Genomic DNA, 576,716 nt, shown 5'->3' on the forward strand with positions numbered 1-576,716 from the left:
CCTAACCGCACTTAATGTCCAACCCACCATCGTGGACTCAGCAAAATCTCTAGGCATAACACTCGACACCAATCTGAACATGCAGCAACATATCAGCAAGGCAACAAAGGGAGCAAACTTCCAGATCAATACTCTGAGAAAACTTAAACCCTACCTCCCAGCCAAAGACTTCCAAACCGCAGTACAAGCACTAGTCATCCCTCGAATTGAATACGGCAGCATCGCCCTCTGTGGACTCCCCCTAACTACAACCGCACCCCTAAGAGCTTCTCTAAACGCTGCAGCGAGACTCATCACTGGGTCAAAAAAACACTCCCATATTACCCCTGACTTGAAATCCCTGAACTGGTTGCCTTTTGAAGCTAGAATACATCTGAAAATCGCCTGCATGACGCACAAGGCGTTACATCTAAACTCACCCGGATACCTCGCTCAGAAACTGACAATCTCTGGAGGAGCTAGAAACACTAAAGGCACAAACAATCTTCTGTTGAAACCTCGAAGATTCCGGAAGGAAAAAACATATAAGCGCTCCTTCTCAGGAATGGCGCCTAGGATCTGGAACTCTCTCCCGCCCGAGACCAGGCTTATCTCTTCCACCACACTCTTTGAAAATGAAGTAAAAGCTATCCTCATGGCTAAATACACCTGAACTACTATCTCGAACACTGTTAGTACTCTGCACCGATCTATACTACATGTTTGACCCATTTGTTTATTTGTATTAACTGTCTTATTACTCACATGTTTGGCTTTGTAGCCACCTATTTGTACTATTGTGTACACATGTTTGGCTTTGTAGCCACCTATTTGTACTATTTGACCTATTGATTTATCTGTTTGACTATGCTCCCTCACGTACTTCTCTTTGTAAAGCGCTCTGATATCTGCAAGGATCTTGTCCGCGCTATATAAAACTTTCTAAATAAATAAATAAAATAAAATGGGTAGCAATTGTGGAGGTTTTCTCATTATATTGCATGGTGCATGTTTTATGCATCTAGTCAGCTTCTCCTTATTATTTTGTTTTCTACTGCCGATATCCTTTTTTGCTTGATTCTTTGCTGGTTTCTCTGTGCTTCCTATTCTTACTCTGCTCACTCTCTCTCTCTTGTTTTTTGGTGATTTGATTTTAACACTTGTTCCGTTAGTCCTAATGGTTCCTCCATCTCTCTCCCTTTTCCCAATACTCTGCCTATACCCTTTCTTTGCGCGCCTTTCCTAATGGGTCTCCCCTGTCTTAATAAGGTATGTCTATTATGATCGCCCCTTCTTTTTACCAACATTGGCCAGCTTGAGATGTATACTTCGTGGTTGGCAGGTGGGGGTTCTATATTCCCAACCTCCTCCCCCCCACAGTTGGTGTTATATGCTCGGGGTCAGGAACTGGTCTTAACATTGAAGGCATTTGCAGGCACATGCATCAAGAAATGAGTTTGCGATTCCTTATCTGTGATTTTTAAGGAATCGCAAATAAGGAATCACAAAACGCAATGCATCATGAATTCTGCGAATAAATAAGGATTCGGTAAAAATCGCAGAAAAAATTGCGATTTCTTGTGTTTGCGAACTCGCAAATTGTGATTTCGCAATTTGCGATTTCGCAATTTCCGGAGTCGCACATTGATGCATGTTGATGACATCACAAGCAGGAAGTCTGCACTCCAAGCCTCATTTTCAGTGCTGAGGCTCAGGGAGAGGAGGGAGCCGGCTCTGGGAGCAGAAGAGGAGTTGGAGAGTGAGATTGAGAACACCTGCAAACAACAGAAAATGGAACCTGCACACACAGCAGAGGACAGCGAAAGTGGCAGGAAAAACAAAGTGAAATTTTCTGAACAAGAAATTGAAACACTGATTGAGGGAGTAGTGCACAGCCATGATAAGCTATTTGGAAAAGCTTCTCTGAAAGTACCAGAGCAGGAAAAAAAGGAAGATATGGATCCGGATCCAGAACAGAGTCAATGCAATTGGCGTGACTCACCGCACCAATGAAGAACTAAAAAAGAGATGGTACGATCTGCGCAAGCCGAGGTGTGCATTGCAGACCGGTTGAAGGAGGCACATAAAACAGGAGGGGGTACACCAACAGACACTGGAAACACTCCCATGGAGGACTTGGTGGAGTCAACAATCCAGCCTGAAGCTGTTGTTGGTGTGACGCAGCTGGACACCTCAGGAACTGCACACACGTCTGAAGGTAAGAGGAATGCATGTTGCCATTGTCCCAATTACTGAAGTCAGAATGTGAGCTCAGCACAGCGTAATCGCACACTGTTAAGCATTTAGTACAATTTCATTACTAAGGGAAGTGCATCATGGGAGATGCAGGCATGGCAAGCAGTTACAATGACAAACACACACATAAGTAAAACATGATTTCAAATAGTGTAGCAGATGTTCCAATGAAAAGAAAAATTATTATTTATCAACTGTGACATGACCTCAAAAGCATAAATTAATGCTGTTTTGCACTGTTTAACCTCACAGATGCAGAACGTGGTGAGGCCGGGGATAGTGAGGTCCTGGAAATGCAGCACAGCAGCGCGTCAGAACATGAGGACGCACCAGCTCTGCAAACTACACAGTCATGTGTACCACATTCCCGTAGGTAACCTGTCGCAACACTGGTTCCCATGGCGTCAGATGATGAGGCCAATGCAGCACCTGAGGTCAGCCTTCGGCAAAGTAGTAGCGCCACAACTAGACCAACACAGATCCGTAGAGGCAATCGCAGAGTGCAACGGAGAAGACGCAGAGCACGCAGACCACAGCAGGTGGAGCAGTCAAATCAGGTCTGGGGTGGCCTGGAGGGACAGATGCTCCGTTCACATCGCCTGCAGAGCAAGAACACTTGATTAATCAGGGAGGAAATTGCAAAGATGGCAGGCAACATAGCAGTACTGTCCAGTAATGTGCAGAAACTGACAAAGGTCATGCAGGAGGGGCATGCATCGCACAATAGACAGCATCGGCAACTCATGCAGCTGCTCAAACTGCAAGTAAAATTAAACAATAGGCTGTCCACTGCTACAGCACTGCTGGCACGTAGATCAGTGACCATGCAGACCCAAATGTGTCATTGGATCGGAGATGTTGCCAAAGCACTAGACCAAGTAACAAATGCAGTTGAGATGATGAATGCATCCACTAGTGGAGGCAACATGGCTGCAAAGGAAGATAGCAGTGAGTGTGCCTCAAGCATGGGCAGTACAACATTGCCAGTTGCCAGTGCAGTGAGACGCAATACACGCAGCGCCACGCCCTCCACTCCCAACGTAAGGCAAGAAGATGCTGCAGCTGACAGGCGTCAGGATGTTCGTGGGAGAAAGAGCTAGGCTCCCATGTACAATGTCTACCTGAGATGGTGACGTAACCATTGTTACAATGTGACCTCATTACTGACTTTCAAGTGATTGTTTATTTCATTTTTTACATGTTTATTTACAGGACTACGGTGCCACTACTCACTTTGGGAGTGTGCTTCAACTCTCTGGTCACATTTTGTTTACATAAAGCTTACTTTTCGTTTCATATACTGTGTTTGTCCCATCATTGCTCACCTTAGAAGTAATTCTGTGTAACTCCAATCTGTGTCTGTGCCCGTCTGCTGCGCCTGATCCTTGTAGGGCAGGGTGGTGTTGCACTTGCTGGTTCCCATCCTCCGAGTCACTGTCAGACAGCTCCGTTTCCAAACCTCCCTTTGTCGCAATGTTGTGTAGCACGGCACATGCTGCCACTATCTTGCAGCATTGTTCAGGGTTGTATTTCATTGCTCCACCGGTCTTATGAAGGCGTCTAAATCGACTCTTCAGCAGCCTAAATGTTTGCTCTATGACGCTCCTTGTTGAGATATGTGCTGCATTGTATCTCCTTTGGGCGGCAGTAGTAGGATTGAGATAAGGTGTCATCAGGTAATTCCACAAGGCGTATGCGCTGTCACCTACATGTGAGGGAGCAAAGGCTGTCAGTGGTTGTTTGACATTGACATTTGTACAATTAATGGATTACTGTATTGCACATATTTACCTAGCAAATGTCCCTCTCCAAATTCTCCCCTTTCAAGACGGGTGTGAATGCCTCTTTGCTGGAAGATATATGAATCATGTGCACTGCATGGAAATTGCGCAACAATGTCCGTTTTTGGCATTACACATAAACCTGAATATTGAGGGAATGATAACATTTTCTGTTCCAATACAAATATTCCTGTGCTGCAAGGGGACACATTGCCACATGGGTGCAATCAATACATCCCAGGACTTGGGGGAAGCCTGAAATTTAGTATAACTCCTGCTTGGTCTTAGCAATGTCATGGGCTGTGGTAGGGAAACTTATATGTGAGTGTATCCGGACCATCATGGCATCAAGGAACGCTTTGAATATTCGTGACAATGCGCTTTGCGACACACCTCCTTCTACTGCAATTACACCCTGAAAACTGCCTGACGCCAGTAGATGTAGGCAACATAATATCTGTACATGCTTTGGGATTGCATTGGTCCTATTAGTCTGTCGTTGCAGAATGGGGTCCAATTCATTGATGAGATCATGTATCATTTGTGCATTAAGCCTATACTTATCGTATATCTCGTCCTCCAGCTGTCCTAGCAAAGTTATGCGGACTCTGAAGATGTGCTCATTGATTCACCTCCCTCTCTGTCGAGTAGCTTGCAGCCTCATCCTCCTCGCCATCAGGTACAGCCCTGCCATTTTGACTTCTGGGAGCTCCTTGTGGGTGTGTTTAAATCAGTTTCTGTTGATTTGCAGCTGTTTCAGATTTGCACTCATGATTACCATCTGGTTGTGTCCCTTCTTAATTTGCTATAGCAATTTTGCGGTTTCTATGGAAATCGCTAATTGCGATTTTTTTATGCATTTCAATTGCGATTCTTTAATTGCGATTCTGTATTTGAGAATCGCAAATAAGGAATCGCAACTGTTTTCTCAGAATTATTTTGCGATTCCTTATTTTTGCGAAAAAATACAGATTCTCGCAAAAATAAGGTTGATGCATTGTAACATTGTTATTTGCGATCGCAAATGCATTTTTTTAGCGATTCACACGTTTTGCGATTACTTAATCGCTTGATGCATGTGCCTGTTGGCCCCTAATTCCTTGTAGTTCACCCTGAATTTTTGAAAAGTGCGAATTCTCTGATTTTAAAATGTCATGATTTAACATTGTCACTTCCAGTATTCCCTGGAGTGTTTGTAGCAACATTAATATAAAATCCAACATTGAGGAGGTCGGATTTGTAGAAGATTCTGGATTAAGCTGTAGAGATTGATTACAGTCTTTAGTACCCTTGGACCCTGCAGTGTGCTCATCGTACACTTCATGTCCCTTCAAGTTTCCGTCCGAGGCAGAACCATCTTCTTCCTCTTGTCCTTGGTTTTCACTTTATTTCCTTAGGGTCGTGGAGTAGAGAAAACCTTGGAGACGTGGCTAGTCGGGTTGACATTATTGATCCATTATGAACAGTTAAAAACTGTAGGGATTGGTTAATTACATTTTCCAGTCCGACATTTTGTTCATCAAATATAACGGAGGAGCCTCCCTTCCATGATTCCCCCAGGCTATTTCCAGATCAGATGCAAGGGGCTTAACTGGTGAGAAAACCCCTTTAAAATGTTTCCCCACAAAGTCTTTCAGGGAGTTTGAAGCTATTCCCCCCTTTCGTCCCACTTGCGATGACTCCATGGGTATTTTCTCTTTTTTCTTCTGCATACGTTTAGATTTTGTTTTTGACCCAGGGTCCACTGAGCTTCCTCCCGAAGCATTTTGATCCGTTGGGGGGATTTTAGGTATCTGTGTCTGTCCCAGTGTGCTTTTATTCTTCCTTGGAGCCATCAAATGAACTTTTTGGCTCAGAGATTGCGGCTCAGAGATTGGGACTGCAATCAACCCTAGCTGACTCAGCGCCTTATTTCCAATCACTGTCCTCAGGACGGGGTTAGTCAGTTAAGGTAAAAAAAAAACTAAAAGAAATAAAACAAAGAAAGGGGGAGGGAGCGAGAAAACTCCCTTTTCCCCATGTACCTCTGTTGTGCTTTTGTGGGTATCCCTGCGCCGTGCCCGTGCCCTTCTCTGCTTGCACTAAGAGGCCCTTGACTCTCCTTGGTTCTCAAAAAGCCTGTGACCCGAGTCTGGCCAATGCTGGGTCACGTTATCTTGCCACGAACAGTCCAGACTGAACTGACAAGCCATGTCTTCCCTGGACTGGAATCAGGCATCCTAGGACTGGTTTCTGGCTATCAGCATTTATCAGCCAGGATAGCTTGACTCTAGTGGTGTAATGAGCACGGGACCCACGTCTGGGCATACCCCTCCCACATAGGGTGAACAGCAAAACACACAAGATGATCGACGGTATGTTGCACAATGGCAAAACATTCACCCCCAGCCACAGATCTGGGTTTAATCCATTGTTATTTTGCTCACCAAGCCAACCCAGTTCAGACGTGGCCATACGCAAATCAGTCTTGACCCTGTGCCTCATGGGAACAGTCCAGACTGAACTACCAAGCCACGTCTTCTCTGGACTAGAATAAAGCATCCTAGGACCAGTTTCTGGCTATCAGCCTTCATCAGCCGTGATAGCTTGACTCCAGTGGCTTAGTGAGCACCGGATCCACGTCTGGGCATACCCTTCCCACAGAGGGTGAATAGCAAAACACACAAGATGATGGATGGAATGTTGCACAATGGCAAAACATTCACCCCCAGCCACAGATCTGGGTTTAATCCATTGTTATTTTGCTCACCAAGCCAACCCAGTTCAGACATGGCCATATGCAAATCAGTCTTGACCCTGTGCCTCATGGGAACAGTCCAGACAGAACTGACAAGCAATGTCTTCCCTGGACTGGAATCAAGCATCCTAGGACCGGTTTCTGGCTATCAGCCTTCATCAGCCAGGATAGCTCGACTCCAGTGGCTTAGTCAGCACTGGACCCACGTCTGGGCATACCTTTCCCACAAGGGTAAACAGCAAAACACAAAAGATGAGGGACTTAATTTTGCACAATGGCAAAACTGTAAACCCCAGTCACAGATCTGGGTTTAATCCATTGTTATTTTGCTCTCCAAGCCACCCCAGTTCCGACATGGCCATATGCAAATCAGTATAGACCCTGTGCATCATGGGAACAGTTCAGACCGAACTGACAAGCAATGTCTTCCCTGGACTGGAATCAAGCATCCTAGGACCGGTTTCTAGCTATCAGCCTTCATCAGCCAGGATAGCTTGACTCCAGTGGTTTAGTGAGCACAGGAACCACGTCTGGGCATACCCTTCCCACATAGGGTGAACAGCTAAACACACAAGATGATGGATGGAATGTTGCACAATGGAAAAACATTCACCCCCAGCCACAGATTTGAGTTTAATCCATCGTTATTTTGCTCACCAAGCCACCCCAGTTCAGACATGGCCATATGAAAATCAGTCTTGACCCTGTGCCTCATGGGAACAGTCCAGACCGAACTGTCAAGCCATGTCTTTCCTGGACTGGAATAAAGCATCCTAGGACCGGTTTCTGGCTATCAGCCTTCATCAGCCAGGATAGCTTGACTCCAGTGGGTTAGTGAGGACGGGACCCACGTTTGGGCATACCCTTCCCACATAGGGTGAACAGCAAAACACACAAGGTGATGAACGGAATGTTGCACAATGGCAAAACATTCACCCCCAGATCTAGTTTTAATCCAACGTTATTTTGCTCACCAAGCCACCCCAGTTCCGACATGGCCATATGCAAATCAGTCTAGACCCTGTGCCTCATGGGAACAGTCTAGACCAAACTGACAAGCCATGTCTTCCCTGGACTGGAATGAATCATCCTAGGACTGGTTTCTGGCTATCAGCCTTCATCAGCCAGGATAGCTTGACTCCAGTGGCTTAGTAAACAAGGGACCCACGTCTGGGCATACCCTTCCTACATTGGGTGAACAGCAAAACGCACAAGTTGATGGACGGAATGTTGCACAATGGCAAAACTTTCCCCCCCAGTCACGTGTCTGCATTTAATCCATCGTTATTTTGCTCACCAAGCCACCCCAGTTCAGACATGGCCATATGCAAATCAGTCTTGAACCTGTGCCTCAAGGGAACAGTCCAGACAAACTGACAAGCCATGTCTTCCCTGGACTGGAATCAAGCATCCTAGGACCGGTTTCTGGCTATCAGCCTTCATCAGCTGGGATAGTTTGACTCCAGTGGCTTAGTAAGCACAGGACCCACGTCTGGGAAATCCCTTCCCACAAGGGTGAAGAGCAATACACACAAGATAATGGGCGGAATGTTGCACAAAGGTAAAACATTCACCCCAGTCACAGATCTGGGTTTAATCCATCGTTATTTTGCTCAACAAGCCACCCCAGTTCCGACATGGCCATATGCAAATCAGTCTTGACCCTGTGCCTCATGGGAACAGTCCAGACCGAACTGAGAAGATATGTCTTTCCTGGACTGGAATCAAGCATCCAAGGACCGGTTTCTGGCTATCAGCCTTCATCATCCAGGATAGCTCGACTCCAGTGGCTTAGTGAGCACACGTTATTTTGCTCAACAAGCCACCCCAGATCCGACATGGCCATATGCAAATCAGTCTTGACCCTGTGCCTCATGGGAATAGTCCAGATCGAACTGACAAGCCATGTCTTCCCTGGACTGGAATAAAGCATCCTAGGACCGGTTTCTGGCTATCAGCTTTCATCAGCCAGGATAGCTTGGCTCCAGGGGCTTAGTGAGCACGGGACCCACGTCTGGGCATGCCCTTCCCACATAGGGTGAACAGCAAAACACACAAGATGATGGACAGAATGTTGCACAATGGCAAAACATTCACCCCCAGTCACAGATATGGGTTTAATCCATCGTTATTTTGCTCACCAAGCCACCCAAGTTCAGACATGGCCATATGCAAATCAGTCTTGACCCTGTGCCTCATGGGAACAGTCCAGACCGAACTGACAAGCCATGTCTTCCCTGGACTGGAATAAAGTATACTAGGACCAGTTTCTGGCTATCAGCCTTCATCAGCCAGGATAGCTTGACTCTAGTGGCTTAGTGAGCAAGGGAACCAAGTCTGGGCATACCCTACCCACAGAGGGTGAAAAGCGAAACACACAAGATGATGGTTGGATTGTTGCACAATGGCAAAACATTCACCCCCCGTCACAGATCTGGGTTTAATCCATTGTTATTTTGCTCACCAAACCACCCCAGTTCAGACATGGCCATATGCAAATCAGTCTTTACCCTGTGCCTCATGGGAACAGTCCAGACCGAACTGAGAAGATATGTCTTTCCTGGACTGGAATCAAGCATCCAAGGACCGGTTTCTGGCTATCAGCCTTCATCAGCCAGAATAGCTAGAATCCAGTGGCTTAGTGAGCACAGGAACCACGTCTGGGCATACCCTTCCCACATAGGGTGAACAGCAAAACACACAAGATGATGGACAGAATGTTGCACAATGGCAAAACAATCACCCCCATCCAAAGATCTGGGTTTAATCCATCGTTATTTTGCTCACCAAACCACCCCAGTTCAGACATGGCCATATGAAAATTAGTCTTGACCCTGTGCCTCATGGGAAGAGTCCAGACCGAACTGTCAAGCCATGTCTTCCCTGGACTGGAATCAAGCATCCTAGGACCGGTTTCTGGCTATCAGCCTTCATCAGCCAGGATAGCTTGACTCCAGTGGCTTAGTAAGCACGGGACCCACGTCTGGGCATACCCTTCACACATAGGGTGAACAGCAAAACGCACAAGATGATGGACGGAATGTTGCACAATGGCAAAACTTTCCCCCCACAGTCACAGATCTGGGTCTAATCCATCGTTATTTTTCTCACCAAGCCACCCCAGTTCAGACATGGCCATATGCAAATCAGTCTTGAACTTTGTGCCTCAAGGGAACAGTCCAGACCGAAATGACAAGCCATGTCTTCCCTGGACTGGAATCAAGCATCTTAGGACCGATTACTGGCTATCAGCCTTCATCAGCCAGGATAGCTTGACTCCAGTGGCTTAGTAAGCACGGGAGGCACGTCTGGGCATACCCTTCCCACATAGGGTGAACATCAAAATGCACAATATGATGGACGGAATGTTGCACAATGGCAAAACTTTCCCGCCCACCGTCACAGTTCTGGGTCTAATCCATCGTTATTTTGCTCACCAAGCCACCCCAGTTCAGACATGGCCATATGCAAATCAGTCTTTACCCTGTGCCTCATGGGAACAGTCCAGACCGAATGGAGAAGATATGTCTTTCCTGGACTGGAATCAAGCATCCAAGGACCGGTTTCTGGCTATCAGCCTTCATCAGCCAGAATAGCTCGAATCCAGTGGCTTAGTGAGCACAGGAACCACGTCTGGGCATACCCTTCCCACATAGGGTGAACAGCAAAACACACAAGATGATGGACAGAATGTTGCACAATGGCAAAACAATCACCCCCATCCAAAGATCTGGGTTTAATCCATCGTTATTTTTCTCACCAAACCACCCCAGTTCAGACATGGCCATATGAAAATTAGTCTTGACCCTGTGCCTCATGGGAAGAGTCTAGACCGAACTGTCAAGCCATGTCTTCCCTGGACTGGAATCAAGCATCCTAGGACCGGTTTCTGGCTATCAGCCTTCATCAGCCAGGATAGCTTGACTCCAGTGGCTTAGTAAGCACGGGACCCACGTCTGGGCATACCCTTCACACATAGGGTGAACAGCAAAACGCACAAGATGATGGACGGAATGTTGCACAATGGCAAAACTTTCCCCCCACAGTCACAGATCTGGGTCTAATCCATCGTTATTTTTCTCACCAAGCCACCCCAGTTCAGACATGGCCATATGCAAATCAGTCTTGAACTTTGTGCCTCAAGGGAACAGTCCAGACCGAAATGACAAGCCATGTCTTCCCTGGACTGGAATCAAGCATCTTAGGACCGATTTCTGGCTATCAGCCTTCATCAGCCAGGATAGCTTGACTCCAGTGGCTTAGTAAGCACGGGAGGCACGTCTGGGCATACCCTTCCCACATAGGGTGAACATCAAAATGCACAATATGATGGACGGAATGTTGCACAATGGCAAAACTTTCCCGCCCACAGTCACAGTTCTGGGTCTAATCCATCGTTATTTTGCTCACCAAGCCACCCCAGTTCAGACATGGCCATATGCAAATCAGTCTTGAACCTGTGCCTCACGGGAACAGTCCAGACTGAACTGACAAGCCATGTCTTCCCTGGACTGAAATCAAGCATCCTAGGACCGGTTTATGGCTATCAGCCTTCATCAACTAGGATAGTTTGACTCCAGTGGCTTAGTGAGCACAGGATCCACGTCTGGGCATACCCTTCCCACAGAGGGTGAACAGCAAAACACACAAGATGATGGAAGGAATGTTGCACAATGGCAAAACATTCACACCCATTCACAGATCTGGAATTAGTCCATCGTTATTTTGCTCAACAAGCCACTCCAGTTCCAACATGGCCATATGCAAATCAGTCTTGAACCTTTGCCTCAAGGGAACAGTTCAGACCGAACTGACAAGCCATGTCTTCCCTGGACTGGAATCAAGCATCCTAGGACCGGTTTCTGGCTATCAGCCTTCATCAGCCAGGATAGCTTGACTCCAGTGGCTTAGTGAGCACAGGACCCATGTCTGGTCATACCCTTCCCACATAGGGTGAACAGCAAAACACACAAGATATTGAACGGAATGTTGCACAATGGCAAAACATTCACCCTCAGTCACAGATCTGGATTTAATCCATTGTTATTTTGCTCACCAAGCCACCCCAATTCAGACATGGCCATATGCAAATCAGTCTTGACCCTGTGCCTCATGGGAACAGTCCAGACCGAACTGAGAAGCCATGTCTTTCCTGGACTGGAATCAAGCATCCAAGGACCGGTTTCTGGCTATCAGCCTTCATCAGCCAAGATAGCTTGACTCCAGTGGCTTAGTAAGCACGGGACCCACGTCTGGGCATACCCTTCCCACATAGGGTGAACAGCAAAACACACAAGATGATGGACGGAATGTTGCACAATGGCAAAACCTTCTCAAACAGTCACAGATCTGGGTTTAATCCATCGTTATTTTGCTCACCAAACCACCCCAGTTCAGACATGGCCGTATGCAAATCTGTCTTGACCCTGTGCCTCATGGGAACAGTCCAGCCCGAACTGAGAAGCCATGTCTTTCCTGGACTGGAATCAAGCATCCAAGGACCGGTTTCTGGCTATCAGCCTTCAGCAGCCAAGATAGCTTGACTCCAGTGGCTTAGTAAGCACTGGACCCACGTCTGGGCACACCCTTCCCACATAGGGTGAACAGCAAAACGCACAAGATGATGGACGGAATGTTGCACAATGGCAAAAGTCCCCCCCCCCCCACTCACAGATCTGGGTCTAATCCATCTTTATTTTTCTCACCAAGCCACCCCAGTTCAGACATGGCCATATGCAAATCAGTCTTGAACCTGTGCCTCAAGGGAACAGTCCAGACCGAACTGACAAGCCATGTCTTCCCTGGACTGGAATAAAGCATCCTAGGACCAGATTCTGGCTATCAGCCTTCATCAGCCAGGATAGCTTGACTCCAGTGGCTTAGGGCTAGATGTAGGTAAATCTAAATAACCGATTCATAAATACCGAATTTTACCGATTCGGTATTTATGAATCGGTAACTCAGATGTAGATAAAAAATCGGTAATTTTTACCGATTCGGTAAGAATCGCTATTTACCGAATCGGTAAATACCAATCGGTATTTGCTATTGAATCCTATGGGCCTTGAAGCCCATAGGATTTAATAGCAAATACCGATTCGGTATTTACCAAATCGGTAAAAATACCGAATTGCAAAGAGGGACAGGGTGTCACTTTGACACCCTGTTGCACCCCTGTAACTGGCTTGTGCACCATGTGGCACACAGACATGCCCTTAGGGCATGTCTGTGTGCCACATGGCACAGGTGTACATGCATAGATGTGCATGTACACAAGAATTCGTAATTCACCATGCAATTGTTTTGAATGGTAAATAACGAATCCTAGAGGCCATGTTGCAATGTAAAAACTGCTACCTACTTTGGAAAATACAGATTTGGTAATTTTACCGATCGGTAAATTTACTGATTCGGTAAAATTTACCAATTCTGTAATTTTACAGAATCGGTAATTGTACTGAGTTGGTAAAATTACCGATTCGGTAAAATTACCGAATCGGTATGTTTTTCAAAACCCTACATACCAATGTCCAAATACCGGTAGGAAACGGCCGAAAATTCACCCCCAGCCATAGATCGGGGTTTAATCCATTGTTATTTTGCTCACCAAACCACCCCAGTTCAGACATGGCCATATGCAAATCAGTCTTTACCCTGTGCCTCATGGGAACAGTCCAGACCAAACTATCAAGCCATGTCTTCCCTGGACTGGAATCAAGCATCCTAGGACCGGTTTCTGGCTATCAGCCTTCATCAGCCAGGATAGCTTGACTCCAGTGGCTTAGTACGCATGGGACCCACGTCATGGCATACCCTTCCCACATGGGGTGAACAGCAAAACGCACAAGATGATGGACGGAATGTTGCACAATGGCAAAACATTCACCCTCAGTCACATATCTGGGTTTAATCCATTGTTATTTTGCTCACCAAGCCAACCCAGTTCAGACATGGCCATATGCAAATCAGTCTTGACCATGGGCCTCATGGGAACAGTCCAGACCGAACTGACAAGCCATGTCTTCCCTGGACTGGAATAAAGCATCCTAGGACCGGTTTCTGGCTATCAGCCTTCATCAGCCAGGATAGCTTGACTCCACCGGCTTAGTGAGCACAGGATCCACGTCTGGCCATACTCTTCCCACAGAGGGTGAACAGCAAAACACACAAGATGATGGATGGAATGTTGCACAATGGCAAAACATTCACCCCCAGTCACGGATCTGGAACTAGTCCATCGTTATTTTGCTCACCACTCCACCCGAGTTCAGACATGGCCTTATGCAAATCAGTCTAGACCCTGTGCCTCATGGGAACAGTCCAGCCCGAACTGACAAGCCATGTCTTCCCTGGACTGGAATAAAGCATCCTAGGACCAGTTTCTGGCTAGCAGCCTTCATCAGCCAGGATAGCTTGAATCCAGTGACTTAGTGAGCACGGGACCCACATCTGGGCATACCCTTCCCTCATAGGGTGAACAGCAAAACACACAAGATGATGGACGGAATGTTGCACAATGGCAAAATCTTCACAAACAGTCACAGATCTGGGTTTAATCCATAGTTATTTTGCTCACCAAGCCACCCCAGTTCAGACATGGCCATATGAAAATCAGTCTTGACCCTGTGCCTCATGGGAACATTCCAGACCGAACTGTCAAGCCATGTCTTCCCTGGACTGGAATAAAGCATCCTAGGACCGGTTTCTGGCTATCAGCCTTCATCAGCGAGGATAGCTTGACTCCAGTGGGTTAGTGAGCACGGGACCCACGTCTGGGCATACCCCTCCCACATAGGGTGAACAACAAAACACACGACATGATGGACGGAATGTTGCACACTGGCAAAACATTCACCCCCAGATCTGGGTTTAATCCAACGTTATTTTGCTCACCAAGCCACCCCAGTTCAGACATGGCCATATGCAAATCAGTCTAGACCCTGTGCCTCATTCGAACAGTCCAGGACAAACTGACAAGCCATGTCTTCCCTGGACTGGAATAAAGCATCCTAGGACCGGTTTCTGGCTATCAGCCTTCATCAGCGAGGATAGCTTGACTCCAGTGGGTTAGTGAGCACGGGACCCACGTCTGGGCATACCCTTCCCACATAGGGTGAACAGCAAAACACACAAGATGATGGACGGAATGTTGCACAATGGCAAAACATTCCCCCCCCCCGGTAACAGATCAGGTTTTGATCCATCGTTATTTTGCTCACCAAGCCACCCCAGTTCAGACATGGCCATATGCAAATCAGTCTTGAACCTGTGCCTCAAGGGAACAGTCCAGACCGAACTGACAAGCCATGTCTTCCCTGGACTGGAATCAAGCATCCTATTACCGGTTTCTGGCTATCAGCCTTCATCAGCTAGGATAGTTTGACTCCAGTGGCTTAGTGTGCACAGGACCCACGTCTGGGCATTCCCTTCCCACAAGGGTGAACAGCAATACACACAAGATAATGGACGGAATGTTGCACAATGGCAAAACATTCACCCGCAGTCACAGATCTGGGTTTAATCCATCGTTATTTTGCTCAACAAGCCACCCCAGTTCCGACATGGCCGTATTCAAATCAGTCTTGACCCTGTGCCTCATGGGAACAGTCCAGATCAAACTGACAAGCCATGTCTTCCCTGGACTGGAATAAAGCATCCTAGGACCGGTTTCTGGCTATCAGCTTTCATCAGCCAGGATAGCTTGACTCCAGTGGCGTAGTGAGCACGGGACTCACGCCTGGCCATACCCTTCCCACATAGGATGAACAACAAAAAACACAAGATGATGGACCGAATGTTGCACAATGGCAAAACATTCACCCCCAGTCACAGATCTGGGTTTAATCCATCGTTATTTTGCTCACCAAGCCAACCCAGTTCAGACATGGCCATATGCAAATCAGCCTTGACCCTGTGCCTCATGGGAACAGTCCAGCCCGAACTGCCAAGCCATGTTTCCCATGGCCCGGAATCAAGAATCCTAGGATCGGTTTCTGGCTATCAGCCATCTTCAGCCAGGAAAGTTTGTTTCCAGTGGCATAGTGTGCACGGGACCCACGTCTGGGCATACCCTTCCCACATAGGGTGAACAGCAAAAAAGACACGATGATGGACGGAATAATGCACAATGGCAAAACATTCACCCCCAGTAAAAGATCTGGGTTTAATCCATCGTTATTTTGCTCACCAAGCCACCCAACTTCAGACATGGCCATATGCAAATCATCCTTGACCCTGAGCCTCATGGGAACAGTCCAGCCCGAACTGCCAAGCCATGTCTACCGTGGACCGGAATCAAGCATCCTAGGACCGGTTTCTGGCTATCAGCCGTCTTCAGCCAGGATAGCTTGACTTCAGTGGCGGAGTGAGCACGGGACCCACGTCTGGGCATACCCTTCCAACATAGGGTGCACAGCAAAACGCACAAGATGATGGACTGAATTTTGCACAATGGCAAAACATTCACCCCCAGTCACAGATCTGGGTTTAATCCTTCGTTATTTTGCTCACCAACCCACTCCAGCTCAAACATGGACATGTGCAAATCAGCCTTGACCCTGTGCCTCATGAGAACAGTCCAGCCGAACTGCCAAGCCATGTCTTCCCTGGACCGGAATCAAGCATCCTAGGACCGGTTTCTGGCTATCAGCCATCTTCAGCCAGGATAGCTTGACTCCAGTGGCGTAGTGAGCACGGGACTCTCGTCTGGGCATACCCTTCCCACATAGGGTGAACAGCAAAACACACAAGATGATGGAGGGAATGTTGCACAATGGCAAAACATTCACCACCAGTCACATATCTGGGTTTAATCCATCGTTATTTTTCTCACCAAGCCGCCCCAGTGCAGACATGGCCATATGCAAATCAGCCTTGACCCTGTGCCTCATGGGAACAGTCCAGCCCGAACTGCCAAGCTTGTCTTCCCTGGACCGGAATCAAGCATCCTAGGACCGGTTTCTGGCTATCAGTCGTCTTCAGCCAGGATAGCTTGACTCCAGTGGCGTAGTAAGCATGGGACCCACGTCTGGGCATACCCTTCCCACATAGGGTGAACAGCAAAACACACAAGATGATGGACGGAGTGTTGCACAATGGCAAAACTTTCACTCCCAGTCACAGATCTGGGTTTAATCCATCGTTATTTTGCTCACCAAGCCACCCCTGTTCAGACATGGCCATATGCAAATCAGTCTTGACCCTGTGCCTCATAAGAACAGTCCAGCCCGAACTACAACACCATGTCTTCCCTGGACCGGAAGCAAGCATCCTAGGACCGGTTTCTGGCTATCAGCTGCCCTCAGCCAGGAGAGCTTGAGTCCAGTGGCACAATAAGCACGGGACCGACGTCTGGACATACCCTTCCCACATAGGGGAAACAGCAAAACACACAAGATGATGGACGGAATGTTGCACAATGGCAAAACATTCACCCTCAGGCACAGATCTGGGTTTAATCAATCGTTATTTTGCTCACCAAGCCACCCCAGTTAAGACATGGCCATATGCAAATCAGCCTTGAACCTGTGCCTCATGAGAACAGTGCAGCCCGAACTGCCAAGCCATGTCTTCCCTGGACTGGAATCAAGCATCCAAGGACCGGTTTCTGGCTATCAGCCGTATTCTGCCAGGAATCTTAAATCCAGTGGCATAGTGAGCACGGGACCCACATCTGAGCATACCCTTCCCACATAGGATGAACAGCAAAACACACAAGATGTTGGACAACATGTTGCACAATGGCAAAACATTCACTGCCAATCACAGATCTGGGTTTAATCCATCGTTATTTTGCTCAACAAGCCACCCCAGTTCCGACATGGCCATATGCAAAACATCCTTGACCCGGTGCCTCTTGAGGACAGTCCAGATCGAACTGATAAGCCATGTCTTCCCTGGACTGGAATCAAGCATCCTAGGACCGGTTTCTGGCTATCAGCCTTCATCAGCCAGGATAGCTTGACTCCATTGGCTTAGTGAGCACGGGACCCACATCTGGGCATACCCTTCCCACATAGGGTGAACAACAAAACACACAAGATGATGGACAGAATGGTGCACAATGGCAAAACATTCACCCCAGTCACAAATATGGCTTTAATCCATCGTTATTTTGCTCAACAAGTCACCCCAGTTCCGACATGGCCATATGCAAAACTGCCTTGACCCTGTGCCTCATGGGAACAGTCCAGCCCGAACTACAACACCATGTCTTCCTTGGAGCGGAAGCAAGCATCCTAGGACCGGTTTCTGGCTATCAGCTGTCTTCAGCCAGGAGAGCTTGAGTCCAGTGGCGTAGTAAGCACGGGACCGACGTCTGGACATACCCTTCCCACATAGGGGGAACAGCAAAACACACAAGATGATGGACGGAATGTTGCACAATGGCAAAACATTCACCCCCAGTCACAGATCTGGGTTTAATCCATCGTTATTTTGCTCACCAAGCCACCCCAGTTCAGACCTGGCATATGCAAATCAGCCTTGACCCTGTGCCTCAAGGGAACAGTCCAGCTGAACTGCCAAGCCATATCTTCCCTGGACCGGAATCAAGCATCCTAGGACCGGTTTCTGGCTATCAGCCGTCTTCAGACAGGATAGCTTGACTCCAGTGGTGTAGTGAGCACGAGACCCACGTCTGGGCATACCCTTCCCACATAGGGTGAACAGCAAAACACACAAGATGATGGACGGAATGTTGCACAATGGCAAAACATTCACCCCCAGTCAAAGATCTGGTTTTAATCCATCGTTATTTTGCTCAACAAGCCACCCCAGTTCCGACATGGCCATATGCAAAACAGCCTTGACCCTGTGCCTCATGGGAACAGTCCAGATCGAACTGATAAGCCATGTCTTCCCTGGACTGGAATAAAGCATCCTAGGACTGGTTTCTGGCTATCAGCCTTCATCAGCCAGGAGAGCTTGACTCCATTGGCTTAGTGAGCACGGGACACACATCTGGGCATACCCTTCCCACATAGGGTGAACAGAAAAACACACAAGATGATGGACAGAATGTTGCACAATGGCAAAACATTCACCTCCAGTCATAGATATGGGTTTAATACATGTTTTTTTTTGCTCATCAACCCACCCCAGTTCAGACATGGCCATATAACGTAATTGTGACTGGCCATGTTGTAACATTAGCAAGTCCTGTTCTATTATGTCAATTGCAGATGACACGATGTTGTCCAAAGAATAAATTCTGGAGGACAGAGTCGTTAACCCATTGTCCACCACAGCGAGTGTTTTCCCTAAACTAATACGATCAATTTCTCGTATTCTTTTTGCAGTTTCTATTTGCGTTTCTTTCCAAGGTTCGTCATAAGCAGCGTATATACCGGCGTATATGAAATGTTTCTGCCGTGGTTTGCGAGGCCCCTTCAAGAAATCTCACAAATCAATGCTTTCTTTAAGTAAAGATACGTGTTGTTTAATTTGGGTGAGTGTTGATGTCTGTAGCCATTCAAGGTATAGTTTCCCTACACTGTATGTTGTTACTATCCCTGGATGGTGTCTCTGGGAGTATCTTGGATCTGTCTTATTTACTGTGAGTCCTTGTGTTTTGTTCAGTAATCCATCTTGACAATTATTTGTGTCTGTAGGCCAGATTAACCATTTTTTCCAATTAGGATCTGTTCTGTTTTGTTTTGAAATATAGGTTACGTCTATTCCGTCATCAGTAGTGTCATTACTTTCAGGCATGGGTTTAGGTATAGACGGTTTGTTTAAATCTTTTATCTTAGCCAGGCCAAAACATGAAGTTTGTTGAATAGTGTCATTTAAAAACATTATTTGTTCTGGTATAATGCAGGCTCTGAATAGGGCTTCTAAACCTTGCACCTACCATTCTTTCGTGTCCCAGACTGTTTTTGTCTCAAATAATGTTGTCTTTCCAAAAGTTAAACCCCAATGTAGACAGTTGGGCATAAACGTTTGCAGAATACATTTGTTTAGTATTGGTCAATATAGTTTTCATTCCTGTGTTATTCACATTTTTAAAATAAAATGTTTCTGCATTTGTAACATTGAACCCTGAGAAGTACTGACATTTTTCAGAATATGTTTTTGAGCTACCCCTTGGGTGAGTTGGACAATGTTCCCATTGATTATAAGTAAAAACATTTCTAGGGTGTCCAGATTTATGCAAATAATGGTGACCATAGTGAATAAAACAATACATTTGTTCATAATCAGATGAACCTTCTAAGTATTGATGTTCTGAAAATGTTGCTGACATTTCTAAATCTGTCATCATATTGTTAACAGTTTCAAAGTCCCAATCATCAGAAAATGTGCTAGTTGTAAAAAGTCACACAAAGAAACCTTGAACTGGTGTGGAATCTTCAACAACTCCACAGGGCCACAAATGTCATAATCAGTTATGTCCCATGCTATACAACCAGGTATAGGAACTGCTGTGATGTTTACTGATGACAGGTCTCTTCGTTCGCGATGAGATGAACTGTGAGGTTGCAGGAGTAAGTTGACGTTGGTATTTGCAGTGTCCATCTTACTATATTTTCCATTTATCATTTGTCCCAAACTTAACACAAGAATGAGCCAGAGCAGGAGGAAAAGTACACCTAATACAATCCAAAATTCAACCCAGGGCGAAACTAGATATTTTTTCTCAAGATGACGAAAGAGTTCTGTTAGTTTTTCTTTGAAAAGTTTCTTAGCTGCCATCGTTTCCGATTGTGGAAGGGGAGCGCCTCTCACCTCGACAGGGCGGCGCCCGAGCAGGGATTCCATGACCGCTGACCCTCCCACGTCCCTGACGACCAGGACTCCTCCTCTCTCTCTTTCCCTGCAGGAAACGGAAAAACCAGCGGGGTCGCGCACCGAACCGGAAGCGAACTCCTGTGACCCCGGAGGCCCCGGAAGTCCCGCCCCCATCATCAGCCCGATACACAGAAAAGCCGGCGACGAAGAGAGGGAAGCGTTCCAGGCGGCGGACTCGTGGCAGGAGACAGCGTGCAGAGAACCAGAGAAGGAGAGCGGAAGGAGTGTGAGGAGCGACGACGAGGAAGAGGAGGACGTCTGGACCGAAGACTGGTGGAGTCCTCAGGAGGTTGCTGCAGAGTGGCCGCGACTCGCTGGAGAGTTGCGGTGGGTCACGTGAGTACACTGTTACCTTTTCTCCGTGCCTCTCTGTAGATAGATGTAAATATAGCTGTACATACGTATTTACCACTGATAGATCACCAAAGCACTGTATATAATACTTAGTCGTGTCACTTCACCTAACACTTTGTACCATAGTCCTTACACTCCTACCTCACCTCGGCACGCTCTCCCCATTCCCCTTTCTCTCCCCCCCTCCTCTGAGTCCTCCCTTACCGTCCCCGTCCTCACGTTCTCTTTGGTCCGCTCACAACCCGGGTGTTGGAGATAGTACTCCGACGGTCCAACCCAAAAAGGACTAACCGCCCTGTCTCTCTCTCTATTCCCATCCGAGGAGAAACCGGATCCCGTCTGATGACCAGAAGACGACCAGAAGACACCCAGAAGACCTCTTCCCTCGGAAGGCCCTCCCAGTCGGGAGAAACTCTGTCCAGCCGACGCTCGGGAAGGACTTTACAGCATCCAGGCTCACCTCCTCTTCACTACCCTGATATCGAACAATAATAAAACAGCTCCAATAGCGAAATACATACGGCCTCCACGCCTGTTATTCCGGTCCGCACCTACCCCTAGTCCACACTTGGTGTCAGAAGTGGGATATACCTGAAGCATGGAGGCCGCGGTGAAACAGCTGGCAGAAAGCCAGGAGCTACTAGGGAAGATGATGGAACGCTTCCTTAAAATGGCTGAAGACGATCGAGGCCAGCTACATGATGTCCTAAAGGACCAGGGCACCGTTCAGGATCAGGCCCTCGGGAGGCTAGCCGACGTCATGGGACAGCAGAGACCAGCGGCCTCTCTGCCCTCTGTAGTCTTGCAAAAGTACGTCCCGGGAGAAGACCCGGATTTCTTCTTTACAAACTTTGAGCGTCTGGCACAAGCCGCTGCATGGCCGGCCGATCGCTGGGGACACTACTTGGGACCTCTGCTGACAGGGGAACTGCAGGCGGCCTACCAACAGGCCAACGTACAGGGACAAACACCTTACCAAGACATAAAGACCTGTATCCTGGAGCGTCTAGGGATCGACGAGGAGACCTACAGGGTACGACTGCGGCAAGCCCGCGAAGGACCCCAGGAGACACCCCGGGCTTTGTCTTTCCGCATCCAGGATCTGGCCAACCGCTGGCTGAAGCCTGCCACGACCTCAAAGGAGGAGATCCTTTCCAAAATCTATTATGAGCAATTTTTGGCCTCACTCCATCCCGCCACCCAGAAATGGGTGCGACAACACGCCCACCTAACACTGGACAGCACCGTGGAGATCGCTAGCGCCTACAGCCGAGCACAAGACTTCCAGAAAAAAGACGAACACCCTCCCCGGATGCCCCATGGAAGTCACCCTCGCCCCCAAAGGCCTGCCGTGCCCCGAAAACCAGAACCTGTTCCCTTATTTCCATTCCCGGTAATGCCGAGACCCAGTCCTCCCGGGCCTCAATGCTACCACTGTGGAGGGCATGGACATATTGCCCGTTTTTGCCCACAGAAGGAAGAGCCCATGGAGGTTGGGCTTGCCAGGAACTATGTTTGTCTCACCACGGATGCCAGCCCTCCTCCTTTCCGGTGTCCAGTGAAGATCGACGGCCACCCCATGATGGCCCTCGCGACTACAGCGGTCTTCCGCATCTGCTACAAGACGCTACGGACTCCTTAGAAAGGTGGCGGACCGAAGCTCCCTTTCCTCGAAATCCTCCCCCCATAGAGCCAACAACCAAAGTCCTGAAATCTAGAGGCCAAAAGAAGAAAGAGAAGAGGACCCACACCACAGCCTATCCTGTCCAGGTGGACAACCATCCTTGGGAATCCGATCGTGAATATCGAGCTGCACAACAAGAAGACCCGGTGCTACAGGACGCCTTGGGGCGTGCCTTGGAAAACGAAGACCCACTACACATATGTCCTTACTTCTTCAAAAAGAACGGGCTGCTATACAGGAAAGGTGGACCCCAACAAAACCCTCAGCTACTCGTTCCCGGTCCCTTTCGCGACAAAGTACTGTTCCTGGCTCATAGCCATTTATTAGGGGGTCATTTCGGAGATGATAAAACAGGACCGACCATTTTGGAAAAGTTCTACTGGTCTGGTGTGTACAAACAAGTGAGTCAATACTGACGTGAATGCCCGGTATGTCAGAAGAACAGTCGGTACCGGCCCCCAAAAGTACCCCTCCAACCCCTCCCTCTCATCGACGTTCCTTTCAGTAGGGTGGGGATGGACCTTATAGGCCCCATGTTACCCTCAAGGAGCGGGTGTAGATATGCTCTTGTCCTCGTGGACTACGCAACCCGTTTTCCTGAGGCCGTTCCCTTACGTCACCCAACCACCCAGAACATTGCTAAAGCACTCGTCACCATTGCACCCGGGTGGGTTTTCCCCGTGAAATATTGACAGACCAAGGCACCCCGTTTGTCTCCTCCCTTATGCGCCAGGTGTGTTCCCATCTGGGCATCAAACAGATAAGGACCTCTGCCTACCACCCCCAGACCGATGGGCCGGTGGAGCGGTATAACGCCACCCTGAACACCACCCTCAAGAAGCTGTTAGGATTGGAGAGACGTCGCTGGGAAGAAATGTTGCCCTTAGCCTTATTTGCGATACGATGCAAAGTCCAGAGTAGTACTGGATACTCCCCCCATGAACTCTTGTATGGGAGGGCACCCAGGACCCTCTTTGATATGGCCCGGGAGGCTTGGGAGGCCGAGCCTAATCGCACCCGGCCTCTACCAGAATACGTTGCAAACCTTAAAACACACCTAGGTCAAATCAGAGAAATAGTAAGGCAAAACATGATGACCGCTCAGGCCACCCAAAAACGCCAGTACGACCGGGGAGCCAAGGTGAAGTCCTTTGTTCCCGGAGACCTAGTACTGCTCCTCATTCCCTCCTCCGACCACAAGTTACTAGGCCAGTGGCAAGGGCCATATCCCGAAATGAGACAGGTGACTCCCGTCACTTACAAAATTGAATTGGACCACAACCGCAACCAGACACAAATATACCACGTGAACCTCCTGAAGAAGTGGGAGGGGCCACAGCCGGTACTAGCCAGTATACAGTGCCGGGAAACCCTGCCGTTTGAGTGTTGTCTGGACCCTGATCTGCCCGAAACTAACAGACAAGACCTAAGAAACACCCTATCACCGATACAGGCGGTCTTTTCCTCCCTACCAGGACACACAACTGTAATTGAGCATGACATCCACACAGAACCCGGTAAAACCGTGAGGCAACGGCCCTACCGGGTCCCTGAAGCAGGCCGAAACGTTATCAGGGAAGAGACCAAGCAGATGTTGCAAATGGGCATCATAGAATCGTCAATCAGTAGCTGGAACTCGCCCATAGTCCTCGTACCCAAACCCTATGGCTCCACGAGATTTTGCATAGACTTTCGAGAGGTCAATAAAGTCTCAAGTTTCGATACCTATCCGTTACCAAGAGTAGACGAGATGATAAAACGTATAGGCAAAGCCAGATACATTAGCACCTTGGATCTCTGCAAGGGATACTGGCAGATTCCACTGAAAAAAGAAGACAAGAAGAAAACGGCGTTCTCCACGCCGGATGGCCTGTTCCAATTCAGAGTCATGCCCTTCGGGCTTCATGGGGCCCCTGCGACGTTTCAGAGTGCCATGGACATTGTCCTACAACCCCATGCCCAATACGCAGGAGCTTACCTTGACGACATCGTCATTTACAGTAACGACTGGCAAGAGCACCTGTCCCACCTGAAACAAGTTATCACATCCCTGGGGGAATAATGATTCACTATCAATCCCGCTAAAACCACTCTAACTGCCCAATCTGTAAAATACCTGGGGCATCTGCTTGGGGAGGGCGTTATCAGACCTCAGGACAACAAAATAAAGGCCATCCACGCCATCCCCTTCCCACAAACCAAGAAAGACCACCGTGCCTTCCTCGGGCTGTTAGGGTACTATAGGAGGTTCATCCCCAACTTTTCCCAAACCGCAGTCCCCTTGACTGACCTACTGAAGAAAACCACACAAACAGAGGCCGTGCTACAACACCCCACTCCCCAGATATTGCAAGCCTTTCACGAACTCAAGCGATTCATGGTTTCTGAGCCAGTCCTGATTAGCCCCGACTATACACAACCCTTTATCCTGCAAACTGACGCCTCAGACCAGGGATTGGGAGCCGTTCTATCCCAGAAAGACCAGACAGGGGTGGAGAGGCCTATCCTCTACCTCAGCAGAAAGCTCTTCCCTTGGGAAATGAATTATGCCGTAGTGGAAAAGGAGGCCCTGGCCATTAAATGGGCGGTAGAGAGCCTTCGATATTATCTGGAGGGGCGTGAGTTTATTCTATAAACAGATCACGCCCCATTGGAGGGCCACAATGACCGTGTGCTTTGGTGGTTCCTATCCCTGCAACCCTACAGATTCAAAACATTACACCGGAAAGGGGCAGAACAGGGCAATGCGGACTATCTTTCTCGATATCCCCCACCTACCTCCCCCACAAGAAAGACAGCTAGGGAAAGGGGATGTGGAAGGGGAGCGCCTCTCACCTCGACAGGGCGGCGCCCGAGCAGGGATTCCATGACCGCTGACCCTCCCACGTCCCTGACAACCAGGACTCCTCCTCTCTCTCTTTCCCTGCAGGAAACGGAACAACCAGCGGGGTCACGCACCGAACCGGAAGCGAACTCCTGTGACCCCGGAGGCCCCGGAAGTCCCGCCCCCATCATCAGCCCGATACACAGAAAAGCCGGCGTCGAAGAGAGGAGAGCGTTCCAGGCGGCGGACTTGTGGCAGGAGACAGCGTGCAGAGAACCAGAGAAGGAGAGCGGAAGGAGTGTGAGGAGCGATGACGAGGAAAAGGAGGACGTCTGGACCGAAGACTGGTGGAGTCCTCAGGAGGTTGCTGGAGAGCGGCCGCGACTCGCTGGAGAGATGCGGCGGGGCACGTGAGTACACTGTTACCTTTTCTCCGTGCCTCTCTGTAGATAGATGTAAATATAGCTGTACATACGTATTTACCACTGATAGATCACCAAAGCACTGTATATAATACTTAGTCGTGTCACTTCACCTAACACTTTGTACCATAGTCCTTACACTCCTACCTCACCTCGGCACGCTCTCCCCATTCCCCTTTCTCTTCCCCCTCCCTCCTCTGAGTCCTCCCTTACCGTCCCCGTCCTCACGTTCTCTTTGGTCCACTCACAACCCGGGTGTTGGCAATAGTACTCCGACGGTCCAACCCAAAAAGTACTAACCGCCCTGTCTCTCTCTCTCTCTCTTCCCTCCGAGGAGAAACCGGATCCCGTCTGACGACCAGAAGACACCCAGAAGACCTCTTCCTTCGGTAGGCCCTCCCAGTCGGGAGAAACTCTGTCCAGCCGACGCTCGGGAAGGACTTTACAGCATCCAGGCTCACCCCCTCTTCACTACCCTGATACCGAACAATAATAAAACAGCTACAGTAGCGAAATACATACGGCCTCCACGCCTGTTATTCCGGTCCGCACCGATTCACTTGGATCCTCAGAAAAATCATCAAAATTGATAAAATAGCCAGAGGCAGTTCTGTCAATACTTGGGATTGCATCCGGATTTTTTGAAATCACTGGAGTTGCTCCTTCATTAGTCATGTTTGTATAGTCCGAGGCTACATCATTTTAGACCGGTGTTTCTTGACGAACCGTTATTTGGGTTTCTAGAGGCAAAAGTTCCATGGCTTTGTTGCATAGTCCTTTTTCTCGTACTGCAGGTTTATCAAAGGTGATAAGTCTCTCAGTTTGAACCTCTTGAATTGTAGCAAGATTTGACTGTCTGCTACATCTTGGGAGTCCACTGGGTCTGCTACTTATTATTGGCCACATGTTATGGTTTGACCAGGTCGATGGATACAACTCTGTTCTCCCTTTTACCAGCAAGGGGCGATAGTACTACTGATCTTGTTCCTTGTATTGCCAAGACAGGTACTGCTTTTCTGTATGAAGGCCCAAATTACTTTTTTACCATGATCTTTTCTCTGACCAGATCCCCAATCTTTGGAATCCAGACAGGCCTTGCTGGGACAGGTGGTTTCTCTTCAGTGGTTGTTTGTTTCTGTGTTTTGTTACTCAGACTTCTTCTTGTTTCATTTAAGTCCTGTAAAACAGCCAAATGATCTTTGACATCAAAGAGTTTTTGTTCTACCACTGAAGTTTGACAATCGAGGTCTTCGATTATCATTCTAGTACCAAACATTAATTCATACGGAGTGATTCCACCCAGAGGATTTATTGGCAGATTGTTAAGACTACGTTGGACACTTATTAGATGTTTTACCCACCCGTCACCCAAACCTAATACCTTAGCTGTTATGGATTGCTTTATGTCACAGTTTTTTCTTCCCACTACCGCATTACCCTCAGGATGGAAGGGACTAGAATACCGCAACGCAACGCCCAAGCTAGACAGGGCTTCTTTGTAAGCTCAAGAGCTAAACGCAGGACCCTGGTCAGAATGTAGCGTGCCGATTGCGTATGTGCCGATAAAGACTCACAAATTCTTTCTAACAGTTCTGAAGTCAGCCACATCCAAATGAATCTTGTGCAGGAATCCACTGCGACCATGATATATTTATAGTTACCGTCCCTCTGTAAGGGACCACAGTGGTCCAGGTAAGCACACGCTAGTGGTTTATCTGAAATCAGGAGTGGCGTCTGTGCAGGTCGTTTAACTGTTGAAACTTTTATTTTCTGGCAGATTTCACATTCTAGAACATAGTTTCTAGTTTGCTTCCTCATACGCGGCCCCCAATGTCTTTGTTTTAATAGCGATAATGTTGTGGAAATACCTGTATGAGTAGACGCCAGGTCCTCGTGTGCTGCTATGATCAGTCCTAACCTATGTTCCATGTTTGGGATTGCCCTATCCCCCACTCCAGGGATTCGAGCAAACGGAACATTATTTGCATCAGTTATATATGAGTACTTTACTGGAAAGCCCTTCGGGAGTGTCTTACCACTGTCTTTTATTGAAGCAGTGACAGCTTGCATTATTTCGCTGTCTATTTTAGTTTTTGACCTAGTAATTGCAGCTACGGAAGCCGTTTGCACAGCTGCCTTCACGGCTTCATCGGCCAATGAATTCCCTGCAACGTGAACGCCGTCACGCTGATGACTCAGTGTATGAATTACGTGAGTCTTTTGTAGTTCTTTCTGTAATAGAACTACTTGTTCCCAAAGCGTTTTATGCTTAATTGTTCCCCCTTTTACATCTTTGAAACCGTTTTGAACCCATTTCTGCAGATACTCGTTGTAAGATTGTACGCAGTAATACAAATCGCACACTATGAGTGTGGGGAATTCGCGATCGGCATTCTCAAGCGCCATCTTGAAAGCCTGAAGTTCAGCTTGCTGAGCTGTACAGTCTCCTAGTGATTGAGTTTTAGTGACCATAGGTCTGAAATTGCCTTCGCGCCAGCGACCTTTAACAATCGCGCACGCAGCACTGTAAGCTTGCTTACCCCCGATGGCGGGCTGTGCTGAACCATCTGTATACATTATACATCCGTAATGTTCTAGAGGTAGAAGTTCGATCAGCAGAGGACATTCGTATTCGTATTGTAGGAATTCTTGTGTTTTTAGACTTGGGTTAAAGATGTATTCAACGTCTGCTGCAGCAAGAGAGTTTACCCATTGTATCCATCTTGGATGTAAAGCTTTAGCATTTGAAATGCTTGCCATTGTCACTGCCTCTAATACAGGTACAGGTGTAATGATAATTATGCGCTTACCCTGTGCGAGGGCTCTCTCTTTTGCTACTGCAGTTTGAACCGCTGTCAGAAATTTTTCTGTAGAAGTGAATTTTATTTCAGCTTGTGTATACAAGTGTGATTTGTAAGCTATTGGTACCGTCTCACCTTCATTAAAGGTTAGGTACGTGTATCCGCATCTCCCAGGGAGGATTCGGATTACAAGATTGCGCACATTGAAGCATGTTTCTAAGTGTGTTTTTGCTATTATGTCTGTTTGCACTGATCGCAAAATTTCTGTGTGTTTCTGAGTCCAATTTGTTGGTCTGAAATCAGGTTTGATCAGTTCGTAGAGAGGTTTAACCCTTTCTGCGTAATTTAGAACATAAGTTCTTCCAAAGTTCAGGAAACCTAGAATAGACTGTAAGTTTTTCAGCGTTTTTGGAGCTTGGAGCAGCGCACATTTCTCTAGAAAGTTTGCCGCCAGGCTTTTGCCTTCACTTCATAATTCGTATCCTAAGAATAGGACGTTGAGGTGGGCAATTCGTGATTTCTTAAAATTGAATTTGTACCCTTCTGAAGCGAACCCTATTATTATGATATTCACTCTTTTTAAGTGCACGTCCAAATCATCATCTGTAGGATAGATGTCATCGACATATGTTAATGCCTCATCATCGTACATTTGTAGTAACTCTGTTTCCCTTGCTGAAAATAACCCTGGTCTGTCCTTGAATCCCTTAGGTAAACGACAGAAGTTTCTTTGTGTCCCCAATATTGAGAAAGCAGTCAGGTGCCTGCTTTCAGGTGCAATGTTTCGACAGAAAAAAACATTTGAAATATCTAATGTGGTTTTATATTTTTTACGCACAATGTTATTCATCAGTGCTGCGCAGTGTGCATTTTGTACTGCAAAAGTTTTGCAACAAGAGTTTAAGTGTCCGTAATCCAAAACTAGAAGATATGTATTGTCTGGTTTGGAGACAGGAAACAAAGGATTGTTCATTGACGAGGTGAATGTTTCAATCACCCCTTGATATTCAAGTTGATTTAAAATCTCCCTGACCTGTTTTTTTTCTTCTTGCTTAACTGGATACTGTCTCTGTGCAGTAGGTTGATTTTTTAACTGGATTTTATGGTGAGGAGAGTCCTCATCCCATCCCACATGATTTTTATATAATGCTGGAGCTTGGGCCACAGCCCATTTTCTGGCATAAGTGTATTTTTTGTGAATAGGAATATGATTTGAGAAGGCTGGCATAAATATTTCTTCAAATGTGATTCCGGAGTGGCTCTGGGACCATCCCCTTGGGAACACCTTACTTTCCTCTTGAGACAGAGGATTCCACAATGTTGTATACGTAAAGTTTCCTTTTTATTCGACAAAGTTCATCAGATAATAGGTTCAAAATATATTCGTTTTAAACAATGTTTACACTCATTAATGTGCATGAGTGACATGTTAAATCATGAGACATCATTATGGTTCAGTGTGTCCAATGCATTTCGGGCTATACAATACGCCCTTCATCAGGGAACAATGCTGCAATCAAAAAAACAATATATATTACCACCTTCCATGTAACCATGTGTAAGTTCATTCAAGTAATACTCTTATGCTAGATAAACATATGGCTGACCGATTGTGCAACAAACATAAATCAAGAATCTACAAAAGAAACTAACACTTGACTCTGAAGGGCGTATTGTATAGCCCGAAATGCATTGGACACACTGAACCATAATGATGTCTCATGATTTAACATGTCACTCATGCACATTAATGAGTGTAAACATTGTTTAAAACGAATATATTTTGAACCTATTATCTGATGAACTTTGTCGAATAAAAAGGAAACTTTACGTATACAACATTGTGGAATCCTCTGTCTCAAGAGGAAAGTAAGGTGTTCCCAAGGGCATGGTCCCAGAGCCACTCTGGAATCACATTCTATGTTCTTAGTACTGGCGTTTTTAGGGGTATCTATGCCACCCTAGGTGAACCCAATTGGACGAATCTACATTTAAACGCTGTGCATCCATCCTACCACTCATTTCTGTTTATAATTTTCAAACCTCACCTGGAAGGATAGCACGCACGAAACATTCAATCAACTCTCAAACTTTAGAGAACAATGAGCAACTATGAGGAAATCTCTCGGAGCACTGAGGCCAGGGCTTCTACTTTTGCTTTTAAACCAGAGGAGGCAGACAGAATATATGGTCTCATTAGGGAGGAACTTTCACAGGAGTCCAACACACGCACTAAGGAGCAAAACATAAGACAACTAATATACTTATTCAAACGCAAGATTAACCAGCAAATGCATGCTAGTACATTGGTAAAATACCATAAGAATCAACGCATACCCCGCGGTCTCAGGATTGCCCTTAAACCGTCTCTTTGCAAGAACTCAAAAAAATTCCAAAACAGATGGTACGAAATTCGAAACAAATGTTCGCTTGATCTTATCCTGCTGATTATCGAGGAATTATCAGAAATTTTGGAGGAACTGACCAAAGAAATTGTCGAAACACAAAATGAATTAGCTACACTACTAACTGAAGAGGAACTTACTACGATACTGGATGACATACACACTCAAATGGAGAAACACACCAAAGATCTGAATGAGAGAAAAATTAGAAAGTACAAAAGGGATACACTGGATTATCGCTTAGGGGAAGTCTACACGTGGGCCGAAATCTATTCAAGGAAGAGAGCAAACAAACCCTATACATCACAAACTGAAACATCCTCTTCAGACAGTGATTCAACTCAGAGAGCGAGACAACAACGAACAACTACCAAAACATCTGAGCCATCAACCAGTGATGTTACACAACAAGCTACCGATCCTGGACCCAACACTCAACCGACAACTCAGGTTCGAACACAACAGAGTCATTTTTTAGACCAGGGTCAATCTCAAAAAGGAGACCCAGGAGAGGCCAGAACAAAAGAGCTAGAAAGAGAGAAAGAGAAGGAAGCACCAGCAACAAGGAGCACTACGAGCACCAAAAAGGATCTGAAGAAAAATCTAAAGACCAACTAGTGATTAACATCAGCCAGCATCAATTAAACCAGCATGAAATGCAACTGTTACAGAGAGGTACATCTTTTGTACCCACCTACACAACGGATCAATTGGAAGTAGAGGTGAGCTTTTACAAACTCATGCGTAAACTTCGGCTACGCCATTTTTTTGATAATGTTTTGCCCAAACCGACCATGCAAGAGAAGGATCAACTACTAGGACTAAGACCAAGTAGTTCATTTCAAGCTCCCATCAGCCACAAGACGATTGACATGTTTGAGAAAATGGTGAAACAGGATCTCAACAAATTAAAATATCAACGACATACAAACAGGAATATCACTCAGAAGGATTTGGATACCCTGAAAAAACTATCACATAATGATAAAATAATCTGCACCAAAGCAGATAAAGGAGGTGCAATCGTGATAATGGATCGAGCACACTATGAATCTAAAGTCATGGAACATGTAAAAGATACAAACACCTACATGAGACTTGATCAAAACCCAACCATGGAATTTGCACAAAACCTGAAAGAAATTGTGGAAAGAGCATATGAAATGGGTACAATAAACGACAGAACAAAAAAATTCTTGTTGAAAGAGAACCCTAAGAGTCCTTCTTTAAACATGATTCCAAAAATTCATAAAAATCTACTAGACCCTCCACTAAGACCAATTGTGTCCACTCGCAACAGCATGCATGAACCAGTGGGTCAACTACTGGATAAATATCTACAGCCCGTGGTCAAATCCATGGCAACATATGCAAAGGATACCACAGAGTTCTTAACAAAACTTGAAACTATCAAATTGGATCCTGGAGAAAGCATAATCTTATGCACAGCAGATGTAAAGTCACTATACACCAGCATACCACACTCAATGGGCATAGAGGCCATAGAAAATGCACTAATGAACACAGATCTTGACGTGAATTTTCAAACATTTTTGATGGAACTGATGCTGTTTTCTCTCTATCAAAGCTACTATAAATATAATGACCAATGGTACCTACAATTGGTTGGGACAGCGATGGGCAATTCGGCCGCGCCGGTCTATGCAAATCTTTTCATGAAGTTTTACGAAGAAAAGCATATATTATGCAACGAACAGTGGATCAAAAACTTGAAAACCTTCATTCGATACATAGACGACATCTTTATACTATGGTCCAGCACGAAAGATGAACTACAAGAGGCTCTCACACAATTCAATCAGATCGATGAGAGAATACAGTTAACTTGGGAAATATCAGATACCACCATCTCATTTTTAGACGTGCAAATCATTCGCACAGATAAGGGTCTTGAAACTGATCTATTCATCAAGAGCACAGATCGCAACAATATGCTCCATTACAGCAGTTTTCATGAGCACAATTTGAAGAAATTTTTACCTTTCTCGCAGATGGCCAGAATTAAAAGAATAACATCAGAACCTAATACATCACAAAAAAGATTAAAAGAGATGGAAGACAAATTCAAACAAAGAGGTTATCCACAACACATCTTGGATGAATCTAAACGCAAAATTGACCAAAAAGATAGAAACGCACTCCTACAACCCAGTCAAAAGAACGAGCAAACAAGGATAGTTGCCATTTCTAAATTTTCAACGACAAGCTATAAATACAAAAAGACCATTCTCAAACACTGGCAAATGCTCACATTAGAACCCGACTTCAATCAGAGTTTTAAAGAACCTCCTTTATTCGCGTTCACAAGATCAAAAAATCTAGGTGAAATGATTCAACCCAGAACCCCAATCTCTGAAATCTACCATGGAACCAGACCATGTTACAATTGCGGACACTGCAATAATGTGATAAAAGGTAACAAAATCAATCATCCAATGAAAGGTCAAGAAATCAAATTGAGAGTCAATGCTACCTGTGACTCGTCCAACATCATATATGCCCTCAAATGTCCGTGCGGCAAATTATATATCGGGAAGACCGAACGCAAAATGAAAACAAGACTCTCTGAGCACAAATCTAATGTACGGTTAAAAAACACGAAATCAACTGTTGCAACGCACTTTATGGAAGCCAAGCACAGTATTGCCCAGCTGAAGTTCATGATTCTAGAGACCATCGAAAAAACAGAAGGAAGAGACAATACCAAACACATTCTCCAAAGGGAGAATTATTGGATTTTCAAATTGTGTACGCATACGCCATTTGGTTTGAATGAAAGAAGTGAATTCTCATGTTACTTGTGAATCCTCATAAAACTGTAAATTTGCCCTGGTGTTTTTTAGTTTGGTCCTCCTGTACAGTGGTTACCACATCCATAACAATGTTCATTCTAACCCAGCTTGATAGTAGCACAACACGTTGGAGCACGTCTCCAGAGAACATTTCCTTATGCTTAGCGGTTCGTTACCGCCCTGATCTTTTTATTTTTTATTTTTTGGTTTTTTCTGTTTTTCATACACATAATCTATTGCGTTTCTCTCACATAGTTTTATATGCTCAGGTTAAGCTTGTAATTGTTTTTACATACATATTATTGTATATGGAACCATCCCCGGCTACCACAGCCCGATAGTCTTTTTTCTAACTTTAACGATCACGTGATCGGCAATGCGTTTCATAACATGAACCCAACAGCCATTACGCTGCAGTGAGAAATCTCACACTCGCCGTGAGCATCGACCCTCTGTAGAGAGGGCACCCTCACCTTTGAATACACCGGTCTTACCGAGCATCAGGTTAGTGGATTTGTCAGAACGAAGCCGTTACGCTGCATTGCACATATCGCGTTCACACATTCTAATACAAGCCGCATTTCTCTCTTTTTGGTAACAGCGCCACTACATTGGTTCAGCAGGCACCAAACCTCTTACAGACATGTGAGTTATCAAGTGTTAGTTTCTTTTGTAGATTCTTGATTTATGTTTGTTGCACAATCGGTCAGCCATATGTTTATCTAGCATAAGAGTATTACTTGAATGAACTTACACATGGTTACATGGAAGGTGGTAATATATATTGTTTTTTTGATTGCAGCATTGTTCCCTGATGAAGGGCGTATTGTATAGCCCGAAATGCATTGGACACACTGAACCAAAATGATGTCTCATGATTTAACATGTCACTCATGCACATTAATGAGTGTAAACATTGTTTAAAACGAATATATTTTGAACCTATTATCTGATGAACTTTGTCGAATAAAAAGGAAACTTTACGTATACAACATTGTGGAATCCTCTGTCTCAAGAGGAAAGTAAGGTGTTCCCAAGGGGATGGTCCCAGAGCCACTCTGGAATCACATTCTATGTTCTTAGTACTGGCGTTTTTAGGGGTATCTACGCCACCCTAGGTGAACCCAATTGGACGAATCTACATTTAAACGCTGTGCATCCATCCTACCACTCATTTCTGTTTATAAATATTTCTTCGCCATGTGGGCACTCCCTGACAAACTCAGGTAGCCAGTCTTGTTCAGCTAGAAGAATGTCATAACCCTTTGAAAGCTTCTCCCAAAAGAGTGCCTTTATTTTCCTAGTTATGTCCCCCTCCATCCGGAGTGTTTCTTCATATAACTTGTGAGGTACACTAACCCTGGTGTCGGCAGTTTCAACTTGAATGCAATCATTCAAGTCCACTGTGTCCAGATGATCCATCAGGATCCTGCGAGTTATGGTTACTTCTGCTGCGCTGTCTAGCATTGTCTGGGCCCACTCCCCGTTCTTGAGTTGTGTCCTCAAGATCCTCGGCATGTTTGATTCTTACACTCGCTACCTTCTTTTTTGAAAATTGAGTTTTCTTATTTTTTGGAACGTGCTCTTCGTCTTTGGACTTCACGCGTTCTTCTTTTTGTTCTGATCGTCCTCTTCTTTCTGATTTCTGCGAGGAAGTCTGAAAGGGACGAGAGGAGCATGTATCAGTGTCTTGATATCTATCAGGTTTTCTTAAGTTTTCCCTATTTTTAAGATTATATCTTTTCTCAGAGGGCTCCCGTCGGGGAGACCTATCTCCTTGTTGGGAAGATATTCCTCTAGATTGAGAACACTTCTCTTTAGGAAGTATCTTTTTAGTAGTTTCCCACTTCTTTTTAGGAGTGGTGAGATTATATTTGATAAAAACTTGTTTCAGGTTTTTCTGTTAGTTGTGGCTTTACTGGTTTCCCACCCAAACTATCTCTACCTAGTTCTTCATAGGATTTTTCAATAATTCTCGCCAGCTCAAAGGGCTGGTCTGCTATATCTGTCATTCTTAACCTCTGGCGGATAGCCACCAATGCTGCTTCACCCCTAATGTTGGCTAATAATATAGCCAAGACCTGTTTGAAATCTTTTACTGCTTCACCCCTAATGTTGGCTAATAATATAGCCAAGACCTGTTTGAAATCTTTTAGTAATTTCATACACATATTTAAGGCCGGATCTGGACCGTATTCATTTTGAATCTGACCCAGAACTTCTGGTATTACCGCCATAGACGGGACAGCATGCGTTTTTGTGTAGATTGAAGCAAAGACTGTACCCCAAGTGTCGCAGTCCTCCACATGTGGTGCTACCCCCATTGGTAAACAGATTGTCAGAATTCTGTGTTTCTCATGAGGTGTAGTATCAGGAAATACTGCCTATTTGAGTAATTTTTTTTGTGCTAACCAAAACGGAATGTGTTCCCTTTTAGCAGGCAATTTACAGATGACTGATTGTATAGTCTGTAGTGTGATTTTGTTTGTGTTCCCCTGATGAGGGGTGTGTTGTGTTATTCTTACAGTTGGTTGGACTGTTAAAGTCCTCATCACGTATTGTACCAACTGCCTGTGAATCTTAATCAGTTGGTTTAACTGTTCTAATAGTTCTCGGTCTGACATATGTTCTATGTCAGGATGAGGTGTGTAGCTGGCTAATACCGGCCATGTGGCTCCTGGCCTACCTAGTGGACCGAGCCTGGTAATGTGATTTTGATGTTTTAGGGCGCCTTTAAACCAGAGCGCATGCTCTTGGTAGGTTACTGGAATTTCAATGTCCTCGTAAGGAATATATTCCAGTGGATGTTCCTCTATCTTGTAGTAGTGAAACTCGTGTGTAACACTATCTGCTGGGGGAAAATGAATCCTTGAATAGAATACCTCTGTCTGCCGATATTCATGTGCCTCTATAACAAATATTACTTTACCACCAGTTGATGGAACTCCATTATTTATGAGTTTGTAAGTTATTATTTTTCTTATATTTACCGGGATCATTATGGCATCTGGGTCATTCTGTATGCAATTTCTCGCCTCTAAGAGTGTTTGAGCTGTAGCTTCAGCTAACTCTTTGTCAGTCATTTTTATTTTACTGACTAAAGATTTTGCAGAACAAGTTTCAAGGAAACAAAGATTAGGTGCACAATATTTTGGAACACTGTATTCTTCAACGTTGAATAAACTAAAAACTAATATATAGGATTCTCATCCTACTTAGTTTTAGCGGATATTGTCCTTTAACCCACTCCAGACGTCTTTTGGAGTTTTTACAGAAAAAGGGGTCTGTGTGAAAAGCACAACTGAGTTACTCTAGTATCTAGAGTTAAATTATTGCCTTACCAAACGTTGGGTGCCATGTAGTGTAGTTCCTATATTCCCAATAGGCTCTGCGCATTGGAATAATAAACCCTGTAGATTAGACGTAGGACTGAGGTCAACTAGGTCTCTACCGAGTCTATTAAACTTAATTGTGAGTGCCAGCTAGCTCAGAGGTCACTAGAAACTTTCTCGAATAAACAAGAAGGGATTAGTTTCTGACAACCGTATAACATGACAACTTTGTTTCCCCAGAATGAAACGTATCTCTAGAGTCGCGGAAACAATAGATAGTTATTTCACTCAGTCATTCGTGAATGCTTCGTTTCACCAGAGTTGCTGAGAAAAGGAAAAGACGGGCGTTTTCAATAAAAGTATTTATTGAATAGTCTTATCTCTTAAGCATAAGAAATGTACTGCTACAATTGTAATACTGGTTATAAAGTACAAGGCGTATAATACGAATAGTATTATAAAGTAGTACTGTAAAAGCATGATATGGTTTCTAAGCCATAAGTTTCTTTAAACATATAAAATACATACAATGATAAAATATGGCTAACAGTACTCAACTGGTGCTTCTAAAATACGCCTACCCCAGTGTACCTAACCTACGTCTAGTACTAGGGATTGAGGAAGTAAGGAGTAGCTTAAGTTTAGTAATTCTCTGCCAAGAGTCTGATAAGGAATTCTCTAAGAGTTTAATCAGCTCTGTATCTTTGGTTTAGAATTAAGGAGGTCTTGTATCTCTGTCTCGGAACTCGATTTCCCAGCAACCCGCAAGGGTAAACCGGAAACACTGGAGCTGGATTTCTCGGCTGGAGAAAAGACAGCGTCTCTCAGTGCGTCAGTTGGAGGGTCGGCTTCCTTCGACACTTGCTGCTGCAGGGCGTCGGGAAAGTAGTAAGTCAATCTGCTCCAAACCACTGTGTGTTTGTCTGGGCAAATCTGGGCATATTTATACTTTGAAGGTGCCGAGATTGACGTGTGATTGGACTTAATAACGTCATATAGGGACTCAATCCCTAGAAAACTCCTCGATTTCCTAGATAAATTAGCATACAGGCAAGGGGAAGTCCCAAGCTGCTGAAGGCGGGTTTCTCTAAGAAATCGTTGTAGATTCTTAGAACTTAGGGGAAGTAGCCGTGCCGTATTTGGGCTGCATAGGCTCAGACTAAATATGGAGATGAATTCTATGCCTAAACTATACCTATATAAGGGCATGAATCAGAAAAAGTACCCTAGGGTCCTAGATTGATTTACAACAATATTCAGGACAGTGGTTATAAACATGCCTGTCTATGCATAATAGTAACGTTGATAACCCTTACAAAAAGATGATTTACATTTAAAGAATTTTTGGGAAGGAATTTGGGAAGGAAAAACAGGGAAGAAAAACAAATATAGAAATTTAAAACAAATGGCAGGTTGAAAAACTGGATACAATAGGCTTACTGATCCTTACCGCCTCTATATTCTATGCGCCGTTGTTCATTGTTGGGTGTATTAGTGGCTCATTTTCTTCATGTCATTTTCTAACTCTCCATCCGCCTCTGGACCGTTATAAACACTGTGATTTTACTCCTTAACCACTATGTGTGCATGTATATATTTTCACTTAAAAATTGGCCTGAACCTGCCATTTGTTTTAAATATCTATATTTGTTTTTCTTCCCTATTTTTCCTTCCCAAATTCCTTCCCAAAAATTGTTTAAATGTAAATCATCTTTTTGTAAGGGTTATCAACGATACTATTATGCATAGACAGGCATGTTTATAACCACTGTCCTGAAGATGATCCCATGTATCTGAGCTAGGGGATCGAAACGTCGACACTACTGGACCATATGGCACTTAATATTGTGGATTTAATGCACAATGGTACTAACACAAAATCAAGTCTGTCATAAGAAAAATAGAAAACAGACTCTCCCTCTCCTTGTCTGAACCCCCCTCTAATTTTTGTTTTCCTGTTTGTATATGTGGGTCGCAGATTGTGCTCCACTTGTAAATGTGTTTAATATTTTGTCGCTATAAGCATATTGTTGAAAATAAATCCTGTCCGGCTGGACAAGGAACATATTGGCTATTCAGCTTATGTTAACCAATCAATGTATACTCGTTTTCTAGGGACCTCTGTCTTTAGTAACAAGTAGCTCCAAGTCCAGTCCTAAATGCTTGATGATCAGTCTCAGAAAAGTGGGTGCCTGGAAGTTTTGCAATGCACCACCAGTAAGAATGAATACAAAAAATATGATGATATAGATGGTCAAGTGAAACGGCTTCTCAAAAGGGAATACTAAGTGGATTTGGCAAGGGGAAGATAAGCGGAAAGCAAAGAATGACAGTAGTGAGTGAGGTATACCCTGTGACATTGTGTCACTGTCCAACAGTAAAAACCATGTGCTAAGACAAATCAAGTTTTAACTTAAGAAATGGTGTAACTCCCTATCTGTGTCCCATCACAGTAGCTTGGAGGCGACAGACAAACATGGCATAAAGCACATGTGTAGAAGCCTAGTGGTTTGGAGGGTAGCCAAGTGTTATGACTTTTCTTGTTAACAACTTAGCTCAGGCACAAAGCATTGCGTAATGTTTTTCCCCTTCGATAGGTCAGTGTGGGTAAATAAGAAATGCAATTTTTTAACCCAGGTACATCTAGTAACAGACCCCAGTTCTTTTTGAGGATATGCTGAACTTTATTGCTGTTGGTGTTGTATTGTGTAAACAAACTCACTGTCCTCTCATTTGAAATCTCTTTTTGCTTTTCTGGCGTATCACGGAGAATATCCTCCCTAGTTAAATGCTTAGCATTTGTTATTGCTTTATTGAGAATCTCTTTTCTGTATCTTCTTTTTAGGGATCTCTTTTTGCATTCATGTAAGTTTCGCCAGCAAGTCTCCTCCTCACTGTAGTTCCTATAGATTCGTGTCATCTCCCCGAACGGGATGTTATTATTGACAGACTGCGAGTGGGCGCTTCCTGCTTGGAGAACCCCATTACATGCTGTATCATTCCTGTACAGGGTGCTCTCGATCACGTGATCCTTTATATAGAACTGTATGTCAAGAAAATTAATTCTAACTTTGTCACAGTTCATAGTGAACCTAATGTTAAAGTTATTGACATTGAGATACAAAGAGTATTGCTGCAGCTGTTCACTGGATCCCAACCATAGACAGATAATGTTGTCTATGTACCTCCCCAGTACACAATATTTTCCATTCAGGGGGAGGCACCTCGGCCCCAGGCATATTCTCTCTCAAACCAGCCCATAAAAAGGCAGGCATAAGAGGGAGCAAACCTGGAGCCCATGGCAGTTCCAAGTATTTGCTGAAACCAGCCTTTATCATGCAGGAAGAAATTGTTATCCAAAATTTTTATGATCATCTCATTAAATTCATACATGTTGCCACTCTTTGTACAGAAATGTACTCACTGCCAGTACCCCAAATTCCTTAAGTATGCAGGTATATAAACCTACAATGTCAAAGGTGACAAAGGTGGGGTCTTCACACCACTGGTAGTCCTTTAGTTTTACGAGTATGTCTTTACTGTCTCTGATGAATGATGGAAGATTCACAACATGCTTTTGTAGCCTTAAGTCCACAAATTCTGAGATTTTTTTCAGTAAGTGATCCCATCCCTGAAATAATTGGTTGCCCCCTTATTTACTTTGGGCAGGACGTAAATACATGGGTAAGTGGGACAATCTACCCTAAGTTATTCAAATTCATCCTCAGATAGAAGACCAATCTGTTTCCATTCGCTCAATTTCAAGTTGATTAATGCTTACATCACCCCTCTTATTCGGGTGGTCACGTCATATGGTTCCTTGGTCTACTCATATGCCAGTGATACACAGTTAGTTATAGCTGTTTCATATAATCCAGAAAGGGTAGCTCTGCAGTTCAGCACATGCATGAGCAGTATCGCTAAGCAGATGCAATTGAACTTTCTAAAGCTTAACTCTGATAAAACTGAGCTGCTGCTGTTTGGTGACAGCAATACCTCTGGGACTCCACCTAGTGGCCATCAAAAATGTGTTTGTTACCGACTCTAGTACAGAGGACAAGAAATGTGGGTGTCACCTTTAATAACAGACTAACTTTCATGGAACATTCAAATCAGGTGACCTCGCCCTGCTTATTTATGTTGAAAATCCTACAAAAAAATCATTTTTCCACTAGAGCATAAGAAAACAGCTATCATAGCTCTTGAAATCTCATAAATTGTCTATTGCAATGCTCTATATGTAGGCTATCAGGTATGTCTTCTCAATAAACTTCAGACTCTTCAAACCATGGCGGCTAGAGTCCTGCTGAATTTACCAAAGATCTGCTCAGTTTCCGACTACATAAGGGGCCTTAATTGGCACACCTTGAGGGAACGTATTCAATTCAAATCGCTTTGTTGGGTTCACAAGGGACTACATCAAGACATTGCCTCTTTATTTTAGGGAATCTTTAAGCAGTACTCTCTCCCCTTATGCTACGGTCTAGTACTGCCAAGAAAGTACAAGTCACCAGAATAAAAAAAGCCTATTGCAGTGGGAGCAGTTTATCTAATACAGCAGCAAAATGGTGGAACTTACTAGCCAACTACATATGATCTCTATTCAACCTTCTATAATTTAGGAAAGGTTTAACAACCTTGGCTTTTTTCTTCAGCCTAATTGTCCTATTTCCCTAAAAGTCTGGATTGTCTTTGTTCTCTGACCGTTGACAATGTCTATGGTTGTATGATACTAGTGCCAAGACACCTATTTTGGTATAAGTGCTTTACAAAATCTATAACATAACATGCTTGGTAAGTAATCAATGGTTACAAACAACGTTTTCTGCAGAAATATCTAGCAGTCACTTATCCAGCTTAGTCTAAGGTAAGGCAGCTACTATTTCAATACATTCTAACTTAGAATGTCTTCCCAAGTGGGCACAGTGGCCAGGATCGCAGGTATGCAGGCTATGCAAATACAAAACAGAATCATGTGTGCATTATATTTGCTTGTCCATCTTTTATTAAAGAATGCAGACATTGCTACATATTCCTCTTTATTGTTTACCATTTGGAACTATAACTTCTCCATCATTTCTGTTTGAATCCTCAAGTGGTGACCAGATTTATATAATATATGATTTCCTTTGAACCACTAGCAGTAGCAGTCACTCTGACCTGTTGAGACAGTACCACTCACTCTGAGAAGATGTAAGCGTTTCTGCACAAAGTTAATTGTGAAGGATTATTTACCATTATAATACTGTCATCAACAGTAACATTTCCCAAGGGTTTACTGGGACCACTTTCTACTTTGACACTTTATATGCTCAATCAGATTGGGATGTTTACTTACACAGCAAATTGTCATATTTCCTTTTTGTAATGTTCAAGCAGCTCAGTGCTATTAATTTTGCTTTTTGGATACGACTCTTCGATTACACTACCTGTTGTTTGATAACATTTACAAAATCTATGGAAGTTGATGAATTATGTTAACATCCTCCTAGGATGACAGAATCTGCTGTAAATCATATTGCGCATTGGAAAAAATCAACTATAAGCTGGCTTTAAAACAGTATCATAAAAAATGTAGAGCTGCCAGAGCCTCTTTCTTTTCATACAAAGTTAATGCAGCCCAAAACTGCAGAAAACTATTTTACAATTTGTAAAAACACTTTCTGATCCCATAAACATAACTCTAGCTGTTCCTCTCTCACCACTGAGGAGTTAGATACCTTCTTTTTTTTTAAAGTGGCGGCTATTCAGGCTTCTTTCTCCCCTACACCAGAATGTATCCCTCAACAGAACTGCCCAGTTGAGCCATGTGTAATGAGTACTTTTCAGTTTATGGATTAGTAAACTCTCTTTTCTCCCCTATCTACCATTAAGTCAGGTTCACCGATCGATCATTGTCCTCCCACATGGTTTTGTAAATTGGATTCACAACCGTTGAAATTACTCGCCTAGCTCTTAAACACGCAAATGTCAAGCCCCTATTAACGAATCCCAATCTAGATGCTTACACCTTGTCAAATTATAGGCTGATTTTTCTACTGTCCACTTATCCAATGAGCTGGAAAAGGATGTGAACAAACAGTTTACATTGTTCACAGAGTCTAATAGCCTGCTTCACCACTCTCAATCTGATTTCAGACCAGAACTTAGTACCAAGTCAGCTCTTTTAGCAGTTAAGGAGTATTTTAAGGCACCAATTGGATAATGGCAGCACTGCAGCACTTATCCTGTTGGACCTCAGTGCAGCGTTTTAACTGTAAATCACATTGTACTGCTTCAAAGACAAGAAGCCAAGGGAATGCAGGGCACAGCCCTTTCTTGTCTAACTTCATATTTGCAGGACAGTGTCTTTCAGCTCCATTCTCATCAACATTGCTCCAAGCCACACCCTCTACATTCTGTAGTCCCTCAAGGTTCCACTGTAAGTCCTACCTTGTTGAAAATCCATCTAAGGCCACTTCAGACATCGCGTAAAAGTGTGATCTTACTATTGTCATATGATGATGATACTCAAATGTGTTGTGTCATTGTCCTCTCAAGAAAATGTTAACACAAAGGCCTTGAACAGCTGTCTTATACAACTCCCTTACTTTAAACGGGGATAAGATTGAGGTGCTGCTGGTAGGTAACTTTCTTCATCTCTGGTGCCCGCATCAATGGCTAGAGGTTATGGTACCATTCATACACCCACCCCTTTGGTCAAGAACTTGGAAGTTTGGTTGGATAACAAATTATCAATGAGTCACCAAATCAAGAAGTTAGCTGCCATCCTTAGATGGCTTAAGAAAATGTTAACCTGTCTCTACAGCTCCAAAGAATGGTCATTGAGCCCTTCGTTTTTTCCAGATGAGATTATGGAAACATTCTCTATCTAGGGGTCAATAAGAGTTTATTAGATGGCTGTAGATTGGGCAAAATATGGTGGCTAGTCTTTTACTCCATCCGCCAAAGTGATCTCTGACTGCCAATCTACTGTGGGAACTTCATTGACTCCCTAATGAGTATTGTTTCAAATTCATGGCACTGTGTGATGTGCATAAATGTCTATCTAATTCCGGCCCTACCTATGTTAAATCTCCAGTGTCACCCTAGACACCCAGTTATCTCGGCGGTCAAGTAATCATGACCTTGCTTTGGTTCCCAGAATCAGCAGATCTTGGCAAGGAGGATGAGCCTTCTTTTTTCAAACCCAATACTATGGAATTCCCTCATTCCTGATCTGAGGGTCTGTCACGCTGGAAAACCCTTCCTGTGTAGCCATGCACTGGGTAAATCAAATAACATAGCATAACATAACCGAATCACTATCTCTTACAACAGTTACCAAGGCCTAAGGTGCAATTACTCTGTTCTAAAATCATTACTTTCTATACCAGGTAAACATGCTCTTATTTCCAACACAATGCGATCCTAATTATCAGACATAATGTTACCAGTACTAACTTCTGTTCAAATCGGTATCAGACTTTTTTATTAAACTTTACTAAAAAAGTACATTGGACCTATGGTACACAAAATCAATGTTCTGCTTTTGACTCATATGAGGTACATGAAAAGCATATAAAATAACAATACCTGCATTATTTCATGCCAACTTCGACATTGACTGTACTTACCTCTACAATGTTTTATGATTTTGTGCACATACAAAACAAAATCCCACTAATTGCTAAAGATCCTGGTCCATGTCCAGCCATTTATGCTTTTCATTGAACATCTTTTGTTAAGTGCCTTGTTTTAGTTACTATACTGTGCTAACTCTACAACCCTTCCTCTACTAGTTCTCGGAGGAACCAACCTTTCACATCTGAATGGAAAGTTTTGCTTTTATGTAATGTTCCAGTACATTTTCATTATCACCAGCAAATTAATATTTTTGGCAACCTTTTTTTTTTTATCAGACCTTTGAAATTTCAGACATTGACCATATCTGGTCCCTATTAAAACTCAATAACCGATCCTCTACCAATCCACACAACATTAGTAATCTGTCATTCACAATCTTATTTATCTGACAATTGTCCCATCTTATCTCCAATGTCTTAAACCTGTAACTATAAGGAAGGATGAAAACATGGGGGTTCCCGCATGGCTCACGTGACAAATAACACAATGTATCAAAGCATGGAAAGAAATTTACGTGGTGCACATAAGGGAGGAATGTTCACCCTTCATTTACAACTTAGAACCCTGAAAGGGGTCCTGTATAAATTCATATAAACCGATCAACAAAGGGAGAGACAGGGTTCAAGGGCACTCTTAGTCCCCAATCAATAGATACAAAAACAAAGGAAGAGTGTCCGTCAGTAAGGCGTGAGTGTGATCGAGATAGCACGTATTAATATGAGGCCAGCTGTAGTTGGTCAGAAGGCTGGGCTAACTTTCAAGAAAAAACTCATTATTTCTTCAAGAAACCCTCACTCACCCTAGTGGTGACATGCTTCATCATCGGGTCCACTAGGGAGATCGAGTACCTCCCGAGTGTGCTACGACGCCAGGAGACTGCGGAGCAGGTTGTTGTGAGAGTGAATGTGAAAAAAAGGGTGTAGTTAAAAATGTCAGCGGTTGTCCCAAAAAATCATTTATTCGCTGGTCAACTTGACATATTAAAAGTAAAAGCTATGTGCAGGGAAACTATCCACAAGAAATACAGGTGTTTCCCTGTTAGGGGAAGGTCAACATGTTTCTGCCCTTTAAGTGTGTGAGTTTACAGGGCTTTCGTCAGGACCAGTAAGTGGGTGTTACCTCAACAGGTATAGGCGCGCTAAGGCCTACCCTGCTGTAGGTTGTGAAAGTTAAAAACAGTGGCACTATGTGTAAAAATAAGTGCGTGAAAATACAAACCAAAAGGCTTGGGGATTTGCCTCTATTGCGAGGAGCCCAGAAGTCTGCAGGTAGGTAAAAGACAGACAGACAAACAAAACACAAAACACAAAAATGAGCAAATGGTCATTAATGATCATGGTTTGATGCCATGCAACTTAAGGTGTGGCGTGATACGTGCTAACAGACCTATCAATGGCCGTGGTCGGGGGGGATCACGTTGTAGAGTGGAAGTTGTGCCCAAGACCCTTGGTGATGGGCCTCAACTAGGGCCAGGGTAGTGTGACCTGGCGCAGTAAAAATAGTGAGGTAATGCAACGGGGGCTTGCAGTGCTAAGTCCGTCCGTGTGGGAAGCCAGGTAGGCTGCCCATAATAGTAACATTACCTATGGTAAGAGTACGGAGAAATATTCCCCGAAGAGTGATGTAATAAAACAAAGCTACGTAATAGTAATGCGCAGCCCTGCTGGCCGTGAATTAGAGAGCTTAAAGTGGCACACTAATTGAGAATATCGGTGGCAGAGTCCTCACTTGTATTCAGTATGAACCACGCCCCATAGATTCAGAGGGGGGGTGGGAGCGACAATGGCACACCCTGTCAGGGTAAAAACAAAAACACACACAAAGGAGAGTTCAAGGAGAGTAGGCAGAAGCTCACACACAAACACTTAGCTTGTTAAGATGTCAGGTCGCTTGTACATACGCCCGCAACGCTCAGCACCCTCTCGGCACCTAGCTGTCCCCGCTGGATCTCGTGGATCACGAGCGAGGAACAAGCCCGGCGCTAAGAGAGGGAGGCGTCGGGACGTCGTCCAATCACGAGCGTTGACTAGAACGAGGCTTGGGAAGCAAGCCTCGCGTCGTCGCGTGCAGATCACTGTCGCACGCCGTATCAAAAACGAGGCTTGGAATGCACATTGGGTGCGCATGCGCGCACATGAACAGAGTTGGAACCAGATCGAGGCTTGGCACGCAAGCTGCCGACCGGGATACTAAAAGAGGCTTGGCACGCAAGCAAAAGGACGGACCGGCTGAATGGGTCATAAAGCAGAAGTCCGCTATGATAAGGTGTTAAAAAATCACGCTAAAATAAATTGACACTGTGGGTGGGTATAAGTTCATTGACAGTTAGGAGAGATACCAAACAAAGTGTTGGAGTACCCACCATCAGAGATAAAATTAGAGGGTGAAGAAGTTATGCTCAGTCATATTTGTGTACTGTGGGTTGTAACACGGGGGTACATTTATTCAATATGAACGGCACACATAACGATAGTGGTGAGTACCCACCATCATAGATGATATTGGCAAGGGTTACTCTTGTGATCTATGGTCTACTGCCCATGATGTATGCTCTTTACTGATGATATCGCTCTTTTTGCTACAGTCCTCAGTATACCAATACCATAGATCACAAGAGTAACCCTTGCCAATATCATCTATGATGGTGGGTACTCACCACTATCGTTATGTGTGCCGTTCATATTGAATAAATGTACCCCCGTGTTACAACCCACAGTACACAAATATGACTGAGCATAACTTCTTCACCCTCTAATTTTATCTCTGATGGTGGGTACTCCAACACTTTGTTTGGTATCTCTCCTAACTGTTAATGAACTTATACCCACCCACAGTGTCAATTTATTTTAGCGTGATTTTTTAACACCTTATCATAGCGGACTTCTGCTTTATGACCCATTCAGCCGGTCCGTCCTTTTGCTTGCGTGCCAAGCCTCTTTTAGTATCCCGGTCGGCAGCTTGCGTGCCAAGCCTCGATCTGGTTCCAACTCTGTTCATGTGCGCGCATGCGCACCCAATGTGCATTCCAAGCCTCGTTTTTGATACGGCGTGCGACAGTGATCTGCACGCGACGACGCGAGGCTTGCTTCCCAAGCCTCGTTCTAGTCAACGCTCGTGATTGGACGACGTCCCGACGCCTCCCTCTCTTAGCGCCGGGCTTGTTCCTCGCTCGTGATCCACGAGATCCAGCGGGGACAGCTAGGTGCCGAGAGGGTGCTGAGCGTTGCGGGCGTATGTACAAGCGACCTGACATCTTAACAAGCTAAGTGTTTGTGTGTGAGCTTCTGCCTACTCTCCTTGAACTCTCCTTTGTGTGTGTTTTTGTTTTTACCCTGACAGGGTGTGCCATTGTCGCTCCCACCCCCCCTCTGAATCTATGGGGCGTGGTTCATACTGAATACAAGTGAGGACTCTGCCACCGATATTCTCAATTAGTGTGCCACTTTAAGCTCTCTAATTCACGGCCAGCAGGGCTGCGCATTACTATTACGTAGCTTTGTTTTATTACATCACTCTTCGGGGAATATTTCTCCGTACTCTTACCATAGGTAATGTTACTATTATGGGCAGCCTACCTGGCTTCCCACACGGACGGACTTAGCACTGCAAGCCCCCGTTGCATTACCTCACTATTTTTACTGCGCCAGGTCACACTACCCTGGCCCTAGTTGAGGCCCATCACCAAGGGTCTTGGGCACAACTTCCACTCTACAACGTGATCCCCCCCGACCACGGCCATTGATAGGTCTGTTAGCACGTATCACGCCACACCTTAAGTTGCATGGCATCAAACCATGATCATTAATGACCATTTGCTCATTTTTGTGTTTTGTGTTTTGTTTGTCTGTCTGTCTTTTACCTACCTGCAGACTTCTGGGCTCCTCGCAATAGAGGCAAATCCCCAAGCCTTTTGGTTTGTATTTTCACGCACTTATTTTTACACATAGTGCCACTGTTTTTAACTTTCACAACCTACAGCAGGGTAGGCCTTAGCGCGCCTATACCTGTTGAGGTAACACCCACTTACTGGTCCTGACGAAAGCCCTGTAAACTCACACACTTAAAGGGCAGAAACATGTTGACCTTCCCCTAACAGGGAAACACCTGTATTTCTTGTGGATAGTTTCCCTGCACATAGCTTTTACTTTTAATATGTCAAGTTGACCAGCGAATATATGATTTTTTGGGACAACCGCTGACATTTTTAACTACACCCTTTTTTTCACATTCACTCTCACAACAACCTGCTCCGCAGTCTCCTGGCGTCGTAGCACACTCGGGAGGTACTCGATCTCCCTAGTGGACCCGATGATGAAGCATGTCACCACTAGGGTGAGTGAGGGTTTCTTGAAGAAATAATGAGTTTTTTCTTGAAAGTTAGCCCAGCCTTCTGACCAACTACAGCTGGCCTCATATTAATACGTGCTATCTCGATCACACTCACGCCTTACTGACGGACACTCTTCCTTTGTTTAAATTCATATAAATCCAGTTGGCACGCACTGGTTAATTTGTATATTCAGTTTGTATTCGCAATAGATTTTTCAGTTGTTGTGTTCTTTCAAGTCTTGGACTCCACAAGTCATTTATTTAGATAGCAATCAAGAGGTTGGGGTGATCTTAAACAGGAACCCACATACAGGTGAAGAGCAGAAGGGGCACTCAGCCCTTTACCTCACTTTCTAGTAGGAAACAAACTGACAGCTCAGTTGAAACAAGCTACATGTCCACAAACACAAAGGAAATGTTCCTGTCAGTAAACCAGTATATCTGGATCTAAACCTCAGCGTGCAATCATGCCCCGTATGTCACCCTATTATTTAGAAGGAAATAGCGTTCACTGTGTGTTTTGCTCACCTTTTTGTCCTGATGATGACCTGAAAAGTTGAAGAATGTCAAAATGCCATTTACAGTTTTCTGGCTGAAAAAGGATACCTATTGTGCAATGATCCATGCATAAACCTTTGACATTTACATCAATTTGTACACAATATTCAACTATTTTTTACACTCAGTGGCTTCTGGCTGGATGGGATGTATTGAAGTCAGAATACCCTGTCCTAGCTAGGATGAGTATGATACGTGTGTCCGATAACCTGTGCTCACCCTTGGGTACCTTTGGACAGAGCAGTCAAGCTTAATATCATGGTCAAAGTGTAAAGTATTTGCACAACACCAACCTCACAACTCACTGAATGTGCTACAAAAAGAACCAACACTGAATGTATAAAACACTGGTCTTTGTATTACTCACACATTGAAATCAACACTATATTTACATTGAATATTTCCTGTACAGTTACACGCAATTGCTTAACTCTCCCATTAACAGCCGAATTAGAATAATATATATGCACTACTCAGAGGTATTCATCAAACATGAAATTTCCAATATCACATACCCCTCCATTTACAGTTGTCAAGAAAACACAGGTCCTTGACTATGACTTGTGATGCAGTCCCTGAGTCACTCAACTACACGAGCTAAGGACAGACATTGCCCCTGCCAGTGGCATTTTGATCAGATTGTTTGCACCACCTAATGCAGAAGGACACTGTTGCTTAGTTGTGTTCATCCAGATTAGGCTGCCAGGCATCCAGCTGCACTGTCAAGTCAAATATAACGTTATTCGATTGTTAGAAAGCAATCATAAAAGTATACATAAAAACAGTTCATTAAAATCTTTAAGAAAAAATACATTTGGGGGGCGTGGCTTGGACGGCAGGAGGAATGGCCGCCTGAACCGAGTGCTCCGCGGAAAGGGAGAGCGAGCTCGGTGCTTCCATCGCTTCCAGCGGCGCGATCCAGCCCAAACCCTAGGATCCGGTAACTGGACCCTCGATGCTCACCCCGATGCCCTGAATTCGGGCCATGAGCACTTTCTAGAGACTTTGCTGGCCTTCGGTCGACCGCGCGACCCTCGCCCGGACTCTGCCCAAAATGGCGGCGCCCTGTCACAATTATACCGCCTGACCCTCGAGTGTACCGAAGGTGCTCTCGCTGGCTTCTGCGACCCCCCGCCGGCATTACAGGTCACCCAGCCCCTGGTTAAACTCCAGCCAGTGGTTGGTTATCGTTGGGAGGAGGTGAGTGTCTGGTTGCGAATGATTCACCCAGCTCCACGCGCCTGACCCTAAAATGGCGGCGGCGCCGATAGCGATCTCCACGAGGAACACCAAACAGTCTAACATTCTTGACACTTTAAAAAAATTCTATGAAGACCTTTACAAAAATGACAAATTACTAGATGAAACTGCCTGCGCTGATTACCTCTCTTCACTCCACGTCCCGAAAATTTCGGAAACTGACAGATCCCAACTGGACTCCCCAATTTCTGGTTCGGAAATCAAAACAGCGATTAACACCCTGAAGAACAATAAAGCCCCCGGCCCAGACGGCTTCACTGCACCCTTTTTTAAGGCCTTTGCGGACCAAATTAGCCCCCCACTCCTAAAACTCTTTAACTCAACTGCAAACAATGGCGGTGTTTCTCCATCAATGAGCGAAGCCACAATAATAGTACTGCCAAAAGAGGGGAAGGACCCACTACTCACTAAAAATTACCGTCCCATATCCTTGATAAATCTGGACTGCAAGATTTATGCTAAAATCTTGGCGAGCAGACTAAACTCCATTCTCCACAAAGTAATTAGCCCCTCGCAGGTTGGCTTCCTAAAGAACAGGACATCCAACGACAACACAAGACTACTATGCCACATCCTAGAAAAGGCAAAATCCTCTTCCGCGCCAATGGTAGCAATAACCTTGGACGCGGAAAAGGCATTTGACAAGGTTTCATGGTCCTTTCTGCGCCAGTGTATGTACGCCTTCAACCTGGGCGATACCTACACCAGGATGGTGATGGCCCTCTATTCTGCACCTTCGGCCAGGATTGCTATAAACGGCACCCTCTCGGAACCATTCCGTCTATACCAAGGTACAAGACAGGGCTGCCCTCTCTCACCAGCACTCTTTCTCCTAGCCCTTGAGCCCCTCATTACAGACATCAAAATTAACAGAGACATTGCGGGTATCTCCTTTGGGGACACGCGAGTCAAGTTAGCTGCATATGCAGACGATATCTTGATAGCGACCGAAAACCCTACTACCTCCATTGCTGCCCTAATGACCTCGATAGACAAATACTCCTCCCTCTCCGGATACAAATTAAATAGGGATAAATCCGAAGTAAAACCTCTAAATGCCCACACTTCGAAAGAGGTGCTGGGCGACTCCGGCCTTCTCTGGCAAACAGGAGTGATTAAATATTTGGGAATCGAATTCACGGATGAGCTATTGAGTACCCTTAAACATAACGAAAACAAAATCCTGAACAAAATCAAAAATCTGCTGGACGGTTGGTCACCCCGTTTCATCACCTGGTGGGGCCGTATTGAAACTATAAAAATGATGATATCCCCCATGGTTAACTACCTCGTCACGATGCTCCCACTCGTCCTCTCCAAAGAATTCCATGCTAAAGTAGATAAACACATCTCGGCTTTTCTATGGCAGGGCAAAAAAGCGAGAATCAGCTTAAAAAAACTTCGATTGGATAAGAAATTAGGAGGAGTTAATCTGGCGGATTTTAAAACATACCAAATAGCCTTCTTAGCAAAACAGGGGTCTTACTGGATATCCTCCCAACCGGACTATAGCCCAGTATGGCTGTCTGTAGAAAAATCGATACTGAAGGGGCTCAGCCCCAGCGCCCTACTCACTGTCAAACCCAGCCCCAACCTAGGTCCAGGTCTAATCTTCAAAAACACTAAAATGGCTCTCTTAAAAGTCAGTAAATATTTACCACATCAATTCCGACATTCACAGTGGGAGTCAATATGGCACAACACAGCCATCACATACAAAGGGAAACCTCTCAATTACCCCTCCTGGATAGACAAGGGCGTCATATTCCCCCACCAACTCGTCGGAAACGCGCTACCCCTAACCTTTAAAGAAATTCAGGATAAGTTCCACCTCAATAATATTGAATTTTATAACTTCCTACACATTAAAGTAGCTCTAGCAAAGGCTAACCTGAAAGATGCCACTCCATCCCTCCTAGATTTATTCCCCTCCCTTAACAAGCAAGGACACCAAGTCTCTAGCTTGTACAAATTAATGCGTCCGCAAGCGTCCTCCCTAAATGCACCCATCCAACGATACTGGGACTCATTCTCCTCCGTACCGAACTCGGACACAATTTGGGCCAGAACGTGGGAATCCACCACCCGCCACAAAATATGCCCTACACTGTCTCAAACCAAGTTCTGGCTTCTACATAAAGCATTCTGGACTCCCAGGAGGTTGTTTCTTCACAAAATCAAGGACGATGACACGTGTTGGAACTGTTCAAGGGTGGGAGGAGATCTGGAGCACCTAGTCTTCAAATGCCCCTGTGTTATCTCGTATTGGGACAAGATCTTTGGTTTCGTGAAGGAAGTCCTACATATTACTCTACCAAGAGAATTCTCGTCGCTTGTACTAGGTTTTGCCAAAGCCGTCACTCTCAATGAAAACGATAAAGCCCTACTGGACCTGCTGCTGACAGCTGGGGTTAAAATCATACTTAACAACTGGAAAAGCACGAACAAAGCCTCCTTTCCTCACTGGTTGAACTGGGTATCGTACTTGAGAGGTGCTGACAATATTTCCTTGACCTCCACCCCGTGGAGACCCCCATCGAGGAAAATCTGGTCCTCGCTAGACACTCATTTTGATGCATACAAACCTCCTTGAATCTTGTCTGCAAGGTTCTAGAGCGTGTCATCACACAATGTTTCATTCTGTTTGTTAGCCAGTCTATGTTTTTGTACAATCTTTACCACAGAGAGATGACTCCAGCTCCCTCATGTACTACAGATTTGGTCTACGAAAATATACATCTTATGAAGCTTCCGCGCTAGTGGGGTGGTGCCTATCTCCTTCCAGGTCAGGCTATACATGACATCAGGTATCATCGGAATGTATGTGGACATTTTAAGGGGAATCTTATGTAACGTGATGGACTCATTGTTTTATGGACTCATTTGCATTATTGGTACCAACTTTCTGTATTCCTATTCATGTGACTTTTTATTGTTTCAATGCTCTGTAACTATTCGTACTGAACCGACTATTCCTGTACTGATGAATCTCTTTGCAGCTCCTAATAAAAATCTTTTGAACACAAAAAAAGAAAAAATACATTTACAATTCATCTTTGGCGTACAAAAAATAAAACAATGCAGGGGATTCAAAGTCCATAGTATCAGAAATTTTAAGGTGCATTTAGATAATCATACTTTTCCTACTGCGCATCACATATTTCAAATATAATGTTGTTGTTGCGACACACAGATGATTATCAAGACATTGAATATTAAGCATGGCTACACGACATTGACGGTGGCCCATTTCTCTCAAGAATGGTAATAAAACATTACGTCTTATCACATCATAGAATTTACAAAAGAGAAAAACATGAATAGTACTCTGAGGTGAGATGTCATCACAGGGACAGGGAGGTAAGTCGTGCATCCAGTTATTTACTGTAGGGAAACTAACCAATCTATGGAAGGTACCAAATCTAAAGCGAGACAATCAAAATCTTTCGTAATTATCTAGCACATAGATTAAATCGGGCTGAATATTAAAAGTCGTTAATATCATTTGATGTTGCAGAACAGAGGGTTTTAAGACCTCAGTTGCGACTCTTAGAGAATCCAGGAAGGCTAAACCCTCCTTCTTCAAGTCTTTATGCGAGATAGCTGAGATATTAGTAGGGTTTATAAAATATTCCACTTTTCCAATGTCATTTAGAAAATTGCGAACATAGCTCAGCCACGGTATCCTCATGGCTCCCTCTAATTTTAAGATATCTGTCAAAATATCTCTATTAAGCTGTGTTGCTTCTTGTGTCCACAGTCTGTACCATAATAGTACAGGCTCCAGCTTAATTAGATCAGATATAAAAGCAAGACCCAATTCTGCATGACAATTGTAATTAGGGATGCTCTTGGGAACCGCAAGGATAAACTTCAAGAAGGAATTTTCCACCACCTGGATATGCGTGGGGTCAGCAGAACCCCATACCCTGCTGCCATAAGTAGCACCAGCCACACATTTAGCTTTGTAGATCTTAATTAGCTCCACAGGTGGTCTGGTGCCTAATTTCTTTGAGAAGGTCTTAAGAGCGGCCGTCGATTGATTCATCGCAAGTTTTTTAGCTGACACAGCCTGCGACCACGACTCACTCTGGGTAAAAAGTATCCCAAGATAGGAAAACTGCTTGGTAAATTCAAGCTTCTGTCCTGCGATAAATATGGCCCTCTTAGATTTACAGTGCCTGCCGCACTACATAGTAAAAGTTTTAGTTGTATTAACTTTTAAACCCAGCTCATTCATGAAGTGGAAAAAGCTATCTACCACACGCTGTAATCCCACTTGAGTACATGACATAAGAGCAGCGTCGTCAGCGTACAAAAGCGCTGGGATTGGGTGGCCGGCTACGTATGGGGGATCCAAACTATTATTGCACAGAGCCTTTTCCAATCCATTTATGTACAAGTTAAAAAGGAAAGGGGCCTGGACACAGCCCTGTCTGACCCCACTCCTGATTGGAATTTTGTCGGTGCGTTCCCCCTTTAGGCCAAAGCGAACGCGGGCTGAAGCGTCGCTATAAAAGCGTTTAAGATAATAAATAATATTTTCTTCAACCCCAAGTTGTCCCCGTAAGATCCATAGTTTGGAATGGATCACGCAGTCAAATGCGGCCGAGAGGTCAACGAAGGCCAAGAACAGGTTACCCTTCTTGGCCCTAGTGTACTTCCCGACCAACATTAGTACGTTTAGACCCTGCTCCACTGTCCCTAAACCAGAACGGAAGCCGTACTGGAGATCAGATAAAATAAAGTTTTCTTCTGCCCACACCAAAAGCCGGTCCAGAATTATTCGACCCGCTATTTTGGTGAAGGAATCTAAGAGGGAAATGAGCCTATAACAACCCGGATCTTGTCTGTCCCCCTTTTTGTAGATAGGAACTATTACAGATTCCACCCAAGTGGGCAGAAAATCTACAACACAGCTGGCGTTAAGCACCTGGACCAGAAGAGGGCCCCACAAAGAAGGGGTAGTCTTAAAAATATCTATGGGGACACCATCTGGGCCCGGGGCCTTACCATACTGGCTTACACACAGGGCGTTTTCAACTTCCTCCAGGGTACAACACAAATTTCTAGAGGTGAGATATTCAGAGGGAGATATCACAGATCCCACTTGTCCCTCACCCTCATACACTCTAGAAAAGTGCCTAATCCAATCAGATTCAGGAATTGCTATTTCCAATTTCGGACCAGCCTCTTCCCTATGAAAGGGAGTTCTAATGAGTTTCCAGAAGCCCGCACTATCATTCCTAGTAGAAGCAAGATGCAGAGCTTCCCAGGCTTCGATTCTCAACATATTCTTCCTATCTTTGATTGCTATTTTATATTCCTTCCTACGTCTACCAACCTCCCCGACACACCTAGGTTTCTTATGCAATTCCTTCTTTAGGAGAGCGTACGCTCTAGTACACTTAGAATCGAACCAACCTCCCTCCTGCTTATGATTTTTAAATTGTCTCACAAGGGAGGTCTTAATTTCATTTGAAATTGTCGAGAAGGAAGCAAGAAGCATTTCAGGTGGGGAATCTACCCTTAAGCAAGTCATTATTTTATATAGGCATTTACCAACCACTAATTTAATTATTTCTGCCTGATTCACCATGGCCCATTTTAACGTGTATCCATTAACGCTAGCAATAGCTAGATTCACGTCCACGCTGTCCCTTTTTTTAATGATTAATCAGGGTAGACGTTGTTGGAAACTGGATGGCCACACAGAGCGGAAAGTGGTCACTTAATGCAATGTCAGAGACATTAAGGAAGTAGATTCTACCACTGCATTTGTTAGAAACAATAGCATAATCGATGGTTGAAGTGCAACCCCTTCCATTAAATGTTGAGGATGGGACAGATGGCAAGCTACAGAATTCATTTGCAAATCCTAAGTCGAATTTAGCTAACAGGCTATTAAATTGTTCCCCTAAGGAGGAGTGATTAAAATGTAGATGACCCAGACCGTATTCCTGTATCATACCATACCTATTATCCTTCACCATACTACACAGAGTGCAATTAAAATCCCCAAACAAGAGTATCATCAATTTATGTCTACAGATATTTTCCTGTAAAAACAGTGCTATAGTCAATTTACTTAAAACAATAGGTACATCACCAAAAGGAATATTGTTATATAGGTTAACTAGAGCAATTGGAGTATCAAAAGCCAGGACAAGTACTAAAAATTTAAAATAAATGTCTGTGATGGGCTCAATTACTCTTACATGGTCCAATTTGTTAGACAAATAAATACTCAAACCACCCTTTGCTCTTCCATGTAAAACGGCGACAGCTGGAGTGTGAAAGGTCCTAAAACCATTTAAATGGACCGGATCAAGACTCCAGGTTTCTTGAAAACAGAGCATATCTTGTGTCTGAATGAAATCCCACCAAATTGGATTAACAATTTTAGATCTAATGCCGGCAATATTCCAAGAGGAAATTTTACACACCAATGGGACTAACGGGGGGATAACTGAGACGGCAGAGGCGGAACCATTTGGTAGAGAAGAGACCGTGTGGTCACCTCCCACCTCTGATCCCCCATCTATGGTCACGGAACCCCCTGTATGTCCCAAAGCCCCAGACATGGTCGGGACTATACTGAACACTTTCCCCCCATTTGCCCTTACATTTTCCCTGTTACCAGAATAGGGGATAGGGTCAACTTCTGCATCTAGAGGAATGAGGGTAATGGTATCTACCTGTAGTCAGTCTTTGTGTTCTAAGCCACTAAGAGTGTCAAATGGATTAAATGTTGGGACGCCATATCTACTACCCAATAGTCCATCAAGATTTAAAGGTGGACAGGGGGGAGCTAAACATCTAGTTGGTCGAGGTGGACAGTAAAAATAACCGAGGGGAAGAATCCCAGTACAACCTCTCTCGAGTAAAGTACGTACCAATTGTGGTGACCGGAATGACAGAATTACACAGTTACCCCTCACTGTTTTATCTGAGGTGCCCAACCAGCTCACTCTTCTGGCCATCTTAAATTCTGAGAACAATTCGTTTTTAAGCCCAATCTTAATGGATAGAAAGTGGAGAGATTTATTCCTTAAAGTCGACCAGTGTTCAAAGGCATTAGGGGGTAATGGAGGAACATTTGCTAACACCACGGTATATGGTGTCGCTTCTGGGGGCAAATATAAAATAGGTAAACTTATGATTGCAGTTGTCTCAACTTTATCCTCAGCTCTTCTAGTTTGATTAGATGGTACATTGAAGACTGCTGGGGTTGAGACAGATAACCCAGGAGTATTAGTTCCGGTATCCCTCCTTGGTTTTTTTATGCTCTAATCGTCCATTAACCTTGGAATTTCTGGATTGATCCAAAATTTGGGTTACAGGGACCGGTAAAATAATATTGGGATTTACATTCGGACAAATAACAGTAGATTGGGGTAGTATAAAATTGATTTGTCCTGGGATGGCTTTTGATTCGTAACAAGCTGTCCCTCAATGTTGGTCAACCTTGTTTCAATATTCCGAACCTTTAAGCAAATTGGTTCTAAAAGCGTTATTAAAAGGGTCTCCATTCTTTCCCAAAAAGAGTCCTCTGCTATAGGGACCCTAGCACTAGTTGATGGAAATACAATTTCTGGATGGTTATTCACCTTGTTTCCTCTTTTCCCATTAGGCTTTTCAACAACCTTTCTTTGTTTGTTGCTAGTGTTCCCTTTACCATTTTTTACAGTTTGACCTTCCTTAATGATGTGCTTTGATTTACGTCTTGCCTTCTTCCCTCTAGTCCTGACATACGGACTGTCACTGTTATCTGTTAAAATAGAGACATAAATTGGGCTTAAAGGTGTACAACATCACACCATTTCTGGAGAATCCACATTCAAAGGAAGAGGATCAGGAATTACATCACCAGTGAATATTGTGGGGGTCACAGATAGCATTGTTAAAGAGGGCAAGGGTTCAATAGAAACAGGGGCCACCCCTAGAGATATCTCATTAGTTGGTAAAGTGGGATGTACCCGAGGTCAAGCAACAAAAGATAGGACTAACATCGAATCCTGAGAGTTAGTAGTAAACATCGAAATGTTTGTAACAGGTAAGGGAGGAAGGGTACCAGCTGGGAGTGAAAAACGCCTTTCTGTGCTTTCGATAGCAGAGGCAACCACCCCGATAGTCTTCTGTAGCATTCTATCTATAGCTGTTAGACTAGGTAGAGGTGGATTAGAAACTACCCTTTGTTTTGCTATTGGGGCAGGTTGAATAGGGATATTCTTCCCCATTGTTTAACACTAAGTGTGAATAAAATATAGATAAAATAGTAAATATATAAATATCCAAGACAAGATATCAATATAACCATACGCCAAAAAAATTAACACTTAAAAAGAGCACTTAAAACGAGCTCTACGTAAAACACAATATATACCCCAGTAGAATGATTGCTTTTTAAACTAAGATGACACTATTTACTATTTGGTACCATACAACGTAAAGAATATTATGAACCTGTCGACAAAGTCAAAGAGGGGTGGCCCAGCCCGGCCTCTTCCGGCCCCGGACGGTCACAGACGGTCCCGCCCTTGTCCCGGCGTGCTCCCACGCGCGTCTCGCGGAACGAGGTTCCGAGGTGCCCTTTATGCGCCTCCTGGCAGAACGCGATGACGAATGCGGCGTCCTTGCCGCTAGCGGGGCAGCTGGGAGATGGAGTCCAGTGGAAGGGGCTCAGTGGAGCCAAGCCCGGCCAAGAGGGAGAGCGGAGCAAAGCCCGGCCCACAGGCGCTGCCAACGAAGAAGGGGCTCGGCGGAGCCAAGCCCGGCCAAAAGGAAATTAGCTGAGCAAAGCCCGGCCCGCAGGAAACAAGTCTGCCCAAGTGTGGGTTCAGTATCTCCTGCTGGTAAAAAGCTTGTGACACAAGAAGCTGGCACAATTTAAAATTTGAGAAATGTTTCCCCTCCAGCAGAGGAACAAGCTGCTCCAGGCAGCAAGCCAAGGCAAAAATAGACCCCTCAGGTCCCTCACGATGTTCTCAACAACAGAGTACCTTGTGAACTAGGTCTGGGAGAAAAATCCAGCTAAGGTCCAGCGGATCAGCAAACGTTCCCAACACCCCTTCAACAACACCCGCTAGCACATGTCTCCAGTTGCAAGCATGTGTCCCTCGGACTCGACAAACATCCCCCGCACTCCACAAACTCCTCACATTCTGGCATCCCAGGTGGGCTGCTGATCTTTTCAAGCACACTCCTCTGCACAGCATGGATTGGAAACAAGCTGAAAGGCACACAGAACCACAGGGCTTGAAATGGACACTTTCCCAAACTGATGTTTCCACATTAGTAATGTCGAATCCGCTCACACTACCGGAAAGGATTTGACGTTACGAACTCACTGATATAAAGCACTATACTACTGCTATTCTGCACATGGGAAATACTGCTCAATAGCCTTTCTCAAGACTCCCCACGCTAATCCAATATGAATAGCAGGCCCCATCGTACCAAGCACACCACCTGATGCCATTCACTACCATTGCATTTACTGCACAAGCACACATGCACTTCCTTTTCCCCACAACGCACCCTGTCTGCATGAAATACTTCGATATGGCGAGAGACATGTAGAACCTTGGCAAGTAGCTTTTTAAATGCCAGGGCGAGTAATAGTAACGTGTACAAACAGGCCCCATCAAGGCAACCCTGTGGCAAGTTTGAATAGCTCCCTCCGTGAATAGCTTAAAAAGCGTTACAGGCCCACAGGGAAGCATTTGAATTACATGCCCTAGGTATATGTCTTAGCCATAGGCAAGGGACTTACAGCTACCTCTAAACCGCCAATTGTGTGTATAACAATCACCAGTATGTAAATGAAAAGCACAACACTTTGGCACTGAATGGCAGTATCAAAGCGCTAAAAAAATTATGGCAGAGTTTACAAAAACGTAACATACAGCCAGTGGCAGTTTTTAATCCCATTAATTTCTCTCTCCTTCACTGGGGCAAGTAGATGTTATGGATTTCTAAAAAGGATCAGTATATTGTACATCAGACACATATGATGCTTCAAAGTTTGACTTTATTCATGCTGCTTAGTCTGAAAAATATTTACAACTATACAACAAAGGAACAGTGTTTTTTGAATATTCCTGAATGCTCTGGTTATGGACTGCAGGCCCCAGAAGATAGCTTTGTCAAATGGCATGCTTAGCGTTGTCAGCTTTTGATGTGTAAAATCCATTCAGACCCACAGAAAAATATGTTTTTGCAAAAACCAACAGAACAGTCCTTTTTCAGCAGTTTCACTCTATTTGCAAATTTACTGTGGGACTCTCAATGAGGAGAGAAAACAAGTGCAATTACTCCAATCATGGCCTTCCCTTGAAAGAAATCAACCAAACATGCTTAAATATGTTCTTGTCGGAGGTAGGGGTGGAGAGCCATAGAATCATCGTAGAGGCTAAATCTGCATTTTCGAAATATTTAGTTCACAAAAGCCCCATCCGGGAATCATTGTCAAAATTTTGGTTGAATAGAGATCAGAATTGCGGAGCCCGTGGAGCTCTCTGCATGATGTAATTACCAGGTGCACTGAATATCACCCCCCTCCCCAGTGAAATTTTGGTTGAATAGAGATCAGAATTGCGGAGCCCGTGGAGCTCTCTGCATGATGTAATTACCAGGTGCACTGAATATCACCCCCCCCTCCCCAGTGTTCCCCAGGTGAATAGCAGCAGGTCAAATCCACCAGCAAATCTATACAGTAATTATGGAGACAAGCAGTATTCAGTCTGTAGGCACAAATTGTGTACATTATGCCCGGTTGCAAGTCAAAATAATACATATTCATCACACCTGGTAAATACCTCAATGCGTTTTCGCATTGTTTGGCTCTGGGAAATTCCACAACCCCATCTGTGGCACCTATAATTAGGGATTTGGACAGATCCAATATTGTCAATCACTCATCGTATTAGAAGGCATTGATCTGTAACACCCAGAATCAACTGGGTGACATCTATGTCAAATTTTAGTCATATATATTTTGCAATGCACAACTTTGTTCGCCACAAATTTACAAGAACAATCTGTACACTGACCATCGACTTTGTAACACGCAATATTGTACATAGTTCTCTTGCCATTTAGCAATAGCCTAACAAAAATAACCATACTTCTTTTCATGTTTAAATGAAATACTAAAGTAACATAACAACATAATATATACATTGGAATTAAAGTACATTTCAGGCTTAAAGACACTTTAAAGAAATCAACACACAATTGTTCATTTGAAAATAAGAGCGATACACTTCGCTTTAAACGGCAATCGTTCTACTATGAATTGCATTTAATTATATTCTTGTAATTTCTTTGTCTGAAAATTAGCTTTGTACCGACTTTCAAAGAACACAGTGTGAAAAGCCAATAATTCCAACCACTTAAAATATACAACTGCTGGCTTTTCTTAAATGTGTGCACCTTTTCAAAATAAATTGTAAGACATTGTTAACAATTCAATATAAAATACCACGTACCATAACGTACATTGATTGTCCTTCACCTGTCTTTTTTAACGCCCTCTCAAAATTTGCAGCTGAGAACCCATCTAGCTTTCCCTCAGATGTACCAACCCACTGTTCTTAAACATAGCTTGCTTTCCATATGAAAAGCTTCTTCATGCTCCACACTTCAGCAAGTAAGCTGCCTATTCCTTCCATCTTGCACACTTTATTCAGGTTATGATTTTTTAATTAAACATTTAAATATATTCAGGTGCAAATTTCAAAGACTGTTGTGTTGTTGCTCAAATGTGATTTTACCTTAAATAAATAAAAAGACAGGAGGCGTATGGCAAAACAGGAACAAATTGATTTAATTAAACATAGCGGCTGGGAGCGTATTGACAGAGGCCTGTGAAGACAGTCTCAGAGTACAGAAGTTTTGCCTGCACATATATACATTTTGTAGGTAAAATAAAACACTTTGACATTCTTTGAAAAGCATCATAGTCGTAAATAACCCCCAAAAAACATATGATAACGGGCTCACAGATGGCTTTTGACCTTGTGGAGAACTAGTGTGGGCCAATGTCTGCCCGTTCAGATGTTCAGTGTGTTGAGTGCGTCATCACCTCGTGAGGGTGGGTATGTTGTGTTCTGATTGGCTGAGTGCTCCTAAGTACATCTCACATTGTGGTATTTTGACAACACGCGCCTTTTGCTAAATGTGCTTTATTGGGATCAATTCCCTTTTGGGCACCTCCGTATGCGGCTCAGAAGCAGACAGGGGTACCGACGGACAGAGCGGAGCCTCATTCCCTAAGTCGACGCCAGGTGAGGTGAGGTTTTTTCCTCGTGAATTACAGGTGCCAACAGCATTATGTAAATTCCACTGAGGACCTATATATCAGGTCATATGGTTGTATTTGTTCCAACCTTGGGTTTTCAGTTTTGTCACTTTCAATTATTTATCACACAGTAGCAATATTATATTGAGGTCCTGAGGAAGGCCTGGATCATATACAATTTACATGGCCGAAACATGTAGATATTGTTTATACACCTTTGCAGTTCTTATGTTAAAACTGCATTTGCACTGTTTTTAATTTGGTTATCAAAAGAGAACTAATAAACTGTATTTTTTCTTGCTACCCAATTTAAATCTCCCATCACACTAATGCACTGTGCCCATCACTCACATTCATCAGAAATCTTCACATCTATTGGATCCTAGGGAATCCTAGAGAAACTATATTCTTTTAAATACATCTGTGAGCTCCCCCCTCTTAGTGAGGAGGTTGTAGCCCTTGATTGCACCAGGTTGCAACCAGGAGTATATCCCAGATGATGTAGCATGTCACTTCGGTGAGTGATGGGAATCCGTCCTTTTTTAAAGATTTTCCTTTTTAAAGTATACCGGTCAAAAGGTCTCTGCTTATGTCTAGGGTCTGTTTAGGCTCACTAGACCCATGGATATACTGTTGTTTTGAGAGCCAATCCCCTTTGGCCTCTTGGTGGTGTGACTACTGATCTGTGGGATCGATCAGGACCTGTATACAGGTAGGCTTGGGTTTGGGTCGCAGGACCTGTCTGACAGCGTATCTCAGACTTGGAGTTGATGGGGAGGTCATCTCAGATAAAACCGAGAAAAGTAATACGAGTTCATGAGTGTGAGCATGTGTAACATGGAGTACATTGATATTATATTTACCAATATTCTCATTATTATACGTACAGTTGTTAAATTGTACATCAACATTTCATTCACTGATCTTGACTTCATTAGGCGACCATAAGTTACATTGTACATCGACATTGGATTTACTGGTATTGACATCACTGTGCATGCATAGGTTACAGCGTACATTAGCTTGCGTTTACTACTTTTGACGTCATAATGAGTGCATATATTAAAGGGTACTTAGATATTGCATTAATTGATACTGCTGCTGCTATGTGCGCATACATCAGGGTGTACATTGCTATCGTCTTCATCAATCTTGACAGTGTGGCAACAAACAGTGGCAAATCCAATCGCTTTTTGTTGAATATTCAGCTATAAACCAGAACAATTTGCTTTGCCAATGCTTGTTTTCGATAAATATGTGAGTATCTTAGTTTGCCTACATTGTCTTCACATTCCATAAAATTACACAGATCAAGGGGTTTACACGGGTGGACGGAGCCCCCATTATTTTTTGAGACTGGACTAGTTGTCCCTTACACCATCCCAAAAGAGGCTAAGAAATGTTACCATGCACAGTGCTGTAGTCACGCGGAAATTTTAGGGCTGGCCTAACCCATAATCATTTTTGGCCCCCCCCAAACAACCGACCATCTGACACAGCTTGTAGGTGCATGAGTTCTGAAGTCAAATGAACAATAAACATAGATTTAAATTATGTTTTTTTCTTGTTACATTTGCTGCGTGTTCCAAGGCAGGTTACATGTCAGTCTATGTCTTTCGATAAAATTACTGCTTACGGAGATGTTGTTTACTTTGTTTGGCTGCAAGTGAGAGGATATTGAAAAGTGAACTATATGACAATCTCTCTGCGGTATACTCAGGGCTACTGGAGTTAGGGAGCAGGGGAGGCCTAAATTATGCAGCAATGCTGACTCAAAAGCACCAATTATGCAGCTCAATTTGGCACGTTTTAATACTTCATTTAATCATTTTGTAATTTCTTACACGTGTTAGCTGCAAGTAACTGAAAGGTGACCATCCAACCTTCACCAATAACCTTCCATTGCACAGCAGCATATGTTGCAGTATTTGCAGTAGCTTTTACTCTGCTTGAGCTAGAAACTAAATTTATTTTTGTTAAAATCTACAGATTATGCAGCAGATAATGGGTTTTGCAACAAATATGGTAAATTCATAATTATGTAGAAAACATAGTGGTGGCAGAATCACATATTTTGAGTGGCTTGTGTAAAGAGAGTGCGAAAAGAAATACTGTAGGATTTGAATTTGTTTCTAATTGTCAAAATACCTGTAAAGGAACTGCAGAAATATTTCACAATATACCAGCTGTTATGAAAGCACATATGAAGCACATTTTGTTTTATAATTCTAATGTGTGATGGAAACAAAGATTTTAATAGGATGAAAACAAATCTTGGTGAATCAAAAGTGATAAATATTGTATTGTACATTTGTATAGTGCTTACCACTCCTATGTCTGGCACTATATGTGCTTACCTACATGGGCAGCAAGCCATATACTGTATTGTATAGTTAGAAGGGTGTTGGCTAGGGGTGTTGTCATTATTTTGTGACCCAATGTGGGAGGTGGTTCCATGTCATGTGTGATGACCGCCGAGGTGCAGTTACTGTGTTATGGGATGCAGTGCTTAGCAGTGTGGTGGATGATGAGGTATTAGATACACAGACTAGCAATGTATGATTTTTCAGTCAGCTAGTACCTTTGCACAGCTCTACAGGACCCAGTATGATATTTCGTTTGAATACACTCTGTATAGCCAGTTACTGTACTGGGTTGTCACATCAGATGTTTTGGGTCAGACTTACTTGCATTTCACGCAATTTAGAAAGGAAACTTGCTGTACTGTGTTGCAGAAATGCACCATATTTACATATTGTCCTAGCGCTGGCACACGGTTTTCTGACTTGTGCCTGGGATACAGGCATGATTGTTTTTGTACAGGAATGCACAACTTCCTGCACAAAAACAATCATTAGAGGCATATCCCTTTCTATGTGTGCTGTGCAATGCAGCAGTCATAGAATGAGGAAGTAACAAGGCGAAATCAATATATTTCTCATTGTTTTTTTTTTTTTTTTTTTTTGGTTAAAAACTTTTATTGAGCAATCACATAAAATTACATAGATGGGCCCACAACCACACGGGCTGGCCGCTAAGTCGCATAGTACGACACATAAAATAAGCAATCATTTCCTAGGTCAGGCCAAATCGTAGAACGAAATTGCTCAAGACATAGAACAGGATACAACAATTTTCTATATAAAACAGGAACATAATCAACACAAACATAAGGCGAGTGCAATAATCAAGTCAGCTCAAATAGCAGAGGGGGAGGTCACGAAACAGGAGAACAAAAATACATCAATGAGAGTCGGGAAGGCCGTGAGGGGGGGGGGAGCAGGGAGGACAGGAAAATCCTAGAACAGAGCGAAAAATTTCGGGAACGTCAGCCTAAGGAGACAGGGTAACATCGGAGGTGGCAACCAAGGGAGGGGTACAAATTTCTCCACGGTATGCATTCCATTGACCCCAAATTTTCGTCCACGCCCCCGGCCTGCCCCTAGCCACGTAGACTGTTTTCTCACGGAACATGGACCAGTCCATGTTGTCCTCCCACACTGAAACATCAGGAGGTCGGGATGCGCCCCAGAGTTGCGCAATGTCACGCTTCGCGACCATGTAACCCAGGGTCGCCCATCTAGTCTGGGCCACAGAGTAATCGGAAGGTTCCCACACATTCAGCAGACATCGACGGGCCTCAGGCCGCAGGTCAACACCAGTCACCACAGTCATCAACGCAAGCACATCCACCCAATAAGCTGCCACCACAGGACACTCCCAAAGTATGTGCATAAAGGTAGCGCTCATCCCACAGCCACGCTTACACAAGCCATCCGGGGAAAAACCCATCACGACCAGACGCGGACCAGTCACATACACCCGGTGGAGGATCTTAAGTTGCACCAAACGAAGACGGGCGGGAATGGCGACCTCCTTCGGGGAGGAGAGTGCCGACTGCCAGTCCTCGTCATCTAGTTCCAATCCATCACCTACCCACATCTCTCGGAGTCGGACCAACAAATCAGCGCGATTATGAATCAGCTTCTTGTAGATGAGAGAGATGGTGCTGTCGGGCAAGTGTCCATCTAGTATACGATCTTCAAGGGGGGAAGACTCGGGCAGGGCCACATCAGGAGTCAGAACCGAGGCCAAGGCATGTCGGACCTGCAGATACCGGAAAAACTCTCTATCACTCAAGTCGTATTCTGCCTTAAGGGCCTGGAATGATTTCACGCGACCATTCACACAAACGTCACCCACTTTACAAATCCCAATCACATCCCAGCGGTCAAAGCCCTTAGAAGACCAGAGACATCCCAAACGTTCAGAAGCATAAAGCGGAGTCGCCAGCGTCAGCCGATTCTCCCATCCCAAACTCACATTCGCTGCGCGCCACACGTTGACCGCTGCCCTGGTCGGGCCCACAAGATGGCGCCCGGCCGATCTGGAGTATAGCGCTCTATTAAAGTCCCCTCCCGGCAACTGGAGCTTATCCATCTCAAACGCCGGATTGCGACCCGGCGAGTACATCGCATGGTTAATGGCCGATAGCTGGGCTGCCCAGTAGTACCTCTTGATGTCGGGGAGTGCCATGCCCCCGTCGTACCAAGGGATAGTAAGTTTCGCAAGGGCTATACGTGGACGCCCATCCCAAATCAATTGTCTTTGCAGACTCTCGATTTCTCTGAAATAAGTAGCAGGAACATCGTCGAAAGAGTTCTGAAGGGCGTAGAGGAACCGCGGCAAAGACATCATTTTAAAGAGAGCAGCCCTACCCAGAGGAGACAGGGGCAGCTTACGCCAACGGGCCACATCCAGTCGCAATCTAAGAAGCGGGGGGAGGAGATTACGCTCAAACCGGAGGGAGGAATCCCGGGTAATAAAAATCCCTAAATACTTGAAGCCAGACTGGACCACCTGGATAGGGAATCTGACCGGCAAAGAGGGCAAAACACCCGAGACAACATACACACAGGACTTAGCCCAATTAATAACAAGGCCCGAGTTAGCAACGAACGAAGTAAGAACATCAAATAAGACGTTCAAAGATTTACGCGGGGATGTGAGATAAAGAAGAATGTCGTCCGCGTAGAGAGAGACGTGGTCTTCAAAGTCCGGTGACCAGCGGATCCCTTTGAGGGAGGGTTCCCATCGAAGCCACGCAGCTAACGGTTCCAAGGCCAGCGCGAAAAGCAATGGAGACAGGGGGCAACACTGACGGGTCCCTCTACCAAGGCTAAAGGGGACAGAAACTCTACCGTTCACCACCACTTGCGCTAAGGGTTCCACATACAACAACTTCACCCATCCAATAAATTCAGGTCCAAAACCAAATTTTTCGAGAGCTGCCCAAAGATAGGGCCACTCAACCGTGTCAAAAGCCATAGAGGCGTCTAACGAGGCCAAAATGGCCGGCTCCGTCAGAAGCCCTGCCCTCGCAACAGCGCCGTGAAGACGACGTAGGTTAAGAGCCGTGTTGCGATGTGGGATAAATCCGGACTGATCCGGATGAACCAAGTCGCTAATGACCGTCAGCAGGCGGGTTGCCAGGAGCTTAGCCAGGACCTTAGGCTCAACATTTAACAGGGAAATGGGCTTATAAGACGAACAAAGGTCCCGCGGTTTTCCGTCCTTGGGAATTACGACTATCGTAGCAAGACGCTGGTCATACGGGAGAATACCCCGTTCCCGGGACTCCAAAAACATGGCACGGAGATAGGGCGCTACCTTGTCAGGGCGTAGCTTGTACAGCTCAATTGGCAACCCATTCGGGCCCAAGGCCTTGCCCGAACGGAGCGAACGAATGGCAGTCGCTATTTCATCCGTAGTAAAAGGGGACTCCAACGAGACACGGTCCAGATCGGAAACACTGGGCAAAGCTATATCTCTCAACAAAAGGCGAGAGTCAGCCACATCTCGTTCAGACACAGGGGTATACACCACACGAAAATACTCAGCAAAACATTCAACTATTCCAACCGGGTCTGTCACTCCGACACCATTCGACGACTGAATCACAGGCACAACACGATTCGCTCTCTCTTTCTTATCCAACCATGCCAACAATTTACCCGCTTTGTCCCCCACATCATACAAACGACCCTGCTGTTCCCGGAACATCAGTCTAGCCGCATCTGTGACCAAGGATTTATAAGCAAATTGTTTCAGACCCAGGGCGTGGAGTTTATCAGAGGTGATCTCAGACTCTAAGTCGGCCTCCCTCTCAGCAATCTCCATCTCAAGGTCCACCACCTCCCGATTCCTAGCCTTCTTGGATTCAGCAATTAGAGAAAGGGCCTGCCCACGAATCACTGTTTTAAAGGCCTCCCACAGGGATACCGCCGAGGAAACCGACCCCTCGTTGTCCAAAAAGTAAGCATCTAAAGACTTAGTCAAAAGGTTTCGGGTCTCAGGGGAGGCAATATACCAGGGGTTAATTGGAACCACTCGGCCCACCGCCTCCACCCCGAACTCAAAACAAAGCCAGAGCGGAGAATGATCGGAGATGCCCCGGGGGAGGTGTCTGATCTCACGTACCGCCGGCGTCTGCGCCGCGGGCATCAGGAAATAATCCAGTCTAGACAGACTCCCGTGGGCCCCCGAATGGAAAGTGTATTGAAGCTGGGTAGGATGCAGGAGCCTCCAGCAATCCACCAAACCAAACGTATCCAAAAACCCACCTAACCACTGTTGGGCTAAAGGAGTATCTCTAGGGGGGTAGCGATCTTGTAGACCGGAGATCACAGAATTAAAATCTCCTGCAAGAAAAAGAGTACTATCAGGAAGGTCCAACAACACACGGCCCAAATCGGCAAAGGTAGAAGTCTGTAGGCCGGGGGGCACATAAACAGTAAACAAGGAGAGGGTACGACCTTCATAGCGACTCACCAGGACAGCATAACACCCCCGATCATCAAGGATCACATCATCAATAGCTAGGGGGAGGGAAGCCCGAACAAGGATACCCACCCCCCTGGAACCCGTGGTAAACCCCGAATGTGCAGCAAGGCGATACCCCCACCTATTCATCGCACGACAAGTATTGCCCACCAAATGAGTTTCCTGCAAGAAAACAATATCGGGAGATAAACGGCGTAGACATTTTAACACCACACTCCGCTTAATGCGATCTCCCAGACCATTAACATTCCACGAAACAAGCCTCAACCCGCTACCCCCCATCCCACACAGCAACCCCGAAACCCCCCCGCAATGAGCATGACATAAAAAGGAGCAGAAGCCAGATTGATTCGCCTTGAAAACATAACACAAAAACATCGAACATCCCAACCACCCACCCCCCAACAATCAAGAAAACACCCCCCACCCTGCACCCCTGCAAAATGCTAAATAGCCACCCCAACATGCAGTGTGCCTGTCGCCCAAGAACCCCCATTCTACAAAAAGAACCCCGGAGGAGGAAAGGCTCCGGCCCACCCGCCACCCCGAGTAAGACAGATAATGAGGAGAATACACAAACAGCAGAGGCACTGAGGCATTAAATCCCTGAAGAGTTTACTCAATTCGAGGGCCCAGGCGTAGGCGAATTGTTCAGCTCTCCACACCACCCTCAGCACCACCCGGGTGGGCGGCGGACTCAGTCCCAGGAGATCGATCAGGCAGAGAGTCCATCCAGTCATTTACAGAATCAGGCCGATCAAAGAAGAAGGTTCGGTCGTTGTACTCAACGCGCAGCCTGGTCGGAAAAAGCATGGCGTAGCGAAGCCCCATGTCTCGGAGACGTTTCTTGACATCACGGAAGCCCATACACTGTCTCTGGACCTGTTGAGAAAAGTCCGGATAGAAGTTCACCGTGGCGTTCTCAAAGGCCACCGGGCCCTTCACACGCGAAGCTTGCAGGATAGCGTCCCGATCCCTATAATGGAAGAGTTTCGCAACAATCGGCCTCGGCGGGGCGCCTGGTTTACCCTTGCCCCCCGGAACACGATGGGCACGTTCCACAGCGAAAAACTTCGTCAGACCAGACGGAGAGAGGTGGTTCTGGATCAAGTCCTCAACAAGGAGATCAACAGAGTGAGGTTCTGGATTCTCCGGAACCCCGACCACGCGTACATTACAGCGACGTGCCCTGTTCTCAAAGTCCTCCAAGCGCCGGGTCATGAAGTCGTTCACCCTGCGAAGGTTGCCAACCTCCGTCTGTATCTCCGAAACGTCCTCCGTGAGACTGGATGACTTAAGATCCAGTGACTTCACCTTCTCATTGGTTTTCGACAGGTCAAAACTAATCAAGTTTACATCAATGGCCACGGTGTCGATTTTGTGGGCCAAAGCTTCATATTGTTGGCCTATCGTCTCCTTCATAGCAGAAATGGCGCCCATGATGTCCTGCAAAGAAGGCTCCGTTGACGCGTCCACAGGGAGATCAGCATTACTGGCTCCGGGCAGGGCGGTTCCGGGGGACCCCTTGGAATGGGTGTAGCGGTCCATCACGTTAGACTGGACCGGGCCCCCACGCAGGGGCGTCTTGGTCTTCCGAGTCTCTCGGTCCCCTCTGCCCACCATATCAGAACTGCGTCACCAGGTGATTAACCAGGCTGGATGGAATGGCCACAGGAAAGTAGGGCCTCGGGACCAGAGAACCGCAGCTAGGGCACCACTAGTAGAAGGGCCAACAGATAGGAGAATAAGCTAGCCAAAGGCCCGACAGCCGTCCCGTGCCCAGACTGCAGCCCAGGCCAGGCTCCTCTGCCAGATGGCTCAGTCTGAGGCAGAAACGAAACCGAAACCTAAGAGGGGGACCCACAGGTCGAATCCCCCTGCCGTTGTTGTTCAACTTCAAGACGGCCACTGAGCCTCACCCAGTCCCGGGCGTACCTCGAGAGTGGAGCCCGAAAGTTCGAACAGACGTAACTCCGGAACCCCGGGTCCAAATCGAATTCCAAAAAGTCCAGGGCAATCAGCCTAGTGTCCTCTACACAAATCCTCGTAAAAAGTCAGGATAAGTTCAGGATATCATGCCGGGAGTGGCGGGGGTCCGGTGAGCGCTGTGCTCACGCGGCCATCTCGGATGCCCGCCAAGCTCCTCCTCCATATTTCTCATTGTTATGCCCCACTGGGAAGGCTTAGCATTTTGGTGCATTCCCAGGTTCACTTGCTTTAGTAAATCTGGTAATGCACTAAAATCTTAGTGAAGCTCCCTCTGGTGTATAGTTCTGGGCCAGAGCTGGCATTGTTGGAGGGAGAGAGAAGTGAAGAGATCTGCTGGGATGTTTATTGTTACTATCATTTTTCAGTTTCACCAGGTCCAGATGAGATTTGAAGATGGTTTTGAGGGTTACACTTTTATGCCCAGTGCGAGCCTAAATTATTTCAACTATCGCAAATATTGGTCAAAGTACAGATGCTCCACTGCTCTCAGCAACCATTGTCATGTTTTCTTTATTTTTTCTCTATCTTTTTGCAACTCACACAACAATCAATTCCTTTTGTGCCCCTTTTTGTCCTGATGATGACCTTGAAATGTTGAAGAATGTCAAAATGCCATTTACAGTTTTCTGGCTGAAGAAGGATACCTATTGTGCAATGATCCATGCATAAACTTTTGACATTTACATCAATTCGTACACAATATTCAACTATTTTTAGATCCAGTAGTGTCCGGCTGGATGGGATGTATCGAAGTCAGAATCCCATGTCCTAGGTAGGATGAGTATGATACACTTGTCGAATAACCTGTGCTCACCCTTGGGTAGCTTGGGAAAGAGCAGTCAAGGTTAATCTCATGGTCAAAGTGTAAAATATTGGCACAACACCAACCTCGCAACACACTGAATGTGCCACAAAAAGACTCAACACTATTGTGAATCTATCTAGGACCCTAATTAGATATCACAGATTCATGCCCTTATGTGGTTATAACAAAAAATATCCTTATAAAGGCATATGAATCATGTCCATATTTAGGCATAGCAATACAAAAGGGGATGATGGACGAAGCGTTTGAGCAAAACAAACACTCACCCCCAGTCAACCGATCTGGGTTTAATCCATCACCATTCCTTAGCCCACTCAGCCACCCCATTTCAGACATAGCCATATGCAAATCAGTCTGACCCTGTGCCTCATGGGAACAGTCCAGCCCGAACTGCCAAGCCATGTCTTCCATGGACCGGAAACAAGCATCCTGGGACCGGTTTCGGATTCATAATCCTCATCAGCCAGGCTATCATGAATCCAGTGGCCAAGTGAGCAAGGGACTCACGTCTGAGCATACCCTGTCACACTTAGGGCGAACAAAGCGATACAAAAGGGGATGATGGACGGAGCGTTTGAGCAAATCAAACACTCACCCCAAGTCAACCGATCTGGGTTTAATCCATCACCATTCCTTAGCCCACTCAGCCACCCCATTTCAGACATGGCCATATGCAAATCAGTCTGACCCTGTGCCTCATGGGAACAGTCCAGCCCGAACTGCCAAGCCATGTCTTCCATGGACCGGAAACAAGCATCCTGGGACCGGTTTCGGATTAATAATCCTTATCAGCCAGGCTATCTGTAATCCAGTGGCCAAGTGAGCAAGGGACTCACGTCTGAACATACCCTGCCACACTTAGGGCGAACAAAGCGATACAAAAGGGGATGATGGACGGAGCGTTTGAGCAAATCAAACACTCACCCCCAGTCAACCGATCTGGGTTTATTCCATCACCATTCCTTAGCCCACTCAGCCACCCCATTTCAGACATGGCCATATGCAAATCAATCTGACCCTGTGCCTCATGGGAACAGTCCAGCCCGAACTGCCAAGCCATGTCTTCCATGGACCGGAAACAAGCATCCTGGGCCCGGTTTCGGATTCATAATCCTCATCAGCCAGGCTATCTTGAATCCAGTGGCCAAGTGAGCAAGGGACTCACGTCTGAGCATACCCTGCCACACTTAGGGCGAACAAAGCGATACAAAAGGGGATGATGGACGGAGCGTTTGAGCAAATCAAACACTACCCCCAGTCAACCGATCTGAGTTTAATCCATCACCATTCCTTAGCCCACTCAGCCACCCCATTTCAGACATGGCCATATGCAAATCAGTCTGACCCTGTGCCTCATAGGAACAGTCCAGCCCGAACTGCCAAGCCATGTCTTCCATGGACCGGAAACAAGCATCCTGGGACCGGTTTCGGATTCATAATCCTCATCAGCCAGGCTATCTTGAATCAAGTGGCCAAGTGAGCAAGGGACTCACGTCTGAGCATACCCTGCCACACTTAGGGCGAACAAAGCGATACAAAAGGGGATGATGGACGGAGCGTTTGAGCAAATCAAACACTCACCCCCAGTCAACCGATCTGGGTTTAATCCATCACCATTCCTCAGCCCACTCAGCCACCCCATTTCAGACATGGCCATGTGCAAATCAGTCTGACCCTGTGCCTCATGGGAACAGTCCAGCCCGAACTGCCAAGCCATGTCTTCCATGGACCGGAAACAAGCATCCTGGGACCGGTTTCGGATTCATAATCCTCATCAGCCAGGCTATCTTGAATCCAGTGGCCAAGTGAGCAAGGGAATCACGTCTGAGCATACCCTGCCACACTTAGGGCGAACAAAGCGATACAAAAGGGGATGATGGACGGAGAGTTTGAGCAAATCAAACACTCACCCCCAGTCAACCGAACTGGGTTTAATCCATCACCATTCCTTAGCCCACTCAGCCACCCCATTTCAGACATGGCCATATGCAAATCAGTCTGACCCTGTGCCTCATGGGAACAGTCCAGCCCGAACTGCCAAGCCATGTCTTACATGGACCGGAAACAAGCATCCTGGGACCGGTTTCTGATTCATAATCCTCATCAGCCAGGCTATCTTGAATCCAGTGGCCAAGTGAGCAAGGGAATCACGTCTGAGCATACCCTGCCACACTTAGGGCGAACAAAGCGATACAAAAGGGGATGATGGACGGAGCGTTTGAGCAAATCAAACACTCACCCCCAGTCAACCGATCTGGGTTTAATCCATCACCATTCCTTAGCCCACTCAGCCACCCCATTTCAGACATGGCCATATGCAAATCAGTCTGACCCTGTGCCTCATGGGAACAGTCCAGCCCGAACTGCCAAGCCATGTCTTCCATGGACCGGAAACAAGCATCCTGGGACCGGTTTCGGATTCATAATCCTCATCAGCGAGGCTATCTTGAATCCAGTGGCCAAGTGAGCAAGGGACTCACGTCTGAGCATACCCTGCCACACTTAGGGCGAACAAAGCGATACAAAAGGGGATGATGGACGGAGCCTTTGAGCAAATCAAACACTCACCCCCAGTCAACCAATCTGGGTTTAATCCATCACCATTCCTTAGCCCACTCAGCCACCCCATTTCAGACATGGCCATATGCAAATCAGTCTGACCCTGTGCCTCATGGGAACAGTCCAGCCCGAACTGCCAAGCCATGTCTTCCATGGACCGGAAACAAGCATCCTGGGACCGGGTTCGGATTCATAATCCTCATCAGCCAGGCTATCTTGAATCCAGTGGCCAAGTGAGCAAGGGACTCGCGTCTGAGCATACCCTGCCACACTTAGGGCGAACAAAGCGATACAAAAGGGGATGATGGACGGAGCGTTTGAGCAAATCAAACACTCACCCCCAGTCAACCGATCTGGGTTTAATCCATCACCATTCCTTAGCCCACTCAGCCACCCCATTTCAGACATGGCCATATGCAAATCAGTCTGACCCTGTGCCTCATGGGAACAGTCCAGCCCGAACTGCCAAGCCATGTCTTCCATGGACCGGAAACAAGAATCCTGGGACCGGTTTCGGATTCATAATCCTCATCAGCCAGGCTATCTTGAATCCAGTGGCCAAGTGAGCAAAGGACTCACGTCTGAGCATACCCTGCCACACTTAGGGCGAACAAAGCGATACAAAAGGGATGATGGACGGAGCGTTTGAGCAAATCAAACACTCACCCCCAGTCAACTGATCTGGGTTTAATCCATCACCATTCCTTAGCCCACTCAGTCACCCCATTTCAGACATGGCCATATGCAAATCAGTCTGACCCTGTGCCTCATGGGAACAGTCCAGCCTGAACTGCCAAGCCATGTCTTCCATGGACCGGAAACAAGCATCCTGGGACCGGTTTCGGATTCATAATCCTCATCAGCCAGGCTATCTTGAATCCAGTGGCCAAGTGAGCAAGGGACTCACGTCTGAGCATACCCTGCCACACTTAGGGCGAACAAAGCGATACAAAAGGGGATGATGGACGGAGCGTTTGAGCAAATCAAACACTCACCCCCAGTCAACCGATCTGGGTTTAATCCATCACCATTCCTTAGCCCACTCAGCCACCCCATTTCAGACATGGCCATATGCAAATCAGTCTGACCCTGTGCCTCATGGGAACAGTCCAGCCCGAACTGCCAAGCCATGTCTTCCATGGACCGGAAACAAGCATCCTGGGACCGGTTTCGGATTCATAATCCTCATCAGCCAGGCTATCTTGAATCCAGTGGCCAAGTGAGCAAGGGACTCACGTCTGAGCATACCCTGCCACACTTAGGGCGAACAAAGCGATACAAAAGGGGATGATGGACGGAGCGTTTGAGCAAATCAAACACTCACCCCCAGTCAACCGATCTAGGTTTAATCCATCACCATTCCTTAGCCCACTCAGCCACCTCATTTCAGACATGGCCATATGCAAATCAGTCTGACCCTGTGCCTCATGGGAACAGTCCAGCCCGAACTGCCAAGCCATGTCTTCCATGGACCGGAAACAAGCATCCTGGGACCGGTTTCGGATTCATAATCCTCATCAGCCAGGCTATCTTGAATCCAGTGGCCAAGTGAGCAAGGGACTCACGTCTGAGCATACCCTGCCACACTTAGGGCGAACAAAGCGATACAAAAGGGGATGATGGACGGAGCGTTTGAGCAAATCAAACACTCACCCCCAGTCAACTGATCTGGGTTTAATCCACCATTCCTTAGCCCACTCAGCCACCCCATTTCAGACATGGCCATATGCAAATCAGTCTGACCCTGTGCCTCATGGGAACAGTCCAGCCCGAACTGCCAAGCCATGTCTTCCATGGACCGGAAACAAGCATCCTGGGACCGGTTTCGGATTCATAATCCTCATCAGCCAGGCTATCTTGAATCCAGTGGCCAAGTGAGCAAGGGACTCACGTCTGAGCATACCCTGCCACACTTAGGGCGAACAAAGCGATACAAAAGGGGATGATGGACGGAGCGTTTGAGCAAATCAAACACTCACCCCCAGTCAACCGATCTGGGTTTAATCCATCACCATTCCTTAGCCCACTCAGCCACCCCATTTCAGACATGGCCATATGCAAATCAGTCTGAACCTGTGCCTCATGGGAACAATCCAGCCCGAACTGCCAAGCCATGTCTTCCATGGACCGGAAACAAGCATCCTGGGACCGGTTTCGGATTCATTATCCTCATCAGCCAGGCTATGTTGAATCCAGTGGCCAAGTGAGCAAGGGACTCACGTCTGAGCATACCCTGCCACACTTAGGGCGAACAAAGCGATACAAAAGGGGATGATGGACGGAGCGTTTGAGCAAATCAAACACTCACCCCCAGTCAACCGATCTGGGTTTAATCCATCACCATTCCTTAGCCCACTCAGCCACCCCATTTCAGACATAGCCATATGCAAATCAGTCTGACCCTGTGCCTCATGGGAACAGTCCAGCCCGAACTGCCAAGCCATGTCTTCCATGGACCGGAAACAAGCATCCTGGGACCGGTTTCGGATTCATAATCCTCATCAGCCAGGCTATCTTGAATCCAGTGGCCAAGTGAGCAAGGGACTCATGTCTGAGCATACCCTGCCACACTTAGGGCGAACAAAGCGATACAAAAGGGGATGATGGACGGAGCGTTTGAGCAAATCAAACACTCACCCCCCAGTCAACCGATCTGGGTTTAATCCATCACCATTCCTTAGCCCACTCAGCCACCCCATTTCACACATGGCCATATGCAAATCAGTCTGACCCTGTGCCTCATGGGAACAGTCCAGCCCGAACTGCCATGCCATGTCTTCCATGGACCGGAAACAAGCATCCTGGGACCGGTTTCGGATTCATAATCCTCATCAGTCAGGCTATCTTGAATCCAGTGGCCAAGTGAGCAAGGGACTCACGTCTGAGCATACCCTGCCAAATTTAGGGCGAACAAAGCGATACAAAAGGGGATGCTGGACGGAGAGTTTGAGAAAATCAAACACTCACCCCCAGTCAACCGATCTGGGTTTAATCCATCACCATTCCTTAGCCCACTCAGCTACCCCATTTCAGACATGGCCATATGCAAATCAGTCTGACCCTGTGCCTCATGGGAACAGTCCAGCCCGAACTGCCAAGCCATGTCTTCCATGGACCGGAAACAAGCATCCTGGGCCCGGTTTCAGATTCATAATCCTCATCAGCCAGGCTATCTTGAATCCAGTGGCCAAGTGAGCAAGGGACTCACGTCTGAGCATACCCTGCCACACTTAGGGCGGACAAAGCGATACAAAAGGGGATGATGGACGGAGCGTTTGAGCAAATCAAAAACTCACCCCCAGTCAACTGATCTGGGTTTAATCCATCACCATTCCTTAGCCCACTCAGCCACCCCATTTCAGACATGGCCATATGCAAATCAGTCTGACCCTGTGCCTCATGGGAACAGTCCAGCCCGAACTGCCAAGCCATGTCTTCCATGGACCGGAAACAAGCATCCTGGGACCGGTTTCGGATTCATAATCCTCATCAGCCAGGCTATCTTGAATCCAGTGGCCAAGTGAGCAAGGGACTCACGTCTGAGCATACCCTGCCACACTTAGGGCGAACAATGCGATACAAAAGGGGGTGATGGACGGAGCGTTTGAGCAAATCAAACTGTCAGATTCCACGAAGCCCAAGCACTGCAGGAACGTAGCATGCACCAGTCCCCTTCCCCAGCCCACAGGACACCCACAGGAATCACTCTATGGGTGCACCGGTAGACCTGAAAAGAGGGTGGTAAGTTGAAAAGACACCAAGTCTTCCACCCTTGTTGGTACCGGGACCCGGCTTCCTTGATCTTTACACTTCTGCACCTAGGTATAAGCAGGACAGAACAATACCATTCAGGTGCACTGTACACCAATATATCCAACCCCCTGTGACCACGCTTTAACAAACACACAACCCTTCTCACCTGTGGCACATGCAGGCTCCGCCTTGTAAAGAGAAGGAGTACTGTAACTTCAATCACCATGTACTCCTATAGCTGCTTTTAGGAAACTGGGCAGCAGGGGAAGGGGCCGTTTAGCGTAAGATCCTCGTACCAAAAAAGAATAATGAGGGGGAAAAGGTAGGCTTTAATGTGCAGCCATTACCGAAAAAACCCCGTGATAAACAAAAAGAACAAGGAAGGACTAAGAACAGGAAGCCCTCCGTTGCGCTATACTCTCAGCGCGTTCCCAAAACAAGGCAGTCGCGGAGTGACCCAAAACGTCACTACCGCACATAAAGAGGTGAAGCGCCTTCAAACAGAGACGCGCTCGCGCTTGCAGCGAACCTCAGCACTTCAGCGTATTTAGACACGCTGGAGAGAACGGGAGCCCCCGAACCCTCAATAATAGAACACACAAGGTGCTGGGACAAAAAGACAAGGGTAGACAACAAAAGGAAGGGTTACCTGGATACCTCTAACACTCTATTGACAGACAACACGTAACACGAAAAACGGGTCAAAAGCAAGGCAGGCAAGGAAACAAAAAGATAAGCCTCTACACGAGCCCGTGAGAGGGGAAGGGTCAACTACAGAGGATTAGGGCAGCAGAGAGGAGGCTCTGCTCAGCACGTTTCAGCAACCAACAACCAGGAAGGGAATCCAAACACTGGCAATATCGAGCACTGAGCCAAAGGTAGGACTAGTTTTTGTACACCTATCCCCGGTCATGTGATGTAAAAGCATGGTCACAAAGAAAGGACTAGCCCGAATCCTAACAGTACCCCCCCCAACAATCCTCCCCACCGGTCTAGGCTTGGAGGGATGAGATCTATGGAATAGCCGAACCAACCGTGGAGCATGAACCCCCCCTGCCGGCTCCCACGTCCTATCCTCTTTAGTATACCCCTTCCAATCTACCAAGTAGAAAAGACGGCCTCGGACCCGCTTGGAATCAAGTATAGCCTGGACCTCAAATTCCTCTTGGCCATCTACCAGGACCGAAGGAGGGGGTGGCAACACCTGGTCTGTTGGTACATAGGGCTTGAGCAGGGAGGTGTGAAAAACAGGGTGTACACTATACTCCTGAGGTAGCTTGAGCTTCATCCCTACAGGATTGATTACCTGGAGAATGGGATATGGGCCCACAAACCTAGGCTGCAACTTACGAGATCCCGGTAACCTCAAGTTACGGGAAGACAGCCATACCTGATCCCCTACTTTGTAGGAAGGAGCAGGGTTTCGGTGTTTGTCTGCCTGCTCCTTCATGGCCTCCTTTGCTTCTAACAGGCTCTTTCTGGCCAAAACCCAGATGTCTCCCAAATGCCTACACACGTCGTCGATAGCTGGCACGCGTCCCGTGGGCTGTATAGCCATCGCCCTCGGATGGTATCCCAAGGAACAAAAAAAAGGTGTCATGCCCAAGGCGGAATGCACACTGTTGTTATAAGCGAACTCCGCGATGGGTAGTGCAGTTACCCAATCACAGGACAAGGACGCAATCAGACACCGCAAGTATTGCTCCATCGTCTGATTAGTGCGCTCAGTCTGACCATCCGACTGAGGATGGTACGCCGAGGACAGACTGATCTTGGTCTTCAACACCCCACACAACTCAGTCCAAAAGTGTGAAACGAACTGTGCCCCTCTATCAGATATGATCACCTCCGGCAACCCATGTAAACGCACAATTGAAGACATGAACACCACCGCCATCTCCTTTGCGGTAGGAAGTTTGGGAAATGGTATAAAGTGGGCCATCTTGGTGAATAAATCTACCACCACCAACACGGCGGTGAAGCCTGCGACGGAAGGTAGATCGGTTACAAAATCCATGCTCAAAGAATGCCACGGACCAGGTGGAACCGGCAAAGGCTGTAACAGTCCTGAGGGTTTACAGTGCGAAGGTTTACTAGTCGCACACACCGGACATGCACCTACATACCCCTGAACGTCTTTTGACATGGACTCCCACCAAAACCACCTCATACACAAGTCCTTGGTCTTTCTCACTCCCGGATGTGCTGCCAGAGCGGAGGAATGACACCACTCCAACACCTCCTCCCTCAACCCAGGGGGAATAAACAACCTGTCCTCCTTATACAACAGTCCGTCTTGTAACACCACCTGGGGTAGGGTTAACCAAGGGGCCAGATCCAAGTGACTTAATCGTTCTTTCACGAGAGCAGGAAAATCATTCCCTGTCACTGCCCCTATTATTCTCTCACTAGCGATCATAGCCCTACTCGTACATGAAGTACCTTCATCTCTAGCATCCACGTGTATTCGGGAAAGCGCATCGGATTTCACCTGTTGAGCTGCAGGTCTATATGTTATAATGAAGTCGTATTCATTAAAGAATAGAACCCATCTCATCTGACGTGGTGTTAATGCCCTGGCTGAACGAAAGAATTCAAGATTCTTGTGGTCAGTGTAGATGGTAATCACGTGACGAGCACCCCACAAGTAATGCCGCCATTCCTCAAACGCCAGTTTCACCGCCAGAAGTTCTCTCTCTGCCACCGTATAATTGCGTTCGGCTGGCAGTAAAGTTTTGGAAAAGAACGCAATCGGATGCATATGACCTGTGGCATCATCTCTTTGTGACAATACACCTCCTACAGCACACAAGGAAGCATCTGTTTCTACATAATACGGCAGGGCAGGATCTGGATGCACCAACACCGGGGCAGACACAAACTGTTTAAGCAACATACGAAAGGCGTCTTGAGTCTCACTGGTCCACTCAAAAGGGACACCCTTTCTCAAGAGGCGAGTCATTGGGGCCACTATATCCGAGAAATGCAGGATAAATCGCCGATAAAAATTAGCGAATCCAAGAAGCACCTGCATCTGTTTCACATTCGTAGGCACTGGCCAGGTCTCAATAGCCTGAATCTTTTTGGGATCCATACGAATGCCTGCAGCAGAGATGACAAACCCCAAGAACTCCACTTCAGAAGCTCCAAACTGACACTTCTCCAACTTAGCGTACAACTGATGTTCCTGTAACGTCTGCAATACTTGCAATACATGCTCAGTATGATCAAGCCCTTTCTCTGAATAAATGAGGATGTCATCCAAATACACTATAACGGTTTGGTCCAGATATCTACCAAGAACTTCATTTATGAAGAATTGAAACGCCGCGGGCGCGTTGCACAACCCAAAGGGCATTACGGTGTATTCGAATAATCCATACTTAGTTTTAAAAGCCGTCTTCCACTCATCCCCTGGCCGAACCCTTATGAGATGGTATGCGCCCCGCAAGTCTAGTTTCGTAAAGATTGTAGCCTTGCGGAGCTGGTCCAGTAACACGGAGATGAGCGGAAGAGGGTATCTGTTCTTTACTGTGGCAGAGTTCAATGTGCGATAATCCACACACGCCCTCAAAGACCCTTCCTTCTTTGGTATAAAAAAGATTGCCGATGACACAGGCGAGGAAGAAGGACGTATGTAACCCATTGACAACATCTCATCTATATATGTCTTCAGATGAACCTCCTCAGGTTCAGAGAGAGCATAAACCCTGCTGCATGGTAAAGGGGCCCCTGGTATTAGGTCGATCTTACAATCATAGGACCTGTGAGGAGGGAGACCTTGGGCACATCCTTTATCAAACACATCCTTATAGGCGGAGTACTGTGGAGGAATCCTACCCGTTTCCATCACCGCACAGGACAAGGGATCAATCTGCTCTGCCGCCACAACATAACAATTCTTTAAACAGTGAACCGAGTCCAATGTAACCAGTCTCCGCACCCAGTCGATCCTGGGGTTATGTGTTTGTAACCACGGGACTCCCAGTACCACGCCGAATGAAGGTGCGTCAATCAAATCAAAGACCACGGATTCTACATGCCCGTTATCACACAATAACCCTAGAGGTTCCGTCTGTCGGGTGATACACCCCGACGTCAACTCAGTCCCATCGATGGCTCTCACAGGCTCTGGTTGTTCCTTTAAATGACACGGAACCATCAGCTTGTCTGCCATCGAGATGTCCATGAAGTTCCCAGTGGCCCCGGAATCAAGCAATACCGACACCGGGACTCGGTTCTGTGCTGATAACAACAAGTGAGCAGTAATCACAAAATGTCTGGGAGCCTGATCTATCGCCCCTACCACTTCATACTGTGCCTTTCTTTCCCTATCAGCTTTTTGTTCCACTTGTATGCATGCCACCTTTTTCCCAAACCCCACACCAGAGGGCTTCACTGGACAGTCACGTGCGAAGTGCCCCCCCTGCCCGCAGTACAGACACAAATTCTTCTCTCTCCTTCTTTTCTTCTCTTCTGGAGTCAAAGGACCCCGTACTCCACCAATCTCCATAGGCTCAGGAACGATCTTACTCTCCCCTACCGGCTTCACCTCAGGTTTCATGTAACCACCCAGTGAATACTGCAACCGACTACGTTCTCCTCGTCTTTCCGTCACCCTGTGATTCAATTTCACCACCAAATCAATAAAAGCCGCACAATCCTCAGGCGGATCCACCACCTGTGACACAATATCCTTCAACTCCTCGCATAAACCCTGATAGAATAGTGATGTTCTCTTCTCGGTAGGCCAATGCGTCTCAGACACCAATCGGTTGAAGTTGGCTATATAAGACAACAGGTCCTGCCTGCCCTGCCGTAATTTCAACAATTCTGCGTCACTAGCCTGCATGAACGCGTGTTTGGCGAATAGGCTACGCATCAAGTCTTTGAACGCCAGATAATTATACAACACACGGTCGTTATTTTCTACCAACGGAATAGCCCATTGGGCCGCGTTGCCAGCCAGGTACGACAATATGAACGCAACTTTTGCGGAATCATCAGGAAAGGCATTTGTTCTACACATAAAGTGAAGCTGGCACTGGTTCATGAAAGTACCAAATTTCTCGCTCTCTCCTGAGAATCTCTCTGGGGGGGCTAAGGGTACTGCTACAGGGGTTGAAACTGTCACTGCTATGGGTGAGCTGTTGCTTGCAGTACTTGCTCCTGCCCCTGCTGAATACTGGAAAGTGGCCGGCTGGATCACGGGACTAGGTCCCCTATGCTGTGACTGTTCTCTTGCCCTTACCGCCACTAACTCCTGTTTCAGACCCACGTTCTCCTGTTGTAACTCTTGCACTTGTGCCTGTAGGGTGTGTACCGCCCCCATAATATCCTGCATTGAGGGCCCTCCCGTACCCCCACCCTCGTCATCCATGCTCGTCCGGGCAGTGCTATATTAACGTGGGCTCGATATTCTGTCAGATTCCACGAAGCCCAAGCACTGCAGGAACGTAGCATGCACCAGTCCCCTTCCCCAGCCCACAGGACACCCACAGGAATCACTCTATGGGTGCACCGGTAGACCTGAAAAGAGGGTGGTAAGTTGAAAAGACACCAAGTCTTCCACCCTTGTTGGTACCGGGACCCGGCTTCCTTGATCTTTACACTTCTGCACCTAGGTATAAGCAGGACAGAACAATACCATTCAGGTGCACTGTACACCAATATATCCAACCCCCTGTGACCACGCTTTAACAAACACACAACCCTTCTCACCTGTGGCACATGCAGGCTCCGCCTTGTAAAGAGAAGGAGTACTGTAACTTCAATCACCATGTACTCCTATAGCTGCTTTTCGGAAACTGGGCAGCAGTGGAAGGGGCCGTTTAGCGTAAGATCCTCGTACCAAAAAAGAATAATGAGGGGGAAAAGGTAGGCTTTAATGTGCAGCCATTACCGAAAAAGCCCCGTGATAAACAAAAAGAACAAGGAAGGACTAAGAACAGGAAGCCCTCCGTTGCGCTATACTCTCAGCGCGTTCCCAAAACAAGGCAGTCGCGGAGTGACCCAAAACGTCACTACCGCACATAAAGAGGTGAAGCGCCTTCAAACAGAGACGCGCTCGCGCTTGCAGCGAACCTCAGCACTTCAGCGTATTTAGACACGCTGGAGAGAACGGGAGCCCCCGAACCCTCAATAATAGAACACACAAGGTGCTGGGACAAAAAGACAAGGGTAGACAACAAAAGGAAGGGTTACCTGGATACCTCTAACACTCTATTGACAGACAACACGTAACACGAAAAACGGGTCAAAAGCAAGGCAGGCAAGGAAACAAAAAGATAAGCCTCTACACGAGCCCGTGAGAGGGGAAGGGTCAACTACAGAGGATTAGGGCAGCAGAGAGGAGGCTCTGCTCAGCACGTTTCAGCAACCAACAACCAGGAAGGGAATCCAAACACTGGCAATATCGAGCACTGAGCCAAAGGTAGGACTAGTTTTTGTACACCTATCCCCGGTCATGTGATGTAAAAGCATGGTCACAAAGAAAGGACTAGCCCGAATCCTAACACAAACACTCACCCCCAGTCAACCGATCTGGGTTTAATCCAGCACCATGTCTGAAAAGGGGTGGCTGAGTGGGCTAAAGAATGGTGATGGATTAAACTCAGATCAGTCGACTGGGGGTGAGTGTTTTATTTGCTCAAGCGCTCCGTCCCTCATCCCCTTTTGTATCGATTTGTTCGCCCTAAGTGTGGCAGGGTATGCTCAGACCTGAGTCCCTTGCTCACTTGGCCACTGGATTCAAGAAAGCCTGGCTGATGAGGATTATGAATCCGAAACCGGTCCCAAGATGCTTGTTTCCGGTCCATGGAAGACATGGCTTGGCAGTTCGGGCTGGACTGTTCCCATGAGGCACAGGGTCAGACTGATTTGCATATGGCCATGTCTGAAATGGGGTGGCTGAGTGGGCTAAAGAATGGTGATGGATTAAACCCAGATCAGTTGACTGGGGTGAGTGTTTGATTTGCTCAAACGCTCCGTCCATCATCCCCTTTTGTATCGCTTTGTTCGCCCTAAGTGTGGCAGGGTATGCTCAGACGTGAGTCCCTTGCTCACTTGGCCACTGTATTCAAGATTGCCTGGCTGATGAGGATTATGAATCCGAAACCGGTCCCAGGATGCTTGTTTCCGGTCCATGGAAGACATGGCTTAGCAGTTCGGGCTGGACTGTTCCCATAAGGCACAGGGTCAGACTGATTTGCATATGGCCATGTCTGAAATGGGGTGGCTGAGTGGGCTAAAGAATGGTGATGGATTAAACCCAGATCAGTTGACTGGGGGTGAGTGTTTGATTTGCTCAAACGCTCCGTCCATCATCCCCTTTTGTATCGCTTTGTTCGCCCTAAGTGTGGCAGGGTATGCTCAGACGTGAGTCCCTTGCTCACTTGGCCACTGGATTCAAGGTAGCCTGGCTGATGAGGATTATGAATCCGAAACCGGTCCCAGGATCCTTGTTTCCAGTCCATGAAAGACATGGCTTGGCAGTTCGGGCTGGACTGTTCCCATGAGGCACAGGGTCAGACTGATTTGCATATGGCCATGTCTGAAATGGGGTGGCTGAGTGGGCTAAAGAATGGTGATGGATTAAACCCAGATCAGTTGACTGGGGGTGAGTGTTTGATTTGCTCAAACGCTCCGTCCATCATCCCCTTTTGTTTTGTTTTGTTCGCCCTAAGTGTGGCAGGGTATGCTCAGACGTGAGTACCTTGCTCACTTGGCCACTGGATTCAAGATAGCCTGGCTGATGAGTATTACGAATCCGAAACCGGTCCCAGGATGCTTGTTTCCGGTCCATGGAAGACATGGCTTGGCAGTTCGGGCTGGACTGTTCCCATGAGGCACAGGGTCAGACTGATTTGCATATGTCCATGTCTGAAATGGGGTGGCTGAGTGGGCTAAAGAATGTTGATGGATTAAACCCAGATCAGTTGACTGGGGGTGAGTGTTTGATTTGCTCAAACGCTCCGTCCATCATCCCCTTTTGTATCGCTTTGTTCGCCCTAAGTGTGGCAGGGTATGCTCAGACGTGAGTCCCTTGCTCACTTAGCCACTGGATTTAAGATAGCCTGGCTGATGAGGATTATGAATCCGAAACCGGTCCCAGGATGCTTGTTTCCGGTCCATGGAAGACATGGCTTGGCAGTTTGGGCTGGACTGTTCCCATGAGGCACAGGGTCAGACTGATTTGCATATGGCCATGTCTGAAATGGGGTGGCTGAGTGGGCTAAGGAATGGTGATGGATTAAACCCAGATCAGTTGACTAGGGGTGAGTGTTTGATTTGCTCAAACGCTCCGTCCATCATCCCCTTTTGTATCACTTTGTTCGCCCTAAGTGTGGCAGGGTATGCTCAGACGTGAGTCCCTTGCTCACTTGGCCACTGGATTCAAGATAGCCTGGCTGATGAGGATTATGAATCCGAAACCGGTCCCAGGATGCTTGTTTCCGGTCCATGGAAGACATGGCTTGGCAGTTCGGGCTGGACTGTTCCCATGAGGCACAGGGTCAGACTGATTTGCATATGGCCATGTCTGAAATGGGGTGGCTGAGTGGGCTAAAGAATAGTGAGGGATTAAACCCAAATCAGTTGACTGGGGGTGAGTGTTTAATTCGCTCAAACGCTCCGTCCATCATCCCCTTTTGTATCGCTTTGTTTGCCCTAAGTGTTTGCAGGGTATGCTCAGACGTGAGTCCCTTGCTCACTTCGCCACTGGATTCAAGATAGCCTGGCTGCTGAGGATTATGAATCCGAAACCGGTCCCAGAATGCTTGTTTCCTGTCCATGGAAGACATGGCTTGGCAGTTCGGGCTGGACTGTTCCCATGAGGCACAGGGTCAGAATGGTTTGCATATGGCCATGTCTGAAATGGGGTGGCTGAGTGGGCTAAAGAATGGTGGATTAAACCCAGATCAGTTGACTGGGGGTGAGTGTTTGATTTGCTCAAACGCTCCGTCCATCATCCCCTTTTGTATCGCCATAGTTAGGCACAGCCAATGCAGTCCAAATACGGCAAGGCTACTCCCATAGACTCCTAGAAAGCACAACGTGTTCTTTAAACAAACCAAGCCTCCAGCAGCCCGGGAATTTCCCCTGCTTTTGTTTTGATTTGCACAAGAACTCCTGGAGTCCAGAAAGAACTGTTAGTTCTTATTGATGTCTTATGTCCAACCTTACGTCAAACTCGGCACCTTTCAGGTATAAATATGCCAACAGTGCCTTAAGCAAACACACGGTGGTTTGGAGCAGAGCGGCTATCTACTTGCCCGACGCCCAGCTGATGCGAGTGCTAAACGAAGCCGACCCTCCCATTTGACGCACTGAGAGAGACGCTGTCTTTTCTCCTGCCGAGAAATCCATCTCCGGTGTTTCCAGTCACCCTTGCGGGTTGCTGGGAGATCGAGTCCTGAGACACGAGATACAAGACCTCCTTCATTCTATAACCAAGGTACAGAGCTGACTAAAACCTTAAGAGATTTCTTGATTCAGATTCTTGGCAAAAAACCAACTTAACTTAAACTGCAACTTACTTACTCCTTCCCACGTATTAGGCTTAGGTCAGGTACACCGGGGTAGGCGTATATTAGAAGAACCAGTTGAGTACGTTTGTCAATGTTTTTATGTATGTATATAGTTTATCTGTTTTAAAGTATCATATGGCTAAGAAACCATATCAATGCTTTTACAATATTATTTCATAATACTCCTTTTACTGTACGCACTTTACTTCATGATAAGTATAGCAACTGTGGCAATTCATTTCTCTTGCAAGAGAAAGAAGACTGCTCAATAAATAACAACTTTTATTGAAAACGCCCGTCTCTCTATTTCTCTGCACTCTGGTGAGACTAAGCATGCACGATTGACTGAGTGAAATAGTTGTCTATGGTTTTCACACGACTCTGGAGATATACTCTTTATTCTGAGGGAGCAAAGTTGTCATGTTTATGCGGTTGTCAGAAGCTAATCTCTTCTTGTCTATTCAGGGAAGTTAACACCTCCTTGTATACTCAAGAAAGTTTCTAGTGACCTCGGAGCTAGCTGGCAAAACTAATTAAGTCTAACATAGTCAGTAAAGACCTAGATGACCTCAGTCCTACGTCTAAACTGCTGTTTATCTTATTCCAATGTGCAGAGCCTATAGGGAAAATAGGAACTACACTACATGGCGCCCAACGTTTGGTAAGGCGATAATCTAATGCAAGGCGCTAGAGTAACTCAGTCGTGCTTTTCACACAGACCCCTTTTTCCCGTAAATACTCCAAAAGACGTCTGGAGTGGGTAAAAGGTTAATATCTGCCGGAACTTAGTAGGAAGAGATTCCTATGTATAGTTTTTGGTTTAGTCAACGTTGAAGGATACAGTGTTCCAAAATATTGTGCACCTAATCTTTGTTTCCCTTGAAACTTGATCTGCAACAAAACTTTCTGTCAGTAAAATGGGGGAAAGTGACGATGAAAGAGAGAGAGCTAGAATAGCAGCTCAACTCCTAGCGGATGACACAAGTCTCCGAGAAGAAGACCCGAATGCTATAATCATTCCGGTAAATGTAAGAAGAACTATAACTCTTAAACTTATAGAAAATGGACTATCACCAAGAGGTGGTACAGTCATAATTGTGGTAGAGGCCCATAAATATCGGCAGACAGAGGTATTCTATTCATGGATACATTTTCCAGCAGCCCACGCTGTAACACAAGATTTCCACTATTACAAAATAGAGGAACCTCCGGATGAATACACTCCTTTCGAGGACGTTGAAATCCCACTAACATACCAAGAGCACCTGCTCTGGTTTAATGGCGCCCTAAAACATCAAAATCACATCACCAGGCTCGGTCCACTAGGTAGACCAGGAGCCACGTGGCCGGTTCTAGCCAGCTACACACCACATCCCGACATTGAAAAGATGTCAAGTGAAGAACTTCTAGTTAAACTAAAAAAATTAACAAAGGCATACAGAGAATTAGTTCAATTGGCAATGGACGATATAACATACCTCCAGAAAATGAAAGAAACAGATATAGCAGAACAACCTTTTGAACTTGCCAGAATCATAGAAAACTCCTATGAAGAACTAGGTAGAGATAGTTTGGGTGGGAAACCAGTAAAACCCCAACTACTTGAAAATCCTGAAAAAACATTTATTAAAAATATTCTCAATACTTCAAAAAAGAGTTGGGAGGGTAATAAACAATCAACTCCCAGAGAAAAATGATTCCAGTCCAGAGGAAGGTCTCCTCAACAGAGAAATAGATCTCCAGAACAAGGAGGCAAGTGTCCCCAGAGGGAGCCCTCTGAGAAAAGATACAACCTTAGAGATAGGGATAAATTGAGGAAACCTGACAGATATCAAGATATTGATACACATCCCTCTCGATCTTTTCAAACTTCCACACAGAAATCGGAAAGAAGAGGACGGTCAGAACACAAGGAAGAGCACGTCAGGTCCAAAGCCAAGGAACCTGCTCATCAAAGTAAAAAATTACAATTTCCAAAGAAGAAGGTAGCTAGTATTAAAATAAAACATGCCGAGGATTCTAAGGACACAACTGAAAAACGGAGAGTGGGCCCAGACAATGCTCGACAGCGCAGCAGAAGTAACCATAGCTCGCAAGATCCTGATGAATCTTCTGGAGACATTGGACACGAATGAATACATTCAAGTGGAAACTGTAGACACCAGAGTTAGCAAACCCCATAAATTATATGAAATAACATTACGTATAGAGGGGGATAAGACTAGGAAAGTAAGGGGTCTCTTTTGGGATAACCTTTCGAAAGGCTATGACATCATGTTAGCTGAGAAAGACTGGCCACCAGAGTTTGTCAGGGAGTGCCCTCATGGCGAAGAAATGATTATGCCTGCCTTCTCAAATCAAATTCCAATTCATAAAAAATACACATTTACTAGAAAATGGGCAGTGGCCCAAGCTGCTGCATTATATAAAAATCATGTAGGATGGGATGAGGATTCTCCTCACCATAAAATCCAGTTAAAAAATCAACCTACAGCACAGAGGCAGTATCCTGTTAAGCAAGAAGCTAAAAAACAAGTCAGGGAGATCTTAGATCAACTTGAGTATCAGGGGGTGATTGAAACATGCACCTCACAAATGAACAATCCTTTGTTTCCTGTCTCCAAGCCAGACAATTCATATCGTCTAGTTTTGGACTACAGACACCTAAACTCCTGCTGCAAAACATTTGCAGTACAAAACTCACCCAGTGCTGCACTAATGAATAACATTGTGCGCAAAAAATATAAAACAACATTAGATATCTCAAATTTCTTCTTTTGTCAAAATATTGCACCTGAAAGCAGGTATTTGACCGTTTTCTCAACAATGGGAGCGCAAAAACAATTCTGTCGACTCCCACAGGGATTCAAGAATAGCTCAGGATTATTCTCAGCAAGGATTACAGAGTTACTACAAATGTATGATGATGAGCCATTATCTTATGTCAATGACATCTATCTTACAGACAACGACCTGGAGACACACTGAAAAAGAGTGAACACCATAATACTTGGGTTCGCAGCTGAAGGGTACAAATTCAACTTTAAGAAGTCACGAATTGCCCATCTAACTGTCCTGTTTTTAGGATATGAATTATCAAGTGAAGGCAAAAGCCTAGCAGACAATTTCTTAGAGAAATGTGCAGTACTGCAGGCTCCAAAAACGCTGAAAAACTTACAATCAATTCTAGGTTTCCTGAATTTCGGAAGAACATACATTCTAAATTATGCAGAGAGGGTTAAACCTCTCTATGAATTAATAAAACCTGATTTCAAACCAATTAATTGGACTCAGAAACACACAGAAATTTTAAGATCATTGCAAACAGACATGTTAACTAAAACAAAATTGCAAACACGCGAGAACATACACAACCGTGTAATCCGAGTCATCCCAGGAAGATGCGGATGCACGTACCTGACCTCTAATGAGGAAGAAACACTACCAATAGCTTACAAATCACACTTGTACACACAAGCTGAAATGAAATTAATTTCCACTGAAACAATTCTAACTGCGGTTCAAACTGCTGTAGCAAAAGAAAGAGCCCTAGTCCAAAGGAGAAACATATCTGTTTTGACAGCAGAATCATCCCTTGAGGCAGTAACAAGACCACACATTCAAAATGCAGTGGCATTAGATCCAAAAGGGATACAATGGGAAAATTCTCTTGCTGCAGAAGACGTGAAACACGCATTTGATCAAAAAATGAAAAAACTAGAAAATCTAGAATACGAACAGGAATATCCTCTGAAAATCGAAATTCTGCCTCTCGAACAATACAGCTACGTAATCTATACGGACAGATTTGCACAACACTACGTTGTGGATAAAAAATCCTACAATGCAGCGTGCGCGATTGTTAAAGGTCGCTGGCGCTTAGGTAAATTCAGACCGTAAATCACCAAAACTGAATCACTCAGAAACTGTACAGCTCAGCGAGCTGAAATTGGATCTTTAAAGATTGCGCTTGAAAATGCCGATCGCGAATTCCCCACACTAATAGTGTGCGATTCGCATTACTGCGTCCAGTCTTACAATAATGACATGCAGACATGGATCAAAAATGGTTACAAAGATGCCACAGGTGCCACAATAAAGCATACAAAGCTCTGGGAACAAGTAGTTCTTTTACAGAAAGAACTACAAAAAACTCACGTGATACGTACACTGAGTCATCAACGTGATGGCGTTCACGTTGCAGGGAATTCATTGGCTAATAGAGCCACAGCGGCAGCAGTTCAACTGGCTTACGTAGCCACAAAAAAGCGTACTAAAAAACATATATATGGTGAAACGCTACTAGCAGTAAAAGCCTCAATGGAAGACAACTATGTGGCGTTACCTCTAAATTTTCCACTCGGAAATAAATACATAATTGATGTAAACTCCGTTCCTTTTGCTCAAATCCCTGGAGTGAGGGATAGAGTAATTCCAAACACGAACCGGAGGGCTTACTTGATTCAAGAAGCACACATGGGACAGGGTCTGAGGCACCAAGAGATCTTGAAATCTGTAATAGAATTACAATCACAATACTGGTGGCCGGGGATGAACGTGCAAATTTACAACTTTGCAACTAGTTGTCAGAACTGAAATAGCGATTGCAGTGGGGAACCGGACGAGACACCAGCCCAGATACCTCTATTAGAAAGCATCAGGCTATCTATCCGCAAAAATCCAGAAGGAAAAAGGTGGTCCTATAATTATTAAGACGAAATTCACTTAAAATGTAGACAGACGCCAGAACTGTTATAAAAGATTTGCGAGTCTTTATCGGCACATATGCAATTGGCATGCTACATTCTGACCAGGGTCCTGCGTTTAGCTCTCGAGCTTACAAAGAGGCCATGACCAGCATGGGCAATGCATTGCGGTACTCTTCTCCCTTCCATCCTGAGGGAAATGCGGTAGTGGAAAGAAAAAAACGTAATATAAAGCAATCTATAACGGCGAGGGTATTAGGTTCGGGTGATGGGTGGGTCAAACATTTAACAAGTGTCCAACGTAGTCTTAACAATCTGCCAAGAAATTCTCTAAAAGGTTTCACTCCTTACGAACTATTGTTCGGCACTAGAATTAAAATACAGTAATTACATTGTCAGACTTCAGTGGTAAAAAAAAAAGCCTTTGATATCAAAGATCGTTTGGCTGTTTTACAGGACTTAAATGAAACAAGAAGAAGTCTTAGTAATACAAAGTTAAAGTCAACAGCCACTGAAGAGAAACCACCTGTCCCAGCAAGACCTGTCTGGATTCCAAAGATTGGGGGTCTAGTCAGAGAAAAGATCGCGGTGAAGAAGGAATTTGGGCCTTCTTACAGAAAAGCAGTACCTTTCTTAGCTGTCAGCGGAAGAAGATCAGTAGTGCTACCGCCCCTTGCTGGTAAAAAAGAGAACAGAGTTGTATCTATCGACCTGGTAAAACCACAATCATGTGGCCAATAATAAGTAGTAGGCCCAGTGGACTCCCAAGAAGTAGCAGAAGACCAAACCTTGCTACAATTCAAGAGGTTCAAACTGAGAGACTAATCACAGTTGATAAACCTGCAGTGAATAAAAAAGGACTATGCAACAAAGCCATGGAACTTGTGCCTCTTGAAACCCAAATTGCAACAGATCGGCAAGAAATTCCTGTCTACAACGATGTAGCCTCAGACTATGCTAATGAAACAAAGAAAAATGCAAATACAAATGAGAATCCGGAAGCAATTCCAACAATTGACAGTACTGCATCTGGCTACTTCATCAATTTCGATGACTTTTCTGATGATCCAAGTGAGCATGCAGAAACGCCAGCAACAAAAACTTTCGAAGAAAAAATGACTGAACTTTTTCATCAACTAAAAGAAACATATCTGATTTCACCATGGATGGAATTTCGGATTGTGTTAGGTGTACTTTTCCTCCTACTTTGGCTCATCTTGGTTCTATGTTTGGGACAATTCATTGAAGGAAAATATAGTACAATGGACACAGCAAGTCAGAACATCAACTTGGTCCTAAAGCCTCACACATCCTCACACATCGAAAAAAGAGAACTGTCATCAGTGAACATCACAGCCAATCCAATACCCGGTGGAGTAGCATGGGACAAAACGGATTATGAAATCTATGGCTCGATTGAGCTCTTGAAATATCCACATCAATTTAAGGTTTCCTTAAGTGACTTTGTGACACCAAGTACTTTCTCTGATGATTGGGACTTTGAAAATATTAATAATATGATGTCAGATTTAGTAATGTCAGCAAAATGTACAGAACATGATTATCTACAGGGTTCATCAAACTATGAAGAAATGTACTGTTTTAACCACTAAGGTCATCACTATTTGCGTAAATCTGCTCAACCAAGAAATGTTTTAACTTATAATCAATGGGAACATTGTCCAACACCGCCAAAAGGCAGTTCAAAAACATTTTATGAGAAATTCACATACTTCTCAGGGTTTAACAACAGTGATCCAGAAACGTTTTATTTTAAAATGTTAAGGAATGAAAACAATGTTGACAAATACTAAATTGATTTATTCTGAAAAATGTTATGATAAAATGTCTACATTTGGTTTTGATTTTTGGAAAAACAACATTGAAACAAAAACCATCTGGGGTTCAAAAGACTGGCAGGTACAAGGCCTAGAAGCATTATGTAGAACCTGCATGATCCCAGAACAGATAATATTCCTGAATGACACCATTCAACAGACAACCTGTTTTGGTTTAGCCAAGATAAAAGACTTAAACAAACCGTCTATTCCGAAGCCCATGCCTGATAGTAATAGCACTACAGATGTGGAGATAGACGTATCCCATATTTTACACCAAAACAGAACAAATCCTGATTGGAGAAAATGGTTGATCTGGCCCACAGACACTAATAACTGTCAAGATAGATTCCTGAACAAAACACAGGGGTTCAAAAAGAACAGGCCATTCCCAAGATATTCCAAGAGACAACATCCAGGGATAGTTACAACATATAGTGTAGTAAAACTCTGCCTTGAATGGCTACAGAAATCCACACTGCCAGAAATTAAGCAACACTTAACTTTACTTAAAGAAGGTGCTGACTAGCGAAATTTCATACTGGGACCTCGCAAACAGCGTCAAAAATGTTTCATATACGCCGGTATATACGCAGCTTACAACGAAGCTTGGAAAGTAGTGCAAATTGAAACTGCAGAAAAAATACGAGAAATTGATCGTATAAATTTGGAAAAATCACTTTCTGTAGTGGACAATGGGTTAACGACTCTGTCCTCCAGAATATATTCACTGGACAGTATTGTATCATCTGCTATTGATATAATAGAGCAGGACTTACTAATGTTACAACATGGTCAGTCCCAATTGCGTTCTATTGTACAGCTAGGCTGGACGTTGCAAAACCTGCGTTCAGGCTATGTGCCATGGCGCCTAATCAACACAACGTCATTATTTTCTATCTTTAACCTTACTGATAAACAAATCAGTTTGGCACAAAAAGGAGCAGACTATACGATTCTGAGCATTGACAAACTTGAGAGATTACCATTGACAATGTCAGAGAGACCTGTCATTGAATGGATAATACACAAAACAATTACAATTCCGATAACAACTTTCCAGTTTAAGTAATGCCAAAAATATATACCAGCAGGCCTGTATGAAAGGTTGGATAAAGGATACATCAAATCAATCTGGAATTTACCTTATACACATAAAAGCTATAGTGAAGGGAAAAAAGAGGTATTCCTTAGTGGCACATGGTACTCTGCTTAAAGTAGAACTATTCTTAGAGAACAGAACTTCTATTTTTAGAGACTCTAGAGACAATATTTACCTCAGCCTCTAGCACATGTACAGTATTTTATAAATATGTAATGACATGGTCTCGACCTTCTTTTCTGTATTAAGAGCCATTTCATAATGTAATTTTCGCAATTCATTCACCCTATATTTATATATGCATTATCTGAATGATACACTGCTTGAAAGACGTACAATATAATATTCATTTTTCGTGTATACACCATACACCTTTTCAAATGCAATCTATGTATTTTGGGGTTGGTTGGAAAACACATGCCTCGTTATATGTTTAGTATTGCTTAGTATTTAGTAATGATTGACATAATACGTGGAGTGGGTGTTGTGAATCTATCTAGGACCCTAATTAGATATCCCCGATTCATGCCCTTATGTGGTTATAACAAAACATATCCTTATAAAGGCATAAGAATCATGTCCATATTTAGGCATAGCCAATGCAGTCCAAATACGGCAAGGCTACTCCCATAGATTCCTAGAAAGCATAACATGTTCTTTAAACAAACCAAGCCTCCAGCAGCCCGGGAATTCCCCATGCTTTTGTTTTGATTTGCACAAGAACTCCTGGAGTCCAGAAAGAACTGTTAGTTCTTAGTGACATCTTATGTCCAACCTTCCGTCAAACTCGGCACCTTTCAGGTATAAATATGCCAACAGTGCCTTAAGCAAACAAACGGTGGTTTGGAGCAGAGCGGCTATCTACTTGCCCGACGCCCAGCTGATGCGAGTGCTGAAGGAAGCCGACCCTCCCATTTGACGCACTGAGAGAGACGCTGTCTTTTCTTCTGCCGAGAAATCCAGCTCCGGTGTTTCCAGTCACCCTTGCGGGTTTCTGGGAGATCGAGTCCTGAGACACGAGATACAAGACCTCCTTCATTTGATAACCAAGGTACGGAGCTGACTAAAACTTTAAGAGATTTCTTGATTCAGATTCTTGGCAAAAAACCCAACTTAACATAAACTGCAACTTACTTACTCCTTCCCACGTATTAGGCTTAGGTCAAGTACACCGGGGTAGGCGTATATTAGAAGCACCAGTTGAGTACGTTAGTCAATGTTTTTATGTATGTATATTTTTTATCTGTTTTAAAGTATCATATGGCTAAGAAACCATATCAATGCTTTTACAGTATTATTTCATATTACTCCTTTTACTGTACGCACTTTACTTCATGATAAGTATTGCAACTGTGGCAATTCATTTCTCTTGCATGAGAAAGAAGACTGCTCAATAAACAACAACTTTTATTGAAAACGCCCGTCTCTCTATTTCTCTGCACTCTGGTGAGACTAAGCATGCACGATTGACTGAGTGAAATAGTTGTCTATTGTTTTCACACGACTCTGGAGATATACTCTTTATTCTGAGGGAGCACAGCTGTCATGTTTATGCGGTTGTCAGAAACTAATCCCTTCTTGTCTATTCAGGGAAGTTAACACCTCCTTGTTTACTCGAGAAAGTTTCTAGTGACCTCTGAGCTAGCTGGCAAAACTAATTAAGTCTAACATAGTCAGTAGAGACCTAGATGACCTCAGTCCTTCGTCTAAACTGCTGTTTATGTTATTCCAATGCGTAAAGCCTATAGGGAAAATAGGAACTACACTACAACAACGTATGTATAAAATACTGGTCTCTGTAGCACACACTCATTGAAATCAGAACTATATTTACATTGAATATTTCATGTAGAGTTATATGCAATAGTGGAACTCCCCCATTAACAGCAGAATGACACTAACATCTATGTGCTATTCAGAGGTATTCATCAAACATGACATTCCCAATATCACATACCCCTCCATTTGCAGTTGTCAAGAAATCACAGGTCCTTAACTATGACTCGTGACCCTTCCCCTCAGTCACTCAACTGCACCAGCCAAGGATAAATATTGTTGCTGCTGGTGTCATTTTTATTACATTGTTGGGACCACCTAAAGCAGAAGGAAACTGTTACTTAGTTTTGTTCATCCAGATTAGGCTGCCAGGCATCCAGCGGCACCTTCACAAGTGTGGGATCGGTATCCCCTGCAGGTAAAAATGTTGCGACACAAGAAGCTGGCACACTTTAAAATTGGAGAAATGTTTCCCCTCCCACAGAGGAAGAAGCTGCTCCAGGGAGCAAGCCCAGAAAAAAAGACACCCCTCGGGTCCCTCACTATGATCTAAACAACAGAGTACCTGGTGAATTTGGTTTGGGGAGAAAGAGCCAGCGCTAAGGACATAGGCAGCGATTTCAGTCCTGGTCATTATCCTGATCTGGAGGTTGGAGACAGTCTAAGCTCTCAGATAAAGCCCCGGGGAATTAGCAAATATCCCCAACACCCCTTCAACACCACCCGCTAGCACATGTCTCCATTTGCAAGCATGTGTCCCTTGGACTCGACAAACATCCCCATTCTCCACAAACTCCTCAGATTATGGCATCCCAAGGTGGGCTGCTGATCTTTATGAACACACTCCTCTGCACAGTGTGGATTAGAAACAGGCTGACAAGCACACAGAGCCACAAGCATCGAAATGCCCATATTCCCAAAATGATGTTTCCACATTAGTAATGTCGAATTCGCTCGCACTACCGGAGAGGAATTGCTGTTACAAACTCATTGATATCAAACACTATACTGCTGCTAATCTGCACAGTGGAAATATGGCTACAAAGCCTTTCCCTACATTCCCCATGCTAATCCATTATGAGTAGCAGTCCCCATCGCACCAAGCACACCACCCTATTCCATTCACTACTATTGCCTTTACTGCACAAGCGCACATGCACTTCCTCTTCCCCACAATGCACCCTGTACCCAGGAAATATTCCGATATAGCGAGAAACATGTAGAACCTTGGCAAGTAGCTTTTTAAATGCCAAGGCGAGTAACAGTAACCTGCACACACAGGCCCCACCAAGGCAACCCTGTGGCAAGTTTGAATAGCTCCCTCCGTGAATAGCTTACAAGCGCTGCAGGCCCACAGAGAAGCATTTGAATTACATGCCCTAGGTATAGGTCTTAGCTGTAGGCAAGGGACTCACAGCTAATTCTAATCAGCCAATCAGGTGTATGACAATCACCAGTATGTAAATGAAAAGCACAGCACTTCGGCTGAATCAAAGCGCTAAAAAAAAAAGTAGGCAGAGTTTAGAAAAATGTAACAAACACCCAGTGGCAGCGTTTAATCACATTAATTTCTGTCCCCTTCAATGGGCCAAGTAGATGTTATGGATTGCTATAAAGGATCAATATATTGTACATCAGACACATCTGATGCTTCAAAGTTTGACTTTATTCATGCTGCTGAGTTTGAAACATATTTACAACTATACAACAAAGGAACAGTGTGTTTCAAAATATCCCTGAACGCTCTGGTTATGGACTGCAGGCACCAGAAAGTAGCTTTGTCATATGGCATGCTTAGCGTTGTCAGCTTTTGATGTGTAAAATCCATTCAGACCCACAGAAAAATATGTTTTTGCAAAAATCAACAGTACAGTCCTTCTTCAGCAGTTTCACTCTATTTGCAAATTTACTATGAGACTCTCAATGAGGAGAGAAAACAAGTGCAATTACTCCAATCATTGCTGTCCTTAAAATAAATCGACCAAACTTGCTTAAATATTTTCTTGTGGGAGTTAGGGGTGGAGAGCCATAGAATCATCTAAGAGGCTAAATCTGGATTTTTGAAATATTTTGAACACGAAAGCCCCAATTACGCATCCGGGAATCAATCTGAAAATGTTGGTCGCACAGAGACCAGAATTGCGCAGCCCCTGGAGCTCTCAGCATGATGTAATTACCAGGTGCACTGAATATCACAACCCTTCCCCCCCAGTGTTGCCTAGGTGAATGGCAGCAGGTCAAATCCACCAGCAAAAGTATACAGTAACTAGTTTACCCGTCGCGCGTTGCTGCGATCTCCGAAGAAAGGAAATTCAAGGAAACTCGTTATGATAACATTCAATTTACATTGTGTCATTTTTATTGAAACTTATTCATTTTAATATGGAAAACATTTCAAAGTGTGGTTTAATTCTATTTATTCAAGTGCTTGTGGATACACAATTTTTGTTTTTTACGTCTGGTGCGTACATCAGTATTCGAAAGATTATGAGGGCCCTGGGGGGCCGATATTTAAAAAATGTTTATGCCAGAAACTTTTGCGGGAGTGTACTCAACAACTTCCCAAAGTTTCCTGGCGATCGGATGAATGGTGTAGTAATGCATGAAGGACAAACGGACAGACAGACAGACATACATTCGTTTTTATGTATATAGATACTAGCTTACCCATAGCGCATTGCTGCGATCTCCGAAGAAAAGAAATTCAAGGAAACTCGTTACGATAACATTCAATTTACATTGTGTCATTGTTATTGAAACATATTCATTTTAATATGGAAAACATTTCAAAGTGTTGTTTTAATTCTATTTATTTATTCAAGTGCTTGTGGATACACAATTTTTTGTTTTTCCGTCTGGTGCGTGCATCAGTATTCGAAAGATTATGCAGTTCCTGAGCGGCCGATATTTAAAAAAATGTTATGCCAGAATCCTTCACGGGTGTGTACTCAACAACTTCCCAAAGTTTAATGGCGATGGGATGAATGCTGTTTTGAGTCTATTTATTTATTCGTGTGCTTGTGGATACACGATTTTTTGTTTTTCCGTCTTTTGCGTACATCAGTATTCGAAAGATTATGAGGGCCATGGGGGGCTGATATTTAAAAAAAATGTATGCCAGAAACCTTCGCAGGAGTGTACTCAACAACTTTCCAAAGTTCTATGGCAATCGGATGAATGGTGTAGTAATGCATAAAGGACAAGCAGACAGACAGACAGACATTCGTTTTTATATTTATAGATTAAGGAGACAAGCAGTATTCAGTCTGTAGGCAGCAAATTGTATACATTATGCCCAGTTGCAAGTCAAAATAATACATATTCATCACACCTGGTAAATACCTCAATGTGTTTTCGCATTGTTTGGCTCTGGGAAATTCCGCAACCCCATCTGTGGCATCAATAATTAGGGATTTGGACAGATCTGATATTGGTAATCACTCATCGTATTAGAAGGCATTGATCTGTACCGGGCACCAACACCCAGAATCAACTGGGTGACATCTATGTCAAATTTAAGTCATATTTATTTTGCAATGCACAACTTCGTTTGCTTCAAATTTACAAGAATAATATAGGGCCAACTGTGGGCTGACCATCGATTTTGTAACATGCAATATTGTACATAGTACTCTTTCTATTTAGCAATAGCCTAACAAAAATAACCATAATTCTGTTCATGTTCAAATGAAATACTCAAGTAACATAACATATACATTGGAATTAAAGTACATTTCAGGGCTAAAGCCACTTTAAAGAAATCAACACACAAGTTCATTTAAAAAGAAGAGCAACACACTTCACTTTAAACGACAATCTTTTTACAAAGAATTGTATTTATTATATTCTTGTAATTTCTTTGTCTGAAAATTAGCTTTGTACCTACTTTCAAGAACACAATGTGAAAAGCCAATAATTGCAACCACTAAAAATATACAACTGCTGGCTTTTCTTAAATGTGTGCACCTTGGCAAAAGAAATTGCAAGACATTGTTAACAATTCAGTACTATTATACCACGTACCATGATGTACATTGATTGACATTCACCTGTCTTTTTTTCCGCACTTTCACAATGTGCGGCTGCAACTCCAGTCTAGCTTTAACTCAAATGTACAAATCCACTGCTTAAGCAAAACTGTCTTTCCATAGACAAAGCTTCTTCATGCTCCACATTTAATCGAATAAACCACAGATTCCCTCCATCGTGCACGCTTCCTTTAGGTTTTGATTTGTTAATTAAACATTCAAATATTTCCAGGTGCGAATTTCAAAGACTTTCCTGTTGTTGCACGAATATGATTTTACCTTAAATATATGAAAAGACAAGAGGCGTATTACAAAACAGGAACAAGTTGATTTAATTAAACGCAGCGGCTGGGAGCATATTGACAGAGGCGTGTGAAGTCTCAGAGTAAAGAAGTTTTTGCCCAACATATATACATTTTGTGAGTACAATAAAACACTTTGACATTCTTTGAAAAACATCAAAATCATAAAAACATCCCCAAAAAATACATATCATGAGGGGCTCACAGATGGCTTTCGACACTGTGGGGAACTAGTGTGGGCTAATGTGTGCTTGTCCAGATGTCCAGTGTGTTGAGTGCATCATCACCTCGTGAAGGTGAGCATGTTGTGTCATAATTGGCTGAGTGTTCCCAACTACATCTGACCTTGTGCTATTTTGGCAACATGCGCCTTTGGCCAAATATGCTTTATAGGGACCAATAACCTCTAGCCTGTTGGTGGTGTAACCACCTATCTGTGGGATTGATCAGGACATATTAATACATAGATTTGGGTTTGGGTCGCAGGGCCTGTCTGACCGCGTATTTTGGACTTGATGTTGATGGGGTGGTCATCTCAGATAAAACCCACAAAAAGAAAACGAGATCATGAGTGTAAGCATGTGTAACATGGAGGTCTTGATATCATGTTTACCGCTATTCTCATTATTATACGTACAGTTGTTACATTGTACATGAACATTGTATTCACTGACATTGTCTTCATTATGCAGCCATAAGTTACATTGTACATCAACATTGGATTTACTGGTATTGACATAACTGTGCATGCATAGGTTACAGCGTACATTGATATTGAATTTACTGCTTTTTACGTCACAAGGTGTGCATATATTACAAGGTACATTGGTATTGCATTCATTGATAGTGCCACTGCTCTGTGCATACATCGGGGTCTACATTGCTATAGTTTTTATCAATCTCAACAGTGTGGAAACAAACACTATCAAATACAGTAGGTTGTTGTTGAATTTTCAGCTATAAACAAGAACAATTTGCTTTGCCATTGCTTGTTTTCGATGAATATGTGAGTATCTTTATTTGCTTACATTGTCTTCACATTCCATAAAATTGCACAGGTCAAGAGGTTGACACGGGTGGACGGAGTCCCCTATTATTTTTTTAGACTGGACTAATTGTCCCTTTCACCAGCCCAAAAGAGGCCAAGAGATGTTTCCATGCACATGGCCATAGTCACGGGGGCATTTGAGGGCTGGGCTAGGTGCAGGAGTTCTGAAGTCGAATGAACAACAATTATAGATTTAAATTATGTTTTTTTCCTGTTACATTTGCTGCATGTTCCAAGAGAAGTTATACGTCAGGCTATGTCTTTTGACAAATTGTGGCTTATGGAGATGTTTTCTTTGTTTGGCTGTATTTTGAAAAGTGAACTATATGACAATATCTCTGTGGTACACACAGGGCCACTGGAATTAGGGAGCAGGGGAGGCCTACATTATGCGGCAATGCTGACTCAAAAGCACAAATTATGCAGCTTAATGTGGCACATTTTTTAATACTTTACTTAAATATTTTGTAAATATTACACATGTGTTAGCTGCAAGTACCTTAAAGGTGACCATCCAACCTTTGCCAACGACCTTCCATTGCACATCAGCATATGTTGCAGTATTTGCACTAACTTTTGCTCTGCATGAGCTAGGAACAAAAATTTGCTTTTGTTAAAATCTACAGATTATGCAGCAGATAACGGATTTTACATAAAATATTGTAAATTCATAATTATGAACAAATCACAGTGGTGGCAGAATAACAATTTCGAGTGGCTTGTGTAAAGAGATTGAGAAAAGAAATACTGTTGGATTTGAATTTGTTTCTAATTCACAAAATACCTGTTCATGAACTGAACAAATATTTCAACACATACCAACTGTTATGAAAGCACACATGAAGCACATTTTGTTTTATAATTCTAATGTGCGATGGAAACAAAGATTTTAATAGGATCAAAACAAATCTTGGTGAATCAAAAGTGTAGATTTGTATAGGGCTTACCACACCTATGTTTGCCACTGACGTGCTTACCTAAAAGGGCAGCAAGCAACGCCATATACGGTGGTGTGTAGTTAGAAGGGTTTGGGCTATAGGTGTTGTCAATATTTTGTGACCCAGCATGGGAGGGGTTTCCATGTCATGCGTGATGACCACCGAAGTGCAGTTATAGTGTATTGGGATGCAGTGCTTAGCAGTGTGGTGGATGATGAGGTATGAGAGACACAGACAAGCAATTTATGATTTCTCAGTCAGCTAGCAACTTTGCACAGCTCTGCAGGACCGATTAGGGTATTTCTTGTTAGACCTGGCACCTTGGCGTGGGTCTCCCTTCCATTTTTTTGCTGTTCCCTCATTTGTTTTTGCTGGTGTTAGATGCTTTGGGCACTGTGCCACTGCTGTTCAGTGCCACAATGCAAGTGCTCCCTATTGTAAATTGGTGTATGGATTAGTAACTCCATGATTGGCTGATTTGGTTTACTTGTCAGAGAGGTGTGGCTCAATGGTCAGAGGCGGCAGGCCCGGAAGCAGAGGACGGCCCGGGACTAGGGTTCAATTCCCGACGCGGAAGGGTCGTGGACCAGGGTCAGCGGACTCGATAATTCTCGCTTCGGTGCCTACTCTAACCAGGGATCACACTTGGCAACTCTGGGCATTAGCTTGCCTCATCTCCACAACGGCCCCCCACATACACCGTGGATGCCTGGTTTCACCTTGGAGATACCCAGCAGGGATCATCTCACAGGGAAAGCCAGGACGGGTTCCCCAGTGGTCTACAGCGCTGGGACACCCCATTGCTGGGGTAGCCATGCGCTTTACAAGACAACCTAACATAACCTAACATAACCCTTGTACAGTGCACTGAGCGTGCCCAGGGCTTGTAAACCAATTGCTGCGGGTGGGCTTGCAGCACTGGTTGTGCCACCCACAGAAGCAGCCTGTAAAAGTGTGTCTCAGGTCTGCCAGTGCAGAGACTGTGTGCAGTCTGGTACTGCCATGTTGCCTGGGCAAGTGCATCCACTTGCCAATCTCTAAACCGTCCCTTTTCTTCATATCAAACACCCCTATAGTAGGCCCAAGGGCAGGGTGCATTGTAGGTAACAGGTAGGACAAACCCTGATGTGTGTGGCATATCCTAATAGTGAATTACAGCCATTTTCGTTTTTCACTATTGCAAGGCCAGCTGTTCCCCATAGGCCAGAATGGGAGGTTTGATTATTACATCTTATAATCCTAACTGACTCAGGGAACTAGGTAGAAATTTGAGTTTAGTATGCCTGAACTCAGAATGATAAAATACATATTTTAGTGAAGTTGGTTTTAACATCCTGTGTTTGAAAATACCACTTGTAGAAAGTAGGTATTTTCTTGTCTAACCATCCAAGCCTACCTTTGCTAGGTTGTGTATTCCTTCTCTAGAGTTTGAGTGACAGGGGCTGGGGGACTCCAGGAGACAGGGTGAGTCATCACAGGACTGAATAGAGAGTTCTACATGTAGATGGGTGAGAGGAGTTGCACCTGGAACCTGAATAGGGCTGTGCCTTTCCTCCACAATGGAAGGCTCCACCTCCTGTGGTGCATCTGATGTCTCTGCCCTGCACTGTGAAAGGAAGGAAGGAGCCATGTAAACAGAGTGTTCCAGGACTGACCAGAACTGGTTTGGACTAGGCAAAGGCCTCTCTTCCTTCAGAGAACAAAGAGAAACTGTGTATAAAAGAGGGGACCCTGAACTTTAGATCACTACTGGGAAACAAGAAGAAACCTTTGCTGAGGAGAGGAACCAGAGAGACTGAGGAGCGGCTATCCCAAAGCTGAAGTGCTGCTTGAGGGATTGGCCTGCAGTGGTTGGCTGACTGCCAAAGAAAGGAGAGAGGATTTTTGTGTGTACTTTCTGCAACTTGTGAAGGATCTCCAAGGGCTTGAAAAAGAGCTTGCCTCCTGCTGAAGTCTCAGAGACAACAGACTTCAACCACTAGCTCCCCAAGAGATCTTTGGAAATGCCTGCAGTTGTGTTCGGCTTTCTGGATGACTGCGTGTCACAAGGAGCTGGACGCGCGACTCAAGAGGAAGAAGCGTGTTGCCGCGGCAGCTGCTGCCGTCGCATCACTGAATAAGGGTGTCGCTGCTGTAACTGTCGCCTTTCATCGCAGAAGTGTCTCGCTTCACCGGAGAAGAGTGCCGCCACCACAGCCACTGTTGTTGCATCACTGAACAAGGGTATTGCTGCTGCAGTTGTGGCATTGCCTCGCCGGAGCATCTAGCATCGCCGGAGATGCGTGTCGCAGGGCCTGTCCCAGCTCCGAAGAATCATTGAGTCACCGCACGGCCATCAGGCAAGAATGCATCATGTGGCATCAAGGAGAAGACGCCATATTTGTTTTCATCACACCGGATCTTCATAGCATCACGCCGTTGCAAGCCACATCGCCACGGAAGCGCAGTAAGAAACTGACGATTCACCCTCCCTGTGTGTAAGGGAACGATGCATCACCTTGCCTGCAACTCATTTATTGTATAGCGTTACGCATCCAAAGGTACCTTGAACTCAAAGTGTCACATTTACCATCTTAAGAAAACTAAGCTATTTCTACCATTTTTAAAGTACAGTATTGTGGATTTTTGTCATTTATGGTGTCCATCTGTAGTGTTGTCACTGGATTACTGTATGTGTTCACAAATGCTTTACACACTGCCTCCGAGATAAGCCTGTCTGCTCATGCCAAGCTACCAAGGTGGTGAGCAGGGGCTATTTTAGGAGTGTACCCCCTTACCCTGACTAGACGCAAGGGTCCCTATTTTTCATAGGTACCTACCTATGCCATCTAGAGACCCCCATATTTCTTATCAAATACAGACAGATGTTTACTTACATTTCCTGCAACATAGCATAGGAAACTTGCTGTATTCTGTTCCCTGAAAGGCAGACAGCAGAAATGCACCATATTTACATATTGTCCTAGTTCTGGCACACCGTGTTCTGACCTGTGCCAACCCAGGCACCCTTGCCCGATAGTGCAAGCGTGCCTGCGGTACAGGCAGGATTGTTTTTGGACAGGAATGCACAACTTCCTGCACAAAAACAATCCTTAGAGGCATATTCTTTCTATGTGTGCCATGCAATGCAGCAGTCATAGAATGAGGAAGTAACAAGGAGAAGGTGTAGCATTTTGGTGCATTCCCAGGTTGACTAGCTTTAATAAATCTGGGAATTCACCAAAATCCATGGGTAGATGCATAAGACCGCCCATGCTCCCCATGGAAATATCTTTCCAAAGCAAGGTAATGCAAGGCAGCTACATGCACTTTACTAAACTACCCAAAGCCATGCAAGCTGGCTTTGCATGGCTTATTAAATTAACAAAATTAATTTATGTTGGGGATGCGCTACAAAATTGATTTAACCCTGATACAAAATCTTAGTAAATCTCCCCCTAGTGTATAGTACTGGGCCAGAGGTGGCATTGTGGGAGGGAGAGAGAAGTTGAGAGATCTGCTGGGATGTGTATTGTTACTATCATCTCATATCTGAAAGCCATTGTGAGACGTAAAGAAGCGGTCGTAGGGGCATATGTATGAAAATCGGGGTTTGCGATTCTCAAAATGCGATTTTTAGTGAATCGCATTTTGAGAATCACAAAATGCGATGTAAATAAAAAGTCGCTAATAATTTGCGATTCCCAGAAAATTGCAGAATTTTTCTGCGACCCCGCTAAAAGCGATTCCTTAATTGCGAATTTGCAATTAAGGAATCACAAAAATAGAGAATCTGCAATTCAGATGTAGGTTGAAGACTTTACACTGAGGAAGTGTGATTGCCCATACTGTTCCTGATTGCCTGAGGCTGTGTCAGAGGCTGGGAGGAGAGGCAAACAACTGTGCACTGCAACTCCAACTATTCCATATGGATCCCCATGAGAAAGAGAAGGACAAGGAGGAGGCTGGGATGAAAAGAAAGCAAAAGTTCAGCGAGAGGGAGCAGGCGGTGCTCATGGAGGAATTGGTACACAGCCATGAGTTGCTCTTTGGCAAAAAATCACTCTGCGTGCCAGAGTCAAGAAAAAGAAAAATATGCCTGGACATCCAGGCAAAGGTCAATGCCATCAGTATGACCGGCACTCTGTGGAGGACCTGCGCAAGTGATGGTATGATGTGCGCTCCAGGTCCAAGGACAAGGTGGCAACCAGGCTGGCAGAGACAAAGAAGACTATTGGGGAAATTTCCACAGAAACAGAGTCTATGCCCCCCGAGGAGTTGGTGGAGTCCACCCTTAGGCCAGAGAGCATCAGTGGTGTGGCTGAAATTGACAGCTCCGACCCTACCAACATCAGACAAGGTAAAATGCATGCCAAATCATGCCTCACACATTACCATATCAAGCACACACTCAGAAATGCACCAACTACAAAGTAAAAATGCTACTCCAGTACACATTTCCCAGCACACCCCGAAATGCATCATCGGAGATGTGGTCACATGAATCATACAGTGGAGCAATGAGACAAAGAGATGTATGATCGGTATAAGTAAATCAGTAAAGGCAAAATACGCTAGACAGTACTTAGCTAACGCAAAATCAGAAAACTTTATTCAGTGAACAATGTGGAGCAGAACACACAATTAAAATGTGCCTTTTCATTTACAATATCACCTGAAACATAGGATAACAGTTCAGGAGCTGAGGAGGCAGCACATACAGAGGAGCAGGCAGGGCAAAAGGACACTGAGAAAACCACACTGACAATCCCTGTGCCACGGAGATAGCGTAATATTGTGCCTCCACTCCCACTGTTGGAGGCAGAACCACAGTCCTTAGGGGATGATGCCCAGCCAGACCAGGACCAGCATGCAGCACAGGTCCAAGAACAGCCCACCTTGTACCGTGGGGAGGGAACATGTCCGAGACGCAGGTCAAACGCGAGCACCAGCACTACTGCTGATGAGAAACACACAGTGTTTGCCGGACTGGAAGGCAGCATGTTCGAGATACAGTACCTGTTAAAAAAATCAATGCGGTCTCTGTCAACCACAACCTGAGTGACATGAGGGAGGGCATTAGGGCAATGACGGGCGCAGTCAAAGAACTGTGTGTCACAATGAAGAGAGACCAGGCAGCCAGACGCAGGGGGAGACAATGTCTCTACAGCCGTCTGGACACCTACAGCAAGGTAGTCAACTGCCTGTGTTCTGCCACGTCCCTGCTGTCACGCCGCTCAGTAAGCATGCGGGTTGAAATGGCCCACTGCAGCCAGGATGTGGCCAAAGGCCTGGTGCTGGTGAGGACTGCTGTGGAACAGCTTCAGACAGCTACCACAGGTAGCACAGGACTCCTGGGCTCTGGGGATAGTGAGGAGATGTAAAGCAGGAGCAGCATCACCCCACCAGTTCCCAAAACCAGACAGCCCAGTGGGAGGCAGGGTACAACACCTGATGAGTCAACGGAGAGCAGTCAGCACTTTGAGCGTGCACCAGCAGGTCGTTTCCCCAAAAATAAACTGCCCCCACTGTGGAAAGCCAATGGGTGAAGCAACCCATTACATGTGGACTTGTGTCTGGCCATCATACATGCACTGTGGACATAACATGTACAACATCTTGTGACACACATAAAGTGTCTGTCAGGCTGTGTGACTGAAATCTTCCTGCTGCTAAAGTATTGATTAAACAAAGTTGTGCACAAAACTTCTTTTGCATTGTGTGATCATTACTTACCTAGAAGTAGTTTTCTGTTATCGCAACACGTCCCTGTCATCCGGCAACTGCCCCAACACCACCTGCTGGTCTGCAGCGCGGACCGGGTCCCTCATCCTTAGATGCATCTGTATCAGTAAGTTAAACTGGAATGCCTTTTTTTGCAGCTATGTTGTGGAGCATGGCACAAGTATCCACAATTTTGCAGCAGATGTCTTGGCTATATTGTAGTGCTCCTCTACTTTTATGCAGGCAGCGGAACTGGCTCTTCAGTATCCCAAATGTTAGCTCAATTACACAGCGCATAGATTCGTGTGTGTGAATATATCTACGCTCCCTTGCATTGGCTGGATTGAGGTACGGTGTTAGGATGAAGTCTTGCACTGCATATGCACTGTCTCATACAGGATGAAAGACATGAGGTCAATCACTGTCCTCCCACTGCATACCTTAACTGTATGTTAGAATGTTAGACATGCATTTACCTAGCAGGTAGCCCTCACCAAAATCCTGCCAGGGTATTTCCAACAACATCATTGATGATATGTTTGGCATTGCATGTGACCTGTATGTTTCGTGAATGATAAGATTTGTGGTTCTTGAATACATATTCATTGTTTGATGGGGGTGAGAGAGCTACATGACTTCCATCTATGCAGCCAATGATATGGAGGAATTGGGCAGTCTGGTAGAAGGCATGTTTTGTTTGCTGTAATGCCTGTTGTGTGCTGGGGAATTGGATGTGATGATGTGGCTTCTGTACCATTGCATCCAGGAATGCATGAAAGAAGCGTGACAGGCAACTCTGGGAGACCCCTCCTGCTGCTGTTATCACCCCTTGGAAACTCCCTGATGCCAGTAAGTGCAGTGAACACAGGACCTGCACATGGGTTGGAATGGTTTGGGTTCTGCATGTTGGGGGTTCCAGCAAGGGTTTTTGCTCATGTATTAAGTCCATAATGGTGGCTGAGTCAAGTCTATACTTCTCATGGATCTCCTCGTCAGTCTGCTGGAACAAAGTGATGAACACTCTGAAGATCCGTTCTTGTTGCCTTCTTCTCTGTGCTGAAGCTCAAATTTGCATCCTCCTGGCTATCACGTACAGCGCTGCCATTGTGAGAAAGTCCCTGTTGCATTGTGGGCTTGTTTAAATAGGTTGCACCTGGTTACCACCTGCTTTCAGTTGGTGGTAAAATCCATGTACAAAATCGCGACTCACATGAATTTGAAAATTGCCATTTTTAATACATTTGTTTTTGAATTCGCAAACTGCAATTACGCTACTTGTGATTTACGTTAATTGTGTCGCTGATTGTCCATTCGCAATGATTATTCACAAGTTTCTGGCCTCGCAAAATTGGTATTCGCACTTTTTGTGAATACCTATTTTGCAATGCTAACCTATGTTATATATAGGACAAGTCTATCTTGCGATCGCAAACACTGTTTTTTTGCGATTCGCAGTGTTTGCGACAGCAAATTAGCTTGATACATATGCCCATTAGTGGACAGATATTTGTGACCTGCAACCAAGTACTAGATTAAAGTTCTCCAATTTACCTGCAGTGCGTGACAGATCTCTTCCCTCATTCCATGCCTGTTTATGTACTGTGGCTGGTTTGTTGGTTATGCAGTACTGGTGATGGAAAACCCTCATAGCACATATGTCTTAATTGAATGTGAGAGATATAAGTAACAGTTGGTTGTCAACCACTGCATGTTATGATTTTAGTGTGCAACATTATTATGTATGAAGTCACATAACTATATTATACACGGTGAAGCAAGGAGTTTGCTGGTTGGGTTGTTTCCAATCTGTGGATTGTAGGGTAAAGACTGAGCTTAAATGTGTTATTGTCTTTACAGGTTCTCTTGCTTGGATGTGTGGTGGTGTAGTTGTCTTGGAAACGGACCTGTTTTAAACTCTCTTTGGAAGTGTATATGCTCCTGGATGCTTGAAGCTTGGCAGCTTGCACTGAGAAAGCAATGTCTCCTACAGATTTCTTACAGTAAGGTAGTATGATAAGTGTTGCAAGCCTGGAGCACAGTGTCCTGATTTGTTTGTATTGTTTGAATTTAACTTATAGGTGTAGTGGTCCTCTTCCTAGGAAGCTCTGTAACAATGAAAGTGCCTTGAAAATTGATATTTTTGCTACAGGCAGCCAGTGGAGTGATTGTAAGATTTGAGTCAGGCGTTTTCTTATGGCAGGAAAAGAGGAAATCATGCAGCCGTATTTTTGATGAGTTGTAATTTGTGTATTATGAATGCTGCGCCAAGGTACAGGTTGTTGGTATGGACAAGATTGGAGACGACAACAATGAGGATGGCTTGTAGTTTCTGCTGGTGTCCAATTTATGGGAGGATGTAACGTAGCGGTTTCATTCTGTAGAAGGAACTCTGTTTTACGTTGTTAAGATGATGTATCAACTATAGATCTGAATCCATGGTTACCGGTAGGGTTCTGACCTTTCTTTTTTTAAATGTATTTTTCTTTTCATTTAATGCAAAGAATGAAGAAAAAGACAATTACACATTGTCGAAATCAAACTCAGGACATCTGAGGATGAAAACATTTGTATATAATTGACTTCTCTAGACTTCTTTGCACAACATTGAATAACACTTTCTGATTTTTATATATTGTAACTTAAGATCGTGTAGTATAAACCTTCTTTTTGAAATGCATTGACTCCTTTTAAATTCTAGTTGATCTAATTCATGTTAATACCGGATACATTGCTGTTATGAGGTCCTATGTAATTAATTAACTAAATGAATAAAATTTGGTGAACATTTGGGGTGGTATTTTTTATTGGGAGACGATGTGAACTTGGGTGATAGGAATTTTATGGATCCTCACATATTCCGGAATTGTCTACAAAGAAATATGTGATTTAGCCAATGTTTGGTGTTTGCAGGTCATTCTGGGTAAAAAACAATATTGGTATCCACACAAACTATACCACCACAGACATCCCTAGGTAACTTGTTTTCAGAAATGGCTGGGCCTTAAAGGTTTCCCTGGGTGCCGACTGAGCCCTGGCCTAAATAGCACAGCTTCTCACATCGCTAAAATTGGTCAATTTGCAAGGCAAAATCGTAATCTTTCCTTGTGTATTAGGGGCTTTATGGAGCCTTTAATTCACTAAGAATATCTTAGTCACATAAGTGGGTTACTACCTAACTTGCCAAATTTGATTTTGGAAAAAAAACGATTCTGGTGTTTTTATATGAAACATTTTTTTTCTAGTACTGTGGATGACCCGTTGAAATCCACGTTGAAATCCAGAGGTACCATGTTGGACATCAAGGATTGTTGTCTGCCCTAAAGCAGTTAAAACTCACCAACATCATGAAGCCTGATGTTCTGACCAATAAGAATTAACAAGATGCAGGGATATGATGGCCACATTGCATTAACCTGTTTGTTCCATGATCTTTGAGGACTTTTTCAGCTCTAGTGCATGCTCGACCAAGCAATGTTAGCCACATGTAGGGTTCCACAATGAGGGTCCTATGCAAGGAGTCTACTGCATGTGGAAGAGTAGAAAATGTCAATAATTCTGGAAGTGGGGGTCTCTGTGGTATCCAAATGGAAAGTGCCATGCAGGCACCATCAAAGAGAGAGGTTATCACAGGGCAGCAACTCATAGCGTTGTAGGCAGTGCTGCTGCTAGTGTGAGCAGCCAGGCCACAGGCCAAAGGCCTCATATGGACCTATCCCAGGTGCACACAATCACCAATACTTAACCATGCCTACCTGCTTTGCTGGTCAATGTCTATCGAAGGTCTCTTTACCTACAAAACCTTTTTGCCTGTAACTTACAGTGAAATTCATTGCAGGACCTTTGTAACTTACCCTGTAAAATAATCTCTAGTTTTCACCCTAAAACAAACTCTGCATCACTAATTTACCAAAATGACCTTGATGGCTTTGTTCCATGCTCTCTGTGAAGTTATTTTCAATTAGGGATGAGTACAATTAAAACTTCCCTTATAAGGTTGGTTGAAATTAGGAACTCTATACGTTATGAAGCAGACAATGTTTCCTAACTTTACTTAAGGTGAGGTTTATTCTTTTGAGACTTCCAGATGTGATTATTTCCTTATGCAGAGTGTCTGAGATAGGACATCACCCAGCAAAACATATTTGAGCGTGGAGACTGTATATCTACCACTTCAGGTAGGGGTGTTGGAGTAAGGGCTCTGAGTTGAGACTAGCTTATTTGAAAAAATAGAAGTTGATGAGGCTTGCATGGCACAATGCATGAACAGTTTAGAAAATACAAAAAGTTGTGAGTCTTTTTTTTTAGTTCAATAAGTTTATTAAAGTTTTAAAAGGGTAAGAATAATTAAAATACAATACATAATGATACATTTGATGGAGTGAAAGAAAAGAAATACAGAAGTTCATTATAGCAATCGCTCAAATAATAAATAGAACATCTCAATTAATATTCAGATCAAATACGGAAGAAAAATAACAGAGTCACATTAATGAACCGTACAGACCTTCAAAGATATCATTATCATAAAGGCAAGAAATATAGAGAGAAGAGAATGAAACAAGAACTAGAACGAAAGAGAATAGATGAACAAGAAGAAGAAGAAAGAGAGGAAAGGAAAGGATCTATTGTGGCGGTACATGTACACAACAAGGATAAACAACAATCAGGTAGACGACATAAAGGGATACTGGTCAACCAATCCCTTTGAGGCCAAATCCATATAGATGTCTAAAGCTCTCCATACATTACTAGAAATAGCGGGGGAGAGATGAGCCACATCAACAGAAGTGTGTGCACTTCTTAAGAAAGAGACCCATGCCCACCATGTATGATATGATACCGAAGAGAAAGACTTCCACTCCATAAGAATCACTGTAACAGCAACCGTCAACAACACATCCAATAACTGCATATCTACAGCATCCAATGGAAAGGATCACGGGAAGCCAATGGCCCCAACAAAATCATGGACAAGGAAAGCTAGAAATTGATTTGAAAGATTAACATAAGATGTATATGTATAAGATCCCAAAAGGGTTGCAAAAGCGAGCAGTGGAAAAACATATGCGGATAACCCCAGCAGCCAAGCCACAACTCCAACAAAGATCATCATCTTTTAAGTGTAGAATATGCAAACACACAGGAGTCCAATAAAGAAGATTAACAGAAAAGAATTTAGATTGAAACAAAGAAGGGGCAATTTTATCACGAAGAGAGAGCTTACCAATCAACTGCCATATTTCCGGCGAGATATGATCAATAATTTCCTTATCAAAGTGATGTCTCCACTTTTGCTGTGCAACAGTACCTGAGCTAGAGGAAGTTGATAGCAAAAATGTATAAATTTGTGAAGCTGTATGACCAGCCTTGAGCCACAAAGAAAAAAATGCAATAGTGGGGGAGGTGGGCGCCAAATGAACCTTGGCGAGAGCAACTTTAATTTTTAGGAAGGTGTAAAAATCTAAGTTCGAGAGCGAGAACTGGTGAGCTAAGGGGGAGAAGGGTAGCGGATCATTATTGACGTCGTATAAATGACGAACCAACGTAACCCCCTTGGAAGCCCAGTATTGTATTAGTGGAGGATCAATAATAAACTTTATTGTAGGGTTATGCCACAAGGAAGACCATCTTGATTTGTGAATCGGGGTAACCACTTTCTTGTCAACAGCTCTGACAGCAGCAATAGTATCTAATATGATACTACGAGAAAACGGAATAGCTAGTGCAGACGTGGTTAAAAAGGAAGAGACTGGTAGAGGAAAAGAAAGATGTTGCTCAATGAACATCCAAGAAGGAGTGTGACCAGGGAGTGAAGAAAACCACAATGCTCCCTGAGAGGCTAAAAAAGCCACTTGGTATTTCTCCCAGTCTGGGAAATTACATCCAGCCATATCGTAAGGCTTCCGTAAAGACTTATATGCGATTCTGGCCCTTTTATCACTCCAGAGAAATTTAGAAGTGATAGAATCAATCTCCCGAAAAAAGGAGGAAGACAACTTCATGGGGAGCATTGAAGAAACAAAGTTGATGACAGGGGTGATCATCATTTTTAAAGTTTGTATCCGACCCCTATAAGAAACTTGTTTAGGGGACCAAGTATCTAAAAGACGTCATACTTTAATGAGATTCTGAGCCTCATTATAAGCCACTGTATCATAAAGAGTACCGCAGAACCAGACCCCCAAATATTAGTTGTGTTTTGATTGCCATTTAAAACCTGCTGCTCCCATATGTGATGGGAAGCAATAGGCGTTGAGAGAAAACATCTCTGTCTTATCTCTGTTAAGAATATACCCAGAGACCTTAGAAAAAAGAGCAATAGTATCCGTAATCGCAGGGATAGCCGAAACAATATCATCAGAAAAAATAAGGACATCATCCGCATATGCCGCTGTTTTCAGGCAACGAGAACCAAAAGTAAAACCTTTAATGGCCAGGTGGAGATCAATTAATCTTAGGAGCGGGTCAATAGCTAATAGAAACAAGAGCGGGGATAGCGGACTCCCCTGACGAGTACCCTGACGAAGACTAAAAAAGTCCGAAGTATCACCATTAACTCTAATATTCGCCCTAGGGTTGGCATAAAGGGACATAACCATGTTAACAAAAGAATCCCCAAGATTATGTGCACGAAGAACAGCATGAAGAAAAGGCCAAGAGACCTTATCAAAAGCCTTTTCGGCGTCTAAGGCTGCATCCAGAAGTGTGGAACGTTTGGCGGTACCTAAAATATGGGAAAAGGTACAGATATTATCTCTAGCAAGCCGACCCTTGACAAAACCTGTCTGAGATGGATGAACCAGCAAGGGAATATAAGATTCCAAACATTTAGCAAGAATCTTAGCAAAGATTTTAGCTTCCATATTGAGGAGGGATATAGGACGAAACATTTTAGGATCAGAAGGATCCTTCCCGTCCTTTGAGATTACTACAATAGTGGCATCCGCCGCCATTCCCAAGGCCACACTCTGTTGAATAAATGAATCAAAAACATCCTTAAGGCGAGGAACCATAGAAGGGAGAAAAGTTTTATAGAACAAAATGGGAAAACCATCCGGACCAGGGGCCTTGCCAGATCAAGTGGATTTAATAGCCTGGATAATCTCATCATGTGTAATCGGGGTACCCAATTTCTCCCCATCTTCCATTGATACAGATTTAAGAGGAATAGATTTTAAGAACTCCTGACAATCTTCAAAAGACGACTGATTAGTGGGGGTATATAAGGTATTGTAAAAATCACGAAAGATCACAAGAATCTCTTTAGATTTAAATTTCTTACTACCAGAAACATCAGTGATAGAAGAAATTTGAAAAGACCTAGAACTAGACTCTTGAAACTTCAATGTGGTCGCTAGAATCCTACCAGACCGATTTTTCAAAAGAATCCGTTTCGATTTCTGGGCCTGAACTCCAATATGTGCCCTCTTAGTACCGATAGAATTATATGAATATTTCAAGTTTTTAATGGCTTGCAACAGTTGTTTATCTCTAGATCGTCTAAAAAGTTTATGTTGTCTAATACTATCTGATAAAACAGCAAGTTCCTTTTTAATATCAGAATTTCTCTTCGCCATAATTTTAATGATTTGTACCCAAAGTGTACATTTAAATGCATCCCATAAGACCACTGGGGAGCTAACGGAGCCTTCATTCTCCCAAAAGAAATGCTCAATTTCAGATTGTATGACCAGAACTTGAGAAGAATACTTTTTCTTAGGAGCAAAACTTGACAAAGAAACAAAAAAAAATCCGTTGTGAGTCTTTTAAATCTTTCTATTGTTAATCCCATCTAATTCCTATGGTTTAAAGTTAGATTGTGGAAAATCGTTTGAGTGTGCTTTAACAAATACCTTAAAAAATTCACATGTGGCTTAACATAGAAGCACCCTGAATATAGAAACCACAGTATTGATGGCTCTGAATATCAAGGACAGAATATCAAATTCCAAATGTCGACAGGAAAGTATAGGTTTTTTATACATTGCTCCACATATATGCACCTACGCAATGTATACATCTTTAAGGTATGAAGATGTGGAGTTAGGAATAGTTCATCTATACTTCCATATGTGCACTTACGTTTCAATATTCTGTCCTTCATAGTCTTGTGCAACAAAGTTCTAGGGTTGTTATTTAGTAGTACAACCAGATCACAGATTTAATGTTTGGTCATAGATGAGGGCCGTAAAAATATACTTCTGGCTATGTACCTGGCCATGCTGCCCAACACCCCACCCTCCTTCTGCTGGCATTTTTTTAAATATTGCCCATAGGGGGCTCATCTTGGAATAGCTTTTCTGAGAGGCTAAGGAGAACTGGACACCATTAACTCTTCCGTCACCTAATGAACTGCAAATGTGCAGTGCGTTTATGCTTTAGAGCTGACACAAAACAGCAGCAGAAAACAAACATGACTTAACACAAAGTTTTGCTACAAAAAAAGACAATAGCACATTTTGTTTATTCTCTAAAGTAGCGTACAGATTTTAGAACAAGTTCCAAAGGTCAGTTAAAAAAAATATGTCATTTTCTGTCATGCCTTAGCTCAACAGCACATTCATTTGTGGAAAAGGGATTTTTTAAAGTAAAACTCACTAAAACATGTTCTTATCAAATTTCTGTGTAATTTCAGAAATCTGCAGTTGTAAAATAGGCTCTTTCAATTCTAAGTGAGGAATATTATTTTTTTGACATTTTATTGTGACGTCGCATCCATGTAAATTAAATATGCTAACGATTCCTCCACCACTTTTGTTAGGACTTGTATAGTAGTATTTCAACAAGCTTTACTCAAATATCACTGGGAACCTGGGGTAATACCGGTAGCAAAAAAACACAACGGTTTCTAGTAATGGTAAAGTCATTGGGAAGAACCATACAGCAATTGTAATTATTCGAAAAATATAGACAAACTATTTACAAACACGTAGCTGCACGGTGAATGTTAGTCCAGGACAAACTTGTGCAGTACTCTCTTTAGAGGTGACACACTCAAGTGATAAAACGTGAACAACAAGTGTATCAACAAGGACAAGAATAGCATGTCCTGTCAAAGATAATTGGTTACAAATATGTAGGGTCCATCTTTTAAAGTTGAGAACCTTTGATACCAACATAAATGGAAGGATCATCATCAGGATGCAGGGGGGTACATCCAGACTGAACAATAATAAATAATGTCAGCAAGAGAAAAAAAAGGAAAGTGACCAGTACAAGGCATAAACAATAGGTTTTAAACTGCACTCACATATTGTGACATATTGAATGCACTAAAGGGTAAGAAAAAGCAGGCAAAGTAGGTAGATTTGTCATGAAGCCAGGAGGTAATGCTTACCTAATTAAAGACGTAGAATTCCCTGGTTCCAAGCTTCATGAGAGGGGTGGCTGGGGTTGGCCTGCATAAAAGGAAGGGGCTAATTCAATCCTGTGCTGTGGGTTTGTACTAATGACAAGATAATCCCAGTGCAAACAGCGAGGTACTGACCTGCATTTTGAGCAAGCTGGGGAAAATAAGGGAAGCACATATCAGGCAATAGATGAGTGCACATGTGGTGCATATCATTATAATTCAGGTCCCGAGTGATCCTTAGGTCTTCCTTATTGAAATTCTACTACCATGGTGCAATCTCTCCATTGGAGGTTTTTCCTATTTCTCCCTTTATGTGTCTTTTCTTTGAATGTTAGTAGTGCTCAGTTTTTGATTTTTACTCTATAGTGGTTCGCTCTTATATAATACAGTACAAGGCGTTTGAACTATGTCAGATTCTACACCAGTATACTTAGATGACTATGGAGAGAAAATTCTTCAGGGACCTTCACTGTTTGTAGACAAACCTGATGAATCCACCAATGACACTTCCACTCTTCCAGATCACCTTGAACACATGTTGGAAAAAATATACTAAAATTCACAAAAAACCTACCTGCATGCTATTAATGATCAAATGTTAACGGAATACCTTAAATATGATACTATTCCTCTTGGACTGCAGGTTAGGAATGCGCCAGTAGTTATTACTAAAGATAAAAAATACAGAAAGGAGTTTAGCTTTATTGGCACTACATGTTCCCAGCACTGGATAGTGTTTGAATTTGATACTGCAATTGATCCCAGTAAGAAATGACAAGAAGAAATTAATGAATTTGAAAAACAAATAAGGAAAGCCACAGATAATGTAAGACGCAAAGGAAGTCTTAGAGAAAATTGAAAAATCCCTATCAGAGTTTCATTATATTGATCAGGAGAAGAAATCAAACAAAGTGAGAAAAGACATTCAAAATTACAAAACTGAATGTGCCTACTCATTCTTACCGGATGAATATTGCGCTAATCATACGTATGCACACCTCAATTCTTGCAGTCCTTGGAGTTTGTTTAATAAAAAACTAAAGGTTGTCATTTTCTCATAAAATTCAGAAGATTATTATGATCCTGGCCCAAGCTATAGAGACAATCCTTTTTTTACAGAGGAACAAGCCTAGCCCATGACAGGGGTGAAGGCAGAGGCAAATCTCAGAAGTAACTCAGCAGTACCCCAGGGGATCGATACACCCATCAGAAATGTTACCGTGGGGCCTATTTCAAGAATGGACACTATTGAAACAATACCTATTTTCAATCTATTGTCACATACTCTTTCAAGTACATAATTCACCTTAATAAATAAAGGTTTGTCCATTGTCCCGACTTAATGTACTTGGAACGCCACACTGGTCTCCTGAGCTTTTTTTTTAGAAAAATGTGCTTGAAAACATTTTTGGGGGAGGACAATTCCCACATTTCATTTAAACAAAACGCTCTCAATGTCATAAAAAAGAAAAGTACCATCATCATTACATCTCCAGACAAAGGTCATTTACTGGTACAAATTCAACAACACAGACCACTACACGAAACTCACTAGTGAGATATAAAATGAAATACTTAAACTTCCAGCTGAAGCCAAATATGTTCTCCTACCGCAATGTGCACATTCCACATACTCAAGTTATCTATATACTCCCTAAGGTCCACAAAAACCTTGAGAGCACACCCGCAGTCTCCGTGTTGGAGTCCATTGGTCAATACATAGATTTCTTTATCAAGCCCCCAGTGCCCTTTAATGAATGTTACATAGGAGATACCATGGATTTTATTACTCACTTTTAGGATTTTGAAAGGCCCACAACAGGATTCTTATTGATCACTCTGGACATAAAATATGTATATTGAAAAATACCACAAGTACAGAGCATCAATAGTATATGCAACATTCTCCATCATAGACCCAGGTCACATCAGGTTCCAACATCATTTATGGTCTCATTGTTGATTTTAGCCCTTGGCATAATTAAAAAGAAAGTGACAACAGACAAAGGGTTCCACATTTTCAAATATATTACATAGATGACCTGGAACAAAGGGTGATTTTTTCTACCATGAATCCTTTCAGAGCACATATTGTTCTCTGGAAGAGCTACATAGTTGATATATTTATGACTGGTAGTTGTGACTCTTCCACACTTTTACTTTTTCAGAAATGGCGCAATCAAAACTGATATGCCCGTAGATTCACCATGCAATCATATCAATCTGGAAATTTTGGACGTCTATAGCTATGTGGAAAATGAGCATCTCTACCCTACTTTGTATAGGAAACCAAAAGAGAGGAACACCATTTTGTTCTATAGCGGATATCATCCTCAAGCACTGAGGTATTCACTCCCATAGAGTCAACTTCTCAGATTAAGATGTAAATGTAAATGCATAATTGACTTCTTCAGATAAGCAAAGATTCAAACCCTTATATTACTGGAACACGGTTACCTCAGGTGCTTGATCAGGCACTTTGCTACAAGAGCACGGTATTGCCTAATTGACACTCTGCTTACCCCTCATTAAAGACAAGTATCCTACAGATTCTTCTATGCAATCATGTTTTCTGCAAGCTCAAACTTCATTTCTAAAAGCATAAACAAACATTGCCATATCTTACCAGCTGGGGACTCTGTATTTGTTTGCTTACATCCAGAGATGAAATGGAAAAGACCGTCTTTTCCGAGCAACTACACCATCTCATAGATCTGCATGTACCCTCACTGAACACTGGACCTTCCCCCTTGAAAGGGGACAGCGTAATGTGTGTATCAATCATCAAGCACAGGAAGGGTACACAGGAGACCAAGTAAGAGAGGAAGGGTTGTTATTTGGTTATAGGAGCACAATTGACAACTAAATTGCAGTAACCATAACAACCAAATGAGCACTGGAAATGTTACAGTGAATAAACGGCGCAGTGACACAAGTGATAAGGAGAAGAACATAAGGCGGCAATAACAAAATAGTGGATCAAACAAAAGTATTTACAATCTCGAAACATGATTTCAATATTAGCGAATGACCCTTAGGATGCCTCAAATAGCGCTGTCGAGTCGACGGCACTTCAACCTCTGTTAGCTTGAGGTCATTATCAGGACGGTGGCTACACGATTGGAAGTGTGCTCTGAAGGCACTCAGGGGGGCGAAGGCGAGCATACAAGGGATGCATGTCACTTGTGTGGGCACCGCAGGGGAGCGTCCACTTGGGGGAGGCAGCAGTAAATGGCTGCAGACGATCGATTCATTAGGCTCAAGGTCCATGTCAGGGGAGGTGGCGTAACAGTGACGGGGTAGTGTTCTTGGAAATTAATTAAGCAGAGTGAAGTCCGGCAGTTAATCGGCCCGGACGACAGAAGATCAGATGAACCTGCATGAATCCAGGGGGGGTCGGGGATGAATCAAGCGGTGCTCACACAAGTGGCATTCATCCCTTGTACACTCGCCTTTGCCCACCTGAGTAAGCTGGTATAAGGAACAAAGTGTACCCAGGACCTGTAAATTACATTTCACTAGTAGATGGCAAAATATACTTTTCCACTACTAAACAGACAATGCAAAGCATGACTGCAGGCCTGCCACCAGTAACTTGGATGTGCAGGTTTAAACTGCAAATTCGATATAACCCCTTTTGACGGGATTAAACCTTCCTTTTAATATGTTACCCCAAATATGCCTTAAGTGCCCATAAGGCAGGGTGCATGATACTTGAATGAAGATCTGTCCTTAGAGTGGATGTGGCCTCAAATCTATTTTCACTGTAGCAGGTTTAGCCGTTCCCTAGCAAAACATTTGGATACAATATTAAAGTTAATGAAGTTATCTCCGCTTAAGGACAAGACAAGAAATGTATTCTTGCACTAAAAATATTTATTACAAACACAAATAAATGGGAAAGTTGGCTTTGAAACAAATATTTTTTTAAAGCTACTTTTTAAAGTTACCTTTAGTCTGACTGAATCCCCAAGATACCCATTTGACAACTATTACCCAGGAACTAAATTGTTTCTTGATTGGGTGTGAATGGGCTCTATACCAGAGACAAGAGGCCTTGGGCATGAGGAGGTGTTTTGTTCCTCTGGCAGGATGATCGTTCTTTTTCTGGGGCCGCACCAAGAATCTGGAACTCACTCCCTCCTGTCACCAGAAGAATTCCATCTCTGGCACGTTTTAAAAAGGAGGCCAAAACCTTCCTGATGGGCACATTTCTCTCATAATTCTTGCATTGCACATACCGTTCAGCGACCTTGCTTTTATTCTGTCACTACTACACCTTTGGCTGAATGGCTGCCATCCACCTTGCACCTTGAGGGAATCCACACTTGTAATCTTAGAACTTCCCTACATTTCGACTTGAAAATTGTTTGCACTTGTTTTGATCCCACATTTTCTACCCCCTACCTACGTCTTATTTCTATACAACTTGTTATCCCTATAAAGCGCTTTGATACCCTAAAAGATCATGTTTGCGCTCTATAAAACACAAATTTAAAAAAAATACATAAAATCATCAGGGTTGCGACCAGAAACCTAATTATCCTTAAAGGGGCCTGCCCGGTCAAGAACACCATAGCTCACAATAGGGCCCCCTCTACTGTCCACCTAGACACCAGGCAATAAACCCCCAGTGGAAAAGGATCTGCCCCAGAGCCAGATTTGAGTGTCTACAGGGAAGCGTTTGCTCACTTCCCTGGCTACACATCTAGGATGGACAAAGGACCTCTGCGCATGGGAATTATGGTTCTGCCATCTTGGTTTCAGGTTGAGTAGGGCACTGTGGGATTGTTTGCAGTAGGGCACACAAGACCTGAGCAAAAGTGGAAAGGGTTTCCCTATTAGTTAAGAAGGGGCAGACATCGACCCTACCTGCAGACTAGTGCCAGGCTTTCAAGTGGCACTTCCGGGCACCTTCTTCAGAACACTGCTCGTCCTATGGAGGATAGAAGGAGGACTTCACTTGCTGTTGTGAGTAGTGACGAGAGACATTAGGGCTGGACCTGCTCCCACTTGTAACCAAGTCAAAGAATTGGGCTCCAAAGGCCATTTGGATGACCTCCTGTTAATTTAGAGGGACAAAAAATCAGCAAGAAAGGCCACGTTCCTGAAGAGCCCAGCTGACCAGTTTAAACTGGACCTGCCCCGGACCCTGCTGGTTAGTGGCTTCTGTTGGAGTGAGTACTGACCTCCAAGGGCTGTTCCTGAAATCCTGAAACACTTGGCTGGTGTTCTCCTATAGCTCAAAATACAAAACCTGTGACTTAGAAACTATTTATCAACTTGTTCTCTGTAGAGTCTGTGGAACACTGGGACAGCCCTCGTGCTGAAACCATCATCATCAAATCCAATTTGCTGGGCTGCCCTGCCGAAGGAGATCTGATTACATTGAAAGTGTTTAAGTCCGAACTTATAGGGATACACTGAGAGCGATTCTGAGCAGAAGCTGAGATATGCTGAAACTTCTTTGGCACAGACTCAGGACATTACCCACTTGGAGCCTTCCCTCCTTCACAGACGACCATGTCAGGAACCCACTATTCCGCAAACTACAGTTGTCGAACCCTGACTCAGATCCAGCTTGCAGCTTGCCCTACTGATGACTTGTCCAATTTTACTCCTGATCCGTTATTCTAACCCACACTTCATTGTGGTCAGCCTCAAAACTAACCTTTGCACCTATCTAGTGTGACTAGTTCCCCATGGTTGGCACTTTGTGATTTTTGGTGATTTTTTATGAAAAACTTTAAAAATCCATTTCTCCTGTTCCGCTTCTATGATTTTTAATATTTTGGCGACATTTTGTTCACTGAAATATTCCCTATTTTATATACTGTCTTTGTTCATTGTGTTCTGTTTTTGACTTCTTACCTGCTTTGACACTTCTAGATTCTTTACAATTTTTGGCAAGTTAAACCTGTCTACTATCTGCCATAGCTATCAGGTATTGAACTCAGGTATACACTACTGACATCTTTACAGAACCTATCAAGAATGATGCTATTATTACTTGTTGTGGACTACCATCCACACCAACTAATATTCAGCTTTCTCACAACTCCTCAAATGTTTCCCAAAGAAATGAGAAAGTAATGAAAATTAGTAGGTAAACAGCCTTTTGTATCAATATTTTGACCAATCATGTCACAGTGACAGATTACAAAAGCAGAATACCGTTATGCCATATGTCCAGCAGGCTGGACTATGCCAACACTCTCTACCCAGGAATCCCCAAACAACTCCTAAACATACTCCAAACCATCCAAAGAAACACTGCAAGATATTCATATTCGACCTCCAATGCTGCACCCTCATCACACCATACCTCATGAAGCTTCCCTGTCTCCCAATTCACAAGCACAGCCAACTCAAAATTCTCACATGCACATACAAATCCCTACACTTCACAGGACCAGAATATCTGAACAGCCATATTCACTTTCACCAACCTACTAGATACCTATGTGCTGCCTCACTCTTGCTGGCTCACACTCCTGTTACCCACAAAACCAAAACTGGAGATCACCCATCCTCCTACTTTGCACCCAAGACATGGAACAACCCCCCACATCAGAGATTCTTCCTCACTTCTTGAGTTCTGCAAGAGCTGAAGACCAGGCTCTTTATATAAGCACCTTGGGGACCACACACCTACATACACACCTGCCCAAGCACCTGGATACCCTCCCTACAACCAACTAGAGGTGGGCAGAACTCACAGAGCTTTACTCTGCAGAATTCTGAAGAGTTCCATAAAAGCATGGAGGTATTCTGCGGAGTTCCACTCACCCATATTTACATACAATGTAAAGTTTTGCGTTGCCCCTGCCTAACTCTTATACCCTTTGCTGGGGGTTGTCTTGTGATCTCTCAGAATGCAGACTGTCCAGTTAGGGGGACAGCATCAAGTTGCAAGAAGAGCCTTGTGTCAACTTCAGCCCTGGCTGATAGCCACCATGAATGTTGTTGGAACTGCCAGCCTCTGGCGGTTTGGTACACAAAGGACACTGTGTGCATGCTGCACCATATAACGTTTTTTAGCTCGAAACATTCTAAAATAAAAGATACACAATGCAAGGAGTGTGTGGCTTCCCATGCTATATTAAATGGTGAGTGATTGTCCCATTGCTAGGAAACTTTAACAAAACATAAACAGGGCGTGGGTCAATTGCGAAAGAGGGTCCCCCAATGAGAAAAGGGAACCCCATCTTTTTATTATACTAATTTATTCTGCATTATACTAATGCGTGGCAATGTAAACTTTAATCTTATGGAGACTCTGCAAAGGCAGCATGGTATGTGAAGGGGACGAGTCTTCCAGTCATCATATATTTACCTTCAGTTGGTGAGGCAGCCCCAAACCTCCTGTGCCACCAGCGAGAAAAACAGCCAGATATTGGGGCTGACATTCAAAGATTAAATTTCCCATTCATATTTCACATCCAACATAACACATAGACATATAATCGCAGTTAAATCTTTTTCATCATTCTCACTGGTCCCATATCTCCTCTGTATGAATTGGTCCTGTGTGCTACACCCTCTCTTCTGTGCTTCTCCAGGGGTTGTGGTAAACAAACTAATAACAACAGACATATGTACAACTTGAGGGATAAAAAAACAAAACCTCGACCTGCTGACTATAGTAACTTTTTTCGACCAGAACCCACATGCACTCAAAGGAATTTAAGGGTCAGACATGTCAAATTTTTCTTACCTCAGATGGCATCCTGTTTTGGACCTCTAAGTGAATTCTCTCTTTCATCTCCAAAACGTTTGGGTTAATGGTTCTCCACACAGAAAGGTAGCTCAAAAAATCAGGGTGCCTGCTCCTGACTTATGTATTAAACCCTCTGGTCACAGTTTCCAAGTACATGAAAAGCGTCCAATGGTCTAGTCTCCTTGTACTAAAGTTCTTTGTGCAGCAGATCTATCTCAGGGGCATTTCTGAAATAGCAGGACCTATTACACAGGATGCTCCTGAGAGGGATGAAGTCAAATACACTACCTAGCAAGTGTCAGAGCTCCAAATATTATGGTAGGGTTACCTGTCTCTGAAGTGCTTCTGGGAGGGATTCGGGCTCAGCCACCTTCTGCAGGAACTCACAGCAGAGAGGCCTGCGACCTGGGGCACTGGGCTGCAGCCAGAGGAGTGCATTTCTTGTAGTCTCTCGGATGACCGGCCACCAGAGGATGAAGAGGCACCTGTGAGAGACTGCTTCACTGCTAAAAAGGTTACTGTGTTACCTCACTCTTGCACAAGATCTCTCCCAGGATCCCTGTCGAGTTTGAGCTCACACAGGTGCTTCCAGTGGCAAAGCGCTTGACTGTAGACTCTGGGAGCAGAGGTGAAAAGCAGGAGGTGAAGCAACTGTATGAAGTGACAGCCAGGGAGGCTATCGGCAGCAGCTAGCATCATTTAAGGGGCTAATAGGATGGAGACCAGGACGACATCCAATGCTAATCTGATTATAAGTGATTAATTCTGCTGGCAAAGAAGAGCAGCCGTTTTTTATTAGTAATTCTGGATTACAAGAGCATTGTGGATTTACTTAATTACTCCAATTACTCCAATTCCCTAGGCAGAATTCCAACCACCATTACAATAAACATAACATAACTTAACATTACATAACAAAACATAAAACTACCCTTCTGGTTGCAAGATTATATTGGGTTTATAGGTTTACCAAAAATCCCAAAAACCAGAGCCAACAACTGTGGTAGGGTCCTCAATTTCCCCTTCTCTGAACCAAGCCCACCATTGTAGTACTTGACATTCTTATGATAGCGAAGCAGCACATTCTAAGGCCTACTCCAGGGAGGTTGTGTGAGCTAGTAATCACTATTCCCTGGCACTTAATAAATGATGGTCGAGTCAGTACCTTCTCTTTAGAAAAGGGAAAAAAAAATATTGCACACATATAATACTTAATAGGATGCATTAATTTACAAGTATATTAATAAGTCAGATAGAAAAATATCTTTGATGACATTATAATCATAATTGACCCCTAAAGGATCATGATCCTCAAAATCCCAGTGGCCCTCATTATACCAGTCGACACACCACAATATAAGGACGTGTCACTTTAAATACAACAGGCCTATTGGCTTTATCAATGGCTATAATAAGTGAGACTATTGGCTTCATCAAAGATGCACCAGTAAATCGACAAACAAACCTCATGTTAAAAATCATCAACATTTCAATACGGTCATTAATCATGTATAGATGTCATCTTTAATGTCAATAAAGCATTTTTAAATTGATCAAAAAAGGCTAACAACATACAAAAGATTGTAATTAAATATAACATATGCTTGTGTCTTTTTTATGCACCTTCAAGCCACATAAAATGTAGCCGTAGAATAAGCCCCTAGAGAGTGCTGTGCTACCAGCAGTGGAGCAAAGCTCTAATCTGGGGCGTGCATTGAAATAATGATGAAAATGTCTGGGGTCACTCCTTTTTCATGAAATCACTGGTGGAGACGGTTGTGCCTCCACTGTCCCCCACAACATTGTGGTGGTTCCCCTGCCCCTTATGGAGCCTCATAAAAATACCATTTTAAATCCAGAACAATCCCCCCCCCCCCAGGGCTTTGTGAGGTGCTCCATCAAGGACGGGTGAATAGATTTAGCGGCTCCGGCTACATTGCTTTACCATCATACAGCTTCCTTCTGTTTTTGTTTTATTCTGGGAGTGCCGGGTCCCACCCAGGCCCCTCTTTAGTTGGGGACAGCTCAGGGAGGCCAACTCCGGCTACCTCTGTTGGCTCTCCACCCAGCCAGCATCTTGCACTGCCAGCACGGTAGCAGGCAGAGTTCTTCTCCCCTGTCCACTCATGCAGGTAAGGTGTCTGGAGAAGAGGGAACCAGACCTCTGCATTTTGGGGCTCCAGAAATGGGTTCATGGCCTTCTTCACTTTCTTTTTGAGGGGTGGGTTGGTGGCACTAACATTTCTGATTTGTCAAAGGGTCAAAATGGGACCTCAGCCACCATACGTTTTGTTGCTGGGGGCAAAGGCACTTCCCTGCCACTTGCATTATCCCCCAGGGAGATTGGGCCCCCAGGGCAATCCCAGTAGGGAAATCTCAGTACAAGCTCCCTCTCCTCCTGGCAATTTTCAGCAAAGGCTGTGTCAACACCCAGGGGCTTGGCCCTCCCCAGTGGAAATCAGGAGAAATGTGGTGGATCCCCATGTACTCCGTTTCTTGGAAAAGGTCAACCTTAAAAAGGCCGTAACATAAGCCCTATTGAGCCAACTTAAACAAGCCTGGGCTTATTTTACTCCTGGTGATGAGCAGTTCCATCAGGCATCCTGGCCTCAAAAATGGTGTAATTTGCAAGGAGCAGATTCCACTGGTTCTCTGTGCCAGCTTTCCTCCTACTTGAGCACCGAAGTCCAGCTTTTCCCCTAACTGGACCTTAAGGGAGCCGGCCTCACTTGCCCTTGGAGAGACCCATTATTAATGAGGTGAACTGGATGTAGAGTCATTAGTCCTTTAGGGCATCAGGGGCCTTGTTCTTCCAGTTGTATATGGTTGCTGCCACAATCGCAGTTCCAGTGTCCGAGTCCAATGGCAGAAAATAATGAAGCACATTTGTAAAGCACGAATAATCACCCTTAAGGGTCTCTAGGCGCTGGGGGCCGTCGGGAAGATTAAGCAAGCTATTGCCCAGAGTCACATGGTGCTGGGCTAACCTGCCGCCAGAGCCGGGGAACCGTGATCCCCAGATTCCAACGTCAGTCGCCCTGGCTGCGGCGCCACACCTCTCCCTCTCTCCCTTGAGCAGTACTTTTTAAACAGGGGGAGTTCTAGAAGCCAGGCACTCTGGCCAATCCTAGGGTGCAACATCACCTTTCCACCCCTGTCTCAACCCTCTGTCACAGCATACTGGGACAAATCAAGAAGACACCATCCAGAAAACACTCATCACATCACTTCTGGGAGGTTTTGCTCTGCTCGTGGATGATATCAGCTGCTAGATGCTGGTTTTGGTCTCTGGGCCAATGTTCTTTCCCCTGAAATGAAATACTAAATTGTAACTCAATTGTCAAGGACTTTAGCACCCCTGTAAGTACCTAGTTAATGGCACCCCTGAGATGGGTGCTTAAGAGGGACCCTAAGGGATGCAGTATGTATTGCACCACCCTAAGGTACGCACACAGAAAGTGCATGCAGACTGCCATTGCAGACTGCATTAAATGGTGCAAACCATTTTCAAAACACGAAGTGTTTGGCATGCCCATGCACACCGCATATACTAATTGTAAGTCACCTCCACAGGAAGCCATAGAGCCCTAAATCAGGGTGCATTATATTATATGTAAGGACATATCGCCATCAGCAAATATACCCCTGTGTAAACTGTTTCCATTGCCACAACATTGCAAGTGATCAAGAAGTCATCTTAAGCATATGTACTGGACACTGGTCATTAGAAGTTTCCGAGCTACATAATCGCTTCACTGAAAATAATGGTGTTTGGCACCAAATGCCTCATCTTAATAAATCCACACTTATGCCAGTGTTGGATTTCATATGACATGCACCCAGATGGCACCTTAGAAGTTACCCCTGAAACCAACCAGTGATTCGTGTGCTAGCTGACTGGACTCTTCCAGTCTGAGACCACAAACAAGTTGTTTGAGAGAGCTATTGCTCACAGAGGTCAGAAACAATGCCTGCTCTGGCAGGAGGTGTTTAGCTCCTCCAGCAGGATGGCTAGTGATTTAATATATCAAAGCCAGAGGCTTCAAAGCCTCAGCCACTTTTGAAATGCAGCCCCAGCTTTACCTACACATGGGAGATTCTGACCTCTTGCTCTGAGACCTATTTAGCACCAGGATAGGTGGGAAATTAGCTAGTCAGAAGGCCTGTTCACTCTCAGGCTAGTCACACCCCCTAAGGAGGGCTACAGAAGTGAACAATGTAAAAAGGGTCTCACCATCTTACTTTTAGTGGAACTAGGAAATCTGGGTCAGGTGTATGCCCACTCTCCACAAGATGTGGTTATATAGGGGGTGCAGGCACCCCAGGGGTATATGACCCATTGGCTACTACCTTACACTTCCCATAATGCCCCTACATTCAGTATTTAGGTGGCCACCTGACACCAGAAACTGAGATTGAATTACAGGTAATTGAGGAAGGACGAAGAAGGACTGACAGAGCAAGAATAGAGGACTTGCGCTAAACAAACATTGGTGCCATTCCCTGCCGGTTTGCTTACCCCTCCTCAATTGAACAGACTTATATGTACAAAAGCTATTGTATGTAAAAGCATTGATAAAATACACAAGGCTACAGCAATTGTTGACAGACAATTCATAGTAAGGCAATTGTACAAATTGTTAACCTTAGATACCTATGACCACAGAGTTCTTTGGTGTTGTGGTGGAGGTGGAGCAGCAAATAAGGGACCTGGATGAAAACGGAACTGGAAACAGTACAAAAGTTAGGTTCTTACCTCTTTTCTTTCCATTCCACCAACTTAAAGTTGGAGGTAATCCCACAACAGTTGGCTCGACGGAAAGCCATGTCGTAATTAGCAGAGCAGTGATGTGGCTGGACTCCCACGAGAGCCGCTTCTGCCTTTGGCTCCATCGATGCGGATGCAAATTCCTGGTGGAGACAGAGGGACTCTGGTGGGGTATTCAGTCGAAATCTTGAGTTGGAAACGTCGACTTACACTAATATCACGTTTTAAATATCAACCCACAGAAATATCGACAGCAAAATATTGTGGTCAAGAATATCGCATTTAAGGTAGGAAATATCGATTTTAAAAATATAGAAGTCAATAATATTGTGTGCAAAAATATAGTTGTTTAAAAAATACATTTTTTAAACTATTGTTTTTTTTTTTTAGTACATATTTTGTGTATGTATTTGTATTGGTATTGTTTATGTTTCTTTAACATATATGTTACATTTTAGTAGATATTTATTGGATTACATTTTGTGTTTTTTGGTTCCGTAGCAGGTTGTGGGTTTATAAGGGAATATATTTATTGTATTTATTTATAAAGTTTTATGTAGCGCGAACTTGACCCAAGAGGGTATCAGAGCGCTTTACATTCAGGATTGTTGCGTTACAAGTTACATCAGATACAAGAGCATAGTAAGGTACAAAACACATAAACAATGTTTCAATATTTCATAGGAGGGAGGGGAGAAAGGAGTAATAGCGGGGAGACAAGGAGGAACAATGCCCAATGTCCGGTTGGGTAGGTGACGGTCAAGGGGGAAACCAAGGCCAATCTCCTCATTAGCTGTCAAGCAGCTCCACCGGTCATCAGCCATGTTGCACAGGTCTCAGCGTTCAGGAAAAAACTGTTTTTAGTTTATATTATTTGTGAAGGTTATATAGCGCTATCTAGACCCGAAGGTATCAGAGCGCATAACCAGGGAAAAGTTGCATTAGAAGGTACATCAAAAGGATTATAAAGCACGGGCTAGACCCGTAGGTATCAGAGCCCTATAACAGAGGAATGTTGCGTTACAAATTACATCAGTTACAATAGTGTAGTAAGGTACAGTAAACAAACAACGAGGTTGAGACAATTTATAGGAACAGAGGGGAGGAAGGAGCCATAGCCGAGAGACGAGGAAGAACTTTGTTCAATGTCCGGAGAGACAAATAGACAGGGAAAGGGGAGAGGTGGATTGAGAAGGGAGAGGACGAGGGGGAAGATGGAAAAGAGGTAAAGGGAAAGTCAGCCCAGAGACTGAGTGGGTAGGTGACAGCCAGGGAGATAATCCAAAGCCAATCTCCTCTATAGCTCTCTAGGATGCTCCACCGGGCATCGGTCCGACAGTTGGAAAGAAAGGCGTCGAGGAGAAAGCAGAGTGCCAGAAATATGAGGGGGGGGCGAGACAGAGAGAAGGAGAGAAACTGTGCCCAAGGCCCGGCTGGGCAGGTGATGGTCAGGGGATGAACCAAGGCCGATCTGCTCATTAGCTTAACATAGCAGCTCCACCGGGCGTCGGACAAAATGCTTGGACTCTGCTGTCAGGGAAGAGATCATGTGTACTCCGGGCAAGACAAGTAGAGAGGGATGGAGGAGAGGGGGAGTGAGAAGGGAATGGACGAGGGGGAAGATGGAATAGGAGTGTATTGTGTCCACCTTAAAGGATTTTCCCAAGGTGACCATCTTAAAGGGGCTCAACAGATATGGCCACTTTAAAGTGTGCATGGCCGAGATGTGGGCTACAGTTTTTCATTAATCAGGATTTGTTTCTGGGTGAAAAGAAGACAAAATCATTGTAAGCCGTTTGAAACATGATAAAAGCAGGCTGGGTTACACATCCCTCTAGCATCTGGCCCATTAGAAAGCCAAAAAAAGCCTAATTGATAGATGGTAGATTACTGTAAATAATAAAGTTTTCCATCACAATGCAATACTGGTCCACTTTAGAGATATTTTCAGTGGCCCCTGGAGGCCAGAAGCCCAGATATGCAGCAAAATGGGCAGATGTTTCTTTTTTGAAGTTGTAGAACACACCTCCTGCTCATGTGACCCAATCGTCCCATGTCAAAGGGATTGCCCTGCCTCCTCCGGGCTCTGACGGGCCCGAGCTTTGCCCAGGCGCGACCGCGTGCGTCCCGTGCTGGGTTTTATAGCGCCTCCAGGCGCTTTCTGATGACACAAGCGGCTACTGTTGCTAACACCGCTGGGCCTTGCAGTGCTGATGTTGAACACAGGCAGGGGCTGAAAGCGTTTCCCACGCTGGATTTTATAGCGCCTCCAGGCGTTTCTGATGAGAAACGAGGCTCCTTCTGCTAACACGCTGGGCCTTGCAATGCTGAGGTTGGACACAAGCAGGGGCTGAAAGCGTGTACCGCGCTGGGTTTTATAGCGCAAGGCGCTTTCTGATGACACAAGCAGCTCCTGCTGCTAACAACGCTGGGCTTTGAAGTGCTGAGGCTGGATACAGGCAGGGGCTGAATGCGTGTCCCGCGCTGAATTTTATAGCCCCTCCAGAAGCTTTTTGATGACATACGTGGCTCCTGCTGTTAACACCGCTGGGCCTTGCAGTGCTGAGGCTGGACACAGGCAGGGGCTGAAAGCGTGTCCCGCGCTGGGTTTTATGGCGCCTCCAGGCGCTTTCTGATGACAAACGCGGCTCCTGCTGCTAACACCGCTGGGCCTTGTAGTGCTGAGGCTGGACACAGGCAGGGGCTAAAAGCATGTCCCACGCTGGGTTTTAGAGCGCCTCCAGGCGCTTTCTCATGACACACATGGCTCCTGCTGCTAACACCGCTGGGCCTTGCAGTGCTTTAAGTAATTTAAGTGTAATAAATAAATCAATATATGTATTTATTAATATTTTTCTAATAGAGATTTTATAATGTTAATCGAGTTTTTGTTTTTTAGTAAATTTTAGGTGTGGGTTGTGGGTTTTATAAGGGTAAAGGTTGGGAAGTAATTTCTATAAGCTAAAAAATATTTGGTTGTTAATATTAAATAATTAATTGGCAAATAATTATTATAATTGTGTAATTAATTTTAGATGCGGGTTGTGGTGTTTTCCAGCGGTAAAGGGTGGAAAGTAATTTATTTTGAAATAATTAATGATTAGTTGATAATTAATTTATTGATAATTAATTAGTGTAATTGTTTGATAATTTGTTTGTTGGTTTTGGATTTATAGGGGTGAAGGGAGGGGAGTTAAATAATTTTTCTTACTTTATAATTAATTGTTAAATATTATTAGTTATTTAATTGTAAACATTTTTTTAATTGTGTAATTCATTTTTTTATAGTTTTATTTTAGGTGTGGGTTGTGGGGATTATAGGTGTAAAGGGTGGGAAGTTAATACATTTTAGGTGTTTTAATTTTTTAAATTATTAATATTTGTTTAATTGATAACTAATTATGTTAATTATGCAAATATTTTTTTTCGATGTGGTTTGTGAGTTGTGTGGTGTGATAGAGTAGGAAGTAAATAGACTACATTTATGTAATAATTATTTCTTTGTTCAGAAATTATTTTTAAATAAAAATATTTCTTTAAAATTCTTTTTTTTAATTCAATATATTTGTATGTATTTGTGATATGTATTTAACATTATAATACGTTTTTTTTTTTTTTACTTTTAATATGAAATACATTTTTATTTTTATTTTTTTAAAAAATGTATTCTGTTGATGATATATATATTTTTTTATTTGGAACTGACCGGAGTGAGAATAGTAAATGTTATCCTTCCGCAATCCAACACTTTCCCTGTTGATGCGCTGACTGGAGTTGGAATGGTAAATTTTGGCCCACCGCTATTCAACTCTTTCCCTGTTAATGCACTCACTGGAGAGGGAATAGTAAATTTTATCCGTCCGCTATTCAACACTTTCCCTACTGTTGCACTTACTGGAGAGGGAATAGTAATTTTTACCCCACCACTATCCAACACTTTCCCTACTGTTGCATTAATTGGAGTGGGAATTGTAATTGTTACCCATCCGCAGGCGGTCTTTCATCCATGGACCCACCAACATCTAAATAGAGTGGGTAGACCGCCAAATAGATGGGTGGTGAATCTGTAAAAAAATGATGTTGGGAACATTACCGGCAAGATCTAAATCGGGCCCTTATTCTCTTGTAACAGAACAGAGCAACATGTGTAGAAAAGGTTGTAATGTACCTGCAATTGTCCTCGGGTTCCAACTGATGATATCCTTTACTCAGATCCAGGTGAGAGAATACCTTCGCACCATTCAATTGTGTTATCCTGTTGGCAAAGTGCAGACCTGGATGTCGTTCTCTTTCATTGCCTTGTTCACTTGATGCATATCCATGCAGATGTGTACAGCTCCTTCACTGTCCTTTTTGGGTACTACCGCTATGGAAGAAACCCATGGTGTTGAACCAGTGGAACGCCCAACGATTTTGTGTTTGACTAAAGATTTCAGTTCTTTTTAAACAGATTCCTGTAATTGAAAGGCATTTTGTCTGTGTCTTTGAGCAAGTGGATTGATGTCCTAATTAATTAATTAATTAATTAATGTGCTATTAGACTTTCATAGTCTTGAGTTTTTCCAACCCATGAAACAACAACAGAAATTGACTTACTGTTTTGTGATGAGCATTCATGTTATACTTCATGGATATCAGTCACATATCAGCTGTACTGAAGCTGAGTAAACAGGTGGTTGATGCCGTACCTTGAAGTAGATGAATGGGTGCTCTACAAATAAACCTTGACTTTTTAGTGGTGTTGATGCATCCCACGTATACACAGTTTTTGATAGCGTAAGTCAGGGCAATGTAAACAGTCCATTATATTTGTCCACTGGCATAATACTTATTACTACAATACCATTGATAATGAAAGGTACAGTAAAAACATTGATTTTTAGTATGATCTTCGGACAATGTTTTAATGACTTTGGTGCTTGGTCATGTGGCCAGTCCAATAAGCTTCTCTGAGGTAAATATTGACATAGCACCACCATCTTCTTCACTTTTATTTGATATTGATACGGAAGTGCTGTTTGACGACAATTTAGATGTAGATTGACTATGTTTGGTGTCAATTTGCCTCAGTTGAACTGGTCACTTGGCCTTAAGGGCGTGTGTCGAACATCCCTTTTGGAATGTTCGGGCAGCCATTTTGTCTTCACGCCAAGACGTTGTAACTTTTTCCTTCGCCTTGCACGCTGTCACAAGTCAAGTCAAGTCAAGTCAAATAATTTATATAGCGCGCTACATACCCAGAGGGTCTCAAGGCGCTTGAGGAAGGGTGGGGAATTACTTGTCGAATATCCAAGTTTTAAGTTGCTTTCTGAATGCTAGGTGGTTCTGAGTGAGGCGAAGGTGAATGGGGAGTGAGTTCCAGGTTTTAGCAGCCAGGTAGGAGAAGGATCTTCCTCCCATGGTGGTTTTGTTGATGCGGGGAACGGCAGCAAGGGCTTGGTTGGAGGAGCATAGCTGGCGGGAGGGGGTGTAGAAGGAAAGTCGTGTGTTGAGGCATTCGGGTCCGAGTTCGTAAAGTGCTTTGTGTGCGTGGGTTAAGAGGCGGAATGTTATTCTCTTATTGACGGGGAGCCAGTGGAGGTTTTTCAGGTGACTAGAAATGTGGTCTTTGCGTGGGATGTCTAGTTGAATTTTTTCAATAATTATTCAAAAAATAATTGAGTCTGGCTGAAGCGTTCTGGATGCGTTGGAGTTTTTTCTGAAGTTTTACGGTGGTGCCGGCGTATAGGGTGTTACCGTAGTCCAGGCGGCTCGTGACCAGTGCATGGGTGACCTTTTTTTCTGGTTTCGGTGGGGATCCAGCGAAATGTTTTTTTGAGCATGCGAAGAATGTTGAAGCACGATGATGAAACGGCCTTGACTTGTCTGTTCATCGAGAGTGAGGAGTCCAGGATAATGCCCAGGTTCCGTGCGTGGTCCGTCGGGATGGGTGCTTTTCCAAGGGCCTCTGGCCACCAAGAGTCATCCCAGGCGGAAGGGGAGGTGCCTAAGATAAGGACTTCTGTTTTGTCTGAGTTCAGTTTCAGACGGCTGTGTTTCATCCACTCGGCTACTTCTTTCATTCCTTCATGTAGGTTGGTTTTGGCGGTGTTCGGGTCTTTGGTGAGTGAGAGGATCAGTTGAGTGTCATCAGCGTAGGAGATGATGTTGAGGTTGTGTTGGCGTGCGATGGTCGCGAGGGGGCTCATGTATACGTTGAAGAGAGTGGGGCTGAGTGAAGATCCTTGTGGTACGCCGCAGATGACTTCAGTGGCTTCTGACTTGAATGGTGGAAGGCGGACTCTCTGAGTTCTTCCGGTAAGGAACGAGGTGATCCAATCCAGTGCTTTTCCTTGGATTTCGATGTTTCTGAGGCATTGTAGGAGGGTGTTATGACAGACTGTGTCGAAGGCTGCGGAGAGGTCAAGGAGGATGAGGGCGACTGTGTCTCCATTGTCTAATAGAGTTCGAATGTCGTCTGTTGCTGCGTTGAGTGCGGTCTCAGTGCTGTGTTTTGCTCGGAAGCCAGACTGTGAGGAGTCGAGGGATTTGTTGGTTTCGAGGAAGGCGGCGAGCTGGCTGTTGACGGCTTTCTCGATGACTTTGGCCGGGAATGGTAGGAGCGAGATGGGGCGGTAGTTTTTGAGTTCGGTGGGGTCAGCTGTGGGTTTTTTCAGAAGGGCGCTGAGTTCGGCGTGTTTCCAGCTTTCCGGGAAGGTGGCAGAGTTGAGGGAGCAGTTGATGACGTCTCGGAGGTGTGGTGCTATGATGGAGTCAGCTTTGTTGAAGATATGGTGAGGGCATGGGTCTGTGGGGGATCCTGAGTGGATGGAGTTCATCAGGCGGATGGTGTCCTCAGTGGAGATTGGGTTCCAATCAGTAAGGATGTTCAAGGGGGGTGAGGGTACGGCAGAAGGTTGGGTGGGTTGGTCTCCGTGTTGGTTGTCGAAGCTGTTATGGATGTCTGCGATTTTGTTGTGGAAGAACGAGGCTAGGGAGTCGCAGAGGGTTTGAGAGGGAGTGATGTCGTTGGAGTTGGCTGAGGGGTTGGTAAATTCTTTGACGATGTTGAATAATTCCTTGCTGTTGTGGGCGTTGTTGTCTAAACGGTCTTTAAGTGCAGCTTTCTTGGCAGTCCGGATCAGTTGGTGGTGTGTGCGGGTGGCTTTTTTGAGGGCGTCCTTGGTGCTGGTGTTTGGGTCTTTTTTCCAGGCCTTCACAAGGGATCGACAGAGTTTCTTGGATGTCTTAAGGTCGTCGTTGAACCAGGGAGCGTTTTTGCTGCCTAGTTTAATTTGACGTTTTTTCAAAGGTGCTAGGTTGTCGGCGCTATTGGTTAGCCATTGAGTGAGGTTAGTGGCTGCTTGGTTGGCGTTTGAAGAGTGGGCCGGGGGGTTTTGAAGAAGCGATGAGGAGATCTGGTCGATGGTGATTTTGTTCCAGTTTCTTCGCAAAGTGGGTTGAGGAAGGTTGTGGGTTGTGATCTTTTTGTAGACAAAGTGAACACAGCTGTGGTCCGTCCAATGGAGAACGGTGGTGTGACTGAAGGAGATATGTTTGCTGGAGGTGAAGATGGGGTCGAGTGTGTGGCCTGCGTAGTGAGTTGGGGTGTTAACAAGTTGTTTGAGTCCGAGGTTGGCCAGATTGTCCACAAGGGTGGTGGCGTTGCTGTCGTTGCTCTTTTCCAGGTGAAAATTGAGGTCTCCCAGTAGTATGTAGTCATCGGAGGGGAGGGCGTGAGGGGTGATAAAGTCAGTGATGGCTTCACTGAATTGTGCACGGGGTCCTGGTGGCCTGTAGAGGAGGGTGCCTCGGAGTGTGGTCTTGGGGTCGGTGTGGATCTGGAAGTGAAGGTGTTCGGCGTTAGCGAGGTTGGCGTCTCAGCTGGTTGAGATGCGGATGGAATTATTATGGACGATTGCGATGCCTCCTCCTGTTTGCTTGATGCGGTCCTTACGGATGATATTGTAGCCTTCCGGGATAGCAATGGTGATGTCTGGGGCTGAGGATGCGTTCATCCATGTTTCTGTTAGGAAGGCTACGTCCGGAGAGATGGTGTCTAGTAGATTCCAAAGGTCGATGGCGTGTCTGTGGACCGAGCGGGTGTTGAGCAGGATGCATTTTAGGTGGTTGGGGTCAGATCTCTGTTTGGTGTTCGTGGATGAGGAGTTGGTCTTGGTGCCGTCATACTTGCAGGAGATGCATGTGAAGGGTCCATGGGTGTGTCCAGGAGCAGCTTGGGCGCAGTTGGGGAGTCGGCCGGGTTTAAGGGCTAAGAGGGTGGAGGCGTCGTAAGTAATGCGGGTGGGGTTGGTGGTAAGGGGGCCAGGGGGTCTGGCGCTGGGCGCGGGCTTGGTGCGGACGGGCGCAGACGGGCTTACCTTTGGCGCACCTTCGGCGCGGCCGCAGCGCGTGGCCGCTGCGCGTTGGGTCATTGGTCATAAATGGAGAGAGGAGGGGGGCGGAGCGTGGGAGGGGCAGCTGGTAGGCGGTAGCGGGGAGGGTAGGTGGGCCAGGGGAATGAACAACAGGGAAATGGAGGGCGGGATAGAGAGTCAAAACGGGGGGGCAGGAAGATTGAGGGTCCGAGCAACAGCAGGGAAATATTATAAAAGTAATTCAGTTAGCATACAAATGAAGCATTCAGCGAACCCAGCGCACAATGTAAAAAGCTAAAGGCAACAATTACAGAAAGCAACAGGCAACAATTACAGACAGCAAAGTCGCGCTATTAAGGATGACTGCAGCGCGATGCTCGGCGCTATAATCTGGTGAATAGCGCTAAACAAACTGAAATGCACACGATACCAGGCACCAGCGTGGTCGAGTCAATGGCCAGGGAGGGAGCGTGGGGGGAGCGACCGCTTCGGATCGGATCCGGATGGTCACAGCTGCAGAGAGGAGGAGGTGATCTCTCTGTTTGTGGGTGGGAGGGGCAGCTGGGAGGCGGTAGCGGGGAGGGTAGGTGGGCCAGGGGAATGAACAACATGGAAATGGAGGGCGGGATAGAGAGTCAAAACGGGGGGGCAGGAAGATTGAGGGTCCGAGCAACAGCAGGGAAATATTATAAAAGTAATTCAGTTAGCATACAAATGAAGCATTCAGCGAACCCAGCGCACAATGTAAAAAGCTAAAGGCAACAATTACAGAAAGCAACAGGCAACAATTACAGACAGCAAAGTCGCGCTATTAAGGATGACTGCAGCGCGATGCTCGGCGCTATAATCTGGTGAATAGCGCTAAACAAACTGAAATGCACACGATACCAGACACCAGCGTGGTCGAGTCAATGGCCAGGGAGGGAGCGTGGGGGGAGCGACCGCTTCGGATCGGATCCGGATGGTCACAAAAGGGTTCTTCTTCCCACAACCTTAGCCGATATGTCCAATGGCAGGACATTTACATTTGTGTGGAAACAAAAATGCACATCTGAAGCACAACTTCTTTTTCTGTGGAGAACTCACTTGGTATCCTTCGGACTTGTGCTTTGGCTTATTTCTCACGTTCATGACTGACTCACTCTGGAGCCTCCGACCTCCATGTCAGCAGATTGTTAATCAGTATGCTCTTCAGCTCTGACAGCTATGAGTTCTTGCTCCAGACTAAAAGTTTCTCTCATCATTCATCGTCTGAACGAATCTGACAAGCATCCATCAATCACTCTGAGGCAAACAGCTTCCTCATCACTACATCCATTGAACTTGCAGTGTTTGATGATCATATCCAATCTCTCAGCCAATTCGTCGATGGTCTTACCAGCTTTTTGTCTTTTTTGACTTAAGATGTACCTTCCACATTCTACATTTTAAATTGGATTCAAACTTGAGATTCAAGGCTGCTATGATTTGCCTTATGTCATTTTATCAGCTCACTGCATTTTTTAATGACTTCTTTTACACCTTCATCAGCAAAATTATTACGGTACTTCATACTCTTCTTGTTTTCTGCTTCTTTAATTGCTTCAATGAAATCATTAAATGTATGTATCCAAGCAGTCCATCTGTTACCAATATTAAACTTTTTGGTGTTATCGAATGGCGGTGGTGGTTTCAAGAAGTTGGCAGCATTGTAACCATTGGTGGAACTTACTGTTGTGGAGAGTATAGTTTTCTCCGGCACTGCTTGGTGTTCTTTTTTATGCAAACCATCTCTGAGACCTTGCGATATGCTGGTCCTTGGATCATCTTTGATGATGACAGGAAACAGTACCTCTTTCTTGGTCTTCATTTAAGAAGGAAATATTAATGATTCCCATCACCACTCTTGACTTTCTGCACTTTGGAAATCTTTGGAGATGCCCTGAGCTCCACTCTGCAGCTTTGTTGGGGTGACATTTCGGATATGGACGGCTCTGCAAGCACTTCCCCAGAAGCTTTCTCTGGGGTCACTCCCTCCATCACTGTGGCATGATGACACTCTTTACTCAGTACTGCTAAGCAGATGACCATTTCTTGTATCACTTTGCCTTGAATCATCTCTTTGGGCTGCCTGATGCCTGGTTGTGCTCTGCCTTGCAGCAATATCACGTTGTGTAAATGTATGGCTTTTATTTGCGTCATAATGCATTATCTCTTTGTATGGACTTCCCCAGCAGGTTCTCAGCCACCGTTGTATATATTTTTCAGTGGAGCCTTCATTATATTTAAATGCTTTACACTGAACTGGGGCTGCACTTTGACTCCACATATGCCAGACATTGATTTCACACTTTGACTGATTCACACGTGGCACGCACAATCAATTTGCTGGAATGGGGCAAATACTCTGGGAGAGCACTGTTGATCTTCAGGTTACTCTACATCTTTGCCAGTAGTAGCGTTCTTTCCAGGCCGGGTACTCACCAATGGCTATGTCACAAACTTAGTATGACACATCTTTATTCTTTTGCGTGTAACTGCAAACTCAACATTCTAAAACTGCATATACTACCCTACATTACATTGCTTACATCACAGTCTACAGAGTTCATCAAGAGCCTCCATGGTTGCCTTATTACAAACTCACACAACACTACATGGAGCAACATGAGATCTCATCACATTCAAAGTCTGGCTCTACATTGAAGACAGAATTAGTGTCTTGAAGCAGTCTGCTATGTGTATATGTATGTTTATTTGTATGTATATGGTATTTATATTAGGTGCACCTAGCCAAAGGACAGCGGAGTTCTGTACATGGTCAAAAACAACCTTAAAATTAGCAGGTATTAGGACAGGAAACTGAGTTGTGGGTGGATAATGCATTGTGACACAACTATTTCCTAAATTAGAGCAACGTTTGTACCATAGGATACAGGGATGTTGTTTCAGACCCTGGGTACATAGATAGACAAGGTTTGTTGTCTTTTTTCTTGCTTTTTTTTTAGCATTTCTTAATTTGCAGTCTGATTGTGTCTTGGCTATGCTTAGAACAGCAGCAAGCATCATCAAAAAGCAGAGGAAGGCCACAGAGCAGAAAAAAATGTTGGCTCCTGATTTTCGTGTGTGTTGATTCCTGGACAATCGGCTATACCATATTGTTATAATTTCCAGTAGAAACGACATTTCTTAGCATCCAATATCAATAGCATGCATTTAATAATTCAAAGGAACTTCTATATAATTTTGGATACCAATTGGACGTGACACCAAAAATGTAAGCATTTGCTATATTTCATGGCCTGATCTTAAAACAAGAGGTACAACCTAGAGACCACATGATTCACAAAAGTAAACCAATTACTTAATAGCTCTTTTGGCTCTTTCATATCCCATTCTGTGGCTGTGCCATTGTGTGTGTCTGTATGGATCTCTGGATGTCCCTGTCCCTGTTATTGTGTGGTAGCATGAGGTCTACAAGATAGCTAAAGCTGTCTGTAGTAGGACCTGAAAAGGTAATTTTTTGTTGTATGCACACATCCTTTAGCACCAAGTCATGGTTTTCATCATTTCCATAAGTCTCAGTACTGCCATCTTAAAGGTGGGAAGACCCAACCAACCAGAGTGAGGCTTATACCACCCTTCCACTGGGGGTGACATAATAGGGGGTGTACCGACCCCAAGGAAGGAACCCAGTGGTCCCGACTTGTACCTACCTGTAACTCCCCTAAATATAATATTTAGGGGCAACCTTGAACCTTGCCTCCTCAGAAAATGAAATAGAAGAAGAAAGACCGAGAAGCTGTGCTGGAAGAAGAAGAGGAGAACACCAACTGACTTGGCCTCAGGACTACTGGTCTGTCCTGACCTCGATCTGCTCCAGGAAAGTCCTGGTGTGTCCTGCAGCCAGCAGCCCCCTAGAACCCAGAGGACCTGCCCTGCCTTCTCAAACCAGACTTTGTGCCTCCCCTGAACACCAAATTTGCTCACCAACAGAATCTGGCTCTGGCCAAATCTGCACGACTCTGCACCCAACTGGTGATTCTTGACCTACTTTAAGTCTCTAACCGACCCCTGGAGCAGGTTTATGTAGGATCCCTGACCACACCCGGGGCCTGTAAGAAAAACCTGATGCAAAAAGACACTCCATATCCTGCCATCCCCCAGCCCTGAGAGGCCCAACCAACGGTGTCCTGACATCCCAAGATGTCCCAACTTACCTCTCCAAACTGGTGGTCACCTCCTGAAGATCTTCGTCCCCGAGCCTGCACTGTTTGTTTGAATCCCCATTGAGAACAATAGGGCACCCGATGCCAAAACAGCACCCTGCACCCAGCCATCCCTGTGCCACTATAGGTGCACATGTGTGCTAAATCTGCTCCCTCTGTGCCCTGAGCTTAAGTCCAGGAGCTTTGCACCCACAACTTTGTGGCCTGCTCATGAGCAGCCACCAACTGGAGGCCCCCTATCCTTCGCTGGATAACATTGGGCCTCAGCACTCTGCACCCCGCCACCTTAGTGCAGCTGAGGGGGCTTTGATAGTGCATCCTTGACTCTCGGGAAACCCTGGTTCTAACCCCAGAAAACCAACTCCCAAACCTAAATACTTACCATTAAGTCGATAACATTGTTTTCACCTTTAGGACTGCATTGACTGCTTTCTTGTGGAGAAACTGATTTACTTACCTTTTGTCTAGGGAATGTCCCGGTGTGATATCTAGAGATAGCACACTAAGGGCCTGATTCTGATGCGGGTTGGAAAGCTTTCCCACCTAGGGCCTGATTCTGATGCGGGTAGGAAGGCCTCCTAATGGCATTTGCTACTTTCAAATCGGATCGGGAACGACCCAGGACCCAAATATGATGTGGTTAGGAACATATGCTCCCATTGAAGTCAATGGGAGTCCAACCAAATCGTATTGGGAAGCATCCAGATGCATTCTACTCCATCAGTCGAACTGTCCCTATTTCCAACCCGATTCAGTCGGAAAGCATTTCCAACCCGGTTCAGAATCAGCCCCTCAGTAGAAAAAGTAATTTAAAAAGTAATTTTACAAGTTACCTGAAAAGTAACTGAAATGTAGTTCAAACTGTTTTATAAACAAATGACTTGCCTGTAACCAATCCAATTGCATTCAACTTCATTCAAACTCTATTAAACTGCAGTAATCGTTCAAAGTACAATTACATGTACCAGGCCTGGCTTGGTCCTAGGAAATAAAATACAACTAAATATTATTGTTATACAAAGAAATTGGTCTGAGCTCAGTCTTTGAGTGTGTGACATAATTTCTTGCCTGAGTGTGTACAACAAATACTTAACACTACCCTATGATAAGGCCTTACTGCTCACCCACACTACCACACTATAGTTTAGTTTGGTATAGTATATACATAGCCAGCTTCCTACAGTGACTGGTTTAATTCTTCCAAAGGATAGGCACAGAGAAGGTGTTGTCTTGTGCTATGCTCACCGAAGTGACCCACGTTTCTTCCGTCCTTTCTTAAATTGCGGCACCAATCAAGCAACTTCTTCATTGCATCAACGATGTGAGCAGAGTAAGATGAACCATATGGTGGTTGAATCTCAGTAGGGACTGTAATATTGAATCTGCCCCAAAGAGCAGAGGGTCAGTCAGCCTGCATTTGGTGCCCCCATGACACTTTGATATCAGTGGCATAGCAAAACTTGAGGCTCCCACTGCAAAGTACACAAAGGGGGCTGCCCATGCTCCACTCCCTACTAGGAGCTGTTAGGCCAGCAGCCTGCTACCCATGAACACTGATGAAGTGTGCTCCCTTGAGCTCGGGGGCCCCCCACACCGCAGGGGCTGCAAGGGCTGTGAGGCTATTGTTACGCCATTGTTTGATATACCTGAAGGCCTGCAGACATTTGCACAGCTATGTCTGTAATATTAATTGCACTAGCAGTAAATGTGTGTCTGCACTATCCAATGGGGGTGTTCCAACATGTGACTGGAATATGACCCCCACGAAAACCAGAGAATCCTTCCTATTTGCACCTGCAGCTGAACATAGATGTACATAGGTGCTGAAAGTAGGGGTGCTGGATGTGCTACAACACTCCCAAACTAATCATGTTGAGGTTCAGGGTGTTAATAAGCAATGCAAATGTGTTTTTATCTTGTCTCATTTTCTCTGCTTTAAAGATCAAATGACAGGCTATGTATTCTGACAAATTGCTGCCTATCTTTAACATGGAGATTGCTTATACTTTTCTTTCTCTGAATTCAAATTGAGAGCCTTTTGTAGACTGAACCATGTAACAATCTTGCGGACATTTCTTTTGAACACACAGCAAAATGTATACATCTCAAAATGAACTCTACATGCATTTAAAAATATAGTAGCTGTTAAAAAAAGGGAAATGAAGCTCATTTGTTGTCATTGTGAAGTATTATGGAAACAAAGGTTTTAATAGGATCAAAACACTTTCATTGGTGATGCACAAATGGTAAATCATTGCTAATAGCTGATTTTCATGAACTATCTTTTTGTGCACTAATTACTTTTATCAGCATAACTGCATGGTTGTGCAGATGTAGTGGTCATTTCAATTAAATATGTTCTGTCTGAAAATGAGAGTGTGCTACCACACCATGCTTTAGTAATGTGTTTGCAACAGTGTACAAAATGCACCCCTACACAATAAAGCCTGACCACCCTCCTGCTGGATAAGCGTGGTTCATTTGCCTGACTTGTTTTTTGTGCAGTGCTTGGATTTTTCAAAATCCCTATGACTTCACTGATGTAACTGATGGCAGCGCCATTTTGTGGTTGATCAAATGAGTCCAGGTCCGTGTGTAGTAGAGGCGAGACTGGACCTGAATCTGTTTTATGTTGTGAAAAGGCGCCTAGTTTTAGTTATTAAGTTGTAAATGGACCTGTGCGTTGAGGGAAGAATAGCAATTTCAATGACAGTATGATTTTATTTGCGAGAGTATGCTAGCAATGACCCTTCGTGTGCCCAACATACCTTTTGTAAAGAGGGGTTATTTCTTTGAACACCTGTGAATAGTAAGGGTTACAACTTTATTCAAAGATAAGGATTATTTTGAGGGTACTCAGACAAAATATCGGAAATAAAATATCGTAAAGACAAAATATCGAAGTTAAAATATCGAAGGTAAAAAATATTGGGAAGCAAAAATATCGGATACAAAAATATCGTAATAGGTAAGTAAGTATAAATATCGATAATAATAATATCGTATGACAAAATATCGACAATACAAAATATCATGTAGTAATGGAAAAAATAAATAGTATAGGAAAAAATATAATAATTGTACATAAAAAATTTATAAAAAGGTCTATATTCAAAAATTAAAATATATTTAATAAACATTTTTTTTTAAAAAACATATCTAGTTTTAGGAGCGGGTAATTGGGTTTATAGGGGATAAGGGTGGGGAGTGTATTAAAATGTATGTAAAAATACATAAAATAATAAAAAATATGAAAAAAAAGATAAAATTTAAAATAATATTTAAATTATTAATATTAATAAATAATAATAGATATCAAGTTTTAGGAGCCGGTTATTGGGTTTATAGGGGATAAGGGTGGGAAGTAATTTAAAAATAATGAATAAATTAATATATGTTTGTAAAAAAAATTTATTAATAATTAATTGGTAAATAATTAATATTAATTAGTTAATTAATTAATATAATTTTGTACATTATTTTATATAATAATTAATTGGTAATTAATGAATATTAATTATTAAATTACAAATTATAATTTTGGACATAATGTTAAATAATAAATAATTGGTAATTAAATAATAATAATTAATTGGTAATTAATTAATATTAATTAGTTAATTAATTAATATAATTGTGTACATAATTTTAAATAATAATTAATTGGTAATTAATTATTAATAATTAGTTAATTAATTAATATACACATTTTTACATAATTTTAAATATTAAATAATTGGTAATTAATTAATATTAATTAGTTAATTATATTAATTAGCTTCATTTAGTTAAATATATATTTTTTACTTATTGTAAATTAATTTGGAAAAAATATTATTAATAAATAAATTTATTTATTTACAGCTAATGTGCTAATATATTAACTTTATTGTTATTGTTAATTAATAATTAATTTGTAATTACATAATAAAAATTATTTTTGGGTAAAGGAGTATTGTTAGAGTTCAGGGTAAGTTTTCAGTTTTTGGGTAAAGGGGCATTTTTTGGGTTCAGGGTCAGTTTTCAGTTTTTGGGTAAAGGGTTACTTTTTAGGGTTCTGGGTCAGTTTTGGGTTTTTGGGTAAAGGGGTATTTTTAGGGTTCAGGGTCAGTTTTCAGTTTTTGGGTAAAGGGGTATTTTTTGGGTTCAGGGTCAGTTTTCAGTTTTTGGGTAAAGGGGTATATATAGGGTTCAGGGTCAGTTTTGAGTTTTTGGGTAAAGGGGTATTTTTTGGGTTCAGGGTCAGTTTTCAGTTTTTGGGTAAAGGGGTATTTTTAGGGTTCAGGGTCAGTTTTGGGTTTTTGGGTAAAGGGGTATTTTTAGGGTTCAGGGTCAGTTTTCAGTTTTTGGGTAAAGGGGTATTTCTTGGGTTCAGGGTCAGTTTTCAGTTTTTGGGTAAAGGGGTATTTTTAGGGTTCAGGGTCAGTTTTGGGTTTTTGGGTAAAGGGGTATTTTTAGGGTTCAGGGTCAGTTTTCAGTTTTTGGGTAAAGGGGTATTTTTTGGGTTCAGGGTCAGTTTTCAGTTTTTGGGTAAAGGGGTATATATAGGGTTCAGGGTCAGTTTTGAGTTTTTGGGTAAAGGGGTATTTTTAGGGTTCAGGGTCAGTTTTGGGTTTTTGGGTAAAGGGGTATTTTAGGGTTCAGGGTCAGTTTTCAGTTTTTGGGTAAAGGGGTATTTTTGGGGTTCAGGGTCAGTTTTCAGTTTTTGGGTAAAGGGGTATATATAGGGTTCAGGGTCAGTTTTGAGTTTTTGGGTAAAGGGGTATTTTTTGGGTTCAGGGTCAGTTTTCAGTTTTTGGGTAAAGGGGTATTTTTAGGGTTCAGGGTCAGTTTTGAGTTTTTGGGTAAAGGAGTATTTTTAGGGTTCAGGGTCAGTTTTCAGTTTTTGGGTAAAGGGTTACTTTTTAGGGTTCTGGGTCAGTTTTGGGTTTTTGGGTAAAGGGGTATTTTTAGGATTCAGGGTCAGTTTTCGGTTTTTGGGTAAAGGGGTATTTTTTGGGTTCAGGGTCAGTTTTCAGTTTTTGGGTAAAGGGGTATATATAGGGTTCAGGGTCAGTTTTGAGTTTTTGAGTAAAGGGGTATTTTTTGGGTTCAGGGTCAGTTTTCAGTTTTTGGGTAAAGGGGTATTTTTAGGGTTCAGGGTCAGTTTTGGGTTTTTGGGTAAAGGGGTATTTTTAGGGTTCAGGGTCAGTTTTCAGTTTTTGGGTAAAGGGGTATTTCTTGGGTTCAGGATCAGTTTTCAGTTTTTGGGTAAAGGGGTATTTTTAGGGTTCAGGGTCAGTTTTGGGTTTTTGGGTAAAGGGGTATTTTTAGGGTTCAGGGTCAGTTTTCAGTTTTTGGGTTTAGTTCAGTTTGTGATTAGTATCTTTATTATTCAGAATGTGGAGTTCTGTATTATGTCTGTATATCTATTCGTTGTGTTTGCTCTGTAAATAAACAATATATAATAGAAAATAATTAGAACAGTTCTAAATGTTTGTATTGTTTTTCCACATTTATTTCAGTTGCATAATACTTACTTAGTTAAATGTATTGGAGTACTGATGTCCTTAGTTCATTAGTAGTGCAGTTTTCAGTAGTAGAATCTACAGAAAAAAAGGAATATGTGGGGCAAAAGTCATTATTTCTGTGTGTTTAGATTTATGTGCACATAATGAAACAATGTGAAATTACTTACATAGTTATTAGAATCTGTATTCCTATGCTTTGTTCACAGTTATTTTTAGTAGAATATTCAGTAGTCGTTGTATCTAAAAAAAATAGTTTCATATAATTATTTAGCATGTTAAGTAGTATGAATAGCAAAGGGGCACTGGGTATTTAGCAGGTAAGTAAGTAGTAGTAGCAAATAATGCAGTTTCTATTTTATTTACTTACTTAGAAGATGTGATAGTAGGTTGATAGTCTGGTTCTTCTAGTTGTTGTGCAGCAATTCGGATAGAGATAAATCTCCTTCAGTGACTTTTGGCAAGTAGTTTGTGTTTAGATTTTAATTGTTTATATAGGGGAGTGTCAGTAGTAATTACTTTGCTATTGGTTTATTTAAAAAATTAGGTTTGTGATTGGTTAGTTAGTATATTTGAATTTCAGTTGTGATTACTTTGTAATAGAAGTGAAAAACCAAAAAAAATAATAAAATTATACAAAGTAGTATAGAATATTTTTATATGTGTAGGTGATATAATTATACCAATAGGATATTTTTGACAAATTAATAGTGTGTCTATAGTATTAATTTAAGTATTGTGTGTTTATTTAGATGTGAAAACATATAAAACGTTAATTAATTATACAAACAGATGCATATAAAAAGTCGATATAGCTGATAATCCGATATTGAAGTGCACGATATTTTTGATGTCGATATTATAGTTAATGTCATTATTTTTTGTAGATAGCGATATTTTTGTTTTCCGATGTTAATGTAGTCGATATAAAAGTAAACGATGTTTTTGTATATCGATATTAAAAAATCGATATTTGTGTATATATCTAGTTAAGTATAGGAAGCCGATATATTTGATTTCGATATTTTTGCTCCAATATTTTTGTACGTCGATATTGTGAATGTCGATATTTTGTCAGACATTCTATTTTGAGAGGAAGGGCAAGAGGGGAGAGAACATAATTTGACTACTTTGCTAAAATGATTCATATTATGCTTACTTCTGCATTTTTAGGTGACTGGAAAAATGTCTTAGAAGTTGTGATCGAGCTCTTACAACGCTCTAAATTGCATGGGTGCACTATACTCGTGGTTTAAATGCACTCACGTACTTTGGTCATTTGCATTGTTTCACAATTATTAAGATGCACGTATTCAAAGTTATATCTACATCGAAATGTAGTGTGTACATTTAAATAGAACTCTGTATGTGGTAAAAAAAACTTTAATTTGTATGTATAATTTGCAGGATGAAATATTCTTTGTGCAATGTAATTCGTGTTTAGTGTAAGTTACCTGAATTGTAGGCCCAAATTGCAGGTTGTTGTTAGTTTCTATTTCTCTTTGGTTGTGAAAGAATTAATTAAATGAATTATTTTTTTGTATTGGAAGATAGCGTGTTCTCATCCTACTGCAGGTGCAGGAATTTGACCTTGTCATTCTTAGATTTAAGGAGATCCCCAGAATACCCAGAATGTAGACTAGAAAGCGAAAAGGGAGGTAGCCTTTCGTGTCTGGCCTATCTGGGAACCAAGGCCACTGGAAAGAAGCTGAACAACACGGCTCCTGTGGAACAGTACAGAAATGTTGCAATTGAAAGCTTATTATGTGATGTATTGGGGGCTGAACATTGTCTTATTGTATGATGAGCAGAGACAGATTTGAGAGACTTCTGCTTTTTTTGGAGAAGAAGGAGCATCTTAGAACGAGCTCCATAGCCTTAAGCTACCAGACCCATTTAACACGAGTACTTCTTAGGAAGTCAACACGTGCTAACACCTTTGGGGTATGATATAAAGGAGTTAGGAAGGACCCCCCATTTAGAGCATAGTAGAGAAAGATACTTTTGTTTTCTTCTCAATGAAAAGAGAATTGGATTCAGCTTCTATTCTGTGTTGCATCTTGATTTTGGAGTTCATCACATTATGCCTTTTATCCTGATTGAATTATATTCGTAGACGCGGCTCTGTATTGATTTTTATGTACCTATATACTCTGGTGTGTTTATATTCAATTATTTATAATAAACCCATCAAATAGAGTCCAGAGTCTGTGGTCCTTTAACCCATGACTGATTTGTAAGTATAACATAAAATAGTTTTGCTCCCCTCTACTATTGTTAGCAGGCAAATAAAAGACCATAAGTATTGGATTCAGTAGGTAAGGCAAGGAGTACATTTAGTCTAATCAGTAGAAACATGTTCTGGTAGCATTGTCTCTGGCATACCTTTTCCCTTGGGACTACCTTTCCCACTGTCCGCCTAGCATTCAAGCGGTCAAATGCCGAGGCAAGCATGTTTCTGAGCGAGAATGAATATACAACCCTCATCACTCTCTTATCTTACTGGTGCATGGGCACTAGTGTGGGATGATTCCATTTAGAGATTGTTAGAAGGTGAATGTCGAGTCCCAATTTTTTTGTGTCATCCACTAAATTGCTAAGCAATTTGAGGCACAGAGTACTCTTTGGTTCAGCAATTTGGTTTGTGCCTTGTTATGCAATAAAGTATCATATCGTACAGGTCACGATTTGAATTATATATATTTTAGTTTCATTGTACATGGTATAGGTCTCCAAGTGATGCATTCCATTAATGATACACCTGATCCTGGAGTGGAGGATAATGTTGAAAATTTGTATTTTGGCTTCCGCAGAAAATTCTGTCTATACTTCTGGTAAAATGACATCTCGTACAGGCCCTGTGTGGGTTTATGGGTCTTGTAGTGTCCACCTGATAAACCCAATCTGTGGGATGTTTTAATTAGTAGCTGTGTTGATCAGTGTTATAAAATAGGCGGGTAGGTGTTCATATGTTGACGCTTATGGACCCATGTATCATGGTTTTGAAGGGGACTTGAATGGTCTTAAATATTTTGAAGGTCTGGGACTTCAAACCACAAATAATTAAACACAATTTAGGAAGGCAGTAAAAACATTCCTTTTTAACCTAGTTTAATCTTCTGTGATATTTGGTTGATGCTTGTCTCTCGCGTGTCACTTGTCGCTCTAGCACCGGAACACCTCTTTTGAGGTAGCTGTTCGTGCTCTACAAATGGCAGTATTATTATTATTATTATTAATCCCTGCCACAGAACCCGCTCAAATCCCATTCTCAAGCAAACTAGGGAGTTGACAAAGGAGGAATGAATATCTGAAAAAATTAATTAACCAATAAGGGACTACTAATTCTCCTATATAGGTGGCACTTGGTCAACAAAACCTACTACTTCATAAATGAACATACCATCACAAAAAATTGAGAACGTGATTATTCAATTTAATTTATCATAATCACCTGGAAACATTCTTCAGCAGTTAAAATCAAGTTCAAATTTACATTCTATACAAATATACATACATATGTACACAACTATATACAACATTAAAAGACATAATACACGGAATTAATGCAAACAGTACATAATCACAAACAAAATCATCATCACCCGGGAATAATATTGAAGCGAAAAGCTAGGTGTCCTCCTATTACTTCTAGGAAGTACACTCCGAGGTAGTCGGACACAGTTGGTTCAAAACAAACAATCTAGAACCAAAATGTACAAACTGTGTCAAAAAGATATAGTTGCACTCTAATTTATACTTGAAAATGAACTCCTCTTTCAGGAAAGTGTTGACGCTGTCGCGTTTCGGCCTTCCGACAAATCTGGCCTCCTCAGGACAGGGTGAAAACAACCTAAAACAATGCATACAATGAGATGTGTAACATCTTCTGATAATCTGTCTAAATCTCTGAGCCTTCATCACCCAGAAACCAACTCCATCACCAGCAGAAAGACACCGCTAATGTGTAAAAGAATAATGCATAAAGAGTGAAAAGGTGGGCATCAGAGAAACCTAAGCGTGCCCCCAGACAGAAACGCCAGACCTATGTACACGGATAAAGACACCTCCACCTCTCTAGCAAGATAAATAGGGAAGAGAAAAAGGTGCAAAAACTATTCACGTGTGTTAATTAAAAAAAGACAGAGAGGGGGGAAAAAGAAAGAGACACATAGGTACTCATGAATCACAAATCAAATCTCGACCATTCGAGTAACTACAAAGAGACTACACCAGGCAAGAGGTGCTACACCAACCCTGCCAAGGAATGTCACATGCAATGTGAGGGAAGAGAGCTGACACGAAACAACTTACAACAGTAGCTCCAATAAGGCGGGGCCCCCTCACGTTTATATAGGTCAAACTAGCAATTCTACATAGGGCGAGAAAGGGTCAAATAAATACACTTATAGGCTAGAGACAATATCACAATATAACACAAGCTTCGTACACAAACACGAGCACTATCAATGAAAAAATCGTATCTTATTAAGAATGTAGGGCGTGAGAGAGGGTTACTCTCACATGAGACTCTCAACGCGGGAATAAATCCCAAGTACAAGCAACTGAATGTGGAACAAACAAACAAGCGTCAAGCATCAAGTCCCACATAAGCATAAACGCAAATACAATCTACCCCTCCCTCACACAGGCCACACAGGTCTAGCTGCACTAATTATGTCACCTTAGCTCTACGAAGAGTACAGGTCACCCATTAAATCTGGGGGATCTTGATAGTACACCGCGGGTCAATCGCGAGTGAGTGCAGAGGGTTTCCTCTCCTAGAAGACGCCCAGCACGCACCACGTGACCGTGACGTGCACACGTACACTAACAAACATGAAAAACAGACTAAATTCGAGCCCGACCGACGAAGCGGTCACCTCCTCAGAGCACCACAGCAAATGGAGTACAATTCACGTTAAAGGCTCTCTTCCAGGCAACAAAGGGAAGTGCACTGACCTCAGAAATACGACGGAGGTCCTCCAATCCTTACACACAACACTAGTCATGAGCAAAGAATAAGACTTATCCTCTCACAGAAAGACATAAGGAGAGAAAAAGCAGGGGCAAAGATAAGCAATCCCTGTGCTCAACAGTGAAGGCCCTGGCCCTGCTATTTGCAGATAGCACCCTTTTTCTTTTTGGCAGACTTTGGGGTCTTCTGAGGACAGAGGGGCCTCTACATGCAGATTCGTACTCTGAGGTTCAATTCCCAGAAATTTCTCTGCACTCAACGAGTGAAGAAAGTCCGGTTGGGTGGCAGATCTTTTATTCTTGGGGCATCCGAGTTATGGAATTCCCTCCCTAACACCTTCTGCCAGATTACTTCGGAAACACAATTTAGGAAAGCAGTAAAAACATTGCTTTTTAACATAGTTTAATTTTCTGTGATATTTGGTTGATGCTTGTCTCTCGCGTGTCACTTGTCACTCTAGCAAAATGGCCGTATTATTATTATTATTATTATTATTATTAATAATATTCCCTGCCCCAGAACCCGCTCAAATCCCATTCTCAATGGTGAAAGTTTGGTGCATGTTCAAGTGTTTGATTATTTGGAGTGACCTTACTGAATCACTTTGACTAGTCATTCTATCTTCAGAAGCATATAATTAAGCTTGAGAAGTATTGTGGAGGTGTTTTGAGGGCCCTGTGCATATCCGCATCCCTTTAAATTACCCCAGCCTTACAAATTTATAGATGTCAATCACTGGAGGCCGCACTGTATGGCATTGAGTTATGGGGGATTTGTGATGCTAAGCCCCTTGAAATAGCAGAAATTGTTTTTTGAGGAGCTTGAACAATCTCCTAGGAAGCACCCCTCTACACCCTCTATGACTATATGATGGATTAAAGAGAGTAATGTCATAGTTGGGCTGAAACCTTTAATGTATTGGTGAATACTTTGGTCAGCCCATAAAACTCATACTTCTCTGAGGACCCTTGGAATAAGTAATGGGGCAGTTGGGGTCCAGAAAGATTTCCTGGCTTACGGTGATCAGGGATCAATTGAGACTGATTGGCTTTGGCATTTTCTGGTAAACACCAGGTGATGTTGCAATGGTCTAAGAACAGGCATTGAAAAGAGCCTATTGGCAATATGTGTACCAAAACACTGCAAATTCTTCTAGGTGGGCACCCTCACTGCCTCTTTCTTGAAGTTCAAAATCGACTACTGCTTTGAACAATTTTTGTATGAGGATGAACGTCCTATGCCAGTACACTGTAATTAGTTTCATCTAGGGATCCTCCCAATTTGAGCCTTTACCACTGCATGGAGATCTAGGAATACGGAGTCTGACTAACAAATCGTGCCCTGGGGTGATTGAAGTGGTTCAACACATAATTCTACTTTTCCCAGCCTATTATCATCCAAGGAAAAAGTGGATTCTGCCAATTAAGGTCAGAGGGTGTGTTATGTAACTTCTGCTACCCCTGGAATTTTGGTGAATTGACATCCATGGAAGCTAGGTAAGCATACTACTTTGGAAGTAAGTGGTAGGTGAGCATTGTGTTCATGGCTTAACAGTCAGAGCACTAGACAGTACATTTCCTAAAGCCCCTGTAAAGGTGACCTAGTTTCCGTTCCATATGAGTAATACGTATCCCCTAAAAACTTAGGGGTCGATTAGTAAGGCGGACGGACAAAGCCCGTCCACCATCCTGTCCGGGGCAGGTACCGTCCACCATAAGGGCGGAGGAACCGAACCCCCAATTAGGATGCACCCGCCACAGTGGCGGGTGCATCCCGCATTTTTAACATTGCTGCGGACGGTGCATAAAGCACCAGCGGACGCAATGTGAAGAATGCATGTTGTGCCTTTCACAGCACAACATGACAGGCACCGCGCGGTGCCTGCCATGTTGTGCTGTGAAACGCAGGGGGGTAACATAGGTACCTCTCATGTGCAGCCACCACCCCCCCACCCCTTCACCCTGGGAGCCCGCAGCGGGCCCCCAAAGCAGGAACCGTATGCGTTTTCGTGTAGCATTGCCGCCACGGAAAGGCATTCCCCTCAGGCCATCCTAATATGGCTGGCGGTAGACACCGCCACCATATTAGAGCTTTTCCGTCACGGTCGCAAGCCGACCGCGGCGGAAAAACGGCAGACGGTCTTCCCGTCCGCCATGGTCCCCCCCGACATTGTAATATGGTGGGGGAAAAAAGATGGCGGACGGGTAAGGATGGCCTGCATGGCTGTGGCGATCCGTCCGCCATCCTAATGGACCCCATAGTTACTGAATGTACAATTTGCATGCTTATAACTAAATTGATTCCCAGTTTGTGAAGGACTAAATCATAAACAGAAAATAAAAGTAAACAATGCCAAGTTTTCATGAACATAAGAGGGCAAATATTCTGCTTTTGGAGCAAACTCATTAAATTGATGTGGAAACGCACAAACTCAAATAGGCATGGATGTCATTGGAACTGCATGCATCAATTGATTGTGATCCAATGGATCGCTCTGTACTTAAATATTTTAGTATAGTCATTGTTCGATACCCTCCACTGGTTGTATAGACCTTTGGTTGTCGACTCGAAGCATGTGAAAGGAGCTAGCATCAGCAACACATTGAGATTAAAGTGAAACAAATGTGGGTCCACAAAAACAACAGAGATAATTTTGTCCAAGCCATGAAGGTTTATTAGCAAAATTCAAAATTGGTTACACAAAAATCATTTAGTATGTCAATATAATTATGCAATCTAAATGTGTGTTTTATAAGGAAAACCTATGCTAAATATGATGACATAGGAATTACAGAATAGGAAATAAATTGGTTCCATAAATGAATTTCCCTATTTGAAAGTGACAAGAGGAAGTGCAAAGAGGGAGGTGCTTGCATCAGAAAAGCCAAATTCAGTTTCAGGGGAAACACACGGATGCTCAAGCATGATGCTCATCACTCTTGGGAAGGAGAATCAGCAGAGTTCGAGAAAGGTCGTAATTTGAAAAAGTCAGGAAAGATTCTGCTAAATCCTTCCATGAAACACACATTTAATAAGCATTGGAAGGATCTAGAAACTTTGCCCCATTACCTCCCTAAGAGAGGTCCAATAAGAAGACATGAAGTTAGCAACAGTTCAGTCGACCTGGTACAGGTTGCTTCTTTCATACGCACTCCTTAACTGTCCATGACCACGTTTCATTTAGACTGCCTAATCTAACAGTTCCCAATAGTAAACAATGATCTGTTCAAACTAATGAGTATGCCTTGATAGTGCACCTGTAAAGGAGAGAAGAGCATAACACTTGCAATGCAATTCATAAATGAATCATTTTAGGGGTTTGGGCCTAGCTACAAGTTATGTCGACATTATGAGAAGAAAGTATTGCATGAATCTGGGTGCAGTTAGCATGAGTAAATACATTGATTATGTATTTGACTCTCACTACAGGTAATTTAAGTCACCTACTATCACTTTAATTAATGCAAACACAATATCATTAGTGCACAAAGAGTATGATTAATGTAGAAATGTATGGAGCACTAAATTACACTGCTCTTTTTGTATGAAAGTATGGTCCACCTTTTGGACCATAAAAAAGGTTTGCTAAGCCATTTACTCAGTTGTAACAATTCACCCAAAATCTGTGCTTAATCCTCAGGTCTGTGGATTCACATAGTTTACTAAATCCTCTTTTGAATACAAGTAATTACATGGCTGGACAGCTCTGTGGGTTTATGCCTCTTTCTCAAAAAACAGTATTCCCCCCCAAAATAAATATTGACTGTGATTTTTCAGGTGACAATGAGCCAATTCTCAATCTTGGCTTTATGTTCAAGGGCCTACCAGGGTTCCAGGAGTCTGTATCCCATGAGACATATTACAGAGAGAGACCAGGTACAGACCAACTGGTTTCCAAGCAATATAGGGGGCTGGAATGGGATATGAGTCAAATTATGCACATGTGGGAACTAAATTTCAGGGGCCCGCATCTCATAACTGGCTATTCACTATGAGGACTCTAGGTAGATGAATGAAACAAAGGAACCAGAAATAACAACTAAATCCATTAGATTACTAGTTGGGACTTTCGGGAACTGTAACATTGAATTAGTGACTAACAATAAATTCACATAATGCTAAATTTGAAAAATGTAAAGTCTAATTAGGCCTTTCAATGGTTCACAGCATCACGGCAACTGTATGCAATAAGCAGGCGCTATTTAAACCCTTGAAAGTACAGGAACATTCACTGCTCTCCTCAGGGACTAGTAATGAACAGATATTGCAGGGATGGTACAAGATGAAGCAGACAGATGCTTGCACAACAAACTCAAATTCTTAAAATACTTTTTGGTTGGACACCATGACCTGTGTGTTGTCTAAATGCAAAGACTTGGCCCTTTCTGCAGGCTCATCCTCAAACATTTTGCCTTCATGCTCCTGTTTTCTGAACCCATTTTGTTTAGCATTAAAGTGCTTGTTCTCTGTCCTTAAAGTATAGTTAAATATGCTTACACCAAAATCATCACATTAGATGTACTTGTAAGTCCCTAGTAAAGTGGCACTACACGTACCTAGGGCAATAAATCAAATGTTACTAGCAGGCGTGCAGCATTGATTGTGTCACCCAAATAAGTATCCCTTTAAACATGCCATTGATGCCTTTGAGTGCAGTGTTAAACATCTATTTGAAACTGGTAAAATACACCTTTTGCTAGGCCCAAACCTTCCTTTTTATTACATATAACTCAACCTGAGGGTAAGTCCTAAACAACCCATAGGGCAGGGTGCAGCTGATCTGGAAAGTTGTGAATGTACTTTTAACTTTTACATGTTGTGGTAGTGAAAAAACCTTACATTTGTTTTTCACTACTACAAGTCCTACCTCTTTCATAAGACAACATTGGTTTACCTTATGACATTTAATAAGTGATGAGTTTCAATTGAGAGCAGGTAGGAGAGACAACGTTGTTGTCTAAGGAATTGTAATATAAAAGCTTCTTTAATGATATAGTCGGATTTTAAGTCACAATTCTGAAAAGCCACTTTTAGAAAGTTATATGTTTTTTGTTCCAAATATATGGTATCTGAAGCCTGTCTCCTGGGTCACATAACTAGGTGTAGCTGTCAGTTAGCCTTTGTGTAATACTCCCAGACAGTAAGAGAACGGGGGACTAGGTGTTGGCAGGGTGGGCCATCTGTGACTTGATGAGAGGGAGTGACTATCAACTACCACACTGCTCTGCCCAGCACACTCACAAAGGGTTTGACACTGTTTTTTTGTGATCCCAGACAAGCTGGGGCCAGGGAAGGGAAGCAGGAAATTCGAAACATCTATTTATGATGAATCCTCACAGGAAAGGTTCCACCCACCTTCAGACCAGCATCTGGACTCCTAGTGATGCCACACCAGACCTGGCCCCTTGGTAGTTAGCCTGAGCATGCTATGCATGCCCAGCTGTGGTCCTGTGGGCAGAACTGATGCAGTTCAATGCAGTTTCTCGCAGCCCCACTTCAGAACCATTGCAGCCTGACACAACCTTGATGCTGGACCATACAACACTATCCTCAGTCTCTTCAGAACCACTATTAAATGAAGTATCCTCAATGCAGGCCTTCGCATTGCAAGACCCTGGTTGATGGCACGGTCGATGAAGACAGAGGCCTTTGCATCGCAGCCCCGAAGCTACTTTGGAAGCGCGGGTGTGCATCCGATAATCGGCGCAGGACTTCACATCTCAAGCCCCTTGCCAATGGTCCCCTCGATGATGATTCAGGACTCAACACTGAAGCCCCACAGCTTCCTCAGGAACTGCTTCTGCTCAGAGCATCCTAGACAAGGGATGTCCCTATGCTCTGCTTTTCAGCATTTAAGATATTTTGTTTAGCCGTTCTAACTTGGTCCCTGTATCTGACCGATGTTCCATCACAGCACTTGTGAAATTTGCCTTAGTCCGGCATAACCAGATTTCCACAGTTGGAGCTTTTGGCTTCTTGTCACTTTTTTCATTAAATATTTAAAACTGCATATCTCCGGTTCTACTGAATGGATTAAATAATTTAATACAGTTTACTCTATGTTTTACATTTGTGTGGGGTTTGTCTTGTGTTTTGTCTCCACATAATTGTTTTGGAGTGCTGCCTAAATACTTTACACAGTGCCTCCAAGTTATGCCTGATTGGTTTCGTACCAAGCTACCAGAGCCTAATTAGAAGTTTGCTTGTGTTTTACCCTAACAAAGATTGTGGATGCTGCTTGAGTAGGGTTCTATCTCCCTTTACCGGTAACCCAAATTCCAACACAGAAGTCCTGTGGTACCCATTTACCTTTGGACCTGACAACAAGTTTTGTTTCCGGAGTGCCCGGAGAAATGTTTTAGTGAGGCCTGCATTTGACTGGGTGTAACATTCCTGCTCTTAGCAAATTTTCTTTAAAACTGCATTGCAACACAGTCAGAAGTTTTTGTTCAATAGGTTTGTGACAAACCAGGACTTTCTGCAGTGGCCCACCATCTTTTAACCTCATTTTGACTACTACATGCTGTTGTAATGACTTTGATTGTGCCCTGGGCTTATGCTAACTAGATCTAGGGCCTGTGCTATGTGTAAAAGTATTATGTCAATAAGGTATATATTCAATTGGTACTGACAACCTACCTGTAAGTCCTTAGTATATGGTAGGGCATGTCGATTTAGAGGCCCAATAGATGTAATGCAATTCAGTGTGTACTGCTGTAGTTCTAGCTTTCACTTTAAGTTCAAGAAAAGGTTTATTGAAAATAATCGTAAGATCATACAAAAAGTACTTCGCAAATACAGTTATTCATATATATATACAAATCCAAAAGGAAACCAAAAAAAAGAATCTGTAATGAAGAATAATATTGCTACATAATATTATTAGTAAAGGTTCATAAGATTGATAAAATAAACAATAGTGAATGAAAATAAAAGGAAGTCAAGGAGGCTTGGGGAGTTCTTGTAATGCAAGAGCAGGTGAAAAAGATTTCTGCGCTGAGTCGTGTAGAAATTGTGTGAGAGGACACCAAAGGCGTAATCGTTTTGAAGCAAGAGAGATAGGGTGGACACGCTTTAATTTCAAAAGCTTGTCCTGAATTTCAAATTAAAGGTCTTTCCAATGTTGTAAAGTACCTTATTCTTTACATATATCACCCGTAATGTCTTCCCTAGGTGCTTCAACATTGAGGTGCCATGTAACAATAATCAGGAACATTACAAAAGATGGTTCCTAAGCCCAGGTGAGAGAAAAACTGCAAATTCATTTTTCCTCATTGTAGTACAATAACACCATATGCTAATATGGTGAGACTTTAATAAACATTAATAAAGTCTGACTATTGACAGGAGTGAGATAAAACTATATATCAAAGTCAAAATAACAGAATTAATCCAATAACTTGCCAAGGTTGGATTTATTATAATTATGACAGAAAAAAGTTATATAGCTTGCTTTTCTGATGCTTCCAATTCAATCCTGTAGCAGCCACTTGTGAATGGTCACCCTTTGACAGGTTGAGCCAAGCACTCTTGAAAGACACCCTTCACCACCCTTTAGGCCCATTGTATCAAATCGAGGTTCTATTCATGAACCAATAGGAAAATACCTGGATTGCCATCTGCAGGCATTGCTGTGTAGTCGGACGACTTACATCAGAGACACCACTGAGTTTCTACAGAAAATCCAAAAACTGTTAATCAATTGGGATAAGGATATCCTTATGTGTACCATTGATGTAAAAACTCTAAACACGTCAATCCCCCACGACCTGATGGAATGAGTGGATTTTTTGTCAAATCAATTCAAGCATGAATGAAGATTTTAAGTGTTCTTATTAGAACTCCTACATTTTCCACTTTATCACAGTCAATTCTTTTGGAACCAGGAGGTCTTCTTACAACTCATGGGTACTTCTATAGTTAATTGTGCAGTCCCAAGCTATGCAAATTTCTTCATACACAAATTTGAAATTGACCATATCCTGTCCTATGACCTATGGAAGTGTAAATGTATTTATTTTTCTGTTTTATAGAGCGCGAACCTGACTTATTAGGGTATCAGATCGCTTTACAGAGTCATAGAGTGTTACAAGAGGCATGGCATCACGAGAGTATACCATAAATTGGGAGGGTAAGGGGGGTGCTGAGTAGAAGAGGGATGGAAGGATACAAAGTACAGTTAACATTACAGTTGCTGAAGATAGGCCCCAGGTTTCTTGGTGGGGCAAAAGGTCGACGGATGGAGGCAATAGTCTCTGTGGTGGTTGAAGGACAGGGTTTAGACGAGGAATGTACCCATCAGGAAGGATTTGGCCTCCTTTTATCACTTTCTTGAGATACATCAATGACATTATTGTACTGTGGCTTGGCACTAGAGATGAGTTTGTTTCAGCCATAGAAGCATTGAATAACATCAACAACTGCATTTGGTTTGCCTATGACATCAGCAGTGAAAATGTACATTTTTGGGATGTATCTGTTTTCATAGGAAATCAGAATTTTTAAACCAACATACACAGGAAGGAAACTGATAGAACCAATCTGTTACACTTTCAGAGCTTCCCTCAGAATTATCTTAAAGTACATTTACTATACTCACAATTGTTAAGTGTAAAAAGAATTGTTTTAAAGGGTACTTTTCGGATGTATTAAATGAAGCTGTGTTAAGATTATCTAACATCACCCGAAATCAGTTATTAACTTCTTACAAGGAGACAGCTCAATCCAACATAGTAGTCCTAGTATCACAATTTTCCACCAGAAGCACAGGATTCAGGAACATTATCCACAAATACTAGGCAATGATACAAACGGAGCATGATTTTAAAGGAAATTTTGAGGAATTGCCCTTGTTTGCATATGAACACAGCAGGAATATAAATGAGTTACCAGGAGAAAAGAAAGTGGACCCCAATGACAAAGTAGAACACAAAAGAACGATTCCATGCTTGAACTGCAATAATTGCAAACGCAATTTAAATGACAAATCCATCAAGGGGCCTTTGAAAGATCAAAATACATACCACAGCCTCTTGTGATTTGAAGAATGTAGCATATCTGTTGAAATGCCCATGTGGTTTGGTATATGTTGGGAAGAAACGAAAAATCAAAGTGAGACTGAGCAAACACATGAGACTCAGAACTAAAAACGCTAAGTGAGTCATAGTTACACACTTCGTGGCTCACAATCACAGTATCTGCCCACTACATTTCATGATACTGGAAACCATTGATCCAAATGAAGGGAGAGACAATCAGAAGTTCCTTTTGCAATGCAAAATTTACTGGATCAAAAGATTGAATGCACTAATTCCACATGGTTTGAATGACTGCACTGAATGTAGTTTTTTTCTTTAATGTGCTCAGTACCATGATTAGACAGTCGTATTTTCATAACTTTTTGTGTTTTCCCCATTTTGTGTGTGTTTTTTTCTACATTTATGTATATTGGACATTCAGTCAATGCTTTCACATTTCCAAAATGGCAGCTCTACATCGCATGCATACACATATCTTTCCTTTATGTTTATGCATGCATTTAACCTTTGAAAACACACGCCCATGGCTAATGGCTATCCAGCAGGATGTGAGTTTTTGAACACATAATATTTTACTATAAATTAGGACAGGTGCATGTTTATAGACAATGCTGAGTAGCATGATTTGAGATACAGGTTTGCACTGTGGTTACATAAGTGTGTTACATTGAGTGGCGTCTACTTTTATAATTCCAACGTATTTATCATACAACCTGGTTCATAGTACTGGTCTCATCAGGGACAGTCATAGTCTATTCACAGTTTTGCGTATGTCTATTGTTCACTAGCATGATTTCAGATATGGGTTTTACTTCATGGTTATATATTCGTGTTATATTGTGCGGCCTCTACTGTTGTAACTTCAGTGCATTTAAAATACGACCTGTATTACTGGTCTCATCAGGGACAGTCATAGTCTATTCACAGTTTTGCGTGTGTCTATTGTTCACTAGCATGATTTCAGATATGGGTTTTACTTCATGGTTATATATTCGTGTTATATTGTGCGGCCTCTACTGTTGTAACTTCAGTGCATTTTCCATACAACCTGATTTACACTATCGGTTTCATCTGAGACAGTTTTGTATGTGTCTATTTCTCAAACCTAACGGTGTTCAATTATTTTATTTTCAGTTAAGCAACTTATACAGCCAGTAATAACATATCAACTGGACGAGCCTCAGATATATCAAGAACAACTTTATCAATACAGGGAACGTACAAACTGGCGTTATTTACACTACACAAAATCAAAAGGCACTGAACACACGCTGATGGTACATTCTAGTACAATAGCAGTCGTTTTCTCATTTTGTTTTACTTTTCCTTCCAGGAATATATCTGCTGAAGAAGGGCTAAATCAGCCCGAAATGCATTGAGATGAATAACCATGTGGGATGAATAATGATGTTATTGTTACACTTCATGTATGTATTTCCGAACAGTGATTCGGAGTGGTTTGTGAATACATACATAAGTGAGGAAATTCAAGATGGAATAGAATATTGAAATTGAGTACAGTTGGTAATTACAAATCAAGAATAACGTGAACATCATCCTCAATTTGTTACTCTGCAGTGCATCAAAAAGACACCAACCCCTGGGGAACAACAATTTCCAATCTGTCTGGGATAAGAAAACGCCACATTTCAGGGGGAGTGGTCCTAAAAGAGGGTGGTACCCTGTACCCCATTGATCAGGGGTGGCCCCTAGCTTGACAGCCCAGAAACCTGGATAAATATGAGAGAGCTGCCCAGCAAATCAGATCCCTGCCTGAAAGAAATAAGAAGGACTGACCAGCTGAACGCATGGCTTGTACCAAGAGTATTGCACTCTTAAGTAGCACCTAGTGCACACTGTGGGCTTCAGTAAAAAAATAATTTGCCTGTGCTCTGAAACTTTAGGGAGTGGACTTCATAAAAGCAACAGCTTAAAAGAGCTCCACCTGCATCTTCTCAACAAGAAGAACCCAGCTCACCAGCTTTACCTGGATTTAGAAGGATTTGGCAAGGTGCATTGTGGGTTTGCAGTTCCAACGTCCATGGAGCAACTCACAGTTTCTGGATCCTTGAATTGTGATTGTGGACATATTACAACCCCAAAAGGACCTTCTGGAACAAAATTCAGAAGTTTGAGATCATTTTGGGAATTTTAGGTAAAAATTTCCATAAGTTAACAGACCCATTGTTGAGAGTCAAGCCAGCGACGTCGAACGGCGACTTCACCTGAGATTTTGGTTTGCCCCACTGAAGTTCCAAAGCTTTTCACTGTCGATCAGACCTCCAGAAGGTTCTGCTGAAGCAATCTACAGCCATAGACTAGCAACCCGGCCTCATGAGGAGCCTCGCTGGACGTCAAGAGAAAAAGCTACAAAAAAGTAACTAAATCAGAAGGTAAAAATTTGATTGGATCCAACCGGTCATGGTATTCGACCTGTGCTCCATTACAGTTGGCCTGAAACTTTGACTTTGTCTTGGTCAGCATGATCAGATGCTATAAGTTGGCACTTTTTGACTTTTAGTTACTAGAGAGTATGTAATCTTTTGAAATGCTTTACATGCCTGCTTCCTAAGTTAAGCCTGACTCTGTGTGAGCCATGCTGCTAGGGGATCGATTCCGATCTCGCTCAGAAGACCTCTGAATCAGATTTGGCTTTACCGGATCCGATTCGTAGCCCTTGTTTACGACCAAATTGTACACAGGTCTGAATGACAAAGTACGATGCAAAGTTTGCATACACGCCGAACGAATTGTTTCCGGGACCCAAACCTATCCGGACAACTCGTACATAGACGAAACGTGCAGCACAATGGAGCCGGATTCCCACCAAGCAAGTACAATGCACGATCAGGGCAGCCCCTTCATCTCCGTCTCAGCGAGATGAAACGGCTGTCGGACGAGTACTTTGGGGGAACCATAGGAGGCCCCCTTCACCCGGGGCCCTCCGAATCTGTCACGGCAGAGTACCCATGGGTCCCCCCGATCCAGCCATGCCGAGTGTCGCGGGCACCATGGGTTGCCTGCCACAGGGTGTACGCTTGTCCCCACGCACCCCTTCTCTGCTATAGGAGTGTGTGTACGCATCCGCACACAGGCTCCCAAAGAGTTCAATGGAAGTCGAGCGAAACAAGTCGGTAAGCATACGGCAACATCGTACTTGCTCGTTGGTACTCCTTGAGCACGTCTCACTCAAAAAGCCCTCCGGATCCAAGTTGTACCAAGGGCTTTCCTAGCGAGATCAGAATCGGGCCCTAAGTGTTGAGCAAGGATTCATTTATTGAGACTTGACTGGACTTCATTTGTGATTGGTCGTTTATTACAAGCTGTAGGTACCAACCTGCACCTACTAATAAACCTGCTATTTTTTCTACTGGACATTTTTCTCTTGGAGAAGAAGAACTTGAAAAAGAAAAGCTGAACCTATTTCTCTGCTGTACCAACTGCTGTTCAGTTTTTGGCCCTTCGTTGTAGCGCTTTGTACATCTAAATAATTTTCCCTGGAGGTTTCTTGCCTTGTGCTTTTTTCTTTCTTATGTGACCATATCCCTGAATCACCTGCTTCTTACATGTTCTTTATTGCAAAATGCAAAGACAAGATAACTATTGAATGACATTGTCCTTCCCTTTTTGTAATCTGAAACATGAACTTCTGAGAGACTGTTACATCCAGCCTTGATACAATTCGACACATCTGTACTTCATTGCCCTCTATTCATACAGCTTCATCTTGGGTAAGTATTTGTCTTCCTGATTGCAGATCTGTTCATCATCTAACTTCAGCCTTAATCATTCCAGAACAGGTCACAGCTGCAAAATATCTCCTTGTTTTGAGGCCTGTCCTTGGCATGGAGGGAAACAGTAATTGTTAGATTCCTGATAAATGTCTTTCTGTACTGCTATGGTGAGACAAGCATGCAAAAGTGCAAAGTACTTTCCTTTCAATTATTTTCCATGACTGCTAAAATTGCTCTTTGTAATGATGTGCTTTTTAAATTAAGAGAAAATATTTAGTCAAAAATGAATTGTTTGTGGAAATGTTGCTAGAATATGAATTTACCTTGAAAAAACATAAGACCAGAGGGATTTGACATAACAAGAACAGTTGGTTTTAAGAAAACACTTCAGCTGGGTGTACATCTTACATAAATGGGTCTGAGGGCTGTCTCAAAGTTCAATCAATCAAAGTGATTTTCATACAGTTTTGGATGTCATAAAAGTACAACCGGCGAAACTAGTTTGGAAAAAGAATGCAGGTGTTTGTTGTGGAGTGTAAATAAAAGGTCCTTGATGATAAATGCAGCTGGGCCTCAATCTTGATGGACACAGTGTGGCCTCTGGATAATGTGTCCAGATGTCCAGCATGAGCGGTATGTAATCACTGTGTGTACTGTGTGTCCTGATTGGCCGTGTGTTCCTAACTCCATGTGGCATCACTTTTACTGGTACTTTGGGACTGGGTGCACCCCTATGGCCATGTTTGCTTTATTGGGGCCAATTTCCCTTGACCACTGTGGTGGCTCTGCATTTTTCATGGGGATGGACCTGAGTTTCCTGTTCACCATTTGTCTGCCAGCTACATGTCATCCAATCTGTGACCTGTCAATTAGTTACTGCAAGCCTAGGTTGAAGACTCTGCCTGATCACGTTTTTCTGTGTTGAGGTTGATGGAGAGTTCATGACAGGTGAATTTGATAATAGTGATACGATTGTGTTTGTATATGTGAGTGTACCATTATAAGCACTGGCATTGTTCTTAGCAACATCAACAGAGAATTAGTTTGCAAAATCATTTTTGCAATAAAAACATGCATGGAGGTGAATTTACAAACCATTTAAAACCTTTGTTAAGTAAGTAGCTTCCCCAAATTTACACAGTCAATTTTAATTTCAATCACATCTAACAAGATCCTTTAGAGGTCATGATGAAGAACAACTATAAGTGTGATGGGTGTTGTAAGAATATTGCCTTGACGGCAATGAATTGAAAGCCAAGGTCACCCAACCAATTGCTTTGTCACACTTATTTCTGGTCCATGCTTTATAAAACTGCAAAAGCAAATAAACAAATGCAAACCCCTTTTTAAAAAATGTTTGTGGCACATGCATCAAGCATTTTTGTCCTTGCAAACAGGCCATTTGCGAATGCAAAATATACTCTATTAATTCATCAAACCCTATTTTGCGATTCAGCAACCTGTTATCGAATCGCAAAATGGGTTTGCGAATCGCTATTAGGAAGAGGCGTGTTTAGGGCGTCCCTCGAATTGCATCAGTATGTAGGAATGTTTTGTGACCGAAAAGCAGTTGCAAAACATTAGCATTTTACCACCTACTTTAGGTAGGTGATAACCCATTCGCAAATTCTCAAGGGACCCCTTCTCCTTTGTGGATGTTTGTAAAAACATTTTTTAAGAGCAGGCAGTTGTACCACGAACCACTGCCTGCTCTTAAAATATGAAAGAAAAACTTGTAACTTTTCTTTTTGTAAAGCATCCCATTTTCATTTAAGGAAAACGGGTTGCTTTACATAAAAAAAGATTGCTTAATTTATAAGCAACCATGGACTTCGTGGTCTGCTGAACTCAGCAGTCCACCATCCTAGGGGGTCACAAATTACGACCTACCTCATTAGTCTTCATGAGGTAGGTCATTTGCAATCCCCTAGGAATTGCATAAAGTTTTCAACAGACTTTCATGCATGACGTTTTGCGATTGCCTAGTTGCAAACCGCAAGGATTCGCAATTAGGAAATCCTTAAACTTTTTTTCATGCATCTGGCCCTTTAACTCTTGCAAATATAATGGAGTGCATTTTAAATGAGTAAACACATTCAATTTTCCTAAACTTGGGCCCATCAATTTATAATCTTCTGACTCTTCCTGGTCATTACCCAATCACCCATTTAGGCCTGATATTGGCGTGGATTTCCTTTTGTTGTGTGCCCTGGCCTGCAGAACCTTGTTTTCGGCTGGTCTATTGATACAAAAATCATTGAACACTTCATATATTTTGTCATCTACTGACATAAATTCAAGCCATGCCTGAAAAGGTCTAATAGGGGTAATGCACAATGTGACACAGGTTACAGAATCAGCCGAGTTGTGCCCCTAAATCATAACAAGTAGTGGGTACATAGGTGTATATGTGTTTGTAGTACTCATGTTGGCACAATTGCTTAACATGTGTTATAGGACATATTTTGGCAGTCTTATTGAAATGTTAAGTGCGTGGGACTATATCCGGCAATGGGATATAGTGGAGGTTTAGAAAGAATTCATGAACAGCCTCATATAATGAAACATGCCACAATACTAATAATGTAAAAGCACATGAAAAATAATTGGTGAATTTCAGTTTTTATATTTTTAATAAATGTGATTATATCCCTTTCATTCTAGATTTTTGAGGGAGTATCAGTGTCACTCTTAACATTTGAATCCCCTCTTTCTTTATCCTTGTAGGATAGGTTACACAAATCTGATACAAATCAAGCAGATGTGAATTTGACCTAAGTGAGGTATTTGGAAACTTACACTATTTATATGAAAATTGCTTCAATTTCAATGCAAATTGGGTCAATTGTAGGAATATTCATTCATAATTAGGTAATATACATATAGTAAACACTGAGGAGTTGGGGCTTTTCAAAGTTACTGTAGCACTGGTACACCGTGCCGTGTATTACTAATCTCCTTTGTATTATGTATTGAATAACTTTTTATTTGATGATTGTGTGTCACATTATAGTTGATAGAGTTTACAGGATCGGTAGATATGTGCTAAACACAAGGCACAGGACACCTGTATCACTTCTTATGTCAACTGCAACACATATTTTGATTGGCTACGATTGTAACATGACACAGAATCAGAATTAAGAAGAAAAATGGATGGTATTTGAATTACTCATAAAGGACTGAAATATGAGATCATCTTCAAAATTAAAAATAGAGTGGTTGTGAATTTCCCGTGTAGCATTTATGCCAAAGAAAAACATAATAGCATAAACACTAGACTTGTTGAAGGTGTCACAAATAATATGGTGGCACTTGGCGGGAAACATCCATTACAATACAGTTAATACATCGCACTGCTTGTACAAAGCAACTGTTAAAACGCAACTGCCTTTTCATCACATGCCATTACGACGCATATCACTACAACGCATGCCATGACAGCACATACCATTACAACACGACATTACAACGCATACAATTACAACACATTAAAACGCATGCCATTACAACACATTATAGGGTAAGCAATGGAGATTTTTTAGTTTTTAGGGTGGGTATGGGTTTTGGGGTAGATGGGAATAATTTTTACCCATACACTGACAACCACCTTTCCTACTATTGCACTCACTGGAGTGGGAATAGTAATTTTCACCTCTACACTATCCAACATTTACCCTGCTGTTGCACTCACTGGAGTGGGAAGTAATTTTTACCCCTACACTTTCCAACACTTACCCTACTGTTGCCCTAAAAGTATTTTGCGTTGTATTGGTATGCATTGTAATGCTTTGCATTTTAATGGAATGCGTTTTAATGGTAGTTTTTAAAAATTAACTGCAATGGCATGCATTGTAAAATCATGCGATGTAATGGTAGTTGTAATGTAAAAAACGCCTTGTAAAAGCATGCATTGTAATTGATTGCGTTGTAACATCATATATTCCACTTGGCAGGCATAATTGTTTTCTGGTTTGGCATTTAACTACAAAAACTTTAAAAAATGAGCACCTTGCATCAATTTATAAAAACAGTGGGGAAAAGTGCATGCACACTGGAAAACATATCGACATACACATGTTGAGCAAGGCCAAATGCTGAGAAAAGTGGACTCTTTAGCATAAGGATGTGGAGCCTTCCATTTCATGTTGGCGATGATGTGATTAATATTGTCAGGAATCAAATCTTTTATGGTGTCCTTTGAGATGTCATTTGTGGTATTTTATGTGAGATCTTACATTTATAGCAATTCTACTTTGTGGTACCAGTTTAAATCCGGGGCTTGAAGTAATAGTAGGTACTCCCCTTTACTCAGCTGTGTCGTCAGAGAATCTATATGTAAAATGACATCATTTTAAAATTTAATAAACAAAAATGGGAATCAATGGTTTAGTAGACGAAGCTTCTAACATTCTCGCTTACTTGATGGTTTGTGCAGGACCCTCAGAGTCAATAAATGCACTTCATTCTACTTTATATTTTATTGTCTAGGTCCGTCCTAGTCCTTTATTCCTTATGGACTTGCACGAAGATCTTCCCTCTTCATTAATTTGAGGTGATCAGCAACGTCTAAATGGACAACAGATAATGTCAACAGAGATATTGGGTACATATATACACATGCACTCTCAATCTCACTAGTGAATGTTTCATTTAATACTATTTAAGAAAGGGGTAAATAGATTCCCTTCTCTCACATTCGGTATTTAATATTACCCGATTCTATGTGGTGTAGATCGTGTTTCAGACATAGCCATATTCAAAACAAACAATTCTCTATTCTAAAAAGGCTAGGTCATTGTTCCCCACCGCATCTAAACATGATGCTTAACGTTACATTAAGAGCGCCCCCCTTTTTTTTAACGTGGGTTGCTCAAACTGCAAACTTTGTTAAAAAGCAGTTTAAAGGGAAAAACTCCGTAAGAGGCAGATTAGAGGGAAAGAGGTTTTTTTAACCCTTAAGAAAACCCCCCCTTTTTTTCGTTTTTTGCTCTTACAGCATAGTTCAGAGCACCAGCTAGATTATTAAATAAGCCCTCTGTCGTTATTGTCGTTCGAGTGACTCTTACCTTTGCCAGCGACGAACGCTAAGCCTGCCCGGTCTCCCTGGTTTCCGGTGTTGAAATGAACGTTACACTCGGTCTTCCTATTTATGCACCGGGCGATAGTAATTAGTGGAAGACTGTCAACACCTGTGTTTAAATAAGCAGTGTTTATGGTCCTTCCAAAGCGCCATATTTGTAGTTTTTGAACACATTATTTTTCGATCCCGTCCACAGTAGAAGACGGACTCGCGGGGACTTGCTTCTAATGTTACAGGATTTAGGTTAGCAAGCGCACCCTGTTTGTAATTTTAATGGCGGAATTTTATCTGAGGTGTCTGCGATATAAAAAAGGGTTTAATCTCAAAATACCCAACAATTCATTTTTTTGTTTTTACCATAAACTCTAATATTCTATCGCTCTTTGCTCATTTTCAGTTATACTTTGGATTGTATTAATCAACGATAGGTTATATATATCGCTACGAATTTTATGTCATGGTCCTGAAAAAATGTCCGCCATTTTAGTAGTTTTCTATTTGCGTAAGCCTTTACCCATGAAACTATAACCTTGATGTTTGCAAGGAACAGTCAGAACAACAATACGAGTAACAAACGCTTCCCTCATATTTGGCAGCCTGTTTCTGGAGAACTAAAGAAAATAGTCAAGTCATGTTTGGCTGGGGCAAAAAATTTTTTGGGGGGAGCAAATAAAAATTAAAAGTTTAAAACCTGTAGATACAGGCATCTCAAATGACGAGAGCGTCCGTTCAACTCGCCGATCTTAATATATCATCACGTGAAGCCTATTTACAGATAATCATATCATGACAAAAAGTTACAATATAGTTAACAAATATATAGACAGCCCCAATAGGATAACATTTGTCCTGTCTGTATTACATTCACACTTTTTCACATGTTCCACAAAAGTCACATTTCTCATGTTGATTACATTCTTGACACCTCCATGATAAGCATTTTCTACGATACTTTCAAACTAGTTATTAACGGTAATAGTTATACAGAAGTAAATTCAATCTCTCTTTTATTTATAAAGAGTAAAAAATATAATGCATATGCTAAGCTCAACAATCATAATGCATTTTTTGTCTCAATTTGATAATGTACTCATAACAATTCTTATGAGGCTGTTTCAAAGACCTCCTTGCTGCACATATCTATAGATACAACCCAGTTTTATGAAATGGTATGTAAACAATGCATGTGCATATTCCTACATGCTTTGATGAAAACATTTTACATAGGAGTCTCACTCTCCACTGTTTAACAATTCTACAGATAATGTCCTCATTTAACGACACATCCTCACGCTAAAGTACATTTGTCTAATTCTGGTTTCCTAGTCATTCCCTTAATTACAAAGATTTTATATGGTTTGTACATTTGTACACAGCTGGGCTCACCTTACTAATCTTTCCCATTCTTCTCTGCTGTTCAAGCCATTGGTATACGTTCTGAATTTTGACATAAAGAATTGTTCCCTCTGTTTACGTCTCTTTTCACTGTCACCGCCTCTCATTGTTGTTTTTATTTTTTCCACTATGAACCATTTAAGTTCATCCTCTTTGTGGTTTTCCATAGACCAGTGTTCGACTAATGGAGCATTCTTCTTTTGATTTTTAAGGGCTGATCTATGTTCAGATAGACGTAATCGCATCTCACGTCCAGTTTCACCAATGTAGCCCTTTTGACAGGGGCATATCAGTAGGTATATAACATTGGACATCCTACAGTTCACATGTTCATTCATCCAATGTGATGTACCATTCAATTCAATCCTATCAGATTTTATGATAGATTTGCAGTGGGTACAAGTTCCACACGGCAAATTGCCACGGATGGGTTTACCTTGATCGATACTTAGCTGACAACTTTTTTTTGACTCTCTGTACGTTTTAACCAAACAGTTACGTATGGTCCTATTCCTCCTGTAGGAAAATATTGGTTTGGGTAAAGGTATTTTGCCTTCTTTGCTCAAAATGGACCAATTTTTATTAATAAGGTTTTTGAGTTTAAAGCTCATACCATTGAAATTTGACACCATTACAATGTTGGTTTCAGATTGGTGCATTCTATTTCTGGGTTCAAACAGTGTTTCTCTATTCTGATATTTGGCTCTTTTGTAGCTCTCTCTTATTAATCTTCTTGGATAGCCTCTTTGGAGCAATTTGATTTTCAAGTTTTCAGCATGTTTTTCAAAGGTGGTCTTATCTGTGCAATTACGTCGAATCCTTGTGAACTGACTGTAGGGAATACCATCCTTCTGACTTTTTGGATGGTAGCTGTTATGGTGGAGAAGTGTGTTTCGATCTGAGGGTTTTACATACAGTTCCACACATAACTTTCCATCATGTGCCATGATCTTAATGTCCAAGAAGTCAACTGCCACTTGACTCTTGTTGGCCGTGAATTTTAAGTTTAAATCTCCACAGTTTAGCCATTCCAGAAAAGTGTTGAGGTCAGTCTCACTTCCTTCCCAAATAAAAAACACATCGTCTATAAATCTAGACCAGTGCTTGATGTTTTCATAGAAAGGGCTGACCTCATTGTATACATGTTGCTTCTCAAACTTACCAACGTATAGACAAGCTAGTCTTGGAGCACATGTTGCTCCCATACTTGTGCCTTTTATCTGACAAAAAAATCTTTGTTGAAGAGAAAAATATTGTTCATAAGAACAATTTCAATACAATCAACAATAAAAGTATTCTGTGCCGTCAAGTATCCTTCTTCGTCGCAAAGAATATTCCTCATCATATTTATAGTGTCTTGCTAAGGTATGTTGGTGTTCAAGGACTCAATGTCCAAGCACACCAACCATTGGGTTTCCTCATTGAAATCAATCCCTTCAATTTTAGAGATCATATCAGTAGTATCCTTTATATAGGAAGGTAATGTTTCTACTAGGGGTCGAATAAAGTGATCTACATATTTGCTGAGCGGCTCCGTAATTGAATCTGTTCCGGACACTATGGGCAGCTGTGTACAAATGTACAAACCATATAAAATCTTTGTAATTAAGGGAATGACTAGGAAACCAGAATTAGACAAATGTACTTTAGCGCGAGGATGTGTCGTTAAATGAGGACATTATCTGTAGAATTGTTAAACAGTGGAGAGCAAGACTCCTATGTAAAATGTTTTCATCAAAGCATGTAGGAATATGCACATGCAATGTTTACATACCAGTTAATAAAACTGGGTTGTATCTATAGATATGTGCAGCAAGGAGGTCTTTGAAACAGCCTCATAAGAATTGTTATGAGTTTAGCATATGCATTATATTTTTTACTCTTTATAAATAAAAGAGAGATTGAATTTACTTCTGTATAACTATTACCGTTAATAACTAGTTTGAAAGTATCGTAGAAAATGCTTATCATGGAGGTGTCAAGAATGTAATCAACATGAGAAATGTGACTTTTGTGGAACATGTGAAAAAGTGTGAATGTAATACAGACAGGACAAATGTCATCCTATTGGGGCTGTCTATATATTCGTTAACTATATTGTAACTTTTTGTCATTATATGATTATCTGTAAATAGGCTTCACATGATGATATATTAAGATCGGTGAGTTGAACGGACGCTCTCGTCATTTGAGATGCCTGTATCTACAGGTTTTAAACTTTTAATTTTTATTTGCTCCCCCCAAAATTTTTTTTGCCCCACCCAAACATGACTTGACTATTTTCTTTAGTTCTCCAGAAACAGGCTGCCAAATATGAGGGAAGCGTTCGTTACTCGTATTGTTGTTCTGACTGTTCCTTGTAAACATCAAGGTTATAGTTTCATGGGTAAAGGCTTACGCAAATAGAAAACTACTAAAATGGCGGACATTTTTTCAGGACCATAACATAAAATTTGTAGTGATATATATAACCTATCGTTGATTAATACAATCCAAAGTATAACTGAAAATTAGCAAAGAACGATAGAATATTAGAGTTTATGGTAAAAACTAAAAATTTAATTGTTGGGTATTTTGAGATTAAACCTGTTTTTATATCGCGGACACCTCAGATAAAATTCCGCTATTAAAATCATTAAAATTACAAACAGGGTGCGCTTGCTAACTTAAATCCTGTAACATTAGAAGCAAGTCCCCGCGAGTCCGTCTTCTACTGTGGACGGGATCGAAAAATAATGTGTTAAAAAACTACAAATATGGCGCTTTGGAAGGACCATAAACACTGCTTATTTAAACACAGGTGTTGACAGTCTTCCACTAATTACTATCGCCCGGTGCATAAATAGGAAGACCGAGTGTAACGTTCATTTCAACACCGGAAACCAGGGAGACCGGGCAGGCGTAGCGTTCGTCGTTGGCAAAGGTAAGAGTCACTCGAACGACAATAACGACAGAGGGCTTATTTAATAATCTAGCCGGTGCTCTGAACTATGCTGTAAGAGCAAAAAACGAAAAAAAGGGGGGGTTTTCTTAAGGGTTAAAAAAACCTCTTTCCCTCTAATCTGCCTCTTACGGAGTTTTTCCCTTTAAACTGCTTTTTTCGTTTGCAGTTTGAGCAACCCACGTTAAAAAAAAGGGGGGCGCTCTTCATGTAACGTTAAGCATCATGTTTAGATGCAGTGGGGAACAATGACCTAGCCTTTTTAGATTAGAGAATTGTTTGTTTTGAATATGGCTATGTCTGAAACACGATCTACACCACATAGAATCGGGTTCTATTAAATACCGAACATGAGAGAAGGGAATCTATTTACCCCTTTCTTAAATAGTATTAAATGAAACATTCACTAGTGAGATTGATAGTGCATGTGTATATATGTACCCAATATCTCTGTTGACATTATCTGTTGTCCATTTAGACGTTGCTGATCACCTCAAATTAATGAAGAGGGAAGATCTTCGTGCAAGCCCATAAGGAGTAAAGGACTAGGACGGACCGAAATAAATAAACGGAAACAATAAAATATAAAGTAGAATGAAGTGCATTTATTGACTCTGAGGGTCCTGCACAAACCATCAAGAAAGCGAGAATGTTAGAAGCTTCGTCTACTAAACCATTGATTCCCATTTTTGTTTATTACAATTTAAAATTATGTCATTTTACATATAGATTCTCTGACGACACAGCTGAGTAAAGGGGAGAACCTACTATTACTTCAAGCCCCGGATTTAAACTGGTACCACAAAGTAGAATTGCTATAAATGTAAGATCTTGCAAAATCTCCTGTCCTCGTTAGCTTATTAAAAAGAAATTAAAAAAGAATTTTCCACATACAGTGTAAACTAATATATGTTATGTATCTAATTTTAGAAAGAAGATGTTTTAACTTAGTCCTGAGGAAGGTGTTCCAAACATCGAAGCACCGAAACGCGTCGACAAACTGTTTTTTAACTGAATATGTTTTATGTATTACGAATCATGTATTATGTCTAGTAAATATATGCACATTTGTTGTTTAGATATATATCACATGATTTTTTATTTTTTATTTTTTATTTTTGTGATGAAGTGTCTATACTAAGTATATGAAGATAACTTTTTTAATAAAAATTGTTTAGATACATTTGATGCTCTGTTGTGGTTTGAATACAATCTATGATGAGGCGGGGATAAAATTGTTTAGAATATATGTTATTGTTCACAAGCTACATTAATGCTCTGAAACTATATTACGCAGAAAGGAATTTCTTTTTTGATTGTGATATTTCCCGGTCCTTTCTGGGTTAAAGAGGGAAAACTCTCATTTTTTTCAGTATTTTATGTGAGGCCATAAACCATGCATTCAGGGCGTTTTTTGTCCAGTAGGTAACAGGAACTAGAAAAAATCAATATGCATTACATTTGGATTGTAAAGATGGTATCCCGTTAGCTAAATATACTGTTACCAAATAGACAAAAATAACACAGACAAGTGGTTGTAAATGAGCTATTCATTGAGACGGAGAATAGAGTAGGATAACCTGGTTGAATACATGCAATTTTCTTCAATGTTGTGTTAGCCACGGACATTACGAAGTTAACGGACATGGTTTAAGGTAAGGGGGATATTAGCGTTTGTTTTGTAAATTGTCTAAATGGAGGTCAATGTGCGTGGAAAATTTGCCTAGAGTTTCATATGTACATATAAAAAGATAGGACATAAAACGATAGTACAGGTCTATCTTTATACATGCGGAGTTGTCCACCTAAACTGCGGAGTCTGTGCACTCGTAAACATACTATTAAAATGCAGTTTTGTGAATACTGTAAAAGCATAAACGTACACAATAGTTTAAGTTTACCTTAGTGAATCATGCCTTAAGAGTATTGCATCTCGAAAGACTCTTGCATGTGATGTGTTCCTGACAAAGTTTTATTTGGCATCTTATGTGGCCTGAGAGTACAAGCTCGAATTGTTATTTTAGGAAAAACCTACCTGTGTTTCTTACCATTGTACTGTGGCAGCATAGATTAAAGTATAAAAGCAAGAAAATCCCCAAATGAGATTTTCTTTTTGCAAAGAAAAAAATATAATGATCCCCTTGCCATGGAAGTTTTGGCAGGGAGAGCATTATAATGTTTTATAGATCCTTACTGCTAATGATTACATGTCCACCCATCCAAAGTGGGTGTGTGGACATGTAGCTATTTCTCTGATGGCCCTTACTCCCTGGTGAGAAGTTTGACCATGGCAGAGACAGACTATTCTCCACTGTGGCCAAACTGGATGTCCGCCCACATTTAAATCAACCAGAAAGTCCCACCAAATAATATTTCAACCTGAAAATGTTGGGAGTAACATTTATTTTCAGCTCAAAGGTTAACATACATGTTACAAACATGCATCTCCCGTCTTGATGTATTTCATCACATGATATTATGCCTGATACTGTCTCCCCAGTCTTGTTCATATATTTCCGTTTTATGGCATGTACTCTGTTTTACTTGCAAAAATTTTCAATAAAAATGTATTAAACAAAACAAAAAAAAGGTTAACATACTGCACCATCATTACTGAAAGGTAACACTCAGACTTTTAAGCTGTTTAAAATCACATCACTAAATTGGGCTGTCACTATCAACCAATTTAGCAGGTCAAGTCATAAAATAAGATCCTGCTCCTCCAGGCTGTAAGTAGATGTTCAGGTGTTGGGGGAAGGTGTCGGCACCCCCAAAATAACCATGTTAGAGTTCAGTGGGTGAATGAGCAATAATAATGCCTTTAAATTACGATTTTAGCTTGTCTCGTTTACTGTGCATTTAAAGACAGAGGTCAAACTTTAGGCTGTGTCTTGTAACAAATTGCTGCTTGTTTCTTTTAACATGGCGAGTGATGTTTTCTTTTTTTTCTCTGACTGCAAAGTTACAAGATTTTCTAGCTGAAAAGTTTTCTTGGGTAAGGGAATGGGAAAGGAAAAGCTTTATGATGTCAGGGCCCGATTTACAAAAGTAAGCTGAGGCAGAATCCTAACTTTATGACTTTCGCTATTCACAAGGAGCACTTAGGAGTAGTAAAGTTAGGTTTTTGTCTCAGTTAAACTTAAGTTTATCTGAGACAAAATCCTAACTTTACTACTCCCAAATGCCCTTTGTGAATACCAAAAGTCGTAAAGTTAGGACTTTGTCTCAGATTACTTTTGTGAATGGGGCCTCAGTTATTTTCTAACACACAAAATGAAAATACCTGTAAATGAACTGTTGCACTTTTTTGTAATTCTGAAGTGTGATGGAAACAAAGACATTAACAGGATTGAAACGCTTCACTTGGTGATGTATAAATGATTGATATTTGCTGAAACCCAATTTTCACACGTTTTTGAACATTATGTATTTGTATCAGTTAAAATACGTCAATGCAAATTTTGTGGCCTTTTCAATGACAAATGTGTTTTCTGTAGATGTGTACTGTCACACCATGCTTTAGTAATATATATCAGAGAGCATGCTCCAAATTTCACCACCAACTGCATATCATTCCCTTTCCAATTTCCCGCTGAATGAGTGTGGTTCATTTTCTATCCTTGTTCTTTTAATGACGGTTGGATTTTTCTCATTCCTATGACTTCAGTGATGTAACACTGATGAAGGTACCTCTGCTCTGAAAATTGTTGGAGCACCACTGTCCTCTACTCAGGTTGATGCTATCCTGGTGCAGTCATTATGCAGTTTTTGTTTTAGTCCCAATTAAAATTATCTCCATCTTTGGAAATGGAATGCAACAAAAGGGGAACTTTAAAGAAATAGTTTGAAAATCAAAGCAGTTGCTAGTTTAGGCACTTTGCTGAAATGAAAGCATATCATAAACAAAGTGAATTATAGTGGGAAAAAGCTGAAACTTTTTAAACCCTTCTGTTTTAAGGAAAACCATATTGAAATTGTTACCAATTTTTGTTATTTGGGTGTTACTTTTAATGACAGAGGATTGTGGGCCCCAGAGGAGATTAATGTCAAAGCAAGAATGGGGAAAGCCTCCGCAGGCGTCTTCCGCTTTGCCTCTAAAGTAGGAAGCCGCCGTATTGCTGATATGCTGACTATATATAACCACAGATGTACCTCGATAGCATTGTATGGTTCGGGGGTGTGGGGACACTGCAATGCCAGGGCCCTGCAAACTGAAGAAAACAAGTTCATCAAACGGTTGCTTTGTCTTCCCTCCTCGGCATCTACTGTTTTAACTCATTTGGAACTAGATTTGGATTACCTGTCAGATCTTACCGGACTAAGGCCATTGCTGGTATGGAAATCCATTTTTACCAAGACGGAAACTGCCTTTACCAAAGACATTATCAAAGACTGCTTACTCTTGGATAAAGTTTTAAGTATACCATGGTTAAAATATGTAGTTGCGACTGTCAAGGACTTGTTTGATATGGACTTGTGTAATGACCCCACCTGTCTGAACTTAGTTAGTAAACAGGAACTAAAAAATGTCTATCTTAGGGCGAAATCGGATGTGCGAAGGTATGTTACCAGAGAATATTCCACACATATTTTTCACTTCTCATTTAAAGATGATAGTTGTGGTATTCCTATGTACCTCAATGTTATTCACAGACAGTCTCACCAGTTTGTCCTCTCAAGACTGAGACTAGGTATAGTTCATAATCTGGTTGCCTTCCCAACAACGAAATCTCATCCAGTAATTCCTTGTCCATGTGACGGTTTTACCAAACAAAGCACATCGCACTTTTTACTAACATGTCCTTTGTATAAAGCGCAGCGCATTTGCTACCTCAAGCCTATGTTTCTTAAATATTCCATGTATACTACAGGTAACGCTATGAGGCTTCTCTTCTCACTCTCAAGCCCTGATATATGTTTTTTTACTGCCACTTTTATTTTGAAATCTATTAGAGCTAGACTTAGTATGGTTTTCGTGTAAATTTATGTGCAGCAACCCGCACACCTTGCGACAAGGTTATTCCTGTATATTTTTTTCATGAATCATGTATATGTAATGTTTTTTAACTGTACACTTTTATGATGTTTTTTAAACATTCGAATAAAGTTATAAACTGAACTGAACTGAATTATAGTGGTTGCCAAACATTTTAGAACCATGGCCCAATTTTATGAATTCCAAACGTTCATGACCCACCCGCTTTATTGGGCGATTATTTAATATAACTGAAGCATTGTGTGGTAGTGCATTGTCATTCACAGACAGCTCATTTTCCATTGAAATGGCCAAGAACGTTGCACAGACATACAGTTTAACTTATAAAACATACTGCACACACATGATAATGTGAGGAAATTGGGTGTTTATTGACTATTTGTCATTTGTGCACCACCAATTAAAGTATGTCCATTTGTTGTGATCTGTAAATACCTTTATTTCCAACTCACATTTAGAATTACACAAACATTTGTTTCATTTTGCTTTTCTAACTGCTGAATGTGTTCATTTACATTTTGAGTGTTACAAAAAAGTCACAAACCTGTACTCCACCTAACTTTTTCTCTGACTCCAAAGTGAGAGGAGTTTTTAACTGGTAATTCGGTTTTAACAAAGCAGCAGTCTGTCAGAAGACATAGCCTGACATTTGACCTATCTCTTGAAGTGCAACTCATGTGACAACATAAATACATATTTTAAAGGCATATTTATTTACAGCTTAGACTTTCAAGGCCCAACAAAAATCAGTTGGCGGCCCACAGTTTGGGAAACACTGGTCTAGTCAATTGAAAAATGCTAAACCAGCTCCCTTTAATTAACATACGCAAAATGTTTAGCCAGGACTGGTTAGAGGAAGTTAAAGGATGTGGAAAACTATATCAATATTGGTGTATTTGTTTGCTTGCATGGAATGCAATCAATCATTGATGTGACAACAAGGAAAATACTAAATGCGTTTCAGAGTTCATATCATTTTATCTTTTTCCGTTATTTCACAGTGATTAATAATGGTACGGCGTCTGCACTTTCCCCATTTTATATGCACATAATATTATGTAAATGCAGTTTTTCGAATATACAAATCACGGAAACAGTGGTTCTAATATGAAATATGGGTTCCACTGTTTTGTTGCACATATCTAGCATCAATCTTTCTGTGAGGCTTCGAAACTGAAGTATAGGAACACAGCCTGCTGGTGGGACAAATATCAACATTGTATTCTGAACTTTAAGCAACTGCATATAGTGAGCCAACGGCATATTTGTGAATATCCATTATTTTGGAATTTGAAAATAGGTACAGAGTAATTTCAAATTGGCAAATTCAGCTTACTATAAATCGTTAATATTTGTTCCTTTTTGCAGTTTAGATCATACTTAATATATTCTAAATAACCTATTACAGTTAGTGGAGCGTAGTACAATATGTTATGTAAACATAAATATATTTAGGCAGTGGCTGGGCTTATTAGTGAGATTTTAATGTGATACAGTTAGGGGTAGGAAAGAAGAATTTGCAACACATTATTGTTTATTCTCTCCAACTCTCCTGTTAAATGCAAGATGCCTTCTCCTAGAAGGATGCAGATTGCAGTTTCTGTATGTTGCAAAATGCAATGTTTAATATCAGTTATAATGTTAGTGATGGAAAATAGTTGATCTATGTCTTATGCTATTCTTTTTGTTTACGTTGCCTGATTTATAGTTATAGTAAACAGTAACCTGAAGTTGAAAAATATTAATGTATAGCAGTTTGAAATAAAGTGTCTGCTTTTACAAATTAATTAATGTATTTATGTCTTTATTTATATGATATTTCTGTAGCACAAAGCTAGACAAAGGTCAGCAGAGTGCTGTACATGCTCAAAAGCAGGCATACAGTCAACGAGTATCCTCCCCGAAGAGGAAGCTGGGCTTTGGATGGGCAATGCATTGTGATGTAGTTTTTATGGTCTTGAACTATTTCCTAAACTGGAGCAGTATGTGGGCTGTCTTGAAGAATACCGGAATTCTGGTTCCATAAATGAAAAAGGCCTGCTGTTGTCTTGTTTTCCTTTTTTGCACTTCTTTGTCTGCAGTCCAATGGTGTCCTGGCTGTGGTTGTGCAAAGAACCACCAGAGATGGTGAGCATGTCTACATGGTACATGGGAATGCTGGTCATTAAGGCTTTGGTAATAATGCAGCTTGTTTTAATAGCTTTGACTGGAGAAATGTTGACACCTAAACTTAGAATTCTTATAACTTGATCATACAGGATGTGTGCTTTAGAACTCCCCAACCTAGTGTGCATCATTGTTATAGCATGTTGCTTGTTGCACAAAAGCAACATGTCATTGGGCTTGCATGAAGACTTAATCTAGGCCATTTACCCCTTCCAGGATCCAATGGTGGGGCATAGAACAGAGGTCAGAGTTTGCAGGTGTGATGCTGTTTAGTGACATCACATTTCACTTGAGCTGCAATTTTGGATGGTGCACTTTAGTTGTTAGTTAGCAAAGTGATATATGGTGGACTAGGACAGAGCACACATATAACATCCCTAGACTCTACTATTGCAATGTACAAACTTGCAATTCTCAATGTAATCTACAACTGTCAACACTGCACTGACCAATACATCCAAATATTCCATCTTATATTCAAATGTGTTACTAACCCATACTTGGAGTGTCCATTGACATCATCACACACGCCTAGGTGTGTGTGAAATGTGAGTTTTTCCTGTTACATAGTTACAAGATATATTAGAAAAAATATGCGAAAATACATGTAACTATGACAAATGAAAAACTGGCATATAGTGTTGTACATTAGCATGAAATGTGTTCTTGCATCCTTTGTGGATGAGAGAATGTATTTCACACTATAACATAGTGGCAAAAGAACCAAAATAACTGAAAACAACAGCCTGTTGATCACATTGTTACCATACATTTGCAGTAAACCTTTACTGTACTCTGCACATACCCAGTAATCGTTTAACGCTAATGATATATTTGCATGAGATGTTGTGTAATATTGTAATTTTGGGAATAAAGGAACATGAAATTATCAAAATGATGTTAATTTGGTGGCATAACTCAAGTTTCAGCTGAGCCTAATCAATACATCTGACATATAACGTGAGGGAAATGACACACAAAATATGAATAGTGCATGCACCCATCTTAGTGTTCACATTCAGCTACATCTATATCCTAAAATTCATGACATTCCAATTGTTGCAAATTGGGTGGCTGGTTCAAGGGGGCAAACCCATATTTAAGCAACAATTTCTGGCAAGGTGAAATACATGCAAACCCCAAATTAACCTAGCTTAATCCTCTGGTAGCTTAGCAGGAAGAAGTCAGGCAATGTGTAAAGTATTGATGCATCAATTAAAAAAGTAATTAAGTGAAAACGTAACACAAAAAAATCCCAAACCAATAAGTCGAATCAGAGCAATGCAATTTTTTATATTTTTTATAAATCAGTGCTTAGAAGCAAAAAGTGCCAATTGTGGTTATCTGGTCGAGTCAGACCAGGTCAAAGTCTCAAGTTCAGGTAGATCAATTATGGAGGACAGGCCATATCTAGGGACCAAGTTAGACCAGGTGAAAAAGTACATTTTCTCCTGGTTGCAGAGCAATGTGAGATCCCTCATCAAGGATATGTCGGGCACCTGGGGTTCCGAGGAGTTGCAGTCATGCAATGCGGAATACTGTGTCATCATCGAGAATGCTGTCGACAAGGGGATTGTGATGCAAAGTACTGTGCCAAAGATGCTTCATTCTTTAGTGGTTCTGAAGAAGCTGCACACCCCTGCACTGTCATCAATGATGTGATAGACATGGGCTCGCGATGGGAAGTCCTGCATTGAGGAGGCTCGCCCAGCTGTGGTTCCCACGATACTAGGGCTGAAATGCAAGGACCTGCATCAGGGATGCGTTGCGCAGCAGTGGTTCTGCAGCAGCTGTGAGGAGATGCATTGTGTTGCATTGGTCCTCATAACAGACTACTGCTGGTCTAGCATAACACATATGTGCATCTGTCCAATTAGGAAAGACAAAAATGTTGGTATAAAATTAAATACAATATGGCTGCATGACATTAGTGCAATAGCAATCTCAGGTATGGTAACTGCACCTCTAAGGCTGGCAACATAATATATAGGGGATGTAACTTTGCTCTATCTTCTAGTGTTATCAGTCGAGTGCAATATACTTGAATAAATGAAATGATCCATCACCTCATTTTTTACTGCTCTGTCAAATGAAAGTTAATATTATGGATAAATTAATTCTGGCTTCCATTCCTTTAAGAACACAAGGAATACTCCAAACGATTCACTTATTAGGAATTAGTCACATCTATGTGCCTGGGTTCTCTTTTAATTAACCTCAATGAAAGACCAACCTACCAAATTGTATATAATGAACGTTTCTGGAAAGTTTTAGAAATTCCAAATCATACCTAATAATACAATTCTTCTGTGTCTACAAATTTCCACTTTCAAAAAATTAAAGATAGACCAACAATCTATAGTGATGATACCATTTATTGAGCACATATATATTCAAGGAATAATCACTCCTGTGAAAAATGAGCTCATGCAATATATCAAATAAAACATCCATACTTACAAACAATGGATAAGAAGGGAGAATTGCAGAAATCAATGTAGCAACAAAGTAACATCACCTAAAGTGTGCAATAGACCCTAAACAATTCTCAGATCTTGTTTCGAGCATTGAAAGACTGCAAAAGAACTTCCTAGTGACTAAATGTTATACCATGTGTGAGCCTCACAATGACATCTACATAGGCAAAGGAGGAGGCAAAAAGCATCCATCTCTTGAGAATATATAAAATGTAGTTTCTATTACGAGAAAAAATTAAAATCTAAAAATAATATCATCCCAAATGTATCCACAATTGCTATTAAAAATGGATAGCTACAAAATATACTTACTGAAATATCCTTACATACAAATGTAGATGTGATCTATATAAAACATATCAAGCAAAATAATAACAATGAGCATTTTTAGACGCAGAAATATATTGTCATATTAGAATGTACTCATTAAAAAAGTTATGCATTGCATATAGCTTTGTAAGCTGGAATATTTTTGGAACACACAGTGTTTGTTTTTCACAACAATTTTGAACATTACATCATATTTTACACTGTGCTTCAACTTTAGTATGGTAGTGTGAAGGCTATAAATCACCTGCTTCAATTACCTTCATCCTTAAAAGTAAATTAAATTACGATTGCTTGAAGAAAAAAAAACAACAATGGACATTAATGATTAAAAGATTAAGATGATTAATAGAAGGGATGTGACTTGACCGCCTGAGAAGATGGCGGTGAGATAATTAACGTGTGAGCACAGTGCAACAGACTTTGGTCTTTGAGCCTCCTCTATCAGTTTCCTGCTACTCCAGCTCATATTGGAAGGATTGAGATTCTCTTTTTTCTTGTGCACCTTTATTATGCTTTCTGGCTCCCTTTGGAATCACTCTTCCTTCAAGAAAATGTCACAAGTAACCACCATTTTGAGTGCATTGTCTACCGTTATTGCTGATGCATAAAAGTCTGTGAGGATGACTATTTTTATAAATTTTTTTTAATGTTAACATATCGCCTCTTTCTTTGAACCAACCTGCGGCTCTCTGCTTTTACACATCAGTTTTGTGATACATAAACGATACATTCTGTCTATATACACAATTTGTCACTGGCGCCTATTAGGCATATAATCCCATGGTGATCATTGTCTATGCCATCAACCTATTCTGACGGTTCTGAACTAGGGTTCCTGCTCAGGACTGTGCTTGCCTTAGAGACTTTGCATGGGAAGGCTGAGAAGAGTGAGTTGTTCCTTGGCTCGCCCTAAGCAGGTATCCATCAAGAAATCTACAGTTTTTTAAAAATATTCTAAAATGTAAGAAATGTAAGAATATTTGGCATCTGCATTGAGGGGCTCCTCCTCTTCGAGACCTACTCCTGTCACTATAGGAAAGGTCTCCACAAAGCGGCAGAAAAAAAACACCATCACCACAAAAAACATCCTCTCCGGTTTCATTAGATATGTTATTGGAGGAAATTCTCTTGTTACGACCATTTATGGAGGAAACTATCACTAAACTACAATTTCTCAAAGAAAATTGGTCAACGATGGATGAAAGACTATCTGTGGAAAAGCATAATGTGTCCATACTCGGGCTCATTTACAGTAAGGTTAACTCTCTCCAATCTCAAGTCAACTTACTCCAGAAGCAGGTGGAGGAATTTGAAAACAGAAACAGGCGAAATAATCTATGCATTTATGGACTGGCGAGGGCACAGAGGATAACAACCCTATTGCTTTTTTAAATCTTTCATTCCAAAGATTTTGACAGCAGAAACCTCTCTTAATATCCAACACGCTCATCATTGGGCCCAACAGCAAGCCTCTCCTGCTAATTCAAGATGCCCCAGAGGGGTTATTTTATATGTTTGGGAATATACTGACATACTCAAGGTCCTTTCAGTAGCCAGGTCAGTCAAGCGCATTGTTTGGTCCGGTAGCACTATATACTTTTCTCAGGATTACGCTTAAAGCACAGCTGTCAGACGTAGGGAGTTCCTCAACATTCGACCTGATCTCAGATCACTCAGAGCGCCCTATGGTATCTTCCACCCATGTCTGTTTAAAGTTACCTACAAGAACAGAACCACAACTTATGAGGACCCGATCAAATTGAAAAGCTTTATCAATTCCTGCAAGATAGAAACAATGGATTTTTCCAGATTATCTTCATCTCAGACTGTATAGATTTGTAGGAGTGTTTAGTACTTTTTCTTGTTTTTTTCTTCTTCTTCATACTTGAATTTAGCAATTATCTTCTTACTCTCAAAACATTGTTGCTTATTATGGAAATGTTTTATTAGCTTAATTATCACTTATAGAATTGTTATTTCTATTGACTAACTATTTTTTCTTTCCTTACAGGTTAACTCTTATTTGTTCCTGTCTGTCGTCAGTCTTGTTTTGTAAGCTGTGGTCCTTCCTCGTCCTCTCCTTCGTCATGCTTGGACGCCTCGCCTCCCAGATGGATTCTTAAGTATGTTCCTAGCCTTTGCCCTTTTTCTTTTGTCTGTAATATCCCTTTTTCCCCTTTCACTCTTGTTTATTCCTAAGACTTTCTTCAATATATTGTCTTTGTTTTGTTATGTTTTACGATGCATTTGACCTACTTTCTGTTAGGATCTGCATATACCTATATCAAAGTGGTACATGACCTAGTTGATGTTACAGTTGTTATATGTTATTGGATGGCATGCATTGATCACTACATTCTTCTTACACTCATGTTATTGCCTTCATGTCTCTGAAAATTGTGTCATGGAATGTTAAAGGTTTGAATTCCTCTATTAAGTGACAACTTGTTTTAACATATTTATCCAAGTTAGAAGCTGAAATTTCTCTTATACATGAATCTCATTTAACGGCAGCTGAATCTTCAAAAGTAAAAAGAAATTGGGCGGGAAAGATTTTCTTTTCCCCAGGAGATGGTAAACATAATGGTGTGGGTACGCTCTCCATTTAATCGATCTCTGTTAAATTAATCTGACAATGAGGGAAGATGGCTATATACTAGATTGTAAATTGTGAATGCTCCGGTTTCTTTGCTTAATGTGTATACTCCCACTAATGGTGATTATTCTTTTTGGTCCTCTCTACCCCAACAAATTTCGTCTTTCATTGAGGATAATTTTTATCCTTGCTGGAGACTGTAATCAAATTGTTGACCCATTCATAGACCGTAATTTGCTAGTCTCCTTTAAATCACATAGATCCCATAAAAAAATTCTGGATGTCATAAAACAATACAAACATATTGATGCTTGGAGGATTTATAATCCTGCTTGAAGGGAATATACCTTGTATTCTCCTTCTCACCAGTCACAATATCAAATAGACCACTTTTTTGTGTCTCAAATTATAGCTCAATCCTTGAAAGACGCAGATATTGGGACAATTTTAATATCTGATCATGCCCCTATCTATATCAAATAGGACATTTTATCAAAATCTAGTTGTCCCAGGAGATGGTGTTTTAATAACTCTCTCCTTCTAGATCATACTTTTAACTCCTCTTTTGCTACTTTTTAAATGAATATTTCTCTTTAAATCAGACTGACACTTTAGCCTTCTCTGTTATTTGAGATTTTATTATAGGTTTTGTGTCTAAAAACATAGAATCTCAAGTGAAATTACAAAACAAATCTCTTGACAAAGATGAAGAAACTGGAGCATTCGTATCCTTCTTCAAAATCCAAAGAATGTTTGTCTCAGCTTATTGAGGCTAAACTCCAATTAAATAAAGATTCAAATGATAATGCCTCACTCTATCTATTAAAGTTAAGTGCAAAATGTTATGGTGGCCAAAACAAGGCTGGTAAACTTTTGGCAAATTATTTAAAGGTTAAAAATAACAAGCTTGACATTGAGTACATTTTTGATAAACAGAACACATTAAGATTGTAGGATTCAGAAATGCTGGATGAATTTCTCTTCTTTTTCAAAGATTTATACACACTGGAATACACACCCTCAGAGGTTGAGATTTCACAATTCCTTTCAGGCGTTCACCGTTTCTTTGTAATCCAAATCAATTATACTCCTTTAGAATTTGACATTTCACATCAAGAGCTTTTCACTTCACTACAGACACTTAAGAAGGACAAGGTTCCAGTACCAGATGGTTTTACAGTAGAGTTTTTTACACACGTCTCTTCATTGCTCCTTCCCAAGTTGCATACCCTTTTTCATTCCTTTCTACAAGTGGTCAAATCCTCTGGTTCTTTTTCAGAAGCATTCATTTGTTTAATCCCGAAAGATGGAAAGGACTTGAAATATTATGAAAATTATAGACCTATTTCTTTGATCAACATTGACAATAAAATAGTCTCCAAACCTTTAGTACTGTATCTGGAATCATTTCTTCCTCAACTGTTAGGGGCAGAGCAGTCTGGTTTTATAAAAGGGATGCCTCATCTCAGATAACACTCGCCTATCTTTTGACATCTCTAATTCCTCATTCCCTCGCTGCTGTGGCCCTAGATGCGGAGAAGGCATTTGACCGTGTCAATTGGCCATATCTTTTTCAAGTGCTCAAGTGGTTCGGTTTTGGTCCAAAGATCCTATGTCTGATTTTGCTCTTATATTCTAATCCCCGAGTCGCAGTCTTTGCTAAAGGTAATCCATCTTCTTACTTTGATCAGAAAAGAGGCGTGCGTCAGGGCTGTCCACTGTCTTCACTCCTTTAATTTAGCTTTAGAACTCTTGTTATCCAAAATAAATCAAAATAATGATGTCCAAGGCTTTAAGGTTAATGATAAGCAAATTAAATTAGTAGCTTACGCTAATGACATATTATTGTTCATATGCAACCCACATTCCTCTATTCCTGCCTTCCTAAATGAGGTGGAACTATTTACTTCTGTCTCGGGTTATAAATGAAATAGAGATACATGTGATATATTACCTCTGACTAAATTTTACTTGGAACTCTAAAAATATAAAATACCTAGGATTACTTTTCACTCCTTCCATTCCAACAACCCTTTTTTATGTTTAGAGAGCTGCATATAGAAAATGTTGTCTTTAACTTCCAAATGGCACCCTCTCTATCTGTCATGGTGAGGACGTCTTGACACCATCAAAATGATGCTCTACCCTATAGTGTTGTATACAATTTCTAATATTCCAGTATCTATCCCTTCAAATATTTTAAGAATATTAACTCTATATTATCATCTTTTTTGTGGAATGCAAAAAATCTCGTATGTCATTACTTCAACTCACAAAACCAAAGGTAGATGGTGGGACGAATTTTCCTGATTTCCCCAATTATCATAAATCCTTCCTACTTCGGCAATCCTCAAGATGGCTTTCAGATATTTATTTAGACAGTCTCTTATGGGTGGAACTTGAAAGTTCATATCATTCCCCTTTCTCTTTTAAGGAATATCTTTCGTTCACCCGCAAACCGCAATCTGCCTCCACTCCTATTCTTAAAATTTTTTGTAAGCTTTTAGAACCTACTTTGAAATCACATCCCACAGACTTGTAGTCCTTTCTCAACTCCACACTCTGGCAGAATTATTACTTGCTGAACCGGGGCAAACCTTTTTATTGGAAAATATGTAGACAGAAGGGTTTAATTTGGGTACATCAACTTTTTATTCAAGAAGAGATAATGTCCTTCTTGCAGGCTAGCCGCCTTTTTGATCTTCCACCTTCTTTTCAACCTAAATACACACTCCTAAAACAAGCCTCACTGAGTGCTTTTACTCAAGTTTTGTCTCTTAATCACCCCATATCCCACTCAGTGAATAGGTTACATACTTTCTTATGCTCGTGTTCTAACGCATCTACTATTTATATATACCTTTGTACTTTACAAGTTGATAGAGAGAAGTTCAAAGTGGAACTCTCCTGGGAAGAGGATTTGGAAGTGGTATGGAAACAAAATATGGTCATTCTTTCTTCTTTTTTGTATTTGTAAAGTGCAACATTCATACCAGAGGGATATCACGGCGCTGAGGTAAAATGGTGCCTGGGGTCGGCGCTGATTTCAGATATGGCGTTAGTTTTTTGGGAAAAGGTGAGTTTTACGTTTTTTCCTGAAGATGGAGTAGTCTTTGATCAGCCTAAGTTCTACTGTATTAAAATCAGGAAATCATCCAGGGCAGCAAACACGACACGACACGAATCGTACTTGCTGGGCCAGAAACTGCTGCTTGTTTACATATGGACGTAGCGTACTGCGTGAACCGGATACAAATCGTATGTATTTTTTGTCGTACGTGTTTGGTACGATTCGTACGGAAATCCGCTTTGGATTTGGATCGTACTTGGTCTTACGTACGGGGACGTTGAAGGTGTACAATTTGTACGGGAAATACGCTCTGTACAACTATTCGTAGGGGATTTTACCGAATCGGAATCGACCCCTTAGTCACCATTTTAATGAGAAATATGCTTGTAAAACTGCAAGATAGGCAAGTGTTCCTATTATGCCGTTCTCTAGTATAACAATAAATGTATACATACTAGAACTCCAGTAACCATTACCTTGACGTTCATGCATAGTGAAAGAAAATGCCTCCTTTGGTATGGTCCCCTCATTTTTTAGGTTTCGCCTTCACAGCACCTTCATTGTGCTTCTGAAATCTATTGTATTTAATATACATCTTAAAAGGGACGTACATCCCGCCCACACTTTTCATTGGTTTGTTTGCTTGCCACTTACTTTTCCTTGGTTTCTTTTGGCTGTAGCTTACTATTTCCTATTGTTCCTTGTGTGTTTTACTTATCAGTGTCCCATGACCCAAGTACTATTTTCATCTTCTTTGCTGGAACTTTTTTTAAGTGAGTCATCACCTTTATGTGCTTTGTGGGAAGCCAACACTCCGATTGCAACACACACTCACCAGTTTCCCTGGGGCTTAAGCAGGGACTCACTTTAGTGCTCCCTTTTGTTTGTAAACTGACTAGCACAGCCACCGCCAGTGCCCCCGGGTCCATTGCAGGGACCCACTTTACTGCTTTCTGCAGCAGTCCCCCTGGGACTGAAGAATGAAAGTTCAGCTGCGTGTCCTACAATTGTCGATGTCTAATCTGGAGGCAGAAGGATGCGTTTTCATTTACTATTTGAGTCATTACTAAATACTAAAGAACATATCCCAAAAAATCTAGTTTTCAATATGCTCGGTGCTTTCACACTTTCATAGTAAGACAGTGACGCATCTAGTCATTGTAGTACTATTGACCTTCACATAGACTGTTACCCATCCCCATACACAGTGCAATAAAAAACTATCTAAAACAATGAATGCAAAGCAAAGTGAAATATTTATCCAGGCTTCCCACTAGCAAGGAAGTGGGATCCATGCCCATTTTTCAGGATAACTCCTAACTATGTTAATGTTTTTGTTTGTAAAAGCAATGTTTTTCTTTGCAATTTCATATCTGTTCCTGCCTGTTTCATTGTGTGACTTCTGCCTTTACCATTGTACAGCACTCAAATGCCTACCCATTATGTTTGTGCTGTAAATAGGTCTTCGATTCCAGGTTGGGCAGGCTCAGTGGATGTGAGGAGGCAGCACCAGTATGTTGGCCTGCCATGTCCTAACGTGTAATACCACTCATTGAGACCATTTAAAATTGGGTACTCCTGCATCGTCATGTATATTATGTCCTGGTAAACTCTTCTTCATTGTGTTTGCTGACAGAAGAGATTTATTTGCATGCTGATTATGACTGTTTCTAAACTTCATTACATGTTTGAAACTCATTGATGCACTCATAATTGGCATAACTATGGATTTGTCTAATGCTAAAAAATGTACACTGATGAACTAAAAAGTATGGTCACTGTCTTCCTACTATGCTCACACAGTATCAGTCAGACTTCCTTAACCTGCTTGTGCCATAATTAAATACTTTCTGCGTGAAACATCCATTACATTGCAGGCATGGCAATGCAATGTCTTACAACACAGTCAATACAGCACAAGTTCCATTACAACACATGCCATTATAATGCATGTCATTACAATGCATATCTCTGACTGACCAGCACCTTCCCTGAGGTAAGCACCTGGTGGTGTAATTTTCGATGTAATACCCCATGCGGTATAATGGCCTTCGGTGTAATGGCATGCATGTAATGGAAGATGTGTTGTAACAAATTTGATGTAAAAGTATGCGTTGTAATAGTTTGTGTTGTAACATCATGCATCCACTTTCTGAATATGAAATGATGTTTATGTGACAACAGCTTCAATCCTGTTTTTGTCTTGGTACTAAGTGATGGAAGGACAGTAAAACATCTGTGCAGATTTCTATAAATCTTATGGTTTAAATATAAAATGCCTGATACCATGTGAGTTTCAGCACAATATATTGCCTATCTCAATATTCAAGTCATAACACTTTAACTTATATTGCACAATTGCTCACCACGCTACAACTTTAAAAAAAAAAATAATGTATGACTGTATTCTGCATGCGTTTATCCCTCATGCCTTGGGAACGCAGCCATTAGAACAAACGTGTCTTTAGGACGCATTCGTTCTGCACGCAAGTTGTTATAACGACTTGCCTTAGGTGGGTGCTGGATTTTGGAATAGTTTAATTTACTATTCCAACTCCAATATGCGCAACAGCAGGGAAGGTGTTGGACTTTAATTCGAACACAATTCGACCAATGCGCCCCCCTATAGCAAGTCATTGTAATGACTTCTAATTGTAACAACTTGTGTTCAGACTTGCATGTAACGATGTGTGCAGACTTGTGAGCCCCTCTAAAGCAAGTCATTGTAGCAACTTGTAATTGTAACGACTTGTGTGCACAACGTTTCCCCAAAAGACAGTTTATTATTAATCACATAGGCAAACCTATTGCATTTACCAAGGCTTGTTCTGGACTGATGCTGAAGGATGTTTAGACTCTGTACACTGTACACTGGGACACTGCTAAACAATCCCCCAGTGCAAGTGATCAAACACATGTTGAATTTGGCTATACTCCTTACTTGCTTATTTAGCTTACCTATAATTTCCTAATATATGGTACAAAAGTGTACCAGAGGCCTGTAAGTTAAAAGTGGTCAGCGATTTGCAGCACATATTGCGCCACTGAAAAATTGACTGTGCAAAGCCTGTCTCTAGACCTTGAAGCCTGTTTAGGCAATTTTAAAACTGCCAGTTCGTCTTGGCAACCTTTTGCCTGGCCTAAAACCTCCTTTCTAATACTTAAATTCACTGCTAAGATAGGCACTCTTCACCAGCAGACTGGACTACTGAAACGCTCTTGTCTACAGAATCAACTAAAACTCCTCTTGAAAGTCAAGAACATCCAAAACGTTGTTGCCAGACTTATCCTCAACATCCCACGACACAACCACATCATCCAGCACCTCCATGATCTCCACTGGCTACCTGTCAAAAGAAGAATAACCTTCTAGCTGATCACACATGCCTACAAAGCCCTCCACAACACCGGACCCCAATACCTCAATGACCGATTCTCCTTCCACACACCCAAGAGAAACCTCCGCTCAGCCGGACCAGGACCAGAACAGGTGGAAGATCCTTCTCCTACCTCGCAGCCAAGATAGGGAATAAGTTCCCCCTTTACCTCTGAAGAAGCCCAACACTGCACCAATTCAGAAACAACCTCAAGACCTGGCTCTTTGAATGACCCTAACAGAGCTGCTTGCCCCCATAGCGCCATGAGACCCTCACAGATGAGCAGTGTGCTCAACAAACCCTGATTGATTGATTTATTGAACATCAGATGCAACATTCAACAAGTAAGCCACAATCCAACAATCTAAGCAGACTTCAATACCTAGCAGGCCTGAAAACAGTCTGGGGCAGAGGGTGGTTGTGAGTTTGAAAACTGTGCAAGGTAAAATTGACTTAAGAAGCCCTTGTGTACATTTATTTACAGGGGTTCTCTGCCAATGCAAAAAACGTTCAAAAGGACCAATAGAAAATGATTTATCAGTTGGTCCTTCTGTGTCAGTCTAAATGTTTCACACCTAAGTATGCCCAGACATGTCAATATACTTTTCGTGAGGACGTAATCTACTATTCCCTCCACTCTATGGGGGCACAGATTGTCATAACAGAATTGTTCACGGTAAATAGGTCATCATTTCTGGGTTACAACGTAGAAAAGATAAAAGAAATGCTGACATCATATGTGACTCCTATGTGTTGGATAGTGAAGAAAGTTCATCAGAAGTGCAGAGGCCTATCCCCCAATTGGACTCCAGGGAATGTTATCATTATGTCCTTTCTTTTATGTTTTCAATCTGAAAACCCATATTTGCTCTTTTTCCAAGTTTGATGTTTTAAGAGAGCATGATAATTTACAATATAGTCAAATGAAAATCATTGGGGGAAGTGTTAGCCTTCAGAATGTATGTAGTAAGTTTAGTAGTACAACGCTTACGTCTAATTGCACTTCTGTGTTCATTAATACAGTTGCAAATTACAGACATATGATCAAGCAGGTGCAATTCTTTGCATTGCAGCCTGTGGGAAACTCATACCCAGGTCAAGAGATTTGATTTCTTTAGTATACTAACAGACATTGCAATTCCTACATGGAAAGTGCCCCATGACCTGAGGGAGACCCCAACTCTGGGTCACTAACGTCTTTTCTATTTTCATCCATGGTCTAGTCTAGTATGTACTAATTGGTCCTTCAAATTGTGAAATCTCTTGAAAACTAAAATATGTTTGAGAATAGTGTACTTCCCTGTATTGAGAATATTGCAATGCTTCAGTAAAGTAAAGTAAAGTCCACATTTGTAAAGCGCACAATCACCCGTAAGGGTCTCTAGGCGCTGGGGGCCGTCGGGAAGATTAAGCGAGCTATTGCCCAGAGTCACATGGTGCTGGGCAAACCTGCCGCTGGAGCCGGGGATCGAACCGTGGTCCCCAGATTCCAGCGTCAGTCGCCCTGGCCGCGGCGCCACACCTCTCCCTAAATTGTCCTTTTCAACCTATTGGATATAATAGGAAATGTAAAAGCACACATCAGTTATTTAGCTATGGCTAGAGAGGAGAGTACCAACTGAGCCTTACTGTTGTAATTCAGTGCTCTTTTTCTGGGCACTTGAGTGATATCATTCTGATTTCCACTCCCCCAATTTATGAGTTAAGTCTCTTGCATGCTGGATGAAGTCTTCGCTGTGGGTACAGTTCCTACTTATTCAGAAAAAATGGCCAAAAAGTCGATTCTCTCCAAATGCTCATAAAGGAAAGCTATTAAACTGGGGTAAGCTGTTTCAGTCTGTAGGTTTTTTCTAGGTTCTTGTTATCCTTTTGCCGTTCAAAATGTTTATTTCCAAATATATTAAATGGAGATTCATTCTCTTGATGTAGTGGATGTAAACATTAGAGAAGGATCTGGTTCTTTAATCCAAGTGATGAATGGGGTAATCAATTCCTTAGATCCCGTTCAAATGATTAAAATACCACCAATTTATCTTTTCCATAAGGTGATGGCATCCTTAAATATATTGTTGGAGATATGTGGTTTTTTTAAAAAAGAAGTACATATATAGTGCTGCCAAGGTGGGAGAATGTGTGCTCACAAAGAGGAATGGCATGAGACATTAGCAGTCCCTCCTCTGTTGTCTCTTGGAAACGGTTCTTGTTGAAGCTCCCTTCCTAGTCACTGGGATTGGTGCCTGCCTGTCTGGGGAATAGGAGTCTGCCAAGGTGTCAGCTAACATTTGCCTGTTATTGGGTAGGCCTCTTTGAAGTTCATCAAGTTCCTGGAAACAGCTCAGATGGTGATCCTGACAGAGGAAGAGAAAATATCTCCCAAAACCTAAGCCTTTTTCCTGCTCTGAGAGCAGTTTCCAAATTTTATCAAGGGGGGCATTCTGCTGCTATCCTTCAGAGGCTTTAGACATGGGAAGTGAATTTGGCATGTAATAAATGGTAACTAGACATAATATCGAATTCCAAATATAGAATAGCCATAATATCGAAGTTAAAATGTAGAATGGACAAAATATCGAATGGACACAATATAGTGGTGAAAAATATTGAATTAAAGGTAAATAATATAATATCGATTTTCAAAATATAGAAAGTCAAAATATCGAACTATATAATATAGATATTAAAATATATCGAATTTTAAATAATATCGTATTTTTTAAAGTGTTTTGTATGTTAGTATATGAGTGAAAAGTGTATATTATTTTTGTGATTTATTTTAAGTAATGAATTTTATGTTATTTAATTTGTGCGGAATTTAATTCTGTAGCAGGTTGTGGGTTTATAGGAGAATAGGGTGGAAAGTAATTTAATTATATTAAATCAAATATAAATTTTTAGAAATTACTAATTGTTTTTAATTTAATTTTGCGTTTTAGTACTGTAGCGGGTTGCGGATTTATAGGGGAATAGGGAGGGAAGTAATTTATTTGTAATTAATTAAATATTTGTATTTATTTATTGGTGTTCATTTTGAATGTATTGTTAATTACTTTTTAATTGGTAATTAATTTTTATTCATTAATTGATTGATAATTATGTTAATTGTATCAATTTATTTTCTGTAGCGGGTTGTGGGTTTATAGGGTAATAGGGTGGGAAGTAATTTATTTGTAATTAAGTAAATGTTTCTATGTATTGGTATTCATTTTGAATTTATTGTTAATTAATTTCTAATTGATAATTAATTTTTAATAATTGAATAATTGATAATTATGTTAATTTTATTAATGTATTTTCTCCAGCGGGTTGTGGGTTTATAGGGGAACAGGGTGGGAAGTAATTTAATTGTAATTAAGTACACAAATATATATATATTTGTTGGTATTGATTTTTAATTTAGTGTTTATTAATTTTTAAATGGTAATTCATTTTTATTAATCAGTATTTAATTTGTATTAATTGATTAATTGATAATTATGATAATTGTATTAATTTATTTTCTGTAGCAGAGTGTGGGTTTATAGGGGAATAGGGTGGGAAGTAATTTAATTGTAATTAATTACATATTAAAAATACTTTTTGTGTATTGATAATTTACTGTTAATTAATTATTGGTATTAATTTTTATTATTGATTAGTTGTTGTTATTGAACATTCATTAGTTGCTAATTAATTATGAATAGGTAATTACTTTTTAGTAACTAATATGTATCTGTATGTCTAATTACATAATTATTACATAATATTAAATTAGTAATTAGTTTTAAATATTGTCTTATTGGTATTGATATTTAATTTATTTTTATTAATATATTAAATCATTACTTTCCCTACTGTTAAACTCACTGGAGTGTGAATAGTAATTTTTACCCCTACGCTATCCAACGCTTTCCCTACTATTGCACTCTCTGGAGTGGGAATAGTAATTTTTTACCCCTACACTATCCAACGCTGTCCCTACTTTTGCACTCTCTGGAGTGAGAATAGTAATTTTTACCCGTACGCTATCCATCGCTTTCCCTACTGTTGGTTTCACTGGAGTGGTAATAGTAAATTGTACCCTCCCGCTATCCTACAGTAGAAATATTGTATAACTTTTATTAATATTACGTTAATATATATATATATATATATATATATATATATATATATATATATATATACATATATATATATATATATATATATATATATATATATATATATATATATATATATATATTCACTGAAAAAACCATAGGTTATAGACCATATATAGTTAGGAATTAGCATTTACAAAACCTTATTTTACTCACACAAAACCATTGAAATTCCATATATAGTTAGTTGCACTAACTATATATCGCGCACCCGCAATCCACTGCTGATCATGTCACATATTACATCATTCATGACATGGGCAGTGACATCACTGATGACATCACTGATGACATCTCAAATGACATCACTGATGACATCACTGATGACAACATCCAGTGACTGTATGTTTCTGTAAAGTTAAAATATGTCTTACATATTGAAGAATGAGTGGATGTATAAGTGTCTGGATGAAGGATTTAGTAGGTGCGTGACTGACTGTATGAGTGAGTGATTAAATGTGTCTCACTGAATGCATGGGTTAGTGACTAAACTGTCTTAATTTGTGCATCATTATGTCTGTTGTTCTGTAAACTGCTGCATGTGTTGATCATTAGCTATACGAGAGGCTATATGTGTTATTAATTGGTTGCCCAAGTATTTCTATGGGAGATTGAGTTTGTGTGGGGGTGGCTGGAAGGTGTGTGACTCTATGCATAGATGTGTGAGCAGTTTATTCACTAGGTGTATGAGTTCAAGAGTGCATGTGGAAACAGCTACATGGGCAGTTGACTGTGTGCATGAGTGTATTGATGAGTGAATGGATATCTCAATGCTACATGTCATAGTAAGTACATATGTAAAACACAGTACATGTGAGAGTTGGCATATATAAATAACTGTGCATGAGAGCCACTGAATGAGTGAGTGGTTGTATCGATCATTGTGAACTTGTATCAGGGATTGTATAAGAGAGTAAATATGTGTTAGTATATGTTTCAATAAGTAAGGTGTGTTTAACTGTATAGTTGAAGAAATGGAGGTGAGATTGTTTCTTTGCATGACTGACTGGGTGTGTGAGTAACTCCATGGATGAGTGGCAGTGTGTGAGTGTCTGTATACACTGAGTGTATCTAAGGTTATATTAGAGTCTGAAGAGGTTTATCGTATTAGCACAAGAATGATGTCAAATGAGATGTCATCAGTGATGTCATCAGTGATGTCATTTGAGATGTCATCAGTGATGTCATCAGTGATGTCACTGACCATGTCATGAATGATGTAATATGTGACATGATCAGCAGTGGATTGCGGGTGCGCGATATATAGTTAGTGCAACTAACTATATATGGAATTTCAATGGTTTTGTGTGAGTAAAATAAGGTTTTTTAAATGCTAATTCCTAACTATATATGGTCTATAACCTATGGTTTTTTCTGTGAATTTTCAAGGTTTTGTAAATGCTAATTCCTAACTATATATGGTCTATAACCTATGGTTTTTTCAGTGAATTTCAATGGTTTTTTAATAGCAAATATCATAAGCTGTCGAATGTCAAGTACGTGGTAAGTGAAAACATTTTCGTGTTTATGCACACTGATCTGCTTTGAATGGTGCCCCCCCCCCTCATTTCTATTAGGAGTACTCTCTCTTTGCAGATAGTGAAAGGTAGTTAACGCAGGCCTTTGCCCCCGTTGTAATCCGTCGTGCCTGCTTCTCTCTCCATTTGATTGATTGTTATCCAAGTATTTACTGTTTTAGAATTAGTTCTCTTTGGTTCATTCTCTATTTACAAACAAACACAGAGTCGCAATACTCTGTTTAGTCTTTGCAGATAACGAAAAATCGTGTAAAAAAAAAGAAAAGGAATCGAGCAAAATCAGTAGGCCACTAATGGGATCTCTTTTTGACCTCGCTAAAATAGAAACATTAGGAACAACCCCTCATGACAAATACAAAACTAGTGAGATGAACTGAACTCCACACAATGATGGCTGCAAAACAGCTCGGCTCCGCCACCCACCCCGCCCAAAATAACGATAAAGAACGGCTGCCATGATTGGTTTCGGAATGACCACGACGGAGCTACGAAATGGTGCTGCTCTCATGCTAACCCCAGCTTCAGTCTGAAACATCCAGAAACACTGTAGACTACCAATTCGATCAGTTCCGGTAGCGCCCCAATGTAACCCGGTAGAGAAGAACTAGCCCTCCCCTCTTTGACTGATGGTTCTTGTTGCCTGTCCCTTCTGTTGTCATTTAACAGAACTATTTAGCCTGCTGAAAGGGGTTGTGTTCCGACCGCTGGTTGGTGGAGACATTTTGACTATATTCTGTACCTGCGTTGTCGCGTAATGCGTCATATGACGCGCCGCGTTAGCGCATCCGGAAGTCATCCGGGGCGCGCAGCGCGTAACGTAAGCATAACAAGTCATGTGACTTGTTAATAAAACTTTTCATTGGTTCATTTTACTTTTCTTATTGTAATGATGAAAGGCTTGGTCATATGACCTAAAAATTACGCTTTTCATTACTTCCGAACATTATTTTTTCTTAAATATATGTAATAATGTTCCAGGCTAATGTACTTTCCCGGAAATTTTACAACTGTCCTGCAAGTAAAATATATTCTTTTTTCGAGAAAAAGAGCGTTTCTTCGTCCCATGACGGAGCCGTTGAGCAAAAGAGGGTCGACCTGCTGTCTTAGTCGCCGATACGCCTGAATATGAGATTCTTATCGGTCACTTTATGTTGCAGGAATAGAAAACACAACAGCCCTTGACCATTTATCTTTACTGCGTTCCTTCGTATTATACCTTTTACCCTTCATGTAATTGGTCTGCTTTATTTCACTTGCCTTTTAATGATTCTAAAACAGTCACTATTATTAAAAACTTTACCAATGTATATACTACTACCATGTTTTCTCTTAAAAACGTTTATTGTGAAAATTTCATTATACAAATACGAGCCTATAACCACGTGGGCCTGCCACAGAGCAAACTGTAATCGTATATGATGAATAGACATTTACACTGTAGAGGAACGTAACGGGCGGGCCATTAGGTTGCAAGAACTAAGGTGTCTAACAGTTACGGAATCGGTGGACGTACATTTTATAATTAAAATACGACAGGGCCAGTTACAATAAAATTATCTAGATATACATTTGCGGGCAAGTACCATGGGTGACGTTAATTCGAACTTTCAACAGTACAGTAATCAATAACACATCAGAACTTAATATCAATAGGGATGTCGAAATAGTCAATCAATTCTCGTCCCCGCCCGCCATGTGCTTCAAAACTGCATACGTATCTCGTGATTTCAAGGTTCTGCAACCAGTACACAACAAGGAGTTACGAGTCCCATTTATTCCGGCGCCATTTTGGGCGAGGACGGGCAGGTCCAGGATATAGTCAAAATGTCTCTACCAACCATCGACTATGATGATGTTCATATGCTGTATTTATTAGAGTAACACTCATCTGTCCACATGAAATTAATTTGCCACAATCTAAACATGTCATTTTAATCTTTCCAAAGTTCTTCTAAATATTTGGGACCGTTTCCCTTGCCTCTGAAGCTCTCAGTGCCACTTCTTTGATGAATGTACTAGCAGGTCAGGGGTTCTCCTCCAAATCTCTCTTTTATGCAGCACTATAATTAATTGGTGCCACCTCTCCATATGACGATGCATGGTATAGTTACCACAACTATATTTTTTTTCGGTTCCTCTGGAGAGTTCATCGTGGCAGATGAAGCGTGTAACGTACCGGGCATTTACCTTTTTTTGCATGTACAGGAAAGGAAAAAAAAATCGAGCGTCCGAGTTCTAAGGTGTCCCAGGGCCATTTTAGTGGACCAGGCCCAAATCCAAAGAACAGGCCGCCATTTTGAGAGTCCTCTTGCAGCCGCCTGCCGCTGTAGCATCAAGAGCAGCCGAAACTCAGCTGAATGGCAACTGAAACGGTAAAGGGGCGCCCCACTACAGCAGACGAGCCTCCACCTAGGAAGGCCCATTCACGCCGGCTCCCCCCCCCCTTCGGGCACCCCACGCCGTTATTCGGAGCAGTATTGTAGGATGGCCACACCAGTGCGGCAACTTGCTAGACATCACCTCGGTGGTAACCGAATCTCAACGCCTTGTGGTGTCTTCTATTCAAAAAACATTGTTATGCTGCCTTCGACCTATTCGCCGCAAGTGCGCACACAACTCAACTGCATAGCTTGCTAGACACCACCTCGGTGCCATCCGGATCTTGGAATGTCAGCACCTTTTGGTGTCTTCTCTTCAGAAAATATTGTTGCGCTGCCTTTGGCCCCATTCGCACATCAGTCCGCTACTGACGCCATCTCACAGGCTAATGGGGCGCCCCACGCCGACTTTCAGCATTGTAGAATGACCACACCAGTACAGCAACTTGCTAGACATCACCTCGGTGCCATCCGGATCTCGGCGCCCCACTGCAGATGAAGTGCCTCTCAACTATGAAACCACCACGGTGACATCCGGATCTTGGCGCGTTGTGCTGCCTTCGGCCTATTCGCACATCGGTCCGCTACTGATGCCATCTCACAGGCTAATGGGGCGACCCACGCCGAGTTTCAGCATTGTAGGATGACCACACCAGTACAGCAACTTGCTAGACATCACCTCGGTGCCATCCGAATCTTGGCATCTCAACGCCTAGTTGTATCTTCCATACAAAAAATATTGTTACGCTGCCTTTGGCCCCATTCGCACATCAGTCCGCAACTTAGACATCACCTCGGTGCCATCCGGATCTTGGCATCTCAGCGCCTTGTGGTGTCAGTCAGAAAATATTGTTGCGCTGCCTTTGGCCCCATTCGCACATCGGTCCGCTACTGACGCCATCTCACAGGCCAACGGGGCGCCCCACGCCGACTTTCAACGTTGTAGGATGGCCACAGAAGTGCGACAACTTACTAGACACCACCTCGGTGCCATCCGGATCTTGGCGCGTTGTGCTGCCTTCGGCCTATTCGCACATCGGTCCGCTACTGACGCCATCTCACAGGCCAACGGGGCGCCCCACGCCGACTTTCAGCATTGTTGGATGGCCACACCAGTGCGGCAACTTACTAGACACCACCTCGGTGCCATCCGGATCTTGGCGCGTTGTGCTGCCTTCGGCCTATTCGCACATCGGTCCGCTACTGACGCAAACTCACAGGCCAACGGGGCGCCCCACGCCGACTTTCAGCATTGTAGGATGGCCACACCAGTGCTGCAACTTGCTGGACACCACCTCGGTGCCATCCGGATCTTGGCGCGTTGTATTGCCTTCGGCCTATTCGCACATCGGTCCGCTACTGACGCCGCCTCACGTGCCAACGTATTTTCTCCGCATTTTATACCCTATGCCGCATAACAGGTCATGTGACTTGTTTATAAAACTTTTCATTGGTTCATTTTACTTTTGGTTTCCTAATGATGGAAGGCTTGATCATATGACCTAAAAACAACACTTTTCATTGGATGAAAACTTTTTTTTTTTTCCCAAACGATGAAAGCCCCACCTTGTTTCTGGATGTTTCAGACTAAACTGGCGTCAGCATGAGAGCACCACCATCTCGTAGCTCCGTCGTGGTCATTCCGCGAGCAATCATGGCAGCCGCTCCCCACCAGAAGCCTGCAGGAGTCGGGGCCCCCAAAACTTTTGATGAATTCTCAAGGCGGAGGGGACGCTTTCGAGAATGGGGTCCAAGACCTAGCAGACAAGCGTCCGATTTCCAAGGTGTCCCAGGGCCATTTCAGTGGACCAGGCCCAAAAAGGAAAGAGCCTGCCGCCATTTTGAGAGTCCTGTGACAGCCGCCTATCGCTGCACCGCAAGAGTGGGCGCAACTCAGCTGAATTGCGGCTTTTGACACAGTGGACCAAAAACGGACGGAATGGCAACTGAAACGGTAAAGGGGCGCCCCACTACAACAGATGACACTCCACCTGGAGAGGCCCGTTCACGCCGCCTCCCCCGGGGCGCCCCACGCCGTTATTCGGAGCAGCATTGTAGGATACCAAAACCAGTGCGGCAACTTACTGGACATCACCTTGGTGCCATCGTTCTGCTGCCTTGGAACTATTCGCACAACAGTTTGCTACTGATGACCCACCCCCCGCGACGCCCCACGCCGTTATTTGCTGGGTGGCAACTTACTAGACATCACTTTCGTGTCATCTAGATTTCGGCGCGTTCTGCTGCCTTGGAACTATTCGCACAACAGTTTGCTACTGATGACCCACCCCCCGCGACGCCCCACGCCGGAAATCTGGACGTTGTGCTGCGTGGGGACTATTCGCACAGCCGACCGCTACTTCGTTGTTTTTCCCTAAAAATGTTTATATGTTATTACTATTTTTGTTTTCTTGTATATATTTATAAATTATTAAAGTTTTATAATCTTACTACTTTGTCGGAGTGCTATATATTTTTAATGTGACACATAATTGTAAAAACTTTGATGTACAAAGAGTCATCCCTGGAATCTTCCGCTTCACGCTCGGTCCCCTCCCCAATCACAATACAGGATGGTTTTCAGATAATAGCAACGCTTCTGCTGTGACGGATCTCATCGAGTGTGGGCCTTGATCTACTATAACTCCTTTGAAGAGGGGTGATTCTTTACAGCTGTGGCCATAAACTACATCTGCAGGGCTAGCTGATAGCCTAGGACCGGCCTGGACAATCGGACACAGAGGAAAAGGAGTGTCAGAGGGTGCGGTAGTGAATAGGGCGAAAGGGAGGTGTCGGGCGGGCACAGGGTGTGATTCTCAGGGAAGAGCAGCGCAGATGGGGGGAGGTTTATTACCCATGCATAAGACAGAGAGCGGGGGTGACCACTGCCTGGGTGAGATGCTTGCGAGGGTGGGGAGCCATGCTAAGGATCGACAGCGTGCACAGAGTGGGTCTGGTCAAGGCATCTAAAATGGCTGCCGTGCACGACAAAAGTGTGGCATTTGAAAAAAGACAAGATGGCGCAGACAATGTTTTTCAACACTTCCTGATTTCCTTCGAATCGAACGTTAACAGACGTTGGGGCATATTACCAAAGTTAAGCGATATTTATCCCTAACGATGCATTGCAAAGATTTTTTTACCGTCAGAAATTATCGCAGATAAACCTTGCTATTATCAAGGTTTATCGCAAATACGATAAAAAACGACCGCAATGCATTAATATCGCTGAAAACTCAGCGATATTCATGCATTACCGAGCTAATGCTCTTAGCCATGTTATCCACCTCCCATTGGATAACATGGCTAAGAACTGCTCAGGGCAGCTGTTACTTTTTGGAGATATTCGCGCTTATCTCGAATATTTCCAAAAGTTGATAATAGGAGATAGCGATGTTAGCGACTGTTTCCAGTCGCTAACATCTTGGCATGCCCACTTTGCATGTCATTAGTGATAAATATCACTCACATGCAAAGTGGGGCCCAAGATGGTCGCTATCCCCTACTAGCCGTCGCTAACTGGTGTTAGCAACAGCTAGGTAATACAGATATAATTTTATCTCCGCGAAGCGGAGCGCTGTTACAGATATATATCTTGTTTTTGAACGTTAATTTCTCAAAATGCACTGAAGCACATATATTGAGACCTAGCAAAGGCACATCGGGCTACCAGTCCCTAATATTTTACCAAGTTTCGTGCAAATCCATTCAGCCGTTCGATTATTATTATTATTTATTTTTTTTGCCCCGCGGGGCCCTTTTAAAACCTCCACATCAAACCTAGGGGGTCAGCGAGGATCTACTATGCCCCCTTATGGTCATTTGCCCCTTCGCTTTGGCCTCCTCTTGTCTCTCGATCCTACCGAGAGACAAGATGGCGGCCGCTACGTACTGTTTGGAATGTTTACAGACACCGGAGAGCCAATCAGCTTCGCTTCGCAAAGCTCCGTAACGCGAAAAGTACGCGAAGCGGTGCGCTGTTACAGATATATATCTTTTTATGAACGTTAATTTCTCAAAATCCACTGAAGCACATATATTGAGACCTAGCAAAGGCACATCGGGCTACCAGTCCCTACAATTTTGCCAAGTTTCGTGCAAATCCATTCAGCCATTCGATTATTATTATTATTTTTTTTTTTTGCCCCGCGGGGCCCTTTTAAAACCTCCACATCAAACCTAGGGGGTCAGCGAGGATCTACTATTCCCCCTTATGGTCATTTGCCCCTTCGCTTTGGCCTCCTCTTGTCTCTCGATCCTACCGAGAGACAAGATGGCGGCCGCTACGGACTGTTTGGAATGTTGACAGACGCCGGAGAACCAATCAGCTTCGCTTCACAAAGCTCCGTTGCGCGAAAAGTACGCGTCCTGGAGCGCTGCCCGGTCCGCTGTTACAGATATATATCTTTTTTTAAACGTTAATTTCTCAAAATCCACTGTAGCACATATATTGAGACCTACAAAAGGCACATCGGGCTACCAGTCCCTACAATTTTGCCAAGTTTCGTGCAAATCCATTCAGCCGTTCGGGCTAAAAGTGAGGCCAACCGCCCTATGGAAAACTCAATGTTAAAAACACGTTTTGGGACCCCCCTTTTTTCTCGACCCCCCCTGGACGAACCCCCCCCTAATTTTCAGGGGCTGCTCAGAAACAAAATGTGCCATTTTCCTGAAAATTTCAGCCAATTCCGTCCACAAACGCCAAAGTTATTAGACATAGAATTTTCAAAAAACCCATAGAGAAAAAATCCTAACTATATATACCTACTGGCGACCGCCAGTAGGTAATATATATATATATATATATATTTGCACAAAGTAGCCAGACTGCAACTCCAGTTCCCAAGGATGGAACAGACGACCAAAACTAATCCAATATAAGGCAAGAAAGATTTTATTGAGGCAAACTTAGCAGCAAAGCGAACTGACGCGTTTCGGGCGGATGCCCTTGATCACAGTCAAATGTTTACCCACAATGCCTGGATTTTTAAAATGCTAGTGCACACCATGTGATTAAATTCGACATAGAAGAAATACTACTACGTTTGTATGGCACACCGGAGTACAGAGGTAAGTAATAACCACATCCAATGTTAATATCACACGGATACAAATTCTCAGCTGAATAAATTCATAGGTTATAGTAAGATTGTTTCTGCATAAATGCTTCAACAAGGTCAAAACAGTATAATACTATCGATACACATCTTGTGCAAATCATCGCAGTATGTAAACATGACACTCAGTGCAAAAAGACAATTTAGTTTAAAAGTATAATATAAATACTTAAAAACATTTTAAATACAAAATGAATTGTTATTATAAAAACTGTCCTTTAACGAAGTGCAATCCTACGCAATGTTTTGGGTTTATAGGAGGATAGGGTGGAAAGTAATTTAATTATATTAAATTAAATATACATTTTTAGACACTCTGTGCAAAAAATGCTAATAAATACTGTACTGTTAAGACCATAAACACTATTTACAATCCTGTGGGGACATCTAAAATTGATGGCAACCCCTTCTGCTAGTAATAATGCTTTGGGGACATCTACTAATGATGGCAACCCCTCTGTTCACAGATATCGCGCCTACGTCTAGTAAATATCTACTTTTAAACTATTTGTGCCCCTAACACCTATGATCACGAGTGCAAAACTAATATTGTAGACTGTTTTATCAATCCATATCTACATTCTCTACAGGTCAAAGAAAAATAAAGGTGAATGACAAACATTTTTAAATGAACAGCAAAGGAAATAACCTTTGGGCAATATAAAAGGATATTACAATGTAAGAGCGGCCTCTTAGGTTGATGGTGTTTCCATTAAGTAGTTGAGGGCTAGGGCGCAAGTTTTTACTAATCAAAATTAATTAGTCAACCCTATAGAAAGTGATACAACTCTTCTGTGGTGTTGAGCCCATTCGGCACCTTGGTATCCAGTTCAAGTATCATCTTGGACTCCAGTTGAAGCAGCATCTTGTCTCTGTCCCCTCCCCTATGCGGTTGAGGGACAGACGTCAACACAAAGTAACTGAGACACTCCAAGTTGTTGTTATGCACACTCCTAAAGTGCCTCGCCACTGGATACGCGCTTTCATTATTTACAATCGCCCGAAGATGCTGTAATATCCTGGCCTGCACTGCAAGCCGAGTACTCCCAACGTACCTCAGGCCGCATGTGCACGCCAGGACATAAACAGCATATTCTGTCCTGCAACTGTAATTGCCCTTGATCTGCAACGGCACCGGACTGAATGGGGTCATGTAGGTGCTGGTGTTAACACCAAATTTGCACGCCCGACAACTTGAGCACTTAAAGAACCCAAGTCGTGGTGGAAACCAGGATTTTTTCTTTAGTAGTTCGGGAAATGAATTGGAGACATGACTACGTAAGGAGGGTCCCCTCCTAAACGTGATTTTGGGATTGTCAGGTAGTTCAGCAGCCAAAACACCATCAGTTTGGAGAATAGGCCAACTTTTTGTCAGAATGGACCTAATCTTCCTATCCTGGCAGCTGAACGATGTTATAAACCTGATAGCCGAGTTCTCAGGTTCTTCCCTGTTCCTAGTGGTCTCGCTAGTTTGCTCTAACAGGGAATCCCTGGATCTTTGCTTCATTTTGCTAACTGCCCTTTTGAGAGTTTGATCATTATACCCTCTAGCTTTAAATCTGTTAAGGGCTTCTGCTGTACATTTCTCTAATTCCTCTGCACTGCTGCAATTCTTTTTAAACGGAGCAATTCCCCATAGGGGATATTGTCAATTGTCGGGTGAGCACTACTCGCGTGCAGGGTGGAATTACCCGCAGTGTCCTTTCTATAAACGGTGGTTGCCAAATTGCCAGACCTTGTGTATACCCTGACATCCAAAAAGTCTACTGGGTTCTTACTAATGTGATGGGTAAACTTTAAATTATAATCATTGATGTTGAGTTTTTCAACAAAGTTCACGGCACTGGCTTCACCCCCCTCCAAATTAAAAACACATCATCAATGAATCGTGCCCACATTTGCACATGTTCTGAGACAATATCATGGTGGTTACCCTGCTTCTCCCAATAGCCTACGTGCAAGCACGCATAGCTGGGGGAAAATCAGGCCCCCATGGCCACACCCCTCTTCTGCAGATAGACATCCTTACCAAACATGAAATAGTTATGGTACTGGCTCCAGGACACTAACTCTACCAGCATCTTATTATGATTATAACAATCTGCCGGTCTAGTGCTCAAAAAGTATTCTAGAGCCTTAAGTCCCGTGGGATGTTCTATGCTCGTATATAGAGCCTCGATGTCTAACGTTATCAGCAATGAGTTCTCAGTCCATGTGGTGTTTTTGATTTTGTCCAAGAAATGCCCGGTGTCCTTGATGTATGTGGGCAGACTAGTAACCAGGGGTTGGAGGAAATAGTCTGTATATTGAGCAAGGTGTTCCCCAACGCTATTAATGGCCGATATAATTGGCCGTCCTGGGACTGGTGATACTCCTTTGTGGACTCTGGGTATGAGATAAAACCGTGGCATGACTGGCAGCTCAACGTGAGGAAATTTGAATTCTTGGGTGGAGATCAAACCCCCCTCCTATATTGGAAGAGGAGTTTTCTTAGTTTCTCTCTTGCCAAGTCATATTGTTTCAAACACGTTTTGACGTAGCATGCAGCTTCTGAAAGTTGCCTGGTTGCCTCGGCAATATACTGTGTTTGAGGCCAGATCGTTCTGATGATCATTTTTCAACTTAGTTACCAGAGCCCAGTATTGTTTCTCTTTATCTTGCTTGGTTCTCCTGCGATGTTTTACTTGGTGATATAATTTCTTTAGGTCTGCAATCACCACATCATGAAATGAGTCTATGGCATCCCTTGGCATGGTGGGCATGAAGCTAGATGTTGGTTTGAAATGACTTGATCCTGCTCCGATTTGTTGAATTTCAGCCTCCCTTAGTTCCTCCTGCGTGGACGTGTCGATATTTATATAATTGTTGCCCACACCCAGTTGATATAAGGTTATATATATATGTATTAAAACAATTGTATGTTTATTTTTTTTTTACTTACATTAACACCTTGGCTGCTTGAGATGTTCCTCTGCTGTGCTGGGCCATAATAGAAATGGGTGTGGTCATGACGAGCTCAGCTCGTCATGAGCACCGAAGGGGTTAATTATTTACTAATTGTAAGGTTATTTAGGTATTTTTAAGTATGTTTTAGTTAATTATATTTATTATTTCATTAATTTTATATTACTTTTAAGACATTTTTAAAAAATTTAAGAAAAGACACGGCACGCCATGCTTTCTTAAAGCCCTAAATAAAGCTGCTGATAGCACCTTCTAATTTACAACAAGGGGTGGTGAGGGACAGAGTCTCTGAATTAAGCAGAATACTCTCACCCAGTCAAGAGATCAGGGCTAGATCCAACACCGTTTTTTAGCTCATTGCACCATCCCAGTTTCAGAACCTGGCTGTATGCAAATTAGTCTGTTCCTGTCCCAGTGCATGATGGGAACAGGGCAAACCAAACTACAAAAGCCAATTCTTACACTGGGAAGGAAAAAAGCTTCCGGGGACCGGTATCTGGCATTACAGCCGTCTTCGGCCCGGCTTGCTTGAATCCTGATGGTGCAATGAGCAAGGGACTCATGTCTGAGTATACCCTTCCACGCTTAGGGTGGACGAAATAATTTACAACAAGGGGTGGTGAGGGACAGAGTCTCTGAATTAAGCAGAATACTCTCACCCAGTCAAGAGATCAGGGCTAGATCCAACACCATTTTTTAGCTCATTGCACCATCCCAGTTTCAGAACCTGGCTGTATGTAAATTAGTCTGTTCCTGTCCCAGTGCATGATGGGAACAGGGCAAACCAAACTACAAAAGCCAATTCTTACACTGGGAAGGAAACAAGCTTCCGAGGACCGGTTTCTGGCATTACAGCCGTCTTCGGCCCGGCTTGCTTGAATCCTGATGGTGCAATGAGCAAGGGACTCATGTCTGAGTATACCCTTCCACGCTTAGGGTGGACAAAATAATTTACAACAAGGGGTGGTGAGGGACAGAGTCTCTGAATTAAGCAGAATACTCTCACCCAGTCAAGAGATCAGGGCTAGATCCAACACCGTTTTTTAGCTCATTGCACCATCCCAGTTTCAGAACCTGGCTGTATGCAAATTAGTCTGTTCCTGTCCCAGTGCATGATGGGAACAGGGCAAACCAAACTACAAAAGCCAATTCTTACACTGGGAAGGAAACAAGCTTCTGGGGACCGGTTTCTGGCATTACAGCCGTCTTCGGCCCGGCTTGCTTGAATCCTGATGGTGCAATGAGCAAGGGACTCATGTCTGAGTATACCCTTCCACGCTTAGGGTGGACAAAATAATAGCACCTTCTAGTCTTTGAAATATGAGTTATTAACCCGTAGAGGTATAGAACGAAAGAGGCATAAATATTTAGGTAATATTTTCATTTTAACCAAATTTATTCGGCCAATAATACTAAGCGGTAATTTATGCCATTTCTTAAATTATATCACTGTCTCTTTTAATAATGGTTCATAATTTAGTGCCATAATTGAATCAATATTCGAAGAAATTTTTACTCCCAAGTACGTTGCGACGACGCAGCTCCCTATTGTGATGTATTTACTATGGGTACTGTATCGATCCCCCTATTTCTGACCCTTGTCTGGTTAATAATTAACTAGCAGACATTCAACTGCACAGAAACCCGTTATCTGATTAGCCACACAACGGCACAGAAGCCCGTTATCTGATTAGTTCATAGCGCATGCCATCTCATTAGGCAAGCACTATTTCTCCAGCCCCCTAATAGGCATACGGTGTTCTCAAAACAAATCAAACCTACCACGACCTGGGAAATCCCCACAGCCATTGTTTTGATTTAGCCGAGAACTTCAGTAAAGAATGTGCGAACGACCAGTTCGTATGACATCCTTATTGACGTATTTATGTCCATCCTTACGTCAATCTCGGCACCTTTCAGGTATAAATAATACCGATATTGCCTTAAGCAAACACACGAGGTGGTGACAAGATTGGAGCAGCGAGACTTGCCGAGGAGCCCAGCTGACAGCAAAGCCCACAGACGCTGCCCCTCCTCCTTTCTGACGCGCTGAGAGAGAGACGCTGCCTTTTCTCCTGCCGAGAAATCCAGCTCCGGCGCTTCCAAGCCGCCCTCGCAGGCAGCTGGGATATCAAGACCTGAGATAGAGATACAAGCCCTCCAGCCTTCTAAATCCCAGGTACTGAACTGAATAACCCCTTGCAGAGAATTCTTGAAGCAGACCCTTGGCAAAGCAAACTTAACTTAAACTGCTACTTATCTACTCCCGCCCACGTTTTAGGCTTAGGTCAGGTACATTGGGGTAGGCGTAGTTAGAAGCACCAGTTGAGTACGATTATTCAATGTATATATGTATGTATCTATTTTATCCATTTTAAGTATCATATGGCTAAGAAACCATATCAATGCTTTTACAGTATTATTTTATAATTCTGTTATTACTGCTTGCACTTTACTTAACAATAAGTATTGCAATAATAGCAATTCATTTCTCTTGTATGAGAAAAGAGACTGATCAATAAATAACATCTTTTTATTGAACACGCCCGTCTCTTCCTTTTCTCTACAATCTGGTGAAACTAAGAATGCACTGAACTGACTGAGTAAAATAAGTTGTCTTTTGTTTTCACATGACTCTAGAGATACACTCTTGATTAGGGGAGAGCAAAGTTGTCATGTTCTATGGTTGTCAGAAACTAAATCCCTTTTTGTCTATCCAGGGAGGTTAAACTCCTCCTTGTCTATTCATGAAAGTTTCTAGTGAACTCTGAGCTAGCTGGCAAACATTAAACTTTAAGTCTAATATCAACAGTAGAAGACCTAGTTAACCTCTGTCCTACGTCTATACTACTGAAGATATTATTCCAATGCGCAGAGCCTATTGGGATAATAGGAACTACACTACATGGCGCCCAACTGTTTGGATAGGCGATAAATCTAACGTAAGACATTAGAGTAACTCAGTCGTGCTTTTTCACACAGACCCCTTTTCCCCATAATACTCCAAAGACGTCTGGAGTGGGTGAAAGGTTAAATCCGCCAAACTTAGTAGGAGGAGACTCCTATGTATGGTTTTTGGTTTATTCAACTTTGAAGGATACACTGTTCCAAAATATTGTGCATCTAATCTTTGTTTCCATAGAAACCTGATCTGCAAATAAATAAAATAACTTTCTTGACATTAGAATGTCAGAAAATGAAGAAGAAAGGGAGACAGCTAGATTAGCAGCTCAACTCCTAGCGGCTGACAATAGTCTCCTACAGCAAGACCCGGAGGCAATACTCATCCCAGTCAACATAAGGAAATCTATAACTTTAAAACTTATAGAAAATGGGCTGACATCGAGAGGTGGTACAGTCATATTCATAATTGAGGCACACGAATATCGGCAGACAGAGGTATTCTATTCATGGATAAACTTTCCAGCAGCAAATGCTGTAACAAAGGACTTCCACTATTACAAAATAGAGGAACCTCCTAATGAGTACACTCCTTTCGAGGAGGTGGAAATACCACTCAAATACCAAGAGCACCTGCTCTGGTTTAATGGCGCCCTTAAACATAACAATCACATCACCAGGCTCGGTCCACTAGGTAGACCAGGAGCAACGTGGCCGGTCCTAGCCGGATACACACCACATCCAGACATTGAAGAAATGTCTGCACCAGATCTTTTAGCACAGCTAAAACAACTAATTAAAATACATAGACAATTAGTCCAATATGTAATGCGGACTTCAACAGTCCAACCAGCTATTAAAATTCCACAGCTGATCCCTCACCAGGGGAACACAAATAAAATTACACCACAGAACATACAGTCCTGTCTAGGTAAAGTACCCGCAAAACGGGAACAAATTCCATTCTGGTTAGCACAAAAAATCACCCAAATAGAGGCGGTATTTCCAGATACCACCCGGTTGAGAAACACAGGATTCTGACTATCTGTCTTCCAATGGGAATCGCACCACATGTGGAGGACTGTGACACTTGGGGTACAGTCTTTGCTTCCATTTACACAAAAACACATGGTGTTCCATCCATGTCAGTAATACCAGATGTGCTAAAACAAATTCAAGATGAATACGGTCCAGAACCTGCTTTAACTCTTGGTATGAAACTACTAAAAGACTTCAAACAGGTCTCGGCAATATTATTAGCCAATATAAAGGGAGAAGCAGCAAATGTGGCGATCCGCCAGAGGTTGAAAGAGACAGATATAGCAGACCAAACATTTGAAATTGCCAGAATCATAGAAAAATCCTATGAAGAACTAGGAAGAGATAGTTTGGGTGGAAAACCGGTGAAACCCCAACTTATTGAAAAACCTGAAAAAGTATTTATTAAAAATAATCTAAACACTCACAAAAAGAGCTGGGTTGGAAATAAACAATCCACTACTAAAGAAAAAAATTCCAGTCCAGAGGAAGGTCTCCTCGGCGGAGAGAAAGATCTCCGGACCAAGGACACAAGTCTCCCCAAAGGGAGCCCTCTGAGAAAAAATACAACCTTAGAAATAGGGATAATCTGAAGAAACCTGATAGATATCAAGATATTGATACACGTCCCTCTCAATCTTTTCAGACTTCCTCGCAGAAATCGGAAAGAAGAGGACGATCAGAGCTCAGGGAAGAGCACGTCAAGTCCAAAGACAAGGAACCTGCTCATCAAAATAAAAAATTACAGTTTCCAAAAAAGAAGGTAGCCAGTATTAAAGTAATCAACCATGCCGAGAATACTGAGGACACAGCTGAAAAACGGAGAATGGGCTCAGACAATGCTAGACAGCGCAGCAGAAGTGAGCATAGCTCGCAAGATCCTTATGAATCATCTGTAGACAGTGGACACGAATGAATACATTCAGGTGGAAACTGCAGATACCAGAGTTAGCAAACCTCATAAAATATATGAAATAACATTGCGTATAGAGGGGGATAAGACTAGGAAAATAAGGGGTCTCTTTTGGGATAATCTCTCCAAGGGCTATGATATCCTCCTAGCTGAAAGAGACTGGCCACCAGAGTTTGTCAGGGAGTGCCCTCAGGGCGAAGAAATAATTATGCCTGCCTTCTCAAATCATATTCCAATTCATAAAAAATATACACTTGCAAGAAAGTGGGCAGTAGCCCAAGCTCCTGCATTATATAAAAACCATGTAGGATGGGATGAGGACTCTCCTCCTCACAAAATCCAGTTAAAATCACAACCTACTGCTCAGAGGCAGTACCCAATTAAGCAAGAAGCTAAAAAACGGGTAAAAGAGATCCTAGATCAACTTGAATACCAGGGGGTGATTGAAACTTGCACCTCACAAATGAATAATCCTTTGTTTCCTGTCTCCAAACCAGAAAATTCATATTGTCTTGTTTTGGACTACAGACACCTTAACTCATGGTGCAAAACCTTTGCAGTACAAAATTCGCATAGTGCTGCACTAATGAATAACATAGTGCGCAAAAAATACAAAAGAACATTAGACATCTCTAATGGATTCTTCTGTCAAAATATAGCACCAGAGAGCAGACATTTGACCGCATTCTCAATAAATGGCGCGCAAAAAAAATTCTGTCGTTTGCCCCAGGGGTTCAAGAACAGCCCAGGATTATTCTCAGCAAGAGTAACAGAGTTACTACAAATATATGATGATGAGGCATTATCTTATGTCGATGACATCTATCTAACAGATGATGACTTGGATACTCACTTGAAGAGAGTGAACACCATAATACTTGGGTTCGCAGCAGAGGGTTACAAATTCAACTTTAAAAAGTCAAGAATTGCCCATCTAACTGTCCTGTTTTTAGGATATGAACTATCAAGTGAAGGCAAAAGCCTGGCTGACAATTTCCTAGAGAAATGTGCTGTAATCCAAGCACCTAGAACACTAAAAAACTTACAATCAATTCTAGGTTTCCTAAATTTCGGAAGAACTTACATTATAAATTATGCAGAGAGAGTTAAACCTCTCTATGATCTTATAAAACCAGATTTTAAAAGAATCAATTGGACTCAAAAACACACAGAAATTTTGAGATCTTTACAAACAGATATGTTAGTTAAAACAAAATTACAAACACGTGACAACACACGCAACCTTGTGATTCGAGTCATCCCAGGAAGATGCGGATTCACATACCTGACCTCTAATGAAGGAGAGAAGGTACCAATAGCATACAAATCACATTTGTACACAGAAGCTGAAAAAAGGTTCAGCATCAAGGAAAACATTGTTCATGCGGTTCAAACAGCTGTAGCAAAAGAAAAATACCAAGCAGACGGTAGACAGGTTACAGTCAGAACAGCGGAATCAGCTTTTGAGGCATTAACAACACCATGTAATTTACCAACAACTGCACTGAATCCAGAATAGATACAATGGGTAAATTCTGTTGCTACAGACAAAGTAAAATACTATTTTGACCCGGAAATGAAAGAATTAAAATATCTAGAATATGAGAGAGAATACCCTCTGCCAATCGACATTCTGCCTTTACGACAGTACGCCTGTGTAATATATACAGACGGTCATGCTCAACCCTCAGTTTGGGGAGAGCTGGCTTACAACGCCACATGCGAAATTGTAAAAGAAGTGTGGCGCGGAGGTAATAGCGTTAAAAATGGCGCTAGATAATGCCAATCGCGAATTCCCGACACTTATTGTGTGCGATTCGTATTACTGCGTCAAATCATACAATAACGATTTACAGAAATGGATTCAAAACGGTTACAAAGATGACACAGGTGCAACAATAAAGCAAAACGTGCTTTGGGAACAAGTAGTTCTTTTACAGAAAGAACTACCAAAAACTCACGTGATACACTCACTGAGTCATCAGCGTGATGGCGTTCACGTTGCAGGGAATTCATTGGCTGAGACAGCCACAGCGGTAGCAACTAAATCGGCTTCCGTAGCTACAAAGAAGCGTGCAGTAAAATACATTGACGGAGAAACTGTGCTGGCAGTAAAAACGTCATCAAAAGGCGACTGCTCAGCGCTACCGATCAATTACCCACTCAATTATACATACATAATCGATGCAAACTCAGTCCCTTTTGCTCGAATCCCTGGAGTGGGGGATAGAGTAATTCCAAACATGGACAGGAGAGGCTTGTTAATAGCAGACGCACATATGGGTGAGGGTCTCAGACAGCTTAAACTAAAAGATTCTCTGGAAGAATAACAATCAGTATACTGGTGGCCAGGCATGAGCCTGCATCACCACATTTTTGTAAAAAACTGCCCAGACTGCAATAGAGATCGCAGTGGCGAGAGAAACGGTTTAATATCATGGCGTTTCACTCCAGAAAGTATCAAATCAACAAAAAGAATAAAAACCCAGTATGAATAATGCGTCACATTAACATGTAAAGACTACTTTCACTTATATAGTAGACCCCAACTTTCGGCTGACGTCGGAACTGTTATACAAAGATTTGCGAGTCTAGAATGGCATATATGCTAGAAGCATGTTACGTTCTGACCAAAATCTTTCCTTTAGCTCTAAAACAGCTTATGGGGGGTGCCTGGCCAGAATGAACATTGCATTGCGGGACTCTTCTCACTTCCTTCCTGAGGGAAACGGGATGGTGTAAAGAAAAAACCAAGGCATAAAGCAATCTATAACAGCAAAGATATTAGGTTCAGGAGTTGGGTGGGTCAAACATTTAATAAGTGTCCAACGTAGTCTAAATAACCTGCCAAGAAATTCTCTGAAAGGACTCAGTCCGTACGAACTATTGTTTGGGACTAGAATGTTAATCCAGGACTTAGATAGTCAGACTTCAGTGGTTAAAGAAAAATGCTTTGACATCAAAGATCGCTTGGCTATTTTACAGAACTTAAATGAAAAAAGAAAAGACCTGAGCAACATAAAGTTGAAACAGCAGCCAACAACCACTGAAGAAAAACCACCTGTCCCAGCAAGGCCTGTCTGGATTCCAAAAGTCGGGGATCTGGTCAGAGAGAAGATCGCGGTAAAGAAGGAATTTGGGCCTTCTTACAGAAAAGCAGTTCCTGTCTTGTCTATCAACGGGACAAGATCAGTAGTACTACCGCCCCTTGCTGGTAAAAAGGAGAACCGAGTCATATCCATCGACCTGGTTAAACCACAATCATGTGGCCGATAACAAATAGTAGGCCAAGTGGACTCCCAAGAAGTAGCAGAACACCAAAGTTTGCTACATCAACAGAGGTTCAAACTGAAAGACTGATCACATTTGAACAATCTACAGTGAAACAACAAGGACTATGCAACAAAGCAATGGAACTTGAACCTCCTAAAACCCAAATAAAAGCTTTTCATCAAGAAACAACAACCTACGATGATGTAACTACAGACTTTTCTAATGAAACAAAGCAAAAGCCAAAAGCAAGAAGTAATCCAGAAGCAATTAGAACAATTGACAGAACGGCATCCGGCTACTTCATCAACTTCGATGATTCTTCAGAAGAACAAAGCGAACCAGAAGTACAGCCATCAACAAAAACTTTTAAAGACAAAGCAAAGGAACTTTTTCATCAACTAAAGAGAACCTATCTGACTTCTCCATGGATTGAAATTTGGGTGACATTAGGTGCATTTATCCTCATACTTTGGCTCATCATGGTACTATGCTTGGGACATTTCAATGAGGGAAAATATGCTAAAATGGACACAGCAAGCCAGAAAATCATCTTGGTCCTTAAACCACACACATCTTCACACGTCAAGAAAAGAGAACTTTCTTCAGTGAACTTCACAGCCAATCCTATACCAGGCGGTGTAGCATGGGACAATACTGATTATGAAATCCATGGCCCGGTTGAAATCCTGAAGTATCCACACCAATTTAAGATCTCGTTAAGTGACTTTGTAAAACCAAGCACATTTGCTGATGATTGGGACTTTGAAAGTATTAATGATATGATGTCTGACCTAGTAATGTCTGCTAAATTTACAGAACATGATTATTTGCAGGGTTCGTCTAATTATGATCAAATGTTCTGCTATAACCACTATGGTAACCATTATCTCCATAAATCTGCACAACCTAGAAATGTTTTAAATTACAACCAATGGGAACATTGTGCTACTCCTCCAAAGGGTAGTTCTAAAACATTTTATGATAAATATTCATACTTTTCAGGGTTTAACACAAGTAATGCAGAAACATTTTATTTCAAATTGTCAAATAAGACAGGTATGAAGACCATGCTTACAAACACAAAATTGATATATTCAGATTCATTTTTTGAGCAAATGAATACATTTGGTTTTGAATTCTGGAACAATAACATTGAAGCAAAAACTGTTTGGGGTACAAAAGATTGGCAAGTACAAGGTATAGAATCATTGTTCAGAGCCTGCATGATCCCAGAACAAATTATATTTTTGAATGACACTATTCAACAAACTACCTGTCTTGGCTTAGCCAAAATCAAAGACTTAAACAAACCGTCTATTCCAAAGCCAACAACGAACAGTAATAACTCTATAGATGTTGAGATAGACGTGAACCATATTTTAAACCAAAACAGAACACATCCTGATTGGAAACAATGGTTGATCTGGCCCACAGACACTAATAACTGTCAAGACAGATTCCTGAACAAAATACAGGGGTTCAAATTGACCAGGCCAGACCCTAGATATTCCCAAAGACAACATCCAGGGATAGTAACTACTTACAGTGTGGGCAAGCTCTGCCTTCAATGGCTACAAACATCCACACTGGCAGAGATTAAGCAACACCTAACTTTACTTCAAGAAGGTGCTGACTTGCGTGATTTCATTATGGGACCACGCAAACAGCGTCAAAAACGTTTCATAGCGGCCTCTATATATGCAGCTTACAATGAAGCTTGGAAAGTAACTCAAATTGAGACAGCAGAAAAAATACGGGAAATTGACCGTATTAATTTGGAAAAATCACTTTCTGTTGTGGACAATGGGTTAATGACTCTGTCCTCCAGAATATATTCACTGGACAGTATTGTGTCTTCAGCAATCGATATAATATCGCAAGACTTACTGATGTTACAACACGGTCAGTCCCAATTGCGTTCTATTGTACAACTTGGCTGGACGTTACAAAATCTGTGTTCAGGCTGTGTGTCTTGGCGTTTAATCAACACAACGTCACTATTTAATATCTTTAACCTTACTGATAAACAAATCAGTTTGGCACAGAAGGGTGCTGACTATACAATTCTGAGCATTGAAAAACTTGAGAGATTACCATTGACAATGTCAGAACGACCTGTCATTGAATGGATAATACATGGGATAATAAATATTCCGATAACAACTTTCCAGTTTCAATACTGCCAAAAATATATACAGGCAGGCCAGTATGAAAGGTTGGGTAAAGGATACATTAAGTCAACATGGAACTTGCCCTATACACACGCATGTGTTAGTAATAAAGGACAAAGTGTGTTCCTTAGTGGCAATAATTGTGAAAGGTCACTAAGCGGTACACTTCTGTGTCAGGGTATTAGTTTGCATGGAGCATGTGAAGGGACTTCAAATAACCTTTCATGTCACCAGCTAGGCACACCTGCAACACAAATAGAACCATTCTTTAGGAGACTCTCGAACGGGAGTTACATTCTAATTGTAGATCGCAGATGTTGCAGTCTGCTGCCCGGAAAACCTTATCTCATAACCGTGACTACGAAGGTCATGTGCTGTGAACGAGTATTGTTCCCAAACGAGGCCCGAGACAGGGAGGCAAGGTTATGGCCCAGTTTGAAAATTTCTTCTATTCGAATTGATACTTTAAGCAGAATGAAGACTGTGCTCCTACAGACGCCAACCCAGTTAACGTCATCAAAAGAAACGTATGATCTCCAAGTTGCAAGGACAACTGCTGACCAATTCCCCCATACATTTCGCAGAAATACTGAGCGAAATCTTAAATTTTTCTAAAACAAGTGGAATCGGGAGTGTATTCAAGACAGTGATTTCGGGAGCTTTAACCCCATTCAAAGCCATCCTGGGTATGTTTCCTGATTTTGTCCATTCCATCTTTGGCGGACTTCCTCTCCTTTTGGGACTAGTGGCAGGCATCCTATTTTTGATCCTGTTACTTCGCTATGGCAAACCACGTCACAGACAAGACACCAGCGACAATGGAAGAAACAATCCGAGCTATTGGCTACCGGGACCGCATAACTAAAGTCCTTGGGCTAGCACGGCTACGAGATTTAAACATGACTTGGTTTCTTTCATTTAGACCGATGTGGCAAAGTTGTGTTATGCCTGTATTAAGGTGCTTGCTATGCGGTGAAGAATGCGTGTTGGACACCTGTCTGACACTACAATCGGATGTGCCAATGGACGCAGAGACTTTGTTGGGTCCGGTAACGGCTCATGCATTGTGCTGTCCCCAGCGGCTACCAATCCTGATGACGGCATTCGTGGAGACTTCACCACTACGATTGAAGAGTTGTGAAGTACAAGATGAAAGCAGCATCAATCAGGTACGACCTTCTGTCAGCTATGCTGATCGAAACATCAATGAAGGCAATCATGCTCATGAATGCATGTTACAAATTTTTTCCGAGTTAGTGGAACCTTCACAAGAAGCAGTTGACAGTTTTTTCGAAAGTCTCAACAATATGATGTTTTCACCAGAGCAGAAAGAATGACTTTGAACAAACTAGCACACGGCGTTCCATACACCCTGTATTTGGCCTTCAACTTTGAAAATAAAGCAATAAGAAATTTTCTCACCAGTTTTTACAGAGAGCGAGACATTTTTTCCCCATCCATTTCCAAAAATATTTACGATTTTTTGGGACACTTATCTTCTGCTTAAAGTAAAACTATTCTTAGAGAACAAAATTTCTTTTTTTAGCTACTCTAGAGACATTAGCTACCCTCTAGCATGTTCACAAGTATTATGATTTTTGTGATGAGATGGTCTCGAATTTTTTCTTCTGTATTAAGAGCCATTTCATGTGTAATTTCCGCATTTCATTCATGCTGATTTCAAAATATGCGTTTAGATTTAGCATTATTATACTGCTTGAAGTGCATATAGTAACTATATTAATCTTTTCGTGTATTTCGCATTTTCCAAATTTCAAAATGCATTTGATTGTATTTTGGGGTGGTTCGGTATACACATGCACTACTAGTTTTGTTTACTATGCCTAGATTTGTAAATATGGACATAGATTACGTGGAGTGGGTGTGATGTATTTACTATGGGTACTGTATCGATCCCCCTATTTCTGACCCTTGTCTGGTTAATAATTAACTAGCAGCCATTCAACTGCACAGAAACCCGTTATCTGATTAGCCACACAACGGCACAGAAGCCCGTTATCTGATTAGGTCATAGCTAGGGCTCCCGGTTTTATGGTATCTATTTTTTTGCCATTTCCGTCTGTATTTATCCATATTTATTTTTTTGGCATTTTTTCTGTATTTATCCACATTTATTTTTTCCACAAGCAAAAGACGAGGCCACAGCTAGTATTTTTCCACTTTTATTTAAATTGACAATGCACACCTGCGCCCGGTTGTTATTGGGCCGGTGCAGGTGCAAAACCTGATGGTGGCAGGAAGGCGTCTTCATACCGGGTAGGGAAAGAAGAAATAGAGTCAGGTGAGCCCCAAATAAAGAGAAAAAGTTATGAGGGCGAGGCCGTAGCAGTGTGCTAAACTGTGTTGGTGACTGCTGGCACAGCCCACCTTCCTTGCCCTCAGATATTCCTCCCCATCTCTGGTAACTTTGCTTGATTTCTGCTACCTGTGGATCGAGGCAGAGATACTAAAACTGCAGGTAATTTCCAACATTTCCAAAATCTGAGGGATTTTTCAAAGACTCCAGAATCTGTGGGAAATTATGAAATATGGGTTTTCTGCAAAAAGGTCTGTGCATCAGATTTGGATGCATAAGTCATTAGTGACGAAACTTTATCCTGGATGAGCTGTTTGTGGAGGGTGGGGTACAACTATGGCATTTGTGTCGAATTCATGGCATCATTTCAGGGCTGACTCTTGGATCTTTGCCAATGCCTCTCGTGTACATCTGACCCCTATCCCTACGCGCCATTCCCTGTTTACTTCAAAGAAGGGATCCATATTGTGTTTACTGTCACCCCAGCCGTCTTTTTGTTATGTGTGTGCTGAATGCCACAGGGTGCCTTAGTTTATCGCGATGGTGGAGGGAAAGGGCCCACCGTCGCGCCATTTCACGATTGATGGCCTACTTAGCATTAACCTCATGCTAAGTAGGCCATCAATCGTGGAATGGCGCGACGGCTGGCCCTTTCCCTCCACCATCGCGATAAACTAAGGCACCCTGTGGCATTCAGCACACACACTAATTTCAAAATAAACTTCAGCCCCCACCTCCCCCTCATCCACATGATGATTGAACATGATCCTCTGCTGATGCTGCTCTGAAAGGGCTCTGTTTTCTCTCTGAATTTGGGTCATTACATTAGTTACTCAGAAGGTGAGCGTGAGATCGCTTCAGCAGCCCCCAATAAAAGAAAATTGTTTAAATGCGGCTCTATTAGGGGGCCGGTATGTGACACACTGCAGCATGAAAACTGTAAGTAGACTGTAGGTGCAGTCTAAGTTATTGGATTATAAAAATATTTCGGCCAGTTTCGACCCCTACTAGCCGGTAATATGTAAATATGTTGGTAAATCCAAACACGATCTCTCGGACAGAGTCTGATCACACGAGCAGGTTCATTTAGAGCGCGCGGAAATGGTGGACATTTGCGATATTTACATGGTCATTAAAAAGCAACGTTTCTTGCACAAGGAACCAACATGAAATACCTTAGCTCCTATGAGAAACAGTGTGACTGTTCAAGGAAATGGAACAGAAAACGCAAAACGTGGGGCAGTGAAGATTCAGGAGACTTTTTTTTCGACAATATGCAGCCTGTACTGATATTGCTACTTTGACGCTCCGATGTACGTAATGCCCGTGTCCTGTCTACCAGTGCTATAATGTTGTGAGGGTACTGTTTACAGAGGCACTTTGTTGCTGAAACAAGCCCATATCGCAAAAGCACATGCGATGACAATCGCCTCATATTAAAAAAGTAGCCGAAATTTCCAGAGTCACTGACAAAGGAACACTTCCAGCGGAACTAATTCTTATGGAACACTCCACTTGACTTGAGCCGCAGGTCGTCACGGGTCAAATACTCGAAGCACAAGTGTGTTTTGTGCAAGTTTTTTTTAGAAATGCAATGACATGCCTGCCAGGGCCTACTTAGCATTAACCTCATGCTAAGTAGGCCATCAATCGTGGAATGGCGCGACGGCTGGCCCTTTCCCTCCACCTACGCACTGCATTCAGCACACACAGTAATTAACAACAGCCCCCACCTCCCCATCACCCACATGATGACTGAACACGATCCTCTACTGATGCTGGGGAATGGGGGGGCAGGGGAAATCCTCTTACCTGCGGACTGGTGCAGAGCTCGAGTGCCGGGGCCCTGGAGATGCAGAACGTAGAGAAGGGCCGGTGCAGGTGCAAAACCTGATGGTGGCAGGAAGGCGTCTTGTAACCGGGCAGGGAAAGAAGAAATAGTCAGGTGAGCCCCCATATAAAGGGAAAAAGTAATGAGGGTGAGGCCGTAGGTGTTGGCACGCTCACACACATAGGCTTGATTCCCACGAGGATTGGCTCAGGTGAACTGTCCTTCAAAGACCCTGTGCCAATTTGTCCACACGAGGGCGCCAAAAGACTGATTGGAAGGGAATAGAATGAATTCAGGCAGCGGCAGCACAGCACAGCAACATTTGCCAGTGTTTTGCCGTTTCTATATATAAATACAGACAAAGGAAATATAGATTTCCGTCTGTATTTATATGTAAATATCCGTAAAAACGGAAAACCGGGAGCCCTAGTCATAGCGCATGCCATCTCATTAGGCAAGCACTATTTCTCCAGCCCCCTAATAGGCATACGGTGTTCTCAAAACAAATCAAACCTACCACGACCTGGGAAATCCCCACAGCCATTGTTTTGATTTAGCCGAGAACTTCAGTAAAGAATGTGCGAACGACCAGTTCGTATGACATCCTTATTGACGTATTTATGTCCATCCTTACGTCAATCTCGGCACCTTTCAGGTATAAATAATACCGACATTGCCTTAAGCAAACACACGAGGTGGTGACAAGATTGGAGCAGCGAGACTTGCCGAGGAGCCCAGCTGACAGCAAAGCCCACAGACGCTGCCCCTCCTTTCTGACGCGCTGAGAGAGAGACGCTGCCTTTTCTCCTTCCGAGAAATCCAGCTCCGGCGCTTCCAAACCGCCCTTACAGGCAGCTGGGATATCAAGACCTGAGATAGAGATACCAGCCCTCCAGCCTTCTAAATCCCAGGTACTGAACTGAATAACCCCTTGCAGAGAATTCTTGAAGCAGACCCTTGGCAAAGCAAACTTAACTTAAACTGCTACTTATCTACTCCCGCCCACGTATTAGGCTTAGGTCAGGTAAATTGGGGTAGGCGTAGTTAGAAGCACCAGTTGAGTACGATTAGTCAATGTATATATGTATGTATCTATTTTATCCATTTTAAGTATCATATGACTAAGAAACCATATCAATGCTTTTACAGTATTATTTTATAATTCTGTTATTACTGTATGCACTTTACTTAACAATAAGTATTGCAATAATAGCGATTCATTTCTCTTGTATGAGAAAAGAGACTGATCAATAAATAACATCTTTTTATTGAACACGCCCGTCTCTTCCTTTTCTCTACAATCTGGTGAAACTAAGAATGCACTGAACTGACTGAGTAAAATAAGTTGTCTTTTGTTTTCACACGACTCTAGAGATACACTCTTGATTAGGGGAGAGCAAAGTTGTCATGTTCTATGGTTGTCAGAAACTAAATCCCTTCTTGTCTATCCAGGGAGGTTAAACTCCTCCTTGTCTATTCAAGAAAGTTTCTAGTGAACTCTGAGCTAGCTGGCAAACATTAAACTTTAAGTCTAATATCGACAGTAGAAGACCTAGTTAACCTCTGTCCTACGTCTATACTACTGAAGATATTATTCCAATGCGCAGAGCCTATTGGGATAATAGGAACTACACTACACTATCACTGAAGCTGACAGCTGATGATTTAAAACAATTTGAGTTTTACTTGCATTAAGGCGATAGTCAGAGACTAAGCCAAAATTTGTTGCTTCTTTTGCAATGCCTTTCATAGCTTCAGATACATTAGTGGAGTAAACTGCGACATCGTCCGCGTATACAGTTATATCAAGAAGGTTTGTGCCATTTGAGAAAGGGCATATAAGGGGTTGTTTCTGAAGTGCAATCAAAAAAGGTTCCATTCCTAAAGCAAATAAAAGGGGGGATAAAGGGCAACCTTGCCTCGTCCCTCGTTTAATAGAAAAAATAGAAGAGCATTTCCCCAAATAACAAACCTTACCTAGTGGCTTTTCGTATAATGATTGGATCCATTTCAGAAATTTGCCTTTTATACCAAAGGCCTGTAAAGCCACCCATAAGAAGTCCCACCCCACTCGGTCAAATGCTTTCTCTGCATCTAATAAAATCATACCGAGTGGGGTGGACTGAGTCCGTGCCAAATCAAATGCAGATATGGCCATATTAATATGTGCCGTAGTATCTCTTTTTGGGATAAACCCATGCTGTTGAGGTGACACCAGATGAATCATTAAAGGAGCCAACCGAGTTGCCAGTATTTTAGCAAAGATTTTTGCATCGCTATTAATAAGCGAGATTGGTCTATAAGAACCTCTCTCCAAAGGTGGTTTGCCTTTTTAAAAAAAAATAAAAAATTGGGGTAGAGTTCCATGATTTTGGGGGGGCATACTCCCCATTGGCAATTGCTTGGATGACTTTTTGTAACAGCAATAGCATTTCTTCAATACAATTCTTATATAATTCCAACGGAATAGAATCCTCTCCCACAGCTTTGCCATTTGCTAGAGAGTTTATTGCAATTTTAATTTCCGCCTCGGTAATATCAGCCCCTAATTGTCCAGATTGTTCAATTTCCATAGATTTAACCCCATTTACCGTTAGGTAACGTTGGATGTTATCTTCCTTAGCTACATTTTCCGGCGTATAAAGATCTTGATAAAACGATGCAAATTGTTGCAATATTAATTTAGGGTCCTGAAATGTCTGGTTGTTATCCCCTTTAATTTCCTTAATAATATTCTGGGCGCATTCTTCGGCTACCTTATAAGCTAAGATTTTGCCATTCTTTACACCATTTTCATATTGATTAAGTTGATATTTTTAAATTTTATTAATACTTTTTTTCCGGAAGTAGTTTTTCATAGCTGCTTTTAATTCAATCAACTTAAAGTTTAACACATCCAAAGTCGTTCCCCCACTTAGTAGGACTTCAGATATTTGATGTTCAATATTAAGTATTTCATTTATCTTTTGTTCATTTTGGTATTGATGCGTTTTATTTCGTCGCCATATAAACTGCTGTGTAAACCCGCGTATGCTTGCCTTACAGGCATCCCATACTATAAAAGATGGAGCTGAATACATGTTGATATCTATGAATTCCTTTGTATGTTCTCTCAATTGATTTACAAAATTAAGATCTGAAAAAAGATATCTAGGAAACGAAATAAAGGCGGGGAGTAGGTCTTTTTGTTGTCATTCTAAATGTTAATAAAATGGGATTATGATCCGAAGTTACTCGAGGGCATATAGCTAAAGTGCTAGTCTCAAGAATAGAATCTGTAACCCAGATCATATCTATGCGAGAGCATAGTTTATGCGAGGAAGAGTAATATGTGTAACTAGCTACGTTGGGGTATAGGCATCTCCAAGCATCCTTCAGTAGATGAATTGCTGCAAGATCCAATATTGCCGCCCTCGTCTTCCACATACTTTGAAAGGAGCCTTGTCTAGTTCTATCTAAGTTATAATTCGTAATGCAATTAAAATCCCCAAGTACTATATGCTCCCCACCCCATGCAAGCAGTTCGATATTAATTTGATCAATGATTTTTGGTTCATCCTGATTGATGCATAGACCCCGCAGATGGTATATTTACAGCCTTCCAATGTTATCTGTACAATTGTCCATCTGCCAGCCTTATCTGTTAGTGTTCTATTTATTTCGACCCTAAGCAGTTTATGTTTTAATATTGCAACCCCCTGAATAAAGGCATTATATTCAGTGCCTACCATAACATCATATCCCAGTTGTTTAAGTAGTTTTTTATCCTTGTATGCTATATGAGTTTCAGTAATAACCACTATTTGGGGATTGTACATCTTAAGTTCCTCATATACAAGGTTTCTTTTAATCCGGCTATTTAAACCCGTCACATTCCATACTAAGTATTTTATTTGAGACATTATGTATAATACATATCCCTATCCTTCAAGCTCCAACATAAGATCATACCATTCATACTGTATCTACAGATCACTTGTTTGCTAAACCCCATGACGCCTTTTTTCCTCACCCCCCAAGAAAAACCACCCACCACCCCACCCCTCCCTTACCAAACACCATCCTGTCCCACCCCTTTTCCCACCCAATAACTACCTGAAGGTCCCCCCCTTAAATCGGCTGCCGCTGTCTTGGCAGCCAAAGAGCGGAGTCAGCTAGCTCAAGGTTCCGGAAATTCATTATATAATCTCAAAACAAGACCGCGTAAAGTAATCAATATTGTTTTTATGCTTTTTATATTCTTTTATGCTTTATACTGCATTCGGACCCATTAGACCCATAGAGAAAATTAGGAAAAAATACTAGGAGTTCCTTGTATAACCACCCATATTTTATTCATGAGTACCAATGTCCCGTCACCTGTATAACATTATTCAAAAAAGAGAAGAAAAAAAAGAAAGCAAAAGCTAGTATTTATATATATAGGAACCAACAGCATTATTCAGTGTCCTTCATTTCCAGTTTTCCAATTGGCCAGTGCTCGTTCCACCTCATTTTCTTCCAGAAAATAATATCAGCGGCCATTTTTTATTACTTTCAGTTTACCCGGTTCTTGCAGGAAAGCCTGGCCACCCATCTCCTTTATCGGATCAATATATTGTTTCATTTTCCATCGTCGTTCCATAGAGAGTTTACTCAAGTCAGACCTAGTAAAAAAAGTAATTAAATCAATGGTGACTGGGGTATTTTGCCTCGCTTTTAACGAGATTGCCTGTCGAAGCAAGAAATTACCAATACAAATTAGTATTGGACGGGGATATTTACCACCCTTATTTTTTTGAAATAATGGAAGCCGATGAGCTCGTTGTATCTGTGAATCCCAATCCCAGTCTGATAGTTCGGGAAAAGCCTTTTGAAATAATTGGACGATGAATGCTCTAGGGTCAGCACCCTCCGCCCCTTCCGCAATCCCAAATATGCGTAAGTTCTGTCTACGTTGCCTGTTTTCTAAATCCTCTATTTTATCTTGCATTTGACATAATTGGGCCGCATGCTTATTCACAGCTATTTCAGACCGGAGTGATTTTTCCTCTGTTAGAACCACTCTTTGTTGAAGCTCTTCCATATCCTGGGAGATAGCACCTAGTTTGCGGGACATTTCTTGCAGAGAAGATTGAGTCTTACTGCTATCTTCCCTCATCTGTTGATAATGGATTTGGGCTTCCTGTTTTTGTTCATTTAATAGTTGTAATATCGTCTGAAATGAAGACGACACCTCCCCTTGAAGAGTCCAGTCCACAGGCTGGGATGTATCATTCTGTAATATATCTGTCATGCATGGAACATGTGATTGCGCTAGCCCATCTACAGCATATTCCTTTGTAAGTTCTGTACTCACACCAATCCCGAGATCTGTAATTGTCAAAGCGATTGGGACTGTCAAACTTTGTGAATTCATAGTATTAGTGGAGGGGAGTAACTTAGTGGTTTCATGCCCTTCTTCTGATACCAATGAGGGAATTGCAGTAGAAAAAGCAGGAGGACAGGTTGAAGCAGAAGCAGAAGTAGATTGTAGACCTTGAGCAGTAGTAATTACATCATCTACTTGTTTTACAGTATCCACAGTACCTATTGGATCCATAGTTGAGTTAGGGACGTTTATACCCCCAAATGATTCAACTGTATCAATCGGGCTATTTCCTGAAAGTCTCAAAGCCATTGATTTAACACCACCTTGTGCTGTACCCATTGTCTAATAGGGCTATTTTCAGCCAGTGCCTTCATAGTAGCATTTTTAGATTTATTTACCACCTTCTTAATCTTACTCTTAATTTTGCCCTTTTTAATACTAATGGTTTTATCTTTAGTTGAGGCTAAAGGTGTGTTATTTCCTAAATCGGAAAGATCACAATACTCCGCATCTGTCTCATCACCCCCATCCCCGTTTTCCAAATACTCAGTTCCTAAAGTTTACTTTAGTTCTCTTGTTCCCTCTAATTCCATGTTACACCCTGCTCTGAGCGACGTTTCATCCGTTAAAGCAGTTATGACTTGTGCCGATTGTATAGATCGTTTGTCGCTTACATTATTATTTGTTGCAATTTGGACCTTGCTTATAGTCTCTAATGGTAAGTTAAGTTGAGTCGTCGAAGCAAATGAGGGAATATCTGCTATAATTTGTAAATTATAGGCAAATTCATCTATCAGGACATATTCATATAAAGTATTACTCAGCTTCGCAGCGTCATTAGTATTGTTCCCCTTAGCTCCTGTAGCAGCGTTTGTTTTCTGGTTCTGATCCTTGTTCACAATGTTACCACCTGCCACAGGCATCAGTGATATATTTTCAGTTCCTGGTAACAAAGTATCATCAGGCACAGCATTAATCTTAGACGCATTAAGATTAGGAGCACAAGGGATTGATTTACTGGCAGCCGCAGCTTTCTCCCCCAGTCTCTCTTGCTTGCCCATTATTTTCTTACTTGTATCTAGGGTCATCTCGAGTGCAGCCGTTTGAATCTCCAAAGTTTCTGGCACACTAACCAAGTTTCCTGCAGGGGCAGATTCCGCAGTGCCGATCGTCTGTGCTTGTTTGGCTGCCGTTGTTGTTCGAGTATTCCGTCCTGGAGGCCGCGGTGCCATCCCTCCGTGTCGTATTGCTGACACAACCGTTGATGAGCAGGAGCGTCGATGAACCGGCAGACCCAACCAGCCGACGGCCGACCAACCCCACGATGTAATGGACTCCAAACGCGGCAACTGAATGGAGCGAAACAGCCCCCGCACTCGGCTCTCAATCAGCGGGAATTGCCGCATCCACCCGGACTCCAATCGTGTTCCACTGCCTCCGCAGGTAAGAAATTTTAAGCTGCGGCTGCCGCGTGCTATTCCTCCCAAGGGCAGCTCAGCCCTGCGTTACCCCGTGAAACCGTGAAACCAGCTCCGTCAAAGGGCACACTCGTTACAGCTACAGCCAGTCAGCCAGTTTAGCATGGATTAGCCACCATCGCATTGTCCGGTCAACATGTAGTAAAATGCAGTATTAACCCAATACGCAGCTTTCCATGTCCATAGCCCGCGCCCTCAGCTAGCACTCCTCCTCAGTGGCGGTGTCAATCCGCCATCTTGGACCGCCGGGACTTCAATAATTTTGCATTCTATATTTTGTCATCAATATTTTGGCAATTCTATATTCTTATAATCGATATTATGTCAGTGATCCGTAAAAAATATTTCAAAAAGTGCAAGATCACATTTTGTAGATGCTTCCTCGTAGGAGATATCATTATTTCATTTAGTATGGTGTCCCAGTTTTTTCTTACGAAACAGCCAACACTGCTACAATGAAAATAGCCTATAGGACTTTTTCACTGTAAGGACATGTTTAACAGTAACATTTTGCATATTTTACTTTTAAATTCCATGTCCCCCTGCCTTTTGTGCAGAATGGCCTGCTTGGATTTGACTTATAAAGTGTTAAGGTCTATTACAACGGGTTATTTTTACAGGTCAAATTTTCTGTTTTAAAACTGCACAGTCAAGCTACGATGGTAGTCCTGTTTACAATGGGCCTGATTCACAGAACGAACTTAAGACAAAATGCTAAACTTACTACCATTTTGGGATTCACAGAAGGCACTTACTTATTTTGGTATTCACAGAAGGCACTTACTCATTTCAGTATTCACAGAAGTTAGGAGTCCTAACTTTAGGACTCCTAAATGCCTTATGTGAATACCGAAAGTCTTAAAGTTAGGATTTTTCTCAGTTTAGGAGTAGTAAAGTTAGGAGTCTTAACTTTAGGACTCCTAAATGCCTTCTGTGAATATCAAAAGTTTTAAAGTTAGGATTTTTCTCAGTTTAGGAGTAGTAAAGTTAGGACTCCTAACTTTAGGACTCCTAAACTGAGAAAAAGCCTAACTTTAAGACTTTCAGTATTCACAGAAGGCATTTAGGAGTCCTAAAGTTAGGAGTCCTAACTTTAGGACTCTTAAACTGAGAAAAATCCTAACTTTAAGATATTTGATATTCACAGAAGGCATTTAGGAGTCCTAAAGTTAGATGTCCTAACTTTACTACTAAACTGAGAAAAATCCTAACTTTAAGACTTTCGGTATTCACAGAAGGCATTTAGTAGTCCTAAAGTTAGGACTCCTAACTTCTGTGAATACCGAAATGAGTAAGTGCCTTCTGTGAATACCAAAATGATAGTAAGTTTAGCATTTTGTCTTAAGTTAGTTCTGTGAATGGGGCTCCAATGTCATTGAATTGGGTGGTTCCTTGGGTGCTACTACCCCCTGCTGATATTTAAATGACAGACCCTTGGTACACTCCTATTCCATATAATATGGACGTGTAGGTAATTTAAATATGCAATTAGGGGTATGCCAACTTCAGCATGATGGAAGGGGGAGCAAAGGCACTTGACTACTGGTTAGCAGGGGTAAAGTGGACAGAGTTCAACAGTGAATAAAACTGTCAAGGCAAAAATCGTCCACCACACAAATGGTTGTCATTGCCAACATAATCAATGTTTCACGTACACAAATGTGCAATAGCTATAGTTAATCATCATAAACTTAATTGTAATGCTGCATCACTATTGTGATCATATAGATATCACAGCAGAGAATCAATACTAGTGGAAGGCTATATTTACCTACTAACACATCACTGCACTTCTGTAATGTAATAAATTACGCCTGTGACGGAGTCATATGTTATTCTATCAGTGATGTTATTTGTGATGTCCTCCATGATGTAACATGTGAGGTCAAGATAATTGTGCAGAGAGCTATGATTGTTATGTCAATCGCCATACCAGTCTGCAAGGCACAGAGCATTACTTTGAGTACTATTCTGAGCCTGTAACCTCTTCCACTAAGTTTCTACTGGTCTCAATATTTGATTGCTATGTCCTGCATCTAGCTGTCTTAGCTGCAAACAGTGTAGTGCACAGCCTTCTTTTTGGTAGAGGTAATCACAATTAGTCAGGTTCTGCCTCTACTCCTGCAGACTGTATTGCTCACTGTGTGTATACAGTGTGTGCTGTAGGCAGTGTACACTGGATGCAGGATGTGGTATTTGTTGATGAGGGCCTTTCTGCCCTGTGTATATCATCTGAATGCCCCAAAGTAAACTGGGGACAGTCAAATATCTGTGCTCACTTCCTTTGCTAATGAGCCTACTGGTCTCGAAATATAGCTATTGCAAGCAGTTACTGGATGCAAGACATGATATTAGCCTATTATCCTGCACCTAGCCCCTTAGCTCAGAGAGCCCTTAGGCCATTTCTCTTAGTCATCTTCATTCGTTGAGTTCTGGGCAAAGGGTGTAGCCTTAGGACATGCTGTGTACCCAGGAATTCGCAGTGTCCAGCCAACTATCATGCCAATTAGGGTCTGGGGTCATATTTTTTTCCGTGGCAATACATTCACCCTGTCACCCTGCAAAATAAAGTTGAGTTTTTTTTCTTCTCCAGGATATGCATACATGTTTTAGCAATCTAATCGCACTGCGATTTGTCATCATGCAACATATATTTGGGTTCATCTTCTCTTCTCCGCTATCTATATGAGTTGTTATGAGTTGTTTGCCGCCATAACTGTGAATGTTTTGTTTAAATGTATATATCAATGTGTGAATGATTTGAATAATGTCAAAGATGAATTAAACATTATTTAGGAATTATATGCATTTCCTTTCCTCTTGCCTTTTCAATGGAATAGGGTGGTGGAAATGTGCAATTTTACACTACATAGTCCCATCTATTTTAGAGAACGTTAGTTACATTTACAACGCTTTTAGTGACAGAGTAAACAATGTACACAATGCGAGTTGTTCATCGACATGGATTTTCATGGCTTTAGCAATTATTATTACCCTGGCATATTGATTCTGAATTGCACCTTATGGTTCACTCATTTTCTCCTATGCATGGGTAAAAGTGTTTGATATAAGTCTTCAGACTCCCTCCTTGGTCGATTATGGACAATACATGAACCAATAAGCATTTGTTTATGCGCTCCTGATTGACCGATTTTCGCATCAATTGATTGCTGGCATGTCCAGCTACTGTAGTTCATTTCAAATCTTTTAATTGCACTGTTACGCAAAATATGATATGCTGTTTAAAGCAAAGACTCCATACCCCATTTGAAGTTTGTAAATACATCTCTGTCCTGATAATGACCTCGAACACAAGCATAATGTTTGAAACTTCAGCTCACTTCTGAAATGTATTAAATGAATTGTATCCACGAACGGTGATTTGGACCTGTTCTCTTCCAGGGGCTGCTATAGTAGCATAAAGGTGGGACTTATTTTCCCTTTTAAAGATCTGTAGGTCATTAAGGTTGTGGCTAGAAGTCCACAGGCCCTCTGGATTGGCAGAAAGCCGTTTGTCCATCAGTGCAGAGAACCATCCACCACACTTGAAGGATTCCTACATGCCTGGAGGTTTGTGTTTTTCTTAAAGTGTTTTTACTGATGCCGTGGATGCACTTTAGGCAACGAGGAGTGGCAAGAAGGCGCCACCACTTTTTGGTCTGCTCTGCATTCTTTTTTCTGTTTCATACACAAACACCCAAAGCAGAGCTTTGATTTTCAAAACAGAAAAAATGGCATGAGGACTGTTGTTTGATTTCCTTTCTTTTGTCCGCCATGCCTCCTGGACCGGCATTGGGAGGATTACCCTAAATATAGTCAACCTCTCAAAGCACGAACGGTGCCAACCCCTGGCAGACAGGATGCTGCCTTTAATTGACCACTAGAAAAGCTCGATGTTACTCCAGCAGAGATCAATCAGCCTCCAACAACTTCAAAACGAAAAGAGCAAGTTTGGTGAAGAACGAGACCTGCTGACTTACAGCAGCTCTCCCATTCTACTATGCTCTAATCAGCACTGTGGTGTTTTTTGGAATTGACGCTGCACTTCCATTTTTCAACATTCGTTGCGTGGATTTTTAAGTGTCAGAAAGTTACTTGGAGCATCTCGAAGGAAATTACTATTTATGACATAGATTAAAATTTCTTTCCGAGCTGGTAAACACACTTTTTCAGTAATTATGCGGAAGTGCTTAGGGAACAACTGATTACACGACACTGGATTATTTAGCATGGAAGAGGGAGGCAACAGTCATGAAGTGTGATGTGACTGAGCTCTCAGAGGGCTCAAATAATCAAACTTCTTAAAGGTAAACTGGTGTCTGTACAGAATATCTTGCTCACCACTGAAAGCTTCGGTAAATTAGTAGGGCTTACTTTAGAAAAAATGTAAATGGTTAATGTGCAACAACTACCCAAACATTATATGGTTTAAGTATATATAGGCCAACATTTCCAATCCAGGTGAAATAAATGATTGAACTTTCATAATTAAAATGCCACATAAAAGAAATTATTACTATAATACAGAGATAAATAAATATAGCCTAAAATTATTGTAATGCTGTTTAATTACAATTACATTTCTTCAGCCTCGTCTATTTTTGACTCTGTAAGGGAGCAATACCTTTCAAAAACAGAAAAAATAAAGAACTTGGGAAAAATGTACGTAAAAAGAGATAATCCACTTTGCATTATTTTTTCATGGAACCATTAAGGGAATAATTAGAATCATAACCATAACCACAAAATCTCATTAGAATTTCCTTTCTTCACATTACCACTTTTTACTCAAATATGGTTTCATGATTAATAGCTATGCTGTTAAGATTCTGGGACCATTAATTTAATATCTTTACCTTTTATTCCTAACCATTCTTCCAGTATTTTCATGAGAGAAATGTTTGACTTTGGTAAACATAGTGAGTAGGTCAAGAAAAATGAGCCGGTAAGAATGTTCTTCATTTGATATTCACAAAGCACTCACTACCATTTGCAACACGTCGATCTTTGAGGTGCAGGTGGACTGGCAGCCTATTGAAAGCCATCAAGCAGCCAGTTGGCGACTCAAGTATTTTCAGCTATGAATGCGTTATTATGACTGACCATTTTTAAGTGCAACATAGGGTGCAGAGAAAAAGCATTTTTTTTAGAAAAATCCCAATTCTGGAGGCATAATTACCATTCGGGTAATTTTACATCGAGAGAGTGTACTTAGAAATGCATATTACAAAGGCGTGGCAGGATTGCCTTATTCATGAGCTTAAGGGGCATCTTGGTGTCCTTGAGAAAGACCCATAGATTAGTCTTATTCAGATGCCCTTTAAATGTAGTTCCCCAGTCGAACCTTCAAACCACAAGACCATTTCTGCTTGGTGAATATTGGACTTAGGGACTTACTTATGAGAGGCACTCTGCCACCGTTGCCACACTATTTTTGGTGTGACAGAAGCATAGGCAGTAGTCCATGTTTACATATTGACGCATGTGACCAAATGCGTAATTTTTTGTAGGCCTATGTTGGGATTTGTTTGCAGCAGGTCTGGCTGAGTCATCCAAAGAATGTGGACAAGGTAGGCGTTCCCTCATAAAATCCACTGTAAAACTGACACAGTGATATTTAGGGTTTTGTTAATGTGTGACGCATCATCATCAACAGTTGCACAGAGCCTGAATTGCATCAAAATTTCTGCGCATCGGCAACCCAGGCATAAGAAATGATGCATTGACTCTGGTACATAAACACAAGCCAAACAAAACACTTTTGCAAGCTCCATCACACCATAGAGGTTCTCATTTTGCAGCTGGGAGTTGCAAGGAGAATGCCACTGCCTCCACCCCACTCCCACCCCCAACACTTAGGCAGTGCAGGAGAAGGGAGCACATTTTTTTACAACAGACTTCCCTCATTGACCAAAGAAAGGATGAGGTCATCACATACTACTGACTCAGGAGGGAGCCCATAATAGAACTGTTGAACCAGATAGCGCCAAGGCTCCAGCCACCCACTGCCAGGCTCACCAATATCTCTCCACAGGTCAAGCTGAGGCTGTCCTACACATACTGACATCTGGTTCATTCCAGATCACAATAGCCAGGATGGTTGGAATATGCGCAGCCTTCTTACTCAACCCATTGTCCTGGATACCGTCATCTGCTTAACACCCCAGTACCTCCTCTTCCCCAAGACAGAACAACAGCAGCTGGACACCAAGCAAGATTTCTATGCCATTCCTGGATTCCCACATGTGCTATGAGACATGGATTGTACACTGGCACCACCTGCAGCACCATCACACCTGAAGTGGACCAGAGAGCACATATAGTCTAGCAACATCCAGGCCATCTTGGACCATTGGGGGATGTTCACCAATGTGCTGGCAAAATACCCTGGAAGTGCACATGATGCCAACATCTTCAGGCACTGCATCTACTAGTGCTCCATGAATGGGTAATATGGGAATGGCCTACTTGTTGGTATGCAAATCTGAAATATGAACAGAACTATTAGCAGGAACAAATGTATGACAAAGTAGCCATATCTGTGTGGCTTGACAGAGATAGGGACAAATGTATGAGGGGTGTTCCTCACACATGCATCATGCATCATGGTACACATGTAAAGCAAATTCCCAAATCACATATGTTAAGTCACACAATGCCAATTCTGTGAATATTAATGTCATAAAAGCATTGAGCAATGCAACACTGGGCAAAATGCAGTGGACCATCAGTGTGTGCAAGTGAGGGGTTCCGTGGACGTTGTAAGGGTGTTACCATGCAACTCCCATGTTGAATATAGCATGTCATGTACCTCAAACCAGGCAAACCTTGAAATGTTACAAATCAAATTGTCATCCCAGGCGATGTGTAACAAGGAAAAAAAACTGAAGTCATCCCATCCAAGTAATCTACCTATGTGTGCTGGATTTGGTGGCTAACATACATACTCGGTCAGCACCCTGAGGGTTCATTTTTGGGATTTTGGCATTGAGCAGTGCAGCAATTGTTGCACTGCCTTATGCCAAAGTGAAAGGGGAGGAATACGCCATATTTTAGCAAAACAGTACACTCCTGTCCTTTCTCCCTGCTCTGGCACCATTTGGGCTGCCCATTGCCAATTCATATTTACAACAAGGGGTGGTGAGGGACAGAGTCTCTGAATTAAGCAGAATACTCCCACCCACTCAAGAGATCAGGGCTAGATCCAACACCGTTTTTTAGCTCATTGCACCATCCCAGTTTCAGAACCTGGCTGTATGCAAATTAGTCTGTTCCTGTCCCAGTGCATGATGGCTTATGTAGTCTGGTCTGCCCTGTTCCCATGATGCACTGGGCCAGGGACAGACTAATTTGCATACAGCCAGGTTCTGAAACTGGGATGGTGCAATGAGCTAAAAAACGGTGTTGGATCTAGCCCTGATCTCTTGACTGGGTGAGAGTACTCTGCTTAATTCAGAGACTCTGTCCATCACCACCTCTTGTTGTAAATTATTTTGTCCACCCTAAGCGTGGAAGGGTATACTCAGATGTGAGTCCCTTGCTCATTGCACCATCAGGATTCAAGCAAGCCGGGCCGAAGACGCCTGAAATGGCAGAAACCGGTCCCCGGAAGCTTGTTTCCTTCCCAGTGTAAGAATTGGCTTATGTAGTCTGGTCTGCCCTGTTCCCATGATGCACTGGGCCAGGGACAGACTAATTTGCATACAGCCAGGTTCTGAAACTGGGATGGTGCAATGAGCTAAAAAACGGTGTTGGATCTAGCCCTGATCTCTTGACTGGGTGAGAGTACTCTGCTTAATTCAGAGACTCTGTCCATCACCACCTCTTGTTGTAAATTATTTTGTCCACCCTAAGCGTGGAAGGGTATACTCAGATGTGAGTCCCTTGCTCATTGCACCATCAGGATTCAAGCAAGCCGGGCCGAAGACGCCTGAAATGGCAGAAACCGGTCCCCGGAAGCTTGTTTCCTTCCCAGTGTAAGAATTGGCTTATGTAGTCTGGTCTGCCCTGTTCCCATGATGCACTGGGCCAGGGACAGACTAATTTGCATACAGCCAGGTTCTGAAACTGGGATGGTGCAATGAGCTAAAAAACGGTGTTGGATCTAGCCCTGATCTCTTGACTGGGTGAGAGTACTCTGCTTAATTCAGAGACTCTGTCCATCACCACCTCTTGTTGTAAATTATTTTGTCCACCCTAAGCGTGGAAGGGTATACTCAGATGTGAGTCCCTTGCTCATTGCACCATCAGGATTCAAGCAAGCCGGGCCGAAGACGCCTGAAATGGCAGAAACCGGTCCCCGGAAGCTTGTTTCCTTCCCAGTGTAAGAATTGGCTTATGTAGTCTGGTCTGCCCTGTTCCCATGATGCACTGGGCCAGGGACAGACTAATTTGCATACAGCCAGGTTCTGAAACTGGGATGGTGCAATGAGCTAAAAAACGGTGTTGGATCTAGCCCTGATCTCTTGACTGGGTGAGAGTACTCTGCTTAATTCAGAGACTCTGTCCATCACCACCTCTTGTTGTAAATTATTTTGTCCACCCTAAGCGTGGAAGGGTATACTCAGATGTGAGTCCCTTGCTCATTGCACCATCAGGATTCAAGCAAGCCGGGCCGAAGACGCCTGAAATGGCAGAAACCGGTCCCCGGAAGCTTGTTTCCTTCCCAGTGTAAGAATTGGCTTATGTAGTCTGGTCTGCCCTGTTCCCATGATGCACTGGGCCAGGGACAGACTAATTTGCATACAGCCAGGTTCTGAAACTGGGATGGTGCAATGAGCTAAAAAACGGTGTTGGATCTAGCCCTGATCTCTTGACTGGGTGAGAGTACTCTGCTTAATTCAGAGACTCTGTCCATCACCACCTCTTGTTGTAAATTATTTTGTCCACCCTAAGCGTGGAAGGGTATACTCAGATGTGAGTCCCTTGCTCATTGCACCATCAGGATTCAAGCAAGCCGGGCCGAAGACGCCTGAAATGGCAGAAACCGGTCCCCGGAAGCTTGTTTCCTTCCCAGTGTAAGAATTGGCTTATGTAGTCTGGTCTGCCCTGTTCCCATGATGCACTGGGCCAGGGACAGACTAATTTGCATACAGCCAGGTTCTGAAACTGGGATGGTGCAATGAGCTAAAAAACGGTGTTGGATCTAGCCCTGATCTCTTGACTGGGTGAGAGTACTCTGCTTAATTCAGAGACTCTGTCCATCACCACCTCTTGTTGTAAATCATTGCCAATTCAGGCACTCTTGTACCATGGAGCAAAAGTGCTTGTGTCAGTGTTAGACAGCACATTGTGTGGCAGTGTAGTCTGTAATCTCAGGAAAGTATGATGTGGCCTAATTACAATGCTTACTTCCCTTTCTCAGTGACACAGTGCAGTGCAGACAGGTGACCTACTGCACTGCACAGTGCCACTTTCTCAAATACCTGGGCCACTGTGTAATGTTTACATAGTGGGAACAATGCACTGCAACTTGTCAACAATGATGTCCCACATTGTCATGCACTTATTGATCAGTCAATGGCAGTATTGACAAAGCATCAGTGAGCAGCAATATGTCAGTTGACTCTGTGTGGATGGTTGGATGCACATGAACTGGCCTTGGTAACTAATAAATAATGAAACCATATGGCATGACAGACAAGCCAACATGAGTATAAAGGCAGCACGAAAGATAAGTCTGAGAACAGTGTCTCCTCTATAGCCTACCAATCACTGGTATCACTCAAAGGTCAACACGTTCAGTGGTGTGAAAACAATTACAGTGGACATGAGCAAATGTTTCACACATGGCAGAAAAAAACAATGTTGATTAAAGATATTGGAGCAACACAGGAACAAGTATGTGGAAAGGCCATTCGTGGGATGCCATGACAGTGTGAGCCCCAGACATGTGTAAATGTCAATGCTGGATAAGACTTTGACACAAATAGTAAAAATATATGAACACATATGTCTCAGCAATACTGACGGTCTACGTGCAGACATACACATAGCTTCACCGCCGCATTGACTGATATGACCAATGTGATGGTCACCAGTTTTGTGGACTAGGTAGCCTAGATGAAAAGCTTATGCATCTAGCACATAGAAACGTATATGATATTATTAACACAATGCAGCCAAATATGTCATATATCAGTCATTGACATAAAATAAATTCCAACCTGGATAAGGCCCCAAAGTATACTCAGGTTACGAATCCCAATATACAATTTAAAAGGCAATGTGTAGAACATTAACGCACATAAGTACACAATACCCTATAAGCTAGAGTCATACACATACACGTCAAAAAACAATTTATTGTGTGTACTTTCAGACCAGACCGCTCCTTGTAAAAACATCAGTGTGTCTCACATATAGATGGCCCACATTGCAATATATGTATGTCCATCAAAGTGCACCATTGCAACTTCTCTGGGGGACAAATACAGTTGAATGCTGACAAGAAATAGCATAGCAAGCCATGTGACATGTTTGAATTGCAAAGTGTATTATCAACATCACATGTTAGAGGAAGTGAAGTATGAGAAGGTGGTGCCAATGTCAGATAGGCCTCAAACATAATCTGTGCCTCAACATGGGCATATGTATGTGTGAGTATCACATATGTTGGCAATCTCACAGCATACCTAGGGAGGGTCAAATAACAAACTATCTGATCAATAAACTATCACTTCACACATGTAGTGATTACACTTAACCTTGACTAATCAGGAACATCTCTAAATATCCATCACAGCAAGCAACATGAGGAAAATAAAAGTCCGGATGTAGAAATGAAAATGTATCAGTCCTTGCTCAATATGAGATATTACAGCGATAACTCACCGATAACTATGAGATATGTGTAATCCTATGCCCAACTGTACAAGTATCACATTTTGTGAATTACCATGGTTGTGGGTGGGGCTTGCTTTGAAGAGGTAGAGAGCCCCTTGTTTTGCCAGAGAAAAGGAGACTGGAGAGCTGAGAGAGAGCACTACACTCCTCTCAGCTATTCAGTGGCGTCCTGTGGGGGAGGGTGGTTGACCGGCATGCCCAGCCCACATCCTGTGCTGCCGAGAGGGCACAGGCACAGACGCCTCTGCTTCAGGAGCCTGACATGGGAGGGGAGGCCGCCTACCCGGAAACCAGGCAGAGGCAAATCCTGGTTGTGGGCGGGGCAGCCCTCCTAGAGCAAAACCGCCAGAGACTTTGCTCCGGGTTCTGCTATTGCCTCGCAGGGAGCTGTTGCGGTCGACCTGTGGAGGGTTTAGAACGAGGGGGGAGTGGACTAAGCAGAATCCAGCTCCTTCCCCCGGCGAGGATCCAATGGAGGCATAGGGCTACTGAATAGTCCACTGCAGGGCTAGTCCGACTGGGAGGAACAGTTTCTTTTGGCAGCACCACATGCCCACGTGGACTTGAGAGGAACGCTGCTTGTGGTCCAGCAGTCGCACTGCACGATCGTGGGCGGCTGCCTCTTGAGGCATATTTGGGAGGGAATACCTTTGCGGGCAGAACCTCAATGGAGGACCCTGACCCCTGGAATGCTAGGGAATAAGAGTGTAAGGGCGCTTGTGATGTCGTATAGTGTTCCTGCCCCCTCTGATTGCCTCATATGGTGCCCTGAAATTTTGATGTGTTGCTCGTGCGCACACCGGGCCCTTATCAGGAAGGGGCGCCCATGTATGCAGTGGTAATGGTATGTGCCCTGCAATGTTTATAATGATGCACTACTAAGTATGATTATGCGTAATGTATTGTGCTCAGTGTAATATTACCAGCAGTTACTGGCCAGCTTGAGGTACGGTTGTGACACTAGCCCAATTGGCCAAAGGGATTTATACAAATACCTGGTGGCTCAGTGTATGTATATGAGATGTGTTCTAATGTGTTTTATGGATAATACAAAGGCTTTCTTTTGTGGTGTGACTAGTGTGTAGCTTGCTGTGTAAGTGTTTTATGCAAACGCTTTACACATTGCATCTGGGATAAGCCTGACTGCTCTACCAAGCTACCAAGCGGGTGAGCAGGGGTTACCTTCATTGTGTAACTCCCTTGCCCTGACTATTTTGGCGGTTTCCACCTCACTTAGGCGCATGTCCTAGCCAGCCAAAAATCCCATTTCTAACACAATGTATCATGTTTTTGTCTAGTAGGTGGTCCTGCACCACACGCCCAGGGCTAGGTGGATTTCTTCAGAGATACCAGTGCTACCAGTGAGTGTCAATAGCATGTGTTTGTAGCTCTGTAGGATTGGATGTGATCTATGACATTTGTAACATGGTGATATGCATGGAGTAGCATCATTCACCAGTAACCAATTTACAGTACAAGTTAATTCACCAATGAAGTAGCACACAGAGACATGTATAATCGATAAAGGACAATGTCAATGTGCATGTAGGGGCAATGTATGCAGGTCCACATGAGGGATGGCTCATTATCTGCAGCGGTGATGTTTTGCCAGCTGTGGTTTGGATGATTATGACATTTATACCATCACCAGCCACATTATTTACAGATAGTCATAAGCTCAATTGTTTTACACCCAATCCACAGCACAAACATGAAATAATATTGGCACTGGATAGGCTGAGTTATTTGGACATGGTATGCTTGCCTATGTCCATATTTAAGCATGAGACCAGAAGGGGTGCGGTGTAAAACATATCCCAGGCAGCATTAACAATTGTCAATAATACAGTGTCATTGTAAGCTATGTCCAGTGAACATCTGTCCTACAGTACTACTTGCACTATTGTTGTTTAGTATTATACTATGCTCATACATGAAGAATTTGTTTATACTTGATACCAAAATGAGTTCAGTGTGTAAGAGCATAGGCAGGATCAGACATTCAAGCTGTTCAACAACACATCAAGATGGCGCCTGGAGAGGAGCTCAAGAATTGAGCTCTGTAGGCTGGGGATCGAAATTGCCAAAATATCCCTGTTTGGCTCTTGCCAGCCCTGCTGCTTCAGGCACCGGAACATAGGAACTATAACACTATAGATACGTGGCTTCAAACCTTACCTGAGTCAATCGGTAGGAATCTTTCGATTCAGGAACAAGACTTCACTGATGACGACCCTTCACTCGACCAAGATCGTCCACATCATCGCAGGCTGATGGAGGGCCCCGGTTTAGCACAGTGACTGGAATTAATCCTGCAAGTAAATCAGCAAGACATCAGCACCTGGTTTGCATGAGGACGTCCCAAAGAGCGGGCACATCACTAGAAGCAGCACCACATTACCTAAGATTGCGGAGGTGATGACCCACCCGCGCAAAGGAGCTGTCACAACGATGAAGGAGAGCGGGTATCCCGGGGTAAGCACACATATCGGAAGGAGCATGCAGTGCAGGACCGGGCACTCCGACTCTCCTCCCCACTCGATTCTCTCTTCGCAACAGTCTCTCAGGACCCCAGGAGAGATGACCTGGCCGGAGTCCATCCTCCATCATCACCGGAGAGGAGCGAAGATTGAAACAGATTCGGGACCCCCTGATGACTTCCTTGGCAGTGTTGTAGCTACCAACTGCAGGTATTTTTCCCTCCGTCTTGCCGCAACCAAGAATAGCGGAGTGGTGTACTCACACCACCGTTAATCAAGACTAATCCCTTAGCGCCTGCAGCGTTCATCTTTAATTTGTGCAAGTGGCAGCAATCAGTGTATTTGGGACGCATCGCGCCTGCTTAGTTAACAGGTCGCGGAGTACTAGACGGCATGGCGCCTCAACGAGCATGAAGTGATAATGGATGCAAGGAACCGGCCCCACGGATTCCTTATTGTTTTAATTGTTAATCCGGATGTTTACCCTATTTTTGCCTTGTTTTTAAGTTCTTTTTCCCCTGCTTATTCCAAAACAGGAATACGAACTGCATCGAGGCCCCATTTTGATCACACATTGTAAATAGCAGTAATTCCTCCCCTCAAAATGGCAGACTTAACTGACTAAATCGAGAGGGCTGTTTCTTCTCCACACAAAGCCATGAATAACGACATGGGACTACCCCGCTCTACACAATAATAAAAAGAAGCAAAGGACGAACAACTGCAACCTATGGAAAGAGACAGAGGACTTTAATCAGAGAGGCAGGCTCATGGAAAGAGCGATAGGACTATATACTTGAGCCAAATTATCACTGGTCAAACAAGCAGCCATCTTGGAACGGCTTTTCTATTAGATATATCTAAACTATAGCATAACCCTGTCCTCTCCCTTCGATTATCTAAACTACCAACTCACGGAGGTAGATTTGGCCATTTTTTTCTGACAATCACTATGCCCTAAGTCAGTGAGATTTATTCCGAATACAAAACGAACGCGACCCCCTACTTCGCCATTTACACAAGCTCTTACCTAGTTCTTACTTCAACATTTACACAAACTCTTAAGTAGTTCCCCTCTATCTAAGCTCCTCTTTAAGGCATCAATACGCTCTACCTCTCATACTTCTGATCCTCCCACCCTTACCCTAGTTCCTCTTCAATGCAACAATTCACTCTACCTCTCATACTCTCTGACCCCCACCCCACCCCACCCCAAAAAAAATTATTCCTTCACAACTGATTCTACCTCTTTCTATTCTCTGACCCTTTATCTCAATCTCAATAAAGACATGGAGCTAACAGGCCTGCACACATACTCCATTAATTACCCCTAACCTTTCAAAAAAAGCGGCAACATGTTTCAAACATACTCATTAAAATCTTATACAGAAATTCCAATTTCTGACACCTATTTCTCAAACCACAAAGGACATATAACAAATGACATCATCTTCTATACCAAGAGAAGGGCCCAATGGCGGAAAGCCTTTCTCGCCTTATTCTCGATTGCATTCACTAACAAAATATCACATGGGCTTACACTATCCATCATTTCCTCCACGTTCTATAAGGCGGCAGCGACATTCACCATAAACCATAATGGAATCATCCTCATGCAAGCCTCAGACCAGAACCTGAATTTAATGGATAACATCTTTCCTCACATCAAAGAGAAGGTTGTTAGACCCCTTCCCACCTCCCCAGCATAACACTCTCCCTGCTCTCAGCCCGACCAGCCACCTGACCACCCCACTAGTCCTCCTCCTTCTAGCTCCCAATGTGTACATATACCTGCCTGCACCACAATTGACCCCCAAATGTATGACATACAGCTCCCCATGGCCTATTCCTCCCCCAACTCCACTACCATTTCCTCTATCCCTATCACTCTGCATACAAGCGTTCCCTCTCCTCTAGCCATCCCATCCAGCATCCATTCCCCCTCCTACACATTACACAACTCAACCCACCCCACCTATCTCGCTATGCCCAGGATCTCCACTACAAACTCGGCCCAATCTCCCCTACACTTGACATCCGATCAGCCAGCATTCCTACAGGCCCCCTCACGTTGAACCTCACCGCCTCTCACCTTATAGCGCACAACATTACCCCTTCACACCCCCTTTCTAATTCCCCCTTACCTTGGATCACCACACTAAAAAACAACCATTCATCAAACCACTTCACTTCTCGCCTCACAAACACAGTCTTGTAACCCCCCTCACCTACCTATAGACCAGGCGGGGAATAAGTCAGCTCTGGCTACTGACCCTAGACTGAAGGAGATATTACTAGCTCTACATCAAATTAAAGAAGACATCCAAACTCTTCATGACCTTATCCTGATACAACCAAACCCACACGTGAAATTCTTCCAACAATCACACGCTAGCTCCACATCACAGAAACCCCCTAGATGGAAAACAGTACCTGACCCCAATGCCTTATCCTGCCCGTTCAGAATAAAGAACCCACTATCACAGCAAGATCTAACCTCTCTACTACATTCCTATTAGCCCCTAACTCCACCCACCTCTCTGCACACACAGACAACGCACTGATACTATCCTATATCCAATCCATCCCTTCCAACCCCGATAGTGCCAGTAGACACATTACCAGCGGTATTGTTAAAAAAAACCTCAAGAGAGTTCCCATCTTACAAGACCCCAACACCATACCTACCAAGGCCCGGCTAAAATGTATCCTACTAAACTGTAGGTCGGCCGCTTCATGCCGCTGATATAGCTGACCTCATACTAACTAATGAACCTGACCGCTCTCATCCTAGACATACTTGTCCTCCCTAACTATCATATCACAATACTAGATAACAAGCTAGATAACTAGCTGTACAAGGTAACCAATCTTACGAATAAGGCTGTGACTAAAACGCGCTTTATGCGACCTGCACTGTGAATCTGTGCAACTGTGTGGCATTTAGTTTTAATGTAGGGACTTTGTTTTTTAGTTGAAGAATACAGTTTTTAAATAGTAAATGCCACCTTACTTGCACGATAATTGTTTTTGCACCGCTGCTTAGCGGGTCCTCGGCACCATCAGGAACATCTTGGACGCCATCTTGGCTTGGGGAGAGTTTGGACGCCTGGCAGGCGCCATTTTGGGACAACATTCGAGTTGTCAGGCAGTCACCTAAGACGCCTATTTAAGACGGGCTCATTCGCGGGCCGGGTCTGTACAAGGTAACCAATCTTACGAATAAGGCTGTGACTAAAACGCGCTTTATGCGACATGCGCTGTGAATCTGTGCAACTTTGTGGCATTTAGTTTAAATGTAGGGACTTTGTTTTTTAGTTGAAGAATACAGTTTTTAAATAGTGAATGCCCCCCTACTTGCAGGATAATTGTTATTGCACCACTGCTTAGCGGGTCCTCGGCACCATCAGGAACATCTTGGATGCCATCTTGGCTTGGGGAGAGTTTGGACGCCTGGCGGGCGCCATTTTGGGACAACATTCGAGTTGTCGGGCAGTCACCTAAGACGCCTATTTAAGACGGGCTCATTCGCGGGCCGGGTCTGTACAAGGTAACCAATCTTACGAATAAGGCTGTGACTAAAACGCGCTTTATGCGACATGCGCTGTGAATCTGTGCAACTTTGTGGCATTTAGTTTTAATGTAGGGACTTTGTTTTTTAGTTGAAGAATACAGTTTTTAAATAGTGAATGCCCCCTTACTTGCAGGATAATTGTTATTGCACCACTGCTTAGCGGGTCCTCGGCACCATCAGGAACATCTTGGATGCCATCTTGGCTTGGGGAGAGTTTGGACGCCTGGCGGGCGCCATTTTGGGACAACATTCGAGTTGTCAGGCGGTCACCTAAGACGCCTATTTAAGACGGGCTCATTCGCCGCCCGGGTCTGTACAAGGTAACCAATCTTACGAATAAGGCTGTGACTAAAACGCGCTTTATGCGACCTGCGCTGTGAATCTGTGCAACTGTGTGGCATTTAGTTTTAATGTAGGGACTTTGTTTTTTAGTTGAAGAATACAGTTTTTAAATAGTGAATGCCCCCTTACTTGCACGATAATTGTTCTTGCACCGCTGCTTTGCGGGTCCTCAGCACCATCAGGAACATCTTGGACGCCATCTTGGCTTGGGGAGAGTTTGGACGGCTGGAGGGCGCCATTTTGGGACAACATTTGAGTTGTCAGGCGGTCACCTAAGACGCCTATTTAAACCTGCCATATGCCTGCGCGCAGCATTTGCGTGCAGCGTGCGCGCCGTGGGAGCGCCGGAGGCGAGCCCATCTGCGCCCATCCGTGACCTACCGGGACCCGGGGCCACAAACCCTGGCCCTTTTGTCAGGTATAGTAGATCGTAGTTGATGGCCTTTCATCAGGGGAACCCTGAGCTTAGTGGGGACTGTCTAACACTGTTACTGAGGGAAGGACTACTCAAATCAGTGTCTGAGCAGAAAAGTTTGAAGATTAGGAAAGCTGATAAGACTATGATGTATGGTCTTTCAAACACCAGATCACTTCAGAAACATAATTTAGAAATCTTCACGCTATTACAAGATGGGGAGCTAGACAGCTTGGGGGTCACAGAGACGTGGCTGGCAGATTCATCCAGGCCAGATGTGGTGGCCTCCCTTCCCCCCAAATACTTGGCCATCTGTCAGAATCGAGCCAATGCCAAGAAGGGAGGTGGGGTAGCTCTCCTCTATAAGAGCTGCTGGAAGGCTGAAAAAGTCTGTGCTGAATGTTGTTTTTGCGAATGTTTGGAAGGTGCAGATATTTTAGGGGTCAAATTTGAGGCGGACAAGGACTGTCTGGTCATCCTACTGGTGTACCGTCCTCCTAGGGCTACTCCCGACTTCGTGGATGGCTTCGTAGAGCTGGTCCACGACCTTAGGTCTCGTTACAAGGACCTATTGGTCATGGGAGACTTTAACCTCCATTGGGAGATATCTCCCAAAGAGGGGCAGGCAAGCCATCTAGAGGAAGCATTAACAACGCTTGGACTAATACAACATGTAGTAGGTCCGACCCACGATAAGGGCCACACGTTAGATCTGGTGTGGTCGACTGACCCCGGGGCCAGGCCGGTAGTTAGTAGACCATGTGCATGGTCTGACCATTATTTGATCAAGGGACAGAAGGCAGCACCAAAATATGGAGGGAAATCTAGGCCAGCATGGAGAACTGTGAGGCGATGGGACTCCATAAATGAGGAAGTTCTGGTGGGAAATCTACTAAACTCCGCCGCACTAACCACATGTGACGACAAAATAGAGGTCACTTGTCAGAAGGTAGTGGACAAACTAAAATCCACCATTGAAGTAGTGGCACCGGCCAGAAGGGTGAAAATGGTGGACAAAGGAGCAGGAGCACCCTGGTATAATGACACGTTGAGGTCAAGGAAACAGGCCCTTTGGAAGGCTGAGAGAGCCTGGAGGCGGGATTATAACACGATGGCACAGAGCTTGTATCAGCATGAGCTGGCCACGTATAAAAAGGCTATCCTAGCACGAAAATCTGAGTTTTTTTAGACCAGGATTGCTACAGCCCGAATCCCGCAGAAAGAAATCTTCAAGGTGCTTTCTGAATTGAGGAAAAATAAGGAGCAGAGGCCTAACTTCTCGCAGGAGGACAGCCAAAGTTTCCAGGATTTTTTTATTAATAAAATTGAAGATCTCCTGTTAGAAATCTCTCACTTTCTTGCTCTGGAATGCTCGCTCCAAGTTACGCCTCTTACTCCTAAAGTTGATAACCCCCTGAATATCTTCCCCTTGATTACGAAGGAGAGGCTAGCCAGCCTGGTAGGGAGGGTAAAGTCAGGCTCCCAGGTGGATCTTTGCCCCCGAGAGTTTTTAAGCTAGCTATGCCAGGGATGGAGGAGGACGTTCTTAACCTTCTAAATAAGTCTCTGGAAACTGGACACGTTCCGGCTATGTTTAAGGAGGCCCGGTTGATTCCGCTGCTAAAGAAGCCAGGGGCGGATACAAAAATTTTAAAGAATTTTAGGCCCATTTCCCAATTACCTTTTTTAGCAAAGGTCTTGGAACAACATGTGCTGTCATTCCTCTCAAAGCACCTGGAGACAAATGATCTGCTAGAGCAAAATCAGGCTGGCTTCCGGGTACACCGCAGCATGGAGCTGGTGATGGTGTCTATTTTAGACGAATTGAGGTGCAGAGCTGATAAGAAGATCCCTGGGGGCCTGGTGCTACTCGAGCTCTCCGCGGCTTTTGACATGGTGTGTCATAGTCAACTGTTGTCGCGTGTGAGAGACCTGGGCATCGGGGGGCCCGCACTAGGTTGGCTCACCTCTTTCTTGAAAGATAGATCGCAGAAGGTGCAGTTGTCCGACCTAGTATCAACATCAGCGGCCATCAACTGTGGAGTGCCGCAAGGCTCTGCCCTCTCACCGCTCCTTTTTAACATCTACCTGCAGCCACTAATTTCAGCTCTTAATCAGATGGAATGTCAGATTTTTAATTATGCTGACGACACGCAGATCATCATCCAAATAGAGGATTCTCCAGGAGCACAAACCAGGTTGCACAACATCTTAAGGTATACGGTAAATTGGATGTCCGCCAACTCCTTGAAGATTAATCCGGACAAAACCGAGGTGCTGCCTATAGCCATCCCGGGCAGCCCTTGGAATGATGGTTTCTGGCCCAAGGAGTTGGGCAGGACGTCGGAACCAGCAACCGTGGTTAAAAGCCTGGGAATCCATATTGACAGTAATCTGTCCATGAATAAACAGGTGTCTGTAGTGGTAGGCACGTGTGTTGGGCTTCTGAGACAGCTGCACAAGATCTCTCAATTGCTGTCGTTCTCTACCCTAAGAAGCGTTGTGTCAGCTATGATTCTGGGACGTTTGGACTACGGCAATGCGCTGTATATAGGGCTACCCCAGCGACAACTTGTGAGGCTGCAGACGGTAATGAACGATGCAGCAAGACTGATTTTTAAGAAACCAAGGAAAACGCATGCCTCTCCTCTCCTGCGTCAGTTACATTGGCTCCCTGTTAGACAGAGGGCACTGTTCAAAGGACTGTGTATTTCACACAAGGCACTCTACGGCAACGCGCCCAGCTACATTAAAACTAGACTTGCTGGCTACATCCCTGGTAGGGTGCTGCGGTCCTCTGAAGCCACTCATTTGGTTAATCCACGATTCCGCCTGTCCACTCTGGGCGGGCGTGCTTTCTCCACTTTGCTCCCTGCAGCATGGAATAAATTACCAACTAATCTCCGTAAGGAGCCTAACCTATTGCTATTCCGCCGAATGTTAAAAACCATACTTTTTCGGGAAGCTTGGGGAGTGTTATAAGTTGGACACCTGTTTCCGGTAGAGTTGGTTTCTTTTTGTACAAGCGCTTAGAGACCCTGGGGTGATAATGCGCTATATACATTGAAATAAATAAATAAATAAATAGATTGAATTGATAGGCTTGGAGGTGGTATTATGTGCATACACCGGAACTACCTCTCTGTGAAACGTCTCATCTCCCCGGTTTTCTCCTCCTGTGAAAACCTACGTCTTAAAATCTCTAACAATAACATCCCAATATGCTCAGTTCACTCACTTTGCCATCCACCAGGAAACAACCTTACCTTTATTGAACACATAATAGAAATCCTAGCCACAAATGCCGAACACTAGAACAGGCAGATATTCCTCTGGGACTTCAACCTCCACTGGAATGACCCTGATGACCCAGAGGTTAATAGCCTCAAAACTTTCTTGACTGACCTTAACCTATCCCAAATCTGTGACCGCCCAACACATGAAAAAGGATCAACCCTAGATCTAGTAATCTCCAAAGCGGACTCCACCCAGCTGGAATCGATCCTCCCTAGTGACTGGTCCGACCATCACATCATCACTTTCTATATGAATGAAGCAGTGAAACCACTCTATGTCCAACCCAAGAGAACAAAAACCTGGAAGAGAAACCTAAAAAACTCCTACCTCACTTGCAACCGCTATCCCTATCTTTAACGCCCCACCTGACAGCTTACATGAAAAACACGATCTGACCAATCACTACTTCCAATCTATAAACATATTATTAGACAATTTAGCCCCACTACAATTGAAAAGTATCTCCAACAAAGACTCAAACCCATGGCATGACGGTAGATTAAATGATGACAGAAGAGCACTAAGAGCAATTGAATGTCAATTGAGAGCAGCACCTTCCTCCCTTCGCCTCAAATTACTCAGAAGCACGAGAATTCCCTATTACAGGAAAATCAGATGCTCAAAAATCGACTTCATTAGCAATCAATTGAACCAATCCAAGAATCGCCCCAAAAGACTTTTTGAAATATTCAAAGCGCAGTCTAAGAGTGTCTCCCACTCACCTCAAGTTAATTCAGAAACACTTCCTAACTGCGAGGCACTTTCATCCTATTTCACAACAAAAACTGAAAACTTAAAGACAGACCTATTGAATGACCTATCAGCCCTCACCAACGCTCACATGATCGCAACAGGGACCCCCTTCAGGAACCCGCTTAGTTGTTCCGCAAAGCTCGATCTCAAAACCAACGCAGACTGGTCCTCATTCAACCTCTACAGCGAAGAAACTATTCTAAAAACGATTACGGCCTTAAATCCCTCCAATCACTTCACTGAACCACTCCCAGCATCCCACCTAAAAGACTTAATTCCAATGTTAGTGCCTATATGGACCAGGATTATAAACACCTCTCTGTTACAAGGATCCATTCCAGATATCCTCAAAGCTGGTCAGGTTTCCCCCATCTTAAAGAAACCATTGGCTGACCCAGGTGACCTAAATACCTATCGCCCTATATCCTACATCCTACATCCCTACCCTGGCCAAATCACTAGAAAAATGTGTTCACACGCAACTTACCCACCACATTGATCACTTCAACCTGCTCAATAAATTCCAATCTGACTTTCGATCAGGGCACAGTACCGAATCCGCCATGACCCACATAATAGATGATGCCTTAAAAATACTGGACCAAAACAAAGCCTGTTTGATAATCCAACTGGACCTATCCACCGCCTTCGACATCGTCAAAGACAACAATCTATTAGACCTCCTGAAACATAGAATGGGTCCATCCGGGAATGGTTCTCAACTGGTTCACTCCCTTCCTTCAAAACAGAATACAAAGATTCAAGGCCAATCAATCTTTATCCGAACCTACTACTGTCACTATAGGACTACCCCATGGTTCCTCCTCCTTCTCCCTGACACTCTTCATCTTGTTCATGGAACCACTCACAGAGCTTCTCAACACTGCAAAGATCCAATATCACATGTATGCAGACGACACACAACTCTACATTAAGGTACACTTACTTGAGGACATCAAGCCCCTCAACTCTACGCTTCAAAAAACGCAGACCTGGCTGGCAAATATATACTTAAAATGAAATACCCTAAAAAACAGAATTCCTCCTAATAGCACCCCCCAACCAAACAACGACCTTCATGGAATGGATGAAGCACCTGACAGCACTAGATGGACGACTGCTCATGATCGATTCTACCAAATCACTGGGCTTAACTCTGGATAATAAGCTAAATATGCAGAAGCCCATCAGCGCAGCAACTAAAGGAGCAAACTTTCAAATGAACACCCTAAGAAGACTGAAAACCTTCATACCCGCACATGACTTTAAAAATGCAGTCTAAGCTCTAGTTATCCCCAGAGTGGAACACGGAAGTGTCGCTCTCTGCTGCCTTCCCAGAATGACGACAGCCCTACTAAGAGCATCAATCAACGCAGCCGCCAGACTAATCACAGGCTTCAAAATGAACTGTCACATCTCCCCGGGCTTGCTTGCTCTTAACTGGCTACCCTTTGAGGCCAGAATCCATTTGAAAATCGCCTGTATGGCACATAAGGCATTGCATCACAAAGCACTGAAATACATTGCTGAAAAACTAGTACCATTGAGCTGCAACAGAACCAATAGGAGTTCATATAACCTTCTTCTGAAACCACAACAATTTACCAAAAAGAAAATGTATAACCGCTCCATCTCAGGAATGGCCCCTAGGATTTGGAATGCCTTACCCCTCAAAAACAAGACAACACCATCACTCGGCATCCTTTAAAAAAGAAGTTAAATCGATTCTCCTGCCAAAATTCACTTGAACTATTAGATGCAGGATATTTGCTATGCTGTTACAGTTGTTTGAACTAATATAACCAATAATATTTTTGTATGTATATGTCTATTTTCTCTATTTCCTTTATTTGTTGTAAAGCGCTCTGATATCTTGTCAGCACTATACAAAGCCTTCAAAATAAATAAAAAGCTAAAATGTTTTGTGATCCATACATGTTCCAGTAGCTATGTGTGTAGCTAAACTTCACAATCTGGGAACCTTATGTGACCACTTGAGCAGGCAAAGCATTACAAACAAACATATCTACCTATGATAAATGCTGCATGTGTAGTTGTGAGGGTGCAAAGTTATTCCTAATAATTGATTAGAGTAATCACAGTGGACATATGGTATATCAATGTGTGTTGCTGTGAAGGTGTAGGTACATTGTCATTAGGAATAATTTACTTTGTTGTACATCTTAGGCCACAATTATCCGGCGGTATGGCAACTGTAATCGAGTCTCAGGTGTACCTCAGCATCCCTCAGAGTACTCCATACCATTACAATTTCAAACTGGATGACAGAGGAACATTTTCAAAGATGCCATTGGGATGTCATGATGTAGGTGAGAAATTCAATTTGCCAATAGGGGTGGACAGTTCTTCTTCAGACTGCCAGTGTGATACAAATTGCTAGTGTTGTCGTCTACATGGTAAGGTCTGGATATATGTGCTGGCACTTCCTGACAGAATGTAAGGAATCCTACTTGCTGACAGAATAGGTAAGAGTACATGTGGCACACATCACCAGTCTACACTGGGAAATGCAGTTAAATACCTAACTCATGTCCTCATAAACTCAATGACCGATTCTGGGGAAATAATCATTCCTCTGAAGGGAGGATTTCAATTTTGATGCAATGTGGAAAGAATCGCATGCAAGTCTGCAGTGTGTTGTCAGCATACAGTCCATTAGAGTGCTCACCTACCGATGGTGATACCACTATTGGATAGCACCAGACCTGTCACCCCAGACTCATGGTGGAAGATTGCCTGCTAGATACAGCACAAAGTACTTGTAAACCTTAGGTATGCAGCATCCATGCACACACTAGCTAAAAAAATAATTAATTGTGCATCAAGGAAAGCAGCCTTGTCGATGTGTGGACGGAAATTGGTATGTTTAAATGTCACCATGGTATTGTTGATACTGTATACTATAAACTATATGTTAGGGTTCCTGATACTTCCCTTAGTCAAAATTGGTGAATGTGTCAACTGGTCTGTTTTACGGGAGGTAGCTACACATCTCCTTCTATGTTGTGACTACCTGCCACAGAGTCCGTCAATGCAGTAATGTGTGTAGCCTGTGTATTTGCCATATGAGTTTACCAATGCTGAGACGCACTACCTGAACTTGATTTACATAACTCATTTCACATAGGTAATTGACCACAAAATATATACGGTTGCATGCTGCATAGCATTACTAGGGAGTCCATATGTGGACCATGTATTCAATTCCATGTGTACACCACATCATGATTCCAACTCAGTCTCTGGATTGATATTGATATACATTTTTGGAGTGTGGACACTGCCATTTGGTATACCTACACTGCCAGCACTTGAGTATGTTTGCCTTGTTACATTAGGAGAAGTATATGGTTGAAAGGAATATTGTTAATTTCTCTTTCCCAAAATGTGGTTTTCAGTGAACATGCCACATGTGATGTTCAGAAAACATAACCCTATTATTGCTGACATTATGAACAAGTTCAGGTTCTGCTGATACGTATTTCCTCTATATCCACAAGAAAACATGACAGCAGAGCAGCATAAAAATGACACCATCAGGCTGGAGTGCTACCACCACATCTGGCACTTGACAAAGCCCTACCAGAGGATGGGGAAGCTATACGAGGAAGAAAAGGCGGCTGGTACCTGGAAGTCAGACAGGCAAGAGCAAGCAGGGCATTCCAAGGCAACAACCCCTCAGGATGGCTCACTTCATCAGGGTCCCAGTGGCCATTCCAGGACCATCATCTATACTTCCGGGCCAAGCTACACAGGCCAAGCTCACTACCCCTGCTGTGGGCTCAATTCTCAAAGCACAGGCCCTGAAAGACCTTCAAGAATTAGAACTGAGGATAGCTGCCATTTGGAGGTAAACTCTCAAGTTTTGTGGCCATCATGCTGAACTTGCAGGAGGAAATGGAGAGGAACAGTGCCCACATTTGACTCTCCATCAGTTGTTTTTCTAGTAACTACCGGATGATTGCACTCCTCGATTTTGATTGGAAGACCTATGCAAGCATCTTATTACAAGAACTGACCAGCTTGGCGGAAGACCGTAAATTAATGCCTTTCACGCAAACTGGCTTTCAAAAGGGCTGCCACATTGAGAATAATCTGGTTTGCATTGCCCATTTGATTGAAGTTATACTTGCAACAAAAGAAAAATCGCTGTTCCTGGAATTTATAAATTTCCAAAAGGCATTTGACAACGTTGTCCGCCCCAGGCTTTGGGAGAAATTGCTCAAATATGGTATTTTGCTGACTCTATTGAATGCCCTCATCGCGCTGTACTCTGATACTTGGGTCAAAATAAAAGTCTCTGCTGGCTGATCTACAACCAACAAAATCATGACCAACAAAGGCCTAAAGCAGGGATGTATTTTGGCCCCTTTACTCTTTAATTTGTACCTCACAGATTTACAGGAGTGGCTGGCCCGCTCTCAAGCTTTCCCACCAAGAATCGCATCTGTTAAATTCCAGTCAATGCAATACGCAGATGATACGATTCTCCTTGATCAAACACAGGTGGGCCTTCAATGACTTTTTGATTCCTTGGCAACATATTGTGAAACTAATGCACTGAAGATTAGTATTTCTAAAACCAAGGTGATAATAGTCTTGAGAAGCCAAGCAAGAGAGCGCCCCTGGTACATCGCTGGGAAATCTATAGAGGTAGTCACCACTTATAAATAAATATCTTGGAGTCTGGATGGACCACAGAGGGAGCTTGGGTCTGCAAATCGCGGCAATGCAAAGTGTGGCCCCCAGCCTGGAGAGGGCCTTCCTTTGAAACAAGAAAGCTCTCCATTCTCCTGACTTCACCCCGTTAATTAGAGTGATAGATTCCAAATTACTATCCACAATAGCCTTCGGAATCACTACTTTTAAAGATAAAATGTTCACTTGGCTGGGCAGAATCCAATCAGCCTGTTTCACCTACCCAATTCGAACTCTCATGCCCAAATCCATATGGAGTTCTGCTTGTTCTCCCAACATTGGATCATGAAAGCAAGATTCATTGCCTACTGTGCAAAAACCAAAATGGCCATCGCCCCCACACTAAAGAGTTGCATCTGCACACTGTTAAATAACCTCAGCACTTCCTGGAATACATTTCTAACATTCTGCTTGGACGCATTAGAAATCCACGATCTATGGGCGAGCTCACTATCCATGGGGGTTGCCACCAAAGCCCTGACCAAACAAGCAAAAAATCAGTGGAACACGATGCACTATCAATGAAAAAGCTATCACATGGCAGCTGGGCGTCAAAACTCAATGATCTAAAAACTCTACCACACTACCTGTCATCCTCTATGAAGCCATCAGTGAAACACCAGTTAATGAGACTACGATTTGGGCTAATACCCCTGGTGGCGTACAATTTTGGATGGAGGTACAAGGCAGGAATGTCCTCCCAGTGCCGCTTCTGCAACAACGGGGAAGAAAATTTAACACACATTTTGTGCATCTTTAGAACTTTACTCCCTCTTCGAATTTATTGGTTGCGCCCCATCTGGAGAATTCTTAAAGTGCAGACATGCCAAGAAGCCTTAGAGAAGTGTATGAAGGGGGACTCAGCGCAAATAGCCGCCCGTTTCGTAAAATGTATGACCAAGATTAACTCAATTCTTCCAGCAGATACCACCCATGAACCTTTACTGTGTCAGATATGAATTTTCGTTTCTCTTTCTTTTAGAATAAGAGCAGAAATTGTTTTTATGTTCTTTTTGGTAAGAATTGCAATGATTTTAATTAATTGTGAAAAATAAATATATCTTTCTTCTAAAGATTTTTTAGCAGAGGATAGAATAGGTTTTAGCATAGGCATTAGGTAGGGTGGTATAAGTTAGTTTAAGTAGTGCTTTTTAGATGTGCATATGATTTGGTGTGTTTTTAGTGGATGGGGGTTGATATATAGTGTGTGTTTTAGAGGGGAAAAGAAAGAAAAAAATAAAAATACAAAAGATATATATTTGTTTAGAATTCTATGTTTAGTTAGTGTATGTTTAGGATGTGTTTGTCTTATGTGATGTTGGAGGGGATTGATGTTTAACATGTCTGTTGTGGTATATGTGGAGCATAGATTAAGCTAAATTTATGTAGGTTTAGGTAGTGTTAGAATAAGTTGGTGTAGGATAGTTAGGCTAAATTAGTTTAGGTGTCGTTTACATAGTGATAGTTAGTTAGAGTAGGGTAGGTCATTTTAGTTCAAAACAATTTCTTCCATAAAATATATTTTTCTATTTTCATGACTGCATAATAATTTACTGCATAGGAGTTGTCATATTTGCTTAGGTTTATTTGATCACATTACATTGGGATACCCTGCAGTGTTTGTAGATATGTGTAACTGGATGATCTCTTCGCTAGGGCAAGGTCTTGTGAAACCCTTCGCTCCATGAGAACGATTCCTTGGTCTATCACTGAATTTGCCAGATTAATGAAGTTATCAAGTGTCCCTGTTAGGGACCCGCTCTGATTCATGCCCTTACTTCTATTGCAAGCGCGTACAGACATCTTGCAATACTATCAGACGAGCTGGCTGGTACTTACAGTTCAGTTTGATGGCATAGATGAACAGATGACACCAGTAAGAGGGGTGGCCCGGTCCGGTTTCCAACGGTCTCGAACGAGCTAAAACGGGCCCGCCCTTGGCCCGGGCTTCGCCCGGCACACCCGCGCGCGTCCCGTGCGGCGGAAAAGATGAACTGATTATGTGCACCTGAGCAGGTCCTTGCGGGAGGGCGTGGCTTTGCCCTGCTGGGTTGTGGGTGGTGTAGTCCTCACCGGCTTGTACCCTGCTGCCGGTAATATTCTCCGCTGCGAGCATTTCCCGTGGAGCAGGAAACGCGAGAGGAAGGTTCAGGGTCCCTGTAAGAGGAGCGTGGTTCTCCTCGAGCGTTGTCCCCACAGATGCCATTCGCCGTGGCCAGAGTTTTCGAAAAGGGTCACCCAAGATGCGGGGAACGAGAAGGTTTTAAACAGCTGCACCTGAGCAGGTCCTTGCAGGAGGGCGTGGCTTTGCCCTGCTGGGTTGTGGGTGGTGTAGTCCTCACCGGCTTGTACCCCGCACTGCTGCCGGTAATATCCTCTGCTTCAAACGTTTCCGGCGGAGCGGGAAACGCGAGAGGTAGGTTCAGGGTCCCTGTAAGAGGAGCGTGGTTCTCCTTGAGCGTTGTCCCCACTGATGCGCTTCGCCGTGGCCAGAGTTTTCGAAAAGGGTCACCCAAGATGCGGGTAACGAGAAGGTTTTAAACAGCTGCACCTGAGCAGGTCCTTGCGGGAGGGTGTGGCTTTGCCCTGCTGGGTTGTGGGTGGTGTAGTCCTCACCGGCTTGTACCCCGCACTGCTGTCGGTAATATCCTCCACTGCGAGCGTTTCCCGCGGAGCGGGAAACATGAGAGGTAGGTTCAGGGTCCCTGTAAGAGGAGCGTAGTTCTCCTCAAGCGTTGTCCCCACTGATGCGCTTCGCCGTGGCCAGAGTTTTCGAAAAGAGTAACCCAAGATGCGGGGAACGAGAAGGTTTTAAACAGCTGCACCTGAGCAGGTCCTTGCAGGAGGGCGTTGCAATCGAGTTACTTAAGGGAATCTTTGGGCACTGTCAGTGGTCCTCTTTGTGTGAACGGACGCAGTAACTGACAGAGACAGTTGCCTACTGTAGAACTGTGTGTGTACGTTATGGTATATGTATAATAGGGATGGATCTGTCACCCAGTGGTACCCATTCATGGCTGTGTTGAGACACACACTGGTGCCTGGCACTTACACGCTCACCCTTGCAGCATAGTACTAGAACGTCATTATTGTTTGCTGCTCTGTATCCATGAAAGTGGCCCCCCACAAGCTCAGAAATGTATTTCATCCTTGGCATTTAGTACTTGGAAATTGTGACACTTCCTGCGTGAATATTTGTGCAACTACTTTCTAAGTTAGAATACACAATTGTCAAACATTTCCTTTTAGCTGAGAGATGTGTACCATGGTGCCAGGGTCAATGCTCTGGCTCCTCTATATTTTTATATGTGTAGAAGCTACCATTGACGTCATGTATGGTTACATTTACACTTGCCGCATTTGTGAGGGCTCTCAGGGCCAAAGGGACACAATATCCCTATGTATCACATTGTGTCTTAATAAACCACGTAGCAGTTGACCCAAGCCCCCAAATACTTAGTAGTTGCAGTTCATGCTTAATGACATCCAAGGTATAGCACTGACCTCTAAATCATCGAGTGTCATATACATGATGCTATTCAGAAGGAGTCTTTCCATGAAAGGTTACGGACGAGCAACTTAACTCCACCCTCACCCGAGACAACCAAACCTGGGTACCCGAAGCAAACGAAGCAGCCAGTGATCTCCACACCTGGATCTCCAACTGCACAGACGATGATAGCCGAAGACGCCATCTTGACTATCAAAAGCATCCACTTTATGGCCCCCACCGACCCCTGCCCCCCTCACATCTACCAGGGAGCCGTGGTCGCAATCGTACCCAAACTACAACGCACAGTCACCACCACCTTCAAAACAGGCACCTTCCCAGATGACTGGAAGTGCGCAGAAGTCAGACTCCTGCTCAAGAAGCCCACAGATGACCCCACCGACCTCAAGAACTATTGGCCAATCTCGCTCCTACCCTTCTCAGCCAAAGTTGCAGAGAAAACAGTCAACAGGAAACTGACACAATTCATTGAAGTGAGCGCCATCCTCGACCCATCCCAATCCGGATTCCGAAGCAACCAAAGCACAGAGACTGCCCTACTTCCTGCCACAGATGACATCCGCACCCTCCTGGACCAAGGCCACTACGCAGCCCTCACCCTACTCAACCTATCAGCAGCCTTCGACACCATCTCGCACCGCACACTAGTCGCCAGACTACACGACACAGGCATACAAGGAATAGTCCTGGACAGGATCTGATAATTCCTCACCGGAAGAAGCCAAAGGATCAGACTACCACCCTTCCTTTCCGACCCCACAAAAAATCACCTGCGGAGTCCCACAGGGTTCATCACTGAGCCTCACCCTCTTCAACATCTACATGGCCCTCCTCGCAGCCATCATCCAACAACACGGCCTCAACATCGTATCCTATGCCAACGACACCCAGCTCATCCTCTCCCTCACCAATGGCCCCACCACTGCCAACCTCAGCTTCCAGAAAGGAATGCAAGACGTCGCAGTCTGGATGACCAACAGCTGCCGGAAGCTCAACGCCAAGAAGACAGAAGTCCTCGTTCTCTGTAACACTCCTTCTGCATGGGACAGCACCTGGTGGCCGACTGCCCTCGGAAGCCCACCTACCCCCTCAGACCACGCCAAGAACCTCTGCATTGTACTCAACTCATCACTCACCATGAACAGACAGGTCAACGCTGTCACCTCCAACTGCTTCAACACCCTCTGAATCCTCCCCAAGACCTTCAAGTGCATCCCCTTGAGTTAAGAAAGACAGTCAGCCACGCACTCATCACCAGCAGACTGGACTATGGAAATGCACTTTACGCCGGCATCAACAAGTCCCTACTCAGCAAACTACAGACAATACAGAACATTGCCGCCAGACGCGTCCTCGGCATTCCTGACACAAACACATCAGCCAACACCTACGAAGTCTCCACTGGCTCCCTGTGGAGAAAAGAGTCACTTTCAAAATCCTTACTGACGCCTATAAGTGACTACACAACAACGGACCCAAATACCTCAACGACAGAATCAAATTCCACGTACCCAAAAGAAACCTCTGATCTTCCAACCTCACACTGGTCAAAACGCTGCGCATCCACAGAGCCAGGAGCAGGTGGAATATCCTTCTCTCACATTGCAGCCAAGACCTGGAATGAGCTACCGGTAGACATCAGACGCGTCCGCTCTCTGAACACCTTCAGGAAGACCCTCAAGACCTGGCTCTTTGACTAAACGGATCTGCCGACTCACCCCCTCAGCGCCTTGAGACCCTCACGGGTGAGTAGCGTGCTTACAATTCCCTGAATGATTGATTGGTTGATTGATTGATTGATGAATATCTGCTTATTTTCAGTGCATGCATTATGATAGTACTCATACTATATCTTTAGTTAAAGCACTGCAGCTGACATATGTGCTTATGACATTGTCATGACAACTCAGCAAGATATCTGTGGATATGTGAGCATGTGTTAGTGGCCCACCTGTGTCACAGGACCAATTTTGTGCAGTTGTGTGATTAGTTCACCTATTTCACTGTGTGGCACTGAAGGCATCGATGCTTATTGTTGCACCATGATGGTCAATAGTTCAAAGGAATTAGCAACATAATTCCATGGCAGTAGTGCTCTATGATGGTTGACTTTGTCCAACAAGAGAATGTGTTTGGACTGTAGTGCGATTTTCTAGAGATGGCAGGAAGTGTATTTTCTGTTTGCACATCCAACGTGGTCTAGTTTGTCCTATCTGCAACAGACATACAATATGCAGGTTCAGGATAGTGCATTTATTTTAAGTTGTGTTCATGCACTAATGCCAAGTAGCTGTTATTGCAGCAACAACCATAACATTGTTTTAGAGCCAAAGGATGTCCAGACAGAGTCCTTGGGGGATATTTGGTATGTGACATGTTAGTGAGAGGAGTAGTCCAGTGAGGAGGATATCCAAATTGCCATTAGGGAAGGTAGACCACATCCACATCACAAATGGATCCAGTCAACAAGTGGCATAGCAAAAGGGGACAGTACCAGGTGACAAGGGCAGTGGCATGATCATAAAGATAGGTCCAATGAGAAACTGGCCAAGTGGCACAGACAAATGTCTGTAGGGATTTGTCCACCGCTGAATGTTAAAGTTCCCATCATCATCCTCTGATGTTGGAAGTGCCTCCTCTGAGGGTGGTGGTGTTGGTGCAGCAGGCATCTGAGACACACACTCTAGGGGCTTCCTGTCCCCAGCAGCATTTGCAACAAGGTAGCAGCACAGTGAAAAAAAGTGCCTATTGGCTTGTCAGTACAGCAACAATGTTGTGGTGGAAGGCACCTGTTGTTGCAATATAGGAGTCCTGCTTCTGCTCCATGGATTCAAGGATTGTGCGTATAGCCCCCAGCTGGGGGGCAACCTTGCTGGTGTCACATTGGCAGGGCTACTGTTTTTGCCTCTGCCTCATTAAACCAATGATGTCAGCCAGTTCCAATCTATTGAGTGGAGGGTAGGTGCTTCTTATTGCCTCAGAGGTTTCCTTAGTAGGAATAAGGTACCTATGGACTCCCTCCAGGGTGCCCGTGATGATATCTATCCCTTCCCACACCTCACCTACCATCTGATGCTGGACTCCTACCACCTGCTGTTAGAAGACAACTGTTGGGCCCTCGGAGTCCTGAGCAGGGCTTGGGCTGCCAGATGGGGCATATCCCATGGTAGGTGTTTCGTCTGGAGACCCTGCGATGCTGTCATCCCCTTCCGTGACTGAATAAGTTGTTCCAATGGATTCTAGGAGTCTCCGAAAGGTGTCATCGTCCATGGTGGGCAGGATGTCATCACCAGCAGGTTGGTCATCCAGGACAGGCAGCTGTTCAGGATGTGTTGTTTCGCTCTCTGCAATGATCTATGGCAGATATTGACATGAGGAATCTGTGTGACATACAAACTTTATTTTCATTACACATTAATGTGTAGGACATGTTTGACTCGTAGAAATTGTAGCCAACTTGCCTTTGATATGGCAGTATCTCTGCTTTGTAAAAGGGTGGCTGGTTGTGTCTTAACACACATTGCAACAAAGTTACACATCGTTTGGTCTGCCCTGCCTCTGAGGGTAAGTCGATGTAAGTTCCACATCTGCCTTGATGATTAGCTGAATGTGATTTCATGTATTGACACCACTGCTGGGCACATTGTACCAAATCACTAGGGTGCCTGCATTCCCTCTGTCCACTACTGAGCCACAGCTCTAGGGAAAGTGATGTGAGTTTTGGTCATTTATTTGATTTGATCCTGTGGCCTACCTTTCAAACTGTACACCACATCAGTCTGCCCTGTTGTGCTGTGTTACATGCACAATGTGCATTCATGTGGCCAAAGGATCATATTTCACATGCATGCACACAACTCGACAAAGCTAGCAACCTTACTACACTGCAGGGATGATAAGGTCATGTACGATGGTTTTCCTATCTGTGTATGCTCATGTGATTTATAATCTCTCACAGTTGACTCCATAGTTCTGAACTGTGGCCACTGTGAACCAGCTCTGATGGGATAGGCCCAGTAAAACTATGTTGTTTGCTAGAACTGACGCTCACCCTATTTCATCATTGCCAGAGTTGGTTATATGGAATGTATCACACATCATTTTACTCTGCCTGCTCATTTGTACTTGAACATGACTCCTCTGGCAATCCTCATTTAGGCCCAGGGACTTCACTTAGTGTCGCACACTGATGACACCCAGAACATATACAGTCTCTCATGTGACACCAACCCTGACAATGTCAGTTAACATATCCATTTGATCATTATGGCTGATTAACTTTGAGGTCTATGGTTCAAGTTGTACCCCACATGCTAGTAGTTATGATAATCCTCTGAAGTACCTATTAAGGTTTGGCACACAACCAGGCGACTACACTTCACCTTCCAACCATCCTTAACACCTGCCCATTGTCGTGCCTTCCTAGCTCATCCTGTCACTTCACATTTCCCTGTTTCACATCCTGCTGCTTTGATATGTGACATGGTAAGACATAAATGTTTCTGTCTCCATGCTGATACGTGATACTTCTTCACCCTGATACAAATCACATGTAGGATGCAGTACACCAATGCCTTCTTCTTTGTCATACCTTCCTAGCTGTGACACATGTGTTACACTATCATACATAGCAGTGCATGCATATTGCTTAGGCTACCTCGCAGTACACATCTCACTTCTCACCTCTTTGCTATGAAGTGTCTCCCCATTCAGACACAGTGCCAGTCAATATGCTCAGCAACACCTACATTGCACTGCACTACCAGGGGCCCACTGAGCTCACACAGTCTTTTCTTTCAACAAACATACATAGGGGCTTATTTATGAGAGTCTTGCATCACTTTTGCACCATGTATAATGGTCCAAGGGTTATGCAGGGCTCTGACTCAGATTAATGGAGCCACGCTAAACCTGTGTATGCCTCATAAATATTGTGTAAAACAATGAAGATCAAATCGCTGCATTACCTTACTCCCCACTCAGGAGGCGTTCCACGAACCTTGTGGTGGGTGTTTGCCCCAACATCAAAGTATTTGGATGCTGTCCTAGATTTGCAACATCATGTGAATCGGGGGAAATGCCAAATTCTCATGCTTCCTGAGGTGAGGCATAACAAGATGAAATGTCTTTTTTTTCTCATGTTGTCCTCTTTCTATGTGTGCTGCATCCTGCAGCAAACATAGGAAGAGGAAAACGCCTCTTAGATTTGTTTCTGTGCAGGAAGGTGCCCCTTCCTGCACAAAAACAATCCTGTATGCAAGGGAGGCACCTACCACAAAACAACTTAAATGAGGGCCATGGGCCTCTGTTGTGCATCATTTGCATTCACCCATGAATTTTTACATTGTTAGGGTGGTCTCTACCATGGCAGGACACGCCTGTATGCTCTCACCCCACACTGTGGGACACCAGCATGCAATGTAGTTTTATGCTAGTGACTACACATGTGATTCTTCACATGTTCCTCTGTGGTAATACTTCACATAAGCCACACCTGACACCCCGCTCAGGTGGAGTGTTTACCATCTGACAACACTATTCCATTCCATTGCTTTACAGTCCTGATTTGGCTTCATCATCACAAGTAAGACACACTAGTTGACGGTGCATGGGGACCTGCATTATCACTGTCTGGTTGGACAGGTTTCTAGTATCCATGCATCCTGTTCATGTTTTTTGCTCTGTATTGTGGGACTTGTAATGGAATGTATAACATGAGTAAGCAGAACTACAAGTCTCTGGTTATACATTCCACTACAAGTTCCAGTGTACAAAGATGACCCAGATCTAGTACTGCAAATCACACATGGAAGGGACACACTTGCCGGAGCTGGACTGTGCTGTACAACATGTAACTAAGCAATATGACTTACATTTATCTGATGTGTGACTGTACATGAGAATAATTTCGATCCTTTTCCTTGCACACAGTGCAGTGCAGTGCACTAAAGAGACAGAGCTTGCTGCACCCCACAACATGAGCTTTTTGCCCATATTGGCCATTGTTGTCACCATGTAGGTCTTGCTGGTCCTCGAAGCTAGCACTGTCCTGTCCCCCCACTGCTCACACCAACTCTCCTCGGATGACTGATCTCACCTGCTCCTCCAAGAGGGTAATACTCCTCATGGTCCTCAGGTCCTCCTCCTCTGGTCCACATGGCTGCTTTCAGGTTTGTGGTCAGGTTCTCTTTGGTCCTTCACTTATAATCATGCCAGAACTTCTTGCTCTCTGGCACTGTCCTTTTATCCTGCCAAACACGGTCAATCTTGTTCACTATGTACTGCCAAATGGCCTCTTTCTTACGTAATGGCAAAGAGTTGGTGTTCATACTTTGTAACCTCTGTTACCTGTATTAGATTCTACTCCTCACTAAAATTCCTTTTCCTCTTCCCCTGGGGTCAGCCTGGACATCCTGGCTGGTGCTGGGGAAGTCGGGGTTGTTGCCCAGGCTGCTGCTGCCTGTTCCATTTTTCTGTTTTGAGTTGTGGGGAAAAGCTCCTTTTTAAATGCATCACTTTTTAAGGGATTTGTGATGCATGGCACACTTCAATGTGATGCTAGGGTGATTTGTGTTGCTTTACGTGCCATAAAGCAGCCTAGCATCACTTTGTGTGCACACAATCAGTTTTGTCTGCGGCAGTCATCCCACGAATGCGTCATTTTTTGTGACACAGCATGGGATCGTACTCCGGGGTGTGTCATACCGTAAATACGACACATCCTTGGCATTTTAAAATGATTTACCGCATAGCTGCCTTACCATGGCGAAGCATCAGTTCTCACAAAGGAGGGCCTAAATGTATTTGTGGGCCGGAAATGGGAGGTCTTTCCCATATTAAATGCGGCTCCTTGGAAGGAGCTTTCTGAGAATGTATCTATGAACACCTGTCTGTGGCATGAAAAATTGTTACATATTGGAGTACTGAGGGGCAGATTTATGTTAACTGGCGCATCCCCAGGGATGCGCCAGTTAACATGCGCCACAGTGCGCCACTGCTCCGCCACCCATGGTGCACCGCATTTATGATGCGGCGCACCATGGTGCAAGGCAGTGAGGATGTGTGGCGCATCTCTCGGCGTACGGGCGGCGCATTGCAGGAGTCATGTCGCAAGTGCGACATGACTCCTGCAATGCACAGGAGCCGCCTATTGAATGCATTGTGCGTCACCTTACGCCTGCTTCAAGCAGGCGTAAGGAATTGACGTAGAAAGTGGCTGAGTAAAATCTCATAGATTTCACTCAGCCACTTTTAGGAGGTGTTCCTGCGCAGGAACGCCCCCCCCCCCTGCGCAGGAACGCCTCCTTATGGCGCAGGGGTTTCCAACGTGACGCATCTCCTAGATGCGTCACGTTGTAAATAGGGCACATTGTTTGCGCCGCCGTTGCGTCACATTACGTGACGCAATTGCGGCACAAGGGCATCATAAATCTGCCCCTCCATATTTATGAATGTCGTAGATGCCCAGGAGTTCCACTGTTATTTTGTAAATACCTGGCAAGTGAGAAATTTGTTCCAAACTTGGAAGACGGCCTGCAGGTGAACATGGCTGATTTTGCATTAAGTAAGATATATGAATTAGGCCATGGGGATTCTGCAGGCTACTTAATAACTGATACCACCAATAGATGTATTTTATTTTTGCAGTTTATATAGAGCTTAACATGAGAACAAGTTTTTACATAAGAGACAGATATTACTCCTGCTTCTTGGGGAGTAAAGGTAGAAGTCGATCGCAATAGCCTCTTGGCCTCACGTGGCCACGAAGACTGATTGTGGAGCACTTGGAGTACCAAAGTATTTCATTTTGATTTTATTTTCTGCACGCAATTTTAACAAAGATTTCTGGACACGCGAACAGAAACGGGTCATCATATTAACATGCAAAAATTGGAAAACTGAGCATCGAACCTAAAATAATTATCAAGATGCAGTGTACTTTGCTGGACATTCAAGTCAAGAATATTAGATATGCAAAATGCTAAAGATTTTTTCTTGTTGAGTTATTTCACTCGTTTCAAGTGATGGATCGTTTCTTTCTTGTATTTTTATAAAAAAGAAGAAGCGGTGAAAAAGTCAATTTAATCAATTTTACTCTGGTATTAAAGGCAACCATCAATGTTGCAGAACAAACGAAGCAAGGCTTCTTCCTGGAACAAAATTAACTAAAAATATAAATAGCAGACAGTTTGCCTATTTAATATTTTTATTTTGGCTTTGTGGCAGAGTGCACCACGTGCCGATGATGACTTTAGGTGTCTTTACCCCTGCTCAACTGCTATAACGGATACAATAATAGAGAAAAAAATTGATACATTGGTACAAGGTTGGATAACAAAAAAATATACGTGTATTTTTTTCGTTTGGATGAAAGCGGCCTCGCAACCATGCAAAGCTAGAAAATGAAGTCAAGTGAACGATACAATTTTAAAAAAGAGTTTATCATATTTTCTTCTCTCTTAACATTAATGTACCAACTTTTTTCATGTGAGCAGAAAAATATTTGACAGCATAATCTTGTACTGCCGTAGAACTTCTTGCCGAGCTTCTAAGATGTGTCATAGGAGGTGAGGCCCACAGCACAATGGGGATACAGCCGAGAAAAGGGTAATTAGCTGTATAAACTACCGACAATTATGCTAATTACTACAGCAACCTTGTTCCAGGAATTATTACTTCCAAGTCATCAGTTCTGAAACAAACAAAGGAGCACAGATTGGGCCGGATCCCAAGACACACATGGGCAGGCAGTCTCAAAAGGCTCAGAGACCGAGGGGAGAGAAACATCAGGAGCATGCAGCTAATGGAAGCTGTCAGCAATTCATCAGGATCTCCCTCCAGTAGGATGTCCTATTGTTCGCCTAACAGCATCCTTTTTAGATTCAAGGCCAGGAGTGATAATAACGCAATGTTGGTATCTGGACAAGGGCATGCGTAGCCTGGAGCTGTTTCTTCAAAGTATGGTTTTAAAGAACGTTGCTTGGATTCATCACAGCCAAGGGTTTCCAGATCATTCTGCAACGATAAGAAGAAAATAGTGTGGAAAATATACAAATAAGAAAAGTGCTTTCTTCAGCAAAAGGTTTGCGTCCATTTAATCATACGGGTAACGTAAACTGTGTACTTAGAACGTGAGCTAAGAACACAACTATATCATCCAAGGACACTATACTAAAGCGCTTAAAACTTGTCTTATAAAAACTGAGTGATGAAAACAATGATCTCATCGGGTGACATAGGGCGCTGGATTGTGGTCAATCTTTTATCGGTTCATATAATTTGTAGCAAAATACACAAACACAGACGCTCTGAAATTTAAACATACAAAAGTGGCGGCTGGTTTCCTAGGGCAAAAGGGTCCCGCTTCTCCAAAATTCCTACCTTCTACTTCATTTTTTTTAATTTGCAGGTACAGTACTGTTAAGACATTCTGGCCCTCGCTCTGTGCGAAGGTCAGGCACAAGTAGGCATGTTTAAAAACACATGCACTAGTGCTCATGTGTGTGCTGTCACAGGTCTTACCTGAGTTCAGTCCTGGCCAGGGCACAAGTCCTAAAAAAATAAGTGGGGGGATTAACCTAATTAATCAGTGTGCAAGTGGCATCACGGCGCGTGACATCGCGCCGCGTGAGAAGTGTGACATTACAGCACGTGACATTACAGGAAGTGGCATCACAAGAAGTGACATCAGCTTTTAAGCCCTCACATATATATTTAGCAGGTCTATCATGAGTACATTTGAGCACATTTCAAGTATACTTGCAAACCCTCCTGATTTAGGCAGAAGATTCACACTTTTGTAAGCTTCACATAAACCAATGTTGCCTTTTGTCAGAGTAAATCTTTCTCTACCCATAGAGCTTTAAAAGAAAAAATTGTGATATTTAAATTATTACAACGCCTCCTCAGGGGTCGTAAGCACTATATAAATGCTATTTATTTTGTGAAAATACTGGGAGAGGCCAACACATCTGACCTTCTTACAGTGCATGCATACCTCCTAGACAGAGCCTGAACAAGCTGAAAAGCTGCCTCTCTGCTGCATTTGCATTTCGGTGTGAGGTTCCTGGCTGCTGCCAGCCTGGAGACTTGAACAAAAGGAGGCCTGATCACCCCTCAAATTCGGCCTTTGTTGTGGGCCCAGCTGGAATCAGAAATAAGAGAGCCCATCCCACTCTGCACGTTGTTGCAAATCGAAAACAGATAACAATGTGCAGGCCCTGCTGAACGTAGCCCAGTGTCTGAAAATTACACCGGGAGGAATACAGCATCTTTTTCAGTGGGGTCCGAAATCTGGGTTGGGTGGACGGCGTCCACCGTGTAAAAAGGGGGTGGATGCCGTCCACCCGCGTGCACCCCTGACTCGTTCCCTGGTTCTGGTTCATTGTGCCCGGTAACACTGGAAGGCCACTGCCTCCTATGACTCACTGCTGCCTCGCTTCCTCGCTGATTGAAAACAACCTGGTCGCTTTCAGCTTAAGTCCAGGGTTTCACAAGGCTGTTTGTCAATCAGCGAGGATGCACCTCACCCCACCCATTTCAGCGCTTGCCACAGGGTAGGATGTGGCAAGCAAGCTTCCATGGCCTCACCTCATCCTGGGAGGAGTTGGGAAATGAGTGAGATGCACACATGCCTGACTGTTCACTGTGAGATACCTTGTACATGTGTCTCGTAAAAGGGGGACATTTTAGGGAATTTGAACAGAGACACAAATGAAGAAACCGAGCTTAATTCCAAAGTGCAAGGGGCTCACGAGTAAGGTCTGGTTGAGGAATTTTAGTGTAGTGAGCCTTGACCCCATCGTCATTTGCTCCTGTCATCCTTCACTGGTGCTGGGAGGGAGGCGGACACTCCAGCCTGGATGTATGTCGTTACCACGCATACTTTTAGAACGCATGCCTTTACCACGCAACTTTTGCAACGCAAGTCGTTACAACGACTTGCGTTGGGGGGCGCTGGATAGTGAATAGTTTAATTTACTATTCCAACTCCAGTCCCCGTGGACAGTAGGTAAGGTTTTGGATAGTAAATTAAACTATTACCTATCATAGAGCGCCCCCCAGCGCAAGTCATTGTAACGATTTGCATTGTAAAAGTTGCGTGGTAAAGGTAGTGCGTGGTAAAAGTTGCGTTGTAAACGCTGTTTACCCTCCAGCCTCGGGGGTAGACCTGTCTCTGACTGTGGCGCATGGGAAACAACCATCTCAACGCATGTGATACGACACATGCGTTGACATCGCGTGCACATACAATGCACGCAATGGTACGACGTGTGCGTTGTCTACGCACGCCATTACGTTGCAATGCGCATTTAGAACGCATGCATTCCCAACGCATGGGATGTAAAGGACGCGCACTGAGATGGCCTCCGGGGGACACAGACGACAGGGAGACAACGCTGGAACAACGACGAGACAGGTAAGGAGGAGCTGTTTTGGGGTTGCGTTAGGGCTTAGGGCTAGTTGCAGTATAGGTGCTGTTTTGAGGTGGGGGATTAGGGCTACTAGGGCTACTTGTAGAATGGGTGCTGTTTTGGGGTTACGTTAGGGCTACTAGGGATACTTATAGAATAGGTGCTGTTTTGGGGTTGCGTTAGGGCTACTAGGGCTACTTAGAGAATGGGTGCTGTTTTGGGGTTGCATTAGGGCTTAGGGCTTTGTGTACTATTTTTGCTGTTTTGGGGATTCCGTAGGGCTTAGGGCTACTTGCAGTATAGGGACTGTTTTGACCTTTGGGGATTAGGGTTTAGGGTTGAGGTCATAGTGTAGGCTTGATTTACTGTTTAGGGCTTAGGGTTTAGGGAAGGGTTAGCGTGCCATATTGTAGGGTACTGTTTCATGGTTTAAGGATTCGGGTTTAGGGTCGGGTGAAGGGAAAAGCACATATGGCAAAAAATTGCTATGTAATAACATGCATGTAACTGTATTTCACATGCATGCCTATACGAATGCGATGTAATGGTATGCGATGTGATTACTCACGATGCAAGGGCACATGCGATGTATTAATTGCGATGTAAGTCATTCGATGTAAGTGTTTGCGATGCATCATCATACATTCTGGCGCATAGGGGAGGGGCATGAGATAGAGCACCATGCATACAATTCTGTGTGTGGGCTCATTTTGCTCTCTACCCTTGTGTGCTTAGACATTCCTCCTGTGAGCTTCTTGCACAGTTTTGGTGAAACACAATAAAAAGTTGTTCATTTTCCTCTTTCGAACTAGATTGTTTTCTACCACATTTCATAACCGCGCATGACTGCGCTCCGCCATGGAACACCCTCCTGAGTTTAGTAGCAGCCAGAATACCCCCTCTCTCTTAACCCCTGCTTCCCCTGCTCCCCACAGCCATAGAAATATTGATTAAGTGGTGTGGATGTCATTTTCTTGTTTTTCGTCAAAACCAGGTCGCTGGTTCCCGAGCACTGGCCCTCCTTGTTGCTTGCCATTGGTCTCTGCTACTGCCCTGTTTTTGCATGTTGTTGCATATAAACCTAGAGATTCCTGGGAGTCTGTGTAATTTGCTCGTACTACTATTCTCGTTTTTAAAACTATCACCTGTTATTGTTTTAAATTGCACTCTGCTTCTCACGCACTCACCGCACAGCCGATTTAGGAGCTGACCAAGGGGGCACTTGGCTGCACTGAAGACTGCCGGTTGACGGTGCTGCCATATTGGGGGTAAAAAGGAGGCAGCGGGCTAGTTTTTCTGCCCGGATCAGGTTAAAATAACACTTTAGCGCACGCGTGCTCAAACCTAGAGATTCCTGAGGTGGAAGCTGGGAGTCTGTGTAATTTGCTCGCACTACTATTCTCATTTTTAAAACTATCACCTGTTACTGTTTTAAATTGCACTCAGCCTCTCACACACTCACCACACAGCCGATTTAGGAGATGATTGGGGGGCACTTGGCTGTACTGAAGACTGCTGGTTGACGGTGCCATCATATTAAGGGTAATCAGCAGGCAGCAGGCTAGCTGTTCTGCCCGAATCAGGTTAAATGAACACTCTAGCGCGCACGTGCAGTGGACGCGCCCAGGGGGTGCGCAGCAGGCGCGCCAAAGGCAAGCCCGTCTGCGCCCATCCAAGCCCAAACAAGCCCAGAGGCAGGAAATGCTGTTGAAACCACTGTAAATGTCTTAACTACCAACCACCTGACCTACTCTGCTAAAACCCTTCTTGATATTGGAACGAGGGAACAAATGAAACATTCTGCCAACATCTGTTGTCTAAGTAAGTTTCCAACCAACTTAGAAGGTCGGGTAGCATGCAGAACCTGCTGCTTCCAAAGGAACCTGATTTTGACTAGTTCACCATATTCAAATAACAAACCTGACCTAGATAAAAATAGTCCTAAGAATATCCTATACAATGTCAGATCCTTAGCGAAACATCCCATCGAAATATGGGACATGATCACTTCCCACTTCCCAGAGCTACGTTTCTTTACGGAAACCTGGATAACGCCCACCAATCATCCATCCATCAATTTAGCCATCCCGGAGGGATGTAAATTCATCCACCTAGACAGGAAAGGTAAGACGGGGTGGCATTTTGCCATCACCTTCAAAGATCACCTCAAGGTACAATGGACTTCTACTCAATGGAACTTGGTATTTTTAAAATAACCATGTCTCCTTCTGATAGCTGGAATGGAACGCTAAATTATAGGCCTCTTGGACCAAGAGTTAACATTCCTAATTACCTTATTAAGCAAATATCCATGCAGGTCTTAGCTTCCAGAAATTTCATTCTGCTGGGAAGATTTTGCCAACCCGGAAGTGAACAAGCTCATAACTAGTCTCAAACTAATTGGACTCTCCCAAAGGGTTATTGGCTCAACACACCAGGCTGGCCATGCCCTAGATTTAATTTTAAATAACATTGAACATATCACCTGCTACCCTCCATTTCCCCTAACATGGACAGACCATTCCATGGTCTTATTCTGTAGTTCCTCCAAGTCTGTCATGACTTCAGCAACTAACGCACATCGGAAGAGGGAGCCTCCTAGGCCCTGGCACACACTATCTCTCGAATCCTCCAATGAGGTATTCCATCCCCCATCATCGGGGAGTGGCCCGGCTGACCCAGATGCTTCTGGTATGTTGGAAGCATTCAACTCGGCATTAGGGACAGCACTGGACTTCGTAATTCCTCTAAGTAACTACAGCCTAATCCAGCGACGTCAATCAGCCTCCTGGTACATGGCGGAGTTAAGAGCTGACAAATCTAAGTGCAAGGCATTAGGGAGACAATGGAGACTTAGCAAAGATCCATTGGACATACAGATGTATAAACTAGCTTTGTCCAGCTATCATCTATATATATATATAAACAAATGTATGTCTGTCTGTGTGTCTGTCTGTTTGTCCTTTATGCATTACTACACCATTCATCCGATCGCCATGAAACTTTGAGAAGTTGTTGAGTACAATCCCGTGAAGGTTTCTGGCATAAATTCTTTTTAAATATTGGCCCCCCAGGGCCCACATAATCTTTCGAATACTGAATTTTCCATTTATTTATTTTCAAGGAATTTGCGAGCATCATCAACAGTTATGCCCCCCAAACGGAAATCGATTGGTCGATCTACATCTGAAGTACGAAAGAGAAAGGCATTACGAGCTTCAGAAACAGACGAGCAACGGGAAGCAAGATTAGAAGCTGTTCGAATACACACTGCTCAAGCCCGTTCTTCTCAAACGAATGAGCAACGAGAATCAAGATTGGAAGCCGATCGAGTACGCATTGCTCAAGGTCGTTCTTCTCAAACGAACGAGCAATGAGAATTAAGATTGGAAACCGTTCGAGTACGTATTGCTCAAGCCCGTTCTTCTCAAACGAACGAGCAACGAGAATCAAGATTAGAAACCGATTCATTACGTACTGCTCAAGCCCGCTCGAATGAAACAGTAGAGCAACGAGAATCAAGATTGGAAACTGATTGATTACGCGCTGCTCAAGCCCGCTCGAGATTGGAAACCGATCGATTACGCACTGCTCAAGCCCGCTCGAATGAAACAGGAGAGCAACAAGAATCAAGATTGGAAACCGATCAATTACGCACTGCTCAAGCCCGCTCGAATGAAACAGGAGAGCAACGAGAATCAAGATTGGAAACCGATTGATTACGCGCTGCTCAAGCCCGCTCGAGATTGGAAACCGATCGATTACGCACTGCTCAAGCCCGCTCGAATGAAACAGGAGAGCAACAAGAATCAAGATTGGAAACCGATCAATTACGCACTGCTCAAGCCCGCTCGAATGAAACAGGAGAGCAATGAGAATCAAGATTGGAAGCCGATTGAGTACGCACTGCTCAAGCCCGTTCGAATGAAACAATTGACCAACGGAGAGCAAGACTGGGAACCAATCCAGCACGCAATGTTCGATCCAAAAGAACACTGCACGCTGATTTGAGTCTTGCTGCATTCCATTACGATGCTGATTATGATTACAGTCTTCATCGAAGTGTTGTTATTGGAAAAATGACAAATTATGCACATTTTGCCGTGCATTGAAATTCAAGAATGAAACTCCAGGAATGTGCTGCGCAGCTGGAAATTGACAGAATTGCGTTTACCACCCGAACCATTATCAACGTTAGTATCAGGTGACACAAGCCAGTCGAAATATTTCTTGGAAAACATACGCAAGTACAATTCATGTTTCCAAATAACAATGTTCAGTGCAACAGAAATCATACGTGACAATTACATGCCAACGTTCAAAGTCCAAGGGCAAATTTATCACTGCAAGGCGCGACGGGTAAGCTGTATTGTATTGTATTGTATTAATATTTATACAGCGCAGCTGTCACCCTACGGGTATTGTTAGATCTGGGGGTCTCTAGTTGGCAGAGGTAGGTACCACTGTCCAAATAGGGACCCTTGCTTCTAGTCAGGGCAAGGAGATAACCCTCTGAGATAACCCCTGCTCACCCTCTAGGTAGCTTGGCACGAGCAGTCTAGGCTAACCAGAGGCAATGCATAAAGTATTTGTACCAACACTCACAGTAACACAGTGAAAACACCACAAACTGACTCCACAACAGTTTAGAAAAATAAAGGTATTTTAATCTAAACTACACAAGACCAAAACGACAAAAAATCCAACATACAAAGTCCAAGAATATGGTTTCAAAAGAGTTCTTAAGGTTGCATTAAAATTTCTTAGGTTGTGATAGAATTCTCTACGTTGCGATAGAATTCTCTACTGATGCGTGAAGAGTTCACAGTTGCGTCACGTTTACTCACAGTACCTTTTAGTTGCAACAAAGTTCCAAAAGCAGAAGCTGGTGCGGTGGAAAACAAGCGATGCGTTGCTCCTGAGACCCTGGGGAGGCGATGCGACAGCCCCGCTGCAGCAGCGGGCGTGTTGCGACGAATCCGGTCTGTAGGGGGAGGAAGGCCACTTGTATGGATTCCGGTGCGTAGGTTCCGTAGGAAGTCTGTTCTCGCAAAGGCACGATGCGACAATCTCGTAGGGGCTGCGACGATCTCCGGGGCGACGATGCGCGGTCCAGCGGGGATCCACTCTCTCGCAGCTCCTCGATGCGTTGATTCTGCGACGATGCTCGCAGCGACGTGATGCGGTCCGCAAGCAAGCGGTGCGGCGTTCTCACCCAGCGACGACAGGCTCTGTGACGATACTCGCAGCGATGTTCGATTCTCCCGCACCGGTCTGGTGCGTCCCGTAAACGAAGGATGCGACGGCTCTGGCAGCGGCGTTAGGCGCTGCAACGATCTCGACCTTCGTAGCGGCGGGAAACTTCTCGCACTGTCGGGGATGCGCTCCGCAAGCGAGCGATGCAACACTTTTCAGATTCAAAAGTCACTCAAGCTTAGTTTCAAGCTTCCCAGCTCAGGTACAACTTCCAGAGGCCCCACAACTGGATCAAGCACTCTAGGAAGGACAGAACTCTCTCAGCAGAGTTCAGGGAAGCTGGGGGTGAAGTCCTTTTGTTCCTGGGACTTCAAAACAGGGAGCCAGCTCTTCTCAGGCCCTTGGAGATTCCTTCAAGACAGGGGACACAGCACACAGCAAAGTCCTTCCCCTCTCCTTGGCAGCAAAGCAACAGCAGGTCAGTCCAGCAGAGCAACAGCAGGACAATCTTCCTTCTTCAGTTTCAGCTTTCTCCTTGGCAGAGGTTCCTTCTTGATTTCCAGGATGATCTAATTTTCTGTTGTCAGGGGTCCTGTACTTATACCCCTAAAGTCTTTGTTCTCTTGGTGCATGTGGGCCCTGCCCGGTCTGAACCAGTTCTGGGTGGATCCTGAGCACTTTGTTTTGCTGGCTGCATCTTTCCTTTCAGAGTGAGGGGCAGGGTCCTCAGCCGCCCAGCAGGGGGATGGAGCCAGCATTGTGGAAGGCAGGCACAGCCCTATTCAGCCCAGGTGCTAACTCCTCCCACCACTCCAGTTGCAATTGCAGTCATTCAGCCTAGTGCTGACTCATCCAGCCTCCTGGGGAATTCCCCAGCCCCTGTCACTCTCAAACCAGACAGTCAATACACAAACAGGCCCAGGCACACAGAAGGGTCAGACAAGAGAAGAGCAACTTTCTAAAAGTGCTGTTCTCAAACACAGGATTTAAAAACAACCTTTCCTAAAAGATGTGTTATTAAATTCTGAGTTCAGGGATACTAGATACTTATGTCCTATCTTGTTCCTATGGGAAGAAATGCTGTTAACCACTGTAGCCAGCATCCCCCATGTTAACCTATGGAGCAAGCTAGCCTTACAGTAGTGAAAAACGAAAATGGCTGCCATTCACTACCAGAGCATGTCACCTGCACTAGTACATGCTCTACCTTTTACATACACTGCACCCTGCCCAGGGGGGTACCTTGGGCCTTCCATAGGGGTGACTGATGTGCACGAAAAGTGAAGGTTTAGGCCTGGTCAGTGGGGACACTGACCAGGAGGACATGGCAGTTCTAAACTGCCCATAGGCACTGCAGTGGCAGGCCTAAGACACCATTTTAGAGCTACTCCTGTGGGTGGCACAATCAGTGCTGCAGGCCCACTAGTAGCATTTGTCATCACCAGCCCTGGCACACCCAGTGCACTTTACTAGGGACTTCATGGTGATACAAATATTCCAAACAGGTATATTCAATCAGAATAACAATTTACACAGAGAGCATATGCACTTTAGCACTGATCAGCAGTGGTAAAGTGCGCAGAGTCCTATTGCCAACAGCCACGGGTCAGGAAAAATAAGGGAGGAAGAAGCAAAAAGTTTGAGGATGACCCTGCAAGAAGGGCCAGTTCCAACACAACCCCCTTCCAGCCTAAAGCCAGGGTAGACCAAACGATACCTCGATGGGATTCCCTGCTTAAGGCGATAGAACATGGAAACTGGCCCACACAGCAGGGTAGTCCTGTTCTACGCCGTCCTACACCCAGTTGGATCACTCTATCCATACACTCAGGGTCCACCATGCCAATCCATGTGGAAACCTTCTCCTCACCTGTGGACACCACCTGTGCAGCACCTAAACTTAACTTGCTCACAGGTGTGTCCCAACAGACAGACAGCAAGCCACAGTGACCACCAACAGGGATCAGGGGTGAGACCCAGGCCTCATGCCTCTCAGGGCTCTCACACCTCTGTGGCGTCAGAGGGTGGGGGGCAGTAGCCCCAGGTGCTTGGCACCCTTTGTCCACTCCTTCTCTTGTCAGGTCTGGTCTGACACTCTGGCACTGACCCACCAGTCCCCGACCTGTATCCGGTGGCTGGATAGGAGGCTGGGGTGGGCTTCTCCACACCCGGCCCTCCTCTTCCTTGGGGCTCTGTACCCTCCAACCTGGAGTGGTACCCCCTTCTAGAATAGTCAGGGCACCTGTGGCAGGTATCCTGCACCATTCACCCACCAGGTCAGGGGTGCTATCCTGCAACTGGTATTCCAGGTCAGGGGGGACACCCAAGACCTGGCCCTCAAACCTAGGCTCCAAAGCCTCCAGGTCAGACAACACCTGAACTTGGTTTCCCCACCCAGGGACCAACCCCTGCGATGGAACACTTGCCTGGCGCACCAGGACTTCACTCACGGATATGCCCGCACTGGTACACAGTACCCATCTGGCCAACACAACGGTGTGGCCCAGTCCACCCCCAGGGTGAGACTCCTGCCACTCTTCCAGGGGCAACCCTGTCCACCAGGACAAACACGAACACAACTTTCCTACCAGTTCAGGACCTCCCTCCAGCAACTGGTCTCTCAACCTAGGGTTTAACCCCTCAGGTTGTACCGGGGTCAGGGGCGAGGACTCCCTCCCTCTGCACCCCCTTCCAGAGCGCTGCACCCTCCCTACTGGTGGGGTACCCCTGGGAACCATATTGGTCAGGACACTGGTTACAGATGTCCTTCCTTCCAGCTCAGGCAAATCCTGAACCTGGTCTCACAACCCAGGGACCAAAACCTGCGGTTGTGCATTTGCCTGGCACGCCAGGACTTCTGGGGACTCGCATAGTACCCCCTTGAGGGTGACACACAACTCATGTGTCCTGTGACAGTCTGCCTGGCACAGATCGCCCGACCCCTGTCTACCTGACAGCACGGGAAGATCCCCCAGGACAGAAGTGAGGTCACCATGGTCACTCACTGGGGACTCAGCCATTCCGACTGGTCCCTGACCCACTGGTTCTCCCACTGGGGACTCCTTCCCCCTCTCACCCCTCAGTCTGGACCTCTGTACCCTCCCAAGTGGAGCGGCACTGCCAGACACCAGAACTGATGGAGGCCTGGTTACAGGCACTCCCCGTTCCTCAGACACTAGGAGATCCTCCTCAAATGGCCTACAAGTACAGTCTAGTTCCCCAACCTGGTGTTCCCTTAAGGAACCCTCCAGGCCCTGAGACTGGGTTTCGGGCACCATGAGACACACCGTCCCACACTCATTCCTTCTCCACTGAGACCGGACATGAGCCCCTACACCTCTCCCACTACACTGGGACCTAACTGGGCTACACTGAACCGCTTCCACCTCACAGGTCTGGAAGATACCTAAGCCATTCCTTTTGGGATCACTCCCCAATGCCTCCTCAGACTCTCTGGAATCCACCAAGAGACCTGCCTCCAACGCAAGCTCTCTGGGCTCAGAGAACTCACACTCCACCGGGTGTTGGCATAGCTCTGGAAAACAGGGACTTAAAATATGCTCTCCAACAAATGAATCACACAGCCCCCCACAGTTGTTAACCAAGCTACCCTTTGCCTCACCCTCCAGTGCCTCACAAAAGTACCCCACACCACTCTTCTGAGACTGGCAAGACAGTATCTGACTGTCTCTGTCACACAACCCACACTCTTCTGGCTGGTCTTCACACACACACACCAAGGTTTCTATCATGGGGGAACCCCTCTCCCTGTACCTCTCATCTAGAGTCAGTAGAGTGTCCCTCCCACCACTAGGAATATGGTCCCCTGTGCCAGTCCCCAATCTACTTCAGGGACACTGCACTCCACTGGAACTACATCATAAACCTGAACCCCCTGGTGTATGTCGACCCCCTCCCTCAAGTCAGGCGCCACATCTCTGGGTGTTTGTACCTTTCTCTCAGCACTAGATATCATAAACATGCTGCCACCATCTGAGCTGGACACCACCTCCAACTCAGCAAAGCTCCTTCCTTGAGCGTCCCATTTTTCTTTCTGGACTAAGGCCCACCGGATCATACCTTCCTTGTTTAGCCGGTCTAATTCTCTGCACCTTTGTTCAGCAGCAAGGAGCCACTCATCTTTCTCTTCCTCACTATCAGAGAAGTCCTCCTCCTCAGAATCATCTGCTAATGTTGCTTCCCAAATTCTGACCTCATGGGAATACAGGCATGCCTCAAGATCTCTCCTTGTGGAACCTCTCTCCACAGGCAGCCCCCTCTTCTTGCAAAAGGCTTTTATCTCCTCTTCTGTGTAGATGCACAGGTGGAAAAAGTTCACTTCCATTTTGGCAGGATTTTACAGGTGCAACACTAGCCAGAGTCTCAATATCCCAAAATACTTCCAGGAGGACACCGGAAAAAACAAACAGTATGTGGTGGCGTAGTGGTCTGCACTCACTAGTGATGTACACCAATTACTGTGGGTCAAGTACAAATGCAAGTTCAAATCCCACCGCCTGACCACCAAAGTTAGATCTGGGGGTCTCTAGTTGGCAGAGGTAGGTACCACTGTCCAAATAGGGACCCTTGCTTCTAGTCAGGGCAAGGAGATAACCCCTGCTCACCCTCTAGGTAGCTTGGCACGAGCAGTCTAGGCTAACCAGAGGCAATGCGTAAAGTATTTGTACCAACACTCACAGTAACACAGTGAAAACACCACAAACTGACTCCACAACAGTTTAGAAAAATAAAGGTATTTTAATCTAAACTACACAAGACCAAAACGACAAAAAAAACCAACATACACAGTTCAACAATATGGTTTCAAAAGAGTTCTTAAGGTTGCGTTAACATTTCTTAAGTTGCGATAGAATTCTCTACGTTGCGATAGAATTCTCTACTGATGCGTGAAGAGTTCACAGTTGCGTCACGTTTACTCACAGTACCTTTTAGTTGCAACAAAGTTCCAAAAGCAGAAGCTGGTGCTGTGGAAAACAAGCGATGCGTTGCTCCTGAGACCCTGGGGAGGCGATGCGACAGCCCCGCTGCAGCAGCGGGCGTGTTGCGACCAATCCGGTCTATAGGGGGAGGAAGGCCACTTGTATGGATTCCGGTGCGTAGGTTCCGTAGGAAGTCTGTTCTCGCAAAGGCACGATGCGACGATCTCGTAGGGGCTGCGACGATCTCCGGGGCAATGATGCGCGGTCCAGCGGGGATCCACTCTCTCGCAGCTCCTCGATGCGTTGATTCTGCGACGATGCTCGCAGCGACGTGATGCGGTCCGCAAGCAAGCGGTGTGGCGTTCTCACCCAGCGACGACAGGCTCTGCGGCGATACTCGCAGCGATGTTCGATTCTCCCGCACCGGTCTGGTGCGTCCCGTAAACGAAGGATGCGACGGCTCTGGCAGCAGCGTTAGGCGCTGCAACGATCTCGAACCTTCGTAGCGGCGGGAAACTTCTCGCACTGTCGGGGATGCGCTCCGCAAGCGAGCGATGCGACACTTTTCAGATTCAAAAGTCACTCAAGCTTAGTTTCAAGCTTCCCAGCTCAGGTACAACTTCCAGAGGCCCCACAACTGGATCAAGCACTCTAGGAAGGACAGAACTCTCTCAGCAGAGTTCAGGGAAGCTGGGGTGAAGTCCTTTTGTTCCTGGGACTTCAAAACAGGGAGCCAGCTCTTCTCAGGACCTTGGAGATTCCTTCAAGACAGGGGACACAGCACACAGCAAAGTCCTTCCCCTCTCCTTGGCAGCAAAGCAACAGCAGGTCAGTCCAGCAGAGCAACAGCAGGACAATCTTCCTTCTTCAGTTTCAGCTTTCTCCTTGGCAGAGGTTCCTTCTTGATTTCCAGGATGATCTAATTTTCTGTTATCACGGGTCCTGTACTTATACCCCTAAAGTCTTTGTTCTCTTGGTGCATGTGGGCCCTGCCCGGTCTGAACCAGTTCTGGGTGGATCCTGAGCACTTTGTTTTGCTAGCTGCATCTTTCCTTTCAGAGTGAGGGGCAGGGTCCTCAGCCGCCCAGCAGGGGGGTGGAGCCAGCATTGTGGAAGGCAGGCACAGCCCTATTCAGCCCAGGTGCTAACTCCTCCCACCACTCCAGTTGCAATTGCAGTCATTCAGCCTAGTGCTGACTCATCCAGCCTCCTGGGGAATTCCCCAGCCCCTGTCACTCTCAAACCAGACAGTCAATACACAAACAGGCCCAGGCACACAGAAGGGTCAGACAAGAGAACAGCAACTTTCTAAAAGTGCTGTTCTCAAACACAGGATTTAAAAACAACCTTTCCTAAAAGGTGTGTTATTAAATTCTGAGTTCAGGGATACTAGATACTTATGTCCTATCTTGTTCCTATGGGAAGAAATGCTGTTAACCACTGTAGCCAGCATCCCCCATGTTAACCTATGGAGCAAGATAGCCTTACAGTAGTGAAAAACGAAAATGGCTGCCATTCACTACCAGAGCATGTCACCTGCACTAGTACATGCTCTACCTTTTACATACACTGCACCCTGCCCAGGGAGGTACCTTGGGCCTTCCATAGGGGTGACTGATGTGCACGAAAAGTGAAGGTTTAGGCCTGGTCAGTGGGGACACTGACCAGGAGGACATGGCAGTTCTAAACTGCCCATTGGCACTGCAGTGGCAGGCCTGAGACACCATTTTAGAGCTACTCCTGTGGGTGGCACAATCAGTGCTGCAGGCCCACTAGTAGCATTTGTCATCACCAGCCCTGGCACACCCAGTGCACTTTACTAGGGACTTCATGGTGATACAAATATGCCAAACAGGTATATTCAATCAGAATAACAATTTACACAGAGAGCATATGCACTTTAGCACTGATCAGCAGTGGTAAAGTGTGCAGAGTCCTATTGCCAACAGCCACGGGTCAGGAAAAATAAGGGAGGAAGAAGCAAAAAGTTTGAGGATGACCCTGCAAGAAGGGCCAGTTACAACAGGTATCCTGGCGGAAGGAATATTCAGATGGAAAGAACAATACAGCGAAATTTGTGTCAGATGGGATGACACAACGTTTGATGAGCCTGGGGTTGACCTTTAGATTTTGGCAAAGAGCCATGTCTTTAGACTCTTTCTAAATTCCAGCAGGTTGTCGATCAGTCTGATCTTTTGAGGCAGCTCATTCCACAGCTTTGATGCTGAGGTGCAGAAAGCTCTACCACCTAGCCTTGACTTCCTAATCCTGGTGGTTGCTGCCAGCCCCAAGCTAGAGGAGCGCAGTGACCTAGCAGGTTTGTACCAGGTAATCCTTTCCTGTAATTGAATAGGTCCCGTGTTGTGTAGTGCTCTATGAACAATACAGAGAGAATTAAAAGCAACTCTGCTCCCAATTGGTAACCAGTGTAGTTCTCTGAGTGCCAATGTTGTAGAAGAGCTACGGGGTCTGTTTAGAGCTAGCTTGGCCGCCATAGATTGGACTCTCTGGAGCCCCTGTAAGATGTAAAAGGGGGCTCCCAGGTATAGAGAGTTACAGTAGTCCAATCTTGCCATGATCACACTTCTGACCACCAGTGATCTGGTCGCATCGGGTAAAAGAGGCAAGATCTGTCTGAGTGCTCTCAGTAGGCCACAGCATACACTGATGGTTTTGTTTGTCTGTGAGGTCAATTGGAGATCATCATCCAACATAACTCCCAGGTTCCGCACGGTCTTTACTGGGATACAGGGCTCTGATCCCGGTGCGAGCCTGATCTCACAGGATGGCTGCTGGCTCATTTTCGGTGTTTGGCAGTAGACTACCTCAGTCTTCCCCTCATTGAATTGAAGGGAATTTATTTTCAGCCACTTGGCGACCTTACTCATACAATTCTGGAAGATCTCCATGGTCACTGCCTGCTTTCCCTCTAAGGAGAACACCAATTGGGTGTCATCGGCGTAGTTAACCAGATCAATTCCAAATGACTTTATCATAGGGATCAGGGTCTGTAAATATAAATTAAAAAGAATCGGGCTAATCGAGGAGCCCTGTGGTACTCCGTGACCAAGCTAGTCATAATATAAAAATGGCCAGGCGCACTTTTATCATGAATCAATTTGACCAGTCCTCCAAATCAACCAAAGCCCCATTTAATATAGTTAATGAATTTGTAACCCCTTCAAGCGTTAAGAAAATCTCATGTTGAATCTCAGGAACTATGCGACTCTTTAGCAGTCTCCTTTGAGGAACAAATTGCGCTTATTTATGCCAATTTGCGACCTCCAAGACTCTGAATCCAGATACTTTAACTGGTTTAGAAGAACTTAAGACACCACCAGCCACTACACTCAACCAGTTTGATTCAACTACGCTAGAGGAAATCATTAATGCATTATCCATGGCTAAATCTGGTTCACCCTGCTACCTTTGTCCTCTGAAAATCATGGCCCTGCTGTCCACAAGTTGTGCTCCGGTAATCCACAAAATCTTTAATTGCTCAATTCAATCAGGCATTATTCCCACCCCTTGGAAAGAAGCATACGTACGACCCATTTTGAAAAAACCAACAGCTGACCCGCAGGTTCTCAGTAACTATCGACCAATATCCTAGGATGCCAGGATGCCCGCAGGGTTACCGTGCGCTCTACAAATGATATAAATAAATAAATAATAATAAATCCTTGTTACCCCTGCTGGGCAAACAATCGGAAACTATAATAAATAGGCAGCTAAGCTCTTACCTTGAGTCTAATAAAATCCTAGACCCCTCACAATGAGGTTTCCATCCAGGTGTCAGTACTGAAACCGCTATACTGGCAGTGACGGATTCCCTAAGGCAAGTAATAGATGCAGGAGGATCAGCAGTTCTGATCCTCCTAGATCTCTCCGCGACATTCTATACCATCTCACATTATTTGCTCGTGGAGAGACTGCATTCATGTGGTATCCGAGGCACAACCCTGAAATGGCTGCAGAATTTTCTGATGGACAGATGGCAAACGACAATGCTTGGACCCTACCTGTCTCAGAAAGCTCGTCTGGATAAGGGCGTTCCACAGGGCTCCTGCTTAAGTACCTGTGGCGTTGTGCCACTGTTCTTTTCTCAGTTGCTGAGTGGCGTCTTGCCACGCTCTTCTTCTTCTTCCCACCACATTTTTCCTTGAATGTGGCAACCTGCCAGCTGTCACATGTTTGCGCCACATGGACATCTCACTGAATGCATTGTTCTGGTGATGCTCTCTCTCCTTCCTTTTGTGGGCCTGTTGCAGGCCTGTCCTGTCTGTAGGACTTGCATGTGATTCTTGGGGACTTCCATTGGCACCATCCCCGCCTCAGGGATTGTGTGGTGATTTGAGTCTCCTCGCTCAAGGGCATCGTGCTTGTACCCCGGGACTGCGCCATCACTGCAGCTGCTTCTTCCTTTCTTCCGGTGAGCTTGTCCGGACTGGTCACTTTGCATGAGGGGCTCCTTGTTGGCTGTGCACTGTGACACTCGGTCATGTGTCGCCATGCTGTCGGTGCGACTGTCGCTGTGGCGGCGTGGCATACGGAGTGTGTGACTCCTCTCTTGCCTGTCTTGGGTCTCTGCTGTCTCCATCTTGAGGCAGAGAGAGGGAGAATACTCTGTGTTGTCTGCGGCCCACTTCAAGGCTTCGCTGAAGGGATGGAGATGTAGAAGATATACCTCCAGCAGTGCTTCTTTGTGGAGATGTCTCTATCTCCCGGGTGCCCGCCTTTGCTGTCATGTTTACTGGCGTGGCCTTTAGCGTGCCTCTGACTTGTTGCGCTCCATCTTTTCCCTACACTTTCTCTTCCGGCAACGTCCATGCCTGTGCTGTAGCTTGTGGTTGTGTCTGTACACCAGTGGTGCAATCTCTTCTCCGGCGGTGGCATTGGACAGCCACTTGTGGTGCGCACTTTGTACCAGTCGTTCTAGCGCTGTTGGTGGGGAGAGCTACCTTGTGACATTGCTGTCTGTTCGGGTCTCTTGCAGTGACGGCCCTATGCCACTCGGGGTGGGTGACGCAGTTTCTTGCTGGGGATGGCGTCCGAGAGCACTAGAGGCTGTGCACCATGCTCATTCTGCTTGTGTCATTTGGGGCTTTGGGCAGTTCTCCAAGTAGAGGTGGCTTTGCAGTTTCTTGCAGGGTTTGCAGTCTTCCCCCGAGCTCTGTAGAAGCAGCAGTGTTATTCTCTCCCTCTTAAAGAGTCCTGGAACGTAGAAACATTGAGGCCACTTCTTCATGTTTGCTTTGTTATGCCAGGCGCTGCAGGCACTTGCGTTTGTGAGTGGGTCATGTTAGCCATACGTGATTGTCCGGGCCGTCGCCTTGCTGACTACGTCCAGGTGGTGCTTTCTTTTGCGGCGTGTAAAACTGGCTGCAACTTGTACTTCTGTATGGGCCTTGGACCTTCTTCCCAACTTAGCCTCACCACTGGGCTTGGGGCTCATCAGCGTCAGCCTGTCTGTGAAACTGTGGGACAGGACCTTCCTTGCATGACAAAGGTCCCACTCTGCCTTTGCTGGCGTTGCTTGGTAGTGTACTTGGGTGGTGTGGCTGCAGTATCACAGTTGGCCACTGGGTGGCAGTGCAGCACTCTGGTTGTAGCGGGGCTGCCATTCCATCTCTGAATTGCGGGCATGCAGCTTCTGCCTGCTATGTGGGAAGGGGCTACCTTGTGTGCTGCAAGTCTTCTGTGGAGGTGGGTGGAGTGTTCACCTGGCCGGACTGCAGGGTCCCCTTGTCCACTGGTGTCACCATGGTGGGGAGACCGCTGGGTGTGAGAGGTCTCTCTTTGGATACCCTGGGCTGATTGTGGGCAAACCTATGACTGTTTGGGGGCGCTGCCAACCCTGATATCCTTTTGCTGCAGGGACCGGCAGGGGTTGCTGGCCAGGGTGAGAAGTAGCACGCTAGGTGGTGCTGCAGGCTCTTTAACGTGGGCTGTTTCTTCCTCTGAGTACTGGAAGTTGACACGGGGCACTGGCGGGGCAATGCTGCTGATGTCCCTCTTGAGTTTTGCCCTGTGTGCTGCGGGTCCAGAGAATGTTGGTGTGGGGTCGTATTCGCTCACCACTTTCCCTCGCAGTTCGTAGTGCAGCTTTTCCACTGACCGCTAGGTGGGGCAGACGCATGCCACACGGCTGCAGTAGCCCCTCTTATGCTATAGGAGTTGCTGTCCTGTGGGCGCTGTAAAGATGGATGTTGGTGCGAGGTGGGGTGCGGTGGTGGCAGTAAGTGCCCCTCTCTTTATTTTCTTGGTGCTGCTGTCCGAGGGAGTGCTGCGGCCATACCGGAGGCTGGGAGCCGGACCGACTGGCGGATGGGGTTGCTCTCTCCCATGGGGTGGTTGCGTGTGATTGCTGGCCTCGTGTGGGATGCCAGGACAGCGATGGCTCTGCTTAGTGCAGGTTGGTATTGTATTAAATTTGTATTGTATTATGAATTTATATAGTGCAAAAATGTCACCCTATGGGTATCCTGGCGCTACAGCTTACCTAGCTGTCACTAGGCAGAACAGATATCCTATACTCTGATTTGGAGATCTCATATTACTCAACCCTAGGGAAGAGCCATGTCTTTAAGCTCTTTCTAAATGGGAGCAGTAGTTTAGACTGTCTAATATGCAGGGGAATGGGTGCTCCAGATTCAGGAAGCAGCTATCCCAAATGCTCTACCGCCCGTCCTGGATTTCTTAAATCTGGCGGTAGTTATCAAACATGCACTGGCAGACTGAAGATTTCTCCCAGGGTTGTACCAGGTGAATTTCCCCTGCATGGACATTGGGTCCAAACTATGTACTGCCTTCAACACAGTGCAGAGAGATTTGAATAAAATTCTCTCCTTATTGGGCAGCCAGTGGAGGTCCTTTAATGCTGCTATTATGTTACGTTTCCATTGCGTTGGTGTGCCGTTATTCACTTGATCCTAGTGGCTAAGATACATGGGTGTGAGAACGGGGTAGTGGGGCGTTTATGCTGTGCAGTTTCTCCCCGTCGTCCGACGACGCGAACGGCCCTGGCCTCAGGCTGCTTCTGTCGGCACTTGGGTTGATCACGTCCTTTCTCCCTCTGTTGTCAGCGCAGGAACAGCCTGTGGATGCCTCAGGGCATGGGTGTTGGTACTCTGAGGGTCTGAGCCCTTGGCGCCTCTCGTGCAGAGCTGGCAGAGGCAAGTCTCTTTAAGTCTTTCCGTTTTCTTGGCCACTGACCTTCCTCTGTCTGCCTGGCATGCATCAGGGCTGCAACGGCGGCAGTGTGTGGGAACCTGCAGGCGTCTGCCGAGACCTCCTCCAGAACACTGATTCAGGCGCTGGGCGGCGATTTAGGCTCAGGGTGGCTTTTCCTCCCCCTCAGCGCGGCCACGGCTCTCGTGCCTCTCTTACGTTATAGGCCTTGCTGTCCTGTGGGCGCTGTAAAGATGGATGTCGGTGCGGGGTGGGGTGCGGCAGTGGCAGTAAGTGCCCCTCTCTTTATTTTCTTGGTGCTGCTGTCTGAGGGAGTGCTGCGGCCATACCGGAGGCTGGGAGCCGGACCGACTGGCGGATGGGGTTGCTCTCTCCCATGGGGTGGTTGCGTGTGATTGCTGGCCTCGTGTGGGATGCCAGGACAGGGATGGCTTTGCTTAGTGCAGGTTGGTATTGTATTACATTGCATTGTATTATGAATTTATATAGCGCAAAACTGTCACCCTATGTGTATCCTGGCGCTACAGCTTGCTAAGTTGTCCCTAGGCAGAACAGATATCCTATGGGAAGAGCCAAGTCTTTAAGCTCTTTCTAGATGGGAGCAGTAGTTTAGTCTGTCTAATATGCAGGGGAATGGGTGTTCCAGATTGATGAAGCAGGTATCCCAAATGCTCTACCGCCTGTCCTGGATTTTTTTAATCTGGTGGTAGTTATCAAACATGCACTGGCAGAGTGAAGATTTCTTCCAGGGTTGTACCAGATGAATTTCTCCTGCATGGACATTGGGTCCAAACCATGTACTGCCTTCAACACAGTGCAGAGAGATTTGAATAAATTTCTCTCCTTAATGGGCAGCCAGTGGAGGTCCTTTAATACTGCCATTACACTTCGTTGCCATTGCGTTGGTGTGCCGTTATTCACTTGTTCCTAGTGGCTAAGATGCATGGGTGTGAGAACGGGGTAGTGGGGCGTTTATGCTGTGCAGTTTCTCCCCGTCGTCCGACGACGCGAGTGGCCCTGGCCTCAGGCTGCTGCTGTCGGCACTTGGGTCGATAACGTCCTTTCTCCCTCTGTTGTCAGCGCAGGAACAGCCTGTGGACGCCTCAGGGCATGGTTGTTGCTACTCGAGGGTCTGAGCCTTGGGCGCCTCTCACGCAGCGCTGGCAGAGGCAAGTCTCTTTAAGTCTGTCCATTTTCTTGGCCACTGACCTTCCTTTGTCGGGCTGGCATGCATCAGGGCTGCAACGGCGGCAGTGTGTGGGCGCCTGCAGGCGTCTGCCGAGACCTCCTCCATAACACTGATTCAGGTGCTGGGCGGCGATTTAGGCTCAGGTTGGCTTTCCCTCCCCCTCAGCATGGCCACAGCTCTCGTGCTGGCAATGAGTATGTGTGCGCCACAGTGCAGGTACTGCTAATCCTCTTGGGTCTAGGAGGGGGTGACCGGGTGACAGGGGTTGTCGCTTGTCGGGTTAATTTCCTCCCCCACGAGGAACGATTAAGCAGAGCAGCAGGCATACAGGTTACATACCCGCCTCGTCACCAATGTGGTGTTTGGCCTCAGGCCCACATGCTGAGAATTGACGGACACTGACACTACATCGTAGGTGCTATAACTGGCCCAGGGCACGTGCGCCCGGCCCCTTTTATTGACAGGGTCGCCTGACTGGTGACGCCTGTGGTGGATGGGTGTCTAGTGTGGGGTACATCAGCAGTGGAACACTAGAATGTATGTATGTATGATGCTACATCAAGTAAGCCCTAAATGACCCATCCTCCACCAATAAGGTATGTCATAAAAATCGATTTTTTTTCTGTGCTTGCGTATATATGAATTGGTGTGGGTTGCTGGAAAAATAGGATTGTAGGGCTTTAACACACGTGCTTAGTGCCACAGGGTCTGTTAGAGCTCAAGGCAGATCTATGTCGCTTTTAGAGTGCCTTCTTTAGGTTTGTTAATTTTCTTTGAAAAGCCGTATGCCATGCCTCTTTCAAATCCTGTCTAAATTGGTGAACTCTCACAGAGGATACGTGCAGCACATGAGGCAAACTTTGAAAGTTTGAAAAGGATGACCTGGTATAGTGTTAATGTATTGTTGTCATAAGTAGGGACGATAATAGCAGCAAAATGTTAATGAAAAAGAAAGTGACAAAGTTGTTGCAGGTACAATTCCTCTCTGCTCCTTCTGCATGAATTTTCACCTTCTCTGGAAATGTGTAGGTTATAAGGTGTGCAGTTTATTCATAAATATAAGTATATATTTGGAGCATTTCAAGTAGAGTTCAAGGCTCTCCTCTGTTTTTCTTTTTTTAAACCATTGCCCAACTGTTGTATTGGGAAGGGCTACCCTTTTGGTGTTGCAGACCCAATTCTCTCTTTGATCCAGGTATTAAAGCTGATTCCATATTTGTTTCCTGCCACCCCCCACCTTCAGGATGGCATTTACTCCCAAATATTTATGTTTGAGAGTAGTGCTAATAATTGACTTTTAGACACCTGGAGAGATGTTGAGTCATGCTTAGAATCAAATGAGAGATGTTTCTGTTTAGGCATTAATCCTTTAACCAATGTATATTATTTCACATTACAATGTGCAGGTCCAGTGCTAGGAGAAAATACGTTCAACTAGTAACAGGAAGGTGTGGTGACCTTGGATTGGCTACGGTAATGTGTCGTGATTGGCTGCAAAAACACCAGTTGTTCATTGGCTGTGGGTCGCGTGAAGAGAGATGTTTACTTTTTACGTCAAGACCTGCCAGATAGCACAGATGTCTCGTTTTCTAAAGACATCTTAGGGACATTCAGAAACCTCATTGGGAATGCATTCCACACATTGCTTAGCGTTGGCTTTATGGTTCGTAAAATTTTCTGGCTGTCTATTTGCTGGATTTATTTGTTTTATGCTGTCCAGGTTCAGTACCTCCCTCCCACAGAGGAAAGCCTTTTCACACTACCTCTCCTTGTATTCTTCCATGAGTGCCCTTTTCTGTAAACAGGCCTGTAGATTGTGTCACTTTGCTGGGCATTTAAAAACAGAGGACAAATGTCAGGCTCTGTTTTTCAAGGGAACTTGGTGTTTACTTTTCTTTCTTCAACTTCAATGTAAGAAGATTTTTGCGACAATCTTGTTGGCAAATGGGGGTAAAAAAGGTTCTTTTTCTAACACACAAAATTTAAGTGAATTGTGAAAGAATTTCACAATATAACAGAATTAGCAAAGCACAAATAAAGCTATCTTTTTCTTTTAATTCACAATTGTGCTGGAGACGAATACTTTAATATGTTCACAAGGTGATGCCATTTCCACACCTTATCATTTGGGAGCTGTATAGCTTTTTTAGTAAAACTGTATGTCTGTGCAAATGTAATGGTCATTTCAATTGAAAATGTGCTGTCTGTAATGGCAGTGTCTTATCACACCATGCATACTCCACTCTGCTGCACTGTACTCCACTCTGCATGAATCCACTCTTAGTAAATGAATGAGAAAGCCTCTCTAATTTGTTTGCCTTTTTGTCCTACTCCATCACCTTTTCCTACCAGGACTGAGTGACAAAGTATTTCAGCCTATATAGTCTGGGGTGAATAAACAAATGTCAAGAACTGCCTGAAATCGGCACCAGTGATGAATCTCTGCAGTTCACATTTGTATCCACAAAATGAGTGACCATACTGGGCATAAACACAGTCAGTGTGTCAGGATTCGTATTGCTCATTGCCAGGACCTACACAGCAGATTGGTTGAGAAATATTTATGCTCTAGCCAGAATTGTCTGATTGCTGTTTTCCTTGCAGGTGGGGATTACCTGGTTAAGACCCATGCAAGGAGAGCTGTAGACAAAATGAACAAAGAGACCCTGTCTGCTAAATGGGAGAGGGTTGTTGCTTGACATACCATTGAGTAGCCTGCCTTGTGGAGTTATCAGACCAACTCCAGGAAACAAAGGTGCTCTACAAGGGACGTACAACAATCTCTGTAGGGGGAGATGGCTCCTTATTGAAGGAAGACATCAACCTTCTCTATGAGTGGTTCAGGGAGTGTGCAGCTGCAGCAGAACAGCTGTGCAGGAATGACAAAAACTTCAAACATCCGTACATGCCCATAAAAGAGGGGCTATCCGGCTGAGCTCCAAACCACATGGATTCTGCAGGAGCACTTGGAAAGGCATTTTTTAACACCAGCACATGTGTCACCGAGGGACAGTAGCACCTGCATTAACCACTCAGAGTGATTTCAACGAGGGATATTGCCACTACTGCACGGAGAAAGTGCATAATTTTGAGCCTCCCAGGAGGAAGAAAGCCTGTGCCCAGGAGCAGAAGAGCAACTGTTTGAGTTGGCGATAAACATTTTTGAAGGCCATCAGACTAAGAACCACTGCAACTGTAGTGAGGTCCAGCTCAGTTGCTAGGCAACTGATTAACAAATCTGGATTTACAACGCATGCAGAAATAAAATTGAGTATGACTGTAATTGTTTTGTCTTTAAAAGGAGAGACTGTTAATGTAACCAAGTATCTTTAAGGGTGGACAATTGCTTCGTTTCCAAGGGTATCTTATGTTGATGTTTTATGGAATATATCCGAAAGGACGGGCTGGCTTTCTGTGTACAGACAGAAGGCCTGATTTAGATCTTGGCGGATGGGTAATTCTGTCACAATGGTGACGGCTATCCTGTCTGCCACATGCAATAGGATATAATGGGATTTATATTTCAGTGGATGGAATATGCGTCACTGTTCTGACGGAGTAACCCGTCTGCCAAGATCTAAATCAGGCCCACAGTCTGAATATTGGTGTTATTGCAGTTGTATTGTTAAATTCAAGAGTCCTTGTTGGAAATGGGATCCCCGGCTGGCCAGGGCTTTCGCCAAAGTCAGTCAGAGACCACCACACCCAAGTCAGGCAAGGGAGTTACACGCCAAGATAACCCCTACTCACCCTCTAGGTAACGTGGCGCGAGCAGCAAGGCTAAACTTGGAGGCGATGTAGGCTAAGTATTTGCGCACGCACCCCAGCAACAACAACCAAAGGCCCACCACAAAGGAAACTCCACACAAGGTTATATAAAAATAGCCTTTGTATTACACCAAAACACCTTAGATAAAACACACACTTTACAATGTGCCAGAGGCACGGGCAGAATTTACAAGGGATATGTACAAGACAGGGCCACCTGGACCACTGTCAGGAATCAGAAGTAGCACTTTCAGAAAGTAAAATTACTTTAGCACAAAATAGCACACAATATAACAATAGAGCGCACAACCAGTAATTACTGGTAACCAGGATCTCACTAGCACCACCTGTACTAGGGAGAAAACAACCACCTATGTATTACAATACCTGTAGGGGTGTAAGAGGAAAACACATGATGCAATGCATAACATTCATTCAGAGGTGTAAGGGGGAAAACACATGATGCATCACAATACATTCAGAGGTGTAAGCAATAACAATTGCGCCAATCTCACAAGTCACCACCTGTGACTGTCCATGTGTCCCAATGTCAGGGCCTAAACGGAGCAGCTGCCCACGAAGTGCTGGGCAGCTGTGTGAGACAATACTGGGGCCAACGTGGGAGCCTCACTGGGCTCTATGCCCCAGAACAAAGATATGCCCCCTAGAGCCTCTCAGGGCTCATAAAACAATTGTGCCATCTTTGAGCATCTCAGGGCTCGCAAGAAAATGCAGCCGGAGAGTGGAGTCCTTCACGGGGGACTCAGGACACAAGGAAATGCCCCAGAGCCTCTCGGGCTCACAGAAAAGCTCCCGCTCGTTGGAGCCTCTCTCAGGCTTCGTTGGAGTCCCCCTCCTGGGGACTCGGGAATCACTTGAGGCCCCCCGGGCCTCTAAGCACAAGGGACGCGCTCCAAAGGGGAGGGGCGGGCACTCACCGGTCTCTGGCGGCTCTGCACGGGAGCTCCCGCTCCTCGGGGGCTCCTCGGGGGCTCCCTCCACACTTCTCCCTCCCTCTCCTGGGCTCTCCCTCGCTTAGGGAGCCTGGGAGGGGAGACAAGGAAAGACACCGGATCTGTCCTTACCGGAGCGCGGGGTGGCCTCCCGTCTGCTTCCGGTTTCCTCTCTCCTGCCCCCGGCCTGCCTGACTTCCAGGTCGCGGCTGCGGGGCGGGACTTCCGGTCGCTTCCCCCGGGGCCGCGCTGTGATTGGCCGACGGGCCCTGCACTTCCGGGTCGTCGCGGGCAGCGCGGCGGCCCGTTTCAGGCACTTCTAGGCGGGGGATTAATTTACCGAGGGGTGGCCTCCCTCGAGGTAAATTATAATTCAGAAACAGCGGCAATGTCCCGGGCAGGGTGGGCACCTGCCAGGGGACTCGGAAATCAGCAAAAGTGGCGTGGGCAGCCGCGGACGGGCAATGACAGCGCTCCCAGCGCTTAGCCGATAAGTAAAGCGCTTCTAAGCGCTAGGGCCGCAAATAAAGCGCTCCCCAGCGCTACAAGCCACAAGAAAGCGCTCCAAAGCGATATAGCAGAACAAAAGCGCTCCCAGGCGCTAGGAGGAATCTGCAAGCGCTTCCAAGCGCTAAGAGGCAATTCCAGCGCTCCCAGCGCTAGAGGACAGACCAAAGTCCAGAAAAAGTCCTTTCAAGGGGCAGGGGGCAAGGCTGGGCCCAGAGCCAGCACACTGGGTCTCCAGGCAGGGAGACAGCCCAAGTGGCGGTCCTCTGGCCCAGCAGCAGCAGCAGCAGCAGCAGCAGCCCCCTCAGGATCCTGGAAGAGAACAACTTCAGTGGGGACACAGCCCCATTTTTATACAGTGCATTCCTTTGTTCAAGGGTGTAGAGTGGGGGCGGAACCAGTCGCAGCTGGTTCTTGAGTACTCTGTTTACCTCAACCACCCTCTCTATTCACTGGCAGGGCTTGGGTCATTAGACACACCACAGGGGGGTGGAGCCAGCATTGTGTGGGGAAAACCCAGCCCATCCAGGACACAGGTACACTCCTCCCACACATCACTCATGCTAATCTCCCACTCACCACCGGGCAGACCCATCCAGACTTCCTGGAGCCTGGCATGCCAGCCAGCTCCAGCCAATCACACGCCAGCACCCTCACAGCACACGTACAGCCATGTCTAGAAATGGCGCTTCGCTACTAGACACATACATGCTGCATACACCGTTGCGCAGCATTCACTCTCACGAGTTCACACATACCAGACTCAAGCCTGTACACCCCACGCATCAGGAACTACCAGGGACACATACATTCCCCATGCATTCCTATGGGCGGGCAGGCCTAGCTCAGCACATGCACTCAGAGTGCGCACGCACTTTCCCCTGGGACACAGTGAAAGTGCGCAGAATCCCAAAATCACCATCTCCAGGTCACCCTTTTCCAGCAAAAAGTCTAGGGGTGAACCTGCCCTAAGGGCCAAAGTCCAACATAACCCCCTTCCAGCCAAAACGCAGGGGAGACCAATCACCACCGTGATGGACTTCCCTGCTTGGGGCGATAGAACACGGACGCGGGCCCACAACTGCAGGGACACCCTCCTGTTCTACGCCATGGTGAACCCAGGGGATTCCTTCTAAACACACTGTCTGGACCAACTGGGCTACCCCACTGGTACTCCCAAGTTGTCCGCGGCCAGGACCAGGCCCTGGGCCACCCAGGTGCCACTGGTCCATGCCAATTCGCAGAGCGGGGGGTAGTAACCCCTGGCACATAGGAGCCATTCTCCACTCTTCCTGTCTGCAAGACAGGACTAGACTGCCACTGGTTCTCCAGCCTAAGGCCTACAACCTCAGGCGGACCAGGAGTCTCAGGGAAGGCTCTCCTCCCCTTACCTCTTCTTCTAGGGTTCCTCCTCCACCTGCGAGGGGTACCCCTAGAACGCCATTCCAACCCAGGACTTATCCACTCAGGTTGCACTGTGGTCAGAGGTGGGCTCTCCCACCCTCTGCACCCCCTTCCAGAGGTCTGCCCTCTCCCACCTGGAGAAGTTCCTCTGGAAGAAGAACCGGTCAGGACACTGGTTACAGTCGTCCTACCCTTCAGGTCAGGCTGACCCTGAACCTGGCCTTCCAACCTCTGGTCTAAAACCTTCGGTGGAACAATTGCCTGGCACTCCAGGACTTCTGGGGACTTACACTCCATCCCCCTGAGGCTAACAAATGTCACATCTGTTGTGTGACTGTCTGTCTGGCGCAGATCTCCCGCCCTCTGTCCACCTGACAGTGCGTGACGATCCCCCAGACCAGAAGTGTTGTTACCATGGTCACTACACGGGAACCTAGCCCAACTGGGTAGTCCCTGACCCACTGGTCCTTCCACTGGGGAACTCCCCCAATCACTCCTCACTCTGGACTCCTGTACCCTCCCTACCGGAGCGGTACTGCCAGACTCTAGAACCACAGGAGCTCTGGTTACAGACACTCCAGGTCCTCTACTCACTAGGAGATCCTCCTCAAGTGGACTAACAGGACAGCCTAGGTCCCCAACCTGGTGTTCCCTCAAGAAACCACCCAGGTTCTGAGACAGGGCTTCGGGCCTCTGGGGGCTCTCAGCCACCCACTGACTCCTGCTCCACTGAGCCAGGCAGTCAGCCCCTACACCCTTCTCACTAACCAGGGACCTAGCTGGGCTACACTGAGCCTCTTCCACCACGCTGGGCTGGAAGATCCCTGACCCACTACTTTTGGAGTCACTCACCAATGACTCTACAGAACCTCTGGTCCCTTCCCAGCGGTCTGCTTCCTCTGCCAGCTCACATGGTTCAGACAATCCACACCCTAACAGGTGTTGGCGCAACCCTGGTGAACAACAACTGAGCAACTGCTCTCTGAGAAGCATATCGAACAATAGGTCCCAATCACATTTCGTGGGCTCCCGTACCCAATCACACAGGGCTTCACAACAGTCATCCTCAAAGTCTTCCCAAGACTGATGAGACGGTTTCCTAAGGTTCCTAAACCTCAACCTATTCTCCTCCTCTGGGGAAACAGGAACCATACTCTGGGAACTGGGACTTTCTAGACTGAGATTTAAATAGCTGCCACCACTGGACCCAACCCTCCCTGGGGGATCCAGAAACTCAACACTGCGCGCAGGGGATAGTCTACCCTCCAGAGCTACTTTGCCTCTGGTGGCGGCCCTCTCAGCCTCCTCTATCCTGTCCTGCGCTAAGACCCTCTCGGTCTCCAGCTGTTGCTTCTTAACCTCCAGCTGTTGCCTTCTAATGCCCAGCTGTGCCATAGCCTGGGCATGCTCCAACCTGAGCTTTTCTAAAGCCAGCTGGTGCTCCCTTTCTCTCCTCCTATCTTCCAGCTCCTCTGGGGACAGGTAAAGGGATGAGGCGCTGCCTCCTAAACTGGACCCAGCAAGGGACTCCCTATCTATGGGGTCCTCACTCTCTGCTGGCGTCCCTGTGCTGTCATCTTCTTCCTCCTCAGACTCTTCAGGGCTCCCCTCTGACCCACCACCCTCATGGTGTGAGACCCGGGCCCTCTCCGCACTGTGCTCACGCTCCCAGTCATCCTTCTGCCATTGGATCAGGTTACCCCTAAGTTGGGACTGGGTGTCTGACTCATTCACTGCAATGTCTCTCTCTTCGCAAAACTCTCTCAGTTCATGCAAAAACAGACCCCAGACATTAAAAGCAGACTCCATCTTGGCAAGATGCTCACAGACACGTGCAACACAGGGGACTGAACAATCTGAAGTAAGAGGACACAATTCCAAAACTTCAACAATCTCCTTATCAAAGAGAACTCATACTCATGCGTCCAGGAAAACACACCATTCATCCACACACACCCTCCCCTCGGATCGGTAAGGCAGTTTCTACCACCCCTGACTTCTCAACCTGACCAAAAGCGACACAGGTACCAAACTCTGGAAGCAGGGCGGGGGACAAATGTACTGAACACAATCAAATGACACTCTTCAGGAGAAGAAAATAATGAAACTTCCAAAACAATACAATCCCCTAAAAATGTGGTCATCTAAATGCAGAGCTTTGTGGTATGGCCAGTTACTACTAAGGTACAACGCAAACACAAATCCTTATCCCGCCGCTTGCCGCCAATGTTGGAAATGGGATCCCCGGCTGGCCAGGGCTTTCGCCAAAGTCAGTCAGAGACCACCACACCCAAGTCAGGGCAAGGGAGTTACACGCCAAGATAACCCCTACTCACCCTCTAGGTAACGTGGCGCGAGCAGCAAGGCTAAACTTGGAGGCGATGTAGGCTAAGTATTTGCGCACGCACCCCAGCAACAACAACCAAAGGCCCACCACAAAGGAAACTCCACACAAGGTTATATAAAAATAGCCTTTGTATTACACCAAAACACCTTAGATAAAACACACACTTTACAATGTGCCAGAGGCACGGGCAGAATTTACAAGGGATATGTACAAGACAGGGCCACCTGGACCACTGTCAGGAATCAGAAGTAGCACTTTCAGAAAGTAAAATTACTTTAGCACAAAATAGCACACAATATAACAATAGAGCGCACAACCAGTAATTACTGGTAACCAGGATCTCACTAGCACCACCTGTACTAGGGAGAAAACAACCACCTATGTATTACAATACCTGTAGGGGTGTAAGAGGAAAACACATGATGCAATGCATAACATTCATTCAGAGGTGTAAGGGGGAAAACACATGATGCATCACAATACATTCAGAGGTGTAAGCAATAACAATTGCGCCAATCTCACAAGTCACCACCTGTGACTGTCCATGTGTCCCAATGTCAGGGCCTAAACGGAGCAGCTGCCCACGAAGTGCTGGGCAGCTGTGTGAGACAATACTGGGGCCAACGTGGGAGCCTCACTGGGCTCTATGCCCCAGAACAAAGATATGCCCCCTAGAGCCTCTCAGGGCTCATAAAACAATTGTGCCATCTTTGAGCATCTCAGGGCTCGCAAGAAAATGCAGCCGGAGAGTGGAGTCCTTCACGGGGGACTCAGGACACAAGGAAATGCCCCAGAGCCTCTCGGGCTCACAGAAAAGCTCCCGCTCGTTGGAGCCTCTCTCAGGCTTCGTTGGAGTCCCCCTCCTGGGGACTCGGGAATCACTTGAGGCCCCCCGGGCCTCTAAGCACAAGGGACGCGCTCCGAAGGGGAGGGGCGGGCACTCACCGGTCTCTGGCGGCTCTGCACGGGAGCTCCCGCTCCTCGGGGGCTCCTCGGGGGCTCCCTCCACACTTCTCCCTCCCTCTCCTGGGCTCTCCCTCGCTTAGGGAGCCTGGGAGGGGAGACAAGGAAAGACACCGGCTTCTGTCCTTACCGGAGCGCGGGGTGGCCTCCCGTCTGCTTCCGGTTTCCTCTCTCCTGCCCCCGGCCTGCCTGACTTCCAGGTCGCGGCTGTGGGGCGGGACTTCCGGTCGCTTCCCCCGGGGCCGCGCTGTGATTGGCCGACGGGCCCTGCACTTCCGGGTCGTCGCGGGCAGCGCGGCGGCCCGTTTCAGGCACTTCTAGGCGGGGGATTAATTTACCGAGGGGTGGCCTCCCTCGAGGTAAATTATAATTCAGAAACAGCGGCAATGTCCCGGGCAGGGTGGGCACCTGCCAGGGGACTCGGAAATCAGCAAAAGCCGCGTGGGCAGCCGCGGACGGGCAATGACAGCGCTCCCAGCGCTTAGCCGATAAGTAAAGCGCTTCTAAGCGCTAGGGCCGCAAATAAAGCGCTCCCCAGCGCTACAAGCCACAAGAAAGCGCTCCAAAGCGATATAGCAGAACAAAAGCGCTCCCAGGCGCTAGGAGGAATCTGCAAGCGCTTCCAAGCGCTAAGAGGCAATTCCAGCGCTCCCAGCGCTAGAGGACAGACCAAAGTCCAGAAAAAGTCCTTTCAAGGGGCAGGGGGCAAGGCTGGGCCCAGAGCCAGCACACTGGGTCTCCAGGCAGGGAGACAGCCCAAGTGGCGGTCCTCTGGCCCAGCAGCAGCAGCAGCAGCAGCAGCAGCAGCAGCAGCCCCCTCAGGATCCTGGAAGAGAACAACTTCAGTGGGGACACAGCCCCATTTTTATACAGTGCATTCCTTTGTTCAAGGGTGTAGAGTGGGGGCGGAACCAGTCGCAGCTGGTTCTTGAGTACTCTGTTTACCTCAACCACCCTCTCTATTCACTGGCAGGGCTTGGGTCATTAGACACACCACAGGGGGGCGGAGCCAGCATTGTGTGGGGAAAACCCAGCCCATCCAGGACACAGGTACACTCCTCCCACACATCACTCATGCTAATCTCCCACTCACCACCGGGCAGACCCATCCAGACTTCCTGGAGCCTGGCATGCCAGCCAGCTCCAGCCAATCACACGCCAGCACCCTCACAGCACACGTACAGCCATGTCTAGAAATGGCGCTTCGCTACTAGACACATACATGCTGCATACACCGTTGCGCAGCATTCACTCTCACGAGTTCACACATACCAGACTCAAGCCTGTACACCCCACGCATCAGGAACTACCAGGGACACATACATTCCCCATGCATTCCTATGGGCGGGCAGGCCTAGCTCAGCACATGCACTCAGAGTGCGCACGCACTTTCCCCTGGGACACAGTGAAAGTGCGCAGAATCCCAAAATCACCATCTCCAGGTCACCCTTTTCCAGCAAAAAGTCTAGGGGTGAACCTGCCCTAAGGGCCAAAGTCCAACAGTCCTGCTTTATTCTTTGGGAAAGGAGAGTTGTTAAAGGCTTTAGGCCTTGTTTATAAAATATGAAAATGTGGTGACAAAGTCTGCCTGACAAACCTGTATAGGTGAAACATTAAATGCTAACATCATTGCCTTATTTGAGGAGCACTATTAATTTAGCATTTTAGGGCTCACAGTCCCACCCTTTATCACAAAATTTCTCTCATGAAATAAAAACAGACTAGAGTAAGGGGTTAGTTACCCTCAGAGACCTTAGAATAGGTGAGTCATACCCTGGTTATATTTGGGGCCCCACTGGGAGGCATTTTAGACTGTTTTTCCCAACAGGTTTGGAACACTGTTCAGTACACTGTTTAAAAACTGTATATTTTGTATTCATTTGCATTATTACAAACACTATCAAGCTCTGTGTTCATTAAATACCAGACCTTAGAATAGGTGAGTCGTACCCTGGTTATATTTGGGGCCCCACTGGAAGGCGTTTTAGACTGTTTTTCCCGAACAGGTTTGGAACACTGTTCAGTACACTGTTTTAAAACTGTATATTTTGTATTTATTTGTATTATTACAAACACTATCAAGCTCTGTGTTCATTAAATAGGTACCAGTGTGAAATTATTAAAGATGTCATACTTGATGCCCAGTAACTCATTGAAGTGCTGGGACCCCAGCTGTCAGAAGGTGGTCAACGTCTGTGTTGGTTCTACTGTGGACTATTGGGGAGAGAATGAAATGGAGAGGTGGGGTAGGGAAGGGGAAGGTGTCATCTGGAATGCGTGAGCATTACACGGCTATTCATATAACATGACTGAGGGTAAGGCAGTGCCCAGGACATAGTTCCAAGCTACAATACAGCAGTTTCCGAAAGTGTTTTTTTACCAGAGTTTCTGCCAATAAAGTTGGGTCCAATCTTCACTCAATCTGGAAGATTAGGGGCCATATTACATTAAGTGCCCTGGGTATGCACTGGGAATTTGCACCCTCTTTGTACCCCTCTGAGGCACTTTAGTATTATAGAAGGGGCCATAGACGCTTTTGTGAATCTCCTGAACTTTGCAGGTCTGAAATGTAACCTTTCTTGACCTGCTTCATGGGTTGCCGTTGCCAAGGCTTGTTGGTGCTCCTGCCGGACAATGACCCCTCAGCACTCGACATCCTTAGTGGGACAGCCCGCATCGGCTCCTGGTTTTCCTCAACATCTCCTGGTCCCTGTGGTTGCAGAGTTAAGAACCCCCTCAACGCAACGGAAACACCCAACATCGGTTGGAATTCGTCTACCGAGCCCCTGGTCACTCCTGAGTGACCCAGACTTTGTTCCAGCTGCTTTCAGGTACTCTTCACCAAGAGTCCACCTTTGGATTGCGACAAACGCTTTTCTTCTTGCCAACAGTGGCTCTTCTTCGTAGTCCTCCGTAGAGATCGACTGCAGTTTCCGACGCCACTTCAGACTTATGCATCTGGCTCCCATGGGATAAGTAACTCTAGTACTATGGTATCCATGACTGGGTGGCTCTCCAATCTCCTAAGTTCCACTTGGTTTCTTCGAAGTCCACTGGGAAGGGTCCTTAAACTTTAAAACTTCTACCGCAACTTCCCCATAGAATTGCACTGAGCATGCAGTTCAGTTCCCACCCCACTGCACCCATCCTGCGTGGGGTCCCTACTTACTCACCTTCAGTGGTTCCTTGGGGTCCCAGCAATTCTACATCCTCTACACACTGTCTTGACTCAAGTTGTGGTTCTTATACCATTATTTTAGTATATGGTCTGGTCTCCTCCTGGAGCTCACTGTGCATTAGTGCTATTTAGTATTATTTCTATGCTACAGTATTCTGTGCTTTGTGATTATATGTGTGTAGCAGATACTGTGTTGTACTAGAGAGTGTTATATTAATAAATACATGTTTTTATAATGACTGTGCGGTTCTCCTTTCATTTAACCAATACTATACGGTTGTGTTCTGGTAAAACTTGCTGCTTAACATTCCTTCAAGACTAAGCCTGAAGGCTGCTCTCCACAGCTACCACTTAGATTGTTATTGTTATTGTTATTGTTATTGTTATTGTTATTGTTACTTTAGTTTGTATAGCGCCAACTCACCTACAGGTCTCAAGACGCTTTCAGACCAAAAAGACACAACAATTCCCAGCTAGAAAGAGGTAAAAGGATCAGGAAGTTAAAAGGGACCTAAGGCTTCTCTAAATAGAGTTGTTTTCAATTGCTTTCTGAGATGTAGGAGATTGGTCTCTTTGCGAAGTGTATCCGGCAATTTGTTCCATAACTGTGGTATTAGTGTGGAAAAAGATCTTCCACCCTTTGTTGCCATATTGAACCGAGGGCAAACCATCAGTGATCGTTTAGGGATATAAGGCATCAAGCGGTCTTTTATATAGACCGGTGCTTGTCCATATATTGCCTTATGTGCTACACACAGGCTCTTAAACTCCACCCTCTGTTTCACAGGCAGCCAGTGGAGCCTAAGCAGTAAAGGGGATACATGAGCTCTTCTGGGGAGATTGAAAATTAACCGAGCCGCATCGTTCATGACAGCCTGCAATCTCTTGAGCAGACCGTTTGGCAAGCCTAAATAAAGGGCATTGCCATAGTCTAGTCGTGAAATAATTGTGGCTGAAACTACAGTGCGGAGCATCGATTGGGATAGAAGAGGGGCTAGTTTACGCAGTTGCCTGATTAAGCCAATGCATTTACCAACTACCATAGAGACCTGGGCAGACATGGATAGGTCACAGTCAATTTTTATGCCCAAACTTTTTACATTTGCTGCTGGTAGTGGAGTAGGACCGAGTTCTTGCGGCCAATAAAGATCACCCCAGGGTGACATACCAGTGGAAACCACCAAAACTTCTGTCTTTTCGGGATTAATTTTCAGAAGGTTGATAGTCATCCAACTGACTGTATATCTGAGGACTTCTAGCACATGTGCCTGGGCTGTAGTGGAGTTCTTAATGCTAAAAAGCAATTGAGTGTCGTCGGCGTAATTAAACACTCGACAACCCATGTGCATTAAAGACTCAATCAGGGGTTGTAGGTAGAGATTGAAGAGTAGTGGCGATAATGCTGAGCCCTGCGGGACTCCACACTCCACCTTCCCCACATCAGAAAGATCATTTCCCTGTTGAATCCTCTGTTGCCTCCCTGTTAGAAAAGATTCTAGCCATTTATAGGAGGTACCCTTTATTCCTGCTCTGGCCACTCTTTCCAGGAGCAGGTCATGGCTGACAGTATCAAATGCCGCTGACAGATCTAAAAGTATCAGGGCACTCGATTTCCTACTGTCAGCCATGCCTCTAAGTTCATCAAGCACCGAGAGCATCACTAACTCGGTGCTGTGGTGTGCACGAAAGGCCGCCTGACGGCCATGAAGGAGATTGTGAGATTCTAAAAAAGAAGAAAGCTCTTGCAGCACATGTTGTTCTAAAATTGTAGATATAAAAGGTAGTTGGGAAATTGGTCGATAATTTTTCAAGATGGCTGAGTCCGCTCCGGGTTTCTTTAGCAGCGGTCTTACCCGAGCCTCCTTCATACTAGGAGGAAGATATCCCTCAGACAAAGACAAGTTAAGAAAGGAAACAATATGATTTTCCAGGATGGTCCTCGCCGCCTGGAAAACCCTGGGGGGACAAGGGTCTGCTGGTGAACCTGATTTAATATTGTTCATCAATTGCTCCAGCTTTGTAGAATTAATTTCAGAAAAGCTTGAAATGATGCAATCTTGAGGGAATTCAGTATTCTGCAGTGGAATAAAACCACATGTTGTATTATTTTTAATCTCTGAGAGAATCGTTTGCACTTTCTCTAAGAAATACTGCTGAAAGATATTACAATCAATCTTTGTATCAGCTTTTACCGGTGTTTTTGTTAGTTCTCTCAAGATAGTGAACGTTTCCTTCTGAACGTTTTGGGCCTGCTTTATACGAGTGTCAAAGTATTCTGCTTTGACTGTCAAAATCAGTTTCTTATAGGCGTTTAATTTGCTTTTGTAGAGGTCTCGATCCGTTCCTTCTTTTGTCTTCCTCCAAAGTCTTTCCGCCCGACGAAGCTCTTTCTTATGCTCTCTCAAAAAGGGGGTATACCACTGCGCCCCTTTCTCCGAAGCTTTAACTTTTTGAAGCCTCTCCGGAGCTATCTGATCGATCTGATAGATTTATAAGGTTATCTTTGACCTCTTAAATCACCATAAGGGTTGTTTAGACTGGTGGAAGGTGCCCACTTTAATTAGTGGACAGCATATATCAGGCCAACTTCTCACATGGATAAATCAGTAAATGTAGGAAATGATGACTGGGGTGAATTGATGAATGGAGAAATGGGACTAGTTGGAAATACTGCATGTCTGTTATATGGAATGAGTTCAGGGTGCGGAAGGGTAGAGAAGTATATTAACATGGATTGGGTTTGGACCTTGGCTGGAGTTGCTTGGGAATGAAGATGAGCTCGCTCCTTGGACTGGCAGGCTGTATTAGGGCAGACTGCCGATGCCGTTTGGTAAAACCACCCTGACATGCAAGCAGACCATGGGTTACATATCACATTATATTACAGGACTTGTGCAATATCTCAGAACAGTTGGTAGGTGCATACATAGTTAAAAACAACAATACTAGAGGCATAACTTTTATGATAAAGGGGGCAATCTTAGAATACAGTTTTCATTATGTGCATTGTGAAATACAAAGCTAAGTCAGCCACCCTTTATCTTTATAAACATAGACACAGATTTACTAATATCTTCGTGTTGGGGATGCATCACATTTTTGGTGCAGCGATCATGCAAAATGTATTTGTAATTTACGAAGCCATGCTTATCAGATTGTATTTGTTTGTTTGGGATGTTTCCAAAAAATTAAGGCAAGGCAGTGTATTGTGTTGCCTTGTGTTACTTTGCCTCACAGAGATGTTCCATGGGTGGAGCATTGGCATTCTCATACATCCACCATTGGATTTGGATGCAATTCCACATTTACTAAGGTGAGTAAACTTGGGATTGGCCAAATGCTATGCCTTCCTGAAGCAGGCATTACGAGGAGAAATATCTTTATTTCCCCTCTTTAATTGCTCTTTCTATGTGTGCTGCAGAATGCAGCAAATGCAAAAAGTGGAACATAAATTTAAGGATTGTATTTTTGCTGGAAGATGTCATTTCTGTATAAATTCAATCCTACCTGTAATGCAGGCACCCTTGCAATATTGGCACTAGGCTGCACACGGTGCTCCAGTGCTTTTAGACAGCAGAAATGCACCATATCATAGGAGATATGCCACATTTCTGCTGTCTCCCTTTCACGCAATGCAGTGCAGCAACTTGGGTTGCTGCTGTATGTTGCATGAAACATTAGTAAAGATCCCCCATAAAATGTTATCCCTTCTCAGGTGGTGAGATATGTCACCTATCATCGGAGGACGTATTACTTGAAGAACTGTATCAGCCAATTCTCACTCATGGCTTGACCAGTATAGCAGCACGTCACCCTATTGTGATTGGCAGGATGCCACATGCACTGGATGGTTTCAGTGGAATGATTCATGCTGAATTTCTTTGCAGCAGCTGTGGGCTAGTACTACCAGAACCACACTTCCCTAATATTCGAATGCTAGAGTGAGAACTAATAGCCGTGTATGTGTGTGCCAGCTCAATTACACAAGACGAAGCTAAATTCATGAAATTTAAAGATCTGGATCCATAATCAATGCATACCATACACATGTAAACATATAGTTTGTTGCCCTCAAAATGTGAAGAAAATCACAGCAAAACCGTTCTCTGTATAAAGTTCTATTGTATTTTGTGCTGACATGTGATCCGGCACTCTTTAGCACTGCATATACACCAAGTCCTAAAGGTATGCTATGCTGGAATAAGATCCTGATTATGAAGTCTCCTCTCTAGATAGAGGATATAACAAGGATCTGTCTGAACGTTCTCCTGCTAAGTGATAGGGAGGGTAGCAATAACAGGATCTTTCACTCTTTCTTGAGGAAAACAGGAAATGTCTTACATTTTCTATGAGACTGTAAACGTTATACTACAAAAAGAAGAATACAGCGTCATTGGAACTAGTGATACGTTCTTGAATTTCTTCTTTGCAGCTGATCTTATGCAGGCATAGAAGTGAAACTCTGACCTGGATGTTGCTTTTTTGTATGTACTATTTATTGACAGTTATCATACCCTGTTGAAGGGGCCACAGGGCAAGTCATGGTTAGTAGGTCGGAGGGGTGTGAGTAGTGTCATCTGCATCGGTTCCCCTGGGACTGTCGTTCTCTGACTGCAAGTTGGGTCAAGTACAAGCCTTTAAGCACTTGTCTGGTAGCAATGGCGAGTAGTCGCATGCTCTTCAGAGAGGTAGCGTGAGGGGATTCAGGTACTAAGGTCTCCTAGAGTTCGTGCACTCAGTTACTCTCAGCAGTCCCAAGATTTGTTCATCCCAACACAGCGAAGCTTCATTTGAATACTATCCATGGCAATGACCCACAGGCCAAGTTCACTGGGAGCAGCAGCGGATGCTGCCACCCAGATTCTGAGTAGGCTTCCAGGGTCCTGCATCGTTGCAGGTCTCTGGCTGATCCCAGGCCCACTTCTGGAGTGTTGAGTTGTGAACTGCATGGTCAGAAGTCACTGAACTGCTGCTTAAGCTAGCACAGTCTGCTCAGGTTCAGTAAGTTATCACAGGAGTCAACCCCGTAACACTCCATAACATGAGAAAAATGCAGCAGAACTGTCCTCTCAAGTACAACTTCAGGATTGTGACAGCACAATCCACTCGTGCCCAAGTTGGTGCAGCCTCTCAAGTACCACTGCAAGCTTTTAGTGACACTAACAACTTGAGCACAATTTCAGGACAGTTCCCCTGTGCAGGTCGCTTGCACACAAAAACAGGTTTGTAATGGCTCTGACCATTTGGGCACAACTTCAAGACAGTGCAACAGCGCAGGCCACTCCGTGGGAGTGACAGTAATATAAGCCATGAGCACATAAACCAGTCTCTTGAGATTCTCTGGATGTACTAACGCACAGTTTTGGAGTGAGTTGCTTCGGGGATGCCCTAGATGATCACCCCTCCTACAGGGTATGCACATTCCTTTCCTCTCTTGGTCCTCTCGGTCACTTTCCAGACACTTTAAGCTATGAAGAATTGGATTTTTTCCCAGGTCAGACTTCAGGTAATGTCCCCTCACCTATGGAAAGCTGGTTGTCAGGCAGATACCAGATGTGGTTGCACAGAAATCCTCTTGAAACACTCCCCTGCTTGCTTGGTCAAAGACAGCATGGACCTGGAACAACAAGTGGGACAGCAGGTCCCACTTTTACAGTAAAAGCAGACATTGAATGGGAATTCTGTGCATGCTTATGGCTGTACTTAAAGATAACCATGATAAGATTCAAGTCTATGCTGGCTGTACATTACGGTACCTTTTAGTATCCTGTGCTCAAATGGTACAGTGTTTTAACCAATGACTGAAGCTCATTAAGACATGGATTCCAAGTGCCAGCCTGAAGCTCAACCCAACTAGCACATAATTCCTGTTATATGGCAAGAAGAAAAAGCAAGAAACTTAAAAAACATCGCTCAATTACATTAACCTTGACAACTTCAGACCCCAACTTAGACTGAATGCCAAGACACTAGGATTCATCGTATACACAAACCGTACCCTTAGGGAACACATTGCCAAATAAAACAAAGCCTGGTGCCAGCTTTCTGTTCTACAGAACGTGAAACGGTAGTTTCCAGACAACGGCTTGAGAGCTGTTGTTCATGCCCTTGTACCCTAGCATCTGCATGCTGGTTATGCCCTGCTCCATGGCCTCCCGCACTTCACACTGACACCCTTCAAAGACATCCTACACACCACATCCTGTATCTCCCGGGGCCTGAATGGATATGATCACAGCATCACCATCCTGATGGAGTTCCATTGACTTCCCTTGACCACCCCCACCATCTGCAAAACCAGTGACATTATTTACAAAATCCTCCCAAACTGCATACCTTCTTATTTTGCAGACAATCTCACCATCGGTGGTGGTTTTTGAGACACTATCACATGGCAACATCAGACTGCAGACTAAGAAGCTTAAAAAAGAAAAGCCAAGGCAACAGACACTTTCCATCTATACACAGAGACTCTGAAGCAAAATTCATGAATCCATAAGTACTGCCCAAACTCTCCACCAATGTAGGAAAGATTTGAAGACACTCCTCTTTAAAGAATACTACATCACAATGCTGTAACAATCCAACAACTAGCTACCTCTCCTATAACTCATTTACCTCTGACCCTGAATAGCGCTCTACTGTCATTTTGGCTAGGTGTGCACTTTACAAATACCCTGTACATTCCTTACATACACTTGCAGGACCTGTTTGGAGTGGGTTTACTTTCATGTGACCTTTTCATGGTATTCTCCGGGCACAGACTGTTTGTTCACTGAAGCTCCTCACAGCAGATTAGTCTCTACTTTTGCGCATCCACAAAACAGACATAAAGAGTTGTGAGCCTTTTGCAGCTGGTTATTATATTTACACGTAAAGGTGTTCAGGAAAGGGGCACATGGTTGACCTCTCTTGAAGGACCCTTCATGCCCTGAACAGCAGGTGCTGCAATTCCACCCTTCACCCCTTCCATCTACCATATGGCAGCCCCTTTCAGCAAATTGACCTCATCGAATTTTGAAAGGAAGTCCGGGCTCTTTCCCCACTTAGGTGCTATGGCCAACTGCCTCCAGCTTCAGGAATGTCAGCAATACACTTTCCCTGTCATCTCGTCACATAGATTCACCATTTATATCTCAGGAAGGAATTCCCCCAATTCTCAGGTGTCCACCTCTTGATTGTTTTTGAGGACATCCGACTCAACCTTCATCCTATCAAACTTTTCGAAAGCACAACCACTGAAGTCTATTTTACTTCACATTAGCTTGTTGGCACATAGTGATGCCGCTCCTGTTGACCGATATGTATCGGAACTAATGGTATTAGACACCCCAACCCTTTCTCTAACCCCAGGAAACATTCGAGCTCATTTTCAACCACCTTGACAGTTTATTCATTGGGTCTATTCTTTTTGTCTCGAGCTAAAACAAAGTCCTTGAAATAATCTCTACCACTGTTGATCACTTGAGCCGCATCTGGTGTATAATTTCCACCAACTGAGCTAATATAGAAAAATAAATCATATGAAATCACATGAAATCATATGAAAATATGCCTTGGTACTCAAATACGGCTTAGGCAAACAGCAGTTGATCAGAATTATTTAAGTATTCCTTCTATCAATGTGTTGTTTGTTGCAAGGCACGGTGCGGGGCTTGCATTGACTTAATTCAAACATTTAGCCTTATTGCCACAGGCCCGTCACCTTATCGATTCTTCTTTTCCAGACAGTGTCCCTTATGCTGTATGGAGGACTTAGTTTGATATTTAAAAAAAACACCTTGTTTCCCATCTGAGAGCCCTTCCCTGGAATGTTCGATCGCTCAAATAAAAAGTATTACTGTTCCTCATATGCAATCCCCAACATGTATGTGAAGGGAACTTAACTCACCATGTAAAGCTACAGATGCTCCAGATGTAAAAACAAAGGACCACTGTAATGTGAATATTGTTGGGGGAAATGCGAATTAATGCAAACTAAAATAATTATAATTAATGCTTCTGTAGGTTTCATTAATGAAACATGTAAGAATGTGTTCCCATCAAAGAAAGTCTGCATTGCAATATGTTTTTAAAAATAAATAAAAACAAGTGTATGTTACTTTCAGTTCTATTTAATGAGTTAACTATTTGATAGACTACTGTCTGTAGTAGAAAAAGAATAAAGAGAACATTCTCAGGCCACTGTTCTAAAATATCTCTATGTTGGACGTATACAACTTACAGAAGTGGAAATTAGGGAATAGGTCATATATCCAGCCAAGCCATAGTTATATGACCACATTATTCTGATATTGCGTATATCCTAGGATTCATTAAATGTATGACCTACCGGAATGGTTCTTGGTCCATTTTTAAACGAAGGAAATGCTGTTATGAATCCCACCAAACAACAAGGTTGAAGATATGGTACCTTGGGACCGCAATCTGAAAAGTGAGGCCCATATTTCACCAACTTTAACAGAGAAATGGAAGTTTGAAACCACTGACCTGGCACAGAATTGTCACTCTTGGGTGAAACATTCAAAGCAAAGTTGCCCTCCAGAAGCTGCTCAACCCTTCTTTTTATCTCCTCGCCCCTCTGCTCTGGAATTCTTCCACGAGATATTTCTCCCACTACCTAAGATTAATTTCTTATGGTAACCATTATGGTGTTCCCAATTTAAGTTGATATAGACCTGTGTGAAATGAAAGGCTGCTTTGTGTGCAGATCCCTGCCTCAAAATACAAGAAATATTTTGACACTTCACACATATTCTCTATTTCCCCCCTCTGTCCTTTCTGGATACTATGTATAAAATGTACTTAATATTGAAATAAACGTGTGTTTTCTTCCCTGCATTATTTCAAATGAGGCACAGTTTTCCTGTGACCCCAAATGCATTCATCATAATAACCCCAGACATGATTTTATATCTGATTAGCAGAGTCAAAAAGTTTAAAGTTAAAGGAATGCGCCATCCATAATACAGAAACACTTCAGACAATGGTGGCATAGCTGAATAGCCTGTATGTGATGCACATCAGAGACTACAGCTAGTAGATGCTGTCTGGCATCTTGTGCCAATAAAAGGAATCCACGCTTTTATATTTTCGGCAGTTTTTCTATAGAAGAAAAGATGACCGAATATTTCAAACCAAATTCTTTTTATTTCGTCTCGAAAACATAACTGTGTTTTTGGGCTCACCAACATCCTTTGGCTGATGGCACAATCCCTGTGCCTTCTCATTGAGGGGCACAATCAAACCCTCCCTCTACAACAAGTAGCTACTTTTTGTCCCGACATTAGAATCTGGCGGCAAGTTTGAAGTCTAAGATTGTTTAATTGCATTTCGTCACTAGAAAATATATTTTGAAAAACTCAATTTACAATTGTGATGCTAAAAAGGTGGAAACTGACGAAATACAGTATTGTACAGTTCAGCAGCTCAGGCCCTTGCCGTAGAAGTGGACTGGGTTCAAATATGAATTGCTCTTCTCACTGAAGTAATTTCATAATGGAGGCTATAATTATAGACCCTTGACCTATTTACATGTCTGAGTGGTTACTAGGCCCCCATCCAGGTACAATTCAACCACTAGAGAAATACCACTCATTTATAATAAATGTAAGAAAATCAATTGTATTAAAAAAAATCAGTTTCTGAGACCACACAAGGCGATGCCCAACTCTTCCTACAGCGAAGCAAGGCATTTTTAGGTCTTGCCTTCGCAGCGCACATGCGCTACAAGGCAAAAATACCTTTTCCTGTCACTTTGGCTTTTCAGCCAAGCACGTGCACGCGTTCCATTGCCATCAATGGCAACGCATGCACGTCAGGAGATTCACTCGCAGGAGCGCGTGCCACCATCTGGCAGCAATTATCGCTCCCGCGAGTGGATCGCGCCCACCCCCTCCTCTCTCCCCCACCACGCGAGGCGCGCGTGTTTGTGCTTGTTTGGCTAGGGTAATCGCGAACCCTCGCTTCACCAGCCGGTGGGAAGTCGAGACACTCTCTTACCGACGCAGACTCATTGTTATGCCAGCGCCCTTTGTCTAGTGCTGTGACTCCTATTCGTGCGGCCTAACAGGGCCTTAATGTGACGTATTGGAACATTTCACCAGTTTCTCGTCAGAACTGCGGACAAAATGGACTTTACGTGAATATTGGTTGGTTACACAACGTGTTTTTCAGTGAATAGTCTTTCCTCATAACTCATCCCTAAGTAGCGAAATGTCGCTCTTCCCTTTAAAACCTCTCCCGTACCCGTTTTAGCCTCCTATCCGACTGGCTCTGCAGAAGTGTAGGGTGAGCCGCATGTGATCAGTGGCACTGAGCAGCTAGCGAATGACGGCAGCTTGCCCCATGCTGCTGCAGTATGGGCTGTGCTCCACCACACGCAGCAGGCACTAGCAGGTGGCATGCTGGCAGATGGCCTGCCCTGCTGCGGTGCGGGCACAGCCTGCTGCGCGGCACGCAGCTTGGGCTCAGTGGCAGCTGGCCTGTGTGCTGCTGCTGCAGTGATGGCTCACATCGACCAGCCGCACCCAGCACCGGCTGCAGACAGCTCATTCTGGTGCAGGTTTCTGACTGCAGTGGTACGCCCCACAGACCCCCACATTTGTGCAGCGTGGGCTGTTGTGCTTGACATGTCTGGCAATACAGAACCCACGCTGGTGCAGTGTGGGCTGAGGCCGATCACCTGCATGCAGCACTAGCGTCACTTGCTCAGAATAGTCTTTGCCTGTCTGGCCTGCTGCAGCCTCAACTGGCATCGCATTAGTGCCCGATCGGCTGCAGCCAGTACCTGCACCATAGGTTCTGCATTAGTGTAAAATATATAAATAAATATATATATATATATATATATTTTTCTTTTTTTTACTTTTCATCAATAAAACGCCGCACTTAGGAACTTTGGATTTATTTCAAGATTTATTTAAACAGAGCCCCGTCTGCACAAAAAAAAAAAAATATATATATGTATATATAATCACGCGGTCAGTACATTTGTGTTTTATGGCTTATGCCGAGCATCTGCATGAGGCATTCCCTCCATGGCCCCAGACGGGGTCCTAAAGGCCAAAGACGGCACAGGGCCAGAGCCTCGACACTGGTTTAGTACGAGCTCTGCCCCACTAACCGCAGTCAGCACAGCCATCGGATACTACACAGAGATGCAGCGTGGGATATGTTTGACAGGCCACACCGAGTACCACTGACCCCACACTGGTGCATTATGGGCTCTGCCCTACTGGTCACACCCGGAATCACCACCCTCATGGCGTCAACTAGCGTAATGTAACTCAGTACTCGTCTCTGCATGTTTAGTTTTCCTGGCGGGGCTCACGTTTCTATATGACTTGTTGTGTGTCAGTGTGTATGCGTAGGCTGGTAATGTTATGTGTGCTTGCATAAATGTGTTATTTTATTTTCACTGGGGGATATCCGTTGGCGTCGATTTGAGTTTCTATGTTTGTGCACTGGGACTTTCGATGGCCTGAGAGTGTGTTCTTGTCCCTGTGCTCAGGTCTCTCTCCATCTTTGTGTATTTGCCTCTGTATGTGTCTCTGTGGCAGTGTCTCTATGTGCCTGTCTTTTTATTTGTATGACTGTCTGAATGTGTCTCTATGTGCCAGTTTTGTGTGGATTGTGCATGCTTGAATTCATATTTCTGTGTCCGTTTGTTTGGCGTTTCTCTGTGCTTGTCTATGCTTGACTTTGTGCCTTTGACAGTTTTCGTGTGCCTGTCCGATTCCCTGTTTCTGTGCCGGTTTCTGTCGGTGTCTGTCTGTCATTAAGTATTTCCCTGAGCCAATAGTTGTGCTTGGCGATGTGCGGGTTGGCCTGCTGACCTTTGTGTCTGTGTACTAGGATATTTATTTGCCTATCTTCTAATGGGCGCTCCTCTTTATCGTGGCTACCGCAGGAATGGCCAGTATTGTGAATAAAAAGATGGATATTCATGTAGTTTCTTGAAGCTCCTTTATTCAAGTAGGATGGTAACAAGATAAACTGGAGAAAACCCCACCAGGAGCAGGATGGTTACTGCTCAGCCCACTCTCTTTAACTGTCATTCTCCACACACAACCAGCACACTCACATTCTACTCACTCTGTCATCAAACACTCCAACATTCCATGCAGACATCACATTCATTCTGGCTGAGAGGCTAACAAGGATATGATCCAAGGTACAACATATCCCCTTTCCTTCAACAGCAATAAAACACAAAAACTTGCAACAAAGCAATTTTTAAAAAAATAGAATGATAAAACTTGCAATAAAGCGGACAGTTAATATAAGCAAGCGGACAGTTCATATTGGCAAGAGAGGAAGAGAAACATAGGTAGAAATAAGTGACTAGAATAAGGGAAGAAAGAAACAGTGTAGATACAACATGGCACGTATCCCCTTCCCTTGGAGAGAACAACAAGTGAAAGTAATAAAAACAATGCTGTTTAGCAAGCGTGAAATAACTCAGAACCGAAAGAGAGAAAACAAAGAAGCAAAGAAAAATTGTACTGCACAAAGACTCAAAGGCACAAGAGCAGAAAAGTAAAAGAACACAATTTATCGCACTAAGGCGCAAATGTATAGGGTAGATACCCCACTGCATCATAAATGTATAGGGTAGATACCCCACCGCAAAAAAAACGTAATGGTACATGACCCAAGAATAAGTGCACAACCTTTCGCAAAGTAGCATCAATAAATGCACCATAAATAGTAATAAATATGCTAACGCGTCTGAAAACTTGCGCGCTTCTTAATAATTATGCTAACGCGTCTTAATACTTACGCGCTTCTCCACACACAACCAGCACACTCACATTCTACTCACTCTGTCATCAAACACTCCAACATTTCACGCAGACATCACATTCATTCTGGCTGAGCAGCTAACAAGGATATGATCCAAGGTACAACAGCCAGCTGCTGTTCTTACAGATGATTGCTGCCCCTGCATGGCGCAAGAGCCAAGGAGATATGAACTGTCCGGACAACTGCCCTGTAAACATTTGGTTCCGTTCACAATGAATACCGCTTGCTCAGTGACCTCCTTTCCCGGCACAGCCAGCCATGCCGGTTCTCGTTCAGACAGGTTTGGGCCCGCGTGTGCCTTGTGTGATGCGTTTGTTTTCATTTTTGTCTCAGCTGTGTCACCCCCTCCTCTGACATATGGTCGCGGGTTAGGACACTCGAGAGTGATACGCCTCATGCCATGCTCCAGAAGTGTGTATTTCATGTGGAGATACTGGCAGGAGCAGTACACACGACAGATATGTACAACGTCCAATGTTTAAAAGGGCGCGTGGAACTATCAGCATAAAGTATTCTTAAGGCACTCTACAAGATAAATGCACTTCTTGTGATAAGGAATAAAAAAAAAATCCTTTTGCAACTAACAAAGAATGTCTACAAAAAGTCACATTGTTCTGAGGGAGCTTAGAATGACATCTTCTAAAGCCAAATTCAAGAAAAGGTATGTAAAAGATTAACGGATATGAATAAAAAAAATAGGACCAGGGCAAAATGCGCTTAGGAGACTGTTAAATGATGTTGTGCCACCTTCTCACTGAAAATGCCAGAAAAATACATAATGAATAAATACTTCAAATGTAATGTACATGTTTCTGCTATATTTGTATTTCGGGTTTGTACGCACATGGGGAAAAAATGTAAACCATATAGAAAAACTGAAAACAGGAATCAGCCAGGTTTTATTTCCTACTAAGTTTTAGGCAGTTCCCATTGAGATTCAACACCTTATATAGTAATGCACCCCAACTCCCTAGAATAACAAGGGAAACCTATATGTTGTACATGGTTAAGCTTAGTGTGTGATGCACACCAAGTAGTGGCGTTGCATTCCAGACTGAATGCAAGATCATAGTCCTCAGTGCCTCCATGAGTTTAGTAGTGCACAACTATAATTGGGGCGCAGTGCCCCGTTAAGCCTGTAGCCTGGTGCCTTTTCACCTGCTGTACTAGTGACAGCTACATACTCGACAGACAACTTATGTTGTTTTGTGTTGCATAACACACATATACGCACACAAAGAACTGACTTGTCTAGGGACAATCTTCTCAGGAAGAGACATCTGAGATGTCTGTGGTGGCTTCCAGAAAGGTGACATCATTATGTAAAGAGACCGACAGATATGGCATGTCCGTATGCTATCTTGTGTTAGGTGAGTGTAACATGCACACTACAAACTTATCACACTGTAGGTGCGCTCCTCAGGAAAAGACCCTGACAACAAAGGATGTGAACAGGGATGTGAAGAGAGAAGCGATGTGACATGTAGTTTCCACACCAGTCCTGCGCTTTCTAAATCAGCAGGCCTTTCGTTATCTTTGCATCGGCCTTAAGCAGGCTTTAATCTGTTTTGCCGCCACTACCATTGCAGTATTCTCTCTTCCCTCGAATTTCAATGGGCGCACTCTTGAGCAGAGAACAGGCTGCAGTCTGGGACCTTCTCATCAATAGCATCAAAGCAAGCATTGTGAACTACACCATGGGTCATGACAACCCTAAAGGAAGCGGATACTGCCAACAGAGAGTGGGAAAAGATGCGCTCCATCCGCGCTAAACAGGTGTAACATCTATGTACACCGAGAGGCATCTTGGAGCTAATGTTTAATGTTACCCGACTCAATAAGCAGCAGATAGACATGGCATAAGCGGTATGAGTCCTTGGAGGGCGAACACCATTATACAAGCCCTCCCCTGTTTTGGCGAGGCTAGCCATAGCTAGTGAGGCTTATAATAAACAAAAACATATATAATATGTGCCACATAAGGGTGTGCAGACTGTGGAGGCAGCCCCTGACATTCTCAAACATATTTCACGCTCATTAAATACATAAAAAAAAAACAGGCGTGCAACGGCATGAACTGTGAGATATGTTAACAATTTTGGGATTCCCAATCTAGAAACAGTATTGTATAAACATGTGTAGTATTCAAGGGATTCAGCTAACTGTCATCCACATTACCATTTATCACTTTGAAAATGAAAGTCCATAATCTGTGATGTAAGTTCAGAGCTAAAAACACCATCTTGCAGCCTGCAGCAGCCTGCTCTCACATTCGAGACAATATGGAGCTTTCCTTTTCATCACAAGATTCGTCTGGGTTTGTGCTGGAGAGCAGCATGACAAACAATCATTGGCATAGCCAATAGGTCTCGCTTTTGGGACCTTAAAAGTATTTAGTTATGCAGCACAATATCCTTGGTGCAACAACACCAACTGTTGCATGGCTAAAAACTTATACGTTCCCAAAAGCAATACCTATTGGCTATGCCAATGCTTGTTTATCAATGGAATAGCCCCTTCCATCTTTTGCGGCACATTGATGATAGCTCCATTCTGCGAATTATTTTCTAGGATTCACATATATTTGTCTTTTATTTAAGCCGATATACAAAAGCATTTATGAATACGGAAAGTAGTACTTCACGAGAACTCATTGATGTACATTTGCATGCCTATGTATATCGGCGGGAAACATCCAACTACCAACTACCTATTAGTAAATGAGGAAAGAGGGTTGATTTGTATTTATTTGTAATAATTGTGTCTGAATATCACCGCACTATTCCCATTTTAGATATTTTGAGGTTGGTACAAGTTTATTATAGGAGTGCAACTTTCTACACTCTTGCATGCCCTTGGGAATCACTCAAAAATGTTTCAAAAGAGACCTTTTTTGAGGTGCAGTGAAGAAATTTCTATTATTTGTTAACACTCTAGGGTTATTTTGACAGACCTTTTATGCTCTCAGTAGGCTCAAATGCTGCCGGTGGCATTTTCAGTGACATTTGAGTTCCTGTTTATATGGCTCTGTCGCTGGGTGGGGGATCAAGGATGGATCTTGGAAGATGGCAGCTTGACTGGACTGGCCATTACCCCACTCTGGTATTTCCAGGGTACACTGCAGATCAGGGGGATTCTTTGGGAGCTGGATGAGGTGCCATGATCCTAACATGCCCCCATACTCTCATTCCAATCGCTGCCTCCTGCAGTGCAAGTTTGGGTTGAAGATACTTGCTAGGGATGATTTTGGTTACCAATCTAGCCCTGAATGGCAGATGGAACTGTGAGGAGAAGATCACTGTTTTTTTATACGCCTATGGTGCGGTGGAGGCATTAAGCTATTTGATAAGAGGTTGATTAGAGGTTAATTGAGTGAGTCCTTGCACAGCTCATGATTTGAATACAGGTTAGGATGATTGACTGAGCCTTGCATGCACAGCTCTTGAATAAAGGTTTCAGGAGCAGAATATTTTTCCCTTTTTTCAGTACGCCTCGGTCCGTTAGTTCACCTATCGCATATTTAAGTCCAGCATTCTCTGTTCTTTGGGAGTCAATGAAGTCAGCATTGCACTCCTAAACATCTGAGTCACCACTGATTCCCTTGCTCATAAGTCCTTGTTGCAACACCAATTCCTGAAATCAGGAATTATCCTACAATGTGTTTGTTAGAGTTTACTCACCTTTGCACAGCGTGATTTCAAGAATCTTCCATTTGTATCTATGGATTTCCCTCCAGCTTATTTCACACAGTTAAAAGTGGGAAACGGAACGCATGCGAACTGTATTCAATGTTGTTTTCTCCGCAGGGAGTTTATTCGTAGAGGTTTGCATCCTACAAGATACAACTAGATCCTCTATGGTATATATTGGATATTGAAAGTCGATGTTCACAGAAATATTGTGTACAATCTTTCGCTCTCTGGCAATGGGGGGTAGGTAGATGGGGGTACTCAAGGAACATATTAGCAATGCACTTTTGTAAGGGTATTTTTAGCTAACAATCACGTTCGTTTCCTGGTACATTTTATTTTATACCTGATGGTACTACTGATGGCCTGCATATGTTTAAGTCACCATGTGAAGTATTCTCGCCTGGCTCAGTCGTCATCTTTTTTGCTTCGAGGGGTATATTCCCAAGAACGCGTGCTAAACGTCACCAAAAAAACGAATGCACCTTTACACATCGCAGCCGATCGTGGGAAAATAACCCTGTGTCAATGTGGAATTCACAACAAGGCGGAAGCAAAGGATAGTCTGCTGAAACCGCGGCCAATGTCCGCAATACAACCACCTCGACAGCGATAAAAACACAAACCCCAACGCGAAAAAACATGCGATGGGCCAAAGCGTGATGAAGAAATCAGCAATAAGCAGTGCCAGGCCCGCAATGCACACATAGCAGGCGGGAAAAATCAAAATAAAAGTAGGAAAAAGACCCAAACACATACTGACCAACACCCAAGCACCATGGAGGCAGCCAGAGCAGAGGATGAGTGCAACCCTACAAGCACCCCAAACGACCAGCCTGGGACCTCGGGGACAGGGAAGGGCAAGGACAAGGAGAAGAGGAAGACAAAGTTCAGTCCGCAGGAAAATAGGATCCTGATTACGGAGGTAATGGAACACCATCAACAACTGTTTGTCACCTCCAACGTGTCATTGGGAAAGAAAATGGGATATGGCGGAACATCGTGGACAAGGTGAATGCCGTCGGGGAGCACAGGAGGTCAATGGACCAGGCCAAGAGTTGATGGATTGGAATCAAACGTAAGACCAAGGAAAAACTCACAGCCAACCAGAAGGCAGTAATGCAGACTGGAGGTGGGGGCTCAGCACCACAGCTAGTGCTGGATGACATGGAGGAGCTGGTGTTGACAGTCATCAGTGTGGAGACTGTGGCTGGAGTCGGGGGACCGGACACTGCTCGACAGGACACAACACAACCACAACAAGGTGAGTGACCACTAGGTACTGGGGGATGGGTGTGGGAGGGCCACAATGGCACACATGAACAATCAAGCAGTGCACACCCACAATGACTCTGGGTCATGGCCCTGATCCACACACTGTCACAATTTACAATGCCATGCTGTCTGAATGTCAACAAGTACCATGCGGCTACATACATGTGAACACATTGGAATACACCATCTCCCCTTCACATTGCAGGAGCACCGTCAACACCCCCTGCAGAGCAGTCCCAGCCACTCTTCACTGATGACGAGGAGAACACCACCAGCATCAACACCCAAACCCTCCAAAACATCATGGACATCATCCACAACGCACCTCAATCAATCAATCAATCACAGCATTTATATAGCGCACTACTCACCCGGAGGGTCTCATGGCGCTGGGGGGAGGGGGTCCTCTACTGCTCAAACAGCCAGGTCTTGAGCTGCTTCCTGAAGGCGAGGTGGTCTTGGGTCAGGCGGAGGTGGGTCGGGAGGGAGTTCCAAGTCTTGGCGGCCAGGTAGGAGAAGGACCTTCCTCCTGTGGTGGCTCTTCAGATGCGGGGGACGGCGGCGAGGGCGTGGCTGGTCGATCGAAGCTGGCGTTTGGGAGCGTAGAAGTTAAGGCGGCTGTTGAGGTATCCTGGGCCTTGGTTGTGTAGGGCTTTGTGTGCGTGGGTGAGGAGCCGGAAGGTGATTCTCTTGTTGACCGGGAGCCAGTGCAGGTCTCTCAGGTGTCCGGAGATGTGGCTGCGGCGGGGGATGTCCAGGATGAGTCGTGCTGAGGTGTTCTGGATCCGCTGGAGTCTCTTCTGGAGTTTGGCGGGGGTTCCGGCGTAGAGGGAGTTGCCGTAGTCCAGACGGCTGGTGACGAGGGCCTGGGTGACCGTCTTCCTGGTCTCGGTGGGGATCCATCGGAAGATCTTACGTAGCATGCGCAGGATGTTGAAGCACGACGAGGAGACGGCGTTGACTTGTCTGGTCATGGAGAGGGAGGAGTCCAGGATGAAGCCCAGATTGCGTGCGTGGTCTGTTGGTTTGGGTGCGCTGCCTAGGGCGGGGGGCCACCAGGAGTCGTCCCAGGCGGAGGGTGAGGATCCCAGGATAAGGACTTCCGGCTTGTCCGAGTTCAGTTTCAGGCGGCTGTTCGACATCCATTTGGCTACGTCTGTCATCCCTTCGTGCAGGTTGGCTCTGGCGGTGGCGGGGTCGTTGGTGAGGGAGAGGATCAGCTGGGTGTCGTCGGCGTAGGAGATGATGTTGAGGTTGTGCTGGCGTGCGATGGCTGCGAGGGGGCTCACGTAGACGTTGAAGAGTGTTGGGCTGAGCGAGGAGCCTTGAGGAACGCCGCAGATGACTTCGGTGGCTTCAGATCTGAACGGGGGAGGCGAACTCTCTGTGTCCTTCCGGCGAGGAAGGAGGTGATCCACTCCAGTGCCTTCTCCTGGATTCCGACGTTGCTGAGGCGCTGTACTAGGGTACGATGGCAGACAGTGTCGAAGGCCGCGGAGAGGTCCAGGAGGATGAGGGCCGCTGTTTCCCCGTTGTCGAGCAGGGCTCTGATGTCATCGGTGGCTGCGATCAGGGCGGTCTCGGTGCTGTGGTTGGCTCGGAAGCCAGACTGCGAGAGGTCGAGGGAGCCGTTCGTCTCGAGGAAGGCGGCCAGTTGCTTGTTGACGGTCTTCTCGATGAATTTTGCCGGAAACGGGAGCAGCGAGATGGGGCGGTAGTTCTTGAGGTCGGAGGGGTCGGCTGATGGTTTCTTGAGTAGAGCGCTGAGTTCGGCGTGCTTCCAGCTCTCCGGGAAGGTCGCGGTGTCGAAGGAGGTGTTGATAATGTCCCGCAGGTGGGGTGCGATGACAGGATCAGGGCAGCCCAGCTACATCGAGGTGACCGCACTCACTACCCAAAGCACCCAGCAGGAGGCACCCACAACCCCTGCACTCTCCCAAGACCCCCAGGAACAAACCATGGCCTTCCATCGCAGTGTGCTGGAGGGCCAGAGGGAGATGGCTGAGCAGATGCGGGTGGGGTTTGGCCTCTTGGCTGCCAAAATTAACGCCATCCATGGGTGTCTGGGTCCCTGATGGGACCAGCTCCAGTCCCTAATGGATACCCACGGCCTGCTCTATGGTCTCCAAGGAGCCCTAACTGACATCACTGGAGTCATAACGCGAAGAGAAGAACACCTGTCTGTTCAGACTGGCTCCAGCGATTCCAGCCGTGAGCTGACATACATGTGGAGGCTCATGGAGGATATGGTGCGGATGGAGGTGGAAAGGATGGCAGCCACCGCTGCACATCAGTGAAATGTAGCTGGGATCTACCGTGCCCTGCAAATCCTCTTCATGGCATTGCTGCCACAAGGTGTGGTGCTCATGAATGCTGCTGCCCCCACACCATCCACATCTCCGCCTCCTGGTGTGTCAGTTCCTCACAGTGCAGCAGGCGTATCCACTCCGGCACCTGATGTGCTACTGCCACACAGTGCGGCCGACTATCCTCCTCCAGCCCCTGCTGTGTCAGTGGCACAAAGTGCTGCAGCCGGTACTGCAACACCCACAGGTGGGGCAGAGCACACTTACAAGGATGAAGACGTGGATAGGATTGATGTCAGAAGGAGGCAGTAGCATTCATCTCCGTCACCTGGCCTGTTTCTGCTTGGTGTCGCACATGGCCTCATGACCTCCCACAGACCCCCGATACACTCCGCTGCACTCATCTTGGACCATGACATGGACGGCCATATCCTGTTTGATCACCAATGACACGGTGACCAGACTGCAGACTGTTCCCTTCCCCTTCCGCAGTACCTGTCATCCCCCGATGAACTCCACAGGCCCACATTGTGTGGTGTGCTTGGCATGGCCCTGTACCACTCCAGCTGCAACACTCCACTGGATGTGCAATAAACATCCAGCAACGCACTGCGGTGCCATGTCTTTCATTATTCCTGCATGAATGTGTGGATGGAAGTGGGGACAGTGTCTTACGTGAATGATGCTCATCAAGTGGGATGCCTGTCACCGTGTGCTACATTGCCTAATGTGTACCAGGTGCCGTGGACACTACAACAGGGACACATGCATTAGTCACTTCCTTGTCCAGAGGACAGAACCACGCCTAGAGCCCCTGAGTCATTGTTGCAAGCCCTGCGCTGGTCCTGCGTACGCCAGGCCAGACCACTCCGAGGGGGGCCCACACAGCTATCTGTCGCAGGCGTACTCGTTAGTGGTGTGCAGGTCACTGGTCTAGTTGTCAGCATGTCATGGCCACTCCCTGAGGGCAAGTCTGCACGCATACCACACCCATCGGCACAGGGGTCACAGGCCATGAGACCCCCACTAATATAAGGGGCCGACAATGTCTCATTTCCCTCTGCCGGTGGTGACTGGATGATGGACGCTCCACGGTGCTCAATCATATAGGGCCCATGATTGCTGCACGCAGGGTTGGGTGCACCGAGGTATTGCCGCTGACACAGGCCTACCACCACCTGGCGCAAAATGGCATAGCACAGGTTCGCCGTCTTGTCATCCTGCTTTAACACCCTCCGCATGCTCTGCAAGATCTACAGGTGGATCCCCACCGAAAAAAGAAGAACGGTTACCCAGGCCCTCGTCAGCAGCAGGCTAGACTACGGCAATGCCCTCTACTCAGGAGCCCTGGCAAAACTCCTGAAACGACTAGAGTGCATACAGAACACCTCTGCACGCTTGATCCTCGTCATCCCTTGCCCCAGCCAAATCACACCCCACCTAAAAGACCTGCACTGGCTTCCCATCAACAAGAGGATCATCTTCAAGCACCTTACCCATGGACGCAAAGCACTCCACCGCACCGGACTGACATACCTCAACAGCCGACTCACCTTCTACACACCGAACCGCAGCTCTGCTCCGCAGTCCTCGCCCTCGCCACAGTACCCCGCACCTGAAGAGCAAACACCGGCAGCAGATCGTTCTCCCACCTCGCCGCCAAAACCTCGAACTCCCTCTCCATCCTCCTACGGAAGACTCAGGACCTACTCACCTTCAAGAGGCTGCTCAAGACCTGGCTTTTCGAGCAGTAACAGTACCCTTCCCCTCAGCACCTTGAGACCCTCACAGGTGAGTAACACGCTTTACAAATGCTAGGATTGATTGATTGATTGAGGGTTAGTGGCACCGAGGCCTTGAAGTTGACACAGGCCCACCACCACGTGGCGCTGACTGGCGTAGCACAGGGTTAGTGGCATTCGAGGCCTTGTGGCCGACACGGGCCTACCACCGGGTGGCGCTGACTGGCGTAGCACAGGGTTAGTGGCACACGTAATTGCTGAGCGGGTGTGCCGCTTGCGGTGATGATGTGTGCACTGATGTGGTCTCCGCCATTGATGACTCAAGACTCAGCGTTATGTGTGGGACATACTTGGCCGCAGGGCAGACCTGCATCATGTGGACCATGCCATGGTGGCGGGACAGGGGCCTGGAGCTTGAACGGGCATGCGGTGTGCCCACTGATAGACACACCCGTGGCAGCAGGTGAACAGTGGGGCCTGTGTGCGCAGGGGCTGGGGTTTCTCTTTCTCTCCCTTATCTCTCTCTCTCACTCTCTCTCCCTTCCCTCTCTCTCACTCTATCTCCCTACCCTCTTTCTCTCACTCTATCTCCCTTTCCTCTCTCTCTCACTCTATCTCCCTTCCCTCTCTCTCCTTCTCTCTCTCTCTCTTCCTTCCTTTCCTTCCATCTCTTTCTCTCTCAGGCTCACTTTCCTTCTCTGTTTCTCGCTCCTTTGATGTGCACATGACACACGTCCTGATTTTGTGCTTTCTCTTCCAGGCTGTGTCGTCAAGATTATCCCAGCCGGTATCGACAGGAGTCTTCTGTATTGCTGTTTTGTGTTATAAAGTTTTTTGTTGTTATTTCACTGCTGTGTGACTGTTTCTCGTTCTTCTAGCCACACATTATTTATTTTGGCACTGTGCGTCATCGTGCGTTTGTTGTGGCTCTTGTGGCGTTCACGGTATATGTATGTCTGGGGGAGGAGGGCGGGGGTTCCTGGGGTCATTGCAGGAGGTGTTGTCGCCCTCATGGGTATCCGCGTTGCATGATCATTGTCTCCATGGCATCTGTGGGTCTTCCGGTGTGGCTCTTGGCTGGGCTCCCTTTCATGCTGCAGGTAGTCGTCCTGCTTTTTAATTCCCTGCTGCTACCTCTGCTTATCACCTGTTTTTGTTTAGCATCGTGGATCTGGCAGTTCGTTGTGAAAGTATTGTTGTGGTATTTTGTGTGTTTTTGCACGGGAACGCCTACTCTGCAGTTCATTAGGGTTAGTTGGTGGTGTCCACCATGGAAATACATTTTGGGGCAGTTATCACGGGAATACTGGTGATGTCTGCCGTTTGCACCAGCTTGTGAATGGGGTGTTAAATCTAGCTCTGCAGTTGTTGCGTTACGGTGGTGTTAATTCGGAGTTGAGTGCTTGTGAATACCCCCCAAATCTTGTTGGGTGCTTACCGTCACAATTCTTTGCAATCAAATATATGGTTCAGAGCAAGGAAGTTTAGCTTTCACCTAATACCGTTTATACTTCTGTGCACTTTATTGTTTCTTATCCAATTTGTAGATTTGGTTATACGTAGTATCTAATTTTTGGGCATCTTAATTTTCTTATCAGACTCCCATTTACATAAGCTGCACTCAACAGCAGCATCGTACGGACCTATACAAAACTCTGCCAGTGATAAAAGGGCAGGTCTCATAGGCCAGTTGGTAGGCCGGTTTTCTGGCTACTTGTGGGTCTCTTTTATTGCCTGATTTTTTTTTTTGCATTTGGTTTTCCCTGATATCACCACATACATTACTTTCAGCAAAGAAGAATCCGTGCAGTCTCCCATACTTTGCAAAACGCTTATACAGGGTGTCTTAGAATGTTCAAAATTGCCCGACTAGCAAATGTGGGCCACATTTAGTTATCTGACTCACTAATAGAAGTCACTTTTATTTTGATGCCTGTACCTATTTCCTGTGCCAGTCCAAAACCGATCAATGGAACCATAGCGTTGCCTGTGTGAACCATCCATTAGTTGGCATTACAGGGCTGAGCTCCCTAAAGTCTAACCTTCATAAGTGGTCATTGACTGCGTGTTGAGACTCAATTACATGATACCCTATTTACAATTTGGTAGAGAGAGTAAAGGTAGACAGGGTGCGGTAGACAGGGTGGCAGACATCTTTATGTTGCCACCCCGCCTTTTACTCCACCCACCATATTGAGCGATGTCCGCTGGTCCCATGGACATTTCTGAACATTTGCAAGAAACTCTGTCAAGGTGGTTCTTGTCAACCTGACAGACAGCTGTTAAACTTTAAACATTTTACATTTTTCAAAATGAAATTCCTAAAGCGGGAGCTTGTTTAAAAAAAAAAATGTTAACTAATGACCGAGACCATGAACATTTTTCACCATGGTGTAGGAAGTAATACTTTCTAATTATTGCTGTCCCTTTCGCCAGGTTTTACCTGGTGGCGACATTGAACAAGAAGGAGCCATCAGACCACCCAATGTTTTAATTGGTCAGACTGTCACATGGTTTACTTCTGATGGCCCATATTCTGTCAGGCCATTGGAGGAGTATGCAAGTGACGGAGCTTGAGTGGGCTCCGTCATCAAGATACTGTTGATCTATCCAGCCCTAAGTTGGTGGGCAGATCAAGAGTTTGTCAGAGATGATTCTACGTCACCAATGCGACAGAGACCCGCGCCCTAAACTCCAAACCTGGACAATAGTCTCATATGAAGATGTAATTTATCTTTCTCACTTGGCCCATTGGTGAGCTACACATGAAGTCTATTGCTTTTAAGAAAGATGTGCCATCCACAGAGGATTTGGAGCCTGATTATTGACATTAAAATAACGTTTGGCCATAATATTGTGGATAAAATGTTGATAGTGCCACAATATCGTAGGACAGGCTATTGAGAGTAACGTAGTATAAATAATTGTGAAATTATTTGTTATTAAAATGAATAATTATTAGCATGTATTTCAGGTTGTGAGGCTTATAGGAGGTTTGGGTGGGTAGAGTTTAATTTATGCAAAATATTTGGTATTATAGTTATTTCATTTTATATACTTTTAAATATTAATAATTTATTTCAGATTTTTTTTTCAAAACATTATTTATTTTATTTACTTTTTTAGGGTCCTGGGATCTCTTTGGATTGCACGGATAGTATTGCAATCTAAGAATGTGTCAATTAATATGACATGCATATTTGTTTTAAATGTCATACTGTTATTTTATTAAGACAGTTCAAATTATTACATTATTTAAAAATAGGGAATATTTATTTATGTTAGGTTTTTTGAAACAATAGATTTTAGTGGGTTATTCTTATTCCTATTATTTTATTTTATGCACACTTTGGTGGATGTACGTGATATTAAGTGTGATATTAAGTTACATGACTATGGAATTTGATATGTTTTGATTTTTAAGTAAATATTGGGGCTCATTATTTAATTTAATATACAGAGTTTAAGGACAATTAAGATTTAATTACTTATAAAAATAATGTGGCCACACATTTCTTTTTAATTGTTATTTTCATGCATAAAATTGTATCTAAATTATTTAAAATAAATTGTTTCTGAAGCAAAGGTTATCATTTATATTTTTAATTAATTAAACCTTTTTACTTTAGATACTATTATTAACTAATTTGTAATATTTTTATAATATTGATATTTTTGTGGACAATTTTTTGTTTGTCAATATCTTTGCATGGTTGGCATGCAGTGTAGACATTTTTGCTGTTAGTATTTTTGTCCCAAATAAATTTTTGTGTTTGATTTTCGGACATTCAAGTGCCACTGAGGAAAGTCATTTGGGGTTCAATTTGCTCTTCAAACCCAGTTTTTTAGTGCTTGAAAGATATGCCATCTTGGTGACCCTTGTATTTGCCACTGCTGAGATTATTTCTTTGTTCAGCTCTGTTGTTGCACATGTTATCCCTCGAGTGACATGTAGACATCCGCTCTATATGCTCTGTGACCTATGATGTCATTTTCTTTTTCCTGTGTGGTCTCAGACTGTGAGATGCTGAGTGGGCTTCATGTGATGGCTGGAGGGACTTTCAACTCACTTGCCGAAAAGTCTGCATAGACCTCATGTCCCCCATTCCCAAATGTACCCTACTTACATTCAGCTACAGTTCCGGACTTAGAAGCAGATACGTGCACAGGTTTGATATAGACTAAGAAGATCTATCTACTCCACCATAGCCAAACCTGTTGCCCATTACATATGCACCTACTGGAAAACGTGCAGAGATCTCAGGTTTGCAGCATTGTTTGAGCATGGTTGGGCTTTCAGTGTTGAGATTGGGGCACTCGCTAGCATCAAAGGTTTTACTAAAAAAGCCTTTCAGGGCGTTAGTCCTGGGGTTTCTAGACCATCATTTTGTAACCATAACTATGTCTCAGTTTCTGTTAACAGTCATGCTCTCAGCTAGGTGGCCCAATTTTTCGTCTTTTCTACATCCACTCATGGGGTGTGATAGAAATGGGATTTCTGGTTGGCTAGGGCTTGCGCCTAAGCCAGGCAGAAACCACCAGTCTAGTCATGCTGAAGATAACCCCTGCTCAACCCCTTGGTAGTTTGGCACGAGCAGTCAGGCTTATCCCAGAGGCAATGTGTAAAGGGTTTGCGCAACACACATACACAGTAGTAACACACTAGGCACACCACAAAAGAAACTCCAAACAAGGTTATATAAAAAATAGCCTTTGTATTATCCAAAACACATTAGAATCCTAATCACACCATATACACTGTGCCAACTGGGACTAGGCAATATTTACAGGGGATTATATACAGGGCCAATCGGGCCACTGTCAGAACCATCAGGATCACACAAGTCACAAGTAGTGCATAACGCAACCAGTAACTACTGGTATATTAATGACCTCAGCATTTTATCAACTTAGGCATAAGACACATTATGCAATACCATCCTAAGAATAACGTTAGCATAAAACGCAGTATGCAACAATCATCTCACGCAACCTCTGTAGGAATAAACACCTTAAGCATCATCACAGTACACATCACATTAGTATTAGGCATAGAACACATTGTGCATAAATCACAAGCATAAACACATTATGCACAAACCACCTTAGGCATTCACAGTTGGGCATACATATTAGATTAGCAGTGCACCACAGTAATATCACTGCATATTTGATACGCCTATCAGGCCTCTCTTAGGTAGGACCATCACAGTGGAGAACAACCAGTACCGACTGGTAATAGGGCACTGCTCTCAGAACCACTGATTATGCCTAAGAACCATTAGTGACAGAAACCTATGGTACATCTGCCAAAGCATTATTGTCTCCTTTTCAGTGTTTCCCAAGTGGGGGCCCATCCTAAGCTCGCCCGGCACAACCCCTTTATAAAAGTGAGGGATGGGGCCAAGGGGACCGGCCATACCCCTAAACCAACAAGGTTGTATTTCCCCGGGTACCAATACTCCTGAGGGCAGGTGGGACATGCACTGTCCACTCTGGCAGGCGACCTCCTCCAGCCACCCCCTGACAATGGAAATGGCAACACAAAGAAGAAGATAATCCACAGGTCTCTTCACCCGGCTCTCCTCGATCTCAGGGCAGCTGGCTGTGATGATACTGCCTGTGGGACTCGCTTCTTTCCACAAGGCCAGCTGCCTTACTCCCCCACCGTAGAGGCACAGCACTATTGCGTGTGGCTGCCTTTTGGTGTGGGCAACCCGAACTGGCTTCTCTGCCCTCACTCTTCTGATCGTGGGCTCTGTCCACAGTCAGGTGTAGACTTCAGCTGGCTTTGGGTGGGTCTCCGTAAGTAGCCGGCCTCGTCCTCAATGATGGCAGATGACATCTGCTGGGCTATCCCCTTCTCAGCACAGGAGCACCGCCCACACTCAGGCAATCTTTGCCTGTCTTCCTGGCGCTGGCTTCCCCTGCAACTCTCTCATTGCTACGGCAACTCGCTGGGGGAGCCGCACTCGGCCTCAGCAACAGAGGCAACTTCTTCTGGCCGGTTGTCAGGCCCTGCCCACAACCAGGCATTCACAGCCTTACTTCTGCCTGCTTCCTGGTGGCGAGCGGCGTTTGAGCCCTTTTCACAGGGCTCGAAGACAAAGCTTCCCGAACACTGGCCGCACACAACACTTGGGAAAGAAAGGGGGAGGCAACACGCACACCAGCTGCTTCCCCTCCTTTCAGGACCTCGATGCATGTACTGTTCTCCACAGGCCTCCCTCCAGCTGCGGGGTAGAGCTCCCAGGTTCTGCAACATGAGCACTTTGCAGGGCCTCCAACACGCCGTCGCTTGGATCCTGCCGATCATCCAGCACTGTGATGTATTCCTATAGGTACTGTATCGATTCCCCTATTCCTGACCCTGGTTTGGTTAATAATTAACTAGCAGCCATCTAACGGTGCAAAAACCATTATCTGATTAAGCCACACCACGGCACAGAAGCGCGTTATCTGATTAGGTCATAACGCATGCCATCTAATTAGACAAGCGATATTCCTCCAGCCCCTGATAAGGCATACAGAGTTCTCAAAACAAATCAAACCTACAGCGACCTGGGAAATTCCCATAACCATTGTTTTGATTTCACCGAGAACTTCAGCAAAAGAATGTGCGAACGAGCCCGTTCATATGACATCCTTATTGACGTATATATGTCCATCCTTACGTCAATCTCGGCACCTTTCAGGTATAAATATTACCGACATTGCCTTAAGCAAACACATGCGGTGGTGACGAGATCGGAGCAGCGAGACGTGCCGAGGAGCCCAGCAGAGAGCGAAGCCCACAGGCGCTGCCCCGCCTTCCTGACGCGCTGAGAACGAGACGCTGCCTTTCTCCTGCTGAGAAATCCAGCTCCGGCGCTTCCAAGCAGCCCTCGCAGGCAGCTGGAATATCAAGACCTGGGATAAGAGATACCAGCCCTCCATCATTCTAGATCTCAGGTACAGAACTGAATAACCCCTTGCAGAGAATTCTCGAATCATTACCTTGGCAAACAAACTTAACTTAAACTGCTACTTATCTACTCCCGCCCACGTATTAGGCTTAGGTCAGGTACACTGGGGTAGGCGTGGTTAGAAGCACCAGTTGAGTATGATTAGTCAAATGTATATATGTATGTATCTATTTTATCCATTTTAAAGTATCATATGGCTCAGAAACCATATCAATGTTTTTACAGTATTATTTTATAATTCTGTCTTTACTGTATGCACTTTACTTAACTATAAGTATTGCAATAATAGCGATTCATTTCTCTTGTATGAGAAAGGAGACTGATCAATAAATAACATCTTTTATTGAACACGCCCATCTCTTCCTTTTCTCTACAATCTGGTGAAACTAAGAATGCACTGAACTGACTGAGTAAAATAAGTTGTCTTTTGTTTTCACACGACTCTAGAGATACACTCTTGATTAGGGGAGAGCAAAGTTGTCATGTTCTATGGTTGTCAGAAACTAAATCCCTTCTTGTCTATCCAGGGAGGTTAAAATCCTCCTTGCCTATTCGAGAAAGTTTCTAGTGAACTCTGAGCTAGCTGGCAAACACAAAACTTTAAGTCTAATATCGTCGGTAGAAGACCTAGTTAACCTCTGCCCTAGGTCTATACTATTGAAGATATTATTCCAATGCGCAGAGCCTATTGGGATAATAGGAACTACACTACATGGCGCCCAACCGTTTGGATAGGCGATAAAACTAACGCAAGACATTAGAGTAACTCCGTCGTGCTTTTTCACACATACCCCTTTCTTCCCATAATACTCCAAAGACGTCTGGAGTGGGTGAAAGGTCATATCCGCCAAACCTCGCAGGAGGAGACTCCTATGTATGGTTCTTGGTTTACTCAACGTTGAAGGATACACTGTTCTAAAATATTGTGCATCTAATCTTTGTTTCCATAGAAACCTGATCTGCAAATAAACAAAATCTTCTTGAGAGTAGAATGTCAGAAACTGAAGAAGAAAGGGAGACAGCTAGAATAGCAACTGAACTCCTAGCAGCTGACAATACTCTGCTGCAAAATGACCCAGATGCAATACTCATCCCGGTCAACATAAGAAAATCTATAACCTTAAAACTTATAGAAAATGGACTGACACCAAGAGGTGGTACAGTCATATTCGTAATTGAGGCACACGAATATCGGCAGACAGAGGTATTCTATTCATGGATAAACTTTCCAGCAGCAAACGCTGTAACAAAGGACTTCCACTATTACAAAATAGAGGAACCTCCTAGTGAGTACACTCCTTTCGAGGAAGTGGAAATACCACTCAAATTCCAAGAGCACCTGCTCTTGTTTCATGGCGCCCTAAAACATAATAATCACATCACCAGGCTCGGTCCACTAGGTAGACCAGGAGCAACGTGGCCGGTCCTAGCCGGATATACACCACATCCAGACATTGAAGAAATGCCTGCACCAGAGCTTTTAGCACAGCTAAAACAATTAATAAAAATACATAGACAATTAGTCCAATATGTAATGCGGACTTCAACAGTCCAACCAGATATTAAAATTCCACAGCTGATCCCTCACCAGGGGAACACAAATAAAATTACACCTCAGAACATACAGTCCTGTCTAGGTAAAGTACCCGCAAAACGGGAAAAATTCCTTTCTGGCTAGCACAAAAAATCACTCAAATAGAGGCGGCGTTTCCAGATACCACCCCTGTTGAGAAACATAGGATTCTGACTATCTGTCTCCCAATGGGAATCACACCACATGTGGAGGACTGTGACACTTGGGGAACAGTCTTTGCTTCCATTTACACAAAAACACATGGTGTTCCATCCATGTCAGTAATACCAGATGTGCTAAAACAAATTCAAGATGAATACGGTCCAGAACCCGCCTTAACTCTCGGTATGAAACTACTGAAAGATTTCAAGCAGGTCTCTGCAATATTATTAGCCAATATAAAGGGAGAAGCAGCAAATGTGGCGATCCGCCAGAGGTTGAAAGAGACAAATATAGCAGACCAACCATCTGAAATTGCCAGAATCATAAAAAAATCCTATGAAGAACTAGGAAGAGATAGTTTGGGTGGAATACCAGTGAAACCCCAACTAGTTGAAAGTCCTGAAAAGGTATTTATAAAAAATATTTTAAACAATCAAAAAAAGAGCTGGGATGGAAATAAACAATCCAATCCTAAAGAAAAAAGTTTCCAGTCCAGAGGAAGGTCTCCTCGACGGAGAGAAAGATCTCCTGATCAAGGATGCAAGTCTCCCCAAAGGGAGCCCTCTGTAAAAAAATACAACCTTAGAAATAGGGAAAATATAAAAAAAAACCTGATAGATATCAAGATATTGATACACGTCCCTCTCAATCTTTTCAGACTTCCTCGCAGAAATCGGAAAGAAGAGTACGATCAGAACACAGGGAAGAGCACGTCAAGTCCAAAGACAAAGAACCTGCTCATCTGAATAAAAAATTACAATTTCCAAAAAAGAAGGTAGCCAGTATTAAAGTAATCAACAATGCCGAGAATACTGAGGACACAGCTGAAAAACGGAGAATGGGCTCAGACAATGCTAGACAGCGCAGCAGAAGTGAGCATAGCTCGCAAAGTCCTTATGAATCATCTGGAGACAGTGGACACGAATGAATACATTCAGGTGGAAACTGCAGATACCAGAGTTAGCAAACCTCATAAAATATATGAAATAACATTGCGTATAGAGGGGGATAAGACTAGAAAAATAAGGGGTCTATTTTGGGATAATCTCTCCAAGGGCTATGACATCCTTCTAGCTGAACGAGACTGGCCTCCAGAGTTTGTCAGGGAGTGCCCACATGGCGAAGAAATAATTATGCCTGCCTTCTCAAACCATATTCCAATTCATAAAAAATATACACTTGCAAGAAAGTGGGCAGTAGCTCAAGCCCCTGCCTTATATAAAAATCATGTGGGTTGGGATGAGGACTCTCCTCCTCACAAAATCCAGTTAAAATCACAACCTACTGCACAGAGGCAGTACCCGATTAAACAAGAAGCTAAAAAACAGGTAAAAGAGATCCTAGATCAACTTGAATACCAGGGGGTGATTGAAACTTGCACCTCACAAATGAACAACCCTTTGTTTCCTGTCTCCAAACCAGACAATTCATATCGTCTAGTTTTGGACTACAGACACTTTAACTCATGTTGCAAAACATTTGCAGTACAAAACTCGCATAGTGCTGCACTAATGAATAACATAGTGCGCAAAAAATACAAAACCACATTAGACATTTCTAATGGATTCTTTTGTCAAAATATAGCACCAGAGAGCAGATATTTGATGGCGTTCTCAATAAATGGAACGCAAAAAAATTTCTGTCGTTTGCCCCAGGGGTTCAAGAACAGCCCAGGATTATTCTCAGCGAGAGTAACAGAATTACTTCAAACATATGATGACGAGGCATTATCTTATGTCGACGACATCTATCTAACAGATGATGACTTGGATACTCACTTGAAAAGAGTGAACACCATAATACTTGGGTTCGCAGCAGAGGGTTACAAATTCAACTTTAAAAAGTCAAGGATTGCCCATCTAACAGTCCGGTTTTTAGGATATGAACTATCAAGTGAAGGCAAAAGCCTGGCCGACAATTTCCTAGAGAAATGTGCTGTAATCCAAGCACCTAGAACACTGAAAAACTTACAATCAATTGTAGGCTTCCTAAATTTCGGAAGAACTTACATCATAAATTATGCAGAGAGAATTAAACCTCTCTATGATCTAATAAAACCAGATTTTAAAAGAATCAACTGGACTCAAAAACACACAGAAATTTTGAGATCTTTACAAACAGATATGTTAGTTAAAACAAAATTACAAACACGTGACAACACACGCAACCTTGTGATTCGAGTCATCCCAGGAAGATGCGGATTCACATACCTGACCTCTAATGAGGGAGAGAAGGTACCAATAGCATACAAATCACATTTGTACACAGAAGCTGAAAAAAGGTTCAGCATTAAGGAAAGCATTGTTCATGCGGTTCAAACAGCTGTAGCAAAGGAAAAATGCCAAGCAGACGGTAGACAGGTTACAGTCAGAACAGCAGAATCAGCTTTTGAGGCATTAACAACACCATGTAATTTACCGACAACTGCACTAAATCCAGAATGGATACAATGGGTAAATTCTGTTGCTACAGACAAAGTAAAATACTATTTTGACCTGGAAATGAAAGAATTAAAATTTCTAAAATATGAGAGAGAATACCCTCTGCCAATCGACATTCTGCCTTTACGACAGTACGCCTGTGTAATATATACAGACGGTCATGCTCAACCCTCAGTTTGGGGAGAGCTGGCTTACAACGGCACTTGCGAAATTGTAAAAGAAGTGTGGCGCGGAGGCAAATTAAGACCTCTACTTACAAAAACACACTCAGTGGAAAATAATTCATAACAACAAACTGAAATAATAGCGTTAAAAATGGCGCTAGATAATGCCGATCGCGAATTCCCGACACTCATAGTGTGCGACTCGTATTACTGCGTCAAATCATACAATAACGACTTACAGAAATGGACTCAGAACGGTTACAAAGATGACACAGGTGCCACAATAAAGCAGAAAGCGCTTTGGGAACAATTAGTTCTTTTAAAGAAAGAACTACCAAAAACTCACGTGATACATTCACTGAGTCATCAGCGTGATGGCGTTCACGTTGCAGGGAATTCATTGGCTGAGACAGCCACAGCAGAAGCAACAAAATCTGCTTCCGTAGCTACAAAAAAGCGTGCAGTAAAATACATTGACGGTGAAACTGTGCTGGCGGTGAAAACGTCATCAAAAAGCGACTGTTCAGCACTACCGATCAATTATCCACTCAATTATACATACATAATCGATGCAAACTCAGTCCCTTTTGCTCGAATCCCTGGAGTGGGGGATAGAGTAATTCCAAACACGGACAGGAGAGGCTTGTTAATAGCAGACGCACATATGGGTGAGGGTCTCAGACACCTTAAGCTAAAAGATTCTCTGGAAGAATTACAATCAGTGTACTGGTGGCCAGGCATGAGCCTGCATCATCACATTTTTGTAAAAAACTGCCCAGACTACAATAGAGATCGCAGTGGCGAGCGAGGAGGACTATTTCCATGGCACTTCGCTCCAGAAAAACAACAACAATAAGAAAGTACCCATCACGAAAAAGCGTTATATTAACATAAAAATACTAATTTTCACTTATGATGTAGACCCCAGCGCTCGGCTGACGTCTGGACTGTTATACAAGGATATGCAAGTCTATATTGGCATATACGCTAGAAGCATGCTACGTTTTGAATAATGTATTTCCTTTAGCCCTCAGGCTTCGAAAGGAAGCATGGCCAAATGAGCATTGCATAGCGGGACTCTTCTCACTCCCTTCCTGAGGGATACGGGATGGTGTAAAGAAAAAAACAAGACATAAAGCAATCTATAACGGAAAAGGTATTAGGTTCGGGAGCTGGGTGGGTCAAACATTTAATAAGTGTCCAACGTAGTCTAAATAACCTGCCAAGGAATTCTCTGAAAGGGTTCAGTCCGTACGAACTTTTGTTCGGGACTAGAATGATGATCCAAGATCTTGATAGTCAGACTTCAGTGGTTAAAGACAAAAGCTTTGATATCAAAGATCGTTTGGCTATTTTACAGGACTTAAATGAAACAAGAAAAGACCTGAGCAACATAAAGTTGAAACAACAGCCAACAACCACTGAAGAGAAACCACCTGTCCCAGCAAGGCCTGTCTGGATTCCAAAAGTCGGGGATCTAGTCAGAGAGAAGATCACGGTAAAGAAGGAATTTGGGCCTTCTTACAGAAAAGCAGTTCCTGTCTTGTCTGTCAACGGGACAAGATCAGTAGTACTACCGCCCCTTGCTGGTAAAAAGGAGAACCGAGTTGTATCCATCGACCTGGTTAAACCACAATCATGTGGCCGATAACAAACAGTAGGCCAAGTGGACTCCCAAGAAGTAGCAGAACACCAATGTTTGCTACGAATACATAGGCTCAAACTGGAAGACTGATCACATTTGGAAAATCTACAGTGAATCAACAAGGACTATGCAACAAAGCAATGGAACTTGAACCTCTTAAAACCCAAATTAAAACTTTTCATCAAGAAACAACAACCTATGATGATGTAACTACAGACTTTGCTAATGAAACAAAGCAAAATCCAAAAACAATTGGAACAATTGACAGAACAGCATCCGGCTACTTCATCAACTTCGATGATTCATCTGAAGACCTGAGTGAAGCAAAGAAACAGCCATCAACAAAAACTTTTAAAGACAAAGCTAAGGAAATTTTTCAGCAGCTGAAAGAAACCTATCTGATTTCTCCATGGATTGAATTTTGGGTGACCTTCGGTGCATTTATCCTCATTCTTTGGCTCATCATGGTACTATGCTTGGGACATTTCATTGAAGGAAAATATGCTAAAATGGACACAGCAAGCCAGAAAATCAACTTGGTCCTTAAACCACACACATCTTCACACATCGAGAAAAGAGAACTTTCTTCAGTGAACTTCACAGCCAATCCTATACCAGGCGGTGTAGCATGGGACAAAACTGATTATGAAATCTATGGTCCGGTTGAAATCCTGAAGTATCCACATCAATTCAAGATCTCATTGAGTGACTTTGTAAAACCGAGCTCATTTGCTGATGATTGGGACTTTGAAAGTATTAATGATATGATGTCTGATCTTGTGATGTCTGCTAAATTTACAGAACATGATTATTTGCAGGGTTCGTCTAATTATGATCAGATGTTCTGCTACAACCACTATGGTAACCATTATCTACATAAATCTGCTCAACCTAGAAATGTTTTAAATTATAACCAATGGGAACATTGTGCTACTCCTCCAAAAGACAGCTCAAAAACATTTTATGATAAATATTCATACTTTTCAGGGTTTAACACAAGTAATGCAGAAACATTTTATTTCAAATTATCAAATAAGACAGGTATAAAGACCATGCTTACAAACACAAAATTGATATATTCCGATTCATTCTTTGAACAAATGAATACATTTGGGTTTGATTTCTGGAACAATAATATTGAAGCAAAAACTGTTTGGGGTACAAGAGATTGGCAAGTACAAGGTATAGAATCATTGTTTAGAGCCTGCATGATCCCAGAACAAATTATATTCTTGAATGACACTATTCAACAAACTACCTGTCTTGGCTTAGCCAAAATCAAAGATTTGAACAAACCGTCTATTCCAAAGCCAACAATGAACAGTAATAGCTCTATAGATGATGAGATAGACGTAAACCATATATTAAACCAAAGCAGAACACATCCTGAATGGAAGAAATGGTTGATCTGGCCCACAGATACAAATAACTGTCAAGACAGATTCCTGAACAAAAAACAGGGGTTCACATTGACTAGGCCAGACCCTAGATATTCCCAAAGACAACATCCAGGGATAGTAACCACCTACAGCGTGGGCAATCTCTGCCTTCAATGGCTACAAACGTCCACACTGGCTGAAATTAAGCAACACCTAACTTTACTTACAGAAGGTGCTGACTTGCGTGATTTCATATTGGGACCACGCAAACAGCGTCAAAAACGTTTCATAGCGGCCTCTATATATGCAGCTTATAACAAAGTTTGGAAAGTAACTCAAATTGAGACAGCAGAAAAAATACGGGAAATTGACCGTATTAATTTGGAAAAATCACTTTCTGTGGTGGACAATGGGTTAATGACTCTGTCCTCCAGAATATATTCTCTGGACAGCATTGTGTCTTCAGCAATCGATATAATATCGCAAGACTTACTGATGTTACAACACGGTCAGTCCCAATTGCGTTCTATTGTACAGCTTGGCTGGACGTTACAAAATCTGCGTTCTGGCTATGTGCCTTGGCGTTTAATCAACACAACGTCATTATTTAATATCTTTAACCTTACTGATAAACAAATCAGTTTGGCACAGAAGGGTGCTGACTATACAATTCTGAGCATTGAAAAACTTGAGAGATTACCATTGACAATGTCAGAACGACCTGTCATTGAATGGATAATATATGGAATAATAAATATTCCGATAACTACTTTCCAGTTTCAATTCTGCCAAAAATATATACAGGCAGGCCAGTATGAAAGGTTGGGTAAAGGGTACATTAAGTCAATATGGAACTTGCCCTATACACACGAATGTGTCAGTAATAAAGGCCAGAAAGTGTTTCTCAGTGGCGATAATTGTGCAAGATCACTAAGCGGTACACTTCTGTGTCAGGGTATTAGTTTGCATGGAGCCTGTGAAGGGACTTCAAATAACCTTTCATGTTACCAGCTAGGCACACCTGCAACACAAATAGAACCATTCTTTAGGAGACTCTCGAACGGGAGTTACATTCTAATAGTAGATCGCAGATGTTGTAGTTTGCTGCCCGGAAAACCTTATCTCATAACCGTGACCAGGAAGGTCATGTGCTGTGAACGAGTATTGTTCCCTAACGATTCTCCAGACAGGGAGGCAAGGTTATGGCCAGATTTGAAAATTGCTTCTATTCGAATAGATACTTTAAGCAGAATGAAGACTGTGCTCCTACAGACGCCGACCAGGCACGTCATCAAAAGAAACGTATGATCTCCAAGTTGCAAGGACAACAGAAGAGATTCATTCATTATTATCAACTAATTCCCCCATACATTTCGCAGAAATACTGAACGAAATCTTAAATATTTCTGATACCACTGGTGTCTCCAGTGTATTTAAAGCAGTGTTTTCGGGTGCTTTAACTCCATTCAAAGCCATCCTGGGTATTTTTCCAGACTTTGTCCATTCCATTTTTGGCGGACTTCCACTCCTTTTGGGACTAGAAGCGGGTATTCTATTTTTTATCCTGTTATTTCGCTATGGCAAACCATGTCACAGACAAAACACCTGCGACAAGGGAAGAAATGATCCTAGCCATTGGCTACCGGGACCGCATAACCAAAGTCCTTGGACTAGCACGGCTTCGGGACCTGAACATGACTTGGTCTCTTTCATTTAGACCAATGTGGCAAAGTTGTGTTATGCCTGTATTAAGGTGCTTGCTATGCGGTGAAGAATGCGTGTTGGACACCTGTCTGGCACTACTATCGGATGTGCCAATGGACGCAGATACCTTGTTGGGTCCGGTAACGGCTCATGCATTGTGCTGTCCCCAGCGGCTACCAATCCTGATGACGGCATTCGTGGAGACTTCACCACTACGATTGAGGGGTAGTGAAGCACAAGATGAAAGCAGCATCGATCAGGTACGACCTTCAGTCAGCTATGCTGATCAAAACATCAATGGAGGCAATCATGCTCAGGCTCATGAATGCATGGTAACAACCTTTTCCGAATTAGTGGAACTTACGCAAGAAGCTGTTGACAGTTTTTTCAACAGTCTAAATGATATGATGTTTTAACCAGAGCAGCAGGAATAACTTGGAGCAAACTGGAACTCGGAGTTCCCTACATCCTGAATTTGGCCTTCAACATTTAAAAAGCGATATGAACATTTTTTTTCCCAATTCAAAAATATTTACGATTTTTGGGACACTTATCTTCTGCTTAAAGTAGACATTATTCTTAGAGAACTAAATTTCTATTTTAGGTAGTCACGAGACATTCGCTATCCTCTAGCACTCTTATACATAACTTTATGATTGTGATGAAATGGTCTCGCACTTTTTTTCTGTATTAAGAGCCATTTCATGTGTGGTTTTCGCATTTATTCATGCTGAATTTAGAAATATGCGTTATATGTTTAGCATTATTAGACTGCTTGTACATATAGTACACGTGATAGTACATGTGATTATGTTTCAAAATTTTCAGGATACATATGAATGTATTTTGGGGTGGTACGGTATACACAAACGCTACTGGGTTCACTATGCCTAGATTTGTAAATATGGACATAGTCTACGTGGAGTGGGTGTGATGTATTCCTATAGGTACTGTATCGATTCCCCTATTCCTGACCCTGGTTTGGTTAATAATTAACTAGCAGCCATCTAACGGTGCAAAAACCGTTATCTGATTAAGCCACACCACGGCACAGAAGCGCGTTATCTGATTAGGTCATAACGCATGCCATCTAATTAGACAAGCGATATTCCTCCAGCCCCTGATAAGGCATACAGAGTTCTCAAAACAAATCAAACCTACAGCGACCTGGGAAATTCCCATAACCATTGTTTTGATTCCACCGAGAACTTCAGCAAAAGAATGTGCGAACGAGCCCGTTCATATGACATTCTTATTGACGTATATATGTCCATCCTTACGTCAATCTCGGCACCTTTCAGGTATAAATATTACCGACATTGCCTTAAAGAAACACATGCGGTGGTGACGAGATCGGAGCAGCGAGACGTGCCGAGGAGCCCAGCAGAGAGCGAAGCCCACAGGCGCTGCCCCGCATTCCTGACGCGCTGAGAACGAGACGCTGCCTTTCTCCTGCTGAGAAATCCAGCTCCGGCGCTTCCAAGCAGCCCTCGCAGGCAGCTGGAATATCAAGACCTGGGATAAGAGATACCAGCCCACCATCATTCTAGATCTCAGGTACAGAACTGAATAACCCCTTGCAGAGAATTCTCGAATCAGTCCCTTGGCAAACAAACTTAACTTAAACTGCTACTTATCTACTCCCGCCCACGTATTAGGCTTAGGTCAGGTACACTGGGGTAGGCGTGGTTAGAAGCACCAGTTGAGTATGATTAGTCAAATGTATATATGTATGTATCTATTTTATCCATTTTAAAGTATCATATGGCTCAGAAACCATATCAATGCTTTTACAGTATTATTTTATAATTCTGTCTTTACTGTATGCACTTTACTTAACTATAAGTATTGCAATAATAGCGATTCATTTCTCTTGTATGAGAAAGGAGACTGATCAATAAATAACATCTTTTATTGAACACGCCCGTCTCTTCCTTTTCTCTACAATCTGGTGAAACTAAGAATGCACTGAACTGACTGAGTAAAATAAGTTGTCTTTTGTTTTCACACGACTCTAGAGATACACTCTTGATTAGGGGAGAGCAAAGTTGTCATGTTCTATGGTTGTCAGAAACTAAATCCCTTCTTGTCTATCCAGGGAGGTTAAAATCCTCCTTGCCTATTCGAGAAAGTTTCTAGTGAACTCTGAGCTAGCTGGCAAACACAAAACCTTAAGTCTAATATCGTCGGTAGAAGACCTAGTTAACCTCTGCCCTAGGTCTATACTATTGAAGATATTATTCCAATGCGCAGAGCCTATTGGGATAATAGGAACTACACTACAGCACGGGACCAGGGCGAATAGCCCAATCTGAAGCGCTCCGCCTGTCTCCCTCTTGCAAACCGAACTGGGAGCAGGCAGCGCTCCTCTTTGTCCCTGGCAAAAAAGAGCTTCCCCTGCACTGAGTTTCCTAAAGCGCAGGGGCACCAGCAAGGTGCCAGCAGCACATAGGGTAGAGCTGGGCCCAGGTAGGCCAGTTCACATGGCCCTCCAGCAGGGGGGAAATCTGAGGTGGTGGTCCCTCCTGGCGCCCAGCAGCCCCCAAGTCAGAACCAAGAAGCACACATTCATGGGGTCACTTCCCCAGTATATATACATCATTTTCCCTTTGCTGTGCTCTGGCACAGGGCTGGGAGAACCAGTCCCAACTGGTTCTGGGGGGTAGGATAGCACTTTGTTTACAGGGCCTCTCTTCCCTATTGTCAGGTGGGGGCTCATCATCAGACACACCATAGGGGGGCGGAGCCAGCATTAACCCAGGCAGGCACAGACTTATTGAGGGTCAGGGGACTACTCCTCCCACTACTCCAAATGCAGATCCCCTAATCACCCTGCCCTCTCTGGAGCCACACACCTCACCAGCCCCTGTCACTCCAAGGACAGACATGCAATCAACATCAGGCAGGCAGACACATAGCACACAGAAATGCCAACTTCTAGAAGTGGCATTTATAAAATAGTTATAATAAATCTGCGCAAACCATTGTGTAGCATTTATTATCACTTTTCCAAATATACCAAACTTGACGCTGCTGCTCTTCTCATATTAGGAACTACCACTGAAACACTTATCAGAGAGTCTCCAATGCATTTCTATGGGTCGGCGGCCTCATAGCAGTGAGAAACTAAAATGGTTTTTTTTCACTACCAGGACATGTCACACACTTAAGGTACAAGTCCTACCTTTTCCCTACAATGCACCCTGCCCATAGAGCTAGCTAGGGCCTACCTTAGGGATGAATGACATGCAGTAAAAGGGGGGTCACAGACATGTCGTAGACTTTAGGTGCCCCGTCACAGTGGCAGCAACACTGCACGCACAGGCCCTGCAATGGCAGAGGCCTAAGATAGGTTTGAAAGGCTACTTTGGTGGGTGGCGCAATCAGCTCTGCAAGCCCACTAGTAGCATTTAATTTATTAGAGTTTGTTCCTTAATAATCATCAGAAGAGTGCCTCTGAAGAAACATCAAGGGTTGGGTGTTTATATAAGGTTGGTCAAACTATACATACAGCCATTCTCTTGGGTGCACTTATCAATGCTTGACAAGATGGCGCCAATAATTGTTGGAGTATGCGTAGGAGGTTCTAATAGTTCATTTCTTCAATAATTTAGTACCTTTGGTAAGGACCATGCAGGTAACGCAGGCCCCTGTAACCCCTGCGCTGCAGGGGTCCCCCAACCATTCAAGAAGGCCCCATTCAGGCCAGGACCAATGACTCTCTATGAGATATAGGAGACCTAGAGCCCCTCCTTCCCATTCTTCAGGGAGGCTCCATCAATTTCTAATACATCACTGGCAGGGACTATTGTGGCACCCTGCATTAGATTACCTTAATACTGCTGAATGTCACGTTTCATTTGTGCCATTGATACATCTATCCAATACACTGCCATCTACTGGTCCCGCAGGCATAACATGAAGTTCACAGCACCTGCTGGTACTGAGCTGAATCATTTACCATAAAGTACAAAGGGGTTGCCCTGGTAATCCCATAGGCCCTGAGCTTCCAATGCAGTGAAAATATAAAGCAGGAAACTACAGGAAATAACTGGTATATTTAAACCATCAATCATACAATAATTTGTTGTCACTGGATATGCATTATATTAATTGTACCAAATCATTAATACAAACATATCAGCCAGTGTGTGCACTCGTGTAATCAACTGGAAAATTAGAAACATCAAAATAAATAATTAAAAAAAAAACTAGACATCATTAATTTGTATTCTTTTACATTAAATCCTCATTGAATCCTCTGTTTTTGGAAACAGTAGTTGTCCAGAACTCTTCCAGAGTCGAATCCACCTGAAGACAGTCCTTACAGAAAGGTAGGCCGGTCCTGAGGCCTCTACATCCTCCTATTACTAATCAAATCTAATAAATGTCTTTTTTGTGGGATTCCTTCAAGGACAACTGAACGAGTTATAGCCTCTTTGGTTTAAGGCCTCATCAGGACCAAGGAAGTCAAGGAAATAGTGTACCTGTGAATTTGAAGTTAAAATCAACTTTTTCCATCTCTCTACCCCTCATAGGCATGACACGTAATGTACTGAAATGTTGTCTGGTGAAACCACTTTGTGAAATTATTTATCAAAATGATTTACCTGCGCTCAGAGGACCAGTTAGAACCTCAGATGTGATATCCTCCCCAACACATCATATCCTCTCAAGAAATGTGCTGTGCAAATCATGATGATTACATTATTTAACATTGAAAGCCTGTCAATTTATGGTCTGATTTGGGATACAGCTACTATGAGGCTGTAAATTGCTTTACATTTTAAGATTCTGGTGTTATAAATTTTACCCACTGAGGACCACAGGGTTTGAAATTACTGGGGAACACCGCCTACTTCTGGAGTATTTTCCGGACTCTCAATGGATACTAATGTTTAGGGAATAGACAGATAATACCCTTTGCACTACATGACACTACCTTTTTCATCCTGTTTCTCATTCTTGAGGATTACTCTTCTGAATTGAAGAACCACGTTTTACCTTTTATAGTTTGTCCAAAAAAAACAATGTATTTGATAGCCTGTGTTCTGATAAATTGGATATCTGTATTTTGGTGGTATCAGCTGTCGGCACTTGTCACATGTAGTTCAGACAGACAGGTACAATGACCAGCTTTTTCCACAGATTCATTGCAGCAAGTCCATTCACCTGACCCAATTGCTTTGATTTTTCCAATACCTTCTTTTTGATTGATAGAATGTTGAAAGTGTCTGCATCATTCTCATTATTGACCTGATCAGCACTTTGTCCTGCTACTCTTCCATTCTTGAGTAAATACACTCCCTGTTCAACTTTAAATCCAGTCCTTATAAATTACATGCACTATTTAATCACAGTAGGAAATATATTTGAATTATTTGAATTGTGGTTGTCTAGCTCAATTTCTTACATGATTCTTTTGCCCACCGCTTTGCTAGATAAGGTTTCCCTTGTATATGTAGGGAGCAAAGTAATCTATATTAGATAGCCTATTATTTGCTCCTAGAAATCTTGATGCGTTCAAAGTTCTATCTGGTAAGATTAAATGTGATTGTCCTGGGTTCAGGGTTATATGTAATCTAACCCCCCCCCGATGTTGTAATTTGCAATAATGCTAATTGAAATGTCATTTCCATATTTTATGCAGTGGTAAACTATATCCCCCTTTTTGGATAGCTTCTGTTGTTAATTAGAGTCAGTATAATTCAGCATAGTGATATATGTAGTTAGGAATGCTACATTTAAGTGTGCTTGACACCCTGTCGAATTTTCTAGAGTAGTCCAAATGTTATAGACGTATTATGTCTTGGACTGAGGACCACGTATTTACATCGTGTCTCTGTTTACACTTTTGTTAATTAAACTGACAAACATTTGAAGAAAACAATTGGTTTATGAAAAATGTTGCCCACAAAGGGTAATGAAGTGGTTCAGATTTGGGATTATAATGCTCAGAGAGGCCCTCATGTGGTTTTACTATTGGGGCTGGACTTTTAATTATACCCTATCACTGGTGAGAAACATATGTGATGAAGTCAATTCTTCAGTCCTTACATCTAACTCTAGATGCATCTATGAGCCAAACTCTGTATTTCTTTATGTGTATATCCTTCACATTATGGGGCCGATTAGGATGGCGGACGGACTTGCGTCCGTCCGCCATCCCAGAGGTGGAGGGACCGTCCGCATGGGCTGCGGCGGTCCCTCCGTGCAAATTAGGATGTGACCGCCATCCTGGCGGTCACATCCTGGATATTTAACATTGCGGCGGGTGCTGCTTCAAGCAGCACCCGCCGCAATGTTAAAAGTGCATGTTTTACATTTACATGCACAAAGCGGCAGGCACCGCGCGGTGCCTGCCGCTTTGTGCATGTAAATACTGGGGGGTACCATAGGTACCCCCCATGTGCACCCCCCACCCGCCTACACCCTGGGGGCCCGCAACGGGCCCCCAAAATCAAAAGTACACATGCTTTTCCACGGCGGAAAAACCGCCGCGGAAAAGCATGTTTACTAATGCATCCTAATTTGGCTGGCGGTGTCTGATAGACACTGCCAGCCAAATGAGAGCTTTTCCGCCGCGGTTGTAATCCGACCGCGGCGGAAAAGCAGCGGACAGAAACCAAGACCCACCAGCCATCGTAATGCGGCGGTGGGTCTTTGGTGACTCCGCAGAGGATTTTCCGCCTCCTCCGGGCCGGCGGTGGCTTCCGCCGGCCCGGAGGAGGCGGAAAATCCTCCATCCTAATCGGCCCCAAAGTGTGTAATTTCATCACACTGTAATCAACTGAGCACTCCACCCACAGTGCGCCAATGGTTGTAGCACCATATGCATGCGGGTGCATCTAACTTTTTCATTGCAAATGAACGATTCCCTTAATTAAACATTTACAATCAAGCTAATCAAAACGTTACCATGTTTATGTCTCTGAAGTGTTCCCAGGTTTACAAATGAACAATGTGATATATTGTTCATGAAATGACCATCTAATGTTGAGTAATTTTACATATAGCCTAATAGATGTACATGAATCTTGACACCAGTAGAACCTTCTGAATATTCCTGTTTTGCAAGGATAGGAAAATAATGATTCAGCTGGTTTAAATGTTTTATCTTGAAATACAAATGCAGTAGTTGTATACTGATCAACATTATCTTAAGTATTTAACAATGACACCTTCATGTAACTAGCCACATCTCTAATCCGATAAAACCATGTTGCCTCTCTCCAGAGAGCATACACGAATAGCAGTATGCCGTTTTTGCAATAGAAATAAATATAACTTAACATGAGATAGTGTCCACCTAGGTAGGATTTCATTTTTCTTCATATGAAATTCAGTATTCGTAGTTATCCTGTGAAGTCATGGAGTGGTGCTCTTTCTTGAATTCTCCTGCTACAGTGTCTTTTACTCTTCGAACCTTCCCCATACACTTTTCAGAAGCCGAGACAACATAGTTATCACACATTCTCCACTAAACAGGGAACTGGGTATTCATTCTTTTTCTGAGTGCCATCGGAAGCCTCCTTGACTATTCACAATATTTTGGTTGTATAGTTTAGAACCAGTCCAATGGTTGTGATCTTAATGTTAAGGTTAAGTGAAGTACAATAGAATAATTATGGTTTACTAAAGATGAAACTCTTAGAGTTGGTATCTTATGAAGACCAGTAATAAAATAATATAATTCACTCATTTATGCAATGTTCCTAATGAATAGGGAGGGTCAGGACTAGGGGACGGGGCTTGGGTGCTCTTGCAACCAAAGCCTCAAGTGAATTAAACATCTAGAATGTCTTTCAGTGAAATAGGGTACACTGTTTCAGCACCTGAGATTACTGTGTAAAAAAGACACTGGCTCATTTGTGATAAAAGTAGCAGAATTCCACATAAGAGTTCTGCTCTAATATTGGTTCTTGTAGATGAAAAGTCATATTCAAAACTATCCATATGAGCACGTTTATCCAAAAGCCATTTCCATGGCAGATCTCTCTTCAATCTCTTCATGATTATCCTTTGAAGACATAGCACACAGATCATCATTAAGTGCAGAGAAGCAGGAGATATTCTTTGTCATATTGGATCATCCGGCTATAATATAAGAGGAAACTTTCAAAATAATGATGTAGGAATTATTTTCATGGTTAATAGTGGTTTCGTCCTTATCCAAGCCGTCCCACATGCTCATGACCCTGCCCTCTTGTCACAGATTAGACATTCTAACTCACTTTTGCAGTCAGGATATTCCTTCATTCCTTCATATGTTTCTTCCAGCTTTTGTCATGCCTCAGTGCTTCTTTCCTATCAGGAGCTTTGCCAGGCTGTCTCCGAGAGATGGAGGTGTATACATTTTTCTTGCTCAGAAAGTCAAAAGGAAATGTGCTACTGGTGCTGTGAGTGATATTGCAATAGTCCCCCAGAGTAAGAAAGAGTATATTAGAGAAGGGCGACCCCTCTCAGTTTGATAACGGGTAAGGCCTTCGTCAGTATGACCATGAGGCGTTGAACCATGCTCTTAGCTTGGAGCTCCAACTGCATGAATTCTCCTTGCCAGAATCTTATGTATTCCTCGAAAATTACATATGGTTTTGCATTAAAAAGAGGGTCCTTTCCCAACTTCACAATGTGAGGTATGTTAGAGGTTAAGGAAACTTGAGTACACAGGAATGGCTACATGCACAGCTATGCTTGGCAAATCCATTATAGCTAGGAAGTCAATCCCTAGCCTCCTACTTACAACGGATATTAAGGAAGGAAAAAAAGAAAAATCTGGTAAGAGTTTCTTAAAGGATCTAGAAACTATCGGCTTAAGGGTGCTAAATGGGCAATTTAAGCAGGACTCCCCACCCACCTGGACATATCGAGCAGGCGATACCAAGTCCAGATTAGATTATACAATAGAATTGTTGGACTTATTTTATAAAATATTGTCTTGCCAGATAGGTGGAACAGACAGCAACAACAAATAATAGAGTTAAACTTAAATGGTATAAGGCATGAAAAATACAGGACACTTCCGGGACACACAAAAACAGTAAATTATATGAAACTTTAATGGTCAGAAAATACTAAAGATTCATTCATAGTCAGTGCATAAGCAATGGCAGAAACATATTTTGAAGGAGACTTTTCTAATGCTATTGAAAAATGGTCCCTCTTTACAAAGAAATTAATCTCCACTCAGACCCAAAAAGATGGTAATAAAGGGCAACAGAAAAGAAAATCACTGGCAATGGTTAAAATATCTTCTGAATGTCATTCATTAAAAACAGAGCGTAATAGAACCCTACGACTGGTAAAGAAGTAAACAGGCAATCGAATCTTTGGCGAAAAAATTGAAAAGATAAATGCAGAAATAAGGTAATTGACCTGGACGGACAAAATGCAAGCAAAACAAGCGCTATGGGCAAAAGCTTTATATACTTGTAACAGGAGTAACGCAAGAGAATTCTGGGTACTAGTTAATAAATTGAATAGAGCAAGTAGGAAATCTACATCTTCGACAGTCGCTAAAACAAAACGGGTTACATTTTTAGACATGCACTTGAATCACAATCCAGGCACGGGTATAAATCCCATCACTGAGAGCATATGTGAAGCGGAGGATACAAAGAATACTGATATAATTTAAACGGAAAGCCAGGTATTCAAACTTATTAACAAGCAAAGATCCAATGGTGTCCCTGGCCCAAATGGGATTCCAGCTGTGTTTTATGAGGAGAAAGCATTATATTGGTTAAGTTATCTAACACCATTATTCAATCAAGGACCATCCCAGAGTCCTGGAAGGGTTCTATAATTTCACCTATCTATAAAAGTGGGGATTGGTCACTTCCAGTCAACTAATTATGCTGCAAGATATTGAAGCTAAGCTTTTGCATCAATTCTCCTCAAAATGTTAATAGATTGGGCAACAGACAAGTACTTGATTCCGCCAAATCAATCAGGTTTCATACAAGGTCAAGGGACGGCAACAAATATTTTAATACTGGGAACACTAATGGAAAAATATCAAACGAAAAAACAGCATTATATTTATGTTTCGTTCATTTTAAATCTGCCTTTGACTGTGTAGATAGGCAGATTTTATGGAGGAAATTGCATCATTATGGTATTAGCCCAGGCCTTTTAAAAGCAATTACATTTTTATATACTGAGACCTGGACTAGGGTTCGACTAGGCAACGGCTCAAGGCTTTCTAGGAAAAATAATACATCCCAAGGCTTAAATCAAGGTTGTGTTTTAGCACCGTATTTATTTAATTTACTTTTGTCAGACTCACGGAAGCGTTGGACAATGAGTTAGCACATTCACCAAAGCTGGTAGATAAACAAATATTGTATTTATTGTATGCCGACGACGTTGTCCTGCTAAGTCAAAGAAGGATAGGTTTGCAGTGATTAATAAACAAAGCATCAATGTATTCAATTGAGAATAAAATGATAAATAATTAAACTAAAGCTAAAGTAATGGAAGTCAGCAACAAGGTATGGAAGCGCAGTAAACATAAATGGTATCTGCAAAAGCGGCAGCTTGAAAAGGTGCAATGCCATAAATACCTTGGCATATTGTTTGATGGGAATGGATGTTTTTCACACCATAATACAGAGATGAAAAAAAGAGGCAAATCTTTACAAGCGGCTTTTTGTTTACTTTACAGTTCCTTGGGAGGTCCAACTTATGTACCATTACTAAAAGTAATAAAAGTGAATCTACTCTCTAGCCTTACCTATGGCAGTGTAGTTCTCTGTGGTGTGGACTCTACATTATTAAATAATGCTGTCACAAAAACTTTTAAATATTTGTTTCGACTTCCACCCAATGCATTGCCTGCTCAGATCAGGCTGGAATTTGGCTTCTGCAATCAACAAATTGCAAGGATGGGTCAATGTGTAAAGACTTGGAAACAAATTAAAACTAATATTAATAATCCAATGAGCTGTCTTCTGTGGCAAGAGATGTAACAAAATCAAAAGTCGTCCTTTTATAAATATCTTCAGATGGCTTTGAAAGAACTGTCAATTCTTGAGATCTGGGAAATGTCTCTAACTCCACAATCTTTTAAGAAAATAATTAATAAATCAGTAAAACATATATCTCTTCTGAAAAACAAAGAACTGTTTATTAAGTGATCGCATGCATGGATGACAGTGAATGAATATAGGAGTCTCAAAGTTCATCCATATCTAGAAATACCCTGGGCAGTGCAAACCAAAAATATATTTATTAAAGCAAGATTCGGCATCTTACCAGGCTTAAAAAAATACGTTGCCTTGGCTGAGATCATCTATGCCGACCCCTTGCAGATAATGCAATTTATGGGAAGACAATATTATTCATTTGGTTTGCATATGTGCAGTAATGACAGCTGAAAGTAAGCGATATCTGAAAAACTGCTTCATTGATAGAGGTGTTTGCACATGTAGACATGCAATGGTAGTTTGTTTTAGACCAATGGACATTATAATGAACTCTAATTTTACCAAATGTTTGATACTTGCAAAAAAGAAACTTGACGCCTGTGAGTTGAGCCCAGTAAATTTGGAAGTTTTAAAAAGCTAGGGATACATTTTGCACTATACAATTGATTTTGCACATAAGTAATGAAATTGTAATGGCTATCAACCATATTAAGTTTTACCTATATGTTGTGTAAAAATAATGCACTGAGTTGATATTTATAATCGTATTTTTGTGGTAGTATTTGAGGAAATTGCCTGAATAAGATTATTATGAATTTTACACTCAAGTGTGTGTATTAAAGATTGTTCTAATGGTAAGATTTTTATTAATCATACAATAACATTTTACTTACTTACAGCTAGGAGATGTTGACAAAATGTAACTGACCCATAGAAATCAACATCCACCATTTCATGACCCCAATTAGTAGGAGCTCAATGAGGTTGAGCAGACTTGCCCTTCTTAATACTTTGACAATCATGACTGTCACCCAAAGTCTTTTCGCCTTTTTGATCTAGAATTGGGAACAGGCCTTTGTGGCACAACATTCGATTCACGGGTAGCATAACACATTGCCTTGTTGTGCCAAGTTAAATATTATTTTCCGGATGGTTTGGGGGATGATCAGACAGGTGTCTCATAGTAGCAGGCCTTTTAATGGTATCTGAATTCTATATAATCAGAGTGTCTGTCTTCATTCTTAATAATTTCCAGATCTCCCCATTGCTGACACTTATTAAACCCAGTGATTGCATTGAGAGTGGAATCAAGTGAGTAGCCAGGAACGAAATATTCCACCCCCACACTTGAAATACATGCCAAAAGGCTTTAGGCAAGTCAAGCAAGCAAGCCCGTACCTCCCTTTGAGGCTGTGGGGTTTCCGTGTACTCCCTTAAGATTTACATTTTTTTAAATGGGCACAAACTGTCATTCAACTCATCATTCGTTCACATAGGCTGTTAGCAAGTGATACTGTAACTACCTGAGCAAATATGTTTCATACATTTGTGTCTTTGGTGATAGTTGCATGCACTCCTCTATCCCCCTCATTTCTCTTTGTGGGTTCGAACACCCTGTGTGGCAGATGCTGCATCGCCCCCTAATCTAGTACAACCAGTGCTCCCTCTCCTAAGGACTATGCACCTCCCCAGACCTGTCTTTTAAACCTCTTTTACACAATGTTCCCAAGTTGACACATAATGTCCCAAGTGGACACATAGTGGACAATGAATAAATACTATTTTGAAGTTTAAGATGTGTCCAATAATTGAATGCCGATCATTTACCATTGAAATTGATTTGGTTAAGAAGTAATTTGCGTGAACTCACTAAGCTATCTTGTCGCATATAATCTTCCTAAAAATTGATAAGGTTGAACAACCAATGTGCGAGAAGAACAAATCCTATGCTGAACATTGATCAAACCAACATATGCCTATGGCAGGAGTGTCCATTTGTAGGTCTGGGAGCACCAGATCCGGGCCATCATTTTGATATAACCATTGAACATATAAAAGGGTTACATTTAGATATATTGTAAATATCCTGAAAATCTTGGATTGATCCAGCCCTTCTGGACCTATGTTGGACACCCCTGTCCTAAAACGGAAGAAGCTGTCTTAGTTGCAGTTTATTTGTTACCATCAGGCAAAACCATGTAAAATATTTTCTGGACAGGGTATTTCATCATTTGGTAATTACGATCTTTGTAACCAGAAAAATCATACCTCCTTTATTTCATGAAATGTTGGCCCATATGTGTCATGTATCATAGGGCAGAACAGTGGTGCATTGGCTAAGTTATTACTACTAGCCCAGTGCTTGGCTACCCAGGTATCCCTTGATTGCCACAGGTAAGCATAGGAGTTTTAAGTTAAGCAACTAGGTCAAAATCCCTGAAAAGGAGTTTACTATTCTTCTTTAAAGACTCCCTCTCATCCTCCCTCCACTCTCTTCCCCTAAATGTATTCATTCATCTTCACCTGATTTTTATTAAGATGCATGACAATTATTTAAAAAATATGTAGAGGGTGAGTATTCTGCATATTGGTAAAGGCAATCAATATCTCAGTGTTTGTCTTTTTTGGCTTTTCAGGCAAAAGCCAAACATGTTTGAAGAGACAGAGGGCAAACTTCCAGGCCACGAGTTAGCACTCCGATGTAGCGCTGAGTTGCAAATGGGAGACCTCAAGAGTGAGTTCCTGTTGCACGCCCATGGTCTGTCTCTGTGACTTTAGGATGCATACTTGTGATAACAAGTGCTGATCACGCCGGGCACATGAAATGTGCCTTTTTCTCACGGTCTTGGGTAAGCTGCAGTGGCCTGTGGAGGGAGTGCCGCGGGGCGATGCGCCAGGGCGGGGTAGGGGCAGGGTGAGGGGTAGTAAACTCATGGCCACGTTTCAGTGCGCACAATGAAATTTGTTTAATTTATTTATTTATTTACTTTATTCTGGTCAGCCATGAACCGGAGTTTACTACCCCCCCACCCAGCCCCTAAAGCCACCCCACCCTGCCCTGCGGCACTCCCTCCACGGGGAGCTACTGCAGGTCAGTATTGCGAACATGCTATGTATTGATTACATTCTTAGCCTGCTGTCTCTGTGGAAATGTGAGTAAAGACCCACAGTGGCATTCTTGCCTCAGGGTTTCTAAAGATGGAATAGAGGGTCTGAAGTTCTGCAACAAGTGTGAAATTCTTTCCACATAAAAAAAGAGGGAAATATTCACAGGTCCAGGTACTGTCAGACTAGCACACGCTATGATTCTGGTGGCACTTCAGTCTCACGAGTTTGTTGAAATAGAATTGTACCTAAACCCACATGACATTCTCCACTATATGCATCGAGATGGGTGAAATTGCGCCATCCTGCTGCCTATCCCAGTCTAGGAAGGAACTACTCCAATGCTATCCTGACAGTGAGAAGACCACTCACAATCTTTGCCTTTTTTCAGTTCTTCGAGTGGGGTGCACGGACAACAACATTCTGAATGTGTCCTACCTTGGAATGCACTGAGGACCGGATGGACAAGGAAGCTTGGCAGTCACAAATCCCGTGATTCACATATTCGCTGGGTTTGTGACTGCAGAGGGGTGAATAAACATGAAAAACACCTTTTGTGAAGGGTGTTTCCACCTCAATAGGAATCGTAATTAGGAAGGAGTATGAAAGGGACTAAGAACTATGGGGCATATTATCAAGAAACAGAGTTAAAATTATCACCACTTTAGCGGCAGAAAACTGCCGCTAAAGCAGCGATAATAGGCTTGATAATATGCTCTTGAGAGTTCCAATAGAAGCCCATGTTTTGGTGGCAAAATGGACTTCTATTGGAATTCTGAAGTGCATATTATCAAGCCCATTATCGCCGCTTTGGCGGTAGTTTTCTGCCGCTAAAGCGGCGATAACTTTAACTCCGTGCTTGATAACATGCCCCCATGATCGTCAGAGAGTGAAGTAAACTTCCTGAGCACAAAGTTTACAGAGAGTGGTTTCGAAATAAATAGATACACGAGCAGCAACTACACCAGGAAGCAGCAGTTTTGATCTCACCTTCTCTAAACATTACCTCACTAGTTATTATTCACTCTACAGCGGTTAACAACAATATATAAATTTACTAGTCGCTGTTTACCATCTGTGTTGGTGTCGTCTTCTTGAAGGACAATGCACCCAAGAAAGCATGAAGCTGAAAGTGACTAGAATGTTTTCAGTCCATCTATATCACGTGACTTTAGGGAGGAACATAAGTTGCTCGAGTAATGCTATTTCCACCCTTTGTCGATGACAGAAAATTGTCTTTTCATTTGAACTATGGATCCAGCTATAAATATTGTTCTTTAAGAACATAAATGCAGTTTTGCAGACCTTGATACTGGAATAATCTTCATTGCCTTCATTATGATTGATTTGCTTTCTGTTTTAATGGAGAATAATGTGTATATTTTGGTAAGCGAATATTATTTACTGCAAAAATAAAGCAATGCTGTGAAATGGTAACACGTTTTTCTTGCCACTTTCCTTGCCCTTCTGAGAAAAGTAAATTTGGCTTTTATTGTGAGATTTATGCTGATATTTTATTGTTTGCCTGAGGCATCCAACAACGTTTTTAGAGTCCATGTTCAATGCAGTACTTCTAATCAATATAAAAAATATAAGTGCTTTTATTGAGTTGAATTTTCTGCAACTGTGTATATTTATTTACTGTTTCCCTGCTCTGTCTTCAGGTAGAGTTTTCAGAACACATTTCTGCTCACAAATCACTAAAGAAAATATTTTTTGACTGAAAAAAGTAGAATGCAGATGATAACAATGTCGCTCAAACTTAGTATTATAATAGTAAGAAAATGGATTAATATTATGGGTTGACGAATGCTCACAAAAATGAATGATAACACTATCCCAACAGGGTGAACTTCACTAAATGAACCTGTGTTCAACGCCTTGAAAGCTATAGCTCCTAACCCACAGAGATCAGCTGCGGAGTACCCCAAGGATCCACCCTCAGCCCTACGCTCTTCAACATCTACATGGCAATCCCGTGCTACCATCGTCAGAAGGCACAGACTCAGCATAGTATCCTACGCCGATGACACCCAGCTCATCCTCTCTCTCAAAAAGGAACCGGCCCTCACCAGATACGGTTTCCAGGAAGTAATGAAAGACGTTGCATCCTGGATGAGCAGCGGCTGCCTGAAGCTCAATTTTGAGAAAAGAGAAGTCCTTGTCCTGGGATCCACCCCCTCCACATGGGACAACACCTGGTGGCCCCCACCCTTGGCAAGCCTCCCACACGCAAGGACTATGCCCATAACCTCGGCATCATACTTGACTCCTACCTCACCTTGAACAGAAGACAGGTCAACGCTGAATATTCCACGTGCCTCAATACCCTCCGCAAGGCCTTCAAATGGATTCCTCTGTATCCAGAAAGACCGTCACCCATGTACTCATAACCAGCAGATTGGACTACGGGAGTGCCCTTCTCACCGGAGTCAACATATCTCCTCAAACTCCAGACCATCCAGAACGCCGCAGCCAGACTTGTTCTCGGCATCCCATGACAAGACCACATCACCCTGCACCTACGAGACCTCCACTTTTTCTCTGTTGAAAAAAGATTGACCTTCATGCTGCTCACTCACGCTTAAAAATGCCTCCACAACACAAGAACCCAATACCTTAATGAAAGAATCTCCTTCTATGCACTCAAGACAAACCTCTGCTCAGCCGACCTTGCCCTGGCTAAAATCCCACGCATCTGCAGAGCCGGAGCAGGAGGAAGAGCCTTCTCCTACATCGCGGCCAAGACCTGGAACAAACTCCCCCTCAGCATCAGACAAACCCCACACTGCAAGCAAAAAGGAAGAGCCTCAAGACCTGGTTCTTTAGATGAGACAGAGCTGCTTGAACCTCCCCTCACCCGTAGCACCTTGAGACCCTCACGGGTGAGTAGTGCACTTCACAAATCTCTGATTGGAAGAGCCTCAAGAACTGGTTCTTCAGATGAGAAAGAGCTGCTTGAACCTCCCCTCACCCCTAGCACCTTGAGACCCTCACGGGTGAGCAGTGCACTTCACAAATCTTTGATTGGTTGACTGGTTGAGATCTGACAGAATTAATTGAGGGAAATATATGAAATATTTATGCTGTAACAAAATAGTGATAGAGACAAAACATCAAACAATACATGCTTCAGGAAGGGCCTTATGTACCCTCCATTGCTGGTCTAGTTGTCCTTCTTCACCTTGATGTGTCCCTGTAGCCACAAGGAGATCAGCCCAACTGACCCTTGGAGTACACTTCTTTGTCCTGGGTAAAGAAGAGTGCAGATTAAGAACTTCAGAGCTCCTCTCAGGTTACAACATGAAAAGTTCAGTGTTTGTTTGATCCTCTAAAGATGCAGAAGGTCCAGAAGGTTTTCTGAAGAGTTCCACATGTGTGGCTGGGACAACCCTGCGGATCAGGTGATTGCTTGCTCCTCCCTAACCAATGGTCTGGAAGCTCTATGGGATTATTCTACCCATGTTTTCAGATGTTTCTGGTAACCCCTTCTGCAAACAATACCACAGTACACCTACACTTAAAATCATGTGGAAACCTTTTCTCACTTGTGCACAGACTGTGTGCTCGCCCAGAGGTGTGGCCAAGAAAATTAGTAGACCCCATCCATTGTGGTCAGTCGATACTAGTTTGGGGTAGCTTCCCTTCCACTGGGTTTTAAACCAGCGTGGAGTAGGGAAAAAAGGTTTGTCCTTCACAGGTCTCATCTTTCATTTACTTGTAAAAGAGTGACTCTAGACTTTTGAAGTTCTTTGATCCATCCTAACTGAACTTCCTGCAAGGAGAAGGAAACCCCTCCCTACCCCCACTGTTACTGAAGGTGGATATGCCAATTATCAAGGCTTCGGATTCTTCTTTATAACTCATGCCTTTTTAATCCACCACAAGACATTCTTTGCCACTTTATTTTACTCTTGTAATTTCTTTTTCACCCATGCTACTGAAGGTCAATATGCCAATTACCAAGAATGCACATTTTTCATTCCACCTCATCCCTTATTAATCCACCACAAGACATTCTTTACCACTTTATTTTACTCTTGAAATTTCTTTTTCACCCTTGCCTTCTAACATTGCCCCTATTTTTCTGCCTTTCGCTTTCTCCCTCCTTCTTTCCTCCTTTTGTTTCTACTTTTGGGGCAATTTTCACATCTCGTTAGGGTGAAACAATAGAAGCTTACTGGAGATTTGAGCTGGTACAAAATAGCTTACTGAAGGTATTTTGTTTTACATAATTATGAAAAATACCACTTTACCACTAAATTTGATTTTTAATACCCTCTGGGACAATTTTGTAGCAGTTTTCTGTCAAAAGTTATAGATTATGCTTTATAATCTGTACTTTTAAATGTTATAGGATTAAGCAATATCACTGCCAGTAAAAATAACTTTGGGCCCTACTCAGTAGAGGAACATGGCAACTTTTTTTGCATGATCTAATTTATTATCAGGCACCCTATCTCATGAGCACCAAGGTGGTGACGTAATAATATTTAGAATCGGGGTTTCCTGTGTGTAAAATAGGTTTATTTTGACAGGTGTTTAGGCTGCTGCAGTCAGGCTTCACCTGATAGGCCTGAAGCCAGGTTTTACAGGATTACTCCGTGGATGGCTCAATAGGCACTGCGGTCCATAGCTGGCATTTAACATATGTGACATTTTCTACACTGTATACTTGGGACTTGTAGGACATTAAATTATGTCAATCAAGGATAACCCAATTAAACCATGTATAGAGTGGTAGCACAGGTACTTTACTCCTGTTTGTAGGGCAAAATCTGCACAGTGTTCTAAGTCCAACTAAAACAGGAAAAACAGAAAAAGCCAAACATCTAGGGAAAAATCCAGGATGACCATGCAGAGAATGCAGATTTTCACAGAGAGGCCCTCATCTGTTCTATTATTGAGGATGGGCCTTCAATTGTACCCTTATTACTGGTGAGAAACATGTGATGGCAACTGTTGAGTCAAAACAGAATACCTTGTTGATCTAGTCTGCTTTCATGGCCACAATCTTAACCTTTGTCTTGTATGTCTGTTAAAAAGACTTCTGTGCCTTATTCGTGATGGTTTTCTCCTCTACCATCTCTGATACTAGAAGCAGAATTCCGCGAAAAGGTTCCTAGATGCTCAGAAAGACATATTCTTTCCTGTCTCCTACACAGGCAGATTTTGTGGAAGCTGATTTATACAGAGCCTGTGCCCGTTTCATGGATGTATGACGTTACAACGCAGGCTATTACAACGCCTGCCTTTACAACGCGGTTTTTACATCGCATACCATTACAACGCATAGCGCTTTTGGCTGCTGGATAGTGAATAGTTTAATTTACTATTCCAACTCCAGTCCCCGTGGACACTAGGGAAGGTTATTGGATAGTAAATTAAGCTATTCCCTATCCTAGAGCGCCCCCCAGCGCAATGATTTGTAATGGTTTGCGTTGTAATGACCGCGTTGTAATGGTAGTGCGTTGTAAAAGTTTTGTTGTAAGTGATGTTTCCCCCGTTTCATTCTTGTGCTATGCAGCTCTTTAAACAACTGGGTGCAGCTCTGGTGTAGAGACTGATTTCTGAGCACTATAAAAAAGCTATTATAGTTTCGCTTAAAAAATCCAATGTTGTGGCCTGTGCTATGTCAGCGAAGACGAATGAAAGCCACGTTTTTGCTGAGGTCCAGCCACTCTTGGAAGCTTCTGATTTGACAATTTTGGGGCATATTAGCAACAGCCGGCGATAATTTTCGCTAAGCGCGCTTAGTGCGAGGATAATTATCAACGGCTATTGCTGAATTTTATCGCAGAGATGGCGCGCTATCAGCAACGCTTATCTCCAATGCGATAAAAAATCCAGTGATAGCTGCAAAATGTGCGAACCTCTCTGGAAATCCAGCGATAATCGCACAGCGATAGGCAAATCCTTGTAGATAGGGCAGGGTGGTCTCATCCTTAAAATCCACCACCCATAGGCTATAATGGTTTAGTCAGTTTAAAATCAGGCGTAATGAAACCTGCGGTAAGCGCGCTTAGCGGTACTTTTATTGACGCTATGCAGGTTAGAGTGCAGCTTGATAATTGGAGAAATGTCTGTTAGTGACATTTCCCACATTATTTTAGTCAGTTACACTCACTTTGCTTGTCATTAACATTGCAAAGCTGGGCGTTGAGGGAACAGGTGCAGGGGCATAGGAACACGCGCTAGCATGTTATTGGCAATAAAATTATCGCCACTTTTCGCCCAAAAACGGATGCTAAGGCGGCGATAATTTTTTCGCGGGGCCTTAATAATACGTTCCTTAGTTGCATTTCTCCTTCTACCTAGAGTACTGAGGCTGTCCTCTTTCAGCATTAAATATCTTTCTTGCATCAGGCGGGTATATGTCAATGCTCTATTTCCATTAGGTCTGTCAATGGCATTTAACACCATGTAACACATGATTTCGATTTTCTGCACAATAAATTAAGTTAAATTAAATTAAGTCTAATCTGTTGAACGTCACTCAACAGTAACTTGTCATTCCCTACCTGAAGGTTTCCTTCAGTGCCTAATCTAAGACATTGTTTGAAGTTGGCATACATCAGCACTAATCTTTGGATATGTGCTTATTTTTCCTTAACAGACTTGATCCAGAGCAAGAGAGAGAAAAACACAAAAGAAGGAAAGAAGGAGGAAGTAAGTGAAAGGAAGAAAAATAGTGGCAATGGGAGAAAGCACAAGTGAAAAAGAAATGCAAGAGTAAAATAAAGTGGCAAAGAATATCTTGTTGTGGATTAAAAAAGCAATAGGTGGAATGAAGAAAGCGAAGCCTTGGTAATTAGCACATTTACCTTTACTAGCATTGGCCACAGGCTTCTGAGCAAGGTTTTGGCCCTGGCAATTCGTTTTGCAAATTAAACACTCTTAGTCAAATCTTTTAACTGAAATTAAACTGTGCGGTTATGTAACGTAATCTATCTTTTCTATTCAAACATTTAAGTGCAAAATCATTTGATTGCAAAGTAAAAAAGCAGAAACACAAATCATGGAAATGATAATAGAAATTTTGAAGATATTGTAAAGTAGAACAGTCACACATAATAATGAAGAAAAAGAAACTGTAGGTTACATCTGTTAAAACGATCCATCCACAAAGCCCATTTACTTCATTCAGGGTCTCTACAACTGACTCCATAGAATGATCTGAAAAATTGAACATTCTATATTCCAATACACATTACAGCATTCAACTCTAAACCTACTATATCCCCATTTAACACATACCTCACTTTATGCTGAAATCATCGAAATTTGTAGCATATTTACAAAGGAAAAATATTACATTAATATGATAAAAAAAATTAAACTTGTTTGGTCATTTGACACTTCTGTTAATCATCTCTAAACTTCAACATATTTGTCACCTCCATATAAACCTCACCAAGGAGTGAGGCACACGTCATTTACCACATATCTGCTGTTGTGATAAGACTATTTTTCATTTATCTTTAGCACTCCATTCTGATTTACTATTTTATTCAAGTTCAAGTTCAAGAATAGCTTTATTCGATTTCAGTTAAAAGAATCACAAAAGCACAGGTAAATATACAGTTAAAAAAAGAAATACAAAGTCATAATAAGCGTTTAGAATTCAAATTCATAGGGAACAATGGAATACCAAAATACAATGTTATAAAAAATGTAGTCAATTCATTGATAGTCTATGTCTAATGATGCTTTTTAAAAACATTGACACTAGGTACATAGTCATTTCATCTTCTGGCATTTGCAGACTCAAAATAGCCGGTCTGCATTGTCTCAGACCCCACTTTCTCAGCAAGAATATTAAATATTTTTCCCTAGGGAAGGTGTAAAATTTGCAAAACAAAATACAATGTAACATCGATTGTACAGATGTGCCATTGCAAGGGCACAAAATCAGATGTTTAGACCAAGGACTGGCCTCGGGGAAAGTGTGTAGTCTAAAGAAATGTCCCCCCCTGAAACGTGTCAGTAACATGCGGCAATAACTACTTTGGATGGAAATGAGGAATTGCTGTATACCCTGTCCATGGAGAATCAGTTGATTCTCCAAGACAGAGTTCTTATTACCCGTTAGCAGCCAGCGTTTATTCTCCAAAAAAAGGAGACAAGTTTCTTTCAGCTTTTTTCTTGATGTTGTCCCTAAACAGGTCGGGGAATCAAAGTATTCAGGATATCCGATATCTCTCAAGAAGCTCTTTACATATGTTAACCACTCAATGGAGTTTCAAACAATCCTGGATTACATCTCTATTAAGTCCGGTCTCTTCAGACGTCCATACCTTGTGCCATAACAGAATAGGACTAACTTTGATAAGGTCCGAGATATAAACTAGGCCTAATTTTTTATGACACACATATGTAGAGGTAGACCCAGGGACTGCTAATAGGTACCGGAGGAATGCCTTCTCATAAAGTTGAATTTCACGAGTATCCGCTATCCCCCAGATTCCTGCACCATATGTTACAGTGGACACACATTTCGATTTGTATATGTTCACCAGAACTTGCACTACTCGGCACCCTAACATGTTTTGCGAAATTTCTCACTGCACCAATAGCACGGGAGAAAGCTAATTTCCTCGTACAAGCTGCTGACAACCACGTCCCCTTCTTGTCAAAATGAATGCCCAAGAGAATGTGTTTGTTGTCTCTATCTTTGTATTTGATAGGAACATTTTGCACTGGGGATTTCTCTTAGTAGTACAACACATGCTAAAAGTCTTGCTAATATTGGTGTTTAATCCTTTGGCACTCATGTAGTTTGAAAAGGTAGTAAGCGATCTCTGTAGACCAACTTGCGTCCTGGCCATGATTACCGCGTCATCTGCGTATAATAAAATGGGGGCTGGGTGGTCTCCAATTTGGGGGTAGTCCTGTCTATCTTGAGTAAGATGGGATGCCACACTATTTATATATAAGTTAAAAAAAAAATGGAGCAAGTATGCATCCCTGCCAGACTCCTTTATTTATGGTGAATTTGGTGGTACACTCACCATTACTCCCAAACCGTACCTTCGCACCAGCCCCCTGGTATAATTCTCTAATAAAATTCAGCAAGTTAACATCAATACCTAGTTGCAGTAGTGTAGACCATAAACTTTCGTGATTCAAGCAATCAAAAGCCGAGCTCAAATCAACAAATGTTAGATATAGTTTATCCCTTTATGCCATCACATATTTTCCTATTATCATTGCTAAATTTAATCCTTGTTCCATAGTGCCTAATCCTACTTTAAAACCATATTGAAATTTTGAAAGAATACCTGCGTCTTCTACCCATAACTGTAATCTATTTAGTACAATCCTTCCCGCAACCTTCATCAGGGAGTCCAGCAATGAAATTGGTCTGTAACATTTTGGATCATTGCGGTCTCCTTTGTTGAAGATTGGGACCACAATCGCCTCTTGCCATGTGAGAGGAAACCCAGTTTTATTGCAGCTATTTAAAACGTTAGTCAAAAGGGGCGCCCATCGGTTAACATTGGATTTGTATATGTCTACAGGGACCCCATCCGGCCCTGGGGCTTTTCCTGCAGTGCTCTCCGCTATAGCAATTTCAACTTCAGACAGTGAAAAGATGATAGCTATTGGAAATAGTCCATGAGCATTGTTCTCCTCCGCCCCAGATGTTTCAGCTTGCATTCTCTCTGGTAAATCATCTTTTTTGTATAACTCTGTAAAGTAATTGATCCAGGTACCCCCATCTATTGCCACCTCTATGGAATCAGTTTTCCTGTCTGCAATAAAAGGGGCATTTACTGCCTTCTAGAATCCTATATTATCTTTTACCAAACAGGCTTGATGCAAGGCCTCCCAAGCCTCCTGCTTTATTTCCTTCTTTCGGTTTTTATTGCACTATAATAAGTAGCTCTAGCATTTCTAATTTCTGCGACATTTTTAGGTTCGCCTTTGAGTACCCGCTTTAAGTGTGCATGAGTTTTACTGCACTCCGAGTCGAATCAACCCTGCGCCTTGGCTCTCTTATTCTTCAACCTTCCTGTAAGTGAGTTGCAAATTTCTTCAGAAATGCTGCTAAAAGCCGTAATGACTGAAGTACAGTCATCCTTATCGGAGAGGCATATTATGAATTCTTTATATTTATTCTTAAGTAGAGTTTCAAAGAAGGCAGTGGGCTCTACTTTGTTCCATTTTATGGTACAGACGTTATTTTTCGCTAAGCTTAATCTGTGACTATATACATTGTCAATTAGATCAGTGTTTTTCCTATTATGTGCTGCAAAGGTGAGGGAGAAGCTATTTGGAAAATGGTCGCTTATTGCCATATAACATGTTTTAAAAGTAAGAACATGGCAAGAGACACTATTAGAAATCAATGCAAAATCTATCACTGAATTACAGCCCCTACCATTAAATGTTGGCACAAAAGGAACCTGAGGGATACATAGTTCATTTAAAAAAACAAATTCAGGTGAAATAATAGATTAATAAGACAGTTCCCAACAGTCGTGTGTAGAAAATGGGTGCAAGGGTCGCCTCTATCGTTATCCAAACCACAGGCGCCCGTGTGGCTATTAGGGCATAAAAAACAATGAAAATCACCCATCCATAGGACACATCTCCCCACAGAGCAATTATAATCAACATTTATCAGACTTTGTAAAATCTCTTCGAAAACCTTGGTTAACTCTGCCTTCGGGATATTGTTATAAAAATTAATCATATTGATAAATTAGTTTCCTTTCACTTTCAGTTCTAAGTACTGGTAATAATCAGAATCCATATTAGTTTTTGTGACCGTAACATTCAGTGTATCTAAAAATGTAAGTACAAAGACCCCCTTTATTTCTGCCCCTTATTGACAACATAGCAGGAGTATGAAAGGTACGGAAGCCATTAATGTGAATATCCTCCCATTCCCAACACTCCTGGAGGCAAATAATAGTGACGTTTTCTATGAAAGGTAGAAACCCTGGGTCCTTAAGCTTATTTGATAGCCCAGCAACATTCCAAGATAGGAAGGTAATGGTGTCACTCTTTTCTATAGTCTCAGCTATAACAATATCACTCTTATTTACATCTGAAATACGGCAAGCCACAGGGTGCGAGCAATATTCTCTATTCTGCTGATTATCTACAGTGACTTTTTCCCGTTCGCCACCCGATGAAAATACCGACAGTTTGCAAGGAATAGCTATTTTATCCTTAAAGGGGTTAAAATCGTTCCTCGCATTCACTTCTCCTGCTGTAATGTATACATTGTGACCACCCGCATCTACTTTAATAGATCTATTTTCACTATGTTGCCCCGCTTTTTCTCTTGCCTTTATTGTAATAGGGGTCCTAGATGTTACGATTTTTATGGTAAGTCAATCAACCATTTCAAGCGCGCTATATCTATTGCTGGTGGGGAAGCCATATTCCAAACCAAAACCCTCATAATCATACCCTCTCCTCAAGCCACTTACAACAGAGTTCTCCACCCAGAGACTTCTCTGTTGATTATAATTTTTCTTGGGCGGTTCCGGGTTATAGAAATGAGTTAGGTTTTATGGCTGTATTTTAGTATTAGTGAAGACAGGCCACCCAGCGCAAATGTGCTGTACAGCTTGCTTGTCCTGGAAATTTACAATCACACAATCCTCCTCAATATTTTTTCTTGTTTTACCAATCCAGCTAACTCTATGTACAAGTAAGATCTTGCTTTGAATGTAGTGAGGTAAGGGTCTGTGTGCATTGAGCCAATGTATAGTTTTATTTTTTAATTCTATGAATGATTCGCGGCTATCTTTACCCAACGCTGGGACCCCTGTCAGAACTACAACGTACGGAACAGATTCCGGGGGTTGGTCAATATTTGGAAGAGATAAGCCTTGATCAACCATTTGGTTACATTCGTTTCCACCCTTCCCTTTAATCAAACCTCCCTTCCCTGCAACATTTTGTTCACCAGTCATATTAATTGAGTCACTTTTTTCCTGGGGGCTTATCGCGTTATCTCTGTGCAGTTCGCTTTCAGCATCACACCGGGAGATTCCTTTCGTCATATCCACGACGCAGGACTTGGATATAAGCATCGGCGTAGCCGTCTGCACCTTACTTGAGGCTTTAGTGGGAAAGGAGTTAGCTTGGGTTGTTGAATATACTGTGGGTTGGTTCTTTTTGTGGAGGTCTAGATTTGATATGGTCAGTTGTTCAATTTTCTTTAGTCTCTATTCAATGACCTTTAATCTGTCCATAACTGGTCTAATAGAAGATGCAACAATGGCACCCACTTTAGCCCAAAACCCTTCATCCAGAACCAATGGGCCTTCAGCTATAACATTAGAGTCGGTGTTATTTACTCTATGTGTTCCAAGATCCAGGTTGGGTTGATCTTCCGATGTTTGCACGGCAAATAACTTTAGGACTTTTATCTTGTTTGCCCCTTTTGGCACCCCTCCCCGTTTCTTTTTTGCTATTGCTCCCAATGTTGTTCCAGTCGCAGTTGGTTTCACTCCGGATTCTGCCAATGTTGATGCACGGGTTGATACCCCGTCCGGGGGCCTAATCACTACAATAGTGTTTTCACTGGATAGGGGATTAGAAAGCCCACTTGTTGTTTGAATCACCATATCATTGGTGTTGAAGTCAGTATCCAAACATGCAGGTGGCGGGTGGATATTAACTTTTAAGATTGCACTGTGGTCTGGTGTTTTTGCCAGCACAATATTACCCAGCGATAAGCGTTTGTTGTGAGGCAAATCAAGAGAAAGTCGGCGCTCTGTGATGTCAATTTCTCTCGCAAGCACCGATGCAGCTCTATCAATGGAGTTGTCAAGAGTACCCACCACAGAGCCCCCAGATGAAGCCTTGCTACTTTTTCCTGGGCGACCTGCCATTCTCATGCACTGTAATGGGTGAGACACACCATAGGTAACTTACTGGTATGCCGTGGTCTTCAGCCGTTAGAGGCGTGGCCCAGCCCAGCCTCTCCAGACTCGAACGGGCTCAAACGGGCCCGCCCTTGGCCCGGGCTTTGCCCGGCGTGCACCCACGCTCGTTCCACGAAGCAGGGAGCACACGTGAAGAAATAAGAGTAAATGGGTGGGGCGGGAAGAGGCAGAGCTGAAATCGAACACGGACTGCTGGTCCTCGCAGTCCCGCCGTCAATCAATGCCCCAAAGCAAAGTCACAAACACCAGGAAACAAACCACTGCGAGCGGGGGCCACGAGTAGTTATATAGGTCTTTGGCGTGGGAGGGCGGGAAGGGGCAGAGCTGAAATCGAACACGGGCTGCTGGTCCTCGCAGTCCCGCCGTCAATCAATGCCCCAAAGCAAAGTCACAAACACCAGGAAACAAACCACTGCGAGCGGCACCCCCCATATTTTATTATTTAACAGCTGCATACAGCAACTGAGCCACTCACCACTTACCCTTTTCTCCACAACATCAACTTTGTTCCCCCCATGCTGCTACCTTTGCTGTTAACTTCATCTTTCACTTGACCCGACTCCTTTAGCCATCAGTTTAAGTGGATGTGGAGAGACTGAAAAATGAGGCCTACATACCAATACAATGGAGGAGTTTAGGGATATTTAAGAAGCGCAAAGAGTCCTGCTCATTATTGTGGAGGCTGAAAGGAGCAGGTAAGCGTCTATGAAACATGAAGAGCAGGCCTGGTGGATGGGTGTCACAGTAATGCAAAGATCCTGCTGTCATTGCAAACCGTTGGGCCAGTGCTATGAGATAGCACTCTCTGCAAGTGGTCATTGCCGATGCGTGTACGGTCTGACTGATGAAACTTCACGTTGGCGGGCTATGTGAGTGAAAATGTTTTGGTGCCCATGGACCTGTGTGCGGTCATAAAGAGCCCAAAAACTTCGACTCAGCTACTCTGATGCCAAACCAAGGTTAAATGACATGAGGGATACCAGATGGAGGTCAGGGGTTTGCTCCAGCTGGAATTTGGTGTAGGTTGAAATGGCTGTGAGCCTGTTAGGTCTCTGTGGGACTGAAGAGGAGGCCAGCAGGCTAGTCCCTCGAGTTACTCTGGGTGTCCTAGGTTCAGGTCAAGTCCCTCTGACTCAGGCAGGAGGGCTGCAGGGTAGCAATCCAGCATGGTAGCAGTCCAGCAAAGACGTCCTCCAGCAGGGCAGACATCATTCGGAGTGGCAGTCTTTTCACCAGCACAGCAGTCCTTCTTACTGGCAGAGTCTCTTCAGGTCCAAAAGTGTACTGAAGAGTTGGTGTCTGAGGTTCATTATTTATACCTGGTTCTTCTCTGGAAGTGGGCGAAGCTTTAAAAGGTTTCCCTTTGAAGTCCACAAGCTTCCTGACTCCCTATCCTGGATCCAGACTCACTGCAAATGGCTATGCAGCCCTTTGCGGGGAGGCAAGGCACAGCTGATTGAAATTGTAAGTAGGGACATGCTCAGATCATCCTCTCATCCCACTAGTAATGACCATCCAAGCACAGCTAAGCTTTTTATTGTGTGTGGCTGTCTAGGAGCTGTCTAGGTGGAATATACAAAATTCATCTATCAGCTACACCACTCTCAAGCCGATGATCACATTCAAACGGGCATAACACAGAACTTTGCTCATGCCCAGCGGAAGCAGGAGAAAATTCTGCTCCACCCCGTTGAGAGCAAAGAAATGGTGCTGGCTCCCACCAACAAAGCAAGGATGGTGGGTGACCCGATGGGCACATGGGCACCAACCAAAAATTTAAGTCATCGACTCACTCGAGGGCAACCAGCTGGGGCCCCCAACCAAAATGGAGCTATGGGAGACCTGGTGGGCGCCAAGGCACCCGCTTAATAAAAACATTTTGACTCCCATCAGCACCCACAAAGAATACAGGCTGTGGCTGTGGGGGCCCAACTGAGGCCCCAATGATAATGATAATCAAAGATCTAATTTAAATATACATATAAGAATAATACATGAAGGGCAGAAGTTGCTCATTTATTATTTATTACTCTGGTAAGGAGCACCCCATAATGACCAAAGGCCTTTTAAAATTATGTATTTTGTTTCTGTTGGTGTCCCAAGTAGTGGCAGGGCACTTAATGTTGTTGGGGCTGCAGGGAGGGCAGAAGCCCCCTACAACATTAGAAAAATAGTACTTTCCTAGGTCATTGAAACCATGACCCTGGGAGAGCTTATCAATTCGTTTAAAGAAGCTGGACCTCTAGTGGGTGGATATGTGGTTGCTCTTTGTAGCCTCAAACACATTTTAAAAACTCAAACATGTTTTTAAAATTGCTTTATTGAAAACATTTTGGTAAAGTAAGAATTATTAAGCATTGCAATGTGTGAATTAATGACCGTAACCCTCCAGTATGCAGACAACATAGTGGTCATGGATCACACCAGAGTGGGGCTCCAAAGAATACTAAAGATCATATCAATGTATAACAAAGAAAACAGCCTGCTAGTAAACAAGAATAAGACAAAGATAGTAATCTTTGGCAAATATCTCCATAAAAAGCATTCTGGATATTGGGTGAGCACCGAATCCAGACCACAACACCCTATAATTACGTGGGAGTATGGCTAAAAGAGAGGACCACAGCAGTCAAACACATAAAGGAGCAAACTCCGAAAATCAACAGAATATTCCTCTCACTTAGACGCTTAAGCCATCACCTAGCAAGTCCATCTGCAGAGCCCATGCTGACAGTACTCAGGGCAAAATTAATTCCAGCAATTAACTATGGCCACCTGGCCTTTCCGGGCGCACTAGAGAAACCCATCACTGCAGCCCAGTCAAAAGCTTACAAATCCGTGCTGCAGGTGCCCAGGTACACCAGGCTAACACTGGAATTAGGACTAAACAGACCAGATCTGGCACTACATGGGGACTTAATAAAATTGTATATCAGGGTGCTTAAAGCCCCGGACACTTCCGTCAAGCATGTCCTGAATACAATTTTTAATGCTGAAGTATCCCCATGGGGCACCAAGCTGGACCATGCATTAGGAGCACTGAAAATAGAGGCAAAAAGTATGCCCCTACATGAAATTCCACACACTGCCTGGACTAATGCAGTAAAGCGACAGGTCCAGTCCATCTCTTTCAAACTGGATTGCGATTCACTCCGGTACAACTTCCTTACACTAGCACTTGATAGCTCATACATCTCTGGGAAAGCTCAACCTTATCTGCAAGATGCAGTCTCAGACCAAGCCAGAAGAAAATTATGTTTATGCGCTTAATAGCCCTTAAAATTATGGACTTCAACCTAACATGGGCACAAAAAGACAACAGACTCACCTGTTGGTTATGCAACTACCATAGAGAATCCTGGTTACATCTCCTGTACTGCTGTCCCACTCTAGCCAATGATCACAATCGTTTGATACTTCCCATCTTAAAGGACAAGGGCTTTAGAACTTGTAAGGACGCTTTGGATTTGTGCTTTTCAGAAACAACCACCTGTCTACTTGCCAGAGTAGGCAAGTTTACTCACCAAATTTGAATTGCACTCAACAACCAGGATCAGACAGCAGAACCCAGTGACACTTCCATTCAGTAACCGATTAAGTTTGCGCCTTAGCTCTGCAAGCACTCGATGAATGTCACTCAACTCGGGGTTATCCTCACATGCACAGTCAGACAATAGGAATGGTCGTGGAGCCCAGCTGAGAGCTCACCGACAGCCCCCATTTTAGACAATTACCACAACAGAGGTAACGACCTCGACGGATATCTAAAATACTGACCTTTTAACAGGACTAAGAAAACAATTGGAGTACATTTTCATTACAAAGGAGCTGATTACATATATTCATTCTCTTTTTTAAATATTGCATGAGTTTCAAATGGCACAAAGTAGCAACAGCTCACATGCAGGCATTGTACATTTTAATCTTGAATGCTGGGAAACTCCATGGGGGAGGGTGGATGGGTGGAGGGAAGCTTTTCATGTGTTTTCATCTGTAAAGATTTTAAGTAATCGTACGGTTAACAATAATAAAGTTTGTCAAAAGTTTGTCTAAGTGTGAATTATTTAAATGCACATTTGATTATGGTTATTGGTGACTTTTTTTTACAAAATCAATTGGCCTGCTTTATTTTCTATATGTTTATGTGGTGGCACCTAGGTAAAGCCAACATGACAATATTTTTTTTATTGTTTGAGCTTTTGACTTGAGAAAGCTAGCAGGTATGTGTTACTTACAATGACATGTTTTATATTGATACATGATATGCACCCAAGCCCAAGATGGGCAGCACCAGAGGCCTTGAGTGGCATGGGGTGTGATGGACAACTTACTTGGCTTTTAAAATACCTTAGAAATCTACTGAAAAAAACAAAAGGTTAAAGGGACTTTATAGTTATGTGAAAATGTCAGTTAAAACATATCGTTTTAAACAAACAACTGAAATTCACCAGTTATACTTATCTCAAGCAACTTTAAGTTGTGCCCAACAGTAACTATAACTCACACCTCCACCATGCACAGTGTTGTCATCAATGATGTTGTTTCAGATGCTGCAGTGATGTTATCAATGATGTCATAGATTATGTCATGAGTGATGTAGTATATGATAATTAGCAGTACATTTAGATAGGGATGTTTATAATTATTTCAAAATATCTATCTATTAATAAATTCATTTATTTGGATGGATTATTTAAGACACATTTAATTAGATTTGTAGTAGAATATTGTATGTTAGATTTAAAGTGAATATATAAGATTAATGTACACTTATATCAAACATTAAAATGTTTTAACAGATTTTTAAAGAATAATACAAGGAGGTAATAGTCTGATTACTTTCTGGTAATCTTCATTACTGTGAGTCCAGGTCTTCCTCATCCAAGTCCTGCATCCCACCCTACATCTCTTGGACGTCCTCCTCTTTGCCTTTTTGACTTGGGGTTGTACAGGTTGTGCTAGAAGTAAGAGGCTTTGGGCCAGATGTATCAAGCTATTTTGAAATCGCAAACAGTGAAATTAGCAGAATATAACGGTTTGCGATCGCAAAATCGTAATGTACAATATAGGAAAGAAAAAACACTTGCAAAATAGGAAATTGCTAAAATCAAGGCCAATATTTTTGCGATTTCTTATTTTGCGAATATGAATGGAGTGAGTCCCAATTTGCGACAGGCTAATTGTAAAATCGCAAATCAGAATTTACAAGGAAATGTATGAAAATTTGCGAATTGCGATTACATGAAAAAATGCACACTATTTAAACAGGCCCAGAGTGCCTCACAATTTTCACAACGGCAGCCCTGTATGTCACAGTGAGGAGGATACGGATACAAGCAGCAGCACAGAGAAGGAGGAGTAGACAGGAACACATTTCACGAGTGCACATTACCCAGTTTCAGCAGACACAAGAAGAAATATGTGACACGTACAGGTTAGACTCAGCTACTATACTAGACCTGAAATATGACCTGTATCCAATACTGGAGCATCAGACCCACAGGACCCAAGCCATTCCAACACATGTGCAGGTCCTGTGTTTACTGCACCTACTTGCATCAGGGAGTTACTAGGGGATGAAAGCTGTTGCTGGAGGGGTCTCCCAAAGTTGCCTGTCACACTTTTTTAATTCTTTCCTGGATGCCATGCTTCAAAGAATGCACCATTACATCAGGTTTCCCACTAAGCAACTGAGATTGTAGAAGACAAAAATGGATTTTTACCAGATGGCACAATTCCCACATGTCATTGGGTGCATTGATGGGACACATGTTGCAATCTGTCCCCCCTCAGCTAATGTGTATGTGTATAGAAACAGGAAATAATTTAATTCCGTCAACGTCCAGGTCATTTGTAATGCCATACACATCATCACTGATATCGTTGACAACTTACCAGGCAGTACACATGACTCTTACATCTTCAGGCATAGTGGAATCCTTACACGTCCCTCTGGGGGTGAATTTGGAGACGGATACCTGCTAGGTAAATGCATGTTACTCACTTTGATGGACATCTTGGATGTGTTTAAATTGGCCTGTGATTAATGTTTTTATTCTTTCTCATGTAGGTGACAGCGCATATGCAGTGCGTTCTTTTATACTCACTCCATATCTCAACCCAACTACACAAAATGAAAGGAGATAGAATGCTGCCCATAAGTCGACGCGCAATGTGATGGAGCGGACATTTGGACTGCTGAATAGTAGGTTACGCTGCCTACACAAAAGTGGATGTGCACTGCAGTACCAATGGAGATATGATGTAAAATCATTGCCACCTGTGCCATGCTACATAACCTGCAATTGCAAAAAACAACAAGTGATGGACTGAATGTGGATCAATGTCACACACTCCCCCAGTCAAAAGATCTGGGCCCAAATCCATCGTTTTTTTGCACTCCACACCACCCTGGGTCAGATAATGGCTTTATGCAAATCAGCTCTGACCCTGTTGCCCCATGGGAACAGTCCAGTCCGAACTACAACAGCCATATCTTTCCCAGACTGGAATCAAGCATCCGAGGACCGGACCGGTTTCGAGGTAACACCTCTCTTCAGCCCGGCTAGCTTGACTCCAAGTGGTGTGGAGTGCCTGGGACCCACGTCTGGGCATCCCCAGCGCACTTAGGGCGGCAATTGCAAAAAACAACAAGTGATGGACTGAATGTGGATCAATGTCACACACTCCCCCAGTCAAAAGATCTGGGCCCAAATCCATCGTTTTTTTGCACTCCACACCACCCTGGGTCAGATAATGGCTTTATGCAAATCAGCTCTGACCCTGTTGCCCCATGGGAACAGTCCAGTCCGAACTACAACAGCCATATCTTTCCCAGACTGGAATCAAGCATCCGAGGACCGGACCGGTTTCGAGGTAACACCTCTCTTCAGCCCGGCTAGCTTGACTCCAAGTGGTGTGGAGTGCCTGGGACCCACGTCTGGGCATCCCCAGCGCACTTAGGGCGGCAATTGCAAAAAACAACAAGTGATGGACTGAATGTGGATCAATGTCACACACTCCCCCAGTCAAAAGATCTGGGCCCAAATCCATCGTTTTTTTGCACTCCACACCACCCTGGGTCAGATAATGGCTTTATGCAAATCAGCTCTGACCCTGTTGCCCCATGGGAACAGTCCAGTCCGAACTACAACAGCCATATCTTTCCCAGACTGGAATCAAGCATCCGAGGACCGGACCGGTTTCGAGGTAACACCTCTCTTCAGCCCGGCTAGCTTGACTCCAAGTGGTGTGGAGTGCCTGGGACCCACGTCTGGGCATCCCCAGCGCACTTAGGGCGGCAATTGCAAAAAACCGGTCTGGGAAAGATATGGCTGTTGTAGTTCGGACTGGACTGTTCCCATGGAGCAACAGGGTCAGAGCTGATTTGCATAAAGCCATTATCTGACCCAGGGTGGTGTGGAGTGCAAAAAAACGATGGATTTGGGCCCAGATCTTTTGACTGGGGGAGTGTGTGACATTGATCCACATTCAGTCCATCACTTGTTGTTTTTTGCAATTGCCGCCCTAAGTGCGCTGGGGATGCCCAGACGTGGGTCCCAGGCACTCCACACCACTTGGAGTCAAGCTAGCCGGGCTGAAGAGAGGTGTTACCTCGAAACTGGTCCGGTCCTCGGATGCTTGATTCCGGTCTGGGAAAGATATGGCTGTTGTAGTTCGGACTGGACTGTTCCCATGGGGCAACAGGGTCAGAGCTGATTTGCATAAAGCCATTATCTGACCCAGGGTGGTGTGGAGTGCAAAAAAACGATGGATTTGGGCCCAGATCTTTTGACTGGGGGAGTGTGTGACATTGATCCACATTCAGTCCATCACTTGTTGTTTTTTGCAATTGCCGCCCTAAGTGCGCTGGGGATGCCCAGACGTGGGTCCCAGGCACTCCACACCACTTGGAGTCAAGCTAGCCGGGCTGAAGAGAGGTGTTACCTCGAAACTGGTCCGGTCCTCGGATGCTTGATTCCGGTCTGGGAAAGATATGGCTGTTGTAGTTCGGACTGGACTGTTCCCATGGGGCAACAGGGTCAGAGCTGATTTGCATAAAGCCATTATCTGACCCAGGGTGGTGTGGAGTGCAAAAAAACGATGGATTTGGGCCCAGATCTTTTGACTGGGGGAGTGTGTGACATTGATCCACATTCAGTCCATCACTTGTTGTTTTTTGCGATGCTACATAACCTGGCAACAAAAAACGGAATCCCATTGGACATCACAGATTCTGACTCAGAGGATGATGATGACCCACAGCCACCTCACAGAGCAGCAGGTGGTGTAAGTGCAGCAGATGGGAGACACAGACGTGATGAGATCACACGCAACTATTTCCAAGTGTGTAAGGAGACAAAGCAAATCATGACTGTTGCACAACTGTGTTTAATTGATCTTGACATCAGGTAATATGTATGCACACAGCCTCACAATCATCACCACTGTGTGCCTTGAGTTGCTCATCATGGCATATTTACACTTCATGCACATTTACAACCCTTTTACTCTTCTTTCATGGTTTACCTCACCCATTTGCATGTCACTGCCACAGCAGTAGCTATTTTTTGCACCCACGCACAGCACTGCTATGGTCAGTGTTCACACTGTCCTCCCTTGATGAGGGTTCTGCTGCTGTCCCCTGCCTTGGACTACGCTGTCAGGGCTCAGTGACTGGTGGAGTGTTGTAGCCATTTTCTTTATGATACCAAAAGCAGTAAGCTTCTAGGCCCTGTTAAGTTGAAATAATAAACATTGCACAGGATGCTTGCACTTTTCTTAGTCAGAGAAACAGCTTTAGTAACGCAAGGCTTGCTTGAAAATAAGATACGTGGCACAAGGGAAGATGTTCGCTTAGGCATGTACATTTCGCATATCCCATTTCACAATATGTTTCTGGTCATTACTATTATGTTGCAATTATTAACTGGAAAAGCACCAGACTTTTATCTTACATTACAGTAGAAAGTCCCCGAAGCTGCCCACCTGGGTCACATGGTCAGCAACAGTATAGTTCGGACCTTGCATGGTATACGACTGTTTAAACTCTTGCTAATTGGTCAAATGAACTATGCTTAATTTGTGCTACTTATGTTATGATGCTACATCCTTTGCGGCTTGAGCCTATAAAAGCTGTCAGACCCGTCACCTCTTTGGACATTCAGTGGCTTTGCTGAAGTTTCCGTGCTGCACGTTAATTTGCTGTTTGTTGGTCTCCAATAAACTTTGCTTTCTTATGTGCTGACAGAGAGTCGTATGTGTGGAATCATTTCTTATTTCTTATTCCAGTTTCTACAATACTGCTGTGGCTTGAGACCTCCTCACTGTCCCCAGCACCCAGTACACCAGTGGCAGCTATGTTTGCTGTCTTTAGCTGGTCGACAGCATTGGTGACCTGCACCAATCCCCTTGCAAAATCCTGGCTGCAGTGGGCCATTTCCGCCTGCATGGAGACGGGTCGTCTGGTAAGGACAGCTGTGGCATTGCAAAGGTGGTTTACTACCTTTGTGTATCCATCCATTTGACTAAATAGGCGTTGCTTTTCACGGCACCTTGAGCCATGCTCCCTCAGCATGGTGGTGCATAGCTGTTGTATTGTCACAGTCATGTCCTTCATACTCTCTGTATTGGCCCTATGACCCTCTGCAACATTGTTGTTCAGATAACGTATGCCATCCTTGATATCCCTCATGTTGTGATTCAGGGACACCAGCTGCCGTTGCATTGATCTCATGCTTTTTATCTGCAGCTGCTGCACCTTGCCCATGGTGCCTTCAAGCCCAGAGAAGACTGTGGATTCCTCCCCCTGGTCAGCAACATGTTGTGACCTTGCTCTGCATCTGAGGCTAGTGGTGTTGCTACGCTGCACAGTAGACTGATGAATTTGATGCTGTGCTAGCTCTTCTGCCATTTTCCAAACAGTGGCTTTTGAGCTATGTTCACACACTATACAACAAACAGAAAAAGACCTTCAGGCATGGCCTGTGGATTTTCCTGGATCTCTTCCACTCCTCCCTCCATCTCCTGTAGTGGTGCCACAATGTAGCTGCTTGGTCTTGGTGCAGGTGATGTTACTGTTTTTGTGTGTGACTCTTCCTCCCCTACATGTTGTTGTTGCTCTGGTGCCTCATCAATATGGGTATATTCTGCCTGTGACACAGGTTCTCCTGTGAATACAAGATAAACATTGACTGTGTGTCATTATTTCTGTTTTTTTGTATTAAACGTACAAGAATTAGTATACCCAAAAAATGTGCTTAGCTTGGTTATTGACTGGTGTGAGTACACTGTGGATACATTTCTCTGTGTCACTGCTTTGCTATCTAATGTTTGGGACTGCATCTCCCATGATGCATTGCTGATTGTTAACAAAATGTGGATTGGCCTGGCTATTTTACTGGCTCATTGGATCACTTAGGTTTGGGGAGTTTGGAGGGTGATGGCTCAGGGGCAATTTGGCATGTATCTTACCTTGTCTGGTGTTGTCTGTTGCTGAGCTGTCAACATGTCCTATGTCAATGATGCTCCCTGGTTGGAGGATGGATTCCACCATGCCCTCCAGGGGTGTTGTCACTGGGTCTATGGATGGTCCTACACCTGTTTCTTTGCGTCCTGTAGCCTTTTTGCAACCTTCTCTTTAGCCCTTGAGCGCAAGTCGTACCAGCTCTTCAGTAGGTCTTCAATGTAGCGCTGTGTGACCCCAATTGCATTCACTTTGTCTTGTATTTCCATCCAGATCTTCCTCTTCTCAGATTCTGGTACATTCAGAGATTTTTTTGCCAAAGAGTTGTTCATGGCTCTTCACCATTTGCTCAATGAGGACCTCCAGTTCCTTTTCACTAAATGTATGTTCTCTTTTCCTTGCTGCAGCCTTCGTTCCCTTCTCTTGTGTGTCCATTATGTCTGTTTGTGCCTGTCTTAGCACTCCTGATGGGCTCCTGAGTGGTGTGCTCCTGCTCTCAGCCTCTCCCACAGCCTCAGGCACTCTGAAACAGCATGGGCACTCCTACTTCCTGCTTGTGATGTAATCAAACTGCACCTGAATAGCAGATTTGCTAAATTGCTATTATTTTAAAATTGCGGACTCGCAGATAACGAATCTGTAATTGTTATTCGGTATTTAGATTTGCAATTTTTAAGAGTTGCTGAATATTTGCGATTTTTTGCTAATATAGCGATTTGCAATTCTCAATTTGGTAAAAATCGCTATGCGTGAATCACAAATTTGCTTTTTTATACATTTGGCCCTTTGTACTTTTCTACACAATCGGTGAACGGCAATGCATTCTGTGATACCAAAGATGTTGACTGTGTCTATTGTACGACTCACCCTCATAGAGTAAGGACTTGGACCGGGAGGGACTGGACTCAGAGTAATGAAGATTACCATTAACTAATTTTACAGGAACAAATTAATAATTGCTTTTTTCGCAATTCTTTTAATTTCGTTTCCACCAGCAATTAAATGGCTGAACACATTCACAGTAGTGCTGTGATAGATTCTGATAATACTAAATATCTGTAAATCTGATTTATTGGAGGAATTGTGTGGTAACCACACCACATGCTTCTGTCATTACCCCATAGCTGTAAATGAGCACGTGAGCCAGAAATAATGGCACATAGGCAATCAACGAGTTAAAAGCCTACTTTCATGTGCTCTTTTTGTGGTACCCAGCCCAAGGAAGCTGAGGGAAGTGTGTTGCAAGGTCTACCTGCACTACTACATTTTTTACATGCATTTTAAAGTCTGGTAATCCAATGCAGAATGAAAAGCTTAGCAGCATCTAGTGTTAGAGCAAGGAAACAAAGCGGGATAAATAGCAATTTGTAACTCTGACATGTTAAAAGCAATTCTTTGGTGTAAAGCCATCTTCTCAGTAGGTTAGTTTTCAACCTGACAGAACACTGGGGACATGCCAGCTTATTTAACAGGCTGCATTTAGAGTGAATCCTAAGTATTTGCCATCAATTTTTTTGTTGTCTTTGGACGGAATAACGCAAGGTTAAGTAATTGTATTTCTCCTTTAGAATGTAATCTTTTATCAGCTGTGTTCGTACTGAGCATGGATGTGATTTGAATTTCCATATTTTGCAGACAAACTTCGGGCCGCATTAGGCGCATCTTAGTGCATGGATAAACATTTAAAGTTGTTTTGTCCTCCAGGACTCTTTTAATTGTGTGTCTACCTTTCTTTAGAATAGCTCATGACTTCACTTGGTAGACTAATCATATGATCTTAATCCAACTGGAAAAAAGTATTGCCAGATTGAGTAAGAAAGCTCATTTTTAAATTACACTGGCAAGCAGGTTTAAGATAACGTAGTCTGAAAGTTTAAAACTGTGCCTCGCTGCAGCCATGTGGAAATAGGTCTATACAATTACCAAAAGATTTGAAATTTAATGGATTTAACAATTATGTTGCTGGGAGGTACATGTTTTTTAACTATCAGGTATAGGAAGTGATTGTTCATTGTTTTCAATAATATATCCAATAATTCTCATCTAATGATACATACATTAACGTTTACACTCTACCATGTCATAGATTAGAGCTAGTAGTTCGATGGACCTGCCATAAACGTACTCACCACAGACTTTTGGAGGATTGCTTGAAAGCTCCAATGTTAAAAAAAGTCAATTTGTCTTTTTCCAGCATTACCGTAAGGAACCTAATTGAAGCGAATGCGTTTCCGACACTGTGTTTACTTTTATGCCTTTTAATGGTGTTACTTGAAAATTCTTCATTGGATTTTTTTCAGTTTGATCTTGTTTTGTTGACTATACAATACCCTATTTTTATAAACCATTGTGAAGTCTTGTTTCGGTGAATTCCTTGTGTTACTGTGTCTGTGTTGCACAAATACTTTACCCATCACCTCTTTAGATAAGCCTGACAGCTCTGTGCCAAGCTACCAGAGTGTGAACACCGGCTATGTTTGTACCAGGTTACCCTGACTAGAGTGAAGATTACTGCCTGGCCTGGGTCTCAGCCAACCAAGGACCCCATTTCTAGCAGTCTATATCTGTTGGCACCAGGAAGACCGTAGATATCAGCCACACTCTATAAGACATTCTCATCATCATCAGCAGCAGCATCAAATCATTGTCACACGTATTAGAGTTGTCCTCACTCACACTATCATAACTCTGATGGCTCTCATTAATCATTTGGCTACCAGCAGACACCTGAGGTGAATAAAGCAAGGTTAGTTGTCATCCTTAAACCTGACAAAGATCCCATGATTGTATGAGTTATAGACCCATCACCCTGTTAAATGTATGTCTTAAAATACTGGCAAAGGTGTTGGCTATTAGGTTAAAAGAGGTGCTTCCAAATGCTAATACATACTTACAGATCATGTGGCAGATTTACAAGCACCCTGAGCCACTTTTGCGTCAGTTTTAACATGGGAAAAGTGACGCTAAAGTGGCGCAAAGGGCTTGTAAATCTGCCCCCATGTTTTTTGTGCTGCATCGATCTGTCTTCCACAGCCATTCTAAGGACACTAGTGCATGCATTATAGCAAGTGAGGAAAGATAAAAAACAAAAAAATAGTGGTGTTCTTGTATGCTGTAAACGCTTTGGACTGTTTTGAATGGGGTTGCTTGTTCTGGATATTGGATTGCATGGAAATTGGTCAAGGCTTTATTACTAAAATATGGTGGCTCTTCAATAACTCCACAGCAGTAGTAGCTTGTAATATTTATACCTCACAGCCCTTTACAATGAATAGATAGATTCAGCATGGGTGCCCACTTTCCCCACAACTTTTTATTCTAGCTCTAGAACCCCTAAGAATAACCATTAGACAAAACACCAACATCCAATAAACACCCCAGAAGGAGACTGTAAGGCAATGCAATGTGCAGAATGTATTGTTTTAACCTAATCTAAACCCCAGAACCTTTGCCACACATCTCACAAAAGCAATCTCATTATGTGGATAACACATTAAGTGGGTGAGGGTGAGGCAATGTATATGACTAGGACATCTACTCCAGCCTCGATAGGCACTCACACAAGTGGAAAATGTCTAACTTAAAGTATCTAGAGATCATTTTAACCTGGGTCTAGTGCATATAATGTAACACCATTTAAATCAATTAATCCAGAAAGTGAATAATAACATCACATGATGGATAGCTTTGAATTTTTCCTTATGGGGCAAGGCACAAGTAATTAAAATAAATGTAGCAAACCTGAAAAAACTACATTTTGCAATGCTGCCTCTGACAATACCTGAGCCAATGTTTAAGGAACTCTTCCACATGATCAAGCTGTTTGTGTAGGGAGGGAAACAGAAACACTGAGTATATATACATTATTCACCATTACAGAGGGATGAGATTGCCACAGCTAGAACGTTTCTAGATTTCATTACAATTACCCCAAATGCACTACCTCAAACATCCTAGCCTGGAAAAACCAAGTGGGCACACATAGAGAAAACAATTCTAGAAGGTCTAGGGGGCTTAAGCATTTTGGTATTCAAAGGATAATTGTCACATTATTCAAATCCACCTTTTATACTTGCCAGCGTTAGGGTGGTCTTCTCCCAAACCTCTTGCTTTTTGCCTATGTCATTTTTATTAGCCTGAGGACTCTGTGCACTTTACCGCTGCTAACCAGTGCTAAAGTGTATGTTCTCTCTCCTTTAATCATGGTAAAATTGGCTTACACTCATTTGGCACATTTAGTTTACTTGTAAGACCCAAGTAAACATATGCTAGATGTAGTCAGGCCATGTCAGTTAAATTCTTCGAGTTGGTCTGCAATACTAATTGTGGACCCACTTAAGAAACCTTTTAAACATGTCTCAGGCCTGACAATGCAGCCTGTGTGGGCATTCTTAAACTGCCACTTTGACTTGGCAAGTAAACCTTTGTCAGGCCCAAACCTTCCTTTTTCATAAGTATACGTCACACCTAGGGTAGGCCCTAAACAACCCATGGGGCAGGATACAGTGTATTTAAAAACATAGAAATTTAATTTTAAGTTTTACCTGACCTGGTAGTAAAACAATCACAAATGTGTTTTTCATTACTGGAAGGCCTACCTCTCCGAAGGATAACATAAGGCTAGCTTATTATATTTAATAAGTGATAATTCTCAATTGGGAGCAACTGGGTATGTCAAGTTTGGCGTCAACTGGCAATTTGAAACCCTCTCTGATGGTAAAGTTGGATTTTAAGTCACAATTCCTGAAAATATCACTTTTAGAAAGTTGGCATTTTCTTGTCCCAGGGATTTTATGCTTGAAGTCTGTATCCTGCATCACATGATAAGGTGTAGCTGGCAGTTGGTATTTGTGTATAGCTCCCAGCAGAGAGACCAAGTGGGATGAGGTGTGGCAGGATGGGCCATATCTGAATAGATAGGGGTAGAGAAGCTGTCACCTACCACACTTACACATCACAAAGGATCTACCTCAGCACCCTCACAAAGGGTTTCACACTAGTCCTTTGTGGTCCCAGTCAAGCTGAGGGAAGGTCAAGGAGAAAGGATGTTCCAAACACCTTTGGGGGTGGGGACCTCCTAAACCTATACCAACATCAAAGGTGGTACCAAGTATAAATATTGGACCCTCAGGTCCAACTGTTTAGTATACCTCTGGATTTGTGGAATACTCAGAATGACTGCTGTGTTGCTCTGCTGCAAGAAGGGCTGCTGCCATGCTACCCTGCTACCCTGCCACCCTGTTGCCCTGTTGTCTGATGCCTTGATGCCTGAGTGAAAAGGATTGTACCACCAGAGTGACTCCAAAGGCTAGCTGGATGGATTCTTGATCAGAGGCTCAGGAACAGAATGGCTCCGGTCACCTTGGACCCATACCTGGAATCTGCCTGCTGTGAGTCTTGCCACCAACAGTGTGCCACCCCAGTCATGGACCTTTGGAAGTGGGCCTGAAGAAGCTCTGTCATCCCAGCTATAGTCGTTTTTGGCAGAACCAATTCAGCATGATGCAAATCCTCACAGCTCTACATCAGAAAAGCTGCAGCGCTATGCATATCTCATGAAGACACAGGACTTTGCATGGCAAGCCTTCATCAATGGCATCCTTTACAATGACACAGGAACTCATATTGCAAGCCCTATCAAAGGCTTGATTGGAAACCCGATGTGAGGCACATCTCTGATGCAGGACCTCACATCACAGCCAGCAGCTCTTTAAAATCACAGCTGTCTGATGTACCTTGGACAAGGGATCTCACAACGCTTTGCAACCAGGATTTAATGTACCTTATACAGTGGACCTAACTTGAATCCTCTATCCAGCCTGTGCTCCATTTCAGTCAGCCAGTACTTGTGCCTTTGTCCTGGTCCGGTGCCACCAGATAACTACAGTAGGTGCTTTGTGCTTTAAGGCACTACTTTTACCTACATCTTTAAAAGTGCATATATCAGGTTCTACTGATTGGATTTTTTTTCAGTCTCATATAATTGATTAAATATGACACTTTTTTTCTAAGTTGGTGTGGGGTTTTTCTTATGTTGTGTTTTTACTTCAATACCTTTTAACGTGCTGCACAAATGCTTTACACCTTTGCTTCCAATTTAAGTCTCACTGCTTTTGTGCCAAGCTTCCAGAGGGTTAAGCACAGGTTAATTTGAGGTTGATAGTGACCTCACACTGACAGGAATTGTGTTTGTGGCTTGACTAGGGTCTCACACCTCTTAACCTGTAACTCAATTTCCTACATCACCTATTCTAGAGGCCATGTCCTTAGCACAACACAAGCCACACCTCCTTCTTCAAACACATGCATGCAATACACGTTGGTGCTCTTATCTGGGGAAATGCAGAAATCCAAATAAAAAACAAAGGACCCTTATGGCTGGACTCTAGGGGTGAAGGCATGCATGTCCTGGACCAACTACTAACAGATGGGAATCTCATGACATTTGCAGAAGGCTAGGACATATTTTGCCTCTAAAAGACTTGTTATTGGAAATATAAGCAACTATCTCATTGCTTCCACAAAATGTTAAATACCCAACTCATTGACCTTCTATTGATATTGGAAATATAGGCAACTATCCCATAGCCTCCACAAAATGGTAAATACCCAACTCATTAGCCTCCTGAAGTCTCTGCATAAAAGTTTGGGGAACGTTCAAGGGGTTGTCGCTGCACTATACAAAATAGTATATATATATATTTTTTTTAATTGGCATTTTGTTAAGACAACAACATACAAAGGACTGAAATAAAGAAAGAAAATAAAGAAAAAACACAATCAGTACAGTGCAGTTTCTCATAACAGTGAGCGCAAGTCATAGCACATAAATATCCACAAAGGCAGTTTGCATACCATGTAAAATCCAGCTTGGAGTTGCAAATCCAGCCGTCGACCACATCCAACATTTTTAGGGTATGTCTGCAAAAAAAAAACATACAACCCTCTCCATCCGTCCCCAGCCATGTCACGAAGGGCTCAAAAATGTCTGTCGGTCTGGAATGTGGCGGCAGAGGCTCCCAGTAGTTCCCCAATTGTTGTCTGCAATACGTCACGCTCCTCACCCACTCTTTGGCTGTAGAAGGTGTCACTGCTCGCCAGTGTATGGACACTTGCATTTTTGCCATGTGTAGTAGCATGCAATTTTCACGCTTTTGGTGGTATGGTAGGTATGATGCTCAATAAGGCGGCCTGGGCTGTACAGGGAACCTACCAACCCGTAATACTTTTTATGTGATTTAATATTATTTGCCAATAGTTCGCTATGGATCTACATTCCCAGGCCATGTGTAGAAATGTTGCCCACAGGGTCCCACATCTCCAGCAACTGTCACCCATGCGTAATCTTATTCTATTTAGTTGAGAAGGTGTTCGGTAAAAGCAGTGAAAGTATTTAAAATGTATGAGTCTTAGGCGGTAATTCGGTGACAGTTTCTCCAGTAATTTGCAGGTCTGATCCCACTGTTCGACTGCAAGTGCCTCCCCTAGGTCTTCGTCCCACGCTTTCCAGGCCATCGGATTCACTACTGGAGCCAAGCTCTGGGTTGTGCAATAAGTCTGCGATATTAATTTCTTACCAGAATCATTTATTATTATGTTTTCAGGTGCATTTACTGTTTGCGGGGGGATAGGATATGTGGGAAATGTATCTTTATAAGAGGTCCGTAATTAATAATAGAGCAACATATCGAGTGCTGTTGGGGGAAGGGGGTCAACCATCTTGTCTATTGTAAGGAAGGTCTCTGCCTGAAATAGGTCACTTGCCTTCATCAGACCATGCAGGGTGGCCGGTTCACGCACTTTTGCATCTGTGAGTGGGGGGAACAATGGGTTATTTAAAATAGGCATTGAGGGAGCGTATAACGTATCATCATGTGATCTCTTTCTGATACCGTCCCATGATCATCGTAGTGTCTGTACTGTATCTATTTCATCTCGGGGCCGGCGGTATGCCTGGTATAGTGCAGTAGCTAAGGGGGTTGGAGCAACTTTATCAATCTCTATAGCAACATGTGGTTGGAATGGTGTTGGACGCATCCAAAAGTGCAAAACCTTTGCCTGGGTACTGTAAGCATACAACTGGAAGTCAGGGGCCACCATTCTTCCCTGCGATAGCCACTGAATCAGGACCTCCCAAGCTATTCTGTGTTGTCTGACCGCCCAGATGAGGTCAATCATCAACGAGCGTACGTGTTTGAAGAAATCCTGCGTTAAGAGGAGTGGAATGTTTACAAAAAGGTATAGTAATTTAGGTAAGAAAATCATTTTTACTATTGCTACATGACCAGCTAGTGAAATTGGGAGGTTCTGCCAGCGTTTTAATCTTTCCTCCACCCAATCTATTGTTTTCCCATAGTTGGTCGGACAAATCTCTGTATGTCTCCACTAATCCATATCCCCAGATAGCAGACTGGATCTTTCACCCAGGTAATTGGATATTCTGTCTCAAACTCTGGGGTGCCCGATGTCAGTGGGAGTATAACTGACTTTTTCCAGTTGATGGAGAGACCTGAGAGCCCTCAATACCTTTCTAATTCATGTGTCATGGAGGCAACATTTTCTTTAGGGTCAACCATGTAGAGCATAATGTCATCTGCGTACATGGACACTGTTAGGCAGTGGGAGGTAAAATCGATACCCCAGTTGGCATGATTTGGTGTAACCGGGCCACCAAGGGTTCGGTGGCAATGGCGAATAAAAGTGGCGACAGGGGGCATCACCTGTCATGTGCCTCTTGTGATATTTATGGACTTCGATACTTGTCCATTAACACGTATTCAAGCTTTTGGCAGAGTATATAGTAGTTTAATTTGCTGTATGAATAGAGGGCTTAGACCCAATCTATGGAGTAGAGGAAACAGAACCCCCCACTCCAGAGAGTCAAAGGCCTTAGTGTCATCTAATAGCGCAGCTATAGCCGAAACATGGGGCGCTAAATAATGCAAAAGGCCAAACAGGGCCCTGAGATTGTGCGAAGTAGATCTTCCCGGCATGAATCCAGATTCATCCGACCTTACAATTATTGGCAGTAAGGGTTGCAGTCTGGTGGGCAAGAGCTTAGCAAATATTTTTGCATCTAGGTTTATGAGAGAGAGCAGACGATATAAGTAGCATTGGAGAGGATCTTTATCTGATTTTAATAGGGTTATGATTATGGCCTCCCTCATGGATTCAGGAAGTACTCCAGTCTGTTGAGCCTCTTGGAATACTTTTAGTAGTTGTGGGCCAGTATGTCAGAATATTCTTTATAACATTTTGCAGTTAGCCCATCTGCTCCTGGAGCCTTATCTGCAGAGAGGCTGCCTATCGCCGTGCGCACGTCTTCAACTGTGAAAGGGACATCCATATATTCTCTGTATCCCTCACTAAACCATAAAAGTTGTATAGAGTTCAAGTATTCCTCAAGGATTGCGTTTGCTGGAGTTGACGGTGTGGTGTAAAGATGTGCATAAACGTTTCGCATGGTGTTGAGTATTTCTGGTGGACTATACACAGTGAAATCATCAGAGGTTTTGAGTGCTGTGATAAAATTAGTACCCCTCGGTGGGCGTAGTAGGTTAGCAAGGGTTTTCCCTGCCCTGTCGCCCTCCCCGTATTTCTGAGCCATTGCATATTTATTTAGAAAATTCAGTTCATGGAGTGCCTTCTCCTGGTATTCTGTGAGTATTGTGCGTATATTACCAAGCAGTGTAGCCGTTGGTTGTGTAAAGTATTGTTTCTCTGGCAAACTCACTTTTTCTTCTAAAGTTGTGAGCCTGGTGCATATGTCTTTCAGGATACGCCTTTCCCGCTATGCATTGTCCTCTGATTACCGCCTTGAATGCGTCCCATAAAAAGCCAGTGTTTTCAACCGTGCCAGTGTTGATCTCAAAATATTCAGTGATTTTACTCCTTATCTCTTCTCTAAACACTGTGTCCAAGAACGTATTCTGAATCAGGCGTCACATTAATAATTGTGTATATTGCATGGACACTGTGAGAGTAATCAGTACTGGGGCGTGATCAGATAACGTGCAGGCCTGATGAGTTACAGAGGTTGTCGATGAGTGGACCTCAGGCGTTGTTAACCAAAATCTATTCTAGACCATACCAAGCGATGTTGAATTTGAATTTAATTTGAATTTGAATTTGAATTTGAATTTAAAAACATTTATTGAGCGCACTTATACCCAGCGGTTTCATGGCGCTTTAAGGACTACGACCAGCGGCAACAGCAGAAGGACAGGCTAGGCAGCGAAGGCTCTGGAGAATAAGAATGTTTTCAAATTTTTCCGGAACTCCAAATAGGATGTTGGGTAATGCATGTGCCTTCCTTGCCCTGTGGATGAAATATACGCCAGGAATCCACTAGGCTCCCATCTGTCATAGGTCCCTGCAACATCTCCACTACCTTGGATGATATAAACGGGCAGCTCCTGCTCTGTACGCCGTTTGTAACAGTACTGTGCTTTGGTTAGGGTGACCAACCGCCCGTAAATTTCACAGGCTGCCCGTTATTTGGGCCCCTTGTACGTTGTCCGTGAACATTTCTTTCACGGACGCCATTTGTCTGAAATTTTGGGGATGGCAGCCAACTGTGCTGTCCCCCTGGGACAATCAGAGTCAGTTCGCACTTCTCAGAGGCTGCAGCAGCCCCTCCCCGACCTTGCTCAGTCTAAGTACGGGCCCATTGTCATTCTGATGTGGATGATTATCACCTAAAGAATGACAATGGGCCAAAGGTGTGGAGAAGCACCGGAGGAAGGGTGGGGGGTGGGGGTGCAGATCAGTGTTTCATGACCCTTCCTAACTTTGATCTGTGACTCGCAGATCAGCACAGGGCAGAATAACAAACAAATAAATAAAAGCAGGAATGATCACTGTGATGCAGCTTTGAAAGGGGGGGAGGGTCAGAGGGTGCTGAAGTAGCCAAAAGCAGCGACAGAAAGAGAAATAATGATAATATGTGGTATCTGGTTCTTGATAAATCACAAAGAAACACAAGGCAAATGGAGTGAGAAAGCGAAGGAAGAATAGAAAGCAAATAATGAAAGAAAGCTGGAAAGATACAGAAAGATTTAGATTTAACAATGGAAGGAAGGACAAGAGGATGATCAAATGGAAAAAAGGAACACAAAATGAATGTTAATGTGGAATATGAAAATATGAAAAGAAAATGAAATAAACATTTAAAGAATAGAGAGAGTGAGACGAAATGAAAGGATGCATAGACAGAAAGATGGAAAGAAAAATAAATGGAGCATGTAAAGATGAAAGTAGAGAACAATGGTGGATAGAAAGGACATAAGGTAAGAAAGAAAATGAAAAGACGGAAAGAATAAAAGACAAACGTCAATATAGGTCAATGCAGTTTTTGGCCAAGTTTCTTTCCTGCTGTAAAAAGCATACATTTGCATTATTTTTGCAAATTTTCCTCAGGGGAACAATTTTCACAGACTTCAAAATGAGAGACCAGGATAGGTCACTTTGCTCATTTATTTAGTGCCATATAAAGCGGGGGGTATTTTAGTTTTTTGGCCTCTCCCTTCCAATAGGCTCATGTGTAGTTACAGCATGTGGTGTGCCATCCTCTGCATAGTTCTAGGGCACAGCATGCTGCTTTTGTGGAGGAGCTGTCCTGGTGGACCTAGCTACATTTTGAAATATCCGTCATGATGCATCTGCAATTTTTGAGCCATAACAAAAATGTCTATTTAACTGAGGTTTCACTAATACCGGTTTTGACACATCATAAAGAAGCATAGAGGCATAATGCGCTTCTTGTAAAGCACAAAGTGTAACATGCAGAGCAACGTATTTATTTGTACAATAATTGTAAAGACAATCCCAACCACTATGTTATGTGTTATACCCACAGTTTGTATTTCGGGGTCACTGGAATTATGTGATTGTGCGGCTTCAACAGTTTCCTATGAATTTGCCACATAGCTGAATATAGCTGAAGATTCTAATTTAAAAAGTTTATTCCTCAAATGGTTAAAAAATAACTAAAAAGGCAGTGATGTGTTGCAAAGGCCCAAGTAAAGGTTGACCTTCCTTTGCATATTTTATATATTCCAATCTTTATTTCGACCATTAGGTCATAAAAGATATACATACAGTAAAATCACATGAATTTTATCAAATTTCATAAAACATCAATACAAGATTTTAAGATCAACACACACAATAAAAGCAATTATTTTTAAAAATTGAAGCGGTTCTAAAGTCTACCCAGCATTTTTTAAAAGACAATTACGCGTGTACCAAACATTCGTAAAGAATTTGGAGAGTGCAAAAACGGTAGGGCCAGAAACATCGGATTTTAATATCCTGTACATAGGTTTGTATTCCCTGCCACCCAGATTCTTAATCAAGGGAAGCAGCCAATACTTTCTGGCTGCCTTATAAGCTGGGCAGAAAAAGACCACATGCAAATCATTTTCCTCTTTATCAACGCAAAGAGGGCAGTACTTAGTCGAAGGGACTTGTGACCAAGTACTTGAAAAGGAGCGGAAAGGGAGTGTGCCGTATCTCCACTGGAGAAATAACTTTCTGGAGAGTATCGGATATATGGGATCAAAAGCCTTCTCAAATCTGTAGAGATCCTTGGTTTGGAGGAATAAGGAAGAGAGGGACCCCTCTATCTGGGTCGCTAAGACCCTTGTCCTTTTGTGTTCATGATAGAGAATCGCCAGGGATCTTTTAGAAATTCCTGGTGCTGCATTTGCTGGCTCAGTCCACAATTCAGGGAGCCCCAAATCAGTGCAAATTGACTGGATATTTTTAACCCAGGGGATACTGAGCGCCTTGGGGTGCTTTAGTAGTTCGGCCAATTCCGCCCTATAGTCGGCGAGATCAACGCCACTCCATAGCCTACGCCAGAAGGCAATGGGTCTTAGACTAATCTCGTCGGCAAGTGGCCGTATCCCTAGATCGAGCCTCAGAGGAAGGAGTGGGGTGCTAGGGGGAAGTGCGGTTATTTGTCTTATAAACCTATTTTCCGTAGAAGACAGGTTCCGACATTGGATGTGACCCCACAATTCAGCCCCGTACAAAATCGCCCCCCTGGCCTGGGCCTTGTATATCTGGATCAAGGCCCCCAGTGGGCGGTAAGTCGAACCGGTCATCATCCGGGATATGCCCCCGGTAATTTGGACTAATTTAAGGTTAGCCCTGCTCTGATGGGTCACCCAGGTCATATTTTCATTGAGCGTCACGCCGAGATATTCGAACGTGGAAACTCTTTCCAGCCGCACTGCTCCCAATTGGGGATTCGGGCGTTGTTTGGGGCTCGGATTCAATACCATATATTTGGTTTTTGTGGCGTTGATTTCCAGCCCTCTATCCTGACAGAAGGCCACAAAGGCGTCAAGTATCCTTTGGATGCCCATGGGTGTTTTAGAGATCAACAGCGTGTCGTCCGCAAACATTATTGCGGGCACACTGTTGCCATTTAGTTTGGGGGCATCTGTATTATCGGTGTTATTAAGATGGGCGATTACCCCGTTGACAAAGAGGCAAAACAGGGTCGGCGCCAGCACACAGCCCTGTCTTACCCCTCTGCCGACGGGGAATCTGTCAGTCAGTTCCCCCAACCTCCCGCACCTCACCTGGGCATAGTTATTATGGTGCAGCCTCTGCAAGGTCAGTAAAATATCTGGTGGTACGCCCATCCCCTCCAAGATGATCCAAAGTTTTCCCCTGGGCACGAGGTCGAAGGCGGCCCGTAGGTCCACGAAAATCGTGTACAGACTGCCGCCCTCGAACCTCGCTGTCCTCCAATAGACCAGATTCAATCTGAAGACCTGGTCGACAGTCGATACCCCTTTCCTAAATCCTGCCTGGTAGGGACTCAGGGCGCCCACCTCCTCTATCCATTCCTGGAGCCTATTCAGGAGAACCCTGCCGAACAGCTTCTGCGCTACATCTATCAAGCTGATAGGTCTGTAGTTGGCTGGGAGGAGGGGGGATCCCTTTTTAAAAATCGGGACCACCTCCGCCCCCAGCCAAGTACTAGGGATTTCCATCCCGCCAAGAATACCATTGAAAAGAGCAGCGAGGTAAGGCGCCCAGACGGTGGGCTCCTGCTTGAACAGATCTCCAGGTAGCCCATCCAGTCCAGGCGCCTTCCCCGAAGCTAGGCCTGTAATAGCAGCGGTGACCTCACTCAATGTTATTAAGTCCGCCTGGGGGCCCAAGTTCTCAGGTTTAATTAACGTAGGAAGTTCTCCGGGCTCAGCACTATATAGGGACTGGAAGTGGTCCTGCCACACTCCAGGGGCTATGTTAGGCTCTACTGCCGAGTTTAAACTCCCTGATCCCCCATTCACAATCCTCCAAAACAGGCGTTGATCTTGTATTGCTAAGGCCTTTGTGAGCTCTTCCCACTGGTCTACCTCCCATTCTATTTTGGCCTGAGCAAGAAGCTTCTTGTACGCTTGCCTGCATTGCTTAAGGCGTTCCCCTCCTGTACCCTCCTTAATTGCTCCAAGGAGTTCTGCTTTGGCCCGTCTACAGGCCGCATTATACCATTGTGTTTTGCCTTGGCACCCCGCCCTTAGCTTTCGTAAGTTGCGAGTGAAGTGGGGTGCCGCGACTTTTATGAGCTCCTCGTGGGCATTAAACAGTTTGCTCCTTATATCTATTTTATTTACCAGATTGTCAAGATCCGCCACAGTTTCCAAGATAGGGGTAATTTCTGCATAAAACAGTGGGAGTTTATCCTTATTTGTGACCATCTGTTCCCACCTAATTCTTTTCCTAGTGTTCTCTAGGAGGAGCGTGGGGCGATTCTCTTCCTCTTGGGACACAGGAGCCTGTGGTGCTGGATGAACAAGTTCTAACTCAAGGGCATTGTGATCACTGTCCATCCTATCTATTACCCTGAAATCCTGTATTGTAGGCCACCTCACTAATTGGACCAGGACATAGTCCAAATGAGACTCTCTTCCCCGGCGGTTATAGGTGATTTTGCCTGGTCTGTCGGACTTGATTCGCCCGTTACATGCTCTGAGTCCGAACCTTAGCGTCAGGGCAGTAATTTGCAATGCCAGTGGGGTCCAGGCTTTCGGAGATGGCACATCAACCCATGGTATTGCCCACCTGTCTTCTTCCTCTGATGAGAACCCTTCCTGAATGCCGGGGAGTGGCTCATAGTGAGAATTAAAATCCCCACCCACCACATAATATGAGTCATCCGACAAATCAGATAGAAAGTTCGCAAGTTCATCAAAGGTCGGTGATTCTTTTGCCTTCCCCATCGGCCTGGAATAGATGTTGACCAGCAAGAGATTAGCTTTATTTGGCCATGTTAATGAGACCCCAAGGATGTCATCAGATTTAAATGGGAGCCGTGTAGCCACACAGCCCAGATGAGAAGCAACCCACGTCGTGAGGCCCCCCGACAGGCGGCCTTTGCCTTCCCACCTAGCAGAAATGTAAAATGATGAGTAGCCTTGGTGTCCATAGTCCTCTCTGGCCCAAGTTTCCTGGAACATACATATGTCACCAGTCTCTATATACTTAGCCCAAGCCGGGTCTTCCATTTTGTTAGCTAGACCCGCGATGTTCCAGGAGATTATCTTCAAATGTTCAGGGGTGGCAGATGCAATACCATTAGGATTGGGAGAGATGGATCCAGGCTCCATTTCAATGTTAGGGTCTGTAGCGAGGGCAGCAAAAGCTGCGTGTGGCGTCGGGGATCTCGGCGCGCCGTTGCCCACAAGGAAAGGAACCATAGTTGTCCCCTCAACAACAGCTACCCCATCAGTGGCTAGGTGAAAAGATTCAGTTCTGCCGTGGTCTGGAACAACCGGGTCATTCAGTGGGCCAGAATTTGGCCAGGGGGGCACAATGGAGAGTTCCAGAAGACCACAGGGACCCGAGACCCCTGGCACTGTCTTACAGACAGCAAGTCAATCGACCCCATCCAAATCGTTCAGACAGTTAAAGCGATTAAGATCGCAGAAAGGTGTATCCGGCGGTTGGAAATACGGGCGTTGTACAAAGCCTTTGTATTTGTGTCTGTGTTCCACCCTTGTCCAGTCATCGTGTATTGGAACCTGGTGCCTGGGAATAGGTGGAAAGAAAAAAGATACTGGGAGGGTCTGTATGGTGGAATCGAGGGAACGATTCATGCCTCCACAGATGTGTCGGACCGTACCCGGATCCTTAAATGTTACCATGATACAGTCCCCCACTATGGTTTTCCTGGTCTTCCCTAGCCATGGGACCCTTCTCACCATGATGATTTTGTTATTAAAATGGGGTGGCAAGGGTCGGTTCCAGTTAAGCCATTTGATTACCTTTTTCTTGAGGGACTGATAGTCCTCATTTTCCCCGGATCTTAAATGGGGGGCACCAGCTAAGACCACCGTTAATCTGTTAGCTTCGGGCGGGAGGTCTGGCCTCCTTGGTCTTGGGATTGGGCCAACCGGCGTGGGAGGAGGGGCATTAACCTGATCTTGATCTGTTCCAGAGAACTCTGTTTGAGAGCTGTGAGGGGCTAGATCCAGTGGGTGGGCGGGTCCGTTGCTTTGGTTCTTATGACGTTCCTGGAGTTGGATGGCCATAAGAGGTTGCAGGGTGGGGGCAGATGGCAGGTTTCTGGGGGGGGCCTTATTAGCATTAATTGCAGCTTCTACTTTGGATGGATCCCCGCCAGAGGAGTGGGTTCCCACTAACTGTGTCTGCTTACTTACTAGAGTATTCAGAGTGGTAAGAGAAGTTTCTAGCAGGGTGAGCCTAATCTCGACTTTTTTTAAGCTGTCGGTAATAGGCTGCAAGAGGGAGCGGAGTAAGAATTCAATGCTCCCCTTGGCAGAAAGTGGAAGGTTTGGGTTTGATAAAGTTACCTCTGGTTCTTTGATGGTGGCAGTTATACTGGGGTTTGGGGGCTTAGGAGGAGGAATGGTAGGTGCTATCTCCGTAGGTTTCCCCAGTAGGACGTGATTAGTGCGTTTCTTGCCGAAGTCAAGATGTGATATTTTGGATTTCCCCCACCCCCCCAATGTTTTCCGAGCACGTTTACTGGGTGGGGGCCTATGTAACTCCACCACTACATTTAATTTGGACTTGCTCTTATTAGCCAATTGCATGGGTGGGGTTTGGGTTAACAAATTGACTATAGTATGGGGAAGCTCTTGAGGGACAGGCTCTGTGTTTTTTCCACCCACTGGGCCTGGGGTAGAAGGAATTTCCCTTAATAGAACGGGAAAGTCCTCGAGTGTTGAATTAGTTAGACTACCAGGTGGCGTACCTTCCTCTTGGGTGATAGGGTAAGGGAAGATATCGGTTGAGAGCCTGGTTTTCATAGATTCTATGGAGCGCCTGCGCTCCGCCCTACGTTTCTCGAGCGAGCTTTCCTTGTCCACCTCTCCTTTAGTCGCTTTAAAATAATTATCCAAAGTACCAGAGCAGGAAGCGCCATCCCTTGAAGGGGTTTCCCGTGGTGGGGGCGTAGGCATTACCTGAAATGTGCAGTAAAGGGGATCAAGAGAGTGGGCCCAGCCCAGCCTCCTTCGGCCTCTGACGGCCAAAGACGGTCCCGCCCTTGTCCCGGGCTGCTCCCGCGCGCTCCCGCGCAGCGGTCCCCGCGGTCCAACTTATATCCCCAGTAGCAATTGGATGATTGTTAGGGGCGGGGCGATGAGGGAGAGCGGCCCAGGTGTGACGGGCGCGAGGTAGGCTGAGACTCTTGGGAGACTGAGCCCAGCCCCTCCTGCTCGCAGCCCTCGCAGCCCTCGGCCCCAGATGGCAGAAAGTACAGCAGCTTCCAGGAATAAAAGTGCCCCTGGACGATGCGGGACCCGCGTAGCGGGTTCCGCGAGGCGTGGATTCAAAGGCTGTCCCAAAGCGTCAGCAGCTCCTTCCAGTTACAAGGCAAGTGGTATCCCACTGAGAGCAGGGAATCAGGAGGCTATCAGCGGTCTGTTGGGGGCGGGGCGATGAGGGAGAGCGGCCCAGGTGTGACGGGCGCGAGGTAGGCTGAGACTCTTGGGAGACTGAGTCCAGCCCCTCCTGCTCGCAGCCCTCGCAGCCCTCGGCCCCAGATGGCAGAAAGTACAGCAGCTTCCAGGAATAAAAGTGCCCCTGGACGATGCGGGACCCGCGTAGCGGGTTCCGCGAGGCGTGGATTCGAAGGCTGTCCCAAAGCGTCAGCAGCTCCTTCCAGTTACAAGGCAAGTGGTATCCCACGGAGAGCAGGGAATCAGGAGGCTATCAGCGGTCTGTTGGGGGCGGGGCGATGAGGGAGAGCGGCCCAGGTGTGACGGGCGCGAGGTAGGCTGAGACTCTTGGGAGACTGAGTCCAGCCCCTCCTGCTCGCAGCCCTCGCAGCCCTCGCAGCCCTCGGCCCCAGATGGCAGAAAGTACAGCAGCTTCCAGGAATAAAAGTGCCCCTGGACGATGCGGGACCCGCGTAGCGGGTTCCGCGAGGCGTGGATTCAAAGGCTGTCCCAAAGCGTCAGCAGCTCCTTCCAGTTACAAGGCAAGTGGTATCCCACTGAGAGCAGCATAATTTGGCCCTCCCTGCCACATAATTCCAGTGGCCCTGCATATAGTACCTACCAGTATGGATGCCATGTGGTTCATACATCTTGTAGCCCTCTTTGTCCTAAGCAGCATTTCCTATATATTGATTTACATACTTATGAGTTATTGTCTCTGAACAATACGTGTGTGAGCTAAGGCGCTCAACACCCTACATTGGGCTGAGGAGCACTGTAAAATAAATGACACATACATGAGCGAGGGTCTATATAGAGATAAGGGGCACCATGGGAGATAGTTAGTGATGGAAACAGTGCAGAAGGAGGTCTTTTGTGAAGGGGTGTAATGAAGGCCTCTGCATCTCCTGCAGTGCGGGTGGGACAACACTTAAAAGGAACCCCAAACTGTAAACAAAATATCATATGAAATACCACAAAAAAACAGCACAATTGCTCAAAGCTGTCCACATATCAAAAAAGTGAGGTGCATGATTGTCTCAACTTAATATAAACGTATTTTGACGTACTTATGTTGGTTGTCTATTTACTTACTTTTACACTATTGTACGATCTACTCTGAAGTGTCTGAAAACATACTTTTTGTCTGAAATTTCTGTCCTGAATTTTGACCTTCTGTCTTGAATTTTTTGTCCTGAATTTTGACCCTTTGTCCTGAATTTTTAAACTCACTGTCCTGAATTTGCAACTATGCCAGTTGGTCACCCTAGTTGTAGTCCCTGCCCCCACAATACCCCTGCTTCTCCCAACAACTGGATCTTGTGTCACACTTCTTGAGAAAATATGGGGTTATCTACATTTGGACCATATATGTTTGCCAGAATCATGTGTCTACCAAACAGTGTTCCCTTAATGATAAGGTACCTGCCCTCCGGGTCTCTATTCATCGTCTGTGTCTGCCTTGGAACCCCATTTTTAATTAGAGTTGCCACCCCTCTGGAGTAGCTGGAATAACAGGAGGTATGAACCTCACTCCAGCGGTTTGGCTGTAGCTTAGAGTTTGTTGCATCCGCCAAGTGTGTCTCCTGAAGCATCCATATTCCTATCTCATGTCTTGTGAGGTAGGCGTGTGCTAGTCTAGCTTTTAGATGGTCATTTAGACCTTGTATGTTCCAAGTAACGCATTTTAATGTAGTCATCTAGTGTTGGCGGTAAACATCGTTTACAACGATGTTTTCACAACGCGGTACCTTTACACCGCGGCTGTGACAACGCAAGTCGTTACCACGACTTGCGCTGGAGGGCGCTCAAGGTCTAAAAATAGTTAATTTACTATCCTAACACCTTCCCTAGGGTCCACGGGGACTGGTGTTAGAATAGTAAATTAAACTATTCGAAATCCGCGCCCCCCAACGCAAGTCGTGGTAACGACTTGCGTTGTCACGGCCGCGTTGTAAAGGTATGCGTTGTGACGGTACGCGTTGTACCGTCATATATCCAGTGTTGGCCCCACATGTGGTATTATTTCGCAGAGTGATCAGCCTATCGTCTGGGCACTCAGCTGCTGCATACCCACACTGCGCATGGTTATTATTATTATTATTTATACATCTTATAAAGCGCTTGGTTACACTAGCAAGTGTGTCCTCGCGCTAGTTGCTTACAGCTGCTTCAATAGAGTCTGAGCATGATTGAGAAGATTGTCTTAGGCCGAGCACTATTGTTTGGGGAACAGGGCTGTTTTAAGCTCTCTTCGGAAGATGAGCTCAGAGGTTTCCAGATGCAGCCTCTCTGGCAGCGTGTTCCATATCATAGCAGTCATGACTCTGAAAGATTTTCCACCCATTCTAGCTCTTTTAAACTTCGGGACCTGAACCTGCCCAGTGCCACAGGATCTTAACTGGCGGGTAGGCTCGTACCGATTAAGAAGGTTCTGCAGATACCTGGGGCCTTTCCCATGGAGGATATGATGTCCTACATAGAGGGCCTTAAAAGTCACCCGTTCCCTAATCGGGAGCCAGTGAAGGGTCCTCAGTGCTTTTTGTGCTGATGCCCTTCTAGGCAGTTGTAGGATCAAGCGGGCAGCTGCATTTTGTATACGTTGTAGTCTCAGGAAGCATTTTACGCTGGCCCCTAGATATAGTACATTTCCATAGTCCAGCCTGGATGTTATCAGGGCATGGACCAGGGTGTGGCGTACCGGCACGTGCATGAGGTCCAATGTTTTCCTAAGGACCCGTAGCATGCCAAAACAGCAGGGCCGACTCAGTCGAGTGTAAAGCGCGGAATCCCGACTGTGAGGGGTGGAGCAGTCCGTTAGTCTCAGCAAATGCAGAGAGTTGTTTATTGACTGCTTTCTCCGCGATCTTGGCAAAGTAGGGGAGAAGGGAGATGGGCCGCAGATTTTCCAGTTTCGCTAAACTAATGTTGGGTTTTTTCCTCAGAGGAAGGACTATTGCTTTCTTCCATGTAATAGATACTTGTCCTGATTTAAAGGAGAGAGCAAGTAATTGAGTGACTGATATGGGGCTCCAGAGTGTTTATGCTGCCATAGAGTCTTTTTGGAGGTGCTGGATCACTCGGTGATCCTGATTTAATGCTTCCTGCTATGTGGCATATTATTTCCCGTGGAGGTACCAGAAATGCCGAGAGGCAATTGCTATCCTGTGTAGTCATGGGAATTTCCGCCCTCCCATCACCTACTCTAGCTGCCTCCGGAAAAGCAGAGTAGATTTTGTCTACTTTACTGGCAAAAAACTCTGCGAATTGATTGCAGGCTTTGACTGATCCATTTATAGGGGCTGCTAGTGGGGCGAGATCTGATAATTCCCTGTATACTAGAAACATTTCCTTCATGGAGTTGTCCGCATCCTTGATTCTAGTACAGTAATAGGTTTTTCTACTTTTCCGGATAAGGGCGTGATATTCCTTTAAGCCCTTCTTATATTCAGCTCTCTCTGTCTCAGAGAAACACCTCCTCCATTTTCTCTCTAAGCGTTTACATTTCGCTTTTTGTCCCCGCAGTTCAGTTTTGAACCAGGGGGCAGATTTGGATTTCCTCACCGGAGCATTCCGAGTCCATGGCGCCGTGTAGTCTAGCGCCTTTTGGATTCGCAGATCTAATGCTTCGCAGGCCGAATCTATTCCGTCACCCTCGGGAGGGCCTCCCAATGTTATTATTTTATTAAATGCCTCTGTGGAAAACTGCCCATTTTCTGCGTTTGTTTGAGGTACTGGTCCCATTCTGAGGTCCATTGTCCGGGACCGCTACCCGAAAAGAGACTAGAAAATGGTCTGACCAAATCACAGGAGTGCTGCGCATGGTTCTTGCTATAGTGGTTGGACTTGCTCCAGTCTGTCATAAACAGTAGAACGTGTAATATTTTGAGCATGAAGACATTATGCCCTGTACTGAAGAAAAAAAACAATAAAACACCCATTCCACACCACCCCCCTACAACACCAGCCCCCCAATTAGGTTGTGTATCCCGATCTACAGAACACCCTTTAACCAAAAACCCACCCAACAAGGGGCTTAGGGGAATCATCCCAGCGGGGGTGAGGGGTTGCCGGCGAATAAGTATGGGCAAATTTTGCAGATCTGTAGTCCGCGAATTCACGCAAAATCGCAAAAAAGTCCACGAATTCTGGGATTTTCCGCGAAATCGCGGATTTTTTTGCAATTTCCATCCACTTAACTGGAGTACTTTCTACTGGCTAATCAGTAAGTGCTACCTCGTTGGGTAAATGTATAGTGCTTTTCCTACACTGCAGCTGCGTAAAGGGCCAGAAGATTTGTCTCCACTGACCATGTGTGCCTGTAACTTTGCCACCACGCCAAAAGGCGCTGAGGTCCCTTGAGTGAGCTGTCCATCATAGTTGGGAAAGGGGGGGAAGATGTTTGATACCGCTAGTGTGTGTTGCAGGGCTTCTATGCGTGTCAACATGCCTCTTGTGTATAAAGGGTCAGAGAGCGAGCAGGGCAGCAGGTGAGGAGAAAGCAGCCTCCTGGTCACAGGAGCTACATGGGGATTGCGCTCGAGGGCAGATATGGGGTTAAAGCAGCCTTGCCCAGCCTCGACCGTGCTCACCAATGTTTTAGGCTGATTAAAACGTTAGTGAATATGAGCTTCAACTCGGGCACCTGCTTTATTTATATCTGTAAGTGCTTCCTGTTGAGGTTTAATTTTTGTGACAGGAGCCTTGTGCCAGAATGAATCCTGCCCTGCATAGTTATCCACGAAGATGCCACTGTTTTGTGCCATACCTCTACTCAACTGGAGTACTTTCTACTGGCTAGTCAGTAAGTGCTACCTCGTTGGGTAAATGATAGTACTTTTCCTACACTGCAGCTGCATAAAGGGCCAGAAGATTTGTCTCCACTGATCATGTGTGCCTGTAACTTGCCACCGCGCCAAAAGGCGCTGAGGTCCCTTGAGTGAGCTGTCCATCATAGTTGGGATTGGGAAAGGGCGGGAAGACGTTTGATACCGCTAGTGTGTGGTGCGGGGTTTCTATGCCTGTTCACATGCCTCTTGTGTATAAAGGGTCAGGGAGCGAGCAGGGCAGCAGGTGAGGAGAAAGCAGCCTCCTGGTCACAGGCACGGGGATTGCGCTCGAGAAACTCAGGAATGCAAAGACCTCTCTCGGGTATCACAGCTAATTTTTGACGGCAGATATGGGGTTAAAGCACACTTGCCCAGCATCGACCGTGCTCACTAATGCTTTTGGGCTGATTAAAGCGTTACTGAATTTGAGCTTCAACTCGGGCACTTGCTTTATTTATATCTGTGAGTGCTTCCTGTTGAGGTTTAATTTTTTGACAGGAGCCTCGTGCCAGACGGAATCCTACCCTGCATAGTTATCCACGAAGATGCCACCGTTTTGTGCAATACCTCTACTCAACTGGAGTACTTTCTACTGGATAATCCAGTAAGTGCTACCTCATTGGGTAAATGATAGTGCTTTTCCTACACTGTAGCTGTGTAGGGCCAGAAGATTTGTCTCCACTGACCATGTGTGCCTGTAACTTTGCCACAGCGCCAAAAGGCACCAAGGTCCCTTGAGTGAGCTGTCCATCATAGTTGGGAAAGAGCAGGAAGACTTTTGATACCGCTAGTGTGTGGTGCCGGGCTTCTATGCCTGTCAACCTGCCTCTTGTGTATAAATGGTCAGAGAACGACCATGGCAGCAGGTGAGGAGAAAGCAGCCTCCTGGTCACAGGAACTACACGGGGTTTGCGCTCGAGAAACTCAGGGATGCAAAGACCTCCTTCGGGTATTACAGATAATTTTTGACAGCAGATATGGGGTTAAAGCACACTTGCCCAGCCTCGACCGTGCTCTCTAATGCTTTCGGGCTGATTAAAACGTTACTGAATTTGAGCTTCAACTCGGCACCTGCTTTATTTATATCTGTAAGTGCTTCCTGTTGAGGTTTATTTTTTGTGACATGAGCCTCGTGCCAGAATGAATACTGCCTTGCATAGTTATCCACGAAAATGCCACCGTTTTGTGCAATACCTCTACTCAACTGGAGTACTTTCTACTGGCTAATCCAGTAAGTGCTACCTCGTTGGGTAAATGATAGTTCTTTTCCTACACTGCAGCTGCGTAGGGCCAGAAGATTTGTCTCCACTGACCATGTGTGCCTGTAACTTTGCCACAGCGCCAAAAGGCGCCGAGGTCCCTTCGAGTGAGCTGTCCATCATAGTTGGGAGAGGGCGGGAAGAGGTTTGATACCGCTAGTGTGTGGTGCGGGGCTTCTATGCGTGTCAACATGCCTCTTGTGTATAACGGGTCAGAGAGCGAGCAGGGCAGCTGGTGGGGAGAAAGCAGCCTCCTGGTCACAGGAACGGGGATTGCCCTCGAGAAACTCAGGGATGCAAAGACCTCCCTCGGGTATTACAGCTAATCTTCCAGGGCAGATATGGGGTTAAAGCCCACTTGCCCTGCCTTGACCGTGCTCACTAATGTTTTGGGCTGATTAAAACATTACTGAATTTGAGCTTCAACTCGGGCACCTGCTTTATTTATATCTGTAAGTGGTTCCTGTTGAGGTTTAATTTTTGGCCCACAGGAGGCTAACTTTGTAACCATTTTAGAATGGCGCCAGCAAGCACTCTGGCAGGTTGCTGACGCCATTCTAAAATAGTTACAAAGTTAGCTTCAACTCGAGCACCTGCCTTAACTGTGCTTCCTGTTGACCAAAAAAATAAATCCACCCGCTCGCGAATACCCACATTTTTGGGCAATTTCGCGAGATTCGCGGATCGCGAAATTGCCGAAAATTCGCATATTTCGCGAGAGGAGCGGATTTTGCGCCCATACTTACCGGCGAACTGCCATGTCATTATTACAACAGGGTGGCTGAGCGATAATATATGAAGACAGTGGGATCATTTAGCCACAGAATAAACACAATGTTCCTATCACCGTTAACTAGTCAAATTGGATATACAGCAGTACAGCTAGGTGTACTTCACTCTACGCAAAATCACTTAGCTGGCCCTGCGACGAGGTCTCTTGCTTGTATGCGACATTTTTCACCCTTTTGGCATATTGTTTAGCAAATTTCAGGTACTCTCCTGCTGCACTGAACAACATAGGTTTATCATTAATTTGTACTCGGAGCTTTGTAGGGTATAACATTGCATATTTCGTGCCACTTTGCTGGAAGATCTTTTTTGCAGGGATGAATTCCCTGCAAGCTGCCTGAACCGCTTTCCTGAAATTTGGATAAAACGCTATTGTGTTATTTTGATATTGGAGCGTATCCTTCTCTATCGCTAGTCACAAAACTGTGTTTCTGTCCCTGTAATTTAGTAGTCTGGCCAGGATAGCTCTGCGAGAGGTGCCTGGTGGTGGTCGTGGACCAAGTGTGCATGGGCGCGTTTTACGAGGAACATTTGTGATAGTTCTGCTCCGAATAGCTCTTGTAGGAGTCCCTCCACATATTTGTCATTATTCGGAATATTTGTTGATTTCGGAACGCCCGTTAAGCGTATGTTTTTGCGTCTGGATCTCGCTTCCAAATCTTCGTTGCGTGTTTTGATTACTTCCAAATCCTTGTCCATGCGCAACATCTGTTTGCGTGTTTCAGTTTGATTGTCTCCAATGCGCCCAGTCTGTTTTTGTGCTTTTCCACTTTACTTGAGACTTGGTCCATTCCCGCCTCCAGGGAGTCAAGTTTTGAGTCAATGTCTTCCAAGCTCACTTTTACATCTTTTAACATTGTTTTATTGTCGTCGTCTTGTTGTGATTCCAGCTGCGTCTCTAGAACAATCGTCTGAGATGCCATATCACTTTCTGTTTGTCTCGTGCTACATTTGTCAAAGTTCGGTTTTGGTAACTTGTTATCTAACGATCCCATATTTTCTCATTATCTAACAGCCTTGACTTTCGCAGGATGCAGCAACCCCAGGGGAATGCCACACACAACCTTATTGTTAGCTCCTAAGACTATATTGTTGTCCAGGTGCAAGCTGTAACCGTGTGTTGATGGGATAACTGTTGTACCGAACATGCGTCTGTTCATTGACCAAATTTCAGCACATAACACACTGCCAGAACCTTGAGCACCTGCCCCCGTCTGCTGCCGCTGTGAATTAAGGGCATCAGGAATGTGATTCAGCAACTGCGCACTGCGCGTAGCCACCATCCTATACACAGAGCTATGTTCAGCTACTCCACAGGAGACTGCTGCTTGGGCACAACTATGCAAGAGCAGAGCTGTGAAGAGTGCAGTGTTCCTAGACAGATCTTAGGGCGCGGTCTGGCCGTGTTCTGTTCTTTTGAGGACGTGCTCCTGTGTCTGCGCCAGGAAATGCAGCCAGTAGCAGTGGGATAGTCTCGCTGTCCAAAAGCCAATGATTGTCCTTAATGTGCTTCACAGTTCTCCAAGGCACCCCGGCATGCGCATATTCCAATCACTGTATTTGCTCCGTGATCCCAAGCAGGATTATTACATACCACCTATCAGTGGTGCTCGACACTCAGTGCAGCCACGCCGCAGTTTCTGTCCCGCATGGATCTCCTCGTGTTGGCCAGCCTCCACCTTAGTCCTCCGATCTCTGCTCCTCCCTCACAGTCTTGTGATCTCGTCCTCCTCACCTTTTTTCCAGCAGGGTGCACCACCAATGCGGTATCAGCCCGTAACATAGCTTCGTACCCCTCAGCCGCTTGACTCTGCGTGCAGCACTCTACTCCGTCACCGTTGGTGTGTCAGCAGCTCATGCAATACAGGTCCCGGAAACAGAAGGCGACCGCTGTAGTCCGCCTGTTTTCTCCCGTCCCATCGCGGCTCACTTCAGAGCTGTGCGCCACGACGTTGTCAGCAAACTGCCTCAGGCATCCATCTCAGCGGGCTCTTCAGGAGTTCTAAGCAATCGTGGTTAGAGGGCCTGCTCTACCGGTGAGATTCTTGGCCAACTGAATGTGTGCCAGCGCTAGCACCCACTCTCCACCCCGGCCAGGCCGCTAAGGTACTGATTTCACCGCCCCTGTTCCGTACCTCCCTTCTAGACACAATAGGTATTGTTCTGCTCCGCTACACCTCCGGTCAAGTATTCTGGCTGTAAAATCCCAGTTTAAGCCTATTTTAACCCCTTCCGCGCTCATGACGAGCACAGCTCGTCATGAGTGACGACGCTCATACGCTCATGACGAGCTGAGCTCGTCATGTAACGCGGTTTTTAAAAAAACGCAGCGCGCAGCCCGCAGCGGGAAAACCGCTAGCGCGCATTCGGTTAATTGGATTCTTGACGGATATTGCACTCGGCTGGCAGAGCCGACAGATTAGGCGGCCATCTTGTTGCTCGGCTCGGCCACGACCCCATGCAAAATAATTATTGATAATGCCTCCTCACACACTCTGATGTCCCACCTAAACAAATTAGTTGTTGCAAAGATTACAAGTAGAATAAATAGAAGAAGATTAGTCTTAGTTACTGCTTACCTACGACAAGTGCTTGTGAGAAGCATGACTGCAACTGGGGTATTTTAATCTCCTACACAGACGACACTGGACCCCAATTTGGCTAGCAAAGGTTGCAATTGCCCCCAATTCCAGCTCTTGGAATAGTCATCACCCAGAAGGTGATATAGCCCATATAGTCTGGGGGTATCACAAACTAAAACTGTACTGGAATGATGTCTAGAAGGTGATCAAAAACACCACTGGAATTGCAAGAGAGTTGGTGGACCCAGTTGTACAATTACACGACTCATCAACCTATATAAAAATAACTCTTCAAACTTGGTTGCTGATTTGCCATAGCATTTGCAGTGACAAAAATGGGTCTAGTGCATTGTTGGAAAAAAACGCAAGTACTGAAGGTTGAGGACTGGCTAAGTGAAATTTACAGCTTCATTTGAAGAGTTAATATACAATCTAAATGATCGCTTACCCATCTTTGATAAAATATGGGGAGTTTCCTTTAAGAATTAAATGGTTATTTAGTATGCTGAAAAAAGTAATCACGGGGACCACACAAATGGGGCATATTTATCATTGTGTTGCACTTCCCTTGCACCACGCAAGGCTATCTTCTTTGATTCTGCATTGCTTGATAAATCTAGAATAACACAGTACAATTCACTGCATTGCAGTACTTTGCCCCAGGGAGACATTCCTTGGGTGGGGTGTGGGTGTTACAACACACTCCCAGATTTACCCTTAGTGGCTGACCTGGGAATGCGTCAAAATGCTACACTTACCCACGTGAGGAGTAATGAGGAGAAATATCTTTTTTTCTCCTCTGCCATCTGTGAGTCCTGTCCTCCCAAGTGGTACAACACAATCCTAGACCCTTGTAAGTTGGACTGAAGGTGCTCTACCAGTCCATCTGGGAATCCAGCATCTCCTTAACAACGTGGCACATCTCCCACAGAACCAGCACATCACCTTTGCTGCTTGTATTCCACATGCATGGATTCTGCATTATCTACAGCAGCCCATCAGAACTGCCACAGCGCAATGCATCTCCACAACAGGATATTACTGCGCCCAATACCGCCTGTTGGAATCAATGCTATGCCATGCTTCTCGAAACAACAATATCACCTCACACTTCACAGCTCGCCGGAAATACTACTGCATGATGCAGCTCCTCACTCGGACCCCCCATCGCCCCTGCTGCATGACCCATCCTCGACCTGGGATTCTGCATCTTTTTGCAATCAGGATTTAAGGTACTCTTATTCAGTGGGCCTAAGTGGATCCCTGTAGTTGGCCGGTGCTCCATCGCACTCTGCCTAAATCTGTGACTTGGATAACCACAGTTCATGATTTGTGCTTTTGGGCGCTACTTTCACGTACTTTTTAAAACTGCATGTCTCTGGTTGTGCTGATTAGATTTTTGTAATTTTGGACATGTCTTATTTATTAAATATTACTCTATTTTTCTATTTGGTATGGGATTTTTCATGTGTTGTGTTTTCACTTTATTACCGTTTCTGTGCTGCATGCATTCTTTACACATTGCCTCTAAGTTAAGCTTAACTGTTCTGTGCCACGCTGCTAAAGTATTGAACACAAGGTAATTTGGGGTTTGCTTGTGACTTTACCTTGACGACGATTGTGGTTGTTGCTTGAGTAGGTTTTAACCCCCTAAACCAGTAACCCAATTTCCTACATACAGTAATTTGTAATAGGAGGGATAGCTAGTTTGTGGATTCTTACTGCATTCTGTTTTAAAGGGAAAATGTTGCACATCCAGGAAAATATGTAAATGGCCTAAATCATGAGAAAAACCAAAATGGAGTATGTTTACTACTGTTTTGGGTCATTTTTAGCTGTAGTTACTTTAGAAGTGCAGTTTGTGAACAGCAATTGTCTTTAGGGGAAGCATGCTTCTCTGGGCCTCACAACAAGGATCTAGGGCCAGATGTACGACCCACCAATTTAAGACTGGAAAATTGCGTCGCATTTGCGACTCACAAATTGGGATGTAGGACAGTGTCTCAGACACTGTTTGCGATTCCTAATGGGGTTGTAAATAGCATGCCTTATTAATGTTAATGAGGCAGACGCAATTTGCGATCCCATAAGGAATGGCTAGCATTCACAGGGATGGTGGCCTGTTGGGGTCAGCAGAACACCAAGTCTTTGCCTGGTTTTGAATAAAGCAGTTTTTTTTAATGCAGCCCATTTTCCTTAAAGAAAAATTGGATGCATTTCAAAAAAAGAAAAATTAAACTTCTCAGTTTTATTTTTGAAGGGCAGGCAGTGGTCCCTGGGATATAGCGAGTTGCAAACCTCCTTTTGCGAATCATTAAAATTTGCTGATTCACAAAATGAGGTTTGGACATTGCCACGCCCTAAATTGTGGACGCAAATGGGCCGATTGCCCGTTTGCTGCCACAATTTTGGGTCGAACATCTGGCACTGGGACTGCAAGCCTCCGGGTGCGGTTTCCCTCCCTAGGCCTTATCCCCATGATCCAAAGATGCAAGGTTCAGGATAAGCGGGTGCTTTTTCCTGGGCCTCACATCTATGGTCCCATCCCTGTGCCTGACAGCCATGATCTAGTGCTGTGAGGCCTCTGGAGGAAGTGCCATTGGCCTTCCCCTTACAGGCAGGGTTAGCCCTGCAATGCAGAGAAGAAGAGAATTCAATTGCCTGATCCTCACAGATATGACAAAGTACTATGAGACCCAGGGGGCCTCTCAGTCATGGTGTAGCACTGCCAGGCCAATGGCGGGAAGCCAACTTTCCATTATCACTACACAGGACACTTTGGGCCATATGTATCAACACCCTCATTTGCGATTCTCAACTAGCGTTTTTTTAGAAATCGCTATTTGAGAATTGCAAAAAGGGATGTATGCAAAAAATTGAAATTTTTTAGAGATTTCTTAATATTCCTTAATTGCAATTAGCAAATTGCGAATTCGCAATTAAGGAATACTTTCCCATTCATTGAATGTGAAGTTATTCACAGTTTGCGATTCGCAATTTGAGAATCGCAAATTGAGAATAATTTCAAGGGTGCAAGGGTTTCATAAGGACACCCTGATGCACCCCTGAAATATACATGTGTGCGCATATGGCGCACATACATGCCCTAAGAGCATGTATGTGCGCCACATGGCACCTTCACAAATGGCAAAAACTGCAGAAATCGCAAAACTTGGTTGCTTCACACATAGCATTTAAGAAATCGCAATTTGTGATTCCTTAAATGTTGACGCAAAATTAAGGAATCACAAACATTGCGATTCCTTAATTTTGCAATGCGATTTCAATCATACATCGCATTTTCAGAATTTTTTATCGCAAACGCTGCTTTTTTGCGAATAGCAGCGTTTGCGACTAAAAAAACGGATGAATCACATGCCCCTTTGTGAATATGATGGTACCTGGGTGAGGAGACATGGGAAGATGTTTGATGGGGAACATGCGGAACATATTGCATTTTAGGTGTTTCAATCTCAATCCCCCTCCTCTACAGCAGACAGTCGTAAAAGATAACTTGGCTGGAGAGTAAGTGTATCAAGTGTGATTAGTATTTATATTATATTTGAGTTCACATCCCTCTACAACCTCTTGGAGTTAGCTTTCGCTATTGCAAATTTTAAGAGACACGTTTAGCAAACAAACAGCCCTTGTATCCAAAGTAAGCTTTGAATCATCAGTAATAAATATGGGTATCTTCCACGCATATTGCCTAATAATTACCCTTTGCCACAAGACCTGGCCCAGTGGGTAATTATTGCCATGTACCTAAGATATTTGATAATTAATCTCAACTTCAACACTTCACTAAAAATGATGGAAATAAATACTGTATTCTAAAGATTGGCAAAGCCCACATCACATTGTCGTTTTCCCAGGAAGGGCAGTCCCTTGACCTTGTAATCAGAATCAATGCTAACCCAGTTGTGGTCTAGTGGATTTTTGGAATTGCAGAACCAGGAGACATGGTTTTCAATCCTGGCCTCCCATGAGGCCAAATGTTGTGCTTTTTGGAGCACATTGAAAGAACCATTAACTGAAGGAATAAATATAAAGCGCGTACTCTCAGGACAGGTGCCCAGCACGGATTTTCATTCAGACATAGAGGGCAATTTACAGGCAGGTGGGTGGAATTGCATCTCAATAGAAGCTGTCGCAAAATCTGCTTTCTTCAGCTCCTGCCTGTGCTGCAGCTCCTCCCTTAAAGCGACCAGCAAGCACATTTTTACAGCTCATAAAGGGCTGGAAGGTAGAGGGTCCCTTGTCATTTGTGTGTGTTAGAAGTGGTGAAGCAACACAATATTGGACACTAAACGCCTTTCAGGGTCTTTGTGTGGGCAGAGGGAGGGAGCTCTGATTGCAGGGCAAACCTGCAGGATGGTTGGTCACCATTGGCCCTCAGGAGAGTGGCATGGGGCCCTTTATTGGTGGGCTGATTGTGGTGTCCTGAGAAATGCCTGAGCTGCCCATGTCAAACATTAGCTCTTCCCCTCATATTTGAAAAAAGTGTATTTTATCCTGCAGCTTTACACGAATATGTTCATATGATCAATATAGCCATATAGAAACAACATCAGTGGCATAACAAAACTTGAGGGGGGCTTCTGCAAAATGCATGGAGTTAGCCCCCCAACTGCAGACCCAGTCAGGAGCTGCCAGGCCATGTAATCTAGGTCGAGCAGCTAATGTGAGAGATGCCAGCGAACCAAAACACCCTAGATGTGTTAAGGCTTGTTAGAAATGGGGATTCTGGTTGGCTATGGTGAGCACCTAAGCCAGGCAGAACCCACTACTCTAGTCAGGGCATGTACGTTACACACCAAACAGCAGACAGCCTTTTCATCAGAGGCAATGTGTAAAGAGTTTGTGCAACACACTTACACTGAAACACAATAAACACACTACAAAAGAGACTCCACACAGTATTGTATTAAAGTATATAAACTATATTGTACATAAAACATAGACCAAAGCGACATAAACAATAAATGCTGTGCATACTATGCAAATCCTGAGATAATACTCATTATCCTGACAATGCAAAACAAAATGGCATACATTATAACATCAGTGCCCATAATTCAGCAGTTAAGATAGAGGTACTACACAGAAATCTCCAAATATCACCAGTAGTACATCCATCACCAAGTTTCACCATAAACACATCAGTAACACTAATCCCACATAGGCACAGTAACCCTTTCACTCCTATTAGTGGTGTTACAGCAACTTTTGAGAGCCTGGTTGGAAAAGGTCGGATTTATCACCCAAACGTCAGAGCACAGACGAGCCTGTGCTCCTTTTAGGTGTTTTAAGGTAATTTACTGGGATTACTATCCTGAAGCAACGATCCCCGTCAGGATCAACTACTATTCCAGAAAGTACTGGGCAGAATATCCAGATTACACCCAAGAACTATCTGCTGTGTGCGAGGGACCTAGCTTGGTCCCTCACTTCAGTTTCGTCCTAAACCAACTGCCTGTGATTGCATGTTACCGTTGCACAAAGCCACAACACTTTTTTCGCTGCACCATGCCCTGTCCCACTGGGGGGTTCCCGCTGGAAGGCATCGTGGTGATGGCCCCTTCTTGTCAGTTTCGGGAGAAAAGGCCAGCATGGCAGTTCCCTTTGTGCCCCTTGTGGCTGAACTGGGGGCAGGAGCTGAAGTCTGGACTGTGAGGGTGGGGGAGAAAGTTGTGTTACATGGGGGCTTTCCCTGAGGCTGCACGCCTCTTCCACAGCAATTAATGGCCTCCCCTGTGGAAAGCAGCTCTACTCCCAGGTACTCGGCCCAGGACAACAGGATTGAATGGCTTGCCAGTACCTGGGGGAACAATGAGGAATCTCACTCCACGCACTACGTAAAAAAAAAGCAAGAGCAAGTAACAGTGCTCACCATGCACTGATGATGAGTAAAGGGAGCCAAACAAACATCACATATGTTGCGCTGAGCTACTGAAGGCCAGGAGCAGAACAGAGTGCTCTGCATGCGTTGGGTTCCTGGGAGAACACTTGAGTGGCAGACAGGGAGCGGCAGACAGGGAAGCCAGCACATACAGTCCTTAGCATAATGGCAGTCCTTACAGCAGCCCAACAGGCAGCAGGCCTGCCAAAGAAAGTAGGAAGTCTTAATCGCGGTCCTCCAGGCAGCACAGCAGTCCCCTTGTTAGCATGTAGAGTAAGCACTGTCTGGTTACACGTCCCACGCACCATCTAAAATCATGGGGTCAGAACGCCTGTACTTATACTCATAAATGTATTTGTTGTAAGGGGTGACTTCACAAGAAACCTTAGAAGTTCTGAACAACCCCTTTCAACCCAGCCCTGGCTCCATACACCAGTAGGGGTAAATCAGCTCTCTGTGTGAGGGCAGGACACAACCTATACAAATGTAAAGTATGAACATCCTCTCCCTCTCCCAGAGCATGAGGATCATCAGTATGCTGATGAATGCAGATGTAATCCGTGTCACACACATCCCTTAACGTGTAGCTGTAACCAAGGTCAGACATGGCTTGGAGTCAGGCTGCAAAGCACAAAGACTCATAAGCACAGGGAAATTCCACCTTTCTAAAAGAGGTGTTTCTAAAATTGTTATATAAAATCCAACTACATCAGTAAGCAGGATTTATCACTACCAGCCTAAACATACTAAAAATTGGCCATATCACTTTTTTTCAGATTCAAAATTACCACTTAAGGATATATAGGGGAATTTCCAATCTTTGCCTATGAGATGAGTAGGCCTCACAGCAGTAACGAACAAAATAGGTTATTTTCCACTACCTGGACATGTCACACATAAGGGCACATGTCCTATGTTCTACTTACAGAGCACCCACCCATATAACTACCTAGGGCCTAGCTTAGTGGTGACCTATGCGGCCAACATACTGTGAGTCTGGGCAAATCACAATCTCCCTGTGCCTAACAAAATGAATGTGTAAGTCTGTAATGAAACTGGTGCTCATGTGAAGCACACTGATACCTTTGGGTCTGGTTTGCGCTATATACAACTCCTAAAAAAAGGATTGGGCAAGTAGTTTAGATCCAAGTCAAAGTGGCAGTAAACTGCACATTGAGAAAGGTTTGAACGCGACTTCTGTGGATGGCACAAACAATGCTGCAGGCCCACTAGTAGCACTTAATTTACAGGCCCTGGACATATAATATACCGCTGTACAAGGGACTTATATGTAAATTAAATATGTCAGTGTAAACCAATCATACCCTGTTTTAGAGGAGAGGTCACCTGCGCATGCACTTCTCCACTGATTAGCAGTCTTAGAGTGCCCGGAGTCCTAAAGCCAACAAAACAAAGGTCAGAAAAATGGACAGAAGAAGGCAAAACTTTTGGGAGTTACCCTGCAAAAAGGGCCGGGCCAAAAAACACCCCTTCTCCACCTAGAGCACAGATGTGCCCAACCCTGATAAGTGGGATAGGTTTTGTTGTGGACAAATGATTGAACTATTTATTGCCCTAAATAAACTAGTCTGTTCCATCTGCATGCTCCCACAATAACAACTGTTAATCCCCTCACTTTCAGGGCAACCTCTGCACCTTGATTACTTCTGTCTATAATTATGGTGACTGTCAAACACTGTAATTATTTTCTTGCTAAAGAAAAAACTGGAATTAGTTGATTTTCTGCTCACTTCTAAATTACTATCAGAGGCATTTGTAAATTCCCTAGAAGCATTTTCCTTCTTCTTGACATAAAGTTCAACGTCTTGTCACATAAATGTTAAAGTTGGGGTGAAACTAGTAACAGGTGATTTGTTTAATCCTGCTTAAAAAATTAAGAAATGTTCCCTGATCTACTCAATTCCACTCAAGCTATGAATTGCGTAATGATGACAAGCTTATTTGTAAAGGGACTCTGCCTTTAGATTCCGATCTTTAGATTCTGATTTGTTACTTCAAAGCATTGGAACTAAAATAAAATTAGGGATTCTAGAGAGGTTTTAAGGAATCAGCAAAGTTGGTAGGTGACGGAGGCCCCCCACCTTCCAAGGGCCCACTGAGAAGGTGAGCTTTTACTCTGTTACACCTCGGTCTCCTCTATTTCTCTATGACAGCCTCTCTCCCTCTCTTTACCTGCCTTTGCCTCTAGTTGTGTCTCCCCAGTGTCATCTGAAAGACTTTGGGGAACTGTACAAGACAAATTTAATTACAAGAACAAAGGCTTCATTATACATTATTCTTTTAATGCAATCCAAGCATCTGCATACATCACAATAATAAAATGTTCCAGAATAGAACATTAGCAACACATAAAAGGCATGAGCCATCAACGATCTGCCTCTTTTATATGCAACTCCAAGCAGATAAGTTACATTTCTTTCATTACTACTATTAGTTTTTTATCTCTGTTTTAAAGTTCCCTAGTGCGTGGCTTGACCCTACCACACCTTATGGAGATCTGCCCACACCCCTTCACTAACCACACCCTTGTCTGAGTGACCAGATTAACTTGCCTTTCCTTTCAGCCTATAAAATGTACCACTTCCTTACGTTTGAATATACTTATAGATTTATGGATATGCTTGAATATATATGTTCGAATATACTTTTTGTTTCATAAATTCCTTTGCGCCTCTCAACGTTTATTCTTACTTATATTGTTTTGTTTTTATGCCCATGCGTTCTAGCACTCATCTTAAGGTCTATCACCAATTATGAGCTTACCTACATCTCCCTTTATCTCTCTGTGTTGGTTTCTCCCCCTTGATGCAGGCTGCGCTCTCTAACGTGGCTCTGCATCGCTCGGAGGATAAGAGGAACGTGTGCTAGCTACGGTGAAGCTTCGTCCACCTGTTGCTAAGTGCCTTTCCTCACCAAACCGTCTCCTGGCCTCCGGCTGATCGCTCTCACAATCGCCCTTGAGGCCAGATCTCACTATGACAACATCAGCTGATCGCAAACAAACAAGTGTCAGTTATTCGACACTAATGCGACCAGCTGCTGCTCCTTGAATCACCATAAGTACTATTTATTTTTCCAACTGTGCACAAAAAAAGGGGTATTTTAAGCAGGAAAGCCTCATTTTAATGCAATTTTCAACAATACAAGAAAGGAGAGGAAACATTCGCCTGGCTTCCTTCTACTATATCTTTTAGTTTATAAACCTTATCACTATTTTTCAAGGGGAAATCCTTCCCTAACTATCTTATAATTTAAAGGGCTATACTACTAATTTATAAGTTAACATCTTATCTACACCATGTCTGACTCTAACTCAGATGAGGCTTCTGCCCCTACTCCTAACATTTATTTATTTATTTCATTTGTAGAGTGCCTGGTTACATCAACGGTGTGTCCCCACGCTGAGACATATCTAAGTGAGAGAAAGAGTGGTTTACCCGTTCCTTAGTTCGTTAGGCTCTGTTCTTAAGGTAATCGGCATGCCGTTCCAGCTTTTGGCTGCTAAGTACCTAAAAGAAAGAGCCCCCATACGGGCCTTGAATATTCTTGGGATGCTTACTAATGCCATATCCCTAGATCTCAGGTTTCGTCCTGGGGTGTATTTAGTCAGCAATGGTTGCAGGTATCTTGGGCTTTTATATGAAAGGATGCAGTGGCAGTAGCAGAGTGCATTGAACATGGTTCTCTTCTCCACTGGCAGCCAGTGTAAGGTGGACAGGGCTTTCTTCGAGTCAGCTCTCCTTGGAAGGCCGAGAACCAGACGTGCTGCAGCGTTTCGCACGCTCTGCAGTTTGGCAAGGCCTTTTTTGGACGCGCCCAAGTACAGCACATTACCGTAGTCTAATTGTGAGATAATTACTGCATGCACTAGGGTTTTCCTGGCTTTAGATGGAAGTAGATCTATGATTTTTCTCAGTGTTCTCATGGCGCCATAACACTTTCCCGCTACCTTCCGTATCTGATTGTCGAAAGACAATTTGGAGTTGAACCAGATTCCAAGGTTTTTTACCTCTGATTTTGGGTGCGGGACTTGGCCGAGTACTTCTGGCCACCAAGCAGATGACCAGATGGAGGGTGCTTTACCCACCACTATTACCTCCATCTTACTCCAATTTAATTTGAGGCAGTGCTTTGACATCCAGTCGGCTACCTCCTCTAAGCATTTGGTAAAACGGGTAGCTGCCTGAGCTTTGTTCTGGGATAATAGTACAATGAGCTGTGTGTCGTCTGCGTAGGACACTATCGACACTATCAACACTTCATGATTCTCTACGCATTCTGCTAGTGGTCCCACATACAGATTGAACAGGGTGGGACTCAGAATTGATCCCTGTGGGACCCCTTGGGGCAGAGGGTAGCTATCAGACCGGAGCGTTCCTTGGGAGACTTGGAAGCTACGTTCATCCAGGAACGAGGTCAGCCACTTCAGAGCGTTGTTCCTGTTGCCACATGCCTCAAGTCTTTGAAGTAACAAGGGGTGTGCCACGGTATCAAATGCCGTGCTTAGATCCAGCAAGATCAGCACGGCTGTTTGTCCCTCGTCAGCATGTTTCCTGAGTGTTTCTGTTGCCATGAGTAATGCTGATTCTGTTGAATGTGCCATTCTAAAGCCTGACTGTGAGGGGTGCAGAAGGTCATTTGCGTAAATGTGGTCTACCAGCTATTTGTTAGTGATTTTTTCTGCGACTTTAGCCACAAATGGGAGCAGTGAAATGGGACGCAGATTGTCTAGCTTGGTATAGTCTAGTGCTAGCTTTTTCTTGAGGGGTCTGACAATGGCTTGTTTCCATTTTTTTGGAACTATACCCGTCTGGAAGGAGTGGGAGATAAGATCTGTGTTATAAGGTAGGATTAAACAATGAAACCCTGAATAAAATCCCTCATAAGGAATTGAGATCCTGCATGAGTGAGACTTTTAGTCAGGTCATATCCTCAAAAAGGTCTCTGCCTGAAGAGGATGAAATCACAGAAATTCTGAACACCTATTCTGATGACATCACCGCATTAAGGGGTAAAAGCTAAAAACACTGATAAGAGCAATATAGGAGGTCCTAGCACCTCATCAATTCAGGGAGGTCATAGCACATCAACTTCTAATGGAGGTCCACGCACCTCGAAATCCCAAGGTGTCCCTAGCAGCAAAACTTATCTGGGTGTCCCTGGCGGCACAAAGCATCTGGGTCTCCCGAGCGGAGCAAAATATCATAATGCTCTTTACAATATGGGGGATAACAATTTTAATGATGTTGAATCCTCAGACATACCTGATGAGTATGTCCTTGATGAGGACGATCAAGAATTGTACAATCCAGAAAAGGAACTCCCATCTTCCTCAAAGGGCATTATCCTTGATCCTTTAGGGGAACAAATGTTTTCCCTATTAAATCTCAAACACCCAAGAAACTGAGTAGTTCCCTCAGGACCACGTTGCAAAATTCATTAAAAATGGTTAAGAAACCTCTTAGAGAGGGACACTCGTAACATCCTTAGAGCAGAATGCTCTAGACCTTCTGTCGCTGATAAGACCTACTATACCCCCAATTTGGACCCTGAACTGATTAAATTCCTCTTCAAACTTGGACGTGATCTAAGAAAAGGGATGGAAAGAACCCTGAAAGGCTGCCAAGACCGTCTTCTCAACATACAGGAGCCATTAGCCAGAATCTCAGATTCTGCTGAAGAAAGCCACATCAATGGCACCCCTCTCAACACCGATCTCATCGGGGCTGTAGCCAGAGGGCATTAATACTACTATGTAATGCCAACATAAGCATTTATGCAGAAAGAATAGGAGTCGTTCTGACTAAAATAAATCCAAAACTAAGTGATATGGTGTATAGAGAACCCTCGCAAAACCCAAAAGGATTACTATTTGGAGAAGATCTTATTAAGTCCTTGGGGAAATACATCTCCACTTTCACTGCCCTGGACAAGGCACAACAAAATATGAGCGGAGTGTTCAACCCTAACTTTTTTGGGCAGGCCGGAAGACAGGGCCTCTCTTCCGCTTCAATCAAAGGCCATTTGCAAGATCCCGTGGTTATGGAAGAGGGTACCACCATTACAACGTGCCTCAATATTACCCCCAGAGAGGTAGAGGTCAATGCAACAGAGAATTTAGATCTTGTGGAACCTCCATCTTAAACAACCCTACAAGTGAGTACTCTTTCCCCTTTCCCTTCTCCTTCTTTTCCCCAAAAAGTGGGTGGCAGAGTCAAATACTTCGTTCACAATTGGAAATTGATCACTCAAGATACTTGTGTCTTAAACACCGTCCACTGGTTTATGGTAGACTTTACTCGTATACCTTCACAAACTTCTTGCCCGAGAGACATGCCTCTATCTCTAGATCAACAATAAAATAATAGAGGAGGTGATCTCTTCTATGCTTCAGAAAGGAGCTATAACAGAGGTCCCCTTAGAAAATGTAAGATTTATAAGCACACTCTTTTGTGTAAAAAAGAAGGACACAGGTTGGAGACTTGTCATAAACTTAAGAGAACTAAACAAATATTTGGTTTACATACAATTCAAGTTGGAGGGCATCTATCTCCTGAGGGATTTACTTCTAGAGTGAGACTGGCTAGTCAAACTGGACCTAAAGGATGCTTACTTCACCATTCCTATTATTGAATCCCACCAACCCTTTCTTCAATTTGTCTGTAAAATCATCTTTACCAATTTTAGGCTTTCCCCTTCGGACTTTCGTCTGCCACAAGGTGTTTCATCCAGGTCATAAGAGGTCCCGCCTCATCTCTAAGAGTAAGAAGTATTCCTTTATTCATTTACTTAGACGACAACCGTATAATGTCTAAAGGTCCTTCACAATTAGTCAAATACCCTGAAGTCTGTGACGGATCTCCTAGAAAATTTAGGATTCATCATAAACAAAGAAAAATCATATCTGACTCCTTCCATAACTCTGGAGTTCCTAGGTTTCGCAGTAGACACATTAAGATGTCGCCTTTTACTACCTTCCAAAAAAATTACCAAAATCAGGAAGGAAATAAGAGATGTCCAGAAACAACAAGATTTATCTCTAAGGGAGCTAGCCAGACTACTGGGTCACCACTCTTCCTCCAACCAAGCCATCTTTCCTGGTCCCCCCAACTATCGGGCCCTCCAAAGGGTAAATGTGAGAGCCCTAAGATCTGGCCTCTGGTACGGAGATCGGATATGCCTGAATCAGGAAGACAAATCGGAACTAGCCTGGTGGCTCGAAAACCTAGATGTTTGAAATGGAAAAACAATCTTTAGCTCAAAACAAGAGTTTGTTTCTTCATGGCTGAGGAGCTTGCCTTCTCAATCAGAAAACTGGTGGTATCTGGTCACAAGAGGAATCCTCTCACCACATAAATTATTTGGAACAAACAGCTGGCCTTTACCTCTTGATGAGCTTCAAACACTCTCTCCAGGGGAGGTCAGTCATTTTAAAGATGGACAGCATGTCAGTGGTAGTCTATATAAATCGTCTGGGAGGCACCAAATCTACGGACCTCTCAAATCTAGCAAATAAGCTATGGATGTTCTGTCTTGACCACAAGATCTCTCAAAGCGGAATACCTCCAGGGGGAAATGGAATATCTCTGTAGACTGGAACTCAAGATTCCTGTTAGACCACAGCAATTGGAAACTGAATATTTCCGTGTTCAGTACCCTAAACTAGATCTGGGGCCCCTAGAGATAGACTTATTTGCGAGTAGACTAACTTTTCAATTGGAGAACTACTTCAGCTGGATTCCCAACCCGGGTACTCTGGCAGTCAACGCCTTCTTACAATCTTGCAAAGGATTCAAAGCGTACGCGTTCCCTCCCTTTGTCATGATTCAGAGAGTCCTTCAGAAAGTGAGACAGGATCAGTGCATCCTTGTCCTAATAACTACCTTTTGGCAATCTCAAGCATGGTTCCTCACCACTGTAGAGCTAGATTACAACCCCATCTTCGTAATTCCTTCCCTTGAGAATCTTCTTACAGACGTAGATGGAGAAGTTCACTTCCTAATTCAGAGCGAGAGTTTAACCCTTCTTGCCTGGAGAGTGTCAGGAGGTCCAATGAAATCTCAGGTATTTCGACAACAGCTGCAACTCTCCTCAGAGAGTATTGGGCCACAGGCACTCACTACAGATATAACAGCATATGGAGAATATGGGTATGTTGATGCCTGGAAAGGGACCTGGAATCCTTGGAGGCATCTATTGTTGACATAGTTAACTTCCTTGTTGATCAATTTGAAAGAGGTCTCAGCTATAAAACAATTAATTGCTATAGATCAGCTATTTCTGCTAGCCATGTCCTTGTCAACGATAAAATGGTAGGTAAAAATATAATTGTTTGCAGAGTGGTGAAAAGCATTCACTTGAGAAGGCCTCCTAAACCTAAATATGAAAGTCTCTGGGATGTCAAGCTAATCCTTGATCTTTTCAATAACTGACCTGTTAATATTCTCCTAAATAGAAAAACCCTTTCCATTAAGCTGGCTACTCTACTATGCCTAATTTCATGCAGAAGGGTTTCTGATGTCAAAGCTCTGGAGATTACAAATTGATCTTATAACATGTTCAGTGTCCAATTTGACATTTATAGAAGAACAAAGAACATGTCTGATTCAATCTATTACCCACGTTTTGATGTATGCCCGAAACTTTGCGTTGTGGACTGCATGAGAGAGTATGATCGCAGAATGCTAGCTCTTTGCCCCCCTGGGTGTGCACCAAATACTTGTATCCTTTGTTAAACCCCACAAAGGTATAACCTCAACATCTATTCCCAGATGGGTTAAGACTGTTATGAGTTTAGGTGGTATTGACTTAAAGAAATTTCAAGCTCACTCCTTTAGAGGTGCTACGGCCAGCAAATCTCTCTGGTCTAGAGGTAAGTTGGATGACATTCTCAAAGCGGCAAACTGGTCAAATGCTAGCACCTTTGCACGTCACTATTGCAAGCCTATCGAACATATGTCTCACGTAGTTTTACAAAGCAACCAACATGCATAATGTAGCCTCTGTTCTTGTAATGAAATTGCGATTCTCCCATTACCATGACTAGAGAATCTGGATTTAATTAAAGACACAGAGGCTGCCATTATGACTCCCATCGCACCCCTCGGTGGTTTTACTATGAATGAATGTTCTTTTTATTACAGTGAATGAATGTATTTTTAATTCACAGTACTTGTATCATCTCTTGCTTCTTCTATTAGCTTGTTACGTTTTACACTATTTGATATGTTCAAGAGGTATTTACTTCTTTCTCTTTTCAGGTAACCCTCCTTAACTGCAAGTTGTCTGGCCTTTGGATTTACGTCAGAAGATCGTTTCGAAGTTTCAAAGTTTCAAATTTCACAAACATATTCTCCTCCACATTTCAAAGAAGCGGATTGTTGATGGCTCATGTCTTTTATGTGTTGCTATTGTTCTATTCTCGAACCTTTTAATATTGTGATGTATGCGGCTTCTTGGACTGCATTAAAAGAGTAATGCATAATATCACCCTCTGTGTCTTTATTGTCTAGTCATGGTAATAGGATAATAGCAATTTCAACTGTTTTGTTTGATCCTATATCTCAAATGTTATCCTATGCTCTGCATTGTTTAGCATGATACGGACCCAAAATAGTTAAAATAAAAAATTAAAAACTGTTCTAAACAGGGATCACTCGCTCTGGGCTTCCAAAAACCTTATAACGGCACTGAGGGCTTTTCCTATGAAAATGTGAACATTCACAGCCTCTGGCTTCATTTTGAAATGCACGGAGCCCTTGTGGTATTTAAATTGCACAATGAAAAACACTTATCTTTGCTATCACATTTTTCTGATAACTTTAGCTTTCATTATGACACTCAGCATATGATAAATCCTTTTATAAGCCATCCACCAAGACCCATTCACTGTTCTCAAAAAATGTATCCAGTACCACGCTGAGAACCAAAAGAAACCATCATTGCCCACAATTACACTGTACCAATGTATTGAGGTTTTGTTTGGATTCAATTAAGCAAAAACAATTGGAGTTATTCACTGTAAATATGTATACCCCCTTCCCCCTCACTCTCACATTTCTTGTGCGCTAATTTGGGGTGAAATACCTTGAAATGTACTATGTGGAGAGCTTGAAACCTGAATTCTTTGGGCCTAATATACAATTTGGTAGACAGCATACACCTTCACACACATAGGTGAAGGATGTACTATCCACTGTATTACAAGTGCATACTGCCCATGGTGCCGCAGGAGGGATAGCTGTTACTTTTTGACAGGGTATCCTGAACTCCAAATTCCAAATAAGGTCCTTTCTCTCTGGCAAGGCTAATATTAAACATGCAAAAACAACAATTGATGGACAGAATGCAGAATAATGTTATACATTCACCCCAGTATAGAGATCTGGGCCTAAATCCATTGTTTTTTTGCTCACCATGCCATTCCATTTTGGACCCAGCCATATGCTAATCAGTCTTGACCCTGTGCCCAATGGGAATAGTCCAACCCAAACTGCTAGGTCCTCCCTGGACTGGAAACAAGCATCCTACCACGAGTTTTGGGCTTTCAGCCCTCATCAGCCAGGACAGCTTGACTCCAGTGGCATGGAGAGCACAGGACCCACGTCGGGGCATACCCGTCCCACTCGGGTTGACAAATGCAAAAACAACAATTGATGGACAGAATGCAGAACAATGTCAAACATTAACCCCAGTACAGAGATCAGGGCCTAAATCCATCATTTTTTTGCTCACCTTGCTATTCCAGTTTGGACCCAGCCATATGCAAATCAGTCTTGACCCTGCGCCCAATGGGAACAGTCCAGCCTGAACTGCTAGGCCAGGTCCTCCCTGGACTGGAAGCAAGCATCCTAGGACCGGTTTCGGGATTTCAGCCCTCATCAGCCAGGACAGATTGACTCCAGTGGCATGGAGAGCACAGGACCCACGTCAGGGCATGCCCGTCCCACTCGGGGTGACAAATGCAAAAACAACAATTGATGGACAGAAGGCAGAACAATGTCATACATTAACCCCAGTACAGAGATCTGGGCCTAAATCCATAGTTTTTTTTGCTCACCATGCCATTCTAGTTTGGACCCAGCTATATGCAAATCAGTCTTGACCCTGCGCCCAATGGGAACAGTCCAGCCCGAACTGCCAGAACAGGTCTTCCCTGGACTGGAAACAAGCATCCTAGGACCGGTTTCCGGCTTTCAGCCCTCATCAGTCAGGACAGATTGACTCCAGTGGCATGGAGAGCACGGGACCCACATCTGGGCATACCCGCCCCACTCAGATCTGTGACTGGGGGTGAGTGTCCGAAAAGTTTCAGCGCTCCGTCCATTATCTCTTTGTGTTTGCTTTGTTCGCCCAAAGTTGGCAGGGTATGCCCAGACGTGGGTCCGTTGCTCACTTTTCCACTGGATTCCAGCTAGCCTGGTTGATGAGAGCGGTAAGCACGAAACCCATCCCAGGATGCTTGTTTCTGGTCCAGGGAAGACATGGCTTGGCAGTTCGGGCTGGACTGTTCCCATGAGGCACAGGGTCAAGACTGATTTGCATATAGCTGTGTCTGAATTGGGGTGGCGAAGTGAGCTAAAGAACGATGATGGATTCAACCCAGATCTGTGACTGGGGGTGAGTGTCTAAAAAGTTTCAGCGCTCCGTCTATCATCTCCTTGTGTTTGCTAATATTAAACATGGCATCATTGTTATATTGCTATGGTGTTTTGCTAATAATTTGCTACATGCTGTTCATGATGCTAATTTAGCATACTGTGTTTGTATCTGTGCATTTCATTTATCATTTTTACAGCACTGTCTGCCAAAGACTTTGGCCTCATAGACATATAAGTAACAGGTGTCATATTAGCACATTGTAATGATACTCTTTTTATCAACCCTAAACGTGTTGCAATATCATGGTAGGAATAACACATACAAAGTATCTCGTTGAACAATATGAAAAATGGCATAGCTTTTTCGACTTATTTTATAAACTTCTGTTGCCCCATTCTCGTTCCTCATTTCTCTTAAAAACAAGAATAGGAAAAGCGCGTTCCTAAGTACAGTAAATTAGGTCATGCATAAATCTACACAAATAATATATGCCATGTATATGCTTAACCATTCTATTGCACAGCATTTCATGTATGTTTACATGGGTCTTAAAGCAGTCCCCTGTTGTATATTCGGCACTATGTTTTCACATATCTCCCTGCCACTTCACTCCCATCACCTATAGCGTAGCAAATGACCATCACTGTCTCCCAGCCTCTGTGCGCTATCTGGTGCTGACTCATTCTTATTTTGGCTTTACTAATGTTTGTTGAATTGTTTGATATGCAGAGGCAAAGGCAACCATTGCACATTCCTTTCGTCCTAAAATAGAGGATGACTAATATCTGCCGACCATATAGCGGTTATGGATACCACAGTTGGTTTACAGCAAAACTTTCAGGCTCCAAATTCCGACTGTATATTGAACAAACTTACAGTAAATGCTTAGAAAACCAAGACCCTGATATTCTCGAAACATTCGAAGAAATTTACGCGGTATCTATATAATGTCCCATTAGAGCAGGTCAGTGAGTACAGGTGCCTTGGCCTTAACTTTGGCAGTAATTTATAATGGGACAAACATATAGCAAATTTAGGAGCATTACCCTTGGCAACTGTAAATGCACGGACATGGTTTTGGGGACTATTCTCTAGAGCTTTCTAGGACGGCATTCTTAGGCAAGCGTATTGCCCAGGCACTCTTTAGTGCATATTTAATGATTATAGATCGGTGAGTTGATTAGGTGTCTCTAGATAACCTTTGTAAAAGCACTCTAATTGACCTACCCAAAATTCTCTGATACAGGCAATTACGCAGTAATGCAATCTTGATGTTTGGAGACTCTGTGGGGTACTGAGGAGTAAGACTGCTCTTCTGTACTAAAGGTTGTTGTAAGGAAGGAAAACTCTTGTCCTGTTGCGGGACATAATGTCCCATGCAGACGCAATCGTACAGCGAATTTTATGTTTATTGGCAGTTCCAAATTTGGAATCAATATTTTGGAGATTGATGATATGATATCTCTTGATACATTTAAGAAGATGCTTAGAGATGGCGAGGGACGCTACTGCACTCTAGGATAGACTATATTTCGAGAAGAAGCAATCAGTATATTACTCCAATAGATGTCTTGGGGGTGCTGGGACCTTTCCTTATTTGTTTCAGATACCAAGACAGAAGGATAAGAAATACTGGTGTCGTACAGGTTTGTATCCTGGTTGGAGAATTCCTGGTTGTAGAAGCTGCGTTGTTAAAATGAATGGCTACTGTCTCTGTGAATGGCAAATAAAATATTTTCTAATGCATCTCCTTTCAGAATGTCCTCTCCTTTGAGTGAGAGGGAAAAGGTGCTTTGGCCTGTGCAAAGGAAACAGGGTATCAGCTCGGGGAATGAGGCACAAGTCACTTTATGTTCAAAGAAGCACTCTGTTTATATAGCTTTTATTGCAAAGCACATTTTGCTGATCGAGACAATAGCTTTTGGTTATGTTTTTTAGACTTGGTAAGGATTATTATTAGATTCTTTCTTATGACAATTATGCTTTCATTGGGACGTTGTGCAATCTTACTCTTCGAATACTTTCTGAATGCAAGTCAATTTTGTCTTATAAGGAGAAATGCCTTAACAGAATGCTTAAACTAATAAGATGAGTTTGCAACTGTTTTTGGAGTGTACATTTTACAAATATAAAAGACATTTAATGGTAAAAATTGTTGTAATTGACAGCTATAAATATGTACGTTTTGTTAAATGATGACTCGTGCAGAAGTAGTATTTTGAATAGACCACGCCCACACCTATGGACTCCTCAAGATCAATATAATGCATTTCCACTTCATGTAACTTAAGATCTATGTAATTATTATTTTAGGGTAAATGTTTATGTTTTTATTGTTTTACTGGTGTCTGCGTCACTAAAGATGCTTCTTGCAAAATTGCTTCAACAAAGTGATGGGACTAAAAGTCAATTGATAGCATTTCCTGTGATGTGTTTCCTTTTATGTTGCACTGTCTGTAAATCAAAGGGACGTAACGCATTCCATTTCTGCCAGGACCTAAAAAGCTAGAACCATCCCTGGTTACATCGTGAGTGTTAGGTAATTATTATATGGTGTGCCCATGGCCAGGCGTACTTACAGTAAATCTTACATTGTCCAGATCGAGCCCCGAGGAATAACTGTTTTATAAGGATGATGGTTATGCAGCATAACATGTCACCACAGTTCACTAGAAAAATACTCCAATGCAGCAACTAAGAAGAGAAAGACTTAGCAGAGACAACCCACTCATCCCTAAAACTATAATCTGCCCAAAGAGCATGCGTGTCCCTCACAAAGATGAAAGGGAGGCAAGCTTGGCCTTAATAGGAGTAGTGATCCATCATGTGTGCTCTCTTCCTTGGGGCATGTCAGTTTAACAGCTTAACACATATTGGCTTTGCAAATGTACTTTCTATCCCTATTATCCTCCTATGCTGAGGAGGATTTGGGGGGAGATCGAGAACGTGGAATGGGGCTAAGTGACAGAGACAGGGTTGCAGCACAGTGCACAGGGTCATATAGGGGATAACTTTAAGCTCCATGTAACCTTGCTTGGTCAGTTTACCCATCCAATGTTTAAAATATGCAAAGGCTGAATGGGACTTAAAACCCACTTGTCTTATGTAGGTATGTATGTATGTGTAAACTGATATATCAAACAGACATAAGTCCATTGCTATAGCTGTCTCTAGGTGACATTTACAAATAGACCAATTAAGATAAACTGAAGTAGGCACTATGGGTGGAGCATCATTTTTATTAAGTTCATTTGTTGCATTAAAGAGAGAGGGCTGAAGCTCCAAGTCTATAATTTCTTTTTGTTCTTCCCAAGCAAGGTCTTACATCTATATTTGTAGAGATCAGGTGGTTGGTTATTGACCGAAATCCCAACTACCTTCCTGATTTTGAATATTCCCAGCTCTGGAAATTGAGAGAGAAATACTCCTCAGAATTTAAAAGTGAGTTCTATTTTTAGGATTAAAGAATCCTCCTATATTACCTTGAAGATCTTTTAAAAGATTTCTGTTAGAAATGGGGGTCTTTTGTTGGCAGAGGTAAGTACCTTTGTCCAAATAGGGACCCAAGCTTCTAGTCAGTGTAAGGGGGATACACTTCTAAAATGACTCCTGCTTACCCCCTTGGTAGCTTGGCATGAGCAGACAGGCTTATCTCAGAGGCAGTGTAAAGCATTTTTTAACACATACAGTGATGCAGTGAAAACACTACAAACGGACACCACACCAGTAAAGTAATCTTTATCTAAACCAAAGCAAGACCAAATGACAAAAATCAACAATACAGTAATAACAATATGATTTTCAGATGATAGAAATAGTTCAGTTCAAAGCAAATTGCAGATGAAACACTTTTCTCACAAAGTACCTTGGATGCGTCACACAAACAAACAAAAAGGGCCGCAGGGAAGGTGAGGCGTCAGTACCTTACACACAGGGAAGGTAATGCGTCAGTTCCTTGCTCTGGGGGAGGTTATGTGTTGTTTCCTTACTGCTGGCAGGGGAGGTAATGCCTCGGTTCCGTACCAGGGAGGAGGTGATGGTCAGTTTTTTACTGCTTGGGGAGGTGATGCATCGGTTTCTTACTGCGTCCCCCAACTATGCAACAAACTTGGCGACGCAATCCGGGAATCCGGAACGATGAGTGGATTCTTGCAGACGCACAGCAGGCCTTGCGTTGAAATCAGTGCAGTGATCTCGGACTTCAGTGATTGGCGCACTCGATGCAGCGTGCATCGATTTCTCAAGTCGCAGGAAGGCACTGCGACGATTCTTCGGTGATGCATCGGAAACAGGTGCGGATGCGTGTTGCTTCTTGAAGTTGCGTTACTTTTCCCAGCTCCCAGTGGCAAACAGACTCCAGAGGTACAAAACAACATCACACACTTATTAGCAGGTCAGAACTCACAGTAAGGAAGTCCTTGGGAGCTAGAGGTAATGTCTTTGTATCCCTGGGACTTCAGAACAGAAAGCAAGCTCAATTCAAGCCCTTCGAGATTTTCTTCAAGTAGGGGACACAGCAAACAACAAAAGCCTTTTCTCCTTTCCATGGCAGGAAGTAGCCACTGCAGGCCAACCCCAGACAGCAAACAGCACAGGGGCAGTATACCCCCTCAGCTACTCTGGCTGTTCTCCTTGGCAAGGGCTCATCTTGATTCCCAGAAATGAACTAAAGTTCTGGGCCCAATATTTATACTAAAAATCCTTTGTTCTCTGGTGGCAGAGAAGCCCTGTGCTTGGTCAAAACCGGTTCTTACCTCTCTGGTGCAGCTTCTTTGCACATGGTGGAGACAGCATTGTGGAAGGCAGACCAGGACCATTCAGGGAAAAGGAAGTCTCCTCCCCTAATCTAGATGCAGCCCAGGTCTGTTCAGCCCACCCCTGACTCATCAGACTCTCTGGAGGCACTGCTCCTCTCCAACCCCTGTCATCGAAAGCCAGACATGCAACACACAAACCTAGCAGATGCACACTGGGTGGCTGAGCAAGAGAATACATACTTTCTAAAAGTGGTATTTTGAAACACAGAGTGTAAAAAACACCCTCACTAAAATGCATTTTAAAATTCTGAGTTCAGGCATACTAAACTTTATTTTCCTACCTAGTTCCCAGGGGTAGTTCCATTTATAAAATGTTATTAGCAAACTCCCCATTCTATCCTAAGGGAGCTGGTACCCTTGTAATAGTGAAAAACGAAATTGCCACTAATTCACTATCAGGACATGCCACACACATCAGGGCATGTCATACCTTTCACATACACTTTACGATACCAACAGGGGTACTTTGGGCCTACTTTAGGGTTGACTAAAATGTAAGAAAAAAGATGGATAGGGCCTGGCAAGTGGGTACACTTGCCAAGTTGACATGGCAGTACCAGCCTGCACACAGGCTCTGCAATGGCAGGTCAGAGTTACATTTACCTGCTGCTTATGTGGGTGGCACATTCAGTGCTGCAGTCCACTAGCAGCATTTGATTTACAGGCCCTGGGCACAAAGTTCACTGTACTAGGGTCTGACTAGTAAATTAAATCAAACAATCACGGAAACACCAATCCATGTCAACAACAATTTACGACTGGAGCACTTTCACTTTAGCTGTGAACATCAGTGGCAAAGTGCCCAAAGCATCTAGACAGGCAAAATGGATTCCAACACACAGCAAAAACACAAGAGGCAAAGGCAAAATATGCAGGGGAGACCAATGCCAATGGTGCCAGGTCTAACAATTTCCTCTCCAGCACTTAAATGAATGCTAAGTCACTAACGGAAAAGAGGATTTTAGAAATGCCTAGTAGTTTGTGGCTCTCACATACTTCTAGGTCTCCAATGATTGTTCTTGGCAATAGCCTCAATAAAAAGCAGAAACTCTATAGGTGATAACAGAAACCACTGATGAGTTCCTGTATGAAATTGGGTTATTAGATGTTTGGCCTTTACAATTAATAGGTCCACCAATATCCTTGCTGGGTACCAAGCACCCAAATGTAATGTTAGACTCTCTCATGGTGGCGAAGCAGAGCAGTCCAAGGCCTACTCAAGGGAGGTGGTGTGGGGTAGCAATCACCGTTCACTGGCACTCACTATAAAATTCAATAAAATAATGTCCAGTCAGTACATTTTCTTTAGAAACATTTCTTCAGAAGTATGTTTAGTACACACTGTTTATCTCCCTAAAGTTGCTGATTTAAGAGCACTTCTCCAAATTATTCAATTGAATATAAATACTTACTATTAATTTCTTTTGAGAATGATGATGGTCTACGATGGCTTTTCCAGCCAAGGCCAATACCCTTTTTTAATTGAAAGTACTCCATCCTTGAAGTGGCTGAAACTAAGATCATCAGACCACTGGCTGCGTGGCCTTTCACTGTTGTTTCAACAGCAGGAAAAAAAATCTTAGCTGGCAGCACTAAGGGGCAGACTTGTCATTGTTTCACGCAGCAAGCCATCATCCTGTGCTGCGTGTGTGGAATGATATGGGCAGGAATGGGTTTTATTTAGCATCATATGGCACATTCCAGTTTCAAGTTTATTTTATTTAGCAAAGTTACTTAAAAGCATTGCTACAAAATATCTCATTACGTGTCATCAGTTATTAAAAATATTTAAAAGAAATAAAACAATTAAAAGAGATTATAACCAAATGGTGGTTACAGTACATTAAAGGAATAAGCAATTATTTAGCAGCATCCGTCTTTTCCTTGTCAGCTGTATTGCTGTTTTGACTAGGCATTTTCTTCTCCACTTGTCTTAAGAAATTTACAAAGCTGTGTGTCCTCGCCTGCAAAACATGCCAGCACAGCCTGTCTCCATGTGCGGAACCTCTCTGGTTAAAAAGTGGCTTTAAAAGCTGTCTCCGTTCCTCTCGTAATTCCTTGCATGTGCAGAGGAGATGCAGCATATCTTCTTGTGGAGTACCACATAACAGACAATTAGGATCAGATTGTTTTTTCAGCCAATATGGAAAGTGCTTTGTGCATGGCAGCAAGCCTAATCTGTATTTAAAAAATTGAATTTTTTGTCTGTTTGGCAAAGCCAAAAGCTAGATACTTTTGTGCCGTCAGCGAGGAATAGGAGCTCAAAATCCTACAGCCATGCAACCTCCTTATTAGGGCTGCCTTATCTTCAATCCAAGATTGATTCTTTACTATTTTCTATGTTCATTTCTTAAGAAGGCAATGACTTGTAGGAGTTGCCCGAAGTTCGTGGGAGCCGGAGTAGACACGCTAGGTGAGGCTGCTTTCTGTTGTAGCTCAGACCACAAGTGCCAATTTAGGGTGCCTGATTTGGATTTCCTTACTTTGTCCCAAAAAATAACTATTGCACCTTTTCTTGCAATGGTCTGTTTTTGAACACCAAACTCGAGCCGAATTTGTGCTGGAGAGACTCGTTTTGGTAAACCAAAAATGATTCCGTTCACTTTTGTGACCAAGAGCTTTGAGTCCCATCATATGGCACATTCCTGTCCTTTACTTGCGCTGGTGCACAATGTGCTGCCTAGTGCTAATGCAGGCATCCTTGTGCCATAGTGCAAGGTTGCCTGCATTACAGACAGGATTGTTTTTGTAAGATGCAGCACACATAGAAAGAGGAAGAATTAGGAGAAATGAAGATATTTCTCATTGTTATGCCTCACCTGGGGAGGCGTAGCATTTTAACACATTCCCAGGTCTGCCAGTAATGATAAATGTGGGAATGCACCAAAATCCGGTTCATTGATAGAATATCAATTCCCAAAATATCCCAATACACAAAATCGATTAAAAAATATCGATGTCAAATATATTGACATCCTATATTTAAAATTGTAAGTACAAAAATTTTAAAACAAAAATGTCGATTTTTTTATTTAAATTAAAAATAAATATATTAAATAATAAAATTAACTTAAAAAAGTATTTAGATTTAATATACATTTTAACAAATATGATAAAATAAATGTAATAAAAAATGATTAACCATATTTATATAAAATGTAATATCTATATGTATATCCATTTCCTTTAAAACAATTCATAAACTACTAGTTTTAATTTATTTTATAATTTTATAAATATATACATAATTTACAAATAAAATATATATATATATATATATATATATATATATATATATAAAATATTTACATACACTGATAACATAAAATCTAATAAAAACATTATATTATAAATTAAAACATTACAATATGTATTAGTCTTTAAAATAACATTTTGCACTCCATTGAGTGAAACAGTAGGAAAAGTATTGGATAGCGGAGGGCTAAAAATTACTATCCCACTCCACTGAGTGCAACAGTAGGGAAAGTGTTGGATAGGAAAGGGGTAAAAATTACTATTCCCTCTCCAGTGGGTGCAACAGTAGGGAAAGTGGTGGATAGCGGAGGGGTAAAACTTAGTATTTCCACTCCAGTGAGGGCAACAGTAAAGAAAGTCTTGGATATCGGGAGGGGTGAAGCTTAATATTCCCACTCTAGTAAGTACAGTAGTAAAGAAAATGTTGGATAGCGGAGGGGTGCAAATCATTATTCCCACTCCAGTGAGTGCAACAGTACGGAAAGTGTTGGATAGCAGAGGGGTAAAACTTAATATTCCCACTCCACTAAGTACAATAGTAAAGAAAATGTTGGATAGCGGAGGGGAAAAAATTACTATTGCCCTCCAGTCAGTGCAACAGTAAGAAAAGTGTTGGATAGCCGATGGGTAAAACGTAATATTCCCACTCCAATGGGTGCAACATGAGGGAAAATGTTGGATAGCGGAGGGGTAAAAATTACTATTCCCACTCCAGTGAGTGCAACAGTAGGGAAAGTGTTGGAAAGCGGAGGGGTAAAACTTAACATTCCCACTCCACTGGGTGCAACTGTAGGGAAAGTGTTGAATAGCGGACAGTAAAAATTACTATTCCCACTCCAGTGAGTGCAACAGTAGGGAAATTGTTGGATAGCAGAGGGTTAAAACTAATACTTCCACTGGAGTCAGCTCAAAATTAAAAACAAACAAAATAACAACAGCTGCAGAAAAGAGTTTAAAAAACAAATATAAAGAAAACATATATAAACATTTTAAATATCACAAAGATAGAAGCAGATTAAAATGTTAAAAGATCTAACAAATACCGAGAAAGATTATATAAAAAAAATTTAAAATAACTTAAAAACCAAAAACTTTTTAAATAGATTTTTTTAATGAACAAAAATATTATTTATTACATAAATGTCATATTTTTTATTTTCTACCTTATAACACCGCACAATTCACAACTCACATTTAGATTTTTTTTAAATGTACCTACATTATTAACATAATTAATTATCAATTAAACAAATATTATTAATATTTTTTTAAGCAAATACAAATGTATTTACTCCCCAAACACTAACCCTTAAGAGAAAAAACAAACACACACCATAACAATAAACACTTATCATAACTATTTATCATTTGATAAATTAATATTAAGGATTAACTAATTATTAATTAATTAAACATACATTTCTTTCCACCCTCTAACCAAATAAACACCACAACCCACACCAAAAAATAACTACAGACTTTCCATAACTCATGTTACATTAATAAATTAATTTCAATTAACAACAACTTATTAATTAATTTAAAATAATTTACTTCCCACCCTTTACCATTATAAACCCCTCAACTTACAACAACAATTAATTGCACATGCCCCTGCCCCCTCCTTTGTGCCTGCCATGTCCTTTGTACTGTTACTAACCCTCCCACTTGCCAGGCATGGTCTTCATTCAATCAATCAATCAGGGGTTTATAAAGCGCACTACTCACCCGTAAGGGTCTCAAGGCGCTGGGGAGGGGCAACTCTGGATCAGTCAAATATCCAGGTCTTGAGGTCCTTCCTGAACGTATGCAGGATCAGGAAGCATCTGATGTTCACAAGGAGCTCGTTCCAGGTCTTGGCTGCGATGTAGGAGAAGGCTCTCCCACCTGTTCTGTTTTTGCGGATGTGGGGGACCTCTGCCAGTGCGAGGTCGGCGGAGCGGAGGTTCCTCTTGGGTATGTGGAAGGATACTCTCTTGTTGAGGTATTTGGGTCTGATGTTGTTGAGGGATTTGTAGGCATGGGTGAGGAGTTTGAAGGTGACCCTCTTCTCGACAGGGAGCCAGTGGAGGTCTCGTAGGTGTTGGGTCATGTGTTCGTGATGCAGTGTCCCAAGGACGAGTCTGGCTGCAGCGTTCTGGATGGTCTGGCGCCTATGCAGGAGAGTTTTGTTGATTCTGGTGCATAGGGCATTGCCGTAGTCCAGTCTGCTGGTTATGAGCGCGTGGCTGACGGTCCATCTGCAGTCGGGAGGGATCCATTTGAAGGTCTAGCAGAGGGTGCACAGGCAGTTGAAGCTAGTGGAAGTGACGACGTTGACCTGGTGGTTCATGGAGAGGGAGGAGTTGAGGATGATACCCAGGTTTCATGAGTGGTGTGTACGGGTGGGTGGGTTCCAGAGGGCATAGGGCCACCAGGTGTTGTCCCAAGCAAAAGTGCAGGGTCCGAGAATGAGTACCTCGCTCTACCCTGAGTTGAGCTTCAAACAGTTCTCTTTCATCCAGGCTGCCACATTCTTCATTCCTTCCTGGAAGCAGAGTCTTGGGGCTTCGGGAATCTTCGTGAGTGAGAGGATGAGCTGGGTGTCGTCAGTGTAGGACATGATGCTGATCCCATGCTGTCTGACTATGGCGGCGAGGGGGGCCATGTAGATGTTGAAGAGCGTGGGGCTGAGTGATGATCCTTGGGATACTCCGCAGTAGATAGCGGTGAGTTCGGAGAGGAAGGGAGGGAGTCTGATCCTCTGTGTTCTGCTGGAGAGAAAGGATTGGATCCATTCGGGGCGGCTCCTTGTATCTCTGAGTTGTGAAGTCTGGTTGCGAGAGTCCGATGTGAAACGGTGTTGAAGGCTGCGGAGAGGTCTAGAAGGATGAGAGCCACAGTGTGTCCCTGGTCGAGTAGCATGCGAATGTCGTCAGTGACGGCGAGGAGGGCAGTCATGGTGCAGTGGTTTCTACAGAATCCAGACTTGGAGATGTCTAGGATGGAGTTCTTTTCGATGAAGGTAGTCAGCTGGGCATTTACAAGTCTCTGGGTGACTTTGGCTGTGAAAGGGAGGAGACAGACAGGCAGGTAGATTTTCAGGTCAGTTGGGTTGGCAATTGGGTTTTTGAGGAGGGGTTTAACCTCCGCCTGTTTCCAGTCATCTAGGAAGATGCCAGACATGAAGGAGGCATTGATGGTCCATCCTAGTTCGGGTGCGATAGCGGAGGTGGCCCTGTGTAATATGTGTGTTGGGCAGGGATCCATTGGGGATCCTGAGAGGGTTTTCTTCATGGTTGCTGTGATGTGTTCTATGGAGGCGGGATTCCAGGTCATGGCAGTTGGCTTATCGGCTGCATTGGGGGGGGGTTGTGTCCGGCTGTCACGAGAACACTTACGTGAAGGTTTTTTCCCAAGATACTTCACAGGAGCAGAATGGTGATTATTCCTGACACCTCCCTGAGCCTTCCTCCACACTCCAAATGTTACTCTAAGGAACGTGAAGAAATTCCCAGGTGGGAAAGGGGTATGAGACAGAGAAGAGACAGCCTGATCTTCTATTTTCCTGGTGCCTTCTATTACTGACTGCTTTTCTTGGATGTTCTCTGAACAGTGTTCTCAGCTTGACACTATTACACAAATGATACACATTGCTACAGTCAAAGCAGATCTTGACACATAACTGTAATGGCTAACTTTCAATTAACGTACCTCTAGGAGACTAGACTATTGCCTTTCTTCTTATTAAAGGTGTTCTGTGGACATTGCTTCTCTAAGTCTTGAAAAAGAGTGCTGTTAATGAATTAAACATCTCTTATATAGAAGACTTTGTAAGATCAAGACCAGCACTCTTCTGGCTAAAATTATGGATTAACCCGGCTGCCACTTTGACCCGTGATATAATTTTGGACTGCCTAAAATGTGACAAGGCATACTATATACCCTGGTTGAAAGCTGTAAAAGATTGCCTTGACAGCGTAGGTCATGGTCATTTGTTTACTTCACCCACTTTAATAAATCGTTCCCACAAGATTACTATTCATAGGGCAGTGTATCATTTGTATAGAGAAGAACGGGAAAGGAAAAATCTGTCAAAGTGTACTGTCATAAAATACATGGGCTATTCTGATTCGCAAACTAAACATCCAGGCCCTCCTCACAGATATCTATGTTTACACCTTGGCAGATGGAACAGAAGCTTGCTGTTTCGCTTCCGTGATGGGAGCATAGTAAATCTGTTAAATTTTCCTTTGGGTTACAATAAACATTTAGAAACCCTGTATTGTCCTTGTAACCCAAATATGAAACAGAGCCTTTTGCACTTTTTGTTTTTCTGCGGTTTTTATAAAACTCTTTCTGCTCATTACTTAATGTCTTACTGCAGAAAGTTGACTTGCTTTAGAAAAGCACTGAGAACCTTTTTATTATTGGAATCTGATGAAGTAATATTCAGAGTGAGCTGTTTTCTCAAAGCTGCCGTTCGATTACGAGCCACTTTATATATTGATGTATAACATCTGCACACTGTATTTTTTATGCACTTTATAAATGCTCTCTTTGCACATTGGGTCTTATTTGCTCTTTTGCACATGACTGATGAGGACTAATTAAATGTTGCTGCTATTTTTCCATCCATCTTTCTATCTCTGTTTGTTGGAAAACAGTTTTAATTGTGTAAAATGTTGTTGTTTTTAAGAAGAGGAGGGACACTTTGTGTGTTCATGTGAAATAGATTAATTGGTTTATGCCTTTTCTTTCCAGCTGTCATATTATTATTGCACTGCATTGTTTTAAAATTGCATTTGTATGCACTTTTATGGATGTTTTTATTCCGAATAAAGATCCTTTGACTTGACCTTTGACTTGAGTGCTGTTAATTCTGTAGGAATACAACATATGCTTAGTATACTTTCTTAGTCTGTTAATTCTTTAAAAGATATTTTGTTAAAGAACTAAATATAACCTTTTCTTTCTTCTTTTTCAAGTTGTCACAATTACATTGGAAAGTCAACCTAATCTGAATACTCAGGTAAGAATTCAAAGGAAAGGGTTTACTTTAAAACTGCTCTGAAAAGCTCTTTTAAATAAACCTGGAAATTAGTTTTGAAAGAGGGGTTACAGAAAAAACACCAAGCGCATATAAAAGCAAAAGCTTTTCTCCTCTTTCCGTACTTGCACGACTGGTGGAAATGTTGGTGCGCCGTCGGAATGCCAGGAATGTGGCTGGTGTCTTCAGAGTTGAAACAAAGTCTCTGACAGAAGCCTTTTCTTCTTGAACTAGAAACAAACACCGAACTAGTAATTTGAGATGAATACTGCAGTCGTAAACTCGAAAATCGCCTAAACTGCTCTAACACTACATGGACAAATGCTCAAGCACTGTTACCTAGTAACTGTTTTGAGTGAAGTGAGCACAGCTGAGGTAGAGAGCGAGCCTCAGCTGTGCGGAAAGCCTTGCGCTCACACAAGAAAGGCTTCAGTGCTGACCAAGCATTACCTAATGCAGTCCAAGACAGATTATGTACTGTAACCCCACTGAGTGGCCCCAATTTCTGAACTGAGGGTGCTGATTCCTGACAGTACCCCTCTGCAATGATGTTTCCCCAGGTTTCACTTTAAGGGGACATTGTTCATGGAAGGTTTTTACTAGTCTTCGGGCAAGCACATTAGACTGTGGTGTTAAGGATCTCTTTTCAGGTCCGTAACCTTTACAATCTACCAAATAGTATAACTTTCTATTCTTCCACTTGGAGTCTAGAATTCTCTTTATTTCAAACTCCTCTCCATCTGCAGTTGAAATTGGCTTGGGAAGAGTTCTGGACCTGAGATATGGTGAAGATTTCTTTAGTAAGGAGACATGAAAAACTGGGTGAATTTTTAGCTGTGCAGGTAATTTTAACTTATAAGTCACCGGATTTAACTTCTGCTCTACTTCAAAGGGACCTATAAATCAAGGTTTGAGTTTCCGGTTTCCTTTTAGTTTTAAATTCTAGGTGCTAAGTCAGGCCTTGCTCCCTATTGAATAATCAGCTCCTAATCTTCTCTTATTGTCTGCATAACCTTTGTACAATTATTTAGACTTTTCTAGCTTTTCTCTGGCCCTTTCATGTGTTTCACTTAAATGTTTGACAAACTCTGAAGCCACTGAGACTGAAACTTCATTGGTACTGATCAGTAGGTTTGAGTGTTGATCATAATTTATAGAAGGGGGAGTGACCTGTAGAACTATTCTTGGAGGTATTGTGTGCAAATTCTGCAGCCCAGAGAAGATCTGGCATATCCCCTTCCTGATCTAACAAAAATAGTCTCAGATACTGTTCTAGTTCCTGATTTGCCTTCTCAGTCTGGCCATCTGTCTCTGGGTGGTAGCTTGTGGAGACTCTTGTTTCTATATTTAACCCCTGGGTAAAGGTCTTCCAAAATAAGACAGGAATTGAGTGTCACGGTCTGAAATTAGAGCCTTTGGGATTCCGTGTAACCTCACCACATGTAAACCAAACTGTGTGGCCAATTCCTTAGCATTAGGGGTATTTCTTAATAGAACAAAGTGGGCCATCTTGGTAAAAGCATCCACAAAGACCAGGATTGTGCTGTAGCCCCGACTTGAGGGGAGGTCAACAATCAAATCCATAGTCACCCTGCGCCATGGGTGAGGGGGGTTGGCATAGGTTGTAGTAATCCCTGAGGTGACTGCTGTGTCGGTTTTCCCTGAACACAGATCCTGCAACCTAGTACATACTGCTTGATGTCTTTAGACATTTTTGGCCACCAGATTTGTCTTTTAATCAGTTCTTCAGTCTTATTTATTTCTTTATGACCTGCCAAGGGGTGATAATGGCAGTCATACAAAATTTGTTCTTACAGTTCCAAGGTAGTTATGAACAAGTCTCCATCAAGATAGGGCAATTCATTTTGGATTTCCAGACACAAGTCTTCCAAAACTCATTGCTGAAGCTCTTCTGGAGTAAAAAACATTCTTATTTTCTCATCCACAGATTCAGTCTCCCTGACAACAGCTCCCACAATTTTTTATTCAGGAATGATATTTTGGTCGTCTATAACTACCTTTTGTTCTTCTGTGTCCAATTTGGAAAGGGCATCCGCCTTACCGTTCTCACTTCCTGGGCGATAGATGATCACAAAGTTGTAATCTGCAAAGTATAGAGACCATCTGAGTTGACGCAACATCAGAGATCTTGTTGATTTCAGGAATTGTAGGTTCTTATGGTCTGTATATACTGTTACAGTGTGCCGAGTGCCCATCAGGTTGTGTCTCCACTCCTTGAAGGCATCTTTTATAGCTAAAAGCCCCTTCTCTGTAATTGTATAGTTAATCTGAACAGGGAGAAGTTTTCGAGAGTGATATGCAACCGGATGCAGTTGAACAGTCTCCTTGTCCCCCTTGGATAGGACTCCTCCAATAGCTTGATCTGATGCATTCATTTCCACATAAAAAGTCTTAGTAGGATCCGTGTAGAGGAGGATGGGTGCCAAAGTAAAACTCTTCTTGAGGGACTGAAGAAGAAGAAAGGCTGCAGCGCTGACCTTAGTGCTGGCAGCTATGTTAGTGGACCACGCGTTAACGAATGCAATCCAAGATAGATTATGTACTGTAGCCCCCACTGACTGGCCCCGATAACTGAACTGAGGGCACTGATTCCTGACACAGGCGTCTGTTCACTGAAGTTGTCGTAGAGGACCTTGATCTTCAGATGGAAGTAGGAGCTGAGCTTGTCGCAGAGTTCCTGGGAAGGTGTGATGTCCGTGGCTTCACTGGGGGGTTTTGCGAACTGCTGTATGATGTTCAACAGTTCCTTGACGTTGGTCGCGTTGGTCTGGACTTTGTCTATAATGGCGGTCCGTTTGGTGTCTCTAATGCGCTGGATGTATTCCTTCATGGCGCTCCTGTGGTTGTTCCATGCTTCCGTGGTTTTCTGGTTTCTCCAGGTTTTCTCCAGGTGTCTGCAGGAGCGTCTGGCTTCTTACAGTTCTGTGGTGAACCAGGCAGCCTTCAGAGGGCATTGTTTGGCGGGGTGGCAGAGGGGTGCGAGCTTGTCGGTGCAGCGGGAGACCAAGCGGTGAAATTCCATGACTGCAGAGTTGGTGTGGGTTGTGGCGCCGTGGCGGTCTTGGAGGAGGTTGGTGTTGATGTGTTCCTCTGTGGCCTTGCTCCAGCTCCTTCGTGGTGGGAGTGGGGCGTGCTTGGGTGCGGTGGTGGTGTTGAAGGTGAAATGGACACAGTGGTGGTTGTCCAGAGGGGCTGGGTGGTGTGGCTGAAGTGGACTTTTGTCCCTCCCGTGACGATTGGGTCAAGGGTGTGTCAAGCTATGTGAGTGGGTGTGTTGACCAGCTGCTTCAGTCCGAGGTTGTCAAGGTTGTCGAGGAAAGTGGTGGAGGGGGAACATCCTTTACCACGCGGATTTTACTCCGCAGTACCCTTTCAACGCGTCTTTTACAACGCAAGTCGTAACCACGACTTGCGCTGGAGGGCGCTACAGGACAAGGAATAATTTAATTTACTATCCAACACCTTCCCTACTGTACGTAGGCTGGTGTTGGAATAGTAAATTAAAAAATTCCTAAGTCCACACTCCTAAGTCGTGGTAACGACTTGCGTTGTAAAAAACGCGTTGTAACGGTACGCGTGGTAAAACCATGCGTCGTACCGGCGTACATCCGTGGTGGAGTCAGGGTTTTTGCAGTTATTGAGGTGGAAGCTCAGGTCCCCGAGTAGGATGTAGTCCATGAAGGTGATGGCGTGGGAGCGGCAAGCTCATCGATGGTGGTTGCGGACTGGGTGCAAGATCCTGGCGGTCTGTAGATGAGGGTGGCGCCTAGGGTGGTCCTGGGGTTGGTCTGGATCTGGAAGTGGAGGTGTTCTGTGTTGGAGTGGGGGTTACTCGTGGTGTGAGTGGAGAGTCGGAGGGGGGTCTTGTGTGCCATGGCGAGTCCTCCTCCTGGGCGGTGGGGGCGGTCCTTTCTCTTGGAACTTGTAGCCGTCGGGGTTGGCAGTGGCGATGTTGGGGCCGGACATGACTTACGTCCAGGTTTCCGTGAAGAAGGCTAAATCGGGCGAGAGGGTGTCGATTAGGTCCCAGATCTCTACGACGTGTTGTGTAGTGAGCACACGTTGAGGAGGATGCATGTCGCGTTATTGGTGGTGCGTGCCTCAGGTGGGCCTTCAACGGATGTGAGGGGTTTGTCAATGGGGAAGGATCTGCGGCTGGATTTGCATGAGAACTGTCTGTGAGTGGTGTTCGGCGAGGATCTTTCGTAGTCAGAGTGTTTTCCAGGACTGAGTGCGAGGAGTTGTAGCGGTGCAGCCTGGGAGAACCAGGGTTCCTGGCCGCAGTCAGGATATCGACGGGCACAGATGGGCTTGCATCAGGCGTGTCTTCGGCGTGTCAGCAGCACACATGCTGCGTGCATCCTCTGCGCGACCGCACAGCGGCCGCCGTTAAGTAGGGGAGAGGAGGGGGGTGCAACTGTAGGTAGGGTGGCGGGAGCAGGAGCTGAGCAGTTGGGAGGGGCCGTGGAGCAGCAGCGGCGGGATACAGAGGCAAAAGTAAATACTACAGGTGAAAAATAAAACACTACACGGGAAGGAAATGCAGAATACAGTAGTAATAGAGACTTGGAAAGTGCTAAGGAGGTCATGTGGGCACACAAGAAAAGATACCGTAGCAGAAGAGAGCAGGGGCTGCCGGCACACACCCTGGAGGTTACAGGAGGTCTCAGGAAACAGCACTTGTACGCGGAGCTGTTGGGGAGGGTGCTGGCCTGGCCTGACCTGTGCAGTCAGCTTGCTGCCTCTGACCCCTTCCCACCTTCCTTCCATTGTATCTGTGCATTCTATTATAGTCACACTCTTGCCATTCATGGTGTGTTGTGCTTCCAGTGTCCTTCCTACCTGCCCTACATGGTCAGCTTGATGCTCCTGCCATTGCCCCATTGCCCCCTAGGGGAGAGGTGTGGCGCCGCGGCCAGGGCGACTGACGCTGGAATCTGGGGACCACGGTTCGATCCCCGGCTCCGGCGGCAGGTTAGCACAGCACCATGTGACTCTGGGCAATAGCTCGCTTAATCTTCCCGACGGCCCCCAGCGCCTAGAGACCCTTACGGGTGATTGTGCGTAAGCATGGGCGGATTTTGCGGATCCACGATTCGCGGATTTAGCGGATCCACGGATCGTGGATCCGCAAAATCCGCCTATTTAGCGGATTCAGCGGATTTGCGGATTGGGGGCGGGGCTTCCTCGAGTGTGTGGGCGGGGCCAAACGGACGGGGCTTCCACGCGAGCGCACATGCCTCTTGTGTGTCTAAAAGGTCAGAGCAGCATCGATGGTATATTTGGGAAGAAGGCACATCTGCCCAGCCTCCCAACGCTCACGATTTTTTTGGGGCTGATGCATGAGTCACTGCATTTGCGCTTCAACTAGTTCCAGCGACCAAGTGTGTGTTACTATGCAATCGCGCCGAAGTGCGCAGGGGTCCCTTTAGTGAAATGTCCATCATAGTGGGTAAATGGCGGGAAGACGGTGCACACCTCGAGTGTGTGAGCGGGGCCAAACGGACGGGGCGTCCATGCGAGCATGCCTCTTGTGTGTCTAAAAGGTCAGAGCAGCATCGATGGTATATTTGGGAAGAAGGCACATCTGCCCAGCCTCCCAACGCTCACGATTTTTTTGGGGCTGATGCATGAGTCACTGCATTTGCGCTTCAACTAGTTCCAGCGACCAAGTGTGTGTTACTATGCAATCGCGCCGAAGTGCGCAGGGGTCCCTTTAGTGAAATGTCCATCATAGTGGGTAAATGGCGGGAAGACGGTGCACACCTCGAGTGTGTGAGCGGGGCCAAACGGACGGGGCGTCCATGCGAGCATGCCTCTTGTGTGTATAAAAGGTCAGAGCAGCATCGATGGTATATTTGGGAAGAAGGCACATCTGCCCAGCCTCCCAACGCTCACAATTTTTTTGGGGCTGATGCATGAGTCACTGCATTTGCGCTTCAACTAGTTCCAGCGACCAAGTGTGTGTTACTATGCAATCGCGCCGAAGTGCGCAGGGGTCCCTTTAGTGAAATGTCCATCATAGTGGGTAAATGGCGGGAAGACGGTGCACACCTCGAGTGTGTGAGCGGGGCCAAACGGACGGGGCGTCCATGCGAGCATGCCTCTTGTGTGTATAAAAGGGCAGAGACCGATCAGAGCAGCAGATTAATTTTTGGGCTGATCAATGAATCACTGAATTAAAGCTTCAACTAGGGCACCGTTGAAATAATTTACCATGGCGCCGGCAAGCTGCCAGCGCCTTCCTGCAATAGTTACTTAATTAGCTTCAACAGGAAGCTCCAACTGTTAAAATAAAGCAGGCGCTCGAGCCCCTGCTGTATCTTATCTATTAGAGCTTCCTGTCGAAGCAAATTAAGTAACCATTTGAGGATGGCGCTGGCAGCTTGCCGGCGCCATCGTAAATTATGCAGGCTTGAACTTTTGACCGCAAAATCCGCTCCGATCGCGGATTGCGCATTCTCGGTAAATCCGCGAGAGTTCGCGGATCGCGGATTTACCGAAAATCCGCAAAATCCGCGATCGGAGCGGATTTTGCGCTCATGCTTAATTGTGCGCTATACAAATGTGGACCTTACTTTACTTTACTTTCACCCTGCCCACCATTTTCCATGTGAAGTTACCTATTCCCTCTCCACTACCCTGTATGGTCCATTGTCATGCCCCTGCCCCCTCCCTCCTGCCCTTTATGGTCCGTTATGATTCAACTATCCATCCTGTCTGTCTGGTATGGTCAGCTTGTTGCCATTGCCCCTTTCCACTCTGTTGACCATTGGCATGGCTCTGTCCCTTCCCTATTACTTTGCATGGTCTGTTGTGCTGCACCGCTGTCCTGCTGGCCTGCTGAGGTGTATTGTGCTGCTGTAACCCTTTTAACCTGCCCTGTAAGGACAGTTTGGTGCCCCTGCCCATCTCCCTCCATCCCTGTGTTTTCCAGGTCCATGTTCCTGCCCCATTTCCTTTAGAAATTGTCTAAAAGGAAGTTCCAAGGAGCTCTGCCCATGAATGCAGAAGAATAAAGTAAATAATATTAATCACTTTCCATCACATTGGTGTATAATATAATCCTCAAGTTCTGGAGTGACACCTCCTGGGTCACCTCATGTGGTCAGACCATTCAGTCCATTGGTCATTTCGTTTGGGGTGATTGTCATGCAGCGTAAAGGAAGACACAAAAAGAAGCAAAAAGGTAGTGATCATCACGTAAGTTGACGAGCCATCCAGTATACAAAACTTTTAAACAATAGTGCTTTTGCAAAAGAACATGAGTAAGTTCAAGAGGACAGTTTTCCATTGCAGATATTCCCGAAAATATTGCAAGCAGTCCTAGTATGCGAGTGGGAACTCTCCCAATGAGACATAGTTTCTCTTCATATTGCAAGCTTATAAAGCCACTCCATGAGAACAGAATCAAGTAAAGTTAAGAAAAATACAGGCCTAAGCTAAATTCCGCTCATGGAATACAGCATATAAAATAATAGAAATATAAATTTTTATTTATTACGTGGGGACTCTTTACATTACTTGAAACGTATTTGCACCCATAATGCATTTTTTGTTTCGTTGTAAGTAGCATGTGTATCTATGACATATTACTGTATCTTCCAAATGCCAACGTATACAAATATTTCAAAACATAAATTATTAATATCGTTTCTGGTGATTCACATTAGTACACATTTGAAGATTATTCCCTGAAAGTTTCAGAGCATTTGATTTTACTATAAACATGCAACACCCTTTTCTCTTTTCTCACTTGGTGCACAATTTCACGTGTACAAAGGTTAGAGGTTGGATGAGACTCCTAAAATACATATAATTAAATTTAGATTACATTAATTTTCATGTACTCTTCACAGACATTATTAATTAATGAGGATGGTTAATGAATCCTCTATAATACAGGAGTAATCCCTTTTATATTTCTGCTACACATTAAAGAATATACCAATGACATTTAGTGAAACATGAATCACTGTTTTTCAAATGAATATTTTCATCTAATCTACACTCTTCTGCTTGCTTTGTGATACAGTAACTAAGCCTTCTGAAGATTTTTTTTTCTCATGTGCCTTCAAAGAATAGTTAGAACCATTGGTGGACATTTCATCATTTTTCTCTCATATGTGTCATAACCATTTTTATGTGTCAGATAAAATTTCAGCTGCGTATCTGCTTTATCACCTATTTGGGAAAATCGTGAGAAAACAGTTTTCTCTCAATCATGATTCATGAAATCCCAGCAGATGGCTTTTGTACATGGTAAAAGCATCTTTGAACACACCACAATTCCTAAAATTGGTAAGGTACCATCAACAATTGAGTTACATTATAACAAATATTTGGTGTCAATTGAATACAATTCAATAGCTTCATTCGGAGGTGATTAGCTTATCATAAAAGCAATATAAAAGAAAAGACAAAGACATAAAAATACAATTCATAGCAGCAGTTCCGAATATGTGGGTAAATATACAGTAAAAATCAAGATAAAACAAAATGTATGCTCAAGAAGCGATCCCGCAATATACCAGCATACAATATTTAGGAATTAAAAACAGATAAAAACACTAATCACTTCTGAAAAAATTATATCCCAAAGTTCATAATACATCCAATGAATAACAGCATGCGCACAAAGTCCCCATAGCATGATTAACTAAGGTTAGATAAAAAATTCAATGAGACCAAAGTTGGGAGGGAGGGCAAAACCCCCAAATTGAGTTAGCCATGTGTACCCTACTACATAAGTCTTTTGTGGTTCTAGGGGCGTAGAGATACCACAATTCCATATGCTAAGGGTGTCCATCCTAGAACCATAGTACGTTTTGTACCCTATGTCCCTTTACTTTTGTAAAGTTAGGCAGATATTCTTTATGGCACAGAAAACAGCCCATAGAAATGATGCCACACTACAGTAGACCTCCAGAGAAGACCAAAATTGTAAATATTGATATGCAGGTTGACATTGCGTAAAATGTAGAGGTCTTATAATCCTTATAATCTATTGCATCCTCTTATGGGTATAAAATTTACAAAAAAACACCACATGCATATCTTGTGCCATCGCAACATCTCATGGGCAATTAGTTAAAGTTATAGACCAATTGTTAGTGTTAGGAAAGCTAACCAATCGATGAAAGATGTCTAGTTTTAAACAAATTAAAACAAACCTGTGTCTTGCATTTAAAACTGCTTCAAGATAAGGTTGCATATCAAAAGTGGTAAAATCATTTGATTTTTCAAAACACTTGGCTTAGAAATTTCAATTGTCAGTCTCAGATTTTCCAGGTGTGTCATGACATCATTTTGTAAGAGTTTCCTACCAATAAGTTTGAGTGTTTCAGGCTTATTAAAAAACTCGGGATGGCCTTGGTCATTACATAAATGTTTTATATAGACAAACCATGGCATACGCTGGTATGAGCTTGAATTGAGGCAATCCTTAATGATTTAAATCAGTGTACTCAGACTCCCATACTTTATGCCAGAGTAGAATAGGCTCTAGCATTATTTGATCTGTAATGTATGGGGCTCCAAGTTCAGCATGGCATACGCAAACTGCGGCACTTTTGGGGGCAGCAAGAAGGTTCCTGAAGAACTCGTTCTCTATCAGTAGTATGTCACTCCATTTCTAATGCCCCTATACGCTCCCCCTTAAAGTGCAACGCTAAGGCATTTAACTTTGTAAATCAATATCATCAGTTCTGGTGGATTAGAACCCAATCGTCTAGCAAATCCTCCAAGGGATTGGTAGCATTAAAGAAATACTATGCCCTTTGCATATCTCCTCGCACAAACTTCTTGACTGAGAAGATCTCGAGCTCCCAAAACTGCCTGAAATCTTAGTTAAAAGTTGTAAATTAACTCTCAGCAGCCAGTACTTTTCTGCCTCCTCCTTCGCTTTCTAAACATCAGTGTGATGACTTAGCGACGTTCTTTTACAATATAGTCAAGTCCATCCACTGCAAACTCAATATTGACTTCTCCCATCAAGGGAACTTAAGGTTCCCCATAATTCACCTTGATATTTTCCCCCAAGGTTCCTGAGTTTGTGGAAACTACACAGACTAGGTCATAGCTCCTTTTGGACTTGACTACATTGCAGTTATTACTAGGATCTATCAAGTCTGGTTCGCTGCTTGATCCCCTTCCTACCTCTAAACTTAGACTTTTGCACGAGGCTGTCCTTATTGTGATTCTCAACCTTCTCAACACATCTTTAAGCACAGGACTTGTACCTCAGAGTTGGAAACATGCTCTTGTCCTTCATCTACTAAAAGAAAGGTATTGATCCTCTCTGTTGGTCAAATTTCCATCCAATATCTCTTTTGTCTGTGTTTTCAACATTTCTGGAAAGGCACAACAATGCCCAACTCTCCTCTTTTGTCTCAATCGGCAATCTGGTGCCTCCATCACAGATTTTAGACCCGGTTATAACACCAAATCTGCCCATCTCAGGATCACTGAATATCTCAGGTAGCAGCTAGACTCAAGTAGTACTGCCACCTTGATCATGTTAGACTTAAGTGCGGCTTTCGATACAGTGTTACCTTCTATTCTGGCAGACCGACTTGAAGCCTCAGGTATTGAGGATTTGGCTCTAAGGTGGATGATCTTCTTTTTAAAAGATCAAACTTTTCAGGTCTTGCAGAATGACACAAGATAACTTTTGAGCCCTTTACTTTTAAACATTTATGTTCGCCCTCTGGCAGACATTGCTGAGAAGACAGGATCGACCATCTTTTCTTATGCTGACGATACACAGATTATCTTTTCACTCTCTACCACTCAGCATCAAGATCCCTCCCTGCTTCAGCTTGACCTGAGTAATATCTTTGTGGATGACCAGAAATGCCCTGAAGCTGAATGGCACTAACACAGAATTGCTCGTTCTGGGTAATAACTCCAAACTTTGAGGAATTAAACATTGGCCTGACAAATGGGCCCTTTGCTAGCCTTGGTCGCTAAAGTTAGAAACCTGGGTTTTATTTTTGAAAAAAATCTCTCTCTCAAATCTCAGGTCTCTAGGGTCACAGCACCTGCTTTGCTGTTCTCAACGGCATAAAACAATTCTCTGGCTAATTCCACCGGCAGCCCAGAGAACAGTTATACAGGCTTTGGTCATTTCCAGACTGGACTATGGCAATGTGTTATACCTGGGTGCAGATAAAGCCACAGTCCATCGACTGCAGATTATTCCGAATGTTGCTGCACGTCTTCTTTTTTGTCTGCCTAGAAGCACTTCTGCTTCAACTTTGCTTCATCAATTACATTGGTGCAAGGTGAACAAGCACATCGAGTTTAAGGCTTTATGTTACATGTTTTGGGCCAAACTCGGCTTGGCTCTCAAACCAAGATCCTGCATGCAATCAACAAAGTAGGTGTGGAGGGTCTGAAGAGCTAGGGGGATATGTAGAGGAGGTCTGCTACAGGGTGAGTTCCTACTTGGGGAGAACTTTGGACGATGCAGCACGTACCGCTCATTGTTTATATAGGGAGAACAAGAAAGGGTCCATGACTCAGCCCTGTCTCACCCCCCTCTCTACCCTAAATGACTCAGTACATTCCCTGCTAGTACTGTATTAACTCTGACTTTACATCCAGAGTGTATAGTTCCCGCAGTAAGCTCATAATCAATGTCTCTACCCCCAGATCTTTCGTAATTGACCATAGTCTGGCATGCAAAATGCAATCAAAAGCCGAAGAGAGGCCGACAAAGGATAGATACAAATTCCCCTCTGATTTTAACGTACTTCCCGACAAACATGCTTAAATTAAGACTCTATCGTCTCAACACCCGGGCGGAAACCATATTGTCGATCTTATATTATGTGTATCCACCCAGTCTTGCAGGCTATTCAAAGTGATATGACCATCAATCTTTGCCTGGGAATTGAGCTGAGTAATTGGTCTATAACAGGCCGGGTTGGAGCTGTCTCCTGTTTTAGGTCGAGCCTATAGGCAGCGCGCATGGGCTGCTCTGCGATACTTGCTGTACTGGAGTATGGAATAGAAGCCCTGCTCACTCTCCACCCATATTTGTCATTGGCTTCTGTCTTTTTCCTTTGTAAACTCAAGCTAATGATTCAGGGATCAGCTTGTTAGTCCCTTTATAGTACCCCCTTGACTTAATTTGTATCCTCCCATGGCTACCAGCCATTTTACTTCGGTTGTTACACGGTACGTGATAATTAGTCTGTAAGCTCTATTTTCTTTGAGTTTCTCTTGCTGTAAGCAGGACGTGAGCTGCTTCAGCTGAAACCGCTTGTTTTTTATATTTGCAGCACGGCAGTGCTTTATCTTATATTATAGTTTTAAAATTAATAATATGGGCGTCCACTTTCTCCTTAACAAGGGCTCCCGCTTTCAATAACAACACAGGGGCTCGTGTCTGGCTCTCCCCCCACACCACCCTACCAACCAGACCTAAATTCTTGCCTCCTACACAAGACTGTGTATGGTGTATACATGTCCAAAGCTGCCAATGTTTCAGATTGTTATTTGTGACGCTACTAATCTGGCCAATCAAATGAGCAAAGGGACATCATTTTTATTAAGAGCAATAATGGTTTTAAGAGTTCAGAGGTGCTAAATAATACTTAATCTTGCACTTACAGGTGCCCCAATCCACCCACGACCCCCCGCTGGTATGCGCTCTCACAACTGCAGGCAGCATCCAGGCCCCAAAGACGGTACTGGTAGGGTAGGGCTCGAGTCGGTTGAATGGTGAACAGCAGCTCTCACTGCTTCAGAGCGGCAGCAGACCCACAAGGACAAGTGAGCAGCCGTCAAGGGTGGCGGGGCCTAGTAACCTCAAAGAGGCCAAGCCTGGCCGGTGTATTGCGAGGTACTTGTTTGCTTACAGCGCACACACACCACTGTGACGCTGTTCATTAATTTAGGTAAACCTACAGCCCCCAAACAACACTGCAGAAACAATATCATGTGAAAATGTACATTTTCCTTTTCACAAGTTTCCTCAACTGCGTCAAACCTAACGGTACATCAGAAGGAAAGGAACAGATATTTACAATTATGACCAAAGGGTGTGCAGTGAAAGGAGAGATTTGCTAATCTGAAGTCATGGAGACATGCTTGCAAAACTGTAGGAAGGATGAAAAACTGCTGGAAGAATGCACAGCAGAGGAAAACTGTGATGCTCAACAGTGCAATCATATTCCTGCATACCAGCAGGTAATATTTAAGATTTGAATTCAATACTTCTGCTTCCAAGTAAGGGGGTGCTGTTGGGAAGACTGTGGTGATAAACACATATTGTATTAATTATGAGATTCCCAATGTTGATTAGAGGTTTCACTCACAATAAATGGGTGCGTGAGAGTGTTAATGGAAATAGAAAATATCTCCTAATCACCTGTCCTGGCTGACAACGGAAAGTGAATAAATAGGTTCACAGTAGCCGGGAGGAGCATGGACACATTTCCCCGCTCTTCTCCGCCTCTCCCTGCAACCTTCTCGCCCCCACCCTGTGAGCACCTCACGCCTCCTCGAACTCCACCAGGACTCCGTCACGTTTTTTGGGGTGCAAAAAAATCACAGGTTTCCCAATGCGCACCTATTTTTGACTCCCCGCTCCTGGGGGCGATTACAATGGTGGGAATTCCGCCACCGCTGGACCGCCGGCCCGGTGGTGGCGGAAATTTCCACCATCACCCTTAGAATTCCCACCGCCAAATTAAGATGGCGGTGGGAAGGGGAAAGGTACCTTGCCGGACGGAAAGACTGTCCGCCATGGCCCCGCAAAGCGGGCCTTTTTCGCTTGCCTTTCGTGACCAGGTACAATGGGTCAATGGAGGCGGTGCCGTGCAGGCACCGCTGTGGGCATTATGATGCCTGTCTTTTATGGCAGAGTTCCTGCCGCAAAAAGGCAGGCAGAAAATGCCTTTGGGGGCCTGTTGCGGGCCCCCAGGAGGGTGTGGGGGTGGGGTGCTGCATGTGGGGGCTACCGATGGTACATTTTCATGTACAAGGTGGCAGGCACCTGCCACAATGTAAACATACAGGATGCGCCCGCCAGTGTGGCGGGCGCATCCTAATCCGTTTTGCGGGACCGCCGCTCCTATGGCGGACGGTACCTTTTCCAGCAGCGATGGCGGGCGGAATCGGCCCCATAATCCGGATATTTCTTTCCTTCACAATAACATTTGTTGCTTTTATATCATCAACCTAAAATAAAGGGACGACAGAAGGACACATGCATTATTAACCTTCCTGACAGAACACTTAACTTCTGATATAATCCTGCAAAAGTGTCCGCATAGCAACAGAAGTTGGAATTTAAAAATGTTGTCACGTGTTCACAACTGCTGTTACATAACCATTTTATGTGCAGCCTAGAGACAGCTTTAGCGGGCTCATAGCCTTATATTTTCTTTAAAAAATCATAATAAACATGTATACAGTTGCTTTCGGTCAGCCAATGGTCTAAGTGTGATTTCCCACCACAGCATTGGTCAATGGGTCAGCTCCCTTCATGCATTGGCTGTTAATCGTGAGTCTTTGTGAATTGCAATTAGGAAAATGTAATTCTAAATGCTTGAAACCCATTGGGTTTCATTCAGTGATTTCTAATGTGGTCACAATTGACCTACCTCATGAATATAAACGAGACAGGTCACAATTTGCGATCCATTAGAATTGCGGCCATCACAGGGATGGTGGCTTGCTTGAAGTCAACAGACCACCACTTCTGAGATTGCTTTTTAATAAAGCAGACCTCCTTTTTTCAAAAATGCAGCCACTTATCCTTAGAGGAATATGGCATATGTTTAAAAGAAAATATTAAACTTTGAAGTTTTGAATGGTTCATTGCTCATATCCTGGAAGGGCAGGTGAGGCCTCTTTATCCACTTCTGTGTATTGAAATAATCATAAACTAATGGATAGAAAGTTGTCTTTGTCTTTAATTAACTGATGTGATATTCATTTCACGCTCCACATGTGGATAAAGTTATGGTTAATTTGGAGAGCCATGTGCAGTAAGGAGTATGTTGTGAGCAGTCTTGGTGTGGCAATTGAGTCTCAGATATTTTAAAAGGGGTGGACCATTTTAAGGTTTATCTACAAGTTAATTGGTAGATAATCTGACTTCTCTCTGCACATCTTGTTTCCTGAAACACCTTCAAAATATGGGCTGGATGTACAAAAATAGGAATAGTGATTACCTAATTGTTATTTTTTGCAATTCGTAACTAGAAAATCGCTATTCCTTATGTATGGAAGTCATTGTTTTTTGTATAGTGATTTGGTGTGGGTTGCAAATTGACTTACCACTTGCATATTAATGAGGTAGATTGAAATTTGCGACCCACTACGATTGGCTGACATCACAGAGATGGTGGCCTGCTGGGGTCAGCAAACCCCCATGTCTGTGATTGCTTTTTAAATAAAGCAATTCTTTTTAAACGTAGCCCATTTTCCTTAAAGCGAAACCGGATGCATTTAGAAAGAAAAAAACGAAACTTTTAAGTTACATTTTTTAAAAGTGGGCACTGGTCCCTTGGACCACTGCCTGCTTTTAACACATATTTGCTTTAACATTCACAAAGTGGGAGAGGTCCGGTTGGGATCCCTTCCCATTTGCAAATGGTTACCACCACCCTTGAAGTGTCTGTAAACAATTCATGTTTTGTGACCATACCTCTGTCGCAAAGCATTCACACATACCACTGTGATTTGGTATCCGGATAGACTCCGTAAACACTGCCTTTCCAAATACAGAATTGCAATTTGTGCTCTGTACATATTTTAAAGCATTTTTTGCAGTCGGAAGCGGCCAAATTCGCAAATGCTTTTGTTCATATTTCCCCAAGTCATCTATTCGGTTGGAATTTCTGGATTTTTTCTGCTTCAGGCAGTAGGTAAAAAGTTAAAAGTCAACATTAAATGTATGAGAAAGTACAAAAGTTTACTCTAAAAAATAAGTGGTATACTGAACCTTAGTAAAGAGACATAATTTCACAATTGTGGCCTTTTTCTTTTAGCGGGATATTGTGTAAGGTCGTAAGTGGTACTAGGTAGGGTCCGTAAAGGCTCTTTGGTTAAGGTGCCTTGGAGACTATTGGGGTTTTGATCATCACTTTTAGTAACCTTTAACTCCTGCGACGCGACAAGCATAGTGATTGGCTGCATAGTGGCTACAGGCCTATGAATAGTGGTGTGCAATATTTATGCAAAATTCAAATCCAGGGCAAGTCGAACATTTTGCGCTATATTTTCTTTTTTAAAAGCTCTAAAACAAAAGTGCTCAGAGCAGCGATCTGCCAATTCCAGGAAGATTCAGTAAGGTCCGTTTTCCCGTTTCCTCTCCATTGAAGGATGCATCACATGAGCAAGCTTCTTCGTCACCGGTTGGTGAATATGAGTGGTAGGAGCGGGATTTATGTGGGGTAATTTGTAGGAACTCATTTGTTGAGACAGACAAAGTCATAACAATGTTTTAAAGAGACCCGATTAGTTTAAACACTTGTTCTGTCCCTACTCCCTCTCACCCTCCATCACCACTTCAAGGTGACTTCTCCTGATATCAAGGGATGAGGGTGCTAAGAATAACATTTGAGGATGATTAGGACTATGAGGAACCTGAAGATTTGATTCCAGGCAGAGAGGGATCTGTCATGTATATTTATTTCCTCCTCATCCCATCCCTCTTCATAGCTATAGCGAGCTTGAGAACAGCTTGATATGTATAGCTTGAGATGTATTGCTGAGTTTGAGCAATAGAGCCCAATAAGCACATCAGAAAACTACTAAAATCCTAAGTCGAAGAGTCGGCAGACAAGGCTGATGTGCCTCGCCATCTACTCTTTGATTTTGCAACAAGGTTGCCACTCCGACTGGACATGGTATGGTAATTTTGTTTGGTGTACCATTTTGACCCTTCTTTCTTCATTATGAAATTAAATGTTCTTTCGAGTGAGTTTAGAATTTAAATAAAAAACAAACATCAAGAACAACCTTCCTCCCTCTGTTCCTCAAGGGCCAGGATTTGCAAAGCTACAGCTTAAGGTGAGCACGATAAAAAACAGGAAACTCTCGCAAATGCAGGAAATAAAACAGAGAGAAGGTGGAGAAGGCTTGCATTTTAAATCTCCGGCACACTGAGCACATGATTCAAATGTCCTGAGACAGAAATCCACTTCCAAGCGTTTCTTCACGATCACTGTTAAAGCCTTCCAGAGTGGCCACTGGAGAGCAGAAAGCTGCAGGAAGTAAGCCCAATCTGAAGACTGTCACATGCAGCAATTGAAGCATTCACATTGGCCATATGCTAGACCAGTTTCAATGGAGGACGCTCCCTATATATATATATTTTCATTTTCTCAGTGTGGACTCTTACAGGGGCGCAAATAAACTATCATATCAATTTGCTGCAATGCTGGATGGGGAATGCACTCTAAGGGCCTTATTTATGAGCCCTTGCGTCACTTTTGCCCCGCTGGTGCGACACCTTTTGTGACGCACCAGCAGGGTAAAAAATGCACCATGTTGCAGCATATTTACAAAGTGACGCATCTAGGTAGATGCGTCCCTTTGTAAACCCCTGTGCCACATTATACCTGCGCCTGGTATAATGTATGCAGGGTGGGCATTTTGACGCAGGTAAGCCTCGTAGAAATGATGCAGTGAAATCTATGAGATTTCACTGCGTCACTTCTAGAACGCAAATGCATCCTTATCTTACGCCTCACAGCAGGGGTAAGACTGACGCAGGCACATTGAAATGGGACTTGCCCATGTTAAATGGCCCATTGCTGAAGTTGCGTCACTTACTTGACACACTCCAGCAATGCGTCATTTTTGCGCCTACAGATACGTCAGAAATACTGACGTATCTGTAACTCCTTGCGACATGAGGCGTCATATTGTAAATATGATGCATCCAGCATGACGCAAGAAGGGCGCAATGAAAAGTGACGCATCGCTGTTTTCACGCAGTGATGCGTCGCTTTTCATAAATGAGGCCCTAAGTATTTCAGCCGGAGGCCGCATCTGCCACTCGCCGAATTCCCGTGACATGATCAGGGGAACTGATTTATTACATTGTTTCTATTCATCATTGTATTTCATATATAGTAATTCCCTTTTTTTTAATCAGCAAGGCATTGTTACATAAAAAAATGAATGTTCTTTTCCCATGAGAGAAGCACTGTGGCCAATTCACCTTACAACGTCAGAATAACCTCCCATAGATTTCTCCAGTGTTTATAGGAGACATTAAATAGATTCACACAACTTGCAAGAATTACTTTTGAAACCTTTAGGAGACTGCAAGTTCTGGATCATGCTAGAATGTCAAATGTACATTCTACCGAGCGGAAAAGGCATCAAGTTGTAAGTGCTATACAAATGTACTTCAGAAAATGAATTTTTTATATCCACTGAGAACAAATCCTGTTTGCTTAAAACGACCTAAATATGGGCGTCATTCAAAGCATCCTTACTCCGGCCTTTGACCGGAGCAGGTTTCTCACCAAGAATCATCTGCAATTACTCCATTTAACATCAATTTGCATCTGTGTAGCAGTAGTAGTATCTTTATTCAGTATTTCACAGAGAAAACCTTAAAAGCACATAATTTAAAAAGGTTAAAAGAATTCTCCCGACTCCCCATCCTCACAATAAAATAATGTTGTAAAATACAACACATATTTACACATAGCATAATCACAGTCCATGTTATCGTCTCCAAATTGTTGTAATTACAAAAATACTTCCAAACGTCACTAGCTGGTTGTACTTCATAACCAGCAATTTGAGATTAGTAAAGTGTCGAGTGCGTGTCAATAGAGTTGAAATAAGCTATGTATAAGAGGCAAAATACACAAATCTACAAAGAATCAAAGCTTCTTATCAATTCCGATACAATTAAAATAAATTGTTTTAACAGAAAGAATACTATTATTTAAAGCCTACTAATAATTACAATTATCCCCTGCAGCAAAGTTATACTCACAATTTGCTCCATCCAATTCATATACAATATATTTTGATCTTGTGATTTTAACTTATAACCTTAAAACCTATTGGTATTTCTAGTCAATAAATTAATTTATATTTTACTAGTAGCAGATGGATAAAGTGCTTTTTGTGTTTTAGCAGTGTCCTATTTCTTGATCACTATGCATACAACAAATATCTTGACAATCCAAAAATAAAAATTGTACAATCACTTTTAAAAATTCTGGTAATCTCAATAAATCAATTGGCGTCCAGAATCCAACTTATTGGAACCAACCAAGATTTCCTAATGTGCTTATACCTCAGGCAAAAGAATAAGAAGTGTGCTTCACTCCGGGGTACACCCTCGCATGCAGGACAATTGTGTAAAACATTATAACCATTCCATTTACTACAAATACTATTGATCGTCAGGATGCTATACCTACATTTTAGGTATAAGGGTCTCGCAAGTGGTAGTTCTATGCAATTCAAAAAGTTCCTGTTGTATATTGTTCTTAAAACTTAAAAACCTGTTTGTCAATGTCCCTGCTGTTATATTACCTAACCAGTTGTCATTCACATAAGTCCAATATCTTTTTTAAGGAGATTTAAAAAAAAATTCTGGATTCTATCAGGGATGAGCCACAGGTCACTAAGGCCCAATTTGACCAACAATCTGTTTATGTGGTTAAGTCACTACACATGCCCACTGCTAGCTAATGATCGTACATCTAAAAGTGATTCCTTCACGGGGAGTGGTGAGTCGTTCTATCAAATGGGAATCCAGAATCTGAGTGGCCTAAGGGCAAGAAACATTCTTCATGCCCATGTCCAATCGCATTGGTATTAGTGGGGTGTTTCTAGGGAGCTCCAAGACTGAGCACATAAATATATTTCTCGTTTTTTCAATGAGGGTCACATTAGTATAGCCCCATAGCACTGCCCCATAAAGTGCAGCTCCTAGACCCTGTGCCTGATAAAACTTGGATTACTGGTGTCAGCGGTCTAAAGGTTGACTTTCTTGATTTGTTAGCTAATGTTGTCTCTACATGTTGACTATTTGTGGGGACCATGATAGTGTACTAGTCAGTGATAGTCCTAGGTAATCAAATTGTTTTACCTCCTCCAATACCATTGAACCCAACTTAATACTACGATTAAACTGCTTGGGGTGATTAAAAAACATACATTTTGTTTAAAAAAAATGTATTTCTAATCCAGATTCATTGCTGAACTGATCTACTAAATTTTTGAGCCCAAGCAGGGTTTCATCTGCAAATAAAAGGGCAGGCACTGCTTGCACAGCAAGCCTGTGTGGGTAACCCCTACAATTCAAGAGTGGGTCAATCAGACCATTAATATAAAGGCTAAAGAGGGAATGAGCAAGGACTCACCCTTGCCGTACTCCTCTGTTTACATTGATTCGATCAGTAAGCCCCCTCGCACTCCCCCATCTAATTCGAGCATAGTTATTCGTATGTAATCTGATAATGATTTGCAGGAGTTTTGCGGAAATACCAATTTTATTGAGTGCTGCCCACAAATTTCCTCGATAACTAAGTTAAATGCAGCACAGAGGTCTACAAACGCTACATATAATGAAACTTTCTTAAGGGCAAGGATGTAATCTGATGGCTAGAGCAGTTGACCTCGAAGCTGGGAACTGGGTTCGAGTCTCGGTAGGGATGCTCAACATCCTGTGATTGTGGGCAAATCACTTAATATCCCCATACCTAACAAAAATGAATAAGTCATCTGTAACTCAACTGGTGCTCCTGGAAAACCCTTTAATACCTGATATCTTTGGGTTGACTTTGCGCTATAAAAAAATCTAAAAAATAAAAATAAAAAAAACGAATTGTAGCATATTCCCAAAGGAATAGTGCTCGTTTTCCTCTAAATCCTGCCAGCAGAGGAGATTATAGATTCCCTTGTCTCATCCTGTCCTGGATCCTCTCTAACAATTGCCAGCAAAATATTTTTGGAGCAATATCAATAAGGTTGATAGGCCTGTAGGTTTTGGGATCACTTTTGTCCACCTTTCTATATATGGGCACTCCTTCGGCAACTAACCAAGTGTCCAGAATTGCAGCACCATTTCATATGGCATTGAAAGTACAATTTAGAATTACACTCCGTATTCTAGGTTCTGATCAGTAGATGTCACCTGGGATTTTATCATGTTCGGGTGCTTTCCCCCATTGAAGGGTTGCTATTGCGTCTAGAGGTTCTTCCATAGTGAAGGCAAGATGGTCAGTATCTATTTCTAACTCAGAATACTCATAGATTACTTCTCAACTATCTTTTGGTCTTGCATATAATTTGGAGAAATGGTCTTCTCAGATCTCTAAAAGGATGTGAACATTTTCCTTCACAACTTGATTTTTTGTACCATTCTTAATCAGATGCCAAAATTCCCGACTATTTTTGGATTGGGCTCCTACTAATAAATCTTGCCAATACCGTATGTGCCAATTCCATTGAGCCACACGTTGAACTTTCCTATATTCATTCCTTTTTAGGGCTACCAATTACCAGCTTTGACCAACCCTATCAGGGATTTCTGAGCTTGAATACAAGTCTCGTCAAACCATTCATTCTTGGGATTCCTTACCTTTTTCTTTCAGGTGTTATCTTCATAAAACAAATATTTTGATATTATTGAGAACATTTATAAAGTTTTCCACCAGTGGTTGAAACGCCAATCATCAAACACCCATGGTGACTAGTGAGTTTGCAACTATTGTATAAATATGTGTTAACGTATCAGCCCAATTTCCAAATGAGGACCACTTAATCCTCCTTTTGTTGCTAATTAGGATAGTGGTGTTAGATAGATTAGGCTCTGGTGGTAGTTCAAGGAAACCAAGTACTTCTGTTAATTCTAAAGATAGGGCATTGTGATAACTGTAATATCTCTCTATTACCCACATGTTAACAAGATTCTGCCATTGTTGCATATCAAAAAGGAAATAATCAATTCTAGTTTTACAATTTACCCTCTTGTATGTGTGTCTGGGTCTTTGATCAGAAATTGAGCACCCATTTACAGCCATGTGCCCATACTTATACATAAGAGCAGTAATTTGAAATGCTATCTTCACTTTCTTTGCTAGCTTTTTGAAACTCAGGGTTAGAATTCCTTGTTCGGCATCCTCTTCATCCATGACATTTTGAGCTGCTTCCTGGGGCTCAAATGTTATATTAATATCTCCCGCAATGACTATATGTTGTAATGCCTCTTCCCCCTCTAAGAACTCATCTAAGAGTACAATGGTTGGAGAATCATGGTGTTGGGAGGGAAATCTGTTATGGATGTTTACTAACAAGACTGAGCAGTAACTGACACTGCAGATTTATCAGGATTGGGCGTGTCACTGGAGCAGGATGGCGTGACATATACTTTTGAATACAAATAAGATGGATGATTCATTTGGGACTGGAAGGAAATACTGTTATCCTGGAAGGCAAGAGATTTGAGATTCAAATTTGGCCAGTATTATGAAATGTCTGGATAAACTGAAAACTGAACTCATCATTGTGAGCCTCTTGAGCCATTTAATCGCTACTGGGAACTGATTTGAGCCACTCAATGGTGGGATTGATTAAACTTTGTGTACACACATGATTAATTTGTGTATTGATTCGGATAACGAACGCCTGACGATGTCCGAATAGGACAAAATGCATAGGCTGTGTCAATTTGATCATCATTTAATGAACTTTTGAAACATTGAATATTTGATTTTAAACTTTCTACATTGGAGTGTATACATCGTGTTCTGTTGGGCAACCTTGGATATTGGAAAAAGCAGATAATAAAGAATTTATGGACTACAAAAAAAACAAAAAAAAAGACTGAGCAGTAACTAAATGTGTCTTTGATGTTCATAGCCAACAAAGCCAGAGGAATTTATGGTGTGTTTTTTAATATGTACCGCCAGATTCTTTTTAATCCAGATTATTAGACTGCCAACAGGAAGACCCTTTTTCGACATTTTCGCTTCTATACTACAATTGGTAAAGCCCACTCTATATATTTTATCAACAGCCCATGTCTCTTGGACAAGGCATATACCATAACAGTCAATCAGGTTCCCACACTCTTCGCCTGTGACTTTTGACCTGAGGCTAGCTAGGTTCCAGGACTACAATCTCAATTTCTTATTGGGCTTGACATTTAGATGTGTATTAGACAGCTGGCGGGGTAAGGCTGGTAATACATTCATTTGAGTATGGGACTGTCCCTGATTCACCCCGCTTGTGCTAATCCCCAATAACTGATCTAATTTTATTGAGGTGTGATGATGATAACCTTCCTGTGTTACAGTTGTTATACCAGTGTGGGGAGACAGCCCCTTCACTGGTCAAGTGTGCTTGTGCACATGATCTGTCTGAACCTTTTTAAGGTAGTGTGTGGCAGTCCAACAGACTTTGAGTCTGTGGGTGAGCGATTGGGCGGAAGAGAGAGTTTAAACTGGACCAAGGATCTATTAGGTGGAAATGTACGTTGGTCCAAATGAAGTAAACCCTTTCCCAAATCCCCACTAACCAGGTCCAATATAATATGATCTAAATCTTTGTCTGTGGAGCAACGTCTGACATTTACTATGTCCGATCTTACAATAGAAAGTCATTGTCTTACCGGCCTTATCCACTTGATGACTTTACTTACCAATGCTTCCCTCGATTCTACAGAATTTTTGACAGTTTATGTACATTCATCAGAAATACTCTAATATTGCCCCCTTTGCATAGGTCCCCCTTCCTACTCTGGCTCTCCCCCCTCCAGGGCACGCAAGATCCACTAGTATTCCAGGATTTCTCATGTGGTGGCTTAAGTCTAAACTCTCCTGGCAGGACTTGTGCTGGAGAATTTCCTCTGACACCATCAAGTTCACCCGACAAGCCCCAGTCCCTCCATACCCTATCATGACAACTGGCTGTACCATATGTCCTTCGATCTTCATGTGGATTACAAGGTAAGTTGGTCTTCTCAGAGATCTTCCGATGGGTGAGGGATGAGACCGGGAGAACTTGATGTGATACGTGACCGGTATGGTTAATTCCAGCATTATGCTCAAGTTCAATTGTGGGAGTAAGCCCTAGGTTCCTGGTCCCATCGCCTATTAACTCCCCCCTTTACTTTGTTGATAGATGTTACCAATTCCAGATCTACTTGAATCAATGTTATTAATCTGAGCTGTGAGGTATCCCAAGGCTTTATTTAAAAGGAGAACGTCTAGTGTTTGGTCCTTTACTGTTGTTTTGAGATTTCTCAGTTCCATATTGTTAGAAATGGGATTTTTGGCAGGCTAGGGCATGTGCCAAAGCCAAGCAGAAACCACCACTTTAGTCAGGATAAGGGAGTTACACTGTTAAAGTAAGCCCTGCTTACCCCCTTGGTAGCTTGGCATGAGCAGTCAGGCTTATCTTAGAGGCAGTGTGTAAAGCATTTGCACATACACAACAGTAATACTGTGTAAGCACTACAAAAGGACACAACACCAGTTTATAAAAATATCCAATATTTTTTATCATTTTGGTCCAAAACGATAAAAATCCTCAATGCAGTACTTAAAAATCCACAGTCATCAGAATACGCTTTAAAACAGTTCCTTGATGTTGATAGCTCCGTCTGGGGCTATCACGGTGTCATGAGCAAATAAATTCAAACTGTTTTGGCTGACCGCGGCGTCGTGGGCCAGCTGAGGTGTCGGGAAGACCCGCAAACAGTAGCTTTTAGGAATGCAGGGCATCAGTGACCTCTCGTTGAGCTTCTGAAAACACGTGTCCGCAGGCGTCGGTTCCGGAAGTCGGTGCAGGAGTCAGCAGGGCCCTCGAAGTCACAAGCATTGCAGGTCGATCTCCTCTCTGTTGGAGTCAAGAGCGCTGGCGTCGGCAGGCATCGTGTGAATGCAGTGGTGCAGCTTGCGGTGCCCTCAGGTCGCAGTGCGAGCAGTGGCTCAGTGGCAGCATCATATGGCGTCATCGGTGAGAACAGGGTCACGGTGGGAGATGAAGGCGGTGCTCGTCACGGTGCTGGCAGGTCACGGTGCAAGCAGCGTCGTTGTCGTTGCTGAAGCGCTGTCGTCGGCTGACGAATTGGAGTCGATGGTGCCGGCATCGTTAGGCCAAGGCTACGGTTTGGGATGAGGGTGGTGCGTCATGTATCTTTACGAGCGGTACCCTCGAACCACGGTGCAAGCAGCGGTGTCGATTTCGAGGTGGAGCGTCGTTGTCGGTGAGGTCAAGGTGTCACCGTGAAGCGAGGCGATGGAGAGTCCAGTGCCCACAGGTCGCAGTGCGAGCAGCGGTTCAGTGGCAGCATCAGCAGGCATCATCGGTGAGACCAGGGTCACGGTGTGGCATAGCGGCGGTGTCCTCTGTAGTGCCAAGGCGTCGTTGTGAAGCGAGACAGTGTGGAGTGCGGTGCCCACAGGTCGCAGTGCTAGCAGCGGCTCGGTGGGAGTGTCAGCAGGCATCATCAGTGAGACCAAGGTTGCATTGCAGCGGTGCCCTGTTCGGTGCCGTCAGGACACGGAGTCGGCAGTGGCATTGTAGACATCATTAAGTTGCTTTTCCTCTGTTGCAGCACTAAACACAGAGTCCCCAGTGCTGTGGGCAGAAGAGCTTGAAGTCTTTGTTGCTCCTGAGACTTCGTGAACAGGGGGCAAGCTCTACCTCAAGCCCTTGGAGAAACTCAAAAGCAGATTGCAGAAAGTTCAGTCCAGTCCTTTCACTGCCCAAGACAGAAGCCGCCACTACAGGCCAACACAGCAAAGCACACAGCAAAGTGGTAGTTCCTCTTCACAGCGTCTCCAGCTCTTCTTCTTGGCAGTCTTCTTGATCCATAAGAGTTCTAAAGTTCAGGGGTCTGGACCCAGTATTTGTATCCAAAAATTGTTTGATCCTCTAGGCAGTGGGTGTCTGTGCCAGGCCAGAACCAGTTATGCCTTCTCTGGTACAATTTGCTGGCAGGGGGTGGAAACCGCATTGTTAGAGGCAGACCAGGCCCTTTGAGGTGCAAGGAAATCTCCTCCCCCTTCCCCCATCACATCCCAGGTCCATTCAGCCCTTTCCTGACCCACCTAGACTATCTGGAGCCCATCCTTCTCCATCAGCCTCCTGTCATCCAAAACCCAGACAGGCAATCCACATTCCAGCAGAGGCACATGGGATGACTGAGCAAGAAAATACCTACTTTCTAAAAGTGGTACTTTCAAACACAGAACGTAAAAATCACCTTCACTAAAAAATGTATCTTTAGATTCTGAGTTCAGGCATACTAAGCTTTATTTTTCCCACCTAGTTCCAAGGGCCAGTTATGTTTATAAGATGTTATAAACAAACTTCCCATTCTGTCCTCTGGGGAACAGGTAGCTTTGCAATAGTGCAATAGTGAAAAATGAAATGGGCTGTAATTCACTATCAGGACATGCCACACACACCAGGGCATGTCCTACCTTTCACATACACTGCACCCTGCCCACAGGGGTACCATGGGCCTACCTTAGGGGTGACTAACATGTAGAAAAGGGAAGTTTGGTACTGGCAAGTGTTTGCACTGGCTAAGTCATCATGGAAGTTACAAACTGCGCACATACTCTGCAATGGCAGGTCTGAGTTTACATTTTTAAGGCTACTCGTGTGGGTGGCACAATCATTGCTGCAGGCCTACTAGTAGCATTTGATTTATAGGCCCTGGCACACTCAGTGCACTTTACTAGGGACTAACAAGTAAATCAAATATTCAATCATGGAAAAACCAATCCATAACACAATTTACACAGAGAGCATATGTACTTTAGCACTGATTAGCAGTGGCAAAGTGCCCCGAGTCCTAAACCCAACACAAACAGGTCAGGGAAAAATAGGAGTAAGAAGCTAAAAGTTTGGGGATTACCCAGCAAAAAGGGACATTTTCAACAGATATACAAAGTACTATTATCTCCAATAACTAGATAATTCCTACTTCTTTGCTCAGAAACAATGACAACAGAGTCAAGTTGGATACCAATGATGGTCACATTGGGGCTTTGTAGGCAATCACAATGTGGTCAGCAAGGGGATCAAACCTGTTAGAACATACAATATCCTGGGACACTATGGCCTCCACATTTGTTTTGGGCATGCCAGTAACTGTGGGTGATAATGGGTTAATTGTCTCTGGCTGTTTTTGCCAACAGGTATTGTGCGACCGCACTGAAAGCGTAGATTTGCCATTAGGGAGTAGCACTAGGCGTGGAATTCTCTTCCTAGATTTATTTTGTTACAAGATGTCTGCCACCTTTGCGCCCCTTTAGCTAGTTTTTTTTGGGTGCTAAGTAGACTTTCCACTGGTTCAAATAGGGTGTCAATGTCATCTACCACACGGTTTGCTGTGGCAGTCCCTGTTGGCCTTTTTGCTTCTTTAGGTGCTCTGTTTGGACTACCCTTTGCATTCAGTTTGCCTATCCTGCTTCAAATCCCCCCGAGATGGTTAGTGATGTATTAGTTGTTTTATCACGTGCAGATTTTAAATGTTGTGCAGACTACAACATCAGTACCTGAATTACGGCTGCTTGCCAGATTGCACGTTTCCTCACGCCGTTTTTACCCCATGAACACGACCCAGAGGGGTGGTCCAGCCCATCCTCCTCCGGGCTCCTCCTCCATGCTGCTGGAGCCCCAAGCTCCTTAAAAGCGCCTCCTGGCGCACAACAACGTTGGTGGCTTGAAAGCTGCCAGGATGGCTGGGGGCTGAAGTCCTGCTCCCCCCGTGGTGGTGGCGATGACGGGCTCCCGGGCTTCTGGAGCCCCAAGCTGCTTAAATGCACCTCCTGGCGCACAACAACATTGGTGGTGTGGAAGCCGCAAGGATGGCTGGGGGCTGAAGTACTGCTTGGCGATGACTGGCTCCTGAATCTGTGTATAAGTATGTGAAATTTACAACCAGAAGATGCTCATAGAGTTCAATTTCTTCACAACTGGACACAGTAAGTTTGGGGGAGGGCTGTCAGAATGATAATATGATGGTATAATTTTCTCAAATTCTTATGCTGTGCATGTCACATATATGGTTCATTACTTCTCTGGTAGTTTGTAAATTCAGTAAGGTTACAAGTTGCTCAGTGGGTTGCCTACTCGCTTGTAAACACCCTGTTGGTTATAAGTTCAACTCATGATAGGTGTAAAGTGATCTTTAATGATAGTGAGTCCAATAATATTAGTCGATGGAGATCAAAATAAATTAATAAAACAGATGTTAACGTTTGGTACATGAATATCCTTGAACACTGCGTTTATGAGATGATAGCTCACTTGTATTAAAATTCCTCTAAGCTTTCTTTAAGACTCCTCAATTGTTCTTTTAGTTACACGTTTTCCTTCCTTACGCAAGAAAAATAAATCATATCATATTCTTAGAAACGTGACGTCTATTTTCAATGACTCATTCCCCTATCTCTGTTAAAGCAATTCTTAATAAAGTTTCTGGACGATGAAAGTAAAAGAGCACCATTATTCTTTTTCCCCCTTTATTAGCATAGTGTTTAAAACATATTGTGATACGTTACAGGAGTGGATGTTACCTAAATACCTTCAAGGCCTTTCATCTTCAAGTTTGTTCACATCCTGTGCGGTTCTTTGGGCACTGTTGGTTCTTTTCATATTGGAAAGCCTGCCTCCGGTATCGTACAATGGTGCAGGGTATGTTACACAAATGTAGAGTTGAATTGTGTGTAGCCAGATGTCTCAGCGTGTTAAATATTTTCTATTGGCCTTCGATGAGACCCACATTAGTCCTGGATTCCTTTATTTGCATTTTGATCATGTCTATACCGGCAATCAAAACACTGAAAGATGAAAATGCTATACATGATCTATCTCACAATTAATAAATAACTAGCCTGCCCCATATAGTTGCATTCGATTTGGAAAGCATATGATTTTCAAAATAGTGTGGTAACTCGTTTACAAAGAGGAATTTGTCAACACTTTTTTTAATCACCCTTCCAACATTGCTTTCAAATTCATCCCATATGCCTTTAAGGGACAGAATTTTTTTTTAACCATCGTATTCAGGAAATTGTAGTGCTGCGAAGAAGGACTTCTGTCTTTCATCCATTTGCTGGCTCTCAATGTGACTCATTTTTACATCAATCGTATTGAAAAGATAACAGTAGGTAGAAAAGAGTCTATACACAAAAACCACAGACTGGTTTGTGACCTGCTGTTTAAATGGCAAATTGTTTCTAAAATGTACAGTTAACCTCCACGTTCACTTAAAATGTCTAGGAAAAATATATAGAGGAACAACATATATAAGTCTGAATCAATCAATCAATTAGTTAAAGTGAGCTCAATGGACCATAAATGTTCCAAGCTTGAGCATGATTTGTTGCTTCTAAATTTAATTTTATCACACAAAGAAAAAATATTTTTCTCAACCGATCTACTTTAGATGATCTAGGAGGGCCTGTCGTTATATGGAGGGTAAAACATTTTGCAACAAGAATTTGTAGAAAACATTTTTGGACTCTAATTTGCCTTGTCTTAGGACTTTGACATTGCTATTTCATATCACCGTGCGTATGCTGTGGCCAAAAAACGGTATTGGCAAAATTGTTTTCCCTAAACATGTCTTTTTAATTGTCCTGTAAGATCATTGCAATTGGTGCAGAAAATGATTCAATGGCAGACGATGGACATTGAATGGCCTATATGGGCAGAAGTGTGCATTTACACCACCCACATATGTTAGAAAACTATTTGACTGTGAGGAGCAATACTGTCAAATAGGGAAACTGCTCTGAAAGGGGTGATGTTTGATACACTACAGTAACACAAGGCAAGCCAAAGTAAATTTGCCTGTAGGAAAGTCTATTTTTATATTTATATATTTATCAGTCACCCTACGTTCTATCTAGTAAGCCCACAAGTCATAGTACTTAATATAATGTATAAAAAAGTGGCATACTTTATATTTAAAAAGTGTACCACTACAGTAACTGAAGGCCTAAAAGATTCAATGTTATATTTCCATCTTAGAAAATACTATCAACCTCCTCTAAAGTTATTGCTTAATTTTTAAAAGCTGATTTAAAAAAAACAATAATAATTATTGATTAAATGCCACATATATCGCAGAGCTCTGTACTCCAGAGGCCTCAGCACAATCAGTAACCAACATCATGACTTTGACTTATTTTTAACCAAACGGAAGAAATGTAGCAAGGATGGAGAAGTGCAATGCAGGTGAAAAATATCCACCCTCCTTTTATTTTTAAAACAAAAACCCTCTCCATGTCCCAACTACCCCCATACCCCAAGTTGCACAACCAACCCCCGAAGCACAATCAGAACAAGGCCACGCACCACACCCGCCGCACCAACTCACACACCTATACAAGCAGACACCCTGTATACACATGAGGTAGCATCAAACTGGAAGGAGGGGAACTCCCTCCACAATCGGTTCCAACATTAGTCCACGATAATCCACCCACTGCTTTCAGATTTTATAATGTTTCTGGCTGTAAAAATAGGGAGTTTCAACCCCATGCAATAGTTGAAGCCCCGCTTCCATACCGACACCAACGGTGGCGCCGGTGCCTTCCAAACCCTAGCAATATCCCTCTTTGCTAATGTAAAACCCAGCATCAAAAGGTGGCGCTTGTAAATGTTGCCCCCAGTCTCTTCCATGATGTGTAGCAATACCAATTTCGGTGACCGGGACAAGTCCCATCTCAACACTTCTGAGAGGCAGGACAACAACCCCGCCAGAACCGGGCCAGGGAGGAGCAATGCCAGATCGTATGCATCAGGGTCCCCTCCTCCTGTTCACATCTAAGGCACATCGGGGAGGCCACTATACCCACCCTCCATAGTCAAACCCTGGTAAAGTAGACCCTGTGGAGATATTTATTTGGAATAAGACGTCAAAGTACCGCAATGGCCACCCTTCGCGGGGAGGCCGGGCCTCCACCCAGTCCTCTTCTTCCATGGATCCCAGGTCCTCCTCACAAAGGCCCCCTAAGATTCTGCATGGTGGAGGAGCTGTGTGTCACCAACTTCTGATAAACCTTGGAGATTTTATGATCCTGAAGATCCCCATAAATACCTTTGCTTCCACTGAACTGAATTCAGCGAGTGTCTCCAGACCCACCAGGCTAGGAGGCAAAGCGTGACGAAATTGGAGGTATTTATAGAATTGGGACTTAGGCATCTGAAAATCACCCTGCAGGTCCTGAATGGACTTCAAGATGATCCCTCTCATAACATCCCCGAGGGTAGAGATGCCAATGTTGTCCCAACCACGAAACCCGGACAAAGCAGCCAATTGCGGCAGGCGCCCATTCCACAGTGGGGTCTCCTGGGTCAGTGTGTCCCACCACCCTATCTGCCGCAAAGCCTGCTGCCATACCCGAAAGACCACCCGAGTCACTGAGCGCAGGGACCTATGCGCCGGTGCAGAGTATAGGATCGTGTGGAGAAAAAGATCCCCCATGATGCACCGTTCCACGACGTAAGCTGGGTCCCCTCTGCTCCTGTACCACCACTCATTTAAGACAAGTAGCTCTGAAGCCATGTAGTAGGACATAACATCCGAGGTCACCAACCCTCCGCAATATGTGGAATGGAAACATGTCCGCAAGGCAACACGTACCGCCCCGCCTGCCCCAGAGCCGAATTCACCTGTCAAAATCATCGGGTAGGGATAGTTCTGCAGCTGATACAATAAGCGAGGAAGCGCAACCATCTTAAATATGGCAGTTCAGCCATATATTGACAGTGGCATGCGCGACCAGACCTTCAAATCTTTCCGGACGGGTTGCCAGACCGGACCCAGGTTGCTCTCCAAAGCCACTACGGGAGATTCGGAGAGGGACACCCCAAGGTACCTCACACCAGTAGTAACCACCCTGACCGACTCAGCCCAGTCGCCCACCCCTGATGCATTCCCGTGAAGCCATAGCGTGGATTATTTTGGGTTCATGTAGAGACCAGATGAATCTCCAAAGATCTGCATGGTGCGCAGAACGGTCCTATTCACATTTGTCCAGAAAAACAGCATGTCATCGGCATAAACCACAATACGGTCCGACAACCCAGGATCCCATTCAAAACCCATCAACTGCGCGTCCATACGGACCCAGGCAGGCAGGGGCTCGACTGCCAATGCGATGAGATAAGGAGACAGCGGGCAACCCTTCCGAGTGCCCCGCCCCAAAGGGAAGGTGGAGGAAACCGTGCCTGCCACACATACCGAGGCTATAAGATCAGTATAAAGCAGAGATAGATAAGACAGAAAGCTCGGGCCAAGAATGAGACAACGCAACAGAGCGAATAGATACACCCAACTAAAGGAATCAAACGCCCGGTCCATATCTGTCAGCAGCAACGCCGCTTGCTCACATCATCCCAGAACGGCCTCCACAGCCACATGAGTGCAACATATATTATGTTGGGTCGCCAGCTGGGGCATGAACCTGGATTGATCTGGATGGACAGTGTGGTGATATGAGCCTGCAGGCAATTGGCTTACACCTTGGCCAAAATCGTGACTTCCACGTTGAGAGCGAGATGGGGCGATAAGAAGCATGGCTATCCGGGGCCTGCCTGGTTTATGGAACTCCACTACTTGAGCATGCCGCCAGTCCCGTGGAAGACAGCCCGCTCACGCGATTACTCCAACACCCAAAGATAGTGAGGCCCCTAACCGGAGAAAGAACTTCTTGAAAAGCTCACACGGGAACCCGTTGGGCCCCGGTGCCTTGCCCGAATTAAGGTCACCCAGGGCTGCACCCAATTCCTCCTCCATAAGCAGAAGGTCTAACTCCATGCTCACATCCTCCGGCAGAGCCCGAGGGGGCAGATCATCTGAAAACCGGCTAACTTCGTCCTCACTGTTTTTAGGGGCTGATTTATTTGTAAAATCGAATAGTTGATAGCTTGAGTGGAAAAATAATTTTGTAAAAATGGACTTTGTGCTGCCTGATTCAAAACTAGCCCAACACCTGTTTCACCAGTCACCCCTTTCAGAGCAAGCATACACATCCTCAGCTGGCAGAGTAAACAACTCAGTCTCAGAGGACAAGAGCCTGCTTCTGAGTCCAAGAAGGACAGATGGGTGTTAACTGCTTAACATTTACTGAGGATTCGCTCATGGGGATGAGACAAGACCAGCTGACAGAACAGAGGACAGTTTTAGCTCTACCTATTTTGACTAAGAAATGATAGGGAAGATGTCTCCTATAACTTCCCAGGTCCATCCTAGACAGCCAGGCTCCAAATGCAGTAGGTGAAAGAGTCAGTTTGGCCCTGTATGGTGAGAAGAGAGCTCATCTTAAAACGAATCAGATGAAGACAGGCCTGCCCAGAGGCATAAGGATTTGGCTGTATTGAAACACAGGGTCCTCAGTAATTTTACAATAAGGCAAAGAGGAAGTTCAGCAAAATGGAAAATGCAAGAAAATATCGAGCATTAGGCGGTATATTTGTATGTCAAACACTACCTCCTTAGGGGACTATCCCAATGATTCAAAGAACCCTGAATTCTACTGGAACCCAGGAACTAATACTAATCTCCAAGGGACACAAAAGCAGAAAGACTTTTGACTTCAAGAGGGATCTGCTGGCTACAGAAGGCTTGTCCGAGCAGGAGACCTATCTGTAGAGATACGATGTACCTAGCAGTCTACCGTGAAGAGCTCACACTGCAGTGCTTTCCAGAAGTGTCTTTCTCAGCAGGTGGAGACAAGTGAGATTTAGTAATTTTTTTACATTTTCGAAGGACCAGCACAAGTTGTTGAGCCTTTCACAGGAATATTCCACCCAATGCAAGCAAAATTCCCAGGGTTTGCAGTCTCTCAGAGCTTTTTGCCAACTGACTACTGGCTCAGTGAAACCTCCCAGAGAAGGTATGTGTTCTTGTGAGTCTGGTCTGGCACCAACTGTAATCATTTCCGCACCAGAGGATTTAGACTTGGAAAACAGTGACTAAGCCTGAAGATAAAACTTTGGACTGGGGAAATGTAGCAAATTTATGTGACATACAAAGCAAAATCAGTGCCTGCAAAATCCAGGTTTGTTCTACTTGGAGCTTTTTCAGGTAAAATCAAAGGCTTTAGTGGCAGTTCGATGATGTACGCAACTTTGAAGGACCCTCACCACCCACAGCCTTGGGCCTTGCCCCTTGACCCATTGTTAGATTTTAAATTCAATTTCAGAGTGTACGTCTGAAAGTATTTAACTTTGACCAGGATGACCCGCTTGGTTTATCTGGCCTTCGCTCCATCGTGACCAAGCTAAAATCATGCCTTGGACCCTGCCAACCACATACAATGTCTTGATTGCTGCTTTAAGTTATGTAGGTGCTTCTTTTTTTCTCTGATGTTCTAAATTGGTTTGGGATTTGTTTGCCGTGTGTTCTTTACTTTAAAATTGTTAGTATAGTTGAATATACCACACACTTCTCTAGTGATTGCCTGCTGCTTGAGTAGAGATTCTCTCAATACTGTATTTTGAGTTAGCGAAGAGTGTTTATTTTTTATATCAGTAAGTGTACAAAACTTCCATATTAATAACTCCCTTGATGATGGAAGGGTTCTTACCAAGAACTAACCTAGTCTTTAATTTAGGGCCAGATGAAAAACAGCATTTTTCTGGTTTCAAATTGCCCAATTCTATATATCGGGCATTTTTGACAGGAATAATGCTTTTTTATATATACAAAATGCTAACTGAGATTCAGTAACTCTTCACCAAATTGATTTGGTATCTGGAAGTTGTGTGCATTTTGGCATCCCTCCCAAATACTGAATTAGTATGGTATGAATTACTGTTTTGAGTTTAATTCGGTCGGAAAACAGTAATACTTTATCACTATTTTAAAAGTGGTTTTAACCCATTACCCCTTAGGACCCTTCCCCCTTGAGAATGTTGAAAAAATATAACAGCATGCACTGGTCTCACGGACCACTGTCTACTCTTAAAAAATGAAACTTCAAAGTTTCATTTTTTTCTTTTTAACCCTTTCCATGCTCATGACGGAACGGTTCCGTCATGAGCTACGGTTGAGCTGTGCTCATGACGGAACCGTTCCGTCATGACCACGCCCGTTTCTATTAGGGCCCAGCACCGTAGGGGGAATCGCGGTCGCACAGAAAAGGTTAAGGCATCCGGTTTTTCTTTAAGGAAAACGGGATGCATTAAAAAACAGAATAATAAAGGGTTGCTTTATGACAAAGCAATCACATACAGGGTGGTCTGCTGACCACAGCAGGCCACCATTCCTATGATGGCTGCAATTGTACTTGAGTCGCAAATTGCAATCTACCTCATTAACATTCATCAGGTAGGTAGATTTGAAAACCCACCTAGAATCACTAATTAGAAGTTGGAAGTTTTCTTACATAAGGAATTCCAATGTCCTAATTGTTACTCAGTAAGAATCGCAGTTCGGAAATCGTAATTTCTACTATTTGTACATCTGGCCCGGCTATATATACAAAATATTTGTGTTGGTTGGAAACGGTCCAGTTCGCAACAGGATACTAGGGGCTAGATGTAGGTAACTCTAATTTACCGACTCATAAATACCGAATTTTACCGATTCGGTATTTATGAATCGGTAAATTAGAAGGAGGGAGATGTAGGTAATTTTTTATTTTGAATTACTGAATCTGTAACATTCGGTATTTACCGATTCGGTAAATACCGAATCGGTATTGCCCATTGATTCCTATGGGCCTTGAAGCCCATAGGAATCAATGGGCAATACCGAATCGGTATTTACCGAATCGGTAAATACCGAATCCTGCATGGGTGTAGGGGGTTTCACTTTGACACCCTCTAGCACCCCAAGTATTGGCTTGTGTGACATGTGGCACACATACATGCCCTAAGGGCAAGTCTGTGTGTCACATTGCACAGGTGTGCATGCACAGATGTGCATGCACACCTGAATTCGATATTTTACCACCCAATAGGATTGGGTGGTAAAATACCGACTCTTAAGGGCCTGTGGCACTCTTAGGAGTGTCAGCTACATATGGATTTACCGAATCGGTAAATATACCGATTTGGTATTTTACCGATTCTGTAATTTTACCGATTCGGAAAATTTACAGAATCGGTAAAATATAGGCCCCCTACATCAGAAAACCCTATTACCGGTCGGTAACGGCCGAATTCGGCCGTTACCGACCGGTATTAGGGCTCCTACATCTGGCCCCTAATCACAATTTGTGTTTAGCGATTCGGTATTTGGAAGAAGCGCATTTAAGGCATTCCTTCCAAATACCGAATTGCATTGCTAGGTATGAATGTGTTGTGACTGAATTACGATTGCAAAACACTAATTTTTTGTTATGACACCTCGAGGTGTGGTGGTAACCATCTGCAAGCAGGATTTGCAAGTGAATTTTTAGACAAATAATTAGTAGTAGGCAGTGGTCATTTTATTTTTTGAAACACATACTGTTTTCCTTTCAAGAAAACCGGCTGCATTTAAAAAAAACTTGCTTTATTAAAAAGCAGTCACAAGCATGGTATTATGCTGACCCCTGCAGGCCACAATCCCTAGGATGGCTGCAATTCCTAATGGGCCGCAATTTGCAACCTACCACATTAATAATCATGAGGTATGTTTGTGTGTCAACATTAGTAATCGCTATTGTGATTTCTTAAAAGCAATTGTCAAAGAATCGCAATTAGGAATTTACGATACCTAAATCTTGAACATATGGCCCCAAGAGTCGCATTATATGGTTTGCAACAGCGTAAATTTAATATTGCACCATTTGTACCGATATTTGGATGGTTCTGTGCAAAATATCATTTTTGCACAATATGTCAATGGAAATATTGATTTGCACTAGTGACGTGGTGGAAACATCAGTGCAAAACTGTACTAGCGCAAGTGCAATCCATGTGGTCCTAAAATGTTCTGCCAAAATTGCACTGCCCCCAGTGGAATTTATGTAGCATTGCCACAGTAGAATCTTGTCTCCCCTACTTGAATGCACCCTTTGCTCTGTGTCTATGAAGGACAAGTCAAAGATTTTACTCTGGAAAATAAATGAAGTTAATGCTCTCTCTACAGGAGTACTTGGAGAATCGTTCGCAAATATCCAGCTCCCTATTAGTAGAAGCACAAAGAGGGCACAGTCCTTCCGGTGTGTGCTAGTTGTATGTGACTATTCCCATTTTACATGCTTCTGGCCAATTCTCAAAGGCATGTAAAAGTATGCTAAAGAATACAGCTACAAAAATCCTCCTTTACCTTCTGTTACGTTTCTTTGTGAACGCGTGTTGTATTGTTGTAGTAACTGGTCATTTCCAGTTAATGGTTGCGTACCGTACCTTAAAAGCAATGCTGTTTATAGTGAGTATGTGTCCATTTATCTTTATGCCTAATTAAGTGTACAGCATAACACTTGGGACACATTTCAAGGAGCTGCGAATTTTTTTGATGTGTATCAAATGTAAGTTTAAAAATATCGTCCTAATGTCAATGACCCTCATAATGCAGCCGTTAAAGATTAATTACAGGCATTTTCTTCAGCTGTGTGGTCTGCAGCAAAGAAACCATCTCTAGATTCTTTCACCCTGCCAGTTTGTGCCTGCCATGAAACCTTTTTACGAGAGGAAGCATACGCGTGAATCAGCAGGGCTTCGCTGATTCACTTCTTAAAGTTGTATTTCAAAATGAGGACAGCCTGGGCTGAACTCTGGCGTGTACTGTCTTAATCACCACAAAGGGTGAGTTCACGATTTGTTTACAACATGGTGGACGAACTGACCAGTTCGTTCCTTTGTTACTGTTTATTTATTTGCTCCTTGTGATTCCAGGCATGTTGTTCAGAAATAAAAGTCATTGGTGATTTTAGTTCTTAACCTTTTGCGAAGTGGGGCCGTTTCATTTGCAAATATCATTGATAACTGTATGAATGCAGAGGCCGCATCCGGATACTGTGTTGTGAAGTAAATGGGCAGCACATTCTCACGTTATACATTTGTTTTTTTCTCCTGTTTGAGATGTTTTATATATCGTGCCTCTCCTTAGAGTTGTCTGTTGTCTTTACAGATGTGCATTTGAGATGTTTTATATATAGTGCCTCTCCTTAGAGTTGTCTGTTGTCTTTACAGATGTGCATTTGAGATGTTTTATATATCGTGACTCATCCTTAGAGTTGTCAGTGCGCTTCACAGATAGACCCGGGTCTCAGTAGACTAAACTATGAAGACGGGAAGGGAGGGGGAGACAAAGATAGGGAATCACACTGGGAGAGGTAAGGGGTATCTGACAGGGCTTCCTACGAGACAGTCTGTAAGAATGGGAAGGGATGCCAGGGAGTTGGGAAAGTGGATTATTAGTGGATGAGCCTTTGGCGACAGATGCAGATTGAATGCATATTCTTAAAATCCAGAGACATCTAATGTCTTGTGGAATAAAGTTCTAAATCATTCGTAGCTCCAGCTACAGCTAAATGCACATCCTTCATTTTATGACTAATCATTAGCAACAAAGACTACAGAGGTATAAGACTGCATGGCTCACATTCACAAATGTAAACTAGGTTACAAACATTACATTTTTTATGACTATCAGTTTCCAGGCAGGCGTAAACCGAATTACAAGAGCAGAATCTCCACACAAGGGCGGCCTCGTCTGCATTAAGCGTTCCCAGGAGTGGTTTGCCTTGACTATTGAAAAAACGCTCACAACCATGTACGTATGAGGGCATTCCCAAACCAGCCCATTATCATTCAGGAAAAGGTCAGGGATTTATTCTGACACTGGCTTAAAGTAAATGCCTTTGTAGCAGGTGGAAAAAGGAACGAGTCATCTCTAGATGCGTGACATTGTAGTTGAAAGCCGCTGTCCACGAGAAAATATTGTCTTGGTGGGGACAATTGAGCATTTTCACGGGGGATCCTATTCACTCTGTGCAAAATCCTGTTCTAGGCAGAACTCCACCAAGTGGAAGCAGTAACCCGACTTTCCCTAGAGTATGCCTGGACACCTCGTCCCAGCCTAGCGTCCCTGGCGTACACATGAGAATGTTGGTGAATAAGAAAGAGTCGGAAAAGTAGGTTGGTTCGGGCTGTGGTGACGATATATTAATTGTATGACTTTTTTCAGGAGTAGGGTCCCTTGTTTATTGGAAACAGACGCCATACCTATGTTCAAATCTGGGATTGTAAATAAACAGTATATGTGTGAATATAATTTCATGGCACACATTAAAGGAACAGCTGCATAAAGTTAACGCAGGGTGAGCCTCAAATGGTTAACCCTGCCTGAGGTATTGAAAGTTGCAAATGTCAATAATCACAATCTAGATAGTTAAAATATAAAACATATGTAAAGACGAAAATATTTTTAAAAGGGACACTTGTGTTCCATTGGAATTCTAAAAAAAGATGAATGTGGCATAATGGAAATATAAAAAAATTATTTATCATTTATGAATTTACGTATTTATTTAATTGTTTTGCACCTTGACATAAGACATTTCTTCATGCCTCTTCTAAGAAAGAGGTAGTGAATCGAGATAGGGGGTTATGGTGGGTCAGAAATGACCTATATGTTAAATCGAGGTCAGATTATGTCAGAAGTCAGAAGTCATCATGAAAAAAATAGCATACGCCGCATTTCTGCGGAGGTAGTCAACGGGAAACAGTTTTATCATGGAAGTTATTAAAAGTCAATTTAAGCCAAAAAAAACATGAAAAGGATTCTAAATATTTTAAAGCCCCCATATGGAAAATTTCAATTTGAATAAAACCACATAGCAGACTGTTCGACGCACTAAAACAAGACAGATGGCCGAGTTAGAATAGTTTGCTCTCAATGTCTCCCTCGGAACTCAGCTGTATCTAGCAGTAGTTTTCCAAATCATGAAGCAAGGAGAGCATTTACAAAAGCGCCGCGCGTGGATAATATTCACTCAAGAACGACTCTATGACAAACTCTAGGAAAAATCTCCTCCCCTCCTCATTCACAACAACATCAGACATCAACACATTCCTTATAGCCCTCACAACCAGTCTAAAGCCCATATTAAACCTGAAACAGTGGTGACTCCTCTGCTATGGTGGAGGAGCGTCGTCCCACTGATTTTTAAGCAGTGCCAAGCAGAAACATAAAATTATAATAACTTACAGTTATTATAATGTTATGCTTCGTGCCCTGCTGCTTTCCGGGCGGGAGGGTGGGTCAGGCTACTCTGCTCTCTGAGCAGGGAAGGAGTGGTTTGCCCACTCCTAAGTGCGCAATGACTGTTTGCTCGGCCCTCTCGGGCCGCCCAAACCAGTCACGTGAACTTTCCCCTTTCTCCATACAGGCTTCATTACAGCATGTATGGAGAACATGCCCACCCCTCCAGCCCCTGGCTGAGTGTTGTGTCATGTTGCTCAGACCAATGACAACGCGTTGTGATTGGTTCAGGGGAGGGAGCCTGGCTGCCTGCTTCCATTTTTTTCCCTCATTTTTTTTATTTTTTCATACCCTTAGAACCAATGTACAAAGATAATTTACAGTTCATAAATATATATGTCTCATCTTATAAAACCTCACGAAATACATAATGAATTACATTTAGCAGGAATCGTTAATATCACTTGAAAATTTGGAAATTCATAGGAGCTTAGAATCCATTAAAAAGGCATAATACTAAAATAAAAACAGTACTATACAGAGGGAGGATATATACAAAGAGCTGTAAAATCATGGTTGCTACCTTGGATTGTGGACACTAATGCGACTCATGATTCGGATAGGGTATCCTTCCCATCTAGATGTTACCCCACTCCCTCTCTCCTGCTGGTGGCTGGACACTGAATACTATCTCTCTACCGTGCTAAGGGAGCCCTGATTGTCAGCCCCATCTTGCTCGTCTCCCTTCCCCGTCTCAGGTATAGTGTAGACTCCTGGTTATGAACCCCTAGGAGGCGGGCTAACCACATTTGGGAGACTGGAGGTTCAGTATCCTTCCACCTTGATGCTAAAAGTAAACTAAGTACCGCTACACACATAAATCAGAAATACTCTTCCTCCGTTTCTATGCCCAAACTGTTGTTGTGACCCAGTATCATCAGGGTAGGGGGTAGGTTAATCTTACGCCCTAGCAGCCCCTCCCAAAAACTTACCATCGTTTTTTTAATTGATCATAGTTTATCACAGTCATAGAACATGTGGATCAGGGTAGCTGTTCATTCCCTGCACCTCGGGCACTTATCATCCTCTCTTTTACCCCACTTAAACAATTTTGCAGGAGTAAAATATACATTGAATACAGTCTTATAATGTTGTTCCTTTCGGTTAGTAGAGCAAAAGATTTTATCCGCCAATTGCAGCGCCTTATACAAATTAGCATCTGGATAATTTCATTTTAATGCTCACACAGATTCAGTTTTCTCCAGATCATCCTGTATGCTTTGTAACAGGGTACCATAAATAGTCTTGATCCTTTTGCCACTCCCTGCAATTTGCTCTATTAGATGGATTTTACTCCCGGGAGATACCAATGGCCAATGTCCCGCTAAACTTTTCTGAATTTGAACATAGTTAAAATCCTGACCAGCTGGAATTCCAAACTTCTGTTGTGTAACGCCGAATGGGAGTAGCTGATCTCCTTCAAACATGTCCCCTATAGCCTACCCATCGTGTCATAGAATAAATGCAGTAAAGCATGTGATTTCCATAGTGGTGTTTAGTAGTTTATTTTCGGAATTAACATAGCTTTTTGCACTTTCTTCCATACTTCCCTCGGACTATACAAAACCTTAAACCGCACTTTCTTATATAGCTCCCATCTATTTTACACAACAGCAACCCTCTGGCCTCCCTACCCAACATTAGCTCGAACATCGAAGGGAGGGTGTCGTAGCAAGCTTCCTCAACAGCTTCCCTACTGACCGGAACAAGTAATATCACCATCTGGCACATCATGAGGGGGATAGACGGAAACAAATCTTTTTTTTAGCATGGTCATTTTAAAGAAATATCCCCTCTCAATAGTAGATAAATGCATGCCATCTAACCTTTTAAGATCTGAGGAGATTGTCTTCACTACAGGGTCAAAGTTGATCTTGGCTGTTGTATTGACTGCTGGACTAATTCGCACCCCAAGATAGACAGCACTCTCTTTACACCTAGGATCACTCATATTGGTGTTATTTGTACAAACTATAAGAGTCTTACTTTCATTCAGCTGATATCTTGATGTCTGCCCAAATTCCCTGGCAATCAAGGTAGCTGCTTTTATAGCGCTAATCGGGTCTGTAGTTAAAATAGCGAAATCATCTGCATAGGCTAGCGGTTTAGTCTCAAAGTCATTGGTGATAATAGGCTTGGTATCTTGACACCCCAACAGTCCTTCTATCATAGGGTCTATATATAGGGCAAACAATATTGGTGAACAGGGACACACCTGTCTCGTCCCTCTGGAAATATGGATATATTCCGAGCTGCCCCCCATTAATTGTATTTGTGCCTTCGGGTCCGAATACATTGCCTTTATTGCTCTAATACTTCTAGGCCCAATCCCTTTTTGCTCTAATATTCCCCATAAATGAGACCAAGCCACAGGATCAAAGGCTTTTTCCGCGTCAAGGAGGATCATGGCCATCTGGCCCCCCATGGCAGCCTGTACATCGAATAACAATATCGTCCTCCTTACATGTTCTGTCGTCCCACGTCCTGGGATAAACCTGTGCTGCCACAGCGAGACCAGACTGCCTATGACCCTCCCCAACCTCTTAGCTAATAATTTTGAGTATAATTTTGTATCCGTATTTATGAGGGATATTGGTCTATAAGACGCAGGATTATCTGTTGGTTTACCTTTTTTATAGAATACTATAATGTTTGTTTCTTTCCACGTTTCTGGAATTGTACCACTATACTGTATTCCGGCAAATACATCTAATAATATAGGGGCGATTATGGTTTGTATACACCTATAGACTTCTGCCAGAATACTATCAGGGCTGGCTGCCTTTCCTGCTGGTAGTTCCTGTAGAGCTTCAATTACTTCCTCTAAAGAGATATCCCTCTTGAGTTCCTCTTTTGCCTGGCTATCTAGCTGTGGGCCTAGTTCCGCCTCCTCCAGCCTAGGCAGATCTACGTGCTGCTCTTCTTCATATAGCAGCTTATAATATTCCTTGAATACCCTGAGTATATCTTTGGACTCTGTATCTACTTGATCGTCCTTTCATATAGCTGTAATTAGGATTTTAGCACTTTTTTGCCTAATTCGGAGCACTAAAAGTTTCCCTGCTTGTTCCCCCGTTTCATAAGATTTACCCCATTGTACTTGGTATTCATCCGCTGCTTTCTGTGCTAGCCAATTATTTAGATTTTATGGCCAAAATACGGTGCTGTGACTCTACCTCTCTGGCCTCGAGATCTGTTATTCTTTCCCCTATATTAACACATGACTTAGACAGTTTCCTAAAAACCCCTTGCATCTTTTGCATTGCTGACTGGGCTTTTCCGGCTATCCTGGCGAGTCTCCTCCTTGTGCGACAATATTGCTTGATAAATGACTTCTAGCGTAGGAGGCACTGAGCTGGCTTCAGTGGAGATCGCCCCGGTTAAGGAGCCTGCCAGCTGTATCATGGATGTATAATCCCATTTAACCTCATCGATGCTTAGGACGGCTACTGGCCGTCATGAGTCACGGTAGTCATGTGCTCATGATTCCCGGGTGCCGCCCGACCGTTGCCGCTCCGCCCACGCGCAAGTAATTTCCCACCTGTGAGATTGGATGGCTCCCGACCGTCATGAGCACACGCCTATTGTGACTCATGACGGCCAAGTGCCGTCCTCAGTATGGCAGCGCCACGCCGAGCCCCGCCCTCTCTCGCACCGCGGCAGAATTTGCCGGGCAGCGAAGGGGTTCAGGTCTTTTCTATCTCGGCGTTGTGCAATTGTGCGTTGACTTATTTATTGAGCCAATATGATCTGATCCTTATCACCATCTTCAGCATCTGATTCTAAGTTGATTGCATCAGATGAAGTGCTAAAGCCATCCTCAGACCACTCAGCTCGTTCTGAGACTGAAAAAAAGCAGTTGCTTGGTTCTCTTTTCGGCTCCCCCTTGTATTTCTTTTCACTCTCTACCAAGCCAGACGGCAGGTTATGCCGGGGTTCAGGCACCGTGATACCAGTCTTGTGAAGCACATCCTCTGTGCATTCTTGTACCTCCAGGCAAAATGTTGCTTCTTTAAATTGGGGACCTACTTGCTCTGGGTTAGCATTAAAAATACCTTGGAGCTCTGATTGTTCTAATGGTTCTCCTTCTTTTGCCACGTTTCTGAAATTGTACCATGAGTTCTTCACTCTGCTCCCGTAACTCCTCAGATTTACTTTACTTACTGCCAAACCCTGATGGCAAAGAAGTGCTAGTTCCTGCTGTTTGCAGGTGCCTACCTTCGTTAAGCGGCTTGGGTGTTTCAGTACCTGCAAGCTATACCAGAGAAGCAACCAGACTCTCACTCTGGCTCTGTTCCGGACCTTTCTTACGTTTTTCTCCACTGCTTACTCCCGGCTGAACTTCCCTGGTTCGCTGGAACAATCCTGCTAGTGAGGGGCAGGCAGGACGTGGTTTCCCTGCTCCCCAGCCCCTTCCTTTCTTCTCAACTGGGAGCTTGCTGCTGGAGATCGGCCACGGCAAGCGCCGCCTGCGCCCGGGTGCTGGGTCCGTCTGTCTTGGTGAGCCATGCTCCACAGCATTCCCTCCGCGTGTCTGCCGCTTACCCCCAGCCTTGGGGGCTTAGGCACTCTTAATTGGGTCACCTTAAAAAATGTTCACTACCACAGACCATAGAGTTTACTCATACTGATTCAGCCAGCTTGTCACAAGTGCTGCTACCGGCCTCCTAAGCGGCCGCCATCTTGTTTCGCAAATTGTGTCTCGCCTACGTGTACACAGCAAGTGCCCCCCTGGCTGCCTGCTTCCTGTTCCTGGAGTCGGAAGCAGGAGAGCAGGAGCAGGACCAGAGACACCGGATCCGGCCTCATGGTAAGATTTTTTTAAATGTATTCTATCCCAGAACGACCCCCACCATGACCTCCTGTACGGGCCTGCCACCTATGAGCTATGCCAGCCGCCACTGACCTGCATTCTCCTGTTCGGAGTGGAAATGTTTTTTGCATGGTAAAGGATGTGTACCCCTGCCCTGAGTGCGTAACAGTACTATTTTTTTACCACAATTGCTGCTTTTTGTAGTCATAGGCAAACATAGATCATGTGCGTGCGCCATGACATAAGCCTGTCTCACAGATTGAAGTCTTTTTGGACAAGGAGGGGCTCCCAAAGTGCTACCCTCATAGTGGTGGAAGCCTACCATCTTTGCCAAAAGTTAAACATCACATGCATGATGGTGACAGCATACCATGTAGTGATAAATAGCAGGGAACATGTCCTCTTTACTCGATGTCACTGGATTGAGGCCTACAGGCTTACTAAGGCTTACTCACCTTTTTAAGGTTTAATAGCTTTGCTCTTACTTCACCCTTGCTGAATATCAGGTACATGTAGAGTGCTGCACAGCACAGAAGTAGTGACTGTGCTTTATGTATGTGTACCTGGGAAGGGTATAGTACAGGAATAGAGTAGTGCTTTGCAGTACAGGTATGGTTACTACATGCACTTAGTATATGTATGCCTGATAGGAATATATTACATGATTGATGTAGTGCTATGCAGTGCAAGTGAAATGGAAACACGATGAGCGTACTACTTCCTTATATTTTCTGGCGTGGATAAAAACACGAGGAAGGAGTACTATCCATATCCCATTCACAGATTTCAGACTATGTGTCTACATGAACCAAAATTGTGGGATGCTTTTACTTTCACCACATAAGTCGACAGAGATCAATCTAGATACTTTTTAACTCTGATGACTTCGGAGGCAAATGAGCCATAACGATGAAACACATGTTGGCTATGTAAAGTGCATACCTGCTGTACATGAATTGCTATGAAGGGAATAAGGAGTCAAGAGAACATTTGTGGATCAAATAAAATACAACGGAAACATCACAGCTCCTTGTTGGACATTTGAATTCCTTTGACTTTGAGTACTCAGGACAATTACTTGCAAACTTTCGATCTGTTGCCCTGCCAGCACAGATGCTGTCAGAGAAACAGAACAAAATATTGCTCCCGACCACAAGGAGCAGCATTAATGGCTGCTCTCTATGGGCTCCCGCTGCATGCAGTAAGCTGGCTGGGGCTGTGGGGAACTTGGAGATCCCCCAGAAGCTTCTATCACATGTATGGTGGGCCTCTGGGAGGTCAACAGGGCAACCACCTTTAATAGTATGGGCCCCAGTGTATGGGCTTCCCAGGCCATAAAGATGCTCAGGCAGGAAAGCAGCGCAGCACCCCTCAACTTTTTTTTACAGATATGTATAGCCGTGGGCAATGGGGTCCCAAGTGCCTAAAGAGGCTCAGGGCGGGGAGCTGCACAGCACCCCTCATCTTTTTTTTACATGTATGTAAGGCCCGAGGGATGGGGTACCAAGTCCCTGAAGAGGCTCAGGGAGGGGAGCTGCACAGCACCCCTCCCCTTTATGTTTTATTAATGGCCCTGGGGATGGGGTTGCCAGGGTCTATCAAGGCTCAGGGAGGGGGGCCAAGAGCCCTCTCCCCTTTATTTGAAAATATAAGCCCTGGGGGATGAGGTCTCCAGGGACTAATAATGCTTGAAGAGGCAGCCCCCTCACTTTTTTTTAAAAGGCCCTGGGGGTGGGGTCCTCAGGGTCTAATATAGCCATGTGGCCCCCCTGCCATTTATTACAAAAGGCCCTTGAAGATGGGGCCCCCAGGGCATTCTAAGGCTCGGGGAGGGATGTTGAGCAGCCTTGGGGGAGGTGGTCCCCAGGGCACTTTGTGGCCCCCCTTTACGAACAAAATAAAATGGCCCAGTGGATGAGGTACTAAGGGCCTAATACATCTCAGGGATAGGGCAACTTGGACTCCCACACCTTAAGAAAATATAGGGCCCCAGGGGATGGGGTCACCAGGGCCTAATGAGGCCATGAGAAGGGCCCATGTGGCCCCCTCCTATTTAAAAAATCTATGGCCCTGGGGTAGGGTCCCCAGGGCCTAATAAGGCTTGTGGAAGTTGCCCTTCCCCCTTGGAAAGAAAAATAATTTGAGATTCAGTCCCCAGGGCATACAAATGGGGGGGTCACATGATCCCCCCTTTGAAAACATAAGACCCTGTGGCCAACGCACTGCTGCGCACTGCCGAAGTCCATCAGCAGCTGGAGGTTGGCCTTACGTGATCCCATTTTTGTTTCCTGTTTAAAAGGCTCCCTCGAGCAGCTTTGAGCTAAGGAGCTTGTGGAGAGGCACCTGTGCGCCTGGAGAGTTACTGTGACCCGAGAAGACTTTGGCAGCCTGCTCAGCAACCCCAAATATTTTCACGCCTAATCTCTACTGATGACGGATAATAATCCAGAAACACGTGTTTAGAGATGGCCAGCATTGATCTGCACAAACCTGGTGAAACACTCGAAAGAACTTTTGCGCAAGTACACACGCTTGATGAACTGCATCCACCATAATGCTTAGGGGCGAACCCGCTGGGAGGTGAAGCAGTGTGATCCTACATTTGTTTCCAAGACGAAGAATTGTGTCGCCGCCGCAGCCACTGTCGTCGCATCACCGGAGAAGAGTGTCGCAGCAGATGCTGTTGCATCGCCGGAGAAGCTTGCCGCCGCTACCGCTGTCGCCATCGCATCACCCAAAGCGCCTTGCATCACCGGAGAAGAGTGTCGCCATTGCATCAGACTCCGTCGCGTCATCGGAGAAGCGTTTCGCAAGGCCTAACATGGCTCCAAAGAATCGTTGAGTCGCCACACGGCCGTTGGGCGTGCCTGCATCATGTAGCATCAAGAAGAAGACGCCATTTTGTTTCATTGCACCGGACCTCCATCGCGTCTCGGCGCTGCTGGTCGCATCGCCAAGTACGGTATTTTGGATTTTTGTTGTTTGTGGTCTTGTGTTAAGTCTATATAAAAATACTTATTTTTATACTAAAACTTGTTTGGAGTCCATCTGTAGTGTTGTCACTGGCTACTGTGTGTGTTCACAAATACTTTTCAACTGCCTCTGAGATAAGCTTGTCTACTCGTGCCAAGCTACCAAGGGGGTGAGCAGGGGTTATTTTTTAGGAGTGTACCCCCTTACCCTGACAAGACGCAAGGGTCCCTATTTCGTCAAAGGTACCTACCTCTGCCAACTAGAGACTCCCAAATCTAACGTTGGTGGTCAGCAGTGGGGATTCGGGACTTTCATTTCTGACTCATATACAGTGATTGGTGAACACTACTAGTGAGTGCAGACCAAATGCAATCACATACTTTTGGTAGATTGTTTTCCTGGGATTTTCTATTTTTGCCAAGAACTGCCAAGTTTAACCACCATGGATAAAGCAGTATCCTTAGCATCTGTTGATTTTGATTGGGAAGAGGAGAATCTAGAATGCTACAATGTGAGACAGCTAAAGCATTTCTGCAGGAAATGTTAAGTTTCTATGACCAGTCTCACCAAGAAGGATTAGTTCCAAAAGGTGCTGAGGGCATTGGTTGAAGCAAGAAATACCCCTGAGAATGAGGAGGGGGTTGAGAATGCAGCTGAGCAGCTGGATGGGCCACTGGGTCCAGGGGGAGGAGAGCAACCTCCCCAGTACGTAGCCGTGTTTCTGCCAAAGGCCTGTCCCCAGAGAAGTTGGAGGACAGGGAGAAAAATAGGATGCATAAATTGGAGCTGGCCAAGCTCAAGTTGGGTGGGCAACTGAAGTTAGAGAATAGGAAATTGGCCCTAGAGGAAAAGAGAATGCAACTGGATCATGAGAGGAATTTGAGTGAGTTGGATTTAAAAGCTGGAAGCTTAGAGATTACTCCTTCTGGTGACAGCACACCGTCCATACCTGTTGAAGAAAGAGTGTACATACCTAAGGATGTGGTTAGAGAATTTTATAAGAATGATGATATTGGGCAGTGGTTCAAGGCCTATGATATAGCTATGTCCTCCCACCGGGTACCTGAGAAGGACAGGGGAGCGGGGTTGTGGGGTTGGTTTCTTAGACTTGCATTCTGAGGTCCACAATTCTTATAGCAAAGCAAGAGGGGAGTCCCTATGTTCCACAAATGTGGAGGTTTTTATGTCAGTACCACTCTTTTAGGAACACACAGAACCCACATATGTATCATCAACAGTTACTAGAAAATACAAATACACCGTTATATAAAATTAAACCTGTTTGTATAGTTTATTAAAAATATCATATTTTCTTTAGCACATTAGTGCTCACAGTATTAAAAACTTGAACCAAAGAAGAACACATTTGATAAAGAAAGCAAAAATAATTTACAATTTTCTAACAACAAATATTGGTTTACATCAATGAGAAAAACAGAAAAAATTATTGCACATATATAAAATTAAAAAACAACAGTAGTTGTTGCACATAAATCATATGGGTCAGTTAAAAAGCAGCAATAATTGTTGCACACAAGTCGACGCAGCGTTTCGGTTTTAGTTTTACACCTTCATCAGGACAGTTTTCTAATCAGAAAGAGAAATATACAGTTAGGAATCGTTCTGATCACATTCTATTTATTATACATTGTTGTTAAGTTATGTTCCTTATACTATAGAACCATTGGTTCTTCTTGGTGCTCTTATATAGGGAAACTGTGGTACTAAAAGAGGGTACTCATTATGTAGAAATAAAATCACTAAAGGTGCAGGTACAATGCATGCATTTCAGAAAAAGATGTTACAGTGTAGCTCTACCTTGAGATTATCAAGAAAGAGAATAGCCAGGAGTCCTCTTTAATCAATTCGAGGTAGTCAGTTGTCTCGGGCCATTCGGATTTTACACTTGTATCAATTCAAAGTGTAAGGGAATCTATGGAATAGTTAATAATGGTTTTATTAATTCTGGAGCACAGCATAAGATAGTAGTGCTCGGCTCATAGGGGTTGTTCTAGTTACCTTTGTTTTGTTATGTACAATCCTAACATCTGAGGGTCGAGGGAGCCACCGTTTTAAATTCTTCGGATGTTCTTTGAGAGATGGATGTTCTAATTTTCATCAGGCAAAGGAAGAGCAAACAAGAAATAACCATGAGAACTTCTACTTCACCCAAGAGATTCTCATCCTACCCTTTTTACCACAGATAGATTAAATTCTGTGGGACTTACCATTTAGGAGTCGAAGCACATAAGAATGGATGCTCTTAACACCAGCTTTATCAATTGCAGTGTTCCTCACTGGACAGTCGTCCGTTTGAAAGTACTTTTACATCCGTATTTCATCCGGATCTACAAATTAAAGCAATTTTCATTCCATAAATTTTATCGTTATGTCGAGTAGTTTCTCATCTCAGATCTATAGTGTGTATGGGGTTAGTCTAGATTCTGGGATGATTGGCTGATTGTATCATTTTGCACCATTTCGTGCATATCAAGCACCAAGGTGTGTCTTATATACTTATCGTCTTGGCTTTTGCCTCATGGGCAGCTTTCTCGTATCGAGTATTTTTTAAAAAAATTTTCTTATATAATTTCGCCAGTTAGTTTATTGCGAGGCGTGTCAACCTTATTCAGATGTAAAAAAGGTGGCACTTTCCCTCAACTTGTATTATCTTTGAGAATCTCGAGCTTTGTGGCTATATTCTAGGGAATGCTATGGGTTTATGTGCCTTTCCATTTTTGCCGTTCTCAGTTCGAGGCAAAACAAAACAGTTTTTTTTAAAGTGCCTATACAGCTTTATCTACAACTCTTTAAATGCGGCCGATTGCCTAGTTCTCTTGCAAACAAATAACTGTTTTAACTCATGCCTTTAAAATGCAGGAATAACTTTTCAAATGCAGGAATAACTTTTCCGGATCTATATCTACGTGTCAAGTGTAAAGCCCATTAACTCAAAGGAGTCACGACGGTGGGACCTCTATTCCTATTATAGAATTACCAGTATCCCCTTGTTCGTATCTTACCTTTTGTGTGTAGGTCGGCCTCCCTGCTCCTCTCGACACCCTCGTAAACCGGAATTCATTAACGCCCGGGGACTCTCTGTTTATAAGTCCGCCAGTGTATCCGGTCAATCACCTATTTCCCGCTAAATTTTAATTGGATATCCGGTCTAAGGCGGGCACCAAAACTACATCTGTAGTTTTTTTGTGTTCTAGTCCCGCTGTGTATGCGCAGTACGATTTCAATTCTAGGACTACTTGGGTAGTTTTTGTTGTTACTTCCGCATTGTCTATTTGTATAACGCGCGTGTTTCACCCTTATACCGCATTTATATCGTCACAGATGTTTAGTAGGCGGGACTGATAGAATTTTATGAGCCGCCATACATATGCAGGTCATCTTATCTGAGGCGGGCGTCTAAACTACAACTGTAGTTTTTTGTTCTTGTCCCACTGTATATACGTAATCGGGTTTCAATTCTAGGACTACTCGGGTAGTTTTTATAATTATTTCCGCATTGTCTTTTTATTCAATGCGCGTGTTTTGCCCTTGTACTGCAATGATATCGCCATGGTTATTTATTAAGCGGGGCGAGTTTTGTGAGCCGCCGTACCTATGCGGGTCACTTATAATTTACACGAATATATTCTAGGTTATATTGTGCCGATGTTAAAAGTTTTTTGGAACAATTTTTTAACGAGGCAGACATACATCTCTATTAGTCAATGTTGTCATCTCAGCCTCTGGGTTAGTTTAATTTTTTCTTTACATGCTAGTATCATTACTATTAATGAGAAATGTTCAATTAGTTGTCATACGTTCAGGGGATAGTTATGACACCTATCCTAAAGCTAGGGGATATTTATTATCTTAAATTTAATGTAATGACACTCTCAGAGTATAGAAACATCTTACGCATTAACCTCAGTCGGAAATGCACGGGAAACTCGACTATAAAATGCGTTCCCAATCTTCTTTGGAGTTAAGGCCCTGTTTGACACTGTTGAAACGGGACATGAAATATTGCTCTCGTTTCTTCCTTTTTATTTCCATATTGCCCCCTCGAGCATTCATATATACAGTTTCCAACCCACACCATGTGAGCTCCTGCACTGTATGTTTTGCTGCTTGCCAATGTTCAGTTAATGGGGCTCCTTTCTTTTTTGTCCGAATAGAAGATTTATGCTCGTTGATTCGTAGTCTGATTTCTCTAGAGGTTTCACCTATATAGACTAAATTGCAGGGGCACTTAATCATGTATATAAGGTTCTTTGACCTACAATTAATAAAAGATTTGATATTATGTTTTATATTGTTATGTTCAACATACTCTCCTTTGTTAATTATTGTGCAGTTTGAACAACTTCCACACGGAAAAGTGCCCGTTGGTAATGGGGTCTTATTGATAGTTGTTTGTGTGAGTGTAGGCTCTTCCCTATAGGTGTGCACTAATTTGTTTCTAAGAGTTTGATTGCGTCTGAATGCTATCATAGGTTTGGGGATCTTTTCTTTATTTTTGGTGGTTATCAAATGCCAATTCCTATTTATGATGTTTTTGATTTTGTTACTGATGGCACTGTAGTTGGTCACAAAAATCAGAGGTTTCTTCTGATCATTCTTTATTTCCTTGTGAAATAGATTGTCCCTATTAAAGTACTTTGCCCTTTTATACGCATTTTTCACAAGGCGTTTAGGATATCCCCTATCAGTGAATTTTGTTTTGAGTACCTTGGAGTGTTTTTCAAAATCTCTGTTGCTTGTACAGTTGCGTTTAAGCCTCAAAAATTGACCAAACGGAATATTATCACGTTGGCACGGAGGGTGGTGGCTAGTGTAATGTAACATAGTGTTACGGTCGGTTTTTTTAGTAAAAAGTTCAACTGCTAGTACACCATCCTCGTGTTTAATTACAATATCCAGGAACTCGCAGCTGCTGTTGCTAAAGCTGGAGGTGAATTTTAAATTGCTGTCTCCCAGGTTTAGCCATGAGATGAATTCAGTCAATGTTTCAGCTGGTCCTGTCCACACAAAAAAAACGTCATCGATATATCGAGACCAGTGTGATATATTTTCAAAAAATGGTGCCATCGGGTTAAAGATGTGTATATTCTCGAATTCAGCCACATACAGGCATGCCAGACTGGGAGCACAGGTGGCTCCCATGCTGGTGCCCTTGACTTGTTTAAAGTATTCATTGTTAAAAATAAAAATGTTGTTTTTCAAAACAACCTTAACACAATCAATAATGAACACTTCCTGTGGGTTCAGATCCCTACTTTCTGTGCTCAGAAGGTTCTCTATCATTGTGATTGTACTATCTTGTGGAATATTGGTGTATAGGGCCTCTATATCGAGTGTTACCAATAGTTGCGTATTATTATTAAAAACTAGACCCTCTACTTTTTGTATAATTGCTGCTGTGTCCTTAATGTATGCCTTTTGGGCTACAACATATGGCTGTAGGAAAATGTCCGCGTATTTGCTTAACGGTTCCGTAAGTGAGCCAATGCTCGATACTATGGGTCTGAGGGGTGGGTTTTCTAGACTTTTGTGCACTTTCGGTAGTCCGTAAAGTGCAGGAACTGTAGGATTCTCATTATATAGGAAATTGAATTCATCAATACAAATCGCCTCATCTTCCTTTGCTAAATCTAACATTCGTTTGATTGTCTTTTTTAATTCTTGCCAATCTCTTCTATCTACTTTCTGATAATGTTCCTCATTGTTCAACATAGAGGTAATATTGTCATTATACTTCTCTGTAGCCATAATAACAATACTACCGCCCTTGTCTGCAGGCTTAATTGTGAGCATATGGCAGTTCTGGAGTTTATTGAGTGCCTCCTTTTCATCTACCTTCAGATTATAGTTTAGCCATTGTTTATGGTCTAAGAGGTCTGTGACGCTCTTCTCTACAGATCTCTCGAATGCCTCTATGTCTTTATTAACCTGCCCTAGCTGTGGGGTCCATTTAGATTTAGGTTTCAACCCTGATTTGTTTGCTGATGGAATCTTATCTTTATCTTCAAAGAAGGATTGTAATCTAATTTTACGAAAAAAAGTTTGTAAATCACGCTCTAAATTAAATCTATCTATTGGCGAGACTATTGCAAAACCTAATCCTTTTGCTAAAAGTTTATTATCTATATCTGTAAGGGGGAAGTTAGAAAGATTTATTATCGGGGCTTTGTATGTTAATCCCAGTTCTTTTGGCTCCTGGTGTTCGGTCTGCGATTGAACTGAGGTTGAGGGTTGAATTTGGCCCTCCCCCTGTTCCTCCCTCTCTGTTGTCCAAATTGTTGGCGCTGTTCTATAAAAGAGAGGGATTCTCTCTCTGATCTTTGGATGGTATCTTTGTCCTTCTGATTATGATGTTCACTGGACATTTCAGGTTCAGAATCTGAACTCGTGTATGAGGTATCAAAGAAACGAACCTTCTTTTTTTGAAATTGTTTAGGCTGGTTTTGCCATGGTCTATAGTTTTGGGTGTTCTCACGGGGACGTTCATAATAATCTTTTTGGAGATACGGATAGACATGCTCTGGATTAAATTTAGCAATGTCTTTCTTCAATTTAGTGCTTTTTTTACCTATTAGATAATCTTTATAGCCATTGACGTCGTTTTTAATATCCTCTAATTTTCTTTTGGCATCTTCTAGGGCAGTGCTTTCTTCTAATTTTGATTCCATCTCATTTATTTCCTGTCGTTCAATAATGAGGATGGCTGTAGCCGTTTCTATTATCAAGAGCATCCAGTCCCGGCTGCATCTATTGGCTATAAATGTCCAATTCTCTATGAACTCTCGATTATTAATAAAGATACCCGGTTCGTTTGTGATTTGGAGTCCTTTGGGTATTATTCCTTTTTTACAGTAGTCAATGAGGAAATCTGAGTGAAGTTCTGTTCTCACTAGTTTTTTCTTGGCGTTCCATAACTTCCGCCATTCCTCTTCATCACAATTATCTATTTGGATTGTTGTGACGTTTTTAGTGGTACCATTCACTATTCTATTGAATTGGTCTTCACTATAGCTACGTGTTTTCAAGCTATCCATTATGGTCAGAGCATGAAGATTACTCAGAGGTATAACCACCTCCCCGGTTAAACAACCGTAAATAACAAGTCCAAGAATGAAAGGGAGGTCTCCTTATAGTTCCAGTTTAGGGACAAGGAGAGTTAGCAAAGCAAGAGGGGAGTCCCTATGTTCCACAAATGTGGAGGTTTTTATGTCAGTACCACTCTTTTAGGAACACACAGAACCCACATATGTATCATCAACAGTTACTAGAAAATACAAATACACCGTTATATAAAATTAAACCTGTTTGTATAGTTTATTAAAAATATCATATTTTCTTTAGCACATTAGTGCTCACAGTATTAAAAACTTGAACCAAAGAAGAACACATTTGATAAAGAAAGCAAAAATAATTTACAATTTTCTAACAACAAATATTGGTTTACATCAATGAGAAAAACAGAAAAAATTATTGCACATATATAAAATTAAAAAACAACAGTAGTTGTTGCACATAAATCATATGGGTCAGTTAAAAAGCAGCAATAATTGTTGCACACAAGTCGACGCAGCGTTTCGGTTTTAGTTTTACACCTTCATCAGGACAGTTTTCTAATCAGAAAGAGAAATATACAGTTAGGAATCGTTCTGATCACATTCTATTTATTATACATTGTTGTTAAGTTATGTTCCTTATACTATAGAACCATTGGTTCTTCTTGGTGCTCTTATATAGGGAAACTGTGGTACTAAAAGAGGGTACTCATTATGTAGAAATAAAATCACTAAAGGTGCAGGTACAATGCATGCATTTCAGAAAAAGATGTTACAGTGTAGCTCTACCTTGAGATTATCAAGAAAGAGAATAGCCAGGAGTCCTCTTTAATCAATTCGAGGTAGTCAGTTGTCTCGGGCCATTCGGATTTTACACTTGTATCAATTCAAAGTGTAAGGGAATCTATGGAATAGTTAATAATGGTTTTATTAATTCTGGAGCACAGCATAAGATAGTAGTGCTCGGCTCATAGGGGTTGTTCTAGTTACCTTTGTTTTGTTATGTACAATCCTAACATCTGAGGGTCGAGGGAGCCACCGTTTTAAATTCTTCGGATGTTCTTTGAGAGATGGATGTTCTAATTTTCATCAGGCAAAGGAAGAGCAAACAAGAAATAACCATGAGAACTTCTACTTCACCCAAGAGATTCTCATCCTACCCTTTTTACCACAGATAGATTAAATTCTGTGGGACTTACCATTTAGGAGTCGAAGCACATAAGAATGGATGCTCTTAACACCAGCTTTATCAATTGCAGTGTTCGTCACTGGACAGTCGTCCGTTTGAAAGTACTTTTACATCCGTATTTCATCCGGATCTACAAATTAAAGCAATTTTCATTCCATAAATTTTATCGTTATGTCGAGTAGTTTCTCATCTCAGATCTATAGTGTGTATGGGGTTAGTCTAGATTCTGGGATGATTGGCTGATTGTATCATTTTGCACCATTTCGTGCATATCAAGCACCAAGGTGTGTCTTATATACTTATCGTCTTGGCTTTTGCCTCATGGGCAGCTTTCTCGTATCGAGTATTTTTTAACAAAATTTTCTTATATAATTTCGCCAGTTAGTTTATTGCGAGGCGTGTCAACCTTATTCAGATGTAAAAAAGGTGGCACTTTCCCTCAACTTGTATTATCTTTGAGAATCTCGAGCTTTGTGGCTATATTCTAGGGAATGCTATGGGTTTATGTGCCTTTCCATTTTTGCCGTTCTCAGTTCGAGGCAAAACAAAACAGTTTTTTTTAAAGTGCCTATACAGCTTTATCTACAACTCTTTAAATGCGGCCGATTGCCTAGTTCTCTTGCAAACAAATAACTGTTTTAACTCATGCCTTTAAAATGCAGGAATAACTTTTCAAATGCAGGAATAACTTTTCCGGATCTATATCTACGTGTCAAGTGTAATGATACTAGCATGTAAAGAAAAAATTAAACTAACCCAGAGGCTGAGATGACAACATTGACTAATAGAGATGTATGTCTGCCTCGTTAAAAAATTGTTCCAAAAAACTTTTAACATCGGCACAATATAACCTAGAATATATTCGTGTAAATTATAAGTGACCCGCATAGGTACGGCGGCTCACAAAACTCGCCCCGCTTAATAAATAACCATGGCGATATCATTGCAGTACAAGGGCAAAACACGCGCATTGAATAAAAAGACAATGCGGAAATAATTATAAAAACTACCCGAGTAGTCCTAGAATTGAAACCCGATTACGTATATACAGTGGGACAAGAACAAAAAACTACAGTTGTAGTTTAGACGCCCGCCTCAGATAAGATGACCTGCATATGTATGGCGGCTCATAAAATTCTATCAGTCCCGCCTACTAAACATCTGTGACGATATAAATGCGGTATAAGGGTGAAACACGCGCGTTATACAAATAGACAATGCGGAAGTAACAACAAAAACTACCCAAGTAGTCCTAGAATTGAAATCGTACTGCGCATACACAGCGGGACTAGAACACAAAAAAACTACAGATGTAGTTTTGGTGCCCGCCTTAGACCGGATATCCAATTAAAATTTAGCGGGAAATAGGTGATTGACCGGATACACTGGCGGACTTATAAACAGAGAGTCCCCGGGCGTTAATGAATTCCGGTTTACGAGGGTGTCGAGAGGAGCAGGGAGGCCGACCTACACACAAAAGGTAAGATACGAACAAGGGGATACTGGTAATTCTATAATAGGAATAGAGGTCCCACCGTCGTGACTCCTTTGAGTTAATGGGCTTTACACTTGACACGTAGATATAGATCCGGAAAAGTTATTCCTGCATTTGAAAAGTTATTCCTGCATTTTAAAGGCATGAGTTAAAACAGTTATTTGTTTGCAAGAGAACTAGGCAATCGGCCGCATTTAAAGAGTTGTAGATAAAGCTGTATAGGCACTTTAAAAAAAACTGTTTTGTTTTGCCTCGAACTGAGAACGGCAAAAATGGAAAGGCACATAAACCCATAGCATTCCCTAGAATATAGCCACAAAGCTCGAGATTCTCAAAGATAATACAAGTTGAGGGAAAGTGCCACCTTTTTTACATCTGAATAAGGTTGACACGCCTCGCAATAAACTAACTGGCGAAATTATATAAGAAATTTTTTTTAAAAAATACTCGATACGAGAAAGCTGCCCATGAGGCAAAAGCCAAGACGATAAGTATATAAGACACACCTTGGTGCTTGATATGCACGAAATGGTGCAAAATGATACAATCAGCCAATCATCCCAGAATCTAGACTAACCCCATACACACTATAGATCTGAGATGAGAAACTACTCGACATAACGATAAAATTTATGGAATGAAAATTGCTTTAATTTGTAGATCCGGATGAAATACGGATGTAAAAGTACTTTCAAACGGACGACTGTCCAGTGACGAACACTGCAATTGATAAAGCTGGTGTTAAGAGCATCCATTCTTATGTGCTTCGACTCCTAAATGGTAAGTCCCACAGAATTTAATCTATCTGTGGTAAAAAGGGTAGGATGAGAATCTCTTGGGTGAAGTAGAAGTTCTCATGGTTATTTCTTGTTTGCTCTTCCTTTGCCTGATGAAAATTAGAACATCCATCTCTCAAAGAACATCCGAAGAATTTAAAACGGTGGCTCCCTCGACCCTCAGATGTTAGGATTGTACATAACAAAACAAAGGTAACTAGAACAACCCCTATGAGCCGAGCACTACTATCTTATGCTGTGCTCCAGAATTAATAAAACCATTATTAACTATTCCATAGATTCCCTTACACTTTGAATTGATACAAGTGTAAAATCCGAATGGCCCGAGACAACTGACTACCTCGAATTGATTAAAGAGGACTCCTGGCTATTCTCTTTCTTGATAATCTCAAGGTAGAGCTACACTGTAACATCTTTTTCTGAAATGCATGCATTGTACCTGCACCTTTAGTGATTTTATTTCTACATAATGAGTACCCTCTTTTAGTACCACAGTTTCCCTATATAAGAGCACCAAGAAGAACCAATGGTTCTATAGTATAAGGAACATAACTTAACAACAATGTATAATAAATAGAATGTGATCAGAACGATTCCTAACTGTATATTTCTCTTTCTGATTAGAAAACTGTCCTGATGAAGGTGTAAAACTAAAACCGAAACGCTGCGTCGACTTGTGTGCAACAATTATTGCTGCTTTTTAACTGACCCATATGATTTATGTGCAACAACTACTGTTGTTTTTTAATTTTATATATGTGCAATAATTTTTTCTGTTTTTCTCATTGATGTAAACCAATATTTGTTGTTAGAAAATTGTAAATTATTTTTGCTTTCTTTATCAAATGTGTTCTTCTTTGGTTCAAGTTTTTAATACTGTGAGCACTAATGTGCTAAAGAAAATATGATATTTTTAATAAACTATACAAACAGGTTTAATTTTATATAACGGTGTATTTGTATTTTCTAGTAACTGTTGATGATACATATGTGGGTTCTGTGTGTTCCTAAAAGAGTGGTACTGACATAAAAACCTCCACATTTGTGGAACATAGGGACTCCCCTCTTGCTTTGCTAACTCTCCTTGTCCCTAAACTGGAACTATAAGGAGACCTCCCTTTCATTCTTGGACTTGTTATTTACGGTTGTTTAACCGGGGAGGTGGTTATACCTCTGAGTAATCTTCATGCTCTGACCATAATGGATAGCTTGAAAACACGTAGCTATAGTGAAGACCAATTCAATAGAATAGTGAATGGTACCACTAAAAACGTCACAACAATCCAAATAGATAATTGTGATGAAGAGGAATGGCGGAAGTTATGGAACGCCAAGAAAAAACTAGTGAGAACAGAACTTCACTCAGATTTCCTCATTGACTACTGTAAAAAAGGAATAATACCCAAAGGACTCCAAATCACAAACGAACCGGGTATCTTTATTAATAATCGAGAGTTCATAGAGAATTGGACATTTATAGCCAATAGATGCAGCCGGGACTGGATGCTCTTGATAATAGAAACGGCTACAGCCATCCTCATTATTGAACGACAGGAAATAAATGAGATGGAATCAAAATTAGAAGAAAGCACTGCCCTAGAAGATGCCAAAAGAAAATTAGAGGATATTAAAAACGACGTCAATGGCTATAAAGATTATCTAATAGGTAAAAAAAGCACTAAATTGAAGAAAGACATTGCTAAATTTAATCCAGAGCATGTCTATCCGTATCTCCAAAAAGATTATTATGAACGTCCCCGTGAGAACACCCAAAACTATAGACCATGGCAAAACCAGCCTAAACAATTTCAAAAAAAGAAGGTTCGTTTCTTTGATACCTCATACACGAGTTCAGATTCTGAACCTGAAATGTCCAGTGAACATCATAATCAGAAGGACAAAGATACCATCCAAAGATCAGAGAGAGAATCCCTCTCTTTTTTAGAACAGCGCCAACAATTTGGACAACAGAGAGGGAGGAACAGGGGGAGGGCCAAATTCAACCCTCAACCTCAGTTCAATCGCAGACCGAACACCAGGAGCCAAAAGAACTGGGATTAACATACAAAGCCCCGATAATAAATCTTTCTAACTTCCCCCTTACAGATATAGATAATAAACTTTTAGCAAAAGGATTAGGTTTTGCAATAGTCTCGCCAATAGATAGATTTAATTTAGAGCGTGATTTACAAACTTTTTTTCGTAAAATTAGATTACAATCCTTCTTTGAAGATAAAGATAAGATTCCATCAGCAAACAAATCAGGGTTGAAACCTAAATCTAAATGGACCCCACAGCTAGGGCAGGTTAATAAAGACATAGAGGCATTCGAGAGATCTGTAGAGAAGAGCGTCACAGACCTCTTAGACCATAAACAATGGCTAAACTATAATCTGAAGGTAGATGAAAAGGAGGCACTCAATAAACTCCAGAACTGCCATATGCTCACAATTAAGCCTGCAGACAAGGGCGGTAGTATTGTTATTATGGCTACAGAGAAGTATAATGACAATATTACCTCTATGTTGAACAATGAGGAACATTATCAGAAAGTAGATAGAAGAGATTGGCAAGAATTAAAAAAGACAATCAAACGAATGTTAGATTTAGCAAAGGAAGATGAGGCGATTTGTATTGATGAATTCAATTTCCTATATAATGAGAATCCTACAGTTCCTGCACTTTACGGACTACCGAAAGTGCACAAAAGTCTAGAAAACCCACCCCTCAGACCCATAGTATCGAGCATTGGCTCACTTACGGAACCGTTAAGCAAATACGCGGACATTTTCCTACAGCCATATGTTGTAGCCCAAAAGGCATACATTAAGGACACAGCAGCAATTATACAAAAAGTAGAGGGTCTAGTTTTTAATAATAATACGCAACTATTGGTAACACTCGATATAGAGGCCCTATACACCAATATTCCACAAGATAGTACAATCACAATGATAGAGAACCTTCTGAGCACAGAAAGTAGGGATCTGAACCCACAGGAAGTGTTCATTATTGATTGTGTTAAGGTTGTTTTGAAAAACAACATTTTTATTTTTAACAATGAATACTTTAAACAAGTCAAGGGCACCAGCATGGGAGCCACCTGTGCTCCCAGTCTGGCATGCCTGTATGTGGCTGAATTCGAGAATATACACATCTTTAACCCGATGGCACCATTTTTTGAAAATATATCACACTGGTCTCGATATATCGATGACGTTTTTTTTGTGTGGACAGGACCAGCTGAAACATTGACTGAATTCATCTCATGGCTAAACCTGGGAGACAGCAATTTAAAATTCACCTCCAGCTTTAGCAACAGCAGCTGCGAGTTCCTGGATATTGTAATTAAACACGAGGATGGTGTACTAGCAGTTGAACTTTTTACTAAAAAAACCGACCGTAACACTATGTTACATTACACTAGCCACCACCCTCCGTGCCAACGTGATAATATTCCGTTTGGTCAATTTTTGAGGCTTAAACGCAACTGTACAAGCAACAGAGATTTTGAAAAACACTCCAAGGTACTCAAAACAAAATTCACTGATAGGGGATATCCTAAACGCCTTGTGAAAAATGCGTATAAAAGGGCAAAGTACTTTAATAGGGACAATCTATTTCACAAGGAAATAAAGAATGATCAGAAGAAACCTCTGATTTTTGTGACCAACTACAGTGCCATCAGTAACAAAATCAAAAACATCATAAATAGGAATTGGCATTTGATAACCACCAAAAATAAAGAAAAGATCCCCAAACCTATGATAGCATTCAGACGCAATCAAACTCTTAGAAACAAATTAGTGCACACCTATAGGGAAGAGCCTACACTCACACAAACAACTATCAATAAGACCCCATTACCAACGGGCACTTTTCCGTGTGGAAGTTGTTCAAACTGCACAATAATTAACAAAGGAGAGTATGTTGAACATAACAATATAAAACATAATATCAAATCTTTTATTAATTGTAGGTCAAAGAACCTTATATACATGATTAAGTGCCCCTGCAATTTAGTCTATATAGGTGAAACCTCTAGAGAAATCAGACTACGAATCAACGAGCATAAATCTTCTATTCGGACAAAAAAGAAAGGAGCCCCATTAACTGAACATTGGCAAGCAGCAAAACATACAGTGCAGGAGCTCACATGGTGTGGGTTGGAAACTGTATATATGAATGCTCGAGGGGGCAATATGGAAATAAAAAGGAAGAAACGAGAGCAATATTTCATGTCCCGTTTCAACAGTGTCAAACAGGGCCTTAACTCCAAAGAAGATTGGGAACGCATTTTATAGTCGAGTTTCCCGTGCATTTCCGACTGAGGTTAATGCGTAAGATGTTTCTATACTCTGAGAGTGTCATTACATTAAATTTAAGATAATAAATATCCCCTAGCTTTAGGATAGGTGTCATAACTATCCCCTGAACGTATGACAACTAATTGAACATTTCTCATTAATAGTAATGATACTAGCATGTAAAGAAAAAATTAAACTAACCCAGAGGCTGAGATGACAACATTGACTAATAGAGATGTATGTCTGCCTCGTTAAAAAATTGTTCCAAAAAACTTTTAACATCGGCACAATATAACCTAGAATATATTCGTGTAAATTATAAGTGACCCGCATAGGTACGGCGGCTCACAAAACTCGCCCCGCTTAATAAATAACCATGGCGATATCATTGCAGTACAAGGGCAAAACACGCGCATTGAATAAAAAGACAATGCGGAAATAATTATAAAAACTACCCGAGTAGTCCTAGAATTGAAACCCGATTACGTATATACAGTGGGACAAGAACAAAAAACTACAGTTGTAGTTTAGACGCCCGCCTCAGATAAGATGACCTGCATATGTATGGCGGCTCATAAAATTCTATCAGTCCCGCCTACTAAACATCTGTGACGATATAAATGCGGTATAAGGGTGAAACACGCGCGTTATACAAATAGACAATGCGGAAGTAACAACAAAAACTACCCAAGTAGTCCTAGAATTGAAATCGTACTGCGCATACACAGCGGGACTAGAACACAAAAAAACTACAGATGTAGTTTTGGTGCCCGCCTTAGACCGGATATCCAATTAAAATTTAGCGGGAAATAGGTGATTGACCGGATACACTGGCGGACTTATAAACAGAGAGTCCCCGGGCGTTAATGAATTCCGGTTTACGAGGGTGTCGAGAGGAGCAGGGAGGCCGACCTACACACAAAAGGTAAGATACGAACAAGGGGATACTGGTAATTCTATAATAGGAATAGAGGTCCCACCGTCGTGACTCCTTTGAGTTAATGGGCTTTACACTTGACACGTAGATATAGATCCGGAAAAGTTATTCCTGCATTTGAAAAGTTATTCCTGCATTTTAAAGGCATGAGTTAAAACAGTTATTTGTTTGCAAGAGAACTAGGCAATCGGCCGCATTTAAAGAGTTGTAGATAAAGCTGTATAGGCACTTTAAAAAAAACTGTTTTGTTTTGCCTCGAACTGAGAACGGCAAAAATGGAAAGGCACATAAACCCATAGCATTCCCTAGAATATAGCCACAAAGCTCGAGATTCTCAAAGATAATACAAGTTGAGGGAAAGTGCCACCTTTTTTACATCTGAATAAGGTTGACACGCCTCGCAATAAACTAACTGGCGAAATTATATAAGAAATTTTTTTTCAAAAATACTCGATACGAGAAAGCTGCCCATGAGGCAAAAGCCAAGACGATAAGTATATAAGACACACCTTGGTGCTTGATATGCACGAAATGGTGCAAAATGATACAATCAGCCAATCATCCCAGAATCTAGACTAACCCCATACACACTATAGATCTGAGATGAGAAACTACTCGACATAACGATAAAATTTATGGAATGAAAATTGCTTTAATTTGTAGATCCGGATGAAATACGGATGTAAAAGTACTTTCAAACGGACGACTGTCCAGTGACGAACACTGCAATTGATAAAGCTGGTGTTAAGAGCATCCATTCTTATGTGCTTCGACTCCTAAATGGTAAGTCCCACAGAATTTAATCTATCTGTGGTAAAAAGGGTAGGATGAGAATCTCTTGGGTGAAGTAGAAGTTCTCATGGTTATTTCTTGTTTGCTCTTCCTTTGCCTGATGAAAATTAGAACATCCATCTCTCAAAGAACATCCGAAGAATTTAAAACGGTGGCTCCCTCGACCCTCAGATGTTAGGATTGTACATAACAAAACAAAGGTAACTAGAACAACCCCTATGAGCCGAGCACTACTATCTTATGCTGTGCTCCAGAATTAATAAAACCATTATTAACTATTCCATAGATTCCCTTACACTTTGAATTGATACAAGTGTAAAATCCGAATGGCCCGAGACAACTGACTACCTCGAATTGATTAAAGAGGACTCCTGGCTATTCTCTTTCTTGATAATCTCAAGGTAGAGCTACACTGTAACATCTTTTTCTGAAATGCATGCATTGTACCTGCACCTTTAGTGATTTTATTTCTACATAATGAGTACCCTCTTTTAGTACCACAGTTTCCCTATATAAGAGCACCAAGAAGAACCAATGGTTCTATAGTATAAGGAACATAACTTAACAACAATGTATAATAAATAGAATGTGATCAGAACGATTCCTAACTGTATATTTCTCTTTCTGATTAGAAAACTGTCCTGATGAAGGTGTAAAACTAAAACCGAAACGCTGCGTCGACTTGTGTGCAACAATTATTGCTGCTTTTTAACTGACCCATATGATTTATGTGCAACAACTACTGTTGTTTTTTAATTTTATATATGTGCAATAATTTTTTCTGTTTTTCTCATTGATGTAAACCAATATTTGTTGTTAGAAAATTGTAAATTATTTTTGCTTTCTTTATCAAATGTGTTCTTCTTTGGTTCAAGTTTTTAATACTGTGAGCACTAATGTGCTAAAGAAAATATGATATTTTTAATAAACTATACAAACAGGTTTAATTTTATATAACGGTGTATTTGTATTTTCTAGTAACTGTTGATGATACATATGTGGGTTCTGTGTGTTCCTAAAAGAGTGGTACTGACATAAAAACCTCCACATTTGTGGAACATAGGGACTCCCCTCTTGCTTTGCTAACTCTCCTTGTCCCTAAACTGGAACTATAAGGAGACCTCCCTTTCATTCTTGGACCCACAATTCTTATAGCCACATGAAAGATGCATTGATGTCGAGGTATGGGTTGACTCCTGAGTTGTATAGACAGAGATTTAGAAATTGCTAAACGTTGGAGTCAAGCACATGAGAAGAATACGTAACTTTCTTTTGACGAGCATTGGATGGTTGGGTGAAGGGTAGCAAAGTTAATGATTTTGAGGGGCTTTGCATGCCAGCACCTGATTGATAGCAGGCTGACTAACCCTAGGAAGCTTGCTGAGAAGGCAGACTGCTGGGTGAGCACCCGGGCCACAAGGGTCACGTGGGAGACTCAGCCAAGAGTGGGCAGGGTCCCTAGCAGAAGAGTGGGGGGGAGAAGGGTAAACAGAGGGAGTTCCAGAAAGGGCCCCAAAGTAATTCCCAAGGGAATCAAGGATTGGTTCCCAGCTACTGAGTAGAAGCAAGGGGCCCTGACAGGTAGATCTGTTTCCAGGGGACCCCTGAGGTGCTTCACATGTGGTGAAGTGGGCCATAAGTCTATTGATCCCCAGTGCACACAGTTTGGAAAGACAGCACCCCCTGGTGCACCACCATGGCAGATGGCGAATGTAGCCATGGGGGAGGAAATGGGTGTCCAAGGTGGGCGGGGTCCCGCCGAGATTTCCCTTATCTCTTTAGGAGACTGTGAGATGGTCCCCAGGACCCAAATGTCTGATAACACTAAAAAGTACAGGCAGTGGGTGACCATCAATGGCCATAGAGTGGAGGCTCTTCGAGACTCAAGAGCAAGTGTGACAGCTGTCAAGTCTCACCTGGTGTCTGACGAGCAGGTTGTCCCCAATGCGTTTTACCCAGTTGTTGCCGCTGACAACACAGAGAGCCACTGCATGCTGGCTCAGGCTCCCTTTGAGTGGGGGGTCTCTGCTACGCTTCAAGTAGCTGGGAGGCCAGCCATGCCTGTTGACTGTTTGTTAGGGAACGATTTGGAGAGCTCACCTTAGGCTAAGGTGGAGCGAAGTGCTCATTTGGAGATGTTGGGTCTGACTGGGCGTGTGTGACCAAACAGTCCATGGCAGCCAGTAAGGGTGTTCAAAAGGACCTGGAACGTGAGAGGGAGGTCCAGGTGCCTGCCTTAAAGAGAAGAGGCAGGGGGCACAGGAAACCGGCTCCCAAAGTTCCCACGGACCCTGAGGGGGATGCCCTGGAGTCTACAGGGGAACAGGTACCTGAACTGGGGGACCTACCTGAGCTGACCCATTGGCATTAGGAAGGAGGACCCTCCAGGTAAGAGTTATGCATGGAGCAGAAGAAGTGCCCTTCTCTTGTGGGTCTGTGGCAGCAGGTTGCAGACCAGGCAGCAGGTGATCAGTCTGAATCACATTGGATCTACTGGGAGAATGATCTCCTGTATACTGAGCCTAAGATTTCTGAGCCTGGGTCAGCCCATGTGCTGGTGGTACCCCAGCGTTTCAGAGCCTTCCTACTGGGGCTGGTTCATGATGTGCCTTTAGTAGGACATTTGGGGTAGGACAAGACCTTTGAGAGGCTTGTCACCCACTTTTATTGGCCCAAAATGCACAAGAGTTCAGACACTCATTGCAAGACCTGTCAGACTTGCCAGGCAAGTGGAAAGAATGGGCAGAAGCAGAAGGCTCCTCTATAGCCATTCCCTGTGGTCAGCACCCCCTTTGAACAGGTGGGCATTGACATTGTGGGGCCAATGAACCCCAAGACAGCCATGGGCAACAGGTTCATCCTGGTCTTGGTAGACCATGCCACCCGGTACCCGGAAGCTATACCGCTGAGGACAGTGACGGCCCCCGTGGTGGGACAGGCACTTATGGGAATTTTCTCCCCTGTGGGTTACCCTAGAGAGGTGGTGTCTGACAGAGATGCAAACTTCATTTCTAAGTGTATGACCACCCTGTGGCAGGAGTGTGGGGTAACTTATAAGTTCACCACTCCTTACCACCGCCAAGGAAATGGGTTAGTTGAGCGATTCAACCGGACCCCAAAAAGGCAGGATTATTGGTCTTGAGGAACCTATGAGGTGTAAGTGGGATATCCTCTTACCATGCCTGCTCTTTGCATACCGTGAGGTGCAGCCCCTTTGAGCTTCTCTATGGTCACCTAGTGGAAGGACCTCTGAGTCTGGTCAAGGAAGGCTGGGAGTAATCTCCCAGGAAACATACGCAGAATGTATATAGCTACATGCTGGCCTTCAGGAACCAGACTAGGCGTTTCAGGTAACTCGCTAAGGAAGCCAGCCAGGAAGTGATAAAGCAGTGGTACGACCAGAATGCTACTCTGGTAGAGTTTCAGTCTGGTCAGAAAGTGTGGGTCATGGCCCAAGTGGAGCCTTGTGCACTCCAGGATAAGTGGACCGGACCATTTGAGGTGGTGGAGCGCAAAAGTCCTTTTACCTACTTGGTGGACTTGCGCTCTCCCAGGAACTCCTTGCGGGTCCTGCATGTCAACCGCCTGAAGCCCCACTTGGAGAGGTCCGAAGTGGGCATGTTCTTAGGGACAGAGGCTGGATTGGAAGAGGAGAGTGAGCCTCTTCCTGACCTCCTGTCTGCAACAGAGCGGGATAGGTCAGTGGATGGTGTGGACCTCACTTCCACCCTGACCCCTGAGCAACAGAATGACTGTCACCAGTTGCTGGGACAGTTTTCTGATTTGTTTTCCCTGATTCCCAGTTTCACAGATTGGTGCATCCATGATGTGGACACTGTAGACAGCCCTCCTGTGAAGCACAATACTTACAGGGTGACTGACAGGGTGAGAGCTTGCATTAACCACTTGGCTGCTAAGGGGTATGCATGTAGGTCCATTGACTTTCCATTGAAATCAATGGGAACTACATGACGAGTTACCCTTGTCATTAGCACTGAAGGGGTTAAGGAGGAGGTCTCCAAGATGCTTGCGTTAGTGGTGACTGAGTGCTCTAACAGTCCTTGAGTCAGCCCAGTGGTCTTGGTGCCAAAGACTGCCTCACCAGGTGCCACGCCAGAACTCTGGTTTTGTGTGGACTGCCGAGGGCTCAATTCAGTCATGAGGACTGACGCGCACCCCATCCCCAGAGCTGATAAGCTTATTGATCGGTTAGGGGCTGCCCGGTACCTCAGCCCGTTTGCTCTAATGTCTGGGTACTGGCAGATCGCCTTGACTGATGGGGCAAGAGAGAGATCAGGATTATCCACACCAGATGGGCACCACCAGTTCTGGGTTATGCACTTTGGAATGAAAAATGCCCCTGCCACCTTTCAGAGGTTGGTCAACCAGGTGTTAGCTGGCCTGGAAGAGTTCAGTGCCGCCTACCTGGATGACTTTGCAGTGTTCAGCACCAGTTGGGAAGAACATATGTGCCACCTCTGGGAAGTGTTGATGGCGCTGCAGAGGGCGGGCCTCACAAACAAGGCGAGTAAGTGCCAGATCAGGCATGGTTCCGTGATGTACTTGGGACATCAGGTTGGGAGCGGCCAGGTGGTGCCCCTGTAGCCCAAGATTGAGACCATCCTGGCTTGGGAACCCTCCAAGACCCAGACAGAGGTGAGAGCCTTTTTAGGACTCACTGGGTATAACAGGAGGTTTGTCATGGGGTATGGCAGTATTGTTGCACCCTTGACAGAGATTACTTCCAGAAGCAGCCCAAGAAAGTGATTTGGACTGAGACCTGTCAGAAAGCTTTTGAAGCCCTGAAAACTGCCATGTGCACGGTGCCCGTGCTCCTGACACCCAACTTCCCAAAAGAGTTTATTGTTCAGACAGATGCTTCAGAGCATGGTGTGGGGGCTGTTTTGTTACACATAAATGAGGAGGGCCTAGATCAACCTGTAGCCTTTATCAGTAGGAGGTTAGTTTCACAGGAACAGTGGTGGAGTGCAATTTAGCTTGAGGCAGTTGCTGTGGTCTTGGCACTGAAGAAGTTGAGACCATACCTGTTTGGGACTCACTTCCAGGTTCAGACAGACCACAGGCCCCTCAGATGGTTGATGCAGATGAGGGGTGAGAATCCAAAGCTGTAGAGGTGGCCCATTTCCCTACAGGGGTTGGATTTCATGGTGAAAAACCGCCCTGGTACAGAACACGCCAATGCTTATGGCCTGTCCAGATTTTTCCGCCTTAATGATGAGAACTCCCAGGAGGTAGGGTAGTTCTCCCCACATTTCAGCTGGAGGGGACCCATGGTAGACGTGGCACATTGGCGTCGGTCTCCCTTCTATTTTTTGCTGTTACCTCATGTGTTTTTGCTGTTTATAGATGCTTTGGGCACTGTGCCACTGCTGTCCAGTGCCACAGAGCACGTGCTCCGTATGGCAAATTAATGTATGGATTAGTGATTCCATGATTGGTTAGTTTGGTTTACTTGTCAGACCCTAGTACAGTGCACTGAGTGGGCCCAGGGCTTGTAAACCAAATGCTGCTGGTGGGCTTGCAGCACTGGTTGTGCAACCCACAGAAGCAGCCTGTAAAAGTGTTTCTCAGGTCTGCCAATGCAGAGCCTGTGCGCAGTCTGCTACTGCCATGCTGACTGGACAAGTGTGCCCAATTGCCAGTCCCTAAACCTTCCCTTTTCTGAACATTAGTCACCCCTATAGCAGGCCCAAGGGCAGGGTGCCTTGTAGGTAAAAGGTAGGACAAGCCCTGATGTGTGTGGCATGTCCTAATAGTGAATTACAGCCATTTTCATGTTTCACTATTGCAAGGCTAACTGTTTCCCCTAGGCCAGAATGGGCCGTTTGGTTATTACATCTTATAATCCTAACTGATACAGGGAACTAGGTAGAATTTCGAGTTTAGTATGTCTGAACTCAGACATAGTAAAAGTGAAGTAGTGTGGCTCACTGGTTAGAGGCGGCAGACCCGAGAGCAGAGGACGGCCCGGGACCAGGGTTCGATTCCCGGCGCGGCAGGTTTCTGGACCAGGGTCAGCAGACTCGATAATTCTCTCGCCTCGGTGCCCACTCTGATCAGCGTTCACACTCGGCAACTCTGGGCATTAGCTTGCCTCATCTTCACTAACGGCCCCACCAGACCGCCGGGGATGCCTGGTCTCACCCTGGAGATACCCATTAAGGGACCATCTCTCAGGGAAGCCAGGAAGGGTTTCGCAGCGGTCGAAGCGCCTTGGGACCCTACGGGTAAGTAGTGCGCTATATAAATGCCTATACATTTACATACATATGCCTATACATTTAGTGAAGTTGGTTTTAACATTCTGTGTTTGAAAATACCACTTTTAGAAAGTAGGTATTTTTTTTGCCTAACTATCCAAGCCTGCCTCTGCTTGGTTGTGTATTCCTTGTACGGAGTTTGAGGGACAGGGGCCGGAGGATTCCAGGAGACAGGGGGAGTCAGTACAGGGCTGAATAAAGAGATCTGCATGTAGATGGGTATCAGGAGTTGCACCTGGGACCTGAATAGGGCTGTGCCTTCCCTCCACAAAGCTAGCTCCACCTCCTATGGTGTGTCTGATGTCCCTGGTCTACACTTTGAAAGGAAATAAGGAGTCTTGTCAACAAAGTGTTCCAGGACTGACCAGAACTGGTTTGGACTATGCAAAGGCGCATCTGCCTTCAGAGAACAAAGCAAAAATGAGTATAAAATAGGGGACCCAAACCCCAGACTTTAGATCCCTTTTGGGAAACAAGAAGGACCTTTGTGGAGGAGAGGAACCAGAGAAACTGAGGAGGAGACTATCCCTAAGCTGAGTGCTGTTTGGGGGATAGGCCTGCAGTGGTTGCCTGACTGCCAAAGAAAGGAGAAAGGACTTTGTGCTACTTTCAAATCAACTTGTAAATGATCTCCAAGGGCTTGAGATAGAGCTTCCCTCCTGCTGAAGTCTCAGGGACAACAGACTTCACCAACCAGCTCCCCTGCCTTCCCTTGCTGGGAATTGAAGTGCCTGCTGTTGAGCTGAGCCTTCTGATTCACTGTGTGTCGCTGGGAGCTGGTAGCGCAATGTTAGGCATCAGGCTTCTTGTGTAGTCCCTTGGCGTTTTGGAAAGGTCTAACTGCTTGCTTTTTGAGGACACACACTTTTTACCCGGTCCCTATCCGCTGTGTTGAAGGTGGAGTTAGGGACGCTCTCTCCCTTTAAATACCTTGCATGTCCAGGAAGCCGGTGCTTGGCTTTCATCCTCGTGATTCCAAGCCCCTTCATTTCCGATCCTGACTCCGCGTCCTGTTGGTCTTTGTAGATGCCCCTGATTTTCCCTGCCTTACTACCATCCCGCCTTACTATCATCCCGCTTCCCCTGTCTCTGTTTCCCTCCTTATCCTCTTGTCAGTTTGGGCAGCGCATTTTGGAAGGGCTCAGGCGGCCGAGAGCTGGCTATTGTAACTCGTAGCTCTGATCCGCGTTGTATTCGCCCTTCGCGCCTTGGTTTCTGCCCCATATAAAAGCGGCCACTCCCAGGTTGTTAATTACCGCGGCTGTGTTTTCTTTGTTAACGCGCGGTTATGCGTGGCTGCATTTCACCCTCGGCTCCTCGCGGTCACATTGTAACCACTTCCCTTGACTTAGCAAACATTTTACTATTCAGCTATTGTGCGGAACGCGTTTCTTGATATTTCCTTTGTGTAGGCAGTTTACCTTAACGTGAAATGCACGTGTGTTTCTATTTTTTGTTTCCAGTGAGGATTGTTCCCTAGATAGGGGGGTTTATATCCTAATCTTGTCTTTTATTGTTTTCCCTGTAGGTTACTCTCTCTTCATCGCTGGTCTTTCTGAGGGGTTGGACTGGAGGATTCGAGGCAATATGTCCTCGCTTCTAATCCCCACATCTCCTAGGGTCAGTTTGGGGGTGTGAGTATTCTTCTTCTTCTCGCCCATAGACTGGCTTTAGGAGAGTGGGGAAATTCTCGTCGCTCCTGTGGATTGAGACTAGAAACCTATTGCAGGTTAGTGGTATCGGCAACACGCAACTCAAGACAAAGAAGCTTGTTGCCGCCGCAGCCGTTGTCGTTGCATCATCGGAGAAGAGTGTCGCCATCACATCACCGGAGAAGCGTGCCACCACTGCCGCTGTCGCCATCTCATCAACCAAAGTGCCTCGCATCACCGGAGAAAGAGTGTCCCCATCGCAACAGACGCTTTCATTGTATAGCGTTACACATCCAAAGGTACATTGAACTCAAAGTGTCGCATTTTACATCTAAAGTGAACAAAGCTAATTTTACCATTTTTAAAGTACAGTATTGTGGATTTTTGTTGTTTGTGGTCTTGTGTTAAGTTTATATAAAAATACTTATTTTATACACCAACTTGTGTGGTGTCCATCTGTAGTGTTGTCACTGGGTTACTTTATGTGTTCACAAATGCTTTACACACTGCCTCTGAGAGAAGCCTGTCTGCTCCTGCCAAGCTATCAAGGGAGTGAGCAGGGGTTATTTTAGGAGTGTACCCCCTTACCCTGACTAGACGTAAGAGTCCCTATTTGGTCAAAGGTACCTACCTCTGCCAACTATAGGCCCCCAAATGTAACAACTGGGGTAAATCCAAATTTCAGGCCGACTGCAATGGAAGACAGGCTGGCTGTGAGACTCACGCAGGTCACACTGAAAAAGTTACTCAGATGGAGCAAAGAGTTGATGGTGAGGGCATGATATGTTGATCCTTTCCATGCATTCCAGTCTCTGCATCGTCATTGAGCTCCGTTGAGATGCAGGCAATGTGTCATAGTTGAGCTGGGCAGAGCACCATCATTGGGCCGCGCAGGCTGTTGAACCGCTGTTGTCGAACAACCTTTGCATCGGCGTTGAAGGGCGATTTGTCAGTTCCGATTGGCACAAAGGTGCTGATGCATCAGTTTTGTAGCAGAACAGCTGCAGAACCCACTTGTAACCACCAACTGGCACGGGCAGCTCAGGAAAGGGTAGGACTTACAGTTGGCAAGGTACCGCTGCACCAGCAGAGTTGCAAGAAGTCTTTTGTGTCCTTAAGACTTCGGAAAACAGGAGGCAAGCCAGCAAGCTCCTGGAGTCACTCTGGGTTCTAGTGAGATGGGTCCAGTCCTTGTCCTCAGCAGGGCAGAGATCATCAGGCAGCAGGGCAGCTCAGCAAAGCTGAGAAGCAGTTCCTCAGAACGGTGAGTATGGGCAAAGTGGCAATCCTTATAGGACAGCAGTCTTTACTCCAGCAGAGTTCGCCCCAGGTCCAATAGTCTACTGTCTTATCAGGGTCAAAGCCCCAGTACTTATACCCAAATGTGCCTTTGGAGTGGGGGTGACTTCAAAACAGGTTCTGCAAGTGCACAGTTCCCCTTTCATCACAGGACTGTCTGCCAGGCTCTCTGTGGGGGCACTCAGCCCTTTGTGTGGGACACAGGACACTGCTTAAGTGTTGACTCCCACTCCCCCTTCCTGTCCAGTAAGGCAATCAAAATTCAGATGAATGCAGATTAGTCCTCTCTCACACCCACCCTTCCTGTATTTGTGGCTGTCTAGAGGTGATGCACAAAGTGTAGCTAAATTATCAAAGACAACGGTCCTTAGACAACAAGGGGATTTTTAGAAAAATGAATATAGACCAAATGGAACTATATTTTTATAAGAAATGCCCAGCCGGACAATTTATTATCTTGATAGAAACAATCATGAAGCAATAAAACACGGAGTGTGATAGAAGCAGGACACCAGCCGATGTCTGACTACCACACTAAAGAACAACAAACAAGGGAGAAATTTTTAGCAGGCAAAAAATAGGTCATCTGAATATTGTAAATCATAGAACAGACAATCCACATTAATACACATATGCATGTAAAATTAGTGTCAGCTATGCATTTAGTGCGTTTCAGGTCGACGACGTTTAGAACCTTAAACAATATCGGTTCATCCTCAGGACAAGAAATAATTGCCTAAAGGGTTGGTAATCATAATTTTCCTCACTGCATGGAAAACAATATGCCATACCATGTCAAGAATTTTTAAGAAAGGAAAGGGAAACATAAAAGAATAATCATGTCAGTAAGTGAGTCCCTTAACCCCTTCCACGCTCATGACGAGCTGGGCTCGTCATGCAGTAGCCTCCTGCTACGCTGATGACGAGCCCAGCTCGTCATGAATAATGGGGTTCATGGAGTTCCAGCACAGGAGAAAAATCCCCATAGCATTCAAGGTGTTAAAAACTACGTATACATTGCATGACTCATACCATGCTAAAGTGTCGGCGGCAACGGGGTGTAATGCATGCTCAGAACAGGCAGTGTGTTTAAAACGAGGTGGGAGGCACAACGTCCACATGGTGAAACAACCTTGCTTGTGCTTTATAAACAAGGGGCACAGTGAAGTGAATAGTTGTGGCGCAATTGAATTGAATTGTAAAAGGGTTTGTAAGTTTGGGCGACAGCCTACTAGGTGGAATCGCGGGAGCTGGCAGTACTCAGGAGTGTGAATCACTTCAAGCTTACCGGGGGAGTGAGGCTGTAAAGGATTACAGCACAGACCGCAATTTAGGGCTGTCTTCTGAAATTATTTGCGCGTGGCGGAGGGGAGGGGAAAAAAAGGAAATTTAGGTTAGGACACCGGCCAATTGGAAAACTAGTGAAAATGAACCCAACAAGTGGCATAAATCTTACCGGATGGGTGAGTCCAATGCCGCAGATCTAGGGAAAAGGAGTGCAGGTAAGTGGGACTGTTCGTGAGCATACAAGTGACAAAACCAAGGGTGCTCTAATGAGTGGGCTTACCCGTGGGGAGAATGCCCTCGTTTGGATATCTGTTGAGAAATAATTAATTAAGTAACCGGCATTAACGCTTACAGGCGTAGGATCATATGGGTGATCCGATCTAAGTGTCCGCGCGGTCTTACCAGGAAATCAAAGGAGCAGGTCTGCAATGGGGTTCCTTGCTGGCGTGAAAAGTAAACACGACTCATGCTCGGAAAAGTGAAGGCAATATGGGTGTCGCTCGCGATCACGTGGGTCCGGGAGACCAATAGGAACGTCGTCGACCTGAAATGCACTAAATGCATAGCTGACACTAATTTTACATGCATATGTGTATTAATGTGGATTGTCTGTTCTATGATTTACAATATTCAGATGACTTTTTTTTGCCTGCTAAAAATTTCTCCCTTGCTTGTTTGTTGTTCTTTAGTGTGGTAGTCAGACATCGGCTGGTGTCCTGCTTCTATCACACTCCGTGTTTTATTGCTTCATGATTGTTTCTATCAAGATAATAAATTGTCCGGCTGGGCATTTCTTATAAAAATATAGTTCCATTTGGTCTATATTCATTTTTCTAAAAATCCCCTTGTTGTCTAAGGACCGTTGTCCTTGATAATTAAGTATCCACCCAAGGTCCTTAGCTTATTGCGCCCTGGGTTCCCTTGTTTTTTTCAAATAATAATGCAAAAAGTGTAGCTGTCACCCAACACAGATGTGTTTTAGAGACAGGATGCAAGGCATATAAAACTGTAAGAACAGAGGCATGTCCACTATCCAGTAGTGGCATTTCTGAAACAGTAATGTCAAATCCAGTTTTAACATTAGTGTGGATGTAACATTACCATTCCAAAGATATGAAACATTGTTAGAACCGGGGTCTCTAGTTGGCAGAGGTCAGCACCCTAGTCCAAGTAGGGACCACCACTTCTGATGGGGTAGCCTCGCGCAGAGCGGGAAGGCTTAACTTCAGAGGCAATGTGTAAAGTATTTGTGCAACACACCAACAGTTCCCATTGAAACATGCACACAAGGAAAAGACACTACACCGGCTTTATATAAAAACGTTAGTATCTTTATTTAACAGTTAGGCAAGATCCCAAAAATTGGTAAGGATTCACCATATACCTTCAGAAGCATCAGGCACGGTCAATCATCAAATAAATCCAGCTTCCAGGCAAAGTCAATAGTAAGGTCACCCCAGTTTCTAGGTAAGAGCAATAATGATAGAAATCCAGTACCCAGGCAGGATCAATAATAAAATGAAGCCAGTGTCCAGGCAAGATTACAAATCGATAAACATGAATCCAGTTCCCAGGCAAGGTCAAGTCCCCAAAAGCTCATATGTACCAAGAGCTCCTATAGGTAAGGTCTTTCTAGCAGTGTCCCTTGTGTGGGAAATAATATGGCACTCTCTGGCAGTTCTCTTGTAGGCCAACAATCATAACAACGAGGTAGGAATCCTCAGTAAGCGCCCCCTCGTTATCTGGTGGTTTCCAGCCAGAGTATTGCAGCCAATGTACCCACTGACTCCACGTGGCACCCCCCCGGCCGTAGGCTATGCAAGGGAGGACAGTCTGCTACAGTTCCCCCTGAGGCGCCCCTTATGCTAAGTCCGTCAGCTCGCGGCTCGCACCCGGCCCAAGCAACACGGCAGACAGGGACTGAGGGTGCACGCTAAAGGGTTACCTGTGATTGAGATGAAGTGGGCGCCGCCATGAAGCTCCTCACCCCCCCGGTGCTCTCAGTCCTCAACGTCACTCACACAGTGGTGGAGCAGGGAAGCCCTTTTCCTTCTCCGCACGGCCTCACTCCTGGTCGAGCCCCTCGTTTCCAGGCAGCGCCCGCGCGGTCACCAATCACAGCGCGGCTGCCTGATGACGCTGAGGGTGATGTGGCACGGTGCTGCCGAGGTTCCCAGGCGGTGGCCATCTCTGGCCCACATCACTCGCTGGGGTGGGAGGGGAAGTGCGTCACGGTGATTTCAGGTCCCGGTCCGGTTGCGGTGATTCTGGGTTGAACAATGCTTCCCTGCTCAGTGCCACACAACGCTGCCCAGCGCAGTCATGCCCAGGGCCGCCGGCCGTGATTTAGCTTCCCAGCGCTCCTTTGTCACAGCGCTTCAGGTACCTCACAGCGCTTCTCAGCGCATTCCTGTCTGGGCCAGTTTTAATCACGGCGTCTGTCCCACATTGAGCGCAGCCGCCGGCCCGCAGTGTAGAGAATAATCTTAAGTACACGAAGGAGAAGGTTCTCTTGGTACGGCCAGTCCTTAGGGGGGTCGCAGATCCAGGAATGCAGTTCCAATGCCGGCTGTAGTCCTCAACAAAGATGCAACTGCAACAATTCTTGGCGGGGAGTCACATAGGTGTCTTTATGAGCTCTGCAGAGGTAGTTTCTTCAGAGAAAGATGTTGCTGTCCTTCTGAACTCTGCAGGGGCAGTTTTTAGACAGAGGTTGGTTGTTCCAGATGGGCAGTTCTTATGAATATGGTGGAGACACTCTGGAGGTGTTATTTCAAGCTCTCCCACGCAGGGCAGGATCAGCAGACAGTAGGGCTGCTCAGCAGGGTGTGGGGCATCAGCTCCTTGGAGCAGTCAGCCTCCTTCCCAGTTGCAATCCTCCTGCGCAGCAGTCTTCACTCCAGCAGGAATTCTTCCAGGTCCAGCAGTGTATCAAAGAAGTGAGGCCAGGACCCTCCCTTATATATCTTTCAGTCTAGGGGCTAGAAAGTGGTAGAAGTCTCTGGAAGGGTCTGGGGGCAGGGGCTACTGGAAGAATCCAGGGAGTTCTGGTATGCTCCCTGCCTTCCCTGACCTAGCTGTCACCGTGACGAGAGACAGGCCGTTAAGGCTACAGGGGGCAGCCCATCACAGCCCATCCAAGGGGAGAAGGTGTGAATAACCACTCCCACCTCCCAACCCAGGCAGCTATCAGTTTGCAGAGGGGAGGGGGGAGTCTGCAGTGCCCAATCTAAGTGTATGCAGGAAAAGGTCCACTTTCTAAAAGTGGGATCCCTAGTATAGTAGTGCCCAAACCCCATATATCATTAGAAAGGGTTCCCCGCCCCGAGTCCAACAAGACCAAACATGACAGACTTATTAGTTCCCTGTCAGAAATTATCCCATAAGGGGGGTTCTCAATGCTAGCCTATGGAGAGTTAAGCCTTACTGCAGTAGAAGGGGCTTGTGGCAGATATGCCAGCGTCACAAGGTTTTAGGGGAGAGCACCTGCACCTCAGCACTGTTTAGCAGTGGTGAGGTGCCCAGAGTCCTAGGTCCAACAAAAAGGTACAGTGAAAATGGGAGGTGCAAGGGCAAAAAGGTGGGGGAAGACCACCCTAAGGCTGACAGGTCCAACAAACATTATACAGCTACTCCTTTCTGATCAGGAATTATAGCTAAAAGTGCTGTAAGAAATTCCCAATACTAGTCTATGAGAGGAATAGGCCTCACAGTAGTGAAAACAAATGTAGCTGCTTTTCACTACCTGGACATATAAAACCTAAACGTGCATGTCCTAACTTTTACTTACACAGCACCTTGCCATTAGGGATGCCTAGAACCTACCTTAGGGTTAACCTATGTGTAATGAATGGAGAGTTTAAAACTAGACAATTGGTTTTAACGGCCAAGTCGAAGTGGAGGTAAACAGCACACACAGGCCCTGCAATGGCAGGCCTGAAACAAGTACAAAAGGCTACTTGTGTGGGTGCACAACCAGTGGTGGAGACCTTCTTGTAACATTTAGATTACAGGCCCTGGGTATATGGTATACCATTTTACAAGGGACTTGGGGTAATGGACCGGGGGTAAGGGACCGGGCGTGCAGCGGGCGTGCCGCTGGTGTGCCGAAGGCGCACCTAAGGCAAGCCCACCTGTGCCCGTCCGCTCCTGGACGGTGCCAGGGGCTAGGAACCATGCCTCTTTCATCACTTATATGAGGAGCGAACTCCTCGCACTTAGACCCACCGGCATAAACAGGGGCTGTTCTCCTCAGGACTGGGACGTTTTGTTAACAGCCTAGGATATGCCCCTCCATTAAAAATGACCTGGAAAAACACCCTGCTACAAAGGCACACCACTGCCTACTCCTCAATACAAGGTTCCTCATCAAGCACAAGCTTGAATTTGCTGACCTAATGACCCAGCATAACCCGCATATCACTTTCCTCACGGAGACCTGGGCCGAATATGCATCTGACCCAGACTTTAATTTGGCTGTTCCAGATGGATTCAATATCAAAATACTGGACAGACCAGACCATAGGGGGAGTTAGCAATTATTTTTATGGCAGTGCGTTTGTGGCCAATTTTACTCCAGTACTTCATCTAGATTGTGAGGCTCTAAGGTTTAGCCTCAGTCTGACAAAATCCTACACCTTCCAAGGACTATTAGTATACCGTCCCCCTGGGCCCAGGGGGTGTTTTATTGATAAAATACAGATGTTTATGGACTCTATTATTACTTTTGCCAGTTTTACTCTGGGTGGGGACTTTAATTTCCACCTGGAGTCCACACTGATGTGGATACAGGACATCTGGTGGATATTCTTAAAAACTTTGATCTATCCCAAAGCATTGATGCACCAACTCATATAGCCAACCATACACTGAATGGCATTTTTACTAAGAATGCAGATTTGGGCACAATTAAGACCCTTCCACTTCCATGGATGGATCATTCAGCTACCTTTTTTTCCATCTTGACCCAGTGCAAGGGAGTGGAACGGGGCAACTCAGCCAAATCGGTTTAGTTCTGGACTTGGAAAAGTGCAAATATAGAGGCAGTATAGGAGGCTCTCTCTAATTCCACACCAGACCTTGTCAACAATAATAACAAAGCTGCCATCAGCCTTACTCAATGGCTGGAGACTGCATGTAGCAAAATAGTACCTTTTAGAACAATAACAACCTATAGGAAACATCCCTCTGTGCTGTGGTTTTCCCCACAGCTGAAGGAAACACAACTGAGTTGTAGACGGGAAGAGCGTCTCTGGAGAGTAGGTTACTCTCCCGAGAAAAAAGATAGTTACAAAAGGATCCTTGCAGGGTACAAAGAGCTTAATAAAGCTGAGAAGACCAGACTTTTCTCAGGGAAAATAAGAACAGATGGGGATTCCTCTAGGGAACTGTTTATAATACTTAATGATCTGTCACACTGGAGTAACAAGGTTTTTGAGATGGACGAAGCCTTCTGTGGTAAGCTGGCGGATCAATTTTAATCAAAGGTCAATTCCATCTTTCAGGCATTTTCTCAGCAGCTTCCCAGTGCCAGCCTCAGTTGAAACTCGAAAGTGGCCTGGGTCCCAGACTCAGATAATGGTCGGGAAGTCTCCCCCATTTTCGAGGAGTTCTCTCTCCTTATGCACGTAAAAAAATCTTAGCCTCATCTGCTCCATTAAGTCGGGTGCTCCACCCGATCCATGCCCCCCCGGGATCATCAAGAAGTTGACCAATCAGGTGGCGGGACCACTCAATGAACTTCTGAAACAAGTATTGAGTTCTGGGCTTCATCCTGACATCTGGAAGAAGACTTCTATTCTACCTCTTGTGAAAAAGCCCCCTCTGGACCCTAGGTCAGTGGACAGTTACAAACCTGTCTCCCGTCTCCCATTTCTGGCTAAGGTCTTGGAGAAGGCTATGGGCACATAACTACAGACCTTTCTGGATGCCCATCAATTGTAGGATCCTGCTAAGCATGGGTTTGGAGCCAATCATTGCACTGAGTCCACTTTGGTGACGGCGTCAGATGAAATTAGAGGGAGAGTGGACAAGGGCGGCAGAGCGACACTAATTCAACTGGATCTCTCAGTCGCCTTTGACACAGTCCACCATGTGCTCCTGAGAAAACGCCTGCATGCGCTGGGTTTCAGGAGCACAGCACTATCGTTGCTGAACTCCTTTCTAGAAAACAGGCAATAGTGGGTTGAGTTGGGAGTGGTTAAATCTAGCCACTTCTCACTCCCATGTGGGGTCCCACAGGGATTGGCACTTAGTTCAACGCTTTTTAATGTTTATGGCACCCCTTTATACAGCTTATCATGAGCTATTGCCTGCCCGTACTCTCTAACGCTGACAACACACAGATTTTGGTGTCAGTAACATCCCATGTTGAGAACAACGCCTACAACCTCTGCTGCTGCATGTCCGCAGTTGCAGGCTGGATGGAGGAGAACTGCCTAAAGCTAAATTCTGGGAATGCGGAAGTATTGCTTTTTTGGAATGTAACCTCCTTCTGGAATGCGTCGTAGTGGCCCCAGGAGTTAAGGGATTTACCGAAGCCAGTTCGGAAGGCTAAAAATCTGGGAGATATCTTTGACACCAAGCTATGCTTCAGTGCTCAAATTAATGCAGTGACCTCAGGGGGCTACTATCTGCTATGGATTTTTTTTTTAAATACTCCAGTTTGTTCCAGCTGAACTTCAGAAGACCGTAATGTTGGCCCTTGTTGGGTCGAAGCTGGATTACTGTAATACACTCTATCTAGGTATTCCGAAATATTCGATAAAAAGCTGCAATCTCTCCAAATTGCGGTGGCCGAACATCCCTAAGTACAAACCTGTGTCACATCTACTACATAGCCTGCACTGGCTCCCTGTGGAGAGGAGAATTTCTTTCAAAGCTTTGTGCCTAATGCATAAGGCACTTCATGGAACCGGCCCCCTCTATTTTCAGGAGCTATTTACATGGTATACTCCTTGTAGAATGTTGAGATCTAGCACGGAACATAAGAGTCAGATTCCGAGAATCAAGCAATTAAAATGGAGCGGGAGGACTCTGACATTCCGGGGGGGAATGTTATGGAATTCCCTCCCTCTTGCCCTCCTCTCCCAACACAGCCTGCAGCTGTTCAGCAGACCTGGCTGTTTCGGCCGACTCGTCTCGCGACCCATTTTCGGTGTCCTTGCCCACTTTTTTACGTCTTGCTCCGCCCAGCGCTAAGACACCCTTGGGTATTGCGTGCTGTACTAAATCAATTCAATTCACTTCAAAATCAATTAACTTGCAGGTAACTTAAATATGCCAGTCAAGTAGACACCAATGTCACCATGTTTAGAGGAGAAGCACATGCACTTTAGCGCTGATTTGTAGTGTTAAAGTGGTCAGAGTTTTAAGGCCAATGAAAAGTGGAGGTAAGCAGGCAAAAAGATGGGGCTAGACCACCCTTAGGATGACAGTTGTAACAAACATGTCTAACAGATACATATAACACTACCAAAACAAAGTTGATGTGGTTTAATCAATATTAGTCTCTTAGGACGAATATTGTCCTGAGGGCACCCCTCAAGAAGGTGGAATCTTTTACTTATTCAGTGGGTGTATCTCATGAAAACTCCATGATAACAAAGCTGCTCTGAAGCTCAAACCTACGGGGGCGCTACACAAAGAATATTGTATCTCATATACCAAAATATTACACCTGTGCTGTGCATAGTTGAGGTCAAGGTTTTTGGGTCCATTTTATTTAGGGCAAAATTATGGGGCTTCTCTAATATTGAGCTGCTTACTGGTGTTTTACCTTTCTTTTATGCAATTTTGTCTCTCTCTCCCCTAGTTTCACTTTGCACCCACTTCACCTGGACATGGAATTAAGTAGTCTAGCTGATAAAGACAGGTTATTCCCTCTTTTTTTTGGTGATATCTATGGACCACCCCAGAACTACTATTCAACAGCCCTTCAGGATATAATGGACATTGACCGATTCCACAAAGTCCCTCCACTTGTGAAAATTAGAAAGTCGTTTCGGTGTCTTTGGCTGTAAGATATTCAGGGACACCCTGCTGCTGTCAGCTTTCCATCTGTAACTCCCTGAAGTCATCTTTGAGGGCAGCTGTAACTGCCAGTGACGTTAGAAAGGCTGAGCCCTTTAAACTGGTTAGTGACTTCCTTGACTTCAAATCTTTGAGTGAGTATGAGCCATACTATGACCAGGTGACGATCTCTATAGACAGGAAGTTATACTTCCAGTTTATAGTGGGCGCTCTTCCGCTGAGAGCATTTAACCCTAAGTGGTCAGGTGGGGCTGCTGATGCATGTCCCATCGGTTCCTCTACAGCAGAGAGTGTTGTGCATGTATTCTTTTCCTGCTCAACTTGGGTGTCAACCACAAAAAACATTTGCAGATGCTTGGGTGTTTGCAGCCATTCTGCTGCCATTGTACTTTTATGGCCCTGGTGGCTGAAACAAAGTTATTTTTGATGATGGTGACATATACAATACCCAGAGACAGTCATTACTAGATGGACTACATTTGCATAGGAAAAGTATTTTTTGGTTTGCTTATATCTTTGGCACCGTTTTTCGAATCTTCATGAAACTTTCTGAAGAAAAAAGGTTCATCCACCTCTGCTCCTTCCTGAAAAATATAGGGTTGATCCATTACGCTGGAGCTGAGAAAGGGGGGGCATATTTTCTCCATTAATCTCTCCTCAGGAAAATTGAACAGCAATACTGCAAAAACTGTGAAACTGAATTTTACCAAATTTGGCAGAAAGCTAGGTCTTGATTCAGAAAGTGGTCTTTTTGTGATTTAAAGTAAATCTGTTTAGTAGTTTTCAAAATATTTGGACTAAAAAAGTATCTACATATCACACCACAGAGGACCTGCAAAAACAACAGATCAAAAGATGATATCTGTTTGGGTCCCTCCACATCAACATAGATGTAGCGGTAGCTATTTTAGGACTCATGCACTGAGAACCCTGTCCAATGAAAAAATTAAAAAACACGTAAGATAGGCAGGGTAGGGATACCCATCCCCCGTAGGCCTAGAGGAGGAGTCACAGAGAGTTCTAAAAGGGGCCAAAAACATATATATTTTTTAACAGGACCATGGATCCATCCAGAATCTGTGGATCCTTTGCCACCTTTTAAAAAAAGGGTGACCCGTCCTTTTCATAAATAAGCCTTTTAATACCAGGGTGTCAGTGCAACAATTATGTTTTGGGGAGGGATTGTGCTGCAACACTCCCATCCCCTGGGGCCAACATTGATATTTAGGGAACGGATGCATGAGGCCCCTTTCTCAAACCCCATAGAGGCTTGGGTGACCTTATCCGCTGGGGCCACATATTTAACTTAGGGATGGGGCACGTGGCCCTCTCCTCTAGCCTCAAGAAGGCCCCAGGTATCCCTTCCCCTGGAAAGGCCTTTAAATTTAGGGGAGGGTACATCCAGTCCCATCCTGTCGCTTCACAGACGCCACTGGGACCCCACCCACGGAGCCTTAATATTAAAATTAGGAGAGGTGGCTTTCGATACACTTCCCTAGCATCATAGAGGCCCTGGGGACCCCATCCCAGATGGAGGAGTTAGATATTTTGGGCCTTTCCAAGCCATTCACTGGCCCCTGGTGCGCCAAGCCCTGGAGCTAGATGAATACAAAGCAGTATCCCTAGGACCGCATACCCCAGAACACTGCGATGTTCTGCCCATGAGAGTACAGGCATTACCTGCGTGTACTCTCCCGGGCAGTGAACAGAACCTGATGAACTTGATTAAAAATAATATGCCAAGTCCAACAAGAATCGTTTTTTAGCACCACTCTTTTCAACATATACATGACACCGCTTGCCAGCATAACCTGATCACAAGACATCACTGTCATCTCTTACGCAGATGACACCCTAATCAGCTAGCTCCAGTAGGGAAGCCCTGTAGCATTGAGGGACCACCAGGGTCTTTGCTGTTCCATAGACAAGAGCATTAGGCTCATCATAAATGAGGTTTTCCTCCTAGTAAATGTGATAACTTCCAGAGACATCATCTGCTTCTTGGGCTTCAGCCTGTTTCCTTATGCCCGCAAAGGTTGGACAATCCCTGTGTACCTTACAGAACTCCTCTTTGGTGGGTATTGCTTCTATAAGCCATCCAGCAAATTTAGTCAGGTCCCTAATGGAACCCTCGGTGGGCTCCGGTGCGGCCAGCTCTGGTGCCTCATCCACCTCACTGGGAAGACACTCAGGTGTTGGTTTAGAATGCCATCTGCTTTACCCTTTTTCTCAGCTGGTTGTCCATTGTTTCAGGGTCCATCCCTTTTTGACTCCCATACTGCAAGGCCATTGTCCTTCTTGTTGCACAAATTCAGTCAGGTATCCCCAAATCTCCACATGAGTCTTGAGCTCCACTTCCTTCCAGATAGTGTGCTCAAGGACATCACCCTAAAAACAGTTCATGGGCATGGCGGGGCTCACAGCAACTTTCAGAGGACCTCTACATCCTCCCCACTCAAAGGGAACAAGGGTCACTGGATAGTGACCATCTCTGTTGTCAGCTACCACAACTTGGTGGAATGCATTTGGAATTACCTGCTCTGGGGACACCAACTGACTCCTTATCATAGTCATGCCCGCTCCTGTATCCCTCAGAGCCTCAACATGTTGCCCATTGATGGTGACTTATTGCCTATACTTAGTAGCATTTGAGAGCACATGGATCTTAGGTACCATCTCACTGTCACCCAGGGACACTAGAGTAACTCCACTAAACTCCCCCCATTTAACTGGTACAAACTCCTCCCCCACCACTATACTAGCCACCCATTGATTCTTCCCTTCATTGGGTGGTGGTGCTCTTTTTGCAAACTTGGGACCCCCATTATAATGTACATACCCATAACACTCATAGCACTTATATCCCTTGATGGGCTTGGGCTAGAGACCTTAGCCAGCGTAGGTTTTCCTGTGGCCAGAGTGGGAATGAAAACCAGACCCTTTCCATTGTGAGTTGTTTTGGGGGTCTTTTAATCTCCCCCACACCTTTGCGTGGTGGGGACTCTGACCACCATTTTGGGAGACCCCTCTGATGCGTTCATGGACACATTGGTGCTCACACAGATGTCTGCCTCCTCAGCATGTTTCCTGGGGTCAGTTAACTTGCTAACAACTAGGTGTTGGCACAGCTCTTGAAAACAAATATCAAGCATTTGCTCCTTCAAAATTAAGTTGTGCAGACCTGAATACTTATCAACCTTGCTGCCCCTCAAACTGCCCTTCAGTGCCTTGCTGGCAGAAAATAAGAAATCCATCCCTGTTTGAGATGAGATCTTCTGGCTGCCCCTGATTCTGAGCCTATACCTCTCAGGGGCCATGCCAACTTGGACAGAATAGCCTTTGTTGCAGTGTTGCATGTTTGATCCTCTACCTCTAGTATAAGGAGTGTGTCCTTCTCCCCTGTAGGTATAGACTAAGTCTGGGTGGTGAACTCCCCTCTTCTTGCATAGTTTGCAGGATTTTCCGCACTCTGTGTTCCCCAAAGCTCGCGGAGTTCTGGAAAACTTCGCTCCACTCCGCATAGCAGAGTGAAGTTTTTTTCCTCACGCGCACTTGTCAACATCAAGTTGGTGAGTGCAAGCGAGGAAAATCCACCTCCCAGTGAGATTTTTCTTCATTTGAAATCGTCAACATCAAGTTGGCAAGTGTGAGCATGGAAAATCAACCTCCCAGCAAGATTTCTCAATCTGGGCAGTCGGATTTCTCATTACGAGTGGTAGTGTTTTTCCTCCGACCGATCGCGTTGAGAAACTGTCCTTTTGCATTGAGAAAGCCACTGCTCGAGTATAATTGAACTTGAGCGCAGAAAGGAAGCAGAACCCGCTTGCACCCACTTGCGCTGTGCACCATGCCATTCGCGATGATTGCACAGTGCGGCCAGACACCCGGCACTGAAAATCACAGTGAACAGCATTTATCTAATGCAATCCTCCGATCCCGCAAGTGATTATGACCCAATGATGGCACTATACATCTGACCACACAAGTGGGAAAATTATATACTGTGCACTGTGAAAGTGTGGCTGAGGGTCTTCAATAGAATTTCTGTGATACTTTGGTTCATTGACACTAGTAATTCATTCCTCTATGATTATGAGCTATTGACATTGGAAGCTGAATATATCTCTGCTTCTTTCTCCCTCATATTGATCTGGAACTCACAATAAAGCCCTGTCAGAATATCCATGGAAACAACATTGTCAACATAGATGGGACAAACTGGATCTCTACCTAGCCAAAATCAACCACCATACACTTTTTATTGCACTATGCAAGATTTTCATTTATATAATGCTTACCTTATCTCATTTCAGATTGATATTGTTGCATGTTGTGTTTAAATGATGGCATGAAGAGCATCTTGTTATAATTTGAATATTGAATCGTACTTTGCCTTATTACAAGGTATCCCTAACACAATACAATTGTTTGCTGCACGTGTTTGTTTCATAAAATGAAGATCTTGAATTAAAAAAAGATTTTAAACAAACAAAACCACTAAAATTCACCAGTAATGGTTATCTCAAGTAACTATAGCTTGTGCCCTAAAGTTATTCTAACTCACGCCCCTGCCATGCACAGTCTTATCATAAAGGATGTCATTTGAGATTTTGCAGTGGTTTTATAAATAATGTTCCAGAACATGTCATGAGTGATGTAAAATGTGAGGTAATTAGCAGGCGCAGGGCTGATTTATCCCCCAGCAAGTAGGTTCTTCTTGCTTTTTCAAGGTTAAATGTTCATGAACATAGCGGTTTTCAGAACTTTAAATGAGGCATTAAATAAAGAATTAGGATAGCTGGGCGTTCACCAATTGTTTGTAGGGTGCCCGATTATGGTCCTACCCTAAATGGGGCCCAAAGTCATCAACCTCAAAGCATTGTAACAAAGCATTAGACGAGGCCACTAAAAGTGCCTTTGGAGTGCCTTTGAATTGTACCCTGATTGTTGGACATCTGCTAAGGCAGAGAAAAGACTTATACAAATCCAAAAGAACATTTTTATTTTCCTTTGGATTTGCATTACCTGCATCCATTGGTAAAAAGGGTAAAAAAGTGGAATATGAAATTGTAAGTGAAATGCACCAACAGCCCTAATTCCAGATGCCGAGAAAGTCAATCAATCAATCAATCAATCAATCAGGGATTTATATAGCGCGACTACTCATCTGTGAGGGTCTCAAGGTGCTGGGGGGTGGGGGTGGGAGCGGCTGCTGATCCAGTAAGGAGCAGGGGTTCAGTCGAAGAGCCAGGTCTTGAGATCCTTCCTGAATTGAGTCAGCAATGGGGAGTGCCTGAGGTGGAGAGGCAGGGTGTTCCAGGTTTGGCGAGGAGGTAGGAGAAGAATCTTCCTCCGGTTTTGGTCTTGTGGAGAGTAGTGATGATCTAATGGTAATTACTGACAGGAATTCCATCTGTGCTTCCCAACCAACTTCCAACCGATGCTCTTGCAACCTTTTAAGACACAGATGAATCATATGCTAAAGCAGAAGTATTGAAACCACCCCGCTTTAGCATCAGTAGCTGGGGTGAAGTTCTTGATGGGCCTCTTCTTTCTGAAGCTCGCCAGACAAAGGCTCATAATTAACGTGAAAGGGTGGACGAGTGAGTGAGTGAAAAGGGTGGATAGATAGATTTATGTATGAATGAGTGAATGAGTGAAAGGATGAGTGGAAGGATAGATGAGTGAAAGGGAGGGAGGATGGAATGATGGATAATTTGAAAAATGAAAGAGTGAATGGATGGTTGAGTGAAAGGATGGATGGATTAATAATGAGTATCAAATGAGTGAGTGAAAGGTTGGATGAGTGAAAAGATAAATGGATGGATAGATGTAGTGAAAGGCTAGATGGATGGACAATGTTAAAGGGTGAATGGATGGATAAGTGAAAGGATGAATGAATGTAAGGATGAATGAGTGAAAGCATGGCCGGATAAGAGGGTGCACGGATAATAAGTGAAAGGGTGAATGGATGAATGAAAAGATGGACAGTTAGATGAGTGAAAGGATGGATGGATGGATGGGTCAAAGGGTTGATGAATAAATAAAAGGATGGATGGCTGGGTGAAAGGATGAAAAGATGAGATAAAGGAAGGATTGGTGTATGGAGTGTACTTGTGAGTGGAAGGATGGAGTGATAGGGTGGATGGATAAGTGAAAACATTGATGGATGATTGAAAGGATGGATGAATGGATGAAATGGATGAAGGGATGAATGGATGAACAACTGGCAACTGAGTGAAAGGGTAGATGGATGGATGGGTGGATCCATGGATGGATGGATGGATGAGTGGGTGGATGGATGGATGATGGATGGATGGATGGCAGAATGGATAGGTTTGACGGATAAATATTCCTTTCTTTTTTCATTTTTTAACTTAATTCTTTGTATGGGGCTCCAGCAGCCCCTGGACAATCCTACCTGGTTGTGGCTGACATTTGAAGTGCTTCTCACCTCACAACCTTCAGCACATTACAACATGTGGAGCAGCGCAAACAGGCCCATACTTATCATTTTTTCATATGCTGCGCTGTGTGAAAAGGCAAGGGCAGGAATGCACCATATTTAACATTATACAGTGCATTCCGGTTCGTTCTTAGTGCTGGCACTCCTTTGGCTGCCTAGCACCAATGTAGGCACCCTTGCATCATGGTGCAAGGGAGTATTTGATATACAAGGGACAGGGTTTCAATGTATGTGGTAGGAAATGGCGCCTACAATGAGTGGGCGTATTTATGTAGCTACAATGTACGTGGGACAGCGCCACAGGTGGGGGTTAATCCTCAACCCCCTCAATCATAGACCAAAGTTCACACACAATAACAATGGGCCTGTACACACGTCGACAGTATCTGCAGTGCAATCTCTCTGTATCAAGAATTTCTCACAGATTGGTGATACGGTGTTACAAAGAAGAACAGTCAGGAGTATTGTTTGTTCTTCTTTTTATTCCTAAACGGTTGCCCAGACAACAAGTCACTTCTGGTCTCCGACACTGCGGTCTTTGATGCGTTCAGCGTACTTGCTGCAACAGATATCCACATTGTCTTCTAATTCCTGGATTTAGCCTGATACAACAAGTGGGCGCGCTGCCATATACTCAGGCTCACTGTCTTAAGTGAAGCCTCTGCCTTCGGCTCAACTGCATGGTCTACACTTCCGGACCTAACACATTTTAAGAATTCTAACATCCCTAAGCTAGCCGGGACAGAAGTACAACCAGCAGAGAGATCCATAACGATTTCTATTTGGCTATAAGCCCTGAAGAAGTCTTGGGGTACTTCCCCAGACAAAACACGTGTTGGGCAACCGTTCAGGATTAAAAAGAAGAACAAACAATACTCCTGAATGTTCATCTTCATTGTAATATACTTTGTAACACCGTATCACTAATCTGTGAGACATTTTTCATACAGCAAAATTGCTCTGCAGATATTCTTGACTTGTGCACAGGCCCATTGCTATTGTGCCTATGACGTAGGCAGGATTGTTTTTGTGCAGGAAGGAACATCTTTCTGCACAAAAACCATCCTTGGAGGCATTTTGCACTTTCTATGTGTGCAGAAAAATGTAGCACATGTAGAAAGCAGAACAAAACAAGCCAAAATATAGATTTATCCTCGCTACACCTCACCTGGGGAGGCATATAATTTTCAATAATTTCCTGGTCTACCACTTGTGGTAAATTTAGGAATACTCCAAAATCCATAGGTGGATGTGTAGGAACACCCACGCTCCACCAATGGAACCCTTCCCTTGGGCAGAGTAACATAAGGTAGCAATTAGCGCTGCATTACTTTACTCCAGATTTATCAAATCATGCAGGAACCTGCAAAGTGACCTTGCCTTGTTTGATAAATCTTATTTAGGATTTGCGTCACCCTTGCACCCCCTTGCACGCTGCTAATCCTTGATAAACATGGCCTTCAATCTTTATGAACATCAGGCAAAGCTTTCTGAATTCAAATCAAGTATATTTTCCTTGGTTTGCAGTTTTAAACAATGTGCATTTGGCCCGATGCAATTAGGCACAGGGAGATTAGGGGCGGATTCACAAAGGTAAACATGCACTTTTGTGTAAGTTCACAATTGTTTGCTACTGCCAGAGGTATTTTACTAGTAGTATTTTTACGACTGTGGAGTCTCCATACATAAAAAGAAAGCAGGCATAAGAGAGAAATACAGTTTTCTATGGATCTACAATTTTCCGTTGAGTGGCTGATTGTTCTACAGATCTAAATCTGTGCCTTCCTGGGATTCACCCAACATTTCCATTGTAAATGAGATATGGATATTGTACATCCCTACTGTTTACAAGAGACATAACAATCAATATTTTTTTGAAGAAGGTGGTAACAGATTGTCAATTCTACTAAAATGCGTCAATGTATTAGTGTGTGCTAAATCTGTTTGAATCCGTGTTTTTGAGTATAGCAGATAAGCAGCAATTCAATTGACCGATTTGTGTTGTCTTTTTTTCTTCTTCCTAGGTTTAGTATATACCAGTACTCATGTATAGGTTTTATTTTGCTCCACAGTGGGGTGGCTTTTATAAATTATTGTTTGACTTTGTGTGATACGACCACAGTCGCAATGTATATATTTTGCATTGCAGTGGGTGCTGCTGATTGCAGCACTATGTGGCAGGCACCATGCAGTACCTCCCACATGGTGCAGGGATATGTAGGTGGGCACCATAGGTGCCCCCCGGTGCCCATAGCTTATGGCCAGGGGGAAAGGGGGCCCGTAACAGGCCTGCAAGGTCCCTTTCTGCCTGCCTGTTCATGGCGGATTAACCGCCATGAACAGGCGGGCGGAAAGGGACATCGTAATCTCTACAACAGTGCCTGGTAGGCACTGCCACCATTGTAGGGACTAAGCCCCTCCGCCGCACTAGCAGGGTCAAGGACCCCATCAGAAGCGTGTTGGTTGGTCTTTCTGACCGCCACACATCCACCTGCCATTGAAATATGGCAGGCGGATGTGATGGGTCGGATGGCAGTGAGACCGCAACTGACAGGATGTTGGTTGGCCCTCTAACCTCTCGGTTTGTGGGACCCTCCCATTTTTTCTGAGCTTCATGGGAAGTGACAGGGTTTTAATACATGACTACAATGTAATGATTGTGGATAATATAAGATATTCCACAGCCCAAATACCCTTTATGGTGGGGAGAGCCGGGGCAGACTGGAAACTCTAAGCAGCCCTGGCTAATTTTGTCAGACCTGCACCTGTATGTTAGTAGTGAACAAATCTCACCACTACAAGGGGGGTTTGGTGGGGTTCTTCTCCTCCCCACACAATGTGGGAATATAGTGCAAAAATGGTGTATTCTACAACACATTCTTCACTATGTATTCAATTGTCTTAGCTTTCAAAGTATAATAAATGATAATCTTACCATGTACCAAGATACAATATTCTTTATTGGGGCACTTTAATGATTCCCTCATTATCACCCTCCAACAGTGACCCTCGTCTCTCCAAAGCCCTCTTTCACATGTATTTTATTTATTTAATAGCACCTCTCATACCAGTGTAGGGTGTTGGAGCACCATACATTATACACACATAAAGACATGGAATGATACATGTGTAAATCAGAATATGTGAAATGTTACATAAAGCAAAGGGATACTGCGAAATGTAGGCATTTTTTAAGAGTGCTTGGTCCACGGAAGCACAAACTAAGTATTCAAAACGTAACACAGTGTTTAGGATTGGATTTACTAATAATAATTTACCCTACACAAACAATCCTTTGGCAACATTAGGAAAATGAAAGACTGGGAAAAGACATAACTTTCTAACGTGTACCATGCAGTGTGCATGCAGCTCTTTTATAGCTGTTCATAGCTCACTGAGCTAGATAACGAGTGTAACTTATGAACTGCATGCAAATAAAAGGATCTCTTTGACAAAAGCAGTAACCCACTGAGCTATGCACGTAAAATACAGTTCTTTTATCTGTGTGGTACACGTTCTTTGCAGCAGGTATACTAACCCTCTTTGCGAACCTAGATGAGACAAAACTTCCACTAGACAAGACTCCTAACTCTCTCTAGCAGGAAGATTAATTACCAGAGATATCTTGAGACTTTTATTGTTTCTGAACACTACTGGATATACAAGAAACTCTGCAGGGGGTGCCTTTAAAACCATGACATATTCTAAACACAGGGAGGCTGGAAACGATAGTGAGTGCAGAGTAGATTATGCTGACCCCGACTCTTCCATCCTCTCAGGGAAATGCCTGATGCGCAATACGGCCTCTCCGGCCATGGGGAAAATTACAAGGCTGGGGAAAATACTTGGGTCTCCAGCATCAGGGAAACATGAAAAGATGAATACCTCCTTGTTGGACTTGGCCCTTGTTGCAGGGTCATCCCTGAACGCTTTGCCTTCCTCCTGTATTTTGTCTGACCTGTTTTTGTTGGTTTTATGACTCTGGGCACTTTACCACTGCTGATCAGTGCTAAAGTGCATATGCTCTCCCTATTATAAATTGATGTAAGGATTAGTAACTCCATGATTGGCTGGTTTGATTTACCTGTCAGACCCTAGTACAGTGCACCAGGAGTGCCCCGGGCTGGTAATCCAGATGCTGCTGGTGGGCCTGCAGCACTGGTTGTGTCACCCACAGGAGCAGCCTGTAAAAGTGTGTCTACGGTCTGCGATTGCAGAGCCTGTGTGCAGTCTGGTACTGCCATGCTGACTGGGCAAGTGTTCCCACTTGCCAGTCCCTAAACCTTCCCTTTTCTTCATATCAGACACCCCTATGGGAGGCCCAAGGGCAGGGTGCATTGTAAGTATAAGGTAGGATGAGCCTTGAGTTGTGTGGCGTGTCCTAATAGGGAAATGGAGCCATTTTTGTTTTTCACTATTGCAAGGCTACCTATTCCCCATAGGCCAGAATGGGCAGTCAGATTATTATATCTTATAATCCTAACTGACTCAGGCGACATGGTAGAAATTCGAGTTTAGGATGCCTGAACTCAGAATGATAAAATACATCTTTTAGTGAAGTTGATTTTAACATTCTGTGTTTGAAAATACCACTTTTAGAAGGTAGGTATTTTCCAGTCTAACTATCCAAGCCTGCCTCTGCTAGGTTGTGTATTCCTTGTCTGGAGATTGAGTGACAGGGGCTGGGGGATTCCAGGTGACAGGGTGAGTCAGCCCAGTGGTGAATAGAGAGATATGCATCTAGATGGGAGGGAGGAGTCGCATCAGGGACCTGAATAAGGCTGTGCCTTCCCTCCACAATGCTGGCTCCACCTCCTGTGGTGCGTCTGATGTCTCTACCCTGCACTATGAAAGGAAAGAAGGAGTCATGTCAACAGAGTGCTCCAGTACTGACCAGAACTGGTTTGGACTAGACAAAGGCCTCTCTGCCTTCAGAGAACAAAGAGAAACTGTGTATAAAAGAGGGGACCCAAACCCCAGAGAGTTAGATCACTTTTGGAAAACAGGAAGAAACCTTTGCTGAGGAGAGGAACCAGAAGAAACTGAGGAGAGACTATCCCTAAGCTGAAGTGCTGCTTGGGGGATTGGCCTGCAGTGGTTGCCTGACTGCCAAAGAAAGAGAAAAGGAACTTTGTGTGCTTTATTCAACTTGTAAAGGATCTCCAAGGGCTTGAGAGAAGAGCTTGCCTCCTGTTGAAGTCTCAGGGACAACAGGTTTCAACCACCAGCTCCCCAAGAGTTCTTTGGAAGTGCCTGCAGCTGTTTTGCCCCCTCTGAGGAACTGCGTGTCTGGAGGTGCTAGAATCGTGACTCATGAAGAAGCATGTCGCCGTCGCAGCTGCTGCCATCACATCACTGAACAAGGCTGTCGCCGCTCTAGCTGTCACATTGCACTGCATCACAAGAAATGTCTCGCAACATTGAAGAAGCTTGTCGTTGTCGCAGCCGCTGCCGTCTCATCTCTGAACAAGGGTGTCGCCGCTGCAGCTGTCACATCGAGCGGAAGCGTCTCGCATCGTGGGAGAAGAGTGTCACCGCCAAAGCTGTTGTCGTCGCATCACTGAACAAGGGTGTCGCCGCTGCAGCTATTGCATCGAGTGGAGACATCTCGCAACATCGGAGATATGTGCCGCATCAAGAAGAAGATGCCATCTTTGTTTTATCGCACAGGATCTTCATCGCATCACGGCGTTGCTAGCCGCACCGCCACGGAAGCGCAGTTAGAAGCCGACGCATCACCGTTCCTGCTAGCCAGGAACCGACACATCCCCTTCCCTGCAACACTTTTGTTGTATAGCGTTACGCGTACAAAGGTAAATTGACTCAAAGTGTCGCATTTTAAGATCTAAAGAGAACTAAGCTAATTCTACCATTTTAAGTACAGTATTGTGGATTTTTGTGTTTTGTGGTCTTGTGTTAAATCTATATCAAGAATACTTATTTTTAATATACAACTGGTGTGGTGTCCATTTGTAGAGTTGTCACTGGATTACTGTATGTGTTCACAAATGCTTTACACACTGCCTCTGAGATAAACCTGTCTGCTCGTGCCAAGCTACCAAGGGGGTGAGCAGGGGTTATTTTAGGAGTGTACCCCCCTACCCTGGCCAGACGCAAGGGTCCCTATTTGTCACTCCTCCTGGTAGCAATTAACCTGGATATGTATTTATGAGAATTGTTACAAAATTGTTGAGTTTGACAAGAGAAGTGAAAACTCAATGATAAAAAAAATTCATACGTTAGACAAGGAGGGGTCGATTCACAGAACTAACTTAAGACAAAATCCTAAACTTACTACTTTTGGTATTCACAGAAGGCATTTAGTAGTAGTAAAGTTAGGATTTTGTCTGACGTTTGACTTAAGACAAACTTAAGACAAACTTAAGAAAGACTTAAGACAGACTTAAGACAGACTTAAGACAAGCTTAAGACAAACTCCTAACTTAAGTCTGTTTTAAGTCTGTCTTAAGTCTGTCTTAAGTCAAACTTAAGTCAAAGTGTTCCAACACCTCATTAGTGTTACAAGCGCTATATAAATGCAAAGCTTTTTCCCTTTTTTACCCCTTCCCAACCCTTATCAATACAAATAACTGACTAAAATATCCACCACTCAAATCACTTCATATTTCATTATACTAATTTTCAACACTAATCCTTTATGTGATCCAGAGCAGCCTGCTACTCACCAGAAAAGCGCGTCAACACCCCGTCAGGGGTAACAGCCACTATATTAATGCACACCTTTCTTTCCCTTCTATCCCTCCGCTATACTTCTCACTCCAAATAAATGACTAATATCCACCACTCAAGTTACTTTCATATTTTACCATACTAATTCATCACTAATCCTTTATGGGTTTTTGAAGAGGCGTGCTACTTGCCAAAAATATGATTCAAAAGGGGGGGGTGGTGACGGACAGAGCATCTGAATTAAACAGAACACTCGTACGCAGTCAAAAGATCAGGGCTTGATCCATCACCGTTTTTTAGCTCACTGCACCATCCCAGCTCAGAACCTGGCTACATGCAAATTAGTCTGACCCTGGCCCAGTGCATCATGGGAACAGGGCAGACCAAACTACCAAGCCAATTCTTTACCCGAAAGGAAACAAGCTTCCGGGGACCGGTTTCTGGCATTGCAGCCGTCTTCGGCCCGGCTTGCTTGAATCCTGATGGTGCAGTGAGCAAGGGACTCACATCTGAGTATATCCTGCCACACTTGTGGTGGCTAAAACGATTCAAAAGGCGGGGGGTGGGGGTGGTGACGGACAGAGCATCTGAATTAAACAGAACACTCGTACCCAGTCAAAAGATCAGGGCTTGATCCATCACCGTTTTTTAGCTCACTGCCCCATCCCAGCTCAGAACCTGGCTACATGCAAATTAGTCTGACCCTGGCCCAGTGCATCATGGGAACAGGGCAGACCAAACTACCAAGCCAATTCTTTACCAGAAAGGAAACAAGCTTCCGGGGACCGGTTTCTGGCATTGCAGCCGTCTTCAGCCCGGCTTGCTTGAATCCTGATGGTGCAGTGAGCAGGGACTCACATCTGAGTATACCCTGCCACACTTGTGGTGGCTAAAACGATTCAAAAGGGTGGGGGGTGGTGACGGACAGAGCATCTGAATTAAACAGAACACTCGTACCCAGTCAAAAGATCAGGGCTTGATCCATCACCGTTTTTTAGCTCACTGCACCATCCCAGCTCAGAACCTGGCTGCATGCAAATTAGTCTGACCCTGGCCCAGTGCATCATGGGAACAGGGCAGACCAAACTACCAAGCCAATTCTTTACCGGAAAGGAAACAAGCTTCCAGGGACCGGTTTCTGGCATTGCAGCCGTCTTCGGCCCGGCTTGCTTGAATCCTGATGGTGCAGTGAGCAAGGGACTCACATCTGAGTATACCCTGCCACACTTGTGGTGGCTAAAACGATTCAAAATGGGGGGTGTCGGGGGGTGGTGACGGACAGAGCATCTGAATTAAACAGAACACTCGTACCCAGTCAAAAGATCAGGGCTTGATCCATCACCGTTTTTTAGCTCACTGCACCATCCCAGCTCAGAACCTGGCTACATGCAAATTAGTCTGACCCTGGCCCAGTGCATCATGGGAACAGGGCAGACCAAACTACCAAGCCAATTCTTTACCGGAAAGGAAACAAACTTCCGGGGACCGGTTTCTGGCATTGCAGCCGTCTTCGGCCCGGCTTGCTTGAATCCTGATGGTGCAGTGAGCAAGGGACTCACATCTGAGTATACCCTGCCACACTTGTGGTGGCTAAAACGATTCAAAAGGGGGGGGTGGTGACGGACAGAGCATCTGAATTAAACAGAACACTCGTACCCAGTCAAAAGATCAGGGCTTGATCCATCACCGTTTTTTAGCTCACTGCACCATCCCAGCTCAGAACCTGGCTACATGCAAATTAGTCTGACCCTGGCCCAGTGCATCATGGGAACAGGGCAGACCAAACTACCAAGCCAATTCTTTACCGGAAAGGAAACAAGCTTCCGGGGACCGGTTTCTGGCATTGCAGCCGTCTTCGGCCCGGCTTGCTTGAATCCTGATGGTGCAGTGAGCAAGGGACTCACATCTGAGTATACCCTGCCACACTTGTGGTGGCTAAAACGATTCAAAAGGGGGGGGTGGTGACGGACAGAGCATCTGAATTAAACAGAACCCTCGTACCCAGTCAAAAGATCAGGGCTTGATCCATCACCGTTTTTTAGCTCACTGCACCATCCCAGCTCAGAACCTGGCTACATGCAAATTAGTCTGACCCTGGCCCAGTGCATCATGGGAACAGGGCAGACCAAACTACCAAGCCAATTCTTTACCGGAAAGGAAACAAGCTTCCGGGGACCGGTTTCTGGCATTGAAGCCGTTTTCGGCCCGGCTTGCTTGAATCCTGATGGTGCAGTGAGCAAGGGACTCACATCTGAGTATACCCTGCCACACTTGTGGTGGCTAAAACGATTCAAAAGGGGGGGGGGGTGGTGACGGACAGAGCATCTGAATTAAACAGAACACTCGAACCCAGTCAAAAGATCAGGGCTTGATCCATCACCGTTTTTTAGCTCACTGCACCATCCCAGCTCAGAACCTGGCTACATGCAAATTAGTCTGACCCTGGCCCAGTGCATCATGGGAACAGAGCAGACCAAACTACCAAGCCAATTCTTTACCGGAAAGGAAACAAGCTTCCGGGGACCGGTTTCTGGCATTGCAGCCGTCTTCGGCCCGGCTTGCTTGAATCCTGATGGTGCAGTGAGCAAGGGACTCACATCTGAGTATACACTGCCACACTTGTGGTGGCTAAAACGATTAAAAAGGGGGGGTGGTGACGGACAGAGCATCTGAATTAAACAGAACACTCGTACCCAGTCAAAAGATCAGGGCTTGATCCATCACCGTTTTTTAGCTCACTGCACCATCCCAGCTCAGAACCTGGCTACATGCAAATTAGTCTGACCCTGGCCCAGTGCATCATGGGAACAGGGCAGACCAAACTACCAAGCCAATTCTTTACCGGAAAGGAAACAAGCTTCCGGGGACCGGTTTCTGGCATTGCAGCCGTCTTCGGCCCGGCTTGCTTGAATCCTGATGGTGCAGTGAGCAAGGGACTCACATCTGAGTATACCCTGCCACACTTGTGGTGGCTAAAACGATTCAAAAGTGGGGGGGGGGGTGGTGACGGACAGAGCATCTGAATTAAACAGAACACTCGTACCAAGTCAAAAGATCAGGGCTTGATCCATCACCGTTTTTTAGCTCACTGCACCATCCCAGCTCAGAACCTGGCTACATGCAAATTAGTCGGACCCTGGCCCAGTGCATCATGGGAACAGGGCAGACCAAACTACCAAGCCAATTTTTTACCGGAAAGGAAACAAGCTTCCGGGGACCGGTTTCTGGCATTGCAGCCGTCTTCGGCCCGGCTTGCTTGAATCCTGATCGTGCAGTGAGCAAGGGACTCACATCTGAGTATACCCTGCCACACTTGTGGTGGCTAAAACGATTCAAAAGGGGGGGTGGTGACGGACAGAGCATCTGAATTAAACAGAACACTCGTACCCAGTCAAAAGATCAGGGCTTGATCCATCACCGTTTTTTAGCTCACTGCACCATCCCAGCTCAGAACCTGGCTACATGCAAATTAGTCTGACCCTGGCCCAGTGCATCATGGGAACAGGGCAGACCAAACTACCAAGCCAATTCTTTACCGGAAAGGAAACAAACTTCCGGGGACCGGTTTCTGGCATTGCAGCCGTCTTCGGCCCGGCTTGCTTGAATCCTGATGGTGCAGTGAGCAAGGGACTCACATCTGAGTATACCCTGCCACACTTGTGGTGGCTAAAACGATTCAAAAGGGGGGGGTGGTGACGGACAGAGCATCTGAATTAAACAGAACACTCGTACCCAGTCAAAAGATCAGGGCTTGATCCATCACCGTTTTTTAGCTCACTGCACCATCCCAGCTCAGAACCTGGCTACATGCAAATTAGTCTGACCCTGGCCCAGTGCATCATGGGAACAGGGCAGACCAAACTACCAAGCCAATTCTTTACCGGAAAGGAAACAAGCTTCCGGGGACCGGTTTCTGGCATTGCAGCCGTCTTCGGCCCGGCTTGCTTGAATCCTGATGGTGCAGTGAGCAAGGGACTCACATCTGAGTATACCCTGCCACACTTGTGGTGGCTAAAACGATTCAAAAGGGGGGGGTGGTGACGGACAGAGCATCTGAATTAAACAGAACCCTCGTACCCAGTCAAAAGATCAGGGCTTGATCCATCACCGTTTTTTAGCTCACTGCACCATCCCAGCTCAGAACCTGGCTACATGCAAATTAGTCTGACCCTGGCCCAGTGCATCATGGGAACAGGGCAGACCAAACTACCAAGCCAATTCTTTACCGGAAAGGAAACAAGCTTCCGGGGACCGGTTTCTGGCATTGAAGCCGTTTTCGGCCCGGCTTGCTTGAATCCTGATGGTGCAGTGAGCAAGGGACTCACATCTGAGTATACCCTGCCACACTTGTGGTGGCTAAAACGATTCAAAAGGGGGGGGGGGTGGTGACGGACAGAGCATCTGAATTAAACAGAACACTCGAACCCAGTCAAAAGATCAGGGCTTGATCCATCACCGTTTTTTAGCTCACTGCACCATCCCAGCTCAGAACCTGGCTACATGCAAATTAGTCTGACCCTGGCCCAGTGCATCATGGGAACAGAGCAGACCAAACTACCAAGCCAATTCTTTACCGGAAAGGAAACAAGCTTCCGGGGACCGGTTTCTGGCATTGCAGCCGTCTTCGGCCCGGCTTGCTTGAATCCTGATGGTGCAGTGAGCAAGGGACTCACATCTGAGTATACACTGCCACACTTGTGGTGGCTAAAACGATTAAAAAGGGGGGGTGGTGACGGACAGAGCATCTGAATTAAACAGAACACTCGTACCCAGTCAAAAGATCAGGGCTTGATCCATCACCGTTTTTTAGCTCACTGCACCATCCCAGCTCAGAACCTGGCTACATGCAAATTAGTCTGACCCTGGCCCAGTGCATCATGGGAACAGGGCAGACCAAACTACCAAGCCAATTCTTTACCGGAAAGGAAACAAGCTTCCGGGGACCGGTTTCTGGCATTGCAGCCGTCTTCGGCCCGGCTTGCTTGAATCCTGATGGTGCAGTGAGCAAGGGACTCACATCTGAGTATACCCTGCCACACTTGTGGTGGCTAAAACGATTCAAAAGTGGGGGGGGGGGTGGTGACGGACAGAGCATCTGAATTAAACAGAACACTCGTACCAAGTCAAAAGATCAGGGCTTGATCCATCACCGTTTTTTAGCTCACTGCACCATCCCAGCTCAGAACCTGGCTACATGCAAATTAGTCGGACCCTGGCCCAGTGCATCATGGGAACAGGGCAGACCAAACTACCAAGCCAATTTTTTACCGGAAAGGAAACAAGCTTCCGGGGACCGGTTTCTGGCATTGCAGCCGTCTTCGGCCCGGCTTGCTTGAATCCTGATCGTGCAGTGAGCAAGGGACTCACATCTGAGTATACCCTGCCACACTTGTGGTGGCTAAAACGATTCAAAAGGGGGGGTGGTGACGGACAGAGCATCTGAATTAAACAGAACACTCGTACCCAGTCAAAAGATCAGGGCTTGATCCATCACCGTTTTTTAGCTCACTGCACCGTCCCAGCTCAGAACCTGGCTACATGCAAATTAGTCTGACCCTGGCCCAGTGCATGATGGGAACAGGGCAGACCAAACTACCAAGCCAATTCTTTACCGGAAAGGAAACAAGCTTCCGGGGACCGGTTTCTGGCATTGCAGCCGTCTTCGGCCCGGCTTGCTTGAATCCTGATGGTGCAGTGAGCAAGGGACTCACATCTGAGTATACCCTGCCACACTTGTGGTGGCTAAAACGATTCAAAAGGGGGGGGGGGTGGTGACGGACAGAGCATCTGAATTAAACAGAACACTCGTACCCAGTCAAAAGATCAGGGGTTGATCCATCACTGTTTTTAGCTCACTGCACCATCCCAGCTCAGAACCTGGCTACATGCAAATTCGTCTGACCCTGGCCCAGTGCATCATGGGAACAGGGCAGACCAAACTACCAAGCCAATTCTTTACCGGAAAGGAAACAAGCTTCCGGGGACCGGTTTCTGGCATTGCAGCCGTCTTTGGCCCGGCTTGCTTGAATCCTGATGGTGCAGTGAGTAAGGGACTCACATCTGAGTATACCCTGCCACACTTGTGGTGGCTAAAACGATTCAAAAGGGGGGTGGTGGTGACGGACAGAGCATCTGAATTAAACAGAACACTCGTACCCAGTCAAAAGATCAGGGCTTGATCCATCACCGTTTTTTAGCTCACTGCACCATCCCAGCTCAGAACCTGGCTACATGCAAATTAGTCTGACCCTGGCCCAGTGCATCATGGGAACAGGGCAGACCAAACTACCAAGCCAATTCTTTACCGGAAAGGAAACAAGCTTCCGGGGACCGGTTTCTGGCATTGCAGCCGTCTTCGGCCCGGCTTGCTTGAATCCTGATGGTGCAGTGAGCAAGGGACTCACATCTGAGTATACCCTGCCACACTTGTGGTGGCTAAAACGATTCAAAAGGGGGGGGTGGTGACGGACAGAGCATCTGAATTAAACAGAACACTCGTACCCAGTCAAAAGATCAGGGCTTGATCCATCACCGTTTTTTAGCTGTCCATCACCACCCCCTTTTTGAATCATACTTGCCAAAAAAAGCAACACCCCATCAGGGGTAAGAAGCACTATATAAATACAAACCTCTGCTATCATTCCGAATCCAAATAAATGAATAACATATCCACCACTTAAAATGTACTTTCATGTTTCACGATACTAATTCAACATTAATCCTCTATGGGTCCCGGAGTAGCGTGCTACTCGCCGATAAAAAGCGATTTGACGCCTCGTCAGGGGTAGTACGCTTTATACAAATGCAATTACAATACAATACAATTTGGAGGTGACACAAGGAAACTGACGCAGCAACGCAGATGCGTCAGTTCCTTGTAAATCTGCCCCTTCGAAACACAGTGAAATGCGAGAGACCTTTGATTATTGGTGATGTTTTTTTTTTTATTAAGTTTTATTATTACATTTCCCAGTATGAACAGTCACTTTCCATACAAAACAGGAACAAACCGGCCGATTAAGGAGGGAACAGTGACAAACAAAGAGTACACACCATGTCTTGCATTTATAAGAATAGAAATCAAAATATCAAAGGCAAGGTAGAGCTCACTTTTGCACCCCGCCTAATACAATACCTGAACCAGCTTAAATTAAATCCAAACAAAACGGAGCTGATCCTGACAGGCGGGAACGCCAGCCCATGGATTTCTAACTTTTGGCCGACTTCCTTGGGATCTCCTCCTGTTCCTGCCGCAACGGCGAAGAGCTTGGGGATTATGATAAGTAAGGACTTATCTATGAACCCACACATTAACTCAGTGGTCTTGGTATGTTTCTTCATGTTAGGGAAAATAAAGAGGATAATAGGATTTCTCTCAAAAGAAGCATCCACCCTGGTAGTCCAGGCATTAATCATTTCCAGACTGGATTACGCTAACTCACTTTATGCTGGCATTCCAGCCTACCAAGTGCAACGCCTGCAACTGATACAGAATCACGCGGCTAGGCTTATCTTCTCACTTTCGCCCCGCCATCATGTTAAAACCCCTGTTGAAGCACCTTCACTGGCTCCCTGTGAGCCAACGCAGTGCATCCAAACCGAAGTAATCCCCCATCGCCCCCACCCTCGTACCCCTGCCCCCCTCTATCCCATCCTCTGCTGGTGATTTTATTACCACCTGTAAACCCTCGGACACCTGTGAATGCTGCATCACCTCAGCGGACGATGAATTATTGGTATGTAAATATCACCAACAAAACCTTGGTCAGCGGCTGCCAGTCAGTTGGATTTTGTAATGGGCTTTCTCGTTCCCAAGTAAATGGACCAGTATAACAGGCAAAACCATATGAGCCGGAAAGATTATGGGGCATATTTACTAGGACAGCGATAAATAAACACAAAGTGCACTTAGAGATTGTTTATTTATAGCCGTCCATCGCAGGAATTCATCGCGTTACTCCAGGGCTATAATATTCCAGAGAAATGGGCCAACATTGCTGGAAAACCAGCGATGTTGCTACCAAAACAGAGATAGTCTTGGTGATATGACCCTTTGGTCGTCTCACCATAATCCACCTCCCATGTTAGCTATGCCTTAGTCAGGAATTTAACAGACGTTATATTCCTGCGTCAAGGCATAGTTAACAGGATTTAAAATATCGCTACCCCTCGTTGATGGTATCACGAAGCTGGGGTAGCGATACTTTCCCATGGTGTTTTGTTAGGCAGGCCTCCTTTGCATCTCATTAGAGATGCAAAGCAAGGGGTGAACAAAACGAGAGCTGAAGCAAGGAAACACGCGCTAGCGTGTCCTCTCAAATAATGCAATATAATTATCGCCGCTTTTTGCCCGAAAACGGACGCTAAAGAGGCGATAATTATATCTTCAGGCCCTTGATGATATGCCCCTATATCATTGTAGATTTGAGGTTATGGAATTTCGTGATAGACATGTTTATTGTTGAGCGTGTGGAGAGTGAGCACAATGCCTTCTGTCTGACCTTGTAGGGTTCCTTTTTCCTACTTTAGTTCCATCCTCATAGTTATTTATTTTTTAAATCTTCGTCGTTACTTAGGTGTGCACTTACCCTTCCAAATAACAGGCAGGTTAGTATTCGTTTTCAAACAAACAAAAAAATTAGAGCATCCCGAGTCATTGTCTGCTTTTTACAGGGATGTTGCTAGGGGGATGGAACTATTGCTGAAAATCTTTAAGGACTATTGTTGCCCTAATGCTGCCCTAATGAATAGTGATATCATAAGACATGCAATAAATGTATACAAAAAATAATGTTGGTACAGAGGAAATGGGACAATGATAATTGGCTAGACATCACCAAGGCAGCAGATTAATAGGACAATAAATTGTTCGGGCATATTGCGCCAAATGGTAAGCACTGTCATCCTTGTACGCTGCAATGTAATGTAAATGTTGATAAAGGAAGTCACCACAGCCAGACCACTATAAACTACTTTATCAGGCCACAGACCTGGATTGACCATTTTATTAGTTTGCGATCCTGTAATGAAAATTTCGCAGTGACAGTGATTTGATTCAAGTAAAAGTTTGCCCACAACTGTTACACCTTGTGAATACCCTTAGCTGATACTCTGCGAGCTGTTAAAAGCACAATGATAAATATGGCACCAGGACCTGATTTGGTCTCTTTTGATCTCAGTCACAATTTTGGGGCTAAAATATTAATGCAATTTCTAATGCTATAATCATGGTATTCAAAGTACCATCCTCTTGGGCAGCCGCGGTCGGTAGTGGGAGTACTTGGTGGGCGGTGAAGTGGGAAGGGGGAGGGACGGTGTGGGGGGTAGTAATGTATGGATTATGGAGCTTTACAGGTAAGTAAACATATAAATAAATAAAATGAATTTTGTTGCGCGCACTGCATCGCATTTGGGGATGCAGTGCACGCAACAACATTTGTTTTCTTTATTTATATGTTTACTTACCTGTACAGCTCCGTAATCCATACATTACAACCCCCCACACTGCCCCTCCCCCTCCCCACGTCACCGCCCTGCAGGTACTTCCACTACCGACCGCGGCTGCTCCTGGGTAAGGACTGAGAATATCCCCATTTATAAAAAGGGCCAAAGAGAAGTCCCAAAAAATTATTAACCAATAACCCTTATCGACAGGCTACAAAACAAATCTGCTGCCTGATCCTATACTGGATTAATGAGTTTGAAGTTTTATCATACTTGCAAGCATATGAAAGGGCCATTTTGATTCGTCCTGAAACATACTCCGATGGGTTTTTTAAGCAGCATGAGTGTGAAGGGGAGAAAATAATAATGCAAAATCAATTTAAAATTTCCGCTTAACCAATACATAACAACAATACATGAATTAGAATAGTGAAACATTAAAGTAATTTGAGTGGTGAATATGTTAGTCAGTTATTTGGATTAAGAAGGATAGCGGAGGGATAGAAGACTGAAAAAGGTTTGCATTTTACAGTGCTGACTACCGCTGATGGGGTGTTGAAGTGCTTTTTCGGCGAGTAGCATGCTTCTCTGGAACCCATAAAGTATTAGTGAAATATGAAAGTAATAGAAATTCAAAACATGAATTCTAAAGCAAGAGTTTGTCAGGGGTTTGCATTTCAGGCCTACAGCTTTAGTTAACATAAGAACATATCACTTAAGCATTACAAGTCGGCATAACTAATTTACATTTCAGCAAACACATTTACCTGATTATAAGAATGTATCAATATTAAACACATACACTACCGAAGGGTGTTGTGTGAATGTAGTTCCACCTCAGGAGGTTTAATAAACTCTTTGTTTTATATTCCAGTTTCTGTGCCAACTTCTATTCTATTGGTCTGAGGACTTGTGCAGTGAAGGGCGAACCCCCAGCACTGGTAGGCCTTGCTGAGGCCCACCACGACAGCATGTTCTGGGTTTTCTAATCATTGGTACCTTTGCTATAGGACTAACAGCTAATGAGACACTGATGCTAGTCGGTTAGGGGATTCTAGGTACTGAGGTGAGATTTTTGGTCCACCACAATTCAATAAGGTGCTGAGTCTCTGTGCACAGTTCTGTGTATGAGCAGAATCCCTGCAACATGGCACACCTAACGATGTGGTCTTATATTTGAGACTCTCGAGTAGTGCTTATAACAGTCCACAACACCCTCACTATTATTTCTGGTTGACAGTGGTGACAGATTAACCGACCTATATTTACATAGGTTTTTTCAAGCTTGATAATTTAGAAAGGTTCTTACTTTGAATTACTACCCTTTAGTGCTACATTTCATTGTTGTTGTGCCTTTTTTTTCTCTATTGTGTCCTTATGGCTGACGTTGAAATACCCCAGCATATTCGGATGGTGGTCCGCAATCATTTGCAGGCGTATGGCGTCACTTTGGAGGGCATGGCGGTCTTTTTTTGTGGTGAGTGCTGAACCCGCTTACCCGTTCGAGCTTTTCTACTAATGGGTTACATTACCTGCGGTGAATGAAGATAGCAATACCTTTCATGTCTACACTCCCACTGTCGTGCCTTTGGAGTATACTCCATATAGGACACACGAGTTTACAATTTCTGCTTGGCAGCACCGAGTTTGGTTTAATGGTGCCCTTCCCCACTCTGCTGTAGGGGTTATTAGGGCTTTAGTACAATACGCATGCCACAACGTCCAGGTGGGGGCACTTGGTGCTGCAGCGCATCCAGTTGTACCGGGCGGGATGAAACTTAGTCCCGTCATGGTTAATGCGGTTATAGACAAGCGCCCCTAAGATAAGGATGACATGCCTTTTTGGTTTGCTGAGAAATTTGACCAGCTGGAAGCAGTATTTCCTAATACGACTCCTGTTGAGAAGCATAGAATTCTGACCATTAGTTTACAGAAAGACTTAGTGCCAGAAGTGACTGATTGTGATACCTGGGGTAAGATATTTGCGGCAGTCTATGCTAAGTGCTTCGGCACATCGTCCATGGCTGTCCTACCCTCCGTGATTAAGCGTGTCCAGGATAACCACGGTCCGGGGGTGGCTGTTGAATTGGGAATGAGGCTGGTCGGATTGTTTGACGTAGTTTCCGATCTGGTCCTTTCTAATGTCAAGGGTGATACGGTTAACTTTTAAGTGTCTAATGCTCTACATGAAGTTCTCAATGCTGATAAGCCCTGACAGTTACCAAAGATTATTGCGGAGGCTTATAAGACCATTGGGCGCAATAGTTTGGGTGTTAAGCCTTTTGCTAAAGTAACAGCTCAGCAGCAAACTCAGACAGCTAAGTCTGATAAAGATGACCATCTCAATTTTCCTAAAAATACCTGGAAATCTAAGAAACAGGGAAAAAAGCAACAGAAGCAGGGGTCACGTCCTACGTCACCGATACCTGTGTCTACTGAGCGCACGTATGACTTGCGTGACCGCGCTAATATTAAGTCACCTGATCGTTTTTGGTTCCTGATCAATGTTCTCCTCGCTCTTTGCAGGATACATCGGTTTCACCAACCGGTGTAGGAGACAGCGGCAGAGGTCGAGGTGCCCAACAAAGCCGTGAGCAGCCCCGCAAGACCGAAGGTAAAGGCAAGCAAGATGACTCTTCGAGTCAAAGGCCCCAGTTTCAGAAGAAGAAAGTTTTCGCTTTAACAGCGAGGTATGCCGCGGATAGTGAGTACACAGCTTCGGAACCTGACATGGGCGCTGACACTGTTAGACAGCGTGGCGGAAATTACAGTAGTGCGGGAAGCATTGTATCCATTTCTGAAGGTGACAGCAACTGACACGTTCATTGCTGTTGAGCCAGCTGACACAAGGGTGGCTCCCCTGAAAGACTTTATGAAATAGTCCTTTTAATTAAAGGCGACATACAACGTACTATAAAAGAGGTATTTTGGGAAAACCTGACTTCTGCCTATGACATTTTGGTAGCGGAGGCTGATTGACCCCCACCCATCGTTCTGGCTGCTCCGAAAGGGGAGAAGGTAATCCACCCTAGTTTCGCACACAGTGTGCCGAAAGAGCAGGCCTTGAATTTTGCAGGAGAGTGGGCTAAAGTGCTTGCACCCGCGTTGTACCGTACTCAGTGTGGATGGGACAAATTTTCCCCCCGACATGAGATACCATTGTGGTGTATGCCAAAGCCTCAACCCCAATATCCCATGTGACGGGAAGCAAAAGCTCCTGTGGCGGAAATCCTTGACCAATCGGAATATCAAGGTGTGATTGAAACATATGTGTCTCCAATGAATAATACTCTTTTTACTGAGACCAAGCCTGATGGCTCGTACCGTTTAGTATTTGATTACCGGCATTTGAACTCTCATTGTTGGGCCTGTGCGGTACAGAATATTCACAGTTCAGCCCTTGTGGATAGACTTGTAAACAGTTTAAGATGACACTTGACATATCCAATGGCTTTTTTAGCCATAATCTGTCCCCTATAAGTAGTCAATGGACAGCTTTCACCTGTGGTGGCAAACAAAAACAGTTCCGAAGATTGACTATGGGCTATAAGAACAGTCCAGGTGTCTTTGCCGTCCGCATAGTCTCTCTTCTTGCATGCCCGTATGTTGATGATATTTATCTCACTGACGACTAATTATGGCCGCATCTGTGTCGCGTTGACTGCATCATTTGTATATTTGTGAACTTCGGTTACAAATTTAACTTTGCAAAGTCACACATTGCTGAGTACACAGTGTTGTTCCTGGGCTATGAGCTCAACAATGAAGGTTGACGTTTTGCACCTCACTTCCTGGAGAAATGCGCACAGCTGCACGCTCCGACAACTCTGAAAAAACTACAATCATTACTGTTTTTTTAATTTTGGGCTTACTTACATTCCCCATTATGCCCAGCGTATCAAGCCTCTTTACTACTTGATATAACCTACTTTCACCAAATCTTGCTGGCTGCCTGAACATTCTGCAATATTGCATTCTTTGCAGTCTTATCTTCTTGAATCTAAATACTTACTGACTCATGACAACCACACCAACCTGGTAATAAGAATTGTGCCTGGGGCGATGGGCTTCACATACCTAACTTTTAATGAGAGGGACACAGTCCCTATCGCTTACAAGTCACACTTGTACACTTCGGATGAAATGCAATTTTCTTTTTTGGAAAAAGTTTTGACTGCAGTACAGATGGCGATTCTTAAAGAACGAGCGCTGTCACAGGGGATAAACATGTTGGTTGTTCCACCGTATCCTGCCTTGGAGGCAGTGACGGAAGCCAGTGTACCAAATTCAAAAGCTTTGCATCCTTGGTGGATACAATGGGCCACGTCCTTGACATCTCCAGGTGCCACGTTCATCTTTGATTCCTCTTTGCAAACTCAGGAGTACTTGCAGTATGAATTTGTTCATCCGGCTCCTCTGACCATGCGCCCGCTGGAGGATTTACTTTGTATCATTTACATAGATGGATTGGCGCAACTGGTGATGGGGTCAAAGCATGCGTATTCAGCGGCCTGCACAATAGTGGTTGGTACTATGGTGAATGGAGAGTTCTAGTCTGATGTCGTGCATACACAGACATTAGGGGACTGTATGGCCCAATTGGCACAGCTCCGTGCTCTGGTGCTTGCACTGGAGTACACTGACCCTTGTGTGACTACTCTTATTGTGAGTGACTCTTACTACTGAGTTCAGTCTTACAATGACAATTTATTTTTTTGGACTCAGAATGACTATCGTGATTCCAGAGGAAGCACAATTAAACACAAAATGCTATGGGTTCGAATCACAGAACTTAAAGAACGTTTGCCTCTCGTGTTTGTAATTCATACTCTTGGTCACCAACGCGTGGGGGGACACGCTGTTGGTAACGGACTTGCTGATGAAGCAGCCAAGACCGCAGCTGCGACATATGTAGTAGCAGCAGTAACACGTTCCAAAAGTAAGATTGATAATGACATCTTGGCAGTTATTGCCGCAAAAGAGAAGGGAGATAATTACACAAGAGGTTTGCCTTCTAAATACTTTTATCTTTAAAATCCTGATAAAGTTTCCTATGTGAGAATTAATGACGTTGGTGACAGGTTGATTCCCAACTCGGACCGCAGGCAGACCTTGATAACAGCAGCTCACGAGGGCATGGCCTCTGCTCACGCCGGCGTGTCAGCTACTGTATCTCTCAAACAACAGCGTTACTGGTGGCATGGATTGTACAATCAGATGCATGATTATGTCCTTCATTGTGATATATGCCAGCAGATTAAACCTTCAACTGTTGCGCGCCCTCCCCAGACACAGTTGTACATTTCGAATAAACCGCTTGGGTGTGTTTATTTGGATCACTGCGGTCCTTTCTCCTCAGATACTGCGTATAAGTACATCTTAGTTGCAGTTGATTCTTGCACACGCTTTGTTTAGGTGTGGCCACAACAAAGTGCTGATGCCTGCAATGTCATCAGGGATTCTTGTGTCTTTGTGTGAATTTTTGCATGTGGCACCTTTTATTCGGACCAGGTCTAGCGTATGCCTCTGAGGCGTACAAGGATGCCATGCGTTCATTGGGGATCCAAGTCCAATTTTCATCTTCATACAGGCCTGAGGACAATAGTGTTTTGGAGCGGTTGAACCGTGACTTAAAGCAATCCTTGACACCTAGGATTTTAGGTAATGGCAGGCACTGGCTGACCCATCTCTATAGCGTTCAACGTGCACCTAATAATCTCCCTAGAAGGTCTCTGGGTGGGCGGACCCCATACAAAATGCTCTTTGGCATCAAAATGTTTGTTCCGGACCTTGAAGGTCTAGACATTGCCGCGTCTGCAGCATCCTTTGACATAAATGAACATTCTGCTGTTTTACAGAACCTACAAAAGACCAACAGTCTTGCAAAGGAACACTTGTCCTCCACATCTAATGCTTCTCTTTAGATTCCGGTAGTTGGCTGGCTACCCCAAGTCGGTGACCTGGTCGGTGAGAAGGTGGAGAACAAGAAGGAGTTTGGCCCCTCATATCGTGCACGAGTTCCTGTGCTTGGCGTGCTGGGAACAAGAACAGTCATTTTACCTCCAGTTCCTGTTCACAAGGAAAACAGGTACATCTCCATTGACAATGTCAAATTACAGCGAGTGGCCGATTCTTCTTAGTATGACTCCAGCAGTCTCTTGTCCAGCATTGCTGAGAAATTCTGTTTTGGCTCAGGCGAGTTCCACCAGGCCTGACGTTGCCATCGAGGTGCATACAGTAACAAATCTTTTTTTGAATCCATTCGCTGGTAATCCCCTAGATAATACTGAGTATACCTACCCCACAGTTTTTTCGATGCCTGATTTGCAAACATCTGCAGTTAACCAGTCACGCTTTTCCTTTGACACTGACTCTTCTACATCAAAATCCCCATCAAAAATTTCGATTTTTGCTGTTTGGTTTAAAAAAAAAAATTGACACCCCCATGGACTTATATTTGGCTGGTGCTTTTTTCTATTTTTTTTATTCATGTCAATTGGATTTGTGGTGTATTTTTTTCTGTTTTGTAAATGGACACTATGCTAAAGAAAGAACTTCAATTAGACTAATTGATGGAACATCGGCACCCCACTCCTCATCTCACATCATGAAGAGAGACCACACTTTTGTTAATATCACAGCTTGGCCCGTTTTAGACGGGGTTGTATGGGATGCTGTTAAATTTCAGATACACAGCCCCAGCGAGGTTATAAATGTTCCCAACGTACTACGTGTTTCAATAGGGGATATGGTTAAACAAAATATATGCTCTGATGATTGGGATGTCCAGGCCGTAGAGGCTCTGTTTTCTGATTGGAATTATTATGCTGCTTTTGATGATGAAGATTTGTATTTTGACTCAGCCAATTGTGCTGATTTATTTTGCTACCAACATTATGGCAATAATTTTCTGAAAAAGCAAACACATTGCGAAATGTGGTTAATTACACACAATGGGAACATTGTCCAGCACCCGTTGAGGGCAGCTCAAAATTGCTTTTGAAAAAGTTTACATATTTTACTGATTTTAATCAATCTAATCCTGACTCATTTTATTTTAAGATGACTGCTAATACTCTTCCAAAGTTAGATTTACCCACACTAAATTACTATATTCTAAGTCCTTTCTTGACCAAATAGCAATAGGGGCTGTGAACTGTGGAAAGATAATATTGATCTTAAATCTGTTTGGGGTTGTAAAGGCAGGCAAGTACAAGGCACTGAGGCTTTGCATCCTGCATGTCTCATACCGAACCATATGTTGTTTTTCAATTCAACTATTTTACAAACCACCTGCTTTTGATTGGCTACGTCTAAAAAATTAAATGCTTCTCGTCTTCCTGATTTGGGTTAATAACCTGCGTGGCACAATCACACCGATAGGTCCCTTAGTGAATTACAGTCTCTGATGCTAAATTCATCTTTAAACATTTCCAGTGTTGATTCCCAAGGTTGGTTGTTATGGCAAAAAATTTCTGATTTATGCCAACAGCGTTTTGTGGGTCTGGCCCCTGGCTATACACAGGTGATGGTGGATCCCCGTTTTGAAAGTGATTATTCTGTTACTACCTATTCAGTAGGCAAGTTATGTCAGAACTGGCTCAAACATTCCACCTCAGTGTCCCTTAACCTCCATTTGTCTGAATTAACTGAAGATGTTGATCTAAATGATTTTGTTAAAGGGTCTGCAGCAGGCAGATCAAAAAGATGGGTAATTGCTATTTACACTGAAGTTTGGAAACTGTCTCAAATTGAAGCTGCCTCTAGATTACATGCTATAGATCAAGCGAATTTAGAAAAAGTGCTTGCAGTTGTTGATAGCAGCATTAATACCCTTTCTTCACAAATTTACACATTGAATAATAATGTTTCATCTGTTGTTGATATCATACAGGATGAAGTGTCTGTTTTGTATCATGGTCAAAATCAGTAACATTCCATTATGCAATTGACTTGGATAGTGCAAACGTTAAAGGCTGGTAAAGTGCCTTGGGGCTACATGAATACCTCCTCTCTAATTTTACTATTTAATTTGACTGGGAAACAACAATTCATGTCTTTGAAAGATGCTGCATATTCACTTTTGCATATTGAAAAGTTAGAACCATTGCCTTTTTCTGTTGCCGAATATAATTCAGCTGTATGGCTCATTCATGGGTTAATAACATTGCCTTTTCAATTATTTACATTTGATTCATGTATGAAATACTATGCCATAGGCAGATATGAACCTTTGGGTTTGAAGTTTGGTCTCTGCCATTCACCTATAAGTGTCTTAGGGAGGGTAAAGAAGTTTATCTGAAGGGTGAAGATTGCGCTTCAACACCGGATCACTCATTAGTTTGCAGCAACATCCAATTGCACTGCTCTTGCAATTCTGTAGCACCAAATTTAGCATACATTTTAAAAGGGAATCCCGTCCTGGCCATGACTCCGACTTTCACGTTGCTAGCAAACGGTAGTTGTTTGCTTTTAAATAAGGAAGATTGCTGAGGTATGCTTGCAGGGATTCCATACATTGTGACTGTCTCCCAACGTGTAGTCTGTTGCAAAAATGTGCTATTCCCAGTCTGAACTGGAGGGACGAAGTGAGCTAAAGATCGATGATGGATTAAACCTGATCATTTGACTCGGGGTGAGTGCTCGCAATGTTCAAAACTCCAGCCATCATCCCCTTTGGTTTTTCTAAGTTCACCCTAAGCTGGCAGGGTATGCCCAGACGTGGGTCCCTTGCTCACTTTGCCACTGGATTCAAGATAACCTGGCTGATGAGGGTTATGAACCTGAAACCGGCCCCAGGATGCTTGTTTCTGGTCCAGGGAAGACTGGCTTGGCGGTTGGGGCTGAACTGTTCCCATGAGGCACAGGGTCAGAATGATTTGCATATGGCCATGTCTGAACTGGGGTGGCGGAGTGAGCTAAAGAATGATGATGGATTAAACCCAGATCAGTTGACTGGGGTGAGTGCTTGCAATGTACAACACTCCTTCCATTATCCCCTTTGGATTTTGTTAAGTTTGCCCTAAGTTGTCAGGGTATACCCAGACGTGGGTCCCGTGCTCACTTTGCCACTGCATTCAAGATAGCCTGGCCGATGAGGGTTATGAACCCGAAACTGTCCCAGGATGCTTGTTTCCGGGACAGGGAAGACATGGCTTGGCAGTTCGGGCTGGACTGTTCCAATGAGGCACAGGGTCAGACTGATTTGCATATGGCCGTGTCTGAACTGGTGTGGCGGAGTGAGTTAAAGAATGATAATGGATTAAAGCCAGATCAGTTGACTAGGGGTGAGTGCTTTCAATGTTCAACCCTCCATCCATCATCCCCTTTGGTTTAGCTAAGTTTGCCCTAAGTTGGGAGGGTATGCCCAGACTTTGGTCCCTTGCTTACTTTGCCACTAGATTCAAGATAGCCTGGCTGATGAGGGTTATGAACCCGAAACCGTCCCAGGATGTTTGTTTCCGGTACAGGGAAGACATGGCTTGGCAGTTTAGGCTGGACTGTTCCCATGAGGCGCAGGGTCAGACTGATTTGCAAATGACCATGTCTGAACTTGTGTGGCAGAGTGAGCTGAACAATGATGTTTAAACCCAGATCAGTTGACTGGAGGTGAGTGCTTGCAATGTTCAACACTCCGTCCATCATCCCCTTTGGTTTTGATAAGTTCGCCCTAAGTTGGCAGAGTATGCCCAGGGGTGGGTCCCTTGCTCACTTTGCCACTGGATTCATGATAGCCTGGCTGATGAGGGTTATGAACCTTAGACTGGTCCCAGGATGCTTTTTTCCAGTCCAGGAAAGACCTGGCTTGGCAGTTCGGGCTGAACTGTTCCCATGAGGCACAGGGTCAGAATGATTTGTATATGGCCATGTCTGAACTGGGGTGGCGGAGTGACCTTAAGAATGATGATGGATTAAACCCAGATCAGTTGACTGGGGTGAGCGCTTGCAATGTTCAACACTCTATCCATCATCCCCTTTGGTTTTTCTAAGTTCGCCCTAAGCTGGCAGGGTATGCCCAGACGTGGGTCCCTTGCTCACTTTGCCACTGGATTCAAGATAACCTGGCTGATGAGGGTTATAAACCTGAAACCGGCCCCAGGATGCTTGTTTCTGGTCCAGGGAAGACTGGCTTGGCGGTTCGGGCTGAACTGTTCCCATGAGGCACAGGGTCAGAATGATTTGCATATGGCCATGTCTGAACTGGGGTGGCGGAGTGAGCTAAAGAATGATGATGGATTAAACCCAGATCAGTTGACTGGGGTGAGTGCTTGCAATGGTCAACACTCCATCCATCATCCCCTTTGGATTTTGTTAAGTTTGCCCTAAGTTGTCAGGGTATCCCCAGACGTGGGTCCCGTGCTCACTTTGCCACTGCATTCAAGATAGCCTGGCCGATGAGGGTTATGAACCCGAAACTGTCCCAGGATGCTTGTTTCTGGGACAGGGAAGACATGGCTTGGCAGTTCGGGCTGGACTGTTCCAATGAGGCACTGGGTCAGACTGATTTGCATATGGCCATGTCTGAACTGAGGTGGCGGAGTGAGCTAAACAATAATGATGGATTAAACCCAGATCAGTTGACCGGGGGTGAGTGCTTGAAATGTTCAACACTCCATCCATCAGCCCCTTTGGTTTTTCTGAGTTTGCCCTAAGTTGGCAGGGTATGCCCAGACGAGGGTCCCTTGCTCACTTTGCCACTGGATTCATGATAGCCTAGCAGATGAGGGTTCTGAACCCAAAACCAGTCCCAGGATGCTTGTTTCGGCTCCAGGGAAGACATGGCTTGGCAGTTTGGGCTGGACTGTTCCCATGAGGCACAAGGTCAGACTGATTTGCATATGGCCGTGTCTGAACTGGGGTGGCGGAGTGAGTTAAAGAATGATAATGGATTAAACCCAGATCAGTTGACTAGGGGTGAGTGCTTTCAATTTTCAACCCTCCATCCATCATCCCCTTTGGTTTAGCTGAGTTTGCCCTAAGTTGGGAGGGTATGCCCAGACTTGGGCCCCTTGCTCACTTTGCCACTAGATTCAAGATAGCCTGGCTGATGAGGGTTAGGAACCCTAAACCATCCCAGGATGTTTGTTTCTGGTCCAGGGAAGACATGGCTTGGCAGTTTGGGCTGGACTGTTCCCATGAGGCGCAGGGTCAGACTGATTTGCATATGAACATGTCTGAACTTGTGAGGCGGAGTGAGCTGAACAATGATGTTTGAACCCAGATCAGTTGACTGGAGGTGAGTGCTTGCAATGTTCAACACTCCGTCCATCATCCCCTTTGTGTTTGATAAGTTCGCCCTAAGTTGGCAGGGTATGCCCAGGGGTGGGTCCCTTGCTCACTTAGCCACTGGATTCATGATAGCCTGGCTGATGAGTGTTATGAACCTTAGACCGGTCCCAGGATGCTTTTTTCCAGTCCAGGAAAGACCTGGCTTGGCAGTTGGGACTGGACTGTTCCTATGAGGCACAGGGTCAGATTGATTTGCATATGGCCATGTGTGAACTAAGGTGGCGGAGTGAGCTAAAGGATGATGATGATTTAAACCCAGATCAGCTGACTGGGCGTGAGTGCTTGCGATGTTCAACACTCTCTCCATCATCCTCTTTATTTTTGCTACACTCCTACATCTCGGCAAATACCTGGAATGAACTCCCTTTCTGCATCAGACATTCCTCCACTCTCCATGCCTTCAGGGAGAGCCTCAAGACCTGCCTCTTCAGGTAAGATGTTGCTGCATGATTTCCCTTCCCCTAGCACCTTGAGACACTCACAGGTAAGTAGCGAGCTTCACAAATCGCTGATTGATTGATTGGCTTCCATCTATGTGGCATGATAGGACATAACAGCAAAGGGTTTTCATTCTTATGGTTTTATTTCATTTAAATTCTGTTTTTATATGTGTGTGGTTCCTAAAAGACTTGGTCGGAAGTAAATGTGAGGAGGCAGCTTTAAAGGCTCAATGATGGTTATTGTTTAACAGTTATAACTTTTTAAACATTTAATTTTGAAGATAATTCGTTTAGGCTACTCAAATGCTTCTCTCCTTTCTCTTCCAGGTTTCCCAGCAGCTGTTGATGATGTCCCCAGTGGTTCCTAGTAAAGAAGTTTCAAAAAAAAGAAGCAGGCATGGGATAAGTGTGGGTTTATTGGTCTTCTTACTATAGTCTCCCCACACCAACAGTGCTCACCAGAGGTGCCTTTCCTTGCTATAGAGTTGATTTATCTTTCAGTTTTATCTTTTATTTATTTCATCCTGAGCTCAGAGTGAAAAAGTTTCCCAAAAGCAAAGGAGGAAAAGGGAGGAAAGGACAAAAAACAGGAAAAACACAAAACAAAATGAATAAGGGTCATCTAAAGAAAGGCCTTAGGGAAACTTTTCCCTTTCCTTAGTTTGTTTTCTAGTCTCTTTTTGTACACTTTCCTCAGTATTCCACCTTAGTCATTTATTTCAGGCAGACCCGTATTAATGGTTCTGGATCAAGTGAACCCTTATGGGAATGTTTCTAATCCCAGCACCTTTCACCCAGTGGAAGATAGAGAGAGACCTGTGAATCACCCCCTCCCTCCTCCTGCTCAATCATCATTTTTTCCACCTACCCCACTTGGCTGCAACGCTCCTGAATTGTGGTGGTCAGTGTACATCCTTAAGGGCCAGCCACCACTCCTTCAGCCCTGTATCACAGTCTCCTAATTCCCCTTGTGCAAGGCGATCATTATGTGTATCCAGTCTGACGTTGGGTTTATTTGAGGATTTCGTGTCACGTTGCCTTCCCTGTTCCTTGTCTAGCAGCCATATCTCCTCTTCTCCCTCCTTTGTGGTGTCTGTTGGCTGTTCTCCCTCACCATAGTCTTCCAAACACCTTCTATGTGCTTTCTCTGTCTTCATCCTCCCTTGCAGTGTCCATGATTTGTCTGTTTTCCTCCTGTCCTGTTTAAATAGATAGGCAGCTTTTACTACAGACCTTTCAGTGGCAGGGCGAGTATTTCTACTATCTTTCTCCCCATTCCGGATGATAGAACATCCTTGTGCCCTACAGGGGGGGTGGGCTCACAATATGTTTTAAGTATATTATGTATTTTATAGTGTGTTAAATTGTAATAAAGTGCTCTATTGTTTCATTGCTGTCTGATGATCCTTTTCCGCAAGGAGCATCATTGAGTCCCTCCCTCTTCAATGCTTATGTTTTTCCAGTGGCCACGATCAAGAGGAAATGGGGCTTCAATGTTTGCTCTTATGCCCATTAAACACAGCTGTTGATAAATATAGCCGAACATTATGAGAACACTAGAGATAATTTGATCAACTGTCTCTCATAAACCATAAACTGGATGGCAAACTACTGTTTGAAGCTGAATGCAGAGAAGTCTGAAATACTTCTCTTTGGAAAAGCACACCTAGTCTGGGACACGTCTTGGTGGCCTCAATCATTAGGCACTACAACAGAACCCAAACGGACAACGCACTAACCATGAAAGATCAAGTAAAAACTCTGAGTGGCGAAAAACTACTAAGGACACTATTAATATGGATCCCGGGCAACTGGAGACAAACCATTGTTCAAGCCTTGGTAACTAGCAAACTAAACTATGATATTGAGCTATATGTTGATATGGCTGACTACCTATTCTCCAGAATGCAGCAGCTAAACTGGTCTGCCACAAGAATAAGTACTTACAAAAAGGGGGTGGTGATGGACAGAGTATCTGAGTTAATCAGAACACTCCTACCCAGTCAACAGATCAGGGCTTGATCCATCACCGTTTTTTAGCTCACTGCACCATCCCAGTTCAGAACCTGGCTATATGCAAATTAGTCTGTCCCTGGCCCAGTGCATCATGGGAACAGGGCAGACCAAACTACCAAGCCAATTCTTCACTGGAAAGGAAACAAGCTTCCGGGGACCGGTTTCTGGCATTACAGCCGTCTTCGGCCCGGCTTGCTTGAATCCTGATGGTGCAATGAGCAAGGGACTCATGTCTGAGCATACCCTTCCACACTCATGGTGGCCAAAATATTTACAAAAAGGGGGTGGTGATGGACAGAGTATCTGAGTTAATCAGAACACTCCTACCCAGTCAACAGATCAGGGCTTGATCCATCACCGTTTTTTAGCTCACTGCACCATCCCAGTTCAGAACCTGGCTATATGCAAATTAGTCTGTCCCTGGCCCAGTGCATCATGGGAACAGGGCAGACCAAACTACCAAGCCAATTCTTCACTGGAAAGGAAACAACCCCTTGTTGTACAAGAATAAGTACAGCGCAGCATCCGAGTGCCTGAAGGCCCTACACTGGCTGCCTATGCGTCAAAGAGCTAAGTTTAAACTACTGTGCTATGCGCATAAAGCCCTATACAAGCTCAGCCCAAGAATCCTGCAAGAAAAGTCTGACTTTTTATGCCCCTGCAAGAACTGAGGTCCAGCAACATCGATATTGCTAAAACCAGACGCATAAAGAAAGTTAGATCTGGAGGCCGCTCTTTTTCATACCCGGTGGCCATTTATTGAAATCAATTCCCTTTAGCCCTACTTCTTACCAATTACCATATGGGGTTTAAGAAAAAACAGAAAACATGGCTATTCAGGATTTAACTGCTCGTGCCTCGACAAGTGTCTTCTCAAAATGGGTTAGCTATCTTAGCGCTGTGATATCCCTCAGGATGAGTGTTGTGCTTTATAAGTAAATTAAATTAAATGGAGCTTACCCCCCAAAAAACATATCTTTATTGACTGGCATTGTTCATTCAACCACTCCTGACAGTAAGGCAACAAGTATATCTTGGTGGTAGTGGATCATGCCATCAGGTATTCTGGGAGGGTACCTCTGTGTAGCGTGATGGCATCAATAGCTCTATTGAGGACCTTTTCTACGGTTGGCGTTCAGAGAACTGTAACCTCTGACTCGGAAAAACGAACTCGTCTTATCTGAGAGAGCTATGGGTGCAAGCTGGTCTAAACTACCACTTCTCCACAGTATACCGCCCACAAGCTAATGGCTAAGTGGTAGGTTTAATAAGACAATTAAGAGCTTGATAGGACATCTGCCTGAGAACCTAAAGAGAAAGTAAGATCAACTCTGTGCCAGTCTTTGCTTGTTTACCAAGAGATTCCACAGAAGGAAGTTAGGTTTATTCCCTTTGACCATCCGTATGGTCATCTGTTGAGGAGTCCACTCACTTTAGTCAGAGAAGGGTGGGAAGGAACCTTCACAGAAGAGAGTGGTAGACTATGAGATTGACCTCAGGAAGTTGATGGCACAATATATAAGTCAAGCTAAAAATAGCCTCTGGGCTAGATTTTGAGCTGATGACGGAATGATACAACCAGAACCCTACACTGACTGGATATCAGGAGGGTCCGGAGATGTTGGTGCTGAAGCCTATTTGGCTCAGGACCTTTGAGGGCAAATTGTGGGGGCTATATAAAGTATGTCAGAAGATGTCTGACGTTAATTACTTGGTGAACACAGGTGGCAGGTGGGGCAGTCCTCTGTAGTCTACATTGGGCTTGAGATGGGTAACAGGAAGATTGACCCGTTGGAAGTCAAAATTCAATCTGTGATGGAGTGGGAGGTGCCTACTACCCAGACTGAGGAAAGAGTCTTTCTAGGATTCAACAGCTACATAGGAGCGTTGTGGAAAACTATGGAAGTATAGTTTCCCCGCTGATTTCTTTCTCTTGCAAGAGGCCGCCCGGAAAGGTGGTCTGGACTGAGGAGTGTTCCAAGGCATTTGAAGAACTCAAGAATGCAAAATGTAATGCAACTGTACTGAATGCTCCTGGCTACAGTCAGCCTTTCATAGTACAGATGGATGGCAATGACATGGGATATGTAGCTATGTGAGCTCAGCTGGATGACAAAGGGGGAGAGATTCAATTAGCCTGTATAAATAGCAGTTGAATTCTCAGGGAACATAACTGGACTGCCATTGGAAAATAATGCTTTGCCATAGTCTGAGCCTTACACAAGATCTGCTCTTACTTGCTTGGCACTAGGGGTCTCATTTATGAGGATTTATAATAGGTCAGTGCTGTGAGCCTTCTTGCTGCTCTACCCCATGCCAATGTGAAAGGGCAGCACTGCACCATATTTATGAGATTTTCTGCATTCCTGTCCTTTTCCCCTGCACTGGACCACAATTTGCTACCTAGTACCAACATAGGCTACCTTACACCACGGTGCAAGGATGTCTCTGTTGCTGGCAGGATTGCTTTTGTCGAGGAAGGCATACCTTTTTGCACAAAAACTATTTGATATGCATTTATCTCATTCTATGTGTGTTGCAGAATGCAGCACACATGGATAGAGGAAAACATTTCTCCTTGCTATGCCTACTCTGGGGAGGCATAAGGTTATGATACTGCCCCAGGTTTACGTGATTTTGTAAATCTGGGGCAGCATCCAAATCCATGAGTGTTGTGTGGGAACACCCATGGAACGCCTCCTTGAGCAGAGTAAGGCAAAGCAGTGCTTTGTGCTGCCTTGCTTTACTCTATATCTATGAGACCATGCAAAGCCATGCTTTACCTTGTCTCATAGATATGGTTGGGAGGCTTGCACCACTGCAGCATCAGAAAACGTGACTCTCCGAAAGTGCAGGCCTTTTGTAAACAAACCTCTAGGTTTGTAGTAAAAAGGATCCTAAGCCATTGAAGTGGTTGGTGACTATGAAAGGAGAGAATTCCAAGTTGTTGAGATGGTCTACTTCTCTGCTAGGATTAGATTTTGCAGTGGAAAACTGAGCCAGGTTGAGCCACGAGAATGCAGATGGATGTTCCCACCGGATCTGCTAACCTGGTGGCAGCATACCATTTTCGTAATAGTGATCAGTAAAGTGACCAGGTCTTTTTACCTGGGTCACTGAAGTGGGGTTTAGCATCCAAGTAAACATCTGCTGTTGTGTATTTAACTCATACAAGGACACAATGAGAACAGGTCTCCTGTTTCATTCACTACTATACCTATAACACCCTATTCATGGATTTTTTAGGTGTACTGCCTTGGAACCCATAGGGATTTTAAAAAGAACCCTCACTCACCTACATAGTAGGTGACTCACTTCCTCATTAGGTTCCTACCCTGGTCGCCAAATGATTCCAGGGTGTGCTGTGACACCTGATTACAGCAGAGCTGTTTTTGTGGGTGGGAAGAACAGTGATGGTGATATAATTAGTGAAAAGTGCAGTTTTAGGATTGGCTCAAGAATTCCAGTCAACTCTGGTCTGTCTTTTAAAACACCCTCTCTCAGTAGTTTACATATTAAGGATTTCACATTTCCATTTTCCGCACCTTCAGGAATTTTTAAGAATTTGAGATTATTTCTCCTGGCATGTATCTCTAGACATTCCATGTCAAGTTGTAAAGATTTATTCTGAGCTTTTAATTCGGAGATAGTCTTAGAGTGCACCTGGGAGACCCTAGAGAGGACCGCCACTTCCCCTTCCAGAGCCTCCGTGCGGGAACAGATGTCATCCAATTTGCTTTCAAGATTAGTAAATTTTTTGGCTATCTCTCTCTGGTTTCCCTCTGAGATTTCGAATTTTGGGAGTAGTTTAGCCAACAAATCTTCATGTAGGGATCTAAGGAGACTCTCCATATTACCAGGTTCATTTTCTTTGTGTTGTACCCCTGTGAGTGATACGGGTGATACGGTTATGGGGATAGCTGGGGGCTGAGAGGTGGCCTCTGAAGGTAGATCCATAAGTGGCTGGAGCGGTGGCTGGAAGCCTCCCTCTATGCTAACCTCTGGACACTCCAAATCCAGGGCCAATGAACCCCCATCCAGATCAGTCTCTGGCTCAGACAGAAGCGGGGCATATTTATTCTACAGGACAACAAGTGTTTTACTCTGAGGTGGAGGAACCTTCTGTGATCCTAATTGCAATTCTGCTGATTTTCCACCCCCTCCTGCCGCTGATACGGCTCTTTCCATTATTTTAACATAGGTCTTTAATGAGGGAGCCGGTTTAGATTTTAATGTGGTGGAGCTACCTTTTGGTTTTTTTGTTTCTCCTGTTTTGCTTTGTTCCCTTCTCTCCCTCTTCTACCGACGCGGGGTCAACGAGACCTGTTGGTTAATAATCTGATCTGCCACAGAACCTAACAAGTCTCTCTCAGGTAGTGAACGTAGGAGGTATCTATTCCTAACAACAGGGGCAACTAACTGAGCTGATTGAACTGATTGGACCGGTACCATCGACTGAACCGCACCCCCTACTGCTCTTTCCTCCTCTCCAACCACTACACCACTTCTCAAAATTACCTCCTGGCAAGGAGATTCTACTTGTGCATGGGGGGGACCTTCAGTTGTTGTGTCCATTCCCCTACTGCCTTCCAGCTCTAAATCGTCTAACTCCCCCGCAGCCTTAGTAATCACCTCCACATCAAAGTTTAAGCAACCTAGAGGGTGAGATTCAACGGGCACATAGGGATCCCTTTCGTCGACATCCGGACAGAAGTGCCCCAAGGAAGATTCTGGTCAACTTCCAGACTTATTCGGTAAAGGAGCTAATATTGACTAGAGCCCTGGTGCATTCATCTCTTCAGATTGACTCCTCTAAATATTTAACCCGTTCGGATGTAGGGAGGGTCACCGCACAAAGACAGTGGGAGTTGGGGTCCCGTATGACTGATCTGAGGAGCCAAGGAGCACAGGTCATGATGAAATTCCCCGCAGCATTAAAAGTAGTTTGAAGGAATAAAACATACAATTTTACCTCCACTCAAGAGGTCGATAGTTTCCTAAATAATATGAAAGAATCAGCATTAGATAAGTGATCTTCTACACATTTAACAGCGATAGCCCCTAGGCCAAAATCAATAGATTTGGGAAATGAAGACGGTGAACTAAGTTTTTTTTTTCAGTATATAGGAGGATATAGTATATAGGAGTAGTTTATTATGTAGAGGTAGATAGGGGTAGACAACTTCAGTAGGAAACATGACATATCACTTAAATGGGGGAAAAGAAAAGAACAAAAAGAAAAAAAAGGGGTTGAGGTCTCGTTTTAGAGTGGTAGGCACATCATTTAGTAAACACACTTAGTAAACACATGTAAGGAGGTAGAATTCGAGTTTGGGACAGGATCTCACAATGGCGATATGATCGCCAAAACCCAAGAGGGGGGGTTACTCAAGGGGGAGGGAGTAGGAGGGGGGGGACTGTTAATAAGAAAATATATTCCTCATAGAACCAAAAAACTAGAGAAAACTATATTAAATAGAAATTTTATGCCTAGCGTTGAGACATATTTGAAATACCTACCTGAATCCAATGGTCAGTATTACTAATAAAATAAAAATAATAACTTGGACCGTGAATGGTTTGAGGGAGGGAAGGAAATTGAATAGAATTTGCGAATTCTTGAATAAATCAAAGGCGCATATTCTTTTGTTAGAAGAGACCCACCTTGAACTACCAGAATGCAGGGAAGCTTTTAAAAATCAAAAGTCGATTCAAGACTTGCTCTGTTCTAGACAAAGTGGAAGCACTAAGGGAGTGGCAGTGATTATTCGGGCTAATAGTGGGATCAGGGTAGTAAGTCATGAAACAGATTGTTCAGGTAGATGGTTAACTGCCTCCCTGATCATGGATAATGTGAGATTTGCCTGCGCAGTATATTATGGACCTAACCAAGACTCGCCAGAAGCTCTCCTAAATCTGAAAATTAGCCTATCTGCTATGAATATACCCGCATTCCTGGGAGGCGATTTTAATTTAGTTTTTGATTCAAGTCTAGATCGCACCTCCAGGGCCGTTTATTCCCCTCCATACAAATCGAAGAGAGAATTGAAAAATATTCTTAAAGATTTTAATCTAATCGATGTTTGGAGGATTAAAAATAGAGAAAAAAGGGATTATTCGTTTTATAGCCATAGACATAGACACCATTCACGTATCGATTTTTTCTTAGTAGACCAAGGTCTTTTTCCTGCGATCGATACCATTTCTTATATCCTATCCCAGCTATTCTATCTGATCATTCAATAGTTGAGATAGTAATTAAGATTCAGCAGGAGAGGCGGAGTAGACGGTGGACTTTAGATAGATCCCTACTTCTCCAAGAAGATTTAAAAGATGATATCTTGAAGCAGATGGCTGAATATTTCATGTTTAATAGTGCCACTGCATCTGACCAAATAGTGTGGGAAGCTTTTAAATCGTACTTAAGGGGTTATTTTACTACTGCTATGATCAGTAGGAATAAGGTCAGGAGAAAAGCGGCGGAAGACTCTGTATCCTTAATAAAACAAAAGGAACAGCAGTTGCAGATGGCATCACTAGATCAGCAGGAGAACCTGGTTTTTATTCAGAAAGAGTTAGAGGGATTAAAAGCGAAATATCAGGCTAGTCTTGATAAAATTATTAAGGATAGGTGGGATGCGTGTAAGTTGCAGAACTTCTCGTACGGAGAAAAGTGTGGACGTCTCTTAGCATGGAAGGCTAGGACGGATAGGGCTAGAAACCAAGTAATTGGATTAAAAATCAATAGTACAGGCACTATATCGTATAATAACGACCAGATATCCGAAGAGGTAAAAACTGTTATGCAAAAACTATATACAGGGGATAGCGACCCTTTACCCCAAAGTGTCAGGAATTGGCTGAAACAACTTGATTTACCTCAGCTAACAGCGGCAGATAGTTCCTTTTTGAGTTCTATTATTAGGGAGGGAGAGGTACATAACCAGTTAAGAAAAATGGCGAAGGGAAAGGCAGCAGGTCCAGACGGGCTTCCAATTGAAATTTACCAAATAGGTTCAGATATTGTTGTGCCTGTCCTTACAATCTTATTTAATAAAATATATTTGACAGGAGAACCTATCCCTCAAACTTGGTTGGAGGCTACAGTTACGTTGGTCTTGAAACCTAACAAAGATCCTCTGGCTATTGAATCCTACCGGCCAATCTCGCTGCCTAATACGGATTATAAAATCTTTGCAGGGGTGTTGGCAGCGAGAATGGCCAAGGTGATTAAATCAGTTGTGCATGAGGATAAGAGGGGGTTCATGCCAGGGAGGCAGTTAAATGAATTAACTTTTCAGGCAATTGCCGCAATAGATGATGCCACCGACAAGAAACTTCCCTTAACAATTGTGGCAATAGATGCCGCCAAGGCATTTGACCAAGTTAGTTGGTCATACCTTTGGGAAGCATTGACTGGGTTTGGGTTTCCTAAAATTTTTATATCTTCCATTCAAACCTTGTATCTAAACCCAAAAGCTAGAATATTAGTTAACGGCACTCCTACAGACTGGGTGAAAATATCTAGGGGCACAAGACAGGGGTGTCCCCTGTCCCCTTTATTGTTCAATTTGTATATTGAACCGCTGGCTATCCAGTTAAGATCAGATATGTTAATTATGCCTTTCCTTTTACACGAACTCACTTTAAAAATTGCACTATATGCAGATGACCTCTTAATGTTTACCACCAATCCTGAAGTGGCAATTCCCCGACTTTTCATCCAAGCGGAGGCCTTCTGTGAAATTTCAGGATATAAAATAAATAAGGATAATACGGAGGTCATGCAGTGGAATCAGGCAGTAGGATCACATATAGCAAAGCCACAGATGAGATATCTTGGATTTTTATTGACACAAGATATCTCAGAGATGTCAAGAACTAATTTTAGCAAAGTTTATAAAGAGGTCTGCGGGCTTTTACAGCGTTGGTCTGGCCTTCCCCTAAATATCTTTGGGAGAGTAAACCTGATAAATATGGTCATCTTGCCTAAGGTGACCTTTTTGTTTAATTCAATACCACTGAGTTTTAGCCCCAAGGATATAGCGAACATTCAGGGGAAGATAGGCTCCTTTATATGGAACTCAAAATCCCCTCGCATCTCTTGGAAGAAATTGAGGTGAAAATTGAGAATGGGAGGGCTGGCGCTGCCGGATTTATTAATATACTGCCACTCATTCCACTTTAAACACTTTAGGTTAATGGCAGATAAAGCAGACACATCCTCAATGGGTTGGTTATTTCAGGCACTATTGCAGGGTATTCCCCAAGGTCATGAGTATTTCTTGTTTAAATTTGGAGACCCAACATTCTATAAAAAAGTGAGATTAAAGATATTGGACACAGCCCTGAAGAATTGGGTATTCCTCAGGAGAAAGTTAGGAATCCCGTATTATATGCCCCAGGCTCCAATATGGGATTCCCCAGGGACACCTGAATGCCTTAAAGACCAATTATCAATTCCCCTCAGAATGGCGGGCATTTTACAATGGCAGGATCTTCAAAATAACTCACAGCTCCTAGATTGGGATACCATTTCTAATTTGACGCGAGGAACCTTAACCCGATTCAAGTACTATCAGCTGTCCAGCTGGTGGGCTACAATACCATGGGCTCCGGATGATACTGTATGTAAGTTGGATTTGGTAAATAGAAAGGGCAAATGGAAAGGAGAGGTATCCTATTGGTACGAGGTTATGTTGGAGACAGAGGGAATTACGCAACAAGAACTCAATAGTGAGGTGAGGTAGCGGCTTTGGACTGTAATAAACTAGAAGATATGTGGAAGGATTCATTTACGATGTTACAGGCAATAGTGAGGGCCGCACCCCTCAAAAGGAATCATTTATTCACTCTATACAGAGTATAGTTTTCTCCCAAAAAACTTGTCAAGATCACAAATTCAGAATATCTTTGTCCGAGATGTAAAGTCCCCGCCACAGATGACTTACACATGTTTGCAGAATGCCCTAAACTCATAAATTTTTGGCTACAAATAGAAGGGTTCATAGCGGAAGTGTTGGACATACAATTTTCAATTACTACTGGGATGGTTCTGCTTGGGCTGGTCCCAGAGTACCAGCTCAATGATTTGAAGACCAGATTTGTTTTTTATGTAATGGTTTTAGCAAGAAGGGAAATATGTAAGGCCTGGAAGAATACCAATCCACCAGTCTTTGCTAAATGCTTAAAATACATCATCTACATCTCGGAATCGGATATAGCCTGCGATGGTACCAGCTATGATAAAATCTGGGCGGCCTTAGTGGCGTGGCGTAATAGATGAGATAAAACTATATTCCGATGATTTCACCTGGGCTCTGTTGGTGTTTGCCTCCAGTTAAACCGAGGGCCATGGATACACGAAGGACTGGAGTGGAGCAAGCAAGCAGTTGTGACCAGCGGGGTTTCCCCAATCTCTCTTTCTCCTTTGTTGTGCACTACTGAGGGCGAAACATCATAATATTGGAGAGAGGAGAGGGGTCTCCCCATCTGGTAAACCCATCAATGGTATTTGAGGAATAAAAAAATTAAAAAAGAATTCCAGTCAACTAGACATAAATGTTAATCAGGAAAGTCTTGGTCAGTGTTAAAAAATAAACATACATATTTGGGATATTAAATTGATCCAACTTATCCTCAAAGCGGTCTACATGTTTCAGCCATCTTCTAATAGTGCCTTTCAGGGTCAGAATGGCTTTTGTCAGGACCAAAAAGAAAGGGCCAGAAAGCATGCTAAGGCAGGAAGGGAATCTGTGAGTGGATCGTACTTACAACTTAACAATTTGTTAGGAAAAATCACTGTTTGCTTTTCTTCCTGAAAGAGATTATCAAAAAAACACAGTGATAGTGAATACAAGAAGTTATAGATGAGGAGCCAAATGGGTACCTTCCCCTCTGATTCCTTTGCATACCTAATTTGTCACTTTATATTCCACCCATCTTGTTTAGCATTTATAAATACAAAAAGTATGTATGTATGAGCATACAAGCTTTCTGTTTCATAGACAGACCGTACAAACAGATAGTGTCTCAGGTATACACACAGATTATCTGTTTTACAGACAATGACATACAGACAAATAGTATTTCTCATGAAGATTCCAACATAGAGAATGTGCTTATTATTGTTAGCGCATGTCCGGGCTTTTTAATAGTTCAACATACATCAAGACTGGATATTGGTCAAATGTGCTATATTGTTAAAGTTAGCACTTTTTTGCTCAGGTTACGTGCATTATTCAGACATTAGTTTTGGAGAAAGTTCAAGGTTGATCGGTGCTAGAGTACAAAATTGGACAGACAGCGCTTATCAACAGTACATTAAAATGAGCTCATTCATCTCAGTAATGTGTCTATTTTTTAAGAAAATATAGTAAGTAATAGTAACTAACTTAGCAGTGGTAGCTTCTTGCTACTTAGGCTATGCTGAGGGTGTGGGCCCTGTAGTCACATTCTATAAGTTTTAAAGAGGAGAAACCCTTTAGTCAAGGTCAGCCTCTAAGCTTTTTAATCCTGTTGTGACAGTCATCTCCCAGGCCAAAGGGCTAGACAGAGAACACAAAACCAAGAGTATGGATTTCAAATACTGATGCAATAAATCACATCTGTATCTGGAAACAGATTATAACAAGCATTGGCATAGCCAATAGGTCTCGCTTTTTGGAATGTAAGTGATTTTTCATAAGATTTTTCTTTGTAGTGAGTTGTAGTATGTGTTGTGTCTGTGGTATATATTGTTTTATTAATATGTGTTATGTAATTATATGGTTGTGGTAGAAGGGTAGAGGGGTAGTATAGGGGTAGAAGAGGGTAGAAGGGTAGAGGGATATAACAAAGTAGAGGGGTTGAAGAGGGATAGTAGAGGGCTATAGGGTTAGTAGAGGGGTAGAGGGATTTAAGAGGGCTAGAAGGGTAGTAAAGAGGTAGATGACTTTTAGATGGATATAGGGTTAGAAGGGTAGATGAGCGGTATAAGATGGGTAGCACGATAGTAGAGTGTTTGAGGAGGGGTAGTAGAGTGGTAGAGTGGTAAAGGGGTAGTAGAGGATTAGATTTGTAGAAGATGTGTATACGTGGGGTAGTATAGGTGTTGAAGAGGGTTAGTGTAGGATTTGAAGAGTGGTAGTAGAGGGGCAGTTGAATGTAGGTGATAGGTTGTATCCCAATTTTTTGGGAAGGTGCTGTAGTGGTAGCTATGTAGATCTGCCTTCTGTTTAATTAGCAAAGCAAGGTAATGCATTACAATTGTAATATTATGTAAAGAGGTCTATAACTATAAGAGGGGTAGAGGGATTGATGGTTAGAAGAGGGTGAGCAGAGGTTTAGAGTGTTAGAGGGGTAGTACAGGGGTAGATGGGTAGTAGAGTTGTATAGGTGAAGATTTTTGGTAGTAAAGGGTTTGTGTGGTCAAATGTTTGTGGGCTAGTAGAGGGATGATAGAGGGGAACAGGGGTAGAGGGATAGCTGGGGGTACTGGGTAGATGAATGAAAGGCTAGAGGATTATATGGGTAGAAGATGGTTAGAGGTGTAGTAGAGGGATAGTAGAGGGGTAGTATAGGGCTACATGGTTTGAAGAGTAGAAGAGGGGTAGAGGGATTCATGTATAGAAGAGGATGAGTCGAGGGGAATTAGCTGTGTAGAGGGTTAGTAGAGGGGTAGTGGGGTAGTAGAGGGGTAAAGGATTAGAAAAGTAGAAGAGGTGTAGAGGCATTAAGGGGGAGAAGAGGGCTAGTATAGGATTTGAGTGATATAGGGTATTAGAGAGGTATAGGGATATTGGAGGGGTCGTAGGGTTGAGGGCTAGTAAAGGGATAATGATATAGCAGGTTATAGGGGTAGTAAAGTTGTAAAAGAGGTGTAGTGGGATAGTCCACATGGAGAGGGGTAGTAGTGTGATACAGGTGTAGAGGAGGGTTAGTATAGGGGTATTACATGTGTAGAAGGGTAGAGGGGTAGAAGGGTAGTAGAGGGGTAGAGGGGCAGTACATGTGTAGAGGTGTAGAAGTGTAGATATAGGTAGTTGAGGGATAGAAGAGGGGCACTAGAGGGGTACTGGTGTAGAGGTGTATAGTGGTAGCAGACGGGTAGATGATTAAAAGACTGATAGTACAGGGATAGAGGGGTAGTGGGGTAGAAGAGGGTTAGATGGGTAGTGGGGTAGTAGGTTGGAGGGATAGTAGAGGGGTAGAGAGAGTAGTGGGATAGTAGAGGTGTACTGAGGTAGAAAATGAGTATTATAATGGTAGTAGAGGTGTTGAAGGGTAGCAGGGTAGAGTTGTAGAGGGGTAGTAGTTGTGTAGAGGTGTAGAAGCATAGATGAGTTGTAGAGGGGTAGTAGAGTGGTTGAAGAGGGGTAGTGGATGGGCACTTTTGTAGAGTCTTATAGTGTTGGCAGGTGTAGAGAATGAGAACAGGGGTAGAAGAAAGGTAGTAGAGGGTTAGTAGAGGGATATAAAAGGTTGTTGTAGGGTAGTTGTGGGGTAGGCGAGGGGTACAAGGATAGAGGTATAGTAGAGGGGTGGAAGAGTGTTAGAAGGCAAAAGGTGTAATAGAGAGGTAAATAGGGGTAGTAGAGGTGTATCGGGGTAGTAGACTGTTAGAAGAGGGTTAGTTTATTTATTTATTTATTTTTCACATTTTTAGAGCGCGCTGTTACCCGGAGGTGTCCTGGCGCTAACTGATTGACCATAGGGCATGGGAGCTTTAGTGTGTAAAGAGCCAGGTCTTTAGCGCTCTTCTGAAAGATAAGTGAGGTAGAAACGTTGAGAGGGATGGAGAGGTAGTAGAGGGTTAGTGGGCAATAAGATTAGAGGGATAGTAGAGGTGTAGAATATGGGTAGTGGGATAGTACAGTGGTAGAAGTGTAAAGTGGTAGTAGTGTGATAGAGGTGTAGAAGAGTGATAGTATAGGTGTAGTAGATGATTTGAAGAGATGTACAAGGGTAGAGGGTTAGTAGATGGTTTGTAGAGGGGTAGAAGAGTGTTATAAGAGCAGAGGGGTAGTTGAGGTGTTGAAGCTTGGCAGTTGTGTAGAAGATGTGTAGAGGACTAGAAGAGTTTTAGAGGTGTAGAAGAGACAAGTTGTAAACAGTGCAAAAAAAATGTAATTTAAGAGAGTTCATAGTGATGAAATTGGTGGTCTGTTGCTAAAGCCCGATATTTTTGGCTGCGCTATTATACGCAAGAGGGCACATGGCATTGATGTTTGAAGGAAAAAAATGAATACATAATAACTTTGAAATGTATTGGGAAGTTAGGAGGGGAGGGTGCGGGGTCAGTTGCTGGCTACAGTGGAGCCAGAGAGGAGGGGTGATATTTTGCCATCATTAGCATTTTGCTGAGCTGAGAGGTGTGAGACACTTGCACTGTAGTCCGTGAGGGCGCAAGAGGAGGTGTGCCCCTTTAAAGACTTGCGTCCTCGCACCTTCTTGGGACCACATCTGAAAATGAAGCCTCTGGGAGCCATTGTGAAAGTGTTAATGTAGTTGTTGTTTTCCAGCACACACATGGGTCTTCCTTTCCACATAAGATAGTCACAAAGTAAATGGCTGAGCTTTGTAAACACGACGGATTGACAGCTCTAGTTTCAGCCTGTGCGCTTTAGGAGGTCCCCGTCCCTGAGAGGTTCACCTTCACCCCTGCACACTTTGTGGCCCGCCAGCAGCCCCCTACTCCGCGTGTACCCTCGCACCCAAGGGGTGCTGTCTCACACAAGGAGTGCAGAGGTCGGCATGGGTCACTCACGACGTGTGAAATGCGCGTTCATGACCACTGAAATGACCGCCATGTAGCTTCCGGTCGTGGCTGAAGGTGGCACAATGCCCTTGCACATCAGTGCCCTAACCTGCTCTGGTAGGTAACAGGGAGGAGCCATTGAACTCGAACACGGTGAAACTACTTACCAACACTGTCCCTACTCCCGTCTGCTGATAGAAAGCAGCCACCCCATGAGGGAGGGATAGCCCGGCTATCTGCCTGTAGGCCAGGCTCCCCCACCTTATCACCCATTTGACGCCCTCCATTGGAATAACAGTTCGATTAAGCTTAGAGGCCTCATTCATAAAGTTTTCCTGTATGCATGACTTCACCCAAACGTAAGTGTGACTCCCCCTTAAAGTTTCACGACCGCCCAAAAAGTTCTGTGGAGCGGGCCAATATCGAGAGAGCCGTACATTTAGCCTATTTTACATGTATTATATTAGCCCAATACAGTGACTATTCACAAACGGTGTAGAAGTTGACTGTGAATGGTGGGCCTTTGTGTTTTATGACGCAATGTTTCCGTGCATGCAAAATATCACACTCGCTAGGGAAACAGCGTGAACACCGTGGCCTCAGGTGTCCCTGTTGCGACATAGTAAACGAAGCCATGCATACGCCGTAAACATGCTATATTTATGAGCCAACATGTGGAAAGTTGGAGGGAGAGTGAGGTAAAAGTGGTGCATCGGGGTGCATTTACTTCAGCCTAAGCCAACATTGTGTAGGCCAGCTATGGCGTGCCACTGACCCCTCAGCATCCGACACTGAAAACATCCTGCGGCAGCGTCCTTTAAGATGAAGGCATTTTGTACAAAAGTGCTTATCTATGGCCACTAGGTGAAATAACGTATTTTTTGTTTAAAAATACTGCGGCCGCGTCATGTACAACGTGGCTGCAGGGAGTGGTAAATGCTGTGTATTTCTTTCAGTGCGATGCAAGCGCTCATATTTGAAATACATTGCAACAACAACATACTTAAAAGTAGCTCGGTGTAATTTTTTTTTGCTGTGAATGGCAAAGTAAACGTGCATCTGCAGCATTACAAATGCATTCAAACATCAGCGTGTTGAGATAAAGCAAACACTGTTGACACTGTTCTGCGCAGTTGAATTTTAAATTTTTTAATTTAGGGCACATAATGCAACCAAGGCCTATTGGCTTTCCAAATGCATTTTGTAATCCATCTCTGATGGCACCAAGTGTTGGAGACATTACATATGCTTTATTACCACGTTGGATTGATGCATAGTTTCCCAAAGATGGCCCAACTTTTTAACCTTATCCTTTACCCCCACCCAGTGTTAATATTGACATAGAGTGTTTCTTTGCCTACAATTCTCTCTTTGATGAACTTGTTTAGAGAACCAGAAGCATTACAATTTTACACACCGGGCAACAATAAAGTTGAACCCTTTTTCTATGTAATTTTTTCAGAGTAAATTTAGATATCGCCACCTCGACCCGAAGGTATTCAAGCGCTTTACACGAGCAGCAGTTATGTCACACAGGGACACATTCATTTGTAGCAAGCAAGGGGGAGTAAGTGATTTGCCCTGAATCACAGGATGTTCAGCCAACGCCCAAGGACCGGAGCTGGCAATTTTAGCCGTGTGACCTATCCCTCGCATTGCGTACTCCAACAGTCCACTGACCAACACTTGTTTCCCCGAGGTAAGTTAGTAAAGCTAGCGCCTTCTCGTTAGCAGACTAAAGTGGTGCGTGCAGTGCTCACAGCTCTTCTCACGAGACCACACTTAGCTCCCCTTCTCAGAGAACCTTCAGGGTTTCCCAAAGCTAGAGATTACGGTATGAAGCCTCCTCGAGCACCCTCATTGGCAAAAGCCTCCAAACCCTCTGAAAAGTAGCAGAAAGCTTGGGTTGCCACTAGCCTCACAGAGCGAGTCACACGCTCACAGGCCAATAGCAACACAGCATTAATTCAGAGCTTTGTATTGTGTGCATGACCTGCAAATCCTGGACTGTTGCTGTTACCAAAACAATCAAATATAGAATACGGGTGGGTTTGACACGTACATCTGTCACTTACACTGTCTGCAGAATGTACAACTTCAAAATGTAGCGCCTTCTCGTTAGAAGACTAAAGTGGTGGGTGCAGTGCTCATTAACAGTTAGGTGTGCCTTTTTCCCTGTCTTTGCTCCATAGTACACACAGTACGTACCACTTAGACCCTACCATAATATCTTTATTTTATTAGTGCGGAAGTTGAGGGCCTCTGCAAAGTTGTAACCTTGGCTGATGCCGCTGTGATAGGCCCGGGGAAAAGTGATCAAAAACTCACCCGCACACTGATCTGTTCGGACAACTGGCAATGGGTGTGCAAGCGCCAGCCCGAGCGCGCCTCAGCAGCAGGGGAGGGGACATGCGGCGGGAGCATGCATCCATATGGTGCCACCAGATGGCGCCGCGCACTCCCGAAAGGGAATCTCCAGACGTGCACGCCCGCGTGCACTTATTTGCTGAAAAAGCTCTGCCGTTGGCATTAGGTCTCTCCTATGCAGCGCAGGTGAGACGTAAAAAGGAGAGCTTGAGTCTCCCACAATGTCAAACTTGCTGAGGGGATTTCACCCAGGAGAATCAAGACCACTTGCCCTGAAGCACCAGCACCTGCATGCCTGCTGAGAGACCAGAGGACCCTGCAAGAAGAAGCATAGTGCATGGAAGGGTTACGGTCCAGTGGGGATCCTGTATCATGGAATCTTGTAGCGAAGAGGGAGAATAGTGGTCCATTCGGAACACCACACTGGTCTGACCATCTGCCCATATGCTGCTCAAGTCAGAGACCCCATATGCCAGGTGGAGCTCTCCTGAGGATTCAGGGCCATCATCCTTGGGTATTTGCTGTGACCCCGGAGGGCTTTTACCCTGTGCAGGTCTGCGCTTGAAAAGGCTATTGCCACCATGTGTGTGACCCTGTATGCCATTTAGGATCCACAGAGCTGAGAGAGGTGCATTACCCTTGTGCAGCCTTCAAAAGTGAAGAGTACCAGGTTGTGACCTGTGAAATCAGAGGATCTACTTTGCCATGGGAAATAGGAAGTGGCCTTTTGGAAATTGGGTAATTGGTTGAAAGGGGTAAAACTCAACTCAAACAGCAACCACAATCTCTGTCAAGGTGCAACACAGGCAAACCCCAGATTAAACTGTGGTTAACTGTCTAGTACCTTGCCACAAAATGAGTCAGGCTTAACTTGGAGGCCATGCATAAACTATTGATGCAGCACTTCAGACAGTAATAAAGTAAAAACCCAACATTAGAAAAATCCCATTCCAATTGGTAAAATAAAGTTAAACCGAAATAATTATTTTAGACCAATTTAAGAAAAGTCTAACCAGTAGAACGGAAGATATGCAATTTCAAACCTTTAAGCAAAAATACTAATTAAAAGCACAAAGCACCAACTGGGGATATCGGGTCGGGTTAGACCGTGAAAAAGTCACAAGTTCAGGCTGACCGCAATGTAGCATGGGCCGGCTTCAGGGACCAAATTAGACACACTGAACAAAAAGTACCT

This window comes from Lissotriton helveticus, chromosome 4_1 (genome assembly GCF_964261635.1).
Source record: "Lissotriton helveticus chromosome 4_1, aLisHel1.1, whole genome shotgun sequence".
Lineage (NCBI taxonomy): Eukaryota > Metazoa > Chordata > Amphibia > Caudata > Salamandridae > Lissotriton > Lissotriton helveticus.